Here is a 576,716-nt window from a genome sequence, read left to right as displayed (position 1 = left end):
ATGAAGGAAAACAACTAAGAGTAATGTAGGATGTATTGGGGGAGGTGGCGGAGACATTAAAGGCACAGAGGTTTAGCCCAATCAAATACAATAGCAGGATTTTTATATTTTTTTATGACGCTCGGCGTTAGAAAGATTTTGACTATGTTAATTTTTTATTTATTTTGCCAGATATTGATGTTTCACTACTTCCACGCCCTTCACCTTCTTTTTTACTTCTCCCACACTTTCTTCTTCATTATCCTCATCATCAGCTTCTTTGACATCAACTTCTTCACCTTATTCATCTTCTTCATCTTCTACCTATTATTTTTTTTGTTACATTGTTCATATTCTTTTTATTGAACTATTATCTTCTTCGTATTCAACTTCTTCATCATATTCTTATTTGTGACAGGCATTCCCGTAGTTGTAGTCTATAAAAGTTTGAAGATTACACCTTCCGTTCTGCCTGTCACAAAAGAGTTACATTTGTCCGCGTTCAGTTTGGCCTGCAGCATCAGGCTTTATCCAGGGGCACCACGAGGAGGAACGGACTCACCCCCATACACTGCTTATAATTTAGATAATATCTTTTGCTCTGAAATTTAGTCTTATGCTTAATGTTCTTCTGCTCTTTGTTCTGCAGCCTCTTGTTCTTCTGCTTCTCGGTCTTCCAGGTCGTCGTCGTCTCCAGGGTCGTCGTCTCTGGGGTCGTCGTCATCGGGGTGGTCTTCAGGGTCATCGTCTCCAGGGTCGTCGTCATCTCAGTGGTTGTCGTCTCTGGTGTCGTCGTCATCTTAGGGGTGGTCTTCCGGGTCGTCGTCTTTAGGGTCTTGAACTTGGAAATGTAGCAGAAGGTACAAGTAGGCTGAGAAAATGCCGAGAAACAGCTGATGGAACTGGAACTCGGATGGCTACCCGAAGGTCCAAGAGCCAATGGAACTACCGAGGACCAGCTGACGTTACTGGAACCCGGTTACTAAGCAGGAGGTACCCGTGCTGAAAGCACTACCAAGGACCACCTGACGTTGGTGGAACTCGGATACCCAGAAGGAGACACCTAAGCCAAAGGCTCTGCCCGGAACCAGCTGACGGTACTGGAACCAGGATGGGGAGCAGAAGGTACAAGAGCAAAAGACACTGCCGAGAACCAGCTGACGGTACTGGAACCCGGATGGGTAGCCAAAGGTCCAAGAGCCAATGGAACTACCGAGGACCAGCTGACGTTACTGGAACCCGGTTACTAAGCAGGAGGTACCCGTGCTGAAAGCACTACCAAGGACCACCTGACGTTGGTGGAACTCGGATACCTAGAAGGAGGCACCTAAGCCAAAGGCTCTGCCCGGAACCAGCTGACGGTACTGGAACCAGGATGGGGAGCAGAAGGTACAAGAGCAAAAGACACTGCCGAGAACCAGCTGACGGTACTGGAACCCGGATGGGTAGCCAAAGGTCCAAGAGCCAATGGAACTACCGAGGACCAGCTGACGTTACTGGAACCCGGTTACTAAGCAGGAGGTACCCGTGCTGAAAGCACTACCAAGGACCACCTGACGTTGGTGGAACTCAGATACCCAGAGGGAGGCACGTAAGCCAAAGGCTCTGCCCGGAACCAGCTGATGGTGCTGGAACCAGGATGGGGACCTATTCAAGCTTGTCTTCCTAGAGCCCCAACTAGCGGTGTTGGAGCAAAGGGTCAGCAGGGGGAGAGGGAGCAGAGTGTAGGCCGAAGCCTGCACTGGCGGCAGCTTTGTGTCTGCGTGGCTGTTGCAGGACACGTTGCCGGCTACACAGCAGGGGAACAGCTGGCGGTGCAGAACCCCACTGACACATTGGCTGGTGTTTTTCTCTGTGCAGCTAGCAGTACCGGGCCCCAACTGGCGGTGTTAGAGCCCAGGCTCTGCAGGGGGAGCAGAGTGTAGGCCGAAGCCTAATTGAATCAATTTTAAAGGTAACCTTTAACCCCCCCTCAGGTGTTACAAACTAGAAGAGCCACAGCTTATGCAGCAGTAGTGCTGCACAAGTCAAAGGTTGCTCTTTTAATTTTTCTCCTTGCACACGCTGAATGAAACACGTATAACATTTAGCCCTTTATACAGTCAAACTGTGTTGGAGGCGGGAGTTCCCTTCGTAATGAGACGCAGCACAGATGTCAAGAATCCCACCTTGGTGCTGGGCGCAGCCTCCTGAGCGTTGTTATTTGCTGTACAGGAGTCTGCGCTGTCGTTTTATCCCTTGGCCTTGCGCTGTTAGCGCTGCCCATCTTCTGGCATCATTTAATGTCGGCCGTTGCGGTTTGCGATGACCATGAATCCCAGCCCCGCAGTGTCTTTACATAGTTAAAACACTGCGGGGCTTGGATTCATGGCCTGGCGCAGTACATATGTTGGCCTCTCACACTCGGGTACTTACACCCGCTTCAGACTGTGCGGCGTCAGCTGATCCCTTATCGCATGCCACGGCCATGAAGCCGCACAGTCTGAGGAAGGCGGAAGGAGATGAGGGACAGGCGAAGATAGGCACTGCTCATGCCCATCAATCACACTCTCGCAGTCAAAATAAATTAGACACCGAGGGGCGTTGTGTGGGTCAGGGCGGCCGCAGAGTCGCAGGCAGCCAAACAATGATGCCAGAAGACGGGCAGTGCTACCAAGGGGGTTGCAGCGTGTCATTACAAAGGAAAGTCACACCTCCGGGACGGTTAAATGGTCACAGAGGACACATTTTAGACGTGTTCAGTTCCACATGTGCGAGGAGAATACGTTTATGAGCCACCTTGCACACATGCAGCATTACTGCCGTACAAGGTGGCTGGAAAACATACAAACGCCTGGGGGAGGGGGGACAAGTTCCCTTCAATTTCAGTTCTTGTGTCTGAGTGGCTGTTGCAGGACACGTTGCCGGCTACACAGCAGGGGAACAGCTGGCGGTGCTGAACCCCACTGACACATTGGCTGGTGTTTTTCTCTGTGCAGCTAGCACATCTGGGCCCCAACTGGCGGTGTTAGAGCCCAGGGTCAGCAGGAGGAGGAGAGGGAGCGGAGTGTAGGCCGAAGCCTGCACTGGCGGCAGCTTTGGGTCTGTTGTGTCTGCGTGGCATTTGCAGGACACGTTGCCGGCTACACAGCAGGGGAACAGCTGGCGGTGCTGAACCCCACTGGCACATTGGCTGGTGTTTTTCTCTGTGCAGCTAGCAGTACCGGGCCCCAACTGGCGGTGTTAGAGCCCAGGCTCTGCAGGGGGAGCAGAGTGTAGGCCGAAGCCTAACTGAACCAATTTCAAAGGTAACCTTTAACCCCCCTTCAGGTGTTACAAACTAGAAGAGCCACAGCTTATGCAGCAGTAGTGCTGCACAAGTCAAAGGTTGCTCTTTTAATTTTTCTCCTTGCACACGCTGAAAGGAACACGTATAACATTTAGGCCCTTACACAGTCAAACTGATTTTGAGGCGTGAGTTCCCTTCGTAAAGAGACGCAGTACAGCTGGCAAAAATGCCACCTTGGTGCTTTGCGCAGCCTCCTCAGCATCGTTATTTGCTGTACAGGAGTCTGCGCTGTCGTTTTATCCCTTGGCCTTGCGCTGTTAGCGCTGCCCATCTTCTGACATCATTTAATGTCGGCCGGTGCGGTTCGCGATGACTATGAATCCCAGCCCCGCAGTGTCTTAACATTGTTAAAACACTGCGGGGCTGGGATTCATGGCCTGGCGCAGTACATATGTTCGCCTCTCACACTCGGGTCCTTACACCCGCTTCAGACTGTGCGGCGTCAGCTGATCCCTTATCGCATGCCACGGCCATGAAGACGCACAGTCCGAAGAAGCCGGAAGGAGATGAGGGACAGGCGAAGAAATGCACCGTTCATGCCCATCAATCACACCCTCGCAGTCCAAATAAATAAGACACCGAGGGGCGTTGTGTGGGGCAAGGCAGCCGCAGAGGCGCAGGCAGCCAAACAATGATGCCAGAAGACGGGCAGCGCTACCAAGGAGCTTGTTGCGTGTCAATACAAAGGAAAATCACACCTGAGGGACGTTTTAATGGTCGCAGAGGACTCATTTTACACGTGTTCAGTTCAACATGGGCAAGGAGAATAAGTTTCTGAGCCACCTTGCACACATGCAGCATTACTGTCGTACAAGGTGGCTGTAAAACGTAGAAACACCTGGGGGAGGGGCGACAGGTTTCCTTCAATTTCAGTTCTTGTGTCTGCGTGGCTGTTGCAGGACACGTTGCCGGCTGCACAGCAGGGGAACAGCTGGCGGTGCTGAACCCCACTGACACATTGGCTGGTGTTTTTCTCTGTGCAGCTAGCAGTACCGGGCCCCAACTGGCGCTGTTAGAGCCCAGGGTCAGCAGGAGGAGAGGGAGCGGAGTGTAGGCCGAAGCCTGCACTGGCGGCAGCTTTGGGTCTGTTGTGCCTGCGTGGCTGTTGCAGGACACGTTGCCGGCTGCACAGCAGGGGAACAGCTGGCGTTGCTGAACCCCACTGACACTTTGGCTGGTGTTTTTCTCTGTGCAGCTAGCACATCTGGGCCCCAACTGGCGGTGTTAGAGCCCAGGGTCAGCAGGAGGAGGAGAGGGAGCAGAGTGTGGGCCGAAGCCTGCACTGGAGCAAGTTGAAAGGGAACCTTTAACCCCCCCCCCCAGGCGTTTGTAGCTGAAAGAGCCATCGTGTACAGCACTAATGCTGGAAAAGGTAAACTTAGCTCTTTTAATTATGGTCCTTGCACATGCTGAACCTAACACTTATGAAAAGTGTCCCCTCCTACCGTGATACCGTCCGGTTGGTGGAACTTTCCTTTGTGATGTGACGCAGCACAGCCGTCATTCTTACCCCCTTGGCGCCGTGTGCCGCCTCCTCAGCGTTGTTTGAATCAGTCCCGGAGCCTGCGCTGTTAGGTTTGCCCTTGGCCATGCACACATTTTGCGCTGCCCGTCTTCTGACATCATTTGGTGTCAGACTGGCTGCGCCTGTGCGGCCGCGCTGGCCGAGATCCCGCCTTGCAGTGTCGTCTAATGTAATCCCACCGCGGGCCTGGGATCCGTGGCCATGCGCAGTGCATATCCTCACCTCTCACTCCCCTCCCTACGGCTTCTTCAGACTGTGCGGTGTCACGGCCGTGGCATGCTATTAGGGATCAGCTGACACCACACAGTCTGAAGAAGCCGTAGGGAGATGAGTGAGAGGTGGAGATTCAGATATGCACTGCGCATGTCCATGGATCTCAGGCCCCCAGTGGGATTAAATCAGAAGACACTACGAGGCGGGATCTCGTCCAGCGCGGCCGCACAGGCTCAGCCAGCCTGACACCAAATGATGTCAGAAGACGGGCAGCGCAAAATGTGTGCATGGCCAAGGGCAAACCTAACAGCGCAGGCTCCGGGACTGATTCAAACAACGCTGAGGAGGCGGCGCACGGCGCCAAGGGGGTAAGAATGACGGCTGTGCTGCGTCACATCACAAAGGAAAGTTCCACCAACCGGACGGTATCACGGTAGGAGGGGACACTTTTCATAAGTGTTAGGTTCAGCATGTGCAAGGAGCACCACGAAAAGAGGCACTTTTTCCCTTTGCATCATTACTGCTGCACAAGGTGGCTCCTTCAGTAACAAACGCCTGGGGGGGGGGGGGACAGGTTCCCTTAAATTTAACTTGTTGTGCCTGCGTGGCGGTCGCAGTACACGTTGCCGTATACACAGCAGGGGAACAGCTGGCGGTGCTGAACCCCACTAACACATTGGCGAGGTGTTTGGCTCTGTGCGGTCAGCACTTCTGGACAGCAACTAGCGGTGTTGGAGCCCAGGGACAGGAGGAGGAGGAGGAGGTGGAGGAGATAGGAGGGATTGCCACACACACAGCAGGGGAACAGCTGACGTTACTGAACCCCAATAACAGAGGAGGGACTGTTGGGACTGTGCGTACAGCACTACCAGGCAACAACTAGCGGTGTTGGAGCCCAGGGACAGGAGGAGGAGGAGGAGGTGGAGGTGGAGGAGATAGGAGGGATTGCCACACACACAGCAGGGGAACAGCTGACGTTACTGAACCCCAATAACAGAGGAGGGACTGTTGGGACTGTGCGGACAGCACTACCAGGCAACAACTAGCGGTGTTGGAGCCCAGGGACAGGAGGAGGAGGAGGAGGTGGAGGAGATAGGAGGGATTGCCACACACACAGCAGGGGAACAGCTGATGTTACTGAACCCCAATAACAGAGGAGGGACTGTTGGGACTGTGCGGACAGCACTACCAGGCAACAACTAGCGGTGTTGGAGCCCAGGGACAGGAGGAGGAGGAGGAGGTGGAGGTGGAGGAGATAGGAGGGATTGCCACACACACAGCAGGGGAACAGCTGACGTTACTGAACCCCAATAACAGAGGAGGGACTGTTGGGACTGTGCGGACAGCACTACCAGGCAACAACTAGCGGTGTTGGAGCCCAGGGACAGGAGGAGGAGGAGGAGGTGGAGGAGATAGGAGGGATTGCCACACACACAGCAGGGGAACAGCTGACGTTACTGAACCCCAATAACAGAGGAGGGACTGTTGGGACTGTGCGGACAGCACTACCAGGCAACAACTAGCGGTGTTGGAGCCCAGGGACAGGAGGAGGAGGAGGAGGTGGAGGTGGAGGAGATAGGAGGGATTGCCACACACACAGCAGGGGAACAGCTGACGTTACTGAACCCCAATAACAGAGGAGGGACTGTTGGGACTGTGCGGACAGCACTACCAGGCAACAACTAGCGGTGTTGGAGCCCAGGGACAGGAGGAGGAGGAGGAGGTGGAGGAGATAGGAGGGATTGCCACACACACAGCAGGGGAACAGCTGACGTTACTGAACCCCAATAACAGAGGAGGGACTGTTGGGACTGTGCGTACAGCACTACCAGGCAACAACTAGCGGTGTTGGAGCCCAGGGACAGGAGGAGGAGGTGGAGGAGATAGGAGGGATTGCCACACACAGCAGGGGAACAGCTGACGTTACTGAACCCCAATAACAGAGGAGGGACTGTTGGGACTGTGCGTACAGCACTACCAGGCAACAACTAGCGGTGTTGGAGCCCAGGAACAGGAGGAGGAGGAGGAGGTGGAGGAGATAGGAGGGATTGCCACACACACAGCAGGGGAACAGATGACGTTACTGAACCCCAATAACAGAGGGGGGACTGTTGGGACTGTGCGTACAGCACTACCAGGCAACAACTAGCGGTGTTGGAGCCCAGGGACAGGAGGAGGAGGAGGAGGTGGAGGAGATAGGAGGGATTGCCACACACACAGCAGGGGAACAGCTGACGTTACTGAACCCCAATAACAGAGGAGGGACTGTTGGGACTGTGCGTACAGCACTACCAGGCAACAACTAGCGGTGTTGGAGCCCAGGGACAGGAGGAGGAGGAGGAGGTGGAGGAGATAGGAGGGATTGCCACACACACAGCAGGGGAACAGCTGACGTTACTGAACCCCAATAACAGAGGAGGGACTGTTGGGACTGTGCGTACAGCACTACCAGGCAACAACTAGCGGTGTTGGAGCCTAGAGACAGGAGGAGGAGGAGGAGGTGGAGGAGATAGGAGGGATTGCCACACACACAGCAGGGGAACAGCTGACGTTACTGAACCCCAATAACAGGAGGGACTGTTGGGACTGTGCGTACAGCACTACCAGGCAACAACTAGCGGTGTTGGAGCCCAGGGACAGGAGGAGGAGGAGGAGGAGGAGGTGGAGGAGATAGGAGGGATTGCCACACACACAGCAGGGGAACAGCTGACGTTACTGAACCCCAATAACAGAGGAGGGACTGTTGGGACTGTGCGTACAGCACTACCAGGCAACAACTAGCGGTGTTGGAGCCCAGGGACAGGAGGAGGAGGTGGAGGAGATAGGAGGGATTGCCACACACACAGCAGGGGAACAGCTGACGTTACTGAACCCCAATAACAGAGGAGGGACTGTTGGGACTGTGCGTACAGCACTACCAGGCAACAACTAGCGGTGTTGGAGCCCAGGGACAGGAGGAGGAGGAGGAGGTGGAGGAGATAGGAGGGATTGCCACACACACAGCAGGGGAACAGCTGACGTTACTGAACCCCAATAACAGAGGAGGGACTGTTGGGACTGTGCGTACAGCACTACCAGGCAACAACTAGCGGTGTTGGAGCCCAGGGACAGGAGGAGGAGGAGGAGGTGGAGGTGGAGGAGATAGGAGGGATTGCCACACACACAGCAGGGGAACAGCTGACGTTACTGAACCCCAATAACAGAGGAGGGACTGTTGGGACTGTGCGTACAGCACTACCAGGCAACAACTAGCGGTGTTGGAGCCCAGGGACAGCAGGAGAAGCAGAGGAACACAATGTAGGCCGAAGCCTGATTGGAGAAAGTCGAAAGGGAACCTTTAACCCCCCCCCCAAGGCGTTTGTAGCTGAAAGAGCCAGCTTGTGCAGCACAAAAGATGCAAAAGGAAAAGGTAGCTATTTTTGTTTAGCTCCTTGCAAACACAGAACTAAACACATAAATTGTGTCCCCTGAAACCGTGAGACCGTCCCGTAATATGACGCAGCACAGCTGTCATTCCTACCCCCTTGGCGCCGTGCCCCGGCTCCTCAGCGTTGTTTGAATCTGTCCCGGAGCCTGCGCTGTTATGTTATCCCTTGGCCAGGCACACTTAGCGCTGCCCATCTTCTGACATCATTTGGTGTCAGGCTGGCTGCGCCTGTGCGGCCGCGATGTCTGAGGTCCCGCCTCGCAGTGTCATCTAATGTAATCCCACCGCAGGCCTGGGATCCGTGGCCATGCACAGTGCATATCCTCGCCTCTCACTCCCCTCCCTACGGCTTCTTCAGACTGTGCGGCGTCACGGCCGTGGCATGCTATTAGGGATCAGCTGACGGCGCACAGTCTGAAGAAAGCGTAGGGAGATGAGTGAGAGGCGGAGGTTCAGATATGCACTGCGCATGTCCATGGATCTCAGGCCCCCAGTGGGATGAAATCAGAAGACAATGTGAGGCGGGCTCTCGGCCAGCGCGGACGCACAGGCGCAGCCAGCCTGACACCAATTGATGTCAGAAGATGGGCAGCGCTAAGTGTGCCTGGCCAAGGGATAACATAACAGCGCAGGCTCCGGGACAGATTCAAACAACGCTGAGGAGCCGGGGCACGGCGCCAAGGTGGTAGGAATGACAGCTGTGCTGCGTCATATTACGAAGGAAAGTCCCACTTCCGGGACGGTTTTACGGTATCAGTGGACACATTTTATAAGTGTTAAGTTCTGCGTGTGCAAGGATCTAAACAAAAATAGCTACCTTTTCCTTGTGCAGAATTACTGCTGCACAAGGTGGCTCTTTCAGTAACAAACGCCTTGGGGGGGGACAGGTTCCCTTACATTTCAGTTGTTGTGTCAGCGTGGCGGTCGCAGGACACATTGCCGGCTACACAGCTGGGGATCAGCTGACGTTACTGAAACCCAATAACACTGGGCCGTATGTTTTGACTGTGCAGACGGCACTTCTGAGCCTCAACTGGCGGTGTTGTAGCCCAGGAATTTAAGTTCAGGTGGTAGAAAGATGAACACAACAGGAGACCTGGATAACGTAGACAGTCACCTAATTATTTAATCAGGAAGAGGAGTGGCAAATTCCTGCGAGATCCAGGCCTTGTTCATTTTCAGGAAAGTAAGCCGGTCAACGTTATCGGAGGATAGTCGCATGCGACGGTCAGTTAGTACACCACCTGCAGCACTAAAGACGCGTTCCGATAATACACTAGCCGCAGGGCAAGCCAGCACCTCCAATGCATACTGGCTTAGCTCTGGCCATGTATCCAGCTTTGAGACCCAAAACTTGAAAGGGGAAGAGCCGTCTGGGAGTACAGCAAGAGGGCAAGACATGTAGTCTGTCACCATCTGACGGAACCGTTGCCTCCTGCTGACTGGAGCCGTCTGTGATGGTGTTGACTTTTGTGGCGGGCACAGAAAACTGTGCCACAGTTGGGCCATACTGCTCTTGCCTTGGGCAGAGGCACTGCTTCTGCTCCCTCTTTGTGCAGAGCCTCCACCACTGCCTGGACGCACTGAGCTGCTTTGTAATGCACTAGCAGCACTTCTCTCACTTGGAATGGAGAAGATGATGGAATTCACCAGTGTGTCTTGGTACTCCCACATTTTTCGCTCCCGGTTCAACGGTGTGATGAGGCTTTCTACGTTGTCCCGGTAGCAAGGATCGAGGAGGGTGAACACCCAATATTCAGACATGTTGAGAATGTGGGCGATGCGGCGGTCGTTTCTCAGGCACTGCAGCATGTAATCCACCATGTGCTGCAGACTGCCAACTGCCCAAGAAACGCTGTCCCCTGCTGGAGGCGTGATCTCTGCCCGCTCGTCATCACCCCACCCTCGCTGTACACACTGAGTACTGGACAATTGTGTAACTCCCTCCTCTGGACGGATGTCTTCCTCCTCCATTGACTCCTCCTCATCCTCCTCACAAACTGTCCCCTGCCTACGCGTTTGTGAGGAACCACGTGGCGCTGACTGTCCAGAAGATGATGGAAATGGTGAATCCTCATCCTCCACCTCTTCCACAACATCATCCCTTAGCGCTTGCAGTGATTTTTCAAGCAGGCAGATAAGGGGGACAGTCATGCTGACTAGTGCATCATCTGCACTCGCCATCCGCGTGGAATAATCGAAGGGACGCAAAACCTGGCAGACGTCATTCATAGTGGCCCACTCTGTGGTTGTGAAGTCTGAACGGCGCTGAGTGAGACTTCTTTGCGCCTGAAGCAGCTGGTACTCCATTACAGCTTGCTGCTGCTCACACAACCGCTCCAACATATGTAACGTGGAATTCCACCTGGTAGGTAGGTCACATATGATGCGATGTTCCGGCAGCCGGTGTCGGCGCTGCAGAGCCGCAATGCGCGCTTTGGCCGTGCTGGAACGCCGCAAGTGAGCACACTCTTGTGCAGCAGTGCATCAAGATCCGGATAGTCCCTCAAAAAACTCTGCACGACCAAATTGAGCACATGTGCCAGACATGGGATGTGAGTGAGGTTGCCGAGGCCCAGAGCTGCCACCAGATTTCGGCCATTATCACACACTACCATGCCTGGCTGGAGATTCGCTGGCACAAACCACACATCGCTCTCCTGCTTGATGGCATTCCAGAGCTCCTGCGCTGTGTGGCTTCGATTCCCCAAAGAAATTAATTTCAAGACGGCCTGTTGACGTTTGGCCACGGCTGTGCTCATGTCGGTCGTAACAGGTAAACGTTCATCACGGGTCCATGTGGAGGTGGACTGTGACGGCTCCTGCAGCGATGATTCTGAGGAACTGGTGTAAGAGGAGGAGTCAATACGTACAGAATGGATTCCTGCAATCCTTGGAGTGGGCAGGACACGTCCTGCGCCACTCGCACGGTCTGTACCCGGCTCAACGACATTAACCCAATGGGCAGTGAGGGAAAGGTATCGCCTCTGTCCATGTTGACTGGTCCACGCATCGGTGGTGAGGTGGACCTTGCTACTGACGGCGTTCAGTAGCGCGTGTTTTATGTGTCCCTCCACATGCTTGTGCAGGGCAGGGATGGCTTGCCTGCTGAAATAAAAGCGTCTGGGCACATTGTACTGTGGGACTGCCAATGACATCAAGTCACGGAAGCTGTCAGTCTCCACCAGCCTGAATGACAGCATTTCCAGTGACAGAAGTTTGGCAATGCCTGCAGTCAGAGCCTGTGCTCGTGGGTGGTTTGCCGAGAAAGGCCGCCTTTTCTCCCATGCCTGTACTACCGATGGCTGTACACTGGGCTGGGAGTGTGTGGATGACTGGGAAAGTGGTGCTGCGGGTGGAATTACAGCGGGTCTCTGGACAACAAGGCCAGAGGTTCTTCCACGGCGATCCTGGGAGGAAGCCGAACCAGCTGCGTGTGAGCTGGAGGAAGAGGCAACACGAGCTGAAGAGGTGGTAGCTGCCGCTGTTGGTTGGCCTAGCTCTTCAGTGTGTCTTTCTAACTCCGCCGCGTGCCTGGTGCGCACATGTTTCCACATGTTGGAGGTATTGAGGTTGCTGACATTTTTCCCTCTTTTGACTTTGTGATGACACACCTTGCATTTGACATAGCAAATGTCATCTGCAACTGTGTCAAAAAAGGACCAGGCACTGCAAGTCTTGGGAGCGCCCTTTTTGGCTTTTGGAAGAGACATGCTCCTAACGGGTGCCAAAGCGGAGGCTGCAGGATCCGCAGTCTTCCCCCTCCCTCTCCCTCTTTGGGCCGTACGGGGAATCTCTTCCTCAGAGCTGCTCCCACCACCTTCCTGTCCCTCATGCCAAGATGGGTCAAGGACCTCATCATCTACACTACCCTCTGCCCCCAACTGCTCCTCCTGGGTAGTCTCAGCAGCAGAGCACGCACCAGTAAGTGGCACCTGAGTGTCATCATCAGCGGATGCGGCCTGCGATGTGGTGACCGGAGGCACTGGCCCACCAGCCTCTTCAGACTCAGAGAGAAAAAGCTGTTGGGCATCACTGCACCCTGCCTCTTCTTCCATTTCTCCAATGCTGCTTGGCTGGCCCCCTGTTTCCAAGCCAAGAGATTCAGAGAACAGAAGTAGAGACGGCTCCTGTCCTGGGCTCTCTGTCTGCCTGGGCAATTTGGCAGGTGGTGAAGAGACAGATGTGTCATGGTTCTCAATGGCAAGAGACCGTAGTAAAGCATACAAAAGGACTAGCTCTTGGAAGATGGGAACTCGAGCTGACTGTGAGCTAAACCTACCGCACAACTAACAGTGGCCGGGTAGCGTGCCTACGTTTTATCCCTAGACGCCCAGCGCCAGCCGGAGAACTGACTGACCCTAGCAGAGGAAAATACAGACCTGGCTTACCTCTAGAGAAATTTTCCCCAAAAGGCAGACAGTAGCCCCCACATATAATGTCGGTGATTTTAGAGGAAATTGACATACGAAGTATGAAGATAGGTTTAGCAAATTGAGGTCCGCTTACTAGATAGTAGGAAGACAGAAAAGGGAACTACACAGTCAGCTGAAAACCCTTTCAAAACACCATCCTGAAATTACTTTAAGACTCTAATATCAACTCATGACACCAGAGTGGCAATTTCAGCTCACAAGAGCTTCCAGCCTCAGAAATATTCAAACACAGAGAACTGGAACAAAAATGCAAAACAAACTTAGGACTACAAGTCCAACTTAGCTGATAGTAGTCTAGGAGCAGGAACATGCAACAGAAAGGCTTCTGGTAACATTGTTGGCCGGTATAGAAATGACTGAGGAGCAAGGCTAAATAGACAACTCCCACATCCTGATGGAAACAGGTGAACAGAGGCGATGAAGCACACAAGTTCAGTACCACCAGTGACAACCGGGGGAGCCCAGAAACCAAATTCACAACAGTACCCCCCCCTCAAGGAGGGGGCACCGAACCCTCACCAGAACTACCAGGGCGATCAGGACGAGCCCTATGAAAGGCACGGACCAAATCGGAGGCATGAACATCAGAGGCTGTCACCCAAGAATTATCCTCCTGACCGTAGCCCTTCCACTTGACCAGATACTGAAGTCTCCGTCTGGAAACACGGGAGTCCAAGATCTTCTCGACAACGTACTCCAACTCACCCTCAACCAACACCGGAGCAGGAGGCTCAACGGAAGGCACAACCGGTACCTCATACCTGCGCAACAATGACCGATGGAAGACATTATGAATAGAAAAAGATGCAGGGAGGTCCAAACGAAAGGACACAGGGTTAAGAATCTCCAATATCTTGTACGGGCCGATGAACCGAGGCTTAAACTTAGGAGAAGAAACCTTCATAGGGACAAAACGAGAAGACAACCACACCAAGTCCCCAACACAAAGACGAGGACCAACACGACGACGGCGGTTGGCAAAATGCTGAGTCTTCTCCTGGGACAACTTCAAATTGTCCACCACATGCCCCCAAATCTGATGCAACCTCTCCACCACAGCATCCACTCCAGGACAATCCGAAGACTCCACCTGACCGGAAGAGAAACGAGGATGAAACCCCGAATTACAGAAGAAAGGAGAAACCAAGGTGGCAGAACTAGCCCGATTATTGAGGGCAAACTCTGCCAAGGGCAAAAAGGCAACCCAATCATCCTGATCCGCAGACACAAAACACCTCAAATAAGTCTCCAAGGTCTGATTAGTTCGCTCGGTCTGGCCATTAGTCTGAGGATGGAAAGCAGACGAAAAAGACAAATCAATGCCCATCCTAGCATAGAACGCTCGCCAAAATCTAGACACGAATTGGGTTCCCCTGTCAGACACGATATTCTCCGGAATACCATGCAAGCGAACCACATTTTGAAAAAACAGAGGAACCAGCTCGGATGAGGAAGGCAATTTAGGCAAGGGAACCAAATGGACCATCTTAGAGAAACGGTCACACACCACCCAGATGACAGACATCTTCTGAGAAACAGGGAGATCAGAAATAAAATCCATGGAGATGTGAGTCCAAGGCCTCTTCGGAATAGGCAAAGATAACAACAATCCACTAGCCCGAGAACAACAAGGCTTGGCCCGAGCACAAACATCACAAGACTGCACAAAACCTCGCACATCTCGCGACAGGGAAGGCCACCAGAAGGACCTAGCCACCAAATCCCTGGTACCAAAGATTCCAGGATGACCAGCCAACGCAGAAGAATGGACCTCCGAGATGACTCTACTGGTCCAATCATCAGGAACAAACATTCTACCAGGCGGGCAACGATCAGGTCTATCCGCCTGAAACTCCTGCAAGACCCGTCGCAAGTCTGGGGAAACAGCAGATAATATCACTCCATCCTTAAGGATACCTGTAGGTTCAGAATTACCAGGGGAATCAGGCTCAAAACTCCTAGAAAGGGCATCCGCCTTCACATTTTTAGAACCCGGTAGGTAAGAAACCACAAAATTAAACCGAGAGAAAAATAACGACCAGCGCGCCTGTCTAGGATTCAGGCGCCTGGCAGACTCAAGATAAATCAAATTCTTGTGGTCGGTCAATACCACCACCTGATGTCTAGCCCCCTCAAGCCAATGACGCCACTCCTCAAAAGCCCACTTCATAGCCAAGAGCTCCCGATTACCAATATCATAATTTCGCTCAGCGGGCGAAAATTTACGAGAAAAGAACGCGCAAGGTCTCATCACGGAGCAGTCGGAATTTTTCTGCGACAAAACCGCCCCAGCTCCGATTTCTGAAGCGTCGACCTCAACCTGAAAAGGAAGAGTAACATCAGGCTGACGCAATACAGGGGCGGAAGAAAAGCGGCGCTTAAGCTCCCGAAAGGCCTCCACAGCAGCAGGGGACCAATCAGCAACATCAGCACCCTTCTTAGTCAAATCAGTCAACGGTTTAGCAACATCAGAAAAACCAGTTATAAATCGACGATAAAAATTAGCAAAGCCCAAAAACTTCTGAAGGCTCTTAAGAGAAGAGGGTTGCGTCCAATCACAAATAGCCTGAACCTTGACAGGGTCCATCTCAATGGAAGAGGGGGAAAAAATGTACCCCAAAAACGAAATCTTTTGAACCCCAAAAACACACTTAGAACCCTTTACACACAAGGAATTAGAGCGCAAAACCTGAAAAACCCTCCTGACCTGTTGGACATGAGAGTCCCAGTCGTCCGAAAAAATCAAAATATCATCCAGATACACAATCATAAATTTATCCAAATACTCACGGAAAATGTCATGCATAAAAGACTGAAAGACTGAAGGGGCATTTGAAAGACCAAAAGGCATTACTAAATACTCAAAATGGCCCTCAGGCGTATTAAATGCGGTTTTCCACTCATCCCCCTGCTTAATTCGCACTAAATTATACGCCCCACGAAGATAAATCTTAGAGAACCACTTGGCCCCCTTTATTCGAGCAAACAAATCAGTAAGCAGTGGCAAAGGATACTGATATTTAACCGTGATTTTATTCAAAAGCCGATAATCAATACACGGCCTCAAAGAGCCATCTTTTTTAGATACAAAGAAAAAACCGGCTCCTAAGGGAGATGACGAAGGACGAATATGTCCCTTTTCCAAGGACTCCTTAATATATTCCCGCATAGCAGCATGTTCAGGCACAGATAGATTAAATAAACGACCCTTTGGAAACTTACTGCCCGGAATCAGATCTATTGTACAATCGCAATCTCTGTGCGGAGGTAGTGAACCAAGTTTAGGCTCCTCAAAAACGTCACGATAATCAGATAAAATTTCCGGAATCTCAGAGGGAATAGATGACGAAATGGAAACCAAAGGTACGTCCCCATGAGTCCCCTGACATCCCCAGCTTAACACAGACATTGCTTTCCAGTCGAGGACTGGGTTATGAGATTGCAGCCATGGCAATCCAAGCACCAACACATCATGTAGATTATACAACACAAGGAAGCGAATAATCTCCTGGTGATCCGGATTAATACGCATAGTTACTTGTGTCCATTATTGTGGTTTATTACTAGCCAATGGCGTGGAGTCAATACCCTTCAGAGGTATAGGAACTTCCAGAGGCTCTAAATTAAACCCACAGCGTTTGGCAAAGGACCAATCCATAAGACTCAAAGCGGCGCCAGAGTCGACATAGGCGTCCGCGGTAATAGACGATAAAGAGCAAATCAGGGTCACAGACAGAATAAACTTGGACTGTAAAGTACCAATTGAAACAGACTTATCAACCTTCTTAGTACGTTTAGAGCATGCTGATATAACATGAGTTGAATCGCCACAATAGAAGCATAACCCATTTTTTCGCCTAAAATTCTGTCGTTCGCTTCTGGACAGAATTCTATCACATTGCATAATCTCTGGCGCCTTCTCAGTAGACACCGCCAAATGGTGCACAGGTATGCGCTCCCGCAAACGCCGATCAATCTGAATAGCCATTGTCATGGACTCATTCAGACCTGCAGGCACAGGGAACCCCACCATAACATCTTTAATGGCATCAGAGAGACCCTCTCTGAAATTCGCCGCCAGGGCGCACTCATTCCACTGAGTAAGCACAGACCACTTACGAACTTTTTGGCAGTATATTTCAGCCTCATCTTGCCCTTGAGACAGGGCCATCAAGGCTTTTTCAGCCTGAATCTCTAAATGAGGTTCCTCATAAAGCAACCCCAAAGCCAGGAAAAACGCATCCACATTGAGCAACGCAGGATCCCCTGGTGCCAAAGCAAATGCCCAATCCTGAGGGTCGCCCCGGAGCAAGGAAATTACAATCCTGACCTGCTGTGCAGGATCTCCAGCGGAGCGAGATCTCAGAGACAAAAATAATTTACAATTATGTTTGAAATTCTGGAAGCGAGATCTATCCCCGGAGAAAAATTCAGGCAAAGGTACTCTAGGTTCAGATATAGGAGCATGAATTACAAAATCCTGTAAACTTTGAACCTTCATAGCGAGATTATTCAAACCTGTAGCTAAACTCTGAGGATCCATTTTCATCAGGTGAAATCAGAACCATTCAAGGATTAGAAGGAGAGAGAGACGAAGGCTGCAGTAAGCAGAGATGCTAGTGAATCAACTAATGAGCAAACTCAGGAAAAAAAATAAAAAATTCTCTGCAGACTTCTTTTCTCTCCTTTCTTCTGCCAATTATTTTAACCCTTGGCCGGCCAAACTGTCATGGTTCTCAATGGCAAGAGACCGTAGTAAAGCATACAAAAGGACTAGCTCTTGGAAGATGGGAACTCGAGCTGACTGTGAGCTAAACCTACCGCACAACTAACAGTGGCCGGGTAGCGTGCCTACGTTTTATCCCTAGACGCCCAGCGCCAGCCGGAGAACTGACTGACCCTAGCAGAGGAAAATACAGACCTGGCTTACCTCTAGAGAAATTTTCCCCAAAAGGCAGACAGTAGCCCCCACATATAATGTCGGTGATTTTAGAGGAAATTGACATACAAAGTATGAAGATAGGTTTAGCAAATTGAGGTCCGCTTACTAGATAGTAGGAAGACAGAAAAGGGAACTACACAGTCAGCTGAAAACCCTTTCAAAACACCATCCTGAAATTACTTTAAGACTCTAATATCAACTCATGACACCAGAGTGGCAATTTCAGCTCACAAGAGCTTCCAGCCTCAGAAATATTCAAACACAGAGAACTGGAACAAAAATGCAAAACAAACTTAGGACTACAAGTCCAACTTAGCTGATAGTAGTCTAGGAGCAGGAACATGCAACAGAAAGGCTTCTGGTAACATTGTTGGCCGGCATAGAAATGACTGAGGAGCAAGGCTAAATAGACAACTCCCACATCCTGATGGAAACAGGTGAACAGAGGCGATGAAGCACACAAGTTCAGTACCACCAGTGACCACCGGGGGAGCCCAGAAACCAAATTCACAACACAGATGGCTTCTCTCCAGTGCTCTGTGTCTGAGAGGATGTGGCACTAATTGAAGTTGATGCATTAGCTGCCATCCATCCAACAACGGCTTCAATTTGGTCTTCACGCAGCAGCGGTGTACGGCGCTCTGCGACAAAGCTGCGCAGGAAAGACTGTTCCCTGGTGAAAGTGGGTGCTGATGTGTCACCGGTGCCCGCAGCAGGCACAGAATCCCCACGTCCTCTCCCTGCTCCGCGCCCACGCCCACGTGCCTTACTCACTGCCTTCTTCATCTTGGTTGACTGATAAAGATAAGCAGAAAAGTACTAACGGCTTTGTGTGCTTATTCCTGAACAACTCCTAACAGGTATAAGAAACACTAATTTTCTAAAGTGTGGACTAGACTTTAATATGAGCTAATGTGGCCTACACAAATGTAAAGTGGTGTCACTGGTGTGTTTGGTGAACTTTATTATTTATTTATTTTTTGGGGGCTGAACTGACAACAGAGAGAGCTGCAGTCACACGGAGACCGTGCAGACAGCCGTAAACGGCGCTGCAAGGCCCAAAAACACCCTCCTCTACGTTATCCTATGTAGTGTTTTTCCACAAGTTAGCTGGAGATGGGTGGAAAGACACTAATAGGAATTTTTTGAAAAAATGTGCAGCAGCCTGCACTACTTAAAAGAAAAGGAAAATTGATTTTACGGTATGATGCAGTGAAGAACCCTGAGCTGGAGACAACCAGGCTATGGCTGCTCACAGACTACAGGGCGAGCTGCAGTCACACGGAGACCGTGCAGACAGCCGTAAACGGCGCTGCAAGGCCCAAAAACCCTCCTCTATGTTATCCTATGTAGTGTTTTTCCACAAGTTAGCTGGAGATGGGTGGAAAGACACTAATAGGAATTTTTTGAAAAAATGTGCAGCAGCCTCCACTACTTAAAAGAAAAGGAAAATTGATTTTACGGTATGACGCAGTGAAGAACCCTGAGCTGGAGACAACCAGGCTATGGCTGCTCACAGACTACAGGGCGAGCTGCAGTCACACGGAGACCGTGCAGACAGCCGTAAACGGCGCTGCAAGGCCCAAAAACCCTCCTCTACGTTATCCTATGTAGTGTTTTTCCACAAGTTAGCTGGAGACGGGTGGAAAGACACTAATAGGAATTTTTTGAAAAAATGTGCAGCAGCCTCCACTACTTAAAAGAAAAGGAAAATTGATTTTACGGTATGACGCAGTGAAGAACCCTGAGCTGGAGACAACCAGGCTATGGCTGCTCACAGACTACAGGGCGAGCTGCAGTCACACGGAGACCGTGCAGACAGCCGTAAACGGCGCTGCAAGGCCCAAAAACCCTCCTCTACGTTATCCTATGTAGTGTTTTTCCACAAGTTAGCTGGAGACGGGTGGAAAGACACTAATAGGATTTTTTGGAAAAAATTAGCAGCAGACTACACTACTTGAAAAAAAAAAAAAAAAAAAAGAACAGTATGAGGCAATGAACCACCCTCCCTGAACTGAATACAACCAGCTATGGATGGCCTATGTGGCTGCACTCAGACTAGAGAGTGGGCTGCACTCACACACACACACACACACACAGACCTTGCAGATCGCTGTGAAAACAGCGCTACAAGGCAAAAGCAAGGTGAATAGTAGGTGAACACAGCGGTTGCTAAATTAGCCTTGGAAAAGCACAAAGAAGCAAATCGCTATCTCTAAACTGGCCCTCAGTCAGCAAACAGCGTCCTGTCACTAACTGAATTCACAGCAGAGTGAGCGCAAAATGGCGCCAGCGACTTTTAAACTGCATCATGACATCATTTCAGCAGCCAATCACAGCCTTGCCAGTAGTTTCAGGCCCTCCATGCTGAACAGGATGTGCCCACACTTGGAATCAGTCTCATTGGCTGATTTCGTACAAAGTTGTGCAGTTTGAATCCTGGGAACTTCCGATTCCGGTATCCGATACGCGGCAAGTATCGGATCTCGGTATCGGAATTCCGATACCGCTAAGTATCGGCCGATACCCGATACTTGCGGTATCGGAATGCTCAACACTAGTCCTCAGTGGTTGATACCTTTTAATGGCTAACTGAAAAGATGGTAACAAATTGCAAGCTTTCGAGACTGCTCAGGTCTCTTCATCAGGCATAGACTAATACGACATCTGAAGAATCACATATTTATACACAACACAGCACAGACCTGTCATTATGGGATAAACAGTTTGCGTCCATAAATATTTAAACAGTTTGTAGATTAGGAGTGAATGTTTTGTCCTCTGATTGGGGTCTGGTTCTATATTATGATGCCCCATAAGGTCTGAAGTGAAAATTCCTTAATTGATGTAAAAAGACATAAATCCATGGGACACATTCATTCCTGCACTAAGTGTGTCAAAGGTTGTCATAAGTTTATACTCCCAGATCCTTCTGTCTCTCTGAGATTTGAAGTTACCTTTCAATACAAGTAATTTCAGGTCCATGGTGCTATGATCAGGCATACAAAAATGTTTGGCCACAGGTAGATCCATTCTTTTTTCTCTTATTGTGTGGTGATGAGAATTTATCCTTGTTCTCAGTTTTTGCCCTGTCTCCCCCACATACAGACCCCCAGTTGGACATTTGATACATATAATTAGATACACCACATTAGATCTGATGCAGCTGAAAGTACCTGGTATCTTGTAGTCCTGATGTGAATTGGGGATCTTTATCTTGTTCATGGTCATTATAAATGGACAGGTTTTACATTTTTTCTGGCTGCAAGGAAAGGTTCCTGCAGCTGTTCGAAAGGACAGGGAGCTTCTGACAATGATGCTTCATAGATTTGGGGGCTGCCTAAAACACAGTAGTGGGGGGTCTGGAAAAATGGATTGTAAGAGGGCATCTTTTTGTAGTAAAGGTTGTAATTTCTGTGCAGCTCCCCTTAGCACCTCCAGATTTGGATTGTAGGTAACTACTAGAGGTACCCGATTATTTTCTTCTTTAGCTTTGTAATGTAGCAGGTGATTCCTTGATATTCTGGTGGCTCTTGTAATATGGTTTTGAATTGTTCTTGGATGGTAGCCCTGATTCAAAAAGGTCTTTCTGAGGCGACCAAGTGTTCATCTCTATCCATTGGGTTGGAACATATACGATTGTATCTGATGGCTTGGCTGTAGACAATAGAGTTTTTGATGTTTTTTCTTAATGTTCTTCAAAATACTTCTGAACTGTAGATACAGTTGTATGAAAAAGTGTTTGCCCCCTTCCTGATTTCCTATTCTCTTGCATGTTTGTCACACTTAAATCTTTCAGATTATCAAACAAATATTAGGCAAAAATAACACAAGTAAACACAGAATACAGTTTTTAAATGAAGGTATTTTTTATTTAGGGAAAAAGAAATCTAAACCTACAGAGCCCTGTGGGAAAAAATTATTGACCCCGCTCCCCCTTAAAACATAAATTAACTGTGGTTTATCACATCTTTTGGAAGCTGAGTAAAGATTCTATAGCCACACCCAGGTTGATTACTCCTACACCTGTCCTCAATCAAGAAATCACTTATATAGGACCTGACCGACAAAGTGAAGTAGACCAAAAGTTCCTTAAAAGCTGAACATAATGCTGTTATCCAAAGAAATTCTGGAACAAATGAGAACCAAAGTAATTGAGATCTACCATTCTGGAAAAGGATATAAAGCTATTTCTAAAGCTTTGGGAGCCGCTATTCATAAATGGCAAAAACATGGAACAGTGGTGTACCTTTCCAGGAGTGGCCAGCCTACCAAAATTACTCCAAAAGCACAGTAATGACTCATCCAAGAGGTCACAAAAGTTCCCACAGCAACATCTAAAGAACTGCAGGCTTCACTTGCCTCAATTAAGGTCAGTGTTCATGACTCCACCATAAGAAAGAAACTGTTCAAAAATGGCCTGAATGGCAGACTTCCAAGATAAAAACCATTGCTGAGCAATAAGAACATAAAGGCTCATCTCAGTTTTGCCAGAAAACATCTTGATGATCTTGATGATCCCCAAGACTTTTGGGAGAATTCGCTGTGGACTGATGAGACAAAAGTTGAACTTTCTGGAAGGTGTATGTCCCATTACATCTCGCATAGAAGTGAAACAGCATTTCAGAAAAGGAACATCATACCAACAGTAAAATATAGTGGTGGTAGTGTGATGTCTGGGGCTGTTTTGCTGATTCAGGACCTGGATGACTTGCTGTGGTAAATGGAACCATGAATTCTGCTGTCTACCAAAAAATCCTGAAGGAGAATGTCTGGCCATCTGTTTGTGACCTCAAGCTGAAGCACACTTGGGTTATACAGCAGGCCAATGATCCAAAACACACCAGCAAGTCCACCTCTGAATGACTTAGGAAAAACAAATTAAGACTTTGGAGCGGCCTAGCCAAAGTCCTGAACTAAATCCGATTGAGATGCTATGGCATGACCTTAAAAAGGCAGTTCATGCTTGGAAACCCTCCAATGTGGCTGAATTACAACAATTATAAAAAGATGAGTGGTCAGAAATTCCTCCAGAGCATTGTAAAAGACTTATTGCCAGTTATCACAAATGCTTGAATGCCGGTGTTAATGCTAACGGTGACCCAGCCAGTTGTTAGGTTTAGGGGGCAATCATTTTCTCACATACGGCAATGTAGGTTTGGATTTCTTTTTCCCTTAATAATAAATACCTTCATTTAAACACTGAATTTTGTGTTTACTTGTGTTATCTTTGTCCAATTTTGTTTTAAACATGCAAAAGAATAGGAAATCGGGAAGGGGCAAACACTTTTTCACACAACTGTACATGTGCTGATAGGACCAGTTCCAGGTTTAGGCGGGCCCTGGGGCGAAATAGTCTAAAGCGTGATTCCTCTTTGCTGTCTTTAATTTTTAATTTTTCTTCCTTTCCTTCTAACAGCTCTAATTTTTTTAAATACCCTTTGATAGAGTTGTATTAGGTCTTGCTTTTTAGCAGGGCAAGCTGTAGTTTTATCATTGCCATTTTGGGGCAGATACATGTGAACAATGACACCAGAGAAATCACGCAAAATCCTTCCGCTGCCACCACATGTGATGAACGCACACCTCGCCACTCCACCTGACATCACTATTATATCAGACCGATCACATGTTATGGTCTCCTCACTTGCACCAATGTGACGTTATGCAACCCCTGGGGACACGTAAGATCAGCTGGGTGCAGTTTTACACACACACACACACCCTACCCACAAGGGTCCATGGAGGCACGGGGAGTGAGAGGATGTGGCCCAGATCGTCACTGACGTGGCTCCACAATTGCTCACAATCTTGACAGCTGGGAGGCCCCTTTCCCTAGCACCAGTGAACCAGAGTGCTGCCAGCCCGGTAGGACTGCCACCAGTTGTTCGTTAGATTTAAGCCCAGTCCTTTCACGGGATAATATTGGGCCAGAAACCAGCCCCAGTAGCATGGGAAGTTACACCAAAAAATGGACTTGTGGATTCGTGGATCAAGATAAAAGAGCAGCCCAATGTTAAATTATATATTTAATCACTTTAAGGGCACACTAGACAATACACTGTACACACGATGGTTACAGATATACAGTAGTCAGATATGCAAATACAGATAATGGTAGGACAAAAGATATAAGCAGAATATTTGTTAATTACCGGGTGATGTTAGATCATGGGTGCACTGGGCCACAGTGGGCATGAGCTGCCAGCTGTTTACTTGGTCCCTTCTCAGCACCCTTACTCAAGGTGGCCCCCACTTCTGAAGTAGGCCACATGCATAACAGAGAGTGACCACATGACCATACACCAGCCTTTATCCTTTTTTTGTTCACTTCCATTCTGCCCTCTGGGCTGATCCTAAATCCCCTCCCATTGCCTCTGCAGCTGCAAACTCCTTTCTGGACGGTCCTAGGGTGGTGGTTATGGCACCATCGGATCCAGGTGTGCCCCTGTTATGCATTAAAACCAAACACAACTTTGTTATCTGGTTTCTATTGCCTGTTCTATGTAGCTTCTTACTCCTGGATGCTAGAACGGGTCGAGACCCAGCCAATTGTTTGCCATTTTCTGGGGATCTCGGAAATATACACGATGTATGGCTAGGACATATAGTTCCTTCATAATGCCTTATGGAATCATAGCTGCTTGAACAAAGCAATCTAGAACACATGGTATTCTCATGGCTGCAAGCCTTTTGCTCTGCTCTGGGTTGAGGCAAGGTGTGAGAGCTGTCACTTATAACTCTTTCAGGTTTGACCAAGCTTCTGAGGTAGCCGCACACTGAAGGGCTTTTTATAATCCCATGCAAGGTAGGATACAAATGTTTAGCATGAAATTATATCTCCAATATTCTTCACAATACAATTTTCTGATCTATCTTGTTCTGCCATCTAAATTTTTGCTCTGATTAATAAACCCTGTCATAAGGCAGGTTCACCACCATAGCATGGAGGTACAGAGAGACGGGGTCTGGAGCCGGGCACATACAGTAGCTAGCATGGCCGAGGTGGTTGCAGCTTGAGTAAGTGCGGACGTCGACCGAGTTATCAGTGCATCAAGACAGATGTTTACTGTCTGCAAGTAGGAGAGCATTTGGTCCTGCTGCTCCTTCTGGCTTAGACCTCCAAGTATAGGTCTCAGAGAGGGGCGGCCTGGGAGCCAGTGAATTCCATGGCCTGTGCAAACTGTAACGGGCTGGGTGGTAGAACCACTGGCCAGGGCCCAAGGAAAGCCTGGAGGGTTGTAACTAGGTGTCTCACCAAATACGACCTCAGATACACAGCTGCAGATGTTACCACAATCCGAGTAGAGACAAAGGAGGTGGGACCAGGTGCTACAACAGGACTGATAGCAACTGATCTCCAAGGGTCAGTTAGCAAGGAAAAAATAGTAGAAGCAGGCAGGCACTTTAGAAACATTGGAACCAAGGATTCAGACTGCACTGGCTGAAGTACAGATGAGCATTAGCAGGTGCGGACTGGACCGGCTGATGTAGATATGAACACTGGCAGGTGCAGACTGGACCAGCGGATGTAGAGATGAGCACTGGAAGGTGACTGCGGGACCAGCTGCTGTACAGAAGGGCAATGGCAGGTGCAGACTGGATCGGCTGATGTCCAGACAGGAAGGCATGGCTGATAGACAGTCAGGTATTCATGAATATGACCACTGGAACCTGAGAACTTAGAAGACTGTTAATAACAAATGTACTACATTGCACAGGCACCTCCCTTCAAGTGGAGGTGCCTTAAATAATGAGTGTCTCTCAGCCATTGGCTGAGGATACTTTAGGATGATACACGCGCTCTCTCTCCCTTTAAGAGGACTTGACCGCATGCCTTAAGTACAGTGCCCGGGCATCTATGTGCAGTGTGTGTACCCAGAGAATCAGCAGTTGGAGCCTGAGGTATGGGATAAAGGCCGCTGCGGTGAGTATGTCAGCATCTCTGCTTTCTGACCCTCTTCCCCAGCAGAGATGCAGACACAACAGCTTACACATAGCCTCTGCCCAACTTGTCTGCCATTTCAGGGTCTCCACTAATTCAGGGCTAGCTTTTTGAACCTCTGGCGCTGTCCATTGGAGTTCATCCTTTGTCCCCTTATCTGTCTCTGTTCTGGCTTCAGGACTTTCAAGCAGTATTCCAGATTCATAGTCACATATCAGTATCAGTTTCAAGATTGCTATCTCCTTCCTTCTCCATAGCTCCATTGTGCGGCCTTGTCCTTTCAGTTCCTTAGGGTACCGTCACACAGTGGCATTTTCATCGCTACGACGGCACGATTCGTGATGTTCTAGCGATATAGTTACGATCTCGCAGTGTCTGACACGCTACTGCGATCAGGGACCCTGCTGAGAATCGTACGTCGTAGCAGATCGTTTGAAACTTTCTTTCGTCGCTGGATCTCCCGCTGTCATCGCTGGATCGTTGTGTGTGACAGCGATCCAGCGATGCGATCGCTTGTAACCAGGGTAAACATCGGGTTACTAAGCGCAGGGCCGCGCTTAGTAACCCGATGTTTACCGTGGTTACCAGCGTAAAAGTAAAAAAAAACATACCGTACATACTCACCATCTGATGTCCGTCAGGTCCCTTGCCGTCCGCTTCCCGCTCTGACTGTCTGCCGGCCGGAAAGTGAGAGCAGATCACAGCGGTGACGTCACCGCTGTGATCTGCTTTCACTTTACAGCGGCAGTCAGTCAGAGCGGGAAGCGGACGGCAAGGGACCTGACGGACATCAGATGGTGAGTATGTATGGTTTGTTTTTTTTTACTTTTACGCTGAGTATGTATGGTTTGTTTTTTTTTACTTTTACGCTGGTAACCACGGTAAACATCGGGTTACTAAGCTCGGCCCTGCGCTTAGTAACCCGATGTTTACCCTGGTTACCAGCGAACCTCGGCATCGTTGGTCGCTGGAGAGCGGTCTGTGTGACGGCTCCCCAGCGATCACACAACGACTTACCAACGATCACGGCCAGGTCGTATCGCAGGTCGTGATCGTTGGTAAATCGTATAGTGAGACGGTACCCTTACTCCTCACTCACTGCTTCATAACTGACGTACGAGTCAGACAGAGTTTTTTGATGAGTATTTTGAAATTGATTCTGATCCTGAATTCACATGAAACACTGTGCCAAAAACTCTTTGAACATGTTTCCAAATGAATTGAATTGGATCGCCCCTATAGTGCATACAATGCTGTTTCTTTAACAATTTTTAGTATAACTAATAGAAAGCTTAGTCAAAGAGTATTTGAAGCATTTGTATGTGGATTTTCAGAAAAATCCTATACTAAATCCTTTTAAAAAAAATTGCGTGAATAGGCCTAAAGAGGAAGCGGTCATGCATACACATGGACTTCAACAATAGATCATAGGTTTTGTGCTTACTTTGTCATGATTCAGATCTCCCATAAACTACAGTAGCGTGAGCACAGACAAGGAAGGCTACCTGTAATTCACATACTACTTTTTGGAGTGCCAAACAGAGACTCCATTCTTCTGCTCAATGAGGTATCCAGAGATGACTACACAGAGCACCATTACTACTTGCCAGTCCCAGCTTCTCAGCTGCTGCCACTCCTCTTCTGTGTGTGGCTGCCACCATATAGTTAGGCTGCTTTCACACATCAGTTTTTTGCCGTCAGTCACAATCCAGAAAATTTTGAAAAAACGGATCCGGCAAAAGTTGTCACCAGATCCATTTTTTTCTCACAGACTTGTATTAGCGACGGATTGCGATGGATGGCCTCACGTTTCATCTGTTTTTCGACGGATCTGTAGAAAATTGGTTCTCCGGCGGCCAGAGAAAACGGATATAGTAACATTTTTTGTGTCCGTCGAAAAAAACGGACAGCAACGGATCCGTCGCCATCCGTCGTTTTCTAGAATGGAAGCCTATGGCGCCGGATCCGTCAAATCCAGCGACAAATTCCGTTTTTTTTAAATGAGCATGCTCTGATTTGTTTAGGATCCAATTAGCTGGATCAGCTAGTCAGATCCATCAAAAAAGCAGATCGGTTGCATCAGTTTTCGCAATCTGCGACGGATCCATTTTTTTCAACATTCGACAGATTGTGACTGGCAGCCTTAACCTGTCAGACAAGCATTTTTCTGTCCTTTTGGCTGGGGGCCACACAGAATGGCATCGTGGGCCGCATGTGTCTCCTGGGCTGCAGATTGTGCACCTCTGATCCATTATTAAGAGGTTAAACAATCCAACTAAAATAAACCAAACTGTGATTATTAACACCAAAGTAGCAATAACAAATTGAACACATCGGAAGAAAATGACAAATTTGGTACTTAGTCCACTCTAACAAAGACCACGATTAGGGAGAAAAAGAGGGGCAACAATGAACTGTCTGCATTCAGAAGCGGACACAAGCCAATCCAAACTGCATCTATTTATTCATTCACTTTGCTCTACTCCAGGATGTGCAGCCACATTGTCACGTTTGATTTGTCTTTGTAGGGTGCGTTTACATTAGACGATCTGCTGCGTTAACTAACCACAGATCAGTACATATTTGTTTATCGGCAATCATATAATCGCCTGTTTATGCAGGCGGACCACATTTATATGCGCGCTGAACGATCAGTAATAGCAATGACTGCGACTGACTCCTGTTGACTTCTATCTCTGTGGAGATAATCAACTATCAGCAATTAATCTACAATACAAATGTATCCTGTTCTCTGTTGCCTCATATCTCTTTCTTTCAAAGTATAGTTATTTCTTACCATTTACTTAATCATGAAGTCGCTTCTGACTTCAAATTAATTACTTTGATTCCAGTTGTTGATACAATCTCAGTCCATTCCAATGCTGTGTAGAATATATTAAGAGCAGAATTAAAACCACAGTGAGCAGTTCTGCTTTCTACGATTGTCCTTATAGTGTCCTTGGTTTTAGGTTATGTTCTGTTATAGGCCCCATGCACATTAGATAAAAGTCAATCATCTAATGTTTATGAAGGCTTCCCAACTTTCCCCTGACAAATAACATCAAGGTAAAGAAGGATCTGACCTTTGGATGTGTTTATGAGAGGGCCACAGCCTATGGTAGCAATTCATATTTGCTCTGACCTAAAGGACCACCTTTAGGTCAGAGCAGACATGAATTGCTACCATAGGCTGTGGCCCTCTCATAAACACACAGATGGTCTCAGCATAGCCAAGGATCCCTTGTATGGAGGAGTGGAGAAATGGCTATCAGTTAAACTATTGTTCACCCAATAGATGTATAGTATGAATGGCCATGTAAGGAGGCTAATGGCCACGTAGTCGATGGGAGGTAAGTTCACCCAGTAGATGTATAGTATGAATGGCCATGTAAGGAGACTAATGGCCACGTAGTCGATGGGAGGTATGTCTCACAAAGATGGCTGCGCTCTGTGATGTAACTCGGAGTATCTAATTTAGTGCATGTAAGCACTAAGAGGTTCGTTTGGTACACCTGGGACTGGGTTACGGGTAGCTATGAGAGATGGGCGGGTCTGGCTACCCACATACCTCACCTCTGGGTGTGGTTACAGCCTATATAATGGAGGCTGTTGTTTGGCACATGGTCTGTGTGTTGGGAGGGAGAAGGCCTCCTGTGTGTTTGGCTCCAGACCAAGCCTGAGAACTGGACACTAACCCAGCCTGTGTGCCCACAGGCCTGACGGAACATAACTCTGTTTTGGACATTGTCACTTTGTTTTGCCTGACCTAAAGGCTGTTTATTTTCTGTTTGTGCTTCTGGGGTTTATGAAGTAATTAACCCCCAGGAAAATTTAAAAGGAACGAGCCTCCTGTTTTCCTCCTATCGCACCCAAGTGAGTAAACCCCTACAGGCCAGCTTTAATAATCTGTGTCATGTACACACTTCTCAGCATTTGACATGGGTGCGACTCCAAGGAGTTAATCCATCTCCACTCACACAAGCTAGCACTCACCTCCCACTCAGGCTGCAAATTGAGTATAAATCACATCTCAACACATTGCTGACACCATGCGACAAACAATCAGGGTGATGAGCCCCCAAAATACACAATACCATCCAACAGTAAAAAGGCCAAACACTCTCTGAAAGGCTATGGATTCTTTAGAGAATACAAGCACCACATTTCTTAACATTTTTTGGCTTTATTATAGAAAGGTCAGTGCTTATGTTACGCCCAAAGGTGGCACGTGGGTCGTGGACCAACTGTGCCACAGATCGGACCTACCCTGAAGGAGCATAACTAAGCAGCTACCTTGGTGTTCACTGGAGCTTCTATTGGTGAGGTCAGACTTGTGTGGCAGGTAGCAGCTGCTAGGTGCCATTCCAGGGCAGCATCCGGCAGTAGCAGCTGACATTAAGGGTCTAAGCCATTAATCCAGACTTCTAGACAGGACAGGGCAGGACAGCCACTTTGGACAGATTCAGACTGTTCAGACAGGACGGCCACTTGGGACAGGTTCAGACTGGGCAGACAGGACGGTCACTTGGGATAGGTTTAGACTGGGCAGACAGGATGGACATTTGGGACAGATTCAGACTGGGCAGACAGGACGGCCACTTTGGACAGGTTCAAACTGTGCAGATGCAGCGCCCCAGGGTCCTGGTCATTGCAGTAATGTCATTTTCCTCTAGGGGAGAGTGATATTACGTTTGGAGGCAAAGAAGGACAACTGAATCCAGGTATCACAAACATGCAACACATTTCACACTCCAGGCCACCAGGGGGAGCTCTGCTCCTATTTATTAGGGCACTCTTCACACTTAGGTAAAACTGGTTGCCTGGGGAGGAAGTTAGTTAGTTGCTGGCTGAGCTTTGCTCAGGTAGTTGGTCCCTGGCAGGGGTGGGATCCTGTCAGAGATCGAGACAGAAGGACACGGAGCTGTGCATGCCCTGAGAGCTGCAGCTTCTAGAAAGAGACACTGAAGGAGAACTGTTATGCAGAGAGGGTGAAAGAAGTCGTAGCAAAGGAGTGGAATCCAGGAGGGGAACAGCCCTACACAGGCTGCCTCTTTCTGAGGCGCAGGATCCCGGTAGCCGGAACACCGAGGGAGCAACGATCCTTTATGTCTTGCTCCAGAGACCGGCAGGACAGCTAATTTCACGTTACCTGTCTGCCCCTACACCCAGGAGGCAAGGTGGCACCCCTTAGAGGCTGGGGCATGATAGAGTCCCTGTAAAACGCCTCAAGCCACCGGTCATACGGGTTTGTCCTATCCATCTGGGGGACAGAGAGAGAGAGACATAACATCTACAACATCTGTGAGGACCTTATGAGAAGCTTAGCAGTAAGGGACTACAACACCACAGTGCTAGAGGAAGGCTACTGATTTCTACCTGGACAAGTGGACTCTGGACTTGCCTCCAAACCAGCCGGACTCTGTCTGCCCTGTGATCTGGTGCTCTGGACTGTGGATGCTGAAGCCTTCAGTAAAGGTAAAGAGACTGCAATCTTGTGTCCTCGTTCTTCACTGCGCCTCTCACCATCCACCATCTACACACTGGGAAGCCCTGGGGACATACTTCACCTGTGGGAAGGTATACCATCTAGTTGCCATACCATCACCCCAGCGGACCCCTTAAAGCAGCGTCGGTCACCCTGATCGAATACCACAGGTGGCGTCACGAACATTTCCCCTTTAAAGACCTTTCCCTTTTACACGGACGTCCCAGGGCCACGGACTGGGTCAGCCATCGTGACATCTACCTATGAACCGAAGGACCCGGTACCGAGTACCCCACTGCCCTTGGGGCGCTCCACAGGATGATCACTTGGGACAAGTTGAGGCACATAGGTCTCTGGTTACAGTTCAGGTACAGCCGATGTGGCCACGGGGTACAGATTTCAAGGATACAGGAAACAAGGACAACCTATACTAGACTAATGGGACACAGGATATGGGAATATTTATAACAGACTATGGACGGGGGACCTGGCAACATACAGTTGCACTTACCAAATCACCTAACCATAGCTATAGGGGCTGCTCGGACACCTCCCTATTGGGGAGGGTACCCTTTATAGAAGATGTCTCCCAGATATTGGGTATGAGACACCTTGCTGGTGATTACTTTAACAAAGTGCTTCCCAGTTCTCAGCTGGGTGCATTTTTCCATGTGTGTGTGCTACCCCTTAAGAGTAAGGGAGAGTGCGCATGCGCTTACTAGGCACATCGCCGAGAACTCAGTGTGCACTTAAACCATGCAGCAGGAGCATGCCGGGGCCAGTGCTGTGAGTAATCTGGCGTCCCTGAATAGAGGGAGAAGTGAACCCCATGCAGAGACGCTGGCAGAAGCGCTACAGCTTTTAAGAAAAATGAGTAAAAGATCAAATAAGCAACATATATTGTAAATATATAAAATAAATATAAAATATCAAGCAAAAATAAAAGCAAATACCTAAAGGTTTTAATCTATAGATGCTCTTCTGTTTCTGTGTTAGGGTCTATAACTTGATGAAGTAAAAATGGAGCAGTCATATGGAGCGCAAGCGACACAGTTCAGCTGGTATTAAAAAGTCTTCATTTAATATTTCCACAATGCGTTTCAACGAAATAGTTCTGTCTTCTTCAGGTGGCAGTTATCACCTGAAGAACTGCCACCTGAAGACGACGGAACTATTCTGTTGAAATGCATTGTGGAAATATTAAATGAAGACTTTTTAATACCAGGTGAACTGTGTCGCTTGCGCTCCATATGACCAGTCCATTTTTACTTCATCCAGTCTTATCCTCTTCTGAGGCATCCGGCCGGAGTTGCAGCCTGCTATCTGCACTAAAAAACTCCCATCACCAGCTTGGCGCTCCTGTGAAGCCGCCTATTCTGACTCTGTTCACAAAGGGTCTATAACTTGACAATGAACTAATAACGGGACAAGTAAAATAAATAATAGTTCATTTTCTTGCACGCTCCTTCAATACAGAGAAGGGGAATGTTCTGTTTGGATAACATATGTCCATCTGCACATCCTTTGAAGCTTTTACCAACCAGACCAAAATATTAAAACTTACAAAAATATTGGTTTAACCCTTTAATGACTAATGACGGACATAACATGCCATAAGCGGGTGTCAGTTCCTGCATCATGATGTGCCATGTCCGACATAGATTAAAACTGTTAAAAACAGACAGTGACAGCTCCATACTGATAGCAGTCATTGAACGCTGATTGGCACAACCAGAGATGCAGGGACCCATTTCATAGCTGTAACTGGTCAGTCAATCTCAGCAATGACCCAGCCATAGGCAGGATCTAACAGGCTATCTACCTACAGTATGTAATATCACAAGTCTCATGCATTGCAGTACCTCTGCATTGCAATGCATGAGACCAGTGATCAGACTAATAAAAGTTAATATCCCATAGAGGGTCTAAGTAAAAAAAATAAAAAAAAAGTTAAGAAGGTTGAAAAAATTCTTTTAAAAACCCCCACAAAATTTAGAACAAAAAATATTACACCAGTAAATGCACATATTTACCGGTATATAAAAACAAAAATAAACCAATAAAATACACGTGTTTTGTATTGGAACATCCAGAACTACCCGATTTATAAACCTGTCACACTAGTCATTCCTTACAGTGAATGTCATAAAAATGAAAATGTGGCAAAAAACTATGCTTTTTCATCATACTGCTGGAAAAAAGTAAAATAAAAAGCAATAAAAAAACTATATAAATAAAAATAGTATGAAAGCGACATCTTGTTTTGCAGAAAACAAGCTGCCATAAGGTTCCATCAACACAAAAATAAAAAAAGGTATAGCTCTCAGAATATAGTGATGCAAAAACAATATTTTTTCTATAAAATTGTTTTTATTGTATAGAAGCGACAAAACATAGAAAATGATATAAATGTGGTATCGTTGTAATCATACTGACCCGAAAAATAAAGCTGCTTTATCACTTTTACCACATGGTGAATGGCATTACAAAAAAAATAATAATAATCTTTGAGTTGCTGGCTTTTGTTAATGCTGTGTTCGAAAAATCAGAATAGAAAGTGATCCAAAAAATGTTAAGTGCTCACAAATGGTACCAATAAAAATGTCAACTCGTCCAGCAAAAACCTAGCCCTCATATGACTCTGTTGGCCGAAATATAGAAAAATTATAGGTTTCAAAATATGGCGATGCAAAAACTTGTTTTAGTAATAAAAAAAACAAAAAACTTTTTATAGTGTGTGACAGCATCCAAACAGAAAAACCCGATTTATATCTGGTATCACTGTAATTGCACTGATGCAAAGAATAAAGTCATCTAGTCACTGCACAAGAAACAGCATAAAAAATAAATTAATTAAATAAATAAAACCAATTCTTCACCTGCTGTTGATCTGTTCATTCTGCCTCCCAAAGATCACAGTAAGGCTCGGTGCACATTTATACTGCGCTCTACTCTGAGCGCTTTCATCAGGGTTTCAATGTAAATCTCTGAATTACATGATTCAGATGAAAGATTCCCTATAATGAGACAAATGTAGTCACTTTGGACTGTGACTATGTGGGGGCTCATATTGTATATAGGAGGTTATGTTGGGTCTCATACTGTATATAGGAGGTTATGTGGGTTTCCACATAGTATATAGTAGGCTATGTGAGGGCTCATACTGTATATTGGATTCTAAGTAAGGACTCATACTGTATAAAGGAGGCTATGTGGGCTCATACTATATATAGGAGACTATGTGAGGCTCATACTGTATGTAGGGGCAGTGTGGGGGCTCATACTGTATACAGGGGCTGTGTGGATTTGCGCAAATCCTATGGACAATTAATCCCTATTCCCCACAGCGCTGTTACATGCAGTTTACCATATACAATCTGTCTGAAGAAGGTCCTTTTGACTGAAACGTCACTGTTTTTGGATTGCTTTGCTAATAAATTTGATACTCTTTTTCTGCAACTCGATGAGTGCCGGATTCTCTGTTCATTAGATTTGTCATCTGTTAACAGAAATATAGTGGGTGTTCACATTACTGGTAGCACAAAGGCTATAGAAAAGTGCCATGGCTCCCACCAAATGAAATCAATAAAAATCTAAGCTCCCAAATCCAAATCCTCCTCCTGAGCCCGTGTGCCTTAACTGCAGTTAGCGTCCACATATTTGGCTGTAGCGAGGAGGGCTCACTTAATTTACATGGTCCATGTCTCCAGAAGCACGAGCTGGGCACAATGTATGGGCACTACAAAGTACTGGGCACTACAATGGCATATTTGCATTTTCACTTAGCAACATCCATTTCTGCTCGTTTCTGGAAAACACCATTTGAGTCAAAATCATCACTACACCTGTAGATGAATTCCCAGTGGGGTGCAATTTACAAATTGGGATCAATTGAGTGAGGTTTCTGCTCTTCTGGTACTTAGGGGTTCTGTACATGGAGTCTGCAAACTATTCTATGAAAATTTGTTCTCCAAGAGTCAAATAGCCCTCCTTCCCTCCCGAGTCACGCCCTCTGGCCAAACAGCACAGTACAGTAATATATGTTGTGCATCATTCATGAGAAATTCTGTAAAAAAAAAGTGGTCATTTTTACCTATTTCCCTTTGTAAAAATTTAAAATATGGGACTAAAACAGCATCATAGTGGTAAAAAAGTAATATATTTTTCTTCACCACTCAATGGTATTAAATTTGGTGAGACACTTGTTGTGTCAATATGCTCACTGCACCCCTAAATGATTTCATTAAGAGGTGTAGATTCTACAATGGGGTCCCTTATGGAGGTTTCTGCTGTCCTAATATACGTCAGAGACTCTTCCAATGTGACATGGCACCACCAATCCATTTCAGGTACATCTGCAATCCGATATAATACCCTTTCTCTTCTTAACTTTGCACTATGCCTAAAAGGTTGTTTTTTTCAACACATGGGACATTGCCCTACTCTGAGGACATTGTGTTACTAGTTTTGTTGTCCATTTTCTCCTATTGTCTCTTTTTTAAATTACAAACTTGGTGCTAAAGCAACATTTTAGTAGAAAAAAATATTTTTACAGTTTCACGGCCCAATGTTATACAATTCTGTAAAATACCTGTGGGTTTAAAATGCTCACTACACCCCCTAGAGGAATTCTTCGAGAGGTGTAGTTTTCAAAATGGGGTCACTTGTGGGGTTTTCTGCTATTCTGGAACCTTGGCGGTTCTCCAAATGCGACATGACATCCTCAATATATTCCAGACAATTTTGCATTCCACAAATCAATTAGCGCTCCTTCCCTTCGAAGCTCTGCCCAAACAACAGTTTCTGAGCACATATTGCATATCTCTATACTCAGGAGAAATTACACAGCAAATTATGTGATCCATTTTCTCCTCTTACCTTTGTAAAAATGAAAAATTGGGGGCTAAAACAACATTTCTAGGGAAAAAAAATAATTTTGTCATTTTCAAGGTCCAAAGTTTTAACCCCTTACCGACATCGGACGTACTATACCGTCCGATGTCGGCTCCCCTGCTTTGATGCAGGGCTCCGCAGTGAGCCCGCATCAAAGCCGGGACATGTCAGCTGTTTTGAACAGCTGACATGTGCCCGCAATAGCGGCGGGTGAAATCGCGATTCACCCGCCGCTATTAACTAGTTAAATGCCGCTGTCAAACGCAGGCATTTAACTACTGCATCCGGCTGGGTGGCCGGAAATGACGTCACTGCCGACACCCTCAACCGACCCCAGATCATGAAAAATGGAGACGCTTCGAGTATCGGAAAATGGCGCAATTATTTTTTAGCAAAGTTTGGAATTTTTTTTCACCACTTAGGTAAAAAATAACCTAGTCATGTTAGGTGTCTATGAACTCGTAATGACCTGGAGAATCACAATGGCAGGTCAGTTTTAGCATTTGGTGAACCTAGCAAAAAAGCCAAGCAAAAAACAAGTGTGGGATTGCAGTTTTTTTGCAATTTCACCGCACTTGGAATTTTTTTTTCCGTTTTCTAGTACACGACATGGTAAAACCAATGATGTCTTTCAAAAGAACAACTCGTCCCGCAAAAAATAAGCCCTCACATGGCCAAATTGACGGAAAAATAAAAAGTTATGGCTCTGGGAAGGAGGGGAGCGAAAAACGAAAACGAAAAAACGGAAAAAGCTCCGGGGGTGAAGGGGTTAAAATGCCGCAAAGCACTTGTGGGTTCAAGATGCTCAGCACACCTCTAGATAAATTCCTTAAGGTGTGTAGATCCCAAAGGGAATGTCTACAGGTGTAGCGACTAGTGTTGAGCGATACCTTCCGATATCCAGAAGTATCGGCATCGGATTGGATCGGCCGATTTCCAAAAAATATCCGATATCGCCGATACCGATACCCGATACCAATGCAAGTCAATGGGACACAAATATCGGAATGTAAATAAGCCCTTTCTGTCCTTCTACATCCTGTTCCGGAGGGGGGAAGAGTGTGGGTGGTGCGTGGTGGGCATTGTGCGTGTCTGTGTGTGCGGGCTTGGTCTGTGCGGGCCTGCTGGGGATCTGTATGGGCCTGCCAGGGCTCTGTGCGGGCTTCAGGGGGTCTGTGCGTGCCTACCGGGGGTCTGTGCGGGCCTGCCGGGGGTCTGTGCGGGCTGCCGGGGGTCTGTGCGTGTGTGCAGGCATCATCCGTTGGGACTACAAGTCCCATCGGATGATGCCTGCTACAGTGACAGTGATTGACACATTAGCCAATGATGGGACAGTAGTAGTCCCATCATCCGGCTAATGTGTTGAATGTAAAAAAAAAAAAATACATACTACATACATACTACATACATACATACTACATACATACAACATACATACAACATACATACTACATGCAATACATTTATACATTACATACAATACATACATACAGTACATATAACATAGAGTACATACTCACCATTACTTGTCATTTTGATCCCCGAAGCCAGTGTCATCTGTAAAAAAGATTAAAATAACAAACAACCAATATACTCCCTGTCCGCAGAAATCCACAAGTGTCCCACAATGATCTCCCGTGGAGAACGGCAGCATCAGCTGATGCGACCGCTCTCTAGGGGCTCCAGGAACACAATGACGGGAGGAAGGTATCCTTCCGCACTGTATTCCTCCGCCGCTGTAAAAAAATAGTCCCTAGTCTCATTTTTGGCATTGCTGTGTGAGAAATTTTCCCACGCAGCAATTGCCATAAAGTGAGACTTTGAACTATAGTAACCTCAGTGATGCACTGCAGGAGCCATTGTCTCCTGTCAGTGTGTCACAGAGGGTCCTATAGAGCAGTGACATCACCCGATGTCACTGTTCTATATGGGAGATCGTCATGGGACACTCGTTATTAATTTGACTACGGCGGACAGTTAGTATACAGTTTATTATTTTACATTTTTTGCAGACGCTGAAGTATGGTAAGTATGGTTAAATGAAGAATATTAAAATACTTTTTTCCTAATGTGTGTGTGTTTTATTAACCCTTTATTACTATTGGGTTAATAATGGATAGGGGTCTTATTGACCCCTCATTAACCCTGCTTAATGTCACCTTACAATAGCAAGGTGACATTAACCCCTTATTACCCCATATCCCACCACTACACGGGAGTGGGAAGAGAGGGAGAGGCTAAGTGCCGGAATTGGCCCGCATTTCTGGGGTGGCTGCGGACTGGTATTTGCAGCCGGGGGGGCCAATATCCATGGCCCCTCTCTAGGCTATGAATATCAGCCCGCAGCTGTCCGCGTAGTCTTTCTGGCTATAAAATATAGGGGGACTCCATGTCATTTTTTTGGGGGGTCCTCCTATTTTAATAGCCAGTAAAGGCTACGCAGACAGTTGCGGGCTGATATTAATAGCAGGCTACAAATATTGGCCCCGGCCGTCGGCTTTCCCCCTCTGGCGTAGAAAATTACGCGGGAGCCCACGCCGTTTTTTTCGGGTTTTTTTATGCTAAACGCTCATTAAGGCCTCTTTCACACTTGCGTTTGTACGGGTCCATCGCTATGCATCGGGCCAACGTACCGACGCACGTTGTGAAATATGTGCACGATGTGGGCAGCGGATGCAGTTTTTCAACGCATCGGCTGCTCATTCTGAAGTCCGGGGAGGAGGGGGCGGAGTTTCGGCCGCGCATGCGCGGTAGAAAATGGCAGACGCGACGGACAAAAAAACGTTCACTTGAACATTTTTTCATGCCAACGGTCCGCCAAAACACGACGGATCCGTTGCACGACCGTGTGGCCTTCCGTCGCGATCCGTCGCTAATACAAGTCTATGGGTAAAAAACGCATCCTGCGAGCACATTTGCAGGATCTGTTTTTTTCCCAAAACAACGGATTGCGACCGATTGCTAAAAACGCAAGTGTGAAAGTAGCCTTAGAAACATCGGCCTTTCTATTATATATCTATGGATATATCTATCTATAGATATATCTATAGATACATAGATGTATCTATCCATATATCTGGATGCTTTCACACATCATGTTTTTGCCGGCAGGCACAATTCGGCGAGTTTTGAAAAAAACGGATCCAGCGGGAAAAAACGGATCTGGTGGAAAAAACCGGATCCTGCGGAAAAAAACGGATCTGGTGGAAAAAAACGGATCCCACAGAAAGGTGAAAGAGGCCTTAATGAGCGTTGAATAAAAAAAAACGGAAAAAAACGGCGTGGGTTTCCGCGCAATTTTCTGCGCCAGAGGGGGAAAGCCGACAGCCGGGGGGGGGGCAATATTTGTAGCCTGCTATGAATATCATATTACCAGCCTGGCTTCTATATATTCAACAGATGAAAAAACCTATGGGTACTGATATCAAATTTAGCAGGTTTTTTGTATAATAAATAATAAAGACTTAAAACATAACTTTTACTTTGTTCCTATGTATAAAATCTAGGACAAACAGTGTCACATATAGTGCAAGTGCTGACTAACAATACATATAACTCTCAAAACCTTAAAAAGGAACGTCACTGTCCTTGCCACCCCTAGGGGTTAAATATCATACGTATAAATTGGATAGTAACTCCCTATTTGTGCACTCTAATAGTTCCTCATAGTGTCATGTTCCTCCATCAATAACAACAATATAACTCTTTCCAATGTGCCTAGGGGTACCTATCACGATTCTCCCATACGGGGGGTACAAGGTTCAGTGAGAAGTGGTTCCTCCTCTAACAGTGCATGGTTTATGTCACTCACTACACATGACTGTTAGGGACCTTTTCTGCTTTATAAACTGGGTGGGTTGAATATCTGTATGTCAGTGGCTGATTTAATAATCACACCGTTTGCTCTAGAACAACTCTCTCTAGGTGCGCATAATGACAAGCCACTGCTTATGTTTTACGAAGCCTATCCACCCATCCCCAGTATACTCATCTGCCTATACTGCTTGTCATTTCAGTCGCAGTTTCCTTGCAGAATGAGTTCCCTCAGGATGCCTTTAGCGGTTCTCTCATATATCCGCTTCACGGTTTCCTGAATCTGTTGTGCCTCCCGACGCGTTTCTTCCTGTGTGGATTCATCAGGGGATTAATGGCATTTTTTGGGCAACCGCTGGTTTACTTACGAGTAGCCGATCTTTATAGCAGAGTAATGCCGGTATTCATGCTGGCGCACTTCCGGACGCCAACCCCATTTCCGGTATAGGTGCGCGCGCGCATTGCTCAGGGTCGCGCGTGCACATTGTAGGCCTTGTTCAGTTCCTGGATCCACATAGGAATCCTGGTTAGTTAAGGCGCGTGCACTATACTGTTACGTGCATGATATCCTCGGCAACCAAGACGCTGTTGCTCCAGGCATATCGTCATTTCCGGTTTACCGGGTATCTACGCAACAATAATTAAATAGAACGGAGAAGTTCTCTTATGGGCATTATTTACAAATACCACATTTAATACTTCACTCTCCTTCCTTGACTGTCGGGTGAACGCAAAAACCCTCAAGCCAGTAAAAAAGTATGTGCGGGTAATATAATATCCATACCTCTTATATACCATCATGGACCATGACCTTTCTAGAGGATTGTGATGTTCAAATCGTCACCTTTATAACCAGAGATCCTTGTAAGGATTAAGACAAAAGCTATAACATATGACAAGTTAGGATTATATAGCGAGATGGACTGGGACTCTTAGTTTATAGGATACCTAGTGTGTTCCTCATGTGGTGACACGTCAGACCTTCAATGTTAGAAATGATAGGCTTAGGGTGCAAACTATTCTGGCCCTATTCCACCCTTCCTTCACTCTTCCCTACCTCACGCGGAGGTTGGCACCTACTCCTGCGCACTGGCGCTCCCACTCGACGGCGGCTTTCCCTGCGAACTAGATGCCCTATTAATAACCTGTTTTTATAGGAAGGAAGAGAAGCTGAGTTGGTCATTGAGACCCTGTGGAGTAGTGGTTTGCAGCCTGAATATCCATTTACTCTCCCTTTGTAGAATGTTCCTATCCCAATCTCCGCCTCTTGGTGGCTGGTATATTCTATCTATCCCCATGAATTTTACTACTTTTAGATTGCCTTGATGTACTCTATTAATATGGTTTGCTACTGAGGTGTTTCTCCCTTTTAAAGTGTCTCCATGGTGTTCTCCCACCCTTCTTCTCAGCTCTCTGCTCGTCTTTCCCACATACTCCACTCCACACTCACAGGTCATTTTATAGACCACTCCTTTGGTCTTACAGTTTATGAAGTGGTTTATGCGGTATGTTTTTCCCGTCACATTACTCACGAACTCAGTCCCTTGACTCAGGGACGCGCAATATTTGCATTTGCCACATTTATAACAGCCTTTCACCTTTTCACCCAACCATGTTGGACTCACTTTTGGGGGAGGGGGGGTAAAATGGCTGTGGACTACCCTGTCTGATCGAACGGCCTTTTCTAAATGTAATTTGTGGAGTGGGAGTAATTATTTCCTTCAGATCCCTGTCCATCTGGAGGATGGGCCAGTGCTTTTTTAGGATTTCTCTCATATCTGTGGCTCCGTTTGTGTACTTTGTGATCAATCTAATTTGTTGGTCCCCTTCTTTCTTCGGGGTGGGTTTCAGGAGATCCTTCCTTTGTCTAGTTAGGGATGCATCATAGGCCTCTCTGAGTACATTATCTGGGTATCCTCGTTCACGGAAGCGTGCTCTAAGGTCATCCGCCTGTTTTTGATATACATGGGGTTCAGAGCAATTTCTACGGACCCTCTGATACTGTCCCTTAGGGATGCCTTTTTTGAGGGCAAAGGGGTGGTTTGACTCCCATCTTAACAGGGAGTTGGACGCTGTCGGCTTTCTGTAAGTGCTTGTGGTTACTTGTCCGTCTTTCCCCCTTTCAATGGTTACATCTAGAAACGGTAATTTGTTTCTCCCTATTTCATAGGTGAAGTGTAGGCCCAGGTCGTTTACATTAAGGCCTGTAACGAAGGAAATAAAACCTTCTTTACTTCCTCTCCAAATGACGAACACGTCGTCAATGTAGCGTAGCCACATGACGATGTTATCTTCCGTGCCTGACCTATCACCAAAGACTACATTTTCCTCCCACCAGCCCAGGAGTAGGTTTGCATACGAGGGGGCACAGGGGCTCCCCATCGCTGTACCCCTGAGCTGGTGGAAGTAGGTACCATCAAAAATGAAGTAGTTTTTTGTTAGGCAAAATTCTAACGCTTTCACAACAAATTTGTTGTGTTGGCGAAATTGGAGCCCTCTTGTATTTAGGAAGTACTCCACAGCCATGATCCCTTTGTTGTGTGGGATAGAAGAATACAATGCTTCCACATCAATGGAACATAACAGCATATCTGCATCCAGTACCACACTCTCTAGTTTTAGAAGAAGGTCTGTCGTGTCACGGGTGTAGAAACTTAGAGAGACCACAAAGGGCCGTAATACATGATCCACATATAGTCCTAGGTTTTGCGTGAGGCTACCGATTCCTGAGACTATAGGTCTCCCCTTCAATGGATTTGTGCCTTTGTGTATTTTGGGTACACTATAGAATGTCGGCACTACTGGGTGCATCGGTATCAAGAAGTCCCTTTCTTTGGCGTCAATCAATTTGTTATTGAAGGCTTCCGCTATCAGTACTTTTAGTTGTTCATGGTAAGTTTTGGTTGGATTTGCCTCCAGTTTCTCATAGCCCATCTCTTTTTGGAGAAGGGAATAGCATAAGTCCCGATATTGTCCCACATCCATCACGACTACATTTCCCCCCTTGTCTGAGGGCTTTATGACCCTCTCATGATCTTTCTCAAGATCACATAAGCTTTTCATCTCACTTTTTGTTAGGTTATGTGCACCTTTCCTTTTTGTATTAGATTCCAGCTCCACCAGGTCCTCTGTCACCAAGTTCAGAAATACATCGATTGGGCTCAAGTCACTCGATACGGGTGGCATACGTTTGCTCTTGTTTCTGAGGTTGGTGAATGGTCCCTCCCCCAATTCATTAGGGTCGGTGTCACTTAGGTGGAACAAGAACCTAACATCATTCAAGAGGTCCTCATCTATGCCTAATTCTAGGCAGCGTTTCTTATCCTCATTAATAAAATGTTATGTTAATCGGCGGATAAACATATTTAGATCTTTTACCGCCTCGAAGCTCTCATAATCAGTGGTTGGGACAAAGGAGAGGCCTTTACTCAGCACAGCCATCTGTTCCCTACTTAAAGTTTTTGAGGATAGATTAATAACGCGATTGTCTATAAGGGGTTCCGAGGATTGAACCGATTCCTCAGTGGGTAGCTGAGGTCTAAAAAACGGTCCCCTTGTGGAGACCCTCTACCTGTTCCTCTTCCCCCTTGTGCACCTCCTCCTCTTCCTCTTGTTTTCCCTCTTGGGTTTTTGGGGCGGGTGTCGGAGTCTGAGAACTCTACTTCTGATGATGAGGGATCAGTTTCTTGTGGTTTAGGTGGCTTAGGATTGTGTAGTGGGTACGCCTTATTGTCCCTAAAATCCTGTAAATCTCTCACGAAAAATTTGTGCTTTTTTTCTTTAAGATGGTATTGAAATTTTTCAATAGTGTTTTGGAGGCTTTTTTCTTTGCTACCGAATTCAGGTTCAGCTACGAATTTCTTTGTGACCTCAATCTGTTCTTTTAAGTTGTTGTTTAGTTCTACCAACATTAATTTCTCCTCATCAAGGAGTAGTTTCATAAGTTTAAGGGAACTGTCTGTTGCCTCCTTTTCCCACTTTTTATAGAATTCTGTCCCCCTATATCTGTACCCTGGGGAATTAGTTATTCGCAGATGTCTGGGTACTATCCCCGCTCTGATGTAGTTATCCAGACTCTGCACCTCCCACCATGATGTTATCTGATCTTTATATGCTTTAGTTAGCTCCTTAAATGCAGAGTTAAAGGAGGGTGTATATCTCTTCTGGGTAAAGGTGCCTTCCGAAAAGACGCTTTTGGCCTCGTTTATCCATGTATTGGTATCTATTCCTGTGGATAAGAAACCCGCCATACCAAACAATTGTACAATATTACCAGCCTGGCTTCTATATATTCAATAGATGAAAAAACCTATGGGTACTGATATCAAATTTAGCAGGTTTTATTAATCTATCGCGTTATTAATCTATCCTCAAAAACTTTAAGTAGGGAACAGATGGCTGTGCTGAGTAAAGGCCTCTCCTTTGTCCCAACCACTGATTATGAGAGCTTCAAGGCGGTAAAAGATCTAAATATGTTTATCCGCCGATTAAAATGGAAAAAACATTTTATTAATGAGGATAAGAAACGCTGCCTAGAATTAGGCATAGATGAGGACCTCTTGAATGATGTTAGGTTCTTGTTCCACCTAAGTGACACCGACCCTAATGAATTGGGGGAGGGACCATTCACCAACCTCAGAAACAAGAGCAAACGTATGCCACCCGTATCGAGTGACTTGAGCCCAATCGATGTATTTCTGAACTTGGTGACAGAGGACCTGGTGGAGCTGGAATCTAATACAAAAAGGAAAGGTGCACATAACCTAACAAAAAGTGAGATGAAAAGCTTAGGTGATCTTGAGAAAGATCATGAGAGGGTCATAAAGCCCTCAGACAAGGGGGGAAATGTAGTCGTGATGGATGTGGGACAATATCGGGACTTATGCTATTCCCTTCTCCAAAAAGAGATGGGCTATGAGAAACTGGAGGCAAATCCAACCAAAACTTACCATGAACAACTAAAAGTACTGATAGCGGAAGCCTTCAATAACAAATTGATTGACGCCAAAGAAAGGGACTTCTTGATACCGATGCACCCAGTAGTGCCGACATTCTATAGTGTACCCAAAATACACAAAGGCACAAATCCATTGAAGGGGAGACCTATAGTCTCAGGAATCGGTAGCCTCACGCAAAACCTAGGACTATATGTGGATCATGTATTACGGCCCTTTGTGGTCTCTCTAAGTTCCTACACCCGTGACACGACAGACCTTCTTCTAAAACTAGAGAGTGTGGTACTGGATGCAGATATGCTGTTATGTTCCATTGATGTGGAAGCATTGTATTCTTCTATCCCACACAACAAAGGGATCATGGCTGTGGAGTACTTCCTAAATACAAGAGGGCTCCAATTTCGCCAACACAACAAATTTGTTGTGAAAGCGTTAGAATTTTGCCTAACAAAAAACTACTTCCTTTTTGATGGTACCTACTTCCACCAGCTCAGGGGTACAGCGATGGGGAGCCCCTGTGCCCCCTCGTATGCAAACCTACTCCTGGGCTGGTGGGAGGAAAATGTAGTCTTTGGTGATAGGTCAGGCACGGAAGATAACATCGTCATGTGGCTACGCTACATTGACGACGTGTTCGTCATTTGGAGAGGAAGTAAAGAAGGTTTTATTTCCTTCGTTACAGGCCTTAATGTAAACGACCTGGGCCTACACTTCACCTATGAAATAGGGAGAAACAAATTACCGTTTCTAGATGTAACCATTGAAAGGGGGAAAGACGGACAAGTAACCACAAGCACTTACAGAAAGCCGACAGCGTCCAACTCCCTGTTAAGATGGGAGTCAAACCACCCCTTTGCCCTCAAAAAAGGCATCCCTAAGGGACAGTATCAGAGGGTCCGTAGAAATTGCTCTGAACCCCATGTATATCAAAAACAGGCGGATGACCTTAGAGCACGCTTCCGTGAACGAGGATACCCAGATAATGTACTCAGAGAGGCCTATGATGCATCCCTAACTAGACAAAGGAAGGATCTCCTGAAACCCACCCCGAAGAAAGAAGGGGACCAACAAATTAGATTGATCACAAAGTACACAAACGGAGCCACAGATATGAGAGAAATCCTAAAAAAGCACTGGCCCATCCTCCAGATGGACAGGGATCTGAAGGAAATAATTACTCCCACTCCACAAATTACATTTAGAAAAGGCCGTTCGATCAAAGACAGGGTAGTCCACAGCCATTTTACCCCCCCTCCCCCAAAAGTGAGTCCAACATGGTTGGGTGAAAAGGTGAAAGGCTGTTATAAATGTGTCAAATGCAAATATTGCGCGTCCCTGAGTCAAGGGACTGAGTTCGTGAGTAATGTGACGGGAAAAACATACCGCATAAACCACTTCATAAACTGTAAGACCAAAGGAGTGGTCTATAAAATGACCTGCGAGTGTGGAGTGGAGTATGTGGGAAAGACGAGCAGAGAGCTGAGAAGAAGGGTGGGAGAACACCATGGAGACACTTTAAAAGGGAGAAACACCTCAGTAGCAAACCATATTAATAGAGTACATCAAGGCAATCTAAAAGTAGTAAAATTCATGGGGATAGATAGAATATACCAGCCACCAAGAGGCGGAGATTGGGATAGGAACATTCTACAAAGGGAGAGTAAATGGATATTCAGGCTGCAAACCACTACTCCACAGGGTCTCAATGACCAACTCAGCTTCTCTTCCTTCCTATAAAAACAGGTTATTAATAGGGCATCTAGTTCGCAGGGAAAGCCGCCGTCGAGTGGGGGCGCCAGTGCGCAGGAGTAGGTGCCAACCTCCGCGTGAGGTAGGGAAGAGTGAAGGAAGGGTGGAATAGGGCCAGAATAGTTTGCACCCTAAGCCTATCATTTCTAACATTGAAGGTCTGACGTGTCACCACATGAGGAACACACTAGGTATCCTATAAACTAAGAGTCCCAGTCCATCTCGCTATATAATCCTAACTTGTCATATGTTATAGCTTTTGTCTTAATCCTTACAAGGATCTCTGGTTATAAAGGTGACGATTTGAACATCACAATCCTCTAGAAAGGTCATGGTCCATGATGGTATATAAGAGGTATGGATATTATATTACCCGCACATACTTTTTTACTGGCTTGAGGGTTTTTGCATTCACCCGACAGTCAAGGAAGGAGAGTGAAGTATTAAATGTGGTATTTGTAAATAATGCCCATAAGAGAACTTCTCCGTTCTATTTAATTATTGTTGCGTAGATACCCGGTAAACCGGAAATGACGATATGCCTGGAGCAACAGCGTCTTGGTTGCCGAGGATATCATGCACGTAACAGTATAGTGCACGCACCTTAACTAACCAGGATTCCTATGTGGATCCAGGAACTGAACAAGGCCTACAATGTGCACGCGCGACCCTGAGCAATGCGCGCGCGCACCTATACCGGAAATGGGGTTGGCGTCCGGAAGTGCGCATCATAGGCCTCTCTGAGTACATTATCTGGGTATCCTCGTTCACGGAAGCGTGCTCTAAGGTCATCCGCCTGTTTTTGATATACATGGGGTTCAGAGCAATTTCTACGGACCCTCTGATACTGTCCCTTAGGGATGCCTTTTTTGAGGGCAAAGGGGTGGTTTGACTCCCATCTTAACAGGGAGTTGGACGCTGTCGGCTTTCTGTAAGTGCTTGTGGTTACTTGTCCGTCTTTCCCCCTTTCAATGGTTACATCTAGAAACGGTAATTTGTTTCTCCCTATTTCATAGGTGAAGTGTAGGCCCAGGTCGTTTACATTAAGGCCTGTAACGAAGGAAATAAAACCTTCTTTACTTCCTCTCCAAATGACGAACACGTCGTCAATGTAGCGTAGCCACATGACGATGTTATCTTCCGTGCCTGACCTATCACCAAAGACTACATTTTCCTCCCACCAGCCCAGGAGTAGGTTTGCATACGAGGGGGCACAGGGGCTCCCCATCGCTGTACCCCTGAGCTGGTGGAAGTAGGTACCATCAAAAATGAAGTAGTTTTTTGTTAGGCAAAATTCTAACGCTTTCACAACAAATTTGTTGTGTTGGCGAAATTGGAGCCCTCTTGTATTTAGGAAGTACTCCACAGCCATGATCCCTTTGTTGTGTGGGATAGAAGAATACAATGCTTCCACATCAATGGAACATAACAGCATATCTGCATCCAGTACCACACTCTCTAGTTTTAGAAGAAGGTCTGTCGTGTCACGGGTGTAGGAACTTAGAGAGACCACAAAGGGCCGTAATACATGATCCACATATAGTCCTAGGTTTTGCGTGAGGCTACCGATTCCTGAGACTATAGGTCTCCCCTTCAATGGATTTGTGCCTTTGTGTATTTTGGGTACACTATAGAATGTCGGCACTACTGGGTGCATCGGTATCAAGAAGTCCCTTTCTTTGGCGTCAATCAATTTGTTATTGAAGGCTTCCGCTATCAGTACTTTTAGTTGTTCATGGTAAGTTTTGGTTGGATTTGCCTCCAGTTTCTCATAGCCCATCTCTTTTTGGAGAAGGGAATAGCATAAGTCCCGATATTGTCCCACATCCATCACGACTACATTTCCCCCCTTGTCTGAGGGCTTTATGACCCTCTCATGATCTTTCTCAAGATCACATAAGCTTTTCATCTCACTTTTTGTTAGGTTATGTGCACCTTTCCTTTTTGTATTAGATTCCAGCTCCACCAGGTCCTCTGTCACCAAGTTCAGAAATACATCGATTGGGCTCAAGTCACTCGATACGGGTGGCATACGTTTGCTCTTGTTTCTGAGGTTGGTGAATGGTCCCTCCCCCAATTCATTAGGGTCGGTGTCACTTAGGTGGAACAAGAACCTAACATCATTCAAGAGGTCCTCATCTATGCCTAATTCTAGGCAGCGTTTCTTATCCTCATTAATAAAATGTTATGTTAATCGGCGGATAAACATATTTAGATCTTTTACCGCCTCGAAGCTCTCATAATCAGTGGTTGGGACAAAGGAGAGGCCTTTACTCAGCACAGCCATCTGTTCCCTACTTAAAGTTTTTGAGGATAGATTAATAACGCGATTGTCTATAAGGGGTTCCGAGGATTGAACCGATTCCTCAGTGGGTAGCTGAGGTCTAAAAAACGGTCCCCTTGTGGAGACCCTCTACCTGTTCCTCTTCCCCCTTGTGCACCTCCTCCTCTTCCTCTTGTTTTCCCTCTTGGGTTTTTGGGGCGGGTGTCGGAGTCTGAGAACTCTACTTCTGATGATGAGGGATCAGTTTCTTGTGGTTTAGGTGGCTTAGGATTGTGTAGTGGGTACGCCTTATTGTCCCTAAAATCCTGTAAATCTCTCACGAAAAATTTGTGCTTTTTTTCTTTAAGATGGTATTGAAATTTTTCAATAGTGTTTTGGAGGCTTTTTTCTTTGCTACCGAATTCAGGTTCAGCTACGAATTTCTTTGTGACCTCAATCTGTTCTTTTAAGTTGTTGTTTAGTTCTACCAACATTAATTTCTCCTCATCAAGGAGTAGTTTCATAAGTTTAAGGGAACTGTCTGTTGCCTCCTTTTCCCACTTTTTATAGAATTCTGTCCCCCTATATCTGTACCCTGGGGAATTAGTTATTCGCAGATGTCTGGGTACTATCCCCGCTCTGATGTAGTTATCCAGACTCTGCACCTCCCACCATGATGTTATCTGATCTTTATATGCTTTAGTTAGCTCCTTAAATGCAGAGTTAAAGGAGGGTGTATATCTCTTCTGGGTAAAGGTGCCTTCCGAAAAGACGCTTTTGGCCTCGTTTATCCATGTATTGGTATCTATTCCTGTGGATAAGAAACCCGCCATACCAAACAATTGTACAATATTACCAGCCTGGCTTCTATATATTCAATAGATGAAAAAACCTATGGGTACTGATATCAAATTTAGCAGGTTTTATTAATCTATCGCGTTATTAATCTATCCTCAAAAACTTTAAGTAGGGAACAGATGGCTGTGCTGAGTAAAGGCCTCTCCTTTGTCCCAACCACTGATTATGAGAGCTTCAAGGCGGTAAAAGATCTAAATATGTTTATCCGCCGATTAAAATGGAAAAAACATTTTATTAATGAGGATAAGAAACGCTGCCTAGAATTAGGCATAGATGAGGACCTCTTGAATGATGTTAGGTTCTTGTTCCACCTAAGTGACACCGACCCTAATGAATTGGGGGAGGGACCATTCACCAACCTCAGAAACAAGAGCAAACGTATGCCACCCGTATCGAGTGACTTGAGCCCAATCGATGTATTTCTGAACTTGGTGACAGAGGACCTGGTGGAGCTGGAATCTAATACAAAAAGGAAAGGTGCACATAACCTAACAAAAAGTGAGATGAAAAGCTTAGGTGATCTTGAGAAAGATCATGAGAGGGTCATAAAGCCCTCAGACAAGGGGGGAAATGTAGTCGTGATGGATGTGGGACAATATCGGGACTTATGCTATTCCCTTCTCCAAAAAGAGATGGGCTATGAGAAACTGGAGGCAAATCCAACCAAAACTTACCATGAACAACTAAAAGTACTGATAGCGGAAGCCTTCAATAACAAATTGATTGACGCCAAAGAAAGGGACTTCTTGATACCGATGCACCCAGTAGTGCCGACATTCTATAGTGTACCCAAAATACACAAAGGCACAAATCCATTGAAGGGGAGACCTATAGTCTCAGGAATCGGTAGCCTCACGCAAAACCTAGGACTATATGTGGATCATGTATTACGGCCCTTTGTGGTCTCTCTAAGTTCCTACACCCGTGACACGACAGACCTTCTTCTAAAACTAGAGAGTGTGGTACTGGATGCAGATATGCTGTTATGTTCCATTGATGTGGAAGCATTGTATTCTTCTATCCCACACAACAAAGGGATCATGGCTGTGGAGTACTTCCTAAATACAAGAGGGCTCCAATTTCGCCAACACAACAAATTTGTTGTGAAAGCGTTAGAATTTTGCCTAACAAAAAACTACTTCCTTTTTGATGGTACCTACTTCCACCAGCTCAGGGGTACAGCGATGGGGAGCCCCTGTGCCCCCTCGTATGCAAACCTACTCCTGGGCTGGTGGGAGGAAAATGTAGTCTTTGGTGATAGGTCAGGCACGGAAGATAACATCGTCATGTGGCTACGCTACATTGACGACGTGTTCGTCATTTGGAGAGGAAGTAAAGAAGGTTTTATTTCCTTCGTTACAGGCCTTAATGTAAACGACCTGGGCCTACACTTCACCTATGAAATAGGGAGAAACAAATTACCGTTTCTAGATGTAACCATTGAAAGGGGGAAAGACGGACAAGTAACCACAAGCACTTACAGAAAGCCGACAGCGTCCAACTCCCTGTTAAGATGGGAGTCAAACCACCCCTTTGCCCTCAAAAAAGGCATCCCTAAGGGACAGTATCAGAGGGTCCGTAGAAATTGCTCTGAACCCCATGTATATCAAAAACAGGCGGATGACCTTAGAGCACGCTTCCGTGAACGAGGATACCCAGATAATGTACTCAGAGAGGCCTATGATGCATCCCTAACTAGACAAAGGAAGGATCTCCTGAAACCCACCCCGAAGAAAGAAGGGGACCAACAAATTAGATTGATCACAAAGTACACAAACGGAGCCACAGATATGAGAGAAATCCTAAAAAAGCACTGGCCCATCCTCCAGATGGACAGGGATCTGAAGGAAATAATTACTCCCACTCCACAAATTACATTTAGAAAAGGCCGTTCGATCAAAGACAGGGTAGTCCACAGCCATTTTACCCCCCCTCCCCCAAAAGTGAGTCCAACATGGTTGGGTGAAAAGGTGAAAGGCTGTTATAAATGTGTCAAATGCAAATATTGCGCGTCCCTGAGTCAAGGGACTGAGTTCGTGAGTAATGTGACGGGAAAAACATACCGCATAAACCACTTCATAAACTGTAAGACCAAAGGAGTGGTCTATAAAATGACCTGCGAGTGTGGAGTGGAGTATGTGGGAAAGACGAGCAGAGAGCTGAGAAGAAGGGTGGGAGAACACCATGGAGACACTTTAAAAGGGAGAAACACCTCAGTAGCAAACCATATTAATAGAGTACATCAAGGCAATCTAAAAGTAGTAAAATTCATGGGGATAGATAGAATATACCAGCCACCAAGAGGCGGAGATTGGGATAGGAACATTCTACAAAGGGAGAGTAAATGGATATTCAGGCTGCAAACCACTACTCCACAGGGTCTCAATGACCAACTCAGCTTCTCTTCCTTCCTATAAAAACAGGTTATTAATAGGGCATCTAGTTCGCAGGGAAAGCCGCCGTCGAGTGGGGGCGCCAGTGCGCAGGAGTAGGTGCCAACCTCCGCGTGAGGTAGGGAAGAGTGAAGGAAGGGTGGAATAGGGCCAGAATAGTTTGCACCCTAAGCCTATCATTTCTAACATTGAAGGTCTGACGTGTCACCACATGAGGAACACACTAGGTATCCTATAAACTAAGAGTCCCAGTCCATCTCGCTATATAATCCTAACTTGTCATATGTTATAGCTTTTGTCTTAATCCTTACAAGGATCTCTGGTTATAAAGGTGACGATTTGAACATCACAATCCTCTAGAAAGGTCATGGTCCATGATGGTATATAAGAGGTATGGATATTATATTACCCGCACATACTTTTTTACTGGCTTGAGGGTTTTTGCATTCACCCGACAGTCAAGGAAGGAGAGTGAAGTATTAAATGTGGTATTTGTAAATAATGCCCATAAGAGAACTTCTCCGTTCTATTTAATTATTGTTGCGTAGATACCCGGTAAACCGGAAATGACGATATGCCTGGAGCAACAGCGTCTTGGTTGCCGAGGATATCATGCACGTAACAGTATAGTGCACGCACCTTAACTAACCAGGATTCCTATGTGGATCCAGGAACTGAACAAGGCCTACAATGTGCACGCGCGACCCTGAGCAATGCGCGCGCGCACCTATACCGGAAATGGGGTTGGCGTCCGGAAGTGCGCCAGCATGAATACCGGCATTACTCTGCTATAAAGATCGGCTACTCGTAAGTAAACCAGCGGTTGCCCAAAAAATGCCATTAATCCCCTGATGAATCCACACAGGAAGAAACGCGTCGGGAGGCACAACAGATTCAGGAAACCGTGAAGCGGATATATGAGAGAACCGCTAAAGGCATCCTGAGGGAACTCATTCTGCAAGGAAACTGCGACTGAAATGACAAGCAGTATAGGCAGATGAGTATACTGGGGATGGGTGGATAGGCTTCGTAAAACATAAGCAGTGGCTTGTCATTATGCGCACCTAGAGAGAGTTGTTCTAGAGCAAACGGTGTGATTATTAAAGCAGCCACTGACATACAGATATTCAACCCACCCAGTTTATAAAGCAGAAAAGGTCCCTAACAGTCATGTGTAGTGAGTGACATAAACCATGCAATGTTAGAGGAGGAACCACTTCTCACTGAACCTTGTACCCCCCGTATGGGAGAATTGTGATAGGTACCCCTAGGCACATTGGAAAGAGTTCTATTGTTGTTATTGATGGAGGAACATGACACTATGAGGAACTATTAGAGTGCACAAATAGGGAGTTACTATCCAATTTATACGTATGATATTTAACCCCTAGGGGTGGCAAGGACAGTGACGTTCCTTTTTAAGGTTTTGAGAGTTATATGTATTGTTAGTCAGCACTTGCACTATATGTGACACTGTTTGTCCTAGATTTTATACATAGGAACAAAGTAAAAGTTATGTTTTAAGTCTTTATTATTTATTATACAAAAAACCTGCTAAATTTGCTATGAATATCAGCCCGCAGCTGTCTGCGTAGCCTTTACTGGCTATTAAAATAGGGGGACCCCAAAATAAAATAACGTGGGGTCCCCCTATATTTTATAACCAGAAAGGCTACGCAGACAGCTGCAGGCTGATATTCATAGCCTAGAGAGGGGCCATGGATATTGCCCCCCCCCCCCGGCTACAAATACCAGTCCGCAGCCACCCCAGAAATGGCGCATCTGTAAGATGCGCCAATTCCGGCGCTTAGCCCCTCTCTTCCCACTCCCGTGTAGCGGTGGGATATGGGGTAATAAGGGGTTAATGTCACCTTGATATTGTAAGGTGACATTAAGCCGGGTTAATAACGGAGAGGTGTCAATAAGACGCCTATCCATTATTAATCCAATAGTAATAAAGGGTTAATAAAACACACACACATTAGGAAAAAAGTATTTTAATATTCTTCATTTAACCATACTTACCATATTTCAGCTCCTGCAAAAAACGTAAAATAATAAACCGTATACTACCTGTCCGCCGTAGTCCAATTAATAACGAGTGTCCCACGACGATCTCCCCTATAGAACAGTGACATCAGGTGATGTCACTGCTCTATAGGACCCTCAGTGACACACTAACAGGAGACAATGGCTCCTGCAGTGCACCACTGAGGTTACTATAGTTCAAAGTCTCACTTTATGGCAATTGCTGCGCGGGAAAATTTCTCACACACCAATGCCAAAAGTGAGACTAGGGACTATTTTTTTACAGCGGCAGAGGAATACAGTGCGGAAGGATACCTTCCTCCCATCATTGCATTCCTGGAGCCCCTAGAGAGCAGTCGCATCAGCTGATGCTGCCGTTCTCCACAGGAGATCGTCGTGGGACACTCGTGGATTTCTGCGGATCAGGGAGTATATTGGTTGTTTGTTATTTTAATCTTTTTTACAGATGACACTGACTTCGGGGAACAAAGTGACAAGTGATGGTGAGTATGTACTCTGTTTAATGTACTGTATGTCTATATGTATGTATTGTATGTAATGTATGAATGTATTGTATGTAGTATGTAGTATGTATGTAGTATGTATGTATGTAGTATGTATGTATGTAATATGTAGTATGTATGTAGTATGTATGAAGTATGTAGTATGTAGTATGTATGTAGTATGTATGTATGTAGTATGTATGTATATATGTAAGCAGTATGTAGTATGTATGTAGTATGTATGTATGTAGTATGCATGTAGTATGTATGTAGTATGTAGTATTTTTTTTTACATTCAACACATTAGCCGGATGATGGGACTACTACTGTCCCATCATTGGCTAATGTGTCAATCACTGTCACTGGTGCAGGCATCGTCCGATGGGACTTGTAGTCCCATCAGACGATGCCTGCACACATGCACAGAGCCCCGGCAGCCCGCACAGAGCCCCGGCAGCTCGCACAGAGCCCCGGCAGGCCCGCACAGACCCCCGGCAGCCCGCACAGAGCCCCGGCAGGCCCGCACAGAGCCCCGGCAGCCCGCACAGAGCCCCAGCAGCCCGCACAGAGCCCCGGCAGGCCCGCACAGAGCCCCGGCAGGCCTGCACAGAGCCCCGGCAGCCCGCACAGACCCCCGGCAGCCCGCACAGACTCCCGGCAGCCTACACAGAGCCCCGGCAGGCCCACACAGACCCCCAGCAGGCACACACAGACCCCCAACTGGCACGCACAGACCCCCCATAGTCACGCACAGACCCCACCTGCACACACACACAGTCTCCACCCACGCACTGCCCACACTCCATTATAGTGCATCATTGCACTGTGGGAACTTCCGATTCCGGTATCCGATATCGCAAAAGTATCAGAACTCGGTATCGGAATTCCGATACAGTGAATATTGGCCGATACCCGATATTTGCAGTATCGGAATGCTCAACACAAGTAGTGACGTTTTGACTCCATGGGTGTTTTCCCAAAACAAGCAGCAGTGGATGTTGCGAAGTGAAAATTGTATATCTGCCAATGTAGTGCCCAGTATGTTGTAGTGCTCATACAATGTAATGCCCATAGATTGTGCCCAGCTCATGCTTCTGGAGACAGGAATCCTGTAAATTAGGTGGGCTTTCATCGGTACAGAAATGCCAAACATGTGGGTTTCCATGGTTTAGGCACATTAGGGGCTCTGCAAATGCGACATGATGTCCGCTATCTATTCCAAACAGTTTTTGCACTCTAAAAGTTAAATGGTGCTCCATCCCTTCCGAATCCTGTCATACCCCCAAACAAGAGTTTTCCACCACATATGGGGTATCGGTGAACTCAGGAGAAATTGCACAACAAATTGTGTGGCTCATTTTCTCCCCACACCCTTGTGAAAATGAATAATCTGGGGCTAAAGCAAAATTTTTGTGGGAAAAAAGTAAGTACAATTTCCAATTTTTCCTTCCATATTGTTTTGATTCATGTGATGCACCTAAAAGGTAAGTATACTTCTTGAATGTAGTTTTGGGCACTTTGAGGAGTGCAGTTTTTAAAATGGTGTCACTTTTGGGTATTTTCTGTCACATAGCCCCTCAAAGTCACTATAACGGGCAGAACAGAAAACTAGAGTGGACCCTCTGGACCGAAGGGAAGACCTTCCCCTGGGCGAGCGGACCTAGAGTGGAACCGACCCCTATAAAGGGACCGTCAGGAGAAGGCCCAGAGGTCACTTACCCACGGTGGAGTACCAAGAGGGACGGCTCCAAGAAGGAAGGAGAGACTGCAGACGCTGGAGAGGAAGTACTGGTGGGAGACCCAGGAAGACAGACGATGATCAGATGGACTGGAAGCCGGAATGGAGGGAGACTGAGGGAAAGCAAAAGATAAAATAAGACACGAGGGAAGTGTTGTGGATTCTGTTTGTGGGCTCCCTCTGGTGGTTACTGCTGGTACTGGGTGACTTTGGTGGGTTGCGGCCTTTGGTTTCCACCTGTCCATCAGAGGCTGGGTGTTTCCTATTTTACCTGGCCTTTCTGTCATTCCCTTGCCGGCTATCAATGTATTCAGATGTGCTCTGTTTGGTTCCTGCCTACCTGCTCCCAGATCTTTCAGGATAAGCTAAGTGCTGATTTTCAGTTGTTTGGTTTTTTGTCCAGCTTGCTTATTATGTCTCTATGCTAGCTGGTAGCTCTAGTGGACTGAGGTTCTCCCCATGTGCCATGAGTTGGCACATGGGTTCTTGTAAATCTCAGGATGGTTTTTTGATTAGGGTTTTTTGCTGACCGCTCAGTCCCCTTTTGTATCGTTCTGCTTTCTAGTTTACAGCGGGCCGCTATTTGCTGAACCTATATATATCATCTCTATGTGTGTGCCTTCCTCTCATTTCACCGTCAATACATGTGGGGGGCAACTATACCTTTTGGGGTTCATTCCTCTGGAGGCAAGTGAGGTCTTATTTTCTCTGCAGTACTAGTTAGCTCTTAGGCTGGTGCGTGGCGTCTAGAAACAACGTAGGCACGCTCCCTGGCTATCTCTAGTTGCGTTTGTCAGGCGTAGGGCAGCGGTCAGCCCAGGTTCCATCACCCTAGAGCTCGTCCGATATTTTGTATTACTTTGCTTGTCCCTTGCTATCCCTAGCCATTGGGATTCATGACAGTATAGCCGGCCCACAAAGTGTTAATTGTTTGGGCTGAAGCAGGAGAAAAAGAAGTGTTTAAGGGAATTTTTTTTTTTTTTTTTTCCCTTCAGAGTTTTGCTGCCTAGCCCTTAATTGCTGTCTAGCTGCTTCTTACCTCCTCTTAACCCTTGAATGGCTCTGATATTAGCTGTTTAACATGGATGTCCTGAGTTTGGCTTCCAGCCTGAGTAATCTCGTGGCAAAAGTTCAAAACATACAGGATTTTGTTGTTCACACTCCCATGTCTGAACCTAGAATTCCTATTCCAGAGTTCTTTTCTGGAGATAGATCTACCTTCCTGAATTTCAGGAACAATTGTAAATTGTTTCTTTCTTTAAAATCTCGCTCCTCTGGAGACCCTGCTCAACAGGTCAGGATTGTAATCTCTTTCCTGCGGGGCGACCCTCAGCATTGGGCATTTGCATTGGCACCAGGGGATCCTGCATTGCTCAATGTGGATGCGTTTTTTCTGGCATTGGGATTGCTCTATGAGGAACCCAACCTGGAGATTCAGGCTGAAAAGGCTTTATTAGCCCTCTCTCAGGGGCATGATGAAGCGGAAATATATTGTCAAAAATTTCGGAAATGGTCGGTGCTTACTCAGTGGAATGAGTGCGCCCTGGCTGCTAACTTCAGAAATGGTCTTTCCGAGGCCATTAAGGATATTATGGTGGGGTTCCCTACGCCTACAGGTCTGAATGAGTCGATGGCTATGGCCATTCAGATTGATCGGCGTTTACGGGAGCGCAAACCCGTGCACCAGTTGGCGGTGTCTTCTGAACAGGCACCTGAGACTATGCAATGTGATAGAATTCAGTCCAGAAGTGAACGGCAAAATTATAGGCGGAAAAATGGATTGTGTTTTTATTGTGGTGATTCAGCTCATGTTATATCAGCATGCTCTAAACGCACAAAAAGGGTTGATAAATCTTTTGCCATTGGTACTCTGCAGCCTAAGTTCATTTTGTCTGTGACTCTGATTTTTTCACTGTCTTCCATTTCCGTCTATGCCTATGTGGATTCAGGCGCTGCCCTGAGTCTTATGGATTGGTCATTTGCTAAACGCTGCGGTTTTAGTCTGGAGCCTCTGGAAGTTCCTATCCCTCTGAAGGGAATTGACTCTACACCATTGGCTATGAATAAGCCGCAGTATTGGACACAAGTGACCATGCGCATGACTCCCGTTCATCAGGAGGTGATTCGCTTCCTTGTACTGTATAATTTACATGATGTACTAGTGCTTGGTCTGCCATGGTTACAAACTCATAATCCTGTCCTGGACTGGAAAACAATGTCTGTGTTAAGCTGGGGATGTCAGGGGGTTCATGATGATGCACCTCCGATTTCAATCGCTTCATCTACTCCTTCTGAGATCCCTGCGTTTTTGTCTGACTATAGGGATGTTTTTGAGGAGCCTAAGCTCAATTCGCTCCCTCCTCATAGAGATTGTGACTGTGCTATAGAATTGATTCCTGGCAGTAAGTTCCCTAAGGGTCGTTTATTTAATCTGTCACTGCCAGAGCATACTGCTATGCGGAATTATATTAAGGAGTCCTTGGAAAAGGGACATATTCGTCCATCTTCGTCCCCTCTGGGAGCAGGTTTTTTTTTCGTGGCAAAAAAAGATGGTTCCCTGAGGCCTTGTATAGATTATCGCCTTCTGAATAAGATTACAGTCAAATATCAGTATCCACTGCCATTATTGACTGATTTGTTTGCTCGCATTAAGGGGGCTAGGTGGTTCACTAAGATAGATCTTCGCGGTGCGTATAATCTGGTGCGGATAAAACAGGGTGACGAGTGGAAAACCGCATTTAATACGCCTGAGGGCCATTTTGAGTATTTGGTAATGCCTTTTGGACTCTCCAATGCTCCGTCAGTCTTTCAGTCCTTTATGCACAATATTTTCCGTGAATATCTGGATAAGTTTATGATTGTGTATTTGGATGATATTTTGGTGTTTTCTGATGACTGGGAGTCTCATGTTTTACAGGTCAGGAAGGTGTTTCAGGTTCTGCGGGCCAATTCTCTGTTTGTGAAGGGCTCAAAGTGTCTCTTCGGAGTCCAGAAGATTTCTTTTTTGGGGTACATTTTTTCTCCTTCTACTATTGAGATGGATCCCGTCAAGGTTCAGGCGATTTGTGACTGGACACAACCTACATCTGTTAAGAGCCTTCAGAAGTTCTTGGGGTTTGCTAATTTTTATCGTCGGTTCATTGCTAATTTTTCCAGTATTGTTAAACCTTTGACTGATTTGACTAAAAAGGGTGCTGATGTTGCTGATTGGTCTCCTGCGGCCGTGGAGGCCTTTCAGGAACTTAAGCGCCGGTTTTCTTCTGCTCCTGTGTTGTGTCAACCAGATGTTTCACTTCCTTTTCAGGTTGAGGTTGATGCTTCCGAGATTGGAGCGGGGGCGGTTTTGTCACAGAGAAGTTCTAATGGCTCGGTGATGAAGCCATGTGCATTCTTCTCTAGAAAATTCTCGCCCGCCGAGCGCAATTATGATGTGGGTAATCGGGAGCTTTTGGCCATGAAGTGGGCATTGGAGGAGTGGCGTCACTGGCTTGAGGGTGCTAAACATCGTGTGGTGGTCTTGACTGATCACAAGAATCTCATTTACCTTGAGTCTGCCAGGCGTTTGAATCCTAGACAGGCTCGTTGGTCGTTGTTTTTTTCTCGTTTCAATTTCGTGGTTTCATACCTGCCAGGTTCAAAGAATGTGAAGGCAGATGCTCTTTCCAGGAGTTTTGTGCCTGACTCTCCTGGAGACTCTGGGCCTACTGGTATCCTTAGGGATGGGGTAATATTGTCCGCCGTATCCCCAGACTTGCGACGTGCTTTGCAGGAGTTTCAGGTGGATAAACCGGATCGTTGTCCACCAGAAAGACTGTTTGTTCCGGATGATTGGACCAGTAGAGTCATCTCCGAGGTCCATTCTTCTGTGTTGGCTGGTCATCCTGGAATATTTGGTACTAGAGACTTGGTGGCCAGGTCTTTTTGGTGGCCTTCCTTGTCTAGGGATGTGCGTACCTTTGTGCAGTCTTGTGAAGTGTGTGCTCGAGCTAAGCCTTGCTGTTCTCGGGCCAGTGGGTTGTTGTTATCCTTGCCCATCCCGAAGAGGCCTTGGACGCACATTTCCATGGATTTTATTTCTGATCTCCCGGTTTCACAGAAAATGTCCGTTATCTGGGTGGTGTGTGACCGCTTTTCTAAGATGGTTCATTTGGTGCCCTTGCCTAAGTTGCCTTCCTCCTCTGAGTTGGTCCCTTTATTTTTTCAGAACGTGGTTCGTTTGCATGGGATTCCGGAGAATATCGTTTCTGACAGGGGATCCCAGTTTGTGTCTAGATTTTGGCGGACGTTTTGTGCCAAGATGGGCATTGATTTGTCTTTCTCGTCTGCATTCCATCCTCAGACAAATGGCCAGACGGAGCGAACTAATCAGACCTTGGAAACTTATTTGAGGTGTTTTGTTTCTGCTGATCAAGATGACTGGGTTGCTTTTTTGCCACTGGCCGAATTTGCTCTTAATAATCGGGCTAGTTCTGCCACGTTGGTTTCTCCTTTTTTTTGTAATTCGGGGTTTCATCCTCGTTTTTCCTCTGGTCAGGTGGAGTCTTCGGATTGTCCTGGAGTGGACGTGGTGGTGGACAGGCTACATCAGATTTGGAATCAGGTGGTGGACAATTTGAAGTTATCTCAGGAGAAGACTCAGCAGTTTGCTAATCGCCGTCGCCGCGTGGGTCCCCGACTTCTTGTTGGGGATTTGGTGTGGTTGTCTTCTCGTTTTGTCCCTATGAAGGTCTCTTCTCCTAAGTTCAAGCCTCGGTTCATCGGTCCTTATAGGATCTCGGAGATTCTTAACCCTGTATCTTTTCGTTTGGATCTCCCAGCATCGTTTGCTATTCATAATGCGTTCCATCGGTCGTTGTTGCGGAGGTATGAGGTGCCCGTTGTTCCTTCGGTTGAGCCTCCTGCTCCGGTGCTGGTGGAGGGAGAATTGGAGTATGTTGTTGAGAAGATCTTGGATTCTCGTGTTTCCAGACGCAAACTCCAGTATTTGGTTAAGTGGAAGGGTTATGGTCAGGAGGATAATTCCTGGGTGGTCGCCTCCGATGTTCATGCGACTGATTTGGTCCGCGCCTTCCATAGAGCTCACCCTGATCGCCCTGGGGGTTCTCGTGAGGGTTCGGTGACCCCTCCTCAAGGGGGGGGTACTGTTGTGGATTCTGTTTGTGGGCTCCCTCTGGTGGTTACTGCTTTTACTGGGTGACTTTGGTGGGTTGCGGCCTTTGGTTTCCACCTGTCCATCAGAGGCTGGGTGTTTCCTATTTTACCTGGCCTTTCTGTCATTCCCTTGCCGGCTATCAATGGATTCAGATGTGCTCTGTTTGGTTCCTGCCTACCTGCTCCCAGATCTTTCAGGATAAGCTAAGTGCTGATTTTCAGTTGTTTGGTTTTTTGTCCAGCTTGCTTATTATGTCTCTATGCTAGCTGGTAGCTCTAGTGGACTGAGGTTCTCTCCATGTGCCATGAGTTGGCACATGGGTTCTTGTAAATCTCAGGATGGTTTTTTGATTAGGGTTTTTTGCTGACCGCTCAGTCCCCTTTTGTATCGTTCTGCTTTCTAGTTTACAGCGGGCCTCTATTTGCTGAACCTATATATATCATCTCTATGTGTGTGCCTTCCTCTCATTTCACCGTCAATACATGTGGGGGGCAACTATACCTTTTGGGGTTCATTCCTCTGGAGGCAAGTGAGGTCTTATTTTCTCTGCAGTACTAGTTAGCTCTTAGGCTGGTGCGTGGCGTCTAGAAACAACGTAGGCATGCTCCCTGGCTATCTCTAGTTGCGTTTGTCAGGCGTAGGGCAGCGGTCAGCCCAGGTTCCATCACCCTAGAGCTCGTCCGATATTTTGTATTACTTTGCTTGTCCCTTGCTATCCCTAGCCATTGGGATTCATGACAGGGAAGGGAATGACCAGGTACTGGAAGGGAGCTGAGAACAAACGGAGAGACAAAGGCGAAGAACCTAACGGAGAAAGTACACAGTACAGAAGCAGAAGGGGCCAGACGCAATAGCAAAGGCTTATGACAATCAGGCGCAGGGAAACAGGAGAACCTGCCTCTTATAGCAGGGGCAGGAGCGGGATTGGTTGCTGAGGTTACTGACCTGGCTGACCCCAGGAAGGAGTAACAGAAGAGATGCGCCTGCGCCCTCTGGAGAATCCAGAGCGCCTGCACAGATCCTGCACACTCCCAGAAGAGCCAGGCACCGGAAGCGATGGAGAGAGCTTGACGCGTCTGGACCCGGAAGTAGATCGCTGGGAACACGCAGCAGCAGGGAGAGAAGGATCGGCGCGCCCAGACCCAGAGACAGAGCGGCTGGAGTGCGCAGCGACTGCATCAGGTGCTGCAGCTGAGGGAAGAGAGTGGACGCGCCCGGACCCCGCAGCAGAAGAGCGGCGACGCAGGGCAGCGGCGGAAGTGGTTACAGTACCCCCCTCCTTACAACCCCCCCTACGCAAACTGGCAAATAATTTATAAAGAATACGAGGGGCATCAATATTCTCCCGAGGTTCCCAAGATCTCTCCACAGGACCATAACCCTTCCAATCAACCAAGAAAAAATCTTTACCACAAACTTTTTTAACAGCCAAAATATCCTTTACCTCAAAGACGTTGTCAGTGCTGACTGGTTGAGAAGAAGTGCAAGATGAAGGATGAAAGCGGTTAAAGACTGTAGGTTTGAGAAGAGAGACATGAAAGGTATTGGGAATACGGAGCGAGGCAGGCAATCTCAGCTTGTAAGCGACATCGTTGACTCGACACAGAATCTCGAAAGGACCTATAAATCGTGGGCCAAGTTTGTAGGATGGGATCTTGAGTCTGATGAATCTCGAAGAAAGCCAGACCTTATCACCAGGCAAGAAAGAAGGTGGATCTAAACGCCTTTTGTCAGCTTGTCTTTTCATTCTTAAAGATGCCTTGTCGAGCGTCTCCTTGACCTCGCTCCAGATTGTGGAAAACTCGAAAGCTAGAGAATCGACTGCCGGAACACCGGAGGTAGGGGAGACTGGTAAAGGCACACCAGGATGTTGTCCGAATACAAGGAAGAAAGGAGTTCTCGCAGAGGCTTCACTGGAATGGTTATTGTAGGCAAACTCTGCCCAAGGGAGAAGATTAACCCAGTCATTATGATGAGCATTAGTGAAGTGTCGCAGATAGGCGGCTAAGGTCTGGTTGGTCCGTTCAGCTTGACCGTTAGTTTTAGGGTGATATGCGGAAGAAAAGTCTAGAGACACCCTTAGGAGTTTGCACAGAGCTCTCCAAAAGCGAGACGTAAATTGTACACCTCTGTCTGACACAATGTGTAGAGGGAAACCATGCAGTTTGAAGATATTCTGGAAAAAAATGTCCACCAACTCAGGAGCAGAGGGTAAACCGGGCAACGAAATAAAGTGAGCCATCTTCGAGAACCTGTCCACCACGACAAGAATGACTGTACATCCGGAAGAGCTGGGTAAGTCGGTAATGAAATCCATGGCAATATGTTGCCAAGGTGCAGATGGAACAGGAAGAGGGAGCAGATTTCCAAATGGTAGTCGTCTGTTGTGAATTCTGCTCTTGGGCTCCCTCCGGTGGTTGTAAGTGGTAGCACTGCTGTCTCTGAATCGCAGCATTTATCAGGTGTGTTCACTTTCTGCAAATCTGACTGGGCTATTTAGTCTTGCTTCACCCTTTAGTCAGTGCCAGTTGTCCATTGTTCCTGGAGGATTCACATCTCTGCCTGGTCATTCCTGCTTTGCAGTTCTTTTCAACAAAGATAAGTTCTGGCCTTGATTTTTTGCTGTCCACATGCTGTGGCCTTATTGTTCAGTTCTTTTCCATGTTTTTTGTCTTGTCCAGCTTGGTCTGTATAAGGATTTGTTTAGTCAAGCTGGTATCTCTGGAGATGCAGATATACCCTCCATATCTTTAGTTAGCTGTGGAGTTTTTGTATTTTCTGCAGTGGATATTTTCTAGTGTTTTAATACTGACCGCATAGTACTCTGTCCTATCCTTTCTATTTAGCTAGAAGTGGCCTCCTTTGCTAAATTCTGATTTCAGCCTGTGTATGTTTTTTCCCTCTCCTCTCACAGTCAATATTTGTGGGGGGCTGCCTATCCTTTGGGAATTTTCTCTGAGGCAAGATAGTTTTCCCTTTTCTATCTTTAGGGGTAATTAGTCCTCCGGCTGTGTCGAGATGTCCAGGGAGTGCTAGGCACATTCCACGGCTACTTCTAGTTGCGGTGTTAAGTTCAGGGTCTGCGGTCAGTACAGGTGCCACCTTCTCCAGAGTATGTCTCATGCTGCTCTTAGGCCACCAGATCATAACAGTACAACTGGCCAACAATGAGTTAACCGCATCTCAGAAGAAGGGAAGGAAAGTGCTGAGCCATTTTTTTTTCTGTAGTCTGTTGTGTTTTTTTTTTTCTTCCCTCTTTACCTCTGGGTGGCTCAGGAGTTCGGCGCTGGTATGGATGTTCAGGGATTGGCTTCTCGTGTGGATCAACTTGCTGCTAGAGTACAGGGTATTTCTGATTATATCGTTCTGTTTTAGAGCCTAGAATTCCAACTCCTGATTTGTTTTTTGGGGATAGGTCCAAATTTCTGAGCTTTAAAAATAACTGTAAACTGTTTTTTGCTCTGAAACCCCATTCCTCTGGTGATCCCATCCAGCAGGTTAAAATTGTTATATCTCTGCTGCGTGGTGACCCCCAGGATTGGGCATTTGCCCTGGAACCTGGGAATCCGGCGTTGCTTAATGTAGAAACCTTTTTTCAGGCGCTTGGGTTATTGTATGACGAACCTAATTCAGTGGATCATGCTGAGAAGACCTTGTTGGCCCTGTCTCAGGGTCAAGAAGCGGCAGAATCATATTGCCAGAAGTTTAGAAAATGGTCTGTACTGACTAAATGGAATGAGGATGCCTTGGCGGCAATCTTCAGAAAGGGTCTTTCTGAATCCGTTAAAGATGTTATGGTGGGGTTCCCCACGCCTGCTGGTCTGAGTGATTCTATGTCTCTGGCCATTCAGATTGATCGGCGCTTGCGCGAGCACAGAGTTGTGCACACTATGGCATTGTCTTCCGAGCGGAGTCCTGAGCCTATGCAGTGTGATAGGATTGTGTCTAGAGCTGAACGACAAGGATTCAGACGTCAGAATAGGTTGTGTTTTTACTGCGGCGATTCTGCTCATGTTATTTCTGATTGCCCTAAGCGTACCAAGAGAATCGCTAGTTCTGTTACCATCAGTACTGTACAACCTAAATTTCTGTTATCTGTGACCCTGATCTGCTCATTATCATCATTTTCTGTCATGGAATTTGTGGATTCAGGCGCCGCTCTAAACTTAATGGACTTAGAATTTGCCAGACGTTGTGGTTTCCCCTTGCAGCCTTTGCAGAGTCCTATTCCTTTGAGGGGCACTGATGCTACACCGTTGGCTAAAAATAAACCTCAGTTTTGGACACAGCTGACCATGTGCATGGCGCCAGCCCATCAGGAAGATTGTCGTTTTCTGGTGTTGCATAATTTGCATGATGCTATTGTGCTGGGTTTCCCATGGTTACAGGTGCATAATCCGGTAATAGATTGGAAATCTATGTCTGTGACTAGTTGGGGTTGTCAGGGGGTTCATGGTGACGTTCCTTTGATGTCAATTGCCTCCTCCCCCTCTTCTGAAATTCCTGAGTTTTTGTCAGATTTCCAGGATGTATTCAATGAGCCCAAGTCCAGTTCCCTTCCACCGCTGTTATGATCCTTAGTGGCTGAGGATCACAGAATGAACTAGCTAAGTTACTGAACATAGAACGAGCTCTAGGGATGTGGTAACTGGACTGACCGCAAAACCTGATCCTGACCAAACACACTGAAGGTAGCCGGTGAACGTGCCTAAATTCCTGGACGTCTCGACTCAGCCTGAGAAACTTGCTACCCCTATAGAGAAAGTAAGACCTCACTTGCCTCAGAGAAATGACCCCAAAGATATAGGAAGCCCCCAACAAATATTAACGGTGAGGTAAGGGGAAAATACAAAACGTAGAAATGAAAACAGATTCAGCAAATGAGGGCCACTAATACTAGATAGCAGAAGACAGGCAGGGAACTGTGCGGTCAGTAAAAAACCCTATACAAAATATCCACGCTGAGAATACAAGAACCCCCACACCAACTAACGGTGTGAGGGGAGAAACTCAGCCCCCTAGAGCTACCAGCAAGTAAGGAAATCACATATTAGCAAGCTGGACAAGGACAAGTAAATAACCAAGAAACATATTGAACACTAATGAGCAAAAAATAACCAAACAGAAAACTTAGCTTCTCTTGGAGAGACTGATAGCGAAGGAATTCAGGAGGATCAAGATAGCACTGAATACATAGACAGCAGGCAAACACTGAAAGTCCAGGTGAGCTAAATAGGAAACCAGCTAACAGATAATGAGACAGCTGATCCGCCTCAGACCTGCAGAAAGACACAAAGAGCCACCAGAGGGAGCCCAAAGACAGCACTCACACAGTACCACTTGTGACCACAAGAGGGAGCCCAAAAACAGAGTTCACAACAGTACCCCCCCCCTTGAGGAGGGGTCACCGAACCCTCATCAAAACCCCCAGGGCGATCAGGATGAGCCACATGGAAGGCATGAACCAAATCGGCCGCATGAACATCAGAGGCGACAACCCAGGAATTATCCTCCTGACCATAGCCCTTCCACTTAACCAAATACTGAAGCCTCCGTCTAGAAATATGAGAATCCAAGATCTTCTCCACCATGTACTCCAATTCGCCCTCAACCAGCACCGGGGCAGGGGCTCAACAGAAGGAACCACAGGCACCACATACCTCCGCAACAAAGACCTATGGAACACGTTATGAATGGCAAACGACGCTGGGAGGTCCAAACGAAATGACACCGGGTTAAGGATTTCCAAAATCTTATAAGGACCGATGAAGCGAGGCTTGAACTTAGGAGAGGAGACCTTCATAGGAACATACCGAGAAGACAGCCATACCAAATCCCCAACACGAAGTCGGGGACCCACACCGCGACGGCGGTTGGCAAAGCGCTGAGCCTTCTCCTTTGACAACCTCAAATTGTCCACCACATGGTTCCAAATTTTCTGCAACCTATCCACCACAGAATCCACCCCAGGACAGTCAGAAGGCTCAACCTGACCCGAGGAAAAACGAGGATGAAAACCAGAATTGCAGAAAAAAGGCGAAACCAAAGTAGCAGAACTAGCCCGATTATTAAGGGCAAACTCGGCCAATGGCAAAAAAGTCACCCAATCATCCTGATCAGCAGAAACAAAACATCTTAAATAAGTTTCCAAGGTCTGATTAGTTCGCTCGGTTTGGCCATTCGTCTGAGGATGGAAGGCCGACGAAAAAGACAAATCAATGCCCATCTTAGCACAAAAGATCCGCCAAAATCTGGACACAAACTGGGATCCTCTATCAGACACAATATTTTCAGGGATGCCGTGCAAGCGAACCACATTCTGAAAAAATAGAGGAACCAAATCGGAGGAGGAAGGCAACTTAGGCAAGGGCACCAAATGGACCATTTTGGAAAAACGATCACACACCACCCAGATGACAGACATTCTCTGAGAGACTGGAAGATCCGAAATAAAATCCATGGAAATGTGCGTCCAAGGCCTCTTCGGGACAGGCAAAGGCAAAAGCAAACCGCTGGCACGAGAACAGCAAGGCTTAGCCTGAGCACAAATCCCACAGGACTGCACAAAGGAACGCACATCCCGCGACAAGGAAGGCCACCAGAAGGACCTAGCCACCAAATCTCTGGTACCAAAAATCCCAGGATGGCTGCCAACACCGAAGAATGAACCTCGGAAATAACTCTGCTGGTCTATCTGGGACAAACAGTCTCTCTGGTGGGCAACGGTCAGGTCTATCCGCCTGAAATTTCTGCAGCACTCGTCGCAAATCTGGGGAAATGGCAGACAAAATCACTCCCTCTCTGAGGATACCAGCCGGCTCTGAAACTCCCGGAGAGTCAGGCACAAAACTCCTAGAAAGAGCATCAGCCTTCACATTCTTCGAACCAGGCAGGTACGAGACCACGAAATCGAAACGGGAGAAAAACAACGACCAACGAGCCTGTCTAGGATTCAGCCGCTTGGCAGACTCGAGATTAATCAGATTTTTGTGATCAGTCAAGACCACCACACGATGCTTAGCTCCCTCGAGCCAATGTCACCACTCCTCAAATGCCCACTTCATAGCCAACAACTCCCGATTACCAACATCATAATTCCGCTCGGCAGGCGAAAACTTTCTTGAAAAGAAAGCACAAGGTTTCATCACAGAGCAATCAGAGCTTCTCTGCGACAAAACAGCCCCTGCTCCAATCTCAGAAGCATCAACCTCGACCTGAAAAGGAAGAGAGACATCAGGCTGACACAAAACTGGAGCCGAAGAAAACCGGCGCTTCAGCTCCCGAAAGGCCTCCACGGCCGCAGGAGACCAATTATTCACATCAGAACCCTTCTTGGTCAAATCCGTCAAGGGTTTAACCACGCCAGAAAAATTAGCAATGAAGCGACGGTAAAAATTAGCAAAACCCAAGAACTTCTGAAGACTCTTAACAGATGTAGGCTGAGTCCAGTCATGAATAGCCTGGACCTTGACTGGGTCCATCTCAATAGTAGAAGGAGAAAAAATAAAACCCAAAAAGGAAACCTTCTGTACTCCGAAGAGACATTTTGAGCCCTTCACAAATAAGGCATTAGCACGCAGGACCTGAAATACCATCCTGACCTGCTTCACATGGGACTCCCAGTCCTCAGAAAAGACCAAAATGTCATCCAGATACACAATCATAAATTTATCCAGATATTCTCGGAAGATGTCATGCATGAAGGACTGGAACACAGAAGGAGCATTAGAGAGTCCAAAAGGCATCACCAAGTACTCAAAATGGCCTTCGGGCGTATTAAATGCTGTTTTCCATTCATCCCCCTGCTTAATACGCACAAGGTTATACGCACCACGAAGATCTATCTTGGTGAACCAACTGGACCCCTTAATCCGAGCAAACAGATCAGATAATAATGGCAAAGGATACTGAAATTTGACCGTGATTTTATTTAGAAGACAATAATATATACAAGGTCTCAAAGAACCATCCTTTTTGGCCACAAAAAAGAATCCTGCACCAAGAGGGGAGGAGGACGGGTGAATATGTCCCTTCTCTAAAGACTCCTTTATATAACTCCGCATCGCGGCATGTTCTGGTACAGACAAATTAAAAAGTCGTCCCTTAGGGAACTTACTACCAGGAATCAAATTTATAGCACAATCACAATCCCTGTGAGGAGGCAGGGCACCGGATCTGGGCTCATCAAATACATCCTGGTAGTCCGACAAAAACTCAGGAACCTCAGAAGGAGTGGAAGAAGCAATTGACACCAAAGGAGCATCGCCATGAATCCCCTGGCAACCCCAACTTGAAACAGACATAGCTTTCCAATCCAGAACTGGATTATGGGCCTGCAGCCATGGTAGACCCAAAACGACAACATCATGCAAATTATGCAGCACAAGAAAGCGAATCACCTCCTGATGTACAGGAGTCATGCACATGGTCACTTGAGTCCAATACTGAGGCTTATTCTCAGCCAATGGTGTAGCATCAATTCCCCTCAGTGGAATAGGGAATTCTAAAGGCTCCAGAACAAAACCACAGCGCCTGGCAAACGACAAATCCATCAGGTTCAGGGCAGCACCTGAATCCACAAAAGCCATAACCGAGTAGGATGACAAAGAACAAATTAAAGTAACAGACAAAATGAATTTAGGCTGTATAGTACCAACGGTGACAGATTTAGCGATTTTTTTTATGCGCTTAGAGCATGCTGAGATAACATGAGTTGAATCACCACAGTAAAAGCACAACCCATTTTGACGTCTATTATTTTGCCGCTCAGTTCTGGTCAGAATTCAGTCACATTGCATAGACTGAGGTCTCTGTTCAGAAAACACCGCCAGATGGTGCACAGATTTGCGCTCCCGCAAACGCCGATCAATCTGAATGGCCAAAGCCATTGAGTCATTCAGACTTGCAGGCGTGGGGAACCCCACCATAACATTCTTAATGGCTTCAGAAAGACCTTTTCTGAAATTTGCAGCCAGGGCACACTCATTCCATTGAGTAAGCACCGACCATTTCCGAAATTTTTGACAATACACCTCAGCTTCATCCTGGCCCTGAGAGAGAGCCAGCAAGGCCTTTTCTGCCTGGTTCTCAAGATTATGTTCCTCATAAAGCAATCCAAGCGCCAGAAAAAACGCATCCACATTCAGCAATGCAGGATCTCCTGGCGCCAGGGAGAAAGCCCAATCTTGAGGGTCGCCACGTAACAGGGAGATAACAATTCTAACTTGCTGAGCGGAATCACCAGAGGAACAAGGTCTCAAAGTAAGAAATAATTTACAATTATTCTTAAAATTCAGAAACCTAGATCTATCTCCAGAAAACAACTCAGGAATAGGTACTTTTGGCTCAGACATAGGACTGTGAACAACAAAATCCTGAATGCTTTGCACCCTTGCAGCAAGATGATCCACACTAGAAGTCAGACTCTGAATATCCATGTCTGCAGCTGAACTCAAAGCCACCCAGAGATTAAGGGGATGAGAGAAGCTGGACAGACTGCAGCAAAGGGAGAGGAAAAAAAAAATTGTACTCAGGGCTTCTCTTATCCCACTTCTGCGATGCATTAAACACTTTAGGGCCTGCTGTACTGTTATGATCCTTAGTGGCTGAGGATCACAGAATGAACTAGCTAAGTTACTGAACATAGAACGAGCTCTAGGGAGGTGGTAACTGGACTGACCGCAAAACCTGATCCTGACCAAACACACTGAAGGTAGCCGGTGAACGTGCCTAAATTCCTGGACGTCTCGACACAGCCTGAGAAACTTGCTACCCCTATAGAGAAAGTAAGACCTCACTTGCCTCAGAGAAATGACCCCAAAGATATAGGAAGCCCCCAACAAATATTAACGGTGAGGTAAGGGGAAAATACAAAACGTAGAAATGAAAACAGATTCAGCAAATGAGGGCCACTAATACTAGATAGCAGAAGACAGGCAGGGAACTGTGCGGTCAGTAAAAAACCCTATACAAAATATCCACGCTGAGAATACAAGAACCCCCACACCAACTAACGGTGTGAGGGGAGAAACTCAGCCCCCTAGAGCTACCAGCAAGTAAGGAAATCACATATTAGCAAGCTGGACAAGGACAAGTAAATAACCAAGAAACATATTGAACACTAATGAGCAAAAAATAACCAAACAGAAAACTTAGCTTCTCTTGGAGAGACTGATAGCGAAGGAATTCAGGAGGATCAAGATAGCACTGAATACATAGACAGCAGGCAAACACTGAAAGTCCAGGTGAGCTAAATAGGAAACCAGCTAACAGATAATGAGACAGCTGATCCGCCTCAGACCTGCAGAAAGACACAAAGAGCCACCAGAGGGAGCCCAAAGACAGCACTCACACAGTACCACTTGTGACCACAAGAGGGAGCCCAAAAACAGAGTTTACAACAGTACCCCCCCCTTGAGGAGGGGTCACCGAACCCTCATCAAAACCCCCAGGGCGATCAGGATGAGCCACATGGAAGGCATGAACCAAATCGGCCGCATGAACATCAGAGGCGACAACCCAGGAATTATCCTCCTGACCATAGCCCTTCCACTTAACCAAATACTGAAGCCTCCGTCTAGAAATATGAGAATCCAAGATCTTCTCCACCACGTACTCCAATTCGCCCTCAACCAGCACCGGGGCAGGGGCTCAACAGAAGGAACCACAGGCACCACATACCTCCGCAACAAAGACCTATGGAACACGTTATGAATGGCAAACGACGCTGGGAGGTCCAAACGAAATGACACCGGGTTAAGGATTTCCAAAATCTTATAAGGACCGATGAAGCGAGGCTTGAACTTAGGAGAGGAGACCTTCATAGGAACATACCGAGAAGACAGCCATACCAAATCCCCAACACGAAGTCGGGGACCCACACCGCGACGGCGGTTGGCAAAGCGCTGAGCCTTCTCCTTTGACAACCTCAAATTGTCCACCACATGGTTCCAAATTTTCTGCAACCTATCCACCACAGAATCCACCCCAGGACAGTCAGAAGGCTCAACCTGACCCGAGGAAAAACGAGGATGAAAACCAGAATTGCAGAAAAAAGGCGAAACCAAAGTAGCAGAACTAGCCTGATTATTAAGGGCAAACTCGGCCAATGGCAAAAAAGTCACCCAATCATCCTGATCAGCAGAAACAAAACATCTTAAATAAGTTTCCAAGGTCTGATTAGTTCGCTCGGTTTGGCCATTCGTCTGAGGATGGAAGGCCGACGAAAAAGACAAATCAATGCCCATCTTAGCACAAAAGATCCGCCAAAATCTGGACACAAACTGGGATCCTCTATCAGACACAATATTTTCAGGGATGCCGTGCAAGCGAACCACATTCTGAAAAAATAGAGGAACCAAATCGGAGGAGGAAGGCAACTTAGGCAAGGGCACCAAATGGACCATTTTGGAAAAACGATCACACACCACCCAGATGACAGACATTCTCTGAGAGACTGGAAGATCCGAAATAAAATCCATGGAAATGTGCGTCCAAGGCCTCTTCGGGACAGGCAAAGGCAAAAGCAAACCGCTGGCACGAGAACAGCAAGGCTTAGCCTGAGCACAAATCCCACAGGACTGCACAAAGGAACGCACATCCCGCGACAAGGAAGGCCACCAGAAGGACCTAGCCACCAAATCTCTGGTACCAAAAATCCCAGGATGGCTGCCAACACCGAAGAATGAACCTCGGAAATAACTCTGCTGGTCTATCTGGGACAAACAGTCTCTCTGGTGGGCAACGGTCAGGTCTATCCGCCTGAAATTTCTGCAGCACTCGTCGCAAATCTGGGGAAATGGCAGACAAAATCACTCCCTCTCTGAGGATACCAGCCGGCTCTGAAACTCCCGGAGAGTCAGGCACAAAACTCCTAGAAAGAGCATCAGCCTTCACATTCTTCGAACCAGGCAGGTACGAGACCACGAAATCGAAACGGGAGAAAAACAACGACCAACGAGCCTGTCTAGGATTCAGCCGCTTGGCAGACTCGAGATTAATCAGATTTTTGTGATCAGTCAAGACCACCACACGATGCTTAGCTCCCTCGAGCCAATGTCACCACTCCTCAAATGCCCACTTCATAGCCAACAACTCCCGATTACCAACATCATAATTCCGCTCGGCAGGCGAAAACTTTCTTGAAAAGAAAGCACAAGGTTTCATCACAGAGCAATCAGAGCTTCTCTGCGACAAAACAGCCCCTGCTCCAATCTCAGAAGCATCAACCTCGACCTGAAAAGGAAGAGAGACATCAGGCTGACACAAAACTGGAGCCGAAGAAAACCGGCGCTTCAGCTCCCGAAAGGATTCCACGGCCGCAGGAGACCAATTATTCACATCAGAACTCTTCTTGGTCAAATCCGTCAAGGGTTTAACCACGCCAGAAAAATTAGCAATGAAGCGACGGTAAAAATTAGCAAAACCCAAGAACTTCTGAAGACTCTTAACAGATGTAGGCTGAGTCCAGTCATGAATAGCCTGGACCTTGACTGGGTCCATCTCAATAGTAGAAGGAGAAAAAATAAAACCCAAAAAGGAAACCTTCTGTACTCCGAAGAGACATTTTGAGCCCTTCACAAATAAGGCATTAGCACGCAGGACCTGAAATACCATCCTGACCTGCTTCACATGGGACTCCCAGTCCTCAGAAAAGACCAAAATGTCATCCAGATACACAATCATAAATTTATCCAGATATTCTCGGAAGATGTCATGCATGAAGGACTGGAACACAGAAGGAGCATTAGAGAGTCCAAAAGGCATCACCAAGTACTCAAAATGGCCTTCGGGCGTATTAAATGCTGTTTTCCATTCATCCCCCTGCTTAATACGCACAAGGTTATACGCACCACGACGATCTATCTTGGTGAACCAACTGGACCCCTTAATCCGAGCAAACAGATCAGATAATAATGGCAAAGGATACTGAAATTTGACCGTGATTTTATTTAGAAGACAATAATATATACAAGGTCTCAAAGAACCATCCTTTTTGGCCACAAAAAAGAATCCTGCACCAAGAGGGGAGGAGGACGGGCGAATATGTCCCTTCTCTAAAGACTCCTTTATATAACTCCGCATCGCGGCATGTTCTGGTACAGACAAATTAAAAAGTCGTCCCTTAGGGAACTTACTACCAGGAATCAAATTTATAGCACAATCACAATCCCTGTGAGGAGGCAGGGCACCGGATCTGGGCTCATCAAATACATCCTGGTAGTCCGACAAAAACTCAGGAACCTCAGAAGGAGTGGAAGAAGCAATTGACACCAAAGGAGCATCGCCATGAATCCCCTGGCAACCCCAACTTGAAACAGACATAGCTTTCCAATCCAGAACTGGATTATGGGCCTGCAGCCATGGTAGACCCAAAACGACAACATCATGCAAATTATGCAGCACAAGAAAGCGAATCACCTCCTGATGTACAGGAGTCATGCACATGGTCACTTGAGTCCAATACTGAGGCTTATTCTCAGCCAATGGTGTAGCATCAATTCCCCTCAGTGGAATAGGGAATTCTAAAGGCTCCAGAACAAAACCACAGCGCCTGGCAAACGACAAATCCATCAGGTTCAGGGCAGCACCTGAATCCACAAAAGCCATAACCGAGTAGGATGACAAAGAACAAATTAAAGTAACAGACAAAATGAATTTAGGCTGTATAGTACCAACGGTGACAGATTTAGCGATTTTTTTTACGCGCTTAGAGCATGCTGAGATAACATGAGTTGAATCACCACAGTAAAAGCACAACCCATTTTGACGTCTATTATTTTGCCGCTCAGTTCTGGTCAGAATTCAGTCACATTGCATAGACTGAGGTCTCTGTTCAGAAAACACCGCCAGATGGTGCGCAGATTTGCGCTCCCGCAAACGCCGATCAATCTGAATGGCCAAAGCCATTGAGTCATTCAGACTTGCAGGCGTGGGGAACCCCACCATAACATTCTTAATGGCTTCAGAAAGACCTTTTCTGAAATTTGCAGCCAGGGCACACTCATTCCATTGAGTAAGCACCGACCATTTCCGAAATTTTTGACAATACACCTCAGCTTCATCCTGGCCCTGAGAGAGAGCCAGCAAGGCCTTTTCTGCCTGGTTCTCAAGATTATGTTCCTCATAAAGCAATCCAAGCGCCAGAAAAAACGCATCCACATTCAGCAATGCAGGATCTCCTGGCGCCAGGGAGAAAGCCCAATCTTGAGGGTCGCCACGTAACAGGGAGATAACAATTCTAACTTGCTGAGCGGAATCACCAGAGGAACAAGGTCTCAAAGTAAGAAATAATTTACAATTATTCTTAAAATTCAGAAACCTAGATCTATCTCCAGAAAACAACTCAGGAATAGGTACTTTTGGCTCAGACATAGGACTGTGAACAACAAAATCCTGAATGCTTTGCACCCTTGCAGCAAGATGATCCACACTAGAAGTCAGACTCTGAATATCCATGTCTGCAGCTGAACTCAAAGCCACCCAGAGATTAAGGGGATGAGAGAAGCTGGACAGACTGCAGCAAAGGGAGAGGAAAAAAAAAATTGTACTCAGGGCTTCTCTTATCCCACTTCTGCGATGCATTAAACACTTTAGGGCCTGCTGTACTGTTATGATCCTTAGTGGCTGAGGATCACAGAATGAACTAGCTAAGTTACTGAACATAGAACGAGCTCTAGGGAGGTGGTAACTGGACTGACCGCAAAACCTGATCCTGACCAAACACACTGAAGGTAGCCGGTGAACGTGCCTAAATTCCTGGACGTCTCGACGCAGCCTGAGAAACTTGCTACCCCTATAGAGAAAGTAAGACCTCACTTGCCTCAGAGAAATGACCCCAAAGATATAGGAAGCCCCCAACAAATATTAACGGTGAGGTAAGGGGAAAATACAAAACGTAGAAATGAAAACAGATTCAGCAAATGAGGGCCACTAATACTAGATAGCAGAAGACAGGCAGGGAACTGTGCGGTCAGTAAAAAACCCTATACAAAATATCCACGCTGAGAATACAAGAACCCCCACACCAACTAACGGTGTGAGGGGAGAAACTCAGCCCCCTAGAGCTACCAGCAAGTAAGGAAATCACATATTAGCAAGCTGGACAAGGACAAGTAAATAACCAAGAAACATATTGAACACTAATGAGCAAAAAATAACCAAACAGAAAACTTAGCTTCTCTTGGAGAGACTGATAGCGAAGGAATTCAGGAGGATCAAGATAGCACTGAATACATAGACAGCAGGCAAACACTGAAAGTCCAGGTGAGCTAAATAGGAAACCAGCTAACAGATAATGAGACAGCTGATCCGCCTCAGACCTGCAGAAAGACACAAAGAGCCACCAGAGGGAGCCCAAAGACAGCACTCACACAGTACCACTTGTGACCACAAGAGGGAGCCCAAAAACAGAGTTCACAACAGTACCCCCCCCCTTGAGGAGGGGTCACCGAACCCTCATCAAAACCCCCAGGGCGATCAGGATGAGCCACATGGAAGGCATGAACCAAATCGGCCGCATGAACATCAGAGGCGACAACCCAGGAATTATCCTCCTGACCATAGCCCTTCCACTTAACCAAATACTGAAGCCTCCGTCTAGAAATATGAGAATCCAAGATCTTCTCCACCACGTACTCCAATTCGCCCTCAACCAGCACCGGGGCAGGGGCTCAACAGAAGGAACCACAGGCACCACATACCTCCGCAACAAAGACCTATGGAACACGTTATGAATGGCAAACGACGCTGGGAGGTCCAAACGAAATGACACCGGGTTAAGGATTTCCAAAATCTTATAAGGACCGATGAAGCGAGGCTTGAACTTAGGAGAGGAGACCTTCATAGGAACATACCGAGAAGACAGCCATACCAAATCCCCAACACGAAGTCGGGGACCCACACCGCGACGGCGGTTGGCAAAGCGCTGAGCCTTCTCCTTTGACAACCTCAAATTGTCCACCACATGGTTCCAAATTTTCTGCAACCTATCCACCACAGAATCCACCCCAGGACAGTCAGAAGGCTCAACCTGACCCGAGGAAAAACGAGGATGAAAACCAGAATTGCAGAAAAAAGGCGAAACCAAAGTAGCAGAACTAGCCCGATTATTAAGGGCAAACTCGGCCAATGGCAAAAAAGTCACCCAATCATCCTGATCAGCAGAAACAAAACATCTTAAATAAGTTTCCAAGGTCTGATTAGTTCGCTCGGTTTGGCCATTCATCTGAGGATGGAAGGCCGACGAAAAAGACAAATCAATGCCCATCTTAGCACAAAAGATCCGCCAAAATCTGGACACAAACTGGGATCCTCTATCAGACACAATATTTTCAGGGATGCCGTGCAAGCGAACCACATTCTGAAAAAATAGAAGAACCAAATCGGAGGAGGAAGGCAACTTAGGCAAGGGCACCAAATGGACCATTTTGGAAAAACGATCACACACCACCCAGATGACAGACATTCTCTGAGAGACTGGAAGATCCGAAATAAAATCCATGGAAATGTGCGTCCAAGGCCTCTTCGGGACAGGCAAAGGCAAAAGCAAACCGCTGGCACGAGAACAGCAAGGCTTAGCCTGAGCACAAATCCCACAGGACTGCACAAAGGAACGCACATCCCGCGACAAGGAAGGCCACCAGAAGGACCTAGCCACCAAATCTCTGGTACCAAAAATCCCAGGATGGCTGCCAACACCGAAGAATGAACCTCGGAAATAACTCTGCTGGTCTATCTGGGACAAACAGTCTCTCTGGTGGGCAACGGTCAGGTCTATCCGCCTGAAATTTCTGCAGCACTCATCGCAAATCTGGGGAAATGGCAGACAAAATCACTCCCTCTCTGAGGATACCAGCCGGCTCTGAAACTCCTGGAGAGTCAGGCACAAAACTCCTAGAAAGAGCATCAGCCTTCACATTCTTCGAACCAGGCAGGTACGAGACCACGAAATCGAAACGGGAGAAAAACAACGACCAACGAGCCTGTCTAGGATTCAGCCGCTTGGCAGACTCGAGATTAATCAGATTTTTGTGATCAGTCAAGACCACCACACGATGCTTAGCTCCCTCGAGCCAATGTCACCACTCCTCAAATGCCCACTTCATAGCCAACAACTCCCGATTACCAACATCATAATTCCGCTCGGCAGGCGAAAACTTTCTTGAAAAGAAAGCACAAGGTTTCATCACAGAGCAATCAGAGCTTCTCTGCGACAAAACAGCCCCTGCTCCAATCTCAGAAGCATCAACCTCGACCTGAAAAGGAAGAGAGACATCAGGCTGACACAAAACTGGAGCCGAAGAAAACCGGCGCTTCAGCTCCCGAAAGGATTCCACGGCCGCAGGAGACCAATTATTCACATCAGAACTCTTCTTGGTCAAATCCGTCAAGGGTTTAACCACGCCAGAAAAATTAGCAATGAAGCGACGGTAAAAATTAGCAAAACCCAAGAACTTCTGAAGACTCTTAACAGATGTAGGCTGAGTCCAGTCATGAATAGCCTGGACCTTGACTGGGTCCATCTCAATAGTAGAAGGAGAAAAAATAAAACCCAAAAAGGAAACCTTCTGTACTCCGAAGAGACATTTTGAGCCCTTCACAAATAAGGCATTAGCACGCAGGACCTGAAATACCATCCTGACCTGCTTCACATGGGACTCCCAGTCCTCAGAAAAGACCAAAATGTCATCCAGATACACAATCATAAATTTATCCAGATATTCTCGGAAGATGTCATGCATGAAGGACTGGAACACAGAAGGAGCATTAGAGAGTCCAAAAGGCATCACCAAGTACTCAAAATGGCCTTCGGGCGTATTAAATGCTGTTTTCCATTCATCCCCCTGCTTAATACGCACAAGGTTATACGCACCACGACGATCTATCTTGGTGAACCAACTGGACCCCTTAATCCGAGCAAACAGATCAGATAATAATGGCAAAGGATACTGAAATTTGACCGTGATTTTATTTAGAAGACAATAATATATACAAAGTCTCAAAGAACCATCCTTTTTGGCCACAAAAAAGAATCCTGCACCAAGAGGGGAGGAGGACGGGCGAATATGTCCCTTCTCTAAAGACTCCTTTATATAACTCCGCATCGCGGCATGTTCTGGTACAGACAAATTAAAAAGTCGTCCCTTAGGGAACTTACTACCAGGAATCAAATTTATAGCACAATCACAATCCCTGTGAGGAGGCAGGGCACCGGATCTGGGCTCATCAAATACATCCTGGTAGTCCGACAAAAACTCAGGAACCTCAGAAGGAGTGGAAGAAGCAATTGACACCAAAGGAGCATCGCCATGAATCCCCTGGCAACCCCAACTTGAAACAGACATAGCTTTCCAATCCAGAACTGGATTATGGGCCTGCAGCCATGGTAGACCCAAAACGACAACATCATGCAAATTATGCAGCACAAGAAAGCGAATCACCTCCTGATGTACAGGAGTCATGCACATGGTCACTTGAGTCCAATACTGAGGCTTATTCTCAGCCAATGGTGTAGCATCAATTCCCCTCAGTGGAATAGGGAATTCTAAAGGCTCCAGAACAAAACCACAGCGCCTGGCAAACGACAAATCCATCAGGTTCAGGGCAGCACCTGAATCCACAAAAGCCATAACCGAGTAGGATGACAAAGAACAAATTAAAGTAACAGACAAAATGAATTTAGGCTGTATAGTACCAACGGTGACAGATTTAGCGATTTTTTTTACGCGCTTAGAGCATGCTGAGATAACATGAGTTGAATCACCACAGTAAAAGCACAACCCATTTTGACGTCTATTATTTTGCCGCTCAGTTCTGGTCAGAATTCAGTCACATTGCATAGACTGAGGTCTCTGTTCAGAAAACACCGCCAGATGGTGCGCAGATTTGCGCTCCCGCAAACGCCGATCAATCTGAATGGCCAAAGCCATTGAGTCATTCAGACTTGCAGGCGTGGGGAACCCCACCATAACATTCTTAATGGCTTCAGAAAGACCTTTTCTGAAATTTGCAGCCAGGGCACACTCATTCCATTGAGTAAGCACCGACCATTTCCGAAATTTTTGACAATACACCTCAGCTTCATCCTGGCCCTGAGAGAGAGCCAGCAAGGCCTTTTCTGCCTGGTTCTCAAGATTATGTTCCTCATAAAGCAATCCAAGCGCCAGAAAAAACGCATCCACATTCAGCAATGCAGGATCTCCTGGCGCCAGGGAGAAAGCCCAATCTTGAGGGTCGCCACGTAACAGGGAGATAACAATTCTAACTTGCTGAGCGGAATCACCAGAGGAACAAGGTCTCAAAGTAAGAAATAATTTACAATTATTCTTAAAATTCAGAAACCTAGATCTATCTCCAGAAAACAACTCAGGAATAGGTACTTTTGGCTCAGACATAGGACTGTGAACAACAAAATCCTGAATGCTTTGCACCCTTGCAGCAAGATGATCCACACTAGAAGTCAGACTCTGAATATCCATGTCTGCAGCTGAACTCAAAGCCACCCAGAGATTAAGGGGATGAGAGAAGCTGGACAGACTGCAGCAAAGGGAGAGGAAAAAAAAAATTGTACTCAGGGCTTCTCTTATCCCACTTCTGCGATGCATTAAACACTTTAGGGCCTGCTGTACTGTTATGATCCTTAGTGGCTGAGGATCACAGAATGAACTAGCTAAGTTACTGAACATAGAACGAGCTCTAGGGAGGTGGTAACTGGACTGACCGCAAAACCTGATCCTGACCAAACACACTGAAGGTAGCCGGTGAACGTGCCTAAATTCCTGGACGTCTCGACGCAGCCTGAGAAACTTGCTACCCCTATAGAGAAAGTAAGACCTCACTTGCCTCAGAGAAATGACCCCAAAGATATAGGAAGCCCCCAACAAATATTAACGGTGAGGTAAGGGGAAAATACAAAACGTAGAAATGAAAACAGATTCAGCAAATGAGGGCCACTAATACTAGATAGCAGAAGACAGGCAGGGAACTGTGCGGTCAGTAAAAAACCCTATACAAAATATCCACGCTGAGAATACAAGAACCCCCACACCAACTAACGGTGTGAGGGGAGAAACTCAGCCCCCTAGAGCTACCAGCAAGTAAGGAAATCACATATTAGCAAGCTGGACAAGGACAAGTAAATAACCAAGAAACATATTGAACACTAATGAGCAAAAAATAACCAAACAGAAAACTTAGCTTCTCTTGGAGAGACTGATAGCGAAGGAATTCAGGAGGATCAAGATAGCACTGAATACATAGACAGCAGGCAAACACTGAAAGTCCAGGTGAGCTAAATAGGAAACCAGCTAACAGATAATGAGACAGCTGATCCGCCTCAGACCTGCAGAAAGACACAAAGAGCCACCAGAGGGAGCCCAAAGACAGCACTCACACAGTACCACTTGTGACCACAAGAGGGAGCCCAAAAACAGAGTTCACAACAGTACCCCCCCCCTTGAGGAGGGGTCACCGAACCCTCATCAAAACCCCCAGGGCGATCAGGATGAGCCACATGGAAGGCATGAACCAAATCGGCCGCATGAACATCAGAGGCGACAACCCAGGAATTATCCTCCTGACCATAGCCCTTCCACTTAACCAAATACTGAAGCCTCCGTCTAGAAATATGAGAATCCAAGATCTTCTCCACCACGTACTCCAATTCGCCCTCAACCAGCACCGGGGCAGGGGCTCAACAGAAGGAACCACAGGCACCACATACCTCCGCAACAAAGACCTATGGAACACGTTATGAATGGCAAACGACGCTGGGAGGTCCAAACGAAATGACACCGGGTTAAGGATTTCCAAAATCTTATAAGGACCGATGAAGCGAGGCTTGAACTTAGGAGAGGAGACCTTCATAGGAACATACCGAGAAGACAGCCATACCAAATCCCCAACACGAAGTCGGGGACCCACACCGCGACGGCGGTTGGCAAAGCGCTGAGCCTTCTCCTTTGACAACCTCAAATTGTCCACCACATGGTTCCAAATTTTCTGCAACCTATCCACCACAGAATCCACCCCAGGACAGTCAGAAGGCTCAACCTGACCCGAGGAAAAACGAGGATGAAAACCAGAATTGCAGAAAAAAGGCGAAACCAAAGTAGCAGAACTAGCCCGATTATTAAGGGCAAACTCGGCCAATGGCAAAAAAGTCACCCAATCATCCTGATCAGCAGAAACAAAACATCTTAAATAAGTTTCCAAGGTCTGATTAGTTCGCTCGGTTTGGCCATTCATCTGAGGATGGAAGGCCGACGAAAAAGACAAATCAATGCCCATCTTAGCACAAAAGATCCGCCAAAATCTGGACACAAACTGGGATCCTCTATCAGACACAATATTTTCAGGGATGCCGTGCAAGCGAACCACATTCTGAAAAAATAGAAGAACCAAATCGGAGGAGGAAGGCAACTTAGGCAAGGGCACCAAATGGACCATTTTGGAAAAACGATCACACACCACCCAGATGACAGACATTCTCTGAGAGACTGGAAGATCCGAAATAAAATCCATGGAAATGTGCGTCCAAGGCCTCTTCGGGACAGGCAAAGGCAAAAGCAAACCGCTGGCACGAGAACAGCAAGGCTTAGCCTGAGCACAAATCCCACAGGACTGCACAAAGGAACGCACATCCCGCGACAAGGAAGGCCACCAGAAGGACCTAGCCACCAAATCTCTGGTACCAAAAATCCCAGGATGGCTGCCAACACCGAAGAATGAACCTCGGAAATAACTCTGCTGGTCTATCTGGGACAAACAGTCTCTCTGGTGGGCAACGGTCAGGTCTATCCGCCTGAAATTTCTGCAGCACTCATCGCAAATCTGGGGAAATGGCAGACAAAATCACTCCCTCTCTGAGGATACCAGCCGGCTCTGAAACTCCCGGAGAGTCAGGCACAAAACTCCTAGAAAGAGCATCAGCCTTCACATTCTTCGAACCAGGCAGGTACGAGACCACGAAATCGAAACGGGAGAAAAACAACGACCAACGAGCCTGTCTAGGATTCAGCCGCTTGGCAGACTCGAGATTAATCAGATTTTTGTGATCAGTCAAGACCACCACACGATGCTTAGCTCCCTCGAGCCAATGTCACCACTCCTCAAATGCCCACTTCATAGCCAACAACTCCCGATTACCAACATCATAATTCCGCTCGGCAGGCGAAAACTTTCTTGAAAAGAAAGCACAAGGTTTCATCACAGAGCAATCAGAGCTTCTCTGCGACAAAACAGCCCCTGCTCCAATCTCAGAAGCATCAACCTCGACCTGAAAAGGAAGAGAGACATCAGGCTGACACAAAACTGGAGCCGAAGAAAACCGGCGCTTCAGCTCCCGAAAGGATTCCACGGCCGCAGGAGACCAATTATTCACATCAGAACTCTTCTTGGTCAAATCCGTCAAGGGTTTAACCACGCCAGAAAAATTAGCAATGAAGCGACGGTAAAAATTAGCAAAACCCAAGAACTTCTGAAGACTCTTAACAGATGTAGGCTGAGTCCAGTCATGAATAGCCTGGACCTTGACTGGGTCCATCTCAATAGTAGAAGGAGAAAAAATAAAACCCAAAAAGGAAACCTTCTGTACTCCGAAGAGACATTTTGAGCCCTTCACAAATAAGGCATTAGCACGCAGGACCTGAAATACCATCCTGACCTGCTTCACATGGGACTCCCAGTCCTCAGAAAAGACCAAAATGTCATCCAGATACACAATCATAAATTTATCCAGATATTCTCGGAAGATGTCATGCATGAAGGACTGGAACACAGAAGGAGCATTAGAGAGTCCAAAAGGCATCACCAAGTACTCAAAATGGCCTTCGGGCGTATTAAATGCTGTTTTCCATTCATCCCCCTGCTTAATACGCACAAGGTTATACGCACCACGACGATCTATCTTGGTGAACCAACTGGACCCCTTAATCCGAGCAAACAGATCAGATAATAATGGCAAAGGATACTGAAATTTGACCGTGATTTTATTTAGAAGACAATAATATATACAAGGTCTCAAAGAACCATCCTTTTTGGCCACAAAAAAGAATCCTGCACCAAGAGGGGAGGAGGACGGGCGAATATGTCCCTTCTCTAAAGACTCCTTTATATAACTCCGCATCGCGGCATGTTCTGGTACAGACAAATTAAAAAGTCGTCCCTTAGGGAACTTACTACCAGGAATCAAATTTATAGCACAATCACAATCCCTGTGAGGAGGCAGGGCACCGGATCTGGGCTCATCAAATACATCCTGGTAGTCCGACAAAAACTCAGGAACCTCAGAAGGAGTGGAAGAAGCAATTGACACCAAAGGAGCATCGCCATGAATCCCCTGGCAACCCCAACTTGAAACAGACATAGCTTTCCAATCCAGAACTGGATTATGGGCCTGCAGCCATGGTAGACCCAAAACGACAACATCATGCAAATTATGCAGCACAAGAAAGCGAATCACCTCCTGATGTACAGGAGTCATGCACATGGTCACTTGAGTCCAATACTGAGGCTTATTCTCAGCCAATGGTGTAGCATCAATTCCCCTCAGTGGAATAGGGAATTCTAAAGGCTCCAGAACAAAACCACAGCGCCTGGCAAACGACAAATCCATCAGGTTCAGGGCAGCACCTGAATCCACAAAAGCCATAACCGAGTAGGATGACAAAGAACAAATTAAAGTAACAGACAAAATGAATTTAGGCTGTATAGTACCAACGGTGACAGATTTAGCGATTTTTTTTACGCGCTTAGAGCATGCTGAGATAACATGAGTTGAATCACCACAGTAAAAGCACAACCCATTTTGACGTCTATTATTTTGCCGCTCAGTTCTGGTCAGAATTCAGTCACATTGCATAGACTGAGGTCTCTGTTCAGAAAACACCGCCAGATGGTGCGCAGATTTGCGCTCCCGCAAACGCCGATCAATCTGAATGGCCAAAGCCATTGAGTCATTCAGACTTGCAGGCGTGGGGAACCCCACCATAACATTCTTAATGGCTTCAGAAAGACCTTTTCTGAAATTTGCAGCCAGGGCACACTCATTCCATTGAGTAAGCACCGACCATTTCCGAAATTTTTGACAATACACCTCAGCTTCATCCTGGCCCTGAGAGAGAGCCAGCAAGGCCTTTTCTGCCTGGTTCTCAAGATTATGTTCCTCATAAAGCAATCCAAGCGCCAGAAAAAACGCATCCACATTCAGCAATGCAGGATCTCCTGGCGCCAGGGAGAAAGCCCAATCTTGAGGGTCGCCACGTAACAGGGAGATAACAATTCTAACTTGCTGAGCGGAATCACCAGAGGAACAAGGTCTCAAAGTAAGAAATAATTTACAATTATTCTTAAAATTCAGAAACCTAGATCTATCTCCAGAAAACAACTCAGGAATAGGTACTTTTGGCTCAGACATAGGACTGTGAACAACAAAATCCTGAATGCTTTGCACCCTTGCAGCAAGATGATCCACACTAGAAGTCAGACTCTGAATATCCATGTCTGCAGCTGAACTCAAAGCCACCCAGAGATTAAGGGGATGAGAGAAGCTGGACAGACTGCAGCAAAGGGAGAGGAAAAAAAAAATTGTACTCAGGGCTTCTCTTATCCCACTTCTGCGATGCATTAAACACTTTAGGGCCTGCTGTACTGTTATGATCCTTAGTGGCTGAGGATCACAGAATGAACTAGCTAAGTTACTGAACATAGAACGAGCTCTAGGGAGGTGGTAACTGGACTGACCGCAAAACCTGATCCTGACCAAACACACTGAAGGTAGCCGGTGAACGTGCCTAAATTCCTGGACGTCTCGACGCAGCCTGAGAAACTTGCTACCCCTATAGAGAAAGTAAGACCTCACTTGCCTCAGAGAAATGACCCCAAAGATATAGGAAGCCCCCAACAAATATTAACGGTGAGGTAAGGGGAAAATACAAAACGTAGAAATGAAAACAGATTCAGCAAATGAGGGCCACTAATACTAGATAGCAGAAGACAGGCAGGGAACTGTGCGGTCAGTAAAAAACCCTATACAAAATATCCACGCTGAGAATACAAGAACCCCCACACCAACTAACGGTGTGAGGGGAGAAACTCAGCCCCCTAGAGCTACCAGCAAGTAAGGAAATCACATATTAGCAAGCTGGACAAGGACAAGTAAATAACCAAGAAACATATTGAACACTAATGAGCAAAAAATAACCAAACAGAAAACTTAGCTTCTCTTGGAGAGACTGATAGCGAAGGAATTCAGGAGGATCAAGATAGCACTGAATACATAGACAGCAGGCAAACACTGAAAGTCCAGGTGAGCTAAATAGGAAACCAGCTAACAGATAATGAGACAGCTGATCCGCCTCAGACCTGCAGAAAGACACAAAGAGCCACCAGAGGGAGCCCAAAGACAGCACTCACACAGTACCACTTGTGACCACAAGAGGGAGCCCAAAAACAGAGTTCACAACAGTACCCCCCCCCTTGAGGAGGGGTCACCGAACCCTCATCAAAACCCCCAGGGCGATCAGGATGAGCCACATGGAAGGCATGAACCAAATCGGCCGCATGAACATCAGAGGCGACAACCCAGGAATTATCCTCCTGACCATAGCCCTTCCACTTAACCAAATACTGAAGCCTCCGTCTAGAAATATGAGAATCCAAGATCTTCTCCACCACGTACTCCAATTCGCCCTCAACCAGCACCGGGGCAGGGGCTCAACAGAAGGAACCACAGGCACCACATACCTCCGCAACAAAGACCTATGGAACACGTTATGAATGGCAAACGACGCTGGGAGGTCCAAACGAAATGACACCGGGTTAAGGATTTCCAAAATCTTATAAGGACCGATGAAGCGAGGCTTGAACTTAGGAGAGGAGACCTTCATAGGAACATACTGAGAAGACAGCCATACCAAATCCCCAACACGAAGTCGGGGACCCACACCGCGACGGCGGTTGGCAAAGCGCTGAGCCTTCTCCTTTGACAACCTCAAATTGTCCACCACATGGTTCCAAATTTTCTGCAACCTATCCACCACAGAATCCACCCCAGGACAGTCAGAAGGCTCAACCTGACCCGAGGAAAAACGAGGATGAAAACCAGAATTGCAGAAAAAAGGCGAAACCAAAGTAGCAGAACTAGCCCGATTATTAAGGGCAAACTCGGCCAATGGCAAAAAAGTCACCCAATCATCCTGATCAGCAGAAACAAAACATCTTAAATAAGTTTCCAAGGTCTGATTAGTTCGCTCGGTTTGGCCATTCATCTGAGGATGGAAGGCCGACGAAAAAGACAAATCAATGCCCATCTTAGCACAAAAGATCCGCCAAAATCTGGACACAAACTGGGATCCTCTATCAGACACAATATTTTCAGGGATGCCGTGCAAGCGAACCACATTCTGAAAAAATAGAAGAACCAAATCGGAGGAGGAAGGCAACTTAGGCAAGGGCACCAAATGGACCATTTTGGAAAAACGATCACACACCACCCAGATGACAGACATTCTCTGAGAGACTGGAAGATCCGAAATAAAATCCATGGAAATGTGCGTCCAAGGCCTCTTTGGGACAGGCAAAGGCAAAAGCAAACCGCTGGCACGAGAACAGCAAGGCTTAGCCTGAGCACAAATCCCACAGGACTGCACAAAGGAACGCACATCCCGCGACAAGGAAGGCCACCAGAAGGACCTAGCCACCAAATCTCTGGTACCAAAAATCCCAGGATGGCTGCCAACACCGAAGAATGAACCTCGGAAATAACTCTGCTGGTCTATCTGGGACAAACAGTCTCTCTGGTGGGCAACGGTCAGGTCTATCCGCCTGAAATTTCTGCAGCACTCATCGCAAATCTGGGGAAATGGCAGACAAAATCACTCCCTCTCTGAGGATACCAGCCGGCTCTGAAACTCCCGGAGAGTCAGGCACAAAACTCCTAGAAAGAGCATCAGCCTTCACATTCTTCGAACCAGGCAGGTACGAGACCACGAAATCGAAACGGGAGAAAAACAACGACCAACGAGCCTGTCTAGGATTCAGCCGCTTGGCAGACTCGAGATTAATCAGATTTTTGTGATCAGTCAAGACCACCACACGATGCTTAGCTCCCTCGAGCCAATGTCACCACTCCTCAAATGCCCACTTCATAGCCAACAACTCCCGATTACCAACATCATAATTCCGCTCGGCAGGCGAAAACTTTCTTGAAAAGAAAGCACAAGGTTTCATCACAGAGCAATCAGAGCTTCTCTGCGACAAAACAGCCCCTGCTCCAATCTCAGAAGCATCAACCTCGACCTGAAAAGGAAGAGAGACATCAGGCTGACACAAAACTGGAGCCGAAGAAAACCGGCGCTTCAGCTCCCGAAAGGCCTCCACGGCCGCAGGAGACCAATTATTCACATCAGAACCCTTCTTGGTCAAATCCGTCAAGGGTTTAACCACGCCAGAAAAATTAGCAATGAAGCGACGGTAAAAATTAGCAAAACCCAAGAACTTCTGAAGACTCTTAACAGATGTAGGCTGAGTCCAGTCATGAATATATGAATTGACTGGGTCCATCTCAATAGTAGAAGGAGAAAAAATAAAACCCAAAAAGGAAACCTTCTGTACTCCGAAGAGACATTTTGAGCCCTTCACAAATAAGGCATTAGCACGCAGGACCTGAAATACCATCCTGACCTGCTTCACATGGGACTCCCAGTCCTCAGAAAAGACCAAAATGTCATCCAGATACACAATCATAAATTTATCCAGATATTCTCGGAAGATGTCATGCATGAAGGACTGGAACACAGAAGGAGCATTAGAGAGTCCAAAAGGCATCACCAAGTACTCAAAATGGCCTTCGGGCGTATTAAATGCTGTTTTCCATTCATCCCCCTGCTTAATACGCACAAGGTTATACGCACCATGAAGATCTATCTTGGTGAACCAACTGGACCCCTTAATCCGAGCAAACAGATCAGATAATAATGGCAAAGGATACTGAAATTTGACCGTGATTTTATTTAGAAGACAATAATATATACAAGGTCTCAAAGAACCATCCTTTTTGGCCACAAAAAAGAATCCTGCACCAAGAGGGGAGGAGGACGGGCGAATATGTCCCTTCTCTAAAGACTCCTTTATATAACTCCGCATCGCGGCATGTTCTGGTACAGACAAATTAAAAAGTCGTCCCTTAGGGAACTTACTACCAGGAATCAAATTTATAGCACAATCACAATCCCTGTGAGGAGGCAGGGCACCGGATCTGGGCTCATCAAATACATCCTGGTAGTCCGACAAAAACTCAGGAACCTCAGAAGGAGTGGAAGAAGCAATTGACACCAAAGGAGCATCGCCATGAATCCCCTGGCAACCCCAACTTGAAACAGACATAGCTTTCCAATCCAGAACTGGATTATGGGCCTGCAGCCATGGTAGACCCAAAACGACAACATCATGCAAATTATGCAGCACAAGAAAGCGAATCACCTCCTGATGTACAGGAGTCATGCACATGGTCACTTGAGTCCAATACTGAGGCTTATTCTCAGCCAATGGTGTAGCATCAATTCCCCTCAGTGGAATAGGGAATTCTAAAGGCTCCAGAACAAAACCACAGCGCCTGGCAAACGACAAATCCATCAGGTTCAGGGCAGCACCTGAATCCACAAAAGCCATAACCGAGTAGGATGACAAAGAACAAATTAAAGTAACAGACAAAATGAATTTAGGCTGTATAGTACCAACGGTGACAGATTTAGCGATTTTTTTTACGCGCTTAGAGCATGCTGAGATAACATGAGTTGAATCACCACAGTAAAAGCACAACCCATTTTGACGTCTATTATTTTGCCGCTCAGTTCTGGTCAGAATTCAGTCACATTGCATAGACTGAGGTCTCTGTTCAGAAAACACCGCCAGATGGTGCGCAGATTTGCGCTCCCGCAAACGCCGATCAATCTGAATGGCCAAAGCCATTGAGTCATTCAGACTTGCAGGCGTGGGGAACCCCACCATAACATTCTTAATGGCTTCAGAAAGACCTTCTCTGAAATTTGCAGCCAGGGCACACTCATTCCATTGAGTAAGCACCGACCATTTCCGAAATTTTTGACAATACACCTCAGCTTCATCCTGGCCCTGAGAGAGAGCCAGCAAGGCCTTTTCTGCCTGGTTCTCAAGATTATGTTCCTCATAAAGCAATCCAAGCGCCAGAAAAAACGCATCCACATTCAGCAATGCAGGATCTCCTGGCGCCAGGGAGAAAGCCCAATCTTGAGGGTCGCCACGTAACAGGGAGATAACAATTCTAACTTGCTGAGCGGAATCACCAGAGGAACAAGGTCTCAAAGTAAGAAATAATTTACAATTATTCTTAAAATTCAGAAACCTAGATCTATCTCCAGAAAACAACTCAGGAATAGGTACTTTTGGCTCAGACATAGGACTGTGAACAACAAAATCCTGAATGCTTTGCACCCTTGCAGCAAGATGATCCACACTAGAAGTCAGACTCTGAATATCCATGTCTGCAGCTGAACTCAAAGCCACCCAGAGATTAAGGGGATGAGAGAAGCTGGACAGACTGCAGCAAAGGGAGAGGAAAAAAAAAATTGTACTCAGGGCTTCTCTTATCCCACTTCTGCGATGCATTAACCCCTTCCCGACATTTGACGTACTATCCATGACCGCCGACGGGATAGTACGTCATACGCGATCGGCCGCGCTCACGGGGGGAGCGCGGCCGATCGCGGCCGGGTGTCGGCTGCATATCGCAGCTGACATCCGGCACTATGTGCCAGGAGCGGTCACGGACCGCCCCCGGCACATTAACCCCCGGCACACCGCGATCAAACATGATCGCAGTGTACTGGCGGTATAGGGAAGCATCGCGCAGGGAGGGGGCTCCCTGCGTGCTTCCCTGAGACGATCGGTACAAGGTGATGTACTCACCTCGTACCGAACGTCTTCTCCCTGCAGGCCCCGGATCCAAAATGGCCGAGGGGCTGTATCCGGGTCCTGCAGGGAGCACTTCCGGGTCGGAGCAGGCTGCAGATGAAAGCTGCAGCCTGCTCCGATGAAAGTATGATCGCGGATCTGATAGAGTGCTGTGCACACTATCAGATCTGCGATCTGTGATGTCCCCCCCTGGGACAAAGTAAAAAAGTAAAAAAAAAAATTTCCACATGTGTAAAAAAAAATAAAAAAAAATTCCTAAATAAATAATAATAATAAAAAAATATTATTCCCATAAATACATTTCTTTATCTAAAAAAACAAACAAAAACAATAAAAGTACACATATTTAGTATCGCCGCGTCCGTAACGACCCAACCTATAAAACTGGCCCACTAGTTAACCCCTTCAGTAAACACCGTAAGAAAAAAAAAAAAAAACGAGGCAAAAAACAACGCTTTATTACCATACCGCCGAACAAAAAGTGGAATAACACGCGATCAAAAAGACGGATATAAATAACCATGTTACCGCTGAAAACGTCATCTTGTCCCGCAAAAAACGAGCCGCCATACAGCATCATCAGCAAAAAAATAAAAAAGTTATAGTCCTCAGAATAAAGCGATGCCAAAATAATTATTTTTTCTATAAAATAGTTTTTATCGTATAAAAGCGCCAAAACATAAAAAAATGATATAAATGAGGTATCGCTGTAATCGTACTGACCCGACGAATAAAACTGCTTTATCAATTTTACCAAGCGCAGAACGGTATAAACGCCTCTCCCAAAAGAAATTCATGAATAGCTGGTTTTTGGTTATTCTGCCTCACAAAAATCGGAATAAAAAGTGATAAAAAATGGTCACGTGTCCGAAAATGTTACCAATAAAAACGTCAACTCGTCCCGCAAAAAAAAAAAAACCTCACATGACTCTGTGGACCAAAATGTGGAAAAATTATAGGTCTCAAAATGTGGAGACGCAAAAACTTTTTTGCTATAAAAAGCGTCTTTTAGTCTGGTTTCACACTTGCGTTTTTATCTGCATGCGTTTTTTAAAAAAACCACATGTGTGAAAAAATGCATGTAAACGCGGTAAAACGCATGCGTTTTTATAGAAAAACACAAGAAAACAAGAAAAAAACAAAAAACCCTACCCCTAACCCTACCCCTAACCTGAAATACGTGGCACTGAAATACGTGGCACTGAAATATACGTTTATATACGTATATACGTATATAAGTGCCACGATATTTCAGTGGCCACGTATTTAAGTGCCACGTATTTAAGTGCCACGTATTTAAGTGCCATGTATTTCAGTGCCACGTATTTACGTGCCACGTATTTACGTGCCACGTATTTACGTGCCACGTATTTACGTGCCACGTATTTTTCAGTGCCTGAAATACGTGGCACTGAAATACGTGGCACTGAAATATCGTGGCACTGAAATATCGTGGCACTGAAGTATTTACGTGCCACGTATTTTTCAGTGCCTGATATACGTGGCACTGAAATACGTGGCACTGAAATATCGTGGCACTGAAATATCGTGGCACTGAAATACGTGGCACTTAAATACGTGGCACTTAAATACGTGGCACTTAAATACGTGGCTCTTAAATACGTGGCACTTATATACGTGGCACTTATATACGTGGCACTTATGACTGTCAGAAAATGTTCAGTAAACGGTTAGGGGTGAGGTTAGGGGTAGGGTTTCAGGTAGAATTGGGGAGATTCCACTGTTCAGGCACATCAGGGGCTCTCCAAACGCGACATGGCGTCCAATCTCAATTCCAGCCAATTCTGCGTTGAAAAAGTAAAACAGTGCTCCTTCCCTTCCGAGCTCTCCCGTGCGTCCAAAAAGGGGTTTACCCCAACATATGGGGTATCAGCGTACTAGGGACAAATTGAACAACAACTTCTGGGGTCCAAGTTCTCTTGTTATCCTTGGGAAAATAAAAATTTGGGGGGCTAAAAATCATTTTTGTGGGAAAAAAAATATGTTTTATTTTCACGGCTCTGCGTTGTAAACTGTAGTGAAACACTTGGGGGTTCAAAGTTCTCACAACACATCTAGATAAGTTCCTTGGGAGGTCTAGTTTCCAATATGGGGTCACTTGTGGGGGGTTTGTACTATTTGGGTACATCAGGGGCTCTGCAAATGCAACGTGACGCCTGCAGACCAATCCATTTAAGTCTGCATTCCAAATGGCGCTCCTTCCCTTCCGAGCTCTGTCATGCGCCCAAACAGTGGTTCCCCCCCACATAGGGGGTATCAGCGTACTCAGGACAAATTGGACAACAACTTTTAGGGTCCAATTTATCCTGATACCCTTGTGAAAATACAAAACTGGGGGCTAAATTTCATTTTTGTGAAAAAAAAAAAAAATTATTTTCACGGCTCTGCGTTATAAACTGTAGTGAAACACTTGGGGGTTCAAAGTTCTCACAACACATCTAGATAAGTTCCTTGGGGGGTCTAGTTTCCAATATGGGGTCACTTGTGGGGGGTTTGTACTGTTTGGGTACATCAGGGGCTCTGCAAATGCAACGTGACGCCTGCAGACCAATCCATTTAAGTCTGCATTCCAAATGGCGCTCCTTCCCTTCCGAGCTCTGTCATGCGCCCAAACAGTGGTCCCCCCCCACAAATGGGGTATCAGCGTACTCCAGACAAATTGGACAACAACTTTTGAGGTCCAATTTATCCTGATACCCTTGTGAAAATACAAAACTGGGGGCTAAAAAATCATTTTTGTGAAAAAAAAAAAAAAAATTTATTTTCACGGCTCTGCGTTATAAACTGTAGTGAAACACTTGGGGGTTCAAAGCTCTCAAAACACATCTAGATAAGTTCCTTAGGGGGTCTACTTTCCAAAATGGTGTCACTTGTGGGGGGGTTTAATGTTTAGGCACATCAGGGGCTCTCCAAACGCAACATGGCATCCCATCTTAATTCCAGTCAATTTTGCATTGAAAAGTAAAATAGCGCTTCTTCCCTTCTGAGCTCTGCTATGCGCCCAAACAATGGTTTACACCCACATATGGGGTATCGTCGTACTCAGGACAAATTGCACAACAACTTTTGTGGTCTAATTTCTTCTCTTACCCTTGGGGAAATAAAAAAATGGGGGTTAAAAGATCATTTTTGTGAAAAAATATGATTTTTTATTTTTACGGCTCTGCATTATAAACTTCTGTGAAGCACTTGTTGGGTCAAAGTGCTCAACACACATCTAGATAAGTTCCTTAAGGGGTCTACTTTCCAAAATGGTGTCACTCGTGGGGGGTTTCAATGTTTAGGCACATTAGGGGCTCTCCAAACGCAACATGGCGTCCCATCTCAATTCCAGTCAATTTTGCATTGAAAAGTCAAATGGCGCTCCTTCCCTTCTGAGCTCTGCCCTGCGCCCAAACAATGGTTTACACCCACATATGGGGTATCAGTGTACTCAGGACAAATTGTACAACAACTTTTGGGGTCCAATTTCTTCTCTTACCCTTGGGAAAATAAAAAATTGGGGGTGAAAAGATCATTTTTGTAAAAAAATATGATTTTTTATTTTTACGGCTCTGCATTATAAACTTCTGTAAAGCACTTGTTGGGTCAAAGTGCTCACCACACATCTAGATAAGTTCCTTAGGGGGTCTACTTTCCAAAATGGTGTCACTTGTTAGGGGTTTCAATGTTTAGGCACATCAAGGGCTCTCTAAATGCAACATGGCGTCCCATCTCAATTCCAGTCAATTTTGCATTGAAAAGTCAAATGGCGCTCCTTCCCTTCCGAGCTCTGCCCTGCGCCCAAACAATGGTTTACACCCACATATAGGGTATCAGCGTACTCAGGACAAATTGCACAACACTTTTTGGGGTCCAATTTCTTCTCTCACCCTTGGGAAAATTAAAAAATTGGGGGTGAAAAGATCATTTTTGTGAAAAAATATGATTTTTTATTTTTACGGCTCTGCATTATAAACTTCTGTAAAGCACTTGTTGGGTCAAAGTGCTCACCACACATCTAGATAAGTTCCTTAGGGGGTCTACTTTCCAAAATGGTGTCACTTGTTAGGGGTTTCAATGTTTAGGCACATCAGGGGCTCTCCAAATGCAACATGGCGTCCCATCTCAATTCCAGTCAATTTTGCATTGAAAAGTCAAATGGCGCTCCTTTGCTTCCAAGCTCTGCCATGCGCCCAAACTGTGGTTTACCCCCACATATGGGGTATCAGCGTACTCAGGACAAATTGTACAACAACTTTTGGGGTCTATTTTCTCCTGTTACCCTTGGTAAAATAAAACAAATTGGAGCTGAAATAAATTTTGTGTGAAAAAAAGTTAAATGTTCATTTTTATTTAAACATTCCAAAAATTCCTGTGAAACACCTGAAGGGTTAATAAACTTCTTGAAAGTGGTTTTGAGTACCTTGAGGGGTGCAGTTTTTAGAATGGTGTCACACTTGGGTATTTTCTATCATATAGACCCGTCAAAATGACTTCAAATGAGATGTGGTCCCTAAAAAAAAATGGTGTTGTAAAAATGAGAAATTGCTGGTCAACTTTTAACCCTTATAACTCCGTCACAAAAAAAAATTTTGGTTCCAAAATTGTGCTGATGTAAAGTAGACATGTGGGAAATGTTATTTATTAAGTATTTTGTGTGACATATGTCTGTGATTTAAGGGCATAAAAATTCAAAGTTGGAAAATTGCGAAATTTTCAAAATTTTCGCCAAATATTCGTTTTTTTCACAAATAAACGCAAGTTATATCGAAGAAATTTTACCACTAACATGAAGTACAATATGTCACGAGAAAACAATGTCAGAATCGCCAAGATCCGTTGAAGCGTTCCAGAGTTATAACCTCATAAAGGGACAGTGGTCAGAATTGTAAAAATTGGCCCGGTCATTAACGTGCAAACCACCCTTGGGGGTGAAGGGGTTAAACACTTTAGGGCCTGCTGTACTGTTATGATCCTTAGTGGCTGAGGATCACAGAATGAACTAGCTAAGTTACTGAACATAGAACGAGCTCTAGGGAGGTGGAAACTGGACTGACCGCAAAACCTGATCCTGACCAAACACACTGAAGGTAGCCGGTGAACGTGCCTAAATTCCTGGACGTCTCGATGCAGCCTGAGAAACTTGCTACCCCTATAAAGAAAGTAAGACCTCACTTGCCTCAGAGAAATGACCCCAAAGATATAGGAAGCCCCCAACAAATATTAACAGTGAGGTAAGGGGAAAATACAAAACGTAGAAATGAAAACAGATTCAGCAAATGAGGCCCACTAATACTAGATAGCAGAAGACAGGCAGGGAACTGTGCGGTCAGTAAAAAACCCTATACAAAATATCCACGCTGAGAATACAAGAACCCCTACACCAACTAACGGTGTGAGGGGAGAAACTCAGCCCCCTAGAGCTACCAGCAAGTAAGGAAATCACATATTAGCAAGCTGGAAAAGGACAAGTAAATAACCAAGAAACATATTGAACACTAATGAGCAAAAAATAACCAAACAGAAAACTTAGCTTCTCTTGGAGAGACTGATAGCGAAGGAATTCAGGAGGATCAAGATAGCACTGAATACATAGACAGCAGGCAAACACTGAAAGTCCAGGTGAGCTAAATAGGAAACCAGCTAACAGATAACGAGACAGCTGATCCACCTCAGACCTGCAGAAAGACACAAAGAGCCACCAGAGGGAGCCCAAAGACAGCACTCACACAGTACCACTTGTGACCACAAGAGGGAGCCCAAAAACAGAGTTCACAACACACCGCATAGGGACTGTGATTGTGCTATTGACTTGATTCCAGGCTGTAAGTTCCCTAAGGGCCGACTTTTCAACCTGTCTGTGCCAGAACATACCGCCATGCGGAGCTATGTTAAGGAGTCCTTGGAGAAGGGGCATATTCGGCCATCTTCTTCACCATTAGGAGCAGGTTTTTTTTTGTTGCCAAAAAAGATGGCTCCTTGAGACCCTGTATTGATTATCGCCTCTTGAATAAGATCACGGTCAAATTCCAATACCCTTTGCCTTTCCTTTCTGATCTGTTTGCTAGGATTAAGGGGGCTAGTTGGTTTTTAGTTGGTTTTAAGATTGACCTTCGAGGGGCATATAATCTTGTTCGTATTAAGCGGGGTGACGAATGGAAAACTGCGTTTAATACACCCGAAGGCCATTTTGAATACCTTGTGATGCCATTCGGACTCTCTAATGCTCCATCTGTGTTTCAGTCCTTCATGCATGATATATTTCGGAATTATCTTGATAAATTCATGATTGTATATTTGGATGATATTTTGATTTTTTCAGATGATTGGGAGTCTCATGTGAAACAAGACAGGATGGTATTTCAGATCCTTCGTGATAATGCCTTGTTTGTGAAGGGGTCCAAGTGCCTCTTTGGAGTACAGAAGATTTCTTTTTTGGGCTTCATTTTTTCTCCCTCATCTATAGAAATGGATCCGGTTAAGGCTCAGGCCATCCATGATTGGATCCAGCCCACATCCGTGAAGAGCCTTCAGAAATTTTTGGGCTTTGCTAATTTTTATCGCCGTTTCATTGCCAACTTCTCCAGTGTGGTTAAACCCCTGACCGATTTGACGAAGAAAGGCGCTGATGTGACGAATTGGTCCTCTGCGGCTGTTTCTGCCTTTCAGGAGCTTAAACGCCGATTTACTTCTGCCCCTGTGTTGCGTCAGCCGGATGTTTCTCTTCCTTTTCAGGTTGAGGTTGACGCTTCTGAGATTGGGGCAGGGGCCGTTTTGTCTCAGAGGAATTCTGATGGTTCCTTGATGAAACCGTGTGCCTTCTTTTCTCGAAAGTTTTCGCCTGCGGAACGCAATTATGATGTCGGCAATCGTGAGTTGTTGGCTATGAAGTGGGCATTTGAGGAGTGGCGACATTGGCTTGAGGGGGCCAAGCACCGTATTGTGGTCTTGACCGATCATAAGAATCTGATTTATCTCGAGTCTGCCAAACGGCTGAATCCTAGACAGGCCCGATGGTCCCTGTTTTTCTCCCGTTTTGATTTTGTGGTCTCGTATCTTCCGGGTTCTAAGAATGTTAAGGCTGATGCCCTCTCTAGGAGCTTTTTGCCTGATTCTCCTGGGGTCCTTGAGCCGGTCGGTATTCTGTAGGAAGCGGTGATTCTTTCTGCCATCTCCCCTGATTTACGATGGGTTCTTCAGGAATTTCAGGCTGATAAACCTGACCGTTGTCCAGTGGGGAAATTGTTTGTTCCTGACAGATGGACTAGTAAAGTGATTTTGGAGGTTCATTGTTCTGTGTTAGCTGGTCATCCGGGGATTTTTGGTACCAGAGATTTGGTTGGTAGGTCCTTTTGGTGGCCTTCTTTGTCACGGGATGTGCGTTCTTTTGTGCAGTCCTGTGGGACTTGTGCGCGGCCAAGCCTTGCTGTTCCCACGCTAGTGGGTTGCTTTTGCCTTTGCCGGTCCCTGAGAGGCCTTGGACGCATATTTCTATGGATTTTATTTCGGATCTTCCGGTTTCCCAGAGGATGTCAGTTATCTGGGTGGTTTGTGACCGGTTTTCTAACATGGTTCATTTGGTTCCTTTGCCTAAGTTGCCTTCCTCTTCTGATTTGGTTCCGTTGTTTTTTCAGCATGTGGTTCATTTGCATGGCATTCCGGAGAATATTGTGTCCGATAGAGTTTCCCAGTTTGTTTCTTGGTTTTGGCGGGCCTTTTGTGCTAGGCTGGGCATTGATTTGTCTTTTTCTTCCGCATTTCATCCTCAGACAAATGGCCAAACCGAGCGAACTAATCAGACCTTGGAAACTTATTTGAGATGCTTTGTGTCTGCTGATCAGGATGATTGGGTGGCTTTCTTGCCATTGGCCGAGTTTGCCCTTAATAATCGGGCTAGTTCTGCTACCTTGGTTTCACCCTTCTTTTGTAACTCTGGTTTTCATCCTCGCTTTTCTTCGGGGCAGGTTGAGCCTTCTGATTGTCCTGGGGTGGACTCTGTGGTTGACATGTTGCAGCAAATTTGGGCTCATGTTGTTGACAATTTGGTGTTGTCTCAGGAGGGGGCTCAGCGTTTTGCTAACCGTCGTCGGTGTGTTGGTTCCCGGCTTTGGGTTGGGGATTTGGTCTGGTTGTCTTCCCGTCATGTCCCTATGAAGGTTTCTTCCCCTAAGTTTAAGCCTCGGTTTATTGGCCCTTATAGGATTTCTGAGATTATCAATCCAGTGTCTTTTCGTTTGGCCCTTCCAGCCTCTTTTTCCATCCATAATGTTTTTCATAGATCTTTGTTGCGGAAATATGTGGTGCCCGTTGTTCCCTCTGTTGATCCTCCTGCCCCGGTGTTGATTGATGGGGAGTTGGAGTATGTGGTTGAGAAGATTTTGGATTCTCGTTTTTCAAGGCGGAAGCTTCAGTATCTTGTCAAATGGAAGGGTTATGGCCAGGACGATAATTCTTGGGTTGTTGCCTCCGATGTTCATGCTGATGATTTGGTTCGTGCCTTTCATTTGGCTCGTCCGGATCGGCCTGGGGGCTCTGGTGAGGGTTCGGTGACCCCTCCTCAAGGGGGGGGTACTGTTGTGAATTCTGCTCTTGGGCTCCCTCCGGTGGTTGTAAGTGGTAGCGCTGCTGTCTCTGAATCGCAGCATTTATCAGGTGTGTTCACTTTCTGCAAATCTGACTGGGCTATTTAGTCTTGCTTCACCCTTTAGTCAGTGCCAGTTGTCCATTGTTCCTGGAGGATTCACATCTCTGCCTGGTCACTCCTGCTTTGCAGTTCTTTTCAACAAAGATAAGTTCTGGCCTTGATTTTTTGCTGTCCACATGCTGTGGCCTTATTGTTCAGTTCTTTTCCATGTTTTTTGTCTTGTCCAGCTTGGTCTGTATAAGGATTTGTTTAGTCAAGCTGGTATCTCTGGAGATGCAGATATACCCTCCATATCTTTAGTTAGCTGTGGAGTTCTTGTATTTTCTGTAGTGGATATTTTCTAGTGTTTTAATACTGACCGCATAGTACTCTGTCCTATCCTTTCTATTTAGCTAGAAGTGGCCTCCTTTGCTAAATTCTGATTTCAGCCTGTGTATGTTTTTTCCCTCTCCTCTCACAGTCAATATTTGTGGGGGGCTGCCTATCCTTTGGGAATTTTCTCTGAGGCAAGATAGTTTTCCCTTTTCTATCTTTAGGGGTAATTAGTCCTCCGGCTGTGTCGAGATGTCCAGGGAGTGCTAGGTACATTCCACGGCTACTTCTAGTTGCGGTGTTAAGTTCAGGGTCTGCCGTCAGTACAGGTGCCACCTTCTCCAGAGTACGTCTCATGCTGCTCTTAGGCCACCAGATCATAACAGTCGTCTAGGTACCTTGTTCCTAGCACAAGAAGGACAAGAAGCGACAAATTCTTTGACGTCTTGACGTAAGGTAGGCCACCAGTAGTACCGAGAGATGAGAAGGAAAGTCTTCTTGGAACCAGCATGCCCCGCCAGTTTAGAAGAATGACCCCAAGATAACACCCTTCTTGTGTCGCCATCCGAGACTAGGGTCTTACCCGGTGGAGGGTGAATCAACTGTAAGGGAGCTACAGTTATGACCTTAGAAGGATCAATGATGTGTGTATGCTCCTCCTCAGTATCAGACAGCTGAAAAGACCTTGACAGAGCATTTGCTTTAATGTTCTTAAAGCCAGGCCAGAAGCGTAGCTCAAATTCGAAACGGGCAAAAAACAGGGACCATCTGGCTTGTCGGGGATTTAATCTTTGCGCAGTTTGCAGATACGCAAGATTCTTATGATCAGAAAAGATTACAAATGAATGTACAGATCCTTCTAGTAGATACCTCCATTCCTCCAAAGCCAATTTGATGGCTAACAACTCTCGATCTCCAATGGTATAGTTCCGTTCTGACGTCGAAAAGGCTTTAGAGTAGAATCCGCAGGGGGCCATCCGACCTTCAGAGGTCTTTTGAGAGAGCACAGCTCCGGCACCCATGGAAGAGGCGTCTACCTCCAAAATGAAGGGTTTGTTTACCTCCGGGTGATGCAAGACAGGAGCGGAAGAAAAAGACTCTTTAAGCAAAACAAAGGACTTCTCAGCCTCCGGAGTCCACACCTTAGAGCAGGAGCTTCTATGAGTGAGAGAAGTAAGAGGATGGATTATCGAAGAAAAATGCGGAATGAATTGCCTGTAGTAGTTGGCGAATCCAATAAACCGTTGGATGGCTTTTACTCCGCAGGGTTGTGGCCAATTAAGAATGGCATTCACCTTTTCGGGATCCATCTTGAGCCCAGAATCCGAAATGATGTATCCAAGAAATAGCAAGGAGGTTTGCTCGAAGACACATTTCTCGTACTTGGCATACAGGTGATTATCCCGCAGACGTTGCAGAACTTTGTGAACACTCCTTCGATGTGATGGAAGATCTGGAGAAAATACAAGAATGTCATCCAAATAAACTACTACGCATGTGTAGAGAAGGTCTCGGAAAATGTCGTTGACGAATTCTTGGAAAACTGTGGGAGCATTGCAGAGGCCGAAGGGCATGACTAAATATTCATAATGTCCATCCCGGGTGTTAAAGGCGGTCTTTCACTCGTCACCGGAGCGAATTCGGACTAAATTGTAAGCTCCTCGCAAGTCAAGCTTAGTAAAAATACGAGCTCCTCGAAGACGGTCAAAGAGTTCAGGTATTAGAGGCAGAGGATACCTATTCTTGACTGTAATGTTGTTTAATCCACGATAGTCAACACATGGTCGTAGAGATCCGTCTTTTTTCTTTACAAAGAAAAACCCTGCTCCAGCAGGGGAAGATTTACGAATAAATCCTTTTGCCAGATTCTCTTGGATATACTCAGACATAGACTTGGTTTCCGCAGCCGAGAGAGGGTAAATTCTTCCTCTAGGAGGAGAACAGCCGGGAAGGAAATTTTCAGCTTCTTTCTTGTTGAAGACGTCGGCATACGACCAATTGGAAGAAGGTAAACCAACAGGAACACAAGTGGATTGAGGAGGAAACACAGGGCGCACAGACCGCAGACATCGATCATGGCAAGTAGGACCCCATCGCAGCACGTCTCCCGAACGCCAATTAAGAGTAGGCTCATGAAGTCGGAGCCACGGAAGTCCAAGCAAAAAGGCGTGGGAGAGACTCGGCAGAACATAAAAGGCAATCTTTTCACGATGAAGAGCCCCGATTTGTAGTTCCACCTCTTCTGTGACTAAAGAAATTGCTTCCTGCAGAGGTCTTCCGTCCACCGACGCAACCAGGCGAGGAGAGTCCAACCAGATAACTGGGATGCGAAGCCTCCGGACCGCTTCAAGACTGATAAAATTGCCTGCCGCGCCCGAATCCACATACGCGACTTCGGAGGAACGATCCTGGTTGGAAATAAGTAAAACTGAAAGAGTCAAAGGTTGAGAGGAAACAGGACCACCTAGGGAGGCCTCTCTTACCTGTCCTAGGTGGAGGAGTTTTCCGGTCTATCTGGACAACTGCGAAGCAAGTGAGCGGCACTACCACAATAAAAACAGAGACCCTGGGTACGCCTCTCCTTACGACGCTGCTCTGCCATCCTTAATCGATCCACTTGCATGGGATCGGGAATAGGAGAGGTAGAAGAAGTAGAGACGGGGTCACGAGGACTACTAGGCTGGCGAAAGGTGGATGCAGAAGAATTAGGTCTCCTCTCTCTAGCGGACTCACGAGACCGCTCTTGAAAGCGGAGGTCTATCTGAGTAGTGAGAGAGATAAGATCTTCCAGAGTAGTTGGAGTGTCACGTCCAGCAAGCTCGTCCTTAATCCAGCTGGACAAACCCCGCCAGAAAGCACCCACCAGGGCCTCATTGTTCCACCCGAGCTCCGACGCCAAAGTACGGAAACGAATGGCATATTGTCCGACGGATAAAGATCCCTGATGTAAATTAAAGAGGGACTCAGTAGTAGAAGCCAAACGTCCGGGCTCATCAAAAACCTAACGAAAGGTCTCAAGAAAATCCTCTAAGTGGGAGACTACGGGATCATCATGCTCCCACAAAGGATTAATCCAACCTAAAGCCTCTCCCTCCAAATGAGACACAATAAACGCCACTTTAGCTCGATCCGAGGGGTACTGCTGGGGCAGGAGCTCAAAATGGAGACGACATTGGTTAAGAAACCCTCTGCAGAGGTTGGTTGCTGAGGTTACTGACCTGGCTGACCCCAGGAAGGAGTAACAGAAGAGATGCGCCTGCGCCCTCTGGAGAATCCAGAGCGCCTGCGCAGACCCTGCACACTCCCAGAAGAGCCAGGCACCGGAAGCGATGGAGAGAGCTTTTTTTTTGGTAGGATGTTATAAGGGTTAAAAGTTGACCAGCAATTTCTCATTTTTCCAACAAAATTTACAAAACCATTTTTTTAGGGACCACCTCTCATTTGAAGTGAGTTTGGGGGTCAATATAACAGAAAATACCCAAAACTGACACCATTCTAAAAAGTGCACCCCTAAAGGTGCTCAAAACCACATTCAAAAAGTTTATTAACTCTTCAGGTGCTTCATGAGAACTAAAGCAATGTGGAAGGAAAAAACGAACATTTTACTCTTTTCACAAAAAACAATACAATTTCTCCTGAGTACGCCGATACCCCATATGTGGGAAAAAGCTACTGTTTGGGTGTATGGCAGGGCTCAGAAGGGAGGAAGCAACATTTGACTTTTTGAAAGCAAAATTGGCTGGAATCAAAGGTGGCGCCATGTCACGTTTGGAGACCCCCTGATGTACCTTAACAGTGGAACCCCCTCAATTCTAACTCCAACCCTAACCCCAACACACCCCTAACCATAACCACAACCTAACCCCAACACACCCCTAACTCTAATCTTAACCCTAACCACAAACCAAACCCTAAAACACCCCTAACCCTAATCCCAACCCTAACCGTAATCCCAACCATAACCACAACCCTAACTTTAGCCCAACCCTAACTATAGCACAACCCTAATCCTAGCCCCAACCGTAACCCTAGCCTGTTCCTAACCCTAGCTCAACCCTAACCCTAACTTTAGCCCAACCCTAACCCTAACTTTAGCCCAACCCTAACCCTAACTTTAGCCCAACTCACTTTAGCCCAACACTAACGCTAATGAAAAAATGAAAATAAATAGATTTTTTTATTTGATTATTTTTACCTAACTAAGGGGGTGATAAAGCGGGGTTTGATTTACTATTTTTTTATTTTGATCACTGTGATAGACTCTATCACAGTGATCAAAATGAACTAATAGGAAAAATGTCCTATTGTTGCCAGGTGTCGGAGGGCAGATTCCACCGGGTGCACTGCGCATGCACCCGCCATTTTCTTCCAGAAGAAACGCCGGCAGGACTTCACGGGGGATTGGGGGACCCTATTTGTCTCTCTTCTGATGTGAGGTTGAGTCGCCCCGGGGCAATAAGGATACTTGGTACCGGGTCCGGTCACAATTAAAGGGGAGGTCACGGTGGCCGCAACCCGGTCCGTGGCCCTGGGCGCCCAAGTAAAAGGGATAGTTTTTAAAGGGAGTTTGTAAAGCAATAACAGTTTGTGACGCCACCTGTGGTTCTGGGTCAGAGGTGACCGACGCTGCTTAAAGGGGTCCTCTGGGGGTGATGGTGCTGCAGCTAAGATGGTGTCACTTCCCACAGGTGAAGCGGGGTCTCCAGGGCTCCCGGTGTTTTTGGCAGGGATGGTGAATGCCGGCAAATAAATGGAGGACACAGGGTTGCAGTCTTTATCTGGTTTACTGATGTTGGACAGCCTCAGTCCAGGGTACCGGCAACAGGTGTCGATGGGGTCAAGGCAGCCTGAAGACAAGAGGAAATCGCTTTGCCAAGTCAGTTTGGGAGCCTTCCACTTTGTGCTGATTACTAGTCCCTTGCTGCCTGTAGTGTCCTGACAAGGTCCTTGGTTACTCTCTGTCCTGGGACAGTCCCTGCATGATAGGTTACTTGAGCTGTTCCCTTGGGGTCTCTGTACAAGGTGACTCTGGGCTCTAATTGTTGCTGTACCTCAGGTATTATGTGAGCAAGTCACTTTCAGCTTCCTGCCCCCTGGTTCTGCTGTGGGACTTGTAGTTCCACACAGCCTCGGGCTCCCAGTGCATGGTTTCTGCGCTGCAGCTTAGAGGTGCCAAATCACAGCCCTCCACTAGCTCTTAAGTTCTCCTGTGCTCCTTCACTGTCTCTTGTCGGCACCAGACTACTAACTCCTCCTCCACACCAGAATGTATACAGGGAAGTTCTCTCCGGGTTCAGAGCTCCCCCTTCTGGCCTGTAGTCAGAATGTGTTGAATGTACAGCTTACCTGCCAAAGGGACTCCTCCTGTCTCCAGGCATGGTATCACCTTCCCCGAGAGGAAGGCATTATCATTGTGGTACCTGAACCCCTGAGGTGCCACACGATCACATCAGAGGAGAGAGAAATTAAATGGAAAATCAGACTTTTTTTGCGGTCACCGTTGTACCGTTAATAACGGCGATCGCAACACTGGGGTCGGTGAAAACTGACCTGAATCATGTTCTCTGGGGTCTCAGCTACCCCTGGTAGCCAAGACCCCAGAGAAATTCTGACTCTGGGGGGCACTATATACTTATTTCTCAGCGCCGTTAAAATGCCTCGCTGAGGCATAAGTAACCTTAACTTCCGCCGTTAAAAGGCTTATCGGCTGTCGTTAAGGGGTTAAAAAATTATTTTAATGTAAAGTAGACACATGGGAAATATTATTTATAAACAATTTTGTGTGGTAAAACTATCTGGTTTGAGGGCTTAAAAATATAAAATTTTAAAATTACGAAATTTTCTAATTTTTTGTCAAAATTTTCATAAATAAATACAAATCATATAGACCAAAATTTCCAATAACATGAAGTACAACATGCCACAAAAAACAATCTCAGAATCATATTTATAGTGTTGACCTTTATTTTTCAAGACTTCTAAAATTTGCGCTGGTAAACTGGATATCAGCTTCTGGACCAAATCATGACTGTTGGCAACTAGTGATGAGCGAACGTACTCGCCACTACTCGGTACTCGCCCGAGTATCACTATGCTCGGTGTACTCGGCGAGCACCGAGTATTTCCGGGATTATTCGGCGGGAGCTCGAGTCTCCGCCCTGCAATTCTGGCACTCTTTATAGCACCAATGACAGTGCAGGAATTGTCTGCCATGAACTGTAATGCCGCAGCCATCTTTGTTGTGGTATTACAGTTAGTGTTGAGCATTCTGATACCGCAAGTATCGGGTATCGGCCGATACTTAGCGGTATCGGAATTCCGATACCGAGATCCGATACTTTTGTTGTATCGGGAATCGGTATCGGAATCGATATAATGTGTAAAATAAAGAATTAAAATAAAAAATATTGCTATACTCACCTCTCCGACGCAGCCTACACCTTACCGAGGAAACCGGCAGCCTTGTTTGCTTAAAATGCGCGCGTTTACTGCCTTCCGTGACGTCACGGCTTCTGATTGGTCGCATGCCGCCCATGTGACCGCGACGCGACCAATTACAACAAGCCGTGACGTAATTTTCAGGTCCTGAATGCCTAATTCTAGGCATTCAGGACATGAAAATTACGTCACGGCTTGTGATTGGTCGCGTGCCGCCCATGTGACCGCGACGCGACCAATCACAAGCCGTGACGTAATTTTCAGGTCCTGAATGCCTAATTCTAGGCATTCAGGACCTGAAAATTACGTCACGGCTTGTTGTTATTGGTCGCGTCGCGGTCACATGGGCGGCACGCGACCAATCAGAAGCCGTGACGTCACGGAAGGCAGTAATCGCGCGCATTTTAACCCCTTAACGACCGCCGATACGCCTTTTAACGGCGGCTGCTAAGGGTACTTAAACCACAGCGCCGTTAATTAACGGCGCTGTGGAAAAAGTGTATAGCGCCCCCCAGAGTCGGATTTTCTCTGGGGTCTCGGTTGCCGAGGGTAGCCGAGACCCCAGAGAACATGATTCGGGGGTTTTTTACCGACCCCCGAGTTGCGATCGCCGGTAATTAACCGTTTACCGGCGGTCGTAACAAAAAAAAAAAAACGCGATTTGCTGTTTAATTTCTCTGTCCTCCGATGTGATCGCACATCGGAGGACAGAGAAATGTGGTCCCCGATGGCCCCCAATAGCCCCCCGATACTTACCTACCTCCCCCGGTGCTCCTCGTGGCTCCCGATGGGCGCCGCCATCTTTTTTCCGGGAAAAAATGGCGGGCGCACGCGCAGTACGCCCGCCGCCCGGCACCCGGAAGATCTTTGGGGTCTCGGCTGCCGGGGGTAGACCCCAAAGAACATGATCGGGGTCGGTTTGCACCGACCCCTGCTTTGCGATCGCCGGTAATTAACAGTTTACCGGCGACCGCAAAAAAAAAAGCGATCAGTTATTTCTCTGTCCTCTGATGTGATCGCACATCAGAGGACAGAGAAATAGGGGGATTCGGGGACCCTAACATACTCACCCGGTGTCCCTGGGTCCTCTTCTGTCTTCTCCTGCCAGCCGGCTTTTTCATCATGGCGGGCGCATGCGCAGTGCACCCGCCATCTGCTGCCATCTGCCGGCCGGCAGGAGAAGACGAGTTGGGGCTAAAATTAGGGTTAGGGTTAGAGTTAGGGTTAGGGTTAGAGTTAGGGTTAGGGTTAGGGTTAGGGTTAGAGTTAGGGTTAGGGTTGGGGCTAAATTTAGGGTTAGGGTTAGGGTTAGGCTACTTTCACACTAGCGTTTTTTGGCTTCCGTCGCAATGCGTCGTTGGAGAAAAAACGCATCCTGCAAAAGTGCTTGCAGGATGCGTTTTTTCTCCATTGGCTTGCATTAGCGACGCATTGCGACGGATTGCCACATGTCGCATCCGTCGTGCGACGGATGCGTTGTGCTTTGGCGGACCGTCGACACAAAAAAAACTACATGTAACTTTTTTGTGCGACGTGTCCGCCATTTCCGACCGCGCATGCGTGGCCGGAACTCCGCCCCCCCGCACCTCACAATGGGGCAGCGGATGCGTTGAAAAAACAGCATCCGCTGCACCCGTTGTGCGGTGCTTACAACAATAGCGTCGGTACGTCGGCCCGACACACTGCGATGGGCCGAGTACGACGCTAGTGTGAAAGTAGCCTTAGGCTTCTTTCACACTTGCGTCGGTACGGGGCGGTCGCAATGCGTTGGACCGACGTACCGACGCACGTTGTGAAAATTGTGCACAACGTGGGCAGCGGATGCAGTTTTTCAATGCATCCGCTGCCCAGTCTATGTCCTGGGGAGGAGGGGGCAGAGTTACGGCCACGCATGCGCGGAAATGGCGGACGCGACATACAAAAAAACGGTTACATTGAACTTTTTTGTGACGATGGGGGCTAAAGTTATGGTTAGGGTTGGGGCTAAAGTTAGGGCTGGGGCTAAAGTTAGGGTTAGAGTTGGGATTAGGGTTAGGGTTTGGATTAGGGTTGGGATTAGTGTTACGTTTGGGATTAGGGTTGGGATTAGGGTTAGGGTTGGGATTAGGGTTAGGGGTGTGTTGGATTTAGGGTTTTGATTAGGGTTATGGTTAGGGATGAGATTAGGGCTGTTTTGGGGTTAGGGTTGTGATTATCGTTAGGGTTGTGATTAGGATTATGGATCGGGTTGAGATTAGGGTTAGGGGTGTGTTGGAGTTAGGGTTGGAGTTATAATTTGGGGGTTTCCACTGTTTAGGTACATCAGGGGTCTCCAAACACGACAGCCAATTTTGCGCTAAAAAAGTCAAATGGTACTCCCTCCCTTCTGAGCTCTGCCGTGCGCCCAAACAGTGGTTTACCCCCACATATGGGGCATCAGCGTACTCGGGATAAATTGGACAACAACTTTTGGGGTCCAATTTCTCCTGTTACCCTTGTGAAAATAAAAACTTGGGGGCTAAAAATCTTTTTTGTTGGAAAAAAAAATATTTTTTTATTTTCACTACTCTGCATTATAAACTTCTGTGAAGCACTTGAGCTTTCAAAGTTCTCACCACATATCTAGATAAGTTCCTTGGGGGGTCTAGTTTCCAAAATTTGGTCACTTGTGGGGGTTTCTAATGTTTAGGTACATCAGGGGCTCTGCAAACGCAACATAACACCCACAGACAATTCTATCAAAGTCTGAATTCCAAAATGGCGCTCCTTCTCTTCCGAGCTCTGTCGTGTGCCAAAACAGTGGTTTACCCCCACATATGGGGTACCAGAATACTCAGGACAAATTGGAGAACAAATATTGGCATCCAATTTCTCTTGTTACCTTTGTAAAAATAAAAATTTTGGGGCTAAAAAAATCTTTTTTGTGGGAAAAAAAATATTTTTTATTTTCACTACTCTGCATTATAAACTTCTGTGAAGCACTTGGGCATTCAAAGTTCTCACCACATATCTAGATAAGTTCGTTGGGGGGTCTATTTTCCAAAATGGGGTCACTTGTTGGGGGTTTCTACTGTTTAGGTACATTAGGGGTCTGCAAACGCAACATAACGCCCGCAGACAATTCTATCAAAGTCTGCATTCCAAAATGGCGCTCCTTCCCTTCCGAGCTCTGCCGTGCGCCCAAACAGTGGTTTACCCCCACATATGGGGTACCAGCATACTCAGGACAAATTGGACAACAACTTTTGGGGTCCAATTTCTCTTGTTACCCTTGTGAAAATAAAAATTGGGGGGCTAAAAAAATCTTTTTTGTGGGAAAAAAAATATTTTTTATTTTCACTACTCTGCATTATAAACTTCTGTGAAGCACTTGGGCATTCAAAGTTCTCACCACATATCTAGATAAGTTCCTTGGGGGGTCTATTTTCCAAAATGGGGTCACTTGTTGGGGGTTTCTACTGTTTAGGTACATTAGGGGTCTGCAAACTGTTGTGAATCTGCTTTTGGGCTCCTTCTGGTGGTGGCTAGTGGTACTGGTGACTCGGGTGTGTTTTCTTTCTCAGTTCACCTGTTTTCATCAGTAGTGGGGAGTTCCTATTTATTCCTGCTCTTCAGTTATTGCCTTGCCGGCCATCAATGTAACCAGAGCCTTTCTGTTGCATGTTCCTGCTCCTAGACTACTGATCAGCTAAGTTGGACTCTTAGTCGTAAGTTTGTTTGCATTTTTGTTCCAGTTTACAGTTAAGTCTTTCTCTGTAGCTGGAAGCTCTTGTGGGCTGAAATTACCACTCCGGTGTCATGAGTTGACACATGAGTTTTAAAGTAATTTCAGGATGGTATTTTAAAAGGGTTTTCAGCTGACCGTGCAGTTCCCTTTTGTATCTTTCTACTATCTAGTAAGCGGACCTCGCTTTGCTGAACCTACCTTCATACTGCGTATGTCTTTTCCTCTAAACTCACCGTCAATATATGTGGGGGGCTTCTGTCTCCTTTCTGGGGGAATTTCCCTAGAGGTAAGCCAGGTCTGTTTTTTCCTCTACTAGGGTAAGTTAGTTCTCCGGCTGGCGAGAGACGTCTAGGGATAAAACGTAGGCACGCCCCCCGGCCACTATTAGTTGTGTGGTAGGTTTAGCTCACGGTCAGCTCGAGATTCCATCACCCAAGAGCTCGTTCGTTATTTATGTGTCCTGACGTTCCCCTGCCATTGGGAACCATGAAAGTATGGCCGGCCACGTGTTAAAACTGTTGGCAGAAGTAAGGAGAGAAAAAGAAGTCTGCAATTTTTTTTTTTTTTTCCTCTGTGTTTGCTCTATAGTTGAATCAGTTGCATTTCAGCTCTAATTGCAGTCTTTGTCTCCCTCTCCTTCTAACCCTTGAATGGCTCTGATCTCACCTGCTTAAAATGGATCCTCAGAGTTTGGCTACAGGTTTGAATAATCTTGCCACAAAAGTTCAAAATTTACAGGATTTTGTGATACATGCTCCTATATCTGAACCTAGAATTCCTATACCAGAGTTTTTCTCCGGAGATAGATCTCGTTTTCTGAATTTCAAATATAATTGTAAATTATTTCTTTCTCTGAGACCTCGCTCCGCTGGAGATCCCGCACAGCAGGTTAAGATTGTAATTTCCTTGCTGCGAGGTGACCCTCAAAATTGGGCATTTGCATTGGCACCAGGGGATCCTGCGTTGCTCAATGTGGATGCGTTTTTTCTGGCTTTGGGGTTGCTTTATGAGGAACCTAATTTAGAGATTCAGGCTGAAAAAGCCTTGATGGCCCTGTCTCAAGGGCAAGATGTAGCTGAAATATACTGCCAAAAATTTTGTAAATGGTCTGTGCTTACTAAGTGGAATGAGTGCGCTTTGGCGGCGAATTTCAGAGAGGGTCTCTCTGATGCCATTAAGGATGTTATGGTGGGGTTCCCTGCGCCTACAGGTCTGAATGAGTCCATGACAATGGCTATTCAGATTGATCGGCGTTTGCGGGAGCGCAAACCTGTGCACCATTTGGCGGTGTCTTCTGAGAAGGCGCCAGAGAATATGCAATGTGATAGAATTCTGTCCAGAAGCGAACGGCAGAATTTTAGGCGAAAAAATGGGTTGTGCTTCTATTGTGGTGATTCAACTCATGTTATATCAGTATGCTCTAGACGCACAAACAAGGTTGATAAGTCTGTTTCAATTGGCACTTTACAGTCTAAGTTTATTCTATCTGTGACCTTGATTTGTTCATTATCGTCAATTACCGCGGACGCCTATGTCGACTCTGGCGCCGCTTTGAGTCTTATGGATTGGTCCTTTGCCAGGCGCTGTGGGTTTAATCTAGAGCCTCTGGAAGTCCCTATACCTCTGAAGGGTATTGATTCTACACCATTGGCTAGTAATAAACCACAATACTGGACACAAGTGACTATGCGTATGACTCCAGACCATCAGGAGGTGATTCGCTTCCTTGTGTTGTACAATCTACATGATGTTTTGGTGCTCGGATTGCCATGGTTACAATCTCATAATCCAGTCCTTGACTGGAAAGCAATGTCTGTGTTAAGCTGGGGATGTCAGGGGGCTCATGGGGACGTACCTTTGGTTTCCATTTCATCATCTATTCCTTCTGAGATTCCGGCATTTTTGTCTGATTATCGTGATGTTTTTGAGGAGCCTAAGCTTGGTTCACTCCTTCCTCACAGAGATTGCGATTGTACCATAGATCTGATTCCAGGCAGTAAATTTCCAAAGGGTCGTTTGTTTAATTTATCCGTACCTGAACATGTTGCTTTGCGAGAGTATATTAAGGAGTCCCTGGAAAAGGGACATATTCGTCCTTCTTCATCTCCCTTAGGAGCCGGTTTTTTCTTTGTGTCTAAAAAAGATGGCTCTTTGAGGCCGTGTATTGATTATCGACTCTTGAATAAAATTACAGTCAAATATCAGTATCCTTTGCCACTGCTGACTGATTTGTTTGCTCGAATAAAGGGGGCTAAGTGGTTCTCTAAGATTGATCTTCGTGGGGCGTATAATTTGGTGCGAATTAAGCAGGGGGATGAGTGGAAAACCGCATTTAATACGCCCGAGGGCCATTTTGAGTATTTAGTAATGCCTTTTGGTCTTTCAAATGCCCCTTCAGTCTTTCAGTCCTTTATGCATAACATTTTCCGTGAATATTTGGATAAATTTATGATTGTGTATCTGGATGATATTTTGATTTTTTCGGATGACTGGGACTCTCATGTCCAACAAGTCAGGAGAGTTTTTCAGGTTTTGCGGGCTAATTCCTTGTGTGTGAAGGGTTCTAAGTGTATTTTTGGGGTTCAAAAGATTTCTTTTTTGGGGTACATTTTTCCCCTTCTTCCATTGAGATGGATCCTGTCAAGGTTCGGGCTATTTGTGATTGGACGCAACCTACTTCTCTTAAGAGCCTTCAGAAATTCTTGGGCTTTGCTAATTTTTATCGTCGATTTATAACTGGTTTTTCGGATGTTGCTAAACCTTTGACTGATTTGACTAAAAAGGGTGCTGATGTTACTGATTGGTTCCCTGCTGCTTTGGAGGCCTTTCGGGAGCTTAAGCGCCGCTTTTCTTCTGCCCCTGTGTTGCGTCAGCCTGATGTTGCTCTTCCTTTTCAGGTTGAGGTCGACGCTTCCGAGATCGGAGCTGGGGCGGTTTTGTCGCAGAAAAGTTCCGACTGCTCCGTGATGAGACCTTGTGCGTTCTTTTCTCGAAAATTTTCGCCCGCCGAGCGAAACTATGATATTGGTAATCGGGAGCTTTTGGCTATGAAGTGGGCTTTTGAGGAGTGGCGTCATTGGCTTGAGGGGGCTAGACATCAGGTGGTGGTATTGACCGATCACAAGAATCTGATTTATCTCGAGTCTGCCAAGCGCCTGAATCCTAGACAGGCGCGCTGGTCGTTGTTTTTCTCTCGGTTTAATTTTGTGGTCTCATACCTACCAGGTTCTAAGAATGTGAAGGCAGATGCCCTTTCTAGGAGTTTTGAGCCTGATTCCCCTGGTGATTCTGAACCTACAGGTATCCTTAAGGATGGGGTGATATTATCTGCTGTTTCCCTGGACCTGCGATGGGCTTTGCAGGAGTTTCAGGTGGATAGACCTGATCGTTGCCCGCCTGGTAGACTGTTTGTTCCTGATGATTGGACCAGTAGAGTCATCTCGGAGGTTCATTCTTCTGCGTTGGCAGGTCATCCTGGAATCTTTGGTACTAGGGATTTGGTGGCTAGGTCCTTCTGGTGGCCTTCCCTGTCTCGAGACGTACGAGTTTTTGTGCAGTCTTGTGATGTTTGTGCTCGGGCCAAGCCTTGTTGTTCTCGGGCTAGCGGATTGTTGTTATCTTTGCCTATTCCGAAGAGGCCTTGGACTCACATCTCTATGGATTTTATTTCTGATCTCCCTGCTTCTCAGAAAATGTCTGTCATCTGGGTGGTGTGTGACCGTTTTTCAAAGATGGTTCATTTGGTACCTTTGCCTAAGTTGCCTTCCTCATCCGAATTGGTTCCTCTGTTTTTTCAAAATGTGGTTCGCTTGCATGGTATTCCGGAAAATATCGTTTCTGACAGGGGGACCCAGTTCGTGTCTAGATTTTGGCGGGCATTCTGTGCTAGGATGGGCATTGATTTGTCTTTTTCGTCTGCGTTCCATCCTCAGACTAATGGCCAGACGGAGCGAACTAATCAGACCTTGGAGACTTATTTGAGGTGTTTTGTGTCTGCGGATCAGGATGACTGGGTTGCCTTTTTGCCGTTGGCAGAGTTTGCCCTCAATAATCGGGCTAGTTCTGCCACTTTGGTTTCTCCTTTCTTTTGCAATTCGGGGTTTCACCCTCGTTTTTCTTCCGGTCAGGTGGAGTCTTCGGATTGTCCTGGAGTGGATACTATGGTGGATAGGTTGCATCGGATTTGGGGACAGGTGGTGGACAATTTGAAGTTGTCCCAGGAGAAGACTCAGCATTTTGCCAACCGCCGTCGTCGTGTTGGTCCTCGTCTTCGTGTTGGGGACTTGGTGTGGTTGTCTTCCCGTTTTGTCCCTATGAGGGTTTCTTCTCCTAAGTTTAAGCCTCGGTTCATCGGTCCTTATAGGATTTTGGAGATTCTTAACCCTGTATCCTTTCGTTTAGACCTTCCGGCATCTTTCGCTATCCATAATGTCTTCCATCGGTCGTTGTTGCGGAGGTATGAGGTGCCGGTTGTTCCTTCTACCGAGCCTCCTGCTCCTGTGCTGGTTGAGGGTGAATTGGAGTATGTTGTGGAGAAAATCTTGGACTCCAGACGGGGACTACAATATCTGGTTAAGTGGAAGGGTTATGGTCAGGAAGATAATTCTTGGGTAACTGCTTCTGATGTTCACGCATCTGATTTGGTTCGTGCCTTTCATAGGGCTCATCCGGATCGCCCTGGTGGTTCTTGTGAGGGTTCGGTGCCCCCTCCTTGAGGGAGGGGTACTGTTGTGAATCTGCTTTTGGGCTCCTTCTGGTGGTGGCTAGTGGTACTGGTGACTCGGGTGTGTTTTCTTTCTCAGTTCACCTGTTTTCATCAGTAGTGGGGAGTTCCTATTTATTCCTGCTCTTCAGTCATTGCCTTGCCGGCCATCAATGTAACCAGAGCCTTTCTGTTGCATGTTCCTGCTCCTAGACTACTGATCAGTAGGGTTGAGCGAAACGGGTCGATCATTTTCAAAAGTCGCCGACTTTTGGCTAAGTCGGCGTCTCATGAAACCCGATCCGACCCCTGTGCTTGTCGGCCATGCGGTACGCGACTTTCGCGCCAAAGTCGCGTTTCAATGACGCGAAAAGCGCCATTTCTCAGCCAATGAAGGTGAACGCAGAGTGTGGGCAGCGTGATGACATAGATCCTGGTCCCCACCATCTTAGAGAAGGGCATTGCAGTGATTGGCTTGCTGTCTGCGGCGTCACAGGGGCTATAAAGGGGCGTTCCCGCCGACCGCCATCTTACTGCTGCTGATCTGAGCTTAGGGACAGGTTGCTGCCGCTTCATCAGAAGCAGGGAGAGCGTTAGGCAGGGTCCACTAACCACCAAACCGCTTGTGCTGCAGCGATTTCCACTGTCCAACACCACCTTCGGTGTGCAGGAACAGTGGAAGCTATTTTTTTTTTTTTTTCCCCTCAGCGCTGTAGCTCATTGGGCTGCCCTAGAAGGCTCCGTGATAGCTGTATTGCTGTGTGTACGCCACTGTGGAAACCAACTGCTTTTTTCAAAGCACATATCCTCTTGTTCCTTCCTTTCTGCACAGCTATCTTTTTTGTTTGTCCACACTTTTTATTTAATTTGTGCATCAGTCCACTCCTATTGCTGCCTGCCATACCTGGCTTACATTACTGCAGGGAGATAGTAATTGTAGGACAGTTTTTTTTTTTTTTTTGTTTTTTTTTTGTGGGAGATTAAGATTGGCATTTCTGCTACAGTGCCATCCCTGTGTGTGCCATCTCTCACTGAGTGGGCCATAGAAAGCCTATTTATTTTTTCCGTGATTTGTGTTCTAAAATCTACCTCAACACAGAAACACTACATCAATCAGTGGGAGAAAAATATTGGCCTCAGTCAGGGCTTGTGTGCCACTGCTGTGTGTGCGCTATCTCTCATTCAGTGGGCTATAGCAAGCCTATATTTTTTTTTTTTTTTTTTTTTTAATATTATTTGGTTTCAAAAGTCTCCCTGAAAAAAAAAAAAAACCTAAAAAAACAGTGGGAGAGTAATATTGCCCTTTCAGCTTGTGTGCCAGTCTTGACTCCTGGGTGTGCCACCTCTCTCCCTCTCATTCAGTGGGCCATAGAAAGCCTATTTATTTTTTTTTTTAAATATTATTGGGTTTCTAAAGTCTCCCTGAAAAAAACAAAAAATACATAAAAAAACAGTGGGAGAGTAATATTGCCCTTTCAGCTTGTGTGCCAGTCTTGACTCCTGGGTGTGCCACCTCTCTCCCTTTCATTCAGTGGGCCATAGAAAGCCTATTTATTTTTTCCGTGATTTGTGTTCTAAATTCTACCTCAACACAAAAACACTACATCAATCAGTGGGAGAAAAATATTGGCCTCAGTCAGGGCTTGTGTGCCACTGCTGTGTGTGCTATCTCTCATTCAGTGGGCTATAGCAAGCCTATTTTTTTTTTTTTTTTTTTTTTTTTAATATTATTTGGTTTCTAAAGTCTCCCTGAAAAAAAAAAAAAACCTAAAAAAACAGTGGGAGAGTAATATTGCCCTTTCAGCTTGTGTGCCAGTCTTGACTCCTGGGTGTGCCACCTCTCTCCCTCTCATTCAGTGGGCCATAGAAAGCCTATTTATTTTTTTTTTTAAATATTATTGGGTTTCTAAAGTCTCCCTGAAAAAACAAAAAATACATAAAAAAACAGTGGGAGAGTAATATTGCCCTTTCAGCTTGTGTGCCAGTCTTGACTCCTGGGTGTGCCACCTCTCTCCCTTTCATTCAGTGGGCCATAGAAAGCCTATTTTTTTTTTTTTTAATATTATTTGGTTTCTAATTCTCCCTGAAAAAAAAAAAAAAACCTAAAAAAACAGTGGGAGAGTAATATTGCCCTTTCAGCTTGTGTGCCAGTCTTGACTCCTGGGTGTGCCACCTCTCTCCCTCTCATTCAGTGGGCCATAGAAAGCCTATTTATTTTTTTTTTTAAATATTATTGGGTTTCTAAAGTCTCCCTGAAAAAACAAAAAATACATAAAAAAACAGTGGGAGAGTAATATTGCCCTTTCAGCTTGTGTGCCAGTCTTGACTCCTGGGTGTGCCACCTCTCTCCCTTTCATTCAGTGGGCCATAGAAAGCCTATTTTTTTTTTTTTTAATATTATTTGGTTTCTAATTCTCCCTGAAAAAAAAAAAAAAACCTAAAAAAACAGTGGGAGAGTAATATTGCCCTTTCAGCTTGTGTGCCAGTCTTGACTCCTGGGTGTGCCACCTCTCTCCCTCTCATTCAGTGGGCCATAGAAAGCCTATTTATTTTTTTTTTTAAATATTATTGGGTTTCTAAAGTCTCCCTGAAAAAACAAAAAATACATAAAAAAACAGTGGGAGAGTAATATTGCCCTTTCAGCTTGTGTGCCAGTCTTGACTCCTGGGTGTGCCACCTCTCTCCCTTTCATTCAGTGGGCCATAGAAAGCCTATTTTTTTTTTTTTTAATATTATTTGGTTTCTAATTCTCCCTGAAAAAAAAAAAAAAACCTAAAAAAACAGTGGGAGAGTAATATTGCCCTTTCAGCTTGTGTGCCAGTCTTGACTCCTGGGTGTGCCACCTCTCTCCCTCTCATTCAGTGGGCCATAGAAAGCCTTTTTTTTTTTTGGTTTTTTTAATATTATTTGGTTTCTAAAGTCTCCCTGAAAAAAACAAAAAAAACATAAAAAAACAGTGGGAGAGTAATATTGCCCTTTCAGCTTGTGTGCCAGTCTTGACTCCTGGGTGTGCCACCTCTCTCCCTTTCATTCAGTGGGCCATAGAAAGCCTATTTTTTTTTTTTTTAATATTATTTGGTTTCTAATTCTCCCTGAAAAAAAAAAAAAAACCTAAAAAAACAGTGGGAGAGTAATATTGCCCTTTCAGCTTGTGTGCCAGTCTTGACTCCTGGGTGTGCCACCTCTCTCCCTCTCATTCAGTGGGCCATAGAAAGCCTTTTTTTTTTTTGGTTTTTTTAATATTATTTGGTTTCTAAAGTCTCCCTGAAAAAAACAAAAAAAACATAAAAAACAGTGGGAGAGTAATATTGCCCTTTCAGCTTGTGCGCCAGTCTTGACTCCTGGTTGTGCCACCTCTCTCTCTCTAATTGTGGGCCATAGAAAGCCTTTTTTTTTTTTTTTTTTAATATTATTTGGTTTCTAAAGTCTCCCTGAGAAAAAAAAATAAATAAATTAGGTGGGAGATTAATATTGACATTAGTGCTTGAGTGACAGTCCTGCGTGTGTGTCATCTCTGTGATTTTGTGCCACAGAAAACAGAGTGTGTAACATTGTGCCTGATTTTCCTTGTGGTCTCACCAACCTGTTAAGGGATATTGAAATCATACTGAAGTTATAGCTCACCGTGTAAGTTGTTTGATAGCAACAAATAAAGTTACTTTGGTTAAGATTTTAAAACAATGAGGAAGTCTGGTGCAAGAGGTCGTCGTGGGCGTTCATTGTCAGCTGGTAATGATGGTAGTGGTAGTGGAGCATCAGGTGGTCGTGGGGATAAAAATATTCCACCTAAGTCTGGAGCTGTGGAGCCAGTTTCGTCGTCAGGCTACACAAGGCCTCGAACGCTCTCTTTTCTGGGAGTAGGAAAACCGCTTTTAAAGGCGGAGCAGCAACAGCAAGTTTTGGCTTACATTGCAGACTCAGCCTCTAGCTCTTTTGCCTCCTCTTCCGAAACTGGTAAATGTAAAAGCAGCGCGTCGCTTGTGGATGTTCACGGTCAGGGACAAGTCGCTTCCTTGTCCTCCTCAGCAAAAACTACAACAAGAGAGAAGGATGCAGCAGGCGACACAACGGGTCACTCCATGGAGCTCTTTACACATACCGTCCCTGGCTTAGAAAGTGAAACATTTAACAGGCCATGCCCATTACAAGTATATTCTGACATGGAGTGCACTGATGCACAGCCACAGCCAGAGTACTATGCTGCTCCTTTGACTCAGACCACCACATTGCCCTCTCAGGGTACAGATCCACAATCAGACCCTGATGAGACTATGTTGCCCCGCCACGAACGCTATACCACCGACCGACACAGTGACACAGACGAAGTTGCACACGAGCTCGAAGAGGAGGTAATAGATGACCCAGTTATTGACCCCGATTGGCAGCCATTGGGGGAACAGGGTGCAGGCGGCAGTAGTTCAGAAGCGGAGGTGGAGGAGGGGCCGCAGCAGGCATCAACATCGCAACAGGTTCCATCTGCCGGGCCCGTATCTGGACCAAAACGCGTGTCAAAGCCAAAACCTGTTGGAGCACAGCGTTGCCATCCGGTTAAAGCTCAGTCTGCAATCCCTGAAAAGGGATCAGAGTCTAGGAAGAGTGCAGTCTGGCATTTTTTTAAACAACATCCAACTGATCAGCGCAAAGTCATCTGTCAAAAATGTTCAACTAGCTTAAGCAGAGGTCAGAATCTGAAAAGTCTAAATACTAGTTGCATGCATAGACACTTAACCACCATGCATTCTCAAGCCTGGACTAACTACCAAACGTCCCTCAAGGTTGTAGCACCCTCGGCCAATGAAGCTAGTCAGCAACGCAACATCCCTTCCGTCACTGTAAGGCCACCATTTTCCGCACCACCGGCAGTATCTGTGCAGGTTTCTTTGCCAGCCAAAAGCAGTCAGGGTCAGGGAATCACCAGTTTTGTAGGAGGAAATATTGCATGTAGGGCACCGGCGGAAACAATACCGTCTCCAACCGTCTCTCAGTCTGCCATGTCCACCGGCACACCCGAAAGTTCCACGATCTACAGCTCTCCAGTCCAGCTCACCCTACATGAGACTCTGGTTAGAAAAAGGAAGTACTTATCCTCGCATCCGCGTACACAGGGTTTTAACGCCCACATAGCTAGACTAATCTCGTTAGAGATGATGCCCTACCGGTTAGTTGAAAGCGAAGCTTTCAAAGCCCTGATGGAGTACGCTGAACCACGATACGAGCTACCCAGTCGACACTTTTTTTCCAGAAAAGCCATCCCAGCCCTGCACCAGCATGTTAAACAGCGCATCGTCCATGCACTCAGGCAATCTGTGAGTACAAAGGTGCACCTGACTACAGATGCATGGACCAGTAGGCATGGCCAGGGACGTTATGTGTCCATCACGGCACACTGGGTGAATGTGGTGGATGCAGGGTCCACAGGCGACATCAATTTAGGGACAGTTGTGCCTAGCCCACGGTCTAGGAAACAGTTGGCTGTAGGCGTTCGCACCCCCTCCTCCTCCTCCTCGTCCTCCTGCAGAAGCTACAGCTCTTCCACAGAACGCAGTCGGCCAACCACTCCATCGGCAGATGACACTGTTGCACACCAGTTGTCCCATTATGGGCCAGCTACTGCCAAGCGTCAGCAGGCTGTATTGGCTATGAAGTGTTTGGGCGACAACAGACACACCGCGGAAGTTCTGTCCGAGTTCTTGCAACAAGAAACGCAGTCGTGGCTGGGCACAGTAGATCTTGAGGCAGGCAAGGTAGTGAGTGATAACGGAAGGAATTTCATGGCTGCCATCTCCCTTTCCCAACTGAAACACATTCCTTGCCTGGCTCACACCTTAAACCTGGTGGTGCAGTGCTTATTGAAAACTTATCCTGGGTTCTCCGACCTGCTCCTCAAAGTGCGTGCACTTTGCTCACATATCCGACGTTCGCCTGTACACGCCAGCCGTATGCAAACCTATCAGCGGTCTTTGAACCTTCCCCAGCATCGCCTAATCATAGACGTTGCAACAAGGTGGAACTCAACACTGCACATGCTTCAGAGACTGTGCGAACAGAGGCGTGCTGTTATTTATTTGTGGGAGGATACACGGGCAGGCAGTAGGATGGCAGACATGGAGTTGTCAGGTGTGCAGTGGTCGAAGATACAAGACATGTGTCAAGTCCTTCAGTGTTTTGAGGAATGCACACGGCTGGTTAGTGCAGACAACGCCGTAATAAGCATGAGCATCCCCCTAATGCGTCTGCTGATGCAAAGTTTGACGCACATAAAGGAGCAGGCGTCTGCACCAGAGGAAGAGGGAAGCCTTGATGACAGTCAGCCATTGTCTGGTCAGGGCAGTGTACAGGACGAGGTAGCGGGCGAAGAGGAGGTGGAGGACGAGGAGGATGATGGGGATGAGTATATTTTTAATGCGGAAACTTTCACGGGGGCACAGGAAATTGGTTGCGTGTCACGGCCGGGTTCTGGTTTTTTGAGGGACACAAGTGACGTAGATTTGCCTGCAACTGCCCCTCAACCAATCACAACCGGAGATTTGACAACTGGAACTTTGGCCCACATGGCGGATTATGCCTTACGTATCCTAAAAAGGGACACACGCATTACGAAAATGATGAACGATGACGATTACTGGTTGGCCTGCCTCCTTGATCCACGCTATAAAGGCAAATTGCAAAATATTATGCCACATGAGAACTTGGAACTAATATTAGCAACCAAACAATCAACTCTTGTTGACCGTTTGCTTCAGGCATTCCCAGCACACAGCGCACGTGATCGTTCTCACACGAGCTCCAGGGGGCAGCAGACTAGGAGTGTTAGGGGTGCACACATCAGAAGTGGCGTTGGACAGAGGGGTTTTCTGACCAGGTTGTGGAGTGATTTTGCTATGACCGCAGACAGGACAGGTACTGCTGCATCAATTGAAAGTGACAGGAGACAACATTTGTCCAGTATGGTTACTAACTATTTTTCATCCCTTATCGATGTTCTCCCTCAACCGTCATTCCCATTTGATTACTGGGCCTCCAAATTAGACACCTGGCCAGAATTGGCAGAATATGCATTGCAGGAGCTTGCTTGCCCGGCAGCAAGTGTCCTATCAGAAAGAGTATTCAGTGCTGCAGGGTCAATATTAACCGAAAAAAGGACTCGTCTGGCTACCCAAAATGTTGACGATCTAACATTCATTAAAATGAACCACAACTGGATTTCAAAATCTTTTGCCCCACCTTGCCCGGCCGACACCTAGCTTTCCTATGAAAAGCTCTTGCCTGTGAATTACTTTTCTAATGTCTAATTTGCTGCTGCAGATTGTACAGCATACGACATGTTTACACCTCCCTAAATGGCCAAACTCCCCACACGGGGCCGTGGTATCGCGACTTGGCGCAAGCACCCGTGAGACTGCTGTTTGTCTGAAGAGGTGGGTGTGCTCGCTTTTGGTTGACGGCATTGCTACTGGGTCCCTCATAGTACAATGTAGTGTCTCTGGCGGTGGTGGTGCGCACCCAACGTCAGACACACCGTTGTAACATGAGTGGCCCTGGGGCGGTCCCGCCGGCCTCAAGAGAGTTCCCCCCTACCCCAGCTCAAACTGGGCTCTACTACGTGCAAAATTATGTCGCACAGCTCCACCAATCTTTAGTCTATTCGCTGACATCATTCAATGTCTGGCACTGACAATACAAATTTGTAGACATCTATGATGCAACTTAAAGTAGTCTGTGTCTGTGTCCTATATTGGCACCATTAAATAGTTACTGCCAAATTACTATGTCAGAAACACAGCAGATGAGCCCACCCCTGTACCTAAGTATGCCATCTTTTTTTTTGTTTTGGTTGTTTTGCGAGACATTAACATCTATTTATATTTTGGGAGTACTGGGACAGACACTCCTTGCACTACTCCTCCACTCAGCACCAAGCTGCCTGCCCGTGTATCCATGTAACCGCTGTAAAACTGCCATGAGCCTATTGTTTGTTATTTTAGGCCTTTGATAGCCTGTCTGCGGTCCCTACTCCTCCACTGACCACCAAGCTGCCTGCCCGTGTATCCATGTAACCGCTGTAAAACTGCCATGAGCCTATTGTTTGTTATTTTAGGCCTTTGAAGCCTTTCTGCGCTCCCTCCTTCCACTAGTCCTCCACTGACCAGACCACTGCTGCCCGTGTACCCCTGGAACCAATTTTAAAGTGCCTACAGCCAGCCCATTTTATTGTGTTAGGCCTTCGAAGCCTGTCTGCGGTCCATACTTCCACTAGTCCTCCACTGACCAGACCACTGCTGCCCGTGTACCCCTGGAACCAATTTTAAAGTGCCTACAGCCAGCCCATTTTATTGTGTTAGGCCTTCGAAGCCTGTCTGCGGTCCATACTTTAAATACTCCTCCACTCACCACCAAGCTGCCTGCCCGTGTATCCATGTAACCGCTGTAAAACTGCCATGAGCCTATTGTTTGTTATGTTAGGCCTTTGATAGCCTGTCTGCGGTCCCTACTTTAAATACTCCTCCACTCACCACCACCAAGCTGCCTGCCCGTGTATCCATGTAACCGCTGTGAAACTGCCATGAGCCTATTGTTTTTTTATGTTAGGCCTTTGATAGCCTGTCTGCGGTCCCTACTTTAAATACTCCTCCACTCACCACCACCAAGCTGCCTGCCCGTGTATCCATGTAACCGCTGTAAAACTGCCATGAGCCTATTGTTTGTTATTTTAGGCCTTTGATAGCCTGTCTGCGGTCCCTACTTTAAATACTCCTCCACTCACCACCAAGCTGCCTGTGTATCCATGTAACCGCTGTAAAACTGCCATGAGCCTACTGTTTGTTATTTTAGGCCTTTGATAGCCTGTCTGCGGTCCCTACTTTAAATACTCCTCCACTCATCACCAGCTGCCTGCCCGTGTATCCATGTAACCGCTGTAAAACTGCCATGAGCCTATTGTTTGTTATTTTAGGCCTTTGATAGCCTGTCTGTGGTCCCTACTTTAAATACTCCTCCACTCACCACCAAGCTGCCTGTGTATCCATGTAACCGCTGTAAAACTGCCATGAGCCTATTGTTTGTTATTTTAGGCCTTTGATAGCCTGTCTGCGGTCCCTACTTTAAATACTCCTCCACTCACCACCAAGCTGCCTGTGTATCCATGTAACCGCTGTAAAACTGCCATGAGCCTATTGTTTGTTATTTTAGGCCTTTGATAGCCTGTCTGCGGTCCCTACTTTAAATACTCCTCCACTCACCACCAAGCTGCCTGTGTATCCATGTAACCGCTGTAAAACTGCCATGAGCCTATTGTTTGTTATTTTAGGCCTTTGATAGCCTGTCTGCGGTCCCTACTTTAAATACTCCTCCACTCATCACCAGCTGCCTGCCCGTGTATCCATGTAACCGCTGTAAAACTGCCATGAGCCTATTGTTTGTTATGTTAGGCCTTTGATAGCCTGTCTGCGGTCCCTACTTTAAATACTCCTCCACTCACCACCACCAAGCTGCCTGCCCGTGTATCCATGTAACCGCTGTGAAACTGCCATGAGCCTATTGTTTTTTTATGTTAGGCCTTTGATAGCCTGTCTGCGGTCCCTACTTTAAATACTCCTCCACTCACCACCACCAAGCTGCCTGCCCGTGTATCCATGTAACCGCTGTAAAACTGCCATGAGCCTATTGTTTGTTATTTTAGGCCTTTGATAGCCTGTCTGCGGTCCCTACTTTAAATACTCCTCCACTCACCACCAAGCTGCCTGTGTATCCATGTAACCGCTGTAAAACTGCCATGAGCCTACTGTTTGTTATTTTAGGCCTTTGATAGCCTGTCTGCGGTCCCTACTTTAAATACTCCTCCACTCATCACCAGCTGCCTGCCCGTGTATCCATGTAACCGCTGTAAAACTGCCATGAGCCTATTGTTTGTTATTTTAGGCCTTTGATAGCCTGTCTGTGGTCCCTACTTTAAATACTCCTCCACTCACCACCAAGCTGCCTGTGTATCCATGTAACCGCTGTAAAACTGCCATGAGCCTATTGTTTGTTATTTTAGGCCTTTGATAGCCTGTCTGCGGTCCCTACTTTAAATACTCCTCCACTCACCACCAAGCTGCCTGTGTATCCATGTAACCGCTGTAAAACTGCCATGAGCCTATTGTTTGTTATTTTAGGCCTTTGATAGCCTGTCTGCGGTCCCTACTTTAAATACTCCTCCACTCACCACCAAGCTGCCTGTGTATCCATGTAACCGCTGTAAAACTGCCATGAGCCTATTGTTTGTTATTTTAGGCCTTTGATAGCCTGTCTGCGGTCCCTACTTTAAATACTCCTCCACTCATCACCAGCTGCCTGCCCGTGTATCCATGTAACCGCTGTAAAACTGCCATGAGCCTATTGTTTGTTATGTTAGGCCTTTGATAGCCTGTCTGCGGTCCCTACTTTAAATACTCCTCCACTCACCACCACCAAGCTGCCTGCCCGTGTATCCATGTAACCGCTGTGAAACTGCCATGAGCCTATTGTTTTTTTATGTTAGGCCTTTGATAGCCTGTCTGCGGTCCCTACTTTAAATACTCCTCCACTCACCACCACCAAGCTGCCTGCCCGTGTATCCATGTAACCGCTGTAAAACTGCCATGAGCCTATTGTTTGTTATTTTAGGCCTTTGATAGCCTGTCTGCGGTCCCTACTTTAAATACTCCTCCACTCACCACCAAGCTGCCTGTGTATCCATGTAACCGCTGTAAAACTGCCATGAGCCTACTGTTTGTTATTTTAGGCCTTTGATAGCCTGTCTGCGGTCCCTACTTTAAATACTCCTCCACTCATCACCAGCTGCCTGCCCGTGTATCCATGTAACCGCTGTAAAACTGCCATGAGCCTATTGTTTGTTATTTTAGGCCTTTGATAGCCTGTCTGTGGTCCCTACTTTAAATACTCCTCCACTCACCACCAAGCTGCCTGTGTATCCATGTAACCGCTGTAAAACTGCCATGAGCCTATTGTTTGTTATTTTAGGCCTTTGATAGCCTGTCTGCGGTCCCTACTTTAAATACTCCTCCACTCACCACCAAGCTGCCTGTGTATCCATGTAACCGCTGTAAAACTGCCATGAGCCTATTGTTTGTTATTTTAGGCCTTTGATAGCCTGTCTGCGGTCCCTACTTTAAATACTCCTCCACTCACCACCAAGCTGCCTGTGTATCCATGTAACCGCTGTAAAACTGCCATGAGCCTATTGTTTGTTATTTTAGGCCTTTGATAGCCTGTCTGCGGTCCCTACTTTAAATACTCCTCCACTCATCACCAGCTGCCTGCCCGTGTATCCATGTAACCGCTGTAAAACTGCCATGAGCCTATTGTTTGTTATTTTAGGCCTTTGAAGCCTTTCTGCGCTCCCTCCTTCCACTAGTCCTCCACTGACCAGACCACTGCTGCCCGTGTACCCCTGGAACCAATTTTAAAGTGCCTACAGCCAGCCCATTTTATTGTGTTAGGCCTTCGAAGCCTGTCTGCGGTCCATACTTCCACTAGGCCTCCACTGACCAGACCACTGCTGCCCGTGTACCCCTGGAACCAATTTTAAAGTGCCTACAGCCAGCCCATTTTATTGTGTTAGGCCTTCGAAGCCTGTCTGCGGTCCATACTTCCACTAGGCCTCCACTGACCAGACCACTGCTGCCCGTGTACCCCTGGAACCAATTTTAAAGTGCCTACAGCCAGCCCATTTTATTGTGTTAGGCCTTCGAAGCCTGTCTGCGGTCCCTCCTTCCACTAGGCCTCCACTGACCAGACCACTGCTGCCCGTGTACCCCTGGAACCAATTTTAAAGTGCCTACAGCCAGCCCATTTTATTGTGTTAGGCCTTCGAAGCCTGTCTGCGGTCCATACTTTAAATACTCCTCCACTCACCACCAAGCTGCCTGCCCGTGTATCCATGTAACCGCTGTAAAACTGCCATGAGCCTATTGTTTGTTATGTTAGGCCTTTGATAGCCTGTCTGCGGTCCCTACTTTAAATACTCCTCCACTCACCACCACCAAGCTGCCTGCCCGTGTATCCATGTAACCGCTGTAAAACTGCCATGAGCCTATTGTTTGTTATGTTAGGCCTTTGATAGCCTGTCTGCGGTCCTTACTTTAAATACTCCTCCACTCACCACCTAGCTGCCTGTGTATCCATGTAACCGATGTAAAACTGCCATGACTGCCTACTGTTTGTTATTTTAGGCCTTTGATAGCCTGTCTGCGGCCCCTACTTGCAATACTCCTCCACTGACCACAATGCTGCCTGGAGTGCCTGCCTGTGTATCCATGTAACCGATGTAAAACTGCCATGACTGCCTACTGTTTGTTATTTTAGGCCTTTGATAGCCTGTCTGCGGCCCCTACTTGCAATACTCCTCCACTGAGCACAATGCTGCCTGGAGTGCCTGCCTGTGTATCCATGTAACCGATGTAAAACTGCCATGACTGCCTACTGTTTGTTATTTTAGGCCTTTGATAGCCTGTCTGCAGCCCCTACTTGCAATACTCCTCCACTGACCACACCAATGCTGCCCGTGTACCCCTGGAACCTATTTAAAAGTTCATAGAGCCTAGTTATATATTTTATTTACTATTAATAAGGCCATGATGGACTACGCTGTACCACGCTACAAGCTAACCAGTCGACACTTCTTTTGCGAGAAAAGCCATCCCAACCCTCCACCAGCATGTAGAAGACCGCATTGTCCATGCACTCTGGCAATCTGTGAGTACAAAGGTGCACCTGACAACAGACGCATGGACCTGTAGGCATGGCCACGGAAGATTACGTGTCCATTACGGCGCAATGGGTTAATGTGGTGGATGCATGGTCCACAGGGGACAGCCTACTAAGTCTGTCTGCAGTCCCTAATTCAAATTGTCCTCCACTGTCTAAATCGGAACTTCCACCTTCTGGCTTTCGGCCTATAGTATCAGAAATTAAACTGCATTTGGCCTTCAACTTTGGTTAGGGCCTACTAACGGCTTCTGCCCCTCCCTGGTGTTGTCCTCAACTAAATAAAGCTGAGCTTCAACCTTCCGGCTCTCATTAAGTGGTTTTTAAAAAAAAATGGTGGTTAGGGCCTACTAACGGCTTCTGCCCCTCCCTGGTGTTGTCCTCAACTAAATAAAGCTGAGCTTCAACCTTCCGGCTCTCATTAAGTGGTTTTAAAAAAAAAAAAAATGGTGGTTAGGGCCTACTAACGGCTTCTGCCCCTCCCTGGTGTTGTCCTCAACTAAATAAAGCTGAGCTTCAACCTTCCGGCTCTCATTATGTGGTTTAAAAAAAAAAAATGGTGGTTAGGGCCTACTAACGGCTTCTGCCCCTCCCTGGTGTTGTCCTCAACTAAATAAAGCTGAGCTTCAACCTTCCGGCTCTCATTAAGTGGTTTTAAAAAAAAAATGGTGGTTAGGGCCTACTAACGGCTTCTGCCCCTCCCTGGTGTTGTCCTCAACTAAATAAAGCTGAGCTTCAACCTTCCGGCTCTCATTAAGTGGTTTTAAAAAAAAAAAAAATGGTGGTTAGGGCCTACTAACGGCTTCTGCCCCTCCCTGGTGTTGTCCTCAACTAAATAAAGCTGAGCTTCAACCTTCCGGCTCTCATTAAGTGGTTTTAAAAAAAAAAAAAATGGTGGTTAGGGCCTACTAACGGCTTCTGCCCCTCCCTGGTGTTGTCCTCAACTAAATAAAGCTGAGCTTCAACCTTCCGGCTCTCATTATGTGGTTTAAAAAAAAAAAATGGTGGTTAGGGCCTACTAACGGCTTCTGCCCCTCCCTGGTGTTGTCCTCAACTAAATAAAGCTGAGCTTCAACCTTCCGGCTCTCATTAAGTGGTTTTAAAAAAAAAATGGTGGTTAGGGCCTACTAACGGCTTCTGCCCCTCCCTGGTGTTGTCCTCAACTAAATAAAGCTGAGCTTCAACCTTCCGGCTCTCATTAAGTGGTTTTAAAAAAAAAAAAAATGGTGGTTAGGGCCTACTAACGGCTTCTGCCCCTCCCTGGTGTTGTCCTCAACTAAATAAAGCTGAGCTTCAACCTTCCGGCTCTCATTAAGTGGTTTTAAAAAAAAAAAAAATGGTGGTTAGGGCCTACTAACGGCTTCTGCCCCTCCCTGGTGTTGTCCTCAACTAAATAAAGCTGAGCTTCAACCTTCCGGCTCTCATTATGTGGTTTAAAAAAAAAAAATGGTGGTTAGGGCCTACTAACGGCTTCTGCCCCTCCCTGGTGTTGTCCTCAACTAAATAAAGCTGAGCTTCAACCTTCCGGCTCTCATTAAGTGGTTTTAAAAAAAAAATGGTGGTTAGGGCCTACTAACGGCTTCTGCCCCTCCCTGGTGTTGTCCTCAACTAAATAAAGCTGAGCTTCAACCTTCCGGCTCTCATTAAGTGGTTTTAAAAAAAAAAAAAATGGTGGTTAGGGCCTACTAACGGCTTCTGCCCCTCCCTGGTGTTGCCCTCAACTAAATAAAGCTGAGCTTCAACCTTCTGCTCCAAATTACCATTTTAAAAAATGCAATAGGCTTTTCCGGCCTACTAAAGGTGTCTGCCCCTCCCTGGTGTTGTCCTCAACTGAACAAAGCTGAGCTTCCACATTCTGGCTTTCGCCCTATACTATCAGATATTAAACTGCATTTGGCCTACTAGTGTGGTTAGGCCCTTGAAACAGTGTCTGCTGCTCTTGGGTTTGCTACTCCACTGAACAAAGCAATGCCGCCTGTTTAGTCCTGTTACCAATTTTGAACTGCATGTAGCCTACTTTATTCTTTGGCCCTATATCTGTTTCCTCCTCATCCTGCCCATTGCCCAGCCACTGCTAAATGAGTCTGCTGGTACATTGACCTAGACCACTACATTCCCCTTGTACTCTACACAGCCAGAATCTGTCCCTGCTGAAAGTAAGGTTCCCCTTCCCGCATGTTATACCACCTTACACAGGGACAAAGAGGAAGGTGCAGATGAAAGTGCAGGTTCCTTCATCAGGTGGGGGGGCATACTCGTTGGCGACGTCACTGGCACAGGGCCCCTCAGAGTACGCAAAAGTGTCGCTGCTGGTGGGAGGCGCCCCCGCCATGCAAACACACCGCCGTACTTTGAGGGGCCCTGTGCCAGTGGCAATGCGAACGAGTGGGCCCCCCCTGCTTGCTCAGGATCACAGCACTTGCAACTTTTAAATACTTACCTTTCCCTGCAACACCGCCGTGACGTAGTCCGCATTTCCTGGGCCCACGAAAAACTTGAGCCAGCCCTACTCCCCCCACAACTTTCCCCCAATTCCCTATGCCCAACTATTATTATACAGTTAATTAAGATTGGCAAGCTTCAGAAACAAGAATGGATGTTTTTGGCATTAAAATGGGCACTGTAGGTGTTTTCCTGGCCTCCACTCACTGCCGACTATGCTTCCCCATTGACTTGCATTGGGTTTCGTGTTTCGGTCGATCCCCGATTTTTAGCGATAATCGGCCGACTGCACTCGACTCGACTCTGGACAAAATCGGGTTTCCCAAAACCCTACTCGATCTTAAAAAAATGAAAGTCGCTCAACCCTACTGATCAGCTAAGTTGGACTCTTAGTCCTAAGTTTGTTTGCATTTTTGTTCCAGTTTACAGTTAAGTCTTTCTCTGTAGCTGGAAGCTCTTGTGGGCTGAAATTACCACTCCGGTGTCATGAGTTGACACATGAGTTTTAAAGTAATTTCAGGATGGTATTTTAAAAGGGTTTTCAGCTGACCGTGCAGTTCCCTTTTGTATCTTTCTACTATCTAGTAAGCGGACCTCGCTTTGCTGAACCTACCTTCATACTGCGTATGTCTTTTCCTCTGAATTCACCGTCAATATATGTGGGGGGCTTCTGTCTCCTTTTTGGGGGAATTTCCCTAGAGGTAAGCCAGGTCTGTTTTTTCCTCTACTAGGGTAAGTTAGTTCTCCGGCTGGCGAGAGACGTCTAGGGATAAAACGTAGGCACGCCCCCCGGCCACTATTAGTTGTGTGGTAGGTTTAGCTCACGGTCAGCTCGAGATTCCATCACCCAAGAGCTCGTTCGTTATTTATGTGTCCTGACGTTCCCCTGCCATTGGGAACCATGACAGCAAACGCAACATAACGCCCGCAGACAATTCTATCAAAGTCTGCATTCCAAAATGGCGCTCCTTCCCTTCCGAGCTCTGCCGTGCGCCCAAACAGTGGTTTACCCCCACATATGGGGTACCAGCATACTCAGGACAAATTGGACAACAACTTTTCGGGTCCAATTTCTCTTGTTACCCTTGTGAAAATAAAAATTTGGGGGCTAAAAAAATCTTTTTTGTGGGAAAAAAAATATTTTTTATTTTCACTACTCTGCATTATAAACTTCTGTGAAGCACTTGGGCATTCAAAGTTCTCACCACATATCTAGATAAGTTCCTTGGGGGGTCTATTTTCCAAAATAGGGTCACTTGTTGGGGGTTTCTACTGTTTAGGTACATTAGGGGTCTGCAAACGCAACATAACGCCCGCAGACAATTCTATCAAAGTCTGCATTCCAAAATGGCGCTCCTTCCCTTCCGAGCTCTGCCGTGCGCCCAAACAGTGGTTTACCCCCACATATGGGGTACCAGCATACTCAGGACAAATTGGACAACAACTTTTGGGGTCCAATTTCTCTTGTTACCCTTGTGAAAATAAAAACTTGGGGGCTAAAAAATCTTTATTGTTAAAAAATATATATTTTTTATTTTCACGACTCTGCATTATAAACTTCTGTGATGCACTTGGGCATTCAAAATTCTCACTACACATCTAGATAAGTTCCATGGGGGGGTCTAGTTTCCAAAATGGGGTCACTTTTGGGGGGTTTCTACTGTTTAGGCACATCAGGGGCTCTCCAAACGCGACATGGCGTCCGATCTCAATTCCAGTCAATTTTGCATTGAAAAGTCAAATGGCGCTCCTTTGCTTCCGAGCTCAGCCATGCGCCCAAACAGTGGTCTACCCCCACATATGGGGTGTCGGCGTACTCAAGACAAATTGTACAACAACTTTTGGGGTCCATTTTCTCCTGTTACCCTTGGTAAAATAAAAATTTGGAGGCAAAAAGATCATTTTTGTAGAAAAAATGCGATTTTTTTTATTTTCACGGCTCTACGTTATAAACTTCTGTGAAGCACCTGGGGGTTTAAAGTGCTCACCACACATCTAGATAAGTTCCTTAAGGGGTCTAGTTTCCAAAATGGTGTCATATGTGGGGGGTCTCTACTGTTTAGGCACATCAGCGGCTCTCCAAACGTGACATCGCGTCCGATCTCAATTCCAGCCAATTCTACATTGAAAAAGTAAAACGACACTCCTTCTCTTCCAAGCTCTGCGGTGCGCCCAAACAGTGGTTTACCCCCATATATGGGGTATCGACGTACTCAGGAGAAATTGCACAACAACTTTTGTGGTCTAATTTCTCCTGTTACCCTTGTGAAAATAAGAATTTGTGGGCGAAAAAATCATTTTTGTGAAAACAAATGCGATTTTTTATTTTCACGGCTCTACGTTATAAACTTCTGTGAAGCACTTGGGGGTTCAAAGTGCTCACCACACATCTAGATAAGTTCCTTGGGGGGTCTAGTTTCCAAAATGGTGTCACTTGTGGGGGGTTTCCACTGTTTAGGCACATTAGGGGCTCTCCAAACGCGACATGGCGTCCGATCTCAATTCCAGCCAATTCTGCATTGAAACAGTCAAACGGTGCTCCTTCACTTCCAAGCTCTGCGGTGCGCCTAAACAGTGGTTTACCTCCACATATGGGGTATCGGCGTACTCAGGAAAAATTGCACAACAAAATTTGTGGTTAAATTTCTGTTTTTACACTTGTGAAAATTAAAAAAAATGGTTCTGAAGTAAAATGTTTGCAAAAAAAAGTTAAATGTTCATTTTTTTCTTCCACATTGTTTTTGTTCCTGTGAAGTACGTAAAGGGTTAATAAACTTCTTGAATGTGGTTTTGAGCAGCTTGAGGGGTTCAGTTTTTAGAATGGTGTCACACTTGGTTATTTTCTATCATATAGACCCCTCAAAATCACTTCAAAGGTGATGTGGTCCCTAAAAAAAACATGGTGTTGTAAAAATGAGAAATTGCTGGTCAACTTTTAACCCTTATAACTCCCTAACAAAAAAAAAAATTGTTTCCAAAATTGTGCTGATGTAAAGTAGACATGTGAGAAATGTTATTTATTAACTATTTTTTGTGACATATCTCTCTGATTTAAGGGCATAAAAATACAAAGTTTGAAAATTGCAAAATTTTAAAATTTTTTGCCATATTTCCATTTTTTTCATAAATAATTGCAAGTAATATCGAAGAAATGTTACCACTAACTTGAAGTACAACATGTCACGAAAAAACAATCTCAGAATCAGCGGGATCCGATAAAGCGTTCCAGAGTTATAACCTCTTAAAGTGACACTGGTCAGAATTGTAAAAATTGGCTCGGTCATTAAGTACCAAATTGGCTCTGTCACTAAGGGGTTAAGCAAACAAGGCTGCCGGTTTCCTAGGTAAGGTGCAGGCTGCGTCGGAGAGGTGAGTATAGCAATATTTTTTATTCTAATCCTTTATTTTACACATTAATATGGATCCCAGGGCCTGAAGGAGAGTTTCCTCTCCTTCAGACCCTGGGAACCATCAGGGATACCGTCCGATACTTGAGTCCCATTGACTTGTATTGGTATCGGGTATCGGTATCGGATTAGATCCGATACTTTGCCGGTATCGGCCGATACTTTCCGATGCTCTGGACTTAGCGAGTGTAGGGAGAGCTGCTGCTGAGATAGGGTCAGAATTGCCCTTTTAATAGTTAGTGTAGGTCTGCAACTGTTCAGTTCTCAACTCCTGAGAAACCAACAGCCCTTTTTAAGGCTAATTCGGGGGTCCCGAGATTTCAGCGCTAGGTAGGCAGGGGAGTCTATGTGCAAATATCCATATCAGTGCAAGGCCTGCAGGCACTGTATGTGCGTACACAGCTCTCACTGCATAACTTCAAAAGCTCCATTACTGTCTGCTGCTACTTATTTACTATATACCTAGCTGCAGTTTTTTTTTTAAATTCACCAAAACCCCCCAAAAAATGTATACAGCCTGTTATGTCAGACTGAGGCCTGGTGTATCTGTGTTTGAAAAATCGTATTTTCACAGGCATACATAGCATAGTTCTGTGGGCTAGCCTTGTTCAAATTTTTTTTTTTCTGAAATTCACCAAAAACAATTTATACAGTCTATGTCAGGCTGAGTCCTGGTGTACTTCTGTTTGAAAAATCGTATTTTCGCAGGCATACGTAGCATTATTCTGTGTGCTAGCCTTGTTCTACTCTTTTTTTTTTTTTTTTAATTCACCAAAAAGCCAAAAAAAAAAATGTAATACAGTCTGTTATGTCAGACTGAGGCCTGGTGTTTCTGTGTTTGAAAAATCATATTTCCACAGGCATATGTAGCATAGTTCTGTGTGCTAGCCTTGTTCAAATTTTTTTCTTAAATTCACCAAAAACCAAAAAATATTTTATACAGTCTATGTCAAGCTGAGTCCTGGTGTTTCTGTGTTTGAAAAATCATATTTTCGCAGGCATATGTAGCATAATCCTGTGTGCTAGCCTTGTTCTACTCTTTTATTTTATTTTTTTTAAATTCACCAAAAAGCAAAAAAAAGTTAATACAGTCTGTTATGTCAGGCTGAGGCATGGTGTTCCTGTGTTTGAAAAATCGTAGATTCGCAGGCATATGTAGCATAGTTCTGTGTGCTAGCCTTGTTCTACTCTTTCTTTTTTTAATTTGTTTTTGCAAATTGACCAAAAACCAAAAACATATTTAATACAGTCTGTTATGTCAGGCTGAGGCCTGCTGTTTCAGTCTTTGAAAAATTGCAGCTCTGCAGGCATACGTAGCATAGTTCTGTGTGCTAGCCTTGTGCTACTCTTTTTTTTTTTTTAAATTCACCAAAAGCAAAAAAAAAAATTATTCAGTCTGTTATGTCAGGCTGAGGCTTGGTGTTTCTGTGTTTGAAAAATCGCAGCTTTGCAGGCATACTGATCAGATATGATTTAGCTCCAAATAAATACATTTGTGTTGAGCTTTTGAAATAGTGCAGTAGTCCATTTACCATGGGCAAGGCAAGGCAAGGGGCAAGGGACGGGGAAGTGGACGTGATACTGATGGTGCATGCAGAGGACGAGGATGTGGCCAAGCTGAAAGTGGGACACAACAAAGACCCACATCTTCTCCCTCGACCTTCCTGTCCCAGTTTCTAAGGGACCGCAGCAGTAATAGAGCGTCGGGTGGTTTCGTCAAACTCAATTTGACAGGTGGACCCGCCCCTATCAAAGTGTATCAAAGTGTGTAACCCCACCCCTCCCTGTCAGCCAGCTGTCCCTCCTTGTCTGGCTCTCTCCCCTTTTGATATAGTTTAATATTATTATCACAGTGAATATTATCCCAGTAATTGTTTTATATTAGATGTTTATATGCTGTATTAAGATTACTCTTATTTGATAATCCGATGATAGGGAGAGTGAGGCTGTGTTTCTGCAGTATTATCGGTGTAGTGGTATTCTCATTTATATCTGATTTATAATGGGCACATTATGTATGCGGCCATATTACAACACCCGCAAGTATGAAGCGTGGTGTTTTATACGTTTATAAAAAGCAAAGACACGGTATTGTAAAAATGTAAAAGATTTTTATTGTAAAATAAACACATCTTAAATACATTTCAATGCTGTAAAATTCTTGCAGAGTATAAAAGCAATCACATTAAATAGTACAGGGTTCATACACTAACACACTTCGTACAAAATAAATAGTATCACTTGAATATACAGCATTACACTTCTTACAAAATAAATAATATGGTGTTACAAGTCATGTACGTCATATTTATCCACTATAAGATGTGTTTCATTATCAGCGAACACATTCTATAGTGAATATTGCAGAAACGACAGGCAGGAGTTGGTTCCTACATAATCACACAAACAGCTGTGATCGTGATGCTTGGAATATGCCTGCAAAGCCTGTTCACACACACACAACATGCATTCGCCGGCATCATCATACACATGGCTCATCAATCAACGCAGTAAAACTGTCTGCATTTGCTTCCCACCGATGTTTGGGGGGTCCCAGCAACTGTTTCTCCCCTTTTGCTATCCCCAGTTAGCTGAGCAAACACAGAATGGTTTAAAATCTTTTATTGTGTGATTTAAAGCATAACAGAGCTAGCTGTTAGCAGCTGTCACCCTGAATACCTTCTAACTAGGACCTGGTCAATTATTTAGATCACCGAAAACATGTGCATTTTTGATTAAATTGATAATTCGTTCTAATCGTAGTTAAATTTGAAAATGTTGATGAAATAAAATCTGTTACGGTTCTATCATTCCTTTGTACATCAGAACTGAAACGCTGTAAAAGCGTCTTGAATGGTAATCCGAGCGCTAAATGATGCAAAACATATACGCAGTAATGTCCGCACGTGTGACTATACATATCTTGGATTTGGGCGTCTTGATAACAATACGCGTCACAATTCTTATTCAGGAATGTCACAAAATCGTGTGGGAAGATAATATTTTCAGGGCTAAGGCCGTAACTATCAAAAAATATGCCCGTCTTATCATCGCAGAGTACGATTAATACCCAGTGGCGTCCAGCCTGATTCGCCGGGTCTGTATTCATGATATATGCCGCTGGTCTCTGAGTAACCCTTTCTTCCGGAAGCAAATCACACGGAAACACACCGGCGAATATGCGGGCTGTATAATTATCGGCCTTCAGTATCGTTGTAAGCTGCAGACTGTCCATCGTTACTTAATTAAAATCGTACAAGATCTCTCTCCTATTATTAATTTCCAGAATGGTGTGATTGACTGCAAAAACAATCATATTTATCGTGTGGGGTGTCGCTAGCGCAAAGCGGACTTCAGCACGTAGGTTACCTGTTTTAATGAGCGAGAAATGTCCTCCAGGCTCTTGATCAGGCGATAAATCAAAAGCAAATAGAGTGAATCCATCCATAAATTCTTCACGATCTATCGCCATGGCACAATCAGCCTTTTGCTTGCCGGATATGTGGGCAAGCGCCATATACTCTCTGATGGCTAAACCATCATTAAAATTAGGATTATAAGGTCTCGCGGGTATCTGCTGACCGTCCAGATATAAAGCGGCGTGATTGATATGGTAGTGGCCGAACTGCAACGGATTTTTTGCGTAAGCTGAACGATTCATTATCTACAAATCCCAATATAACAGTCTTTGGTATCTGGCCTAGGAAGAGGTTCTCGTGGTTCGTTATCCGTGTCCCTGCGGCGATGCTGTACACTTTCAGACCTGTTCGGTCAATAGCGTACTTGGCGGTTGCGGATAGGAGGGCCTGGCTGTGGCCGATTCGGACAGCCGGAGACACCTGCACTCTTTTCACGTAGAGAGCCGCTTGCGAGATTTGCACCTTCAGCGGCTCGGCTTCTGCGGACATGAGGCAGAAAGCATCCTTATTTCTTGTTAACTTAACCTTAAGGTCAAGCCCGTTCAATATTAACTTTGGTTGATTAAATATATCCCCAAAGATGGGCCCCAAGAGGTCGATGGGCTTTGAGGAGAAAATGCATTGGCTCTTTTGATAAACCCCGCATTTGCGCCATCCAAGCTCCGGTCATTATGATGGCCCGCAGTGTCTTTATAGAACAAACCGGCTGTAAATTGTGATGCCAGCATCTGCGAGCTGTAATTTAAAAGGGTCTCTATGTACGCTCTATAGCTGTAGAGATTGTCTGATTGTGAGATAAGTCGGTCTCCCAGAGTAATATCGACCTGGTTAAAAAGGGTGGCTAGAGGATAATTTGCAAATAACAGCTATTCAGACTCGCAGAAAAGGTGTCTTCTGTGCCAAAGCTGTAGCAGTCTGACCTGTATTTAAAGAGAAAACAAACAACGTGTCTGTGTCCGGCTCTTCAGTGTTTTCAACCAGGCAGTATCGGATTACACTAATGACTTGCAGCTGTCGTGTTAAAAACTAAATAACTTATCTTGGACTGGAATATTTGGGGTAAATACAGCGTTTAATATGAAATTTTATACAGTTGAATTTCTGTAAGAAGCAGGCGGATATTGTTCATTGAGACACAATCATTTTATTCAATCATGGGTTCTAATACCTATGAAATATATTATCTAGGCCTGGAATATTTGGTATAAATACAGCGTTTAATATAAAATTTTATACAACTGAATTTCTGAAAGAAGGAGGCTGCTGATTATCGAGACACAATCATTTTATTCAATCATGGGTTCTAATACCTGGGATCACATATTAGAAAAACAATATTTTACAGCTAGCGAGCCCGCTTCGTTCGGCGGAGTCGATAAATTATTTAGAGCGACGAGAGACCGCGGAATAAAGAAATCTGACGTGACTGAGTGGCTGAATAGACAAGACGCCTATACGTTGCACAAACCTATTAGAAAACGTTTTTTGACAAATAAAATTTATGTCTCGAACATTGATGCGCAGTGGCAGGCGGATCTCGTAAGTTTAATTGACTATTCAAGGGAAAATGATAATGTCAAATACATCCTGACGGTGATTGATACTCTATTGAGATACGCGTGGTGTGTGGTTTTATCAAACAAAACGGGCTCTAGTGTGGCTAGATCGTTCGAATTAATATTTCAAAATGATAAGCGCATTCCGAAGAAATTGCAGACGGATCGCGGCAAAGAATTTATAAATTTGTCAGTCAAGCAGCTATGTAATATGCATAATATTCACCACTTTTTTACCAACAACGATGTGAAAGCAGCTATGGTAGAGCGCTTTAATCGCACATTAAAGACCCGTATGTGGCGCTATCTTACGAAGCATAATACCTTTAGGTATATTGATATTTTACCGGATTTGGTGCATAGCTACAATCATACTTATCATTCTACCATACCTTGTAGCCCGGCTGAAGTGACAGAGAAAAACGTGCTGCAAATCTGGCGCAATATCTACAGTTCTACTATTACTAATAAACCGATTAAACCGACTTTAAAGGTCGGAGATCATGTCAGAATATCGCGCTATAAAGGTACCTTCTGTAAGTGGTATGAGAAATCGTACAGCAAAGAGATTTTTTTAATTACTGGTGTCTCCAATAAATTTCATAATCCTCTTTATAAAATTAGTGATTTAGCCGGCGACCCTGTAGAGGGGTCATTTTATAAGGAAGAACTGCAAAAAATACCTGCAGATGAGAATCGCGTCTACAGAGTGGAAAAGATTTTGAGAAAAAAACGTGTCGGGGGTGTGAGTCACTGCCTCGTCAAATGGCTGGGGTACCCCGAAAAATTCAATAGTTGGATCCCGGCCACGGAGTTGACAGATATATAGCCATGGAAGTGCGCTCGTTTTTCGTGACACTGCCCAGTAATTCCTCAATTAAAATCTACCCCGATAACACCATATCGAATTACAACACCAAGTTAGCGAGGGCCGTTCATCTTTCAGACGCTTATGAAGTGGCGTTAACGGAAATACAGTACCCCCATACGTGGAACACGTTTGAGGCTTTTGAAGGGAACTTCTACGCTGCCAAACACGGCGAACCGTTAGAACATTATCACATAAAATCAGGATTTTACTCGAACATTCATAAGTTGGTTACCACGGTCAATGCCCGAATAGAGGCGCTGAATTTATCCACGCCTGCCTACAGAATACGGTATGATGAGCTACGCCGAGAGGTGATCCTGCCCGACCCGGCCCCTATACAGTTTGCTCTGGGTACTAAGCTAAAATTTATTTTCGGGTTACAGACCGTCGATGACTCCCCGTTGCTTTAATGCCGTGGAATCGGCGCTTTTACCCCGATTCAAAGGCTGGTTTTTATTCGCTTTTTGTATACACTGATATAATTCAGCACCAGCTTGTAGGCGATAGTTACGTTCAGCTGTTACGAACCGTAGAAGTTAGCGGCGATGATAATGATATTGTCACGGTGCGCTACACGCGGCCCGATTACATACCGCTGTGCAAACAACACTTTGACTCCATAAACATTACAGTCATGTCGGACCAGGCTACAGATACGGAAAGTGTATAGTGCGATTACATTTCAGACCGCGACAGTATTGACACGATAAAATGGTGTCTCAAAGGGTGTATGGAGATCCCGCTGTTTATGCCCGCTACTATACTGCCCAGTCGGGGCATGGGCTAGAGGGATTCCGCGGGAGCGAGTACATGTATGGCTCCGGCCTGGCCGGGATATTTAAAGGATTATTTCGGCGCACCGTACCGCTTTTCAGAAAAGGCTTAGAATTAGTTAAACCGCACATAAAGACGGCAGTCCGGAACATCGCGATGGACGCCGTCACGACCGCCTCAATGGCCCTTATGAAACGGATAAATACACAACCGCAGCAAGACGGATCTGGGTTAATTTATGTCGCTAAAAAAGCGCAAAAAAGAAAGAGGCGCGCTTGCCCGCCTTTACCGCCGATGCTCATGAATAAAACTACCGCCAAGAGACGTCACCGCCAGAAATGAGTAAGACGCTCTGCGGACGACATCTTCTAATCAGTTATCATGGCTTTCCTGCATGACGCTTCTGTAGAGTGCACAAAATCTGAACTGGATATTTTTGACATACCCCCGACACAAACAAGTATAGAGAATTCTCTATTTGTAGAAGTACAGCCGGTTGCGGCTCTGTCAGACAATGGTCCGTTGGAATTTTTCATATCTGGGAGCGGCGATTATTATTATGATCTGAACAATACTCTGTTGTACGTAAGCTGTCGCATCGTGAAACAAGATAATACGGCTATTGGCGATGGTGCCCGGGTGGCCCTCATAAATTATCCTCTAGCCACCCTTTTTAACCAGGTCGATATTACTCTGGGAGACCGACTTATCTCACAATCGGACAATCTCTACAGCTATAGAGCGTACATAGAGACCCTTTTAAATTACAGCTCACAGACGCTGGCATCACAATTTACAGCCGGTTTGTTCTATAAAGACACTGCGGGCCATCATAATGACCGGAGCTTGGATGGCGCAAATGCGGGGTTTATCAAAAGAGCCAATGCAGCTTCTCGCTCAAAGCCCATCGACCTCTTGGGGCCCATCTTTGGGGATATATTTAATCAACCAAAGTTAATATTGAACAGGCTTGACCTTAAGGTTAAGTTAACAAGAAATAAGGATGCTTTCTGCCTCATGTCCGCAGAAGCCGAGCCGCTGAAGGTGCAAATCTCGCAAGCGGCTCTCTACGTGAAAAGAGTGCAGGTGTCTCCGGCTGTCCGAATCGGCCACAGCCAGGCCCTCCTATCCACAACCGCCAAGTACGCTATTGACTAGTGTTGAGCATTCCGATACCGCAAGTATCGGGTATCGGCCGATATTTGCTGTATCGGAATTCCGATACCGAGATCCGATACTTTTGTGGTATCGGGTATCGGTATCGAAACAACATTAATGTGTAAAAGAAAGAATTAAAATAAAAAATATTGCTATACTCACCTCTCCGACGCAGCCTGGACCTCACCGAGGGAACCGGCAGCATTGTTTGCTTAAAATGCGCGCTTTTCCTTCCTTCCGTGACGTCACGGCTTCTGATTGGTCGCGTGCCGCCCATGTGGCCGCGACGCGACCAATCACAGCAAGCCGTGACGTAATTTTCAGGTCCTTCTAGGCATTCAGTATTTTAAAATTACGTTCCGGCTTTGTGATTGGTCGCGTCGCGGTCACATGGGCGACGCGACCAATCACAAGTCGTGACGTCACGGGAGGCAGGAGACGGCTTGTGATTGGTTGCGTCGCCCATGTGGCCGCGACGCGACCAATCACAAGCCAGAACGTAATTTTAAAATCCTGAAGGATCTGAAATTACGTCACGGCTTGCTGTGATTGGTTGCGTCGCGGCCACATGGGCGACGCGACCAATCACAAGCCGTGACGTCACGGGAGGCTGGACACGCGCGCATTTTAAAATGCGCGCGTCTCCTGCCTCCCGTGACGTCACGGCTTGTGATTGGTCGCGTCGCCCATGTGACCGCGACGCGACCAATCACAAAGCCGGAACGTAATTTTAAATTACTGAATGCCTAGAAGGACCTGAAAATTACGTCACGGCTTGCTGTGATTGGTCGCGTCGCGGCCACATGGGCGGCACGCGACCAATCAGAAGCCGTGACGTCACGGAAGGAAGGAATAGCGCGCATTTTAAGCAAACAACGCTGCCGATTCCCTCGGTGAGGTCCAGGCTGCGTCGGAGAGGTGAGTATAGCAATATTTTTTATTTTAATTCTTTATTTTACACATTAATATGGTTCCCAGGGCCTGAAGGAGAGTTTCCTCTCCTTCAGACCCTGGGAACCATCAGGGATACCGTCCGATACTTGAGTCCCATTGACTTGTATTGGTATCGGGTATCGGTATCGGATTAGATCCGATACTTTGCCGGTATCGGCCGATACTTTCCGATACCGATACTTTCAAGTATCGGACGGTATCGCTCAACACTACTATTGACCGAACATGTCTGAAAGTGTACAGCATCGCCGCAGGGACACGGATAACGAACCACGAGAACCTCTTCCTAGGCCAGATACCAAAGACTGTTATATTGGGATTTGTAGATAATGAATTGTTCAGCGGGGCTTACGCAAAAAATCCGTTGCAGTTCGGCCACTACCATATCAATCACGCCGCTTTATATCTGGACGGTCAGCAGATACCCGCGAGACCTTATAATCCTAATTTTAATGATGGTTTAGCCATCAGAGAGTATATGGCGCTTGCCCACATATACGGCAAGCAAAAGGTTGATTGTGCCATGGCGATAGATCGTGAGGAATTTATGGATGGATTCACTCTATTTGCTTTTGATTTATCGCCTGATCAAGAGCCTGGAGGACATTTCTCGCTCATTAAAACAGGTAACCTACGTGCTGAAGTCCGCTTTGCGCTAGCGACACCCCACACGATAAATATGATTGTTTTTGCAGTCAATCACACCATTCTGGAAATTAATAATAGGAGAGAGATCTTGTACGATTTTAAATAAGTAACGATGGACAGTCTGCAGCTTACAACGATACTGAAGGCCGATAATTATACAGCCCGCATATTCGCCGGTGTGTTTCCGTGTGATTTGCTTCCGGAAGAAAGGGTTACTCAGAGACCAGCGGCATATATCGTGAATACAGACCCTGCGAATCAGGCTGGACGCCACTGGGTATTAATCGTACTCTGCGATGATAAGACGGGCATATTTTTTGATAGTTACGGCCTTAGCCCTGAAAATATTATCTTCCCACGCGATTTTGTGACATTCCTGAATAAGAATTGTGACGTGTATTGTTATCAAGATGCCCAAATCCAAGATATGTATAGTCACACGTGCGGACATTACTGCGTATATGTTTTGCATCATTTAGTGCTCGGATTACCATTCAAGACGCTTTTACAGCGTTTCAGTTCTGATGTACAAAGAAATGATAGAACCGTAACAGATTTTATTTCATCAACATTTTCAAATTTAACTACGATTAGAACGAATTATCAATTTAATCAAAAATGCACATGTTTTCGGTGATCTAAATAATTGACCAGGTCCTAGTTAGAAGGTATTCAGGGTGACAGCTGCTAACAGCTAGCTCTGTTATGCTTTACTTCACACAATAAAAGATTTTAAACCATTCTGTGTTTGCTCAGCTAACTGGGGATAGCAAAAGGGGAGAAACAGTTGCTGGGACCCCCCAAACATCGGTGGGAAGCAAATGCAGACAGTTTTGCTGCGTTGATTGATGAGCCATGTGTATGATGATGCCGGCGAATGCATGTTGTGTGTGTGTGAACAGGCTTTGCAGGCATATCCCAAGCATCACGATCATAGCTGTTTGTGTGATTATGTAGGAACCAACTCCTGCCTGTCATTTCTGCAATATTCACTATAGAATGTGTTCGCTGATAATGAAACACATCTTATAGTGGATAAATATGACGTACATGACTTGTAACACCATATTATTTATTTTGTAAGAAGTGTAATGCTGTATATTCAAGTGATACTATTTATTTTGTACGAAGTGTGTTGGTGTATGAACCCTGTACTATTTAATGTGATTGCTTTTATACTCTGCAAGAATTTTACAGCATTGAAATGTATTTGAGATGTGTTTATTTTACAATAAAAATATTTTACATTTTTACAATACCGTGTCTTTGCTTTTTATAAACGTATAAAACACCACGCTTCATACTTGCGGGTGTTGTAATATGGCCGCATACATAATGTGCCCATTATAAATCAGATATAAATGAGAATACCACTACACCGATAATACTGCAGAAACACAGCCTCACTCTCCCTATCATCGGATTATCAAATAAGAGTAATCTTAATACAGCATATAAAGATCTAATATAAAACAATTACTGGGATAATATTCACTGTGATAATAATATTAAACTATATCGAAAGGGGAGAGCCAGACAAGGAGGGACAGCTGGCTGACAGGGAGGGGTGGGGTTGCACACTTTGATACACTTTGATAGGGGCGGGTAAACCTGTCAAATTGAGTTTGACGAAACCACCCGACGCTCTACTACTCGCAGCACACCACTATTGAAGCCAGAGCAGTGGGAAACGGTTGTTGTTGGATAGCGGATAATGCTTCCAGTCACTTAGCCACCACCACCACCACCATGTCTTCCACACAGTCAAGTCTGAGCAGCCATGAGTGTGGACCGGATATTCCTCACCTTGATCCTCCTTCCTCCCACCATGCCGAGTGCCCTTAGACAACTGATCCCACACTTGGACATTCCAAAGAGCTGTTCAGTCTTCCCTTTCAAGATTCCGGACTATCGGCCGGTCAACTTGAAGTGGGTCAGATGGGATCGCATGTAGGAATGCCCAAAGCTTTGAACAGCCACGGTCACACGAAGGCGATGGTGGGAAAGTGTCAAAAGAGGTGGATGATGATGAGACACAATTGCCAGAAAGTCAGGAGGAGGAGCAGAGTGCGGATGTGGAAGACGAGGTGGTGGATGACATAGTGACTGACCCAACCTGGCAGGAGGACATGCAGAGCGAGGACAGAAGCAGACATGGGGAAGGAGGCATATCACCCCAACAGGCAGGAAGAAGCAGTGTGGTGGCCACAGACAGAGGGTGTGCATACATTCCCCGTAACACCAACATGAGGGAAGTTGCCATTCCAACTGTTAGATCTTCCCGAGTCTGGTTATTTTTTAAAGATTCTGCCAATAACCCCAAACAGGCCATTTGCAGCACCTGCCATGCCCGCATCAGCAGGGGTAGCAAAACTACTAGCCTGACCACCACCAGCATGATCAGGCACATGGCAGCAAAGCACCAGACTTTATGGGCCGAACTCCAGGCTCCAGGAACATTGTCTGCAGTTGACACCACTGCTTCTTCCACTGTTTTGCATAGAAGCCAATCTCCAGTCCACCGTGCATATGAAGATGCCTCTAGCCCTGCACCTGTGGTTGCCCACAGTCAAGCAGCACCATCATCAAGCCCATCCACGTCCTTGTCCCACAGTCTTCAGTTGTCTATACCCCAGTCATTGGAACGCAAGCGGAAATACCCAGCCAATGCCCCACAGGCCACAGTCCTAAATTCTAACATTTCTCTTCTGCTTGTGCTCGACATGTTGCCTTTTAGGCTCGTTGTTTTTAGGCGAAGCTTTCCACAACCTGATGGTGCAGGCCATCCCAAGGTACTCGGTCCCCTGTCACCACTATACTTCCCGGTGTGCCGTACCGGCATTACACCAGCATGTGTCCCACAACATTACCCGTGCCCTCAACAATGCTGTTACTGGGAAAGTCCACCTAACCACGGACACGTGGACAAATGCTTGTGGCCAGGGATGGTACATCTCACTGACGGCAGACTGGGTTAACATACTGGGAGCAGTCAGACCTTGGGATGGAACACATCCTCCCCATGCCGAGGATTGCGGGCCCTACATCAATCAGGGTTGCCCCAACAGCGTACAGCTACTGCATCTCCTCCTCCTCTGCCTCCATCTCTGAAATCAACACATCAGTCAGAAGCTGGAAGCACTGCCTCAATCAAGCGGCAACAGGCTGTGCTGAAGCTAATCTGCATAGGTGACAAACCGCACAATGCAGAAGAGTTGTGGACAGTGCTTAAAGAGCAGTCAGATATTTGGATGACACCGCTGAACCTACAGCCAGGCAAGGTTGTGCGTGACAATGGCCGGAACCTGGTGGCGGCTCTGAGGCAAGGTGAGCTCACACACGTACCTTGCCTGGCCCATGTGCTTAACCTAGTGGTTCAAAGTTTTCTGAAAAGCTACCTGGAGCTGCCGGGTCTGCTAGTGAAAGTAAGCCATTTGTCTGCCCATTTTAGAAAGTCAGCTACAGCTTCAGCCGCCTTTGCCTTGCTTCAGCAGCACTTACAGCTTCCGGCTCACTGACTGGCGTGTGATGCCCCCACGCGCTGGAACTCTACGCTGCATATGTTGGAAAGGATTTGTGAGCAGAAGAGGGCAGTTGTTGACTACCAACATCAACAAGGCTGTCGATATTCAGTTCAGACTCCACACATAAGACTTCAGGAGTTGACATGGATGTCAGACATATGTACCATCCTCCAAAACTTCGAGGACTGCACCAAGATGGTGAGCGGCGATGACGCCATAATTAGCGTCACCATCCCGCTTCTCAGCATTCCAAAAACCTCTCTGCTCACAATTAAAGAGGATGCATTGCAGGCAGAGCACGAGGACATGGATCAAGGAACCATACAGAGGGATTACACACAGCCCAGCCTCATGTCTTCCCAATGTGTACCTTCCAGATTGTACAAACGTCCTCCGAGATTCCTCTGTGCGTTTAATTATTGGGTATCCAAGCTGGACACATGGCATGAACTGGCTCTCTACGCCTTGGAGGTTCTGGCCTGCCCTGCTGCTAGCATTCTGTCAGAGCGGGTTTTTAGTGCCGCTGGTGGAATCATAACAGATAAGTGCATTCGCCTGTCAACTGAAAATGCTGACAGGCTGACTTATAAAAATGAACAAAGGCTGGATTGGGCAAGACTTCTGTACATCACCAAGTGAAAACAGCGAAACATAACCTCTAATACATTCTCTTTTTTGGGGAGGTGTATTCTCATGCATCTCTTCACAACCACACATGGGTATACGCTTTAAGATTTGGTCTGTTTGTTGTTATCCTCCTCTTTATCCTCATCGTCATCATCCACAATCAGTAGAACACCAGGATGAACGGATTCCGTGATGCCAAAGTCACAATTTTTTTTGTGCAAGGGTGTTTTTAGCATGCCTGCTACTAATTTGAAAAAAAATTAGATTTTAGATTAGGACTGCCAAGATACAAGGACCCTTGACGTGGGTTGGCAGCTTCAATATTGTGGCCATAATATCAACCAATACCTTGCATACATTGTTATGTTTTTGGTGCACTGTACATTTTTCCAGGGTGCGGCTGGGCCCTAGATGGCTCTGTACACTGTGGCCTCTGTTCACACAGGATGCATCATGGTTAGCCCGCTATATTTATGGCGTCATTAATAGGCTTTGCACCATATACTTTGCATTCCTGTGTGAACATGCCACATACAGACTATTTTTGTGCACGGGTGCTCCAAGCAGCCAATTCCTGATTGTAGGTTGGCTGCATCGGTATTATTTGCACCTGTGTTTTTGCTATCTTTACTTGGGCCTGGTGCACCCTGGTTAGTGCAATTGTTGGAGGCCTTGAATAGGTAAGCATCTCTGCCTGTTTTCTGGTGTTTTTTTCTGTTACTAATTTGGAAATGTCATAAAAAAGAGATGTACAACTATTATTCCCATTTATTCTTACATTTTCCATTTTCCCTATCTCTTGACAGTCCTCTAATGAGGTAGTGTATACTTCTAAAATAGAAAATTATTCAAAGACTTTTATATTATATTTTTATTTATAGCCGTCTCTGAGCTGTTGCTAGGGACAAACATATCTGGCTTCAAATCTATGAACCTGTGTTCGCCCCTCCCTTTTGTTATTTACTTTCATCGGTGGATTCACATTTTTTATTTCTTTGTTTGATTTCATTATGATTTATCTTTATGTCTCCTCATTCTCCACCACTAGATCACCATGCTTAACGTCTTCTGTGCCGCTACAGGTAGTCCACGTTTTGATAAGGGTGTCTATGATGCCCATAGTATATTTTTTAAAAATGTACACCCCTTGGTGAAATGTTTGTCAGCCCATGCACTGCGTGTATGGGCATTACAAGTCTAGGAGACACACTCCTTTACATTGGGCCTAGTTTTTAATGAGGCCTTCAGCAATGTCTCCTCATTCTCCACCTCTAGATCACCAGGCTTAACGTCTTCTGTGCCGCTACAGGTAGTCCAAGTTTTGATAAGGGTGTCTATGATGCCCATAGTATATTTTTAAAAAATGTATCCCCCTTGGGGAAATGTTTGTCAGCCCATGCACTGTGTGTATGGGCATTACAAGTCTAGGAGACACACTCTTTTACATTGAGCCTAGTTTTCAATGAGGCCTTCAGCAATGTCTCCTCATTCTCCACCACTAGATCACCAGGCTTAACGTCTTCTGTGCCGCAACAGGCAGTCCATTTTTTGGCAAGGGTGTCTATGATGCCCATAGTATATTTTTTAAAAAATTACCCTCCGTGGGGAAATGATTTTGGGGTTCCCTTCAGATCATAGGCATGCCACAATGAAAGCTTGCTCTCTTCCCTTTAGACCACTGTTATAGTTCTTCTACACAAACAGAACACACTACATGTGGAGCCCACGACTTGTCCTGATCACCTAGTTTTACACCAAAGTGTGCATATTACATGGCCACACAAGGCCCATTCATACAATAAATTACACATGACACCAGTATATGGGAAAAAATGGCCGTGTTATTTATTTTAGAGTTACTCAAAATATCCATAACATCCATTTTGATCTTAAAATTTAAACTCTTAAATTAACCGGAATTTTAAACCATTAACATAACCAATCCACCCATAAGGGCGATTTTCCTCACAAATAAACTAACACAACAGGGTATCACAAAACAGAGGGTGGGAGGGCGGGATCTTCGGTTCCTTCGGCTCACCGAAGGCTGAGGTGAAATTCAAATTCCAGGGCTTTTTATAGCCGTGAAAAAGCCCGCCAAACAGCGTTAACCAATGAAAAAGGCTCATATTTGAGCGCCAACTACGCTGTTGCTAGCCAGATAAAAAACTGCTTCTGGCAGAAACGGCCAAAGCTTACTTTAACCCATGTCAATAAATATAAATAAAATAAACACCAGATTTCCTTTCAGGGCCTGTGAGGCCATGAGACCCCCCCTATAATTTTGGTATTATTGACGGGGGAGGGCTAACATGGCCACACAAGGCCCATTCATACAATAAATTACACATGACACCAGTATATGGGAAAAAATGGCCGTGTTATTTATTTTAGAGTTACTCAAAATATCCATAACATCCATTTTGATCTTAAAATTTAAACTCTTAAATTAACCGGAATTTTAAACCATTAACATAACCAATCCACCCATAAGGGCGATTTTCCTCACAAATAAACTAACACAACAGGGTATCACAAAACAGAGGGTGGGAGGGCGGGATCTTCGGTTCCTTCGGCTCACCGAAGGCTGAGGTGAAATTCAAATTCCAGGGCTTTTTATAGCCCTGAAAAAGCCCGCCAAACAGCGTTAACCAATGAAAAAGGCTCATATTTGAGCGCCAACTACGCTGTTGCTAGCCAGATAAAAAACTGCTTCTGGCAGAAACGGCCAAAGCTTACTTTAACCCATGTCAATAAATATAAATAAAATAAACACCAGATTTCCTTTCAGGGCCTGTGAGGCCATGAGACCCCCCCTATAATTTTGGTATTATTGACGGGGGAGGGCTAACATGGCCACACAAGGCCCATTCATACAATAAATTACACATGACACCAGTATATGGGAAAAAATGGCCGTGTTATTTATTTTAGAGTTACTCAAAATATCCATAACATCCATTTTGATCTTAAAATTTAAACTCTTAAATTAACCGGAATTTTAAACCATTAACATAACCAATCCACCCATAAGGGCGATTTTCCACACGCCAGGGTTCAAAGAAACCTGGCCCCTGCACTAAGACACAGCCATTTTTCCACCATCGTCTGAAGGTTCAGGTGGAAAATATCCAAACCTATATCCGAAAGGTGAACTAAATCATGCCTGTAAAGGCCCGGTAAAAAAGTCCTCGTGCCTAAAAGAGAAGCCGTTAATCATAGGCAGGAATTTTGACATTGCTCGGTTGACCCTCTTTCGAATTTTCTCTATAAAGGCCAGTTCGACACTGTTCCATAGCAACCTTGGAATGATCTCCGAAAAAACAAAATAGGAACAAGGAGAAAACTGCTTGAAATAAACAAGATCTGATCTAAAAAGAGCTAAAAGTTCCAGGGTTTTGGTTTTCCCGAGATCATTCCCTCCTAGGTGAAAAATTACCAAATCTGGAGGCGGAAACTTTGAAAAACATTTTTTAAACTCCACGGGAAGGTTATACCATGACATCCCTCTTGCGCTATGCAAAAAAACTTGAGCAGTATCCTGGCTGAAAGAAAGGTTCTCAGAATAAAAGCGTAGCTTAGCTCTCTTCTGAGCCCAAAACACATATGAGTGTCCAACGATCCATATAATCTTGGAACCTGAAATAAAATCAAATTTAATTATCATATAATTCATGCCTTACATACAGCCTGAATCTTCCCGATTCCCATCTTCCCAGGCGCATAATCTGCGAGTCCTGTAAACCAGCTCTAGCCGCCTCTGTTGCCGCTCCTATTCGAAAGGAGTGGGAGGTAATTCTTAAATGATCCTTATTTAAAACCTTGAGGCACTTTTTCAGTACTGCATTGAACTGAAAGATGGTTGCCGGACTACCATCCGAATGAACAAACAATGGCCCTACTATATTAGGCCTGACACTCAACCATTCTTTGACATTTTTGACCGGGCAAAATTTTTTGTCCGAGATAGCATCAAGTTTCAATCTGAAACCCCTGCCCAGCTGATCTGTTTTGGATCTCCTTATAAATAGAATTAAGTGAGAATCCAAAACAGTAACATCTGAAACCAATAAACCCGATATAATGCCTTTCTTAGCTGAGACAATTTCCCCGACCTGTAGTGCTCCGAAAAACGCCAAGGAAAATGCCGAAGAAAATAAAGATGACTCAAAAGAATTGGAACAAACGCTCCGAAGGGATAAACACATGTCTCCTAACAGCGGGAGAGAAATCGGGCGTCTATCGTCTGGTTTAAGATTGGTTCGTCTAAACCCCTTCAAAAACTGCTTGATAGGGAACAAACCTGTCAATGGAACCTCACCAAACAATTTAAAAAAAAATGACACCCCCGCCAAGGATTTCGCGACTGCTGAGTACGATAACCCTTTTTTGCATAGAAATTCAGCAAATCTCAAACCGGGAATGGGACTGGAGCGATTATAATCAAAATTATTTAACCCACAAAATCTAATCCACTGTTGCCATGCGGCTGAGTAGTCAGCCCATGATCGCGCTGATAACGAATTTTCGATAAAGTGAGGAATTATTTCAAAACCAAGTCCCAAAGCTCCTGTGGGTACGGCGTTGGATCCATGTCTGCTGTGGGTACCTCTTGGCGAAAAATATCCCATTGTTGATAGCACAGAGAATCCGAGATTGATTCTAGCCTATTTTTTCTGACATTCGCTTTCAACCAAATATTTAATTTTAGGCATAACAGTACAACTTGCCTCAGAATTTTCATAGCCCAAAGGTTTTTTGAAGCGAGTGTGTTAATACCGAATAGGACGCCTTCATTACTAGACAGAATTAAAATCCTATTATCCTTCATTAGATGACCCCATAAGTAAAGGCCTACATAAATCGAGAAAAGCTCCATTACCATGGGATTCCCAACTAAATTGTTGCTAACCCAGAATTCAGGCCATTTGAGAGACACCCAATGAGGAGAAAATAGGATACCCAGTCCTAAATTGGAATCACAAGAAAACGCAAAATTGAGAGTATCTGCTAGAACAAAATCAGATTGCCAACAAGATTTTCCATTGTAACCCTCCAAAAATGCACGCCAAATTTTGGCGTCTTCTTTCAAATCTGCTGATACTCTGATATGTGACTCTGGAGACGAAACCCCTATTGTGGAGTTATAAAGTCGTCTAGAAAAAATTCTACCCATCGGGATCACACGTAACGCGAAGTTTAATAGGCCCAGCAGGGATTGCATGTCTTTTAGAGTTATCTTCTTCTTTAGAATTTATCTAGGGCCTTGTACAATTTTGAAATTTTATCGTCCGGAAGCCTACATTCCATTTTAACTGAATCAAGGGTAATACCCAGGAATTCGATCACATTCATGGGTAAGTAGGTTTTTTCATGAGCTAAGGGAACCCCGAATTTCTCGCAGATGGATATGAAGCAATTTAAAGTATCCCGACAAGAATTGGATGAAGAAGGGCCAACGAACAGAAAATCGTCAAGGTAGTGAAGTACTCCAGCCTCCTGAGAGCTGGATTCTACCACCCAGTGAAGAAAAGTTGAAAAACTTTCGAAGTAAAAGCAGGATAGGGAAAAACTCATGGGTAAACACATATCAAAGAAAAATTGATCATCAAAGCAAAAACCCAAGGAATTGAAGCCTGAGGGATGAACAGGGAGCAACCGGAAGGCCGACTTGATGTCCGACTTAGCCATAAGCGAGAACCTGCCAAATTTCTTAAGCAGATCGATCGCAGAGTCGAAAGAAGAGTAGGAAACTGAACATAGGGATTTGTCCACTTCGTCATTCAACGAGGAACCTGGAGGGTAAGATAAGTGATGAATCATGCGGAAACTGCCAATTTCCTTTTTTGGTACAATCCCCAGTGGAGAAATACGAAAATTCTCAAACGGGGGAGAGGAAAAGGGGCCCGCGATTCTTCCTAAGCTCAATTCTTCTAAAATCTTCTTCCTAGCCACCTCGTGATGCAAATGTAGAGATGATAAATTTTTTACTACATTGCATCCCGGGCCTTTAAATTGGTGGACTTCAAAACCATAACAAAACCCGTCAAAAATTAGCTTACTGGTCGCTTGATTTGGGTAAATGCTTAACCACCATAGCATTTCTGATAGTCTCACCGGGGTCTGAGCTTTTTGAAATGGTTTCCCTGGAAGCTGTTTGAGGTGCTTGTTTATGGAAGCACTTGGACCCGGGGTGCTGGTTCCCGCAAAAGGAGCATTCATGCCGAAATCTGCATGAGTTGCCCCATTTGCACAAGTTCTCATTAAATGCGAAGCAAACCCCTTTCTTTTGAAAACCAGAAACTGATTGTCTAATGGGATGCTGTCTTTGTGGAAGCATCAAGTTAATCCACAAACCTACGTCTTTTACGCCCCAAGAAATATTGGGGTGAACTGCTAACTTCTGCCTAAACGCTTCGTCGTAGTGGAGCCATGCAGTGCCTCCAAAATTGCGAAAGGCCTCCAAAATAATATCTATGTGCTGAAACAGCTTACTACACAGATTGGGAGACTTCTCCCCCAAAACTGCTGAATAAATGCAAAAGGCCTGTAGCCAATTATTGAAGGATTTTAAAGGGCCACGTTTAGGGTCGTCTTCAATTTTTATGTCTTTGTCAGACCTGAATGTATGGTCTTTACGGGGGAGTAATGAGAATAAGTCAACGTAGTCATTATTCCAAATGAGCTCCTTAACCGCCGAGCTCAAGTGGAATCCCAAAGGTGTAAGTTCGCATGTCAGAGCCTCCTTATATGTGTTCTGAGGAACTGGGATACCCTCTGAATTAGTGGGTGGCAAAGGAATAGCATAAGTGCTAAAAGAATCCCCCAGTGACTCAGACAAAACAGTCTTAATCATATCTCTAAGTTGGGTGGGATGCACAGACAGGGGTACATTGATTATCTCACCCCTTCTGGAAGCTCCTCTTCTTTGCATCTGATCCTCTGAGCAGCCAGCGCTCAAGCCTTGCATAGCAGGCGAACGCAGCTGAGAATCTTCAGGCGCTGGACCGGTCTGTTCTTCATCTGATTCTTCATCTGTTTGGATGCTGATCATCAGTGCTGCCTGTTGAATGCCAGGCACAGGGGCTGGCACAGCCGCCGGTTCCTGGCGAGAAGGTGCCGCCGCAGCGCTTTTACGGCTGCTCACGGACCTCCCGGCGGTTTGGCTTGAAGTAGATGGTGCCGCTTGAAGATGGCGCTGAGCATCACGCACTGGGCTCTGTGATTTGCTGGCAGCCGGGCGGCGCGGTCTCTTACGGACATCCGGTGTGCGGCCACTGGGACAAGGCAGCGGAAGGGGCGGTGACAGGTACCTCTGCGGCGTCTTCCTTCTCGAACGGCTAGGCGGCATTACCGCCATGTTCGCTTCCCGCACCGGCGGCTGGTCCTGAGGGCTCATTACCGGAGGACTTGTACCGACCTCCGGAGGTGTAGGTAGGGGGCTAGTGGCTAAACAGCTTCTCAGCCATTCTAACCCGTCCTCTTTTCCGGCTCTTGCGAGCAGCTGCTGTAAAAGGTTCTCCATCTTCCACGCCGTATCTTCGGTTCCTTCGGCTCACCGACGGCTGAGGTGAAATTCAAATTCCAGGGCTTTTTATAGCCCTGAAAAGCCCGCCAAACAGCGTTAACCAATGAAAAAGGCTCATATTTGAGCGCCAACTACGCTGTTGCTAGCCAGATAAAAAACTGCTTCTGGCAGAAACGGCCAAAGCTTACTTTAACCCATGTCAATAAATATAGATAAAATAAACACCAGATTTCCTTTCAGGGCCTGTGAGGCCATGAGACCCCCCCTATAATTTTGGTATTATTGACGGGGGAGGGCTAACACTTTCTAACAAAGTCCATAATGTTCCTTCATTATTACTTCACTACAAAAAAAGCAAATGTAGCAAAAGTTGTTGGGTGAATTACGACTAGAGATGAGCAAATTTCCTCGGGTTTCGTCTTATTCGGCAAGCTATAGCGCTTGCCGAATAAGCTGCAGAGGGAACCCAGCTTCCAAGATCGCGCTGTCTGATCAGATGATCGGCAACGCAGCTGCATGTGTCGCGGCTGTGTCACTGTCACAACACATGCATGGAGAGCAAAACAAACAGGCTTTCCATGCATGTGTAATGACTGTGGAAGCTCGGTTAAGAAAATCTTCTCTGCCCACAGCAGCCAATCGTAGCACTGCGTCCAATAATTTCTAACCTAATCTAATTACATCAAAATCATCCACCAAAGGTCACCCAAAGGAGTCAACATTTCGTGCAAAAAAAAGCCTATGGAGTTAATGTTTGTTTAAAAAACTGTACGTGATTAAATTTTAAACAAATTTACCCTTGCAGACCTGTGTAATTGTGTGTTTGCGGCGTTTCTTGTAAGCGTTTTCCCACATATTTGATGAATTTTTGATCAGATGTGAATTTGCGTTTTTAATGCTTTTTAATACTACAATACTTTGATTCTGAGCTTAAAAATGTAAAATCACTTTTTTTCTCTTGTGTTTTTTTCAGTCTCCACAAAAAAATTCTAAAACTGCAGAGCTCAGCAGCGTCTTTGGACGTACCGAGGGCAAAATTTTAATGAAATGCGATTTGGGTCTACACCCTGCAGTCTTAGGCGTCTTCTGAATGTCCCTCACTGCCACTGTCCATTTGACATCTCCTCCTGCCAGGGGAGAAAGAAATCGTAAATGGGCGTAGATTGGAGTGTAACTAGGGTCATGGCCAAAAATTTGCCGTACCAAACTACGTGCACCACATAATTTGTCCTTCAAAAGATGGAAGGTATGCTAGAGCTTGTAATATCCTGTGCGGGAGCTGAGCACTCTGAGCAGCAGCATCACACCTCACCAGCACAGCTGCTGGTGACTGACTGTTGTCACGACCCACAACGGTCGGTCGAGCAGACCTCACAACAAACAAGGAGAAGGACAAGGGGTGGAAAAAGGGAGAGGAAGGACCTAACAGTAGGGAACGAGGGATGGGGCACCTCCTAACACAGCCTGTGCCTATCCCTAAGCTCACCTAACGCCCTATGCGGTTCCTTCCCCCCGCCGCCGTCACGTGCCTAGTTCCTAGCTGTCACCTCACTAAACCCTGGCTAGTGCACTAGCCGGCAAGGACACTAGCTTCACCACTGCAGATGGTGTAAACACAGGGGGGTAGTAACAAGCAAGAGACAGACAAGAATAGGGGAACAAGAAACTTAGCTCCTGCCACCGCTACCAAACTCCACACAGCAGAGGACACGGACTCAGGAAACCAAACTCCACCCATTAGACTTCACCTCCACAGTCACCTGATCCTCAGGTTTACAGCAAACACAGCCCAATGGTAATGGAAATAACGTAGGCACCGGAGGTGCAATAAATCTCCAGCGTGACGACATGTGGAATACGTTCTATACCTGCATTACTGGGGGTAACTCCAACTGGAAGATGCTATGTCTGAGAACGGCTGACATCCATTACGCCCCGATTACCCTAGAACTCCAGGTCCCAGATGTGTAATTCCACTTGACTACTCATTCACACACACTGAACGTTTATTTCCACACATATGTTTGCCAACAGACGGTAATATCCTTGAGGAGCAGACAACAGAGGTGTTCCCCCATGTCACCAAACTCATACCCTCACTACATTCAGGAGGAACCACCACCCTTCCCTGATCCCTCCTCCTGATAGGACCACGAGACTCAGGGTTTACTTGTGGTGAGGGCTGAATCCTGCCCCTATTCCCTGGCAGCACCTTATCTGCCTCCACCAAAGAAGAAGTAGATTTAAGAAGGACGGCAGAGACTGTATCTCCCTGGAAACAGTCTTTACAAGACTGGTCTCAACTCTCTACTTCCCTGGACCTCCAATCTATGACCGGATTGTGTCTCTTCAGCCAGGGAACGCCTAAGACAATGGGAGTTGGCATACCGTCCAAGACGTAGCACGACAGGGACTCTTCATGACGAGTCTCTATATGCAGGCTAATATTGTCTACGACTTGGGACAAACTCCTCTGGCTGAGAGGGACACAGTCAATCGCTTGAATGGAAATGGATCTCGCCAGCGTCCTACCGATCAGACTGTGGGTCTGAACAAAGCAAGACTCCACCAAATTGACTCCAGCTCCACTATCCACAAGAACCAGTATAATCTCAGCTTTCCCACCAACCACCAAATCAGCTGTAATGGTAAACTGAGACGTAAAGGTAGAGGAAATGTACACACACTGGTCGTCTACCTCCACATGACCAGGTGAATGCGGCTTTTGTGGTGGAGTTCATACTTTGTCATATAATTTTGATTAAGTGATCAGTCCGACCACAGAACAAACATGCCCTTGACCCATGGCGAACCGCAGGCAACATAGTTTGAGAAGAGGAGCAGGGAACGCCGCTGGAACAAGGAGGAAGAGAGGTGAGTATTTATTGTTTTTTTTATGGGGGTGCTGCCTTACATACAAGATCTGCTTATGGGGGGGTGCTGCCTTATATACAGGATCTGCCTAAGGGGTGCTGCCTTATATACAGGATCTGCCTATGGGGGGGTGCTGCCTTATATACAGGATCTGTTTATGAGGGGCGTGCTGCCTTATATACAAGATCTGCCTATGGGGGGTGTGCTGCCTTACATACAGGATCTGCCTATGGGGGATGTGCTGCCTTACATACAGGATCTGCCTATGGGGGGCTGCCTTATATACAGGATCTGCCTATGGGGGTGCTGCCTTATACTACAGGATCTGCCTATGGGGGGTGCTGCCTTATTTACAGGATCTGCCTATGGGGGGTGCTGCCTTATATACAGGATCTGACTATGGGGTGGGATGCTGCCTTATACTACAGGATCTGCCTATCCTATGGGGGGTGCTGTCTTATACTACAGGGTCTGCCTATGGGGGTGCTGCCTTGTATTATATTGAGGACTATCTGGCACATTATATTGTATGGAGGTTATCTATGGGGGCCATCATACAGTGCAGATTACAGTGAAGGGGCCATTATACAGTGTTGGAGCCATCAAACAGTTTGGAGGCTACTAAGGGGTCAGTATACTGTGTGGGTAGTACTATACTGTGAGGGGGCATTATACTGTGTACAGTATAAGAGAGCATCATACTGTGTATAGGGGAGCTGTACAGGGGGAGACTGGACATTATTAAATGTAAAGTGGGCAATTATTGTTATAGGGGAACTCAGGTTACTGTGACTATCAAAGGGGCACACAGGGCAATATTACTTTCTAGGGAGCAAAATGTGGGCGCTGTTTTCTAGGGCACTTGCACCCGGCATTACTATATTATAGAAGGGTGCTTTAGAATTTAGAGGGCACAAAGAACCACACAGCAGGTGCAGTAATAAGGTCACATAGGGCAGCAGCGGCTCAGTATTGGGGTATCAGGGGCAGTAATACGGACACATACGACAGCAGCGGCTCAGTATTGAGGTATTAGGGGCAGTAATAGGGACACATACGGCAGCAGCGGCTCAGTATTGGGATATCAGGTGCAGTAATGCGGACACATACGGCAGCAGCGGCTCAGTATTGGGGTATCAGGGGCAGTAATAGGGACACATACAGCAGCAGCGGCTCAGTATTGAGGTATCAGGTGCAGTAATAGGGACACATACGGCAGCAGCGGCTCAGTTTTGGGGTATCAGCAGGATGAGGAGTTTGTGCAGGTTGGTAATAGATGGTGATGGGCTGGAATGTGAGAAGTGAAACGTGTCTTTGTTGTAATCTCTGCAGACGAGTCGTGGCTGGAAGAAGTTGTGTCGGTCTGGGCCAGATGGAAAAGATGGGAAAAGTGAACGATTCCATCATAAAGAACGTCAGCGGTAAGACATTATCTGTAACTGTGCAGTGATCTCTTATATGTTCTGTAGGGCTGGTATCTACCACTGACCATATGGCGGTAATATCCATGTTGGTCGTTATATAGAGATTATCTTCAGTAACAGCGCAGTTATCTGCGGAGGTTCACCTCCACTATTAGGGTGCGTATAGTTGTATTAGGGTGCGTCACCCAGCTGTTGGCTTTTGCTCTGCTGGTTATGAAAATTATGCGGAAGCCCAAGTCATTTTTTTGTAAGTAATTTATTTATTTTAAAAAAATGAAAAACAAGTGCAGAAAAAACACACACAAAGCACTAATTATGCACAAGAACAATTATTTTTTTTTTAAAATAACTTGCAATTTTATTTCATATACAAAGATTATCACTAACAAAATACATAAAAGGAATTGTCTGGGAAGACACCCCTATTACTAACCCCATCAGCTTCCAGACTCTTTTGGTTTGGCGATCTTCAACCTTCTGTTCCCCTATATCTTCCTCTATTCTAACTGATGCAATTTTCACAAACAAGAGGAAGCCTTGCTGCTCTCCTCTGCACCAGCAACTCTCTCCCTTTTCTTATTTCATTAAAAGGTATCAACCACTGAGGACTCTCAATTCTAAATATTTTTCTATTATAAAACAGTAACTTGACAAAAAAAGCTATATTAAGTTTTTGCCAGAGGATGGCACCAACGAGCCAGTTTAGTAAAATAAGTTTTGCAATACGGGACAGAATAGGATATACAAGGACAAGAAAAAAGTGCGGAATTACTGAGATTCATTTTAAGTTTTTGGATTGTTTCCTTATCTAGTTTTTTAATAAATAATCAATATATACAGCTCACACTGCATATACCTCTGATACTAAAGCACAAGTGCTTAAATGGAACCTGTCATGTGGAAAAACATTAAGACAGGAGAAAAAACGGAGTAAATGTCCCACAATTATAAAAATAATATATTTATTAATACAATAGATCACAACAGATTAATTCAAACATTAAATATACAAAAATAATTATACAGGTTCATTCAGCTAAAGGGAGCCGGGTAGCACAGACAAAAAATGGTATGGAACCAAATGGACACCTGCTTATAGCCTAAAGTGCATAGTGCAGTCCTGTGTAGGCATATTAACCTGGGATATGCTGGTAAAGTAAGTATATCTACTCATATGAGCCCTGTACACAGGCTCAGAAGGAGCATAAATGTCATAAGTGACCACCAGGTTCCTACCTCAATGCAGGTGTCAGATAAGGGTCCACACCAGAACGCCCCAACGCGCGTTTCGCGTTGGCTTCTTCGGGGGGCGGTGCTGCAAGATGTTAACAGACTATATTTATAGGTCCCCAATCAATAATCATTGCCTCCATTTGTGAAGGCGCATGTAAGCCGCCCGTCCGGCCAGGTGATGCATCGCAGAGGGCGCCCAAGATGGCGATGCGGTTCACAGTTCCGCCGCATTGACGTCACTGCACCGCACACGTCATCAGCCGGCGCCGCCCACGATGCCCCGGGACAAGGACGGCAGGAGACATGCGCACAATGGAGCAAAAGAAAGGAAAGTGCCGAATATCCAAATACACAGAAGGGGATACCTTTAACCTATTCATGGAGGGATCACGGCATGTCCTAAGTTGATCTCAATAAATAGGGGAAGGGCGGTCAGAAATACAAGTATATATATAATTACAATGAAATGAAGGGCAAAGACAAAACTCGAATACAGCCACCAGTCATTAAATCAACTAAAGTCTATAAATATATAAGAATATAAATATATATAAAAACAATGTGCAAGAATTAATGTGCATAAATATACAAACAGCAGATAAGTGTAAATACATTGTGATACAAAAAATACATATGAATCAAATATTAAAAAAAACAAAAAAAAAACATATGCTAAATAATAAAAATACATACAATATACACGTAGCTAAATTCATGTGTTGTGAAAAAAATAGATAAAAAATGAACATGATAACATGTAAAAGTATAAACATATAAAGCATATACAGCGTGAATGCTAAAAGGACTCCATCATGTCCGGAGCTGGTTTCACCACGTGTTATTTTAAAAAAATTTTTGGGATATAAAATGACCGACTATCCGTATTTCAGATCACCGCTACGGATGCCTTCTCCACAGCAGGGACCACCTCGATAGTATCACGATGTAACAACTTTGACTCTTTCATAGCATTGAAGGATCTTCATCTTTATGCTCGGAAGATTATTCTTAAAAGACTGCACCTACGTTCCTCAGGAAACGAAGAAATTACTGATCCCATTGAACTAGAAACACTAAAAAACTTGGAAGAATTGGAACAGGAGTCCCTGGTTGAAGGGGTAAGTGCCTCTCCACCCCCTATCATGGCCAGATGCACCACTTTTCCCCCTTTGTCACTTTGCCCCCAGGTCGAGATCTTTGTCAAGTTAGTGATGGATGATTTCAACAAAATATCTAACTACAAAAAATGCGATAACCTCACAATCAAACAGAGGGAGGCTCTTGATGAAATAAAAAAGTGGGATGATATTGTGATCAAACCGGCTGACAAGGGGGGAAATGTGGTCATCTGGCCAGTGGAGAGGTACGAAAAAGAGGCATTTAGACAACTGAGAAACAGGGACACCTATACTCCACTGCCACATAATCCTCTCCCTGTTTTCCAGACCCAATTACAAAATATCCTTGAAATGGCGTATGAGAGGGGAATTATTAATAAAAAAATATTGGGTGGCCTCCTTACACAATGTCCAGTGATTCCTACTTTTTACTTGCTCCCCAAGGTCCACAAAGATCCAGCCTCACCCCCGGGGCGTCCTATTGTCTCTGGCATAGGAGGGCTGTGTGATATGGTATGTAAATTCATTGAACACTACTTAAAACCACAGGTTGAAACCTTGCCCTCCTATGTCAGAGACACTACGGACGTCCTGAGACGTGTGAATGGCCTTGTCGTGGAGAAGGATATGTTACTTGTAACGGCGGATGTTGAATCCCTTTACACTAGCATCCGCCATGTGGATGGGATGCGGGCATCCAGGTTTTTTCTGGAATCTAGTAATTTGGATCCTGACCTTCGTGAGCTGGTGTTGGAGCTGTTGGAATTCATCCTTACAAAAAACTTTTTTGTTTTTAAGGACCGTTTTTTTCTCCAGAGACAGGGCACCGCCATGGGAGCGGCCTGTGCGCCTTCGTATGCGAATTTATTTTTGGGTTTTTGGGAACGTGAAATCTTTCAATATGGCGCACAGGCCGCCCCCCAAGTATTAGGCTGGTACAGATACATTGATGATGTGCTTTTTATATGGCGTGGTCCTGTCCTGGAGTTACACAATTTCATGGTGGGATTGAATGACAACGGCTCCAACATCAGACTCACATATAATTTTCATCATAATGAGATCTCCTTTCTTGATATTACATTACGTGTTCAAGATAATGGTTATATCTACACAGATATGTATAGGAAGGAGACCTCAGTGAATGCACTTTTACATTCCACCTCATCCCATCCACCCTCCACGATAAGAGCCATCCCCATAGGACAGTTCCTTCGGGCTCGAAGGATCTGTGCCTCCGATACATTGTTTGAGGAACAGGCTGTGGACCTTGGGGAGCGTTTTAAACAACGTGGGTACAGTAACCGTATTGTTAAAAAAGGCTATATTAGAGCCAAAAAAACACCAAGGAGTGATCTCCTGGCTGAGAGGAGGAAGACCAAATCCAGACCATGGGATAACCAACCCAGGTTTGTGTCCACCTTTAATCATAAATGGGAGGAAATGAGATATATTCTTAAAAAACATTGGCCGGTATTAACCACAGATCCATTGCTTGGGCGACATTTGTCCAATCAGCCCTTAATGACAGCACATAGGAGTAGCAATATGAGGGACATTCTTGTACACAGTCACTACATAGCCCGTACACCTGACCCTTTTAAAGCAGGGAGACCACGAGATGGCTTTTTTCCGTGTGGTGACTGTCTTGGGTGTCAAAACATGGTTAGAGCAGTATCATTTGTTTCATCGGATAGAAAAAGGGTGTTCCAAATTAAAGAGCATATTACATGTAAGACAACTCATGTAGTATATTATGCTACCTGCACATGCGATTTAGTGTACATTGGCCTAACGTCTAGGGAACTACGTGTTCGCATACGCGAACACGTTCGAGACATTTTAGCGGCACGTGATGTGGAGGAGGAAAGTGAACTTAAACCCATCCCAAAACATTTTCGTCAACATCATAAGTGCAATCCCAAAGAATTTAAGGCCTGGGGTATAGATAGAATTAGGATGGGTATTAGAGGTGGTGACGCTAAAAAAAGGCTGGCACAGAGAGAATGCCGTTGGATCTCGGTATTGAACACCATGGCCCCTTCTGGCTTAAATGAGCAATTAAGCTTTAGCTCCTTTTTATAATACTTACCAAGAACGTCTCCGATTTTATGTTTTTATGTTTGTGCTGTTGTTGTTGTCTTGTGGATTGTTTTTATCATACTTAATTATTATTAATTTTTTATGTATCTAGCGTCCTCTTTGCACCTATTCGTGATACTATCGAGGTGGTCCCTGCTGTGGAGAAGGCATCCGTAGCGGTGATCTGAAATACGGATAGTCGGTCATTTTATATCCCAAAAAATTTTTTCAAATAACACGTGGTGAAACCAGCTCCGGACATGATGGAGTCCTTTTAGCATTCACGCTGTATATGCTTTATATGTTTATACTTTTACATGTTATCATGTTCATTTTTTATCTATTTTTTTCACAACACATGAATTTAGCTATGTGTATATTGTATGTATTTTTATTATTTAGCATATGTTTTTTTTTTGTTTTGTTTTTTTTTTTATATTTGATTCATATGTATTTTTTGTATCACAATGTATTTACACTTATCTGCTGTTTGTATATTTATGCACATTAATTCTTGCACATTGTTTTTATATATATTTATATTCTTATATATTTATAGACTTTAGTTGATTTAATGACTGGTGGCTGTATTCGAGTTTTGTCTTTGCCCTTCATTTCATTGTAATTATATATATACTTGTATTTCTGACCGCCCTTCCCCTATTTATTGAGATCAACTTAGGACATGCCGTGATCCCTCCATGAATAGGTTAAAGGTATCCCCTTCTGTGTATTTGGATATTCGGCACTTTCCTTTCTTTTGCTCCATTGTGCGCATGTCTCCTGCCGTCCTTGTCCCGGGGCATCGTGGGCGGCGCCGGCTGATGACGTGTGCGGTGCAGTGACGTCAATGCGGCGGAACTGTGAACCGCATCGCCATCTTGGGCGCCCTCTGCGATGCATCACCTGGCCGGACGGGCGGCTTACATGCGCCGTCACAAATGGAGGCAATGATTATTGATTGGGGACCTATAAATATAGTCTGTTAACATCTTGCAGCACCGCCCCCCGAAGAAGCCAACGCGAAACGCGCGTTGGGGCGTTCTGGTGTGGACCCTTATCTGACACCTGCATTGAGGTAGGAACCTGGTGGTCACTTATGACATTTATGCTCCTTCTGAGCCTGTGTACAGGGCTCATATGAGTAGATATACTTACTTTACCAGCATATCCCAGGTTAATATGCCTACACAGGACTGCACTATGCACTTTAGGCTATAAGCAGGTGTCCATTTGGTTCCATACCATTTTTTGTCTGTGCTACCCGGCTCCCTTTAGCTGAATGAACCTGTATAATTATTTTTGTATATTTAATGTTTGAATTAATCTGTTGTGATCTATTGTATTAATAAATATATTATTTTTATAATTGTGGGACATTTACTCCGTTTTTTCTCCTGTCTTAATGTAATCGCTTGGAGTGTCCTGATATCTAATTCTGATATCCTCTCTCCCACATACTCCATTCCAATTTTCGTTTTGGAGTATGGTGGTTTTTCTGAGTAATATATCCTCCATCTTGGATTTATTTATCCATGTGGAAAAACATTATTAACCTGCAGGTATGGGGTTAATCTGCAGGTTACTAATGTTCTGAAAATGCCCAGCTCCGGCAATTAGACCCTCGCTGAAGGAAATTAACTTTATTTCCTCTGGCAATGTTCGGGTTTCAGTCACTGGGGTGGCGCCAGCCCGGGTTCAGTCACCACTGTGTATAATAAACAGTGTTTGTAATCGCTCCCCTGGCACTGAAAATGGCACTATACAATGAGCGGTGACTGAACCCACATAGGCACCACCCCCACTGAAAGCCGAATGCTACTGGTGGGAATAAAGTTAATTTCCTGCTGGTAGTGGGGCTCTAGGTGTGAGCGTGGGGCAGGCTCAGAACGCTATTGACCTGCAGATTAACCATATATTTGCAGATTAATAGAATTTTCACGTGATAAGTTAACAAAAGTATCGGGGACTAATTAGCTAGTAATAAATACAAAAAGAATTCCAGTTAAAATATAACCTTTAACCTCTTTCGGACATTGAGCGTAACAGTACGCCGATGTCAGGGTCCCTCCCTTTGATGTGGGCTCCAGCGTTAAGCCCACGTCTTTTCTGGCACATATCAGCTGTTTTGATCACCAGACATGTGCCGCTAACAGCTGCGGAAGGAATCACAATCCTCCCGGGGCTGCTAACCTGTTAAATGCTGCTTCAAACTCTGACAGCGACATCTAACACACGCAAGCGTGCCGGAAATCCCGCCCATCAGTGCCCGTGTCACATGACTGCGGGTCGCCGATGGGTTGGCATGACAACCAGAGGTCTCCAGCAGACCTCTATGTTTGTCACTGCCGGATTGCTATGAACGTTGCCCGGTGGTGGGCGCTCATAGCAAGTCAGCAATTCTGCTACATAGAGGCGATCTGATCATCGCCTGTATGTAGCAGAGGCTATCAGGTTATGGCAGCTTCTAGTCTCCCATGGAGACTATTGAAGCATGCCAAAGTAAAAAAAAATGTTTTTAAAAATATTAAAAAAATAAAAAAAATATAAAAGTTCAAATCACCCCCCTTTTACCCCATCCAAAGGTAAACAATAAAAGAAAATCCAATATACACATATTTGGTATTGCCGCGTTCAGAATTACCCGATCAATATAAAAAAAAGAATTAACCCAATCGCTAAACAGCATAACGAGACAAAAAGTCAAAACTCCAGAATTAGGTTTTTTGGTCGCCGCAACATTGCATTAAAATGCAATAAGGGGCGATCAAGAGATCGTATCTGCACCAAAATGGTATCTTTAAAAATGTTTGCTCGGTGCGCAAAATATAAGCCCTTACCCAACCCGAGATCACGAAAAATGGAGACGCTATGGGTATTGGAACATGGCACAATCAACGTTTGAATTTTTTTCTCCACTGTAGAGCAGTGCTCACTGAATGTATTGGGGGACACTCAATTAGCAGCGAGATTAAGGCACACAGGAACAATTTTTCCAATTAACCAGTACATGTGTTTTATTATACCATCATAAACCACTGTAGGCCATGTTTACACATCACAGATTTAACTTACAGTCCACTCTCAACTGCAGTTGTGTCCGCACAGTTCATTAACTGACCCTTGTCAGTGCACGCAGTCTCCCATGATCATGATTACCTGCTTGGCAACGTTGCAGGCTTCCCAGGCTGGCATCCCATGGATCCTGACTTCCAGAGAAGCTGCCTTACTAGGATCACCAACCCGCACTATGACTTGCTTGACTAGCTCACATCCGACAGTTCCAGACCCACAGAAGAACTGTAGCTTCCATCAACACAGATAGCAGTCCCGGACTCTGCAAGCACATACACTTCCAGGGAAGCTGCCTTACTGGTATCACTGACCCGTACTATGTCTTGCTCGACAAGCTCACTCCGTCAGTTCCAGAACCACAGAAGGACGGTAGCTTCCACCAACGCAGATAGCCATCATAGAGTCTACAGGCACATGCCTCCTCCATGTGCCTTCCAGGAAACCTGTACCTGTTTTAGGACCTTCCAACACAGAGACCAAGTGACCAATCCACAGTCTCATTATAACATATGAGACACACCCATTGATGGGAGGTGTCTGGTTAGTCAGACCCGCCCAGCTCTCCAACTAACCCTGTGTAAGGAGTTAAAAGCACCAGAAGAGTCTGGGGGCGGTTACCTTCTCGGCTCTGTGCCCGGAACCTTTGAGCCGTGCTGCAGGTTCCCTAGGGGAGAGACTTGTAGACTGGAACAGGAGGGAAGCAGCCAGAGAGCGGGAAAGAGACGCATGCAGGAGAGAGAGCAGCTTGCAGAGCAGCGTGCAGAGCCGGGTGCAGCTGCGCTCCAGAAGAGAGAGAGAAAGAGACTGCCCAGAAAGACTGCATCTTGTAGAGACTGCCCAGAAAGACTGCATCTTGTAGAGACTACCCAGAAAGACTCCATCCAGTGTCCACTGCATCCAGTGAGTACTTAAAGCGGACTCTGCTGTGACTTTAGGGGGGCGCTTTGAGACCCGTTGAGAGACTACTACACCCTGGCCCCTGACTCCTGGTACAGAGACTTAACAGTGCAGAGCCCCTGTTTTCCTGGTACAGAGACTTAACAGTGCAGAGCCCCTTGTTTTCCTGGTACAGAGACAACCGTGCGGAGCCCTGATTTTCTGGCTGTGCTATAAAAGTTAAAGACTCAGAGCCTGTGCATACCACATTAACTCCCGAAACCCCAGGCAGCAGGCTCTCAGAGACTACTCTGCTCACGGACCACAGAGGGACCACAAGTGCCACTGATTCTCGGCGCCTACGTTGGAGAAGACGACCCTCCAAGCAAGTCCTCATGAGACTGATAAGTGTTCTTTTCTCAAGAAATCCTGCTTAATTCTGTTTTATTGTTTAACTCCCGTATTCTTGCATTGTTTTATTGCTAGTTATTTTCCATTGCTTCCTCCCTGCGAGGAGAACCTAATTCCTGTTATTAAACCCCTCAACTGTTTGTCTGCCTGTTCCATGGTGACATACTCAGTACCTGCACCTTATTACATTTGGCGTAGTCGGCAGGATGTCACACGGTAGTGCGGATAGGGCAGACCAAGCAGCGGGGGAAGTTCCCAGGTCTAGCATTTCCCTGGGAGCCATGTTGAATAATTTGCCAAGGTTCACTGGGAACAATGTAATGTTGTGGAGTTGGACAGAGCGTATCCGGGGAATGATGCGGATGCACCCCATGACACCAGCCCTGGAGGCAGAAATTGCATTGATGGCTCTGGAGGGGGAGGCACGGGATTCTGTCATGCATAGGTCCCCCTGGGAGAGAGATACCCTGGACAAAGTGCTGCGCATGCTTGAGGAAACGCATGGGGACCCCACTGACGTAGGGGAACTTCGCATGCGACTGTTTCACCGGGTACAACGGGAGGGGGAGACCGTGACCCAATTCATGAATGCCCTACAAGAGCTTCACACTGCTATCAGATGAAAGGACGGTGTAGGGGTAGGGTCAGTTGATGTGGTGCTCAGAGATCAGCTAGTGACAGGACTGCGTGACGCAATGATGAAACAGGCACTGCGAGAGCGCATGCGAGTAAAGCCAGACATGACTTTCTCTGAGGTTGGCAGTGAGGCGCGTGTGCGAGAACAAGAACAGGGAGTGACGGGGCTGGTAGGAAGGGTGCAGAGCGGGGAGGTAACCACCACCGCAGGCAATATTCCCCAGTGGGTGGAGGACCTGAGAATGGAGATTAGACAGGTCCGTGAAGAAATGGCGGCCTCCAGAAGAACTCTGGCAGAGGGGCCCGGCCCTCTGGTGCGAGACAGAGAAGCTGCCCTCCGAAGGGAGGGTGAAACTACCAGGAGGAGAAGCCCTCTTACATGCTACACTTGTGGAGAGTCCGGCCACATTGCTCGATGGTGTCCCCGGCGGAGCCGACCATCCCCGCATCCTCCTTTAAACTAGGTGGCTCTGGGCTTGAGGGGCGCCGCTCAGAGCGTGAAGAACAGAGGAGGAGGAGTAAAAGTCCCCACAGCCTTGTTTCCAAGTGCCCTCTGGTCTGGGCAAAAATCAATGGAAGAGCAGTGCGATGCTTGATAGACACCGGCTCACAAGTGACCACCATGCCTGAGAGATATTTCCGCCATCACTTCACAGAGGCGCTACGGCCCGAATGGGGTCCTGTGATCAAACTTATGGCGGCCAATCACTTGCCCATCCCGGTCGCAGGGGTGGTATGGATGAACATAGAGGTCTGCGGAAAAGACCTCGGGAGGAGAGGAGTGGTATTGGTGGATGGAGAGGTAGCTAAAGACCATACCGTGACCCTGGGCATGAATTTGTTAAAAGACCTCGGAAGCCTCGTTTTCAACGAGTCCCCGGAACAGTTCCTTCAACAATGGAGCGACCAAACTCCCCAGAGAAGGGTCTTCCAACAACTGATACGGACCGCCCAGGTCCGGGAAGCATACAGCGACGGAAAGGAACTCGGCAAAGTCGTCGTCCCCGCCTCAGTCAATCGAGTGTTGCCCCCTGGGCAGACAGTGCTTCCCCTGCCTGTACGAGCTGGCATCCCGCTGGAGGGAGTCGAAGTCCAAATTGAGCCCAGCAGAGCCGACCAGCTGCCGTCAGGAATATTGGTCGCACGGTCCCTGGCTACCGTGCGGGATGGAACTGTCCTTGTGCGCTGCATCAATTTGGGGGAGACAGATATAACTTTGCCCCCTAGAAGCAAAGTCGCTCAAGTCCTGGGCCTTCCAGATGAATTGGTCCCCACTGAGGCAGTACAGCTGACAGCAAGGCCAGAAGATCCGTGGCTGGTGACCGTCAAGGCGGAGGCAGCTCCGGACCCCAGGTTAATGCAAGAAGGGCGCCAGATACTGGAACGCATGAGGGCGGAGCTCTCGGGGCGGAGCTCTCGGAACTTACTCCGCAGCAGGTACCTCAGGTAGAAGCTGTATTGGGGAAATTTCAGGATGCGTTCGCCAAAGATGAAGATGACTTTGGACGTACCACGGCCATTACCCACGAGATACCCACCGGGGATGCGGCGCCAATCCGGGAACGGTACCGCCAAATACCTCCACAGATGTACCAGGAGGTGAAGGGAATGCTGTCACACATGCTGAAGAAGGGAGTTATACGTGAGAGTCAGAGCCCGTGGGCTGCCCCTATCGTCTTGGTAAGAAAGAAAGACGGGTCCCTGCGGTTCTGTGTGGACTACCGGCGGCTCAATGCTTGCACAGTGCGGGACTCGTATCCACTGCCCAGGATAGAGGAGTCCCTGACGGCACTAGGGAATGCCAGATATTTCTCCACGTTAGACTTGGCCAGCGGCTACTGGCAGGTGCCCATGTCTGAGCAAGACCGAGCCAAGACGGCCTTCATCCTTCCGATGGGACTGTATGAGTTTGACCGCATGCCCTTCGGCCTAGCAAACGCCCCAGGAACATTTCAGCGACTCATGGAGAGATGTCTGGGAGACCTGAACTTTGAAGCCACTTTGATCTACTTGGATGATATCATCGTCTTTGCCCCCACCTTTGAGGAGCATCTGCAGAGATTAGAGCAAGTTCTGAGTCGGCTACAGAAGTATGGCTTGAAAGTGAAACCCCAGAAATGTCACCTCTTCCGTACCGAGATTGAATACTTGGGACATGTTGTCTCCGCTGAAGGGGTGAGGCCTTCCCAGGAGAAGATCGCTGCGGTACAAGAGTGGCCAACTCCAAAAACGGTGAAAGATGTGCGTGCATTCCTGGGACTCACGGGATACTTCAGACGCTTTGTAAAAGACTTTACCCGCCTTGCTAATCCACTCCAGGAGTTGTTGAGGGGAGTGCCCTCTTGCGCCAAAAACAGGAACATACAGTGGGGGAAGCATCAGGAGGAGGCATTCTTGGCTTTGAAGAAGGCATTGACGGAGGCCCCCGTGCTGGCCTACGCTGACTTCACGCAACCGTTCATCTTGCACACTGACGGGAGCCTGCAGGGCCTCGGGGCTGTACTGTCGCAGATGCAGGACGGGAAAGAGCGCGTCATCGCATACGCCAGTCGGTCTCTGCATGACTCAGAAAGGAATCCAGAAAATTACAGTTCATTCAAGCTGGAGTTGTTGGCGCTGGTGTGGGCAATGACTGAGAAGTTTGCGGAATATCTGGCTGGCTCAGAAGTTCATGTACGCACCGATAACAATCCGTTGGCCCATCTCGAAAATGCCAAGTTAGGCGCCCTAGAACAACGTTGGGTAGCCCGAATGGCCAAGTTTCGATACAGAATTTCGTATAAAAGAGGAGCTGAGAATGTACATGCGGATGCCCTCTCTCGAGTAAACTATCGCAAACCAGCACCCAGCCAGGATGAAGAACTGGAAGATGTAGAGGTTCCAGGTTTTGGAAAGACTGCCAGGACGGTGGCAGCGGCACGGGAAATTGAACAGGAAGAGGCCTGTGTGAATTTGCTGGAGCAGCCCCGCGATGAGTGGGTCCGAGTACAACAGGAGGATCCGGAGCTAGCTCAGTTGAGAAGGTGGGTCGTGTCTGAACAAATGCCCAATCGACGTGAGAGGAGGTCCATGTCACCTGAAGTACTGAAGATGCTACGCCAGTGGGAGAGGCTCGAGTTGCGGGATGGTATCCTGTACCGGAAGGTATTCCTGCAAACAGAACTCAGTCTTGTATGGCAGACAGTGATTCCCTCGTCCATGATAGACCAGGTGGCTAAGGAAGCACATGAGAAAGGAGCACACTTTGGGCCAGAAAAGACTTTCCAGTGGTTACAGCGCCTATTTTATCACCCCCACTTAAGGAACACTGTGGATAAAGTATGTCGGCAATGCAGAAGTTATGAGCTGGTCAAACCACCAGAACAAAGAGCTCCCACAGAGACGGTGAGGTCTTCTGGCCCCATGGACCTACTGGCAATAGATTACTTGACAATTGGACCAGCACATCAAGGTTATGAGCATTGTTTAGTGATGATAGACCACTTTACTAAATTTGCCGTAGTGACGCCCACGCGGGACCAAACTGCCGAGTCTGCGGCTCACGCAATCTGCAAACACTTCATTCAGGTGTACGGGTGTCCCAAGCGCATCCATTCTGATCAAGGGGCCTGCTTCCTCGGAAGAGTGATGGAGGAGCTGCACCAGCTGTACAAAATAGATAAGTCCCGGACCACCCCTTATCATCCACATGGGAATGGGGCTTGTGAAAGATTTAACCGCACTCTGATTCAAATGCTGAGGACTCTGGAGGAGGACCAGAAGGCGAAGTGGACTGAGTCCGTCCCTGAATTGGTGTGGGCATATAACAATCGTAAACACAGCACTACCGGATTCACCCCCTACTCTCTGTTCTTTGGCCGACCCGGGAAGGGACTGGCAGAGCTGGCGCTGGAACCCGAGGAGGACTACCCACGGACGGGGGTGTACTCCTGGGTTCAAGAACATCGTCGTCGGCTGCGAACAATTCAACGTCTAGTGCAGGACCGGCTACAAGAATTGGAGCATCCCCAGGTAGCTCCTAAAAATGGGACAGCCCTGTGGCCTGGAGACCGAGTCTTAGTGAGGGAAAAGCGCCCACACAACAAACTGGAGTACCGATGGGAGAAAAGGCCGTACCGAGTGAAGCGGCGGCTCGGCAACGGGGGTCCCGTTTATGAGGTCCAGCCCGAAACGGAAGAAGGGACTCCCACCCGCACGCTGCACAGGAATATGTTGCGTCCATGTTTGTCTCGAGATCCTGAATCAGTCCAATTGGCTCCAGCACCCCCACCGGCTGCGCCAGTGATCAATGTAGATGTGGAAGATGAGGAAGACTTCGAATCTCCTCCAGTGAACCCAGGAACAGGGCTGGTGCCAGATTCTACCAACGTATCGGAGGAAGCCTCGACTCCTCCCACAGCAGCTGACACCACCGCCCCTGCTGGTTTTAGACGCTCTGAACGTTCAACGGCTGGTGTACCCCCTGTTCGCTACAATCAGGATGAGTTCATCTGGCAGCAGATTGTGCAAGGACTAGAAGATTGCCAACAGAAGCTCCTGAAGATCTCGCCCGTGGAATGGCGAGCAGAAAGAGGGGGGGAGTGTAAGGAGTTAAAAGCACCAGAAGAGTCTGGGGGCGGTTACCTTCTCGGCTCTGTGCCCGGAACCTTTGAGCCGTGCCGCAGGTTCCCTAGGGGAGAGACTTGTAGACTGGGACAGGAGGGAAGCAGCCAGAGAGCTGGAAAGAGACGCATGCAGGAGAGAGAGCAGCTTGCAGAGCAGCGTGCAGAGCCGGGTGCAGCTGCGCTCCAGAAGAGAGAGAGAAAGAGACTGCCCAGAAAGACTGCATCTTGTAGAGACTGCCCAGAAAGACTGCATCTTGTAGAGACTGCCCAGAAAGACTCCATCCAGTGTCCACTGCATCCAGTGAGTACTTAAAGCGGACTCTGCTGTGACTTTAGGGGGGCGCTTTGAGACCCGTTGAGAGACTACTACACCCTGGCCCCTGACTCCTGGTACAGAGACTTAACAGTGCAGAGCCCCTGTTTTCCTGGTACAGAGACTTAACAGTGCAGAGCCCCTTGTTTTCCTGGTACAGAGACAACCGTGCGGAGCCCTGATTTTCTGGCTGTGCTATAAAAGTTAAAGACTCAGAGCCTGTGCATACCACATTAACTCCCGAAACCCCAGGCAGCAGGCTCTCAGAGACTACTCTGCTCACGGACCACAGAGGGACCACAAGTGCCACTGATTCTCGGCGCCTACGTTGGAGAAGATGACCCTCCAAGCAAGTCCTCATGAGACTGATAAGTGTTCTTTTCTCAAGAAATCCTGCTTAATTCTGTTTTATTGTTTAACTCCCGTATTCTTGCATTGTTTTATTGCTAGTTATTTTCCATTGCTTCCTCCCTGCGAGGAGAACCTAATTCCTGTTATTAAACCCCTCAACTGTTGGTCTGCCTGTTCCGTGGTGACATACTCAGTACCTGCACCTTATTACACCTGCAAGCCCAGCCACTTATACACTAAGCAAGGCTCGTGGAACTACAAGTCCAAGAGAAACCTTCCTGGCTTACAGTGCAGAGGACCTCCTCCTCTGCGACACAAACTGACCATTCACAACAATGGCGGTCACTGTCTCACACCACAAACAATTGTGGAATTGCACTTTTTATAAATTTCACCGCTCCTGGATTTTTTTCCCTTTTTCCAGTACATGATATGGTAAAATCAGTAATATCATTCAAAACTACAACTCGTCCAGCAAAAAACAAGCCCTCACATGGCCATATTGAAGGAAAAATAAAAAAGTTATGGCTCTGGGAAGAAGGGGAGCAAAAAATGAAAATACAAAGATGAAAATACCTCAGGTCATGTAGGGGTTAATAGTCTCATTAAAAATAATTCATAAAATAGAATATCACATGTCAAAGTATTGAACGCCAATGTAGAAAATGCACTCAAAACTGGCTATTAAAGATAAAGCCAAAATTTATAGAAATTCAGGGTACTGGTTATCTAGTTCATCATAAATGACCACTATACAGTGTCCCTTCCTTGCTGCAGAGGTTGGCACCCTACCTTGGACGCAATATAGCCTCATCGATGGCTATTCAGGTGTTTGGTGGGCAGTTACCCACATAAATTAAAGGGAACCTGTCACCCCCAAAATCGAGGGTGAGGTAAACATTCTGGAATGCTGTAGATAAGCCCCTAATGTATCCTAAAAGATGAGAAAAAAAAGGTTGGATTATACTCACCTGGGCGGGCGGTCTGATCCGGGGCCCCCCATCTTCATAGGATGACGTCCTCTTCTGGTCTTCATGCTGCGGCTCTGGCGCAGGCGTACTTTGTCTGCCCTGTTGAGGACAGAGCAAAGTACTGCAGTGCGCAGGCGCCGGGAAAGGTCAGAGAGGCCCAGCACCTGCGCACTGCAGTACTTTGCTCTGCCCTTAACAGGGCAGACAAAGTACGCCTGCGCCAGAGCCGCAGCATGAAGACCAGAAGAGGACGTCATCTGATGAAGATAGGAGGAGTCGGACCGGACCGTGACGCCCATCGGATCGGACCAGCAGCTGGACCGCCCCCAATTGAGTAATATAATCTAACCTCTTTTTCTCATCTTTCAGGATACATCGGGGGCTTATCTACATCATTCCAGAATGCTGTAGATAGGCCCCTGATGCCGGTGGGCTTAGCTCACCTTCGATTTTGGGGGTGACAGGTTCCCTTTAATGATGAACCATCTCTACCAAGAAAAATGCCGTACAGGACAAATAACAGACCATAGATGCCAGTGGGACCCAGAGATTGAATACAGGGTGACAGACCAAAAGACAATCGCAAACTATGGATAATCAAACATGATATCTATTCATATTCAAGTCCAATAAACATGGCTTACAAAGACACATTGACAGGGCATATAAGATATGATCATATTATTTATGCCTCAGTCAGGTAAAATAGCCTCTAAGAATAGGTACTGTAGATACCACAACAAATGATAGACACTAATAAAAAAGTATTATGCTTTAACAGTATTTACAGGGCCGGCGTCAGCACCCGGCTTACCCGGGCAAGTGCCGGGGCCCTGACGAGACAGGGGGGCCCACTCACACAGTCATAGATCCATCTGGCCGCTTTAACCCTTTCTACCCTTTCAATTTGAGCTGGCACAAGCATCTTCTCACTGTCAGTGCAGGGCCAGGCACGTAGGGGTTAAGGACACAGCCAGCGTGACATTGTGGGCGGAGAGAGCACTTCTCTGCTCAGTGCTGAACTTATCAGGCACAGGCAGATTCCGGAGGAGACGGAGTTCCTACCAGCACCTGAGTGAGTGCAATGCAATGCTATATCGCTGTATGTTCTGACAGTGTGGGTGATCTGGGGCGGCCATGGGCTGGGCGGCTGCAGCTGATATATATATATATACTACAGCAGCCGCCCAGCTCAGGCCCCCAGCACAGCCTGTATAGATACAGTGTATATAATATATATACAGGACACATGCTGGGGGCCTGGGCTGGGCGGCTGTTGAAGTATATACACTGCACAGTACCTCTCCTCCTGTATATATACACTGCACAGTACCTCTCCCCTGTATATATACACTGCACAGTACCACTCCTCCTGTATATATACACTGCACAGTACCTCTCCCCTGTATATATACACTGCACAGTACCTCTCCTCCTGTATATATACACTGCACAGTACCACTCCTCCTGTATATATACACTGCACAGTACCACTCCTCCTGTCCTGTATATATACACTGCACAGTACCACTCCTCCTGTATATATACACTGCATAGTACCACTCCTCCTGTCCTGTATATATACACTGCACAGTACCACTCCTCCTGTATATATACACTGCACAGTACCTCTCCTCCTGTACATATACACTGCACAGTACCTCTCCCCTGTATATATACACTGCACAGTACCACTCCTCCTGTATATATACACTGCACAGTACCTCTCCCCTGTATATATACACTGCACAGTACCTCTCCTGTATATATACACTGCACAGTACCACTCCTCCTGTATATATACACTGCACAGTACCACTCCTCCTGTATATATACACTGCACAGTACCACTCCTCCTGTCCTGTATATATACACTGCACAGTACCACTCCTCCTGTATATATACACCGCACAGTACCACTCCTCCTGTCCTGTATATATACACTGCACAGTACCACTCCTCCTGTATATATATACACTGCACAGTACCACTCCTCCTGTATATATACACTGCACAGTACCACTCCTCCTGTATATATACACTGCACAGTAACACTCCTCCTGTATATATACACTGCACAGTACCACTCCTCCTGTCCTGTATATATACACTGCACAATACCACTCCTCCTGTATATATACACCGCACAGTACCACTCCTCCTGTCCTGTATATATACACTGCACAGTACCACTCCTCCTGTATATATACACCGCACAGTACCACTCCTCCTGCCCTGTATATATACACTGCACAGTACCTCTCCCCTGTATATATACACCACACAGTACCACTCCTCCTGTATATATACACCGCACGGTACCACTCCTCCTGTATATATACACCGCACAGTACCACTCCTCCTGTCCTGTATATATACACTGCACAGTACCACTCCTCCTGTATATATACACCGCACAGTACCACTCCTCCTGCCCTGTATATATACACTGCACAGTACCTCTCCCCTGTATATATACACCGCACAGTACCACTCCTCCTGTATATATACACCGCACGGTACCACTCCTCCTGTATATATACACCGCACAGTACCACTCCTCCTGTCCTGTATATATACACTGCACAGTACCTCTCCTCCTGTATATATACACTGCACAGTACCGCTCCTCCTGTCCTGTATATATACACTGCACAGTACCACTCCTCCTGTATATATACACTGCACAGTACCGCTCCTCCTACCCTGTATATATACACTGCACAGTACCACTCCTCCTGTATATATACACCGCACAGTACCACTCCTCCTGTATATATACACCGCACGGTACCACTCCTCCTGTATATATACACTGCACAGTACCACTCCTCCTGTCCTGTATATATACACTGCACAGTACCACTCCTCCTGTATATATACACCGCACAGTACCACTCCTCCTGTATATATACACCGCACGGTACCCCTCCTCCTGTATATATACACCGCACAGTACCACTCCTCCTGTCCTGTATATATACACTGCACAGTACCACTCCTCCTGTATATATACACTGCACAGTACCACTCCTCCTGTATATATACACTGCACAGTACCACTCCTCCTGTATATATACACTGCACAGTACCACTCCTCCTGTATATATACACCGCACAGTACCACTCCTCCTGTATATATACACCGCACAGTACCACTCCTCCTGTCCTGTATATATACACTGCACAGTACCACTCCTCCTGTATATATACACTGCACAGTACCACTCCTCCTGTATATATACACTGCACAGTACCACTCCTCCTGTCCTGTATATATACACCGCACAGTACCACCCCTCCTGTCCTGTATATATACACTGCAGAATTTACAATAGCTATCACTCATGTAAGAAGTGAAATCTGGCATTGTACTATACCTATATTTCTCTGCTGTATCTGGGCATCATGAGTCGTGGTATGTGTTAAAGGGGGGGGCCCACTGAGACTCTTTCGCCCGGGGCCCTCAAAAACCTGGAGCCGGCCCTGAGTATTTATATGTACGTATAGTACACTGGAATCTATCTCACCTTAGAGCATCTCTGAGTAAGTGTTCCTACCTTATAGCGAAGGTTGGCACCCTAGCTTGGTTGCAATATGATGCCCCTGCTCAACAACGGCTGTCCCTGATGGACCCTATTAGTTGCTATTTTACTTTATAGATATATATAGTCAGTGGAAGAAGGGGGTCTTGGATAACCATCAAGAGTAGATGTCAGTCAAAATGGATTATGTTAAAAACTACTGTAGATTTGCAGCCTAAAGAGATGAACTAAACACAATACAGTGGGTGCAACACCTCTTAGGGCAGACAAAGTGTTGATACCAACAGGTAGGGCACAAGGATCAGGTTAAATAATCTTTAGCAGGCTACAGTAATATTGTGGAGCAGATAATATTGAACGACCCATTTAGATACCTAAAAGAGTCATATACTAAGAAAACACATTTAAACACAAGAGGGCAACCAGATTAAGTTTTACTTATCTGTAGTCTCGGTTATATACTCAGTCTCAACGCGGTTCTCCTCCGTCTTATAGTTCCTCTGGAAGCTCGTGGAACAGGCAGTGTCAACAACATGACATCTGTGAGATGCTGTGGCTGGGTTGCAGGTCTACGTGAGTGAGAGGGTCTTCTATAGGCCCGATGACGTGATGTGGCCAGCCAATCACAGTAATGCCAGTAGCCAACGTGGATACAGTATTACCGTAATTAGCAGGTAATACCCGTAAGTTTAGTGGCTTCAAAACAGCCACAAAACATAGGGCAGGGACTCAAGCATAGCGCTCGAACACCAGGGATACTCGATCAAGTACCGAGCATGCCCAAGCACCCCAATGCTCAATCGAATATTGAACAGTGCCAAGCACATTGACTCACTCATCACTACTGTATGGTTTGAGGACCTGATCTGGGAGATCTACACCCCCATAAATTTATTGTAATCCAGAATACAATCTGGCAATCGGACTTGTGATGTAGTACTTCGGACAGTGACAGGTGAGCTGTTGTCATGGTGTATTGTGGTCAAGAAAAGGACATCTCTAATATCCTTATACTTGAACACAAGCATGTTGTCGCCACATTGGGCTCTGCTGTTGCCCTTTCTCAGCTGTTTCCTAATTAACTGTTCAGGGAGGCCTCTCTTTTTTTGCACTGTGCTGCATGCAACAGTACCTCTATCGGAGAGGGCCTTAAAGAGTGGAATTATAGTGTAAGAATTACCTACAGTATGTAGAGGTGATAACCATTATCTAGCAGTGTGTGCACCAATTTTCCACACATTTTTCCCACTCACCCCTAGGACAGGTGGGTATTCAGCGGTGTCAATCCAGATGTCCCTCCCTCGGTAATCCCTAAATCTGTGGGTGTACCCTGAGGATTTTGGCGCAGCTTGTACCCTTTATTTCTGTACGTTGCCCTCTTACTGGGCAATTATTGTCGGAAAATTAGCCTTCCTTTAAAGTGAACCAGAGATTCATCTATTCATGTGTCCCTTGGAGCATGTATGCATCAGCATATTTCCTGCTGAAGTGTTCAACCGCTGGCCAGATTTTCTGGGTGGACACTGCGGATTATCATTATAATGCAAACATTTGTTTGGATTGCTGCAAATCGTATCCATGTCATGACCATACGGAATACTGGTGTGCTGTAGAGTATATCAGTACTCTTGCATTGCCCAATCTTTTTTTCACCATGTCTATATGTAGGACAGTGCCACAAAATGTCATAATCTATGCTGTATTTACTGGGGTCCATCTGGAATATGATGCTGCTGGATTTTAGGTGAACAAAATTGATGGGTATATAAATTTGTCTGGGCCGCTATAAGATTTATTATATCTTCACTGATGAAGAATTTGAAAAGGTAAATTTCAGTGAGGCCTGTAGCATCAAATTGGATTCCTGATCTAACCATGAAATCTGGAATAAGTGGCTGATAATTTTTGGGGCGAGTGAAGTCCATATAGGATCAATTGCTGAAGGGGAAGCCTCGGTTCTAGGCAACCTTGCTGGGAGTCCCTCCACACTAGTTGAGGAGGAAGAAGTTAAAAAGAGGAATGTGGGATCTTCCTCACTGCCTGAATCTGTCTCGGAAGCAAGGAAAGTGTATGCCTCTGGTGAATATCGTGTGGGGTGTGTATAAAGGGTACTATTTATTAATTCATTTACTATAAAGAGTAGAGAAATAAAAGGAGAAAGGAAAAATTTAGAAGACACACTTATCCCCTTTAACTCCCAAAGTGGTTTGGACGTTAATGACAGGCCAATTTTTACAATTCATCCCAGTGTCACTTTATGAGGTAATAACTCTGGAGCGCTTCAACGGATCCCTCTGAGAAAGTTGTTTTCGTGAAATATTGTACTTCATGATAGTGGTAAAATTTATTTGATATAACTTGCATTTATGTGTGAAAAAAATGGAAATTTGGCAAAAATTTTCAAATTTTAATATGCTCTTAAATCAGAGAGATGTCTCACACAAATTAGTTAATAAATAATATTTCTGACATGTCTACTTTACATCAGCACAATTTTTGACCAGCGATTTCTCCTTTTTACAACAAAATTTACAAAACTACCTCACATTTGAAGTGACTTTGAGGGGTCTATATGATAGAACATATCCAAAAGTGACATCATTCTAAAAACTGGACCCCTCAAGGTGCTCAAAACCACATTCAAGACATTTATTAACCCTTTTGGTGCTTCACAGGAATTTTTGGAATGTGGAAAAAAATGAACATTTGACTTTTTTCACAAAAAAATTGCCTGCCTCATTAAAGGGAATCTTCTGCCGAGGGTCCCGTCTGAACCACGTATTTCGGGGTAAGCACTCAGCGCAGAGCACAGGATAAATGTGCGCTGAGTCTTATTGCGATCTTTGTGAGGCAGAATGAACAAATCAACAGCAGATGAAGAATTGGTTTTATTCACTTTTTACGCCATCCCTCGTCCAGTATAAGTGATTACACTACTTTATTCTTCAGGTCGGTAGGCGATTACGGCGATACCAGATATATATAGTTTGTTTAAGTTTGGCTCCGTCACACACTAAAAGACGCTTTTTATTGCAAAAAGTAGTTTTTACATCACCATATTTTTAGAGGTATAATTTTTCCAGATTTCGGCCCACAGATTTATATGAGGGCTTGTATTTTGCAGGATGAGTTGACGTTTTCATTGGAACCATTTTAAGACACATGAAATTTTTTGATCGCTTTCTATTCCAATTTTTGGGAGGCAGAATAAACAAAAAACAGCAATTTAGGAATTGTTTAAGGGGGTAGGGGGTTTATGTCATTACGCATGTGGTAAAATTGATAAGGCAGATTTATTCTATGGATCAGTACGTTACAGTGATACCCCAATAAAATTCCACAATAAAAACTATTTTATAGGAAAAATAATTATTTTTACATTGTATTATTATAACTTTTTTATTTTTCCTTCCATGCAAAAAAGAAAAAAGAAAGCTGTGGCACTTACCAAGTAGTGTTGCGGTAAAAGTCCTTTATTTGCTCATATTTGGCTTGAGGACATTAGGCGGAGACGGCAGGGAAATTTTTTTATTTTTCCGCTGATCGAGCTGGCTTGTTCTTTGAGGGACAAGATGGCATTTTCAGCATTACCATGTTTATTTGTATTTGTATTTCTGATCGAGTTTTATTCCAACTTTTTTCGGTGGCTATGATGATAAAGCATTGTTTTTTGCCTTGTTTTTTTAATGGTGTTCACTAAAGGGGTTAACTAGAGGGACAGATTCATAGGTCGGGTTGTTCCAGACGCGGCGATACCAAATATGTGTACTTTCATTGTTAATAATTTTTTTAATAAAAATATTAATTTATGGGTACAATATATTTTCATTTTATACATTTTTTATATATATATATATATATATATATATATATATATATATTTACAAATTTTTTTCAATTTTTTTAAACTTTAACTTTTTTACTTTGTCCCACTATGGGACTTTCATTTTTGCAGGCTGATCACTTGTATAGCATAGGGATGCAGCAGCATCCTTATGCTATGCAAACTGTCAGTTAAGCACTGACAAAATTGCTGGTCATGCTCTGAGCATGATCGAGGTACTTTACTAGCTCTGGTGATCCGCCGGATGTCGTCATGAGGACATTGGGTCACCATGGCAACCATCGGGGACCCCCGCGATGACGTCATGCGGTCTCCGATCCAAAGGCAGAGGGGAAGTCTTCCCTCTGCCTGCTGCCGAAATGCTGAGACAGAGTTCAATCTCAGCATTTAGGGGGTTATAGTGCCAAGATCGGTGCAGGACCACTCCGTGCCGGGTGTCAGCTGTCAGAATCAACCTCTGTGCGTGCAAAATCACCTGGACGTATCCAGATGTCCCAGGTCACAGGTGGGAAAGTGGTTAAAACAAAAAATTTGAAGAAAAAAATGAACACATAAATTGTTACTCAGTGCTATTATTTTTTCCTACAAGAAAATCGGTCATCACTAAGGCTACTTTCACACTAGCGTCATGCCGACGCAACAACGCTAGCGTTGAAAGCGCCGCACAACGGGGGCAGCGGATGCAGTTTTTCAACGCATCCGCTGCCCCATAGTAAGGTCCGGGGAGCAGCAAAATTGATCAGAGCACTACAATCGAGGGAGGTGCACACGTTAGTGTTGCAAAAAAAAGTGTACCAAAAATTGAGCACAGATGCTCAGCGGAAATGAGACGCGCACACGTAAAAGGCGCAAAAACAGTGTGACAAAAATGCAATTGGGGACTTGGGGATGGGGGCTGGAGAGGGGATTTGGAACAGCTGCAGTGATCACAGATGAATCACACAGCAGAAAGCAAAGTAGACAATACAGAAGATCATACGATTGCACAAGAATCGCATTTCCCACCAATGAACTCTCTCAGTTAACACAGAGGTGGCATTCAACTGCTATGCATGCCAGACCTGAGGGAATTATGGGATTCAGAGCTGCAATCGTTATTTTAAATGAACTCTTTTGGCGCTGACTGATCAGTACCTATTCATGAGTCAATCAACGCCAAAACGGTTAATAAACAGAGGTCACGTTGTGATCACCCCATCCATTTTGGCAGCTGTGATTGGTGCCGCCTCAAACCTAAAGAGATAAACTGGAATATACACTGGTATGTGCAGCGCCCCAGAGTCCTGGTCGTTGCAGTACTGATGCTCCGCCGCTAAGGGGGGCTATGGTACGTCTGATGGCACTGAAGGAGTTCTTCTGACCAGGTATCACAGTCACCAATACACTTCACAGTCTGGCCTCCAGGGGGAGCTAAGGGTTCTATGTATTAGGCCACTCCTCACAATCTGGTAAAACTGGGGGTTAGGCAGAAAGTTGGACAGAAGCTGACTGGGTTGGAACCAGGCAACACCTTGTGGCAGAGGGTGTTGTAGGGGGAAGATTCAGAGGGGTCCCTGTCAGGGGTGGGATCCTGACAGAGGCCTAGCAACCAGAGAGAACGTTACGGGACTGCGCCTGCACGATATAGCGGCGGTACCCCAAGAAAGGACAAGAAGCGAGGTTCATTGTGCTGAGTGAGAAACGAGATCAACGCAACAAGGAGAATACCAGTAGGAGTCGTGCTGTAAGACGAGGCAACATCCTATTGAGGCGCATAACCGGTGGCCGGAACGCCGAGGAAGTATAGAGCTCCAGGCCAAACTTCAAACCTACGGCAGGACAGTCAGTTATAGGCGGGCTGTCTCACCCAATTGACCCAGGAAGACACGGGGGGGTAACAACAGGAGTGGGGCGACGCTAGAGTCCCGGAAGAGCTCCGAGCCTCCCCGTCATACGGGTGCATCCTAACCATAAGATCTGGGGGACGTGGAAGAACATCAGAATCGAGTTGTGAGGGAACACGAGAAACAGACACAACAGTTGTGGGGACTATCCCGTGAGCACAGCAGGGGAGGACCACAACACACAAGCGCTAGAAGGTAGGCACAGATTTCCACCTGCAAAGGGAACTCTGGAGGTGCCATCGGACCGGCCAGGCTTGCGCAGCCCGGTTAACCGTATTCCGGATTGAGGATCCTGAAGTCTTCAGTAAAGAGACTGCAACTTGGTGTCCTCGTTATTTACTGCGACCTGCACCGCACCACCATAACAGCATCACCATTCCCTCCACCTTTATTGTACGCCCCTCAGCAGGGTCACGGACCGGGTCTAGCCACCGTGACAACCCAAGAGCAGAGACTTAGAGGCCCGGTACCGGGTACCCCTCGGCCCTGTGACAGTGGGGGCGCTACAACTTGGCGTCACGAACAGGATCTACTTAAGCCTGAATAATCAGGTCATGTGTGCCTTGGAACTGTGATTTATTATACTTGGACTGTAACTTATTGCAAAGACTGTGTACTGTCACTTGCCGCCAAAAGTTCCCGCCAGGATCCGCCGCCATTGCAGTACCACGGGGAGCGCAGAGGAAGAAGAGGGGCATGCCATGGGAGGAGACCACCAAAGCGGCGCCAAAAGTAGCGACCGTCCCCTCCGACTTCTGCTGCAAGATGACGACCAGCCCAGCAGCAGAGGAGAACCGCCCCCTGATTTGCAACGGCGGGAACGAGCCGAAGAAGGAGCTCGACCTAGGAGAAATGGCGGAGCCAGGTGCATGCATTGCCGCCGAATGCCAGGCAGCGACGATGAGCAGCAAGTGCCCGAGCGACGGCGAAGTGATCCCGGCTTGCCCTCACCCACCAGAGGCGGACTCGCGACCACCGCCGGTGAAGGATCTGAACTCCTTGGAGCCGCCGGCGGAGGAGCCGAGCCTACCTATCCCAACCACAGCGCCATGGAGGGCGGATCCACATCAAGAGGCCACCTTGGAGGAGCCGCGGTCCGGGCTGCAGCTGATTCCAGTGTCCTTGTCAGCGGAAGGGATCGACACCGGTGGAATCACATCAGGCGCAGGTATGGAAAGCGCCCCTACTCCCCCGACCGATCCAGCTCCCCTGACCGATCCCGCTCCAGTAACCGCTCCTCACCCCAGCAATAACTGTTTCCTCTCGGTGGAGCAGGTGATCCTTACCCCCGACACGATGGGGAAGCTGGTACCTCCACTACCGACCACGATGGGGGAACCCATAGATGTGAGCCCGGAGGGGGTGATCCTCCAGTGGGACACCCCCTGGACCGGGCCAGAAGGAGCTCGGAAAAAGGCTTCACCCTTGCTGTGCTCACCTGGGAACAATATAAACAATGTCTGATCCTACATTGGAAAAACCGAAAAGAGACCGGACAGACTGATCCACTAACCGTACGGCGCCCAAAGCCTGCGCACGGCAGGAAGGACGCGGTAAAGCGGGGAACTGTGCTGGTCTTTCACCCAAAGCGGGGTTGGGGCTCCATACAGGAACCGGGACTACCGACTGACATCTTCGTTACCAGTTATAACGTGAAGACTCCCTGCCGCGATCAATATGGAGACCCACTATTGCAAAGTGGGGACCAGGTGACCTACACCCGCCACCGGAGTGCGCAAGGATGGTGCGCTCGGAACGTCCAGCGATGTGGGCCTGAGGGGGTGTCACCTGTTGTCCCGACCCTGACTGATCCGGACCTGACAGATCTTGTTACTATTGCCACTGTATGCCTTGTTGCGGCTACCGAGCTTGCAGCCCGGGTTAGCCTTCGAATCCAGACACCGGGTGACCTGACTGCACCCGAGAGACCAACCCTTGACACTGATACCACCTCAGCCGCAGGAAGGAGACCGCCCCCTGCGCAGCCAGAAACTGAGTAAGCAAGAATGCTTCATTATGTAAATAGTTGACTGTTTGTCCTTCTGATGTTTTGCTGCTACAACCCGATCAGGGTTAACTCTTAAAGGGATCCCTTTGTTTACCCGGGATCCCTTCTTTTGCTTTTTGTTTTTGTTTCCTGTTTATTCATCATTGAAAGAACTGCTGAATCATGAACAATGCATGATTACAAACTTTTTGTACATAGTTTGCACCTTCTTAAAGGTGCTCCCTACTGGTTTTACACAAGGAAAGGACTCCTTGCAAAGACACTGGTCTTGGAACCAGCACCGGAGTCCTTGCTGCGAACAGACTTGCAGCTTGAGAAGTTGCACTACCTCATAGGGACTTGGTCCCCTCTTAAAGGGAATGTTCACATATTGCACTTATGAACAGTGTTGCCTTAAGATGGTTAAATGGCAATAATGTCTTGAAAGAAGAAGTTAAATGTAGTTAACTAGTTGACTGTGAGAAATGTTTAATGATGTTGATAAAAGAATGAGGACAGAAAGTGAACCCGTACGGGGTTAGTTAGTGAGTCCTCCTAGGAGCCATACAGAGATGGCTCAGTAATCCTGAACTGAAAGATGGATGATAAGTTCTATACCGTGTATAGTAGTGGAAAGGCAGTAGGCCCGAGCAGAAAGGGGCGGTCCTGTAAAAGAAAGGAGAGGCAGTAGGCCTGGAGCAGATAGGACAGGCGGTCCTGCCGATGTAAAGAAGGAGAATGCAGAAAAGTTGGTTAGCCTTATAATGTTTTATAGGAAGGTCTTTAGTGGATTCAGCGAGTACGTCCTTAAAGGCAATGTTAAATTATTGTTCAAAAATTTTGCACTTAGTAGAATACCCGGTTGGGTAAGAAAAGTTATTTATAGTATGTTATTTAAAGTATTTAACCATGTTTGTAACGTTCAAGTGTCCTCACCTCCCATAAAGGGAAGCCCTGTTAAAAAAGTTTACTTGTACTTGCATTTTCAAAATTGTATGTCTTTTTGCTGACATGTATTGTTGTTTTCTTCCCAGTCCAGGAGTACTGGATTTAACCCCCCCAGTGCAGCGCCCCAGAGTCCTGGTCGTTGCAGTACTGATGCTCCGCCGCTAAGGGGGGCTATGGTACGTCTGATGGCACTGAAGGAGTTCTTCTGACCAGGTATCACAGTCACCAATACACTTCACAGTCTGGCCTCCAGGGGGAGCTAAGGGTTCTATGTATTAGGCCACTCCTCACAATCTGGTAAAACTGGGGGTTAGGCAGAAAGTTGGACAGAAGCTGACTGGGTTGGAACCAGGCAACACCTTGTGGCAGAGGGTGTTGTAGGGGGAAGATTCAGAGGGGTCCCTGTCAGGGGTGGGATCCTGACAGAGGCCTAGCAACCAGAGAGAACGTTACGGGACCGCGCCTGCACGATATAGCGGCGGTACCCCAAGAAAGGACAAGAAGCGAGGTTCATTGTGCTGAGTGAGAAACGAGATCAACACAACAAGGAGAATACCAGTAGGAGTCGTGCTGTAAGATGAGGCAACATCCTATTGAGGCGCATAACCGGTGGCCAGAACGCCGAGGAAGTATAGAGCTCCATGCCAAACTTCAAACCTACGGCAGGACAGTCAGTTATAGGCGGGCTGTCTCACCCAATTGACCCAGGAAGACACAGGGGGGTAACAACAGGAGTGGGGCGACGCTAGAGTCCTGGAAGAGCTCCGAGCCTCCCCGTCATACGGGTGCGTCCTAACCATAAGATCTGGGGGACGTGGAAGAACATCAGAATCGAGTTGTGAGGGAACACAAGAAACAGACACAACAGTTGTGGGGACTATCCCGTGAGCACAGCAGGGGAGGACCACAACACACAAGCGCTAGAAGGTAGGCACAGATTTCCACCTGCAAAGGGAACTCTGGAGGTGCCATCGGACCGGCCAGGCTTGCGCAGCCCGGTTAACCGTATTCCGGATTGAGGATCCTGAAGTCTTCAGTAAAGAGGTAAAGAGACTGCAACTTGGTGTCCTCGTTATTTACTGCGACCTGCACCGCACCACCATAACAGCATCACCATTCCCTCCACCTTTATTGTACGCCCCTCAGCAGGGTCACGGACCGGGTCTAGCCACCGTGACAACCCAAGAGCAGAGACTTAGAGGCCCGGTACCGGGTACCCCTTGGCCCTGCGACAGTGGGGGCGCTACATATGCATGCAACGTGTAGGCGCATGTTCACACTATCCACTAAACAGACAAAACCAAGATAAAAACAAAATGAGCAAATACCCTGCAGTAAATAAATAAATAAATAAATAGCAATAGTGCATGAATATAACATGAGGTGCTTAGTTAACATAATTTTGATTAAAAACTCCATTGCGTCAAGGTGACCCTATTCAGGACGGTCCTAAACCAGTAGCATTCAAACCTTACCATATGTCATATGACGTAAATGTGAATAAGGGCTGAGCAGGACCGAGACACCCTGCTATGTAGAGCTATATAAAAGTAAAAAACTTGAGACGGGGTGAAGGTTGACTTTCCAGCCGGATGACCCTATACATACCGCCAGAGCTGCAATGGAATGGTTTAGATTAAAGCATATTCATATGTGTGTGAATGGCCCAGTCACAGTCCAGACCTAAACTCCCATTAAAAATCTGTGGCATGATTTCATGATTGTTGTGTATAGACGCCTCCATCCAATCTCACTGAGAAAGAGTGAGTGTGCAAAGAAGATTAGGAAAAAATGTCAGCTTCTAGATGTGCAAAGCTGGTAGAGACTTACAGCAGTAATTGCAGCGAAAAATGGTCCTACAGATGCATGTCACAATTTTAAGATTTACCGTATATGTGTAAAATAATTAGAAAACCATGTACCATTTGCTTTACACTTCACAAATACTTACTACCGTATATACGCGAGTATAAGCCGAGAATTTCAGCACATTTTTTTAGGCTGAAATTGCCCCTCTCGGCTTATACTCGTCATTCCCAGGGGTCGGCAGGGAAGGGGGAGCGGCAGCTGTCTAATAATACTCACCTGTTCCTGGCACGGTCCCTGCAGGTCTCTGGTTCTCCGGGCACTGACAGCTTCTTCCTGTATTGAGCGGTCACATGGTACCGCTCATTTCAGTAATGAATATGGACCCGACTCTACTCCCATAGGGGTGGAGCCGCATATTCATTACTGTAATGACCGGTACTGGTGACCGCTCAATACAGGAAGAAGCTGTCAGCGCCCGGAGAACCAGGGACCTGCAGGGACCGCGCCAGGAGCAGGCGAGTATAACGGGGGCATATTCACCTGTCCCACATTCTATCGTCGGCGCAGCTCTGTCTTCCGTGTCCTCTGCAGTGACGCTCAAGTCAAAGAGCGCGATTAGGTTGCGCGCCGCCCTCTGCCTGAACAGTCAGTGCAGAGGATGTGGAAGACACAGCGGCGCCGACGGTGGAAAGGGAAAGGTGAGTATAGCAAGTGCCGGGGGCCTGAGCGACGAGAGGTGAGTATGTGATTTTTTTTTTTTTTAATCGCAGCAACAGCATATGGGGCAAATATCTCTATGGAGCCATGTGCAGCATTATATGGGGGCAAATATCTCTATGGAGCATCTTATGGGGCCATAATAAGCATTTGTGCAGCATTATACGGGGCATATTTTAATATGGAACATCTTATGGGGCCCATCGTGAACTGTATGGAGCATTATTTAAATAATCTTAAATAATGATTTTTATTTTTATATAGCGCTAACATATTCCGCAGCGCTTTACAGTTTGCACACATTATCATCACTGTCCCCGTTGGGGCTCACAATCTAAATTCCCTATCAGTATATCTTTGGAATGTGGGAGGAAGCCAGGGTACCCGGAGGAAACCCACGCAAACACAGAGAGAACATACAAACTCTTTGCAGATGTTGTCCTTAGTGGGGTTTGAACCCAGGACTCCCACACTGCAAGGCTGCTGTGCTATCCACTGCGCCACCGTGCTGCCCCACGTATGGGGTGTATTTTGTATGGAGCATTATATGGGGCCCATCATGAACTGTATGGAGCATTATATGGGGCTCCTGATTTAATATGGATATTCAAAACCACTTAACCTACTGATATGTCAATTAATTTTACTTTTGTTGGTACCTATTTTTGAAATTTACCGGTAGCTGCTGCATTTTCCACCCTAGGCTTACACTCGAGTCATTAAGATTTCCCAGTTTTTTGTGGCAAAATTAGGGGTCTCGGCTTATACTCGGGTTGGCTTATACTCGAGTATATACGGTACTTTGTGTTGACTTATCATATAAAAATAAGATCCCAATAAGCTGACTATCGCAGCTGACATCCGGCACTATGTGCCAGGAGCGGTCACGGACCGCCCCCGGCACATTAACCCCCGGCACACTGCGATCAAATATGATTCGAGGTTCTCTTACCTCCTCCTCCCTGCAGCAGGCCCAGATCCAAAATGGCCACGGCATCTGGGTCCTGCAGGGAGGTGGCTTCACAGCGCCTGCTCAGAGCAGGCACCGGGAAGCCTCCAGGAGCCGTGCACGTCAGATCGCCGATCTGACACAGTGCACAGCAAAGTGTCAGATCAGAGATCTTACACTATAACATGATGCCCCCCTTGGGGCAATGTTATAATGTAAAAAATATATATTCACATGTGTAAAAAAAATTTAAAAAATTTAAAAAAATTCCCCCCCCCCAAAAAAAAATATATATATTGTTCCTATAAATAAATTTCTTTATCTAAATTAAAAAAAAACAATAAAAGTACACATATTTAGTATCGCCGCGTCCGTAACGACCCGACCTATAAAACTGTCCCACTAGTTAACCCCTTCAGTGAACACCGCAAAGAAAAAAGAAACGAGGCAAAAAACAACGCTTTATTATCATACCGCCAAACAAAAAGTGGAATAACACGCGATCAAAAAGACGGATATAAATAACCATTGTACCGCTGAAAACGTCATCTTGTCCCGCAAAAAACGAGCCGCCATACAGCATCATCAAAGAAAAATAAAAAAGTTATAGTCCTCAGAATAAAGCGATGCAAAAATAATTATTTTTTCTATAAAATAGTTTTTATTGTATAAAAGCGCCAAAACATGAAAAAATGATATAAATGAGGTATCGCTGTAATCGTACTGACCCGAAGAATAAAACTGCTTTATCCATTTTACCAAACGCAGAACGGTATAAACGCCTCCCCCAAAAGAAATTCATTAATAGCTGGTTTTTGGTCATTCTGCCTCACAAAAATCGGAATAAAAAGCGATCAAAAAATGTCACATGCCCGAAAATGTTACCAATAAAAACGTCAACTCATCCCGCAAAAAACAAGACCTCACATGACTCTGTGCACCAAAATATGGAAAAATTATGGCTCTCAAAATGTGGTAACGCAAAAAATATTTTTTGCAATAAAAAGCGTCTTTCCCTGTGTGACGGCTGCCAATCATAAAAATCCACTAAAAAACCCACTATAAAAGTAAATCAAACCCCCCTTCATCACCCCCTTAGTTAGCGAAAAATTAAAAAAATGTATTTATTTCTACTTTCCCATTAGGGTTAGGGCTAGGGTTAGGGCTAGTGTTAGGGCTAAGGTTAGGGCTAGGGTTGGGGCTAGGGTTAAGGCTACAGTTAGGGTTGGGGCTAAAGTTAGGGTTGGGGCTAAAGTTAGGGTTTGGATTACATTTACAGTTGGGAATAGGGTTGGGTTTAGGGTTAGGGGTGTGTCAGGGTTAGGGGTGTGGTTAGGGTTACCGTTGGGATTAGGGTTAGGGATGTGTTTGGATTAGGGTTTCAGTTATAATTGGGGGGTTTCCACTGTTTAGGCACATCAGGGGCTCTCCAAACGCTACATGGCGTCCGATCTCAATTCCAGCCAATTTTGCATTGAAAAAGTAAAACAGTGCTCCTTCCCTTCCGAGCTCTCCCGTGCGCCCAAACAGGGGTTTACCCCAACATATGGGGTATCAGCGTACTCAGGACACATTGGACAACAACTTTTGGGGTCCAATTTGTCATGTTACCCTTGGGAAAATACAAAACTGGAGGCTAAAAAATAATTTTTGTGGAAAAAAAAAGATTTTTTATTTTCACGGCTCTGCGTTATAAACTGTAGTGAAACAGTTGGGGGTTCAAAGTTCTTACAACACATCTAGATAAGTTCCTTGGGGGGGGTCTAGTTTCCAATATGGGGTCACTTTTGGGGGGTTTCTACTGTTTAGGTACATTAGGGGCTCTGCAAACGCAATGTGACGCCTGCAGACCAAACAACTAAGTCTGCATTTCAAATGACGCTCCTTCCCTTCCGAGCTCTGCCATGCGCTCAAATGGTGGTTCCCCCCCACATATGGGGTATCAGCGTACTCAGGACAAATTGGACAACAACTTTTGGGGTCAAATTGCAACTGTTACCCTTGGAAAAATACAAAACTGGGGGCTAAAATATAATTTTTGTGGAAAAAAAGAAATTTTTATTTTCACGGCTCTGCGTTATAAACTGTAGTGGAACACTTGGGGGTTCAAAGCTCTCACAACACATCTAGATGAGTTCCTTAGGGGGTCTACTTTCCAAAATGGTGTCAATTGTGGGGGGTTTTAATGTTTAGGTACATCAGTGGCTCTCCAAACGCAGCATGGCGTCCCATCTCAATTCCTGTCAATTTTGCATTGAAAAGTCAAACGGCGCTCCTTCCCTTCCGAGCTCTCCCATGCGCCCAAACAGTGGTTTACCCCCACATATGGGGTATCAGCGTACTCAGGACAAATTGTATAACAACTTTTGGCATCCAATTTTTTCTCTTACCCTTGGGAAAATAATAAATTGGGGGCGAAAAAATCATTTTTGTGAAAAAATATGATTTTTTATTTTTACGGCTCTGCATTATAAACTTCTGTGAATCACTTCATGAGTCAAAGAGCTCACCACCCATCTACATAAGTTCCTTAGGGGGTCTACTTTCCAAAATGGTGTCATTTGTGGGGGGTTTCAATGTTTAGGCACATCAGGGGCTCTCCAAACGCAACATGGCGTCCCATCTCAATTCCAGTCAATTTTGCATTGAAAAGTCAAATGGCGCTCCTTCGCTTCCGAGCTCTGCCATGCGCCCAAACAGTGGTTTACCCCCACATATCGGGTATCGGCATACTCAGGACAAATTGTACAACAACTTTTGTGGTCCACTTTCTCCTGTTACCCTTGGTAAAATAAAACAAATTGGAGCTGAAGTAAATTTTTTGTGAAAAAAAGGTAAATGTTCATTTTTATTTAAACATTCCCAAAATTCCTGTGAAACACCTGAATGGTTAATAAACTTCTTGAATGTGGTTTTGAGCACCTTGAGGGGTGCAGTTTTTAGAATGGTGTCACACTTGGTTATTTTCTATCATATAGACCCCTCAAAATGACTTCAAATGAGATGTGGTCCCTAAAAAAAATGGCGTTGTAAAAATGAGAATTTGCTGGTCAACTTTTAACCCTTATAACTCCCTAACAAAAAAAAATTTTGGTTCCAAAATTGTGCTGATGTAAAGTAGACCAATGTGGGAAATGTTACGTATTAAGTATTTTGTTTGACATATCTCTGATTTAATTGCATAAAAATTAAAAGTTGGAAAATTGCAAAATTTTCAAAAGTTTCGCAAAATTTCCGTTTTTTTCACAAATAAACGCAGGTAATATCAAAGAAATTTTACCACTATCATGAAGTACAAAATGTCTCGAGAAAACAATGTCAGAATCACCGGGATTCGTTGAAGCGTTCCAGAGTTATAACCTCATAAAGGGACAGTGGTCAGAATTGTAAAAATTGGCCCGGTCATTAACGTGCAAACCACCCTTGGGGGTAAAGGGGTTAAAGATTTTTCTGTATTTTCATGACTATGAAAATTGTACATTCACACTGAAGGCATCAAAACTATGAATTAACACATGTGGAATTATACACAAAAAAGTGTGAAACAACTGAAATTATGTCTTATATTCTAGGTTCTTCAAAGTAGCCACCTTTTGCTTTGATGACTGCTTTGCACACTCTTGGCATTCTCCTGATGAGCTTCAAGAGGTAGTCACCGGGAATGGTTTTCACTTCACAGGTGTGCCCTGTCAGGTTTAATAAGTGGGATTTCTTGACTTATAAATGCTGTTGGGACCATCAGTTGTGTTGTGCAGAAGACTGGTGGATACACAGCTGATAGTCCTACTGAATAGACTGTTAGAATTTGTATTATGGCAAGAAAAAAGCAGCTAAGTAAAGAAAAACGAGTGGCCATCATTACTTTAAGAAATGAAGGTCAGTCAGTCCGAAAAATTGGGAAAACTTTGAAAGTGTCCCCAAGTGCAGTGGCAAAAACCATCAAGCATTACAAAGAAACTGGCTCACATGAGGACCGCCCCAGGAAAGGAAGACCAAGAGTCACCTCTGCTTCTGAGGATAAATTTATCCAAGTCACCAGCCGCAGAAATCGCAGGTTAACAGCAGCTCAGATTAGAGACCAGGTCAATGCCACACAGAGTTCTAGCAGCAGACACAACTGTACAACAACTGTTAAGAGGAGACTTTGTGCAGCAGGCCTTCATGGTAAAATAGCTGCTTGGAAACCACTGCTAAGGACAGGCAACAAGCAGAAGAGACTTGGTTGGGCTAAAGAACACAAGGAATTGACATTAGACCAGTGGAAATCTGTGCTTTGGTCTGATGAGTCCAAATTTAAGATCTTCCAACCACCGTGTCTTTGTGCGATTTATTCAAAATTGAAGGCATAATGAACCAGCATTGCTACCACAGCATCTTGCAGCGGCATGCTATTTTATCCAGTTTGCGTTTAGTTGGACCATCATTTATTTTTCAACAGAACAATGACCCCAAACACACCTCCAGGCTGTGTAAGGGCTATTTGACCAAGAAGGAGAGTGATGGGGTGCTACGCCAGATGACCTGGCCTTCACAGTCACCAGACCTGAACCCAATCGAGATGGTTTGGGGTGAGCTGGACCGCAGAGTGAAGGCAAAAGAGCCAACAGGTGTTAAGCATCTCTGGGAACTCCTTCAAGATTGTTGGAAGACCATTCCCGGTGACTACCTCTTGAAGCTCATCAAGGGAATGCCAAGAGTGTGCAAAGCAGTCATCAAAGCAAAAGGTGGCTACTTTGAAGAACCTAGAATATAAGACATAATTTCAGTTGTTTCACACTTTTTTGTTAAGTATATAATTCCACATGTGTTAATTCATAGTTTTGATGCCTTCAATGTGAATGTACAATTTTCATAGTCATGAAAATACAGAAAAATCTTTAAATGAGGTGTGTCCAAACTTTTGGTCTGTACTGTATATATATATATATATATATATATATATATATATATATTGAACATAAAGATCCATAGAGCAACTATTAAGGTGCATATCGAATCAAGAAGTGTTAGGCTTTTAAAACGTTATAACTTTATTAATATACAAAAACTACACACAATAAAACACAAAGTAAAACAATGCCTCATTAACTTGAAAAAAAATTTTTGAAATTTTTTTTTTAAATATTATGGCAGAAAAAGGCAGAAAAATGCAGAAAAATTCAAAGGCTAGCAGGAGAAACCGGTAATAATGAAATTTCTATAGTTAAATTTGATCTGACCCAATAGTTCAATATAGTATGGTTACATAGTTGGGTAAATACCGCTAGAATTTATCATGTCCTTTAATAGTATTTGATGTAATAGAAATATATTGCAACACCTTATCAGTACACTAATACCCGAGCTTTCAATATTATGAAGTTTAAAAGGTTCTTACAGGACAGCTGCAGTTACTCAATTTTGTAACATATAAAAATGGACTAACACAGTAATTGTGCTCAGCAACACAGTATTAAGTCAGAGCACTATGCATAGATTTCAGCAGTAGGTTTCTGAAAAACAAATGCAGACAAGCCGGCCTTTAAGTCACACAATGCAATGCAATCTCCATGTGCACCTGTAAGGCAGCAGCTAAATTCCTTTAGTATACATCATAACAACAACGAACACCAATGAATTCACGGCGTCACTTAGCCAATGTAAAATAAGTCTTGCAAAGACAAGATCCGCTGCTAATCAGTACATAGCATATGCGAATGGAAAAAATAAACAAAAACTACAAAAATACATATTACCTGGCAGTATAATGCGATGCTATGCTTCCTGCTGCCAGCCCCCAAGAGGAAGCTGTCGCGAAACACGTGTCGGGGTTAGGCAGAGACTGGTGTGCCTCACGTGGCTGGCAGCAGGAAGCATAGCATCGCATTATACTGCCAGGTAATATGTATTTTTGTAGTTTTTATTTTTTCCATTCGCATATGCTATGTACTGATTAGCAGCGGATCTTGTCTTTGCAAGACTTATTTTACATTGGCTAAGTGACGCCTTGAATTCATTGGTGTTCGTTGTTGTTATGATGTATACTAAAGGAATTTAGCTGCTGCCTTACAGGTGCACATGGAGATTGCATTGCATTGTGTGACTTAAAGGCCGGCTTGTCTGCATTTGTTTTTCAGAAACCTACTGCTGAAATCTATGCATAGTGCTCTGACTTAATACTGTGTTGCTGAGCACAATTACCGTATTTTCCGGCGTATAAGACGACTGGGCGTATAAGACGACCCCCCAACTTTACCAGTTAAAAAATAAAATCTTCTTAAAAGTCGGGGGTCTTCTTATACACCCTATGTCGTCTTATAGGGCCGGTGAATATGTGCCTTTTGGGGGGGGGGGGAGTGATCCTGATGAGGACGAGGGGGCGTCTCACAGGAAAGTGAGTATCCCCCATTACCTTATCATAGCGCTGCAGCGTGGGGTCTCTGTGCTGGGAGCGGCGGCTGCTGTGCTGTGCTGTGGCGGCTCCTCTTCTGCAGTGTGGGGCCTCTGGTGCTGTGGGGCGGTGGCGGCGGCGTATCTTCATACAGTCGGGGCTCCTCCGGCATCTCAAAGACTGGAAGCCCCGCCGGCAACTCCATGGGTACAATGCGGTCAGGTGGCCTCCGGGAAAATGGCCGCTGCTCAGATTCAGATCTCGTCCCGAGATCTCGGGAGACGAGATCTGAATCTGAGCAGTGGCCATTTTCCCGGAGGCAGCTCAATAGGTGCGATGCGGTGGCCCGGCCGCTGGGGGCTGCGCATGCTCAGATTCAGATCTCAACGAGATCTGAATCTAAGCAGCGGCCATTTTCCCGGAGGCCAGCGCATTGTACCGATGGAGTTGCCGGCGGGGCTTCCAGGCTGAGATGCCGGAGGAGCCCCGACTGCATGAAGATACGCCGCCGCCGCCACCGCCCCACAGGCCCCACACTGCAGAAGAGGAGCCGCCACAGCACAGCAGCCGCCGCCGCTCCCAGCACAGAGACCCCACGCTGCAGCGCTATGATAAGGTAATGGGGGATACTCACTTTTCTGTGAGACGCCCCCTCGTCGTCATCAGGATCACTCCCCCCCCCACCCACCATATACACCCGGCGTACAAGGCGATTCCCGGCGTACAAGACGACCCCCGACTTTTAAGAAGATTTTCAGGGGTTAAAAAGTCGTCTTGTACGCCGGAAAATACGGTACTGTGTTAGTCCATTTTTATATGTTACAAAATTGAGTAACTGCAGCTGTCCTGTAAGAACCTTTTAAACTTCATAATATTGAAAGCTCGGGTATTAGTGTACTGATAAGGTGTTGCAATATATTTCTATTACATCAAATACTATTAAAGGACATGATAAATTCTAGCGGTATTTACCCAACTATGTAACCATACTATATTGAACTATTGGGTCAGATCAAATTTAACTATAGAAATTTCATTATTACCGGTTGCTCCTGCTAGCCTTTGAATTTTTCTGCATTTTTCTGCCTTTTTCTGCCATAATATTTAAAAAAAAAAATTCAAAAATTTTTTTTCAAGTTGATGAGGCATTGTTTTACTTTGTGTTTTGTTGTGTGTAGTTTTTGTATATTAATAAAGTTATAACGTTTTAAAAGCCTAACACTTCTTGATTCAATATGCACCTTAATAGTTGCTCTATGGATCTTTATGTTCAACAGTTGATTGGAGTGTAGCCCATCCCTTGGCTTGGTGAGATGGGTTTGGGTCATATGTTTACATATATATATATATATATATATATATATATATATATATATATATATATATATATATATATATATATATATATATATATATATATACACACACACTGCTCAAAAAAAATAAAGGGAACACTAAAATCCCACATCCTAGATATCACTGAATGAAATATTCCAGTTGTAAATCTTTATTCATTACGTAGTGGAATGTGTTGAGGACATTGAAACCTAAAAATTTTCAACGTAAATCACAACTAATGACAACTAATATCCCATAGAGGTCTGGAGTTGGAATGATGCTCAAAAACAAAGTGGAAAATGAAGTTACAGGCTGATCCAGCTTCAGTGGAAATGATGCTCAGTAGTGTGTGTGTCCTCCACGTGCCTGTATGACCTCCCTACAATGCCTGGGCATGCTCCTGATGAGGCAGCGGATGGTCTCCTGAGGGATCTCCTCCCAGACCTGGACTAAAGCACCCACCAATTCCTGGACAGTCTGTGGTGCAACGTGACGTTGGTGGATGGTGCGAGACAAGATGTCCCAGATGTGCTCAATCGGATTCAGGTCTGGTGAACGGGCGGGCCAGTCCATAGCTTCAATGCCTTCATCTTGCAGGAACTGCTGACACATTCCAGCCACATGAGGTCTGGCAATGTCCTGCATTAGGAGGAACCCAGAGCCAACCGCACCAGCATATGGCCTCACGGGGCCTGAGGATCTCATCTCGGTACCTAATGGCAGTCAGGCTACCTCTGGCGAGCACATGGAGGGCTGTGCGCCCCTCCAAAGAAATGCCACCCCACACCATTACTGACCCACTGCCAAACCGGACATGCCTCTCCATGGCGTCTCTAGACTCAGTCACATCTGTCACATGTGCTCAGTGTGAAATTGCTTTCATCTGTGAGGACACAGGACACCAGTGGTGAATTTACCAATCCTGGTGTTCTGTGGCAAATGCCAAACGTCCTGCACGGTGTTGGGCTGTGAGCACAACCCCCATCTGTGGACTTTGTGCACTCAGACCTTCCTCATGGGAGTCAGTTGCTAACCGTTTGTGCAGACACATGCACATATGTGGAGTTCTGGCGGTCATTTTGCAGGGCTCTGGCAGTGCTCCTGCTTGCACAAAGGCTGAGATAGCGGTCCTGCTGCTGGGTTGTTGCCCTCCTATGGCCCCCTCCACATCTCCTGGTGTACTAGCCTGTCTCATAGCAAAGCCTCCAGCCTCTGGACACTACACTGAAAGACACAAAAAACCTTCTTGCCACAGCTCGCATTGATGTACCATTCTGGATGAGCTACACTAGCTGAGCCACTTGTGTGGGTTGTAGAGTCCATCTCATGCTACCACTAGTGTGAATGCACAACCAACATTCAAAAGTGACCAAAACATCAGCCAGAAAGCATTGGTACTGAGAAGTGGTCTGTGGTCCTCACCTGCAGAACGGCTCCTTTATTGAGTGTGTCTTGATAATTGCCAATAATTTCCATCTGTTGTCTATTCCATTTTGCACAACAGCATGTGAAATTGATTGTCAAACAGTGTTGCTTCCTAAGTGGACAGTTTGATTTCACAAAAGTTTGATTTACTTGGAGTTATATTTATTTTTTTGAGAAGTGCATATATACAGTATATATAATATGATAATAGGCCAAGTGGCCAAATAACTCAGTTCAATATAATAAAGTCCAAAAGTGGCTAAGGTAATAGTGCAGGTATAAGTATTAAATAATAAATAGAAAGGAAACCTGGGTGAAAATGTATAGAAGCCCAAAAGCGCCTTTCGCGTTAGCTTCTTAAAAATCTTCTTGATATTGATTTCTTTCTTGGATGGTATGGATCTTTGTGTCTCGTATGGCTTTGACTTTGATTACTTTTTCTAGTTTTATCCATGCCATGTTGTCTTATCAATTATAAATAAGGACTTATTTTATTTGGACCTTTATTTCACACATTATATATATATATATATATATATATATATATATATATATATATATATATATATATATGTATATATATATATATATATACATACACACACACACACATACAGTTACGTCCATATATATTTGGACAGAGACAACATTTTTATAATTTTGGTTATAGACATTACCACAATGAATTTTAGAATTTTAAACAAAACAATTCAGATGCAGTTAAAGTTCAGACTTTCAGCTTTCATTTGAGGGTATCCACATTAAAATTGGATGAAGGGTTTAGGAGTTTCAGCTCCTTAACATGTGCCACCCTGTTTTTAAAGGGACCAAAAGTAATTGGACAATTGACTCCAAGGCCATTTCATGGACAGCTGTGGGCAATCCCTTCGATATGTCATTCTCAATTAAGCAGATAAAAGGCCTGGAGTTGATTTGAGGTGTGGTGCTTGCATTTGGAAGGTTTTGCTGTAAAGTAAACATGCGGTCAAAGGAGCTCTCCATGCAGGTGAAACAAACCATCCTTAAGCTGCGAAAACAGAAAAAAACCATCCAAGAAATTGCTACAATATTAGGAGTGGCAAAATCTACAGTTTGGTACATCCTGGAAAAGAAAGAAAGAAAGCACTGGTGAACTCATCAATGCAAAAAGACCTGGGCGCCCACGGAAGACAACAGTGGTGGATGATCGCAGAATAATCTCCATGGTGAAGAGAAACCCCTTCACAACAGCCAACCAACTGAACAACACTCTCCAGGAGGTAGGCGTATCAATATCCAAATCTACCATAAAGAGAAGACTGCATGAAAGTAAATACAGAGGGTTCACTGCAAGGTGCAAGCCACTCATAAGCATCAAGAATAAAAAGGCTAGACTGAACTTTGCTAAAAAAAAATCTAAAAAAGCCAGCACAGTTCTGGAAGAACATTCTTTAGACAGATGAAACCAAGATCAACCTCTACAGAATGATGGAAAGAGAAAAGTATGGCGAAGGCGTGGTACAGCTCATGATCCAAAGCATACCGCATCATCTGTAAAACACGGCGGAGGCAGTGTGATGGCTTGGGCATGCATGGCTGCCAGTGGCACTGGGTCACTAGTGTTTATTGATGATGTGACACAGGACAGAAGCAGCCGAATGAATTCTGAGGTATTCAGAGACATACTGTGTGCTCAGATCCAGCCAAATGCAGCCAAACTGATTGGTCGTCATTTCATACTACAGATGGACAATGACCCAAAACATAAAGCCAAAGCAACCCAGGAGTTTATTAAAGCAAAGAAGTGGAATATTCTTGAATGGCCAAGTCAGTCACCTGATCTCAACCCAATTGAGTATGCATTTCACTTGTTAAAGACTAAACTTCAGACAGAAAGGTCCACAAACAAACAGCAAGTGAAAACCACCGCAGTGAAGGCCTGGCAGAGCATCAAAAAGGAGGAAACACAGCATCTGGTGATGTCCATGAGTTCAAGACTTCAGGCAGTCATTGCCAACAGAGGGTTTTCAACCAAGTACTAGAAATGAACATTTTATTTAAAATTATGTATTCTGTCCTATTACTTTTGGTCCCTTTAAAAACAGGGTGGCACATGTTAAGGAGCTGAAACTCCTTAACCCTTCATCCAATTTTAATGTGGATACCCTCAAACGAAAGCTGAAAGACTGAACTTCAACTGCATCTGAATTGTTTTGTTTAAAATTCATTGTGGTAATGTCTATAACCAAAATTAGAAAAATGTTGTCTCTGTCCAAATATATACGGACGTAACTGTATATATATATATATATATATATATATATATATATATATATATATATATATATATGTATGTATATATATATATATATATCTATCTATCTATCTATCTATCTATATATATATATATATATATATATATATATTGGCAGTGCCCCACGTATATTTTGGCTTTATATGGGTATTTATTTACCAACAAAGAAAACTTGATGCAATTAAACTTTTGACCTGCTGCATATCTGATATAGCAAATTAAAGCGGAAATATATCCATGTCTAATTGATTGCTGTAAGATGTGAACAAAGTAGAGTGCCTAAATTTACTATAAATGTATTTAGCCTAAATGTACTGTATATGAACTTTGGACTCAACTTTATCTCTCTGTGTAATCATGCAATGTACTGTATATTGGGAAATTTATAATAAAGAATTAAATGATATAAAATACAGAACAATGTTTCAGGTTATTTTTTTTTATTGTTAATTGCATTCAAAATGTACAATTAAATTCACTAAGTCCAAACCAAGTTGAATAGAAAAAAGTGCTCATTTTAGATAAAATATTTCTTACAAGACTGAGTGTTCACCTAAGATTTAAGAAACGGACAATGTAAAATAGAAACCATGTCATCTATTTTATAGTTAGCAGTCTACGAGATGGACAGTTTTCAAACTTTTACATGTTATAAAGTGTTAAAGGCTCAGAAAAACAACACCCTTTGTGTCCATGTAGAAAAACTATCAGAAAAGGACAATAAACAATTAAACAGTAAATCTACAGTACAAAATCTCTGCCGCGCTCATCCCATGCAGCTTCATAAATATCTGGTATTCACGCACAAACACTGACGTTTCACAAACTAATTCCACATTTTATTTATCCCACTGTTTTTTTGCTACATGATAAATGGATTTTTCTAGAGAAGATTTTTAATCAGGTAACACAAATGTAAGAATGAAAAAAATGCATAAAATCTAACAAGATGCACAACAATATATTGTTTATAGACTGTGGAATGATTAGGTGGGTTTTGCTTGTATTATTATGCATAGTAATGGGAACAGCAGACAATACACTATATAGCTGTACGGTCCATGTGCAATTAGAGAGCTGGTAGGTTTCCTACAAAATTATTTCCCCTATCTGGAAAAATCCAAATAAATTATCACAAAATTTTCTCCTTTGATTCCTAAATATTAAAAGTGAAGTCCAAGTGACAAAGGCAGCATACCAGCCAAAACTTTAAAGGGAACCTGTCATCTGATTCATGCTGCCGAAACCACGAGCAGCATGAATTCAGAGCCTATCGGCATGATTGCACCCTAGTATATTTTACTCTGAAACATATATATGATGTTTCAGAGGGAGTATACTTTAAAGAGGCTGTCCACTACTTTTACACTGATGGCCTATCCATAGGATTGGTCATAAATGTCTGATCGGCTGGGGTCTGGCACCCCCACCAATCAGCTGTTATTGGTGGTGGTGGCCGCAGACTGGAAGTACTCACTTGCGGAGCTGGCAGTCTACTTGCAGTGTCAACCGTAGGGTACTGTACATCCACCTCCTATACAAATCAATAGGAGGTGAATGTGCAGTAACGAACCCCCGGAGACTACAAGTAGAAGTCCAGATCCGCAAGTAAGTACTTCTGGACTGTGGCCACCGATAACAACTGATCGGCAGAGAGTCAGGTGCCAGAACGGCAGCCAATCAGACATTAATGACGCATCCTAAAGATAGGCCATCAATGTGAAAGCAGTGGACAGCCTCTTTAAGCATCTAGCTGAGAACCATAGCAAGAATAGTCCGACTCGAATAGTCTGACTCTGCCACTGGCCGGATCATCCCAGTGCTGCTAGAGGTGATTTACAGGTCCCTATGTACACATGAATCATGTGAAAGTTATGGCATTTCAAATGGCAGTAATGTTTCAAAGAACAATTAATAAATATAAAGTCTCATTCAGACGCCTTGTTTTCATGTTTTTTTTGAATATACATAAACAGAGACAACTCCAGTTCTGAACCAAGTCATGGATCAAAATAAATCACCCATCCATACAAGTCCATAGGTCCATTTTTAATATTGTAATGGATAGGAGAACTTTTGTACATGTCTTTTTTCACATATTTCTTTTAAGCATATGAGAAAATCAGTTATGAAACACTGATGGTAAAAACTGACATACCGACCAAACACTGATGGAAATCTGATGAACACATGAAAATTAGGCACTTTGAATGAGGCCTAAGTTTTAATACAAGATTTGTGCTTGTTAATGCATATATACTTTAAAGTTCATATGGTATTTACCCTAGTGTTACATACCACTGATACGGTTTTTAATTTGGTACCAATTTCTGTTAATGCTACAACCTCCTTAGTGCCACCAGGGAAGGTGCTGGGAGCCCAGGAGCCTCCCTACCTACTAGTTGAGAACCAGTATAATATAGTATTGTAAAACATCATTTAAAGATGTCACATGGCATATCTCATACCAAAATGCATAAATCCCTGCAAGAAAATAATTTCTATTGACTGCAAAATGTAATTAGGAAAAATAGATCAACGTGCCTTCAAGGGTTATCTGTGACTTTTATATTGATGGCCTAACCTTAGGATAGATCATTAATATCTGATTAATGGGGTGCTCAGTTGTGGAGCCGAACTACACTGTCAATTGCATAGAGGCTATGGCTGGGTACTGCACATCTGCCCCTTATTGATTGGATTAGGGAGCGTATGTGGAGTACTCGATCATGGCCACTATGAAGTTGATGGAATTGTGCAGCTCCACAACTGAGCATGTCCGGCTACCGCAACACCGGGAGTAGCTGATCGCTGAGGGTGCCAGATGTCACAACTCCACCGATAGGATATTGCTGACTTATTCATTGGATAGACCATGAATGTAAAAGGACAGCCACGTTCACGAAAGTAAGTTGCATAGATAAAATGGCAACTGAAAAGTTGGCTTATAGTGTTTGTACCAAGATTGGAAATAATCCCTAGTTGGGGATCTTGGTACATGTACAAACCCTTCAAGTCTTCAAATATTTATTTTGGCTTCAACTTCATAAGTTGATTTCAACTCACATTAAATTCATGGGAAACAGAGGAGATTAGGTAATATGCCTAAGTGCTGCACAAAGGCAATTCTATTTTCTAACAGTCTGGTTCACACAACAGCCATGGCTCTACAAAGGCCTATTTATTAAAACATCCTCTTAGAATTATAATTGCCAATGTTGCTCTGGGAGAACAAGTTAATGTTATTTTTTGTGTTGTCTGATTGTTTCTGTTTGTCACAGTAATTTTTCTGTGTTTTTACCATTAGACATAAATTGCTATGTAGCACACAATCTTCTCTGATAAGGCTGGATGTTGTTAGCATTTAGGACATTACCCAAGAAAAAGTTAAATATCCAGGTTTTTCTAATGATATGGTTGTCAAAGTTGCTTGAAGTTACTTTTGCCATTAAACATCCGATGTAAAATATTGTGGGAAAAGAAAGAAAACAACACATCGTGTATAAGCTCCGTGTCATGTACTAGTCTGGAATCGGATATCAGGAATGCTGGGGTTTCACAAATAAAGGATTTCAATGATCCCCAGATCATCATGCGAAAGAAATGCTTAATTATACCAATTATTTTTATCAAACTGTGTAGACGACATCAATGCTATAACTTTTTTTAACCATTTTTTATTTCATTTTTAACTCTTTATGTGCGTGTTTGTGGGATAAACATTTATAGACATGCATGTGCAGGTTTTAATCATTTCCAACAATGAACTTTAGACTTCCATGGTTTGACTTTGTCGGTTGTTCTACTTGAGGGTCTTGAAGAGGACCAGTCACTAGATTTTTTAAAAATTAAACGGCAGTAGCTCCACCAATTTTACTGCTCCACCGATTCAGGAACAGTTTTTCTTTTGTTCTCCTTCATTTCAAAGTTATGCCCCACACAAATAATGCTGCAAATTTTTCCTTCATCCACGTGGGCATATACCACAGGACTTCTATGTGGTTATTTGCTTTTCCTCCTTTGATGTTGGCCAATCAAAACTCGGCTACACCCACAAAGAAATTCTAATGGCCTACGCCCAACTGGTCGAAGGGAAAACTTCCATCATTATTACCAGAGAACAGAACTTTGGAACGGGTTAGGGTTACACAGAATAAAAACTCCCAGAATCAGTAAAGCCGCGGAAATTGGTCATGGTAGTCAGTTTAGATTATTCCAGTGAAAGGTCCACTCTTAAGGTCACTCTGTAAACTGTTCATCTGAGCTATGGATCTACAGAAACAGAGGGAAGAAACTTCATTGGTGCAGAGATCTCTCAAGTAATGAAAGTGTGACAAGGCATGTAGAAATGTCATCTGCGAGGTGTGGTTCTACCTTTTTTTTTGTGACATGGACCCGTACACCTTGAACACTTTGTAAATCTGCAATTTATGACAGATACCAAAACAGAGAAACTATTCTGAATATTCTTCTCCCAGGGTGAAGCAATCCATTACATTTCAAACTTCACAAAACCTGTTTGGCAAAACCCACCTAAAAGGGTTATTATAAGGTCAAATTATTTGGTAAAATTATGAACAATGGGATGAACCTGTTGTCAGTAATAAATATCATATACAGTAATTAAAAAGAAAGCTGATGAAAACAGTAAAATAAAATATTACTTTTTCAACCAGAACTAAAACCAAGACATATCTCCCATCCTTGTCCATGCAATCCAGTATGAATAGATGTGTAGTCCATATAAAAACCTCTACAGTCTCACACAGAAGTACCCACAGCAAAAAAAATCTTCATGTGAGTATTAAATCCAGACACAGTAGATGGTAGGCCATAGGAGAACCGCAGTCTTTGCTGGTGGACATCTTCTATAAGATGTAAGACTCATAAGAAAAATTCTTGTACGTCATGTTCTTCAAGATGTATGTCACTGAACAGAATCTTCATTGATCCACCGACTGATTTATGCCTGGAGAAATAAAAACATTTTTCATCACCTTACTTTTGGCTATAATAGCTTATAAATACATGGAAAGAAAATTATACAACTGCCAGCTTGTGAATTCTGGGTTAGTAAATGCATAATGAAAAACATACATTACGATATTAAAGTAAATCTTTTTTGCAGATATTTTCTATTTAAATTTGGAGAAAAATTAGACTGAAAGCTGTACAGCTCTGAGAGCGCACAAAATACTCTACTAGGATCATGTTGCCTTCAAATTAGAACTATGAACTATGTCAAATATAATGTGATTATAAAAAGCAGGGTGAAAAGAAGTGAAAAATAGGAATCATTAGACTCATCTGTTTGCCAGAGCTGAGATTGTCTACAACAATGTGACCGCAGTGCTTTTCACATACAGCATTTTCACGGGAACTCCCATGTGGTTAGGGCCAATCGGACTGAACACTTAGTACTGGATTTTTTGGCATACTACAGAAAATTGTTGGGGGTCTCGAGCAGGGGAGGACCACCTAAAATCCTTATTGTCAGTAGAACATTCTAAAAATATGGCTGTGCGAATTGGACAAATATTTTAAATGGACAGCCATTTGAACAAATTATTCCAGAATTCTTTCCATAATATTGTAAAGTTGAGATTGGATTTTTAGTGATCTCACAATAGAGGACAGAATGGAGGACTTTTAAAATCAGTCTTTTAAAAGAGAGCCATAAACTCACTGCAAACTGTGGAAGATACTCCTCCAAATATGGACTATTTTTTAATAATGAAAGAAAGGTTGAACTTGATGGCCCTAGGTCTTTTTTCAACCTATGTAACTATTTAATATATGACCCCATCCTCTCAACTTCCCATAGACCTTCAAAGGCTCTGCACATTAATTATTCTCACATTGCCTCATAATTAGTGATGAGCGTATATACTCGTTTCTCGAGATTTCCCGAGCGGTGTCCTCCGAGTATTTGTAAGTGCTCGGAGATTTAGTTTTCTTTGCAGCAGCTGAATGATTTACATCTGTTAGCCAGCATAAGAACATGTGGGGATTCCCTCGCAACCAGGCAACCCCCACATGTACTTATGCTGGCTAGCAGATGCAAATCATTCAGCTGCGGCGATGAAAATTAAATCTCTGAGCACTTACAAATACTCGGAGGACACCGCTCGGGAAATCTCGAGAAACGAGTATATTCGCTCATCACTGCTCATAATGTCACCTCGATTGTAGAGGAAGGCTTTCTAATTGGAAAGTATTGAATGTAATACAAAAATAATAAAGTAGGCAATAGTTATTACATTGATTGCTATTTCACGGACATAGACTTTGACTTGCCATGAGAGATTGAGAACATGTAGTTGTAGCATGGGTCAACAGAACTGGCATTACTGCTTGCTTTAACATTTTTTGGCTTTGGTTTGCAAACAAAAACCAAAAAATTATGTTATTCTAAAAGCTCCATAAACTGGACAAAATAATGAAAATTAGTTTTGGAAAGTCGAACTCCAAACAATTTTGCAGCTGTCAGATGTCTAAGCAGACAGCAAATGTGCTGAGCATGCAGCAAACACATGTACAAGATCTTGGCCTATTTATGTAGTCTACAGCTGCGTGAAGAGTGACGATCTACATGACCTCCGCTTTTTACTAATGATGTCAATGTATAAAAAAGAGAAATGATAAACCTACAGATAAAGTATAAGTTATTTACAATGATAAGAATGACCGCTACAGTAATTCTTCGCAATAATAATAGCAGAAATGCTCATGTGAATGTAATATGTCAAGATATGACCATAAGACAAGCTTTCTGAATTCATTTTGGCAAGGTAGGGATATATTGGTCAAGCACCAGAATAGATGACTGCAGATGTCAGTTTTGTTTTTTCTCAATAGGAATGATGGATCACGCACTGTACGTACACCAAACACATTAAATGGTCTCATCCGTATGCTTCTCACCTGTTCCCAAAAGGTTCAGACAGATGTATTTATCAGAAAGTACATTCTAGGACATTTTAGGAAATTGACAAATGGGGTGTAGTCAAAACCAGTAAATAGATAGATAGATAGATAGATAGATAGATAGATAGATGAAAAGTAATGTATAAAAAAGGTATAAATGACCATTCCTGCTGACAGCTACTTTAATCCCAAAGTGGAAACTTGACCCTGATTACAATAGATCTGCAGATACACCTGGAACAAGAAAATTCCTGCTGCCAGTCAGCCAATGCACCTACACATTTGCAAATAGCACCTCACTACAGTAACAATTAGGGTGGTCTTCTACAGCCCATATAAACAGTGCCATACATTGTCCGCATGAATAGTGCAATGTTGTGCCACTATAAACATTGCCATAAAGTGCCAATGTTAATAGTGCTATAAAGTGTGCGCATTAACAGTGTCATACAGTATACACCCTCCCAGTATTGCCCCTATTAATGATCTGCCCTAGTTATTATTTTGTTATTTTTATGCTATAGACCTCATCTGGTCAATGATTTGTGTAAGCACAAAGAAAAATTCAATATCAAAAGTCTAGTCAGGTCATAGCAAAAAAAGTGCTCACCAAAAACTAATACCTTTAAAATATACCTTTTAATTTTAACCAATTAAAACAGACACAGCAAACAAACAATAGTAACACCTTATAATTATATTGGACATTAGTCCTACCCTGGAGTTTGGTACTATCACCCCCACTCCCTACCGCCCCCCCCCCTTCTTTGCGCCCCTATCACCCATTTCTGTTTATGCACTGGTATCCATTGTCAGTTTAGCTGTGGTGAAAGGACCAGATGTGGCCTTTGGCTATCTTGGATAGTTCTTTTTTTGGTACATCCTTAAACAGTAAGAGAATTACATGGGGGAATCTAGAGGTAGCCATCGTTGAGCGGGGGTGCCAATTTGCGTTCAAGGTAGGGTGCCAACCTCGTGGTAAGGTAGGGGTTTACTAGGGAATATCAGGGTTACTGAGGCTTTATCGTGGTTCCCCTAGCATACCATTATACTGATTCTGACATTTTTAGCCTCGTAAGGCGTTACTATTGTTTGTTTGATGTGTCTGTCTTAATTGGTTAAAATTAAAAGGTATATTTTAAAGGTATTAGTTTTTGTGTGAGCACACCAGCCTCCATCTGAAAATGGGCCCATCTTCTGTGCTCGCGCAGGTCAACCAATGCGTGTGGCCTGTTCAGTCTGTGACCCCAAATCTCCTTAGCAGCTGCCTCTTCAGCCCAGGTCCACCAAAACTTAGTTTCTGTAATATGATAAAACATGACTATAATTATAGAAAAAGGGGGCAGCCAGTTATACAAAACTTCCCTTGTTAAAAAAAAAATGCTTGTGATCAGGAAGGAAATGGTTCCCTCTAAAGGCTTCATGCTTTCCATTGATCCATATTGCCAATCAAAGTACTTTCTATGTATCTATTTTCTCTACAAATAGTAAGGTATTATGTTATATCACTGATCAGCTAATGGTTATTTATCCCAAAATGATTTACTGAAAAGGATACCTGTTTCCGTGAAGATATGTCATCACTTTAAGATCAGTGGGGGTTTGAGAATAGAGGGTCCATACTGATGATCTAGAACTGAATTGAATACGGCTGGACTGTTCTTTCCCAAACATCAGGTTTTTCCCAGGATTAGATTCCCACCAATAAAGCCAGCAGCTATATATGCCATCACTTTAAACACTGGGAATATCCCTTTAATAATAAAGCTATTGTAAATCTATTATTGTTCTGTTACATATTATAAACCATAACCATACATGCAGTCAACTCTCCATCACACCAAGACGACACATCTAACATGTCTTTATAACATATCTTTATAACATAAATTCTCCCAAATGACTTTGTGGCTGGGTATGGTTGCCATGGACTATCTTTTATGAGGGGGCTATGTGGGGGCTCATATTGTATGTAGTGGGCTATGTGGGGGCTCATACTGTATATAGGGGGATGTCAGCATACTTAATTCTGCTCAATTTTAAGTCATACAATTAATATTCAAATTATAATTAATATGTTAATATAAATATTGAGTAGAATTTCAGCCTATTGGTGCTGCGTACACAACAGTCATGGTCTCTCAATTGGCCCCTTGGGAAAATGAATCTCCCACCTCAGCTGTATTATGTATAGCGCTATGTTATGTATAGTGCTGTACATTAAATAAAAATTGCGCAGCCAATGTGCACCAGAGCACCTGTATCTTACTCACACGACCTATCAAAGGGGATCATGTGACCTGTCGCGTGATACATCGGGTACCTTGACCTTGGGGGGGGCGGCACGACTTCTAAACTGCCCGATGCCCTCACTATCTTAATCCACCCCTGTTTATAAGGGCTGGTTCACATGTATGTTAGGAAATTCCATTTGTCTTTCCAAGTTTAGGAACATACAAGTGAAATTATCCCTTTTCAGGTGACAGGTTCCTTTAACATTGAAAGTATAGGAGAAGCTTTGTAATTTTATTTTCCATATCTATATTGGAAAAACACAGATGGCACACATTTTTAAAAATGTACTCACAAATGGGTGATAAAAAATAAAAACGGATGGTCAAAATGGAGTCTATAAAAGCACATACGTGTGGCAGAGACATGTGAAGAGGGCCCAAGTATGCACTTGTATGTAGCAGGTTTAGGAGCTGAACCCGCTCCGTACTGAGCAGATGTTGGCTGCTATTCAAAGCCGGCATCTGTCTGTAACAGCAGTAATCAGAGCTTACAGTTGCAGCTGTTTTAAAGCGGATATCTGGAACGTTATTAAAAAAAGAAAAAAAATATATGCCTAAGCTCTAACAGGCAGGTAGTTGCTACCTAACTGCCTATTATGTGGCACAGAGCGGTCACAGACGGTTCCTGCCTTTAATTCAGCAGCTTCCATCATGTCAGAGTGGCGACTTCTCTTCCTCTCTGCTCTGTTGAACGGGCGGGATTACCGTTGTCATTCTAACAACTGGCTCTCCGCTTCCTAACTGGGGAGCCGGCAGCCAATCAGCATGACGACAACAGTCTTTCACTGTTAACAGTGCAAAGAGGAAAAAAAGCCGCCGCTCTGTTGACGGGATGGAAGCCGCTGAGTCGCAGGCAGGAGCGCGCTCTGTGACGATGAAGAATGGCGTCGGGCACAACAGGCAGGTAGATAGCAACTAGTGTTGATCAATCAGAATGACAACGGGAATACTGCCCGTTTAACAGAGCAGAGAGAAAAAGAAGCCGATGCTCCATTGACATGATGGAAGCCTGTGAATCGCAGGCAGTAGCCATCTGTGACTGCTCTGTGTCGCACAGCAGGCAGGCTGGTACCAAGTAATTATTAACCTATAAAGAAATGCTAATGAGAAAATAAAGAACTTAAAACAAATATGGGTATCAAGGGAATATCTAGATGTAAAGCTCGAATAGATACAATATTATGCCAGAAAGGAGTCTCAAAGAAAACTAGGATAAATAAAGCAATTTCAGATTAATCAAAAAATATCATTACTAATATACAATAATCATAATAGTAGGTTATATAGACAGCTAAAACAATAGAAAAAGGGGGAGGGAGATGGAAGTGAAAACCCCCTAAGGGTATGTGTCCACGGTCAGTAAACGCTGCTTGTTTGACGCTGCGCAGAGCTGCAGCGTCAAACACGCAGCGTCCAGATGTTCCAGCATAGTGGAGGGGATTTTTTGTAATCCTGTGTCCATTATGCGTGGAAACCCGCGGCGGGCCTGCGACTCCGGACATGCTGCGCGTCTTTTCAGATCGCAGCATGTCCGTACACCTTGCGGGGACGCAGCGTCCCCGCAAGGCATAACACAGGGCCCTATGGGAGGGGGCGTTGATCCCGGATGTGTACAGTTAACACATCCGGCATCATCGCGTCCAAAAAGGGGGCGGGGCTTAGCGCCAAGCGGCTTCGCCGCTCCGGCGATACCGCCGGCCATCCTGACCGTGGACACGCAGCCTTAAGGAGACTCATCTCTGTCCAAGGGCCACACAGCCCAGGTAGGTACTACAGCAAAAGCAGGTGCAACTGACCAGTTCCAGCCAGTGAGCCACGTAACACAGGGTATAGGAACCTGTCATGATTCCCAATGGCAGGGAAACATCAAAACACAAAGATAACGGACGAGCTCTGGGTGATGGAATCTCGAGCTGACCGTGAGCTAAATCTACCACACAACTAATAGTAGCCAGGGAGCATACCGGATAAACCCTAGATGCCACGCGCCAGCCGGAGGACTAACTACCCCTGGTAGAGGAAGGAACAGACCTGGCTTACCGCTAGGGAAATACCCCAAAAGATGATAGCAGCCCCCCACATGTAATGACGGTGAGTTTAGAGGAAAAGACATACACAGTATGAAGGTAGATTTAGCAAAGAGAGGTCCACTTACTAGATAGCAGAAGGATACAAAAGAGGACTTCACGGTCAACTGAAAACCCTATCAAAAAACCATCCTGAAATTACTTTAAGACTCCTGTGTCAACTCATGACCCAGGAGTGGCAATTTCAGCCCACAAGAGCTTCCAGCTACAGAGAATAACAAAACTGCAAACTGGACAAAAGATACAAAACAAAAGGACAAAGTCCACTTAGCTGATCAGCAGACTAGTAGCAGGAACATGCAACCGAAGGCTCTGGTTACAATGATGACCGGCAAGGAAATGACTGGAGAGCAAGGCTAAATAGGAAACTCCCAAACACTGATGGAAGCAGGTGAACTGAGACAGCAAAGACACACAAGTCACCAGTACCACCAGCAACCACCAGGGGAGCCCAAAAGCGGATTCACAACAGTACCCCCCCCTTAAGGAGGGGGCACCGAACCCTCACGAGAACCACCAGGACGATCTGGATGAGCCCTATGAAAGGCACGAACCAAATCCGAGGCATGAACATCAGAGGCAGTTACCCAAGAATTATCTTCTTGACCATAGCCCTTCCATTTAACCAGATACTGAAGTCTCCGTCTGGAAATACGGGAGTCCAGGATCTTCTCCACAACGTACTCCAATTCACCCCCTACCAGCACAGGAGCAGGAGGTTCAGTAGAAGGAACCACCGGTACCTCATACCTCCGCAACAACGACCGATGGAATACATTATGGATAGCGAAAGATGCCGGGAGGTCCAAACGAAAGGACACAGGGTTAAGAATCTCCAAAATCCTATAAGGACCGATGAACCGGGGCTTAAACTTAGGAGAAGAAACCCTCATAGGGACAAAACGGGAAGACAACCACACCAAGTCCCCAACACGAAGGCGAGGACCAACACGACGCCGGCGGTTAGCAAACTGCTGAGTCCTCTCCTGGGACAACTTCAAATTGTCCACCACTTGTCCCCAAATCCGATGCAACCGATCCACCACAGCATCAACTCCCGGACAATCCGAAGATTCCACCTGACCAGATGAAAAACGAGGGTGAAACCCTGAATTGCAAAAGAAAGGGGAAACCAAAGTGGCAGAACTAGCCCGATTATTAAGAGCAAACTCTGCCAACGGCAAAAAGGCAACCCAGTCATCCTGATCCGCAGACACAAAACACCTCAAATAAGTCTCCAAAGTTTGATTAGTTCGCTCCGTCTGGCCATTAGTCTGAGGATGGAATGCAGACGAAAAAGACAAATCAATTCCCAACCTGGAACAGAATGTCCGCCAAAATCTAGACACGAACTGGGTTCCCCTGTCAGAAACGATGTTTTCCGGAATCCCATGCAGGCGAACCACATTTTGAAAAAACAGAGGGACCAATTCAGATGAGGAAGGCAACTTAGGCAATGGCACCAAATGGACCATTTTAGAAAAACGGTCACACACCACCCAGATGACAGACATCTTCTGAGAAACAGGGAGATCAGAAATAAAGTCCATAGAGATGTGCGTCCAAGGCCTCTTCGGAATAGGCAAGGGCAACAATAACCCACTAGCCCTAGAACAACAAGGCTTGGCCCGAGCACAAACACCACAAGACTGCACAAAAACACGCACATCTCGAGACAGGGAAGGCCACCAGAAGGACCTAGCCACCAAATCTCTAGTACCAAAAATTCCAGGATGACCTGCCAGCGTAGAAGAATGAACTTCCGAGATGACTCTACTGGTCCAATCATCAGGAACAAACAGTCTACCAGGTGGACAACGATCAGGTCTATCTGCCTGAAATTCTTGCAAAGCACGTCGCAAGTCTGGGGAGACAGCAGACAAAACCACCACCTGATGTCTGGCACCCTCAAGCCAATGACGCCACTCCTCAAACGCCCACTTCATGGCCAAAAGCTCCCGATTACCAACATCATAGTTTCGCTCGGCGGCCGAAAATTTACGAGAAAAGAACGCACAAGGTCTCATCACTGAGCAGTCGGAACTTTTCTGCGACAAAACCGCCCCTGCTCCGATCTCGGAAGCATCGACCTCAACCTGAAAGGGAAGAGAAACATCAGGCTGGCGTAACACAGGAGCAGACGAAAAGCGGCGCTTAAGCTCCCGAAAGGCCTCCACAGCAGCAGGGGACCAATCGGCAACATCAGCACCCTTTCTAGTCAAATCAGTCAAAGGTTTAGCAACGCCAGAAAACCCAGTTATAAATCGACGATAGAAATTAGCAAAGCCCAAGAATTTCTGAAGACTCTTAAGAGAAGTAGGCTGCGTCCAGTCACAAATAGCCCGAACCTTAACAGGGTCCATCTCAACAGAAGAAGGGGAAAAAATGTACCCCAAAAAAGAAATCTTTTGAACCCCAAAAACACACTTTGAACCCTTTACACACAAAGAACTAGTCCGCAAAACCTGAAAAACCCTCCTGACCTGTTGAACATGAGACTCCCAGTCATCAGAAAAAATCAAAATATCGTCCAAATACACAATCATAAATTTATTCAAATATTCACGGAAAATATCATGCATAAAGGACTGAAAGACCGAAGGTGCATTTGAAAGGCCGAAAGGCATTACTAAATACTCAAAATGGCCCTCAGGCGTATTAAATGCGGTTTTCCATTCATCCCCCTGCTTAATTCGCACCAAATTATACGCCCCACGAAGATCAATCTTAGAGAACCACTTAGCCCCTCTTATGCGAGCAAACAAATCAGTCAACAAAGGCAACGGATACTGATATTTGACTGTAATTTTATTCAGGAGTCGATAATCAATACAAGGCCTCAGAGAGCCATCCTTCTTAGACACAAAGAAAAAACCAGCTCCTAAAGGAGATGAAGAAGGACGAATATGTCCCTTTTCCAGGGACTCCTTAATATACTCTCGCATAGCAGCATGTTCAGGCACAGATAAATTAAACAAACAACCCTTTGGAAATTTACTGCCAGGAATCAGATCTATGGCACAATCACAATCTCTGTGGGGAGGAAGAGAACCAATCTTAGGCTCTTCAAAAACATCACGATAATCAGACAAAAATGCTGGAATCTCAGAGGGAGTAGATGATGAAATGGAAACCAAAGGTACATCCCCATGAGCCCCCCGACATCCCCAGCTTATCACAGACATTGTTTTCCAGTCAAGGACTGGGTTATGAGATTGTAACCATGGAAATCCAAGCACTAAAACATCATGTAAATTGTACAACACAAGGAAGCGAATCACCTCCTGATGGTCTGGAGTCATACGCATAGTCACTTGCGTCCAGAATTGTGGTTTATTACTAGCCAAAGGGGTAGAATCAATACCCTTCAGAGGTATAGGGACTTCCAGTGGCTCTAAATCAAACCCACAGCGCCTGGCAAAGGACCAATCCATAAGACTCAGGGCGGCGCCAGAGTCCACATAGGCATCCACGGTAATAACTGATAATGAACAAATCAAGGTTACAGACAGAATAAATTTAGACTGTAAAGTGCAAATAGACTTGTCAGCCTTCTTTGTGCGTTTAGAGCATGCTGATATAACATGAGCAGAATCACCACAATAGAAACATAACCCATTTTTACGCCTGTAATTCTGCCGCTCGCTTCTGGACAGAGTTCTGTCACATTGCATATTCTCTGGCGACTTTTCAGAAGATACCGCCAAATGGTGCACAGGCTTGCGCTCCCGCAAACGCCGATCAATCTGAATAGCCATTGTCATGGACTCATTCAGACCTGTAGGCGCAGGGAACCCGACCATAACATCCTTAACGGCATCAGAGAGGTCCTCTCTGAAATTTGCCGCCAGGGCGCACTCATTCCACTGAGTAAGCACAGACCATTTACAAAATTTTTGGCAGTATATCTCAGCTTCATCTTGCCCTTGAGATAGGGCTATCAAAGCTTTTTCAGCTTGAATCTCCAAATTAGGTTCCTCATAAAGCAAGCCTAAAGCCAGAAAAAAGGCATCCACATTGAGCAACGCAGGATCCCCTGGTGTCAATGAAAATGCCCAGTTTTGAGGGTCACCTCGCAGCAAAGAAATCACAATCTTAACCTGCTGGACAGGATCTCCAGAGGAGTGAGGTCTGAGAGAAAGGAATAATTTACAATTATATTTGAAATTCAGAAACCGAGATCTATCTCCGGAAAACACCTCTGGTGTAGGAATCTTAGGTTCAGACATCGGAGTATGTATAACAAAATCTTGTAAATTTTGAACCTTAGTAGCAAGATTATTTAAACCTGCAGCCAAACTCTGAGGATCCATCTTTAAACAGGTGAGATCAGAGCCATTCAAGGATTAGAAGGAGAGAAAGGCAAAGGCTGTAATTAGAGCTGAAATACAACTGATCCAACTATGGAGCAAACATAGGGAAAAAAAAAAGAAAAAAAACTCTACAGACTTCTTTTTCTCTCCTTTCTTCTGCCAGTAACTTTAACACGGGCCGGTCATACTGTCATGATTCCCAATGGCAGGGAAACATCAAAAAACAAAGATAACGGACGAGCTCTGGGTGATGGAATCTCGAGCTGACCGTGAGCTAAATCTACCACACAACTAATAGTAGCCAGGGAGCATACCTGATAAACCCTAGATGCCACGCGCCAGCCGGAGGACTAACTACCCCTGGTAGAGGAAGGAACAGACCTGGCTTACCTCTAGGGAAATACCCCAAAAGATTATAGCAGCCCCCCACATGTAATGACGGTGAGTTTAGAGGAAAAGACATACACAGTATGAAGGTAGATTTAGCAAAGAGAGGTCCACTTACTAGATAGCAGAAGGATACAAAAGAGGACTTCACGGTCAACTGAAAACCCTATCAAAAAACCATCCTGAAATTACTTTAAGACTCCTGTGTCAACTCATGACCCAGGAGTGGCAATTTCAGCCCACAAGAGCTTCCAGCTACAGAGAATAACAAAACTGCAAACTGGACAAAAGATACAAAACAAAAAGGACAAAGTCCACTTAGCTGATCAGCAGACTAGTAGCAGGAACATGCAACCGAAGGCTCTGGTTACAATGATGACCGGCAAGGAAATGACTGGAGAGCAAGGCTAAATAGGAAACTCCCAAACACTGATGGAAGCAGGTGAACTGAGACAGCAAAGACACACAAGTCACCAGTACCACCAGCAACCACCAGGGGAGCCCAAAAGCGGATTCACAACAGGAACCCACATAGAGCAGTTGCTATGGGCCATTGCACAATTACCCAGCAGTAAATAAAAGGTAAACAGTATGTCCCAACTAGGGACACTAGGGTAAACATATAGTAATGCAATTCAGTAACTCGTGTAATTAGTGGAAAAAACCCAGTGTCTTCAAGTCACTCCTTGAGGCCGGGGTCACACTTGCGAGTGTGGTGTGAGAAACTCACGCGAGTCCCTCACATCAATACCCGGCACTGCCGCCAGCACTCGGGACCGGAGTTTGCAGCTGCATGTATTTCTATGCAGCCGCACACTCTGGTCTCAAGTACCGGTGGCAGTGCCAGGTATTGATGCGAGGGACTCGCGTGAGTTTCTCACACCACACTCGCAAGTGTGACCCCGGCCTATGGGTCACAATTACCATGGTGGGGTGATTAAGGCAGGCAAGCTTACATGTAAGTAAGAGAGCCAAGCAAATAGTCAAGCTCTTAAGATCTTATCATGAAGTAGAATGTAAAGAATGAACAGAAATACCAACATGACAGATTGCTGTTAGGTAAGCATACCTTGTGACATGATGTCAGTTCCTGGGTGTGTGGCCCGAGATGAGGGGAGCAAATTATACACAGCACTACTTAGGCTCCACCATTCTTATCCCACACCACACCTCCTGATGAAGCTATCCCAGGTGAAACGGGCATTGAGGCACTCCCCTCATCTCTGGCCACACACACAGGCATTGACATCATATCACAAGGTATGCTTACCTAACAGCAATCTGTCATGCCCGTATTTCTGTTCATTCTTTACATTCTACTTCATGATAAGATCTTAAGAGCATGACTACTTGTTTGGCTCTCTTACTTACATGTAAACTTGCCTGCCTTAAACACCCTACCATGGTAATTGTGACCTATAAGGAGTGACTTGAAGACATTGGTTTTTTTTCCGCTAATTACACTAGTTACTCAATTGCATTATTATATTTTTACCTTAGTGTCCCTAGTTGGGTCACACTGTTTACCTTTTATTAACTGCTGGGTAATTGTGCAATGGCCCATAGCAACTGCTCTATGTGGGTTCCTATACCCTTTGTTACGTGGCTCACTGGCTGGAACTGGTCAGTTGCACCTGCTTTTGCAGCAGTACCTACCTGGGCTGTGTGGCCCTTGGAGAGATTAGTTTCCTTAAAGGGATTTTCACTTCCATCACCCTTCCCCTTTTTCTATTATTTTAGCTGTCCATCTCACATACCATACTATCTGATATTGCTTTATACATCCTAGTTTTCATTGGGTTTCCTTTCTAGCCTAATATTGTGTCTATTCAAGCTTTACATCTAGCTATTCCCTTGATACCCATATTTGTTTTAGGTTCTATGGTAGAAACTACCTGACTGTTAGTGCATAGGCACAATATTTTTTCAAAGTCTTGGATATCCCCTTCAAGTTTTTAAAGGGAATCTGTCACCTCAAAATTCACCTAGAAGCTAAGGCCACCGGCATCAGGGGCTTATCTACAGCATTCTGTATTGCTGTGGATAAGCCCCTGATGTAATCTGAAGGAGAAGAAAAACAAGCTAGATTATACTCACCCAGGGGCGGTCCCGGTGTGGTCCAGTCTGAAGGGCGTCGCAGTCCGTGTCCGGCGTCTCCCATCTTCATACGATATCGTCCTCTTCTTTGCTTCTTGCCGCGGCTCCTGCGCAGGCGTACTTTAACTGCCCTGTTGAGGGAAGAGCAAAGTACTGCAGTGCGCAGGTGCTGGGCCTCTCTCACCTTTCCTGGTGCCTGCATACTGCAGTACTTTGCTCTGCCCTCAACAGGCACTGGACCCGGACCGCGACGCCCATCGGACCGGACTGCACCGGGACCGCCCCTGAGTGAGTATAATCTAACTTGTTTTTCTTCTCTTTCAGGTTACATCGGGGGCTTATCTACAGCATTACAGAATGCTGTAGATAAGCCCCTGATGCCAGTGGCCTTAGCTTATAGGCGAATTTTGGGGTGACAGATTCCCTTTAAAAGCTCTTGTCAGTCACTGATAGCAACAATTAGTGTGATGACCGGTGCATGTACTCATCAGTTCCCATCAGAACCCCTATGACACAGTTGCTGATGGGTTGCCATGTGTTGCTGCCATGTTGGTCATTCTCTGAAGCCCAGCTGAAGGCTGGAGCTCCTAGAAAGATCTCAAAATCAAAGCGCTGGGAAGTTATCACTGCACGCTCACTTTGCTGACTGGAACAGCTTCTAAACTGCCACAATGACTGGGAACGAGTGGCGGCAGGGAAAATAAAATGTAATTTTCTCCCTGTAGCCAACACTTTTCCAGTAAGCCAACTAGCCACGCTTTAAACTCTACTTACCGGCAGATTGGTCCTACATCTGCAGATAGATAGTGTTTCTCAAGGTGACAAGTTAACTTTTATGAAGCGTATAGAATATTTGCAGAACTTCACTGACTCTTAACATTGTGTAATGTACCATTAGGATTCATCTGTTTTTTCTCTCTACAATCCTCACATTACCGCTCCATATGAAATTTTTATAGAGACAAGCACTTTCTCTTCTGTTTCTCCCATTGTTTCAGTTGCGTTTATCAGAAAAGAAAGAGGTTGGCATATCATTGTCTCTATGCAAAGTGCACATGGAGCAGTGATGTGACGAACGCAGAGAGTATGTAAACAGCCGTACCCTTAAACAGAATCTGAAAATATTTTTGACGATGAAAATAATGTTTGTTTTTTTTAAAGATGGTGTTCAAAAATGCCTCATTAGGAAACTTTTGTATATGTAGTGAGCTGGGTTGGGAACCGCATCTATGTAGTAAGCTTGGTTTTGCTCCCGTATCTATGCAGTAAGATTGGTTATGTTCCCATATCTATATATTAAGATCAGTTATGGCACCATATCTAAGCAGTAAGTTTGGTTCTGGTACCATATCTATGCAGTAAGCTTGGCTCTGTTACTGTATCTATGTAGGAGACCTGGTTCTGTTGCTGTATCCATGTAATAGACTTAGCACATTTTTGTTCCCATAACTCTGTAGTAAGCTCGTTTCTGCTCCCATATCTCTGTAGTAAGCTCAGTTCTGCTTCCATATCTCTTCAGTAAGGTCGGTTCTGCTCCCATATTTCTGTAGTAAGCTTCATTCTGCTCCCATATCTCTGTAGTAAGCTCAGTTCTGCTCCCATATCTCTGTAGTAAGCTCGGTTCTGCTCCCATATCTCTGTAGTAAGCTCGTTCCTGCTCCCATATCTCTGTAGTAAGCTAGTTCCTGCTCCCATATCTCTGTAGTAAGCTCGGTTTTGCTCCCACGTCTGTAGTAAGCTCGGTTCTGCCCCCATATCTCTATAGTAAGCTCCGTTCTACAGCCATATCTCTGTACTAAGCTCGGTCCTGTTCCCATATATCTGTTGTAAGCACGGTCCAGCTCCCATATCTCTGTAGTAAGCTCGGTTCTGCTCCCATATCTCTGTAGTAAGCTCTGTTCTGCTCTCTTATCTATGTTAAATGCTCCTTTCCTTTCCCATATCTATGTAGCAATCTTGGCTCCCTTCTTAGGGTACCGTCACACATTGAAATTTCCATCGCTACGACGTTACGATTCGTGACGTTCTAGCGATATCGTTACGATATCGCAGTGTCTGACACGCAGCAGCGATCAGGGATCCTGCTGAGAATCGTACGTCGTAGCAGATCGTTTGGAACTTTCTTTCGTCGCTTGATCACCCGCTGACATCGCTGGATCGTTGTGTGTGACAGCGATCCAGCGATGTCTTCGCTTGTAACCAGGGTAAACATCGGGTAACTAAGCGCAGGGCCGCTCTGCTCTCACTGTACGGCTGCACTCAGAGCAGGAAGCAGACGGCAAGGGACCTGAAGGACACCGACGGGTGAGTATGTACTGTTTGTTTTTTTACGTTTACGCTTGTAACCAGGGTAAACATCGGGTTACTAAGCGCGGCCCTGCGCTTAGTTACCCGATGTTTACCCTGGTTACCCGGGGACTTCGGCATCGCTCCAGCGCCGTGATTGCAACGTGTGACCACAGTCTACGACGCTGGAGCGATGATCATACGATCGCTGCGACGTCACGGATCGTGCCGTCGCAGCGATGAAAATTTCAATGTGTGACGGTACCCTTATGTCTATGTAGTCAGTTACTTCAGTTGTTATGTCTATGTAATCAGCTTGCTACTGTTGCAGTATCTATGTAGGCAGTAAGCTCTGTTCTGCTCCTATATGTGTGCAGCAAGCTCGGTTCTGTTCCCATACCTATGTACTATTACTATGCCTGTTACCTTTGCTGCTTTAATGCAGCGGCCAGAGATAAGCTGGCTAAAGGTGGGACACCGCAACTTGAGGGTAACTGCTTTGTGGTTACCCCACAGGCTGAAATGTGCCAGCCCGCCCCTGGTAACTGACCACTCCTGGCGGTGATTCAGCTGCTACACGTCAGCAGAGCAATCTGAGACCACTCTGTTCCTGCAGAGATCAGATCAGCGCTGCACACATCAGGCAGGTAAATAGCAGCTGGCTGCCTGTTAGCTCTTAAGCATATAGTAAAAAAGTTAAATAGTCCTGGATAACCCCTTTAATTTGGAGAGGTTACAAAATGAATACAAGATCTGACCGACAGTCTACAGTCCTACTATTAACCCCAGAAAACTAGTACTGTGTAGAAGCTTCCATGGCCTCTTTTAGCTGCGTCTTCATGTATAACATTTCTAGAGGTCTCAGAACCACTTAATAACAGGGTTAGAACATGCCATTCATTCCAGGGAGAGACAAATTTTGTCAAAGTTTCATTTGCTAATAAAATGTTATTTCCTTCCATTAGTCTAGACCTGGAACACCCAGTTTGTAGAGAATTGCTGACCCTGTGGATATGCTTGGGATTTATTTTTAGGAAGATCTGCAAACTATGATGTTGTACAGTAATGAAGTTGTGTATCACCCACACGACGCCTGCGGTGGAGTTTATTTCCACAATGGGGCGGCTTATCTGTTAATAATAAGGAAAAAACAATGTAGAAATGTTGGACTGTGGTATGGGAATCCCCAATTTTTTATACCATCAGATTCCATGGCTCTACCACTGGAAAGACATTGGAGCACTATGCTGCTGGTCCTAATTAGCCATTAGTCAGGAATTGTCACCACATCCTAATATCTTACATATTTGTGATATTTTGTAAAAGAAAAACAAGCATATTCTCATATATTTTAGTGTCATAAAGAATACCGAATACATATGGTACTGACAGTAAGGAGTCATAATGGACACGCAGAGAATTGACCACAAGTGGCTAAAAACCGGATGGCTGCATGTGCCTGGATCTGGATTCACATTAATGTCTAAAAGCCACATTATCCTGCAGGTAGTTATTAGTCACAGTATACCTAGGAGACTATACGGGTCTAGGACCTTGAGGATATAATGCTTATTACCTTAATTATTTTTCAACTCAATTCAAAAGAATACAGCAAAGTGGAAGCTTACCGGCTCCCGTTTTGCTGTATTTTGGGGAACGGAGTTTGAAATTTGTTCCAGAAAAACATTTTTGGGAAATTCATAAAGAATTAGATGAAATACAAATTAATCTGCTCAGCTCTAGTACAAATAACATTCATTGAGCACATTAGAAGTGAGAGCTTTGATACAGTTAATGGTAAGTATGCCTTACAAAGCCTTCATAATGAAATCTATAAGAAAACTGTCTTGGCCGCATGTTGCTGCTGCCACACATTGTTCTGCCGCTCCTTTGTTCCTGCCCTACAGCAAATATGTTAGACCGGTATGTAATCTAGTTGCTCTGTGTGCCTCAAGTCTTCTGTAGAGCAACCGTTTCATATTTTTACTGCAAATCTGGAGAAGGACCAGGATGTTAGTCTCAATAGTGGACTGTAAAATGCTGATAACATAAAAATGGTATTCATGGTTCCTACGGGCCTATAATACACAACTGTAGGATCTAGGGTCCTGATTCATAACGATTGGCGTTATTCACGCTGGTCTTAATGAGGGGGCATGTAGGAGTTAGGCTACTTTCACACTAGCGTTGTTTGCAATACGTCGCAATGCGTCGTTTAGGAGAAAAAACGCATCCTGCAAAGTTGTCTGCAGGATGCGTTTTTTGCCCATAGACTAACATTAGCGATGCATTGCGACGTATGGCCACACGTCGCAACCGTCATGCGACGGTTGCATCGCGTTTTGGCGGACCGTCGGCACAAAAAAAGTTACATGTAACTTTTTTTGCGCGTCGTGCCGCCATTTTCGACCGCGCATGCGTGGCCGAAACTCCGCCCCCTCCTCCCGGACATTAAAATGGGGCAGCGGAAGCGTCGTAAGACTGCTTCCACTGCCCACGTCGGGCATCACTTTCACAACACGCGTCGGCACGTCGGCGCCGACGCATAGCGACGGCCCCGTGCCGACGCTAGTGTGAAAGCAGCCTTGGGCGCTCCTGATTCATTAACAAACTCACGCCTCTAAATGAATCAGGAGCATCTTAAGAGTGGTGAGTGCCTCAATGTGTCTCAGCACAAATCTTCTTCTGGCGTAATATGTAATATGTTCCATATATCGTCACTAATTAGAGGAGCGGGTGTCATCTGCCCCTGTTTCAACCAAGCTCTGCCCATTTTCGTGAAGCTAGCCAAAACTGGAGTGAAAAGGACAAAAATCTCAATATTCTTGTGCAACCTTGCATCTGCAAAAATGTTGGCGCAAAAGCTTTGAGACATCGGGGCCGATGTGTACTGCCATTTGTAAGCTTGTATGAATCACTGTATTCTTCAGCCATACTTCTAGGGGAGTAATACAGCATGCCTTGGAAGATGCCATTTTATTGTCTTTCAAACTGGGTAAAAAAACCTCTAAGGGACCAATAACAGTTTATATTGAAACATGTTCAAATGATGACGCGTTTCAAAGTCGGACTGGGTTCTTCTTCAGGTACATACATGCAAAGATCACATAGAAAAAAAGCAATATTTAAAGAAAAATCGCACCAGGGATCTATACGAGATATATAGCATGTTTATGTTTTCTATGTGGCCCCATCCCTGATGCCTTTATCCTTTATATCTTGCATCTTTTCTACTAGTGTGTTCTGTACAATATAAGGTTAGTGGGCTAACTACCTATTATCAGCCCTGTGTCCGTGGGTTATGTGCGATGTGGCCAGGTGGTTTTTTATCCTTTACAGATAAATATAAAATTAGAGTCACATGGAAGAGGGCTCACAACACAAGTTGGGGTACGATCCATAACACAGCTGCATACACATCTCCTTTCTATCCGTGTGACACATGCTTGTGTACTGTATGTGAATGTCTCAGCTACAGCCATTAGACTTTCTGCACTGAGATTTACTTGTTTAATTCATGGATTTAATAAAAATGCAGAATTTAATGAAATCCACTTGCTTTAATTAAAATAAACATTAGCAGGCTCAGCGAAGCTCATGGAAAAAAAAATGAAGGACCAGAGTAAATAACTGAAAATAGCAACACCAAAAGGTTTACATTACCAAAATAGTGCTGCCAAACTGAATGGTAATTATGTTCAAATTATTACGCAAGTACGACCTCCCAACACCACGGATCCGAACACAACATGTCTGGATTCAAAATACTGCAATTGTCCAAAACAACAATTTTTACGACCAAGCAGTGAAGTCTTAACTAAAGTACTACCGCTTCTCGCAATAATGATTATCTATTTTATCAAGTCACTTAAAGGGAATATCAGTCATTCAGGCCACCCAAACCACAGGCAGAGCGAGTCAGACTGCCGTCAGGCATGGTTTTATCAAAAACGCTCCAGAGTTTCAAACAAAACATAAATTGAAGGGCTGTCCGGGGACTAAAGGGGGCGACGAGACTAGTTTGGTGTGACCCCTGCACGGATTCCCTCCTGCTCTGCTGCAGGTGATTGGCAGTTCTCTTCTACGTGTGTACATACAGAAAGACCTGTCAAGCAACTAGAGCATTGTGGAATGAAGCCGGCCAGTGGTCACACTAGTTCCTAAGGTTCCTGGCGGGCTCATCAAACTAGGTTTTCTCTGAAATGCCACGGAGTTTCTTTTCAAATAATTTTTATTGTATCTTTTGAAATTTAGTATTAACATGCGAAGATAGTCATATAATCAGCTCTCAAGGGAATAAGGGTAAGGAGAGGGAGGGAGGTAAGGGAAATGGGACTGGGAAAAGGTAAGTACAACTTTGTGGACACGCTGTCCAGACATAACAGAATTTGATAGTTATTAACAATTTTAACAGATTAACATATTTTATCCTCACAGGCATGCAGTAACCACCATCTTTTAGCCACGGAGTTTCAGAGAAAAACACAGATCATCAAAAAAGTAACAAAGAACCTTAGGGCGAGGACTATGAGTTTTTGCACTTGAAAGGTTTGTCTCAAGTATCAGCACAGAATACGGTAGGTTTTAAATGCTTGATGACTGTAGTTCTATAGGCTTGGACCCCCATTTGTCCAGAGAACAGGGGTCCTCTTAGTAAATTAATAGAAGTCCGATCTTAAAGGGAAACCTGTCACCATGAAAATGCGGTCCTATCTGCAGTCATCATAATATAGAGAAGAGGGAGGTGAGTGCACTAATATATAGCATTGTGAGAAAAGATTCAATATAATTTGTGCTTTCATCATTTAATCTGATCTTTCTGCCATTTTTGATCCATGGGCCGCCTTCAGTGAATTATTATTATTATTATTTATTGTTATAGCGCCATTTATTCCATGGCGCTTTACATGGGAGGAGGGGTTTACATAATAAAAACAAGTACAATAATCTTAAACAATACAAGTCATAACTGGTACAGGAGGAGAGAGGACCCTGCCCGCGAAGGCTCACGTGAATGACAGGTTTCTTAGTATAAGTGTATATTCACAGGTAGCTGTCAGTCACTGATAGGACCATCCATGGACAGAAAACCCCAGAAAGAGCAGAGGATTAAATGAGTAAAAACACAGGTTATACTGTGTAGGTTATACATTTGTAGGACATTTCATAACTTTCCCAAATTATTATGAAAATATTTACAGCACATCCTGCTTCGTACTACTGTACCCAATTTTTAAAATATATTTTAGAAGTCAGATTCGGTCCATTTCATATCGACTCCAAGGCCCCTGCTTTCCATACCATCGATTTTCATGGGTCTACCACAGAAAAAAAATGAATTCTTTGGCCTAAACTCATCAAGACCAGCAACTGTCTTGCCAGTTTTGATGAGGTGGCATGTTGGAGCAGACGCTCCTGATTCATTTATAGTTGCACTTGTTAATGAAACAGGTGAGGTGTGCAGTGGGTTGAGCCTCTGTGTGCATCTTAGCACAAATCCACAATTCCAGTCCCTCCCGGAGCAAGTTTTGTGGTGTGGTAAATGCCGCTTGAATGTGACGAGCGGTGGGGAGGGAGGAGGGACATGACATGACCTGTCCAGCCCCAGCTACAAAAAAGTCCCATTTGATTGCGCAACTTTGGCGACACCTAAGGAGCAAACATTAAACCCAACAGATCAAACTACATATCAGGTATAATATACGGTGCATAACGCTTGGCCTATTTTCTGATTCTACTTTGCTCGCAATCACTGTGGGGCCAATCCCATCACTCCTATACATTTGTCATATATAGATATCTGAGTGGGCAGCACTTTCTCACTGGCAGTGATATTTCCGATCCATAGATCTAGATAATAAATCACAGAGGTCATTCCATGACTGAGTAGTAAATATAGGTGTAGGCCCAGCATGGTCATCACCTCAGCAGCCTTCCCGCCATTAATCTAGATTGCGCAGTACTATGAAATGTGTACTGCGCTAAGGCAAAGAATGTAACACCCTCCTTCCCATCGTATAGGAGATTATAAATTCACCACTGACACACCGTAAATGTAAACAGAATTTTAGAAGAAAAAAAGATGATTTTCTGGGCTCGGACTACACAAGATTGAGCCTTTTGGAGGTGACTTTCCCACACATGACAGGAAATGTAGTTTCCATACACATCATCTGTTAAATGACTCCTGCTCAACAGAGACTACATGCAATGCCAAGACGGAGCATGCGGCAAGATGGATTTATGAGAAGTCCTCTCTCTTTATATGAGGCTTACCAGTGCAGCCAAAAGTGCATCGCTCGAGCTGTCAGCGGGATAGAGCATTAGATGTATGATGTTACTTGTAGTGATAAAGCTTGGAAAAACCTATAAAGTTAATTTACATCTCTAGTAAAGAAAAGAATGCAAGAAACAGAAAAAAGCAGAAGAGGAAAGAAAAAAAAAACTGTTTAATCAACACCACCAGCACCACATACCATGCATGATTAGGAACGAGGTCCTCAAGAAATGGCCTAGAGGACAGTTTTGAAGAGCAGGTGCAAGGCTCCTGGGAAAGTTCAATATACAGGTCAGTACATGCAACGTGCAGCATGCTTATATATACCACAGTTACAGGACATGGAAGTAATTGTGTATACAGGCATATATAAACGTATATGACCTAAACTTATAGGGATAGTTAGAGTTTTACCACTGGATGCACTGGGAAGGTGTCCTTGTTTTTTTGGTTTCCATTTGTGCTACCTTTGCTTCACTGGATATCTATGAGATAGCTAGGGTAGTCAAAGAGCTGGCAAGAAGTTACGGACCACATTAATAGGAGCAAAGTGCAGTCGTATCACATTTCTTTGTGACACTACGACACTAGCACTGTGTGTACCCTTACTAATCACTCCTGCTTATTAAATCTGGCTGAGCTGCAACATCAATGCCTGGAGCTGTGCCTGAGAAAAGCAAAACAATGCGGGCATAAAAGAGGCACACAGTGAATATAGAGCAAATAACACATATAGAATTGCAATAAGGACAAAACACCGTTAAAACTACTTAAAATATATACTAAGAATTTCCCCTAAAAAAATCATAGGGGGGATATAACGGAGCCAAAAATAACTGCAAGAGATAATAATTTGTCAAGGCTACTATGTTATAAGCTATAATAGCTATAAAAAGATGCTACAGCGAGAAAATGGATAGCAAATACCGGCCTGCAGAGTACCTGACTATATCGGCCATCAATCTCAGTGTCAGGGAGTGATAAAAGTGCGTGCACTTTATAGTAAGCAGTGACCGTAACCACTCCCTGCACCACCCTAATGACTGGAAATAATGTTGCAGGGAGAATGCAAGTTCATTTTCTCCCTGAAGCTGCTGCTCCAATAAGGCAGCCAGGCAGCATTTTGATGCTATTTAACTGCAGATTAACCCTAGATCTGCAAGTAAATAGCGTTTCTGGACATGACAGGTTCCCGTTAAAGCCACCTGTACTATGATCACTTGTGAATAATTATGTATTTAACCTTTTATATGATGTTTGGTATCCTGAGAAGTAAGAGTAAGAGAATGCCGTGACCCTGTCATAGTTTACCCCAAATACAGGCATGCATGCATTAATATACAGAAAATCCCAGACACATACAGAGGAATACAGGCATGACAAGGTAGGATCCAAGTGGTTTTTGGAAGTCTTGTAATGTGAAGGCTGAGATTTCCCATCACTTTATGATCATAGAAGATCCAATCTGTAGGATCTGAAGGATCTGATCTGGAGAATGAAGGGCACTCGTGTAGGGAAAAACAGTAAAGGTTATGCTGAACTAAACTAGCTCTACATCTCCTTTATTCTCAGGACTGGTGGGAGTCCAAAAAGTAAGACCCTTATTGGCGATAAAGATATGAAATATTCTAGCAATATGCCATGACATTACAAGATGGGAATGGTCCTTGAAGAATGGGGGAAGTACCATGGTTCCTTTACAAGCACTAAAAGCACTACTAACTCATCTCACCAAGGAAAGTAGTTGTTCAGCTAATAAGATAATTGAGCTACAAATGGTTTATTATTCAATTTAACAAATTCTGGAAAAAAAATTCCAATATAGGAACTAGTGCGTATACAATGAGCTTGTTAAATCAAAACATTAATTGATTTTATGTTGTTATTACTTACATTTTTGCTTTTTCCTTTTGTATTGCTCGAAGGTGACGCCTTTGTATCTCCTGCTTTTCTGCCTAATGAGGAAAATGACAGTGAAGTTGATGACGATGAAGTTTTCACAGGATTTGCAGAATGAGTATTATTATTGTTGTTTTGATTTCCACTAAAAGTCTCCATTATTGATCGAAAAGCACCAAACGGTTTTTTATGCTGCTCCCCAACTTCTCCATTAGATTGGGACTTTTGTGTCTTTCCGACATCTTTCTCTTTAACGTCATTGGGATCTACTTCAGTCTGTTCCACTTGAACAATAGGGTCCTCAAAAGTTACCCTGAGTTTCAGATTTTGGGAAGTCCTGCGTTTTGAAGAAGGAGATTTTAAAGCACTTTTAGGGCTTGTTGTCTTTTGTGCTGAAGAAGAACTTGAGTCTGTTGAACCGGAAGACTGAAGTATGCTTCCCGTTTGGTACTGAGGTTCATAGTCTGGGTCACTACTTTCTGATGTTGGTGATGGACTATGGCCATCCACAGATTTAGATTTCAACCCTAAAACAAACCGTCGTCCTGCAGTGTTTGACTGTGTATGCTTTTTTATCATCAGCTGGAGAGCTTCAGAATTCTCCACGTTTTCCACTATAGGCTGTGGCCTTGGCTTATCAGCTTTTCTAATGGGTGTATGCTTTTGATCCTCTGAGTTATTGGAGTCTGTATCAGACTCGCTGAGAGACCGTTGCATAAGTTGCCGTAATCGAGCAAGCTTAAACTCTCTTTTCTCCAGCGGGATCCGTTTACCACTCCTGGATGATGTCCCATCCTGGAACTCCAGTGATAATTTTTCAGGACTAGAAACATTGTCTGCCAAGTCTTTTCCTAACAACTGCCGCAAAATCTTATCAGACTCTTCATCTAGGGCTCTACACCTGAGTCTGCTGGGAGCAGATGTGCTTAGTGACTGATAGCTGTCATGAACGCCATTTAGTTTATTTTTCTGTGTAACATCATCTAATTCAAGTGACTTCCCCGGGAGACTGTCTGAAGCTGGGGACGATGGAGAACTGTGAAAAGAGAATCTAATGAATGCAAAGAACAGTCATTCTGAAAAACAAAGCCATACCAGCAAGGCCCTGATTCATCAAATAGTTTTCACCAGAATTCTGTTCTAAAACGCTTTGAAATCTTGAAAGTTTTTAGCGCAACTTGCAGTTGCAAAAAAATATTGGCAACATATCGTTTACACACCCGTCTTGGCCAGCACAGGCAACTTTAAAAAAATTACCTGGAGCATTATAATTTACACCAAAGTGGCGTAAATTATAAAGAAAGTGCACTTCCGTCTCACTGCAGTACATTGATTGCAGTGGTGCAAGATAGCTGAAAGATGTGCCAAATTCATTAGGAGACACACCTCTTAATTAATTTGGCTCATCTTATATGCTATGTAATCTGAAGACAGCAGGTGATAGAGGCTGAAACACAGAATTCAGGGATGTGTCAATTGTGAAAGTGCGCGCTGTTGTTCACTAACTGTGAAGGATTTATCATTAAGAGATTAACATTGCTGGACTACATTAGACCGGAACCCCGCCCCCCCCCCCCCTGTGATAAGCAGCTCACTGTCTATAGACTATGTACATACAGAGCCTGGAGTGGGCAGGGGCAGCTTTCTCAGCTCTGCTTCATTCTAAATCTAAAAGCTCTGGTTGTGACAGATTGATCCAGCATACTATACATCAAAACTGTGCAAAACGTTAGTCTGGATGAATTGGGGCCTTCTATTAGGGCATTTGGGTTTTTTTTATGCATTACAGAATAGATATTTGTTATAATAAAATTCTCACACAAGCAGAACCAAGACAGAACCTAGCCTGCAAGGATTTCCAGTTCCCCATATTCTATCCATGATCAGGGTCTAGATACAGGAGGGAAGGAGGTGCCTACAACAACACCCCATTGAACATCCAAAATAGACAAACCAGAGTTAAAAATTACACCCAGGTTCTGCTGCTTGTTAGGGACACAAATGCCTTATCATAGGTACAAATCAGTATTGTAAATGGAGGTACAAGTTACTGCTCTCACCAAAAATGTCACTCTTTAGTCTTATAATGGATTTGTAGTGACAGTAGTGAATCTAATTTCTTCTTGGCTTGAATCTAAAACAACATGTGCCCAAAAATTAACATAATCTATTCTGTGTTCACAGAAGATAATAGTGTTTGGGGTCCATGTGCTCAGACCTCTATACTCCTCATCACCTAATGAGCTGACGTTTTTTGAAATTTTGGAACAAATAGCATATAATACCACATTTCTCCTCCATCGGCCACCTACAGCTTCTCAAGTTTCAGTTACTGGACTTACTGAGATCTGCTGATCATCAACAGGTCCTTATTAGAGAAGTGATTTGTCTAGATAGAACTACTTTCACTGTACATATGCATTCAACATGTACCTTAAAATACATAGCTTTTAAAAAAGTTACATCTTACATTACTATTTAAGGCTACGTTCACATTTGCGTTGTGCGCCGCAGCGTCGGCGACGCAACGCACAACGCAACCAATAACGCAACAAAACGCACGCTAAAACGCTGCGTTTTGCGACGCATGCGTCCTTTTTTGCCGAAAGTTGGACGCAAAAAAAATGCAACTTGTTGCGTTCTCTGCGCCCAACGCTTGCGGCCATGCGTCGCAAAACGCAGCACAACGCATGTCCATGCGCCCCCATGTTAAATATAGGGGCGCATGACGCATGCGGCGACGCTGCGGTGCCCGACGCTGCGGCGCCGAACGCTAATGTGAACGTAGACTAACTGTGAAAAGTAAAATGTTCTCAAAATATAGAGTTGCTTTTGGTAATTTATATCTAATTAATAAGTAGATGACAGATGTGGCACCATATCATGATAAGTCATTGTGATACTGTAAAGTTCTTGAAGTAACAGTTCTTTAAGGGAGAACAGAAATGATGAAAACCTTCCATTCCTAAAAATATTTGATGAATATGATTTACAAAATTAAATATATGCTAATTGAATACCTTAGGCTAGTTTCACATTTGCGTTTAAAAATGCAGCGTTTAAAACGCAAAAGCAGGTGGTGAAAAAACGCATGTAAACGCGTGCAAACGCTGCGTTTTTTAGACGCATGCGTTTTCTCATGCGGTAAAAAAAACCGCGGCGTTTTGACGCGTTTACATGCGTTTTTTCCTGCGTTTGCGTTTTTTAAACGCATGCTGAGAAGTGTGTGACAGCTGCCAATCATCAAAATTAGGGTTGAGCGAAACAGATCGGCCAATTTCAAAAGTCGCCGACTTTTGGCAAAGTCGGGTTTCGTTTTTTTTATATATATAAAAAAGTTCCCACGCTCGACGTCATATGAGGACATCCAACAGAGGGCGCATCACCGCGACTGAAGGTAACTATAGGTCATTGACCTACATTACCTTCATTCCCCGGGGTTTACAGGCAGGAGCATAGCTGCATTATAGCAGAGCTCCTGCCTGTAAAATATTTTAACCCCTTCAGATGGATTTACATCATGGGACGTTACAGATCTACGGAAGGTATGTATATTGTTGGTTTATTATTTTTAATTTGTTACAGAACGAGGGTCTTCATGTGGATTGAGAGAACAATAAAATATTACAACAACCTGTGTGTTTATTTCATTAAAATACTTTGCAATATTGTGTGTGTGTTTTTTTAACCATTTCATACAATTGGATTAATAATGGATAGGTGTCATAATTGACGCCTCTCCATTATTAATCTGGCTTAATGTCCCCTTACAATAGCAAGGTGACATTAACCCTTCATTACCCCATATCACACCTCTACACGGGAGTGGGAAGAGAGTGGCCAAGTGCCAGAATAGGCGCATCTTCCAGATGTGCCTTTTCTGGGGTGGCTGGGGGCAGATGTTTTTAGCCAGGGGGGGGCCAATAACCGTGGACCCTCTCCAGGCTATTAATATCTGCCCTCAGTCACTGGCTTTACCACTCTGGCGGAGAAAATTGCGCGGGAGCCCACGCCAATTTTTTCCGCGATTTAACCCTTAAATTTAATAGCTACAGCGCCGAAATTTTGCACATACACACTACTAACATTAGTAGTGTGGAATATGCAAAAAAAAAGGGGGATATGACATGGTTTACTGTATGTAAACCATGTCTCATATCATGTCGGGTTTAGGCAGGAGAAATGAAAAGCCGGCAATTGAATTACTGGCTTTACAGTTAGGGATAGGTTTAGGGTTAGGGTTTGGATCCCTTTATCACCTTGATGGTGGGGGGTGGCTTATCAGTGTGTATTCTTGTTTTTTTCTATTGAAACGCATGCGTTTAAAATGCAACCAAACGCATGTGCTGAAAAACGCATGCGTTTACATAGACAGCAATACGTTTTTTTGCGGCAAAAAAACGCATGCGTTTTTTTGCGGCAAAAAAACGCCTCTAGAAATTACTACATGTTGCATTTCTGCAACAAAACGCAAGCATAGAAAAGACGCATGCGTCGTCAAACGCGGCAAAACGCATACAAAAAAAAATGCATGCGTTTTTAATGTTAAATATAGGGGGAAAAAACGCATGCGTTTTTTTGTGCTAAAATGCAGCGGCAAAAAACGCAAATGTGAAACCAGCCTTACATATTTTGATATGTTCTTGTGCACTTTTTTTATTTTTACTTTTTGAGGTGCAGTGGGCCCTGATGGCTTTGTAAGTAGCGGCCTCTGTTCACACGGGACGCATTACAGTTAGCACTGGGCAGCCCACCACAGGGCGTTACTAATAGGCTATGATCCATATGCTGTGCATACTCTGTGTGAACACTGCTGCAGATTATTTGTTCGCACTGGTGTGCCAAGCGGTCAATCCCTGATTGTAGGCTGGCTGTCTCATTGTATTACCGCTCCTGTGCAGTCGCCATCTTTACTTGGGCCTGCTGCACCATGTTAGTGCATTTGATTTGAGGCCTGGACAGGTAAGCACCTTTGCCTGTTTTTTCTGTGGTGTTTTAATTAAAGTAGCAGTCTAGTGATTAAAAAAATGCCAGTCATTAGTGCCCCAATGAATATATACAGATTGTCTTATTTTCTTCAGGTATTCATTTCTATCTGAAAACTCGGGAATTCCTTTTCCTCAGATAGGACGTGTGATCTTATGGTGAGCCTTCTGAAATTTAATGGCATTACATTCTCTAAAGAGGGCTGCCATCGCAGTCACTAGAAGTTCAAATATGATGAAACTGCATGGAATGAACCATTGAAGTTCACAGCATGCAGTGACTGAAACTCCTATCACAGTTGCTGATGGTGACTAGACAGCTCCTGTCACAGACTTATAATGTAGGAGATCACAACTCAGCTTGCATGACTGTATACTTGTGATCTATTAGCTTTATTTAGAAGAGTTTAGAAGAAAGATAATCACATTGTTAACACAGGAGGCAAATCACGGATTCTAGCTGCCCATCTGATGCGTTGCTGATGTACCTTGGCATTTACAGCAGGAGATAGAGGAGTAAAATGCACAATGGGAATCAAGATGGAGTCTGGAGAACAGAGAAGGCTGAACTACATGTAAATGCACAATATACAACAGAAGTGCAGAGTGTGACAATCAAACGGTGGGGTGAGGGCAGGGATGGCTGAACTGTTCATAATTTTTTTTAGGTGTGTCCATGAACCTAATTTCTGATCTATAAAGAATATGCTATTATACTAGAATTAGAAAATTCTTTCAAACTTTGAAGCTTTGCCACCTTGCTGCAAAGCTTATGACCTCAGGTTACATTCTGTTAATGGGTTTTCCCTACACCTATAGCTTGCTTTGTGGTGGGAAAAGTATATTCATCAAGTCCAGATCTGTTCTGTAGCTTACTGATTATATTACACTGTAGCATGTTTGATGATGAGGTCCTTAGCTGATCACCATCACATAATAATGGTGTGCTACGATGGAAAGGCTTCTCCTGCATGAACGCATTACACAAATAGTCCGTGTATTACAAGAGCCGTAAGTGAATTTCAAGATGTGAAATCCTAGCCTGTGATAATGTACACATAATGCGCAAGACTTTGTGAATGAGGTAAAAATAAAACTAAGCACAGATCAATATTTGAGTATATAGCATTTGAGAACTCATCTATTATTCACAGCCCATAAAATACATACACTTCACCTCAAAGGGCCAAAGAATTGACAAATAAATCCAAAAATGTAAATGATTATGATACAAGTATTCATTTAAACATACCATGGCCTATGCATGACACCACTACGGCTTTGGTTTATGACCATTGTGAGGAGTTTGTTTTCCAATTGATCCTGATAGACATGGGTGAACCAAGCTGACTATATCACAGTCTGATAAAGTTTAAAGGAGTTTTCCAGCCTTAGGCTACAAGTCTGCAGACCTGTGAATCCTCACATTGCGCGCGTTGCATGCTATGAGGATTCTATGGAACTAGTGGTGGACGCATGACAGCAAGTTGGTGTTTTGCAAACATGTGGTCGCGTGCTGACCCAGACAGGCGCTACCTCGCTCAATGCAGTGTACTGAGCAGGGCCGGACAAGTCTAGTCGGACTGTGGCCAGAAGTATGCAAATGACATAGTAAGACCACATGATCACCGTCTGCCTACGGTGCCAGCATCGAAAAATCCTTAGATCGCGCAGAGCATACAATGTTAGGATTCACAAGTCTGCAGTCACAGAGTGATAGCAGACTTGTAGCTAAAGGCCGGACAACCGCTTCAAGTATTTTTAACTCAAAAATAGCAATAAACAAACCACAATGGACCCACCAAACAAAAGAGATGAAAGCTACAAAGTGAAAATGACAGCTTGAATTTGGCATTCTAGTACCTGGGGGATGTTGGCAGAGACCTCTGGGCTTCTAATAGTTGTTGGAGATGTGTCTGTAAAGTGATCCGCTCTGTTGTCTGCCTGTAATGAAAAGACCATGTTGGTTCTTGTAAAAAAAAAAACAAAAAAAACATTTTATTTGCAATTACTCATCCAATATATCCACAATGGAAAGAGAAGCTGTAATGGCAACCGGACTCCAGGCTGCTGGACACAGGTCCATCATGTCACTCTTCTTCTATGTATGCTTTCTGTACACCATGGACTAGAACTCTCAGACTGCATGCCTGGCCGTATGGTAACACATTACCATAAGTTTGAATTGGGGTATTTTCCCACAGAACAGATTTACAGCAGAAATCTCTAAGAACAAAATGGAAATCTTTGAAAAAAGTTTCGCTATATATTAGTAATTTTAATTACGCATGAATGTTTTTTATTAATTTATTTTTATCACCTACGGTAAATAATTTGTACGATATAGAAATCCTTATGACAGAATATAAAATGTTAGAGCTTATACAGTCTGTCAGTAGAATCAACCCTCAGGGACATCTATATGGGCATGTGGGTCATAGGAAGCGGAATAAAATGGTACCTTGATATCTGCAATTCGATGTCTTATTTCTGAGAAATCCTTGCTTTTCTTATATGTAAATAAGCTGTTAAGATCTATGGGCTGGACACTGGTTTATATGAGAATCTGCCTCCAGAGCTTAAATGAAAATGAAATGTTAAAAGAAACAGGGCATTACCACAGTGAGACATGTAGATCAGGAGAGCGTGCTGTCAGTCATTCCATGTCTTACATTGGTAATGCCCACTTTCATTTAAAATCAGATCTGGAGGCGGAGTCTCATGCAGATCATCTTAACAGCTGATTTACATAAAAAAACATTGATTTCTCTGGAATAAGACATCAGATCTCAGATATCAAGGTATCATTTTATTCAGCTTCCTATGACCTACATGCCCATATAGACGGCTTAGGAAGGATTATCCTACTGACAGATTGTCTTTAAACAGGAACTTCAAATTGAAAAATTCTTCCACTGGTTTTGCAGCTAAAATCCATCTTATCTATAGGGTGCAATATTCTAGATTGGCTATGGCAGGCCAGATGGTAATGTATTATTTTAGTAATTACGGTACTTCTACCAAGATCTTGTATCCCCAGTCCATGTAAACAATATTTCACATTCATTCTATGGAAAGCTTCCTAGCTTCTAAGAAACCTATTAACTTCAAACTGTTTTATGTATCTCAGATTACAGCTGGCTGTAAATTACTACTTTGCCACACACTCTGATTTTTATCTTGTGTTTGGCTATAGAATACCATGTACGCAATGGTTCTCAAGAAAGCCTGATTAACCTCTTCCCACCACGGGCATTTTTTCACTTTTATTTTCTCCACACCTATATAAATATTTGCGCCAAAATAACTGGAGCACATAAACTCACTCCAGGGTACGGGGGAAAAAGGTACTGGAGTACATTTGTGCCATATTTTGATTGTTGATGAATCAGCCAAAAACTTCTGGAGAATAAAAACGAAGCCCACAATGACCATCATAAAAAACAACAACAATCAAGTGAACATATCCAGGCTGTAAAATGTAATGTTCACAAAAAATTCTATTTGGCTAAATTTTGTAGTTTGTTCCTTACATCCGCCTAAGTTAACTGAGGTCAGGAAACTGCAATTGTAAACTGTCAACTATTTTAAAGGCTATAAAAATAATAAAATAAAAATTTCACTTTTCACATTTTATTGCCTTCATTACCACCGCAGGCCTATTGGGACAATTTGGGTCATACTCAAAAAGGCCATATAATAGCTAAAAACTCATGGAACACAAACTTGTTGCGGGACCCCTTTATGTAAAATACATCCAAGCAATTGGCCCCAGTAGATAAGACGGGAAGGCTTCCGTCACACGAGCAGTATTTGGTCAGTATTTTACATCAGTATTTGTAAGCCAAAACCAGGAGTGGAACAATCAGAGGAAAAGTATAATAGAAACGCCTCACCACTTCTGTAATTATCACCCACTCCTGGTTTTGGCTTACAAATACTGATGTAAAATACTGACCAAATACTGCTGGTGTGACGGCAGCCTAAGACGTAGAAAATCGTATCTCTCTTTTTTCCAATGGATGATCTCAGGTGTCCCACACAGGCAATAGTTCTCAAGTGGATCTCCCGGTCTTCCAAAAACACAGGATGGAAAGACATCTTGTAATTGTAACCTTGCTTACTCTTTAAGTTGCTTGGTCAGCTTGACAACTTGTGATGCCAATGACATGCAAGTCTCCACCACCACCAAGTATCGGGAGCACATGCTGTGGCCTTGATGTTCAGCACTTTGAGATGGTTTCTCTCCAGCATGATTCTGAATGGTGACATTTGCTCCATATTCAACTAATGTCTGAAAAAATAACATGAACAATTTAGATTGTCTTACAATATAGGATTTATTCTTCTACGAAAAATGATTTATTTTTACCAATTACACATACACTTCTACTGCCACCATCTACCCCAGCATCCATGTGTTAAAACCTTTGATCTTTATATCTACAATATTTCCATTCTGACCACATGTATTGAGTAAAAGTGAAAAAATAGTCACACCTCATCAGAGATGTGGCACTTCAAACATACTGCCCATCAAGGCACTAAAAACTATATATGAGCTAATAAAAAAAAATATATATAAAAAAAACAAATGAACAATTATGCTGTCAAAAGAGAGTATTTGCTATCTAAGCCATTTTTTTGCATGAAAAACATCAGTTTATGATATTTGGCACCAAACATAAAGCATCTGAAATGTTGGCTCTTCCATTTCATATTAATGTATATTTTAGAGGACAGCTAGTGTTTTAGACAGTGCCAAAACTTGACTCATTAAATTCAGACAACCTTTTGGCATTGGCTTTGGTACACACTCAAAGATTTCGGCTTTTGATATGTTTTCAATTATAGAACACAGAAGAAAGAAATATAGTAGGTGCTCCTCTCAACCGGTCTGAGACTACCCATAAACTGCTCCTCTTTTGGGCTCAAGCTTCCCTGCCCCACTTTTTGTTGTCTGGAACTGACTTTATAAATAGAATTAAGAGAATTAAATTGAGTTGTAATAAGACAATGTTTATTACAGACATAAGGCGACATATAAAAGAGTAATTTTCTTAAAGGGGTTGTCCGGGACCTTAACATTGATGGCAACCCCATCGATCAGCTGTTTCTGGTGACGGCTGCCTGAAGTGCTCAGTTACGGAGCTGAGCAGCACAACTCCGTCGACTGTATAGTGGCCGCGGCCAGGTACTGCACATCCGCAACCTATCTGAATCAATAGGGGGTGGATTACAGTACCCAACCATGGCCACTATTCCGTTGATGGACCCATGCAGCTCTGTACCCCAACCAATCAGACATTAAAGGGAACCTGTCACCCCCAAAATCGAAGGTGAGCTAAGTCCACCAGCATCAGGGGCTTATCTACAGCATTCTGGAATAATGTAGATAAGCCCCCGATGTTACCTGAAAGAGGAGAAAAAGACGTTAGATTATACTCACCCAGGGGCATTCCCGCTGCGGTCCGGTCCGATGGATGTCGCGGTCCGGTCCGGGGCCTCCCATCTTGTTACGATGACGTCCTCTTCTTGTCTTCCTGCTGCGGCTCCGGCGCAGGCGTACATTGTCTGCCCAGTTGAGGGCAGAGCAAAGTACTGCAGTGCGCAGGTGCCGGGAAAGGTCAGAGAGGCCCAGCGCCTGCGCACTGCAGTACTCTGCTCTGCCCTCAACGGGGCAGACAATGTACGCCTGCGCCGGAGCCGCAGCAAGAAGACAAGAAGAGGACGTAATCTGATGAAGATGGGAGGCCCCGGACCGGACCGTGACGCCCATCATACCGGAACCCCCCCTGGGTGAGTATAATCTAACCTCTTTTTCTCATCTTTCAGGATACATCGGGGGCTTATCTACAGCATTACAGAATGCTGTAGATAAGCCCCTGATACCGGTGGGCTTAGCTCACCTTCGATTTTGGTGTGACAGGATAGGTTATTAAAGGGAACCTAAGGACAGGCCATCAATGTTAAAGTCCTGGACAACCTCTTTAATGACTGCAAAAAGGATGACTGTGATGTCAAACTTCTACATTAAATACTATTTGCTGCTGTCCCAAGTAACTGTATGAGCAAACCTACGAAGATACAGAATATTCACAGTCACCATACAGAACAGATATTATCTATCATCTGTTTGTTCCCAAATCTGCCTGTAAGTTGGATTCCAGGGTCGGGACATGTGGTAGGCAAGGTGGGTACCTGCCTAGGGTGCCAGCTTCTGCTTACCAGGGATGGGCACATTGAAAAAAAAAAATTGCTGAATGTTTGCGGTCACCCAGCATCTTCCTGCGCCCTTGCCATTGCTCCCTTCCCGCAATTGATTGTATTCACGTCAGTCAGTCAATGTGAATACAATTGCTGTGTGCGCTGCCCAGGACAGGAGCAGAGGAGCTGTCATCTCCGCTGCTCCACCGGGATCTACAGGAAGATCCAGGCCAGCAAGATATTTTTTATTTATTTTTCAAACCAAACTATATGTATAACTAAAACAAAAACAGGCATATTATCCACTGTGCCATGCTACACCGCAGGCGCCGCCTGCCTGATGAATGTGATTTTTTTTCAAACCATATTACATGCAATATGCAAAATACGGGACAGGTCACCAAAGGATCACTCACCCATCATAAGCCATCAGCATGGATACCTAATCAGAGCACCCCCCCACAGGCCGCCCCGGAGCACGGGCATATCACTAACTGAAAACTACAAATAAACATTAAACTACATTGTAATCAGTATAACGGCGCCAACCTGACACTGTCTGTAGTTTACTATGCACTATCCTGCTGATAGTTTCACTTTAAAGGGGTTTTCTATTTTTCATCGAAGTCAGTCAGAGCCAATCACTGAGCTCAGTGTCTCTCTTAAACCTTTAGTGTGCACCTTGCTGTAAGAAATCATACTATGCAGCTCTGTAAAAGAGTCCAGCAATTTCTTTACATGGCCAGTCTGTTCTTCCCTTACTGAGACATCTGTGACTGACTGATATGCAGGTAAGACTGAAGAGCTGTGCTAGACCTGAAGCGTTTGTCACTCCAGCTTTATCCACTGCCTCCTCCTCCTGCTGACGGCTCCTTTGCCTGACGTCATATAGCATAGAGGCTGCCAGTCAAGCGGAGGAGAAGCCAGTGCTGGGCGGGCAATAGAGCTGGAGTGACGGAAACTTCAGAACTAAAACTCATTTGCATATCAATTAAACTTCTGATTTCTTAGCAATGGAGGAATGGACTGGCCATGTAAAGATATTGCTGGACCTGTCTTTGAAAGAGCTACATGAGCATATAATGAGTTTGGGGGGTGCGATCCTGCCGACAGACTCCCTTTGATATTTCATGAATTTCTCACAAATCACAAGCACAGGACGAGCTCCAGGTAATAAGAAGTTGTAAGTGTCAGTTCTCCTTCTTACCTGCACACAGCCCAGATACCCATTCTGAGATGCTATATTCACCGCGCTGTTCCCACATTTGTCGGTTTCATCCAGAGAAATCCCTTGCTCTTGCATAAATTGAAGAAGCCACAATAGTATTTTTTCCTATGTAGGAAATCATGAAAGACAGTTCTCAGTTAATAGAGCTCATTTCAAGAGCAATGCTATGGAACCGAGGTCTATTGGCAGAGGGAATGAGGCAATGTTTTATGAAGCCACTTAACAACTGTTCTCCATTAAATATTCGGCATTTCATATCCCCTCTGGTAGATGCATCAAGCTGCAGTAAACCGGGAATGGCTTCTGCAGACGTCTCATACACTGCTGAGGGATCGGAACAGAAAGAGGCTTTTGTCGGGTCGGAATAAGAGTCTTACGCTTTACTTGTAATCTGTCAGGCTCAGTGCAAAAACCACAGGTCTCATTGCTATACTGCTGATTGGTTTACTTCTACATGGACTCTACATGGATTTGGGGCATACTTTAAAGGGAATATCTTAAATTTTTGCTAGTCCACCTGAAAGCAGCATGATTTAGTGACAGAGACCTTGATTCCAGCAATATATCACTTATTGGGCTGCTGTTTATAGTTTTGATAAAATCACTGTTTATCTACTACAGATTTACCAGTTCCCTAAATGCCAAGATCTGTATACACCGGTCCACACTACTAAGTGACAGTTTTCTGTGTTTACTGTGCATAGGCAGAAAGCTGACAATCAGTGGAGGGGGCGGGGTTATACAGAGCTGATGAATATGTAGTACTACAAGCAGCAGGCTTACTAGTCATCTAGTGATAATCCCCTACTGACAAAAATGTGATTTTATCAAAACTACAGGAAGCAGCTCAGTAAGTTGCACATTGCTGGAATCAGGGATTCTGCCCTTACATTATGCTGCCTTTAGATTAAACAGCAAAAATCTGGTGCAATATTGGTGCAAACACAGGAATATATGGAAATGTATAGGATATGTAGATATCTTCCTTTATCTTCTTTTCAGATCTACTCCATCATGTGTGATTCCAGCATAAAGGAGGACATACACATCAGACGGCCAAACACTTGTTCCCTCCCAAGCACGCATGACGTGGCCAAGGGAATATGAGGTTTGTATACGGGGAGATTAATAAGCCGTCACCAGATACCTCTATTATCAGCTTACCTCCAGGGAGAACAATGGAGTCAGGGGTTAAAATCCAACATGCCCAATCCTCTCCCCAGAGGACATCATCTGGGAAAGTCAGGATACCCCATGCACATCAGTGTATGAAGGCCTTTAGTATCTATTCATACTATGTGGTCACATTGACATTTTTTAAGTTTTCTTAAATCCCCAAAGACATACTGATCAGGAAATTAGATTGTGAGCCCCAATGGGGACAATGATGATAATGTCAGTACAGCGCTGCAGAATATTTACTGCTTTATAAATAATAATACAATTGCGGCAAAATAATAGCATTTTGCACAAATTAAGAAAAATTGCAGCTAAAACCAATATGACTGCAAACGAAGCATGCACTTATTATTTTACTGAAGTACAAATATGAAAGTTATCCTCAGCGCTTTCAGGAGATGTGACGACGTCAAGCCATCATCAACAAAATCATGGAGACAAGCTTTTGTTATTTCTGCAGCAGGAGAACATTATAAACTCAAGCATCATAATATAAAGGATACAACTAGAAATGGGGCAGGTAAGAAAGGTTAATGGCCCAGTACAAAAAGGTACAAAAATGGGAATAACTAGCAAATCATCTGGCCTGGGCCAAAATCTCCTGGAAGATATCCGAATTTGGGAAGGCAGAAAATGGGTCATAGAAAGGTAGGGAAGGTAGGGAAGAAGGTGTAAAGGCCAGGAAATGTGTGTGGATGTGGGTGGTCACACAAAGGGGGCATGGCTACAGCAAAACAACATTCCCCAACCAAATGGAGACTCTAAACAGTTGCCAAATATGACAGATACCTTGATTAGGTATATAAAGATTCTGCGGCAACAGACATGGTGACTCCTAGTCTATCCCACCTTCCTCTAGACAAGTGTAAAGTATGGTTAGCTTGGTCATGGTGGGCCGAACTATTATTCACCAATAATTAAATTATGGAACAAAGTTGCCATTACATTTATTGAGTCTAGGAACTACATAATATACCTCACTTCAGGGGAGAGATCACGGCACCTGAGCTGCACTTGCGGAAATGAAAATAAAATGAAGTGTTTCAGCGCCGGACTGGCGCCTTTTCAAGGTAAAAAAAAAATGCGATGAAGGTAGAAAAAAGTACATTGAAAAAGGCGCCAGTCGGGTACCAAAACGCGTTGGTTAATAAAAACTTTTATTTTATACCGTCAAGGATTCTTCTTCTTTTTCGGAAGCGCAGCACAAGTACTGTGATATTTCCACTAAAGTAAATTGCTATCTGGAAGAATTATTTCTCCAGCCAAGGGGCTGTATCCGTGGATCCCAAGGCCCTTATTATTATTATTCTTATTATTATTATTATTTATATAGTACCATTAATTCCATGGTGCTGTACATGAGACGGGGTTACATCAAAATATCACTTACAGTAAGCAAACTAACAATGACAGACTGGTACAGAGATAAGAGGACCCTGCCCTTGCGGGCTTACATTCTACAGGATTATGGGGAAGGAGACAGTAGGTCGGGGGTTGCAGTAGCTTCGATGGTGTTGAGGTGGCCGTGTGATGATTACAGGTTGTAGGCTTTCTTCAAGTTTCTTGGGCTTTCGGGTTTCTTTTGAAGGATCCAAATGTGGTGGATAACCGGACGTGTTGGGGCACAGAATTCCAGAGGATGGGGGATATTCGGGAGAAGTCTTGGAGGCGATTGGGTGAGGAGTGAATAAGCGTGGAGGAGAGAAGGAGGTTTTGGGAGGACTGAAGATTACGTGAGGGAAGATATTGAGAGATTAGTTTGGAAATATACAGAGGAGAAAGGTTATGGATGGCTTTGTAGGTCAGTGTTAGTAGTTTAAACTGGATATGCTGGGAAATTTGGAGCTAGTGAAGGGAATTGCAAAGAGGGGAAGCAGGAGTAGCAAGGAGAGAATTTAATTAGTCGGGCAGCAGAGTTAAGGATGGACTGGAGGGGTGCGAGAGTGTTAGAAGGTAGGCCACAGAGGAGGATGTTGCAGTAGTTGAGGTGGTAGATGATTAGGGCATGCACAAGCATTTTGGTAGAGTGAGGGTTGAGGAAGGGACGGATTCTGGAAATATTTTTGAGCTGGGGGCGACAGGAGGTGGCTAGAGCATTGATGTGCGGTTTGAAGAACAGGGCAGCGTCAAGGGTTACTCCGAGGCAGCGGATTTCGGAGACAAGGGAAAGTGTGATTTAATTTATTTTGATAGATAGATCAGAGAAGATATGTGAGATGGAGGAAAGATAATTAGTTCAGATTTGTCCACGTTGAGCTTGAGGAAGCAAGAGGAGAAGGAGGATAAGGCTGATGGACACTATGGGATTCTGGAGAGCAGAGAGGTGACATCTTTGTTTCAGGTAGATCTGAGTGTCATCAGCATATAGACAGTACTGGAAGCCATAGGACTTTATGAGTTGTCCCAGGTCAAGTGTATAGATTTAGAAGAGTAAGGGTCCTAGCACAGAGCCTTGAGGGACGAGATGAAGAGGTAGTATGGGAGTAGGAAACGCTAAATGTGCAGTTGGTAAAGTATGAGGAGATCCAAGATAGGGCAAGGTCTTTGACACCAAAGGAAGAGAGGATCTGTAGTAGGAGGCAGTGGTCAACTGTGTCGAAGGCAGAGGACAGGTCTCGAAGGAGGAGTATAGAGAATTGACTGTTAGCTTTGGCTGTAAGTAGGTCGTTAGTAATTTTGGTCAGGGCAGTCTCAGTGGAACGGTGGGGATGGAAGCCAGATTGTAAGTTGTTGAAGGGATAGTTAGATGCAGAGTGAGAGGAAAGTTCAGTGTGGACGTGCTGCTCAAGGATTTTGGAAGCAAATGGGAGCAAAGGTAAGGGGCGATAGCTGGACATAGCGTTCGGGTCAAGGGATGGCTTTTTGAGGATAGATGTGATTGTGGCATGTTTGAAAGCAGTGGGGAAGGTACCAGAAGTTAGTGATAGGTTGAAGAGATTGATTAGGGATGGGATTAGTGTGGTGGTGAGGTTGGTGAGGAGGTGGCGCACAGGTGGTGAGGTGTGATTTGGAGAGAAAATGAGCAAGCTCCCTTTCAGTGATTTTGGAGAAGGAAGTTATGGGGTTAGGGCATTGTTCTGGTATACAAAAGGGTTGTGGTGGTTTGTCAACAAAAGACTTGCCTTGTTTGGTCTACCTTATTTTTGAAGTGCGTGGCAAAGTCCTCGGCAGAGATTAGGGAACTCGGAGGGGGCAGTGGTGGGCGGAGGAGGGAGTTAAAAGTGTTGAACAACTGTTTGGGGTTGTAGGATAAAGTACAGAAGAGGGATGTAAAATAGGCCTGTTTAGCAGAGGTGAGAGCTGATTTGAATGTGAGTGTTGCTTGTTTGAGTGCAGTGAAATCATCTTGCGAATGCGTTTTTTTCCAACGCCTCTGCAATTCTGGATACTTGCCAAAGCTTTTTAGTGATGTTATTGTGCCAGGGTGGTCTATTGATTTGTCGCACTCTGCTATGCATGACAGGGGCGACCGAGTCGATGGCTGATGCAAGAGTGGCATTGTAGAAACTAGTGGCAGTGTCTGTGTCATGGAGTGAGGATATGGGTGCCAGTGGTAGGATAGTCAGAGAGCGTGTGGGTGTCAAGGTGTGCAAGGTTTCTGTGGGGGTGTGCATGTTGCAGGACATGGGTGACAGGTGAGGAAGACAGGGATGAGAAAGTGAGTAGATGGTGGTCAGATAGAGGGAGAGGGGAGGTTGTGAAGTTAGATAGGGAGCAGAGATGGGTGAAGACCAGGTCTAATATATGTCCGTCTGTGTGGGAGGCTGAGGAGGACCACTGAGTAAGTCCAAAAGATGAAGGAAGGGACAGGAGTTTGGAGGCTGCTGACTGGTGGGTGTCAATGGGGATGTTGAAGTCACCCATGATGATGGTGGGAATGTCAGCAGACAGAAAGTGAAGGAGCCAGGTGGTGAATTGGTCAATAAAGACAGTGGTCGGGCCCAGAGGTCAGTATATTACGGCCATTTGGAGGATGTAGAGGGCGTAGATGCGGACAGAGTGGACTTCAAAAGAGGGGAGGATAAGGCAGGGTAGAGGTGGTATTCGGTTAAAAGTACAGTTGGAAGAAAGGAGAAGGCCCACTCCTCCACCATGTCTGTTGCCAGCGCGAGGGGTGTGGGTGACGTGGAGGCCGCCGTAACAAAGTGCAGCAGGGGAGGATGTGTCGGAGGGTGTCAGCCATGTTTGATGCCCAGAAAGGAAAGATTACGAGAAGTAAAGAGGTCGTGAATCATGTGGAGTATATTATTAGTGTGGTGTTCCACACAACCATCCCAGGTGAGCACCACCATCACTCTCACCCTCTCTCACTTCTCTTGCAGTATTGCCAGATTGTGCGCTTCCGTCCTAACCAGACTCTAGCATACAATATGTATCAACGTACATACTGTAGCTAAGGATATTTATACATCAATGAGATCAATTAATTCAAAAAACAAGAAAATAAATCTTGTAGCATCTAGCCATTACGACTTTTATCTGACCCCGCAGCTGAGGGTTTGGATTTTTTGTAGTCATTTTCAAAAGTTGCCCTTTAAACCAATGTAGATCACTGGGATAATGACAGACATATTTGAGCTGTCACTGCTGGGTATGTAGGCCGTGACTATGAGGAGGCATTTCTACTATTCTATTAGACTTGTACAATCCAGCAGCTTAGAGCAATTATTCAGTCTCACCAGGAGAATACGAGTGTTGTGTAATGTATTGACTATGTGATGATGAATCTCACAGACAGTCTCTGTACTGCATTCTTTCATTATTTTTTACACTTCACTAACATTCATGCATTTATTCAGGTGTTTTGGTCAACGTTGATCACAAAGTCAGAGGTACAATAATGCATGATGTATTTTCTACACATAGTACCTGCCCACAGTTAAAGTAACAATATTGCACCTGATCGTTCGGCCGTCAGCGATCTGGAGTGTATGGGGGGAGCTTTACATATTGATGACCTTTCGTTACGGTGGGTTCTCAATTTCAGTTAGGTGAGGTCCGATACCTGCACCTCCAGCAATCAGCTTCAGCGGTGGCTGGATGTGTACGCTGCACAGAGCAGGAATAGCACAGCTCCCGCCATTGTAGTAGTGGCCGTACCCTGGTACTGCAGCTCAGCTCCCACGAAAGTGAATGGTCCAAGAATGGTGATTACATAATGCTTGGAGTTGTGCTGTTTAAACTCTGTATAATGTATAAAAGTCCTAAAAATAGGCCATTAATATCAAAGCACTGGAAATCTCTTTTAAACCAGAGATAATCATTTACGTGTTATGTCTGTATATTTTCTCTTTTGGCATTAATGTGGAGCTGACATATTTCTGAAGGCAGAATGATATAAAGAATATGATACGATGTATACAAATGAGAGATATTTTCATATTCCAATATTCCAGTATCTCACCTGACCATAACTGGCTGCATAATGGATAAGGCTTGGGTGATCCTTCGAGCAACTTAGCTCAGCAATGGCTTCTGTTTCACTAACCATCCATCGGACACACTCCAGTTGACCCGTCTGAACAAAGAAAAATGAAATGCTCTGAAACATTTTAAAATATTACTTTTCATTCCAAATGCCATTATGTACAGGACAGCTTGACTAAATTCACTTCAGCAACACATATTTTTATGTCTTATTTCTACTAGAATTTTTGCCAGAACTCACATATCATAAAACGTTACCTACTGTTAAGGAACTGCAACCGTAAGGGCTTGCACCAAGACTGAAGAGTGCAGCTGGTTCACTAGTTTAGTCTGTCCATATCAAAAGGGGGAATGAATAAAATAAACTTCTGTTGTCCTAGCAAAAGGTTAGGTAAAGTTAGTGTAGCGCCCCCACTGCCGCAGGGCCGAGGGGTACCCGGTACCGGGCCTCTGAGTCTCTGCTCTGGGATTGTCACGGTGGCTAGGCCCGGTCCGTGACCCTGCTGAGGGGCGTACAGTGATAGGTATAATGTAGATGGTGGTGATGAGGCTGTAGTGGTGCAGTGCAGTAAATAACGAGGACACCAGGTTGCAGTCTCTTTACCTCTTTACTGAAGATCTCTGGGTCCTCAGTCCAGAACACGGTTCACCAGGCTGCGCAAGTCCGGCCGGTCCAATGGCACCTCCAGAGTTCTCTTCACAGGTGGAAATCGGTGCCTTCCTTCTAGCGCTATGTGTTGTGGTCCTTCCCTGCTGTGCTTACGGAAAGTCCCCACAACTGTTGTGTCTGTTTCTTAAGTTCCCTCACAACTCAATTAGATGATGTTCTGCTAATCCTCCGTCCCTCCCTGTTGTTCTGGTTGGGACGGCACCCGTTTGACGGGTAGGCTCGGAGCTCTTCCGGGACCCTAGAGTCGCCCCTCTCCACAAGTTGCCCCCCCAAGACTGCATAGGTGATTAAAGTTAGACAGCCCGCCTTAGACTGACTGTCCTGCCGCTGTTTGGAGTATTGCTTGAAGCTGAATGTTATGATACTCCCTCGGCGTTCCGGCCACCGGTTGTGCGCCTCAGTAGGATGTTGCCTCGGTCTTACAGCACGACTCCTACTGGTATTTCTCCTTTTGCGTGATCTCGTTTCTCACTCAGCACAATCTATCTCTCTTCTAATCCTTCCTTGGGCACCGCCGCTACCCGGAGCAGGCACGGTCCCGTTACGTTCGTTCAAGTTGCCAAGCCTCTGTCAGGATCCCACCCCTGACAGAGACCCTACTGTATCTTCCCCCACAACACCCTCTGCCACAAGGTGTTGCCTGGTTCCAACTCAGTCAGCTTTCTCTTCTAACTTCCTGCCTGACCCCCAGTTTACCCACTATGGTGGGGAGTGGCCTAATGAATAGAACCCTTAGCTCCCCCCGGAGGCCCGACTGTGAAATGTATTGGTGTCTGTGATACCTGATCAGATGAACTCCTTCAGTGCCATCAGACGCACCATAGCTCCCCTTAGTGGCGGAGCCATAGTACTGCAACGACCAGGACTCTGGGGCGCTGCATTAGCATGTGCTGCTTATACAGTAAGAGATGAATGCATTTTTTTCATTTACATTAAACATTTAAATTAGAATGTGGCAATGTTTTTTTTCCTTAAGGAGTAAAACCTTCTTGTGCAAAAATGGCATTTCCTGTAGATATAAATGTACGAGATAGGATACCCCACTTGGCTTGAAGGTGCGTGACTCAAGGGTTCAAAGAATGCCAGTGTATGAGGTTTTCGGGTTGTCCAACTTTAGGATACAAGTCTGCAGTCATTCTATTCTCTGTTGCCGATGATTTGCATACTTCCGGCCACATTCCAACTAGACTTGTCTGGCCTTGCTGAATACACTTGCATTGAGCGAGTCTGCGCCCATCTAGTCAAGACGTGACCTCATGTATGCAAATCACATACTTCGGTCACGTGCCAGCCGTTTCTGGTGCCATCACCACAGAATCCTCACAGCACACATTACGTGCGCTATGAAAGTTCACGAGCTTGGAGTCACGTAGAGAAGTAGAGTGACTGCAGACTTGTATCCTAAAACCGGACAACCCCTTTAAAAATTCTGTAATAAAATGTCCATATATCCAACATCCTATTTGTCCTGTGTGTATCTATGGTAACAGACTACTAGAAAACTTTGGTCTGGTGCTGCAATTACGCTTCCTTCTACTAGTGTCTATCTTCTTGCTAATTTACCAAAGGTAACATCATATTAAGAAAAAGCACAAAAAGCAGGGGACAGATGGACGGTAGTATGACTGCAGGATCAGACTACTAGGCTTTGTTTGTAGTCTGTTACCATGGTGACACATAGGTTTCCCTAAAACCTGTGGTTATTTTTAATGAAGAGTAATTGCAAAGTTGCTTTCTTTTTTTAATAATAAAAAATGGATCTAAATGTGTTCACGCCATAATTCGTTATGCTGAAATCTAAGGGTCTTTCCTGTAAGATTTTACGCACTATAAATGCCACCAACCTCCAAAATATTATCTCTTGGCTTTATTTCTTTTAAGAACAATGAAAATTTTTTTTGCAAATGGTGGAAAATATTTATTTTTAATGACACAGAAATTATCTCTTGTTATGTAGGATAACGAATCTCCTTGCATAAATGTAAAAAAACAATCAGTGAATTATGTTTCACAAATAACACGCTTGCATCATTTTGTATTTATTATCATAAATAAAAAGATAACAAAATACACAAGTTTTACTTATTCACGATGTGGCACCCCATGATCACCATAGTCATCACCCTCTTACATGGAGATGTTGATATTCTATCTTTTTCAGTATTTTGACTTTTCCTGTAGGATTACATTACGTACTGTGGAAACAATCCTTCAGTCTCCTAAGCAATTGTTACATTCTGAATCCTAATTGTTCTTGACCAGTTGGGCATTTGGCATAACATGATAGATGGTCCCTAAGAGAATATCTGATGAAATCTAGCCTAGGTGTCCATCCCAGGTGAGCTGTCCGGAAAACAAAATATAGTCAAATGAGTAATTTGAGGTTTCTCTTTCCATAATGCTACCCCAGAGTGGATGACAAAATCCGGTAGTTTGGTACTTCGTATCACATATACACAGGGAAAGGATAGCAACTTTGAATGTTATATTTTCTTACAAGTGAACCGCACGGAGCACTGGTTTGGATAAGCTGCTGGTTGTGCCTTGGTTTACATGACCATAGGAGGTAATGATTGGGATATGTTGGGTCCCAGCAGTTATTCCTGTTTTTGTACCATGCGGAAACTGCAGAGTGCTTAAAATACACATCATTAATAAACTCGCCAGCTTCCAAATACTCAAGTGTTTCAATTATAAATACTCAACTGAACCAATTTCTAGTACTAATATTTAATAATGTTCCATTAATCAGTGATCCACTGACGTAGGGAAAAAGCCCCATAAATAAAACGAGTTAATTCCCTTTTTATAATAGGTTGATAGCTCCAAAAGAGTCTTTTCCCCAAAAAACAGATCCCAAGTAGTGCTGCATCTACAGCACTCACTAACCTCCGCATGTGTATGCTCGCTTTAGCGCCTTTCTTTTTTGGAAATTGCACCCACAGTAGATCCTGAGAAAATTGGAACAATTTCAATAGGAAACACATAGGAAGCAGGGGGAATAAAAGGGGTAAAACAGAGACAGGTTTCTCTTGTGGGGAAATCAACGTATTATTCAAGAAGGGATAAACTACTTTAGCTTATACAGACATATTCCGTATAAAAGGTTATATATACATGGCTTGGTGCCAGATTAATTAATTGTTCAGATTATTATGAAAATGTGATTTTATGCATTGGAACACAGGTATAGTTTTGTTATTATAAATTATTACTTAAAAGTAATACTTTAAGCATTCTGGACTTTCCAGTCATAGTCTTGTGATACTTTTGGAAAAACAAATTATTATGAGGGAACCTCCAGATAAAGTTCTCCTATTGGAGGAACCCCTCTAATGATCTTGCAAAATAATAAAGACATCACTGAATGAACTGTGGGATTTCTATTATAAGAAGGCCCGTATTTGGCATTTCTGCCTTAGGCACTTTAAGTGGTAACGCCCCCTATTGGTAAGTCAGACAAAGGCCTTGCGCAGCCATCAGTGTTACACGTACAAATTCTATCCATATTTTTCATGGCTACAACAGGTAGCCATTATGGTTTGTGGGGCAGTTCACATATCCGTGTTTTTCTCATGGCGATATGTACCCTTTTTTTTTTTTTTAAGTACAACATATGAAAAGTGCTAATACAAGTCTATTGGTTCAGAAAAAAACACATATCACATGGATAGTAACAGTATACAGTCTGTGTGCTGCCTGTGATAACATTGCAAAGTCTAGGAGAAACTTTATTATTTATTTATTCATCTGTGAAAACCACTGACGTTAAGTGATGGTAAAAACAGACACACGGACCACATACTGATGACTGATGGTAAAAACAGACACATGGACCACATACTGATGATTGGTGGTAAAAACGGGCACACGGATCACATACTGATGATTGATGGCAAAAATGGGCACATGGATCACATGCTGATGATTGGTGGTAAAAACGGGCACACGGATCACATACTGATGATTGATGGCAAAAATGGGCACATGGATCACATGCTGATGATTGATGGTAAAAACAGACACACGGACCACATACTGATGACTGATGGTAAAAACAGACACATGGACCACATACTGATGATTGATGGTAAAAACAGGCACACGGACCACATACTGATGATTGATGGTAAAAACAGACACATGGACCACATACTGATGATTGATGGTAAAAACAGACACATGGACCACATACTGATGACTGATGGTAAAAACAGGCACACGGACCACATACTGATGATTGATGGTAAAAACAGACACATGGACCACATACTGATGGTAAAAACAGGCACACGGACCACATACTGATGATTGATGGTAAAAACAGACACATGGACCACATACTGATGACTGATGGTAAAAAGAGGCACACGGACCACATACTGATGATTGATGGTAAAACCGGGTAAGCGGCCCCATCAGTGCATATCACTGAATGCTGTTTTGTGGGGGTTTAGAGCTAAGCTCCAACAGAGCCACTGAACACACTTACACTGAACAGGCTGTCAAGCATCCGAAGAACGAGCAAAATGTTAGTCCATTCAGTGAAATAAGTTCTAAGCTTGCTTAAGGAGGTTGCCCACTACCTTAGCATTTATGACCTACCCTTAGAATAGGTCATCAATGTCTGATCGGTGGGGGTGCAACACCTGGCACCCCCATTGATCAACTTTTCTTGATGTCGGTTGCGGCTGGATTTGCTCAGTTACGGCGCTACACAACTCCGTCTACTGCAGAGGCGTAGCTAGGGTTTTGGTTCAGGGGGGCGAAGCTTCTGAGTGGGCCCCTAACCAGGTAACCTTGATTACAACTCGGTGACGCACCCCAATAGTGGAGGAGAACCTCAGCAGATGACAGCGCTGTTACTGAAGATAATCTCTATACAAAGACCAACATGGATATTACCGCCATATGGTCAGTGGTAGATACCAGCCCTACAGAACATAGATTACAGCACAGTTACAGATAATGTCTTGCCGCTGACGTTCTTTATGAAGGAATCGTTCACTTTTCCCATCTGGCCCAGAACGACATGACAGCTTCTCCAGCCAGGACTCGGCTGCAGAGAAAACAACAAAGACACATTTCACTTCCCACATTCCAGCCCCATCATCATCTATTCCCAATCTGCACAAAATCCTCATCCTGCTGATATCCCAATACTGACACGGTGCTGCCGTATGTGTCCCTATTACTGCCCCTGATACCCCAATACTGAGCCGCTGCTGCCGTATGTGTCCCTACTACTGCCCATGATACCCCAATACTGAGCCGCTGCTGTCGTATGTGTCCCTATTACTACACCTGATACCCCAATACTGAGCCGCTGCTGTCGTATGTGTCCCTATTACTACACCTGATACCCCAATACTGAGCCGCTGCTGCCATGTATCCCTATTACTGCCCCTGATACCACAATACTGAGCCGCTGCTGCCGTATGTGTCTCTATTACTGCACCTGCTGTGTGGTTCTGTGTGTCCTCTAAATTCTAAACCACCCCTCTATAATATAGTAATGCCGGGCGCAAGTGCCCTAGAAAACAGTGCCCATATTTTGTCCCCTAGAAAGTAATATTGCCATGTGTGCCCCTTTGACAGTCACAGTAACCTGAGTTCCCCCATAACAATAAGTGCCCACTTTACATTTAATAATGTCCCGAGTCAGCCTCCTGCACAGCTCCCCTATACACAGTATGATGCTCTCTCATACACAGTATACTGACCCTTTAGTAGCCTCCAAACTGTTGGATGGCTCCAACACTGTAATCCCCACACTGTATGATGCCCCTCTAGACAGCCTCTTTATAGTATAATGCACCAGATAGTCCTCAATATAGTATAATGCATTATAATGCACCAGATAGTCCTCAATATAGTATAATGTACCAGATAGTCCTCAATATAGTATAATGCACTCCCCATAGGCCTACTCGAAATTGTATAATGCACTCCCCATAGGCAGACTCTATAGTATAAGGCAGCACCCCATAGGCAGACCCTTAAGTATAAGGTAGCACCCCGCAGGCAGACCCTGTAGTATAAAGCAGCACCCCTATAGGCAGACCCTGTAGTATAAGACAGCACCTCTATAGGCAGACCCTGTAGTATAAGGTAGCACCCCTATAGGCAGACCCTGTACTATAAGGCAGCACCCCCATAGGCAGACCCTGTACTATAAGGCAGCACCCCCATAGGCAGACCTGGTACTATAAGGCAGCACCCCCATATGCAGACCCTGTACTATAAGGTAGCACCCTCATAGGCAGACCCTGTAGTATAAGACAGTACCCCCATAGGCAGATCCTGTAGTATAAGACAGCACCCCCCATAGGCAGACCCTGTAGCATAAGGCAGACCCTGTAGTATTAGGCAGACCCCCCATAGGCAGACCCTGTAGTATTAGGCAGACCCCCCATAGGCAGACCCTGTAGTATAAGGCAGACCCCCACAGGCAGACCCCCCATAGGCAGACCCTGTAGTATTAGGCACACCTCCCCCCATAGGCAGACCCTATAGCATTAGGCAGACCCTGTAGTATAGGTAGACCCTCCCATAGGCAGACCCTGTAGTATTAGGCAGACCCTGTAGTATAAGGCAGACCCCCATAGGCAGACCAGGTAGTATTAGGCAGACCCCCCATAGGCAGACCCTGTAGCATTAGGCAGACCCCCCATAGGCAGACCCTGTAGTATTACGCAAACCCCCCATAGGCAGATCCTGTATATAAGGCAGCATCCCTTAAAAAAATAAATACTCACCTCTCTTCTTCCTGGTTCCTGCGCTGCTCTGAGCTCCCACTTGCCTCCTGACAGCGAGCGCCAGGCAGTGATGTCATCGCACCCTCTGTCAGCGTCGCCGATGTCAGACGCTGACAGGGGAATGGTGGAGGAAGGAGCATAGTGCTCCTTCCCTCATCATTGAGGTCAGCTGTATCGGCTAAATGCCAGTACAGCTGACCCTGCGATGACAGGCGGGGAGGTCCACCGCTGGCACCGGGCCCCCGCTTGCTCAGGGGCCCCATAGCGGCCGGTGGCAGAGCAGGGAGATCGATTCTCCCTGCTCCGCCGGAGAAAGTAACTGTATCGGCGTGCTGCACGCGACGATACAGTTACAGTAGCGTAGCTCCTTGTGGGCCCCCTCTGGCCTGGGGCGCCCACACCCTCTGCCCCCCCAGTAGCTACGCTACTGGTCTACTGTAAAATGGCCAAGTACTACACGTCTGCCCCTGCGCTGTGCAGCTCCGTAACTAAGCAGTTCTGACCGCCGACACAGAGAACAGCTGATCACACCCCCACTGATCAGACACTGATCACCTATCCTAAGGATAGGTAATCAATATTAAAGTAGTGGACAACCTCTTTAAATATCATTCTCGGCAGCGGATCCTTCTGTATAAACGTGCTACCGAGAACAATCCCTTTTTTACAATATGTGCATAGAAGGAGCATATTAAAGGAGATGTCAAGATTTGTCCATGTCATACAAGTGAACTGAGTGAGGCAGTGCACGTCTAGTTGGAATGTGGCCGGAAGTATGCATATCTCATACTTATGGTCACATGACCAACTGCTCTCACCACCGGTACTGAAGAATTCTAACAGTGCACAGTGCACATACTGTGGAGATTCAGAAGTCTGCAGTCACAGCCTATTAAATACAATGCAACAATTAACAATGTTAAATTTCAGAGATGTTGCTAAAATTATTTACAAAGTTTTGGAACATTTTGTTTGAGAATTTGCACACTTGAAACAATGGAAACTTTCTGTAGAGTTATGTCTGCATTGTATTTTTCAGACAAGTAATATAATTAAGTTATGGCTTCCATTTTATGACACTAACATTTATTGGGAGAAGCTCTGTAGCTGCTGAAATATTTACATGTCTCCCAGTTACATGACTGCATCCCATGACTAGTAATACCGTACAACTAATCATTTATTAATATTGGGCTTAGGTCAAAATTTGTATAATAAAAAAGCAGAATATGTTAGCTGCACGGGCTGTATGTAGTCTTAGATGTATGCTTTATGTATTCTTTCCAAATGATTATGCCTTATTTACGACTGGAAGGTGTCTTAGAGAATTCCCTCTTTACTCTTTTTCCAAATATATTTAATCTTTCTTGAACCAGACAGACTCCACATTGGAAACCATCCAAAATAAAAAAAAGTTCATCATGACTGAACCTTATGGCAAAAGCATTAGAAAACCTGTCAGTCTGCACACGCTTGGGGTTATGAATCAAGCCCGTAAAGTAGACGTTTCTCCACTAAAATGACTTCAGGCACCATTTATAATCAACATATTTTGCTTCTGCACATTTTTAATAGTTTGACATGAGTTGAAATACGGGATATATGTAAAGTTCATGGAATAAAGCAACCGTGGCATGTAAATTCAGAATCAAGCTAAGGTCAGTTTCCTATTTGCATCTCCCTTTTTTTTTTGCTTTATCATGGAAATATAAAATTGTTGGCAATGCCATATCCATCACACACAATAACGTTTTCCATAGAACTTTGTGGTGTATCTACCCTCTCTTGTTCCTCCTGGAAAATTCCATGAGTCAATTTATTCATATATTAACAGGATGAATAATACATCAACTGTACAATAAATGGGCCCTGATTCATCAAAACAAGTTTGCCAGAATTCTAGCATAAATTGCTTTGAAAATTTACAAAACTTGAGCCTTTTGGCATCTTCATGACAGTTTCTCTGAAAATAGGTGGAGCTGGGGGCAAGACATAGGCCTGGTGGGGGATTGACAAAACAGCTTGTCAAATTCATTATGAACTATGGCGTTCCCTACACCAGAAATGTTACTCCAGTCACCAACTGGAGTAAGATTTGTGGCGAGGCGCATGGCAGCACACCTCACTTGTTGGAGACTCCGGATTCATGAAGTGGCGCTTCTGACTCCACCTTGCACCCTTATCAAGACCGACAAGAACATTTCTGATATTAATGAATCAGGGACAAAGATTAAGCTTTTACTAACTAAAACTCTCTCTTTAGAGGTGGTACCACATCATTTTTAACAGATTTCTGCCTCGATTAATCTTAATTTTGCGCTTTCATTTTTTTCCTCTATCTTTCAACAGCCATAACTTTTTATTGCTTGATATAGCCACAGGCTTGATTTTTTGCAGAACAAGTTGTAGTTTTTAATGGCAGCATTAACTTAACCAAAGAATGTACTAAAAACAGGAACAAATAAAAATCGAAATTGGGTAAAATGGTGAAAAAAAACCTTCATTGTCATTGTTATTCTGGATTTTCAATATTAACAGAAAATTTTATTTTGCAGGTCAGTATGATCGCAAATGTGAACAGTTATTTTAAAAAAAAAAGGAATAATTGAAAAAAACTTGGCTTGAATTACCATAAATTGTAATTTTTTTTTCACTTTCGGATGGATGGACCCATAAGTGTAAAGGATTATTTTTAGGGTGAAGTAAGGTATGGGCAGCAGCATATGGGTGGCTCAGTGGTTAGCACTGTTGCTTTTCAGTGCTGGGATCCTGGGTTCAAATCTTACCAAGGACAACATCTATAAGGAGCCTGTATGCTCTCCTCATGTTTGCATGGGTTTCCTCTGGTTTCCTCTCAAAGACATAATGATAAAGAATCTAGATTGTGAGGCTCAAAGGGTACAGTGATGACAATGTCTAGGGCACTGAGGAATATGATGGCGCTGTATAAGCAAAGCATAATAAAAAAACTGAAAAATGGAAACTCTGGTGGTTTTATAGTTTAATGCACTGGCAGTATGGCTAAAATCATTTTAGATTCCAAAAGATTTGAAAGATCTGACTGTTGTGGACACAGCATTACTAAATAAGGCTACACTTTTTCTTTAGTTTTGTTTTCGGAATAGGAAAGTAGGCTTGAGCTGTTATGACAGCACCGTCTGTATCCAGAGATCACACAGCAAAGGTAGAAAGGACTTTCCTCGCTATCCAACCTCTACACCATGTTCCAAATTATTATGCAAATTGGATTTAAGTGTCACAAAGATTTAATTGTTTTGTTTTTCAAATAAAATCATGGATGGTATTGTGTCTCAGGGCTCAATGGATCACTGAAATCAATCTTAAACACACGTGATAATTCGTTTCCCAAGTGATTCTAATTAAAGGAAAACTACTTAAAAATGATGTTCCATATTATTAAGCAGGCCACTGGTTTCAAGCAATATGGGAAATAAAAAGGATCTCTCTGCTGCTGAAAAGCGTTACATAGTACAATGCCTTGGACAAGGTATGAAAACATTAAGAGTGATCATCATACTGTGCAGAGATTTGTGACTGAAATAGAGCACAGAGTTCATGCAGATAAAGGCATAATGAGGAAGGTTTCTACCAGACAAATTCATTGGATTAAGAGAGCAGCTGCCAAGATACCATTACAAAGCAGCAAACAGTTATTTGAAGCTGCTGGTGCCTCTGGAGTCCCTCGAACCTCAAGGTGTAGGATCCTTCAAAGGTTTGCTTTGGTGCATAAACCTACTATTCGGCCACCCCTAAACAGTGTTCACAAGCAGAAACGGCTGCAGTGGGCCATTATATGAAGACTAGTTTTCAAACAGTCTTGTTTACTGATAAGTGTCGAGCAACCCTAGATGGTCCAGATGGATGGAGTAATGGATGATTGGTGGAAGAGTCATGTTTTGGGTCGGAATCATGGGGAAACAGCTGGTAGGGCCCTTTAAGGTTCCTGAAGGTGTGAAAATGACCTCTGCAAAGTATATAGAGTTTCTGACTGACAACTTTCTTCCATGGTATAAAAAGCAGAAACGTGCCTTCAGGAGCAAAATCATCTTCATGCATGACAATGCACCATCTCATGCTGCAAAGAATACCTCTGAGTCATTGGCTGCTATGGGCATAAAAGGAGATAAACTCATGGTGTGGCCACCATCTTCCCCTGACCTCATCCCTATAGAGAACCTTTGGAATATCATCAAGCAAAAGATCTATGAGGGTGGGAGACAGTTCACATCAAAACAGCAGCTCTGGGAGGCTATTCTGACTTCATGCAAAGAAATACAAGCAGAAACTCTCCAAAAACTCACAAGTTCAATGGATGCAAGAATTGTGAAGGTGATATCAAAGAAGGGTTCCTATGTTAACATGTAACTTGGCCTGTAAGGATGTTTTGGAGTTAAACAGCTTTTTTGTTCAGTGAATGTGACCTCCTAATGCTGCAAATTCCACAAATGAGCGTTTTCAATTCTTTAATACATGTTAAATGTTTAGAAATTCTGCTGTGCCTAATAATTTGGAACAGTGCATTTTGAATTTTTATTCATTTTGGAGATTATACTGTTATCATTGGGAGGTTTCTTCAATAAAATTCGCTGTATACTCTAACGGGTGATGACTTTTATTAGACTGACTGTCATTTGCACCAACCATCTAGGAAAACCTGAGCAAAATGTATTTTGCATAATAATTTGGAACATGGTGTAAGGGAATGTGCACATGATCAGTAAACGCTGCGGTTTGGACACTGCGTACTTGTGCAGCATCCAGATGTTAAAGCGTAGTGGATGGGATGTCAAGAAATCCCATGTCCACTATGCACCCACAGATGTCTGAGGATCACCAGTGGATACGGACATAGAGGGCTTCTCTTCAGATCGCAGCATGTCAAGATCTCTTGCGGAGACGCGAGTGTCCACAAGAGAAATGTCATCAATAGAATGCACTGGATGCGGTGAATCCTCATGGTTCAGTGAACACATGTCGATTCACCTGCATTCAATAGACGACAGCGCTTTAGACGCAGCAGACATGTGCTGCATCCAAAGTGCTGCAACTCCTGGATCGTGTGCACCCAGCCTTAAATTCTGCTGTTAGCATTTAAGTGGCTGGGTAGTGAGAGAAATCCCTTCAACAACAACAACCAGGGCTAGCTCCAATCGCTGCTGTTTTGTTTTGGGCAGGTCCTGCTCCTGAGCTCTCTCCGTGCATCTGCACCAACACACACTCAATACTGTGTGTTTCTTTACGAATAATTGCAAGGCAATTTAAATGGTTGGCAATGTTAGGTCATTGTCAATTATAGCTTCAGCTCAGTAGCGTCTTTACTCTGTGCTCTGTATTCTGATCTTTTGTTGCCAGACCTTGAATTAGCTCTCTTTTTGTCTTATCACTTTGTCTTTGATGTATCTTTCTGGCTTATGACCGTGGACCTCTGGACCACTCTGCCTCATGGCTATTCCATGAGTAGTGACTAGCGTCAAACAGGCATAAATTTTACTAACCTTGTCGGGTCATGGGATGTCTACCCACTATCCCTAAGCCCCAATACTTTTTTGAAAAAATGAGAGTGATGGCAAATCGTAAAAAAATATGTGCTGGGATATTATTTATTGGGACTTAATCTATATTATTAGCCTTTTAGTTCTCCTTATGCACAAGTTAGTGCACAGCTATCCTGTTCTCAAAATGACAATTAATAGAGGGTCATGTGACCAGACCTGTCCACCAACCTTCTTAAATTGAACATAGGAAAAGTCTTTCAATTGGATGACACTGTAGGACGAGTCTGATCACATGACCCTCTAGCAGAAGGAGGTACTAATTAGCAGGTAGCATTTTACAAAGAACAAAGGTGAACCTGTAATACCTATATCTTACAGTACAATACTTGTTTTCAGACCTTTGTGGCCTGAAGGTCTTTTAAATTGAGAAACAAAATGTATATAATCAATACTTGACATCAAAGAACCTCATGGAACATGAAGTATGTTGGTGCCAGCCCTGGAGGACAGAAGGAAACTTCATTCCAATTCTCTAGTGTTATAGAAAAACAAATCATATTCTTCAGTAAAAGGAACATTACTAAGCTTATTCATACATAAAGTAAAATTACTGGAGATTAAATCTTTTAAGACCTAACGGCAAAATATTTTATGTAACTATTTTTGCTAGGGCTATAAATTAAAAGTCATAATTGCTAATTGCAGTTTTTATTAACATCACACACTGTAGAAGAAATCTGCCACCAACGTAGTTTCATGACGTGTTAGGAAACACAACTGTGTAATTAAAAACAGTTTCCTTTTACATAATAGCAAACACAAAGAAATGGTCAGTGTATTAAGATTACTATTTATTTTTTTTTTGTTTTAAAAAAAAGGTCGTCCAGTGAAAACAAGACATCAAACAAGTCGATCGCTGGGTATCCAACTGCTGGGACTAGGACAGATTGGCAGAATGGAGATGTTTTATCCTCCTTAGAATGAAGTGGCACTGTGCACGATCGACCATCGCTTCATTCATTCTTTATGGGGCTGCTAATCGCAGCTCTTGGCTTTCTTGAGCAGCCCCATAAATAATGAATGGAGTGGTAGTTGGAGGTGCGACCTTTTATTTTTTAATGGGGATAAAAATTCCTCGTTCTGCCAGGTCCCAGAGGTGGTACACCCACAAATCAGCAAGTTATCACTGATCCTGTGGATAGGATCTGCAATCTTGTTTTCACTTTACAACCTCTAAGTTAGAAATTTTCAACTTGTAATTGTAGTCAATGTACTAATTTGTGGGTGGCTATTAGTGATGAGCAAATATACTCGTTGCTCGGGTTTTCACGAGCACGCTCGGGTGGTCTCCGAGTTTGGAGATTTAGTTTTCCTTGCCTCAGCTAGATGATTTGCGACTACTAGACTGCTTGATTACTTGTGGGGAATCCCTAGCAGCCAGGCAACCCCTACATGTACTCAGTCTGGCTAACAGCTGTAAATCAAGCAGCTGGGTCAACAAAAACTAAATCTCTGAACACTAACAAATACTCGGAGACCACCCGAGCGTGCTCGGGAAAACCCGAGCAACGAGTATATTTACTCATCACTAGTGGCTATCCATCAAGGTGTTCAAGCATGTTAATCACTGAAGTGATATTCAAATCAGTCTAGAAAAAATCTGTGCTGTGTTTATGGCAATGTGGATTACCTATTGCAGATGACTGGAAAGCGTCATAGAGGCATAGGAACACTTCCTTACAAATATTAGTTTATTTTATTTCAGTTCATTAGTGTCTGGCACTCCGCTAAACTAGCACTCTGAAAATGAACTACATTGCACAGTATATGATTTCTCGTTTATAACTAGAAGAATGGATTTTCTAGTTCTTTAGAATTGATAGTCCATAAATATTAATGGGTGAGGATCTGATTCGCGGCATCTCCACTGATCTGCTGTTTGCAGGTGCAGTGGCGCTATTGTGAGTGCCATATCTTTTTAATTGTTCTTTATTGTTGACAAGGCAGAAACCTGAACACCGTACATTTAGTAGAGGCTTTGCAGGGTAATGCACTTTTGTCTTATTGACTTACTAAATGTACAAATGCATCAAATGGGTATTGTGACGACACATTTATTCTTAATCATTCAGAAGTATTATTTCACTAGAAGCAGGGGCATGAGCTATTGTTCATATGAGACTGAAAGTAGACTCTTATTGTCAATTGAATTGATGTTTGTTCAATGGCTGCTGCAACTTTAGTATTGTTCTACTATCCTTGGGAAACAAAGACACGGGATAATTGAACAATTGTTGTTAATATTTTGATTACGCATTGTTGCTCTGCAAATATGAAGGACAAACTATGCATGTTATTTGATCACTGGAGCAATGAGAAATAACCTACTTCCACCTTCCCCCAATCCTGTGGAGAAATGCCTGAATGAGAGCTGTGAACCATATAAGGAGGCTCTGCCTCTGTTTTGAGAGACTTTACTTGACAGCAGTCATGGCATCATGGCTCCAACTGAAAGAATACAGGGATGCTCCATGGAACATCTCTGAACCTTCAAAGACGTTTGGAGAATCCAGGCTGGGACAATCGGGTCACCTGGCCACGTTCCTCAATGGACTGTCAGCTTCCTAAGATTGTTGTTACCTCCTCTCTGTGGGTGCCCGTCACTGGTGTGGGTACTCAGCCCTGGAAGGAAATTACTGAAGTTGCAGCTGTTGTAATCTGGGCGAGTCAAAAGTGAGACTCTGTAATTTGCACCATCTTGGGTATTTGCTTGGACTGTGCTATATATTATTGTCTATTGGTGGTTCAATAAAGTATTGCCACACTGTTTTACCCTCACCCTGTGTTGGCTGAGTAGTATTATGCCCACGGGAAAGGAGAGTGGGGGTTCAGTGGGATGAGCCCTGGACCGTGCGGTCTCAGGTCAGCGGACGAGAGCACCAACTGACCCCCATGTCTTCACAGGTACCAAGAGTTGAACAACCACCAATCTAATATATCGTAGGCTGGCTACAAATAATTTAGTTCTGAAAACCTCCTTAAAAATATGCCAAATTTCAGATCTGATATTCTGAGATATAGCATGTTAGAGTGTAGGTGCCACACAGGAAAAGTCTCATAGAAAGCTTTTCTGCTGATCTTTCCTCCATTTCTTCCAAGCTGTATTATCTAATGTTTTCATATTTTTTTTAAAAATGTTATTATTAGGGTTGAGCGAAACGGATCGGACATTTTCAAAAATCGCCGACTTTCGGCAAAGTCGGGTTTCATGAAACCCGACCCGATCCCAGTGTGGAATCGGCCATGCTGTCGGCGATCTTCGCGCCAAAGTTGCGTTTCGTATGACGCTTTCAGCGCCATTTCTCAGCCAATGAAGGTGGACGCAGAGTGTGGGCAGCGTGATGACATAGGTCTCGGTCCCCACCATCTTAGAGAAGGGCATGACAGTGATTGGCTTGCTTTCTGCGGCGTCACAGGGGCTAGAAAGGGGCGTGCACGCCGACCGCCATCTTACTTCTGCCGATCTGAGCATAGGGAGAGGTTGCTGCAGCTTCGTCAGATGCAGGGATATTGTTAGGGAGGAATTATTAACCCCCAAACCGCTTGTGCTGTAGCGATTTCCACTGTCCAACACCACCTTTTCTTTGCAGGGACAGTGGAGGCTAGATTTCTGTGCATCAGCTCTGTAGCTTATAATGCTCCCTGATAGATGCATTGCTGTTTGTACGCCGCTGTGTAAACCAACTGCTTTTTTAAAAGCAAAAGTCCTGTTGCTCCTTTCTGCACAGTTCTATTGTTTATTTGTCCACACTTTTGTGTGCAGCAGTCCTTTTTATTGCTGGCTGCCATACTTGTCCTGAGATCATTGTAGGGAGATTGTTATTGTAGTACAGTCCCTTTTTTTATATATATATCTTCCAGCCAATTCCTGCCACTTATACTGTGTAGTGTAATACAGTGGGCCTGAATTTTGCAGCAGTGTCCCACACATAAAAAGGGAGATTAATATTGCCACTAAGTGCATCTGCGTCCTTTTTGTTTGGCGTATATCTGCCAGCCACTTTCTGCCACTTATACTGTGCAGTGTAATACAGTGGGCCTGAATTTTGCAGCAGTGTCCCACACATAAAAAGGGAGATTAATATTGCCACTAAGTACATCTGCATCAGTTCTGTTTGGTGTATATCTGCCAGCCACTTTCTGCCACTTATACTGTGTAGTGTAATACAGTGGGCCTGAATTTTGCAGCAGTGTCAAACACATAAAAAGGGAGATTTATATTGCCACTAAGTGCATCTGCGTCCGTTCTGTTTGGCGTATATCTGCCAGCCACTTTCTGCCACTTATACTGTGTAGTGTAATACAGTGGGCCTAAATTTTGCAGCAGTCTCCCACACATATAGAAAGGGAGATTTAAATTCACAACAAGTTAACATACACCTTCTACCTTGTTTTACAGTACCATATAACGGTTGTTAGTTTGGTTACATTTCCCCAAGAATGAGGAAGTCTGGTGGAAGAGGTCGTGGCCGGTCATTGCCAGCTGGCAATGATGGTGGTGGTGGAGCATCTGGTGGTAGTGGAAAAAGCAAAATAGCACCTAAGGCTCGAGTTGTTGAGCCAGCGTCATCGTCTGGCTACACAAGGCCTCGAACGCTCCCTTTTCTGGGAGTAGGAAAACCGCTTTTAAAGCCGGAGCAGCAGGAAAAAGTTTTGGCTTTCCTTGCTGACTCAGCCTCTAGCTCTTTCGCCTCCTCTTTGGAAAGTTCAAAATTTAAAAGCAGCGAGTCGTCAGTGGATGCTCCCGGTCAGGAACAAGTCGCTTCCTTGTGTCCTTCACCCAGAACAACAGTGAAGGATGCGTCAGGCGACACGCAGGTTACTCCATGGAGCTCTTTACACATACAGTGCCTGGGTTAGAAAGGGAAATTGTTAACAGGCCATTACAAGATGAATCGGACATGGAGTGCACAGATGCACAGCCACAGCTAGATTATTATGCTGTTCCATTGACTCAGATCACAACATTGCCCTCGCAGTGTACTGAGCCAGAACCTGACCCTGATGAAACTATGGTGCCCCGTCCCGAACGCTATAGCACCTTACACGGTGACACAGAGGAAGGTGTACAGGACATTGAAGAGGTGATAGATGACCCAGTTGTTGACCCCGATTGGCAGCCATTGGGGGAACAGGGTGCCGCTGGCAGTAGCTCTGAAGCGGAGGAGTATGAGCCGCAGCAGGCATCAACATCGCAACAGCTTTCATCTGGCAGGCCCGTATCTGGCCAAAACCGTGTGTCAAAACCAAAAACAGTTTTAGGACAGCGTGGCCATCCGGTGAAAGTAGCACAGCGTGCAATGCTGAAAAGGTATTCGATAGTAGGAAGAGTGCAGTCTGGCAATTTTTTTAACCAAGATCCGAATGATCAGTGCAAAGTTATCTGCAAGAAATGCTCAAGGACCTTTAGCAGAGGGCAGAATGTCAAAAATTTAAATACAACGTGCATGCGTAGACATTTAACAAGCATGCACTTGCATGCCTGGACTAACTACCAAACGTCCCGTAACGTAGGTGCACCCGCTCAGAATGAAGCTAGTCAGCAACGCTACATTGCTTCTTTCACTGTAAGCCCATCATTTAGGACACCACCTGCAGCAAATGTGGAGGTATCGTCGCAAGGCCAAAGCAGTCAGGGAATCACCAGGTTGTTGGTAGGAAATACTGTATGTAGGCCAACAGCAAGAATACCCTCACAAACCCTCTCTCAATCTGCCATGTCCACCACCACCCCCGCTAGTTCCACCATATGCAGCTCTCCAGTCCAGCTTACCCTACATTAGGAAAAGGAAGTGCTCATCCTCTCATCCGCGTACACAGGGTTTGAACGCCCACATTGCTAGACTAATCTCGTTAGAGATGATGCCCTACCGGTTGGTTGAAAGCGAAGCTTTCAAAGCCCTGATGGCCTACGCAGTACCACGCTACGACCTACCCAGTCGACACTTATTTGCGAGAAAAGCCATCCCAGCCCTCCACCAGCATGTCAAAGACCGCATTCTCCATGCACTGAGGCAATCAGTCAGTAGAAAGGTGCACCTCACAACAGATGCATGGACCAGTAGGCATGGCCAGGGACGTTACGTGTCCATCACGGAACACTGGGTTAATGTGGTGGATGCAGGGTTCTGCCTAGCCCACGGTCTAGGAAACAGTTGGCAGTAGGCGTTCGACACTCCTCCTCCTCCTCCAGCAGAAGCGAAAGCTCGTCCACAGAGCGCAGTCGCACGACCACTCCATCCGCAGCTGCCAGTGTTGCACACGAGGTGTCCCATTATGGAACAGCTAGTGGTAAGCGTCAGCAGGCTGTGTTGGAAATGAAGTGTTTGGGCGACAACAAACACACCGCTGAAGTTCTAGCCGAGTTCTTGCAGCAAGAAACTCATTCATGGCTGGGCAGTGTACATCTTGAGGCAGGCAAGGTAGTCAATGATAACGGAAGGAATTTTATGGCTGCCATAGCCCTTTCAGAACTGAAACACATACCTTCCCTGGCTCACACCTTGAACCTGGTGGTGCAGTGCTTCCTGAAAAGTTATCTGGGGTTACCAGCCCTGCTACTGAAGGTGCGAAGACTTTGCTCGCACATCCGCCGTTCGCCCGTACACTCCAGCCGTATGCATAACCATCAGCGATCGTTGAAGCTTCCCCAGCACCGCCTAATAATCGACGTTGCAACAAGGTGGAACTCCACACTGCACATGCTTCAGAGGCTGTGCGAACAGAGGCGTGCTGTAATGTATTTGTGGGAGGATACACATACACGGGCAGGCAGTTGGATGGCAGACATGGAGTTGTCAGGTGTGCAGTGGTCGAAGCTACAAGACCTCTGTCAAGTCCTTCAGTGTTTTGAGGAATGCACACGGCTGGTAAGTGCAGACGACGCCATCATAAGCATGAGCATCCCACTAATGCATCTGCTGATGCAAAGTTTGACGCACATTAAGGAGCAGGCGTCTGCAGCTGAGGATGAGGGAAGCCTTGATGACAGTCAGCCACTGTCTGCTCAGGGAACTCTCCTGGACGAGGTGGTGGACGAGGAGGAGGAGGAGGAGGAGGATGGGGATGAATATTTATGGGAGAAGGAAGCTTCTCAGGGGGCAATAGAAACTGGTGGCGTTGCAAGGTCAGGTACAGGGTTTTGCGGGAGACAAGTGATTTGCCAGTAAGTGCTCCTCAACCCAGCACAAGCAGTGATTTGACACCTGGAACATTGGCCCACATGGCTGATTATGCCTTGCGTATCCTGAAAAGGGACCCCTGCATTATCAAAATGATGACCGATGACGATTACTGGATGGCCTGCCTCCTGGATCCACGCTATAAAGGGAAATTGCAAAATATCATGCCACATGAGAACCTTGAGCAAATATTGGCTACCAAACAAGCAACTCTTGTAGACCGTTTGGTTCAGGCATTCCCAGCACACAGCGGCAGTGATGGTTCTCACACGAGCTGCAGGGGGCAACATGGCAGAGGTGTTAGAGGTGCACAAATCAGAAGTGGCGTTGGACAGAGGGGTTTTATGACCAGGTTGTGGAGTGATTTCGCAGTGACCGCAGACACGACAGGTACTGCTGCATCAATTCAAAGTGACAGGAGACAACATTTGTCCAGTATGGTTACGAACTATTTTTCCTCCCTTATCGATGTTCTCCCTCACACGTCATTCCCCTTTGATTACTGGTCATCTAAAATAGACACCTGGCCTGAATTGGCAGAATATGCATTACAGGAGCTCGCTTGCCCAGCTGCTAGTGTGCTATCAGAAAGAGTCTTCAGTGCTGCTGGTTCAATACTGACCGAAAAAAGGACTTATCTGGCTACCCAAAATGTTGATGATCTTACCTTCATTAATATGAACCAATTATGGATTTCTAATTATTTTGCCCCACCTTCCCCTGCTGACACGTAGCTTTCCTGTAAAAAGGTCTTGCTTTTGGACTCCTCTTACTGACTGCTCCAATTCCTCCATTTGCAGCTGCTGAATGTCCACCATAGCCCATTTTTACACCTCCCTAAATGGGCTGACTCCCCCCATGGGGCCGTGGTCACCACTTGGCGCAAGCACCCGTGCGAGTGCCGTTTACCTGGACAGGTGGGTGTGCCCACTTTTGGCCGACGGCACTGGCACAGGGTCCCTCATAGTACAATGAAGTGTCTATGGCGGTGGTGGTGCACAACCAACGTCAGACACACTGTCGTAATATGAGGGGCCCTGGGCCAGTACCGCCGCCCACGAGAGAGTGTTCCCCCCCAGCTCAAACAGTGCTCTACCACTTGCAAAACTTACCTCTCACTGCTCCACCACTGTTTAGTCTGTGCTGTTAAATCCTTCAATGGCACTGCCAATTCAAATTTGTTGAAATGATAGATAGTAAAAATATACAGGGGCCCTGCCCTCCATTTAGACCAGTTAATACTGTGCGCGAACTACCACTGTCTGCTACTCAGCAGAGGAACCCACCCCTGTACCTAGCTTTGCCACCTGTTTATTTAGGAAATTTTTTTTGCAGACATTTAGCCCACTTTACTATTTTGGCCAATTTACTGTGTCAGCCACTTCTTCCAGTTGTCCTCCACCGAACAAAGCAGTGCCGCCAGTTTACTCCTGTTTCCAGTGTAGAACTGCATTGAGCCTACTTTTTTATTTTAGGCCTAGTAAGTCTGCGCCACTCCTTGCAATCGTCCGCCGCTGACCAAACCAATGCTGCCTGTGTACCCCTGTAACCTATTTTAAACTGCATAGAGCCTACTTTTTTATTTTAGGCCTAGTAAGTCTGTCTGCGCCACTCCTTGCAATCGTCCTCCGCTGACCAAATTAATGCTGCCTGTGTACCCCTGTAACCTATTTTAAACTGCATTGAGCCTACTTTTTTATTTTAGGCCTACTACATATGTCTGTCTGCGCCACTCAATACAGCTGTCCTCCACTGAACAAAGCTGAGCTTCAATCTTCAGGCTTTCGACCTATAGGAAATTTTAAACTGCATTCTGCCTACTAGTTTGGTTGGGCCCTAGTAACAGTGTCTGCCGCTCCTTGGTGTTCTCCTCCACTGAAAAAAGCGGAGCTTCAATCTTCAGGCTTTCGGCCTACATTTTGAATATGAAAATGCATTTGGCCTACTAGTTTGGTTGGGCCTACTTACGGTGTCTGCCGCTCCTTGGTGTTGTCCTCCACTGAATAAAGCTGAGCTTCAATCTTCAGGCTTTCGGCCTACATTTTGAATATGAAAATGCATTTGGCCTACTAGTTTGGTTGGGCCCTAGTAATGGTGTCTGCCGCTCCTTGCTTTTCTCCTCCACTGAACAAAGCTGAGCTTCAATCTTCAGGCTTTCGGCCTATAGGAAATTTTAAACTGCATTTGGCCTACTTGTTTGGTTGGGCCCTAGTAACGGTGTCTGCCGCTCCTTGCTTTTCTCCTCCACTGAATATAGCTGAGCTTCAATCTTCAGGCTTTCGGCCTATAGGAAATTTTAAACTGCATTTGGCCTACTTGTTTGGTTGGGCCCTAGTAACGGTGTCTGCCGCTCCTTGTTTTTCTCCTCCACTGAACAAAGCTGAGCTTCAATCTTCAGGCTTTCAGCCTACATTTTGAATATGAAAATGCATTTGGCCTACTAGTTTGGTTGGGCCCTAGTAACTGTGTCTGCCGCTCCTTGCTTTTCTCCTCCACTGAACAAAGCTGAGCTTCAGTCTTCAGGCTTTCGGCCTACATTTTGAATATGAAAATGCATTTGGCCTACTAGATTGGTTGGGCCCTAGTAACGGTGTCTGCCGCTCCTTGCTTTTCTCCTCCACTGAACAAAGCTGAGCTTCAATCTTCAGACTTTCGGCCTACATTTTGAATATGAAAATGCATTTGGCCTACTAGTTTGGTTGGGCCCTAGTAACGGTGTCTGCCACTCCTTGCTTTTCTCCTCCACTGAACAAAGCTGAGCTTCAATCTTCAGGCTTTCGGCCTGTATTTAGAATATGAAACTGCATTTGGCCTACTAGTTTGGTTGGGCCTACTTACGGTGTCTGCCGCTCCTTGGTGTTGTCCTCCACTGAATAAAGCTGAGCTTCAATCTTCAGGCTTTCGGCCAGTATTTAGAATATGAAACTGCATTTGGCCTACTAGTTTGATTGGGCCTACTTACGGTGTCTGCCGCTCCTTGGTGTTCTCCTCCACTGAACAAAGCAGTGCTGCCTGTTTACTCCTGTTACCAATTTTGAACTTTATTTGGCCCACTTTATTATTTGGGCACTAACTGTGTCTGCCACTCATTACAGTTGTCCTACACTGAACAAAGCAATGCCGCCTGTTTAGTCCTGTTACCAATTTTGAACTGCATTTAGCCTACTTTATTCTTTCGGCCTATATCTGTGTTTCCTCCTCATCCTGCCCATTGCCCAGCCACTGCTAGATGAGTCTGCTGGTACATTTACCCAGACCACTACATTCCCCTTGAACTCTACACAGCCAGAATCTGACCCTGCTGAAAGTCAGGTTCCCCTTCCCGCATATTACACCACCTTACACGGGGACAAAGAGGAAGGTGCAGATGAAAGTGCAGGTTCCTTCATCAGGTGGGGAGGGCATACTCGTTGGCAACGTCACTGGCACAGGGCCCCTCATAGTACACAAAAGTGTCTCTGCCGGTGGGAGGCGCCCCCGCCGTCAAACACAACGCCGTACTTTGAGGGGCCCTGTGCCAGTGCCAATGCGAACGAGTGTGCCCCCCCTGCTTGCTCAGGATCACAGCACTTGCAAAGTTGAAATACTGACCTCTCCCTGCTCCACCGCCGTGGCGTAGTCCGCGTTTCCTGGGCTCACGTAAAACTTGAGCCAGCCCTACCCCCCCACAACTTTAGCCAAATGACCCCCAATTTTCAATGCCTAACTATTATTATAAGGTAAATTAAGATTGACAAGCTTAAGTAACAAGAATGGATGTTTTTGGCATTAAAATGGGCACTGTAGGTGTTTTCCTGTCCTCCACTCACTGCCGACTTTGATTCCCCATTGACTTACATTGGGTTTCGTGTTTCGGTCGATCCCCGACTTTTCGCGATAATCGGCCGATTTCACTCGACCCGACTTTTGAGAAAGTCGGGTTTCACGAAACACGACTCGATCCTAAAAAAGTAGAAGTCGCTCAACCCTAGTTAATATGTTTACGCTACCCCTTATTCAAAAGAAGAGATGTAAGCTTGGTGCTAATGGTGTAATGTCACAAAATCTACACATTGGTGTACCCATTTGACCAATTATTTTGCTTACTACATTCATGATGGACTTAACCAGTTAACCAATCACTAAAGAGATACAGAGAAATGTTCAGTGACTGGATTATTTGGCAGGATCAAAAGCAAGGAAAGGACAAAGATATAATTATATAATTTTACAGATGAAAGAAAACTATTTTTTCCTAGTTTCAGGAGTGTTGACACATTGTTTCAGAGCTCTACAGTCTACACCATCACAATGGGCAGACTAAATATGAAATATAAAACAGGAGATTGCCACAAATACTGTGCTGTAAGTCATGGACCTGGTTAGCATGCCTTGTGCGTTATATACTGTAGAACAGCAGTAATATAGCAGAAATATACGAGTTTCATTTATTTTCTACTCCTTTCATAAGTTCTTTGGTTTATAGGGATTTTATTAGGGAATGGCAGGTCTCCAATAACTTAAGTAATGCAGAAAATCAAATGTCAACACTTTAAATGGAGGTGATCGTTTTTTATTGGACTAAGTTAAAGAATTTGTTTTCAAAAGGCACAGTTTGGTAAAAATCCCCCATATTATTTAAGTCAAAAGTAAATATACACTTGCTAAGTCGTAAAACATATGAGAGTTAGGTGAAATGTTTGGCCTTACTTCTAATTATTACATCCATGCAATAACCAAAGTCCCAACTAAGCATTTTTAGAAAAGATTGCTGCTACATTTAAAAGGCAATACTAATGTAATTTGTGATGATTAACACAGGGGTGTAGCTATGGCAGGTGACGAGGTAGAAGTAACACTGGAGCAAAGGTGCCTGAAGAAGCCTAAAGTCCCCTCTGTTACATAAATAACTAATAAGTTCTCTACTCTTGGTGAGGACAACATTACAGATTTCACAGGAGACAATGTTCAGAATCAGGAGAAAAATAAATAACAAATGGGTCACTGCTTCTTTGTATTTGAATTGACAGGTGACGTCCTTAAAATTTATTTTTTTTAAATATTTCTGTGAAAGTCAGTGCACTTTGGAGCAGAACCAGAAACTTCATAATACACAGACACTTGATACTACACAAAAAAGAAGGATCCAATCAATCTAGAAGACGACTGGTCTCACATAATTACAGTATGCCATTTCTAAGGCTCTGGGACTCCAGCAAACCAGAAACGGAGAAACCATCAAACAGTGTTGAACCTTACCAGGAGTGATTGGCCTACTGAAATGTCACCAAGAGCACAATAGCTTTGAATCCAGGAGATCAGAAAAGAACAAAGGCAAACACCAAAAGAACTGGAGACCTCACTTGTCTCAGTTAAGGAAGCAAGACAATGGGCAAAAATGTCATCCATGGAAGAATTGCAAGACACAACCCATTGTAAGCCAAAAACAATACAAAGGATAATTTCGCATTTGCTAAAAAACAACTAGATAACAACAACACTTAGGACACATAACATCTGGAGTAAAGCTAACACTGCAGTCCAACATATGAACACCACAGTTAGACATGGACATGGTAGTGTGATGGTGTGGGGCTGCTCTCTATAGGAAAGACCTGTAGGAGAATGTCTGCCGGACAGGTCATGGCCTAAAGCTCAAGTGCAATTGAGCTATGCAGTAAGACATTACCACTAGGGTTGAGCGAAACGGATCGTTCATTTTCAAAAGTCGCCGACTTTTGGCAAAGTCGGGTTTCGTGAAACCCGACCCGACTCCAGCGTGGGATCGGCCACGTGGTCGGCGATCTTGGCGCCAAAGTCACGTTTTTGTATGACGCCTTCCCCGCTATTTTTTCAGCCAATTAAGGAGTGTGGGCAGCGTGATGACATAGGTTCCGGCCTGGTTTCTGCGGCGTCATAGAGCCATATTACCGTTTGGGCTGCAGTGATTTCCGCAGTCAAACACAACATATGCTTTGCACGGAGGGGAGACACAGAGAGAGAGAGAGAGAGAGAGAGAGAGAGAGAGAGATATTAAGTAAATGTAAAAAATAATCCACATTGACTTGCATTGGGTTTCGTGTTCCGGTACGGAACCCGACTTTACAGTAGAATCGGCCGATTTCACGCGATGCGACTTTCGAGAAGCTCGGGTTTCACAAAACCCAACTCGATCCTAAAAAAGCAAAAGTCGCTCAACCCTAATTACCACTGCAGGACTAAGAAGCAAAAAAAAGAAAAGGGTTTTGGGGAAGCTCAGAACAAAACCCTCACTTGTATTGAGAAGCTGTGGCAAGAACCTAAAAGGGCAGTATATGCCTGAAAACCCTCAAATGTAGCAAAATTTCTGTTAGGTTTTAAAAATAAAATTATCTTCAGTAAAGGGATGGATTATTTAAAAGATGAATTTTGTGGTTACTTGTTTTATCTTATACTAAAATTAATTGGAAGATCTGAAACATTTAGATCTCGCAAGAATGGAAGAGACTGAGCGAGGAGCAAATACTTTTTTTACAGCACTGTATAAGAAATATGTAGATGACATCACGACAACTAAAATAAAAAATAAGAAATTACAGTTTCATAAAATAATCTTCTTGAACATTAGACAGAATGTCCGAATAGATAGGAACAAATTCAGACTATCAATAATTGATAAAACATTTGGTATACCTCAGAGATAAGGGGTGTCTTATGCCAGTGCTGATTTTATGATCCAACCTTTGCTTTCAGTCGGATGTTAAAACTGCAGATCGGCCATCCCTGCTTTCCACATTCCCCCACGACTGTAATGCTATTTTGCTTCAGTGACACAAACATTTAAATGTTTTTTTCTTATCTTGACCATTACCTTTATTGCCAATCCAGCAGGCGTCAGCGTTTCTTCATTCCTCTCACTTAAGCAATCTTCCCCCATAAGTGAGGTGAGATGCTGCAAACACTCGGCATGTCCATAGGATGCTGCAATGTGCAGAAGATTATTTCCATTTTCATCATGGATTTGGTCTAAATTATCTACAGCAATGTGGGGCTGTGGAGAGAAAAGGACGAATATCAGTCAGCAAGGATTTACTAACCGTGTTCTGAAAAGTCAAGATTAGCTCTAAAACACAACATTGTGATATGTTCTGGAAAGTAAAGACAATGGCCTTGGGCCAAGGGATAACTTTATAAGACAGCAGCATTTCTTTACATATTTCTCAGTTTACTACTTTGTAATATAATACAACAGAACAGGAAGAAGTTAGGTAAGTAGTTATGGGATGTTAATTTGTAATTTTTTTGAGTTTGTATTTTTTCACTTTAAGCCTAACATATGTACATTCTCTTAAATATACTTTTTTAACAAACTTGTGATGGATATTGTTTTTTTACAGCAATTAGTCAAAATCCATGTTTAGCTGCCCCGGTGCAGTGTAAAAAATGATAACAGAACTCTGGATGGTTACTATGGACAATACGAGCACATTAGGGGAATGTTACTTGAAACCACTGAACTCAAAAGGGAATCTGTCAGCTGAATAAAATGACACCTTGAAATCTGCGATCTGATATCTTATTCCAGAGAAATCCATGTTTTTGTTCCAGGTAAATCAACTGTTAAGATCTATGGGCCGGACACTGATCACCCTGAGAATCTGCCTCCAGAGCTTGTTATAAATGAAAGGGCCGTTACCAATGTGATACTTAATGACTGACAGTCTGCTCTCCTGATCTACATGTCTCACACTGGTGACGTCCCTTTTAATTTAAAATAAGCTCTGGAGGCAGATTTTCTGGGAGATCCGTGTCCAGCCCATAGATCTTAACAACTCATTTATATATTAAGAAAAATTTAGATTTGTCTGAAATAAAACATCAGATACAAGAAATCAAGGTATCGTGTTATTCATCTTTTTAGAGCCAGACTCTAATTCATGCTGCAAGCGGTTTGGGCATCATGGTTCACGTGACAAGTTCCCTTTAATTCTATGTTGTGTGCTTCTCCACATTTGACAGTCCTGGACATTTTCAGCTCAGTCATGCAGCGCAACACAATTTGCTGTCCATCTTTTTCACTATAAATGCAAGATAACTGGTATCTCAGCTAGATAAGCTTACACAAACTGACATCCAAAGTGACAAAAAGCAGCGCCTGCTTTAACAACAGGATGGCATTTGGCCAAAATTACATTGTTAATGTTACTATTGAAAGTTCACTTCCAGTAATTCTTGTACATCATTTAATTATGGTAATCAAAGTGAATACTGCTCCTTGTATAAATGTAAATAACAATAATAATTCAGAATCGTATTACCTCTATTATATTTACAGCTTAATTAAAAATACAATTATTTTTATTTAATAGCAAATAGGTTGTCATTCGGTCTCCATCACCATTATGTAGGCTCTTGGTATTGCCCTTCTAACTCATACATTATTGACTTTGCAGTATAAGGCGACATGTTTACATTTCTTTTATATAATCCCAAGGCACGATGAAATGTTTGATGGAGGTACAAAAGGTGGTAGCGATGTGCTGAAAATGAGGACAGAGCTGCACTTCTATCCAGCAGCATGAATCCCATCTACCTACTATTGTCTTCCTTCCCCTACTTGTCTGTTATGATCCCAAATCACAGCAAATAAAAAAACATAAGCAAGTGTTCTTATAAGTGCCATACCTTCAGTAGCTTGTTATCCAGAAGATCATTCAGTCTTATACATGCACACTCAGTTCACCGGAATGTGCATGTGTTTTCAATGAGCAATGAAAAGCTCCTACAAAACTCCTCTGGGGCTGGCTTAATCCCCTTAAAGGGAACCTGCCATGTAAAAAATTAATCTGAAGATATGAGGGTAATCATCAAGTTAATAGCGTTCTGAAGCTGCCCAGTGCCTGCCCTGAGAGCCCTGCCACTGGCAGGAAATAAGCTTTATTCCTACCGATAGCGGCATGTTCTGCCCCACTACAACCATGCATTGAGCTCTTTGTCTACTTAAAGTACTCTATGTATCAGAAGTAGGAGCTGGTAATATGTTACCCTAGAAAGAAATCAAATTTGGTGCTTAAAAGGGGTGTCCACTCCTCGGATAACCCATTCTTAAATACTATATTCCCCTTTGTGAAATAAAAACAACACATACTCTCCTCCTGTACAGCACTATTCCAGCCATGTAATAGTCGGGTCTCCAGAGGCTCGCATGACATGGTTATGCCACATGAACACTGCCAACTAGCGGCCGCTGATGGGCTGCAGGGCTCACACTTCTCCCAGACATCAGAGTTTAATCCAAGGGAGAACAGCAGCTGAATAGCGCCCGTCAGTGGGGGAGGGGAGTATATGATGTTTTTATTACAAGGGAGAATACAGCATTTAAGAAGAAGTGGTTGTTCAATTAGAAGAATGCTCCTTTAAGATTCTTTCGACAGTGGTCAATGTTCTACTTTATCTCGTCAAATAACTTTCTCTTAACAGACCAAACACAAAAAAGTGCAATAAATACCACTGGTGAGCCTGAATTCATCATCAATAATCAAACCTTTCGCTAGTGAAGTCTAAAGAATGAGGCTAAATGAGAGTCCCCTGGGAGCAAAAGTGTGGGAAAACTCCAGCTATATGCCGAGAAATGTATAGAGAGGAATTCATAAAGGTTAATGTCTAGTTATGAGAAATGCTACAATGGTATCACACATGAAAAAATAGCACCTCATGCTGTGAGTTCATAGACTGAGAATTACATGTCTGAAACAAATCACCACTCCTGACAGGCAAAGAATAAGTCTTTTCAATCAATTCTTGTAACATGATGAAAACTGTGTGAGTTCTGTATGTGAAATAAATGATCAGTCAATTCTGGATCCGAGAACTGCTGGAGTAATAATCTACTGGACGGCATGAACCCATTAAGGACAGAAAAGAGAAGAGAGACAGACACGTGTAACACAAAGGGAATAAGGCTCAATGTCATCACATTATGCAAATTGCCTCTTCTGAGAAAAAGAGGACTTAACTCTATAGCGCCACCTGTTGGAAGTAGCGATCCTACAAGTCACAATCAACCCTTTAACGAGTCGTGCAATATGACTTAGGATAAAAGCCAAATCAGTATCTCAATTCGCAGACACGGTGTTTCGGGCTGTTGGCCGAAAAGGGCTGATACCCCTTAGACCCCTGTCATCACATTGGCAGTTTCTGCAGACAGCCATAATGGGAGGACAAAGAGTAAAACAACCTTAGGTTGATCATGTACTGTACATTAGATATTAACTCAAAAGTATCAAGCCACTGATACCCCACTGCCGTTCCTTCTCTGCTCCAAATCTTATTATAGAGGGAGAGGTGGGAGCAGGGGCTATCATTGGTGCAACCTGTGCCGCTTCACAGGGGACCAAGAGGTAAGGGGGCCCATTTTCACTCACCTTCAAACCAGGTGGAAATGTGCATTATGATAAACTATTGCAGTGCAGAGGGCTCATGTATTGCACAGGGGCCCTTTTCGGGATCTGTCCGCCAGTGGGTGGGAGTCATACATAAATATCAGATGGGTGTCCAATCTGGCTAAAATCAGCAGGTTCAACTGACATACAGTAATCTACAGTAATTTATATTGCCAGCTTATAGTGTTACAAAATGGACTTGTACAACTGAGATCTCCTTAATCCAGTCATTGTGACTCTGCATGAACAACACAGGCCTAATCTCATTTTCATGGACAACAATGCTCCAGCTCAGGCTCGGACTGGCCCACCGGAGAACCGGAGGATTTTCCAGTGGGCCCAGGCACTGACACCTGCTGGCATACTAGCCAGAAGCTACCTAGGGCCCCCACTGCTCCATATGGGCGTGGAGAGGCGTGAATACCATTTCTCTTTAATAGCGGGCAACGTTAGCTGCAGCTAACACTGCCCGCATGTAAAGCCCCACCACCACACACAACACAAAGCACTGCACACATACACACACACGCAGGCACACAGACTCACACACAGCAGCTCATCTCCCGGCGTCCTGCTTCCTGTCTGAGACAGCCCAGCTGGATGACGTCATCATCCAGCGTGCTGTCTCAGACAGAAAGCTTCCAGCGAGGAAGAGGCTGCTGGGATGAGCTGCTGCTGTGGGGAGGTGAGCTGTGCTGTGTGCCTGCGTGTGTGTGTGAGTGTGTGTGTGTGAGTGTGTGCCTGCGTGTGTGTGTGCCTGTGTGTGATGAGCTGCGGTGAGGTGTGTGTGAGTGTGTGTGTGCCTGTGTGTGTGTGATGAGCTGCTGCGGTGAGTTGTGTGTGTGAGTGTGTGTGGTGGTGAAGGACAATGACATTGATGGGAGAGACAATGATGGAGGTGATGGGCAATAATGGTGTGGGGAAGATAATGATGGAGGTGATGGGCAATGATGGTGGGGTGGGGAGACAATGATGGAGGTGATGGGCAATGATGGTGTGGGGAAGACAATGATGGAGGTGATGGGCAATGATGGTGGTGGGGGGAGACAATGATGGAGGTGATGGGCAATGATGGTGGGGGAAGACAATGATGGAGGTGATGGGTAATGATGGTGGTTGTGGGGAGGCAATGATGGAGGTGAGGGGAGGCAATGATGCAAGTGATGGGTAATGATGGTGGGGGAGACAATGATGGTGAGGAAGGGAATGATGGAGGTGATGGGCAATGATGGTGGGGGAGGCAATGATAGAGGTGATGGGCAAAGGTGGTGGTATGATTGAGGTGATGAAATGGGCAATGATTGTGGTGGGGGGAGGCAATGATGGTGGTGATGGGCAATGATGGTGGTGGGGGGAGGCAATCATGGAGGTGATGATGGAGGTGATGAAATGGACAATGATGGTGGGGGAGGAGGCAATGATGCAGGAGGTGGAATGGGCAGTGATGGAGGTGGTTGGGGAGAATGATAGGGGTGGAGGGGGAGAAGGCAATGATGGAGGTGGTGATAAGGACAATGATGGGGGTGGAGAGGGGCTGCATTATACTTTATGAGGGGGCTACATTATATTTTATGGTGGGGACTGCGTTATATAAGTGTAGGGCAGTTCTGTATTGACTTGACACAGTTGCCCACACTAACACCACCACCATCACAAGCTCGTTTCGCAACAACAGTGGCCGATGCATAGCACTCTCCTTGAGGCCTCCAAAGTCCCTTGTCCAGCATAGATTAAGCCTGAGCCTGGTGGTGTGGCCAGGTACCCTTGCAGGTCGTCTAGCACGCAGACCATGCTGATGTAAATGGTCCTGAATGGTCTAATGTGACAATTGGTTGCCTCTCACCTCCCTTATATGTGCCTGAAGTTGTGTGCTATTCATCAACCACTTACGAAGGGCACTGTTCACAATGAAGAGGTCATCAGTGTGGGATTTGGCCATAGGACATCCACTTCTGTACCTTTCTGTGACTCTTCCAGCCTCTCTGTGTCTCTGTTGCAACCTTCTGGTTATACTGACCCTTTAACCTCAGTTACCACTTCCGCCTAAAAACATCTTGCTAGAAGCCTCACAATGGATAGGTACTGTTGAACATTTAAATAAAAAGAAAAAGTAAACCGCACCTCCTGCGAAGAATAGTCCACAGACGCACACAATATCAGCTGGCTGATTACTTGCCACAGGAGGATTCGGGTGCTCAATCATGGAAAAAGTAAGGTCCAGAGAAACAGGTCTTTGGAGCTGGTTTGTCTACCTCTGGTCTTCCAACAGGCACATTAGCCCCTTTAGATGCAGGACGCGTGGGGGGGTAGGAGACTATGAAATTTAAAAACGAGTTACGTTCATTCCTCAGGATCCAAGTGGAAACTGGGGGTATATCAAAACAACAGGCTGAGAAACTCCTGCCAGACTTCCCTAAGAAACCAAATTGGTATCATATCCCTAAGGTTCACAAATTTTTTACTGCACCACCCGGTCACCCCATTGTGTCGGGTATCGGGTCGGTCACGGAAACCTTTATCTAGGTATTTGGACTGGCTGCTGCATCCTCTGCTACCACACATACCTTCATATGTTCAAGATACAAAAAAATTCTTACAGGTGCTAGGAGATTTCGTCTGGCAGGAGGGTTTCTCTCTGACTTCTGTTGATATAGAGAGCTTGTATACCCGTATTCCACATGTATTGGGGGTCGAAGCTGTTAGAGAGGTTTTGTGTCATACAGATATGGATATGAACACAAGGGACTTTATATGCAAGGGATTAATGTTCATTTTAAAACATAATGCCTTTAAATTTGCCTCAACATGGTACTTACAAATAGAGGGGACTGCCATGGGTACGCCTGTCGCATGTACCCTGGCAAATCCGTTCCTTGCAGTTTTCGAAGAAAGATACATATACTCTAGTAGTAACCCCTTTCTGAAACACATTAAGATGTATACCAGGTATGTGGACGATATTTTCATGGTGTGGGATGGCCCCCGGGAGACTTTCCATTCCTCTGTGGAGCACCTGGGGCTATCCAACACCATGAACATGAAATTCACGTCTAGTTTGGGGGTCTAGAGTTGGAGTTTCTTGATGTCAAATAGTGGGTGGAGGATGCAGTCATTCACACCGAGATATTCTGCAAGCCCTCCGCTACCAACTCTTTGTTGCACTATGACAATGCCCACCCACAATATATAATAAATTCTCTCCCTTATAGCCAATTCCTACAGGGTAAAAGGATAAATAGTAGCCATAGTGGCTTCAAAAGACAATCTCATGACTTGTATTAAAGATTTGAGAATCATGGGTATCCCAGTCTGGTACTGGATGCTGCTTTAGCAAGGGCTGAGTCACAGGGTATGAATAACCCCGTAGTAGAAGGAACAGGTAAGAAGACCCCCGAAAAGAGATTTACATTCTGTTTCAAGTTTGGTCCCTTGGATGGCTTCATTAGATCAGTAATTAGGAGGAGCTGGCACATTTTGGAGAAGGACCCCGATCTAGCAGAGCTTATCAGTAGGGGCCCCCTATTTGCTTGTCGTCGCGGGAAAAATTTGAGGGATCTTTTGGTGCATAACCGTGTGAATAATGAACAGGTTAATTGATTAAGAGTAGGGACCCCTAAGGGTAATTTTAGATGTGGTCACTGTAATTTCTGTTCTTACCATATAATTGATAAAATAATTAGGATTGGTTCCATTCAACATTCTGTCTGCGAGTTCATTTCTTGCAGAACCACATATGTGGTCTATGTGCTTTTTTGTCCATTTGGTTTCCTTTATATTGGGAAGACAATTTGTTCCCTTTTTGTCAGGTTCAGGGAGCACTATAATTCCATCAGCTCTGGTAAGGGAGTCCCCCGCCTAATTAACCATTTGCAGTCATGTCATGGAGGTAATGCAGCATTGCTGCGCTTTGCTGGTTTGGAGAGGGTTAATTTAACCCAACAAGGGGCGATTTGAACAGACTTTTTCTCAGGAGAGAAGCTAGATGGATATTACGAGCATGCGGAATGGGACCATTGGGTCTTAATGAAAGGATTGACATGTCCGTATTTTTGTGAAGGTTTTCCATCTGGCTCCCATAAGTTGTTTGAATTATGTTCCTATGTTTGCTGTTGTTAACTGTTTGTGTTTTTATTCTGACAAATAGGTGTTTTCTATACTGCGCTGATGTCGGAGTGGGGGAGGTTACCTCGGCGTTGTTCCTGTTAAGAGGGCCTCCCACTCTCTCACAGCAATAGGACCCGTGGAAGCGCAGTTGCGCAAAACGGCCATCGTCCGTTTGCAGTACACGTTCTCCCCTGTTACCTTGCTGTTGACTCCTATGTCACATTAAAGGATTGAAATTTTACGGATGGTGAGTGCTCTCAACTTTCTTTGTTTCACTGTTGAACAATTGTTAGGTGTCATCTTGGTCTCCTGATGTCAAAATGTGAACAGCATGATGTGGAGGATTGTTTAATCCCAATTGTAATTGAACCTCAAAATTTATTGGGCAATTCATCGATCAAACAATTGTTATGAATTTTTCCATTAAGCTATTTGTTAGAAAACAGCAAATTGCACAAAAAGTACTAAAAAAAACGAACAGTTGGACATGTGTATTCAAACATTTAGAGACCTTCACATTAAGTTCACTGGAAAGGTTAGAGTGCATTTTAGGATCATCTTGAAATTTCACCCGAAAGCCAAATAGCCTTAACTTTTTGTGAGTAGTGTATATAATATTTTACATGTATATGGTATCCGGATGACCACAGCAGACAATCTATGCCCTCAATGGTTACACCTGGATGAGTGTCACAAAATGGCTGAGTACAGTGATTGGTTGCATCGGTTATGTGTATGTAGGCAACAAAGTTTACCAATGGAGCCATTGGAAGAGTGGCTTTAGAATTACAGAGGAGTACTGTTAATATTTTAAACTACAGTGATTGTCTTAATAGTTTTCTTATCTAAATAAGTCCAAAATTCTATGCAGACTAATAACATAACTCGGTAAGCTCTCAATAGGAGCTTTAGGCAGCTAAAATTTTATGATGTATTTCTATGGATATGTGAATAGAATAAGGAAAGGAAGCTCCGACCCCGTTAAAGATTTTATGAAATAATTGACCATCATATAATTTAGGAGGTCTTTGGATAAAAAAGTGAGGCAATGGGTACACGTTAGACTGCAGTTGCAGTGACCAGTTTTGAATTTTTGGCCATCCGGTTTTAACTGTCCCTGTAATTATACAGGTCTCCTCATAAACCAAGAATGATGATCTGGTTAAAGCTCTTTGGAAATGTTCTTGTCTACGGCTGAATTATACTGTGACAAGTAACCACAAGCATGCCAGAACTCTGGAGCCGTCCTGGGACAAAAGGAATAACATTTTAAGAAGAGACTGGTTATTTTCACTAAGCTCTGGAGAAAAGATTATGTCTAATCAAACGGTGATGTAGAAAATGTTCTCAGTCAAACGATTGTAAAGCAAACGCAGAACGACTGGGTACAGACAGGATCATGGCTCATTTGTAAAATATATAATGCTCTGTCTGGCTGACCGCTGTTACTTCTTTATCATATTTTAAAGAAAAACATACCAGCCAAATAACCAAGATGATATTCGATTGCACATAAGGAGTTATAAAATACCTGGAATGTGCCTAGGGACTCATCTTTTTCCAAAGTCATTTTCTCATTCTAGCTAAGTCTCTAATAATGAAAATCGCATAGTAAAGAATTATAGGATGCCCATGTGGTGCAGAGCTGAGTATTAGTCTTCAGTTCTGGTTCATGGATTTTACATCATCACCTCATGCTACTCAACAATTTTAATACCGTCATAGTACACACTACATAAAGAGATCGGGATTAGAATATAATATATGAAAGCACATTATTACGAGAAAATAGAAGAGAAGAAAATATGATATGATTATGCTATGTATATGATTATACTGGTATAAGATCCACGAGGTGAGTACATTTAGCACAAGTGTTTGTGACGGGAGCATCCGGACCACCAGGGTTGTAATAAACTGATCCCCAATCACTATAAAACTCTACAGAATTCTATTCTCGGTTTTGGTGATACAACTTTCATACTTTCCCATTAGTTTATGTACTTATGATCCACAAAACTGTTATCAGAGAGTTGGCAATATCATGCGTTATCAGATTATAACTCACCAGGCTTTATACCCACAACTGTCTTCTTATGTGTCAGAATCTCCTAGCGTTCAAACGCATGGCCATAAACTTTACTTGAAAAATTGGCAAACATATGCCAAAATGTGTCCTTTTAGCACGTTGTGTAGGGGCATATCAAGGTCATCTGTATTTAAAGAAACACTCCCAAGAAACTTTTTATCCTCTTAATACATTGCATTCATCACATTATACAGCATGGTGTACATACAATTGTTCATTTTGCCTTTCTACCTACTTAATTCTTCTCTTTGCTCTATGTAGAAACAGTTAGTCTCTTGTCCCTGCAGTTATCAACCCGTTCTTCAATTCCGGACCCAGCTGCTCTGCTCCTCCCGCTGCAGAGAGGATTCACTAAATCATCCCAGACAGATGTCTGTCCAGCCTCTGTTCGAAGACTTCCATTGAAGGAGACATTACCTTCTCTCGTGGAAGCCTGTACCACTCATTGATCACCCTAATTGTCAAAGTTTTTTCTAATACCTAATCTATATCTTCTCCCATTCAGATTTATTCCATTGCTTCTAAACAGGGTGGATAAAAATCAATGTTTTTTTTAAAAAAATCAAAAAAATCGGATTTTTTTGATTTAAATCGGATTTTTTTCAATAAACTGCATTTTGAGGAAAATATTTTACCATCCAAAGGTTCTTCCATCATGAGATAAAGCTGAGTTGTTTAACTCAGTAGAATAAAGGCTGTATATGTGTAACATTCACAATGCCATGCTCTTCCAGAGGTTTCTGTAGGATTAGTGGGCAGTTTCTCTCCTATATTATCACAGACGCTCGCTTTACTTATGCAGTTCTCAAAACTGAATTTGACTCCGCAGAGGTCCCAGCCTCTTCTTCACGGCAAAAATGTTACAACATGAATAGAGTTGAGAAAAAGACCTTAATCCTATTGTTCTACAAACCTATGAATACAGAATCAACCCCTTCAGTGCCAAGTCCAAGAAGTTAGACAATATGTTTCTGATTGTTTGGAGTGGAATAGATCTGCACAACACAAGAAGAATGTGAATCTAAGTGTGAGGAGGAGGAAGGGCAAGCAGACAAGAAAATGAAAGTGAAACTTTGAGCACAATACTGCAGCATAGCCACAGACAGACAAGTCTGGATCTGTTTGTGTGTACGATACGATCTGAGGTTTATTACATTCTTTCCTTATAATGGCAGCAGGCCGTAAAAGAGACCCAGTTTGGGAATATTTTAATGAAGCTCCTTCGCCTATCGGTAAGGCAGGCATGTGTGCAAAATGCAAACGATGCAACAAAGAGATGCAAGACCTGGTGGCGCGAATGAGGCAACATCATGAGAAGTGCGGTGATGAAGATGACCAAAGAAACACTTCTGAACAGGCAGGATCTTCAGGTTGGTAAACATTTTTATTGAATCCTATTTCTAAAGACTGAACTGTCATGTGTGAGAAAAATTATATTTCTTATTATTACTGCATGTTACTGTCATTTGGTACAGTTATGAAGAAAAACAAATATTCCTTTTGGGGCAGGGGCAGTGATGGTGTTGTGTACAATAAGCAGAAATTGTATAAACAATAAAATAACAGCATTGACTTTTTTTGTTTAGGGGAATTCATGAATTCTGGAAACTATCCACCTCCAAGATCACCATCATCCTGTTCTACAGTTTCAGAGTTATCCATCCAGGATAGTGCTTCATTAGCAGCAGCATCATCATCAGACACCCACAGCCACATATCACCATCACCCAAAAGGAAGAAAAAAACTTTACCTCCTGGAACCACCATAGATAGGTTTGTGATAAGAACTAGCAGATTAGAAAAAGAGTTGATTGATGAAAAAATTGCCCAGTTTATTTATGCAACGAACTCTTCTTTCCGTCTGACTGAGAACCCACATTTCATTAATATGGTTCAGTCACTGAGACCAGGACACAGTCCACCCAGCAGAGCTGATGTTGCAGGGAAACTGCTGGATCAAGTGTATGACAGAGAAATGGAGCAATGTGCAACAGCTCTGGAGGGTAAAATTGTTAACCTAAGTATTGATGGGTGGAGTAATGTCCACAATGATCCTATTGTATGTGCTTGTATAACAACAGAAGAAGGTAAAGTCTTCCTTGCACAAACAACTGATACGTCAGGAAATGCACACACAGCAGAATACTTACAAAAAGTGGCAGTAAAAGCTATAACGACATGTGAACAAAAATTCAAATGTCTAGTACGCAGTTTGGTCACTGACAATGCTGCAAACGTATCCAAGATGAGAAGAGATTTAGAAGAGCAGGGAGGGAATACAAAGCTGCTAATAACATATGGTTGCAGTGCTCATTTGCTGCACCTCTTAGCCAAAGACTTAAGTGTTCCAGAAATAAAGGCTAATGTTGTTGAAATTGCTAAATACTTCCGTAATAATCATTTTGCTGCAGCAGCTCTGAAAAGGATGGGTGGAACCAAGCTAACGCTCCCACAAGATGTTAGATGGAACTCTGTGGTGGACTGTTTTGAGCAGTATATAAAAAACTGGCCTATTCTGATGACACTTTGTGAAGAAAATCGAGATAAAATAGATGGCACTGTCACGGCCAAAATCCTCAACATTGGGCTTAAGAGAAATGTTGAACATATGCTGAGCTTCCTGAAACCCATCTCTCAAGCTTTAAACAAAATACAGAAAAATAGCTGTTTTATTGCGGATGCTGTTGAAATTTGGAAGGAACTGAGTGAACACTTAAAAACAGAACTACACATGGACAGAATTAAATCACAAGCAGTAAACAAACGAATGGGACAAGAACTGACTCCAGCTCATTTTTTGGCAAATATTGTCAATATCCAATATCAGGGTCAAAACCTAAGTGCTGAGGAAGTGGAGTTAGCTATGACATGGGTATCCAGCAATCATCCATCTTTAATGCCAACTATAATAAACTTCAGAGCTAAGGGGGAACCATTCAAGAAATATATGTTTGCTGAAGATATTTTAAGGAAGGTCACACCAGTAAACTGGTGGAAGTCACTTAAGCGCTTGGATTTAGAGACTGTTCAAGTAATGATTTCACTTTTAACAGCAGTAGCTTCTTCTGCAGGAGTTGAAAGAATATTCTCTTCCTTTGGACTCATTCATTCTAAATGACCCAATAAAGCAGGAAAGCTTGTTTTTCTTTTCCAGATTATGAATAGGAACAAAGAAGAAGATGATGAGGATGACGACAAGTGAGCTACAGAGGACAGCAGGGACAGTAGTATTTAAGTTTTTCATGTGTCGGCTGGGCTGACAGTCTAAGTTTCTTAAAATATATATATATTTTGATTAGCCAAATTAGTTAACAAACATGGATGTTTGTTTAAGCAAATAACTTATGCTGTAATGTTGTTATTGTTTCAGTTGAATAAATCTATTTAAATTGTTATTAAGGTCAGGATTAGTTTTCTCCTTCCTAAGTAACAACAGAACAGTGGTGTCCAAATATGAATGATTAACCCATTAAACTGGGGAGAAAAAAGTAATATAAAAAGTGATTCTAAAAATCTTCATCTGCTTGCATGTTAAAGTAGCAAGAACTAGTTTAGGTAGAAACTTTGATTTAAATCACTGATTTAAATCAAGCTTTACTGACTAGTGATTTAAATCATGATTTAAATCAGTTAGATTTAAATCAAATCCACCCTGCTTCTAAATGAGAATAGTGATGAACCCTCTACACTGCGACACCCATTCAGATATTTGTAAACCGCTATTAAGTCTTCTCTTAGCCTTCTTTTTTGCAAGCTAAATATTCCCAGATCCTTTAACTGTTCCTCGTAGGACATACCGTATTTTCCGGCGTACAAGACGACTTTTTAACCCCTGAAAATCTTCTTAAAAGTCGGGGGTCGTCTTGTACGCCGGGAATCGCCTTGTACGCCGGGTGTATATGGTTGGTGGGGGGGGGGGAGTGATCCTGATGACGACGAGGGGGCGTCTCACAGGAAAGTGAGTATCCCCCATTACCTTATCATAGCGCTGCAGCGTGGGGTCTCTGTGCTGGGAGCGGCGGCGGCTGCTGTGCTGTGCTGTGGCGGCTCCTCTTCTGCAGTGTGGGGCCTCTGGTGCTGTGGGGCGGTGGCGGCGGCGGCGTATCTTCATGCAGTCGGGGCTCCTCCGGCATCTCAGCCTGGAAGCCCCGCCGGCAACTCCATCGGTACAATGCGCTGGCCTCCGGGAAAATGGCCGCTGCTTAGATTCAGATCTCGTTGAGATCTGAATCTGAGCATGCGCAGCCCCCAGCGGCCGGGCCACCGCATCGCACCTATTGAGCTGCCTCCGGGAAAATGGCCACTGCTCAGATTCAGATCTCGTCTCCCGAGATCTCGGGACGAGATCTGAATCTGAGCAGCGGCCATTTTCCCGGAGGCCACCTGACCGCATTGTACCCATGGAGTTGCCGGCGGGGCTTCCAGTCTTTGAGATGCCGGAGGAGCCCCGACTGTATGAAGATACGCCGCCGCCACCGCCCCACAGCACCAGAGGCCCCACACTGCAGAAGAGGAGCCGCCACAGCACAGCACAGCACAGCAGCCGCCGCTCCCAGCACAGAGACCCCACGCTGCAGCGCTATGATAAGGTAATGGGGGATACTCACTTTCCTGTGAGACGCCCCCTCGTCCTCATCAGGATCACTCCCCCCCCCCCCAAAAGGCACATATTCACCGGCCCTATAAGACGACATAGGGTGTATAAGAAGACCCCCGACTTTTAAGAAGATTTTATTTTTTAACTGGTAAAGTTGGGGGGTCGTCTTATACGCCCAGTCGTCTTATACGCCGGAAAATACGGTACTTTGCTGTCCGCTCAACATCCTGGTAGCTCTACTCTAACCTCCAGTTTTTCAATGTCTTTTTTAAAATGTGGTGCCGACAACTGGACACAGTGTTCCAGATGCGGCCTGACCAAGGAGATGTAGAGGGGGATTATTACTTCACATGATTTAGATTATGTTTCTCTTAATACAGCCTAGAACTGTGTTTGCATTTTTTGCTGCTGCTTCACACTATTGACTCATGTGCAATCTGTGATCTATTAGTGTACCCTAATCTTTTTCACACGTACTGTAGGTTAATTCTATTCCCTCCATTCTGTAGATGTAATTTTCATTATTCTTGCCCAGATGTAGAATCTTGCATTTCTCCCTGCTAAATACCGTTTTATTAGTCCCTGCCCATTGTTCAAGCTTATCCAGATCCTTCTGAATCCTTTCTCTGTCTTCTCTAGCGTTACAGTATATCACAAAAGTGAGAACACCCCTTACATGTTTGTAAATATTGGAGGAAATCATGCTTTGTTTCAGTATGTCAGAGTAAATGTTGGCACTCATTTTTCTCTCAATAAACTGTAGCTCCCAAAGCCAGCAGCACTCATGCAGCCCCAAACCATGGCACTCCCAACACCATGCTTGACAGTAGGCAAGACACACTTGTCGTTGTACCCCTCATCTGGTTGCCGCCACACATGCTTGACACTATCTGAAAAAAATAAGCTTATCTTGGTCTCATCAGACCACAGGACATGGTTCCAGTAACCCATGTTCTTACTCTGCTTGTCTTCAGCAAAGTGTTTGCGGGCTTTCTTGTGCATCATCTTTAGAAGAGGCTTCCTTCTTGGACGATAGCCATGCAAACCAATTTGATGCAATGTGTGACGTGTTGGCTGAGCACTGACAGGCAGACCCCCCACCCATTTAACCTCTGCCTCAATGATAGCAGCACTCATACGTCTATTTTGAAAAGACAACCTCTGAAAAATGATGCTGAGCATGTGCACTCAACTTCGTTGGTCGACCATGGCAAAGCCAGTTATGAGTGGCACCTGCATTGTTAACACCTTAGTGTCACGGGGGTACTGGGTAGACTACAGCTGATTACCCAGGCCCCTGCGATATCCCTCAGACTAGGGAAAACCCTGTCTGTCCCTCTCCCAGAATTTACACTGATGGTGTGCTTGTCTGGGCCGCCAGGCCAGACCCTGACTCCTGTTTCAGCCCTATGCTGAAACCTCCACACGCCGCGCAGTGATTAGACCACACACCAACTTCAACAGAAAGCACAGACAGGGAAAACTAAAAAACGCACCACACCGCAGACACACAGGAAAACACTATAATGTGCACAGGGCAAAACAAACACAAATATAGGAAGGAGAAATATGACAAAGGATAATACACCACCAGATACGATATTTCTTCTCCTAGACCACCACTCCAGACTGACATCACCAGGCACAAGACACAAGCTATAATCAGCGACGCCCAAAGTCCAGAATGACTATTTAAAGGCCACGGGCGTGACCCAGCCTCAAACCAGATTACCAGCTAGATTAACCCCGGACAACCTGGATAAAATCTAGCCGGCGCCACTGAGCATATAGTGCACGAATGTGGAATTACCGCTGTCTGTCAGACGCCCTAGTGTGATTAGCGTCCAACATGACAGTACCCCGCCTTCTACGAGGGACCCCAGGGCCCTCACGACTTATAGGACCCAGCTTGTCCGGATGGCTGCGGTGAAGCATACTGACCAGCCGGTCCGCATGTATGTCCGAAGCTGGTACCCAAGACCTCTCCTCCGGCCCATAACCACCCCAGTGTACCAGATACTGTAATGTGCGGCGCACTATAACAGAGTCAACCACCTTGGAGACTTCAAACTACAAATTGCCATCTACCAAGACTGGAGGTGGCATCGGCGCCGCATCCACGGAACCCACCACCTTCTTTAAAAGAGATCTGTGAAACACGTTATGTATCTTATAAACCGTAGGAAGCTCCAATCGGTAGGCTACCGGGTTAATGATGGCGGCGACACTAAATGGACCAATAAACCTTGGACCTAATTTCAGGGATGGTACGTTGATTTTTATGTTTTTTGTGGACAACCACACCCAATCACCCACACTCAGGTCCGGACCTGGCACACGTCTACTGTCAGCCACTCGTTTGGAGCTTGCACCCACGCTCAGCAAGCGCTGTTTCACTCTCCTCCAAACGGATGACAGTTGTGCTCCTAGCTGGTCCTCCTCCGGAACGCCAGCAGAGCCACCCAGACGCAGAGTACAAAATTGAGGATGGTACCCGTAAACACAAAAGAACGGGGACTCCCCAGACGATTCCTGGCGGTGATTATTAATGGCAAACTCAGCCAAAGGAAGGAACGTCGACCACTCCTCCTGATTGACAGAAACAAAGCAGTGTAAATACTGCTCCAAATATTGGTTCATACGCTCGGTCTGACCATTTGACTGAGGATAAAACGCCGAAGAATGCGACAACTTGATCCCCAGCCGTGAGCAAAATGCTTTCCAAAACTTTGCCACAAACTGAGTACCCCTATCTGACACTATGTCAGACGGGACCCCGTGAAGTCTGACCACCTCCTGCACAAAAACCTGAGCCAGAGTCTTCGCGTTAGGCAACGAAGGCAAGGACACAAAGTGCGACATCTTTGAGAACCGATCAACAACCAAGATGACCGTGTTCCCAGCTGAGGAGGGTAGGTCTGTAATAAAATCCATGGAGATCTCCGTCCATGGCCTACTGGGTACCCCGAGAGGATGTAGTGTGCCAGCAGGACGGGAGCGGGGCATCTTAGCCCTCGCGCACGTGGTGCATGCTGACACACACGAGACCACGTCCTGTCCGATTTTGGGCCACCAAAACCGACGCGACTCCAACTCCAAGGTACCCCTAACCGCTGGATGGCCAGCCAGAACAGTATCATGATGCTCACCCAACACCTTTAGGCGAAGATGGAGAGGTACAAACGATTTGTTAATGGGAAGCTCTGGTGGTACCTCCTCCTGAGCCTCGGCAATCTCAGCCTCAACCTCTGTCGTGAGAGCCGAGACCACTACACCCTTTTGGAGGATGGGTACCGGATCTTCCCGAGGTTCTACCTGCGGAAAACACCTGGATAAAGCATCTGCCTTAGTGTTCTTAGACCCCGGTCGGTAAGTAACAAAAAAGTTGAAAAACAACGCCCAGCGAGCCTGCCTGGGGGACAGACGCTTGGCTGACTCTAAATAAAGCAGATTTTTATGGTCGGTGATAACTGTAACCTGGTGGTCCGACCCCTCCAAGAAGTGTCACCATTCCTCAAAAGCCAACTTGATAGCCAACAACTCCCTGTTGCCGATATCATAGTTACGTTCGGCGGGCGACAGCTTCTTGGAAAAGTAGGTGCATGGACGCAACTCGCCCAAGGATGAGCCTTGTGACAGCACCGCCCCCACTCCAACCTCAGACGCATCGACTTCCACGGTAAATGGTTTTGATACGTCCGGTTGCACCAGAATGGGGGCCGAAGCAAAACTGTTCTTCAGAAATTCGAAAGCGCGCACAGCCGAAAGCGCGCACAGCAGCCTCAGACCAGGCGGAGAAATTGGTACCCTTTTTCGTCATGTCAGTAACCGGTTTAGCAATGGTAGAAAAATCTTTGATAAACTTTCTATAATAGTTAGAAAACCCAAGGAACCGCTGAAGCACTTTTAGGCTATCAGGCTGTTCCCAACACAGCACTGCTTGCACCTTAGCGGCGTCCATTTTAAACCCTGATGCAGACACAATATAACCCAAGAAAGGCAACTCCTGAACCAAAAATACACATTTCTCAAGTTTTCCATAGAGCTTATACTCTCTGAGTAGCGGTAACACCTGCCTCACATGCTCTAAATTAGGAACACGGTCGCATGAATAAATGAGAATGTCATCTAGGTACACAATAACGAATTTCCCCAGGACATGCGAGAACACATCATTTATGAAATGTTGAAATACTGCAGGCGCGTTTGTCAACCCAAATGGCATCACCAAATTTTCAAAATGACCCTCAGGAGTATTAAAAGCCGTCTTCCACTCATCACCTTGACGGACTCTTATGAGGTTGTACGTCCCCCTGAGGTCAAACTTGGAAAACCACTTAGCACCAGCCACCTGGTTGAACAAGTCAGGTATCAGTGGCATAGGGTATGGATCCCGAACCGTAATCTGGTTTAACTCCCTGAAATCCAGACACGGGCGTAGTCCGCCATCTTTCTTCTTAACGAAGAAGAACCCTGCTGCCACAGGTGAGGACGAAGGCCTGATGTGCCCTTTGCTCAAACTCTCAGCAATGTAGTCTTTTAAAGCTTGCCTCTTAGGACCAGAGGTGTTAAACATCCTTGCTTTCGGCAATTTGGCCCCTGGTTTAAACTTAATAGTACAATCATAGGGGCGATGTGGCGGCAATTCTGAGCAACCCTTCTCTGAGAACACATCCGCGAAATCCAGCAGTGACTCAGGAATGCTAGGAGTCACAGCGGACACACATGTGGCCAGGCAATTCTTCTGGCAAAATCAGCTCCACTGGATTATGTCCTGAGTTTTCCAGTCAATCACCGGGTTGTGCATAGATAACCATGGAAAACCCAAAACCATTTGTGCAGGAAGATTACTGAGTACCCTACATCTAACCTGCTCGAAATGTAGGACCCCAATATGGAGTTTCACCTCTGCCACAAACTCAGTAATCTCCCCCTGTGGGAGAGGAGCAGAATTGATGGTGACAACCCGGATAGGATGAGGCAGTTTTTCGACCGTGAACCCGGCCGTGCGCGCAAACTCCTCATCAATGAGATTAGTGGCCGAACCACTATCCACAAAAACAGTGATTGGCAGCTCTCTGCCAGCGACCATAACTTTGGCAGGAAGCATACATTGAGAGACCACAATGGAAGATAGGCGTAAGCTCAGATTAGCCTCTTCCACACCCTCTGAGCTTAGTAGTTTTCCGCTGTTGTGCTTTTCTTAGATAACAGAGGACAAGCATTTACATAATGTCCATTTTTACCACAGCAAAAACAGGCTCCCTGCTTCCTGAGTGAGGGGGCTCGATGATGTGACACCCGTGCGATTTGCATAGGCTCCGTGGGCTCACCTGCAGCAACCTCACGTGCACCTATGCCCTTCCCCATAAGCGGCGTCTCTTGCACCCCCTGACGCAAACGGCGATCAATGCGGACAACAAGACTCATGGCAGACTCTAGAGAAACAGGAGTCTCATACATCAGGAGGGCTTGTTTAACCCTTCTCGAAACCCCATGTACAAACTGACTCCGCAGCGCAGGGTCATTCCATTGTGTGTCCACCATCCAGCGGCGAAATTCAGAACAGTAACCCTCCGCCATTCCCTCCCCCTCGTGGAGAGCGCGTATTTTAGATTCTGCTAGAGCCAATCTGTTAGGATCATCATATATGAGTCCAAGAGCAGAAAAAAAAAACTCCACTGAGTTAAATGCAGCTGAATCAGATGGTAATGAAAATGCCCATGCTTGGGGGTCTCCGTTCAGTAATGACAATACCAGGCCCATACGCTGAGCCTCATTACCTAAGGAAACCGGGCGCATACGAAAATATAATTTGCAAGCTTCACAAAAAACAACAAATTTACTGCGTTCCCCAGCAAACCTCTCAGGTAAAGGGATCTTTGGCTCTGCAACTCTACCTGCAGTTTCAGCTTGCACATTAGATACTACAAGACCCTGTTGCTGCACTGCCCCCTTCAACTCAGTGATCTGTAAGGACAGCGCCTCCAACTGGCGGGTTATGGAAGTCATGGGATCTATGGCATCCAAAATTTATTTAGGCCGATTATAATGTCACGGGGTACTGGGTAGACTACAGCTAATTACCCGGGCCCCTGCGATATCCCTCAGACTAGGGAAAACCCTGTCTGTCCCTCTCCCAGAATCAACACTGATGGTGTGCTTGTCTGGGCCGCCAGGCCTGACCCTGACTCCTGTTTCAGCCCTATGCTGAAACCTCCACCCGCCACCCAGTGATTAGACTACACACCAACCTCCACAGAAAGCACAGACAGGGAAAACTAAAAACAGCACCACGCCGCAGACACACAGGAAAACACTATAATGTGCACAGGGCAAAACAAACACAAATATAGGAAGGAGAAATATGACAAAGGATAATACACCACCAGATACGATATTTCTTCTCCTAGACCACCACTCCAAACCGACATCACCAGGCACAAGACACAAGCTATAATCGGCGACGCCCAAAGTCCAGAATGACTATTTAAAGGCCACGGGCATGACCCAGCCTCAAACCAGATTACCAGCTAGATTAACCCCGGACAACCTGTATAAAATCTAGCCGGCGCCACTGAGCGTATAGTGGACAAATGTGGAATTACCGCTGTCTGTCGGACGCCCTAGTGTGAATAGCGTCCGACATGACACTTAGTGACCACCAATATGTCTTTTTACTGACCTCACATATCAGACAATAGCATCCCTCGACTTGTGAAAATCCATCAGCTGTTGACTGTTCACTATAGCTGACACCTTACTGTATCAGGCGTGATTGGTGTTGGCATCAACCATGGATTTCTAACCCATTAGACGCAGCTGTCAATAGTGACTTCGGTATATAAATGGTTAACCGAGTGTGGGCGCTCCCTCCTTAACCCCATTGGAATCCTGAGATCATTATTGTGTGGTTCTGATGTTTGCCATGGCAATTCACGGCCAAATAAAGACCTTAGAGTCTGCTGGCTAAAGTAACCTGTTCAGAAGTTAGCAACATTTAGGTGGTAAAAATAATATTTTTCCTTCCTAGCATGCTACTTTGTATTAATTCTTGAAAAGCACCTGAATGGTTAAAAAACTACCTGACAGCAATTTTGAATACCTGGAGGAGTGCGGTTTATAAAATGGTGTCACTTTGGGGGATTTTATGAATATAGATTCGCCAAAGTCACTTCAAAACTGAATAGGTCCCTAAAAAAGTAAGTTTTGTAAATTTCCTTGAAAGAATTAAACTGCTGAACTGCTGCTACAGCTTTAAACCTTCTATCATCCTCAAAATAAAAGAATACCATATTTTGCAGTTCATAAGACATACCAGATGATAAGACGCACCCCAAATATTGAGGAGAAAAATAAGGAAAAACTTTTTTAATAAAATGGTGGTGCTTCTTACAATCCATGCGTCTTATTGCTTACTGGGAGTGGTGGCTGCGGTGTAGCGGGGTCCCAGGGTCGCTGCTGGAGGAGGCAAGATTGAGGCGTTGCTGCAGGCTGGGATGAGGGGGTGTTCCAATGTGCGGCACCGATGGTGTTTGGTGGTGCGGGGGCTCCGCCGACATTTTGCGAAAGCCCTGAGCCCCCGCGCTTCCATGGTTTACTATGCGGTGGACTCTGGGAAAATGGCTGCCGGGGTGGCATATGCGCAGATGGAGATCTTGGTGCTGAGATCTCACGCTCCTCCAGAAGCAACTCTGGGACCCCGCTCCACCACGGCCGGTAAGGTATATCCGCATTATAAGACGCACCCCCATTTCCCCCCAAATTTGGGGGGGAAAAGTGCGTCTTATAATCCGAAAAATTATTTATTCAAAGTTTGAAAATTGCTAATTTTTTTTCATTTTTTGACAAACTTCTGATGGTTACAAATAAATTCAGAAAATATCAATATAGTTTTACTATTAACGTAAAGTAGAATGAGTCACGGAAAAACAATCTCAAAATAAATGAAATCTGTTGAAGCGTTCAAGAGTTATTACCATATAAAGTGACACTGGTCAGATTTGAAAAATTTGGCCCGGTCACTAAGGGGGTAAACTGCTGTATGGTCTTGGCCACTGTGCTGCAGCTCAGTTTCAGGGTGTTGGCAATCTTCTTATTGCCTAGGTCATCTTTATGTAGAGCAACAATTCTGTTTTTCAGATCCTCAGAAAGTTCTTTGCCATGAGGTGCCATGTTGAACTTGCAATGACCAGTATGAGAGCAGGTGAGATCGATGACACCAAATTTACCATACCTGTTCCACATTCACACCTGAGAACTTTTAACGCTAATGAGTCACATGGCACCAGGTAGGGAAAATGCTAAGATGGCACAATTTGGCCATTTTCACTTAGGGGTGTAGTCACTTTAACTACCAGCGGTTTAGACATTAATGGCTGTGTGTTAAGTTATATAAAGGGCACACAAATTTTACACTGCTATACAAGCTGTACACTGACTAATTTACATTGTATTAAAGTGTCATATCTTAAGTGTTGTCCCATGAAAAGATATTACAAAATATTTACAAAAATGTGAGAGGTGTACTCATTCTTGTGATATACTGTAGCTATCCTTCCTTGCTATGCATTGTCTGCAAATTTGATTAGCTTACCTTTCCTTCCCTTATCTAGATCATTTATAAAATTGTTGAACAACACTGGGGCCAGAACAGAGCCTTGTGGTAATCCACTTGAAACACTCTTCCAACTGGATGTGCAACCATTTTTGACCACTGTTTGAGTACAATCACTGAACCAGTTATGAATCCACCTAACCGTAGCCTTGTCAATCCCATACGTGGTCACTTTTTCAATACGGATAGTATGAGAGACTTTATCAAATACTTTGATGAAGTCTGTTTACTCGTATTCTATATCTACCACGTTTCCCTGAGCCACCCAGTCAGTGATTCCACCACAGAAGGAAATTAGATTATTCTGGCATGACTTTTTTGCTACATACCCATGCTGGCTCTGGTTAATTACTCTATTCTTATCCAAGTACATACATACATGCCATTTAATAATTTACTCAAAGATCTTTCCTGGTATAGAAGAAAGGCCCAGTGCCTGTAATTTCCAGGCTCAACTTTCTTTCCTTTTTTGAAGCTAGGGACAACATTTGCCCTTCTCCAATCTTCTGGGTCTTCTGTTCTCCAGGATTGTTAAAACATTCTGGCTAGTGGCTCTGCAATTCCCTCTGCTAACGCTGTCTGTAACCTAGGATGTAATTCATCTGGATCAGGAGAATTAAATTAATATAAATTAGCTAAGTGTTCCCTCACCATCTCTCTGTTTAAAGTTAGTGTGGATTCTTTTATTCCTTTGATAGCACAGTGTAGATCAGTTAATGTTACATTTGCTTTCTTAGATGCAAAATAAGATTCATGACTTAGACAGGGAAAATTGACCTCCTGTTTCTACATAGTGCTCAGGATTCATCTAGTCAGTCGGTGTTTAAGCATGTGATGACATAAACCTAATGGAAAAGAGAAGAATTAACTGGGTAGAAGGTAAAAATGAGCAATTGTAAGTACACAGTGCTATGTAATATGATGATTGTACTACATGAAGAGAATACAAATTTTGATGGGAGTGCTTCTTTAAAGGGGTAGTCGAGTCTAAAATGAAACGTCTGCAGTCACTCTGTGTGACTGCAGACTTGTGAATCCTCCCAGCACACAAACTCTGTGCTGCGAGGAGTCACCATTGTCTGTCCTGGGAATGGTGGTCAAGTATGCGATATGCATACTGCAGGGCACAACCAGTCTGGTGGACGTGGCCTCGGTCTATGCATGTGCGTGCGCTGGGAAGATTCATAAATCTGCAGTCACACAGAGTGACTGCAGACTTTTCATTTTAGACTCGACTACTTCTTTACGTGTTCAGTTAATTTTAATTGTATAAAAAAGTTTTGGGATCTGTTTGTTTTCATTTCCGATAAGTAGCAGACCCACGCAATAAATAATAAACATAATTGCATACCTACAGACATATGATTAGTGGGACACTTTAAAATGTGAACCCCTAATGTGGTATGAATTTAGTGCTTCAAATCATAATTATTTTTTTATATTATTAGTATCACTTAAAGGGGATATCCAGAACTTTTTTTTTTTAAAAAAGGTGCCTAACCACTAACAGTCATCTAGTTGCTAACTGAGGCACCTACATGCCTGTTGTACCTGGCGCCGGTCGTTGACGGCTCCTGACAAAGATTCAGCAGCTCCTTGTCAACAGAGTGGAGGTTTCTCTTCCTGTTGACAGGACGGGACTACTGGTGTCATACTGATTGACAGCCGGCTTCCCCCGGTTAGGCAGCGGAGAGTCGGTTGTCAATTAGCATAACACCAGTAGTCCCACCCTGTCAACAGGAAAAGAAACCAAAGCTCTGTTGATGTGTTGTCAGCGGAAGTCTGTGACCACTCTGTGTCGGCGGGGAATGGCACCGTGCACAACAGGCAGATAGGTAGCAACTACTGTCTGATAGTGCTTAGGTATAATTTTTTTTTTAAAGTCCCAGATATACCCTTTATTATTGATCAGTACTAAAGGGACCCTGTAATGTAAGGTAATGCTATTAACCTGCAGATATGGCGCTAATCTACAGGCTAATAGCATTCTGACATTGTTCGGCCACGGCACTAAGAGCCCTGCTGCCGGTAGAAAATAATCTTTATTCACCCAGGCAGCATTTGGCTTCCATCAACAGGAGTGGGGCTGGCATGGTTCCAGTTACCGCTGTATCTCAGTATGTTGGCTGTAACTGTGCCCCGGGATGGCCCTAATGATGAGCCTGATGTCAGTCAGTGCTGGTAGTGTGGTTCCAGCCACCCCTCTTTATACATACAGCAGTGACTGAAGCCGCGCTGGCCCACCACTAAGACTGGAAGTTGAACGGTGCTGGTGGGGAAAAAATTAATATCCTCCCGGCAGTGCGGCTTTCAATGTGGCAGCCGAATGGTGTCAGAACGCTGTTAACCTGCAGATTAACCCAATATCTGCAGGCTAATAGCATTATTTTACACAACAGGTTCCCTTTATGTAAGTTAACATTCCCCTACACACCCTAGGAGCCTGCACATAGCCCCACTATATATCATATGAACCTACACACAGCCCGCCTATACATATAGTATGAGCCCCCACATATCCCCTCTATATACAGTATGAGCACCCACAGTGCCACCACAGTATGAGCCCCCCACACAGCCTCCTATACATCAGAGGAGCCCCCACATAGCTTCTCCATATACAATGAGCCCTCACATTGCCCACTAAATACAGTATGGGCCCCCACATAGCCCCAATAAACAGTATGCATTCCGCATAGCCTCTTTTATACAGTATGAGCCCCCACATAGCCTCTCTATATTCAGTATGAGCCTTCACATAGCCTCCCTATATTCAGTATGAGCCCTCATATAGCCTCCCTATATTCAGTATGAGCCCTCATATCGCCTCCCTATATTCAGTATGAGCCCTCATACAGCCTCCCTATATTCAGTATGAGCCCTCACATAGCCTCCCTATACACTGTGGCGACCAAAAATTATTATTATTTTTTTTTTTTTTAAAGTGTGATCACTTCTGTCTGATTGTTGTGATGCTATTTTCCTGGTGATTTTAGTAAACCGGAAGCAAACGGTTGTCAGCTATAAAGATGAAAATTGTGTAAGATATTATTTTATCCCTTTATGTGTTAGTTTTCAACATTTACTGGGCAAAATGCTTTGCATATTTTGTAATGGGTAGTCGAATTTTGCCTAAAATGTTTTTTGTTTGTTTGTGTGTTTATCAATTAAAACATGGCAAACACAAATTTATCACCAGCTATCAGGAAGTGTATTATTCTGAGAGTGAAATGGCAAAAGCCAAAAAGAGATAGCTATGGAATTCAACTGCTCTCAGAGTCAAGTGTATAATAAAGCATATAATAGTGTATATAGTCAAGAGTATAATAAAGAAAGAAAAACAAGGTTATGCAACAGCTGACAAACCTAGATGTGGACAACCACTGAGAATGGTGATCTACGGTGAACTCAGTGACTTTTTCTCACGGTGTTGAGGTGACTGCAGTTCAGCACCGGCTGGGAACACAGCAGCTCATTGCTCAGTCGTTATCAGACTGGATGGGTGCTTCTTGGCTCCGTCCAGGTTGAAAACTATTAATCCCCAAACATGGATTATGATGTGGGACAGAACGTCGGACAGGTGAGGGATATGGTTCTTTTTTTATTTTTGTTTTGTTACAGGAGACCATGAGTTCAATGGAATGGGCGTTAGGTGAGTATAAATGTTTTTGTTATTTTTAAAAATGTAAAAGTGTGTTTTGTGTTTATTTCAAATAAAAGACTTTATTCTGGCTGTGTCTTTATTTATAATATAACTATAGAATTAGTAATGGATAGGTGTCTTATAGACTCCTCTCCATTACTAAGCCGTGGGCTTGATGTCACTGGACAATACAAAAGGTAACATCAACCCCACAAATATGAACCCCTCTTGCCACTGCTACAGATCAAGTGGGAAGAGCCGGGCAAAGCTGGTTATCAAAAATACAGAAAAACCCACTTGGAGTTTTCATTTATTTATTTATTTATTTATTTATTTATTTATAGTGCAAGCAGCTGAGGAATACTCGCATCAGCCTCCGCCTCACTATTATTAGCAGCAGTAGGTGTAGGCTGATGGGAGTAGTAGTCCCATCAGCTTCCACCTGCTCTCGCTGTTGAATATAATTCTAAACATTCTCCCCTGCTAGCGCTGATCGCAGCACGAGCAGGGGAGAATGATGAGAGCGGACTTCAACACCTGGCACCAGGGAACAACGCTTTCAGTGCCGCTGTTTCCCTGGTGCCGGTATGTGCCACACTGATGACACACGGATGTCATCCATTTGTCATCCATGTGCAAGGCCTATTCAGACAAGCGTGTTTTCAGTCTGTGTGCTGCTGTGTGTGGTCCGTCCTACACATGACCAGCACACGAATAAAAAACCACTCTCATAAATAAAGTGCTAGTGCACACGAGCCCTTTTCCTCATTGATTGATGGTCAGTGTGGAAAAATCGCATCATCCACTATTCTTAATATTAGGACTGTCTGAGCCTGGACTAACTAGAAAACAGCTGTTGGCTTCTATTCACACCATGTTGGAGACACTTTGACAATGTATTTTGCAGTATTTTTTTTGGGGGGAAGGGGGCTAAAAGAGCTGAAAGCCTGGACTTAAATTATGTATAAAGTATTTACATACTAAGGCTTTTGCATCGGGGCTTTTAGGGGTCAGTAACGTTTTAGCAAAAAAGCAGGAACCTGTAGTTATAATATAATTTTCAGTTCTTTTTATCCATATGCCTTTCAACTGAACTTAAAAAACTCCTGGACAAGAAGGTTTCAAAACCTCTAGAATATTTTTTTTTTAAAAAAAGGGTAATTAAAAATCTATTTTAAAAAATGCCATAGAAATACTACAAAACAAAACCAGAAACCACTGCATTATGAACATCAAGGTTTTTCTCTGAAACACTGCGCGTTTCAGAGAAGAGCATAATTCACAGCATGGCCAAGGTGACTAGTCCAAAAGGCAGGTCTGATAGGTCTCATCATACATATATACAGTAAGAGACCTGTCACTCTCGCCGAGAGGGGGAGAGAGGCCAGTGGTATCCTGCCTTTTGGTCTAGTCACCTTGTTCCCGGCAACACTTTGGTCTACGTTTATACTGTCAGTGGTTGGGGCAGCATGAAGCATCTGACAGGTTCCATTTAACTCCAAAATGTGGAGTGACTGTAGTCCTACAAATAGGGAAAATGTATACTTATCAGCTCTATAATGATAAAGAACCAATGTGGTTCGCAAGGCATAATCCACATGATTTTAATCACTTTTCTATTTTTTCACCATGTTTTTCAAGATTTTGGAATAAGTATGACTTTTACATTTTTTTCTGGGATTCTTATCTTGACTATGGTTCTACTGATTTCAGCAACCTGCAGTCACACCTATATTTTTCCGTATTATAACCCGCTCACACTGCCATACTTTGATCCACATAACATCCACATATTTTCACATGGTTTACCTCGATTACAACCAGATTTATGGCTAGGTGAATACACAATCAGTGTTCCCATGGGATTGGAAAAAATCCTTTCCTGTGCTGCAGGAAACAACCCTACAGAGATGTATGGATGGACTGTCAGTTGCAGAAGTCTCTGGAACACATCTGTCCTTTCACTTTAAACACACGTCACTGTGCATGTGTAGTTTCGGTAGAACTACAAGACCCATCATCTCCTTATTAGAAGTACAAATCACATTATTTTCTGTACAACTAACCAGCAGCTTTCTCACTAAGGATGTCATTCTGTAATGATGTAAATCTGCTCATTAAAGCAGAGTTTTCAGTAATCTGCTTCTTTAGTAACTTTCGATGGTCACCATAGCAGATGCTATGTAACGCTTTGCATGGGCCGTGGGACATTTCAGACTTTGTGTTCAGCTCCTGTCTGTGAATGGTTGCTACAAAAAGCTGGCAAAGAAAACTGCAGAATACTAATGAAGGCAAGAGAGTGTTCCCACGGTGAGCCAGTGACAAAAAGCTGATTGGAACCAGGCGAGCTGCAGGGCTTGGCGACAAATTAAAGAGTTAACACATTGTAAGGCGAGCGATGTACCCTAATACTTCCAATTCTTTACTTCTGCTAATAGACTGGGCATATACATTCAGTTATATAGCAAGAACGTTCATGGCAAAGCAGCATTGTCCTGTGTTGTATAAGCATTCATTACCATCACTATGCAGCATGCAGTGACCGAAATACAGCTCCATACGTGAGGAAATCAATGGCCGATCTGTCCTGGTCTAATAGATTCATTATGTACTTACCAGTAAGGATATCTGTCCTTCTTTCACAATATTCAAAATGCTCTTGATTTTTTTCATGTCTTCTCCTTCCGAGTGATTCCAGTTCACATTACCGTTTATGCCATCCAGTTGGGAGTCTGTCCCCAGCAGGTGAAATGCCCGGAGCTGGCAGTTAGGCATGGTCTTTTCAAGCTTCTGAGCATGGGAATCAGACAGAGCTCTATTCAGAAAGCTCTTGTTATGGTATTCAGCTTCATGGACCGAGCTGCACTGAATGTTAGACTGTGAAAGCTCTAATCCCCCAGATGAATGCCTGCTCTGATCAAGGATGGTAGCCAGAGTCGAGTTTTTAACCGGAGACAATACACAAAACTGAGTGGCATTTGGCATCAGGTTCTCCAGGTTGCCCATAGAACCATTTTTGGCCTTAGACAATGGATATATGCTGGAGCTCCTTTTTTCTGATGCTACTTTGGTGAACAGAGTTAATGGCTGATTGGATTTGATGTAAGGCACATCCAAAATTTCATCCATATCAAGGTCATAATGTTCCAGCTCGCCAAGCAAAACGTTTGACTCGATGCTCTTACACTTAAATTCATCATCATCTCCAGGAGGACCATCTTTTCCCGGATCACAGTTTTTCTCATTTTCTTCTTTTTCTTCTTTTTGATCATCACTTTCATTGAGTTTTGGACTCTCTGGCTGATGCTTCAATGGAGAAACCCTTTTAACGGGTCGAAATTTACTGTACACATCCGCAATCCCTGTTGGCTTCTGTGTGTTGCCAATAAGAGAAGACACTCCGCAGTTCCAGTTTGCATTGGGCACTGAAAGGTTAGAAAAAAAAACAGTGTAAAAAAAAAGATAGATGTCTTTAAAACAGAAGAAGCACGAATATCAATCCATTTTTTTGACCAGATGTATGCTGTCACCTTTCCTTCAGAATTATCTGCTTCTTCAAACCTGATGGATGATAGTTCTTCATCATTACTCTATTTGTAGATCTCATTTTCATTGTGTAGCAGCCTTTCCATAAAAGGTTAAGTTATCACTAATTAGTCAATCAATTTTTAGGCATTTTTAGTAGAATATTTTCTACTAGGTTAACATTTACATGATTCAAATAAAAAGTTTTTCTATACATACATATCATTAACTGTAATTTCTACAGGTTTTTTTCCATATATCTTTTTTCCAAGGACATATGTTGTGGTGATTTAACCTGTTTACACAAACTACGTCCCAAGCTTCAAATGCAATCTCTGTTTGTAGAAAATGTATAGAAAAAAGTACCATCAAAGGGGCATAGCGGTTCCCGCCATATGTAGTGATCATTGTTGGCTTGCTGCCTACTAGTTACACCCATACTATTACATCAGGCGGTCTGCCTAGACGCACTTAAGTGAAACATTTCAGTGGCTAAGCCAAAGTAAATATATTTGTAGTGTAGCATAAGTGCCGTAATATACTCACCGATCGCCATCTACTCCGGCAACCAGCGCCACTTTGGTCTTCTTCTGAGTAATGTGACAGGTGTTCCGACTTTCTGGATCACACTGCGCTCTTCGCAACCCAGAAGTGGCTTTTAAAATGGAAACTTAAGGAGCATCAGAATGAGACTCCATAGGCTTAAACTGTAAAGTTGACTACTGGCTCACACAGATCTCAGTGTGATCCGGCAAGTCAGAATAGCCATCATATGACTCAGAAAAGGACTGGAGCAGCGCTACACCAAATTACGGATGCTCCAAAAACAGCATGTCACAGGAGTTGACATTTTTGGCCAAATATGAAAACTTACAACAAGCATCAAGTTCATTTTTGTACCTGCACATTTAGCCTTTCTCAACACACGTAATGCTGATTGGCCCATGCCCTTGTATACTAAAAAATGATGCCAACCTCTAATAAAATGTGTGTACAAAAGTATTCCCAAGAAAAGTAAATGTAACATTATACGGCAACCAGTCAAAAGAATGTTCTTTGATGTAATGTATGGCTACACCAGGTCAACTAGAGTGGAAGCCTAAAGTCAGAGTCACACTATTGTACAACATGCCATCACCTGATGAAGGCGGCATTCAGCCGCTGAAATGCGTTGTGTGTTCAGCATTTTAATAAAGGTTTGTACATGTTTTACATTTCTGTCCTTATCCATATGCCCAGCGCTCCACCTGACCGCACATTCTACTACATCTAGATGGCAGGCTGGTAAAATGGTGCCGTTCAAAAGTAAAACTCATCCCGCAAAAAACAAGCCCTCACATGGCCACATTGATGGAAAAATGAAAAAAGTTATGCCTCTGGGAAGGAGGGGAGCAAAAAACAAAAACACAAAACCGAAAAAAGCTCCGGGTGATAAGGGGTTAACATTGGTCCGAGTGCAATCCGATTTTTTTATCGGATTGCACTCATCCATTTTACTCGTAGATGACTATGAGTCCTTATAGAACAGATCTATTATTGAACAAAAAAAGGGTCCTTCTGCTCTGTGATGTCCAAATGTCCGAACAAAGAACATGAAAAGGGTTTGCGATTCTGAAACAACCCCTTCAATAAATGTAACTTGCCATGTTAAGCTGTGTTTTTTTTTTTTTTTTAAATCATTTTAGCTTGTACCCTGGACCCATAGACATTGATACTTCTATTCTGTGTGCAAATCTGACCTCTGATGTTTATATACTTTCCAGCAGGTGGCTGCAGTTTGCATAGACATTTGTGATATAATGAGCTTTAAGGTGCATTTAATGACCCATAATTGATCATTTCCTGACTTTTGAACTTCTGACCTTGTGCAAGTTTATTAATTCAGATTCAGTAGGAAATCCTTCTCGTCTTTCCTCTCATGTATTATGCATAGCTCAATGAGGTGCCTCAAAGAAAAAATGAAACCTGACATAGAAGGTGCTGTAGTCAAATATTCTTGCTAAAGTGATAATGAAATACCATATTATTAATATCATAACGATATAGAGAAATTTAAATTGTATAGCCCTCACATTAGGTTTATTAGCAAAATTTACAAACTTTCTACTGTTTGCAATAATCCACTCAAACAAGAACAATTTAAAGAGAATCTGTCAGCAGGTTGGGGAACGGAGACAGCTGAAGAGCTGCAGAATCACAGACAGGGAGGAGAAAACCCCATGTATAGTCCGGCCCATGTGCACCAAAATCGAATTAGCAGAAAACTAGTGATTAAAGAAGAATAGCAAAGATGGATTTCCTTTCTAAATGTATCACTATAATCTGTATTACAGTACCATCACAGACATGTCTTTACTTTACATTACAAAATCATGCTGACTGGATCTCCTTAAATTGCTCAGCACAACTAAAAGCGGTTTCTCCAAAACCAAGAGTCTGCTACTCATAGAAGGAAAGACATTTTCTCCTCAGATTTCCTAATACTTAATTGAATCAGACTTGCTCTCTATACGCTTTTAGGTTTCCAATGCCAAAGGACACAAAGTAGCCACAGAACATCACTGAGCCACCATCATGCTTCTCTGTAGGCAAGATGTTTATTTTATAGCGCCATTATTTACACAGTGCTTTTCAGACATTATCATTACTGTCTCCACTGAGCCTCACAATCTGAATTCCCTACCAGTATATATTTAAAGTGTGGGAGGAAACTGGAGTACCCAGAAGAAACCCAAGCAAACAAGGGGAGAACATACAAAATCCTTGCAGATGTGGTCTTTGGTGGGACTTCATCATAGGACCCCAGTGCTGTAAGGCTACAGTGCAAACCACTGAGCCTTTCTGCTGACAACTTTCTTTTCAGCATATGTCTCATTCTTAATCCTCCAGACAAATTTCAGATTTACAGGCCTGAAAAGTTGCAGTTTTGTTTCGTCGTTCAACAAAACAGAATCCCCAAATTATTGTGGCTTATTTTTATGGTTTGGAGAAATGTTTTTGCTTTTGAAGTTCGGGGTTTTAAACCTTAAGCTTTTAGTATGCACTTTACTGTGCAAACTGAAACCTTAGTATCTGCTGCAACCAGATCAAGCTTCAGACCTTTTACATTAACTTGAGATTTTTTGATCAATGCCTCCTCACTCATGAATTGAGTGGCAACCAGTGATGGCTTCCTCTTTCTGCCACATTTAGGAATGTAGCAAGTGTTCCTTTAACTTTGAATATGCAAGGTTTTTTTTATGATATTTGTTTCAGAATCCCAGTGCAGTCTGGGATACTCAGACGAATTGTCATGAGGAGGAAGAGGCTGCGGTCATCAGTGATGTTCATTTCAGGGGCTGGACTAGTTCCTGCACAATGAGAATGTGCACTCTGTTGCCGGCTCAGATCAGCAGTAACAAATCGGCAAGAGAGCAATGTCAGAATACCCGGAATGCAGAGATCAGTGACGCCTCCGCAAGTCATACCACTAGTCTCTGCAAGCCGGGTATTCTGACAATACACATTATTGCCAGCTAGTTACTGCTGATCTGAGCCCGCAACAGAGCGCACGCTGTCATTTTGTTTAGTCATGGAAGCTAGCGAAGGATAGGGAATATTTAATTCAGGTACATTAGAAAACAGTATAGATTATGGGACTATATGGATTGGGATTTAGAATGAAAATTACTGTTGACTTTGGCCCAACCCTTTAAGGTCTCCCTACACATTCAATAAAAGTCAGATGAACCCAAAACAGGCATGGCCTACTATCTAATGAGTATGGGGGCTTCCCAACTGACCCCAGACAAATTACATCAGGGGACAGAAGTATCTGGTCTGTTGAGATAAACTGCTGACAGAATGACATAAGCTCTCTTAGAAAAAAAAAGCACAGAAAGTGTCACAGAGTTACCGCGACAGAGCAGTGCCAGAATACCGTAGCGTCTGATGGCTCTTGCTTTGCCGCTGAGAAGCACTTTTCTGGTTTATTAAATGTGTTTGTTTTCTTTCAGCAGCACAGGGGTTAATCGGCCACATGGAAATCCCTGCTTTCAGCTGGGCTCAGTTAGCCACTCCTATAAAAGCTAGGCCTTCTGGCCAGGTGGTTGTCTGAGTTAGCACTTGCTACATAGATCTGGAGAGTGAGGAGCTGGTGGTTGGAGAGCTAGAGGAGTTTATTGTGCGACTGTTGCTTGGTTTGTACACTTGAAAACTCCTCATTCTTACCTGCCTTATTTTTTCCCCCCGTCCTTCAGACCCTGGTGAATACCTCTGTTATTTGTGAGACTATATTTTGTGTGAGTGGAATTTTCTTTTACCCTTGTCTTTGTTCCCCTCTGTCGGGTTGGTGTACTGCAGTACACTGTAGTGCCTCTGTTCCCCGGGTGGGGGAAGGAGACAGGGCTACAGCTAGGAGACAGGGCAAGGGTGGAAGCCCCGGCATCCTCGCCATCTGAGGTATCCTGGGGAACAGGGCGAGCTAGGGCCAGGAAAGCTGCCCCTGGTCACAGTTTCCTCGCCAGTCCTATAGTGACAGAAAGGATTAGTGTTTCTGTCCCTGTTGCAGTCAAAAGAGATACAGCAGCTGTTGGCCAAATGATAGTTTGTCAGTTGTCCATCTAATGTGTGTGGTCGGCTTTAGCCATATTTTTAACAAGTAATCAAATGTCACAGTCAACTATCCCCTTAGCCAGTCCAGGTATTTGATGTGCTTTACTTCAAGCATACCTGATGCAACTAATGAAAACCTTGATTAGCTGCATCAGTTGTGCTCAAGACAACACCTAATTTGCAATTATGTGCTCTTATGATGGATTATATTCCGAAGGTGTAATAATTATGAGGCTGCAGTAGTGATTAAAAGTGGCATTTTGAGTAGAATTTGTAGTAGCTACTTTTTATATTAGTTGTATTAAGCCATTTGAAATATTCTTGTTTGATTGGTTTATTGCAGCAGGTTTGTACATTTAATAAACCTAACTTTCACTGGGGGGCATAAATAATTTTGACTGTATATATTCATAATATAGCTGTATATATACAGTACAGTAAGAATACAGAGCTCTAAAGTCCTGTATAGCCATAGAGTTTAATGATTAAATACTGTTCAGATTGATTAAGTTCCAATTAAATTGAATTGAACTCTAATTGTGTTAAGTTCGTAAGCTAGCCTAAGTGATACGTACATGCAGGCAAACTGTTATCATTTCATTAGACTATAGAAGAAGCAATATCACAGCGCTCTTTGCTCACCGTGACACTGTCACATTTCCTTTAGTGCTCTCAACATCTATTTCTCCCCATCCAACACAATCCGCTCCTTTCTGATGAAGGTCCAGGTTGGATCGAAACATATATATATTGTCCTGGACTGACTGGATTGTAAATAAAACTTTATTCTTGCTATAAAACCTGTTGAGTATCAAGTTCTACTTACTAAAAAAATTAAAAGGGTAATTGTTGGGAGTGCCATAATATCCCCAGGGTAGGGCAAAGATTTTACATTCTTCATGGCCCAATGAAATGATAAAACTCTGGCGACTTACAGACATCACTAAGGGGAAGCTTAGGAACTTAACACAAATAGAGTAATAACTCAATGTAATTGGAACTTTATAAATCTGGATAGCATTTCATCATTAAACTCTATGGAATGTAGGATTCTGTGGCTTTACCTCTATAAAGATGTATTAAGAAATCCAGCAGTATAGGACATAAAAATTAAACAATGTACAGAGTTACTATTACTGCAATATAAATCATAGTATATAAATATTTAAATCAATAAAGACAGAACACAAAGCCCCAGTGATAGTGAAAATACAATCAATCATTACCCATTACCTACATATTGTCGTAATTTGCAATACGGCATAGGGAAACCACTCACACCAGTCCTTGAGCTAAGATGAGCTTGCACAATAATTTTCCCATATATTTTACAGAAAGCATTTAGCCCAAGCACGTTTTCAGGTAGAAACTTAGATAAAGAGTGTTCAGCATTTTCTGATACAAGGAACCCTTTCAGATTGTACCACTAAGTGCTGCATTAAAACTTAAAGGAGATCTATCACAATGTTTTTGCTATCACATCTGAGAGCAACATGATGCAGGGATAGAGACCCTGATTCCAGCGATGTGTCACTTACCGAGCTGCTTGCTGTGAATTTGAAAAAAAATCACTATTTTCTCTGCTGCCGATCTAGGAGTTGCACGAATGCGGAGCTCTGTATAACCCCGCCCACACCACTGATTCGAAGCTTTCTATGCACACTATATAAGGGCAGAAAGCTGCCAATCAGTGGTGAGTTATATAGAGCTCATTAAAATAGAGGACTACCTGCCAGCATATGTACTAGTACTCTAGTGATAATCTCCTGTTAATTAAACAGACATTTCATCAACACTACAGCAAGCAGCCCAGTAAGTGACACATCACTAGAATCAGTCTCTGTCTCTACATTATGCTGCGTTCTAATTAGGTGGCAAAAACCTAGTAACAGATTCCCTTTAAAAGAGTCATCCCATTAGATAAACTTCTAGCAAATCAACATTATATGCCATAAAGTGTCTGAATTATGAGGGTCACTTGTTTTTCATTCTAAAGATGAGTAGAGGTAATTACATTGAAGAGATTACTGTATCTGGGTCCTGATGGATGGGAGCTTCATAGAATGGCAATGCATGTTGTATGCAGACCCTGGACTGCAGTATATGCACCACTGATCTAGAGAGTACAAGCCTAAACTCACATGGATTAATTCAAACCACTGGCCACTCATCTACAGGACACAAGCCTAAACCACTGGCCACTCATCTACAGGGCACAAGCTTAAACCACTGGCCACTCTACAGGGCACAAGCCTAAACCACTGGCCACTCATCTACAGGGCACAAGCCTAAACCACTGGCCACTCATCTACAGGGCATAAGCCTAAATCACTGGCCACTAATTTACAGGACACAAGCCTAAACCACAGGCCCCTCATCTACAGGGCACAAGCTTAAACCACAGGCCCCTCATCTACAGGGCACAAGCTTAAACCACTGGCCACTCATCTACAGGGCAAAAGCCTAAACCACTGGCCGCTCATCTACAGGACACAAGCCTAAACCACTGGCCACTCATCTACAGGACACAAGCCTAAGCCACTGGCCACTCATCTACAGGACACAAGCCTAAACCACAGGCCCCTCATCTACAGGGCACAAGCCTAAACCCCTGGCCACTAAACTACAGGACACAAGCCTAAACTACTGGCCACTTATCTACAGGACACAAGCCTAAGCCACTGGCTACTCATCTACAGGACACAAGCTTAAACCACTGGCTACTCATCTACAGGACACAAGCTTAAACCACTGGCCCTTCATCTACAGGACACAAGCCTAAACCCCTGGCCACTCATCTACAGGACACAAGCCTAAGCCACTGGCTACTCATCTACAGGACACAAGCCTAAACCACAGGCCCCTCATCTACAGGGCACAAGCCTAAACCCCTGGCCACTCAACTACAGGACACAAGCCTAAGCCACTGGCTACTCATCTACAGGACACAAGCCTAAGCCACTGGCTACTCATCTACAGGACACAAGCTTAAACCACTGGCCCTTCATCTACAGGACACAAGCCTAAACCCCTGGCCACTCATCTACAGGACACAAGCCTAAACTACTGATCTAGATGACACAAGCCTAAATCCATATGGATTAATTCAAACCACTGGCCACTGACCTCCAAGATAGCAGTGCAAATCGCTGTGTCTCCATTATCTTTGAGGACACAATATGTAATGTTAGAGGAGATGCTTAGAGGTCATAATTTCAGAATGTAAATGACTGTATGGCGTTGGGTTACAACTGCTATTAATTCTGTAATGATAATATAAAATATGGTATGTGGCAGTAAAAATGACACTCAAACAGTGCTTATCTTAGGAGAATACCTACTTCTAAAATATAGCACTCACAGTTATGAAGAAAACAGCAGGAGACTCTTGAAAAGCTTAAACTCATAAACATGTTAATATCACTGCCAAGAGCTGGGCAGATTGAACTTTTCCACTGACTATACATAATAACGCAGCTCAGAGTAGAAGATCCTGTACCACTGATGCCTTACAACTCACAAATCTATTCATGCACTGTCAGCCCAATGTCTCCCCAGGAAACAAAATGTGCTGACCAAATTGGACAGTTTGGTTTTTTGAAGACCTAAATTCCAAAGCTTCAACCTAATAAGATCTAAATAAGTTGAATTTTGAATTTACATCTATAAAATTGAAATTAATGGGTTAGAAAGGAAGATTAATCCAGATGGGTCACTGAAATACCACAAAATTTGAGACATACTGTACATTTTCTTCACATTATACTGTTTTCTGGGTCACTACAGAAATATGTGATAATGAGGGCAGACTCTGCCTTCATGGTTCTGGAGTAGGCAATTTCACCTTTAAATGCAAATACATTTCTAGGGTTGTCTCTGGAGTCCCAATTTGTTGGCCCAAGGATGCCGGATGCGATGCCAGAGTTCGCTTTCTATAAGATGCAAGAACTTAATATTGTGAATTGAGTAAAATCGTTTTGCAGATATATTTTACACTCTAAAAATAATGTATTTTTCTGATATTATTCAGACTAGAAGACCCCCTTAACTTGGACTCACTATGTGCATGACTACATGTAAGCACTATGCCTCTTTGGGCAGTGACTTGCTTTGAGGTATAACCAGAGAGGCATTCAGACTTATAGAAAGTATATGACGTCTGTATGTTGCTAACCCAACATTTCCAAGGAGAATGGAGCAAAGTGGTAACTCATGGAGGGGATGAATGCTTAGCATAGAAATTCGGAGCCTTCTTTAACGATGAGTGAAGAGCTACCCTTAAAACGTTATTCCCAAAACCACAATGAGGTCCTACAATAATGTACAAATAGTCCTCAATATTGATGTTGCAATACCAAGAAGGAAAAGTCGTGGAGTGATGGAATGTGTAGTATTCTTCCAGACCAATTTATTCTACTGCTATACACAAAAATATGGCATGGTTAAAATACAGTCATGGTTGAAATTCTTTCAGAAAATGAAGTATTTGTCACAGAAAAGTATTGAAATTACACACGTTTCTTTTCCCTTTGTGTATTGGAACACAAGAAAAAAGAGGGAAAAAAAGGCAAATTGGTTATAATTTCACGCAAAGCCCCCAAAATGGCCTTGAAAAATTTGTTGGCATGTTTCCAAAATTGTGAGATAACAATTTTGTTTCAAGCATGTGATGCTCGTTCAAACTCACATGTGGCAAGTAACAGTTGTGGGCAATATGAAAATCCCACCAGAAACCAGATAAAAAGGGGAGAAGTTGACTCATCTTTGCATTGTGTGTACCACACTATGCAGGGAGAACAGAAAGAAGAGGAGAACTGTCTGAGCACTTGAGAACCAAAATTCTTGAAAAATATCAACAATCTCAAGGTTACAAGTTGATTTCCAGAGATCTTTATGTTCCTTTGTCCATGGGGCACTATCTAAATCAAGAAGTTTACAACCTTGGCACTGTAGGTAATCTCCCTAGATACGGACAACAGAGAAAAATTGATGAAAGGTTGCAACGCAGGATAGTCCGAATGGTGGATAAGCAGCCTCAATCAAGTTCTAAAGAAATTCAAGCTGTCCTACAGGCTCAGGGTGCATCAGTGTCAATGCAAACTATACGTCAAAATTTAGTGAAATGAAACGCTATGGCAGGAGACCCGGGAGGACCCCACTGCTCACACAGACATAAAGCTTGACTGCATTTTGACAAAATGTACATGAGTAAACAGAGCACCAGAATTAACCCTTACATTCCATTTCAGTTGTCTTGCAATTGTGGGTCTGCAGTAGCCTTTAGCTTGTTTGAGTGGTTGTGGTCTCACAATCCCACCAAGTGAGTACCATTACCTTTAAACTCCCCATTGTATCTCGGATTAATCCCCATTGTGCTTGTTATTCCAGCTTCTTCAGCTGATAAAGGGAGACCTATCAATCTCGATGAGCAGGAGGGCAGAAGCTGGTAGCACCTTGGCCCTTAGACTAGTCACTTCTATCCTGCCCACAGCATTTTAGGCCTTAATCACACATCAGTGATTTTTGTGTACAGAAAAATAAGGACAATTATTCCTCAGTGTTTTGAATATGAGTTTCCTTAGTGTTGAGTGAATGTGTCAGTTTTTATCATCAGTTATTGTTTTATCAGTGATGTTCACTAAAGAAAAAGCAAATAAATTACACAACTTCATGGCCAGTGCACAAATTCAACACTGATGCCGCCCGAATACTGCCCATAATATTCACTGACTCCCAGGGGCCGATTAAGACTGATGTTGTACAGTTTTTATAAAGGGGAACGGTGAAGTGGGATGCACCAAATTAATTAAAAGGTGCACACCCCTTAAGGAATTCGGTGCAACTTCTCACTGGCGTGTGCCTCCATGCACCTTGCCCGAGAGACTGGAGTAACATTTCTGGCAAAAGTAATGGTGTACATTCTGATGACTTGAGCAGCCAGACACAACCATGCCCCATTCTGCCCATGCCAAATTCACTTTTAGACTTGTATGAACATTTTTTTGACTTTGCCGTTTTAACAACTTTGCATTGCAGAAATATTTTGTGACTTTCCAAGTGTTTTACTCCCGACAGCGGCCGAAAACACTTTGATGAATTGGTCTCATAGACTTGTATGGGTAAATTTGATCTGTGACTCCATTCTAAAACGGACATGTTGCCTATATTTTTTATAGACCACTCGGTCTGGAAAAAAACAAGGACATGTCAACAGCACTATACACAGGAATGGGTACACGTTCTTTAGAACGAAAAGCAGTGATAGAACACATACGTGACTCACAGACATCTGAATGAGGTCTTAGAGAAAGCATAGCTGTCTGATGTAGGAGCTCATCTCGGATTTATGCTGCTCGTGGTTTTGACAGTATGACTCAGTTGACAGGTTTCCTTCAATTTAGTCAATCAGAAGATTCTCCGTTCAGCCCAAAACTAAGTTTTGGAACGAATGTTTACCGTATAAGGAGGGAATAGAAAAGAATAGAAAGTTGAAAGCTTTCCTGAGTAGTCTTATACTGACTCTCTCAAACATTAGAGAACCAAAACCACAACGGTTTAATTCCACATTGTTTATTTATATTGCTAATAACTTTCCTTCATATAAACCGGTACCTTCCAGCAGACAATATTTATTTAGTACTAGGACTTGCAGCTGGGAAGCCTCACCCTCAATTACACAAGAAATATGAAAGTAAGAAAAATTACACCCGGAATCATTGCAACTCACAGTACACTAATACATTAATATACAGCTGATAATGACAATAATAGCAATATTAATATTGATAGATTAGTACGAAGCAGGGTACGGACTGCAGTGAGTATTACCGTGGGATCAGACTACACAGTTTGTTCAATGTCTCTTATGGGGACGTGTCGATTTCCATCACAGCTTTCTAAAAAGGTGCTTTCTTTGCAGGGCAGATACACTGAATAAAAAAAAACCTGAGTGCAAAGGCGAAGGCGTCCTAAAAAGTGGTAAGAACATCCATAATTATTAGGGTATCATAAAATACAGTATCAATAAAAGGGTTTATTTTCTTTTTTCCATGTTTTTCATACAATTTGTTTTACATTATTTAGAATATTTCTGAACTGGAATTTTGAAAGGACCATCTGACTATCAGTGGTACTACTAAAGCTCTATGCACACATTCTTTTTGCAGGGCTTTCTAATAAGAACCTAAGCAGAAGCTCCAAATTTCTGAAGAGCTTTGAGATTTGGAGGAGCATTTGAGATTTTCTACTCAGTTTCCACTCATTTTGTGCTCCAAAAACTCTTTGAAAAATTACCGTAAGTGTGCACATAGTCTTAAGGTATGTGCACACAGCGTCTTTTTTAGTTGAAGTCTGCCTGGAATCTGCCTGAATAAGTGACCCAAAAGTGGTCCATAAGATGAATATAATCCACAACTATGTCAAAACGACATTGCTGTGCACATGTTCTGTCTCATGTCACTTGTTTCAACAGCTTCAGAGTTTGGAAAACCTGGATCGGTTAAAAAAAGTGACATGCTCATTCTTTGGGTGGTCACCTAAGAAGCTGCCCACTCTCAATACTTAACAGTATAGAGTGAGAGCCGCCATAGGTTTTCTGAAGCACCTTCACCTAGGAGAACTTGGTGCCTGAGCCGGTGTCTGAATGAATACCCTTACGTTGGTTTCACATGTGTATAAGAGTCACCAACCACAACTGGCCTCAGAACATCAGTGGATGATCTATAAGGAAATGTTACTGCACAGTGGTCAAATATGGTGCTAATGTCATCCCATGGCGCTATGCACACCACCATATTTTGTCCCTATATTGTCTTGCCAATAGCAATTCATGAATGTGGTGTGAGCTGAGCCTAAACCATGTGTTCTGTAAATGTGGTTGCTCTTTGTGTCACGATTACACCATATAAATTAAACTATAACATCTTCGCCCTGTGGCCTCCAGCACAGACAGCAGAATGTGACTCATTGGAGAAGAAAGCATTTAATTTGCTCATTTACGTCTGTAACTGGTAACTGAATACATTCTACCGCTGAGACACAATCCCACACCAAATGCCAGCTATGTTACTGATCCGCCTTCTTCATACCCACTTATATATTTTTTTTTATAATTTTGTTTCTTCATTTTATGGAAATCGTTATATTTTTTTGAACATTTGACATCGTCACCTTTAACAATGATCAAATTTCTGCCAGTTTTCGAGATCAAAGCAAAGTCTGTCCAGACGAGAACCAGAAGATGGAATTTACTGTACATAGGCTTCCAGTGGATCATGATTTATGGAATAAAACTTATTTTACATGGCATACATACAGATATGTTAGTGGCAGAGTAAGAATAATAAACCATTGTCAGACATCTTTATTTAATGTTATTATCAGAGACAATTTTCAATTTCAGAACTTGCATAAAAGTGCGAAGTTGGGGATTTTTTACATATTACAAAACCTCAGGGAATTTTCTGCCCTTAAAGAGAACCAATCCGCAGCGCAAAAAAATGCTGGCAGGGAGGGATGGATTGGAGAAGGGGAGATCTGCACAAACATACCTGAACGTTTATACAGTTTGGATTATTTTTCATGTGTATGTGCAATAGGGGCAGACCACAGAGAAGCAATTATCTCCATTGTGGGTATTTACAGCAGCTTCTAAGCTTCTTTGTTCTGCTGCTCCACCTCATGAAGACATGTGATTGATGATGAATCTTCTTAGGACATGTTTCTCACAAACACACAACTTGAAGTTCAACAATCTTGAAACCTACTCAAACTTTTTCTAGTGTTAGGCATCTCAGGTAATTGTTTTGACATATAAGAAAATCCTTGCAATGTAGTTCTGCTCTTTTTAAAAGTATCTATTAGATCAGGGGTGGGCAATTAATTTTGCCATGGGGCCGCATGAGAAATTGGGATGGTTTTAGAGGGCCGGACTAATATAATTACCGTATTTTACGGACTATAAGACGCACCGGACCATAAGGTGCACCCCAAATTTGGGGTGAAAATTGCAGAAAAAAAGATTTTTTATAAGATGGGGGTCCGTCTTATTGTCCGAATTTACAGTATCTTACCTGAGGGCTGGCGGTGGCAGAGCAGGGTCACAGGAGGCATGGTGTCGGCAGAGGTGGGGTGATGCGGTGTGGCGTGCACCTGAGCAGGGTCCCTTCCTGCTTAGGTGGGTGACGCCACGGCCTGGTGTCCATGGTGGGGTTGCAGCAGTGGTGTGGCGGCGGCAGAGGTGCAGTATGGCGTGCGCAGGGTCCCTTCCACCGGTGAGGTGACGCAGCGGCCCGGAATGCAATGTGAGCAGCAGAGCCGGGTTGAATATCGGTGGCGGCGGCCATCTTCCCGAGGCTGCGCATGCGCAGATGTAGTGCTCTGCTTCACGGGGCTTCAGGAAAATGGCCGCTGGAGGACGCGCGTGCGCAGATGGAGATCGCGGCGACCATTTTCCTGAAGCCGGCTCCATCCACTTTCATCCCAGTCGCCCACTGATCTGATGCCACTTTATTCTGGTTGTCCCCCCTTTCATCCCAGTTGCCCCCATCCGATGCCAGCACCCCCCTGATGCAGACTCCATCCTGACACCCCCTGATCTGATCGCAGTCGCCCCCCACTCTCACCTCAGCACCCCCGACTCCATCCCGGTCGCCCCCGCACACAATGCCCAGATCTCTCCCGCTGCCTCCTCCGCCATCTCCCCATACCCCAGCGCTCATCTTACCGGTCAGCTCATCCGGCTCCAGCCCGCATCTGTCCCACAGATCATGAAGTAATGGGCCAGGCGGCAAGGAGGGGCTGCCGAGCCCGAAGCGGAGCTGAAATCTGCAAACTCGGCTTCAGGAAAATGGCCGCCGCGATCTCCATCTGCGCACGCACGGCCATTTTCCTGAAGCCCCGTGAAGCAGAGCACTCCATCTGCGCACACGCGGCCTCGGGAAGATGGCCGCCGCCCCGATATTCAACCCGGCTCTGCTTCTGCTGCTCACATTGTGTTACCTCACCTCAGCGTCTGGCGGCTGGCCGAACGGCGCCGGGGGCAGCTGTCAGAAGTGACAGCTAGCTGGCGGGCCGTTTAAAATCATCAGGCGGGCCGGATGCGGCCCGCATCTTGCCCAGGTCTGTATTAGATGCTGGGACCAACGTCACCGCTGAGCAGGCTCCACTGTGGCTGGAGAAGAATGGGAGACCACAGCGGAGATGGTTTGAGATTCCCCTTGTGCAGAGGCGGGAACTCGACCCCTAACATACAGAGTGTCATTGCTCAATTAGGGAATTCAATCAGGAAACCTTTTTCTCCATAATCTTTTTAAAAGTAGTTGTCAGGATGTAGGTCATGAATAGTAGATCTGTGGGGGGTCAGACTCCTGACACATCCACTGATTATGATCAGCTATTTTTTTGCTCCGGCGGTAGATACATGTACACACTTAGAATAAAGCTACGCTCAGCAGTTCCTTTCAATCTGTAGGCAGCTTCAGCACAGCTTCTAGGTTAAAGAATAAGAGCTTTGCTGTAGGATCTGACAACGGCCGGCAATAGCCATCACACTTTGAATGGATCTGCTGTTGATGACCTATCCTGAGATAGGTCATCAAATAAACGTGCCCAAATGACCCCTTTAAGTAGTAAAAATGTAGTAAGGAAAGCTCATGTTCCATGTCTTCTTTAAATAAATCCTTGACTTGATGGGGTCGGGTGGGCAATGTTTTAAATATGTTAATACTAATTGGCCCGTGTGAAATTTTCGCACATTGGTTGTCGGGGCACAGGCAATTTCAGGAAAATCAAGATGGTCAAATGTTAATGTATTTAATGAGACGATGAACACAAAGGGGTATTTTTATATGTAGATTGGTAATTTTTCTGCAGGTTTTTGAAAATGAATGTTTAAACTGTATTTATTGATCAAATCGTGAATGTGTGGTTGGTTTGTGTCTTTTCTTGCTGAAGGGGCAAGTTTACCTTTCAAATGGTGTATTATTTGTGTGTGGGGGGCAAAGTGATCAGCCAAAAAAGCAGTGCATGTTTACAAATGTGTTTGCATATGTGGCTCACCTGCAGTGAAGTGTCCAATCCTCGAATTTGCGTGAAATAGGCTGGGCAAGCTGGAAAAGACCCCAAAGCAAATGCCACCTGCAGGTAATTTGACCTTTGAAATGGTGTATCATTTGTGTGTGTCCGTGGAGTATAAAAGAAGCAAGTGTGCAATTGAATAGGCAGTGCATGTTTACAAATGTGTTTGCAAATGTGACTCACCTGCAGTGCAGTGTGCAATCCTCCAATATGCCTGCAATCGGCTGGACAAGGAGTTCAGCAAGCTGGAAAGCCCCCAAGGCAAATGTTAGGATTTGTTTGTGATGTCTGTAAGCAGCTTTGTGTTAGTGTGCTTTGGGGTAGTGTGGTGCCACCTGCAGGTCATTTTTCCTTACTGCAGGTTTATGAAAATTAATGTTTAAACTGTATCTTGTGATCACGTCATGGAAGTATGGTTTGTTTCGCTATTTTCTTGCTGAAGGGGCAAGTTTACCTTTCAAATGGTGTATCATTTGTGTGTGTTGGTGCAGTATGAACGGAGATACAAAGTAATCACCAAAAAAGAGTGTTTAGAAATAACATAAGGATGGCTGAAATAGTAAGGAAGAAACACATAGTTGAAATGTACCTTTACAGAAGACACAATTTTGCTATAGATGAAATGGAAAACATTGGAAATAAAGTTACAGGATGGCTGTGCCAACTAATTTTCGTTTTAGGGCATATTCACACGTGGTTGAAATTAAAATAGTCTGTAAAAATCCATGTGCTTGGAACTGAAAAACTCAAGTCAGATGAATAGAACAGAAATTCAATCATAGACATTCTGCAGCACATTAGGCACTTGTGATTACAACCTTGGAAATATACAAAAATACCCAGCGGCATACAGAGGATATTATGAAGGGATGTTCATGGCCACAAACACAAAAAAAATCTAGCACTTTGAGATCAATTTGGGAGATGTTTGGGCGCCGACCTCCTCCTAACCCCCCCAGCGTTGTTAGAAGGATGCCCCCTGCTGCTAGTTTCACTATTAATTACAGCAGTCAGTTTAAGGCCATGTGCACACGATCAGTATTTTTCGCATTTTTTTCGCGTTTTTTTCGGTATAAAAACGTGATAAAAACGCGAAAAAAACGCTTAAATATGCCTCCTATTATTTACAGTGTATTCCGCATTTCTTGTGCAAATGTTGCATTTTTTTCCACGAAAAAATCGCATCGTGGAAAAAAAAGCAACATGTTCATTAAATTTGCGGAATTGCGGGGTTTCCGCACAACTAGGAATGCATTGATTTGCTTACTTTCCGCATGTGGCTGTGCCAACCATGCGGGAAGTAAGCAGATCATGTGCGGTTGGTACCCAGGGTGGAGGAGAGGAGACTCTCCTCCACGGACTGGGCACCATATAATTGTTAAAAAAAAAAAAAAGAATTAAAATAAGAAATAGTCATATACTCACCCTCTGATGGCCCCGGAGTCTTCCCGCCTGTCATCGGTGCACGCTGCCGCTTCTGTTCCTATAGATGGTGTGTGTGAAGGACCTGCGATGACGTCGGGGTCACATGACTGCGATGACGTCGCGGACACGTGACCGCGACGTCATCGAAGGTCCTGCACACACACACCATCTATAGGAACGGACGCCGCTGAGGAGATCGGCTGTCTGCAGGTGAGTATAACCATTTTTTTATTTTTTTTATTATTTTTAAATATTCTATCTTTTACTATTGATGCTGCATAGGCAGCATCTATAGTAAAAAGTTGGTCACACTTGTCAAACACTATGTTTGACAAGTGTGACCAACCTGTCAGTCAGTTTTCCAAGCGATGCTACAGATCGCTTGGAAAACTTTAGCATTCTGCAAGCTAATTTCGCTTGCAAAATGCTAAAAAAAAAAACACGAAAAAAAACGGGAAAAAAACGCAAAAAAAAATGCGGATTTCTTGCAGAAAATTTCCGGTTTTCTTCAGGAAATTTCTGCAAGAAATCCTGACGTGTGCACATACCCTAATAGTTCATCTCCAGACCTATGTAATATGTGGTGTTTCAGGATAATGCCCCTAATCAGTGCATTGTAAGAGATTTGATTCGGCTAGGTGACAGGCTGTAATAATTATAGGGGATAACTCAGGAGACTCTTTGTGTGGAACAAAACAACTACAGGACACAGTTTTATAAGTGGTAAAGTCTATATCATCACACGGTGATTCAAACAGGTGCAGAAAGAAACTCAAGTCCACAACACTTGGTGCAAATATCAAATGCAGCTCAGCAGTCTATAGGAAACTTCAGAGGAAAATGCAATCACGCAGAAAGTCTATGAAGCACAATTATTCTTGAGGATACTTGACACGAATAAGTCCTTGCTTAGTCCACAACACAGATAGATATGCTTATAAGGCAGTTCAAATAATATCTTAGCTCAACCAGGGAGGTCTGGGTAATAGTCTCAGGTTCTTGCGGAGCAGAAACAGCTTACAAGTCCAGCAAATGCAGATGGAAGCAAACACGAGCAGCAGATGAAGGAGGATTACTGGAACTGGTGTATGCAGCAGGAACTCAGAGCAGAGTAGCAGGATAACCCCACAGGTTCACAGGAGCAGGTATATAGCCAGGGAGTCACCAGAGGTCAGGAGCTGGATGCAAGGCAGAATACTCTAGCACAGACTGAAGGCTGGGGTGGAGTTTTATAGCAGGAAGTCACAGTGCACATGAGACCAAAGACGCCATCTTGGAAAAGGGCAGTAATGCACAAAAAGGTAATAAAAAATGTTCAGAGTCCTGACATCGGCTCTGGACTAGGGTCTAAGAACACTGTCTGCAAATTGAGATTCTGGTTTGGCTTTTATCCTAAGTCATATTGCAAGGCTTGTTAATGAGTGGATACTGCCAATTTTTTGGTGGCACTAGAGTTCTAGTCCTCTTCCTCTCTGAAGAGACAATTTGCATAGTTAATTTCCCAAAGGAGTATAAATGACTTATAGGTCTCCTCACTCTGACATGCCAGGCTTTTCTTGTCCCTCTTCACAAGAAGAAACGTTAACCCTTAGACACCAAACCTATGTAAAAAAAAAAAAAAAAAAAGAAGGCATATGCAGTCTAGGAATTAGGGAAAAAACCTTGAGTGCCCAGCATTGGTGTATAAAATACTCATTAAATACAGCAGAAATATGCCATGTCATCAAGATCTGAGTGGTCAACTAGTTAAATTCTTTTTTACTTCTGTCCAGCCTCTCTATTCACTGCCAGCGTGCCACAGACCTCATCTGGTACCTAGCTGTACATGAGCTGCATTGTGCCACCCATACAAATCATCTGTAAGTAGAGTTGCTGCACAACACCTGCCCCTCAGATCATCACTAGAATATTTTAGGAATTTGAACATTACAAGCTCAATATGTCATTTGCAAATGGGAAAATATTTGGTTCATTGAAACTGAGTAAACCGTTTCAAGTATTTTAGTGAATGACAAACCACATATGGCTATATATGCATGAACAACTAGCTAGAATAAGCTCCTATTACAGCTGGATATGCCAGCATCTACACCTGGGGGAAACCAAGCCAATATTTATTCTATGGGAAAGCTTCTTTAAATAAAACGAATAATTCCAATAAAGTGATGGTTTGTAACTTTCTGATCAGCGGGGCCGACATCTACTCTCTCTAGGTAGGGTTGTAACAGCTCTGCATGACTGGGAAACACCAGATAGTAAGGCAGAAATAGACTTTCCATTGTAAGATCAATACGTTTAATGAGAGATGTAAAGATTAATAGGAAAAGCAACAACCGTGGCTGTAATTTATGGGCTCTTCTGGGACACGTCTGAGTGAATAGGCCCCTCTGACATCCACATTACATCATATGTAGTATTTGCCTTTAGCACATAAGGAATTTTACGTTCGTTTGACTTTTGATTGTTTGCGGTTACATCAAAGTATAGATGACGGAAGTACATGACGACATTTCCCATAGAACACAGTTAATGAAAATGAATGATTTACTTGCTCTTCAGTTGTCAGCAGACACTTTGGCCTTTACAACGTCTGACCTGACATATCTGTACACCCTCAGCCTGCCCTCCCCTGAAGGCTCCCACAACCATTATATACAATATTAATATTAGAATCTACATCTCTACTGACAGGCAACCGGAGTTCTGTGATCACATCCGACCAGGGATGACGTCTGCATGAAGCTAGTATGTTCTCCCCACATTTGTGTAGGTTTATTTCCACGCTCCAAAAATACACTCAGGGTTTATACAAAATTGACATTTCTGCCTCCTAGTAGGAAAAGCACTGCATAAAAAGCACAGGTTGTGGTGGCATTTTTTTTTTTTTACAGTGGGTGAAAAACGCTGCAAAAAAGCTCTAAGAATTGACATGCTGCAGCTTTAAATCTGCAAGGAAAAGAAGAAGTAACGTGTTCAAGAGATTTCAGAAATCTCGTTCACTTTTTTGGGACAGAAAAATGCTTGGCTTTTCAAAGAAAAAATGTCCTGGAAAAAAAAACCTGGAAAAATGCAACGTATGAACTGATCTTAGGCAGCTCAACTTGAACTGGACTTTGACCATTTCAGAACCCTGGTGATGGGGTCACATTACAGATGTCCTACTTCCGACATATTCAGAGGTCCGCTGTTTTTTCCATCTTGTGAGGTATTAAAAGGACAGAGGGAACAGAGGCCAGAATTGATTCTATAGATGCAAGTCATCCAATGTCTCAATTGTTGTGCCAGATGAGTCTTGGAGGTGGATCAGAAAGCATTGTGTGCACAACCAGTCATCAGTTGTGACCAGTTCAGGCATAAAACCACTGGCCAGACAACTGATAGAAGTGAACAGAGCCTAAAGGTAGCCATAATTGGACAATTTTTTCATGGACTTACTAGTATTCTCAAAACCACAATACACATTAGACAAGTCGGTTGACCCAGCTGATATCAATGGAATTGGCCGCCCATCTAATGTGTATTTGGGCCTCCCAAATCTCCACAAATGATGCCGAGGAAGAGAAGGTCCTGGCCTGTTGGATTTCCACTGAGTGATCCTTTTGAGATGAGTCACTTCCGGAGGAGCCAGGCAACAAACTCTCACATAGAAAACACAGGAGAGCATGACTGAGCCAAGCATTTCTGTGCGGATGTAGCTGTCGGCTGAACGGTTAGGAACATAACGTGTATGGGAGCCTTTACCCAAACCAACCAATGGACAAGTAAAGAAGAATGAAGATGACCAAGATCAATCTTTACTGGCACCAATCATCATCTTCAGCCAGATTCTGAGCTGTAGAGGAAGCTATACAGTACCTTTCTTAATATAATACATATTAGTAATATCTGTCTCCAGAAGTGTCACAGCTCAGGAAGTAGACAAATGAAGGTAACAAGAAACATTGAGCAACCTACAAGATGTACACAGATGCCTATGCTTCATGTTATCCTGAGAAAAATGGAAATCACTCTTATTCGCTTGTCCAGTACAGAGAATTCATTGTGCCCATTTATTCATGTCTTATATAAGATTCCAGGTTCTTGGTCTCTACTTTTATGTAACTTCTATTTACATGTGAAATTTTTTCCAAGTGATACAGGGGAATGAACACCATATGCTCCCCAGCTGTTTTATTCTGACAGGAGCCATTAAAGGCAAAGCATGGAAATGAATTCTGTCTAAGCCTTATGAAAACACTTCAATCTGCACAATGGTCTAACCAGCAGGGAAGACTCGGCACCACGTTCAGCCTCTTGTCAGCCGTGTAGACATGGGTCTGCTGTTCTGACTTATAACCCGGACCTGAACTTAACTATCCAAACTTTTTTTGTGCTACTGTTTATTTACGGCATTGTTTGTTTGGAGGGTTGTGATGGATGTGCTCTACTGCACATGATGGAGCATTGTCTCTGTACCAAAATTAGATTAAAAAAATGAATTATGGAAATTGAGCCCAATATTCTTGCATCAAAATTTTGACTGATGAATTGAGTCATTTCTTAGAAACCATATTTTTGGGACTAAGGGGCATCCAACATTTGCTCAACAGAAAAAAATGGAGGGGGTTATTGGTGGAGATGGTGGAATGACTAATGTTAGAGGCCTACACAGCTTTAATTATCTCAACATAGGGCTGAACCCCCTTTACCAGCCCGATACCTTGCTGGAGATACAGGTTATGGTTTTGACTGGCAGGTGGGCAGCAAACAGAACCACTGGGGATCAGACCCCACACCTACTCATTTGTAATCACAGCAGCTCTCTGATGCTGGTGCAGGTGTTTTTGCGATGGGTACATAGTGTATTTTTGGAAACAGCATCCCTGATGACACTTCTTTGTTTTCCAATCAAAGGCCAAGTAGCAGCTGCATATCTCACAGGTGATCTGGAAGCAAGTTTGCAAGTGGCAAGGTCTCCTTCTAGCACAGATAGCAAGGGCAAGATGGCAGTGCGAGTCACCAGAAGAAATGCCGATGATCTGAAAAGAACCCACACAGTTCCCAAACAGAAGAGCCCAAGGGAATCAGTGGGTAGAGTGTTTATGTGTCGCTCTCTGCCCGATCACTAAGGAGGAGGTTGGGTGGGTCTGCCACTGTAAGGCCCCCCTGACTGCACACGTTTCAGGAGGATTTTTATGGTATACATGTTTTCAGAAAACTAGGTAGCAATTTTTTATATCTTCCACTGAGGTTTTAACACAGCTTTTCTAAAGTCATTCTCTAAGTCAAGAAACTTAAAAGGGTTATTTCAGAATGACAGCCAGACTCATATGCACTATTAGGCCATACGGACATGGTAGAGGAAAGTTTCCATTGTGAACTAGTGCAGATATCTGCTAATGGCAAATTTGGTTCTGACGGACACAAGCGGTCCATATATTGCATGGTAAATAGTTCCCACCTGTAATACTACATTGTTTCCTGTAGTGGTCGCCACTGGGGAAATATGTGGCTCTATTTGACATGTGACTTTAATGTCCATTCTAGCGGCTCACCTGCCGGTCTTGGGGAGCTAGAAATATGCTCGTCTAGACTGCTCCACTGATGATTTAGATTAAAGTAATTCCCTCTTGTAAACACTTCCCTCGTGTTGGCACTGGAATGATTAACATTAATAAAAGCAGTCATAATGTTTGCTTATGTTCCGTGTCACGTTAAGCCTCTGCTTTTTGCTGCATAATTTATGTGCTGAAGCAATTGATATCTTAATAATCTCTTACAGCCTAGGATTTATGCGCTCATCGATCTGTCCTTTATAAATAGATTTGTTATTTCTAAGTTTAAAGTGAATGTGCACCCTTATTAATTTATAGAAGTTTAAAACCCATGCAAATTAATTTCCTAATATATCTTTATAATACTCGGATCCAGGTCGCTTAAGACACTATAAGCATTGCTGCCACTAGAGGGAGCTTACACGCTAACTGTATACATTAAAGCAGGGGTGGGGAACATCAGTCCCTTGGGCGGTTTACAGCCCTTGATGACTTTTTATCCGCCCCCACGGCAGATGCCTGGGATCCGCATTGCTTGGGCCGGAAGCAGTATTTTGTATTAATTTGTTCTTGCTCTGTGGGCACACGCAAGCATCGCTCACTACTGAATACAGAGGCCATGTGCAATAAAAGACTACGTCCTGACGCCAGGGCAAGTGTCAGGATGCTCCTCGTGGGCGGAGTTAGCATGCAATTTGTACGGCCCCCAAAGGATGGTATAAATATCCAAATGGCCCTGGCCAGAAAAAATTTGCCCACCAGTGTACTTGCAGACCTATTTTGCATATCAATAAATGCCAATTTTTGGTGCAACAGTGCAGGGGATGGTGGTGTAAGAGGCATCTTTCAAAATATTTTACCGTGCCATATCCTGCACTGCCTACATAGGGATAGACAGATTCTATTTAAAATCTATATTAAAATAGTGTGTGGTAAGTGTATACGCTCCTTCTAGTGGTGGCGTCAGGCTTATGTAGAGCTATACTGTATACACTGTGTTCCAAATTATTATGCAAATTGGATTTAAGTGTCATAAAGATTTAAAGGGAACCTGTCACTCCGTTTTTTCAGTATGAGATAAAAATACCGTTAAATAGGGCCTGAGCTGTGCTTTACAATAGTGTATTTTTTGTCCCCTGATTCCCCACCTATGCTGCCGAAATACCTTACAAAAGTCGCCGTTTTCGCCTGTCAATCATGCTGGTCTGGTCAAAAGGGCGTTGTGAAATGGTTGTTTCTCCCCCACCTCTTGCTTATCTTCCCGGCATTGGCGTAGTGGTTCGCGCATGCGCAGCAGCCGAATGCACTGCGCAACGGCCGAAAAAGAGCGCGATCTGTGCTATTCCCCTGGTTATCGGTGGGGGCGGCCATCTTCCTGAGGCTGATAGCACAGATCGCGCTCTTTTTCGGCCGTTGCGCAGTGCATTCGGCTGCTGCGCATGCGCGAACCACTACGCCAACGCCGGGAAGATAAGCAAGAGGTGGGGGAGAAACAGCCATTTCACCACGCCCTTTTGACCAGACCAGTGTGATTGACAGGCGAAAACGGCAACTTTTGTAAGGTATTTCGGCAGCATAGGTGGGGAATCAGGGGACAAAAAATACACTACTGTAAAGCACAGCTCAGGCCCTATTTAACGGTATTTTTACCTCATACTGAAAAAACGGGGTGACAGGTTCCCTTTAATTGTTTTTCAAATAAACTCGTGGATGGTATTGTGTCTTAGGGCTCAATGGATCACTGAAATCAATCTTAAACACGTGATAATTGGTTTTCCAGGTGATTCTAATTAAAGGAAAACTACTTAAAAACGATGTTCCACATTATTAAGAAGGTCACAGTTTTCAAGTAACATGGGAAAGAAAAAGGATCTCTCTGCTGCTGAAAAGCAACAAATAGTGCAATGCCTTGGTGAAGGGATGAAAACATTAGAAATTTCCCGAAAACTTAAGCGTCATCGTCGTACTGTTAAGAGATTTGTGGCTGTATCTGAGCACAGATGTGTTTGTGCTCATAAAGGCATAATGAGGAAGATTTCTGCCAGGCAAGTTCATCGGATTAAGAGAGCAACTGCTAAAAAGCCATTACAAAGCAGCAACAGATATTTGAAGCTGCTGGTGCCTCTGGAGTCCCTCGAAACTTAAGGTGTAGGCTCCTTCAAAGGCTTGCTGTGGCGCATAAACCTACTATTCGGCCACCCTTAAACAGTGTTCACAAGCAGAAATGGTTGTATTGGGCTCACACATACATGAAGACTAATTTCCAAACAGTCTTGTTTACTGATAAGTGTTGAGCAACCGTGGATGGTCCAAATGGATGGAGTAGTGGATGGTTGGTGGATGGCCACCATGTCCCAACAAGGCTGCAACGTCAGCAAGGAGGTGGAGGAGTCATGTTTTGGGCCTGAATCATGGAGAAACAGCTGGTGGGGCCCTTTAAGGTTCCTGAAGGTGTGAAAATGATCTCTGCAAAGTATATAGAGTTTCTGACTGACAACTTTCCTCCATGGTATAAAAAGCAGAAACGTGCCTTCAGGAGCAAAATCATCTTCATGCATGACAATGCACCATCTCATGCTGCAAAGAATACCTCCAAGTCATTGGCTGCTATGGGCATAAAAGGAGAAACTCATGGTGTGGCCACGATCTTCCCCTAACCTCAACCCTATAGAGAACCTTTGGAGTATCATCAAGCAAAAGATCTATGAGGGTGGGAGGCAGTTCACCTCAAAACAGCAGCTCTGGGAGGCTATTCTGACTTCATGCAAAGAAATACAAGCAGAAACTCTCCAAAAACTCACAAGTTCAATGGATGCAAGAATTGTGAAGGTGATATCAAAGAAGGGTTCCTATGTTAACATGTAACTTGGCCTGTTAGGATGTTTTGGCGTTAAATAGCTTTTTTGTTCAGTGAATGTGACCTCCTAATGCTGCAAATTCCACAAATGAGCATTTTCAGTTCTTTAAAAAATATCAAATGTTTAGAAATTCTACTGTGACTAATAATTAGGAACAGTGCATTTTGAGTTTTTATTCATTTTGGAGATTATACTGTTATCATTGGGAGGTTTCTTCAATAAAATTCGATGTATACTCTAACGGGTGATGACTTTTATTAGACTGACTGTCATTTGCACCAACCATTTAGGAAAATCTGATAAAAATGTAATTTGCATAATAATTTGGAACATAGTGAATATGCAGAGAATTTGGAGCGCTATATCAGAGTAAATGGGCTGTGATCGCCATAAAAATGAATTAGAGAGGACATGTCACCAAATCACAGTTGTCCAGTTTTGTGCTTTTTTCCCTTCGCTGACCCGAGTGTGCCGACATGGCATGGGGAAGGTTACTCGTCTGCACACAAGATGGAGCTATTCTGCAAAACTGTCAAATGAAGATTATGTATGATGGGATTAGATGCGTCTGCTGGTTTAATGGACAGATTTGGATAAGAAGAATTAGCATTAGGCAGAGTCCAAGTATTTGAGTAGAGATAATGGGCTGTTTGTTTGTACTGAGAGTCTCCCGCACACATTTATTACGGATTCATGCATCATTCCCCCTTAGTGTTTACTAATCAGATCGTTTTCATGATGCCCTAATCTTTCTAGATTAAGTGAGGTCTGACACAAAAGAAAAACTCATTTTTCTACTCTACAGCTCTTGGGAATGGAAAGTAGGTCATTGCGATAAAGTATGACTAATCTGCAGACGGCTGATATGTCACCTCACGTATTGCGTTCTTAAACATTTTTTGAACAAAGGAAGCAGAAATAATTTGTTTCTTCTCTAAGAAAAGACAATGCAACATACATAGATAAGATTAATAAGTAGGGATTAAACAATTACAGCAAAGATGACAACATATGTGTACGAGGCATTGTTCACACTGATGTCAAGTCCTCTGTCTACCATGGATTGTTTTGTAGGGAAGAGACCCTGATTCCAGTGATGTGTCACTTTCTGGACAGCTTGCTGTCATTTTGATAAAATCACTATTTCCTCTGCTGCAGATCAAGCAGCTCGCTAAATGCAGAGCTCTGTATAACCCCGCCCACACCACTGACTGGGAGCTTTCTGCCTATGCACAGTGTACACAGAAAACCGCAAATCAGTGAAAGGGATTGGCATGCTATATAGAGCTCATGAATATGGAGCAGATTTACTAGTCCTCTACTGATAAAATCACCATTTTATCAGCTGGAGATTATCAAAACTCCAGCAAACAGCCCAGTAAGTGACACATTGCTGGAATCAAAGTCTCTGCCTCTACATTCGCTGCTCTCAGATTAAGTGCCAAAAACCTGGTGACAGATTCCCTTTAAGAAATAACACTGAGTTATAACATAAGTATTTGGAAATCTGCGCCTGTAGTACACGATTAATTCAATATGTATAAAATGCTTGTGATTTGGACTGAGGCATCAAGAGTTGTACACTGGGGCAATTTTAGTACAAAGTGCAATAGATACAACACACAGCAGCTATAGGGAATGACAGGACATGACATCAAGTCTCTCCGGTGATTCACTACATCGCCTGGGGTTCCTATAAGCCGGGACAGAGACCGTGGCAGTGGCTACAGCCTAATACGTCCTTCCCCACAGCTGTTCTCGGCACATAGGAGCCCCCATTACCATTGCTCAGTAGACGATGGCTTCCCCTGAAAGATACTGACCATTCAATTATCTGCATTTCTAAAACTTTATCCTTCAGCTTTTACGTGAATTGTACTTGCTGGATACAGGCCCCTCTGGAACAGCGAGTCTGTCTGTGCCGACCCTGACACACCGTACATATTCATCCCAGTTCTTCAAGTTAACAGAAAGTAGAAATGAAGAAGGAAAAAGAAGAGTCCGACAGCAGGGAGATAAAACGTCTGAGGAGGAAATAATTCTACGTGTACCGAATGCTCACTGCTTCCATTATCTACTACAAAGACATACATCTGCATCTTCTGTTCTTAGCACGCACAATAAAGGCTAAAATATGAAATGTATCATCAACTTAAACGATTCAATGCACAACACAAAGAATGATAATAATCGTATCCATTGTTGCCAAAGTATTTACCATTATTAATGTCCTTGGCTGACCCACATCTTGAAGACAGCACAAGATATTGCAGAGATTCTTTCTCCTTCTCGAGGATAATTAACGACCGCGGACGTGTTTTTTTCATTGGAGACCTCTCTGAAGGTGACACCCTGTGAAAGCTGAGGAGCACACAGGGGAGAAGTGTGCAGGATGGACAGTGATCTCGGCTAGGATCTTCTATTTACCATCTCCACTTGACTAATATCCAACGTGAAGAGGAATCTTTCAGGTAATACCTCTCTGCTGTCAGTTCCCAATACAGTCTGCGCTTGGGGGGATCTAACAACCTCCTTTACACAACTGCCTATAATTCCAGTGACTGTGGGTGCGGTGAAAAGCAGGTTATGTGAACAAAAAAAAAATCCAGAACTGCTGACTTGCAAACTACTTGATATACTATTACAGTAGTTACATACTTCAGAGCTGTACAAAGCATCACAAGCTGTTCTCAACCAATTGGCCAAAAATGCAGATGACAAATAAATATAGGTCACCTACTCCATGACAGGTTTTTACTCCAAGAGGCCTCAAAATATCTCAGTGGTGGTAAGAATAGGTGGGAAGGGTGAAAGAACCCTATCATTGGAGAAGAAACTCTATCCTTGCATGTGTAAGCAATTAAATTAGGTTTAACGAGGTTGTCTACTACTTTTACACTGATGACTTGACCTTGGGATAGGTCATCAATGTCTGATCGGCTGGGGTCCGACACACGGCACTCCCGCCGATCAACTGTGATTGATGTTAGCCGCCGGCTGGAAGTACTCGCTTGCCCATCTGCTTTGTCTGCTTGTGGTGGCCAGGGCTTGGTACTGCACATCCACCTCACATTCAAAGCAATAGGTGGTGGATGTGTAGTACCCTGCGGCAGCCACTCAAGTAGATGGAGCAGCTCGGCAAGTGAGTGACGACACCGATAATAGCTATGAGTGCTGGGTGTCAAACCCTGGCCAATCAGACACCGATGACCTATCCTAAGGATAGGTATCAATGTAAAAGTAGTGGACAACCTCTTTAAAAAAAAAATCCCCAGAATTTGCAATAACATTGGCCTGCATTGCCTTGAGCTTACCTTTGGGGTCAGGCTGTCAGTAATCTAACATCCTTGTTCAACTGATTGTGGATCCCATTGATAATTTAGTGGTTCAGTTTCCAGCAGTTTCACGTTCATGGTAAATTGGAAAACTTCCAAACCATGAAAGTGCAATAATGTTATCCAGCTAATACAGGAGGAAATTAGGAGTTAGAACCCCATATGCGATATGTCCTAGTGACCTGTCAAAAGTTCTGTTTGCGGCCAGAATGCTGAAACCCCTAACAATTGCTGGAACGATGGAGCAGAAGACTTCAATTGAGTGCAGTGCTCCTTCAGCTTTTCTCTTCATCATCTAGGCAGCTTCAGAGCTGCAAACCTCTTTGCTTGGATCTCCAAGGAGAACAAATGTTGATCAAAACCAAAAGTGGTACAAGGCAGAGCTGAGGGGTTATGCTATGTCTTTCCAGCAATCACTGGAAGTCTCTATGACATATCAAAAGTCTGTTTTGATGCAGAAAACAGAAAAAAGGTAATGTCAGCTCACTGTTGAAGTACATTGAAAAGCAGCGTGTACGGAACCACGAGCCAACCATTCGTGTTAGCAAATGTGAGAAAAGAGGAAAACTTGCGGCTTCTGATAAAATTTCAAATATAATCTTCATTCGATCGAAATCAGTTAAAAAATTGTGGACAGGATGGTCAGCAAGTAACATGTTGCCACCATCCTGTCCACAATGTTTTAACTGATTTAGATGGAATAAAGATTATATGTGATATTTTACCGGAAGCTGGAACTTTTCCTCTTTTCTCATATCAAAAGTCTACATGACATCAAATGTTTAACTAAATTGCAGGTAATTCAAACATAGGAAATATGTAGCAATTTACAATTCAAAGCCCAGCTATATACAATGGAAACCCTGATATGCCTTATGCTCATTATGCTGAGAAATTCAGCAGATTTTCATTGTGGATTTCACACACTGTGGATCTGTAGAAAAATCTGCACGCATGAATTGTATCACATATCTGATATTCACAGTCTGAGTACGGAGGACCTGACCAGCTGCGGGATCGAGAGGTCCTGACCGGCTGCGGGATCGAGAGGTCCTGACCGGCTGCGGGTCTCCTGCTCTTAACTCATCACCTTCATAGGCAAATATGGGACTACAAAGTTAGGAGCAGAAGACTTGTGAGCAGTCTGGATATTGCATTCCATACGCAGACTGTGAAAGTCAGATGTGTGAAACCGGTCCAGCAAGTATGCTACGTAGTCAGTATAGATTTACAAAATTTTTCCAACGTATGTGGACTTTGCCTTATAAGCCTCATTAATTCATTTTAATGATTACTAGCTGAAGAGCCCGGCATTGCCGAGGCATAGTAAATATCTGTGGTTAGTTATAGCACCTCACTTCTCTTATTTTCACATCACGCCTCTCATTTTCCCCCTCACATCTCTCATTTTCTTTCACACCTTTCATTTTCCCCCTCACTCCTCTTATTTTCCCCCTCACTCCTCTTATTTTCCCCCTCACTTCTCTCATTCCCCTTAACACTTGTCATTTCGACCTCACATCTGTCATTTTCCGATCACTCCACTATTTTCCCTCACTCTTCTCATTTTGCACTCACACCTTTTCATTTTCACCTCACACCTCTCATTTTCACCTCACACCTCTCATTTTCCCCTCAGTATATACATGTTTGTCATATCCCTTATATATAGTACACCTGTATGTCATCTCCTGTATATAGTATATACCTGTATGTCATCTCCCCTATATATAGTATATACCTGTATGTCATCTCCCCTGTAAATAGTATATACCTGCTGTATGTCATCTCCTCCTGTATATTAGATATACCTATGTGTCATCTCCTCCTGTATATAGTATATACCTGTATGTCATCTCTTCTGTATATAGTATATACCTGTATGTCATCTCCTCCTATATACAGTATATACCTGTATGTCATCTCCTGTATATAGTATATACCTGTATGTCATCTCCCCTGTATATAGTATATACCTGCTGTATGTCATCTCCTCCTCTATATACCTATGTGTCATCTGCTCTTTTATATAGTATATACCTGCATGTCATCTCCTCCTGTATATAGTATATATGTGTGTCATCTCCTCTTGTATATAGTATATACCTGTGTCATCTCCCCTGTATATAGTATATATGCGTGTGTCATCTCCCCTGTATATAGTATGTACCTGTGTGTCATCTCCTCCTGTATATAGTATATATCTGTATGTCATCTCCTCCTGTATATAGTATATACCTGTGTGTCATCTCCCCTGTATATAGTATATTTGTGTGTGTCATCTCCTCCTGTATATAGTATATATCTGTATGTCATTTCCTCCTGTATATAGTATATACCTGTGTGTCATCTCCTCCTGTATATAGTATATATCTGTGTGTCATCTTCTCCTGTATTAGACCTCGTTCACACGTTATTTGGTCAATAATTTTTCCTCAGTATTTGTAAGCTAAATTGGCAGCCTGATAAATCCCCAGCCTACAGGAAGCCCTCCCCCTGGCAGTATATATTAGGTCACACATACACATAATAGACAGGTCATGTGACTGACAGCTGCCGGATTCCTATATGGTACATTTGTTGCTCTTGTAGTTTGTCTGCTTATTAATCAGATTTTTATTTTTGAAGGATAATACCAGACTTGTGTGTGTTTTAGGGCGAGTTTCATGTGTCAAGTTGTGTGTGTTGAGTTGCGTGTGGCGACATGCAAGTAGCAACTTTTGTGAGATGAGTTTTGTGTGGCGACATGCGTGTAGCAACTTTTTGTGTGTCGAGTTGCATGTGACAGGTTAGTGTAGCAAGTTGTGTGCAGCAAGCTTTGAGCATGGCGAGTTTTGCGCGTGGCGAGTTTTATGTGTGGTGCGTTTTGAGTATGTGCAAGTTTTGTGTAAGGCAACTTTTGCATGTGTTGCAACTCTTGTGCATGTGGCAATTTTTCCGCGTGTGCAAGTTTGCGTGTGGCGAGTTTTCCATGAGGTGAGTTTTGCATGTGTGGCGAGTTTGGTGTGAGCAGGGCCGGCTCCAGGTTTTCATGGGCCCTTGGGCGACAGAACCTCAGTGGGCCCCCTTGTGGAGCAAATCATGTGGCGACAGTAAAACAGCAGGGACCACAGAGACCCAAATATTTTATTTAGAAAAAAACTATGTAAACTTTATAAAAACACTAGTGCAAAATAGAGAAAGTGCAATATATCAGGGAAACTTTTGATAAATTAGCTTCTCTGTAAGTTGTAAACTTCTAAACAAATTTAAACAATTTATGCCTTTTGCTAGATCTTTAACAGTAGTTACTTTTCTTAGGTGCTCCTTTAAACCTTTCTTCTTGATTTCTCTGAAGCAAAACGGTGTATAACGTCATTAAAATCTACACACTCAGCTTCTTTTGCCTCAATGGAAAGAACGGCCAAAGCATTTAACCTGTCCTGAGACATCTGGGACCTGAGGTAGTTCTTAATCAGCTTCAGTTTGCTGAAGCTCCTTTCAGCTGATGCCACTGAGACAGGAACAGTTAACAGCAATTGCAATGCTAAAACAAGATTAGGAAATGTCAAGTACAGTGAGTGAGACACTATATACTGCAAAGTCTCTTGTGGGCTTAGATGATCATCTGGCAACATCCTAGCCAGTGTTTTACATTCTTCCAGCATATCCTCCCCATCAACTGCTGGATCAGAAAAGTTTAAACAGTGTTGCTCCAGCACCGATCCATCAGAGGCTGATTTCTTGAGGTCCGTTAGAAATCCAAATTTGGTAGTGAATTGTTTCAAAAAATTAAATCTTGTATCTATTTCCTCAAGGACGGTGTTAAGCAGAGGCTTGAAGTAAGTTTCTTCAAATTCAGTCCTTGTGTCTAAAAATGACGATCCACTACTTGCTTGCTGGCATGCTGGCTCTTGACAATCTTTATCACTGCATTGTCGAGTTTTTTTTCTCATTCTGTGAGTTGGGTACACAATCGGGATATCGAGCTTTTCACAAATACCAGCAGCTTTACTTTCTGCTGTTTTGAATCCTGATGACAAATATTCTTTAAAAGAAGCAGTCACAGATTCGACAAGTGGAAGGACATCAGCGAGATTAATGGTCTTTGTCTGGACAGCCAGGCTAATTTGATTAACCTGCAGAAGGACATCATACCAAACACATAATGAGACAACAAAAGGGTATGAGCATATGCAGTCTAATAAAAACTTTGCCTCGCTGTATGTGTCACTTGAATATGTAGTAGTAGTACCATGTACAAATACTTCTAGGGCTTCGACAAGCTGGGGAAACTGTAATAAAACAGCTTTCAATGATTGAAGACGAGCACACCACCGTGTCTGAGACAAAGCCTTAAGTGTCAACTGTGACAAATGCTCTTTGGCCACTTCCCACCTTTTTGTCGCTCCAGAGAAAAATGTATAAAGGCGATTTAGGACGTCATAAAAACGTTTGGCTTGGCTCGAACTTTCAGCAGCGTGTACAATGACAAGGTTCCAATTATGTGGCGAGCAGGGTACAAAAAAAGCATAGGGATTTTTTTCTAAAATTATGGCCTGCACTCCTTTGTATTGCCCCCTCATATTGGCACCATTGTCGTAGCATTGACCTCGAATGTCAGATACACATAATCCATGTTCGCTCAGTCTTTCCAAAACAACTCCTGCAAGACTTCTTCCAGTTGTTTCTGTGACATGAACGAATTGCAGAAAACTTTCCTTTACCTCCACTGTTTTTGTTATTTTATCAATCTCCACATATCGCAGCACAAGTGACAACTGCTCTTTTTTGGAGATGTCTGGTGTACAGTCCACTATTATACTGAAAAATTTAGCTTGTTTTACCTTTTGAATTATTATTTCAATCACTGCTTCTGCGATCAGTTGCAAGAACTTGTTTTGCATATCCTTACTTAGGTAGTGGACATTGGTTCCTTCTTTAGCACGCTGCAAGTGTTCCTTCAGAACCAGATCAAAATCGGAGATTAACTCCAGTAACTGCAGAAAAATTCCATTTTGTTCTGTAAACACTGTATCTGACGATCCTCTAAATGGCAGATTATTTTTTGCCATCCATCGAATAACTTTTAACAATCTCAACAATACTTCACGCCACCGCTGTTCTTCTAAACGGAGTTGTTGGCGCAAATCTTTATCAATAGTTCTCTCTGAACTGATGCTTGCCTCTAGCTCTTTCCACTTGACATAATTAGACATGTGGCTGCTAGATACTTCATGGAGGTGCAAAGATCCCTTACCACCGACATGCTTCCAGTCTTTAAATCCACCTGGGCTGGAGAATATTGATCTACTTTGATTGTCAAATAACCGACAACAAAAACAATATATGGAGTCACCAAGCATTGAGTATATTAGCCAATCACGTGGAACCTTTTCTCCAGTACCTATCACCCTGTAATAATGAACAGAAGAAAATCGTCTCTTACTACCATCCGGAAAATCTGTGAGTGGAAAATCGTGAAGATTTACTTGTTTAGGTCCCCTTTTGATAGTTTGGCATCTCTGAAGGTTGGTGATTACATCAGGCCATTTTGCTGGATCATCACTGAGTTCTGGCACAGGTCCAGGATGACAGGGCAGGACTGGCTGGTCTGGAGAATCCAAAGGCATGTCACCTATTTCCTCAATGTTGGAACACGCTTCTAATGAGCCACTAACATTTGGCTGCACATCAGACATGGTAGAAATCACAGATTCTTCATTCTCTTTAGATGCACTCTTCCTGAAGAAACGATCAATAGAAGGTAGCTTCTTGATTTTGTCCTCCAATAACTGTTTATCTTTTCTTTTCTGACTTCCAGACTTGTACTTCTTTGTAGGAGGTCCATGTTGACTTGCCAGTTCTTGGCCTTGATCCGTGCTATCCATTTTAGCCTAAAAAAAATAAAAAGGGATCGCCGCCATCATCTCCGCATCACCGTCATTATTTTTCCTATCACCGCCATCATGTCTCGATCATCTCTGCATCACCGCCATTATTCTCTGCATCAGCACCATCATGTCCCCATCATCATCATCTCTACATCACTTTCATTATTCTCTGCATCACCGCCATTATAAGACCACACCGGGTACCACTCCTTTCAGCTAAGAACAGGAAACTGAGGCTACAATTTGCACAAGCTCATCGAAATTGGACAGTAGAAGATTGGAAAAACGTTGCCTGGTCTGATGAGTCTCAATTTCTGCTGCGATATTCGGATGGTAGGGTCAGAATTTGGCGTAAACAACATGAAAGCATGGATCCATCATGGTGTCATGGTGTGGGGAATATTTTCTTGGCACTCTTTGGGCCCCTTAGTACCAATTGAGCATCGTTGCAACGCCACAGCCTACCTGAGTATTGTTGATGACCATGTCCATCCCTTTATGACCACAATGTACCCAACATCTGATGGCTACTTTCAGCAGGATAATGCGCCATGTGCATGTCATAAAGCTAGAATCATCTCAGATTGGTTTCTTGAACATGACAATGAGTTCACTGTACTCAAATGGCCTCCTCAGTCACCAGATCTCAATCCAATAGAGCATCTTTGGGATGTGGTGGAACGGGAGATTCGCATCAGGGATGTGCAGCCGACAAATCTGCGGCAACTGTGTGATGCCATCATGTCAATATGGACCAAAATCTCTGAGGAATGCTTCCAGCACCTTGTTGAATCTCTGCCACGAAGAATTGAGGCAGTTCTGAAGGCAAAAGGGGGTCCAACCGTTACTAGCATGGTCATATATATATATATATACCATGCAGTGTACTTACAAAAATGCTGTCAGGCGGTGAGCGGCAGTGGCTTCAGCGGACAGGATGCTCGCATCCCCGGCGTTGAGTGTGCGCTGATGTTCCACAGCGGCTTCAGCGGCTCAGTTTGCGCTGCCATGCGCCGTGGCTCCAGCGGACCGGACGGCTCCCTGTGTCTGCGCTCCTATGTCACATAGGACCAGTGGCGGACACAGAGGCCAAAGGGCCCATGTTCAAAGAATGGTCCTGGGCCCCCCCTTCCCCCATATATAGTGTATAACGCAGCACTTCCACATGTAGTTCAGTCAAGGAAAGTAATGTTTATTCATTATATTGGCTGTGTGCGCACACACTCATTCTCACTCACGCTGCCACGCACACACACGCACGCACGCACACGCACTCACACACACACACACTCACGCACACACTCACTCACACACTCACACATATATACAAATACATATGATATATACACAGTAACACATATGTATATACATAGTGGACGTTAATTGAGTACTTACTGGCTGCTGTCTGCTGGTTCTGGCGGGCAGGTGTGGTGACAGTGGTGTGCAGCGTATATACAGCGGCGGTGAACCTGCCGATACGAGGGGAGATGGGGAGATCGAGATGGGCAAGTGGACGGCCGACGGCCGTGGTCTGGAGCCGGTGGCTCTGTGACTGTGACACAGACAGAGCCACCTGTGTCCTGCGAGCCGGCGGGTTCTGCGTCCGGAATTCCGCCGGGGTGCAGCAGTGGCTCGCTTCCGGGTCCAGCAAGCAACAGCTGAAGGACGTTCCGCGTGGAGGGGCCGGGCAACATATGGCTGGGCGGGGCTTTCAGCGGGGTCTCCGTCTCCTCCGTCCCCTCTGTCTCTGGATCGGCGAGTCGGCGGCCAGTCCCAAGTAAGAAAAAAAAAATAAAAAAAAATTGCCGTCGGATCCTGGGGGCCGGGGGGCCCCCAGAAGTCAGGGGGCCCCGGCATCTGCCCGACCCTGCCGTCCGCTGACGCCGGCCCTGGGTGTGAGCCTAGTTTTGCATGTGGTGAGTTTTGCATGTGGCGAATTTTGCGCGTGGTGAGTTTTGAGTGGCGACTTTTGTGTTTCGACTTTTATGTGGCGAGGTTGGTGTGTGTGTGTGGTGAAATGTGTGCTGAGGGTCGTATATGTGTTCAAGCACGTGGTAGTGTGTGGTGCATTTTGTGTGTGTGTTCATATCCCCGTGTGTGGTGAGTATCCCATGTCGGGGTCCCACCTTAGCAACTGTACGGTATATACTCTTTGGCGCCATTGCTCTCACTCTTTAAGTCCCCCTTGTTCACATCTGGCAGCTGTCAATTTGCCTCCAACACTTTTCCTTTTACTTTTTCCCCCCATTATGTAGATAGGGGCAAAATTGTTTGGTGAATTGGAAAGCCAGGGGTTAAAATTTCGCCTCACAACATAGCCTATGATGCTCTCGGGGTCCAGACGTGTGACTGTGCAAAATTTTGTGGCTGTAGCTGCGACGGTTCAGATGCCAATCCCGGACATACACACATACATACACACGCACATTCAGATTTATATATTGGATTGATGTATACAACATTGATCACCAAGCTTACCTGATCTTTCGTCATTCTGGACATCACATCTCCGGCATAGTTCTGGAATTGTCTTCAGGGATGTTATGGAATACTGGGGAAGATAAAACAACATGGATTACACTCAACAATGCAAGTTGGTGCAAAGACAAGTTCCCAGGGCTAAGTTACTGCTTTAAATTGTAAATGCAATTTCCAGCTTATTGTGTGGGTGGATGGGATTTGTAACCATCCAAACTCTCATTAAGAATTAACATTGTGTGAGCCAGCCTAGTTAGGATACGATGTAACAAAAGGGAGACTCAGGAAGCAAGAGCCAACTTCTTTAAACATTACTCGGAGCCTGGTTATTTTTGCTCCCAAAGTTTACATTAAGTTACATGACACTGTATATACAAAATAGTATAATTTCAGAGAAATTAAGTTAGTCCAATAAAACAGCATCATCTAAACCATATGCAGGATGAATGAGAAGACTAGTAGTATTTCGGCACAAAACAAATATAGGCTATATCAATGGCTTCCTGCTCAGAACTAGAACAATATTTCTTATGCACAATCCTGTAATTTCTTTTGTGCCTTGTATGACTTTATACCTACAAGATCTGTGAATGACTAAATGAGCAATAAGTGAGTAATAAGTGAGTAATAAGTGAGAATTACTACAACAGACTTACTGTATGTTATGCTACAAAGTAATAACTTCTTAGTGTTTCACATTTCTCAGTTTCAACTTTTTCTTTAGGGAGGAGGCAGCCGCTAAACATTCTTCCTAGTACAAATTTTATATCCAGAATTCATATATTAAGAAAATTATCTTAAGGATACAATTACGCACCTTACTTTTGGATTATCATACTGTGAATTTTAGGCCTTGCACACGTTAAGTTAGTCTTACATTTCACATAAAGGCTGTGAAAGGCTCCTGTTGTAAATATGAAACATATCCATATGGCTCTATTGACTAGTGTGAAAAGTGTCTTACAAGTTTTAGGTCAAGTATTTTAGCATAGGAGTCTATGAACAATTCGAAATTTCACAGTAAACTAATAAATGTAGTTTCTCCAAAAACAATAATTAAATCTCTCACTGACACTGACTAATCCAATTAGAGTAGTCAGTGAAAGTCTATGAACAATGTACACCACTATATGCTTATACAGTGACATACACACTAGCATACTGTTAGAAGTAAAACTGGGGCAATATTCTCAACTGAGAGCTCCTTCACATGCCAGTGATGCATCTTGTGCACACAAAAGGTCTGAGTTTCATCGGGATAACCGGTTTTTATCATCAGCAATTGATCTGTTTCAATACTTTTTTTGATTAAAAAAAAAACCTGGTGGAGGGATCTGAACCTTCTTCTATCAAACAGTTGTTGAAAAACGGAAGCATAGAGATGGCATCCGAGCACATTGGCAAGTTGGAGCGGACACTTGGTGCAATATTGGACAAGTCTCTTTGCTTTTGTGTGGACCATTTGGTCATAGGAAATAAACAAATACTTGACTACCCCATAGACTATCATAGTGTCAGGACTCTGACCATTTTGATTACCTTTTGTGCATTACTGCCCTTTTCCAAGATGGCGTCTTTGGTCTCATGTGCACTGTGTCTTCCTGCTATATAACTCCACCCCAGCCTTTAGTCTGTGCTAGAGTATTCTGCCTTGCATCCAGCTCCACCCTGGCGACTCCCTGGCTTTGTACCTGCACCTGCACCGGCTCCTGTGAACCTGTGTAGAGATCCTGCTACTCAGCTCTGAGTTTCTGCTGCATACATCGGCTTCCAGTAATCCTCCATCTGGTTGCTTATGTTTGTTTCCATCTGCATTTGCTGGACATGTAAGCTGTTGCTGCTCTGCTTAAACCTGAGACTTTTACCCAGGCCTCCCTGGTTGTGCTAAGATATTATTTGAACTGCCTTATAAGCATATCTATCTGTGTTTGGACTACCAAGGACTTATTCGTGTCAAGTATCCTCAAGAATAATTGTGCTTCATAGACTTTCTGCGTGATTGCATTTTCCTCTGAAGTTTCCTAGACTGTTAAGCTGCGTTTATATTTGCACCAAGTGTTGTGGACTTCAGTTTCTCTCTGCACCTGTTTCAATCACCGTGTGATAATATAGACTTTACCATTTATAAAACTGTATCCTGTAGTTGTCTTGTTCCATGCAAAGAGTCTCCTGAGTTATCCCTTATAATCATTACAGGATACTCTAGCCTCAAAAGAGGAGACTACCGGAACAATGATTGCAGAAAGCAGACTAGAGCAGGTGTTCTCCATAATTAGATCACTGCAGAAAGATGTGGAAGGTCTGCAAAAGAAGTTTGGAAGCTTTGAACACAATCAACAAGTGTTTGGACAAACTTTGCAGGACTTAAGCACCCGCATGGCAGCCCAGGAAAACAACTTGCTGGCATAGAGTCCCAGTATGGATGGACTTTTCAGGACATAAGCAAGCAAATGGCTGCACAAGCGACTTTTCCCTTTGGGCAACCGCAATCAGCTAGCCCACCTAAGTTGCCCCCATTCAGATTTAATGGTGATGGTGACAAATTTCGTGGCTTTGTGAATCAATGTATGCTATATTTTGATGTGCATGCTGACCGTTTTCCTAATGATAGATCCAAAGTATTGTGTGTAACAATGCTGCTGACTGCACGAGCGCTCGCCTGGGCGAATCCGATGATTGAGTCTCGTGACCCGCGGTTAAATGGTTTGGACGATTTTTTTGCCGCTATGGTATTAATGTTTGATGACCCTAATCACCGTGCAACCGCTGAATCCGCTTTATTGTCTTTACGCCAGGCTAAACGTTCTGTTATTGAGTATGCTACTGAATTCAGGAGATTAGCGGTAGATACTAATTGGGACAGTTATGCACAATTACCTATTTTTAAAAGGGGTCTGTCTAGCATTGTAAAGGATGAATTAGCTCGCTCTGAATCACCACAAGAGCTAGAAACATTTATACAGCATTGTGTGCGCATTGACATTCGCCTTACTGAGCGTAGGCAGGAGAAGTTTGCTGCATATAACCGTATTTCTAACTTTTCCCTTCCTTCCAAAGAGCGTGCAGGTAAAACATCTCGAGAGGTAGAGGAGGTGCCCATGCAAATTGATTCTGTTCAGAGACGCGAGAGTAATGAGCGCCGGGAGCATCGCCTTCGAGAAAGTCTATGTTTCTACTGCGGCCAGTCTGACCACTTTCTAATCAACTGTCCCAAGTGTCCCAAGCGGCCTAACAAGGTGCTAGCAGCAGTAGGGGAGTATGACAACTATGATGATGAATCTGACATCTCTGAATGTAGCCTGCCTTTAAACGCTGTAGTCCAGTCACTTTCTATGACTTCACCAGCCAAGGAGCTAAATGAAAAGAACTCTCACTGTTCTCTCCCAATTAAGATCCTGTGTACAGGACAGTGGATTTCCAGTGCAGCTATGATTGACTCTGGTGCAGGTGGCAATTTTATGGATATCGCATTTGCCAAGGAACATGGTATTAATAATTCAGCAAAGAGCCTCTCCAATTACCACGGAAACAGTGGATGGGTCACCTTTAATCTCCGGGCCTGTGGATCAGGAGACCGCACCCCTTGAGATTTTGTTGGAGCCTAATCATCAAGAGCAACTCTCTTTCTTGTTAATTTCTTCTCCTCATTTTCCTGTGATTTTAGGCATCCCTTGGCTGCATTCTCAGAATCCCACTATCAACTGGGAGACCAAGGAGATTATCTTTCCAACAAGGAGCAACTCAGCATTAACTAAAGCTGTCCCCGAGTCCACAGCTACGGAACCACCGGTACAGGTATTTACTTTACCTTCATCATATAAAGAGTTCTCTGACATCTGTGACAAGAAGAATGCAGATCAGCTTCCTCCACACAGGCTTTATGACTGTCCCATTGAGTTGCTTCCTGGGGCAGCTATTCCTTTTGGTAACGTATATCCTTTGGCGGCACCTGAGCTTCAAACCTTAAAGGAGTATATTGATGAAAATCTGGCCAAAGGCTTCATACGTCCTTCTTCCTCACCAGCAGGGGCACCTATATTTTTTGTAAAGAAGAAGGATGGGTCCCTGAGACCCTGTGTGGACTATCGAGAGCTCAATAAGGTAACCGTACGGAATCGTTACCCTTTGCCTCTGAATCCCGAATTACTGGAAAGAGTCCGCCATGCTAAGGTGTTCTCTAAACTGGATCTTCGTGGGGCTTATAATTTGGTGCGTATTCGTCCAGGGGATGAGTGGAAGACAGCATTCCGATGCCGGTTTGAACACTTTGAATATCTCGTGATGCCCTTCGGGCTTTGTAATGCCCCTGCAACGTTTCAACACCTTGCTAATGACATTTTCAGAGATTTGTTGGACCAGTTTGTGGTGATCTATTTGGACGATATTCTAATCTTTTCTGACTCTCTACAGGAACATGAAGAACATGTAAAAGCTGTTTTAAGACATCTGAAAGAGAACCATCTGTATATCAAGCCAGAGAAATGCGAGTTCCATCATTTTGAGATACAGTTCTTAGGTTATATCATCTCTCCCCAGGGGCTGAACATGGAATCTGGTAAGATTCAGGCTATCCTTGACTGGCCGGTACCCAAGAACATTAAGGAGGTGCAACGTTTTATTGGTTTTGCAAATTTCTACAGGCGTTGTATTCGAAATTTTTCTGATGTTGTCCGTCCCATTACTTCCTTGACAAAGAAGGAAAAGCCCTTTAAGTGGTCATCACAGGCTCAAGAAGCTTTTGATCGGCTTAAGATCTGTTTCACCTCAGCACTGCTGTTGATACACCCAGATCCAACACTTTCTTTCATTGTGGAGGTGGACGCTTCTGATAATGCCTTGGGGGCTATTCTCTCCCAAAGAACTGGAGAGAAGGGTCTGCTACATCCTTGTGCTTTCTTTTCCCGTAGACTAACCTCAGCAGAGAAGAATTACGATGGGAGACAAGGAATTGCTGGCTATTATTGCGGCTTTCAAGGAATGGAGGCATCATCTGCTAGGAGCTGCACAACAGATCGTAGTGCTTACTGACCATCGCAATTTAGAGTTTCTCAGATCCGCTAGATGTCTTTCTCCTCGTCAGGCTCGTAGGAATTTATTTTTAAATCAATTTAATTTTGTTATCTCGTACCGTCCAGGTTCTCGTAATGGGAAGGCTGATGCTTTATCCCGAATCCATGCTGCGGATTCCGTACCTGGAGCCCCGTCCAAGACCATTCTATCTGATGCCAATTTCATCGGAGTTATCCACAATCAGGACTTGTGGAAGGAGTGCAGGGAGGCTTTTGACGGTGATGTATTTCTGGCCAACCCACCTGTTGATATTAATCTTGTCTTTAAGGGTGGCATGTGGTTCAAAGATCAACATATCTACGTCCCTGAGGCCGTCCTTCTGCAGATCCTCAAGTTGGTACATGACTCCAAGTTGGCTGGTCACAGGGGGGTACAGAAGACACAAGAGTTCCTAAGCCGATTTTTCTGGTGGCCAACTTGCCTGAAGGATACTAAGGACTATGTTCTCTCTTGCGAGGTATGTGCTTATTACAAGACTCCTCGTGTAGCACCTACGGGTCTCCTGCAACCATTACCTGTTCCGTCCCGACCTTGGGGGTCTATATGAATGGACTTTATTGTGGAGCTGCCTATATCGGGGGGCATGAATACGATCATGGTAGTAGTTGATCGCCTGACTAAAGCCGCTCATTTTGTTCCATGCACCAGCCTCCCCTCAGCTAAGGATACAGTGAACTTGGTTATTCAGAATGTCTTCCGGCTGCATGGGGTCCCGGATGAGATCATCTCTGACCGTGGAGTACAGTTCACTTCAAGATTCTGAAAGGGGTTTTGCTCTGCACTCAATATTAATGTCTGTCTCTCTTCCGCTTACCATCCCCAGACAAATGGTCAGACTGAGCGTACCAACCAGACATTGGAACAATATCTAAGATGCTATGTTAGCCATCTCCAAGATGATTGGTTGGAATTACTGCCGTTAGCCGAATTTTCATACAACAATTCTCAGAGCGCCTCCACTAAGTTCACTCCTTTCTTTGCCAATCTGGGTTATCATCCATGTATCTTACCTAGGTCTCCGATTAATTCTCCAGTTCCAGCAGTCGAGGAAAGGCTGACTGAGATGAGGCTGGAAAATCTGGAGGTTCTGAACGAAACCCTGGCCACGGCTCAAGAACGTTATAAGAGATCGGCTGATAGATTCCGTAAACCTGCACCCATGTTCAAGGTAGGAGATTCCATGTGGTTATCAACTAAGAATCTGAAGTTAAACGTTCCTTCACAAAAACTTGGACAGAAATTCATTGGCCCTTTCAAGATCAACGGTATTGTGAGATCTGTGGCCTGCCGTCTGAAGCTGCCTAGGACTATGAAGGTACACCCAGTTTTTCATGTATCTTTAATAAAGCCTGTATCTACTAATACCTTCCAGGGATGTGTTGTGCCACCTCCGCAGCCTGTGGTGATTGATGGGCAAGAACAATTTGTGGTGGAGGAAATTATTGATTCCAGGATTCACAGGAATCGGCTCCAATATCTTATAAGATGGCAGGGATATCCCCCTGAGGAAGACTCTTGGGGAACCTGTGGAAAACATCAATGCCCAACAGAAGATCTCTCGTTTTCATCAAAGATTCCCTGAGAAACCAGGTCCAGGATCGTCCTGAGGCCGCTTCTAAGGAGGGAGTAATGTCAGGACTCTGAACATTTTGATTACCTTTTGTGCATTACTGCCCTTTTCCTAGATGGCGTCTTTGGTCTCATGTGCACTGTGTCTTCCTGCTATATAACTCCACCCAAGCCTTTAGTCTGTGCTAGAGTATTCTGTCTTGCATCCAGCTCCACCCTGGCGACTCCCTGGCTATATACCTGCTCTTGTGAACCTGTGTAGAGATCCTGCTACTCAGCTCTGAGTTTCTGCTGCATACATCGGTTTCCAGTAATCCTCCATCTGGCTGCTTGTGCTTGTTTCCATCTGCATTTGCTGGACATGTAAGCTGTTGCTGCTCTGCTTAAACCTGAGACTTTTACCCAGGCCTCCCTGGGTGTGCTAAGATATTATTTGAACTGCCTTATAAGCATATCTCTCTGTGTTTGGACTACCAAGGACTTACTCTTGTCAAGTATCCTCAAGAATAATTGTGCTTCATAGACTTTCTGCGTGATTGCATTTTCCTCTGAAGTTTCCTAGACTGTTAAGCTGCGTTTATATTTACACCAAGTGTTGTGGACTTGAGTTTCTCTCTGCACTTGTTTCAATCACCGTGTGGTAATATAGACTTTACCACTTATAAAACTGTGTCCTTTAGTTGTCTTGTTCCATGCAAAGAGTCTCCTGAGTTATCCCTTATAATCATTACACATAGGTACGAGAGCCATCTGTGAAAAACAGGCATAGCATTCGTACAAATAACCTGATGTGTAAAGGAGGCCTTGCTACCGTATGCATGAGTGACAGATGGCCTTATAGAGGAGAAATCATTGCCATTTATAATAATGGAGTCTTTGTGTTTGTCCTAGGATGCCCCAAGCCCCAGGTGCGACTACAAACTTTGCATTCCCTATACTTACACCCCCTGTGGTCATGTGAACCTCTATCCATGTCAGGTCATTCTTCCTAATTTCATATGACATCACTGACCTGTTAGCCCCAGGTGCGACTACAAACTTTGCATTCCCTATACTTGTCAGGTCATTCTTCCTAATTTCATATGACATCACTGACCTGTTATAATTATAGTACAGAGTAAATTAATTTGGGTCAAGATGGCGCATGTAGAACCAGCCACAAAGATTGGCATATCTGAGAATACACTCTATTTCCTGAGACCCCCAGGTGGTGGAAGCCCCAATTTGGCTCTGAGTGCACTCTTTGTCATCCAACACACATTAAAAAAAACATGAATTAATTTTATATTTCTATACACCTTTAAACGGCAAAGAGCACCATAATGAAACCAATGCATAGGGATAAGTATGACCATCTGAGGGATATTTCCCTGATCAAGCGAGGAGGGTACGCCTCTGTATACGTTAGAGGACCTACATGGCTCTGAGGCAATAATTAAAAGCACACAAAGTAGCCACTAAGTTTACTTTAGGAATCTGAAAGTGGTAGTCACTCCCGAAATATTAACAGACTCAGCGTCTCTACATTTCCACTCACAACCTTGTTATATAAACATTAAGTAATATTCGGCTGGTCAATTATGGACACAAATTAAAATTCTTTACCAACCACACTCTGAAAGGCCAAGAGTGAAAATGTAGTCTCCACTTCTAGATGTCATAACGAATATGCCAATCAAAAACAAATGTGGAAAAAAATCAAACAGTGCAGCAACTGAAACAATGTGTAGATTTTACAAATAAAATATTTATAGCACATTGTGAAATAAAAGAGAGTAAAGCTGTGGCGAGCAACCACAAGCTCAACCACATTAAAGATGTTGCTATTAATATGAGCGTCTTGGTGCCAGCTTGGATTAGTGTCTCTTTGTTCTGTTTTCCCCATAGCAAAAATTCTTTGAAAGATTATTTGGTTGCATTTTTTTGTAGTTTCCATTTCGGACTTTGCTCAAATCTGTTGGTTTAAGGTTATGATTTCTAAAAATAACTGTTGGATAAATGTTGAAATTTTTTCTATCTACAACACTTTACTAAAGGCCAATATGAAAAGTCATAACGTATGACTCCTGGACTACAGAACATCTTCATGCTAATGGAAAGCCTTTAACATATGACAGCATTCTGGATCCATGTAGTATGGCCTATACATTGACTTTGTATGGCTGGAGATACACTAGCATTTGTAAAATCGATCTGATTTTGTTTCCGAAAAGTCGGATGAGTGCCATGCAGTGCAATGCATTTTTCATGTGAGTACAATCCGATTTTTTAACAATTTAATCCAATTGCAATGCGATTTTAACATGAGCAATTCTCTATGTCACTTACACATTTTCAAAGGAAATATACTTAAAAAAAAAATAAATAAAATTATATATATATATATATATATATATATATATATATATATATATATATATATTTTTTAGATAGATATATACAGAAACATAGATATGAATATGTGAGTGATACTTATTTTCCACCATAACTTGCAAAATAAATCTTGCCAAATCAGACAAGGTGATTTTCTGGATTTGTTTTCTCATTTTGACTCTCATAGTTGTGGTCTACCTATGATGTCCATTCCAGGCCTCTCTCACCTTTTTAAGTGGGAGAACTTGCACAATTGGTGGCCGACTAAATACTTTTCCCCACTGTATATAATTTTTTTATGTTTTGGCACTTCTACACAATGAAAACTATTTTAAAAATGGTTTTGCATCACTTTATTTTCAGAGCTATAACCTTTTGATGGAGCTTTCTGGCGGCTTCTTTTTTTCGGGACAGGATGATATTTTCAGAGATACCATTTTCATTTACATTTGACTTTTTAATACGTTTTATTCAGCAGTATAGTGAAAAATCATCATTTTTTTCCTACTTATTTATGGTTTTCACTGAAGAGCTTAACTAGTGGGACAGTTTTATAGGTCAAGTTGTTTCGGCCATGGCATTGCCAAAATATGTGTACTTTGTTTATTTTTGTTTTTACATACATTTATGTATTTATTGGATTCATATTTCTTGTTTTTGCATTCTTTATTTTTTTAATATTTTTACAATTTTGTAAAACTTTTTTTTACCTTGTCTCAGTATGGGACATTAACTTTCCCTGCCCTGATTGCTCATCTAATACTCTGCAGTTTAGATCAGTGTATGGCACACAGGGAGGAGGTGTGCTTACAGGCCACTGTGTCTGGGTGACCGCACTGTCACCTTTTGGCCCAAAGTCACCATGGAGACCATCAGCACAATGTGATCACAATTGTGTTGTGTCGATTGGAGCAGAGAGGGAGCTCCCTCTCTCTGCCATGCCAACTGATGTCACAGTCACTATTGACAGCGGCTTTAGAGGGGTTAAATGCCCAGATTCGGCGCTAGCACTGATAATGGGCGTTGCACCATGGTGTCAGATCTCCAATAGCACAGACACCGTCTTTTGATCACGGCAGTGCTCTGAGCAAGCCCGCAAAATCGTCACACCGTACATGTACAGTGGTTCGCCTGAATCACGCACTGCCATATGGTGGCGGATGTCGTGAAGGGGTTAAAAGAAAATGACAAATAGCCACTCTGCTATAAAGGTGCGACTGGTGGAGGGCTGCAGTGATAGTTGACTTTGTGGAACTTTCTCCCATCTCCCTACTGAATCTCTGAAGCTCAGCCACAGTGATCTTGGGGTTCTTCTTTACCTCTCACCAAGGCTCTTCTCCCACGATTGCTCAATTTGGCTGGACGGTTAGGTTTAGGAAGACTTCTGGTGGTCCCAAACTGCTTCCACTTAAGGATTATGGAGGCCACTGTGCTCTTAGGAACCTTGAGTACTGCAGAAATTCTGTTGTAACCTTGGCCAGATCTGTACCTTAAAAACAGGACTTGAAAATCCTCCAAAAATCTATAACACCAAGAAAAGGCAAAGACGCTTAACTGTTAGTGCATTTGTTTTGAGGCCTGCACAGGTAAGCGTCTCAGATCTGTGTCTTGCCGCAATTCTGTCTCTGAGGTCCTTGGCCAGTTCCTTTGACCTCATGATTCTCATTTGGTCTGACATACACTGTGAGCTACGAGGTCTTATATAGACAGGTGTGTGCCTTTCCAAATCAAGTCCTATCAGTTTAATTAAAAACACCTGGACTCCAATGAAGGAGTAGAATCATCTCAAGGAAGAGCACAGGGAAATGGACAGCATGTGACTTAAATATGAGTGTCCGAGCAAAGGATCTCAATACTTATGACCATGTGATATTTCAGTTTTTCTTTATTAAATTTGCAAAAATATCTACATTTCTGTTTTTTTCAGTCAAGATGGGGTGCAGAGTGTATATTAATGAGAAAAAAATGAACTTTTTTGAATTTACCAAATGGCTGCAATGAAACAAAGAGTGAAAAATGTAGCACACATCAAAGTGCTTCAAAATGGTCCAATGTTCTAAGGTTTTTTCCCTACACCCAGTAGAATAATAAATATGCACAAAACTAATCAATTATGTTGCTAAACCAGAGAATGCCCATGAAACACATACTCATTCTCATTCTATTTGGCCCTTACCTGTCACCAGCTTGTTGTCTTTCTGTGATCTATACAATGTTTTATTCTTCTCTAAGTAGATACAAATTTCCAAAATGGACACATTGACTTCAGCATTTTAACTTTGCCTTTCAGATGACCTGCAGATTTCATCTTCATCGTTCCAAAGTCAAGAAAAATAAATAAATAAACAAGTCGTGAAATTTTATCAAAACCTTACGGCATATTTTTCAGGTTCATCTAGGGAACTTTGGGATTTTGGCCTGGAGTTGCTCCTATTACTAGAACGTCTGCCAGCAGCAAACGATCTGATGATATCACTAACTGTGTGTCTGTGCAGTAACCATGTATCCGAGCGTTTCCCAGCACTGCAAGCTTCCTTTCACTAGGTGATACATCAAGCACTTGTACACCAATACGATGTCTTTTGGCCATGGGCCTTACTATATTTTTATATGGAACTTCTTTACATGCTATAACTCTCAAAATGCAAAACTGCTACATAATAAATAGACATATGCTAAAGTTGGACGTATAGTCAGTAGGTCTCCTGGGGAAGGACTCCAATCATTGATGCTAACACTACAGCTAGCCATAGCGTCCACCTTTACAGCACACTTTTAATGGAGTCTGTCAGCACAAAATGACTGTTCAAACCAAGCACAGGTGCTTGATTCACCGTTGAACTGGCCAAACAGTTAAACGCGCCTTCCCACTTTGTTTTCCATTTATCTCCACACTTTTCTGGCTTACACAAAGCCAAAGCTGCGAATTAAGCAAGAGGGGGCAGAGATGGATGTAAAATAAGTAGCTGGGACATGGACTGAAGTGATGGGCCACACCAAGGGTGCACTGAGCACCTGTGCTTTATTTGGACAGTATTTTTTCTACTGACAAACTGCCTTTAAATCATCAAATTATTATTATTATTATTATTTATATAGCACCATTAATTCCATGGATTCCATCCAGAAATTACCTAGATTTCTACTTTACATATGTAAATACGACAAACAAATAGGTATCAGTTATTAGGCTGCACATTAGTGACCTAGAAAAACGACTGTCATTGTCTTTCATGGCATGTGGTTACTATAACACTTCTGAAGAATACCTTTTAGTGCAATTTAATCTAGATTTTCTCAAACTTCTGATCACACAACATATTACAGCAAGTAAAAATGTATATGTTCATTGCTTGATTTATGCCAATACAACTATAGAAAAATCTCCATACCAGAAAGAACTAAAAGATCTGATAAGGAACCACCATTCATTCATTGAAGAGGTACTGAGCCTTGTTTGTCCACTGCCAGAGATCCAACATTTGGGGTAAGGACATAAGCATAACTACAACTATTTTTGTCAGGTCACCTAGACCAAACCCAACAGTCGTGCATTTAAGGTACTATGTTGGATACTCTCTGCACTGTTTTGAATGGCCTGAACAACGTGCATGTATACCTCAGTAATCGGGTTTGCACGTGCATCCAAATACTTGAGAAAAAGCTGGAGGGGTGCACCCAAAATCATCTCAGAAGTTCAGATGAACTTCTGCATTGTCTCCATGGGATCACAGTTGTGAAGTCCACGGGAACACAGTTGTGAAGTCCACGGGAGCACAGTTGTGAAGTCCACGGGAGCACAGTTGTGAAGTTCATGGGAGCACAGTTGTGAAGTCCACGGGAGCACAGTTGTGAAGTTCATGGGAGCACAGTTGTGAAGCCCACGGGAGCACAGTTGTGAAGTCCACGGGAGCACAATTGTGAAGTCCACGGGAGCACAGTTGTGAAGTCCACGGGAGCACAGTTGTGAAGTCCACAGGAGCACAGTTGTGAAGTCCACGGGAGCACAGTTGTGAAGTCCACGGGAGCACAGTTGTGAAGTCCATGGGAGCACAATTGTGAAGTCCGCGGGAACACAGTTGTGAAGTCCATGGGAGCACAGTTGTGAAGTCCATGGGAGCACAGTTGTGAAGTCCATGGGAGCACAGTTGTGAACTCCATGGGAGCACAGTTGTGAACTCCATGGGAGCACAGTTGTGAAGTCCATGGGAGCACAGTTGTGAACTCCATGGGAGCACAGTTGTGAAGTCCATGGGAGCACAGTTGTGGAGAATACAGTTGTGAAGAACACAGTCTACATATGATCTAAAAGCCTCATTCATCATATGCATTATTTGGTAAAATAATGAGCTCTATTGGAAGAGGGATTCCCTATAACACCAGAATTGCCTCTCTCATAGCATTGAAGAATATTTTTTTTTTACGGTTAATCTATTTTGTGCATGTAAAACAACAGATGGCTGAAGAATTCCCCTTGCTTTTAGACAACCTGATTGTTTATAGGTCCAAGTGCATTCTTATAATGGCAGGGATCATGTGAGAATGTTATAGGAGCAATTACTTTGTGTTACAAAGCAACTCTCCCATCCAGAATAATGTTGAGCTCTTACAGAGCAGAGGTTTGATACTTGTATGTGCCACAGCAGTCTTCTACCTGGGAACAATAGCTACAATGTATGTAGAGAGGAAGTCGTAGAAAGTGATGTGTCAATTGAAGGAAAAAGGAAACCATTCAGAGCTCAGAAAATAGCTTTCCTGCCTACATTTTTGTGGGAAACATTTAGTGTTAAGGTCAATACAGCACTAAAAAACCCTTCTCTTATAAAGACAGCCGAGGAACCTCTGTGTTCCCACCAGCACATTTTCTGTTCAGTAGTGCTCATTAGAAATACTGAGTGCGCTCATTTATTTCCTCTTGGAACAATTTTATACATTGACTATAAAACAATATATTAATGTGGTTCTGTATAACCAATAAAAATACACAATGCCCTCCGAAATGAGAAAACATCTGCAAGATCAACACAGCCAAAAGCAACATAATAACTTAAAGGGGTTGTCCGGGATTATAAAATCATGACTGCCTTTTTCCTAAAACAGCACCACCCTTGCCTACTGGTTGTGTATGGTATTGCAGCCCTGCATCACTCCCTTCAATGGAGGAGAGCTGCAAGACCAAACACAACCTGTAGAGAGGGGTGGCACGGTTTCCGGTAGAAGGAGCCATTTTTTGTTATAATTCTGCAGAACCATTTTAATTCAAAATCCCAACTATTAGAATAGATGCATTTTTTTAATTGTACTGGATAAATTAACATAGGTTTATACGCAATAGATTACATGCACACTGGGCAGATTAGATGTGAATTTTCTGGGTGGATTTTGTGATGGGAAATCTATAAGAAAATACATACCAGCAAATTAGTAGATAATTTTACAAATTCTCACCTACACAATCTGAGATTTTCCAATGAACCTGCATTGTGGATTTGTAAATCATCAGCATGTCATCTAAACTGCAGCTCTGAAAACACAAACTACGAGGCTGACCGGAATGACAAGAGTATACCTCCGGGAAAAAGCACCTCTAGGCGTCCCTGCCATTCTGGTCTACATTGCATTAATTGTTTAGGCGTTTCCTGAATATTTAACTACCTTATCATTTTCATCTGCACCTCTTTGCTCTGCATGCTATATTGGCAGAGTGTTCCTCTGGGGTCTACATATCACCATTGCAGCCAGTGCAGCTGCTCCAGGGCCCGGAGGTGGTGGGGACCATCTGACACCAGCGACTAGTCCAGCTGCATATGCATCACCGGACGCACATTCAGCAGGAATTTATTGCGGTGCAGGGGATTCATCGGCTTTCTGTGTTACAATACATGCCGCCGGCCAAAGGTCAGCAGATTACATCGGCAAGCCCGTGCTTGGGGGTGCATGGCAGTGACGTGATGTGCCACGGTGAGGACACCACAGTCAGCTGCCATCTCCTGCACTGGCTGTAGAAGATGACCCCACGCATAGTGGGAGCATAGGGGAAGGCAAGTAGTATTGTTCTTTTTGAATGCATTGGAGAACAGAACAGGGCACATTATAACAGGAAGGGGCACATTATAACAGGAAGGGGCACATTATACCAGGATGGGGCACATTATCAAAGGAAGGGGAACAGGATGAGGAATCTGGATAGTGTACATTATACCAAGATGAGGATGAGGATGGGGAACATTATACCAGGTGGGGGAACCAGTAAAGTGCATATTATACCAGGAAGAAGACGTGGAAGCAGAACATTTTACCAGGCTGGGGAACCAGTAAGGTGCATATTAAACCAGGAAGAAGACGAGTATGGAGAACATTTTTTAAGGCTGGGGAACCAGTAAGGTGCATATTATACCAGGAAGACGACGTGGAAGCAGAACATTATACCAGGCAGGGGAACCAGTAAGGTGCATATTATACCAGGAAGAAGACATGGAAGCAGAACATTATACCAGGCTGGGGAACCAGTATGTTGCATATTATACCAGGAAGAGGACGAGTATGGAGAACATTTTTTAAGGCTGGGGAACCAGTAAGGTGCATATTATACCAAGAAGAGGATGAGGATGGAGAACATTTTACCAGGCGGGGGAACCAGTAAGGTGCATATTATACCAAGAAGAGGACGTGGAAGCAGAACATTATTTAAGGCTGGGGAACCAGTAAGGTGCATATTATACCAGGAAGAGGATGAGGATGGAGAACATTTTACCAGGCTGGTGCATATTAAATCAGGAAAGGGAACCAGGATGGGGTTCATTACACTAGGAAGAGGACCAGAATGGGGGACTTTATCATAGGAAAGGGACCAGGATGGGAGACCTGATACCAAGAATGGGCTTAGTATGGGGGACAATATTACTGTAAGGGGCATCCCTTATAATGTACCAACCTCTCTAGTTATGTATGGGGTGGTACCTTATTACATGCTATCCTCTGTTATGTACAGGACAGCTCTGTCCCATTATTATATATCATCTCTTGTCAAGTAGAGCACGATCACTTACATCACGCAGGTATTCTTGTTATTTCTGCTATTCACAGCACCTTGTCGTTATTACATAGAGTCCTTTCTTGTTAGATATAAAATGACTGCTGATGGAGCAGCATCTGACTAGAAGACAAGTCCATCAGCTGCATCCATCACAAAAAAAGACTTCCCATGCTCCATCAGCCATCATTTCAGTTTATATCTAAAACAGAGGACTGTATGTAATAAAGGTTGCCATAAAAGGAGAGGGGCCCAAACATTTCTTGCGCAGGGGCCCTAAGGTGTCAGTGTTCACCCTTGGTGTTCCCTATGACTTTTTACTGCAGTTTATGGATATGCTGATAAAGTGGTCAAACTATGAAATGCTCTACCCCTATGTCATATTTGAGGTGGTCTGTCAGTAAAAAATGACTGTGGAAGTGAAGCAGAACATAGAGATCGCACCTTTAGGGTATGCGCACACAGCGTCAGTTAGACACGGGTGCAGCCGCCGAGATTTCCTAGGCAAAGCCACTACAGGAAACCACCGGCAGTCCCATTCCTGCAGAGGCTATGCAAAGGTTCTTGCGGCGGCTCTGACGCTACAGTCTTTCACGCTATACTGCTTCACTCTCACACTCTAAAGGGCGCATCGTGACCCACACCCTGTATGTATGGCTATTTGAGATATTACTGCCTTCCAGCTTGAACTATTTTGGCAATGTGCCTCTTATCACCAGGTGATTTACCATTCTCTGGATATAGTGATATTAACAAATCCTATACTAGGAATATGCGTTCGCTCACACAAGTGTATAACACGGCTGAGTGCTATGATGTTTTATCGGATAGTGCTCGGCTTAATGTTATTCTATGGGGCAGTGCAGATCTGCCATTATGTTCTCATGCCGATTCAGCACGCAACAACAATTGCAGCAGCTGTGACTGCATCCGAGAATCGGATCGCTCTCACCCATACAGGTCTATGGGGGCGTATGACACACCGGGCTGCACTCGGATGGGCATCAACAACGTTTGTGGTTTGGAGCCATGGCTGACGTTTGGTATGTGCTGCATATGTGGTCACATATCAGTGCTTGTGCTCTCTGGCACCACAGCAAGGCTCGTGTAAGGAGCCATGGCCCCCCAAATCACTTCTACTGATGGTCTGCAGGCAACCCAGTCTGACACTGCCTGTGAGTGATACAGCCAGGCTGCATGTCTGAGTCTGAGCAGGTAGCAGGACTAACAGAACCAGGATCTAGTATACAAGATTAAGTGCCCATGCTCACCAATGTGTCCCTATGTGCCACTGTGCACTGCCATTATATGGCTGAAAGGAAAGTATATGTAATGGCAGCGGAAATCTGATCCTGAGGGAAGGGAAATGGAGATTGTTCTGCAAGGGGTTAATGCTGTAATAAGAGGATATATGTGCTGCTGCATGATTATTATACCACAAAGGGAAGTAATTATTATTAGGGAAGAGCAGTATGTGCTTATACTTGCAGTGTGGGGCCATATTACTGGAAGGTACCGTATGTATATGTATATGCCCCCCGAGGACACATTTTATGATTTACTGCAATGGGTATATGTGATCATACTCTGCGGGGAGGAGGGCATATTATAATGCAAGGTGTCAGCGTTCATACGTATGTGTGTGTATATATATATGTATGTGTAACAGTATGCTTAAGAGTGTATTTCTTTGTGTACAGGGGCGCCGATGTGTTTATTAGACATCTCTATGTATATATAAAGGAGGGAACCTAGCGTGACAATACATGGCAAACAGGCATTTTTGTGTTTTTTTTTACTTTTTTTTATTTTATAAAAAAACATCAGAAGAGGAAATACACCTAATGCTATTTACTTAAGTTCTAAAAGATAGTATCCTGATCAAGCATGGACAAGGATCAATTCTGCACAGGGCACCAATCAGCCTAAGGCCAGCAATGACAGTACCAATCAGCTTAAGGCCAGCAATGAGAGTAAGTAACCGATATATGCATGCATTTATGTGAGGAGTGAAAAATATTGCAAACACAGAAAAAAAATGTAAAAACTACTAAAATAAGGAATGACATTTACAGTAGCAAAGAACAGCCAATGCTGTAACAAATAAGAACCAAGAGATCCTTATCAGAGCTCATGATCTAAAGAAGTGAAAAGTGACAAGCTTATTCCAATGTAGAACATCTGGAAATTATGAACATTTGGATTTAATACATTTATGTCTTTTTTCCATTACACAAACTATGTAACCAAATAACACACAGGATGAATATATAACCAGATCTACTTACAGATATATCATCACTGAAATCGATCTCATCCAAATCGAGGTACTCCGGAGCTTCCATTATATGTCATTGATCATTTTTAGATGAAGAGTTACTTGGTCCTGTTAGGAGAAAAATGAAACGCATGAGAGGAAGCCATGCCTAAATTGCCTGAATTGCAATAAGAGTAAGAGAGGCAGGAATATGCCCCATGCTGAGTGTTAATAGTGCCATCAAACAGAGAAAAAGGATCAATGTTTGTGTCGGAGCCAAATAGTTTTTCTTTGGGTTGTTAAAAACAAATTAGAGCACAACTTAATAGAGCAGAACACGGCAATGTTGTTAGGCTGGATGAAAGACTTGTTAGAAAGCTATTACATTGCTAAGTATTTTAACAACCTCATCAAGTTTCACTCCAAGTCCTCAAGACATTTCTGACACCCAGCGAACTGACCATCTAAGTGCGATTTATGTCCAGAATCTTTGCATTATGCTGATTTGGAACGTCTTCAAAGTAATGCTGCATAATGGATTTATTTTTGCTTCCTGGAAATAAACCCCACAGCGGTGTAACTGCAGCTTATAGATCCTATTAAGGCCTTATTTCATTCTGGGCATTGCCATGTGTACTGACTACAGTCATCTGCAAGGAGTTTGTATGTTCTCCCCTCCTTGTGTGGGTTTCCTCAGGGTATTCTGGTTTCCTCCCACACTCCAAAGACATACTTATAGGGAATTTAGGTTGTGAGCCCCATCGGGGACAGCGGTGATGATTTATGTAGAGAGCTGTGGAATTAATGGCGCTATATAAGCAAGTAAAATAAATCAGTGTCCATATAGGTTTGTATAACAGAACCATATTGATACAGGGAAGATATATATCTATGTACCGTGTTAGGCAGTAGATAGAAAAATATTTAGAATTGAGAGTCCTCATTGGCTGATACCTTTTATCAAGCACTGAGGACTCGCAATTCTAAATATTTTTCTAACAGAACCATAGGCACTTACTGCCATATACAACCCTAGTAGCAAAGCTACCATCATAATGCCACGTGTATAAGCCTGTACTTTGTATAAGCACTAATCTCAGGTCAAACATTATGAAAATTGGTGTTAACCTGTTAACCCACCTCTTCCGACAAGCCTACAACCTGCAGTAACCACCGATCGACCAAACCGCTGCATGACCAGCTCTATCCTCACCTACTGTATTCTCACCCATCCCTTGTAGATTGTGAGTCCTCGCGGGCAGGGTCCTCTCTCCTCCTGTACCAGTTATGACTTGTATTGTTTAAGATTATTGTACTTGTTTTTATTATGTATACCCCTCCTCACATGTAAAGCGCCATGGAATAAATGGCGCTATAACAATAAATAATAATAATAATCCCTTTCCCTCCCCAAGCCTGTTTTCACCTTCATGACCAGGCCAAATTTTACAATTCTGACCAGTGTCACTTTATGAAGTAATAACTCTGGAACACTTCAATAGATCCCACTGATTCCGAGAATGTTTTCTTGTGACATATCGTACTTCATCGTAGTGGTAACATTTGTTCAATATGACTTGCGTTTATTTGTGGAATAAAAGGAAATTTGGTGAAAATTTTGCAATTCAAACACTTCATTTTTATGCCCTTAAAGCAGAGGGTTATGTCACTCAAAATAGTTAATAAATAACATTTCCCACATGTCTACTTTACATCAGCAACATTTTTGAAACAATTCTTATACTCCATATGTGGAGGAAAACTATTGTTTGGGTGCATGGCAGGGCCCAGAAGGGAAAGAGCACCGTTTAACTTTTTGAATGCAAAAATGTCTTGAATCGAGAGCGGACACCATGTCACCATGCTTAAACCCCCACAAGTGACCCCACTTTGGAAACTACACCCATCGAGAAATGTATCTAGAGGTGTGGTGAGAACCTTGCACCCCCAGTTACGTCACAGAAGTTTATAACTTGGAGCCGTGAAAATAAGAGAAATTTAAAAAAATCAATTTTTTCCCACAAAAATGTTATTTCATCGCCAAACTTTGCATTTTCACAAAGGTAATCAGAGAAAGTGCACAGTACAGTTTGTTGTGTAATTTCTTCTGAGTACGCCGATATCCAATATGTGGAGGAGAGCTACTGTTTGGGCACACTGCAGAGCTCGGAAAGAGAAGGTGTGCCATTTGACTTTTTGAACGCACAATTTTTTGCTGGAATCATTAGCAGATGCCATGACAAGTTTATAGAGCCCCTGATGTGCCTAAACAGTGGAAACACCATACAAGTGACACCATTTTGATAACTAGACCCCAAAAAGGAATGCATCTAGATGTGTGGTGAGCACCTTGAACCTCCCATGTGCTTCAAAGAAGTTTATAAGTTTGAGCTGTGAAAATTTTAAAAAAATCTAATTTTTTCTAAAAAAAAAAATTTTTTGTGGCCCAGTTTTTTTTTAATTTTCACAAGAGTAACAGGAGATATTGCACCATACAATTTGTTGTGCAATTTCTTCTGAGTACGCCGATGCCCCATATGTGGTCGAAAACTACTTTTGAGGCACAGTGCAAAGCTCATAAGGAGAAAAGCGCTATATTGGAGCTCAAATTTTGCTGGAATGGTTTGAGGGTGCCATGTCACATTGGCAGAGCCCCTGAAATGTCAGAACAGCAGAACCCCACCCATAAGATATGTAATTTTAAAAACTAAACCTCACTAAATTCATCTACGGGTGCAGTGAGCATGTTGACACATGTGCCTTACAGAAAGATATACCATTGGGTGGTGAAGAAAGAATAATTGCATTTTTTATGGCTAAAATGTATGTTTTAGCCCCAAATGTTAAATTTTTCTAAGGGCTAGTAGGAAAAAATGGACCTCTCATTTTGTTGTGCAATTTCTTTGGAGTACGCCAATATCTTAAATGTAATCAGGACCTTCCCAACCTCGACATATGGATATGTCTAAGGTTGTGAAGAAGTTAATGAACAGGGGTGCAGAGGACAATCTTCAAGGTGATCGTAATCATAGGCTGAGTTCATATTGTGCTTTGCCGCCTGTTTAGAAACTTCCATCTAAACACCCAAAAAACTATTCAGACATCCCCTTCAAATACACACTGGGGACAATTCTTCAAGACTGGCAAAGTGCATGCTTGCGCTATTCGTTAAGGGATGCACGCTACTTACTGAATTTGACGCCTCTTCTCATTGGTTTGCACTTCCGTGCGCCGTGCCTGAAAAGCTACTCCAGTCACTTTTGACTAATTTTGGCGGAGATTATTCAAATTAGCATGAAAACGGTAAAAGTTGCAATTTTTTTTGCACAACTTCCTTTTTTTAACTTGTCATCTACCCTTTTTTGAGCTGGCAGTTATGTCTTAGCAGCATTCTAGAAGCATGATATACGCAGGTACTTCCTTTCCCTGTCATTCCTTTATGTACTGTATCTACCGTTTTCCAATCTGCATTACTTTAAAACTGAAATCCTCCTCGTCTGTATGTCTGTGTCATTATATTGCTGCTAAAGACATATTACACTTACTTTATAATTCTTAAAAGGGGTGATTTGCAGATTGTCAATTACATTTATCACATGAGATCAAGTTGTCTGAAAGTACAGTGACCAATTATCATTACATGTAAATGCACGGTAAATTTTACATGTTGTCCTACTTTTGAGATATTTTACCACTAAGCTATTAATGTCCAGACTCCTCTTCTTTCTCCTTAGGCTACATCCCCACGGTCAGTATTAGACAGTGCTTTGGACGCAGCACATGTCCACTCCGCCCAAAGCGCTGCTGGCTTTTGAACACAGGTGATTCCGCATGTGTTCATTGATCCGGATGAAATCACCGCATCCTATACCTTGTACGGGTGACTTTTATCTTGCGGAGACAGAGCTTCTCCGCAAGATAAATAGACATGCTGCAGTCTGGAAAGATGAGCTGCATGTGCGTCTCCGCAGGGAATCTGGAGGTGTAGGTGCATGCATAGTAAGGATGGGATTTCATGAAATCCCATCCACTATGCTGTAACATCTGGCCGCTGTGGGTTGGACGCTGCAGATGTATGCAGCGTCCAACCCGCAGCGTTTAGTAACTGTGGGAACACAACCTAAGATAGACATAACACTTGTGTGAAGCAGCACAAAAGGCAAACACAGTTTTAGGATGTATTAAGAGAAGCATAGAGTCTAGATCACATGAAGTAATTATCCCCCTCTACTCCTCCTTGTTTCGAGCTCATCTGGAATACTGTGTGCAGTTTTGGGCACCACATTTTAAAAAAAACATCGAAAAACTGGTGCAAGTTCAGACAAGAGCTACCAGGATGGTGAGTGGACTGCAAACTATGTCTCACGAGGAACGGTTAAAGGAACTGGTTATGTTTAGTTTACAAAAAGAAGGCTATAAGGAGACTTAATAGCGGTCTACAAATATCTGAAGGGTTGTCACAGTGTACAGGGATCATCATTATTCTCATTTGCACATGGAAACATGAGAAGCAAAGGAATGAAACTGAAAAGGAGAAGATATAGATTAGATATTTGAAAAAACTTTTTGACAGTGATGGTGATCAATGAGTGGAACAGGCAGCCATGAGTTGTCGGGAGTTCTCCTTCAATGGAAGATTCAAACACAGGTTGGACAGACATTTGTCTGAGATGGTTTAGTGAATCCTGCATTGAGCAGGGGCTGGACACGATGACCCTGGAGGTCCCTTCCAAATCTACCATTCTAGGATTCTATGATTCCTCTTACGAAGCATGTGGTGCACCTGTAATCTGAGACACTCACCCCACTCTGAGATTAGCCAGCACATCTCATACCGAGTCCAAGTATCAGGTGATCAATGGCAAAAAAAGAAGTGAAAAGGATGGAAGAAGGGACATATATTCTATATTTCACAGCTAGTTTGATTATATATCTGATATATAAAACCTGAGGGTTGCTTTAGTCCTTAATCAGTAGGAATCTCAGCATCAATGTTCTGTTCTTTCGGTCTATAAGGTCTTCTTCATCTGCCTATTATGCTATGCCCAAGGCCCTACTTGTCGTCGTTTCCAAACCTGTTTTTCAGGCTACTTACACATATAAATTAAATTGCAAAAAAGGAATAAAATTTCGACAGCTAACATTTCTTGGCTTCTGCATCTAACAAAGATACGTAAATTAAAGCATACTTAGCAAAAGCCATGAAATAGTCAGCTATTCTGTGTATCCATGTGCTCCAAGCTAAAAACATATTGTCAAAACAAAACGCCTAATGAGCCAAATCACAAGGAAGCCATAGCTCATATCAAGCTCGTCAATATGTCAGAGGCAATTCATTACAACAGTTCATTTACTCAATGCTACACATGTACCCATTCGACAAAAAGATCATTTTGCATTCTCGGCTCCGCTGCAGCCATGAACTATTCTCCGAGGATGACTATAATGGATATATCAGATTAGGTCCGGAGTGGAAATACATAAACGACACATGGAATTACTTCCTTTCTCGGACAATGGGAATAAACCACTGGGCACACTTCCTTCACAGACACAAATGCCAGTGTTCATGGTTTTGTATTGTGACAGCTATGAAATATGTGCAGTTTTAGTATTTCCAGCAGAAAGGTGAGGATTATGAAATACTACATAGCTTCAGGAGCCAGCAGTCAGCATCTGATGTGTGACAGATGGTTTGTCCACATAGAGATAATCTAATGAATCATACTGAGAAAACCAAGAAAAAAAAACCTACAGGGGAGTGACAATGGCAGTGCCGAAACGGCGTTCACACCTGGGCATTTGTCTATGAGGGTCACTGGAGTCCCCTACAAGGTCAAGACACAGTGATGCTATAATGTTATTGGACAATAATCAATTATTACTGAAGGCACTGTCTCACAATAGAAATGTGCATCATTTTATACTGAATATAGGCAAATAGCCCCTGCAGAGAGGAAGATGACTGAAACAAGAGTGCCCCCTCCTGGATGTAGCAATCCTAAAAGTCAATACCAAACCTTTAACATGTCTTGACTCTTGACACATGACTTAAGGCCCCGTCACACACAGCGACGCTGCAGCGATACAGACAACGATGCTGATCGCTGCAGCGTCGCTGTTTTGTCGCTGTGTGGTCGCTGGGGAGCTGTCACACAGACAGCTCTCTCCAGCGACCAACGATCAGGGGAACAACTTCGGCATCGTTGAAACTGTCTTCAACGATGCCGAAGTCCCCCTGCAGCACCCGGGTAACCAGGGTAAACATCGGGTTACTAAGCGCAGGACCGCGCTTAGTAACCCGATGTTTACCCTGGTTACCAAAAAAAAACAAACAGTACATACTCGCCTTTCGGTGTCCGTCAGGTCCCTTGCCGTCTGCTTCCTGCTCTGACTGAGCCGCCGTACAGTGAGAGCAGAGCGCAGCGGTGACGTCACCGCTGTGCTGTACTTTCACTTTCACTTTGCGGCGCTCAGTCAGTGTGGGAAGCAGACGGCAAGGGACCTGACGGACATCAGATGGTGAGTATGTACTGTTTGGTTTTTTTTACATTTACGCTGGTAACCAGGGTAAACATCGGGTTACTAAGCGCGGCCCTGCGCTTAGTAACCCGATGTTTACCCTGGTTACCAGTGAAGACATCGCTGGATCGGTGTCACACACACCGATTCAGCGATGTCAGCGGGACCTCAACGACCAAAAAAAGGCCCAGGCCGTTCCGACACGACCAGCGATCTCGCAGCAGGGGCCTGATCGCTGGTACGTGTCACACATAGCGAGATCGCTACTGAGGTCGCTGTTGCATCACAAAACTTGTGACTCAGCAGCGATCTCGCTAGCGATCTCGCTATGTGTGACGGGGCTTTTAGGATAAGAAGCCAAAGTAGACACTCTGTTTGCAGACACGTGTTTCAGGCAGTTGCTCCTCATCAGTGCAAAGCAGGAGATCTGATTTGGTTGAGTGCTAGGCTTGTGACGGGGAGTATAAATGGTAATGTTATATACAGAGCATACAATAAACAATACTGAAGAACCACAGTGGCAGAAACATCCAGACCTTTACTAGCTGAACTACAGTGATGATGGGCTGACTATTAACACAGTACTCAGAAGCCATAACCTCACTGATGATGGCAGCACAGTTAGCATGTGACCGATGAGGCAAGTGATTGGCTGCAGCAGTCATGTGTGGATAGTCAGCATATCTCCAGGACAGATGAAGGCTGGCGGGAAGACATGACTGGAGTTTAAATGGTGGGGAATTTCAAGGGCAAGTACGGTATATCTTTATTTCACAATGCCCCCCTGGGTGAGTATATCTATATTTCACAATGCCCCCCTGTTTAATTTCATGTAACTACTTAAAACCTTGTTTTCCATCTCCAATGCCAATTTATTTTAACTTACCTAAAATATACCCTGTCAATTTTAAGCACATTTTCTAAACTTTAAACATTATGCATTATTGAATTAATAGTAATTATTTTTCTTTACAACCATTTTCTTTTTAGACAATCACTTTACTGTAAATTTTCTTATGGAAAAGAAACAGTTAGCTCCCACATAAATTTCTGTATCTCCTTCAGCAATTCTTTGTGTGTATAGCCTAGAGTAAGAACAGGTATTTGGGACCGTTACAACATAATATGTGGTATTACATGGGAGAATAGGGAAGATATTACAAGACTTGCAAAATTTGTTTTGCTCAACAGAATTTCTGTCATTGTCATGGATTTAAAAGTCTCCTTGATTATAAGGTATGGGACTTGGCAGAGAGGAGAGTTGGATGAACTGGGTAGAAGACTTGAGGGTGAACTGAAGGAGTGAACTATGGGAGCCATATAGAAAGATGATGCAGCAGTCTAGGCAGAATATGATGAGGACATACACTAGCATATTTGTTGACTCAAAGTTGCAGACAGATAGGAATTGAGAAAAACTTTTGAGTTGAAGGTGGCATGAGGTGGTAGGGACTTAGATGTGTGCTTTGAAAGGCAGGACAGAGATTACTCGGAGGCAGCAAACCTGTGAGTGTGGGGAAATAGAAGAGCCATTAACATGTTTTGGTGGAAGGAGGTTGAGAAGATGGTAAGAAGAATGATAACTTCAGTGTCTTCCGTGCTGAGTTTCAGAAAGTGGTGGAAATGAAGGACAGAGGGAGAGAGTTGAGATGAGAGAGTTTGTAAAGAGATATTTGGCAGATGGAATTCTGGGCAGAAGAGGTAAATGTAAGTGTCATTAGCATAAAGAAGTTACTAAAAGCCACAAGACCCTATAAGATGCCTTAGGATAAAAGTATAGAAGGAAAACAGTAGGAGTATCAGGATAGATCTCTGAGAGACACCAACAGGGCCAAGTATGTACCGTAATACTGGGCTGAAGGAAGAGGACAGGTCTAGGAGGAGCACACAGTAATGTTGTGAGTGAGGCTTTGGCACATAGCAGATACTTAGTGACTTAAAGTTTTGGAATCTCAAGCTAAATTGTGGCCCGTCGAAGAGATAGAAGAATGAAATTGGGGAGGTTGGTTCAAGGTAGACTTTTTTTTTTTTTTTAAGGCAAATAAGGACTAACCGCCTAAAAAGGGTTAGATGAAGGATGGATTTTTAAAGATGGGTGTGGCGATATCATATTTAAAGGAAGAAGGTGCTAGTGTTAGTGGTAAGAAATGATAGTGAAAAAATGGGTTAATGCTCGCCACTAATGATGAGCGAGCATGCTCGTTACTCGGGTTTTATGAGCATGCTCGGGTGGTCTCTGAGTATTTTGGGCGTGCTTGGAGATTTAGTTTGTGTCACCGCAGCTGCATGATTTGTGGCTGCTAGACAGCCTGAATACATGTGGGGATTGTCTGTTTGTTAGGGAAACCCCACATGTATTCAGGCTGTCTAGCAGCCGCAAATCATGCAGCTGCGTGGACATAAACTAAATCTACGAGCACGCCCAAAATACTCGGAGACCACCCAAGCATGCTCAGAAAACCCGAGTAATGAGCATGCTCGCTCATCACTACTCTCCACCATAGGATTGAGAAGATGTAGAATGGACCACTGTCATGTGCACAGATAATTAGATGTAATAGGGAGAGAAGGTTGGAAAGCTTTTCATTGGTAATGGTGAAGGAGTGTGCTAATAAAGAAAATCTCTGATGGTTCTGACTCATGTTCAGTTATTAAACTACTATAAGGCCTATGTGGATTCGGTCATACTGGAACAAGTAGTTTCACAACAGCTAGGGGGTTTTAGGTTGCAGAAGTCTATTGTGTCTATTATATATTGGAAACAAGACAAGTCAATGGTTGATCCTGTTAGAAAATGCAAATCTGAACATGGCATTAAATGCTACAGCTAGACAGCCAGAGAAAGACATATTGCCTTCTTTTGGCATAAAGTATTTCCATTATTGAAACCCAGGAGCACACAAAGTACACAGGACTAAGAGAGACTACATTATTTCAGTTCAGAGACTTTGCATTAATATTGCATTTGCCAATGACTCATCCAGGTGAAGCTGAGTTGACCGCCAGCTGCAGAGGAAAGAAAGCAAAACTCAGAGGTTGGGTTTCTATAAGGAAGGAAAAGGAACTGTTTGTGGCTGAAATAGAGAAGCATAACCCTGACTGAAGAATGTACTGAGGATCTTTAATTCCATTGCAGATTAAGAAACACTAAGATTTAGATTGTTCAGGAAACAGAAGAAACAGTCATCAAGGATGATGAAATCATAAAAAACGAGGAAAAGAGAACAAAGTGGACATCCAGAAAACCCATTTTAAAGTGTCGCTCACTGTCAGTAGCAAAGCATACAAGCTTACTAATATGAAAAATATATATATATGCTGCAGTACACTATATCCTCTGGCTCCCATACATGTCGTAAATTACTTTCAAATGGAAAGCCATTTGCCATCACAATCAATGCTGACTCCTCCAGGTCTAAAAGTGGGTTCCAATGTATTTTTGTAATTCCTGATTACCATTGCGTCTATACCTAGAATTGTAGCATTTAAAGGGAACCTGTCATAAGGTTTTCAACATCTGGCACCACATTTCGTTCCCTCTAATTAACATTTTAACAATCCATTCCTCTCACCCTCGCAGAACTTCTTACCTCCAAAAATGATCGCTGAACAGTCCTCTCAATATATGCTAGCCAGCGTCATGACCACCCCAATCTGAGAACCTGCTGTAAGCCTGCTAACCCAGCCCCTACTGCTTTGATTGATGGTGCTAGTATCACTTTTGTCATCCATCAAAGGCTGAGGGACTGGGTTAGTAGGCTGATAGCAGGCACACAGGAAGGCTTGTCATTATCTAGCATATAGTGAAAGCAATGGTCGAAGATCATTTCTGGAGGTATGTAGGGCTGCAGGGTTGTAAGGGATGGACTGGTGGGCTGCTAACTAGAAGGCACAAACCAATGGCGGCAATTTAGAAGCAGGAGACTTAATGACAGATGAACCACTTTAACTTTCTAGTGGTGTGGAGGTAAGTAGGCAACGTGAAGCTCTGTATCAAATAAAGGAAAACCTATAATACTATGTTACAAAATTAATCACCACCACATAATGTTGGATCTAAAAATGACAGTCTTTAAAAGATGCAAATTCACTTTAAGGGCTTCAGTCACATATTGGTGTGAAAAAAATTGACAAAGATATAATTGAGTCCAGTCTGTTGTTTTCACTGACCCATTCTTTAAAATGTGCTAGTTTAGTCCACCAATCTGACCCAAGTACGACACGTCTCCATTGTATGCAGAATATTGAAAAATAAAACAATTCTTTTCAGGGACCCTATGTGGTGGTCAGGGGCGGACACAGACTGCTTGGGGCCCCTGCGCAGGAAATGTGCCTGGGCCCCCCTCCTTTTAAGGCGACAAAGCTAAGGGACTGTGCTATACAAAAGTGAGTACACTTTATACTAAGGGACTGTGTTAGACATAATAATCGATAATAATGTCTTCCTCCACCTCCCCCTGTTCTTAAACCCATTATAAATCCCCCGCATCCCATTATTGCCCTCTCCCCCAGCCCCCATGATTGACCTCTTCACCACCTCCATTATTGCTTTCTCCCCCACCACCCCATATCATTGCCCATTCCACCACCTCCATCATTGCCTCCTCCCCACCACCCCCATCATTGTCCTTTCCACTGCCACCATCATTTCCTCCTGCCCCACCACCCCTATCATTGCCCTCTCCATCAACCCAATCATTGCCTTCAGCCCCGTCACCCCCATCATTGCCCTCTCCTCCACCTACACACACACACAGCACCATTCACCTCTCTGCACACACACACACCTCACCTCTGCTCACACAGTATCCTGAAGCCGCACCATCGCTGGCAGCTTCCTGTCTCACACAGCCGTGGCGCTAAATGATGATGTCATTCAGCCGCTGCTGTGTGGCAGGAAGCAGGATGGATCCATTCCCTTTTTCTCTTGCAGGCAGCGGAGCTGCAATCCCATGATGGCAATCTGGCCAGGGGCCCCCCGGAGACGGATAAACTGGCCAGATTGCCCTCATTATTAGCCACCCTGCAGGCAGGGATGGTTTTAGGCAAAGTGGGGCCCTAGGCAAAGTTTAAAATGGGGCCTCAAATCCTAACATATTGCACATCACACAGAAGCATTTCTATTGTATTTACAAGCGCTGAGTTCAGGCCACTAAAGGAATGTGATCGACAATACTAAAGTTGTTCAACGCTTGTTTCCCGGCCTCTTTACACTGTCTGAGAAAGAATGATGGGAACAGAACAATCACTAATAGATCACTAACAGATCACCATACAGTATCATGTTACCAGCAGCACACCTACAGTTTACAACGGCGATGTGCTGCTGAGAACAATGATCTCTGTTCCGGCATAACCAATCCAATCAGTGGATGAATAGGCAGCATTTTACTTGTTTAGTATAATACACCTCATAGTCCTCAATATATTATAATGTGCACCACAGTCCTCCATATTGTAAAATACACACCGCATAATCCTCCATATAGTATAATACACTCCTCAGTCCTCAGTCCTATAATTCACTTCCCACAGTATAATGCACCCCATAGTTCTTCATATAGTATAATGTATTCCCCATAGTCCTTGATACAGTATAATGCAGCCCACATACAGTATAATGCAGCCACCCCATAGAGCATAATGCAGCCACCCCACAGAGTATGATGTAACCCCCATGGAATATAATGCAGCCACCCTCATATAGTATAATGTAGCCCCCCCATAAAGTATGATGCAATCACCCCTCATAGAATATAAATATAATACAGCCCCCCATAGAATATAATACAGCCCACCTCCCCAAAGAATATAATGTAGCCCAATCAAAGAGTATGATGCAATCCTCCCTCATAAAATCTAATACAGCCCCCATAGAATATAACACAGCCCACCTCCCCATAGAATATAATGTAGCCCCCATAGAATATAATGCAGCCCCCCATAGTATATAAAACAGCCTTCCCCATAGAATATAATGCACCCCCCACAGTATATAACACAGCCTCCCCCATAGAAGATAACGTATAATGTACCCACCTTAGTATACAACACAGCCCGCATAGTATACAGCACTGCCCGCATAGTATACAGCACTGCCCGCATAGTATACAGCGCAGCCTCATAGTATACAGAACAGCCTCATAGTATACAGCGCAGCCTCATAGTATACAGAACTGCCCGCATAGTATACAGCGCAGCCTCATAGTATACAGCGCAGCCTCATAGTATACAGCGCAGCCTCATAGTATACAGCGTAGCCTCATAGTATACAGCGCAGCCTCATGGTATACAGCACACAGCCTCATAGTATACAGCGCAGCCTCATAGTATACAGCGCAGCCTCATAGTATACAGCGCAGCCTCATAGTATACAGCGCAGCCTCATAGTATACAGCGCAGCCTCATGGTATACAGCACACAGCCTCATTGTATACAGCACTGCCCCATAGTATACAGCGCAGCCTCATGGTATACAGCACACAGCCTCATGGTATACAGCACACAGCCTCATGGTATACAGCGCAGCCTCATAGTATACAGCACACTGCCTCATAGTATACAGCGCAGCTCTCCCCCCAGAATGGCCCCACAGTCCAGTACTCACTGTTATAGAGTAAAAAAGAAACAACAAACAACACAGCACACTCCTCACCTCTCCTCGTGCCCGCGCTGCTTCCAGTTCCTGCTCCTGCCGGCACACAGTGAGTGCGCGGCAGTGTCTGTCAGAGGCAGAGCGGGGAATGATGAGAGAGGGAGCGTCAGCTGACGCTCTCTCCTCCATCATTGCTTTGAACTGTACCGGCAGACGCCGGTATAGTTAAATGCGGCGGGGGAGTCGGCGCTGGTGGCAGGCGGGCCCCCTGCCTCACAGGGGCCCCATAGCAGCTGCGTGATGTGCCGCTAGCTGGGGGCCCCTGGGGGAGCGAGGACCTAGGCAGCTGCCTGCCCCTAACGCCGGCCCTGCCTGCAGGGGCCCCCTGGAGCCTCCGGGCCCCTGTGCAGCTGCACAGGTTGAACAGGCGGTATGTCCGCCCATGCCTCTGTCTCTGTCACCAATCTACAAAAATATGGGAAAAAAAATCCCCAAAAATGCTTTTCTATGTAAAAATCTAAAAAAATTAAATATTATACACAGAACAAGTTACACATATTTAAAGACATGCACCCGTAAAGGGAATTTCTCAGTAGTTTTTTTTGGAATTTGAGAGCAGCATAATAAAGATCTAGAAACCCTGATTCCAGGGATGTGCAACATCAAAAAGTTGATTTATTTCAGCTCTTCAATACAAAAAGTTAAACTCATATATTATGTAGAGTCATTACAAACAGAGTGATGTATTTCATGCGTTTATTTCTGTTAATTATGGCTTACAGCCAATGAAAACCCAAAAGTCATTATCTCAGTAAATTAGAATAATTAACAAAAAAAACACCTGCAAAGGCGTTTAAAAAGGTCCCTTAATCTGTTTCAGTAGCTCCACAATCATGGGGAAGACTGCTGACTTGAAAGATGTCCAGAAGGCAGTCATTGACACTCCACAAGGAGGGTAAGCCAATAAAGGTCATTGCCATAGAAGCTAATGTTTACAGAGTGCTGTATCCAAGCATAATAATGGAAAGTTGAGTGGAACGAAAAAGTGTGGTAGAAAAAGGTGCAAAGCCTTGAAAGGATTGTTCAGAAAAGGCCATTTAAAAATTTGTGGGAGATTCACAAGGAGTGGACTGCTGCTGGAGTCATTGCTTCAAGAGCCGCCACACACAGACGTATCCAGGACATGGACTACAAGTGTCACATTCCTTGTGTCAAGCCACTCATGACCAATAGACAATGCCAGAAGCCTCTTACCTGGGCAAAGGAGAAGAACTGGACTGTTGTCAGTGGTCCAAGGTGTTGTTTTCAGATGAAAGTAAATTTTGCATTTCATTTGGAAATCAAGGTCCCAGAATCTGGAGGAAGAGTGGAGAGGCCACAATCCAAGCTGCTGGAGGTTTAGTGTGAAGTTTCCACAATCAGTGATGGTTTGGGGAGCCATGTCATCTGCTGGTGTAGGTCCACTGTGTTTTATCAAGACCAAAGTCAGCGCATCCATCTACAAGGACATTTTAGAGCACTTTGGAGATGGAAATGTCATTCTCCAGCAGGACTTGGCACCTGTCCACACTGCCAAAAATACCAATATACCTAGTTTATAAACAACAGTAACACTGTGCTTGATTGGTCAGCAAACTCGCCTGACCTTAACCCCATAGAGAATCTATGGAGTATTGTAAAGAGGAAGATGAGACACCAGATCCCACAATGCAGACAAGCTGAAGGCTGCTATCAAAGCAACCTGGGCTTCCATAACACCTCAGCAATGCCACAGGCTGATCGCCTCCATGCCACGACGCATTGATGCAGTAATTGATGCAAAAGGAGCCCCGACAAAGTATTGAGTGCATTTACTGATTACATATTTCAGTAGTTAAACAAGAAGTTTCCCAAGATAAATATCAAAAATAACAGGTCCAAATTCAAAAACCATTATGAACACAAAAAACCCCAATACATGTAATGAAAGTAACAGGGGAATCAAATAATATGTTCAACCATAAAATCAATTTTATTAATAGAAATTAACACTTAAAAATCTGAGCATATTATCACTACCAAAGCAGGAAAGTTGGGGGATCATAAGAGAAAGTATAAAAGGGGTAAAAATATATAATATAAATAAGTGTATGCAAAGCATAAGGCTCTGCCAAAATTGCACAAGTGAAATTGATGTAAACAAAGGTAAGTTGCAAAGGGTTAAAAGATGTGAAAAAGGCAGAGCAACAATAGGGAAAAGTATAAAGTGAAAAGTATGGTCCCCAATAACACAGATAAAAATAGGTCTAAATGTGTCAACATACCATATGGCCATATAATAGAGAAAATAATTTTGTAGAAAGCTAATAATATCAATTATCAATTCATTAAATAAAATTATAAAATCCGTAACCTGATTGTCCACAAGCATCTATCATAATTAAATCAAGTCCATAAAGAGGTTCACAATCCCGCCTGTTCAACAGTCTATCAAGGCTCCATAATGTCTCATAGAAAAAAATAATAAAGAATTCACAGTCTAGCCAGAGACCATTTTTAGAGTTCATATGTTCTGCAACAGATCCATGGAGAACAATAGCAGAGAAAAACAAGCTTGTTTGTAGGAAGACTTTACTCCCCCAATTCTCCATTTCTTTATAGGATGAAAAATGTTCACAAAGTAGAAATCATCACATACATGGATATAGATAGGTGGATTAAAATCCGGCCTTCATGGCTGTATACTGCAGAGCAAACAAATATGAGTTAAAATCAATAAAAAAACACAAACCCACCTCCCAAAAGATGCCTCCATATTTCTAAAAATGAACCAAACCCCAGATTTTCATTAAGCCTGGTCGGTACCCAATCTAAAAGTCCACTTGCTCTCAACGTAAGCAAGAGTTTTCTTGAGATCACCACTTCTCGGTCCCAAAAGAACTCTGAGAAGACTTGAATCCCTATGATGGAATTGTTGAAAATATCTTAGTAGGGTTTTAAATTGTTCAAGATCATCCTCTGTCCTAGATTTGTCCATGTCTCTTACATGTTCCTTGATACATACGTGAAGTTCTCTAGCAAGGAGACCAATGTAGATTTTCCCACCTGGACATCGGGCGTGATAGATCACCCCTTAAATGGTGTCTGATGTCATATGTCTAACTTAATGACATTCCCCTGAAGGTAGCCCTCTCAGGTGTGTTCATAGTTGTCAATAATTGTGTTCTGTCCTGTTTATGAGACTAGGACACCTGCTGATTGTGCTATGTCTTCACATGTCTGTGTGGATGTGACGTCATAAGTCGTCTGCACCACAAATAATATGGGAGTGAGCGGTGACATCTTACTCCTTTAATCCCCATTCTCCTGATGATGCCTGAGAGCGGGCGAAACATGTTGGGGGATTAATGTTTATAGATTTAGGGCGACAGGACCTGCATTACAATAACGGTGACAATCCGCCAGTATATAACTAATCGCTGACTGCAGCAGTAAATGGTACGGTGTATTCACTGCCTGTGACTGTGACACTATAATAGCACAAAGAAGCCGTAATAACAGGGTCATTTTCATTTATGGGGGTTTTAATTGTTTTCTTTGTGTTACATGTAAATAAAGCAATATTATAAAGAGGAAGAAGAAGATTTCGGTGACCCCAGAGATGAGCAGCAGTGACCCGTCCTTCCGATGGGTTGTGGTGGGATTTCTGTAAATCACATGTGATGGGTTATTGGGAACGGTACAACCTGTATTATATATAGCACTGATGGCTTTATTATATACTGCCCCAATATCACCATATTCCTGGTAAGAGGTAATAATTGGTAGAAAGTGTTGGTTATACAGAGAATATAAAAGCTCAGGAAGAGTTTACAGCTCCGTGTATTCTGTCCATGAGGTGCAGTAGAGCCGGCTGGGTGGCACTGGGGGTAATAGGTGAGCACCACTTTGGTGGAATAGACTCTTGGGAAAAATGATAAAGGGAAATGGGACATCGAGGAAATATGTGATAAGAAACATAGAAAAACTAATAAAAATATTAACTTTACAATACAAAAATAATGTAAGTTATAAAATGGGACGATGATGAAACACATAGAGGGATTAATAATCTAATAAATAAACCACTGGAAGTCGCCATGAAGTTCTCTGCCGTTCCTCTGGACTCTAAACTGTCACCCATGATGCCCACATCACAGTGTATAGGGCAGAGCAGGGCCAGGAGCCGCTTCCTGGCAGGAGCCACCTGAAGGTTCCGTCACCTCTGACCTCTGGTCACCTGCACACGACCAACTGCCGTTTACTTTCAACTGTCGGCTGAAGTGATTGGACCGAGGTCTACAGGCGGGAAGAGATTACGGAGAATGGTGACTACTGGACGAGGAGAAGAGAGTGAGAAGAGGAGCGAGGAGAAGAGGCGCGAGGAGAAAAGGAAGAGGGAAGAGGACAGCGTGACCGGATTAAAGAAGAAAAGGATACGAGACAACAGCGGATTGAAGGAGTCAACACCTGGATGCAGCGGAGACCCTGGATCATCCGGCCCCTATGCCAGGCTTAACATCAGCCGCTTCAACATCCACCAGGTCCTAGGTAGAGGCGCCTTTGGCAAAGTAAGGCCTACATATTTGTTATTTGAAATCTGAGATTTTTCATATATCCCCATGTATTGTTCTCTGTTATCAGCCATGTCTTGCTTTGTTATTGCTCATTGTAGTGTCCTTCTGTGAGATGAGGTATAAGACATCACCATAGTTAGGGCTAGTGCTGCTATAACCTGGTATTCTTCTATACTGGAGGGTTCATCTCAGGGGTCACAGCTGTAGAGGGCAGGGGACATTATTTTTTTCTACTATCAGGCTGCCATATTGTACATACATTTGTCTCTGTGTTTTTATTAAATCTAGATAATCAATGATATTTGGACCATACTAATGCCAACTCAATGCCTCTACTAATGCTTACTCTGTTTATTTCCATATGGTAACAGAGGAAAACCCTTTAAAAAGTCATCGTCATTTTAATTTTTATTTCATAAATCAATAGCAAACATGAAAATAAGCAGCTTTGTAATAATTCTAATCAGATAAATCTTCTTTCTCCACCAAGACTGATTTTTCATATTCTATATTCGCAATTTCTGGGTAAACTCTGTATTTAGTGAAGACAGATTGTTACATTACTGAGAGGAGATGACAGTTGGTGCTGATAATATTCTATGTAGTGGAGAGGAGGGGCTAAATGCAAAACTCCTCCCTCCTCCTCCCCCTCCCTTCTGCATAGAATATTATCAGCACCAACTGTCATCTCCCCTCAGTAATGTAACAATCTGTCTTCACTAAATACAGAGTTTACCCAGGTACATAGAATTTTGAAAATAAAAAATCAGTCCTGGCGGAGAAAGAAGCCGATTTGGCTGATAAAATGTATTACAAAGTTAAATATTTTCATGTGTATTATAGTTTTATGAACTAAATATTAAAATGACGAATATTTATTAAGACCTCTCCATAGCCCATCCATGGAGCAGGCAGTGCATTGTTCTGATAGATAGATCTGCTCCTCTATATGGTCCTGGTCACTAGCAGACTGAGCGATCACTCAGTTTTCTCATGCGCCTTGTGGACTATAAAATCCAGATCCTTCCACCCCTGCAGACACCTTCTAAGTATTCTCCATTTGTGTTTTTCAGGTGGTCCTGGCATCTGTCCCCGGCAGTAACATCAACGTGGCCGTCAAAATGATCACCAAAAGGGACAACGAGGACACTATCTTGAGAGAGCGGCGGATACTCCTGGCGGCCGGACACTGCCCATTCCTGTGCCACCTCTATGCCGCACACCAGTCTCAGCACAGGGCATATTTCATCATGGAGTACCTGTCCGGTGGCAGCGTGGAGGATTTGATCAGGATGTGCGGCTGCCTGAACATCGGCAATGTGAGGTGAGAAAACAGAGAATGTACCTAAAAGAGAACTAAGAGAAAGGGAAAAAAACTGAGGTCGGGGTGCAGCTAGGAGCACTGGCAGGGCATATATTTAGGGTGCTGGAAGCAGTAGGTGGGGTGCCATGGTATTTGGGGATTGCCAGAGAAGGATTTCATGACATTGATTCTGCACTCTGTTCTCTCCATCAGATTCTACACAGCAGAGATGGTAAGCGGCCTCCAGTTCCTCCACGGACACAACATCGTCCACCGGTAAGCAGAACTTTCCTCCTTCTCTCTGTCCCCAATGTAATACGATGCAGGTACTGAGTATGTCACCACGGAACAGACAGACCAACAGTTGAGGGGTTTAATAACAGGGATATGGTTCTCCTCGCAGGGAGGAAGCAATGCAAAATAACTAACAATAAAACAATGCAAAAATACGGGAGTTAAACAATATAACAGAATTAAGCAGGATTCCTTGAGAAAAGAACACTTATCAGTCTGAAGATGACTTGCTTGGAGGGTCGTCTTCTCCAACGTTGGCGCCGAGAAACAGTGGCACTTGTCGTCCCTCTGTTGTCCGTGGGCAGAGTAGTCTCTGAGAGCCTGCTGCCTGGGGTCTCGGGAGTCAATGTGGTATGCACAGGCTCTGAGTCTTTCACTTTTACAGCACAACCTGGAAATCGGGGCTCCGCACTGTTGTCTCTATGCCAGGAAAACAGGGGCTCTGCAATGTTAAGTCTCTGTACCAGGAAAACAGGGGCTCCGCAATGTTAAGTCTCTGTACCAGGAAAACAGGGGCTCCGCAATGTTAAGTCTCTGTACCAGGAAAACAGGGGCTCCGCAATGTTAAGTCTCTGTACCAGGAAAACAGGGTGTCATAGTCTCTAAAACGGGTCTCAAAGTGCCCCTCTCCAGTCACAGCAGAGTCCGCTTTATGTACTCACGAGATACAGTCTTTCTGGGCAGTCTCTCTCTATTTGTCCTCAGACCGGGAGCTCTCTCTCTCTCTCTCTCTTCTGAAGCGCAGCTGCACCCTGCTCTGCACGCTGCTCTGTCTCCTGCGCGCGTCCCTTTCCCGCCCTGTGGCTGCTTCCTTTCTGTCCCAGTCTCTCAGTCTCCCCCTAGGGAACCCGCAGCACAGCTCAATGGTTCCGGGCACAGAGCCAAGAAGGTAACCGCCCCCAGACTCTTCTTGTGCTTTTAACTCCTTACATTTTTACAAGCTGTAGATATGGCCCCCGGATTCCCTGGTGTCCTGCCGCCTATTCTGCCGTATTTTGTAGTGACCCATTTTCCATCTCTTGTATCACTGGACAGATTTCTTATTTTGTTTTCTTCTTTCATTGCAGTGACATAAAGCCGGATAACATCATGTTGGATGCAGATGGCCACATCCGTATCATCGACCTTGGGCTTGCCCAAGATGGCGTCTCCTCCTCCAAAAACATCTCTGGAGTGATGGGCACTTTCCATTACATGGCCCCTGAGGTGCATCGTAGAAAACGGTATGGCGCAGCAGTGGACTGGTGGAGCCTGGGGATTGTGGTGTCCAGGATGGCAGCAGGGCGATATCCATTTTACAACGGCCCCGTCAAGCAAATGGCTTTCAAATCCATCATCAACGAGAAGCCAAAATTTCCAACTTGGCTTGATGCTGACGTGAAACATCTCATCAAGAAGCTGCTGCGCAAAGATCCTCAGACATGCCTGGGTGTGAGCGGGAACATCAGAGAGCATCCATTCTTTACCACCATCGGCTGGGAGGATCTGGAGGAAAGGAGAGTAGAGCCACCATTTACACCATTCAGGCCAGTTCTGGAGAACCACCATCTGCAGTGGCCGGAGCACACAGTCCTTCACCCCGTGGCCGGATTTACGTACGTGTCACCAAGCTGGACCCGGTAAATATCTCCTCCTCTGGGAATAACACTCATCAGGTGCTGTTCTCTCATTGTGGTAATCATCATCATCGATCTTACCTTTTTTCACTTTTTCTGACAGTGACTTTATGTTTCTATTTTTCTTAGGTGGATGAAAAGATCTGGACTGTGAAAGAATTCACGACCATCTGGTGAGTGACCGATGTACACACAGGACACCTATTATGTCAGTACATTGTATCTGATGTTATATAGCAGAATGGTTCATTATAAAGACCATTCCCCTAATATAACATAAGATCCGGTAGATATATTTCCTGTCTTCCTCTTATGTCTTGCAGGATGAGCCCGTGCCAACTGCCCAGAACTTCATGCCTCCTGAACCATGCCTCACGTCTCTGCTGCTGTACGTCACCTCGGCTGCCCTTCAACATCATCTCTCTCTATACCATCTTCATGCCGGACCACTGCCATTGCTGCCCCAGACCCTTGACCTCCTGGGCTGGCATCTAACATCCCTCCAGCCTGAAGATCTTCTACCCCAGGAGCGGCCTGTGCTAAGTTTCCATCTGGTGAGTTCAGGAACAATAGTCGCACTTTTCAGTCCTGGGGCCGCTGAGCAGCAGCACGTAAGGAGCGGCCATTATCCCTGAACTCACCTTAGCACAGGCCTGGTAAGTATCGCACCCATCACACATCACCCACACTACATGGTCAGTGCAGGTCCCCACACTACATCATCAGTACAGGCACACACATAGCACACAGTACATATCAGCACATAGATGTAGGACATAGATCGGCTTCTGATCCTGAGATTTAATCTGATCGCCATATTTGGGGTCAGGAAGGAATTTTTCCCCCTAATATGAGGACAATTGGCCCATTCCTCATAGGGGGTTTTCGCCTTCCTCTGGATCTACAAGGCCTTAAATAGGTTTAGTATAATAGATTAATAAGTAGAATCACACACTAGAAGCACAAAAAAAGTTATAATAAAATAAAATGTTCTTACTTTAAAAGAAAAAATAGTTCCTATAAATAATAATTAGTCCAAGTAAAGAAACATATATATTATTTTACATGACAGGTATATTACACAGGTTAGGTACATTACACAGGTTAGGTATCAGCCTTTGATCTTGGGATTCATTCTGATCGCCATATTTGGGGTCAGGAAGAAATGTTTCCCCCTGATATGAGGATAATTGGCCGATTCCTCAAGGGGGTTTTCGCCTTCCTCTGGATCAACACGGCCGATACATTTAGTGTCATAGGTTAATAAGTAAGTGCACACTTTTAGAGCATAAAAAAAGATACAAAATAAAATATTATTAGTTGAAAAAATGTTTCCTAACCAAATATAGACATAAATTAGTCCAAACATGCTACCAGATTAGTAGGAAAAAAATAATACAACACATTTTTTTACTTTAATCTCATCGGTTCATTATCAGCCCTTGATCCTGGGATTTATTCTGACCGCCATACTTTATTTGGGGTCAGAAAGGAATTTTCCCCCCTGATATGAGGATAATTGGCCGATTCCTCACAGGGGGTTTTCGCCTTCCTCTGGACCAACACGGCCCATAGATAGGTTTAGTAAAATAGAATAAATAAGTAGCTTCTTATGTTTATAATAAAAAATATATAATTTATGTAAAATAATAATATAATATTTTGGATTTACAATAATATAGTCGACACAAATATAAACGTAAATTAGCGGAAAAATAGAAATTACTTTTATATTTTTATATAATAAACATTTATATAATAATAATATAATAAAAATTTTAAATAATATATATTTTTTACATTAAACTTACGTATACACATTAGCTATGAGCCCTTGATCCTGGGATTCATTCTGATCGCCATATTTGGGGTCAGGAAGGAATTTTCCCCCCTAATATGAGGATAATTGGCCGATTCCTCACAGGGGGTTTTCGCCTTCCTCTGGACCAACACGGCCCATAGATAGATTTAGTCTGATAGATGAATAATTTACACATATACATGATATATAACATATAATAACCTCATCTATAAATAAAATCTTCTTTTTACCCCTATACCTTTGTGTTGTCTTTACTCCATTGCTCGGCCATGTAGTCATTATTATACTGCCCCCTATGTCTGGTGGGCGCATACAGCAGTGTCCCCCACACTCCAGGCCTCACGGCCCCAACATATCATGGTGTCAGGATTTCCTTCGTATTTCTCGGGGGAGAGAACCTGCGGCAGCTTCTGAGGCCTCGATAATTCCATCCTCAGTGCAAAATGAAGGAAATCCTGACACCATGATGTGTTGGGGCCGTGAGGACTGGAGTTTGGGGATCAATGTCACACATGAGATAAAGCTGGATGAGCCCCGATATCGTTATATCCAATGGGGATAAATCAGGTAATTGCTCTGATTCCTGGGAGAGTCGGGTCCGGAGCAGGAGACTCTGGGGCCTTTCTCCATTTCCGCTAATAAATGAGAACCCTGAGCCACTCCATCCTCTATTACCTCAGAACTTCCTAACAGGACAGAAAAGAATGGGGTTCCTATACCAGACCCCCATATCATAGACATCCAGTCTGATTAGATCCTCCAGAAAAGATTAATGAAGAAGGAGAATCCCCTGCAGAGAGGCGTCCACAGCAAGAGATGTGATAGTAAGGCCATGTTCACACGTTGCGGTTTTTACCACGGAACCGCAGCGATTTTGTCGCTGCGGGTCCGCTGCAGTTTCCATTGCGTTTACATTTACATGTAAACCTATGGAAACCGCAAACCGCTGAGCACATGCTGCAGAAAAAACCGCGCAGAAACGCAGCGGTTTACATTCCGCAGCATGTCACTTCTTTCTGCGGAACTGCAGCGGTTCTGCACCCATAGACCTCCATTGCGAGGGTCAAACCCGCAGTAAAACCCGCTGATGAAAAAATATCTGCGGGTTTTATGCGGTTTTGGGAGTAGAACCGAAGCGGGAGGAAGTGCGTGGGCGGAAGTGCGTGGGCGGAGTGTGGCTGTCATCATGGAGGCATATCGTCGCATGGGGATCGATGTCGGTCATTTGATCGGTTTGGTATGTATGTGTGTGTATCTGTGTATGTGTGTTTGTGTATATGTGTGTGTGTGTGTCCCCATGCGACGATAGTGCCACCCAATTGTGCTAAGTCGCCGTATGGGATTACTACTTGTTCCTGTGTTTCCGGCGACTTAGCACAATTGTAAGTAACACAAAACACAAACACATACAATACACATACAATAAACGTAACATACATGACATTACATACACCATATAACAGAGTATATACTCACCGTACAGCACATACAGGTACGCAAAGCCCTCGCTCCTAGGAAAAAATCACCAAAAAATAAACCAAATCCATACTCCCTGTCCGCAGAATCCAATAACGAGTGTCCCACGCCGATCGCTTGCTCTCCAGGCGATACACTACCAGGAGCGAAGCTCCTAGCAGTGTATCACGTACTTTACCGGAGTTCAGCGGCTCCGGCGTCTCTATTTACGGCAGTACAGCTGCGTGTGAACTTTCCCACGCAGCACTGCCGTAAAGCGAGAGTACTGGGGTCAATGAACGCCGGTAAACTCTCGCGCATGTGCAGTAACACACCGACAGGAGCCATAGCTCCTGTCACTGTGTTGCTGCAGCCGTGGAGAGCAGACACATCTCCGGATGTGTCTGTTCTCCATGGCAGATCTTCATGGGACCCTCGTTGGATTTCTGCGGACAGGGCCAGGGAGTATGAATTTGGTTTGTTTTTTTATTTCTTTTTTCAGGTCGAGGGTCTTCAGATGGATTGAGCGTATAATAAAGGGTTTGTCAAAAAGTGGGTGTCTTTATTTCATTAAAATATTTTTTTCTAATGTTTGTGGTTTTTTTAACCCTTTCATAGGATTAATAATGGATAGGCGTCTTATTGACACCCCCCTCTCCATTATTAACCGGGCTTAATGCCACCTTGCAATAGCAAGGTGGCATTAACCCCTCATTACCCCATATCCCACCGCAACACGGGAGTGGGAAGAGAGGGGCTAAGTGCCGGAATTGGCGCATCTTTTTGATGCACCTTTTCTGTGGCGGCTGCGGGCTTCTATTTGTAGCCAGGGGGGGGGGGGGCAAATATCCATGGCCCCTTTCCTAGGCTATGAATATAAGCCCACAGCTGTCTGCGTAGCTTTTCTGGCCTAAAAATATAGGGGGACCCCAACACTTTTTTTGGGGTGCTCTCCCTATATTTGAGAGCCAGAAAGGCTACACAGACAGCTGTGGGCTTATATTCATGGCCTGGGAACAGCCAGGGGTATTTTAACCCCTTCCCAGGCCACAAAGATTGGCCCACAGCTGTCTGCCTAGCCTTTCTGGCCTAAAAATATAGGGGGACCCTACGCAATTTTTTTTTCGTGGCCCCCTATATTTTAGTGCCAGAAAGGCTACGCAGACAGCTGTGGGTTAATATTCCTATCCTGGGAACAGCCATGGGTATTTTAACCCCTTCCCGGGCCACAAATATTGGCCCACGGCTGTCTGCCTAGCCTTTCTGGCTTAAAAAAAATAGGGGGACCCTATGCAATTTTTTTTGGGGGGGCCCCCTATATTTTAGTGCCAGAAAGGCTACGCAGACAGCTGTGGGTTAATATTCCTAGCCTGGGAACAGCCATGGGTATTTTAACCCCTTCCCGGGCCACAAATATTGGCCCACGGCTGTCTGCCTAGCCTTTCTGGCCTAAAAATATATGGGACCCTATGTCATTTTTTTTGGGGGGTCCCCATATATATTTTGTTATCCTTTTAATAGGATTATGGATTGGCGTCTTATTGACGCCTCTCCATTATTAACCGGGCTTAATGCCACCTTGGGAGTGGGAAGAGAGGGTCTAAGTGCCGGAATTGGCACATCATTTTGATGCGCCTTTTCTGGGGCGGCTGTGGGCTTCTATTTGTAGCCGGGGGGGGGGCAAATATCCATGGCCCCTTTACTAGGCTATGAATATAAGCCCACGGCTGTCTGCGTAGCCTTTCTGGCCTCAAAATATAGGGGGACCCCAAGACATTTTTTTTTGTGCTCTTCCTATATTTGAGAGCCAGAAAGTCTACGCAGACAGCTGTGGGCTTAATATTCATGGCCTGGGAACAGCCAGGGGTATTTTAACCCCTTCCCAGGCCACAAAGATTGGCCCACAGCTGTCTGCTTTCCCACTCTGTTGCTGATAATTCCACTGTAGGCCACGCTAATTTAGGCCACATCGCCTATTTGTTAACTTTTTGGGTAAAGTAGTGTTTAGTTTAGGGGTTGGATTGTTATTAGGGTTGGTGTTGAGATTAGGGTTATGGTTTGGAAAGCTAGAGTGTTGAGTGTAGAGTGTCTTGCAGGTTGCAAACAAGCTGTGGCACCGGCAATCCAGAGCTTATTGTGAGCCCACCCAGCAACACATGTAGCCACATGCCCCGCTCAGGATTGCCGGCGCCAGAGCTTGTTTTTAACCTGCGACACACGGACGTGTTTATTGCAAGTTGAAATTAGCCCTTTGGGATAGTTGCCAATGACTTTGAAGTTACAACACTGTGTTCTCTGTTAGGGCAGCCGTTATGTTGTGTTTGTTTTTTTCGGGGTGTAATTTGGTGTTTGGGTTTCTTGTTTGTCCTTGGGTTACTGTAGGGGTTATATTTAAATATATTCCAATTTTAGAAAAACATTTAAGGCTATGTTCACACTTTGCGGTTTTTGCTGCGGATCCGCAGCGGATTTGCAGCTGCGGATCCGCAGTCGTTTTCCATGCAGGGTACAGTACAATGTTACCCTATGGAAAACAAAAACCGCTGTGCCCACTTTGCGTTTTTCCGCTTGAAAATCCGCGCGGATTTTCTGCGGAAAAAAAGAAGTAGCATGTCAATTCTTTCTGTGGATTCCGCAACGGTTTTCCACCTGCACCAATAGGAAAGTGCAGTTGGAAACCCGCAGTGGAATCCGCAGTAGAAACCGCACAAAAAACCGCAGTGAAAACCACCGCGGTTTTGCACTGCGGTTTTTCCAAATCCGCAGCTGAAAAATCCGCAGCAAAAAAAGGAAAGTGTGAACAAGCCCTAACATTACTTTGCTGTTCGATATAGTATCAAATGACACTTTTGTATTCATTGTAGGTTCGTGATTATCCTGCCCTTTGGGACCCTGCAGATGAGTCTTATAAAGACAAGTATTTCCGTGAGCTTGCATGGACCAAAATATTCCGTGACCCGTTTCCGGAATGGGACTCCTATCCAGGGGCAACGCAACTGCAAATTGGTAATTATAATTTTATTTAGTAATTAAAAATTGATTGTATTACAAATGTACTTTGATTATATATCTAAAAAAAATTTTTTGTTTCTTTTTATTTTTTTTGTAGAAGATGTGAAGCAAAGCTGGCGCTCCGTCAGGGACAGGTTTAACAAGTACATCAATACCTGCGCTAGAAGTGGCTCGTCACCAAGTAAGAAAACGTTCCCGTTTAATGACGAGCTACAGTTTCTTATCACCAGCCGGACATTGCGGAGGTAATTTAGAAACCACAAATATACATGTAGCCTGTTTCCATGTGCACTTGCACAGTTGGCTGTGTATTCAACCCTGTGTCCTGCCACCGCGTTAAACACGCTGCATCAAGATGTGATAGTATAGTGAAGACAGGATTTTCATAAATCCCGCCAGCACTATGCTAAATACAAAGGTGTCATACCTACCCTACGTAACCACACATGCGTTGTGCGTCTTGACACCACTTCCTTTTCTATTTATCTTGCGTTTTGGCGCTTCCACTCCACAAGATAATTTATTTATAACATGTGGTGATAACGCATGACTTACATGAAAACAGGCGTTATCACTACACAAGCAAAATAGTGGACATACATGTTGACGTAGCAGCCTATTTGCTGCATGTAAAACTTTGCTCCTTCGCAGCCTTCTAAAATTCTGTATTAATTATTGTTCTGTTTGTTTCTCTCAGGACGGAAGGAAACATGTCAACGGCTGATGTGGATGACACCGACACAGAGGATGGAGCAGGCAGTTCCTCTGGAGCGGTAGGGACCATCTCTCCATCCGTTACCACAGCTTCTGCTGCATCCACATCCGCTTCAGCAGCTGCTGGAGCATCTGGTTCTGCAGAAGCTGTGGTAATGGAGACGAGAGCTGCCTATCCGGTGGCAGCAGAGAAAAAAAAACAAAAACAAGAAAAGCAATGATGATCAAACAGTTCAAATTGCAACAGACACCCTGGATTTACTAAAAAAATCTTCTTGCGAGGATCATTGTGATTCATTTGCATTGACTGTAGCAAGGAAGACTCGCTCACTGCCACCGGATAGGCAGTCTCTTTTTATGTCTATGGTCCAGATGTCCCTCACCGCTCTGGAGGACCCTGCTCCAATTGTTCCTTATAACGAGGTTCTAATGGGGGTGTTGGGACTGTTTAGGCCCCGACATAGAACACCTGAACCACCTTCAAGACCACATTATTTTGGCAGCAGTCAACAAGTCAGTTATGCGGAGGAGAGGAACAAATCAACAACTGGGCCAAAGTTCACACACAGACCCTACAAACTACAGGTATTCTCCAGATTATACATATCTGCAGTAGAATCAAAATTTGGCAATTTTCCAGTTGCACGCTGCCTTGACAAGGGGCTGTTTACTTTCTTTCAAATTAAAAAATCTATGATTAAATTTTCCAATATTTCTTTGTTGTTCAAATAAACTTGTTTTTCAAAAATTATTCTCTGTTTTTTAGCCAATGGGGACAAGGCCTCTATGTCTGACGTTGTCCTGGGTATATGGTCACTGGATTATGGAATGGGGGTTGTGTTATTGTTATGTGTTCACTGCAGTATGAGATAGAGAATAGTACATTTGTTAAAACACACCCCTTTTTTTTATCTAAAAAGAAACAAAAGAAAGTAAGCCAAAAAAATTCTTTATTTAAATTACAACCAAATGTTTTTTTTTGGTACAAGAGAAAAAAAATAATTAAACACAATTGTGTTGATTGTTGTCGATTCTGATTCATCGGGATCTTGACTTGTTTTCACAACAGTTTTCAGCAATGTAGCCAACTTTTTTTGGAGGGTCAGTGTAGATGCATCCTTCTCTGCTGGTCAGGCTGCCCAACACCAGTACAGGAGTATTGCCAGTGCACGGCACCCTCTGGACTCATGAAGTAGTCAGTGAAGGATTCTCTCACACGCACACCCGAGTTGGACGGCCTACCCAGACCCACGTTGACCACTGGATTAAATACTGGCTGCTGGTACTCCACATCTACGTCAGTTTTGTACTCACGAGCATAGTTGTGGAGTACACAGCAAGCCTTAATCACAGCGTCAACGGTGTCTGTGTCCAACTGGATGGCAGTGTGAAAGATCCTCCACTGACTAGTCAAGATCCCAAAGGTGCATTCCACATATCTGCGTGCACGACTCAGCTGATAATTAAAAATCCTCCGCCGGGCATTCAGTCCCCTTCGTGGGTATGGGCGCAGCAGGGTTGTCGTTAAGGCTAGGTTCACATTGCGTTAGGGCAATCCGTTTAGCGCTAGCGGATTGCGCTAACGCAATGTTTATTTAGGGGCCGCGTTAGGGGTCGCGTTAACGTCCCTGCTCTCGCAGATCCCCGATCTGCGAGAGCGGGGAACGGACCTCGGGCGCGCCGCAGAAGAACGGCACATCGCTAGCGCGAGCCGAAAAAGGCACGCACTAGCGATGCGCTGCAGGCGAAATTTACACTGCTGTCAATGGGTGCGCTAACGGACCCGTTTCACGGCGTTAATTGCGACATTTTCGCTGTGCAACGCTGTCCGTTAGCGTGCACACATTAACGCAATGTGAACCTAGCCTAAGGGAAACGCCTCATCCGATACCATCACAAAGGGTACTGGATGTGTGGAACCCGGCAAAGGTCTTGGGGCTGGGAGCGTTCCGCCATCTTGAAGAATTTGCATCCCAATCTGTGACGTTCGCAACACCCGAGAATCCCCAGTACTACCATACTGGCAACAAATTTGTAATGGGCATCAGCCACCGCCATCAGGACCACTGAAAAATACTTCTTATAATTAAAGAAGCGTGATCCTGATCGTGGTGGCTGCTGAACCCTTACATGTTTAACATCGACTGCACCTATGCAGTTTGGGAAATTGGCCACAGACTGAAAGCCTGCTGCAACCTGCAGCCAAGTCTCCTCGGTTGGGGAAGGCATCACTATGGGCTGCAACTTCTGCCAGATGATGGTACATGTACACCTCACAATTTTAGAGATGGTAGATTTACCAACTCTAAATTGGAGGTGCAGGGATGTATAGCTCTCTACGGTGGCCAAAAATCTGCAAAGAAACAAAAAAGAATATTAGAAGTGTCAAACAAAAATTTAAGTAAACATGTCATTAAGTTATGGTCGCTATAATATGCGTCCAGCACCTTTCATGTCTTATATAAAGCATTCTATAATGCTGGCCTTAACACCCGGCACAACACAAAGGGTGTAAACCAAAAAAAAAAAAAGCCTGTGACAACAGATGGGACTTGTGCACACACACATGCGAGATACGGCTGAGTGTTGCATGGTAATCCCCGGCCCTGCTGCCTGCACTCCGTTGTGGAGCGTGCGGCTCCATGTATTGCTATGCGGGTGCACACTCCGCTCCAGAGTGCAGGCGGCAGGGCCGGGGATTACCATGCGACATTCGGCCGTATCTCGCGCGTGTGTGTGTGTGTGTGTGTGTGTGTGTGTGTGTGTGTGTGTGTGTGTGCTCCCCGCCTACCAGAGGGGGTGGGTGTGTGTGTGTGTGTGTGTGTGTGTGTGTGTGTGTGTGTGTGTGTGTGTGTGTGTGTGTGTGTGTGTGTGTGTGTGTGTGTATGTGTGAGCGAGAGAGAGAGAAACACCTGACGCAACCGTGGGCTGAATTATAACACGGATGGCTTGCAGGGATAAAAGCACTACAGTAAGCGCAGTTACACGGTGGCATGTGATGCTGTCAAATCCCATTCTTCCCTGATGGCGCTGAAATCATGCAGAGCAGGGGAGAATGATGACAGCATCTTCATCACCTGCCGCCAGAGAACAGAGCTTCCTGTAACGCTTGTTCACCACTGCAATGCGTGTCACACAGAGGACATCAATGTGTGTTCTCCATGTGCACGTGTGTGGGACACTATGTGGAACGTGCAAATGTTGACAATCTGGCATGTCAGCGCGTTTTGCCAACGGACACACGGTCGCCCAAAACAAGCTGACGTGCATAGATGAGTGGGTCAGTGTCTCCAGGAGATATGAAAAATTTCATCACACATACTGGACACACAGACGTGTGAAAGAGCCCTAACGACATTCAAACAAAATAATTAGTTACTTACCGCAAGGTGATGAGCAGCCTTTCCTCAGCAGAGGTGGCCTTCCTCATCACTGTGTCTTGCAGTGTCAAATGGGGTGACAGGATGGTGAGCAGTCTGTCGAACGCCAGAATGGATAGCCGACAAAAAGAAAGAAATTTGTCAGGATATCTGAAAATTGTAAAAGACAAAAAAAAAAAAAAAAAAAAAAGGGTTACTTTACATATAACATTGTTTGAAAAAACAGTGAAATTTGTCTTTCAATTGATTTCAACGTACCTCCTCAAGTCATTGTAAAGGACATAAAAGTGCCCCTTCTGTGTGCGCTGTGCTAAAGGAGGGTGCACCCACATTCTTTTCTGTGCACGCCTTCTCTGCCGCCGCTGCCTGTAAAATAAATATATATATATATATATATATATATATATATATATATATATATATATATATATTGTTTAAAACACAACACTGTGAAAAATATTTGAAACATGCCTGTAAAGCAATGCGGAATATGTTAACCCAATGTAAAAAAAAACAAAAAAAACAAAACTGGCATCTGCTTACCTGACGTGTATGACGATTCAGGATTAGCAGCAGCAACCCCAGGATCGCAATCCGGTGTGGCGTGCGGAGCTGGATCTGCGGGCTGCGATCTGGCCTACGATCAGCACTCTGCGGAGCGCTGTCACTGTTCAAAATACGTCCACTCATTTTGGTGTGTTATTCCCAAAATGGAGGATGGAAGAAGAAAAGGGTTGGACAAGGAAATTACATCATTTTTTTTTTTTCCCCACTGCAGTTCAAGCTTTATTTGTGTCAAACACACAGACAATCTGCAGAAAAACTCGCATTAAAAACTGCAATAAAAACCGCATCAAAAAACGCATCAAAAACCGCACCTGTGTTTTCTGCCAAGAGCTGCGGTTTTTAGTGCAGAAAAATCCGCAGGAAAATCTGCAACGTGTGCACAAAGCCTAACAGCTTTTGTGTAATTTCCTAGTGATCTGTATCTGGAAATAAAGGATGACAATCAAAATGGCCGCCATTATCGCTCCTACAGGGGACATCACTAAGCTTTCATACACACTGAACAGTACATGGTGTAATGACACATCCCCTCACATTACCACTGTTACAGAGGTGCCATAAAGCTCTCATAGATCCATGGTCAGCAATAGGGGTAGGCAGACTTGGCATCTGCCTAGTACCCTCACTCCTCCAGGGGCCCCCAGCCAGTGGTATACCATTAATAGCGGCATACCACGCAGCTGCTAATACCGGCACACCATGAGGCCACTATGGGATCCGTGGGTCAGGGGATGCCGATACAGTTGAAAGCAATGATAGAGGAGAGAGCGTCATCTGAAGCTCCCTCTCCCATCATTCTCCTCTATTTCTGATGCAGTGGGTACGCGATGACGTCAATTAATCGCGCACCATGCTATGCCGGGCAGTGGAGCTGCTCAGACGCTCTGCAGCAGCGGGGGAACTAGGAGGAGAGGTGAGTATTGTATTTTTTTTCATATATTAGTGAGTACGTGCAGCCATAATACTGCAGGACAGTTGGGCTACATGATACTCTATGGGGTGGCTGCATTATACGCTATGGCAGTGTTCCCCAACTCCGGTCCTCAAGAGCCACCAACAGGTCATGTTTTCAGGTTTTCCTTAGTATTGCACAAGTGATGCAATTATTACCTCTTCAATATTAAGGAAATCCTGAAAACATGACCTGTTCGTGGCTCTTGAAGACCAGAGTTGGGGAACACTGCTCTATGGGGTGCCTACATTATACTCTATGTAGTGGCTGCATTATACTCTGAGGGGGGATGCATTATACTCTGAGGGGGCTCCATCATACTCTATCAATGACTATGACTATGGAGTTCATTATCCTTTATGGGGGCTGCATTACACTCTATCGTACTATGGGGAGTGCATTATACTATATGCACTATATGGAACCTGAATTATACTGTATGGAAGGCTATGGGGAATGCATTATACTATATGAAGAACTATGGGGTGGATTGCACTACATGAAGGACTATGGGGGGTGCATTATACAATATTGAGGACTAAAATTAGTGTACTATACTATTTGGAGGACTGAGGAGTGTATTTGTCACAACTCTGTTGTCGGGTGTCCTGGGACCAGGGGCTCATTCCCTGCCCCTAACACTAGGGGCCCCTAGCTTGCCCTGTTCCCCAGGTTACTTCTGATGATGAAGATGCTGTGGCCACATACCTTGCCTTAGCTCCACCCTCAGTCTGCACCCTTACCGCACGCAGGAAGGAGGTGATTAATAGTGTACCGTAATATACCAACCAGACTAACAAGATAATACGAACAGGGGTAACGAAAAATACCAAACATACAACCCCCCATAGAACATAATACAGCCCACCTCCCCATAGAATATAATGTAGCCCCATCAAAGAGTATGATGCAATCCTCCCTCATAAAATCTAATACAGCCCCCCATGGAATATAATGTAGCCCCCCATGGAATATAATACAGTCCACCTCCCCATAGAATATAATGTAGCCACCATAGAATATAATGCAGCCCCCCATAGTATATAACAGCCTCCCCCATAGAATATAACGTATAATGTACCCACCTTAGTATACAACACAGCCCACATAGTATACAGCACAGCCCACATAGTATACAGCACAGCCCGCATAGTATACAACGCAGCCTCATAGTATACAGCGCAGCCTCATAGTATACAGCGCAGCCTCATAGTATACAGCGCAGCCTCATAGTATACAGCGCAGCCTCATAGTATACAGCGCAGCCTCATAGTATACAGCACAGCCTCATAGTATACAGCGCAGCCTCATAGTATACAGCGCAGCCTCATAGTATACAGCACACAGCCTCATGGTATAACGCACACAGCCTCATGGTATACAGCGCAGCCTCATAGTATACAGCACACTGCCTCACAGTATACAGCGCAGCCTCATGGTATACAGTACACAGCCTCATGGTATGCAGCACCCTGCCTCATGGTATATAGCACACAGCCTCATGGTATACAGCACACAGCCTCATGGTATACAGTGCAGCCTCATAGTATACAGCACACTGCCTCATAGCATACAGCGCAGCTCACCCCCCCAGAATGGCCCCACAGTCCAGTACTCACTGTTATAGAGTAAAAAAAAAACAACAAACAACACAGCACACTCCTCACCTCTCCTCGTGCCCGCGCTGCTTCCAGTTCCTGCTCCTGCCGGCACACAGTGAGTGCGCGGCAGTGTCTGTCAGAGGCAGAGCGGGGAATGATGAGAGAGGGAGCGTCAGCTGACGCTCTCTCCTCCATCATTGCTTTGAACTGTATCGGCAGACGCCGGTATAGTTAAATGCGGTGGGGGTGTCGGCGCTGGCGGCAGGCGGGCCCCCTGCCTCACAGGGGCCCCATAGCAGCTGCGTGATGTGCCGCTAGCTGGGGGCCCCTGGGGGAGCGAGGACCTAGGCAGCTGCCTGCCCCTAACGCCAGCCCTGCCTGCAGGGGCCCCCTGGAGCCTCCGGGCCCCTGTGCAGCTGCACAGGTTGAACAGGCGGTATGTCCACCCATGGTGGTGGTGCTCGGTGGTTTTACACCTCCTCAGAACTGCAATAAATGCTCTTTCTGTACGAGTATGGAGTTATTCTCCACTAGAAATCTGTGGCATGATTTATATTCCGCATGGAACAGCCACACTGAATGACAATAAACCTTGTTCAGATTGGCAGAGATAACCTTGGATTTTTTTAATTTGTGGATTCATAGATTCCTTGCAAAATGCATGGTCCATAGGCAAATCCTAAACGTGTGACTGTGCAGACACGGGGATCAGCGGGTGCTCTAGTCTGCAGGCTTGAGACTGCATGGACCAGGGATCATCCCATTGAACGTTCACTCTGCTATTACCGTGGGCATAATACTACTAAAACAACACAGGATGAAGGTAAAACAGTGTGTCTATACTTTATTGAACCACAAAACAGGCAAATAACACATAGAGCAGTCCCAGAAAAATATCTAAGATGGTGCAAAATCACAAAGTCTCACCCTTTCGCTGACTTGCTGGTATTAAAACCAGCTGTGACTTCCAGGGCCGACCTCTCCTGCTTTTATCCCTCTCTTACTAACTCCTTTCCCAGCCTCCCCTTATGCTGCCGGGCGCTGATCAGTACTTGATTGCCGATCAGTACTTGATGGCTTGTTTTTTGACAGTTTATTATTGTGACCTGCAGCTACTGAGAACTAATCAATGACACAAATCATTGATCAGCATCTGTGATTGCTTTTGGCCAGGAGTTTTTTTTCACCTGTCCATTTTCACTCGCACCCCTTTGCACCACCTGCGTGCGTGCATCCTGCAGCCACTGAGCTGCTGATCAGTGATGTACATCACTGATCAGCGCATGTTCACTTTTGGCCAAGACTTTTTTTTCAATGTCCTTCCTCACTCCCCCCCTTTTTGTACCACATCCGTGCGTGTGTCCTCTTTCTTCTACTCTAATAACAAAGTCTGCACCAAACACTCACACAGACACATCAGAATAAAATTTGGTTATTTTACACACAAGCGTGAAAATATGTCCCACTCGTCCCAATCATGGTATTGAGCCGATGAGACATACACTTTCCTTTCTTCCAACACTGATTGTGAGGGAGAGGATGCCACCATTTTTTATTTTTCCTTGTACTCCTCCTCTTCCTCAAGTGATAATGAACCGCTATGCAGACTCCCCAGGACAGCAAATGAGCCAATGTCCACCATTGGTGACCCACTATGGACCTCACCTCCTGAAGATTATGAGCCACAGAGTCCTGATTTTGTGGCACAATTACCAATTCAATTTCACACTACCGCCTCACAGAAATAGACCTTTTCAAAGTATTTTTGTGAGGATTTTGTAAACCTCATGCTGGCTAAGACTAATCTGTAGGCCCCACAATTTTTGCCACAAAACCACCCTTCATCATTTTCTAACTGGACTTCTATAAATTCAGTAGAAATTATGAAGTTTTGGGGCCTTGTCCTTCACATGGGGATAGTGAAGGAGTCAGAACTTTGGCAATATTGGAGTGTTGATGTTTTATATTACACTCCAGTGTTACGCATGGCTATGATCCGTAGATGCTTTGAGACCATCCACAAATTTTTGCACTACAACGATAATGCACAGTGTCCACCCCGAGATGACCCCAACTTTGAAAGACTTTTCAAAGTTCAGACGGTCATTGATCACTTCAGCAACAAGTTTGCTGAGGTGTTCATTCCCCAAAGGGACATCTAGGTAGATGAGTTTCTAATACATTTCAGGGGGAGGCTCAAATTCCGACAGTACATGCCCAGTAAAAGGGCCAGGTACGAAATTAAACTACAAGCTGTGTGAGAGTACCTCAGGGTACATTCACAGACTTACAGAATATAAAGGAATGCCCACCAGTCCGAGGAGTGAGTGGGAAAAATGTGTGAGATTTGGTGCATCCACGGCTGGATCAAAATTATCACCTCTAAGGCTACTTTCACACTTGCATCGGTAAGGGCCCGTCGCAATGCGTCGGGCCGACGTACCGACGGAACCTGTGAAATTTACTGCAAGACGTGAGCAGCGGATGCAGTTTTACAACGCATCCGCTGCCCATTCTGCAGTCCGGGGTGGAGGGGGCGAAGTTTCGGCCGCGCATGCGCGGTCGAAAATGGCGGACACGAAGCACAAAAAAAGTTACATGGAACTTTTTTTGTGCCGATGGTCTGCCAAAACACGACGCATCCGCGTACGACGGATGTGACGTGTGGCAATCCGTCGCAATGCGTCGCTAATGCAAGTGTATGGAGAAAAATACGCATCCTGTGGGCAACTTTGCAGGATGCGTTTTTTCTCCAAAATGACGCATTGCGACGTGCGTCACATGACGCAAGTGTGAAAGTAGCCTAAGTAGATAACTTTTATACCAGCATCCCTCTCTTTAAAGGGAACCTGTCACCCCCAAAATCGATGGTGAGGTAAGCTCACCATCATCAGGGGCTTATCTTACAGCATTCTGTAATGCTGGAGATAAGCCGCCGATGTTACCTGAAAGAGGAGAAAAAGACGTTAGATTATACTCACCCAGGGGTGGTCCCGCTCCGATGGGCGTCTCAGGTCCGGTCTGGGGCCTCCCATCTTTATTCCATGACGTCCTCTTCTGGTCTTCACGCCGCGGGTCCAGCGCAGGTGCAAAGTACTGCAGTGGGCAGGCGCCGGGCCTCTCTGACCTTTCCGGCGCCTGCGCACTGCAGTACTTTGCTCTGCCCTGAACAGGGCAGACAAAGTACGCCTGCGCCGGACCCGCGGCGTGAAGACCAGAAGAGGACGTCATGGAATGAAGATAGGAGGTGCCGGAGCGGACCTGAGACACCCATCAGACTGCAGCGAGACCGCGCCTGGGCGAGTATATTCTAACCTCTTTTTCTCCTCTTTCAGGTAACATCGGGGGCTTATCTACAGCATTACAGAATACTGCAGCTAAGCCCCTGATGCCGGTGAGTTTACCTCACCATCGATTTTGGGGGTGACAGGTTCCCTTTAAGTCCCTTTCTGCCAGAGCTACCACAGCATTCAGTACTGTGCACAAAGATCAAAGAGGACTCCTTAGGTCACTAATTAGGCAGCTGCTCAGAAAGTGTGAGAATAGAGCCCAATGTAGTGACCACCTGCTGGTGGTCAAATACAAGAGGGTTGTCTTTTTCTTGACCACCATACATGCTGATGGCAGCACCTTTACCGCTGTACAGGTGTACAAAACAAACTGTGCCCTGGGGTAAAATAAATCTATGGGGGCAGTTGATTTCTCTAATCAATGAAAGTGGGAAATGGTTGCTCAACCGAATAGCATATGGTGCTCAGAAGTAAAAGAGTATAATATTATAGATAGTTAAACTTCGGCACTCAGAAATATGTTGCAAAAAAGAAAGTTTATTTGACAAAAAAACATAAAGTTGCCCAATGAATTTCAGATAGATAAGTCAACGTTTCGGCTTAAGTCCGGCCTTTATCAAGATATATCTGTAGGGTATAGTGTCCAACAGGTTTACAACATAGAACGCCAATAGGCGCCATACTCCTGCATGCCAGACGCCATCACCCTGATGTACCAGTACCTGGTCTTTTCTTACATTATTGAATTACCTATTGGCGTTCTATGTTGATAAAATGTGAGACCGTATACCCAATAGACATATCTTGATAAAGGCCGGACTTCGGCCGAAACGTTTTTTGTCAAATAAACTTTCTTTTTTGCAAGATATTTCTGAGTGTCGAAATTTAACCATCTATAAGATCTCTCAAATCAAGTCATTCAGCCCTAGAGTACCATACGGAAAGCTAAGATGTAGTACAAGAAGCTGGCCATGCACATCGTACAAATAACAAATGGCATCGTATAACTTTTTCGTGATATCACGATATGCAGGCCAGACCGACACATTCCTTCAGCTCCAGGAGGCAGTGATCAAAGCCCTAATATTTGGAAGTCAAGAAGGAGCAGACCTCAATACTTCTGGAACTGAAGGTGCCCATATAGTACCAGGGAAACATTTCCCAGGTAAGGTCTCGCCAACTTCAAAGAAAGGAAAGTGCAGTGTGTGTTACCGAAGGGGAATAAAAAAGGAAACAAACCTGGCCTGTGTATAAAAGAATGTACCATTTATCCATGGGCTACTAAATTTATTTCTGACTTACACGACTTACATAAGCCAACCTACACTCTACACAACTTACGTATACCACATTATAAAATTCACATACCAGGGAAATACTAGATCAATCACAAAATAGGGTCACTTGTGGGTGTTTTTGCCACTCCACTTTTGAACTCTCCAAAGCGACATGACCATTCCATCAAAGTCTGTGTTCCAAAATGTCACTCCTTTCTTTCTGAGCACTATATTGTGCCCAAAAAGTAGTTTCCCCCACATATGGGGTATCGGGGTAATCAGGAGAAAATGCACCACAAATGTTGGGGTCCATTTATACCTGGTGTTCATGTGAGAAGGAAAAAATTGGGGGCTAAAACATTTTTTGGAGAAAAATTTTATTTTTTTATTTTCACGGCACAACATTATAAACTTCTGTGAAGCACCTGGGAGGTTCAAGGTGCTCACCACACATCTAAATACATTCCTTGAGGGGTCTGGTTTCCAAAATGGGTCACTTGTGGGGAAGTTTCCATTGTTTAGGAACATCAGGGGCTCTCCAAACGGGACATGGCGTCTGCTAATAATTTCAGCAAATATTATATTCAAAAAGTCAAATGATGCTCCTTCCCTTCTTAGCAAGTAGTTTTCTCCCTCATATGGGGTATTGGCGTACTCTGGAGAAATTGCACTACAAATTGTTTGGTGCAATTTCTCCTGTTACCCTTATGAAAATGCAAAATTTGAGGCTAAACTCCATTTTTATGAGGAAATTTTGATTTTTTTTTCACACATCCAGATAAATTCTGTCAGGGGTCTAGTTTCCAAAATGGGGTCACTCGTGGTGGGTTTCCACTGTTTAGGCACATAAGGGGCTCTCCAAGTGTGACATGGCATCTGCCCTCGATTCCAGCCATTTTTGCTTTAAAAAAGTCAACCTACCCTTCAGAGCCCTGCTGTGCCCCCCAAACAGTAGTTTCCCCTACATTTCGGGTGTCAGCGTACTCAGGAGAATTTGCACAACAAATATTGGTGTCCATTTTCTCCTTTTAACGCTGTGCGCTGTGAAAATGAAAAAAAATTGGGGCTAAAGGTAACATTTTTGTGAAAAAAAAAGTAAAATGTTAATTTTTTTTCCTTCCACGTTGCTTTAATTCCTGTGAAGCACCTGAAGGGTTAATACACTCATTGAATGTGGTTTTGAGCACTTAGAGAGGTGCAGAGTCACTTCAAATGGTTTTGTAAATTTTGTTGGAAAAATGAGAAATTGCTCATCAACTTTTAAGACTTCTAACATCTCAACAAAAAAAAAGTTTTATAAATTATGCAGATGTAAAGTAAACATGTGGTAAACGTTATTAATTAACTATTTTGTGTGACATAATTCTCTGGTTTAAGGGCATAAGAATTAAATGTTTGAAAATTGCAAAATTATCAACATTTTCACAAATAAAGTCATATCGAACAAATTTTACCACTATCATGAAGTACAAAATGTCACGGAAAAATAATCTCAGAATTACTGGGATCCGTTGAAGCATTCCAGAGTTATAACTTCATAAGGTGACACTGGTCAGAATTGTAACATTTGGCCTGGTTATGAACGTGAAAACAAGGTAACAGTAAACGGTTTAATTGCACTCTTTGGGGTTGGGTATGAGCTTCCTGATGTATTCCTTATCGTAATTTGGCTTGGAAATTTTCTTGCATCTGTTTTAGATACTCTTAACTTTGTTAGAATTTTTGTTTAAAAATCAGAAGACTTAATATTTTGCTTTTTGCTTTCAATTAGTGCCTAAAATGTTACTGTGTATAATTTATTCTTACATATACTGTACAATAGTCTCGGAAATAGATGTTCCTATCGTCCAATGAATAATGTATCCTCACTTTGTAACACTGGGTTGTAAACAGCTCTTTTTAAAAGCTCCCTGCAGAGTTTATTGTATACATAATTAAAAGGCAAGGTTGTGAAGTCAATTACAAGCATTCATTTCAAAAGCCTCCACATTCTTTTACATTAATTGTCTGCATGTCCAGTTCAGTATTTCCTACAATTTATTTCAGACGAAGCTTCACAGCAGAACAATATTCCTAGAAAAGAAAAAAAAGTGTAGGAATGTAAAATGCATTAGATGTATATTTTGAGGGGATATTCTTAGAAATCTACAGGGTGGGCCATTTATATGGATACACCTAAATAAAATGGGAATGGTTGCGGATATCAACTTCCTGTTTATGGCACATTAGTATATGGGAGGGGGAAAACTTTTCAAGATGGGTGGTGACCATGGCGGCAATTTTGAAGTCGAACATTTTGGATCCAACTTTATTTTTTCAATGGGAAGAGGGTCATGTGACACATCCAACTTATTGAGAATTTCACAAGAAAAACAATGGTGTCTTGGTTTTAACGTAACTGTATTCTTTCATGAGTCATTTGCAAGTTTATGACCACTTATAAAATGTGTTCAAAGTGCTGCCCATTGTGTTGGATTGTCAATGCAACCCTCTTCTCCCACACTTGACACACTGATAGCAACACTGCAGAAGAAATGCTAGCACAGGCTTCCAGAATCCATTGTTTCAGATGCTTCACAACTCGTATCTTCACAGCATAGACAATTGCCTTCAGATGACCCCAAAGATAAAAGTCTAATGGGGTCAGATCTGGAGACATTGGTGGCCATTCAACTGGCCCACGATGACCAATCCACTTTCCAGGAAACTGTATATGTAGAAATGCGAAGACCTGACACCCATATTCTGGTGGTGCATCATCTTGGGTGGAAGTTTTTTGGAAACTTTTGAAGTATGTTTGTGGTAATTTTTCTGCTGGAAGACCCATGACCTAGGAGGCAAACCCAGCTTTCTGACACTGGGCACTACATTACAATCCAAAATCGTTTGTTACTCTTCAGATGTCATGATGCCTTGCACACAGTCAAGGCACTCAGTGCATAAGGCAGCAAAACAACCACAAAGCATCTTTGAACCTTCACCATATTTGACTGTAGGTACTGTGTTCTTTTCTTTGTAAGTCTCATTTTGTTTCTGATAAACAATAAAATGATGTGCTTTACCAAAAAGCTCTATCTTCATCTTATCTGTCCACAAGATGCTTTCCTAGAAGGATTTTGGCTTACTCATGTACATTTTGGCAAACTGCAGTCTAGGCTTTTTATGTTAGTAGGGTCTTCTCGCGTTCTTCATTTCATTCAAATGTTGTCGGACAGTTTGCGGCAACACTGATGCACCCTAAGCATGCAGGACAGCTTGAATTTCTTTGGAACTTGATTGAGGCTGCTTATCCACTATCCGGACTATCCTGCGTTGCAGCCTTTCATCAGTTTTTCTCTGCCGTCCAGGGAGATTAGCTACAGTGCAATGGGTTGTAAACTTAATAATAATAATAATAATTTTAACAATCTTTATTTATATAGCACCAACATATTTTGCAGTGCTTTACAATTAATAATAATAATAATAATAATAATCTTTATTAAACATCTTGATTAAGTTGCACACCATGGACAAATGAAAGCCAAGATCTCTGGAGATGGACTTGTAATTTTGACATTGTTAACATTTTTCAACAATTTTGGTTCTCAGGCCCTCAGACAGTCCTCTTCTCCTATTTCTGTTCTTCATGTTTACTGTGCCACACACAGACACACAATGCAAAGATTGAATCAACTTCTCCCCTTTTTGTATCTGGTTTCAGGTGTGATTTTTATATTGTCCACACCTGTCACTTGCCACAGGTGAGTTTGAATGAGCATCAACATGCTTGAAACAAAGTCATTTACCCACAACTTTGGAAAGGTGCCAACAGTTTTGTCCAGCCCATTTTTGTGGTTTTGTGTGAATTTGTGTCCAATTTGCTTTGTTTCTCCGTTTTTTTTTGTGTTGTTCCAATTCTGACTGTGTGTGTATATGTGTATATATATATATATATATATATATATATATATATATATATATATATATATATATATATATATATATATATATACACACTCACTGGCCACTTTATTAGGTACACCATGCTAGTAACGGGTTGGACCCCTTTTGCCTTCAGAACTGCCTCAATTCTTCATGGCATAGATTCAACAAGGTGCTGGAAGCATTCCTCAGAGATTTTGGTCCATATTGACATGATGGCATCACACAGTTGCCGCAGATTTGTCGGCTGCACATCCCAAAGATGCTCCATACAAGGCAGGATGGATCCATGCTTTCATGTTGTTTACGCCAAATTCTGACCCTACCATCCGAATGTCGCAGCAGAAATCGAGACTCATCAGACCAAGCAACGTTTTTCCAATCTTCTACTGTCCAATTTCGATGAGCTTGTGCAAATTGTAGCCTCAGTTTCCTGTTCTTAGCTGAAAGGAGTGGTACCCGGTGTGGTCTTCTGCTGCTGTAGCCCATCTGCCTCAAAGTTCGACGCACTGTGCATTCAGAGATGCTCTTAGGCCTACCTTGGTTGTAACGGGTGGCGATTTGAGTCACTGTTGCCTTTCTATCAGCTCGAACCAGTCTGCCCATTCTCCTCTGACCTCTGGCATCAACAAGGCATTTCCGCCCACAGAACTGCCGCTCACTGGATTTTTTTTCTTTTTCGGACCATTCTCTGTAAACCCTAGAGATGGTTGTGCGTGAAAATCCCAGTAGATCAGCAGTTTCTGAAATACTCAGACCAGCCCTTCTGGCACCAACAACCATGCCACGTTCAAAGGCACTCAAATCACCTTTCTTCCCCATACTGATGCTCGGTTTGAACTGCAGGAGATTGTCTTGACCATGTCTACATGCCTAAATGCACTGAGTTGCCGCCATGTGATTGGCTGATTAGAAATTAAGTGTTAACAAGAAGTTGGACAGGTGTACCTAATAAAGTGGCCAGTGAGTGTATATACACATACACACGCACACGTGATATACAGTACATACAGTAAATATACGGCATATACAGTGTAAAATACATTTTTACTCAGGATAGGCTGAAGACAGTCTATATAGTTTATTCCAGCAGCTCCAAAGCATCCTCCTGCCCTCTAGTAAACATGTTAGGTTGATGAGATAAATGTTGATTGTCAGTCAGCTATAAAGGTTATCTCCTTCAGTCCACATTTGCTAGGCTTGTCCTGTCAGTCACATTCGGTGACCAGAGGAATGCACGTTCACGATACCTGACAGGAGGCTGCCCTCACCTGACGTCTGTCTCAGCAGTCTTTATACAGCCCATTCTACAACCTCACAGCTGGGAAACTGCAGGGTGCTGACATATTTAAGATCCTGATTTTTTGCTAAGTAAAAGTATACTGTATAGTAAAATTTTTAATACTTAAATGTTCTTTATTTATTTTAATTATTTATTCTTATTACATTTTTCAGAGTACCCCTTTAATTCCAAACCTCTCACCCAAACTCAAGTAAGTTTATCTTCAGGTTTCGACACCTCATTCGATCCCATACACTCTATGGTCTTTGGTGGATAAATCACCCGACTGATAAATCCTTGATAAATCCTTCCCGTTTTTCTCTCACCAGCATAACACTAGGCTACATTACTTTTTAGCTATATATAGATGACATTCTTAGTTAAACCTTGCTTCTGCAGTGATTTCTCTTTCTCCCAAACCTGCTCCAAACAGAGATTGCAGATTAAGCAAATCCATAATCAAGAAGCTCACCACAAGAGAAGTTATTCGCAGCCATATTCAGTGGTGTTAAAAGGTGCTTGCACCATTCCTGATTTCCTATTATTTTGTATGTTTGTCACACTTAACCTCTTAATGACCAAGCCAAATTTGACCTTACTAACCAAGTCAAATTTTACAATTGTCACTGTCACTTTATGAGGTTATAACTCTGGAACGCTTCAAGGTATCCCACTGATTCTGAGATTGTTTTTTTTCCTGACATAGTGTACTTCATGGTAGTGGTACAAAATTTCGATATGACTTGCGTTAGTTAATAAATAACATTTCCCACAGGTCTACATTACATCAGCACAATTTGTGAAACAATTTTTTTTAGTTAGGAAGTTAGAAGGGTTAAATTTGACCAGCGATTATAAATTTTTCCGACAAAATTTACAACACCATTTTTCAGGGACCACATCACATTTGATGTGACTTTGGGGTATTTTCTCTTAGATAGACTCCTCAAAGTGACACCATTCTAAAAACTGTCCCAGCCCCGCAGTGTCTTCTGATTTATTCTCACTGCGGGGCTGGGATTCACAGGCAGGGCGGCCGCACAGGCGCAGTCAGCTAGACTGCATATGAGGACAGACGGGCAGCGCTCACTGCTCCTGCCCAAAGCAGGATAATAGAGCGCAGGCACCGGCTCATTTCAAAACAGCGGTGAGGAGGCGGCGCCCGGCGCCAACAGGATTTGAGTGACGGCTGTGTGGTGTCTGCAGCAGGGGGGAAAGGCCTGCCTCCAGGACTGAAGAAAGGTATTTATGACAAATTACAAAACGCATTATTTCTGCAGTTACAGCACCAATAACTAAAAGAGCCACCTTGTCAGAATGCAGCATTAGTGCTGCACAAGGTGGCTCTTTTAGTTTCAAACGCCTTGGGGGGGGGGGGGTTGACAGGTTCCCTTTAATTCTTCAATGTGTTTAGAAGAACTTTATGATATAATTAATGAGCAGTGCTGGATGTACGCCACTCAGTATATGAAAGCGATACAAAGGAAACAAGTTCCTTTTGGAATCCTGGGGAAATCTTACTCAGGGTGACTATTAATTATAATTTTTCACCGTAGAGGGGAGGTAATGGTTTACAGGCACACAGCTATGACCCAGTTCTGAGATGGAGTTGATCACGGGGTTTTATTCAAGCTTCTTTTCATAATATTTCATCATTCTCTTCATGTAATACTTCATCAACATATATGAAGGACTCTTCACAGATAACTTCGGTTCACATACAGTGTCTTAACCCAAACATAAAATGTACCTTGCTCATGCAGTGAGGCAGGGCCAGGGGGATGAGTCCGATGCTGTAGCTCTCTCACTTCTATCTTGAATTAATAAAAATGCTCCTGGCTGTACTGACTACTTCTATGATTATAGCAATTGAGTCCCAGGAAGAACTGGTGTATATAGCTTGTCTGATTTCAATCTAACAGAAGACTCTCTATCAAACACCTTACTCCCGGATGTCCAGGACATAATAGCTAACCACTCCCTGTCTGTGATAACCATTTTAACACCTATAGTTGCTGGATGATTCTAAATCAACAGTGCAACTTCTATCTGTCACAGCTGCCTAATGGCAAAACCTATGGCTATTATGAGTTCACTTATTTATGCGATAAAATATATAATGTGAGCTTATCCACAGGATGACGAATCTGTTTATAATACCTTAATCAATGGCCACCATATTCTTTCTACAATGCTAAGTTCCTATTTCACTCTTTCACAAATCTTTTAAAGGACCCTTAACATTGTATAAATTATGTGAACACTTATAGATCCAAGTTTAAAACTGCTGGTGGCCTGTGAGAATTGGCAAATCTGAATAGCGGACTGCCTGAGTAAACAGGCTATTAAACATTTACTGATCAGCATTCCTTTACTCCCACCAATTTTGCAATGTTAAATGCACCCAAGTCACATATAGCTAACTCTTAGAAGTAAACTGCTTATCCCTCCTGTAAAGATCTCTATACCAGCATTAAAGAGACCCGTTTTCTAGAATACTTGATGGCATCTATTAATAATACTCTTTATTCTTGACAATATGGGCTCGTTGGGGCGACCTGACTTCTCTTAGCTCCCATTAGGTCTAATCTAGTTTGCCCTCGTGCTATATTTATTTTAATAGTTTCTTCTTAGATCCCCAGCTCTACACCTCCCCTTCCCTCCTTTTCCTTTCTTCTTCTGTGTGTTCTGGGTTTTGTTTCTGAGAATTAATGCTAGTAATTTACTGATCAATGAACAATGGATTTCAGACACTAAAGATTTATACTTTTTGCATTTGCTTCTTGATTATTTTTAGACATGGATAGCTTAAACTGCCTTTTAGAAGTCATTGTTCACTTGTGTCTTATAAAATTGGATTGAAGCATATTGTAATTCTTTTGTTATGTGGATTTATGATTAAATACATTTTCTTGCTTACAACTCTTATTTCTTTATCCTTGGAAAATGTAACAAAAGTTCCAAAAAACAGCGCCGGTCCTGGGTTCAAATCCCCCCCAGGACAATATTTGAAAGGAGTTTGTGTGTTCTCCTTGTGTTTGCCTGGGTTTCCTCCGGGTACTGCAGTTTCCTCCCCCACTCCAAAAACATACTGATAGGGAATTCAGATTGTGAGCCCCAATTAGTGGCGATATATATGCTTGTAAAACAAATTTAAAAAAATCCTCCATTGTCTGGTGTGGGTTTCCTCTGGGTTCTCCGGTTTCCTCCCACATTCCAAAGACATACTGATAGGGAATTTAAATTGTGAGCCCCAATGGGGACAGTGCCGATAATGTCTGCAAAGTGCAGTGGACTATGATAGCGCTAAATAAGAAAAGCATAATAAATAATAAACAGTGAGTACCCCCCCCAAAAAAAAATGATTGATGGTTAAACTGGCTACAGCTGTAGAAGAGATGAGCTTGCCACGTTATTAAGATATCATAATGTCTTGCCGATCAGAAGCAGTGTTTGCCGTGCTGTCATGCATATGACAGCGTGTCAAACACGGGATGTTCGGGCCCCCTATTCAAGTGAATGGGGTCGGGGTTCGGGTACTGTTCGGCCGAACCCACTGGACCCGAACATCCAGTGGTCAGCCCCTCTCTAATGAGCATTATGCCCTTACACATTAGCTACCAATCTTTACTACTATATTACTAAAAGTCTCCTATGTGCGTTGTGCTCAATGTATATGTTGGAAAAGATACAAAGCATGACGCCAAGGTCTGGTAACTTCCAGAAATCATGCTTGCAACAGTTCTAGATTACACTGATTGAACTCATAAAGCAAAGTAACTACTGAACAGGAACATAAAACCGGAGAAGTGGCATGACATCACTTAGAGAAAATCACAAACATTTGTCAGTGAAAGCAAGAAACAATATTTTAGAGCATTTCTTTCCCTCACGCAAGGTCCAGGGATATCCCTATTGAATAGCAGTCTTGTGCTGGAACACAAAGACAGATGATACACAGAGCAGAGGTCAATGGAGCCGAGGGCTAGGCTCATGTAGATCTGTTAAATTGGAATAACTTCTCTGAAGTGTGCCTACTGCCTAACATACAGTGACACCCTCTACTATGTGCTGTAAGATGATCAATATGTTACAAATCCTTGAGGTTTTAACGAAAGACATAATTAGATCACAATTTACTCAACTGTATGTATTCAGATAAACCAATTTCCTTCAAATATATATTCACACGTAATTGCTCTATATTTATACAAAGACAAATCCCTTCCAGACGAAGGGTGTATGTACCACTAAATCAAACTACCACATGTAGTGGGACCTGTGTAGTAAAGCAATCTCCACTATGGTACTGATATTAAAAATAAATTTTATTAAACATAATGTAAAAAATACAATAGAATAAAATTACTACATGTAAGAAGGTGCAGAAACCAATAATGGGGACTATACTGCCATAGGAAATTGCAGGATTATTCAAACTAAATACAGCATATATTAAATGGCAGATGCCTATGCTCTCATACGGGAGTCCGTGGATAAAAAGCTGCCTGGATCACCAGGACAGTACTCAGTACTAGAATATCCTAAGTCAGACCCCTCAAAATGCATGGCATATATGAAAAATAGTAAGAGAATATTACCTTGCTGTTGTCTACTGCAATGTCCCCGGCGTCCCGCTGCCCCGACGCGCGTTTCGCGTTAGCTTCTTCTGGAGGCGTCTCCAGAAGAAGCTAACGCGAAACGCGCGTCGGGGCAGCGGGACGCCGGGGACATTGCAGTAGACAACAGCAAGGTAATATTCTCTTACTATTTTTCATATATGCCATGCATTTTGAGGGGTCTGACTTAGGATATTCTAGTACTGAGTACTGTCCTGGTGATCCAGGCAGCTTTTTATCCACGGACTCCCGTATGAGAGCATAGGCATCTGCCATTTAATATATGCTGTATTTAGTTTGAATAATCCTGCAATTTCCTATGGCAGTATAGTCCCCATTATTGGTTTCTGCACCTTCTTACATGTAGTAATTTTATTCTATTGTATTTTTTACATTATGTTTAATAAAATTTATTTTTAATATCAGTACCATAGTGGAGATTGCTTTACTACACAGGTCCCACTACATGTGGTAGTTCCTTCAAATATAGTTGTTTTTGCGCCAAAAACAAACTCCATGATTTACATGCATTTTTTTTACTAGATTTTAATTTTATATACACAGTGGGAAAATAAGTATTTGATACACTGCCAATTTAGCAAGTTTTCCCACCTACAAAGAGTGGAGAGGGCTGTAATTTTTATCATAGGTACGCTTCACATGTGAGAGACAGAATCTAAAAATAAAAACCAGAGAATCACATTGCATGATTTTTACATAATTAAATTGCATTTTATTGCATGAAATACGTATTTGATCACCTACCAAACAGTAAGAATTCTGGCTCTCACAGACCTGTTAGTTTTCCTTTCAGAATCTCTCCTACTCTGCACTCATTATCTGTATTAATTGCACCTGTTTGAACTTGTTACCTGTATAAAAGATACCTGTCCACACACTCAATCACACTCCAACCTCTCCACCATGGTCAAGACCAAAGAGCTGTCTAAGGACACCAGGGACAAAATTGTAGACCTGAACAAGGCTGGGATGGGCTACAGGACAATAGGCAAGCAGCTTGGTGAGAAGGCAACAACTGTTGACACAAACATCATACTTTGAGGGTGCATTTCTGCAAAGGGGCCAGAATGACTGCACAGAATGGAATGGAAGATTGATGGAGTCATGTATCGTGAGATTCTGGCCACCAACATCCTTTCCCTCAGTAAGAGGAATGGTGGCTGGGTCTTCCAGCATGACAATAACCAGAAGCACACAGCCAGGGCAACTAAGGAGTGGCTCTGTAAGAAGCATTTCCAGGTCCTGGAGTGTCCTAGCCAGTCTAAAGACCTGAACACAACAGAAAATCTTTGGAGGGAGCTGAAACTCAATGTTGCCCAGCTACAGTCCTGAAACCTGAAAGATCTGGAGAAGATCTGTATGGAGGAGTGGGACAAAATCCCTGCTACAGTGTGTGCAAGCTTGGTCGAGAACTACCGGAAACGTCTCACCTCTGTAATTGCAAACAAAGGTTTCTGTACCACATATTAAGTTCTGTTTTTCTATTGTATCAAATACTTATTTCATGCAATAAAATGCAAATTAATTATGTAAAAATCATACAGTGATTTTTTTTTAAGATTCTGTCTCTCACAGTTGAACTCTACCTGCAATAACATTTACAGACCTCACTATTCTTTGTAGGTGGAAAAACTTGCAAAAAGGCAGTGTAACAAATACTTATTTTCCCCACAATACATATAGTGTTGCTTAAATGTTTGTGAACCCTTCCACTGTGTGGATGACGTAGGATGCGTCATCCACACAAAGCAAGAAGGAGGACAATTATCGCAAGAAAAGAGGAGGTGTCGGATCAAGAACAGTGACACCCATCGGACCAGGCCGCACCGTAGGTGTAAATAACAGAAACTGTTTTTTGTATTGTGCAGGCCACATTGGGGACATATATACAGCATTCTAGTGTGCCGTGACAGGTACTTTATAAGGGAAAAACCTGGTAAGATTTTCCCTTTACGAAAGTTGTTTAACTTTGCCTTAGGAAGTATATGAACAATAAATAAAATTCTGTGCAATGTTGTACATGGCCTTTAAGTTAGCATTGCAGTCAAGTTTTTATAAATAAGGACTTTAATCTAAAAATTATTTTATGTTAATGCTAAAGTAATTGAATTATAAGTGATCTAACACAATAAAAATAGCCTAGCCCTGATTATTTTCAATATTATATACCGTATACCTTACATACTATATGAAAGCATGCATGTAAGAAGCAGAAAGCATCGCTTAACATGCTTGGCAGAACCCAAGATTTATGGCAAGGTCATTAACAAGGAAAACTGACTATACCTGATGTCCACATTCCGGCAGTCATGTAAGGAACCAGTTGAAGAGGAAAACAGATGCTTGAAATCAGTTAATGACCTTCACTTTGAAAACAAGGGCAGGAATGTGACAGATTTATGATATTTTGGGATAAAACAGTTGCCACTAATTATCCTCATTTATGCAAATTCAATAAAAGTTGGTTTCATGTAAGTTTTTGGAAAAGTGGAAAGTTTTTATTTTTAAATTTAACAACAAATTTGTGTCATTTGATAGTTATATTGATCTCTAACTGAATCCATATTTACAAATCACCATGACAGGGAATATGAATTATCCCAACCTGACATTGTAACTTAATGCATAATGTAAACACCCCTCAGGTGCTATTAAAGTTGCAGAACGCATTCTTTTAATCATATAATTAAATTCACCATGGTGTCAAGTGACCGTCCAACCCATCTCACTAGCAATGAGCTCCTTCTCGGAGCTCCTTCCCTAAGAACTCATCCCTTGGGGATGTTAACACCACGAACTTTAATCCTTTTCATATTTCAGCATTGTATTTCCGTTTCGCCTTGGACTAAGCTCTCTGCTTGGACGTGGCGCTCTGTTGGGCAGATAGACTGAAAGTAAATCTTAGCATCCAGAAAATATTTTATGTCTTTGGCTGTGAAAAAACGTAGAGGCTGGCTCCAGGTTATAAACTACTACTGGATTCCAAAAATAGCGGACTCAGAAATAATGAGTTTTCCACTGAAACAGAAATACCTTAAGGTTCCAAATGAAGTAGTTTAATAAATCGGGCCTTGGCTTTCTTATCCTGGAGCAAATTTACAATTAATTAAATGAAATCTTATGTTACATTTGTACAAATAATGTGAAAAAAAAATCTAAGATAGATAAAATACCTGGTAAGCCCATAAATAGTATTTACATCTGTGGACCATTTCCATTCACAACAGCATAGATCAGGCGTTTACTGTCTACTAGTTGCGCACCACTGTATTTAATCTACCGGTATACATCACAGGGACAAAGCAGATCTTGATGTTAAGACCCCCATACACATTAGATAAAAACTGGCCAAACCTACCGGTCCCAGTGGCTGAACCGACCACTTAATGTGTGTCTTCTCGACTCTTTACCAGCAGATGTTATCAGAGAAGAGAAGGATCCGACCTGGTGAATTTCAATGGCTGTTGTTTTTGTTTGGCATGCAGATCGGCTGAGCCAGAGGAGTGGCTGTCTCATAGATAACACAGGAGACGAGAATTCCTGTGTATGGGGAAAACGGGAGAGATAGCGGACAGCCAGACAATTGTTCGTTTGAAACCTATTTAATTTATATGACCAATTTTAGGCCAACAGGCTATTCTCTTATTGGATTCAACGCACAGTTAGACATACTGTTTTCTCATAGAGGTTCATGTGTCAGTGCTTGCCATTAGCCATATTCAAGGACTGGAACATGACTTATTCCTTCCAAAGAACATATTAAGGACTAGGGGGCACTCATTACGGGTGACAGAAAGGTGATTCCAGCAGCTAAATGAGAAAGGGTTTTTTACAGTTCGAGCAATCAGACTGTGGAATGCCGACCACAAGAGGTAGTAATGGCCAACACTATAACAGCTTTTAAAACAGAGCTGATTTCCTCACTACACATAACATTGTGGGTTATAGTTAACTTTGTGACAAAATGTACAATTGGCGGAGAAAGGTTGAACTTTATCGGCGTAGGTCTTTTTGCAACCGATGTAACTATAGTTGCAAGTAGTCCCCTAGCTGCACCTTTCCCTTTTTTGCTTAATTTTAAAACTGAGCGTGCTTGGTAGTCCTCATTATTTTTGGAATGTACACAATTGCTTGTGGTTACCTACAAATGTCACCTCCGGGTCCTCAGTGAACCACTGACTTCACCTCGGGAAACTGTCTGGCCAACAGCTATCTGATATGCCTGGCCAACCTTACTCTTATCTCCTCATTTAAAATGCATGATCGGCCAGACACCCATAATAATGCAACCTTCTGAAAAGTCTTCATGATAGAAGATAGAAATGTGCAAAAAGGTGCAGAAACTTTATACTGCTATACATACCTAGTAGCCTTTAATAATAATAATAATAATAATCTTTATTTTTATATAGCGCTAACATATTCCGCAGCGCTTTACTATCTAATCACCGAGGTCTTCACAACGTTGGCATCTATGAAGTCTGCACTATCAATACACTTACTGGAAAGCCCATACATATGCTGTAAGTTACTCTGAAATAGTGGAAACTCTGGACTAGGTCACAAAATCCAAGACCACATATTTTTTTTTTTTATTCAGACATTTGTGGTTACCATTACCAAGAATCTATGAAAACCTGAACTTGCTTCCAATAAAAGGTATCATAGGCTATAAATAATTCAGCTTTTCACCAAGACAATTTAGGCTAACAAGTGGAGTTAGACAGGAGCAAATGCGAGAGGAAAACATGTAAATGTGCCAAATAATAAAATAACATTTTATTTTATATTATAAGCCTTTTATAACTATACCTTGGAAAGCATCTTATATATTTAATATGCAACAAATTTACAGTATAAAAATAGGTTACAGCACAATAATGGATTACCATATAGAATCGGTGTGAAATTCAATATGGGAGTGAGAATCAAAACTAGTAAGAATCAAACCTCTCATAACACACTTAGTCCCCAACTGATGTCTTCATGGGAAGCCAAAGTGTCTCATTTCATTATAGATTTGCTATGTGATTCCAAGAAAAATAGCCAAAATGTATGAAACATAACAGCAACAAATCACAGCGCAAAACTTAGTTTTCAGAAGCAAAACACAGAATGAAAGCTGTGCTGTGATTTATTGCTAAGGCAACATAGACAGCTTTGCTTTTAGACAGTTTAGTGAGTTATAAGCAGACACATCCCATATTGGGCTATCAATACATCTGATTAAGATGGAAGTTTTGCCTCCTCTTATTCTTCTGTACTTTTACTGGTGGCTCAAATAAACCATGAGCCACATTGGGTCGTGCACCGCACGATACCCCAGATTCGCACGGTGATGCTCAGACCGCTTGCTTAGTTTTATAAATCTCATCGAGTTGTCTTCTTTGTGGACTTCAGTAACTCGATTCAGTAGCTCATTATACCTGCTTTTTCTGTATTACTGTGTCTATCATTGTACTTGTCATTGAAGTTGACACTCAGATTTCCTACAGTTATGAGTGGATATTCTAGCACATACCGAGATAAAATGTTGCCCCTAGGACAGGTTATCAATATCAATGGACAAGCTGCTCCAATCAGCTCATCCTATCCGAAGTCTTGAGGACAGGGGAATGGTGAGGCCAGACAATTGATCCCACACAAATCTAACAATTATCTATAAAATCTTTATTTTTGTAGAATAGAATAATCATTTAACTGTCTGTGACACCATCCCGAATTCTATTAATCCTAGTGGACATCCTGCTCTGATATAATGGAAGCAGTTGTAATTCTAAATAATGGTAGCAGTGCAATAATTTAAAACAAATTGGTTTGTTCATTAATTGAATATAATTACATATGTACAAAACAACAATAACTAAGGCTCTGTTCGCACCGCTGCCATGGCTTTGCTTTTTAGATGATCCATTAGGGTATGATGGATCAGTCATGATCCACTATCAACCCTTTGAGAAATGTATTGTAATTAGATTTTCCCTCACTGACTCATAAAAAACATGTCAGGTTTCCATTATTTGCTAGGATACTACAGAACCCTACTCTATTCTGACCATTGAAAACCAGGGCAAATCTCATAAATGCAAAGGCAAAGTAAACAAAACATGAACAGTAATATTACACTATATACATGCCTTATTGTGAGTCCAGACCATTGCATTTTTGTAGAATAGTTTGTAATGAATGCTACAGTCTATAACAAGGTCAGTTTTCAGTGGCTAGTTCTTTGGGTATGGACTTTTGATTAGTAGGTGAAGTCTTGGGTTTATTGTTTGAGCAGCAGAAGGAGCTCAGTGACCTAATCTGCAAACTGATTTTGTAGTTAATTAGCATGAGTAAGTAGGGGCAAATGCTGGAATATCCTGAAAACAGCACAACAAGAAGGGTCGACGTTAAATACCATGACCTTATGTTTTTCAAGAGCAAGACAAGCACATAGTGGGCAACCCAAAGAGCAGTGACTAGGACCATTAACAGCACAATCACTTTGGAAGCCCGCAGGACTTCAGTCTCCGAAGGGTCATGTCCAATCCAGATACTGCCATAAGTTGCTTTCTTTTTCTCATAAAAAAGAAGGATTATGTGAAAACAAACCAGAAGTAAACTCACTAATGGAAGTAGATCAGTGATGACCATGAAGATCTGGTGATAATAAAATTCAATGTCAGTATCTGGAAAATCAATATGACATTCTTCATGAAGAAAGCTGTGATGGAAGGAGGTTGTATCATTGAGGAGAGCTTGACTTTGCATAACATTCCCAAAAACTAGGTAAGGGCAACAAACTGCAATTCCGGTGACCCACAAGACAAGCACAGCTATGAGATGATGCTTGCGCCATTTGCCATTTGGAGGTGTCCTCAGTGGATGGACAACTCGATTGAGCTTCACACAGTAGAATACAGCCAAGTAAAATGTGAACCAGATCTCCAGCTTAGTAGTTAATGATGCCGTAAACAATCCAAATTTGCAGACGTGAGAATTGGGGATCAATCCAACACTGAAAATAATATTTAAGGCATTGATCACAATATTTTTCATTAAGTGAGCAAATGCAAGGCTGAAAATGAGGACAAATGATGTTGGCAGACGTCTTGTAATGCACTTCCACGTACAATAAATCAGGATGGCATTTCCCAGTAAACTTACAAAGATCAGGATGCAGCAGGCAATAACTTCTATGCTACTTGATGAAAGCTTCATTTTCAGTATCAGATGAAATTCCACAGATCTTGTCACTTCTTTGTGGAGAAAAGACTCAAGGAAGGATCTTTACTCAAATTCATTGTGCTGATTAAATGAGAAAATCACCTCTGGCAGGTAACTATAATAACGAGAAAACCTGAGGTCTACAAATATACTGCAAGGCAGAGAAACGATGTGGCAATACCATGGGACTCAATGATGGAAGAGAAAAACACATGTACACCTGTTAATTAAATCATCAAGAAGCCTGGTAACAGAAGAGCAACATATAATCATTTCTCTTGAGATTTCTAGCGCAATCCACACTCTACTACCATTGCATGTAAAAAAGGAATTGCCACTTTGTCATTATTCTTATCGATAATCAGAAAGACTGAGTTATCGTAACCTTTCCTGTATAATTTGTGGTCAAGTGACTATGTCTAATCATTAGATCAACTGATAGTAGATGATGCTCTTCACCGCCATCACAGACAACATTCAGTGCTTTCATCAATAGCCTTCACCGGAAACATGAAAGCCTCACTGTGATATTCGATAAGCAACAAAGTCATGGCTCTTATTTATCAAATGACTTACTAAGAAGGGGTATTTTTCCATATGTATCATCTTGTGAAACTGCACTGGTGGACTTATAGTATTGTGGGTTTTAATTTATGTTGTGCTCAACATAGTTTGTGTTATTGACATTTCTTCTGATTAACCTCCTGGTGTCATGGGTGTGTCAGGTGTGACAGAAAGTCATCCTGGATCTGAAGGTTATTGCGATTAGCTCTACAAACACCTTCTTAATTTTTGCATCTGTGCTATGGAGTGATATCCTTCTCCCACTAGGACCCAACAGTTACCTCCACCTTTTGTTGCTAATTAACACACCTTTGCTGAAGGTTTAAATACATTCAGTCTCTTCAGCAGGGTGCTGGGGTTAACTCAAATTCCCTCGGGTCTGATTGGAAATACAAGCAGTTGGCTAGTGTTTTCTTGGAGTAACCTTGGAGGATTGGTGGTGTGATATCTTGGTTGTCGTCTCAAGCTAAGTGTATCCCCTCGTTCTTTCATCCCCTGTCTTTAGTTGTAGTGGGGGTTGACTAGCGCCCACCCCATCCCCTCCATATCCAGGGTCTATCGCTCAGGTCAGGCAGGGATTAGGTTCCTGCTCGGCGATAGGTGCCGAACCTATTTAGGGACGTTTAGGGCAGTAAGGGTGTTAAATTTGCTTTGCAGACTCCACTTCCCCCTTTCCAAGTGTTTGGGCTTCCCCACCCTCTCCCTGTTATTGTGTTGTTGTGCACCTTGCTTCTCCTTCACCCAGCGTGACACCTGGATGCCCTATTGATTTTACCTTAGAACTGCCTGACTCCTCTCTGAGTATAGATTCCTAGACTCAGCCAGCTCTGTATTTAGATTGCAACTTAAGGTACCTTCACACGAAACGACATTATAACGATATCGCTAGCAATCCGTGACGTTGCAGCGTCCTCGCTAGCGATATCGTTTCGTTTGACACGCAGCAGCGATCAGGATCCTGCTGTGATGTCGCTGGTCGCTGAATAAAGTCCAGAACTTTATTTGGTCGTCCGATCGCTGTGTATCGTTGTGTTTGAAAGCAAAAGCAACGATACCAGCGATATTTTACACTGGTAACCAGGGTAAACATCGGGTTACTAAGCGCAGGGCCGCGCTTAGTTACCCGATGTTTACCCTGGTTACTAGCGTAAAATGTAAAAAAAACAAACAGCACATACTCACATTGCGTCCCCTGCAGTCTGCTTCCTCCTCTGACTCAGCGCCGCAAAGTGAAAGTGAAAGCAGCACAGCGGTGACGTCACCGCTCTGCTCTCACTGTACGGCGCTCAGTCAGTCAGGAAGTGGACGCAGGGGGACGTGAATGTAAGTATGTGCTGTTTGTTTTTTTTAGATTTTACGCTGGTAACCAGGGTAAACATCGGGTTACTAAGCGCGGCCCTGCGCTTAGTTACCCGATGTTTACCCTGGTTACCAGGGGACCTCGGCATAGTTGATCGCTGGAGAGCGGTCTGTGTGACAGCTCTCCAGCGACCAAACAGCGACGCTGCAGCGATCGACATCGTTGTCGCTATCGCTGCAGCGTCGCTTCGTGTGAAGGTACCTTTATTCTCTCTGCTACCAACCACATTTATTTGTTTTTATCCATCAGTTTGCTGCAACAGCGAGCAGCTACTTGTAGGGTGCAAACACAAAGAGACCAGATCCTTGTATAAAAGCTTAAACCATGAAAATTGGTGAGCTTCTGGTTCCTGATAAGCATGGTAGTGTGAACAAGCCCTAAAACAGATACCATTAGGATTGTTGTACTGGAACCTCCACACCCATACCACTAGTTACAATAGAAACATTTTATTCATAAGATTTCAATTCCAATGGAAAAAAAACATAATTAAATGGCTGGTTGTGATTGGTGTCACAATCCATTGAGAAGTAGAGGAAAGGAGTAAAGTTGGTACAACAGGTGATTAATGTGCTATGAAACATTATGGTGGAGCGTGTATTCATAAAAATGACAAAAACACAGCTATTATATACATAGAATGTCACATGATGGAAGCGTGAGAATACATGCAGACAGGCGAGATTTGGTGGCAGACTCATTTGCTTCTGGTTTTCACGTCAAGTGACATTTCCTGAAAATGACAATTATAATTGCTCAGAAAGGTTTTGGGTGAGCGAAAGAACAAAGGAAGAAGAAAAGAAAAACCCCAGGCACTGTTATTTTATTCGCTGCCTTTCCAGCTCATGACATATTTGATTTATGTAACTAAGAAACTAAGTTCCAAGCAAAGGATCACCATATCCCGACCGAGGCTTATTCAGAGTGTTCCCTTCTTATTAAAGTTCAACAGTTCAAAGCCGTCATTGTTAAGAGGCTCGCTGCAGAAGACAGAGGAGTCTGCAAGACTTTTATCCATATGCAAAGAGAATGATCTTGCCATGACAAATCTTCTTTGAAGGATGATCGGAAAAAGTTTTCTTCCTTGTGACAATCTAGACCCATAGACAACTACTTTGTGAGATGGGCGAGCAGGATCATCGAGCCCCCGATCTCACAAACACCATGTAAGAGCACACAAGCGCTGTGTGCACAGTGTATGTCATACACCGTGGGCTGAATGTTACTAAATATACTGCCATCTGATGTTAACCACTTGGAGAAGCATCGGAGCAGACAAAGCAATGTGCTAAAGACATACAGAGGTTATATCAGTTTTTGTCGTGCCTATAAAAACAGCAAATAAAATCGGTTTATTCCCCCAGGATTCATATAAAGGGAACTTGCCGCATTATTAACTGTGAACTACTATGCACGTTAAAGGGGCAATATACATTTGTGACACAGCAATGAAATGAGTTGGAACAGTAATAAATACTTTCAGGTATTCATGAAGAACCATGGACGGGATCTGCTATAACTATATACATACAGATTTATTTTATTGACCTTATTATTACCATTTTTGACGATGTGGTGATTGACCAAATTTCTGTGCCATGTGCATTGATTTATCAGTCATCTGGAAGATAACAAAAATGTAACTCCACAGATCAAGGATTTAGGCCGGGGTCACACTTGTGAGTGCAATGTGAGAAACTCCCACGAGTCTCTCGCATCAATACCCGGCACTGCCGCCAGCACTTGGGACCGGAGTGTGCAGCTGCATGTATTTCTATGCAGCCGCACGCTCCGGTCCCGAGTGCCTGCAGCAGTGCCGGGTATTGCATTGCACTCGCAAGTGTGACCCTGGCCTTAGAGGCAGAGTACATATGCCCCTCCACCCACCACTTTTGTTGCTGCTCCCAGAGCCAAGGGTCATCTACACTGCAAGATAATTGTGAACGAGTGTGGTGAAACGCTTGTATCACGACTATCTTGCTGTGTAAACAAGATGCCAATCACCCCGGGAGCGAGCATAACCATTGTTCATTGGGGGAAATGATCTTTTGTGCAGCAAACAGGACTTGCACCGCCATGGCAGCGATGCACACTGAGCGATCTAGTGTAGACAGCACTGTGCGCAGCGTTTACTTTTCCATGTAAACGAAACTTCAGGCCAAACAGTCCCATTTATTTTAGGTTAAAGTTGGCCAAACCCATTAATTTTCGTAGGTCCAGCTGAATGTCTAATGAGTATAGGGCCTCCTGTCTCTCCGCTAAAAGATGAGGATTGGATAGTTTTAGTATAAATGCCTGATCCTTTTGTTCTCCCTAAAAATAAGAAGCGGACTCAACTCTCCTCATTGAAGACACACTAAGGCTTGGAAATTGGGAGCGACCACTCAGCTGATCGCTAGCTAAGATGTACGAGTACCCTTATACTCTGTTCACACAGATTTCACACTTGACAGAAAGTTTAGTACAGCATGCCTTGGTGTCCTTGATGCAACACATTTGACTGTATTATATGGTTTTCATTACACGGAAACCACAACACAGATGTGAACAGAGCCTCTGTAAAAGTGAAAAAAAGGGAAAATCCAGCAACCGCAAAAGTCATAAAACATCACAGTTATTAGTAGATTAAAACATGAAAAGGAAAAATTTTAAAAACATGATAACGGTTTTTCTACCTCAGTAAAAGTGTTAGTGCAAACCCTTTTACGCTTATGTGTTAATTTTTTTTTTTAGTGGCGCCGATTTTTATTGGAGGGGGTGGTGGAAATTCTTCTAGTGGAGCTTTACCATCTAGAGTATGGTTGTATCTGGGCTTCACCAATGGTGGATATTCATGCCAAAATTCTGGAGTTAAATAGATTATCCAGCATGGCTCACTTCCGTACCAGAGGTGTATGGTGACGGTATGACCCCAAACACCTGCCAAGATGCCAGCTTGATCGGCAGGCATTTCGTAGGTTTCCTGGTCATCTCTCACCTCTGATGCAGAAGTGATTAGTGTCAGATAACCCTTTTAGATACCAATAGCACATGACCCTATATAATAATCCTCTGCCATAAGCAGACATTTGATTCATGGGCCCTTTCAATTAAGCACAAGCAGTTGGGTGCCCAGCTGGCAGCACTGCGATTGACATTGTCCAGGAAGTATTATGGCTGACACTGTACAGATGGAAAAGGATATTTCATGGTGACTGTTGCTAAATTGGTGACTGGCATGAAGCTCCTGTTGTAGCTGAGATGTAAATCATATGGGATAAAATATCTCTACTTTTTGAAGGCGTTAACCCAACATCATGCGCTACCATTCGGAGAGGTGTCCACAGCTTTGGTGGGCACAATATGACCATAGAATACAAGGCTGTCCATTCATCTGATTGGGCACCACGCAATGTCTCATTTTCTCTACAGCACAAGCAGTTTTTATTTGTACTGTGACTAAATATCTCAGAAGGGTACTGTTACATTATATGTTTCATGATAATTAATTATTATGCTCCAAAAATAGCTATTTATTTCACTTGGACCGGTGAACACAATCAAAAGACAGATAAAAAAGGGATCAAAATTCCTTCCTAGGGTCACTAGTCTCAATTAAAACAGCAATATACCGTATACTGCGAGTATAAACTTTCCCATGGTATCCTGCTAATCATCTCTAACTTATAGAATTAAATGAGAGAACAAAACCAGATTGTGTCTATCAGCATATCTTCTGATAAAACATGGCTGCTTACACTGGATAGTAAAAATACATTATGTCAAGTGATTATGACATTCTAGGCATCATACCCTGGTAGTATATGTGTCAGTATGTACAATCAAAAACAGGTTTTACAATAATAATTATTCCAACATATTTGGGCAGCATGGTGGCTCAGTGGTTAGCAATGATGCTTTGCAGTGGTAGGATCCTAGGTTCAAATCCCACCAAGGACAACATCTGCAAGGAATCTGTATGATCTCCCCGTGTTTGCGTGGTTTTCCTCCTACACTCCAAAGACATACTGATAGAGTGAGCCCCATTGGGAAATGAACTGCAGAATATGGTAGAAAAGGGACCAGGACAAGTGATCCGTGTACATGATAGAATCAATGGGGCCATGTACAGTTCAAAAGTACTACTTGTCCCGCAAAAAAACAAGCCTTCATACTGCTATATTGACAGAAATATAAAAAGTTAGGGCTCTTGGAAGAAGGGGAGGAAAAAACTAAAATAGAAAATGGCCTGGGGGTGACGGGGTTAAAGTGGTACTTTTAAAGAGGCAGTATCCCAATTGTGAACAGTGAATTTGAATGGTGCTAAAAAAACGATGGCACACCTGCTATGGTAGTCAATGGGATGCTAGGAATAGCCAACAAGTAGCAAGTGCAGACACTTCTAGGGGCAATAGAGGGTCCTTACACAAGTGACTGGTGCAATCCCCCAATTTAGCCACCAGGTCCTTCGGACCTTCCAGGAGACGTAAAACCCATTTCATTACAGGTCTACAATCGGATAACCAGTTTTTACTGACCTGCAATAGCTACTTTGTAAAGAACCCTGTACACACTAATGACCTTAGGGAGCAGGAAATCTGCTGATGTAAGTAAGGGAACATTACACCGCCGCTGTGGTAAGGGTGAAGGCATTAAATTAGAAGCAATAGGAACCATCCAATGCAATTAATAATAAATGACTTCATTAATAGTAAGCAAGTAAACATGTCCGGCTCATCCTGTAGCCTTAGTTTATTAGCTTTCTTCTTTCTACTAAGATATAATAAGGAATACAACTAGAAAGTACACCTAGTGCGTCAACACATCGAATCACACCAGTCATGTAAAGAATCAACAAAAGGGATCAAAAGGGACAGAAAGGTCCATGAAGTGCAAACAATGAGCACCAGGCCGGAGTAAATCCTAATGCCCGAGGAGGGCTGAGGGACCTAGTCATGGAACGTGTAAGGCAGTGTTCACAACTCTGGTCCTCAAGAGCCACACACAGGTCATGTTTACAGGATTTCCTCAGTATTTCCCAGGTGAAAATTGTATCATCTGGACAGCCAAAAATGGCATCACTTCAATACTTAGGAAATCCTGAAAACATGACCTGTGTGTGGCTCTTGAGGACAGGAGTTGGAGGCCACTGGTGTAAGGGATCCATGTGGCAACCATAGTCTGCCGGCGCCCACACTTGATTTTATAAGGAGATTCTGTAGAATCCATACTATGTTGTTTTTTGTTTTTTTCTTAGAGGGGCTATAATACAGCAGCTCATGAAAGTAAAACCCCCATAGTGGCACATGTAACACACACCAACAGGGCCTTTATAGGATGAATATATATATAGAGGTAGCGGCGCTGTTGCGTATGGTAAATATGGACTGCTGCAGGTGAAACCCTTTATCACTAAGGATATGAGATACTAATAATATATACAGAATATGTATGCACTTGCGCTACGTCCTATGTTGTCATAAATAGAAATACCATGAGTATGAGATTTACCTGCTTAGGGGAATGGAGCACTTGGATTTGTTCTAATGGGAACGTGAAGCAAATCACTAATGGTGTAAGGATATACTCTCTAAAAAAGAGGATAAAGGTAGATTTTAGGTATATACTCAGATGCTGTGCTCAAATGTATATGTATATATACACCCACGTTAATGTAGTCACTATATGATGAAATACTGTATAGCGTATCTTCAGGATATCTTAAACATGAAGATGAATGTTCTAAGTGAGAACCTGCAGAAATATATACACCGAGATGGTTAGGGCACTTTAAAAACAAGTCTAATATCCACAGAACCGGTAGCTACTTTGTACCTGTTTATAAGGCTGCAAAAAAGATACCGCAAGTAGTCAGTTATATATGTAGCCGAAATTTGCGGCTGAAGTAGACAGAGCCAGATCCGGGATTAGCACATCATAAAAAGATATAAAGATCACGCGACAGCGTTACTTATCTGTCCTTATTCGGTTCAGATCCTATGGTGGCTGTAGAAGCTTGAGTCTTCAGCGCATGCCGTCCCGGCCGGTGACGGACACGCGCGCAGTTGTAGATCTCCGCCGGAGGTAGTGAAGGACCTTCGTGTCACGTGTTCAGCAGTCACGTGATACTGAAGAGCAGTATCACGTGACTGCTGAACACGTGACACGAAGGTCCTTCACTACCTCCGGCGGAGATCTACAACTGCGCGCGTGTCCGTCACCGGCCGGGACGGCATGCGCTGAAGACTCAAGCTTCTACAGCCACCATAGGATCTGAACCGAATAAGGACAGATAAGTAACGCTGTCGCGTGATCTTTATATCTTTTTATGATGTGCTAATCCCGGATCTGGCTCTGTCTACTTCAGCCGCAAATTTCGGCTACATATATAACTGACTACTTGCGGTATCTTTTTTGCAGCCTTATAAACAGGTACAAAGTAGCTACCGGTTCTGTGGATATTAGACTTGTTTTTAAAGTGCCCTAACCATCTCGGTGTATATATTTCTGCAGGTTCTCACTTAGAACATTCATCTTCATGTTTAAGATATCCTGAAGATACGCTATACAGTATTTCATCATATAGTGACTACATTAACGTGGGTGTATATATACATATACATTTGAGCACAGCATCTGAGTATATACCTAAAATCTACCTTTATCCTCTTTTTTAGAGAGTATATCCTTACACCATTAGTGATTTGCTTCACGTTCCCATTAGAACAAATCCAAGTGCTCCATTCCCCTAAGCAGGTAAATCTCATACTCATGGTATTTCTATTTATGACAACATAGGACGTAGCGCAAGTGCATACATATCCTTTATAGGATGACACTTAATCCATGAGAATCAACACAAAAATGAGTCCAACAAGATCAAAATCCAGCAGAGTAAAGGAAACCATTGAAGAAAATACCCTAAGGGCAACCATGCTTTTTAAATGTCAGGGTACCCGCATTATTTTTGCTGTAGGAAACACTTCAGGAAAATGCCTGCAGTGTTTTTCCAAAAGCATCTTTTGTGACGTCCTTTTGCAGTGGCGTGTTTTGTTTTTTTTTATTTTCTGTATGTGAATCAGAGGCAGCTTCCCAGCAGAAGTCGCCTAAAGAATGCACCGGTCCCTTCTTTTATATACTTGATAGCTTTCTAAGTCTGCACCGGTTAAAAGGAGAGAAAAAGGCTGAAATGTAAGTCGTTTTGACATTGCAATACATTAGTCCATTCTTTTTTTTGGCGCTTTTTCAGGTGGGTTCATTGAGGTATCAGCGTGAAGATGACGTTGTGTGCACATACCATAAGATTGGCAAAATCTGCAAGAGCACACAAGCACTGTTTAGGATGCTGCCACTATTAAGAGCTAATGTGAAACAGATGACCAGCATGAGACTACGCAAATAACTGGAAAATGGCTGTATGATCTAAGGGTACCGTCACACAGTACCATTTACATCGCTACGACGGCACGATTCGTGACGTTGCAGCGTCGTACGATTATCGCTCCAGCGTCGTAGACTGCGGTCACACGTTGCAATCACGGCGCTGGAGCGATGCCGAAGTCCCGGGGTAACCAGGGTAAACATCGGGTTACTAAGCGCAGGGCCGCGCTTAGTAACCCGATGTTTACCGTGGTTACCAGCATAAAAGTAAAAAAAACCAAACAGTACATACTCACCATCTGATGTCCGTCAGGTCCCTCGCAGTCTGCTTCCTGCTCTGACTGAGATCCGGCCGTACAGTGAGAGCAGAGCGCAGCGGCGACGTCACCGCTGTGATCTGCTCTCACTTTCCGGCCGGCAGACAGTCAGAGCGGAAAGCAGACGGCAAGGGACCTGACGGACATCAGATGGTGAGCATGTACGGTTTTTTTTTTTTTACTTTTACGCTGGTAACCACGGTAAACATCGGGTTACTAAGCGCGGCCCTGCGCTTAGTTACCCGATGTTTACCCGTGTTACCAGCGAACGCATCGCTGGATCGCTGTCACACACAACGATCCAGCGATGACAGCGGGAGATCCAGCGACGAAAGAAAGTTTCAAACGATGTGCTACGACGTACGATTCTCAGCTGGGTGCCTGATCGCAGTAGCGTGTCAGACACTGCGAGATCGTAACGATATCGCTAGAACGTCACAAATCGTGCCGTCGTAGCGATAAAAAAATGCCACTGTGTGACGGTACCCTAAGGGGCATTCTATTTATTACCTCTGCACACTGCTCTTTAACATATACAATAGAAAAAGTAAATGGGGATGCAGATTTCCAAAGTTCTCCATCATTTGACGTTGTTTAAAGGGAATCTGTCAGCAGGTTTTTGCTATGTAATCGAGGACAGCATGAGGTAGGGGCTAAGACACAGATTTCAGGAATGTGTCACTGTCATGCGGGTACTGGGTAGACTACAGCTGATTACCCGGGCCCCTGCGATATCCCTCAGACTAGGGAAAACCCTGTCTGTCCCTTTCCCAGAATTTACACTGATGGTGTGCTTGTCTGGGCCGCCAGGCCTGACCCTGACTCCTGTTTCAGTCCTGTGCTGAAACCTCCACCCACCACCCAGTGATTAGACCACACACCAACCCCTACAGAAAGCACGGACAGGGAAAACTAAAAAACGCACCACGCCGCAGACACACAGGAAAACACTATAATGTGCACAGGGCAAAACAAATACAAATATAGGAAGGAGGAATATGACAAAGGATAATACACCACCAGATACGATATTTCTTCTCCTAGACCACCACTCCAGACCGAGATCACCAGGCACAAGACACAAGCTATAATCGGCGACGCCCAAAGTCCAGAAAGACTATTTAAAGGCCACAGGCGTGACCCAGCCTCCAACCAGATTACCAGCTAGATTAACCCCGGATAAGCTGGATAAAATCTAGCCGGCGCCACTGAGTGTATAGTGGACGAATGTGGAATTTATTTAAAAGCTTTGATTGTATCATAACTGCTGCACCCAGTGAAATAAGTGATACATGGTTGGAATCAGGGTCTTTGCCTACATTATGCTGTTCTCAGATGGGGTAGCAAAAACCTGCTGTCAGATTCCATTTAAAGTCTGCAGCTGATCTGGCAAGAGGGCATCTAATCTAATGTGGGCAACAGTGAGGAAGGGAAACGGTGAGCTGACATTAGGAAAAGTCTCCTATTGTGTGAATTTCATTTTAACCAAAACAGACATCCACTTTTATAAACCCTGAAGAAATGTGGCACATTTATAGGAGGAATAACTTAATGCCACCAGAAGTCTAAAATCTGGAAGGAAACTATGTGAAATGTTAATAGTGATAGTGCAGCGTTTGTTTTCCCAACCTCTGAAAACGAAGCTGCGTTTATGGGGCAGATGTCCTTTTCCCTCTAAAGTTCAAACAGATGTTAGGGATAAAAAACAGGATGGTCTTATTCCTAAAGTCCTGTATGAATTGCTAAATACAGAGCAAAAGTCTCCTGGGCGAACGTAAAATGCAGCTGCACACCTTTCACTTACTCGCTCTAGTCTCTTCCAACAAAAATATCATAAAATGAGAAAGGGTTGTGGATGGATGTGCGCACTTGTGACTGTGTGCAGCGCTATAGCCTGGCCGATAGACAGATACACAGACAGTAGATACACAGAGACTGTAGAGGAACAGAGACTGTAGAGGAACAGAGATTGTAGAGGCACAGACAGTAGATACACAGACAGTAGATACACAGAGACTGTAGAGGAACAGAGACTGTAGAGGAACAGAGACAGTAGAGGCACAGACAGTAGATACACAGACAGTAGATACACAGAGACTGTAGAGGAACAGAGACTGTAGAGGAACAGAGATTGTAGAGGCACAGACAGTAGATTCACAGAGACTGTAGAGGAACAGAGACTGAAAATACAGAGAGACTGCAGAGGCACAGAGACTGCAGAGGCACAGAGAATGCAGAGGCACAGAGACTGCAGAGGAATAGAGACTGTAGAGGAACAGAGATTGTAGAGGCACAGAGAGTAGATTCACAGAGACTGTAGATACACAGAGATTGTAGAGGAACATAGACTGAAAATACACAGAGACTGTAGATACAGAGACTGTAGATACCCAGATAGTAGATGCACAGACAGTAGATGCACAGACTGTATACGCACAGACTAGACGCACAGACAGTAGATACACAGAAACTGTAGATGCACAGACAGTAGAGGCACAGACAGTAGATACACAGAAACTGTAGATACATAGAGAATGCAGAGGCAGACTGTAGATACACAGATAGTAAATGCACAGACAGTAGATACACAGACTGTATATGTGTAAGGAGGAACACCGGTCTGCGGAAACCTGTGCTGCGCTGGTTCCGGAACTGTTGAGGCTGTGTCACATGTTGTCCGGGGGAAGGCCAAAAAGGACCGGAGCGGGGCTCTGACCAGGAAGCTGGGAGCGTGGTTAAAAGGGAAAGCGCGCGCGCATCATCAAGTATTTTCCCGCCAGCAGTGAGAGGGGCAAGGTGCGTGCGCAGCATGCTCTGCGAGATGCGCAGCCGGGCTGAGACGAAACGGGGCCGGCCATATGCCAGGACTCTGCCGGAGCCTACCACAGTGACAAGGAGAGCCCGGAGCCCTGTTCAGCTGAGCACCGCACGTAAGCTTGAGAGACAGGGCAGGGTGCAGGACTGTTTGTTGCTGCCCACATTGCTGGACATTGTCACACCGTTCAACCAGGACCCTGACAGTATTGCAGCCTTGCTTGCGTTGGCCACAGCCACTTGTGGACTAGGGGCCCAGTGGAAGGTACCGGACACCAACCACTGCTGCCAGAAGACAGACCACCGTTACCAGCAGGACCTTCTTGGACAAGCACTGCACCAGCTGTTGTCGGCGCTACTGACTTTCAAGCAGCATCTACAGTCGGAGGAACTACTGCCAGGTTAAGTGATTCACAAGAACTGCCGTTATCTGATTCATTGTTCCTTAACTCTGCATATCCTTTACAATTGGACTGTTATACTCCCCATTTAACCCTGCACCTCCCTGCGAGGAGTTTACCCCCTGTTAAATTAAAACTGTTATATTTGTTAACCCCTGCTCTGCCTTCTGTCTGTCACTGCATCCCGCAACCTGCTCACACTCGCACAGACAGTAGATACACAGACTGTAGATGCACAGATAGTAGATGTACAGACAGTAGATACACAGACTGTAGATACACAGATACAAAGACTGTAGATGCACAGACTGTAGATACACAGACTGTAGATGCACAACCAGTAGAGGCACAAATAGTAGAGGCACAGACTGTAGATACTCAGATAGTGGAAACACAAACAGTAGAGGCACAGACTGTAGAGGCACAGAGACTGTAGATACACAGACAGTAGATGCACAGACTGTAGAGGCACAGACTGTAGAGGCACAGAGACTGTAGATACACAGACAGTAGATGCACAGACAGTAGAGGCACAGACTGTAGAGGCACAGATAGTAGAGCCACAGACTGTAGCTGCACAGACTGTAGATGCACAGAGACTGTAGATACACAGAGACTGTAGATACACAGAGACTGTAGATACACAGAGACTGTAGATACACAGACTGTAGAGGCACAGACTGTAGGTGCACAGAGACTGTAGATACACAGATAGTGGAGGCACAGACTGTAGCTGCACAGACTGTAGAGGTACAGACAGTAGATGCACAGACCATAGAGGCACAGACTGTAGCTGCCCAGACTGTAGATGCACAGACTGTAGATACACAGACCATAGAGGCACAGACCGTAGCTGCCCAGACCGTAGATACACAGACCATAGAGGCACAGACTGTAGAGGCACAGACTGTAGATGCACAGGCTGTAGATGCACAGACAGTAAATGGACCTTGTCATAAAGCTCTGGTTCATACAGCACAGAGGTCAGAAGGTGACAGTCACTGATTAAACTTAATTGTTTCACAAAACATCTAATAAAGTTAAGTCCATATATATTTGGACAGAGACAACATTTTTCTGATTTTGGTTATAGACATTACCACAATGTATTTTAAACAAAGCAATTCAGATGCAGTTGAAGTTCAGACTTTCAGCTTTCATTTGAGGGTATCCACATTAAAATCGGATGAAGGGTTTAGGAGTTTCAGCTCCTTAACATGTGCCACCCTGATTTTAAAGGGACCAAAAGTAATTGGACAATTGACTCCAAGGTTATTTCATGGACAGGTGTGGGCAATCCCTTCGTTATGTCATTCTCAATTAAGCCGATAAAAGGCCTGGATTTGATTTGAGGTGTGGTGCTTGCATTTGGAAGGTTTTGCTGTGAAGTAAACATACGGTCAAAGGAGCTCTCCATGCAGGTGAAACTAGCCATCCTTAACCCCTTAATCCCATATGACGTACTATCCCGTCGAGGTGGGGTGGGCCTTAATTCCCACCGACGGGATAGTACGTCATATGCGATCGGCCGCGCTCACAGGGGGAGCGCGGCTGATCGCGGCCGGGTGTCAGCTGACTATCGCAGCTGACATCCGGCACTATGTGCCAGGAGCGGTCACGGACCGCCCCTGGCACATTAACCCCCGGCACACTGCGATCAATCATGATAGCAGTGTTCCGGCAGTATAGGGAAGCATCGCGCAGGGAGGGGGCTCCCTGCGGGCTTCCCTGAGACCCTTGGAGCAACGAGCGTCTCTTACCTCCTCCTCTCCCTGCAGTCCCCGGATCCAAAATGGCCGCGGGGCTGCATCCGGGTCCTGTACGGAGCTGGCTTACCAAGCGCCTGCTCAGTGCAGGTGCTGGTATGCCAGGAGCGCTGTAAGTCAGATCACCGATCTGACAGAGGGCTGTGCAAACTGTCAGATCAGCGATCTGTGATGTCCCCCCCTGGGACAAAGTAAAAAAGTTAAAAAAAAAAAATTCCACATGTGTAAAAAAAAAAATTTAAAAAAATAATTCCTAAATAAAGAAAAAAAAAATGTTATTCCCATAAATACATTTCTTTATCTAAATAAAAAAAAACAATAAAAGTACACATATTTAGTATCGCCGCGTCCGTAACGACCCAACCTATAAAACTGCCCCACTAGTTAACCCCTTCAGTGAACACCGTAAAAAAGAAAAAAAAAAAAACGAGGCAGAAAACAACGCTTTATTATCATACCGCCATACAGCATCATCAGCAAAAAAATTAAAAAGTTATAGTTTTCAGAATAAAGCGATGCCAAAATAATTATTTTTTCTATAAAATAGTTTTTATCGCATAAAAGCGCCAAAACATAAAAAAATGATATAAATGAGGTATCGTTGTAATCGTACTGACCCGAAGAATAAAAGTGCTTTATCCATTTTACCAAACGCGGAACAGTATAAATGCCCCCCCCCCCAAAAAAAAAAAGAAATTCATGAATAGCTGGTTTTTGGTCATTCTGCCTCACAAAAATCGGAATAAAAAGCGATCAAAAAATGTCATGTGCCCGAAAATGTTAACAATAAAAACGTCAACTCGTCCCGCAAAAAACAAGACCTGACATGACTCTGTGGACCAAAATATGGAAAAATTATAGCTCTCAAAATGTGGAGACAAAAAACTTTTTTGCTATAAAAAGCGTCTTTTAGTGTGTGACAGCTGCCAATCATAAAAATCCGCTATAAAAAATGCTATAAAAGTAAATCAAACCCTTCATCAACCCCTTAGTTATGGAAAAATAATAAAATTAAAACAATGTATTTATTTCCATTTTCCCATTAGGATTAGGGCTAGGGTTAGGGCTAGGGTTAGGGCTAGGGTTAGGGTTGGGGCTAAAGTTAGGGTTAGGGCTAAAGTTAGGGTTAGGGTTGGGGCTAAAGTTAGGGTTGGGGCTAAAGTTAGGGTTGGGGCTAAAGTTAGGGTTGGGGCTAAAGTTAGGGTTGGGGCTAAAGTTAGGGTCAGGGTTTGGATTACATTTACGGTTGGGATTAGGGTTGGGATTAGAGTTAGGGGTGTGTCAGGGTTAAGGGTGTCGTTAGGGTTACCATTGGGATTAGGGTTAGGAGTGTGTTTTGATTAGGGTTTCAGTTAGAATTGGGGAGTTTCCACTGTTTAGGCACATCAGGAGCTCTCCAAACGCGACATGGCGTCCGATCTCAATTCCAGCCAATTCTGCGTTGAAAAAGTAAAACAGTGCTCCTTCCCTTCCGAGCTCTCCCAAGCGCCCAAACAGGGGTTTACCCCAACATGTGGGGTATCAGCGTACTCGGGACAAATTGGACAACAACTTTTGGGGTCCAAGTTCTCTTGTTACCCTTGGGAAAATATAAATTTGGGGGGCTAAAAATCATTTTTGTGGGGAAAATCTTTTTTTTTTTTATTTCCACGGCTCTGCGTTGTAAACTGTAGTGAAACACTTGAGGGTTCAAAGTTCTCACAACACATCTAGACAAGTTCCTTGGGAGGTCTAGTTTCCAATATAGGGTCACTTGTGGGGGGTTCTACTGTTTGGGTACATCAGGGGCTCTGCAAATGCAACGTGATGCCTGCAGACCAATCCATCTAAGTCTGCATTCCAAATGGCGCTCCTTCCCTTCCGAGCTCTGCCATGCGCCCAAACAGTGGTTCCCCCCCCCACATATGGGGTATCAGCGTACTCAGGACAAATTGGACAACAACTTTTGGGGTCCAATTTCTCCTGTTACCATTGGGAAAATAAAAAACTGGGCGCTGAAAAATAATTTTTGTGGATTTTTTTTTTTTATTTTCACGGCTCTGCGTTATAAACTGTAGTGAAACACTTGGGGGTTCAAAGCTCTCAAAATACATCTAGATAAGTTCTTTAGGGGGTCTACTTTCCAAAATGGTGTCACTTGTGGGGGGTTTTAATGTTTAGGCACATCAGGGGCTCTCCAAACGCGACATGGTGTCCCATCTCAATTCCAGTCAATTTTGCATTGAAAAGTCAAACGGCGCTCCTTCCCTTCTGAGCTCTGCCATGTGCCCAAACAGTGGTTTACAACCTCATATCGGGTATCAGCGTACTCAGGACAAATTGCACAACAACTTTTGGGGTCCAATTTCTTCTCTTACCCTTGGGAAAATAAAAATTGGGGGCAAAAAGATCATTTTTGTGAAAAAATATTTTTTATTTTTACGGCTCTGCATTATAAACTTCTGTGAAGCACTTGTTGGGTCAAAGTGCTCACCACACATCTAGATAAGTTCCTTAAGGGGTCTACTTTCCAAAATGGTGTCACTTGTGGGGGGTTTCAATGTTTAGGCACATCAGGGGCTCTCCAAACGCAACATGGCGTCCCATCTCAATTCCAGTCAATTTTGCATTGAAAAGTCAAATGGCGCTCCTTCCCTTCCGAGCTCTGCCATGCGCCCAAACAGTGGTTTACCCCCACATACGGGGTATCAGCATACTCAGGACAAATTGTACAACAACTTTTGGGGTCCATTTTCACCTGTTACCCTTGGTAAAATAAAACAAATTGGAGCTGAAATAAATTTTGCGTGAAAAAAAGTTACATCTTCATTTTTATTTAAACATTTCAATAATTCCTGTGAAACACCTGAAGGGTTAATAAACTTCTTGAATGTGGTTTTGAGCACCTTGAGGGGTGCAGTTTTTAGAATGGTGTCACACTTGGGTATTTTCTATCATATAGACCCCTCAAAATGACTTCAAATGAGATGTGGTCCCTAAAAAAAAATGGTGTTGTAAAAATGAGAAATTGCTGGTCAACTTTTAACCCTTATAACTCTCTAACAAAAAAAATTTTGGTTCCAATTTTGGTGCTGATGTAAAGTAGACATGTGGGAAATGTTACCTATTAAGTATTTTGTGTGACATATCTCTGTGATGTGAAGGGCATAAAAATTCAAAGTTGAAAAATTGCGAAATTTTCAAAATTTTCGCCAAATTTCCATTTTTTTCACAAATAAACGCAAGTTATATTGAAGAAATTTTACCACTATCATGAAGTATAATATGTCACGAGAAAACAATGTCAGAATCGCCAAGATTCGTTGAAGCGTTCCAGAGTTATAACCTCATAAAGGGACAGTGGTCAGAATTGTAAAAATCGGCCCGGTCATTAACGTGCAAACCACCCTCGGGGCTTAAGGGGTTAAGCTGCGAAAACAGAAAAAACCCATCCAAGAAATTGCTACAATATTAGGAGTGGCAAAATCTACAGTTTGGTACATCCTGAGAAAGAAAGAAAGCACTGGTGAACTCATCAATGCAAAAAGACCTGGGCACCCACGGAAGACAACAGTGGTGGATGATCGCAGAATAATCTCCATGGTGAAGAGAAACTTCTTCACAACAGCCAACCAAGTGAAAAACTCTCCAGGAGGTCGGCGCATCAATATCCAAATCTACCATAAAGAGAAGACTGCATGAAAGTAAATACAGAGGGTTCACTGCACGGTGCAAGCCACTCATAAGCATCAAGAATAAAAAGGCTAGACTGGACTTTGCTAAAAAAAACATCTAAAAAAGCCAGCACAGTTCAGGAAGAACATTCTTTGGACAGATGAAACCAAGATCAACCTCTACCAGAATGATGGAAAGAGAAAAGTATGGCGAAGGTGTGGTACAGCTCATGATCCAAAGCATACCACATCATCTGTAAAACACGGCGGAGGCAGTGTGATGGCTTGGGCATGCATGGCTGCCAGTGGCACTGGGTCACTAGTGTTTATTGATGATGTGACACAGGACAGAAGCAGCCGAATGAATTCTGAGGTATTCAGAGCCATACTGTGTGCTCAGATCCAGCCAAATGCAGCCAAACTGATTGGTACTACAGATGGACAATGACCCAAAACAAAGCCAAAGCTACCCAGGAGTTTAATAAAGCAAAGAAGTGGAATATTGTTGAATAGCCAAGTCAGTCACCTTATCTCAACCCAATTGAGCATGCATTTCACTTGTTAAAGACTAAACTTCAGACAGAAAGTCCCACAAACAAACAGCAACTGAAAACCACCACAGTGAAGGCCTGGCCGAGCATCAAAAAGGAGGAAACACAGCGTCTGTTGATGTCCATGAGTTCAAGACTTCAGGCAGTCATTGCCAACAAAGGGTTTTCAACCAAGTACTAGAAATGAACATTTTATTTAAAATTATTTAATCTGTCCAATTACTTTTTGTCCCTTTAAAAACAGGGTGGCACATGTTAAGGAGCTGAAACTCCTAAACCCTTCACCCAATTTTAATGTGGATACCCTCAAATGACAGCTGAAAGTCTGAACTTCCACTGCATCTGAATTTCTTTGTTTAAAATTCATTGTGGTAATGTCTATAACCAAAATTAGAAAAATGTTGTCTCTGTCCAAATATATATGGACTTAACTGTATGCCTCTATTTCTATCTGCCACAGACATATTAGGATGTGAATACAAATAATTATCCTTTATCTGAATACAATATTCCTTTTATCTACGATCTCTATAGTCGTCATTTAACACTGCGCTAAATACGACCAAGTGCAGCTGTGCAAATACATAGAAAAGGCACTCTGCAGCATAACGAATGTGCTGTGCCAAATCCTAAAACAACATAAGCAGTGATGGCACAGCACATTTCTGTATTTTACCATCTGAAAGACTTACAGTTCACGCCTGATACTATTATTACCGTAATTTCTGGCCTGAAATTCCAGTTAATAATATCCTACATATGTTCTAATCATAAATACATAAATAGCATCAGATAATATTCAGCCCGTATTTCTGATACGCCATTGTCTGCTTTTTATGCCAACCATCTAAAATATTCACAAGGGAACATCAATGATGGTCATTCACCAAGGGCACATGCCAGGTGCTAAGAGTGCCCATTGCAGTTATAAAGTCTAGGCCACCACAACAGTTTACAGATTACCACTACATAATGGCTGATGCCCTCATAGTGCACTCAGTAGCCCTACTGGCCTACAACGTCTACTCATTAGCCACCTGGGCCTTGGAGTTGGGATCTCCAGCCTCAAAAATTCCCAAGTACACACTCCAAGATCTTATAGAAAGCCTCCCACACTTAGGAACTTTATCTGGTGTTGGTTTCCCCTTTGCGGCCGTATCAGCCTCCACTCTTAGGGCTTGTTTCCACTTGCAAGAAACACGTCCGTGTCTCGCATGCGAAAACCAAGCTCTTGCGCCGACACTCCAGAGCGGAGCGTGCGGCTCCATGTGTTGCTATGCAACCGCACGCTCCGCTCTGGAGTGCCGGCACCAGAGCTTGGTTTTCACATGCGAGACACGGACGTGTTTCTTGCAAGTGGAAACAAGCCCTAAGAGTGGAGGCTCATACGGCCGCAAAGGGGAAACCAACACCAGATAAAGTTCCTAAGTGTCTGAATAATCAGAGGCAAATACAACATAGGCTTTTTTAACTTTTAGTAGAAATCCAAGCTGAAGACTCGAATTTCTTCCATAGATAGCTTATCTGTGTGCAGGACATCACATTGTAATTAATTAAATAGGGTGAGCTGTACATTTTTCATGCATAATCTGCCGCAATAAAGAAATCTTTGTGGATTTTGCTGCATGCGAATGAGCACTTTATGCATTAAATGAAGACTATCACTGGATTTTGTCAGGATTTAGGGCTGACTCGGCTAACTCAGGATTAGGGCTAACTTAATCATGCACCAAAAATTTTATGAAAACTATTTGTATAAGTAAACAGTAAGATGAGTGAGATAAGTTAGATTCCCAACACTACCCTTAAATTTTTGACCCAAATTCATATAATTTCCAAAATATCAAAATATTGGTAACAAAAAAAGATGTAACTGAGCTATATGATACAGCTAAAGCCAACTACAAAGGGCCAACCATAAAAAGAACAGTTAGTAATGGGTAATAGATCATGCTACTACATTAACCCCGTTTGGTGGCTGCAGAATGACAGGGTCAATGGCAAGCATTGCCTCATAACAAATGAGCTTGCTGGAAAATGCGGCACATTGTAATTAATTCAAAATGTAAAAGCAAAAATTTAATGGAAGGAGATCTTCAAAGGAACATTTGGGTGTAATGCAAACAAATGAGGGCCTCGGAGAACTGCTGCGTAATTGCATATGAAAGGCTCAGGCACACCATAAATAACTTTATGAGATAAAGCCACAAGGTAAAGAATATTTATTTTCCCTGGTAATGTCTCATATGCCAGACAAAATAAATATTGTTGTAACAGAAAATAAGCCTATAATATTGTTTATGGTGTGCCTGGGCATTTAATATGTCATTAAAATGTCCTTTCCATATTTAGATTAAAAGCTATATTTCCCCATATGTTCATCTCCTAATTAGCAGTAAAATATGGTTCTGGCCCGCAGGCTTGTAGGATAAGCAGTAATTGACTTCACACAAACACTGCTATAAGAGGTGTTACTTTCTCAGCATTTAATTCTGAGAAGAAAATGGAATTTGGTTCCGGCCTTAGGATTTATCACAGATAGAACATGTACCAACTGTAACTTACGGCGTCTTTCATATGTCACGGTTGTTCATCCCAAGTCCGCAACTGACCAAATACTAATGGAAATCTTATCGAAAAACACTGATGAAAATCGGTCCCTTTTTTCACATACGAGAATATAACAGATGTGTGAAAGAGGCATTAGGTATACATACATTGCCTAGTACTATTCACAATTTAAAGGAGTGTTGAAACCTGCACCGATCCCAACAACCTGTGCTTGGATAGATGGGCACGGACGTCTGAATGAGGCCATGTTCACATGCTCAGTATTTAGTCAGTATTTGACATCAGAGAAAAATAGAAACATGTCACCACTTCTGCATTTATCACCCACTCCTGGTTTTGGATTACAAATACTGATGTAAAATACTCACCAAATACTGAACGTGTGAACGTGACCTAAACCCTAAAATATGAAGGGTGGGGTTCTTTTCTTCCCAGTCCCAGGGAACTAGAATCACAGAAAATGTTTTGCTGCCTTTGGACTTTCACATAATTATGACCAAATTAATAAAAAGTGTAAAAATGTTCTTACTTTTGTGCAGTTTTTCCACCAGAACAAGAACCTAGGAAAAAAGAAAATCAGAAAATTTATGAATGATGATTATGAATGAAAAGATTATCTCAACTCCATCTGCTTAAGAAAACATGAAGATTACAACGGATACTTTGTTCTTCTACCATAATAAATAATGCACTTGAATACTCTGATCCATATGGACCCAGTGATCCACCTGTATACAAGGACACCTTCAGATTTTTCATCTCTCTCCCCCTCCAAATATGTTGTGCATTGTACGTTCCTACTGTAACCACACACCTAACATGTGCCTCTAACAGTCGAGGGTGGAATCTCGATCCACTCGTGGCTGTTAACCTGTTAAATGCTGCTGTCAATCTCACAGTGGCATATAACTCGTGCTTACTGGAAGCGTTTCGGAAATCCCGCCCATCGGTGACCCCGTCAAGTGATTGCGGGTCACCGATGGGTTGGCATCACAACCAGAGGTCTGCAGCAGACCTCTATTGTTGTCATAGCCAGATTGCTATGAGCGCCGCCTGGTGAAAGGTGCTCATAGCAAGTGAGCATTTCTGCTACACACAGGCAATCAGATCGCCTGTGTGTAGCAGATCCGATCGGATTATTGCAGCTTCCAGTGTCCCATGGAGACTACTGAAGCATTCCAAAAGAAAAAAAGTTTACTAATACTGACCTACAAAGCCATCCATAACCTGTCTCCTCCATATATCTCTGAACTAATCTCCCGATATTGTCCCTCGATATCTTCCCTCACGTAATCTCCGGTCCTCCCAAGACCTCCTTCTCTCCTCCACACTTATTCGCTCCTCAACCAACCACCTCCAAGACTTCTAACGAATATCCTCCATCCTCTGGAATTCTTTGCCCCAACACGTCCGACTATCAATCACATTCGGATCCTTCGGACGGAACCTGAAAACCCATCTCTTCAGGAAAGCCTACAGCCTGCACTGACCCCGCTGCCTCATCACTACCGGAGCTCCCGCCTCACCAACACTGGAGCTCCTGCAACCCTCAACCTATTGTCTCTTTCCCCATAATCCTGTAGAATGTAAGCCCGCAAGGGCAGGGTCCTCGTCCCTCTGTATCAGTCTGTCATTGTTAGTCTGTCCATGTGACACCTGTGCTGTCCATAGTTGACATTGTAATGAGAAGGAGAAGCTTTGCAATGTGATACTTTGGCATAGGAGAAATTCACTGGTAGTATAGAGGGTCACACAGACCAAACAGTGACGAAAATCTGATCAAGCGCGCTGGTTATATAAGTGCCTATATAAGAACCCTTATTTGTTGTGTACTTTCTGGTACAACTTTGGGGAACCGTTGAGCCCTGGCCTCTCTGTAGTGATACTGATCAGTATCTACAGGTCCTGACATATTTTCACCGCTGCGTATTGTATGTATGTTACTTCCATGTATGGTAATGAGCTGTGATCAATAGATTTCTTTCAAGCATTCATTGGCATGGGCTTTCAAAGAGGATAGGAACGTCCAGATTCCAGTCATGTGGCATAAATAATCTGGAATATGTCCTACGTGATGTATAATGCATCTGTTCTATACCAGAGAAAACAATAACACCATGAATAGAGATCAAAAACAATTCTGCCGTCTTATGTTTGTTTTTTCATGCCCAGACTACACTTTTATGTTTTCTGTTGCTGTTTTCCTGTTTTTGGCATTTCTACTGACCTGAGTAAAATGTGTAAGAATAGAAATACATTTAAAGGGAACCTATCACATCGCGTAACTGCAACCTGCAGAAGTAGGAATAATCTGTAGGTTAATACAGTTATGAAGGTCTGGACTTTCAGCAACGACCAGCGATCTCACAGCGGGATCCTGATCGCTGCTGCGTGTCAAACACAACGATATCGCTATCCAGGACGCTGCAACGTCACGGATCGCTAGCGACATCGTTTAGTGTGAAGGTACCTTTAGTATTTGTAAACCAAAACCAGGAGTGGAACAATCAGAGGAAAAGTATAATAGAAACACGTCAGCACTCCTGCATTTTTTCACCACTCCTGGTTTTGGCATACAAATACTGAGGTAAAAAACTCATCTAGTACACTACGTGTGCACGTGGCTTTGTTGTTCCAGTCCTGTGTGGATTACATACATTTTTTATCTTTGTATTTTCTGCTAGGTTTATAACAGATAAGTATCCAAGAATCGGATGCCAAGTGGATGTTCCGCGCAGGATCCAATTTTTTGTTAATACACCCATATACTTGAACGAGTCTCATATGGAACTTCTTCTCAAGAACAGTTGATCTGAGAGAAAAATCACTCATATGAACAGCACTATTGAATAACATCATGGGTCAGTGTGCGGTCCGATCAAAAATCAGATCTCATGCGTCCGATTTATACGCTCCTCTGCTTCAGCCCTTAGTGTGGAGATTGATGGAACCTGAACCATCACAGCACAAAATGCAGAAAAGTAACGCATAAATGTAAATATTCCACAGAAACATGATAGCGCAATGGAAAGCGATCACTTTAGGATATACAAATGGTTTTCTGTTTAAATTGGGCAGAAATCAGCTTGCTGTACTCGGAGTCTATAAAAATAAGAAGAGCTGCAGCCGTTCCAAAAGACTCTCTGGAAAGATTTATCGACGTTCAATCTGAAGTCAACATTTGAGCAAAGTCAGTCAAATAATATACTTGAGGAAGAAAGCGAGATGACATATTTCTGGGAAAGCGTTGAGCTTGCAAATTACAGAACCGGGTTACTGCATATGGCGCCACGTGTCTGATTCAGCCTAAGGCTGTAGTCACTCTAAACATATGAAAAATCGGTCCGAGTCTCCATGCCGGGAGGCACACCAATGTAATGCGAGTGTCATTTGAGTACAATCTGATTTTTCACACCTAGCATTCAATTTACATCTGAATGCAGTGCGATTGCTATCCGATTACAGTGCGATTTTAACATGAGCTTTTACATAGAGCAATTCTCTATGTCATTCACACATCATTTTCAAAGGAGAAATTCTTCAAAACACAATAAATATATATATATATATATATATATATATATATATATATATATATATATATATATATATATATATATATACACACATATATACACACACACACACACACAGTACAGACCAAAAAGTTTGGACACACCTCATTTAACGATTTTTCAGTATATTCAAGACTATGAAAATTGTTAATTCATAGTTTTGATGCCTTCAGTGTGAATGAACACATGTAGAATTATATACTTAACAAAAAAGTGTGAAACAACTGAAAGTATGTCTTATATGCTAGGTTCTTCAAAGTAACCACCTTTTTCTTTGATGACTACTTTGCACATTCTTTGCATTCTCTTGATGAGCTTCAAGAGGTAGTCACTAGTGTTGAGCATTCCGATACTGCAAGTATCGGGTATCGGCCGATACTTCCTGTATCGGAATTCCGATACCGAGATCCGATATTTTTGTGATATCGGGTATCGGTATCGAAACAACATTAATGTAAAAATGTGTAAAAGAGAGAATTAAAATAAAAAATATTGCTATACTCACCTCTCCGACGCAGCCTGCACCTTACCGAGGGAAGCGGCAGCGTTCTTTGTTTAAAATTCGCGCTTTTCTTTCCTTTACGTGAGTCCCGGCTTGTGATTGGTTGCGTGCCGCCCATGTGACCGGGACGCAACCAATCACAGCAAGCCGTGACGTAATTTCAGGTCCTTAAGGATTTTAAAATTACGTCCCGGCTTTGTGATTGGTTGCGTCGCAGTCACATGGGAGACGCAACCAATCACAAGCCGTGACGTCACGGGAGGCTGGACACGCGCGCATTTTAAAATGGGCGCGTGTCCAGCCTCCCGTGACGTCCCGGCTTGTGATTGGTTGCGCCGCGATCAACCAATCACAAGCCGGGAGGCTGGACACGCGCGCATTTTAAAATTTTAAAATGCGCGCGTGTCCAGCCTCCCGGCTTGTGATTGGTTGACCGCGGCGCAACCAATCACAAGCCGGGACGTCACGGGAGGCTGGACACGCGCCCATTTTAAAAAGCGCGCGTGTCCAGCCTCCCGTGACGTCACGGCTTGTGATTGGTTAATGGCGGCCATGTTGCCGGGACGCGGACCAATCACAGCAAGCCGTGACGTAATTTCGTCACGGCTTGCTGTGATTGGTCCGCGTCCCGGCAACATGGCGCCGTGACCAATCATAAGCCGGGACGTCACTGGAGGCTGGACACGCGCGCTTTTTAAAAAGCGCGCGTGTCCAGCCTCCCGTGACGTCACGGCTTGTGATTGGTTAATGGTGGCCATGTTGCCGGGACGCGGACCAATCACAGCAAGCCGTGACGTAATTTCGTCACGGCTTGCTGTGATTGGTCCGCGTCCCGGCAACATGGCCGCCCTGACCAATCACAAGCCGGGACTTCACGTAACCAAGTAAAAGCGCGAATTTTAAACAAACAACGCTGCCGGTTCCCTCGCTGAGGTCCAGGCTGCGTCGGACAGGTGAGTATAGCGATATTTTTTATTTTAATTCTTTCTTTTACACATTTATATGGATCCCAGGGCCTGAAGGAGAGTTTCCTCTCCTTCAGACCCTGGGAACCATCAGGAATACCGTCCGATACTTGAGTCCCATTGACTTGTATTGGTATCGGGTATCGGTATCGGATTGGATCCGATACTTTGCCGGTATCGGCCGATACTTTCCGATACCGATACTTTCAAGTATCGGATGGTATCGCTCAACACTAGTAGTCACCGGGAATGGTCATCCAACAATCTTGAAGGAGTTCCCAGAGATGCTTAGCACTTGTTGGCCCTTTTGCCTTAACTCTGCGGTCCACCTCACCCCAAGCCATCTCGATTGGGTTCAGGTCTAGTGACTGGAGGCCAGGTCATCTGGCGTAGCACCCCATCACTCTCCTTCTTGGTCAAATAGCCCTTACACAGCTTGGAGGTGTGTTTGGGGTCATTGTCCCGTTTAAAAATAAATGATGGTTCAACTAAATGCAAACCGGATGGAATAGCATGCCGCTGCAAGATGCTGTGGTAGCCATGCTGGTTCAGTATGTCTTCAATTTTGAATAAATTCCCAACAGTGTGTTAGGGCTGGCGGAGCGCACCGAGTATATTTAGATATTTACATATTATTATTGGTGCGTTCGCAGCCCGGGGTCCACCGTGCAGGAGACCAACCTGCTGCTAGCAAATGGTGGCACAATATGGCGGTAGAAGCGAACTCTGTTACTTCACAGAGTCGAACAGAAAGGAAAATGCTGTGCCCTGTTAGCGTCACATGGGAACACAGCTGCCTAACAGAGCAAAAGCAATCAGTGGTCAGGGGTTAGCAAGCACACAAACACCTCCTCTCCAGTGGAGCCGGAATTCTAATGGTTTTACGCCAGCCCTGAATTCACCATACAAACTCCTCACCGGAGGTGTCGGTATTCTAGTGGCTTATTTCAGCTGAACCCTGACCACAAGCAGACAAGACCACGGAGTAGCTAAAGCTCATAACATAAGCTGATACTAGCGCATGGCTGTTCGGCCATGCGAACCTTTTATAGCTGCAGCAACTGTAGGACCTTCCTAGAGGACCAATGGGAGCTGCTACAGTACCTGAGCAACTTCAGCTTATACTCGAGTCATGTCGGCAGTGGGGTCGGCGGGTGAGGGGGAGAGAGGACCGTCGCATACTCACCTGGTCCCGGTGCTCCTAACGCTGTCCCAGCCTGTCCCATGGTCTCCCACACTGCAGCTCTTCCTCTATTCAGCGGTCACGAGGTACCGCTCATTAAAGTAATGAATATGGACTACACTCCCATAGGGAGCCGCATATTCATTACTGTAATGAGCGGTACCGGTAACCGCTGATTATAGGAAGCTGCGGTACCATGGGACAGGCAGGGACAGCATCAGCAGCGCCGGGACCAGGTGAGTATTTCATATTCACCTGTCTGCGTTCCATTCGCCGAGCGCCGCACCGTCTTCCCGTCCTTTTGCAGTGACTGTGCAGGTCAGAGGGCGCGATGATGTAGTAGGGTGCGCGCCGCCCTCTGCCTGAACAGTCAGTGCGGAGAGACGGGACGCTGAGGAGCAGCTGGCAGCGACGAGAGGTGAGTATGTGATTTTTTTTTTTTTATTGCAGCAGCAGCATTACATGTGGCACAATGCTATATGGAGCGTCTATGGGGACATAAAGAACTGCATGCAACATTATATTGGGGCATAACTGTATGGAGCATAACTGTATGGAGCATTATATGGGGCCATAACTGTATGGAGCATTATATGGGGCCATAACTGCAAGGAGCATTATATTGGGCATTATATGGGGCTATAACTGCAAGGAGCATTATATGGGGCATTATATGGGGCCATAACTGTATGGAGCATTATATGGGGCATCTATGGGGCCATAACTGCATGGAGCATTATATGGGGCCATAACTGTATGGTGCATTATATGGGGCATCTCTGGGGCCATAGCTGCATGGAGCATTATATGGGGCATCTATGGGGCCATAACTGCATGGAGCATTATATGGGGCATCTATGGGGCCATAACTGCATGGAGCATTATATGGGGCATCTATGGGGCCATAACAGCATGGAGCATTATATGGGGCATTATATGGGGCCATAACTGTATGGTGCATTATATGGGGCATCTCTGGGGCCATAGCTGCATGGAGCATTATATGGGGCATCTATGGGGCCATAACTGCATGGAGCATTATATGGGGCATCTATGGGGCCATAACTGCATGGAGCATTATATGGGGCATCTATGGGGCCATAACTGCATGGAGCATTATATGGGGCATCTCTGGGGCCATAACAGCATGGAGCATTATATGGGGCATTATATGGGGCCATAACTGTATGGAGCATTATATGGGGCATCTATGGGGCCATAACTGCATGGAGCATTATATGGGGCTATAACTGTATGGAACATTATATGGGGCATCTCTGGGGCCATAACTGCATGGAGCATTATACTGGGCATCTATGGGGCCATAACTGCATGGAGCATTATATGGGGCATCTATGGGGCTATAACTGCATGGAGCATTACATGGGGCTCCTGATTCAATATGGATATTCAAAAACACTTAACTGATGTCTCAATTAATTTTACTTTTATTGGTATCTATTTTATTTTTGATATATACCGGTAGCTGCTGCATTTTCCACCCTAGGCTTATACTCGAGTCAATAAGTTTTCCCAGTTTTTTGTTGCAAAATTAGGGGGGTCGACTTATACTCGGGTCGGCTTATACTCGAGTATATACGGTATGTGGCTGTACAGTACTGATTAACCACACGACGAGATGAGTGCAGGAAGAAGCGCTATTTGACTACTGGTGAATAAAGGTTGGCAGAACAGTTTGCAAACTCCATATACAGAGCCCCTAAGTGGCAGAACCACAGAATACCCCCCTTTCGGAAATGACACCCCACTGGGAATCTATCTACAGGTGTAGTGATGATTTTCATTCTATGGGTGTTTTCTAGAAACAAGCAGTAATGGATGTTGCTAAGTGAAAATTGCCCATCTGCAATAGTAGTGCCTGTACATTGTAGTGCCCAGCTGGAGCAGACATGGCATTGGTGCACCATGTGCAGCCGCACAGAGGCCCAAGATGTAAGGGGGCCCGCAATCACCTCTATAGTGGGTGGAATTGTGCATTATGACGAGTTACTTGACAAAGGAGCTCATATATTGTTCTTGCACACAGGCTCTTATCTGTCTGTGTCCACCAGTGGTGGCAGTACATTGTAGTGCCCAGTACATTATGCCCAGTACATTATGCCCAGCTCGTGCTTCTGGAGACATGCACCTGCAAATTAGGCGGGCTCTTATTGCTACAGAAAAGTCAAACATGTGGGCGCTAAATGTAGTTCAGGCAAACTGTGACTCAGAAGGGAAGGGGGCATTTGGATGTGAAGAACAGAATTCACTGGAATTCTTTGGGGGCACGAGGAGCTATATCGCTTTTCCAGAGCCTTTGTACTACCAGTAACGAGGAAGCCCCCTATATTACCATTGTCACACGGTAATTTATTATTTTTTTAAACAAGTTTTTGCATTGCCATATTTGGGAGTTACAATATATCTGCCGACAGTCATGTGAGGTCTTGTTTATTGAAGGGGTTAACGATCCATGTTTTTGAGGAGTATTTTTTTGCATGTGTCAATACAGTTAATCGATTCCTATATGGTAATGAAATATATAATTAAACAAGTCTGTATTCAATGTCGGCAAACATATAAAATCTATACAATGATTGTTGAATAATAAAACTATCATACTGTGCTGCACACAGGTGTACTGTAATATACCAAACGTAAGGACATAACCGGATCTCCAGGGTTTAGTCTCTCTCTGGTGTTTATTTGTAAATCAGGTTGCCTTTTCTTCTTTTTTTATTTACAAATGCGGTCTCTCTTGTGTTTTTTTAAACATTTTGTAGTTTTCTTTTATTTGTTGTTTTTACGAAGCTCTTGCAGAAAAAGCTCATTCCCGTCTATTCGTGGTATCTTATTTAAAGACAATGAGCGGGAGTAGATGTCTAGAGTACAGAGATTCAAATGATTAAAATGAATGTAGATTTACGTGCTCTTATAATGATAATTCACAGTTCCAGAACATAGAATGTCAGATTTTCAATTATTCAGTTCTGACATTTTTGTTGTGGGCATCAACTGATCCTAAAGGTTGTCCAACCTTACATAAAGTTGTTTCGTTGTGTCTGAAATACAAAGTGATTAAACTTACAATTTTAGCTCTGGTTCACTCCACTTTCTGCCTCATTTTGACCTGCATAAAGTTGATTAGCTAAACCAACCCCCATCTTAGCCTCTGCATCAGCTGTAATAATGGGTGTTGGATTAGCTACTATTCACTGGTCAATACTGTATTTACTGATATGTTTAGACATAACGAGTTTCACCCAGTAATCCACAATCACAGTCAAGCACATAAATCGTACTGGTGTTATAGCACATGTTGAACATGCACCTTGCTTTGATTTTAGGCTTAAACCGTTATTTATGTGTTGGCAATAACCTATCCTCAGATGACCTCTAAATAGGACTCTGTAAGACTTGCTTTAAGACAGCATCTTAGCTTCAATTCATCAGATGTTCACACAGATGTTCATACTGGAACATCCAGTATTCAACAGGAAAAAACGTTTCCTAATCCCATCACAAACCATTACAGCAATTACAATATTAGTAGTCAGTTACAGCAACAGCTCCTAAACACTACTTGTATGCAGTACTTCATGAAAGTAACCTAATGCTATTTATGAAACATTTGTAATTGATATGTCAATGTTTGAAGCACTTTGTGTTCCCCAACTCCTTATCTGTATGGAAGTCACCCAATCACTGCCACAGTTTCCTTTGCAACTAGATAGAGCCAAACTAAGCACTCCAACAATTCCTTGGAAGCACATTATCATTTTATGCTCATTAGTGATATATCTGGGAATTATACTAAATATTTTATTCTCATCTGTAAAGATACTAAATTATCTATATGATTGAGCATTTAATATAGTTATATAGGGGTATTCCCATCTCAAAGATTCTATTTCAATATGTGGTAGGTGTCATAACAATAATATTAGCAATTACCTCCAATTAGAAATGTAGTATAGTTCTCCTGATTCCCTATGTCACTTATGTGCAGGCATTGCCGCAGCTTAGGTATCCATGGTTACTACCATTAACAACTAATTGTCACTATGAGAGGTCATAACCATGCATACTTAAGATACTGCAATGTGTAGCGTCCGCATCCCTTCCTGCAGTCCCTCTCTCCCTGCAGAGACACCAGCGTACTCACCGCCAAGGCTCCCGTCCTGCTCCTTCCGGGTCTGCTGCTGCCCGAGGTGCGTGCACTCCTAGCAGGTCTCCAGACACTGTGCTTAGGGTATGTGCGCACTTCCCCTTTCTTAAAGGGGCTGTGCGCTTTCCTCTAAAGTGTCCCCAACCAATAGCTGGAGGTCATTTAGTATTTAAAGCGCCTCCTCTAACATGGAGGTGCATTTGCAATATTGTGAGTTTGTTCCTATTATGCATGTCAGTTATCAGGTCCCAGTACTTGTACCTTAGCCTGCTGCACCCGCCAGGACTTTCTTCATCGGTAGCCGAGTCTGCTGCACCCGCCAGTACTTTTTTCATCGGTAGCAGAGTCTGCTGCACCCGCCAGTGCTCACCTCCATGGTACCCGAGCCAGCTGCACCCACCAGTGCTCACCTCCATGGTAGCCGAGCCAGCTGCACCCACCAGTGCTCACCTCAATGGCAGCCGAGCCAGCTGCACCCGCCAGTGCTCACCTGAACAGCAGCCGAGCCAGCTGCACCCGCCATTGCACATCTCTCTGTGAGACTGTCATGTCTGCACCTGTGGTTCCTGTCATCTTCTTTGCCTACCTGCATCTGTTGAACATTCCCCCAGGCCTTACCAGCTATCCCGTCCTAGGGGTCAGCCACCATCTACCCAAGGTCAGTCCTGGAGTAACACCTTGATCACCTCCCTTGTCTCTCCACGGACCGCGGTGTTGTTAGCTGCTGCATGTCCATAGTCAGATTGGGTGAGGCTCCTAATCACGCCACTCCAGATCTTCCTTGGGCTTTGGCACAGTGGTTCCACCACCCAGCCCGTCCTGCACATGGGTTAAGTGTCATAGTGATTCAAAGAACTATACTATATTGCTAATTGGATTCATTTGCTAATATTATTATTACACCTACTACATATTCGAATAGGAGTTTGGAGATGGGAATACCCTTTTAAGCTAAGTCAGTTGCCCCAAGAAAGCAGGTTAGGAAACTCATTAACATTTCTATACTATGAAAGCCTACTCACAGGCAAATCATAGTCCATAGCAGGGACATTCGTTAAGAAACATTCAGGCTGTTATGTGATGGAATGTAGCCCCAACCACAATAGCCAACGCTGTCCCCAAATGCTGTACAGGATATGTACCATATCTGGTAGCTCTCTTATTCTCTCCATTACAGGCCCTATAGAAATCCATGGAATGCCCTTCTTAACAAACATATCCCAAGAATCCCCGGACACGCCCCAACCCTTATCTCATTTATATTTCTAATGAGCAAGCAAATTAATGAACAATTATGGAAACAGGAATGGGCTCCTCGGAAGCTAGGGGGTTTCTCTTCCAGTGTATGATTAAACAAAAAGACGTAATTACTTACCTGTAATATTTTTTTCAGAACCCATGACAGTACCACAGAGAGAGGGGATTCGCCCACCAAGTACCTAAAACCTACAGGATAAAAGGTCGGACCCTCTCTAACACATCAGCTACATTACAAAGCATGAGATCCTCCATATGGTCATTTACAAAAAATATTCAACACCAACACCGCATATTTTATGGAAAATCCAAATTCGATTCTCCATAAAGGATTCCTTTAGCTTGGACCACCTATGTACAATACTTTGGACCTTTACAATGCATTGCCTTTGTCGCTAGAGTTGTCCACTTTTTGGCTCTCACAATTTACGACAATCGTCGGGCACAGTATTGCAAGTAAGATTTATTTGTAGATTTGGCCCCAACGAGTCTCCTCCTATAATTTACCTAGTTCAATTGAAATGTATATGTTCATTTACCTGTAACTCTTTAAAACACACTAAAAATTTATGATATAAAAAAATGAACATTTAAGCCCCCTCTCCATCATCTTCATGCAGAAGGTTATAATGCTTACACCTCTATACCTGGGTATGATACTAAACGTTCTATACTACTCTAATACTCTCCTATACTTGGGTGTGATACTAAGTAGTTTATGCTTATCTGCAATACCCCTCTATACTTGGGTAGGATATGAAATGTTCTATATTCCTCTGTAATAGCCAGATATACTTGGGTATAATATGAAATATTCTATACTCCACTATAATAATCCTCAATGATTGAGTACGATACTAAATATTTTATACCTGTCTGTAGTACACCTCTATTCTTGGGTATGATATGAAATGTCTTAGGCCATGTGCACACAGTGCGTTTTTGATGCGTTTTCGCTGCATTTTTTCCACTCGGAAATGGACAAAAAACACTATGGAATACTTATGCAAGCTTATTCAATGACAATCCTGAAGTGTTGTGCACATGATCAGTAAATTTCCGTGGGTATTTGCAGTGCGTTTTTTTCTGCAGAATGTCAATTCTTTTTGTGTTTCTGCAGCGTTTCTGCACCCATTGACTTCAATTGTGTCAGGCAAATCCGCAGCCAAAACACAGGTATAAAAATGTTTGCGGATTTGCAGAGTTTTAGTTTTGCGTTTTACCATCTTCCTGTGGTGTTTCCCACGCTGTCATTTGTATGACAGCATGGGAAACACTGACATGACGGTTCTTATCGGCGGTTACGCTACCAGTGACAGCAGATGCCGCTGATGGGATATGTAGTTTCATCTGCGGGCGCCTGTGCTCACAGTTAAAAAAAAAAAAGTAAAATTACATACATATTCAAATAAAAAAACCTTTATACTCACCTTAATGCCCAATCCCCGATGCCCTCGTCTCCTAGAAATAATGTAAAATAATAAACCACTGTATACTCACCTGTCCGCCATAGTCCACGTAATCCTGAGTGTCCCACAGCGATCTCACGTGTAGAACAGTCACATCGGGAGATATGACTGCTCTACCCGGCTGCCGGCGATACACTGATAGGAGGTAATCGCTCCTGCAGTGTATCACTGAGCTGCCATGAGAGTTTGCCGAAGTTCATCAGCTCGGTGCTCTCATGGCACCGCTGCGTGAGAACTTTCCCACTCAGCAGTGGTGCCATAAGGGAGATCCACCAGAGCTGATCAGCTGACGAACTTTGGTGAACTCTCTCACGGCAGCTGAGTGAGCTACAGCTGTGAGCTGATATTAATAGCCTGGGAACCTTTATGGCTATTGGCTACTTCCCAGAATATTAACATCAGCCCTCAGCCATCAGCTTTCCCTCTGCTGGTTATTAAAATTACGCAGGAGCCCATGCAATTTTTTTTCTTTTTTCTTTAAAATTAACGGTTGCTGTCTGTTATGTACGTTCATTCTGTTCGGCCTACATAGGCTGGTGACAATGTGTGTGTTTCTGTTTACATATCGGCCTAGTAATGAGGGCGTCGGGCTGACATCTTTTCATTACTAAGCCTAGAGCTAAGTGTCAATGACAGCTGCTGACACCAAGCCCTACTACTGCATCAACATGAAAAAGGTGGTGTTGCACCATGAAATTACATCACAAAACTTTTTAAAAAATATCTTTATTTAGCTCAAAAAAGCATTCACTGCTGTACAAAAACACATGGAAAAACACATACAAAAATGTGCGTTTTTTCGGCAGCATTTTTCCTGCCAAGTGATGCAGAAACCTTGCAGAAATTTCTGAAAGCAAATTCTCAGCATGCACAGGTAGCCTAGGATACTCCTCCTCCATACTTACTGTAAGCATGAAGTTAAATGTTGATATACGTTAAATATTTACCACTTGCAACCCTCTATGCGCTCTACCTTCATCTTCATCAGTGTAGCCTTAACTGCTCATATACTTGATATTTCCCTGCACATTGCTGAATGAATTTTCCTAGAGATGGTCAATCCAAATTACATTTTTTCTCCAACTATTATAAATGAAATTAAAACTTAATGAAGGATGTTTCTTATAGTTTCTCCAGTCACTGATCCATTAAATTATAGACTCTGTTCCAAATACTAAATGAATGGGTGGTAATATATCCAAGCTGAGTGAAAACTTGGCAAACAATTACAAGCCTGCAAAAAAAGCCAAAAAACAGACTGGTAATAAGTCAGTAAGTGCTGCTTACCCATGTAAAGACATGAGAGAGGCTGGCTGAAATAAATTAAGTACAGAGCGTATCTATCACAAGTGACTTGCAGTTCAATACCACTATCTGGCTTGTGTTTCTAATTCACTGAATAAGACACAAAGCTATTATTCATCTGCAATAAAAAGGCAAATACACGGAGCATGAAAAGTCCTTAACTAATGTAATGTAATGCACATCTGCTTCCATGGTCTGGCACAGAGTTTCAAGTGGCGTACAATGCAGAAAGCCGGGACTAGAAAGATAATAACCTCAATGAATTCTCCATGTAGTACTGGACATCTGCACATCCTTTTGTATCAGATTGAGCCAGGAACGATATTGAACTCTGATTGTCATTACATACTGCAATTTATGCATAAGTCAGGAAGCGTATGCAACGTTATATAGCCACCGCATGCAAATAACCAGAACAAGCAGCTGTGGAAACAAGCAGAAACAAGCAGTTTTGGGTGCGCTTGTCGGGTAGCCGAAACCGCATGGACCAGAGATCATCCCACTGAATGCCCACTCTCCTTTACCATGGGCATAATGCTACTCAGACAAAACCGGGTGACGGTAAAACTGGCAATACTTTATTGAACCACAAAACAGGCAAATAACACGTAGAATAGTCCCAGCAAAATACTCAACATGTTGCAAATTAGAGTCTCATCCTTCCACTGACTTGCCGGGATAAAAAAAGCTATTACTTCAGAGCTTCCAGGGCCCACTACCCCACCTGTGGCACACACACAGAGAGAAGGTATCTACAAGTTTAGGAAGATGACAGTCCATTGAGAAACAAGGTCAGGTGACCAGGGGGTCACAACCTGGCTTCTATGAACATCTCCATGGAAAAAGGTAATTGGTGGGTCCTATTCTTGGCTTTCTCAAACGTATCCATGGGGCTCAGGTGACTGGTGGGTCCAAATCCTGACTACCCCAAATGTATCCCTGGTTCAGCGATGGCAAATGTAGCAGATCTGTATTCTTTCAGCCGGGGCCGTGGTCCCCTAAGCTGGCATCCTGTAGAATAACAGGTCTGAGTCCCACGTGATGGAGCCATGATGTCTTTGCCGCTGTCCTGTTCAGAGCCTCTGGTTCTTTGGATGTTTGGATCTCTTGGCTGTCTGGATGTGTATCTGTATAATGTTACAGAGGCACATATATCCTCTTTTTATAGTTAAAAATAGTTAAAAACTATCCTTCAAGCCAGGATTCACAAGTAAAAGGGACGAATGGTGACAAGAGCAACTCGCATTGTTTGATTCTGTAATCTATTTGCATAGTTTCTCCTCCTCTGTTTTACAAGTCAACAAAATAGCTGGCCTTGACAATGTGTTATCAATATATCAGCAAACATCATTGTTCAATTATCCTGTGTCTCCATCATCCAGGATAACAAAACAATAAGTTACAAGGAACATCAACTTACAAGTCAATATTACAGGTTTATACGAACAAAACTCTGCTTTCTTTACCAAGAGAAAGAAACAAATTCAAAAGTCAACATATAGATAACAGTCTATTCCTCCTGGCTTGCTGAAAGTAGACATCTGGTTAATTAAAATAAAATGCTGTGTCGTCACAGCAGCTAAATTGCCTTTTCTTGCATTGAAGTTTCAATTGGTCAATAAGATAAGTGTTCAAGTCATCAGAATATTTAATAGTACAGAGGTGCCAGCCACATCCAGGCCCTGGTAATGGTGTCCACTGTCTTAGGCCGTCAAAAAGCTTCATGACCTTTCCACCCAACCATGCTATTTCGCTTCTGTACTTTCAATAGTTGTTGTAATAAGCCATACAAGGAGCTGGTTTTTGATTAAAAAAAAATTAAGACCTTTCACGCTTGGCACATATTACTTGTCTGGAAAAAAACAAACCACCAAAAGACAGTTTTTATAGTCCAAAAAAGTGAATAAAATTTAATTTATTTTTAATTGTATATCAAACAGATAAAAGGCACAGCGGGAAAGAGTCACACAACAAAGCAGCACATATAGACAAGGGCAGTTAACAGCACAGGGAGTTAGTCTTGGGAATAAGTATCAAAATAATTCCACCAATAATAATACAAATCAGACATGGTCGGTACACATCGCAGCCTACAATGGGCTACCATCTGAACATATGCGCTAACGCAGCAGTACGAAGAAGGAATCATTCCGAAACGCGCGTCGGGGTGGGCTGTGGACAGCGCGGGGTTTGGAGTCTGTACTGACGGTATGTTTACTATTAATTCCCCTTTTTATTGATTTTTTTCGTACTGCGCATATGTTCAGATGGTAGCCCATTGTAGGCTGCGATGTGTACCGACCATGTCTGATTTGTGTTATTATTGGTGGAATTATTTTGATACTTATTCCCAAGACTAACTCCCTTGGGCTGTTAACTGCCCTTGTCTATGTGTGACTCTTTCCCGCTGTGCCTTTTATCTGTTTGATATACAATTTAAAATTAATTACATTTTATTCACTTTTTTTGGACTATAAAAACTGTCTTTTGGTACTTTTTTTCTTATTGAATTATGCAGTTAGTCCTGTATTTGTCCATGTATGCACTGAAGACACCATCTAGTCATATCACTTGTATGATTCGCCTGTGACTTACCATTTCCCAGTCTGTTATCTCTAACTGGTGCTCGAATATTACTTGTCTGCAGTCAAGGAGATGGAGTCTCTGTGCAGATAATCATGCTAAAACCACCCTATAATCCTGCCCAATCTGACTTGACCCATGCAGAGGTCTTTATCAAGAGTAGATAAAAACCCTTGAGTGGTATTGGGTGTTTGTGTTCTGATGATCAATGTCAGCTATTCTGTAGATGTTGGTATACTGCAGATGTTTCTGGACTATTAAAGGTCTCTATGGGAGAAAGGATTATTTCCACTATGCAGTCATTTCAACTTTGTTTTAATACTAGTGTGGTGTGAGATTTTTAGTTTGGCCTGAAGACCAGGTAAGTCTTCCAAGTTCATCAATCAGACCACACTGGGTGGGTTGAGAGCACCCACTGACTAAGAGCTTGGGTTTTGTTTTTTTTTAGTTTGAAAGGCGTTTGTGGTTAGACGCCATGTTTTTTTAAAACTTTGTTATAACAAAACTCCTGCTTTTATGGATAGGTCCATGGTGCATGGATCTTCTGAATCATATCCCATATCTGTGTCATGCAATGTGTCCCTTGATTATTGCAGAGGTAGAAAAGTATGCAAATTAGCTCTCGCATAACAAAATCTGGCCAGTACAACCTTGAAGAGATGGCGAAAAGTGTGTCTGTAGATGAGATTTTGCATTGACATCTGTCTCTAGTCACGTTGCAGGGCTTGTTAAAGGGTCAGACACGGACATAAGCCCCCTATAGACATTAGACTAATGACAGCCTTAACCACCAATATTAACAGGCGAGGCCAGTGCTCTAATGAATATAGGGAAACTTGCCAACTGATTGCAGGCAGAGATGTTGATCAGGCATGTCCAATTTCAGACTGCTTTGTTCTCTTGGAAATAAGCTGCCAGCAGAAATATCTGTTGGCAACTTTCTCAGAGAATACAGGAACGCTTGGCCAAACAAGTGCTCCTGTGTATGAGAAAGCATAATTTGTCCGACAACCATCTAATGTGTATGGGGGTCTTAACAGCTTAGCTACCTTTCCTAGGTGGTATTTACAAGTCAGCTTCTTTCTGCAATGGAGAAAAATTTGCCTACGTTTCCCTTATGTAAAGGCCCTTAAAGGGAATCTGTTAGTAGGATCAAGCCTTCTAAGCCAACTATATGGGCATGTAGGTCATAGGAAGCTGAATAAAATGATACCCTGTCATCTCTGATCTGATATCTTATTCCAGAGAAATTCACGTTTTTCGTATATGTAAATGACTTCTTCCAGACTATGGCGAGGAAACTGCCTGGAAGATAACTCTGCCTCCAGAGATTATTTTACATGAAAGGAAGTTACCTGTGAGACAAGTAACTAACACAGAACAAGCAAAATTAAATGTGTCTTCTTGCAAACATTTTTGTTCTTCTCATTGAGCTCTGCTGTATCATAACAATATTGCAGCCCTGTCTGCCAGTGAGATGGAAGCTGAGAGGAACTTGCAGATGTGTCAGGTATAATCACACACAGCTCTGCAGTGATAGCAGATAATGTCCATCACACTGGTAACAGTGGTAACCATTACACATCACACTGGTAACTCTCCCTTCATATAAAATAATCTCTGGAGGCAGAGTTATCTTCCAGGCAGCGTCCCTCCTGGAGCCTGGAAGAGGTAATTTACATAAAGATTATTTCAAAGCAACAAGGCACCTGATAGGTAACATACAGATAGGACTTTTCTCAGCAGTCTATAACCTGTATGCCCATATTAATAGTTCAGATAGGTAAAATGCAGTGACAGATTCCCTTTAAGACCCCATACTTGTCTCTTGCTACAATATGCTGGCAGTTATAGGGTATAAGAACCCTCAAAGAGGGATAACTATGACTTCCAGTAATGTACTTTTCCCACCTTGTAGAAGTAGAGTCACTGGTGTAGTTTGTCAGACGGAACTGGCCACATGAGCATAAGACAAGACCAAGACAGATTTTCATCCTATATAAATAAAGAACAATGGTTCCAATTTGATGATTGTAAAGCCACATTCAGATGTCCACATGTATTTTTTTTTTCAGAACAAAAAAAAACAGATTAATTAAAAAAGGATGGCTCCAGTGTGTCATTTGATTTTAAAGAAGCACTCCTATTAAAGTTTTTATCCTCTTAATATATTGCAATCATATTATATGGCACTGTGTACATGCAATTGCATAAACAGTTGTGTCCATAAATATTGGAAACTTCCTACATCAATTAAGGAATTTGCACTTCAGACCATGTGGGGTCATCATAACAAAGCCAGACTCCAATCAGAGGACAACAAAATATTCACTCCTAATCTAGCAACTTTCCAATATTTACAACTGTTTATCACTTATCACTCTCCCATAATGACAGTTCTGTGCTGTGTTGTGTATAAATATGTGATTCTTCAGAATTTGCATTAGTCTGTGCCTGATGAAGAGACCTGAGTAGTCTTGAATGCTTGCAATTTGTTACCATTTTATCAGTTAGCCATTAAAAGGTATCAACCACTGAGGACTCTCAATTCTAAATATTTTTCTAACTTGTCTTAGGAAGAAAAAAAAAAAAATCATACATTTTGTTTGAACCACCATCTAAAAAAAATGTTCAATGACTTTTTTGCGTTTTTGATCATTTTCATATGTTACTTTCCATAATCAGCACAAAAAAGTAGCATGTTATCTTGTTTTTTAATATCTCGCTTAGAATTAACATTTCTGAAGATTGCAAGCAGGGAACTAAATTATTGAATTGTGGCTGATGACTTAGTAAAATTTTCCATACTGTAGTTGCATTACATAGCTCATTTAGTGGAAACGAAATGACTTCAAGTCCATCAAACAAAGTATAATTTAAATGTGGTTATTCTGAAAGGGAGAAGGAAAAAAAAAATCAAACCTCAGCCAACCATATATATTTTTTTTTTTTTAAAGAAAAATGATTACAAAAAAAGCTGTGGGATTTGCAATGAAGCTTCAAACATTTTGGGGGTTGTTTAAGGACCTCAATTTCAGATTTCTGAGCAAGAGTCAACCCTATCATATCGACATGAATAGCCAAACCAAAAGCAACATAAACATGATGGCAAAAAAAGGATCAAGACAACACTGATTGTAACACAATGTCCCCCAATCTTCAGTAGCTTGGGGAAGGATTGATATATAATTACCGTAATGAAGATGGGTAAAGCCTATGAACAACACGAAAAAGTACTAAGTAATAAGTAGATGTTGGGTGTGCCAACAAACCACTCAGAATTAAGGCTCAGTCACACGTACAATTTTTCCACGTACGTGCAAAACGGATCGATTTTTCTGATCAGACTTTGATCAGAGTTTAGTTTGAGTGTCATTTGTTTTTTTCTGTAGTTTCTCCATCACCTATTGATTTGCATTGATGCTTTTGATCCGACCATTGGATCAAAATTAGACAGGTCTTTGCGAGTTTCCATGGACTTGTGAATGACTCCATAGACTATCACAGGTATGAATATCATCCATGACAAAACACAGCTAGAACTCGTACGTGATGAATATGGGGCAATGGTAGAAAACTGAATTACTGCCACATTTCTTTGGGATTTAGATGCTAGAAGTTGGCAAACGGTGCCATATCTAAACTGCAAATATAGATTTAAATATTTATTTGTATAGGTGTTTAATTAAAAAATTAGATATAGGTCTGTAATACTGCAAGGGTCGCGCTGGCATTCTAACCACCTTTTATTGCTATTTTCTTGCTACAGTGATTATAAATGAACTGTTAAATTGAAAAGTGTTGGTTCTCCCCTGTCACATGAGAACAATTGACCTCTGAAAATGTTAGATGCTCCAACAATATGCTATCAGTTAAAGGGTCTGTGCAAGAACCCCCCAAAGAGGGATAACGATGATGACTTCCAGTAATCTACTAACATTTCAAAAACACTAGTGCTTTAAGTCTCTGCTTGGCAAATACAATAATTTGGTGGGCGTAGATACCTTATAGTAAGCTTAGATGTAAAACAAGCACAAGAGAAAAAAAAATGAAAATACACGTGTAGCTGTAGGAATGTGTAACTCAATTAATTGCAGTTAAAGTCAACTTAGGCCAAAAGGCGCTCTCTCGTATCATCCACAGTACATTTATGTCATACACAAGTAGGAGTCTATGTGTCAAATTTACTCAGTAACGTGGAAACTAAGGGTAAATATGAAGTAAAAGCAATTTTCAAAGACTTTATTAAAAACACATGTGAGGAGAACATACGTTCATTAAACCCATCCTTCTTACAACATTTTGTCATTTCCACTTTAAAACTCATCAGAACCTTTCATTCATTGCCTACACATTGTAACACTGATCTCAAATGTTTAACTTAAGTCTTTTGTATAAAAATAAAAGGTTTTAGGCAAATGTCTAAAAACAAAACAAAACTGCAAAGTAAGAATTGATAAAAAATTAGAAGTGTTAAAGAGGACCTATTATTTGGTCAATAAAATGGAGTTAAGTACCTTCTAAAAATCTCTGAGCGCCAGATTCGGCAGTCTTTTCCCATTTTGCGCTACGTTGCTCCATTGCAGAGGCATTCACATTTGTTTCTTGTAGTCTTGTAGTTCTTCAGAGTCTTCTTTAGTGGGATAAGCCTTCATCCCTCCCTTCCAGATGCTACTAATCATAGCTTGGCATTCAATCTTGCAGTCTATAAGTTTCAGAGTCTGCCGAGCTGTCATTGGCAGCATCTGGGAGGGATGAGTGAAAGCACATGCCTCCCAGAGAAAACACTGAAGAAACGCCCTGCTGAACTACAAGCAGAGATTTCACATACTGTACTGCAGCCTGCAGGAGAAATGTTTATTGCAGAATCAAGGTATCTCAGGGATCTTAAAAAGGTACTTAATTCAATTATTTTGAGCAAATGACAGGTCCACTTTAATAGCTTGTTTTTATCAATTAACTAAGTGCTTAGTAGATGAACAAATGAGTAATTTAAATCAAATCAATATTAGGTGTGACCACTCTTTGCTTTGAAAACAGCAACAAGCATCATTTCTTGTGAAGATATGCCCCCATATATGTCCTCTCATCCTGTGCCCACATATATGTCCTCGCGTCCTGTGCCCCCATATTTGGTCACTATGTGGAGGTAATATGTAGTCTGGTCATGTTGTCCCAGTATTTGTCCCCTGTATGTAGTATTATTTGGTCACTATGTGGTGGTAATATCTGGTCCGGCCATGGTGTGACGATATTAGTCCCTTGTATGTGGAAATATTGGTCATTTTAAAAAGTGTATGTGACACATTCCCTTAAAGAAAAATATACCTAAAAAGAATATTGGATATTTTCAGAAATGATTAATAGGTTAGAGTAGGGCCCGCCCAAAAGAGTCTACCTTGTCGGGGTGGTGGTGGTTTAAAAATATCTTTTGTCCAAAACAGAAGCGGAATTCTGTATATGTGATATGTTTGATGGGAATTGTTAATGTGTGATTGGTGAGGATGTGGTGCAGAAGTGGAGGAGTTTTTCCAAGAGTAGTTGATGGGACTTTGGAAGATTCGAGGGGTGGAGGCGGAGCAGGGGTGGCTTGGGCGGAGTCTGAAGGAGCCTGAAAATGTTGCCGGTATAGGGCCCTGAAATTCCTGGTGGCAGCCCTGCATATACAAACAAGAGTATAGTCACTGCTATTCTTATCCATATTCCTAAAAAAACCTTCCGCTCTTCTATTATTTCACCAGTTTTATGCAATCTGATGAACCACACCAACCCTCCTAAAATCATCTGTAACCTTCACTCAGGTATTCATCTAACACAAAGTGATCCACTTTGACTCCATTTAAGATCTGTTGCACCCAGAGCAATATGCCAAAATAGACCATTCTGAAGCCAATTAATGCATTCAGGCCACACCGTTTAGCAGCAGCTCACTACAAAAACGAAACAAATGTCCAGATCAGCTCACTATCTGCTCTCCATGACCCTCAGAGAAATTAAGATCACAACCCTTGCCTAATGGGTCCAAAGACCACTCTAGATGACCCACTATGCAACATATCTACATACCATGAGTCACGTACTTCAGTCTCCAGTCTAAAACTAAAAATATGCACGTAGCGTCTCATCCTTTTCATCAAGTAGATTAAATAGTTTTTTTTCAATAGGTGTAGATGGTTATAAAATAACAAAATGAGGGTTTAACCCTGTTTCTCCAGCTCTGACCATTCCAGCTGTTGCTGCTTGGTCATGATGCAATAATGTCCCATTGTTTGCTTAGATAACCGCTGAGGCCTGTGACTGGTTGTAATGGTCAGGTGACATTATTACATGTGCCTTGGATGACATTCTGATCCAGTCACGTGACCGTTGCATCTACTCATATGCCTCAGCGATCAGATCACTGAAGAACAGGATGTCATCAATTCCTGTGTCAATGAACATCACAAGAGTAGTCAGGATTAGGACAACATGGTCTAGACCAAGGGAGTATTTATGACTTATTTTTTAACTATTTTTGACATTTGAAAAAAGAAAATGGGAAGTCAAATACCTCTTTCAATCTTTGCAGTCAATGGGTCTCTGTAGAATCCTAAGTAAGCAAGTTGTGGGACTTTTTGGTCCACTTTTCTACAAGATTATGAACAGATACACTTTATATGAGATATAATGTTTTAACTTACTGATGCCACTGTAATTGTCTGACAGTTTTGGTATTGCTGAGGACAAATTGTGTCACCACTCACCAGGACTATCGCTGTACTTCAATGGACAATACAGATCAACACTCGTAGTGGCTTGTCTGTAATAACATGTTTTGTCATCTCATTTGTGTAAATCAGACAAGAGAAGCAAAAATTCTTGACTCAAGACCAGGTATCGAGAATAATCTTTTGACATGCCAAGGATATTTTTAGCTTGGCTCCATAATAAAAAAAGAGTTTGAGGGCCTAATTTATGGAACATTTCTCATTAACATTATACTCCTTTTTTAAGTACGAAAGGAAAACAGCCAGATATCCATCACGAGATCTGATCTGATATACGCAACTTCCAACAAACATTCTGTAAGAAAGCAGAGTTGTAATAAAATACACGTTCATTTATAGAAGAAAACCACTAGAAATTGGATAAGGTTCACAGGCAAAAGCATTGTTTTGCGGGGATTTGTTTCTGACACCCCTTCTATAAGACAGAGTTTAGAGCACAAAGAGCATCAACTACTACTAGACAACTACCCTCACCGCTTAAATGAGTGGAAGCAAGAAGAGGCATGAAAAATAAACTTTCATTTTTAGATATGTTCAAAATGGTATTTACCTGCAAATTACCACAAGGCATATTGTCCCAGGTTTACCGTGACAGAGAGGTGCCAGAAGACCACAGCCTATATAAACACTTGACTCTATGGGTGTTAGTTTCTTGCTGCCTGGTTCTGGCGTTGTTGGCTATTTGAGGAGGCATTTGGAGTGTCGATCTAAAGACTGTTTTCTTGGTGATTTGTCTGTGTGCATGTGTCACGGGGAGACTAGGTGGGCAAGAGCTAATAACCCGGGCCCCTGCAGTTTCCCTCAGACTAGGGAAATCCTGACTGACCCTCTGCCTGGAGTTTACACTGATGGTGTGCATGTCCAGGCCTCGAACCTCACCCTGTCTCCTGTTTCAACCCTAGGCTGAAACCTCCGCCCACCACCCAGTGAAAAGGTAATACACCAATACCCACAGTTAGCACAGACAAGGATAACGGAAAATATACACCACGCCGCAGTCACTCAGGAATACACTATAAATGTGCAGGGCAAAATAAATACAAATATAGGAAGGAGTAAAGAAGACAAAGGAAAATACACCACCAGCAACGAATCTCCAACTACCAGCTCACCACTCCAGACCGAGATAACAACGCACAAGACAGAAGCTATAATCGGCGACGCCCAATGTTCAGTAGAACTATTTAAAGGCAATGGGCATGGCCCAGCTTCCAATCCGAGCATCAGGTAAATTAACCCCGGGACAGCTAGATAAAATCTAGCCGATGCCAATGAGCACATAGTGGTCAAAAGCGGAATTACCGCTGTCTGTTGAACGACCTGGTCTGAACAGCGTACGACATGACAGCATGTCCTCAACCTCTCCTAGTTGTTTTTTTCCTTCCTTCACTCTCTGATGTTCCACTTTGTTGTTTGTGAGTGTATATTAGTGTTATTGGTAATTTCATTTTCCCTGTACGTATTCCATTGTTAGTCTGGTTTGAGTATTTTCATACACTACTACTATCCACTTCCCTGAGTGGGGGAAGAAACAGATTAAGGGCAGAATCAAAAGCTCAGCAAGGTACGAGATGCCGACATCTTAACCATTAGAATCCGGGTAGCAGGGATAGCTAGGGCACCTCTAGCGCTAGGGACAGCGAAGGAGCCCCTGACCCCAAGATATCCAACAGAGTCGTGACACAAATAAAGTCTTATTTGATAATAGGTTCCCTTTAAATCTACAGCTATCCTACAAGCCCCTGTACATAACACTCTGGATAGGATGACCACTCAAACCATGTTTCTGGCAATTTAACGATGTACAGGCAGCTCTCCACAACACTACAGCTATGAATGAAGTCACAGTTTGGCATTGCTATCGGAAGGAATAGTCATTCTGGAATAGATGATGGATGAAGACTCTTTAGTAAAAATAGCAGGCCAACACGACGGGAATTGATTACGTTCAACACATGCTAAGAGTATTTAGGAAACAATCTATTAGGACAGCAGCCTATAAAGGTATAAACCAGTCAGTGCTTACGACTTTTATGAGATAGTTCACAAAGCATAATCACATAAAAGGGAAAACTTTTAATCTGTTATAATGATTTTAAAACAAAAGTGAAGGTGGATCCAAGGATCTTTGCTTAGCTTTTTGCTAGTGGGGTTTTCCATCTATATAAAATTAAAAAAAAAAGCGTAATTATCATGGACAATGCCAGTTCCAACGCTTCTATAGTCTCCACTGTATCAGAAGTGTTGATGTTACAATCGCCAGTGATTTGACCACCGAGGTCACTGAATGGTCATGTCATGGCTTCTGGTCCAACAAAGATTAGAGAGATTCAGTGAGGGGAGGGTGAAATCTGGAGGAAAGTATGCTTCTTTTGTTCTTTTATAGGGATTGCTTCCCTCTGTTATTTTTAAGGGGAACCTTTCATTTAACTAATGCTGTTTGAACCCCAGGCAATGTGCATCACAGGCTATATATGTTTCACTCTCAAAAGCTGAATGTTTAGGAGAAAACATGCTTTGAAATGGATGCGATTAAGATGACAAATTAAAGAGGCAGGTCTCTGGAGGTTTCTCTTCCCTAACATATCTCTCCCAAACACAGACATAATAAGTCAATTGGAGCAGGGCTAGGAGAAAGCACTGGGCATCTTCCTCTTGGACTATTCATCCTAGTCATGCTGCAGCTTTTCAGAGGGAAGCATATACAGCTGTAATAAAGTTGCTGGTCTCTGAATCATGCAGCTCACAGTTTGAGCATCGTGATTCAGGTCCTTAAAGAAAAATTGAGAGACAAGAAGTGAGAGAAGACATAGAGAAGAGAGAGAGACCAAGAGAGAGAGACCTAGACCGAGAGAGAAACTGTCAAAATGACCATTAGAAATCAAGTAGAGGAAATCTTTAATATAGTTACAAGTCTTCTTCCAAAACTGAAATTAGACCTAACATGGTCTAGGCCTATGTATATGGACATATACTTTGAAGGGCAACAATACCAAAGATTTACAACACATGATCCATTTTCTCCTAAAATACAAATAATGTTTTAGGCATCTGTACAAGACAGCTTGGTGGATTTTGCCAGGTCAAACTGGAGTAAATGTGAAAAGTTAATCCCTTGCCATCACTTTCTAGCATGGAAACAAATAAAGACTTCATATGTTTAGTAGCTGTGGGCTATCTACAGTGAGGGAAAAAGTCATAGCCAAGATTTCTTTGTTAAAGAGGTTGTCTCCAGTTCTTAAATGGATAAAATTACAAAGTACTTGTGACACCAAGCAACGTTACAGTTTGCCCCTTATTAAAATTGTCTCCGTTCTCAAGGTCGTTGCCTACATTACTGGGCACCTCTGAATTTTCTAAAAATGGCTGGTAGCCTAGATAAGGAGGGAGAGCTTCTAGCAGGCTCTCTGCTTTAGCGCCTATTTTCTCCTCTGTGAAGCTGGCTGGGTCTGACCAGCCTCCTTCTCCTTGCACTCCTCCCATGCTGCAGAGGAAAACTTGCCTCTGCTAGGAGCCTTAGGCCGGCATCACACTAGCGTACTGCATCCGATGCGAGAGCGTCTGCGCACCGAGCCTCTCGCACAGAGCGGATCGGAGCACAGCTGCAGAGGAGGCGGAGAAACTAATTTCTCCATCTCCTCCATTGTCGGGGTCCACGTTTAGCGCACAGCACTCGGAGGATATCCGAGTGGTGTGCACTGTCTCACTTGCACCCATAGGCTTATATGGGTGCGAGTGAGCTGAGGGTCGGCCGAGTGTCCGTGACAATTGCAGCATGCTGCGATAGTCTCGGACCAAGGAAAACGGCCGACAAAATCGGCTGCTGGGAGCTGCCCCATAGTGTAACATTGGTTCGAGTGCAACGCGATTTTTTATCGCATTGCACTCGTCCATTTAAGTCGCCAGTGTGATGCCGACCTTAGAGACTTCTCTGTTCCTTCCAGCGGCATAATCCTGCCTGCTGAACCAGACTGTCAATCTTCAAGAGTGCAACCAGGAAGCTGGATGCAAAGGAGAAGTGCGCTCCTAAAGGCTTAAGTGCGGAAACAACTTAAAGAATAAGTTACATAGATTAATGGTTTTATAACATATACAGGCTCGGACTGGCCCACCGGAGAACTGGAGGATTCTCCAGCGGGCCCAGGCACTGACACCTGCAGGCACACTGGCCAGCAGCTGCCTAGGGCCCCCACTGCTCCAGGGGCCCCCAGCCAGTGGCTATGGGGCCCCTGAGTCAAGGGGGCTGCCCTGTGCCAGTAGCAGCAGCTGGAGACAGGATCCAGTCCCTGCTGCTAAAGCAGAATGAATATTCACGCTTCATCCAGCGCGCTGTCTCAGTCAGAAAGCTTCCAGTGAGGAAGAGGCTGCTGGGATGAGCTGCTGCTGCGGGGAGGTGAGCTGTGCTGTGTGCCTGCGTGTTTGTGTGTGCCTGCCTGCGTGTGTGTTTGGGCCAGTGTGTGTGTGTGTGTGTGTGTGTGTGTGTGTGTGTGTGTGTGTGTGTGTGTGCCTGTGTGTGAGTGTATCTGTGTGTGTGCCTGCATGTGTGTGTGTGATGAGCTGCTGCTGCAGTGAGGTGTGTGTGTGTGTGGTGGTGAAGGACAATGATATTGGTGGGGGAAACAATGATGGAGGTGATGGGCAATGATGGTGGTGGGGGGAGACAATGATGGAGGTCATGGGCAATGATGGAGGTGATAGGCAATGATGGTGGGGAGGCAATGATGGAGGTGATGGGCAATGATGGTGGTGGGGGAGGCAATGATGGAGGTGATGGGCAATTATGGAGGTGATAGGCAATGATGTGGGGGAGGCAATGAAGGAGGTGATGAAATGGACAATGATGGTGGGGAGGAGGCAATGATGCAGGTGGTGAAATGGGCAGTGATGGAGATGGTGGAGGAGAATGATAGGGGTGGAGGGGGAGAAGGCACTGATGGAGGTGGTGATGAGGACAATGATGGGGGTGGAGAGGGGCTGCAATGATGGGGGTGGAGAGGGGCTGCATTATACTTTATGAAGGGGCTACATATTCTGTGGGGGGACTGAATTATTCTCAGGGTACTACATTATATTATGGGGGGCTACATCATACTATATGAGGGGGCTACAGTATACTCTATGGGGGGCTGCATTCTCTCAGGGGTACAAATTATATTCTGTGGTGGGCTGCATTATACTATATGAGGGGGGCTACATTATATTCTATGGTGGGGAATGTGTTATTCCTGAAGGGGTTGCATTATATTTTGTGGGGTGCTGCATTATATTCTATAAGAGGCGACTGCATTATATTTTATGAGGGGGCTACATTATATTCTGTGAGGGGGCTACCCCAACCCTTGCTGCATAATTAAGATGTCAACTACTTTATATTATACCCTGATATTAGCGCATTTTACCGCACAATTGGTGGTCTTGTATCTATTTCTATGTAGCTACATAGTGGGTCCCAAGAATGATTTTCTCTGGTGGGCCCAAGGTGCTCCAGTCCGAAGCAGAACACACACACACACATATATATATATATATATATATATATATATATATATATATATATATATATACACACACACACACATATATACACATTTTGTTATATTTAACCCCTTCATGACCCAGTTATTTTGACCTTAATGACCTGGCCGTTTTTTGCAATTCTGACCAGTGTCCCTTTATGAGGTAATAACTCAGGAACGCTTCAACGGATCCTAGCGCTTCTGAGATTGTTTTTTCGTGACATATTGGGCTTCATGTTAGTGGTGTATTTAGGTCGATAATTTTTGCGTTTATTTGTGAAAAAAAAAATAGAAATTTGGCTAAAATTTTGAAAATTTCGCAATTTTCAAATTTTGAATTTTTATTCTGTTAAACGAGAGTTATGTGACACAAAATAGTTAATAAATAACATTACCCACATGTCTACTTTACATCAGCACAATTTTGGATACAACATTTTTTTTTTGCTAGGAAGTTATAAGGGTTAAAATTTGACCAGCGATTTCTCATTTTTACAACGAAATTTACAAAACCATTTTTTTAGGGACCACCTCATATTTGAAGTCAGTTTGAGGGGTCTATATGGCTGAAAATACCCAAAAGTTACACCATTCTAAAAACTGCACCCCTCAAGGTACTCAAAACCACATTCAAGAAGTTTATTAACCCTTCAGGTGCTTCACAGCAGCAGAAGCAACATGGAAGGAAAAAATGAACATTTAACTTTTTAGTCACAAAAATGATATTTTAGCAACAATTTTTTTATTTTCCCAAGGGTAAAAAGAGAAACTGTACACCAAAAGTTATTGTACAATTTGTCCTGAGTACACCGATACCCCATATGTGGGGGGGAAACCACTGTTTGGGCCCACAAAAGGGCTCGGAAGGGAAGGAGCGCAATTTGACTTTTTCAATGAAAAATTGGCTCCAATCTTTAGCGGACACCATGTCGCGTTTGGAGAGCCCCTGTGTGCCTAAACAATGGAGCTCCCCCACACGTGACCCCATTTTGGAAACTAAACCCCCCAAAGAGCTTATCTAGATGCATAGTGAGCACTTTGAATTCCCAGGTGCTTCACAAATTGATCCGTAAAAATGAAAAAGTACTTTTTTTCCACAAAAAATTTATTTTAGCCTCAATTTGTTCATTTTCACATGGGCAACAGGATAAAATGGATCCTAAAATGTGTTGGGCAATTGCTCCTGAGTACACCGATACCTCATATGTGGTTACAAACCACTGTTTGTGCACACGGCAAGGCTCGGAAGGGAAGGAGCGCCATTTGACTTTTGAATGAAAAATTAGCTCCAATTGTTAGCGGACACCATGTCGCGTTTGGAGAGCCCCTGTGTGCCTAAACATTGGACCCCATTTTGGAAACTAGACCCTCCAAGGAACTTATCTAGATGCATAGTGAGCACTTTGAATTCCCAGGTGCTTCACAAATTGATCCGTAAAAATGAAAAAGTACTTTTTTTCCACAAAAAATTTATTTTAGCCTCAATTTGTTCATTTTCACATGAGCAACAGAATACAATGGATCCTAAAATTTATTGGGCAATTTCTCCTGAGTACACCGATACCTCACATGTGTGGGTAAACTACTGTTTGGGCACACGGCAGGGCTCAGAAGGGAAGGAGCGCCATTTGACTTTTTGAATGAAAAATTAGCTCCAACCGTTAGCAGACATCATGTCGCGTTTGGAGAGCCCCTGTGTGCCTAAACATTGGAGCTCCCCCACATGTGACCCCATTTTGGAAACTATACCTCCCATGGAACTTAACTAGATGTTCGGTGACCACTTTCAACCCCCAAGTGCTTCACAGAAGTTTATAACGCAGAGCTGTGAAAATAAAAAATAATTTTTCTTTCCTCAAAAATTATTTTTTAGTTTCACAAGGGTAGCAGGAGAAATTGGACCCCAAAAGTTGTTGTCCAGTTTGTCCTGAGTACGCTGATACCCCATATGTGGGGGGGAACCACTGTTTGGGCACACGTCGGGGCTCGGAAGGGAAGTAGTGACGTTTTGGAATGCAGACTTTGATGGAATGGTCTGCGGGCGTTACGTTGCGTTTGCAGAGCCCCTGATGTACCTAAACAGTAGAAACTCCCCACAAAGTGACCCCATTTTGGAAACTAGACCCCCCACAGAACTTTTCTAGATATGTGGTGAGCACTTTGAACCTCCAAGTGCTTCACGGAAGTTTACAACGCAGAGCCGTGAAAATAAAAAATCATTTTTCTTTCCTCAAAAATGATGTTTTAGCAAGCAATTGTTTATTTTCACAAGGGTAACAGGAGAAATTGAACCCCAATAGTTGTTGCCCAGTTTGTCCTGAGTACACTGATACCCCATATGTGTGGGTAAACCACTGTTTGGGCACACGTCAGGGCTCGGAAGGGAAGTAGTGACTTTTGAAATGCAGACTTTGATGGAATGGTCTGCGGGCGTCACGTTGCATTTGCAGAGCCCCTGATGTGCCTAAACAGTAGAAACTCCCCACAAGTGACCCCATTTTGGAAACTAGACCACCCAAGGAACTTATCTAGATGTGTGGTGAGCACTTTGAACCCCCAAGTGCTTCACAGAAGTTTATAACGCAGAGCTGTGAAAATAAAAAATAATTTTTCATTCCTCTAAAATTATGTTTTAGCAAGCAATTTTTTATTTTCACAAGGGTAACAAGAGAAATTGGACCCCAATAATTGTTGTCCAGTTTGTCCTGAGTATGCTGGTACCCCATATGTGGGGGTAAACCACTGTTTGGGCGCACGTCGGGGCTCGGAAGGGAGGGAGCCCCATTTGACTTTTTGAACGCAAGATTGGCTGGAATCAATGGTGGCGCCATGTTGCGTTTGGAGACCCCTGATGTGCCTAAAAAGTGGAAACCCCTCAATTCTAACTCCAACACTAACCCCAATTCACCCCTAACCCTGATCCCAACTCTAGCCATAACCGTAATCACAACCCTAACCCCAACACACCTGTAACCACAACCCTAACCCCAACACACCCCTAATGCCAACCCTAACCCTAATCCCAACCCTAACCACAACCCTAACCCCAACACACCCTTGACCCTAACCATAACCCTAACCACAAGCCTAATCTTAACCCTATTTCCAACCCTAGCCCTAATTCCAACCCTAACCCTAAGGCTATGTGCCCACATTGCAGATTTGTGTGAGATTTTTCCGCACCATTTTTGAAAAATCCGCAGGTAAAAGGCACTGCATGTTACCTGTGGATTTACTGCAGATTTCCAGTGTTTTTTTGTGGGGATTTCAGCTGCGAATTCCTATTGAAGAGCAGGTGTAAAACGCTGCGGAATCCGCACAAAGAATTGACATGCTGCGGAAAATACAACACAGCGTTTCCGCGCTATATTTTCCGCACCATGGGCACAGCGGATTTGGTTTTCCATAGGTTTACATGGTACTGTAAACCTTATGGAAAACTGCTACGAATCCGCAGCGGCCAATCCGCTGCGGATCCGCAGCCAAATCCACACCGTGTGCACATAGCCTAATTCTATCCCTAACCCTAGTTCTAACCCTAGCCCTAACCCTAGCCCTAATTCTAACCCTAACCCTAGTTCTAACAATAACCCTAACCCTAGTGGAGAAAAAATATATATATATATTTTCTTTATTTTATTATTGTCCCATCTATGGGGGTGATAAAGGGGGGGTTCATTTACTATTTATTTTATTTTGATCACTGTGATAAGTTTTATCACAGTGATCAAAATGTACCTGGAACGAATCTGCCGGCCGATTCGGCGGGCGCACTGCGCATGCGCCCGCCATTTTGGAAGATGGTGGCGCCCAGGGAGAAGACGGACGGACACCGGGAGGCTCGGTAAGTATGACGGGGTGGGATCGTAGCACGGGGGGTGGATCGTAGCACGGGGGGTGGATCGGAGCATGGGGGAGCAGACAGGAGGATGGGGGAGCGGACAGGAGGACGGGGGAGCGGACAAGAGGATGGAGGGGAGTACGGGACAGAACGGAGGACTGGGGAGGCGATCGGTGGCTATGGCGGAGGGCACATCAGGGTTTCCAGCCATGGCCGATGATATTGCAGCATCGGCCATGGCTGGATTGTAATATTTCACCACTTTTCATAGGTGAAATATTACAAATTGCTCTGATTGGCTGTTTCACTTTCAACAGCCAATGAGAGCTATCGTAGCTACGGGGGCGGCCAAGCCACCCCCCCTGGGCTGAAGTACCACTCCCCCTGTCCCTGTAGATCGGGTGAAATTGGAGTTAACCCTTTCACCCGATCTGCAGGGACGCGATCATTCTGTGACACAGCATATGCGTCACAGGTCGGATTGGCACCGACTTTCATGACGCATACGCTGTGTCACAGCTCGGGAAGGGGTTAATATATAAGACAAATAACTATAAAAAATTATATTGCAATTAAATCAGGATTTTATTATACTCATTTTTTTTAAACAACGTTGGTTGTGTTTTTATAATTCCTGTAATACCTTAGAAAAAAGTTTTTTTAAACTAGTCTCAATAAGCTGATATTTACCGCTTTCTGTAGCTTAGGTGATAGCATTAGTGTCACAATGTGCAGGCCTAAAGTAAGGGGGAGGAGCCTGCAATGGTGCTTGCAGCTGGGGCCCGCACCATCCCTGTCTCATGGGGACTCTTGAAGGTAGAGAGGCCTGGGTCTCCAACCATACTATGCTCCCAAATAGACACTGAACTAATTCCTCTCCCACCCACGGAGGTATGAGAATGACTAGATACAGATAGCACAAACCATACATACATGGGAAACAGGCTGGGATGAAAGGAAAGTGGAAAACAAGGGAACACTAGGAGCTACCAACCAAATGGAAGAAGAAAGGAAATACATACACTACAAAAACCATACAGAAAACTCCTAGAGTAAACACCAACTAATTGTCACAAATAAGGACTACTCCACCACCAAACTGAGTAGTTGGAAGCCATCACCAGCAGAGAACAGAAGAAGCAATGATGTTTAAATAGAAGGCCCTGCAGGGTGATAGGATAGGCCAAAGAGCAGATGGAAAACACCCCCTGTAAGAAAGGAGGGACAAAAGGTAAAGGGAAATCATCGGATAGAGATGCCAGAAGACAACCAACCACCGGATTGAATCCTGAGGAAAGACAATTACTGTATATAGAGGCACATGATCTTCTTATAATCACATGCTCTCTAGGTAAAGGGGCTTTATGCCATTGCTTCTTTGAGCATATAAAAATCAATGAATTGCCAAGCATTTATTTCAGCTGCCATAAAGCACACTAATGCCTCCAATTTGATAGGGGGAAGGATTTATAAAATTATATATATATATATATCTACAATATTCCTAAGAACACCCTAAACATGATTTATCTGTTGTATATAAGTCAATGAAATTACAGTAATGTAACTAAAATTAAATTACGGTAATACCAGAGTCCCACTGGTTACACTTTTTTAGACCAATTATTAAAAAGGTAACCAGGTATTATCTAATGTTAGGGGTGCAAGTAATTTCAGAAAAATGTGATGATGTCACAATACTATTTTCAAATAACAATATAATATTTTCTAATATTCTTGTAATAGCATAAGTAAAATGGAAAAATTAAGCCATCCAACGAAAAGAGAGACATGACCTTTACTAATATACAGTAGTTTCAGGCAAAGCTTCAAAACTCTGGACTCCATATTGTACATCTTTAGATTTAGCTTTCTCTTTAGTATTACAGCAGGAGTGCGCATTTGTTTTTTTTTACTTTATGGCAGCAACCTTCAGGATATGTCACAATAGGTTTGTTCCCCAGAGTGCCCAATAACCTTCTTAAGGCCGGGGTCACACTTACGTGAGTTTCTCGCATTAAACTCGCAAGTGTGACCCCGGCTTAAATTTGTATTTTTTGTTTGAGTCAAACCAAATGTTAAGGTACCTTCACACTGAGCGACTTAACAACGATAACGATAGCGATCCGTGACGTTGCAGCGTCCTGGATAGCGATATCGTTGTGTTTGACACGCAGCAGCGATCTGGATCCTGCTGTGATATCGTTGGTCGTTGCTGAAAGTCCAGAACTTTATTTGGTCGTCAGATAGGCGTGTATCGTCGTGTTTGACACCCAAAGCAACGATACCAGCGATGTTTTACAATGGTAACCAGGGTAAATATCGGGTTACTAAGCGCAGGGCCGCGCTTAGTAACCCGATATTTACCCTGGTTACCATTGTAAAAATAAAAAAAAAAAACTACATACTCACCCTCTGATGTCTGTCACGTCCCCCGGCGTCCGCGCTGCTGCTCAGAGCTTCCTGCACTGAATGTGTCAGTGCCGGCCGTAAAGCAAAGCACAGCGGTGACGTCACCGCTCTGATTTAGGGCCGGCGCTTACACAGTGCAGGGAAGCTGAAGGCAAGGGACGCGACAGACACGGCAATGTAAGTATGTAGTGTTTGGTTTTTTTTACATTTACACTGGTAACCAGGGTAAACATCGGGTTACTAAGCGCGGCCCTGCGCTTAGTAACCCGATGGTTACCCTGGTTACCCGGGGACTTCGGCATCGTTGGTCGCTGGAGAGCTGTCTCCAGCGACCACACAGCGACGCTGCAGCGATCGGCATCGTTGTCGATATTGCTGCAGCGTCGCTTAGTGTGAAGGTACCTTTACTTTGGAAGGGAGAGACAGACGTTAGCAGAACAACAGATTGTCCGTCAGCAGGAGCACAACTAGAAAAGGCTGAGCTCCTTACCAAATTTTTTATGTCCCCCTCCTCACCCCAAACATGATGATTTTTTAGCAGTAAGTGAAGTTATGGCATGGACACACTTTCGTGCTGAGCCAGATTTAAAAAAAAAAAAATATGCTGGCAATTGTGCCCTTACTGCTACAGGTTGGGGAATAAAGTAACTAATACTAATGTTAGAATTTTCTATATTACTTATTTACCCTTAAGTGAAAATGCATCTAATATTTTCTTCAGGAATATCATAGCAACACCAAATTTCTATAATTTGTGCCATGCCTTAAAAACTTTATATACTTTGAGGTACAAAAAAAGGTCGAAAAATATGTTTTTTGTTGTCATATGCTGAAATCCACACTTTAAAAAAAAAAAATTCCACTGACAGAGCTGTGTGAGGAGTCGGACTTGTCATTTTCCCTGGAGACCTAGTTTTCATTCGTAGAATTTTCAGGTATACAACACCTTTTTGATCACTTTTTATTCCATTTTCTTGATGGCAAGGTAAAAAAAAAAAGCATGGTGGCATTTTGTTTTTTTTTATGACTTACTATACTGGTTTAATTATAATGATTATTTTTTTTATTGAATCAGTTAAAGGGGATTGGAAGGATTTTAATATCTTGGGGTTTTTTCTTGAACATTTTATTGCACTGTTTTAACCTTTTTGTTAGGCCAACTGGGGGACTTGAACAGGTCATCCTTGGAGCACTTACCGTACTTAATAAGCAGCTACATACTATTGTATTGTATTGTCATGTCAGTGTAATCCTATTACACCCTGCCTCTGAGACAAAATTGGATTGCTAACATGGCAAACCTGGCCTGGCCTGGGGCCCCGATCACATTGCAGGGAACGAAGGGGGTAGACAGAGGTCAATTATTGATTTTCTGCAATCACTGCCACTGCAATAACAAGTGGAAAACAGGTAGTGCCCAAATGTGTAATAGTAGCACACATTGCCCTTATTGTATTGCACAGCAATAATTCACACCTAAAGCTCCAAACACTTTAATAAAGTCCTCTATGTTTGGCACACAGTAATAGTGTCCCCCACACAGTACCAATATCTCTTATGTAATTTAATTCTCCCCCACATTAATAGTATTCCTTTTGTGCCACACGTAGTAATAGTGCCCCACACACAGTATCTGTGCCACATATGGTTATAGTGCCCCTATTAAGGCTAGACACCACAGTACTGTTACCCCATAGAGTAACTGGGACACACAGTATTAGTTTCATCATACAGTAATGATGTCAGCATTTGTTCTCTCATCACAATGACAACGAAATCTCCAGCCCCACACTGAGGTGCTGATTTTTTGCTGTGCTCAACTGGCAGCACGGTGGCTCAGTGGTTAGCACTGATGCTTTGTAGCACTGGGGTCTTGGGTTCAAATCCCACCAAGGACAACATCTGCAAGAAGTTTGTATGTTCTTCCCCGTGTTTGTTCCTGTCAAAGAAGCATGTCCACCAAACTATTCCTCTCTGTTATTGGAAAGCTGAACCCTATAAAAATGGTTCTTATGCCACAATTGCTCTATGTCCTACACAAAGCACCTGTGTGGACTCCAATTTATAAATGTAATTATATCAAAGCCTTATTTAGAGAGCGCATCTGGAAAAAAGGTCATCCTAGAATCAAACATTAGATACTGCAGAGGAACAAAGATTATCGAGGCTTGGCCCTCCCAAACACATGGTCTGGCCGTACAATGCCAACGCAGGGTTGGGGAGAGCAAGCCCTTGAGATGATGGCAGAAGACACTAAAACAATGTCTTGGAAGTACAAATCTGTTTCATTCCCTAAAATCGAAATTTATAAGAGGGATGGGGAAGGGATGAAATATATCTATTCTGGTCCTCTCATGAGATCAATCAATATGAGCCAAAACCAAATAGATAAGATGTATCTCTGACTACATAGAGTTTACACTGGTATGGTGAAACTCAGATCTACTGGAACTAACTAAGCTGGGAGACTTAGTAAGGGTATAAAAAACCTAACTCATCTTCTGAAAAATTATACTCAAACTATTGACATTGTTAAAACTATTAACAAACAAACTAAGATTGTCAACACTATGAAAGTGAGCAACAGCATAGTGGTCAAGGCCATACAGCGGTTTAACAAGACAGTCCCACTCAGAACTGCCTTCCCCATGATCGACCAAAGAAGTTGAGTGCACATGCTCAGCATCTTATCCAGGTGTTGTCTTTTCAAAACAGATGTATGAGTGCTGCCAGCACTGCTAAAGAGGTTAAATGGGAGGGTGGAGGGGGTCCAGCCTGTCAGTGCTCAGACCATACCCCGAACACTGCATCAAACTGGTCTGCATGGCTATCATGCCAGAAGGAAGCCTCTTCTAAAGATGATGCACAAGAAAACCTGTAAATACTTTGCTGAAGACAAGCAGACTAAAGACATGGATTACTGGAACCACTTCCTGTGGTATGGTGAGAACAAGATAAACGTATTTGGTTCATATGGTGTCAAGAGTGTGTGGTGGCAACCAGGTGACGAGTAGAAAGACAAGTGTGTTTGCCTACAGTCAAGAATGGTGGTGAGAGTGTTATGGTTTTTGGCTGCATGTGTGCTCCCGGCTGTGGGGAGCTACAGTTCATGGATGGAACCATGAATGCGAACATGTACTGTGACAAACTGAAACAGAGCATGATCCCCCTCACTTCAGAAATTGTGCCACAGGGCAATATTACAACAGGATAACTATCCCAAACATATCTCCAAGACAACCACTGCCTTGCTAAATAAACTAAGGAGAAAGATGCTGGACTGGCCAAGCATGTCTCCAGACCTAAACCCTATTGAGCATCTGTGTAGCATCCTCAAATGGAAGATGGAGGAACGCAAGGGCTATAACATCCACCACAACCATGAGGTCGCTGAGCGGAGATGGAAACGATCCCGCTCTACCGAGCACTTCATCGCATACAAGCAGTCCCTCGCCAGCTTCAAGTCCACACTCACTGCCACAAAACAAACTTACTTCTCATCTCTCATATCCTCCCTGTCTCACAACCCTAAACAGCTTTTCAACACTTTCAATTCTCCAGACCTCCCCCGGCACCTCCCCCCTCTTCTCTCATTTCTGCTGAAGACTTTGCCTCTTTCTTTAAGCAGAAGATTGATACGATCAGAGAAAGCTTTGGCCCGCAGCCCCCAGTGCCCCTCTTAGCTGCTCAACCCTGTTCCTCCAAAACCAACTTCTCCACCATGACAGAAGATCAGCTCTTCACTCTCCTGTCAAGATCACATCTCACCACTTGCACGCTTGACCCGCTCCCGTCCCACCTCATCCCTAACCTTGCCACAGTCTTCATCTCAACCCTAACACACCTCTTCAACCTCTCACTCACAACTGGTGTCTTTCCCTCATCCTTCAAGCATGCCAAGATCACACACATCCTCAAAAAGCACTCCCTCAACCCATCCTCTGTGTCTAGCTATCGCCCAATATCTCTTCTCCCTTATGTCTCAAAACTACTGGAACAGCATGTCCATCTTGAACTGTCCTCCTACCTCTCCTCCTGCTCCCTCTTTGACCGGTTACAATCTTGCTTCACTTCACCCCATCACTCAACTGAAACTGCCCTAACTAAAATCACCAATGACCTACTAACCGCCAAGAGCAAGCGACACTACTCTGTCCTCCTTCTCCTGGACATGTCTTCTGCCATCGACACGGTCAACCATTTTCTCCTGCTACAGATTCTCTCATCTCTTGGCATCACAGACTTGGCCCTATCCTGGATCTCGTCATATCTAACAGACCGAACATTTAGTGTCTCCCTCTCCCACACCACCTCCTCACCGAGCCCCGTCTGGTTGGTGTTCCCCAAGGCTCAGTCCTTCGGCTCCTGCTCTTCTCCATCTACACCTTCAGCGCGGGACCGCTCATAGAATCCCCCAGTTTGCAGTATCATCTCTACGCCGATGACACGCAGATCTACCCATCTGGACCCGACCTCACCTCCTTACTCACCAAAATCTCACAATGAATGTCCGCTAGTTCAGCTTTCTTTTCTGCTCACTTTCTAAAACTGAACATAGACAAAAAAGAATTCATTATCTTACTCCCTTCTCACTCTAATCCTCCACCAAACCTATCCATCAATGTCAATGGCTGCTCACTTTCCCCAGTCCCACATGCTCGGTGCCTCGAGGTGATCCTCGACTCTGCCCTCTCTTTCAAGCCTCATAGCCAAGCCCTTGCCTCCTCCTGCCCACTCAAACTCAAAAATATTTCCTGGATCTGCGCATTCCTTGACCATGAAACCAAAAAAACGCTAGTGCACGCCTTTATCATCTCCCGCATTGATTGCTACAACCTCCTACTCTCTGGCCTCCCCTCTAGCTCTCTGGCACCACTCCAATCCATCCCGTACTTCCCCCATACTCTGGAACTCTCTACCCCAACACATCAGACTCTCGTCTACCATGCAAACCTTCAAAAAAGAACCTGAAGACCCACCTCTTCCGACAAGCCTACAATCTGCAGTGATCCTTAGTCTGCTGAACCGCCAGACAACCAGCTCTACACTCTTCTAGTGTATCCTCACCCATCCCATGTAGACTGTTAGCCCTCGCGAGCAGGGTCCTCTCTCCTTCAGTACTTATGTGTGCCTTATATTGCTCATGTTTATTGTGCTTGTCTATATGTGCCCCTCCACACATGTAAAGTGCCATGTAATAAATGGCACTATATAAATGTATTATAATAATAATAACAATAGAGGAGTGGAAGAGGATCCCAGTGGCAACCTGTGACGCTCTGGTGAACGCCATGCCCAAGAGAGTTAAGGCAGTGCTTGAAACCATACCCAACTCTTCTTTCTCCTGCACTGATGCCCCAGTATTAGTACAGGACCACTGATTGACTGCAGTGGTTTCAGTCATTTGTAATGTCAATGCTGGAACTTTGGAGACAGAACATTTGTAACTGTCAGGACTCTGAACATTTTCATTACCTTTTGTGCATTACTGCCCTTTTCCAAGATGGCGTCTTTGGTCTCATGTGCACTGTGTCTTCCTGCTATAAAACTCCACTCCAGCCTTCAGTCTGTGCAAGAGTATTCTGCCTTGCATCCAGCTCCTGACGACTCCCTGGCTTTGCACCTGCACCTGTGAACCTGTGTGGAGATCCTGCTACTCAGCTCTGAGTTTCTGCCTCATACATCGGTTTCCAGAAATCCTCCATCTGGCTGCTTGTGTTTGTTTCCATCTGCATTTGCTGGACATGTAAGCTGTTGCTGCTCTGCTTAAACCTTTTACCCAGGCCTCCCTGGTTGTGCTAAGATATTATTTGAACTGCCTTATAAGCATATCTATCTGTGTTTGGACTACCAAGGACTTATTCTTGTCAAGTATCCTCAAGAATAATTGTGCTTCATAGACTTTCTGCACGATTGCATTTTCCTCTGAAGTTTCCCATAGACTGTTAAGCTGCGTTTAATATTTACACTGTGTTGTGGACTTGAGTTTCTCTCTGCACCTGTTTGAACCACTGTGTGATAATACAGACTTTACCACTTATAAAACTGTGTCCTGTAGTTGTCTTGGTCCATGCAAAGAGTCTCCTGAGTTATCCCTAATAATCATTACAGGATACTCTAGCCTCAAAAGAGGAGACTGCTGGAACAATGACTGCAGAAAGCAGACTAGAGCAGGTGTTCTCCATAATTAGATCACTGCAGAAAGATGTGGAAGGTCTGCAAAAGAAGTTTGGAAGCTTTGAACACAATCAACAAGTGTTTGGACAAATTTTGCAGGACTTAAGCACCCGCATGGCAGCCTAGGAAAACAACTTGCTGGCATAGAGTCCCAGTATGGACGGGCTTTTCAGGACATAAGCACGCAAATGGCTGCACAAGCGACTATACCATCTGGGCAACCGCCACCAGCTAGCCCACCTAAGTTGCCCCCATTCAGATTTAATGGTGATCGCGACAATTTCGTGGCTTTGTGAATCAATGTATGCTATATTTTGAATTGCATGCTGACCGTTTTCCTAATGATAGATCCAAATTATTGTGTGTAATAATGCTGCTGACCGCACGAGCGCTCGCCTGGGCGAATCCGATGATTGAGTCTCATGACCCGCGGTTAAATAATTTGGACGATTTTTTGGCCGCTATGGCATTAATGTTTGATGACCCTAATCGCCGTGCAACCGCTGAATCTGCTTTATTGTCTTTACGCCAGTCAAAACGTTCTGTTATTGAGAATGCTACTGAATTCAGGAGATTAGCGGTAAATACTAATTGGGACAGTTTTGCACAATTATCTATTTTTAAAAGGGGTCTGTCTAGCATTGTAAAGGATGAATTAGCTCGCTCTGAATCACCACAAGAGCTAGAGACATTTATACAGCATTGTGTGCGCACTTACATTTGCCTTACTGAGCATAGGCAGGAGAAGTTTGCTGCATATAACAGTATTTCTAACTTTTCCCTTCCTTCCAAAGAGCCTGCAGGTAAAACATCTCGAGAGGTAGAGGAGGTGCCCATGCAAATTGATTCTGTTCAGAGGCACGAGAGTAATGAGCGCCGGGAGCATCGCCTTCGAGAAAGTCTATGTTCCTACTGCGACCAGTCTGACCACTTTCTAATCAACGGTCCCAAGTGTCCCAAGCGGCCTAACAAGGTGCTAGCAGCAGTAGGGGAATATGACAACTATGATGATGAATCTGACATCTCTGAATGTAGCCTGCCTTTAAACGCTGTATTCCATTCACTTTCTATCACTTCACCAGCCAAGGAGCTAAATGAAAAGAACTCTCACTGTTCTCTCCCAATTAAGATCCTGTGTACAGGACAGTGGATTTCCAGTGCAGCTATGATTGACTCTGGTGCAGGTGGCAATTTTATGGATATCGCATTTGCCAAGGAACATGGTATTGAAATTCAGCAAAGAGCCTCTCCAATTTCCATGGAAACAGTGGATGGGTCACCTTTAATCTCCGGGCCTGTGGATCAGGAGACCGCACCCCTTGAGATTTTGTTGGAGCCTAATCATCAAGAGCAACTCTCTTTCTTGTTAATTTCTTCTCATTTTCCTGTGATTTTAGGCATCCCTTGGCTGCGTTCTCAGAATCCAACTATCAACTGGGAGACCAAGGAGATTATCTTTCCACCAAGGAGCAACTCAGCATTAACTGAAGCTGTCCGAGTCCACAGCTACAGAACCACTGGTACAGGTATTTACTTTACCTTCAGCATATAAAGAGTTCTGACATCTGTGACAAGAAGAATGCAGATCAGCTTCCTCCACACAGGCATTATGACTGTCCCATTGAGTTGTTTCCTGGGGCAGCTATTCCTTTTTGTAACGTATATCCTTTGGCGGAACTTGAGCTTCAAGCCTTAAAGGAGTATATTGATGAAAATCTGGCCAAAGGCTTCATACGTCCTTCTTTTTCACCAGCAGGGGCACCTATATTTTTTATAAAGAAGGATGGGTCCCAGAGACCCAGTGTGGACTATCGAGAGCTCAATAAGGTAACCGTACGGAATCGTTACCCTTTGCCTCTGAATCCCGAATTACTGGAAAGAGTCCGCCATGCTAAGGTGTTCTCTAAACTGGATCTTTGTGGGGCTTATAATTTGGTGCGTATTCGTCCAGGGGATGAGTGGAAGACAGCATTTCGATGCCGGTATGGACACTTTGAATATCTCGTGATGCCCTTCGGGCTTTGTAATGCCCCTGCAAAGTTTCAACACCTTGCTAATGACATTTTCAGAGATTTGTTGGACCAGTTTGTGGTGATCTATTTGGACGATATTCTAATCTTTTCTGACTCTCTACAGGAACATGAAGAACATGTCAAAGCTGTTTTAAGACGTCTGAAAGAGAACCATCTGTATATCAAGCCGGAGAAATGCGAGTTCCATCGTTTTGAGATACAGTTCTTAGGTTATATCATCTCTCCCCAGGGGCTGAACAAGGAATCTGGTAAGATTCAGGCTATCCTTGACTGGCCGGTACCCAAGAACGTTAAGGAGGTGCAACATTTTATTGGTTTTGCAAATTTCTACAGACGTTTTATTCAAAATTTTTCTGATGTTGTCCGTCCCATTACTTCCTTGACAAAGAAGGAAAAGCCCTTTAAGTGGTCATCACAGGCTCAAGAAGCTTTTGATCGGCTTAAGATCTGTTTCACTTCAGCACCGCTGTTGATACACCCAGATCCAACACTTTCTTTCATTGTGGAGGTGGACGCTTCTGATAATGCCTTGGGGGCTATTCTCTCCCAAAGAACTGGAGAGAAGGGTCTGCTACATCCTTGTGCTTTATTTTCCCGTAGACTAACCTCAGCAGAGAAGAATTACGATGTGGGAGACAAGGAATTGCTGGCTATTATTGCGGCTTTCAAGTAATGGAGGCATCATCTGCAAGGAGCTGCACAACAGATCGTACTTACTGACCATCGCAATTTAGAGTTCCTCAGATCCGCTAGATGTCTTTCTCCTCATCAGGCTCGTTGGAATTTATTTTTAAATCAATTTAATTTTGTTATCTCGTACCGTCCAGGTTCTCGTAATGGGAAGGCTGATGCTTTATCCCGAATCCATACTGCGGATTCCGTACCTGGAGCCCCGTCCAAGACCATTCTATCTGATGCCAATTTCATTGGAGTTATCCACGATCAGGACTTGTGGAAGAAGTGCAGGGAGGCTTATGACGGTGATGTATTTCTGGCCAACCCACCTGTTGATATTAATCTTGTCTCTAAGGGTGGCATGTGGTTCAGAGATTGACGTATCTACATCCCTGAGGCCGTCCGTCTGCAGATCCTCAAATTGGTACATGACTCCAAGTTGGCTGGTCACAGGGGGGTACAGAAGACACAAGAGTTCCTAAGCCGATTTTTCTGGTGGCCAACTTGCCTGAAGGATACTAAGGACTATGTTCTCTCTTTCGAGGTATGTGCTCGTTACAAGACTCCTCGTGTGGCACCTACGGGTCTCCTGCAACCATTACCTGTTCCGTCCCGACCTTGGGGGTCTATATCAATGGACTTTATTGTGGAGCTGCCTACATCGGGGGCATGAATACGATCATGGTAGTAGTTGATCGCCTGACTAAAGCTGCTCATTTTGTTCCATGCACCGGCCTCCCCTCAGCTAAGGATACAGTGAACTTGGTTATTCAGAATGTCTTCCGGCTGCACGGGATCCCGGATGAGATCATCTCTGACCGTGGCGTACAGTTCACTTCAAGATTCTGGAAAGGGTTTTTCTCTGCACTCAATATTAATGTCTGTCTCTTTCGCTTACCATCCCCAGACAAATGGTCAGACTGAGCGTACCAACCAGACGTTGGAACAATATCTAAGATGCTATGTTAGCCATCTCCAAGATGATTGGTTGGAATTACTGCGGTTAGCCGAATTTGCATACAATAATTCTCAGAGCGCCTCCACTAAGTTCACTCCTTTCTTTGCCAATCTGGGTTATCATCCATGTATCTTACCTAGGTCTCCGATTAATTCTCCGGTTCCAGCAGTTGAGGAAAGGCTGACTGAGATTAGGCAAAATCTGGAGGTTATGAAGCAATCCCTGACCACGGCTCAAGAACGTTATAAGAGATCGGCTGATAGATTCCGTAAACCTGCACCCATGTTCAAGGTAGGAGATTCCGTGTGGTTATCAACTAAGAATCTGAAGTTAAACATTCCTTCACAAAAACTTGGACAGAAATTCATTGGCCCTTTCAAGATCAACGGTATTGTGAGCTCTGTGGCCTGCCGGCTGAAGCTGCCTAGGACTATGAAGGTACACCCAGTTTTTCATCTATCTTTACTAAAGCCTGTATCTCCTAATACCTTCCAGGGATGTGTTGTGCCACCTCCGCAGCCTGTGGTGATTGATGGGCAAGAACAATTTGTGGTGGAGGAAATTATTGATTCCAGGATTCGCAGAAATCGGCTCCAATATCTTATAAGATGGCAGGGATATCCCCCTGAGGAAGACTCTTGGGAACCTGTGGAAAACATCAATGCCCAACAGAAGATCTCTCGTTTTCATCAAAGATTCCCTGAGAAACCAGGTCCAGGATCATCCTGAGGTCGCTTCTAAGGAGGGAGTAATGTCAGGACTCTGAACATTTTGATTATCTTTTGTGCATTACTGCCCTTTTCCAAGATGGCATCTTTGGTCTCATGTGCACTGTGTCTTCCTGCTATAAAACTCCACCCCAGCCTTCAGTCTGTGCTAGAGTATTCTGCCTTGCATCCAGCTCCTGACGACTCCCTGGCTTTGCACCTGCACCTGCTCCTGTGAATCTGTGTGGAGATACTGCTACTCAGCTCTGATTTTCTGCTGCATACATCAGTTTCCAGTAATCCTCCATCTGGCTGCTTGTGTTTGTTTCCATCTGCATTTGCTGGACATGTAAGCTGTTGCTGCTCTGCTTAAACCTGAGACTTTTACCCAGGCCTCCCTGGTTGTGCTAAGATATTATTTGAACTGCCTTATAAGCATATCTATCTGTGTTTGGACTACCAAGGACTTATTCGTGTCAAGTATCCTCCAGAATAATTGTGCTTCATAGACTTTCTGCATGATTGCATTTTCCTCTGAAGTTTCCTATAGACTGCTGAGCTGCATTTGATATTTGCACCAAGTGTTGTGGACTTAAGTGTCTCTCTGCACCTGTTTGAATCACCGTGTGATAATACAGACTTTACCACTTATAAAACTGTGTCCTGTAGTTGTCTTGTTCCATGCAAAGAGTCTCCTGAGTTATCCCTTATAATCATTACAGTAACATTTTTAGTTTTTTTAAATACATTACATTAACTACAGAAAACCTCCAACAGGTCAACAAGGCAGACAGGAATTTTCTTGCACTAGAAGGTGGCTATTATACAGAGCCATCAAAATGGGCATCTTGAGTGTGCCAAGCTGGGGGATCCCATATGACATCCATGTGCCACCATATAGTATATGGACAGGGCTTGTCTTCATGAGACAGCCTTTTAAATGTTTTTGAACTCAGGATTGGAGCTTTCTGAGCTTTAGCTTTTCATAACAAGGTACACAGAGCTTGTAAACTTTCATTGCATGGTGTCACTGAGGGATATAGTCACTTAATACTGTAATATAACAATCAGAAACAGGCATGTTAATCTTTTTATAATTAAACTTTTCAGATCAAACACAAAGCATTATGGTAACATTTTGGCACCCAGCAAACATTTATTAACCAGTTAATTTAGCAATCATGGTGATCACTGTGGCAAATCCTGCAAACTCATAACTAAATATACCGTAATTTAGAAAAGTAGGAAATGTTGGCGAAGAAACTATAGTAGAATCTTGAAATATTTTTGTAGGTCTGGAAATTACAAGATTGTTTAAAAGGCTTACATGCTAGTTTTTATATGGAGATAAATCGTACTCTATGCCTAAGGCTGCCGTCACAGTAGCAGTATTTGGTCAGTATTTTACATCAGTATTTGTAAGCCAAAACCAGGAGTGGAACAAATAGAGGAAAAGTATAATAGAAACATATGCACCACTTCTGCATTTATCACCCACTCCTGGTTTTGGCTGAGAAATACTGATGTAAAATACTGACCAAATACTGCTAGTGTGATGGCAGCCTAACACTGAGTGTTTGATGGGTAGAACAGGATAGGCAGTCTGAAAAGAAGAATGTTGATGGATTAAAAGTGTAATTTTATGCATACCCTTTAATCGTTATATATTCAGTATGGCTCGAATAAGATACGGAGTTCAATACGTATCATGTCCGTGCAAAAACAATACAATTTACTTGGAGCATAGTTCCAGATACATTTTATCACTTAACACTTCCTAAAAACTTTCTCACTTATTCAAATGCAATTACTTAGGCTAAACAGTTATGAATTGGCAGGGAGCCTGGATTTATATTTGGGCTGGGTTTCTATTCTAGGGCGTATTTCACACACAGAGGCCACAGGTTTCAACTTTTAGACAAGAAATATTAATACTTTAAACTTCAGGTGTTATAATTTGATGAAGGAAGATAAAAATAGAACATAAACTAAAGATACAATCTGATAACATACATCTTTGATAGTTATTTGCTCTTCTCTAATTATTTTTTTCATTCAGTCAAACGTTTTCATCAAGGGGATGATATTTTAGTTGAAAGAGCTCATGTTGGTAAAAGAAATTAGGGAAGTTATTCTCACCCTCACCGATTCCCCCGTAAGTCTCTCTTCAACTTACCATGACCTCACCGGTCTCTGCTACTTGGTCCTACACAGGAAATGTAGCCAATCAATGGTTGAGGCTGATCACCGCTGAGGCCAGTGATTGGCTGAGTGGACATTTCCACCCACTTTTTATGTGCTAAGACAGGATCAGGTAGTAGAGACCAGTGGGCCTAAGTGTCAGAATTGGACAGTAAGGCTGTGTGCACACGTTGCTGATTTTTCCCATTTTTTTCGCGATAAAAACGCTATAAAACCGCAAAAAAACAGCATACAATATGCATCCCATCATTTAGAATGAATTCCGCAATTTTTGTGCACATGGTGCGTTTTTTTTCCGCGAAAAAAACGCATCGCGGTAAAAAACGCAGCATGTTCATTAATTTTGCGTTTTTTTTACGGATTTCCCACTATAAAATGCATTGGGAAATGTCCAGAAAAAAACGCACCAAAAACACGGCAAAAACACGGCAAAAACGCATGCAGATTTCTTGCAGAAAATTTCAAGTTTTTCTCAGGAATTTTCTGCAAGAAATCCTGAACGTGTGCACATACCCTAAGTGTCAGAATTCCTACCAGTCAAACTATTTTTAACAAGTGTGTAATTCCCTTGACAACTCTTCTGTTTTTTTTATCTTTTTAATTATACTTTCTTACTCTCATTATAGAAGATTTAGAGCATATGATGGTTATTTAAAGGGAACCTGTCACCCCATTTTTTCAATATGAGCTAAAGATAGCTTTAAATAGGGCCTGAGCTGTGCTTTATAACTGTGTCTTTATTGTCCCCTGATTCCCCACCTTTGCTGCCAAAATACCTTAGTAAAGTCGCCGTTTTCGCCTGTCAATCACAGCAGTCTGGTCAAATAGGCGTTGTGAATTCGCTGTTTCTCCCCCACCTCTTGCTTTTCCCTAAGTAATTTCTTCCCGGCTTTTGCGTAGTGTTTCGCGCCTGCGCAGTTAAGTCTAATGTCACGCCTGCGCATTATGCTTTGCCCAACTGTGGGCATAGCATACAGCTCGTCTCTGCGCATGCGCGGCTCTTCTCTGTAACCTGTGTGCCCCGGAAGTCTGGCTATGCAAATGGTGTTGTCCTGGATGCCGGTAAAATTTCCCCATCCAGAACTTCTTGCGTAAGTTTTGTAGATAAGCGATTTTCTTACAAAACTTACGCAAGAAGTTCTGGATGGGGAAATTTTACCGGCATCCAGGACAACACCATTTGCATAGCCAGACTTCGGGGCACACAGGTTACAGAGAAGAGCCGCGCATGCGCAGAGACGAGCTGTATGCTATGCCCACAGTTGGGCATAGCATAATGCGCAAGCGCGACATTAGACTTAACTGCGCAGGCGCGAAACACTACGCAAACGCCGGGAAGAAATTACTTAGGGAAAAGCAAGAGGTGGGGGAGAAACAGCGAATTCACAACGCCCATTTGACCAGACCGCCGTGATTGACAGGCGAAAACGGCGACTTTACTAAGGTATTTTAGCAGTAAAGGTGGGGGAATCAGGGGACAATAAAGACACAGTTATAAAGCACAGCTCAGGCCCTATTTAAAACTATTTTTAGCTCATATTGAAAAAACGGGGTGACAGGTTCCCTTTAAGGCATACTGTTACTGCTATAGAGTTGTCAGCTTTTTAACACCTGTTCTGTGTTAGACATGTTGGGCTATAGGTTTTATTTGTATTATTTTTCAGAAGATACTTTAAGCTTTTCTGATTTGGACATACCTATCTCATATGGAGGGTTCCATAGCCTTAGACTAAGCGTACTAATCCGGACACAAAAAATTCAACTAGCCTTTAAAGGGCAAAAAACTACTTTTGTTGCAACTGAAGATGGAAGCCTTTAAGAGTTTGTCACTTCACATTAGGCCTTAACCATTTTCATTCAATCCTCTAATAATATAAAAAGCAGGGTGAGTTTTTCAATGAGAGTTCAGCATCTGTGCGGTTTTTTTGGCTGCATCCTGCATGAAAGAGCACGAAACCCTTAGTTCCAGATAATGGATAGCAGGTCTGTTTCTGGCACATCAAGGTATTGCAATGTCCAATTCCCGTCTTCACTTGTTTGACTTGTTTTGAAGACTTGTGTCTGTCTTATGTTCTGCGGTAATTGGAAGTCTCATATACTTTTAATGAAAATACCTCTGTATTGAAATGTGTTCTCAGATATAAAGCCAACTCCTAACCTGATTGCAGTGGCTATTTATTGCCAACAAATCCCCTTTGAGTTACAGTATCTCCAGTGTCTAAATTCAATCAGAAGTGCCTTCAAGAACAAGAAGGTCAAACACAACAGGTTTAGGCCCATGATGCCAAAAGATGTCAGCCACTAAAGACTTGTACTGTTTCTTTAAACCTATGGAAATTCCTTAACTTATGAACTCTTGTTAATATGTCACAGACTTGACTCCTTGTTCCTTATGGTTGTAAAAAGCAGTTAAGACTCATCCAGGACATCTGACAACCATTTGTGCTATTGCTCAGCAGATAGTAGTTGGTGTTACATTTGTTTAGTAAGCAGAGGTGCTAAAGACAGATTGGAGGCCATATGCAGAATATCAAAACCAGCTGAGGGATAGTGATTCTGAGGCCATAAAGTGGCGCTCCTTGCAGTGAGGACAGAGCTCAGAGGGACTACGTGGTTGTGTTAGAAAGTAACTTCTTGTGCAAGTTTATTATTGGAAGCTCCTTCCTATAAAGGGACAGATACTGAAACTTGCAACATATAAAAGGGAAAAGGGCTTGTTGAGAACCGGACAACCTGAGCTTAATAAAATCAGATCCTTAAATAAATTAAAACTCGTGGATATTCACCTCCTGCATTGGCGTCATTCCATCGATATCAGCGGTGATGTGACATTATTGTGTCATGTGTCGGCCGCATCCAATAAGTGGCCGTATCTCATCAATATTCCGTCATGATGGATGCTGCTCTGGTGAAATAGTAAAAGCTGTAGCTGCCAAGCAGCCATTCATTGGGTGCCACCGACAAGTGACAATGTTACATCACCTCCGAGAACAACAGCACCGATATCGCTGGAATGGCGCCGCTGCAGGACGTGAGTATACAGTGTGTTTATTTTAACTCAGGTCCTGAATTGATTAAGATGGGGTTGTCTAATAGTGGACAACCCATTTAAGAAACTGTTTGTAATAATATTACACATAAAATAATGGACTCTTGAGAACTTCTGTAAATAAGATAAATGTGCACTTATTACCTACAATGATTTTATTAATATTTAAAGGGAAACAAGAAATTAATTCAGCCTGAACCACAGGCAGACCAAATTAGACATTGACTGCGATATTGCAGCCATACATCTTTTAGTCTAAAACACTGTGGTGTTTCTGAGCATACTTTGAAAAGTTGGTAAGGACTATACATCTTGGATTAGCAGCCTACGGCCAGGCCCCTGCAGATTTTCCATACCCCATTGCCCTTGACTGACATGTCTCTTATTAGTAGTGTATAAGGGGAGACTTGTCAGTCTACCACAGCGGGGCAGAGAGGAAGTGCCAGAGGTCGGCCTCAGACTGGTCATTGGAGATGCATTGTCTCTGGCCAGCTGCTTCACACTGAAAAAATATATGTGTTATAAACTACATTACATACATATAGGCAGGAGTGACGTCACATCCATGAAGTCATATGACAAACTGATGTCATTGATGGGTTTTACCCTGTTGATGTCAGCTAATGATGCAGTCACAGACTATTCAAGGATGATAGTGGGGACAGAACAGAAAGAAAAGGTACTTTCTGCTACACATGTGGTTGTGGAACCACTGTGCCATGGTCCGATGAGAGTCTTGAGGGGCATAAATAAGCACGCTCCTGACTCTGCACTAAAGCCCCTGAAGGTGGGGTTAGACTTGGCTCCAGGTGAACACCAGGTGCTACTCCAGGATAGACCGACAGAGCCGTGACAGCTGACCCCCATGGAGGACAGGGAAGCATGACTGGCCAGCAACTGGTTAGCAAGGTGGTACGGTCTAAGCAGGACTGGAACAGGAACACGGGACGGCCACATTACGGGATCAAGATGCAGGGCCTCCGGTACAAGTTCAGTCTGGGTAGATAAGCGGCACTGGAACAGGACAGACGAATCAGGATCGGGACTAGGAACAGGCAGGACAGATTCGGGTATGGGAATAGCAGGGTGGACTGGAACAGGAAAATACAGGGCGGAACGGATCAAGAGCACGGGGACCTTAACTGACTAGCAGAATCACGAAGGCTAACTAAGTTGCTAAGGCACCTCCCAACAGGGTGCCTTATATACAAGATGTCTCCCAGTTATTGGCATGGGGCGTTTTTAGCAGCAAGTGTGCTAAGCCCTTTAAAAATCAGGGCACGTGTGCACCTTATGCCCACTCCTAGGAGACCTGCGTGCCGTGCAAATGTCCTGGGTGAGAACAGACACAGAGAGTACAAACGGGTAAGTGCACATGTCAGCGTCCCTGCGTGGGAGAGGACATGTGCAGGGGCGCAAGCGGCATCCTAACACTTTCGTTTAACTGTAAATAGTCTTTGCTAACAAACTGCTCAAAACAGTGAACGATATGGCAAAAAAAAAAAAAAAATCAAGAAAAGAGCCACCCCAGGCTGGATTCTATGTTCAGAACAGATGTCATTGCTAAGCAAAAATGACTTTATTTCATTTTTACTTTAAAGCAACAGAGCCAAGACAACTTCAAGTAAGAAAGTAAACTGACACATCTGCACACATGTTCTTAAAAGGAGTCATCTGTCAAGATAAAAACTTATGCTATTGTCATTATGTAAAACAATAAAACTTACTTATGTATTTTAAATCTACCTTTGGATTCCCATGATCAAGGTGGTGGAGTCGGTAAGCCAAACCTCTGACTACGACTCCATGGTTCTAACTCCACACACTGGTCACTACTGAGCGAGATAACGAGATCCTTAGATCAGGAACCGAACAGACATTTATAGGACATTTCATAGCTTTCCCAAATTATTATGAAAACATTTTCAGCACATCCTGCATTGTACTACTGTACTCAATTTAGTATATATTTTTGGAGTCAGTCCATCTTATACAGACTCCACCAGGGTGGACACTGACTCCGACTCCACAGCCCTGCTCATGAGGACTTATCTGTCCGTGTATTTCCTGAACAACCATTAATAGACCAAACAAAATACCTGGCTGACCATACCTTCCTCGGGCAAAATCAGCTGTTTGCCGGCGTGTGGCAGATATTGGGACCCATAATGAGACAGTCACATTCTGAAAAGTGTGGTTTCTTATAAGATGTCCCTTTTATTATGATGCATAGCTCTTAAATAGACAACTAAAATCATTTCACACCTAGAATGCCATTTGTGTCTTGTCCAAATGTTGTATACATTAGATTTAATGTTATTTGTGTGCATTTGTGGAAGCTATGTGTCATTTATATACTGTTACATGCTTTCCTCAAAATCTTGTCTTCATGATGCCACCCCAAGTTTTCACTAGTATCATACACTCTAAGGCCACACGTGTTTCAGGTGCGTGTATCATCCGTTTTTTTTTTTTTTTTTAAGGAAACCTCATGTACCCATTATAATCTATGGTTCTGTGCACATGTCCGACATGTGACAAGTGTATGTGTCCGTGTAACACAAGCACAGCACACAGATGACATCTGTGGGTCATTCATTGCGGTCCGTGTTTAACATTGCAAAGTATAGGAGTAGCAGAAGCTTTGGAACGGATTTTTCTTAAGCCATATCAGAAAAAAAAACAGATGGCACACTGTTCAAACCACTGATGACACTGGTACCGTTTTTTCCGCTACCGGTATTATACAAATGTGTGAAGGGGGCCTAAGCTAATACATTATGGACTGATTATTCCCCATACAAAAACTGACAACAGCTGTGTCTGGAAACCAAAACTCAAAAAAGAAAAAATATATAAAGACGTTCATAAAATCAATATATTAATATGCATGTGAGCACATAGACCGATACTGAAGGGTCCCTGAGATTTGGGTTCTGAAACAGCATTCATCGCATTGCCCATTACAAAGTGGACAATTCTTGGACAAGCTCTTAGAGAAGAGTATCTCAGGAATAATACACTGTACATACAGCGTAAAGATGTAAGAAAAAAGATCCAATAAGCCTGTTATTTCCAGCCTCTTTTGGTCAAATGTGATCATTTTCTTCCAACAGTACAACTCCCCCATTTCTATACAAGCTTTATTTTGTCTATTTCCTCCTCAGTGATGAATTTCAACTGTGTCCCAGTAGGTGTTTGACTCTCTAAAAGCAGGCTGGTATGTACACGACATCAGCCAGGTTACCATGACAGATCGAGCTATGTCTACAACCAGTACACTAGACATAATACTAGCTTTGTGTTTTACATTATCTGCACTTAGTGGGAGATATTAAAAGGAACCGTAGTGGCCACGGACTCCACTCCAAACATTTGCCGAAACAAAGAAAATAAAATGAAGCTAAAACAGGATCCCTCTGTATGTAGAGTCAAAAAAGCAATGGGAAAAGAGATCAAACAGGCAGATAAAGAAAAGCAGGAAAAACTTTTGCTAGAATGACTGGAACAGATTTACTAAAAATTCTGTAACGTAAATACATAAAAAAAAAAAAATAGACCATATATAATAATAATAATAACAGTAGCTACACATTTGTATGATTTGCATTATACATAATGCATCCTCAGAAATAAGCTGAAGAATTTTAGTGAATTTGAACTTATTTCTTGTTGTAGCCCCTAGATAAGTAACTATTGTGAGATAGCACTCACTAATGGGTAGGGGAATACTCGCTTAGAAACGGGATTCAAGGTACACAGGAACACGTTTTTGCACATAACAGCCTATGCGCTGTTTGCCCGAAAAAGGAAAGTACAGCGCAGGTGCCGGGTACGTTCCTGAAGGCAGAGGAGGGGGCGCCCGCTGCACGGAGGGGCTGAGTGATGGCTGGGAGGCGGACTGAAGGTATGGCGTGCAAATTATAAAAAGTAATATTGCAGAGTTGGAAGGGACCATAAAAAGAAGAGCCACCTTCACAGAATGCAGCATTAGTGCTGCACAAGGTGGCTCTTTTAGTTAAAAACGCCTGGGGGGGGTGACAGGTTCCCTTTAAAGATGCAGAAAATGAGGGAGCCTGCAATTTTCTTCCCTGCAAGCTTAAAAGGTATGGTAAATTCTTTTGCATATAAAGAAATAAAACATTCATTGCTATATCTGCAGTATACACCCTACATTATCCCAAATTATATTGGCATGCTGATCCAAATGCCCACTTGTCACAGTATTCTTCCTGACTCCATACTCTAATTTGATTTGCTCTTTGGATCAATCTCCAGCGTTATTTTGATAGTTGCAAATATTGATTTAATTCCATTCAATTACCTAAATTTTACTATGAACCTTTTTACTCCCTTAGCAATGAATTTCATTTTAGCCATACTGCTAGACCAACATCTGTCATATATTTTCTAAAGTAGGGTTGTATGATTCCTAATAGTATATGAGAGGATAGGCAGTATTATTTATTCATGAAAATGGGACCTCAGGTATACCCCTTTTTCCTGTGGCCAAATTTTGTAGGTGTCCCCCCAGAATCACAATTTTGGAGCACAGTGGGGGGCGAGGGGATGGGTTATGACTGTTATTTCAGTCACCAGTTCTAATCTAATCTAAAGGGTGTTGGGAGCAGGGAATGTCTCACAAATGAAATCTGTCACCAGGTTTTCATCACCTAATCTATTAGCAGCATGATGTAGAGACAGACACTGATTCCAGCGATATGTCACTTATTGGGTTATTTGCCACAGTTTTGATAAAATCACAGCTTTATTAGCAGGAAATTATCACAAGAGGACTAAGAAGCCAGTTGCCAGGCAGTCCTCCATATTCATGAGCTCTGTATAACGCCGCCCCCATCACTGATTGGAAGCTTTCTGCCTTTGCACAGTGCACACAGAAAGCTGCCAATCAGTGCTGTGGGCGGGGTTATACACAGCTCAGCATTCAGAGAACTGCTAGCTCAGCAACAGATAGAACAGGGATTTTATGAAAACTGCAGTAAGCAGCCCAGTAAGTGATTCATCGCTGCAATCGGAATCTGTGCCCATACATCACGCTGCACTCAGACGGGTAGCAAAAATCTAGTGACAGATTTCCTTCCTTAATACACTATAGGCTGTTTGTGTAGTAGAAAGTCAAATCTACTCCAGCGATCTGCACTATAATTTCTATCAAATTCTGGTGTAATTGGACTGATGTCATAAGGGTGCGCTCTCTCCTTTATGCACACCTGTTTTTAAACCATTCAGCCCATAACATATACGGTACATGCTGTAATTCTGCCAGTGCAGCCATTTTCAGCCATTAGCACAATGCGATCCTGCGGAACTTCTCCTGGACAGGCTGATGTTTGCACTGACAGACACCTGCTTTCTCTCACACTGTTAGTTTGGGGAAACCATTGCCAAGATGAACTTCCAGTTCCCCACTTCCACAGACGTTAATTGATGCCTGAATGAATCACCCCCAACTGATGCCTAAATCATTCCAGAGAGAGAGGCGGTGATGGAGCAGCAGAAGCGGATGGAGCTCTGCTAAAGATTAACTGACAGACACCTGGATTCCCAGCCTCGGGATCATGACGTGGTCATATAAACAAATAGGAAACAATCATGTGCTCATTGTTATGACTAGAGCTCAAGAATAGACACTTCCTTTAAGAAACAACACGCATACCATCTATAAACCTGACAGTATTTTAATGCAGGGCAAAGAAATCAGAGGTCCCCCATCCCAAAACTCATATGGGCCCCACTGACAGCTCCGATGACAGCGGTAGGAGGTAGCAGGAAGAGGAAAACAGCACGAAGCCCCTCTCATCATGGCCCATAGCAGTGATGTGGTCTCCTCTATGGACACTAAGCCCATTCAAATCAAAGTTACGGTATTCTGAAATTGTAAATGTCAAAGATTGAAACAATATGGGACCATACCCTGACACTTGTTAGGAGCCCATGGATGGCCACCACCAATGCCGATTACCTTAAAGGGAATCTATTAACAGGCTTTTGTTATCCCCATGATTGGCGGCTGTAAGCAGGTCCTGGCAGACTGGTTGACAGCTTGCTCTAAATGCTGCAAAAATGTTTGTCAGTTAATGTGCCAGGGTGCGCTCACAGCCGCCATTACTGAATACTGAGCGCGGACTGAGGCCTCGGCGGCTGCTCCTCTGTGACTGAAAGTCGGAGGCTGCCGGGAGGAATAAAGTTCAATTCCTCCCTGTAGCCCCGCTATCAGTACGGCAACGGCACATTTTTGGAACACTATTAACCCCATATTTGAAAGCTAATACCAATTGTGGAGGACATGACTGGTTGTCTATAAGTTAGGCATCGCCTTAGCAGATTAGAGTGGAGCAGACATTCGAAATATCCTGGTAAAGCGTCCTGTTCGATTCTCTGTAATAGCCGGGCCAGGACAGTGATCCCTTCTGCACCAGCAATCATCCAACTGGCATCCTGGGCACCACTGTCGCTTATTAAACCCCAATGACATCATATCTTGTGAGGCCTCACACGACATCATGACGTTACGGGGGCTTAGTATGTGGCAGCAGGGTCCACGATGCCAGAGAGGTTCTGCCACAGATCCAAGGCAGGACTAGTGGCAAGGTGCAGATCCTTCACACATGGTGGCAGTGGATTCACTTTAGATGGGCAGCACGGTGGCTCAGTGGTTATCACTGCAGCCTTGCAGCGCTGGAGTCCTGGGTTAAAATCCCACCAAGGACAACATCTGCAAGGAGTTTGTATGCTGTCCCGTGTTTGCATGGGTTTCCTCCGGTTTCCTCCCACATTCCAAAGACATATGGATAGGGAATTTAGATTGTGAGCCCTATTGGGGACAGCGATGACAATGTATGCAAACTGTAAAGCGCTGTGGAATATGTTAGCGCTATATAAAGATTATTATTATTTAAAGGCATCTGTCAGTAGGATCAACCCTCCTAAGCCAAATAATACCTTAAAATCTGTGATCCAATGTCTTATTCCAGAGAAAGCCGCATTTTTTTCTTATGGGTAAATGAGTTGTCAATATCTCGGGGCTGGACAAAGGTCTCCCTGAAAATCTGCCTCCAGAGCTTATTGTAAATTAAACTAAAAGGGGGAGTTACAAGTGTGAGACATGTAATGACTGACAGTTTGCTCTCCTGATCTACATGTCTTACACTGGTAATGACCCCTATTATATAAAACTAGACTGTGGCTAGACTAGACTAGACTAGAATATGCATGTCCCCGTAGTATATGGACAATGATGATTCCAGAAATCGCGGCAGACTGTGCCCGTCGCTGATTGGTCGAGGCAACCTTTATGACATCATCGTCGCCATGGCAACCATTATGACATCTACGTCGATACTGTGCCCGTCGCTGATTGGTCGATTGATTTCCATTATGACATCATCGTCGCCATGCTGTGCCCGTCTCTGATTGGTCGAGGCCTGGCGGCCTGGCCTGGCGCGGGATTGAGCTGTTAAGATCTATGGCCTAGACATAGATCTCCCTGAGAATTTGCTACCAGAGCTTATATATATATATATATATATAAGCTCTGGTAGCAAATTCTCAGGGAGATCTATGTCTAGGCCATAGATCTTAACAGCTCATTTACATATCACGAAAATATGGATTTTTCTGGAATGAGATATACTGCATCCCAGATAAAGGTAACATTTTAATATACTTTCTATGACCTGCATGCCCATATAGATGGCTTAGGAGGGTTGATCTGATTGGGAACACTCCTTTAAAAGTATATCACAATAGACAGGCAATAGATGGACATACCATTTTGTGCATTATGACACTTGAAAAATTACATTTTTGCAGATATTAAGTGGCATTTTATATTTACTAGCAGACACAATATCCTAATTTATTATTCTTATGGGGAAAACCTATCCACTGTTTGAACTTCTTTCTGAGGGTCAAAAGGATTTACGGTACTTGAAATTCCATAACACAATTTACAGCCCATCACTATAATCTACTAGGATTTTCTCTTTTCTTGGCTTAAGTACCAATCTGGTCTATGCACTGGCTTAATAATTTAGTGCTGACTCCTTCTAGGATAGCAGATGCATCTTAAGAGCCTTTCAAAAAAACATTACGGTATAAAATAATTTTTTGCATAAACCTTTTTTGTTATATTATTAAGAGAGAAAATGAAGGAAAATAAAGTCCTCCTTATCTTATTAATAAATTAGGTTCCTTTATTTTTTTTATACAATTCAAATACCATATGTCAGTGACTGGCTTCAATGGTCACTTGCTGTACTCCTGACGACACAACCACCACAGTATCAACAAAGACCAGAATGTTGAGACCCGTGAAGTGAACAATCTGTCAATTTCAGATTTCTTAGGCAAAATTGTAAGTCAGTCCACTCCTATGAATAAAAAGGAACCCCACACATATGGTCTCAGGATGCTTTACCTTTGGCATGGCACAGGATTCGTGGCAGTTCTCACCGTGTCTTCTCTGGACAAATATTCTTCCAGATGTCCCAAACAGTCTGAAGGAGCTTCATCAGAGAAAATACGTTTTGAAGAAAGTACAAAGATTGGACTGCAGAGGACTGAGGTTGAAGAGACTGTTTTGGACATCTAGAAGAATGATGGTCCTGAGAAGGTGAGCGCTCATGTATGGTGGCTTTTAATACAAGGGGTCGGGCTAACTAACAATTTTGCCTAAAGACACTACCATGAATAAAGAATGGGATCTAAACATCCTTCAACAACATCTTCTCCCAAGCACCCAGGAGTCACTTAGTGAGAAACAATGCTTTTTCCAGCATGATGGAGAACCAGGTCACAAGGCAAAAGGGATAACCAAGTTGCTTGGTGAAGAAAACATTGATATTTTGGGTCCAAGGCTAGAAAACTCCAGGACTTAATCTCATTGAGAGCCTGTGGTCAATCCTCAAATAGCGGACGGACAAACAAAAAACACAAATTGAAACAGGGATAAACTTAAAAGCACTGAATAGGCAAAAATGGGTTGTGATCAGTCAGGATTTGGCATAGAAGCCGATATCCAGCTGCCAGTACGAAGGGCAGACGTTTTAGAAAATAAGGGTAAACACTGTGCCAATTGAGCTTTTGTATAAACTTGATGTATTTGCAAATAAACGTGCAAAAGTTACTTATAATCTTACTACAGTAACCATAGAAAATGTGACTGTGTACATTCATGCATCCGTATAAATTTCTGTGAGATCGGACCACAATGCACGGACCCGAGCATAAGAGCTTCACATATTTCTATTGAGCTGTCTCAGACCGATTTATACGGATGTCTGAATGCACCCAAAAATATATAAAAACACTGACGAAGAACACTTTATGAAATGCAAAACTTAATATAAACATATTGACCGTAAAGTTATTAAACTGTACTCAGTCACGAAGTGTTTGATACTAAAACGAAACCTTTATTCACCTATAAACAATACAAAACATTAAAAACAGGGGTAGTCAAGGTGCAGCGTGCCACGAGGCAGGGGAGCAGCGGATTCATTCAGGTAATATGTACCGAGCAGTTTGCTCATAACCCCGTGTGATATTTTAGATCACAGAGGTGTTAGTTTCACGGTAGATACAATGATCTGCGTTTTTTTCTGGTGGGATTTCTTGATGGTGGGACTTTTTCGCCCTGGGTTCCACTAACGCAGTATGAGATTATGAGATATGGATAATGTGCAATATTTTGTGGTCCCACTCTGATTATCTGGAAAAGGGATTGGCTTTGGCTTTTGGGTATATCCCCCGTGTAGTGCCATGTATTGACTTACGATTGATCATTTTTGCACTGTCACTTTAAAAAACTTTTTGAGCATTTACCGTAGGAAGTTTATAGGGGTATTTGATGTTTGTGTACCCTTTAAGAGCATTTACGGGTATATATGTAGTAGCAATTTTGCAAATGCCATTGGAGAATTGTGGTATTGACTACAAGGGAATGTTCTTCTGGCAACTATTAAAAATTTCTATAAATAGTACGAATCCTGAACAATTTGATGTGATATACTTGTGGCTCCCCTCGCTTACCTTGATATGAAAGTTTGATCTGATTTTGAGGCACTGTTTTTAATGTTTTGTATTGTTTATATGTGAATAAAGGTTTCGTTTTAGTATCAAACACTTCGTGACTGAGCACAGTTTAATAACTTTACGGTCAATATGTTTATATTAAGTTTGGAGTGTGGCCCATCCGCTACTTGAGAATATGGGTTGGTGCGTTATGTTGATGAAATGCAAAACTTGTAGAAATCTCAAAACTTTTGGCCACAACTAAGTGAACTTTTTATCCTTTTCAAAATGCTGGGTCTGTTTTATACTAAGTTACATTATTTCTTTTTGGATACACTTTTCCTACAACCTTCTTATCACTTTAAGGAATGTGATCCCTTTTCCGCAGCATTCCACTTTATCTTTCTACTTTATGTAGTCTTTTATGTGAAAACGAAAAACCTGATAATAACCTTCAAGGACGGAAAATAAATAATGGACATTAAGGAAACCCAGCAATTTATGGTACAAAGTGAGATAATCTCCCACAGAAAGCAGCTGTCCTCTGGTGCAATATCCTGTGCAAGTTAACCTCTTCTGCGCTTGAGGTGCCTCACCGGCAGCTGTCACCTCTCTTAACAAGTCGGCTTTAGTACACGCGTTGTTTTCCAGTGTAATACCAATTCCAAATCATCTTTTTTATAGAACTCAGTGTTGTGCCATTTCTCTATTTTTCCTCTAGGAAAGCTATGATTAAATTATCAAAGAGTTGTGTCTCCGCATAGTTGACACCATCAGCACTGATTGGACAATGTCTGACTATTCAGGACACACCCCCAACTGAAAACTCTCTCAGTTAATTAAAGGGAACCTGACAGCGGATACATGCTGACCAATCCACAGGCGGCAAGTATCAGGCACTGGCTGCATGATTTCAGCCAAACACCATATATTTGACATGGAAACACTGCGGCGATTCACAGAGAAACATCCACGGGTTCTGATCTGCACAGGACATTAGTTGGACAGGCAGGTCCCTGGCCGCTTCTTACCGCCCATTCCCCATGAGTGACAGGTCACTGGCAGCAGGCGGGTTGAAACCACCAGAGACCACCTGTCCAACTAGTCTCCCGTGAGGCTCGATTGGTTTGTCTCTGAAATGCCGCAGCGTTTTAGAAACAAGCATACATGGCTGAAATCATTCCGCCAGTATCTGACATATGCTGTCCGTGGATCAAGCACCATTTATCAGATGTCAGGTCCATATAATGCATATCCAGTAGGAAGAATGGAGGAATGGCACAATGACCAATCTTTTAGACACTTAAGATATTTTTTCTATTAGATATTATACATTGTGCCTTGAAAATGATGGTGGAGAGCCAAATACCCATATGGCTATATAGTGTATGAGTATTTGGTGCCTATTTTTGGCGTTATGTTGTGAGGCAAGACTAATACAGCATTGATTATTAGATATATTTGGGTAGATTCACAGGTAAACATGGAGAGATCAATTGAATTTTATGTAAAATCAATACTTCATAGTAGAAAATTCATATGGCAAGTAATTCATAACCTCTAATGTCCCAGAAATTGCCCATAATGTGTAATATTATGTCTGAGGGGCCCCTCACCCCAGGTCTGATATCAGAGCAAAACAGCTTAGGCAGATTGAATGTTTCCTGCCTGATTCCCTTGTCTTTCCCTAAATGAATAGTGGTATATTCTCACTGCTGGTGACATATCCCCCAATCCTGCCCCCCGCCTCATACATTACTGCCCCTTACCCTATCCTTCTCACACTATGAGAAACCACCGCAACCGCTCACACTTAAAACCTGTGCCACTGACCCCCACCACCCTGCTTCCCCTCTTTGGGGCACTTTGGAATGCCCGCTCTGTCTGCAACAAGCTCCACATGGTCCATGATCTCTTCACTTCTCGCAACCTTTTCTTCCTGGCCCTCACTGAGACCTGGCTGACGCCCCCTGACACGGCCTCGCCTGCAGCACTGAGTTACTGTGGCCTCCAATTTACCCACACTCCTCGCTCTGGCAACAGACATGGTGGAGGAGTGGGTATCCTTTTTTCTAAAAACTGCTCCTTCAACCCTATCCAACCCCCACCCTCTCTTCTTTCGAGGTTCACTCTGTCCGTATCTACGCTCCCTCCAATCTCCAAATGGCTGTCATATACCGACCACCGGGCTCAGCCACTGCCTTCATTGACCAATTCTCCACCTGGCTCCTTCACTTTCTCTCTGCCGACATCCCCACCATCATCATGGGCGACTTTAATATCCCTACTGACACCCACCAGCCAGCAGCCTCCAAACTACTGGCCCTTACTTCATCCTTTGGACTCACCCAGTGGTCCTCCACAGCCACCCACACAGACGGACATACACTAGACCTCATCTTCACCCGCCTCTGTTCCTTATCTAACCTCACAACCTCTCCCTTCCCCCTATCTGACCACCATCTACTCACCTTCTCATCCTTGTCCTCCTCACCTGCCATGTCCAGCCATTACCACATCCTCGCAGAAACCTCGCACATATAGACACTCACAGACTCTCAGACTCTCTCCTACCCCTGTCCTCCATATCTTCACTGCACGACACGGACAGCGCCACCGCTTTCTATAACTCGACCCTCACATCAGCCATAGACTCAGTCGCCCCTCTCATGCATGGCACAGTGCGACAAACCAATAGGCAACCTTGGCATAACAATGTCACAAAAAAACTTCGACAAGCATCCAGGGTTGCGGAGCGGCGATGGAAGAAAACACGCCTGCCAGACGACTTCACTGCCTTCAAACAAGCTACATTTGACTTCAAATCAGCCCTCACCTCTGCTAAACAGACCTATTTCACTAACCTTGTATCTTCACTATCCTACAACCCAAAACAACTGTTCTGCACATTTAACTCTCTCCTCTGCCCACCACTGCCACCTCCAACTCCCTTCATCTCTTCCGAGGACTTTGCCACCTACTTCAAAAACAAGATCGACCAAACAAGGCAAACCTTTACTTGTCCACCACCCCAACCACTCCATACACCAGACCTCTGCCCTTCCCTAATAACCTCCCTCTCCAACATCACTGAAGGAGAGCTTACTCGCCTCTTTTCCAAATCACACCTCACCACCTGTGCACTTGACCCCATGTCTTCCCACCTGCTCCCCAACCTCACTAACACGCTTATTCCAGCCCTAACCCATCTCTTCAACCTATCGCTCTCCTCTGGTACCTTCCCCTCTGCCTTCAAACATGCCACCATCACACCTATCCTCAAAAAAACTAACCTTGACCCAACTGCTATGCCCAGCTATCGCCCCATATCGCTGCTCCCGTTTGCTTCAAAACTCCTTGAGCAGCATGTCCATGGTCAACTTTCCTCCCACCTCTCATCTAACTCTCTCCTTGACAACCTCCAATCTGGCTTCCGCCCCCACCACTCCACCGAAACTGTCCTGACAAAAATTACTAATGACCTAGTCACAGCCAAAGCTAACAGACAGTTCTCCATCCTCCTCCTTCTTGACCTGTCCTCTGCTTTCGACACAGTCGATCACTGCCTACTGCTACAGATTCTTTCTTCCCTTGGCATCAAAGACCTCGCCCTGTCCTGGATTGCCTCATACCTATCTAACCGCACATTTAGCGTTTCCCACTCCCACACTACCTCCTCATCCCGCCCTCTCTCTGTTGGAGTCCCTCAAGGCTCTGTCCTAGGACCCCTACTTTTTTTCATCTATACCCTTGGCCTAGGACAACTCATAAAGTCCCATGGCTTCCAGTACCACCTGTATGCAGACGACACTCAGATCTATCTCTCTGTCCCAGATGTCACCTCCCTGCTGTCCAGAATCCCGAAGTGTCTGTCAGCCATATCCTCCTTCTTCACCTCTCGCTTCCTAAAACTCAATGTAGACAAAACCGAACTCATCATCTTTCCCCCACCTCACGTATCCCACCTACCCAATCTATCTATTATGGTAAACGGCATCACGCTCTCTCCCGCTCCTGAAATCCGCTGCCTCGGGGTAACTCTTGACTCTGCCCTGTCCTTCAAACCTCACGTCCAAGCTCTTGCCACCTCCTGTCGCCTCCAACTCAAAAATATTGCCAGAATCCGTCCCTTCCTCAGCCCACAATCTACCAAAACTCTTGTACATGCTCTCATCATCTCCCGCCTCGATTACTGCAACACCCTCCTCTGTGGCCTCCCCGCTAACTCTCTTGCACCACTCCAGTCTGTCCTCAACTCTGCTGCCCGCCTAATCCACCTCTCTCCTCGCTACTCCCCTGCTTCTCCCCTCTGCAAATCCCTCCACTGGCTCCCAATCCCCCAACGAATCCAGTTCAAACTACTAACACTGATCTACAAAGCCATCCACAACCTATCCCCTCCCTATATCTCTGAACTAATCTCCCAATATCTTCCTTCACGTAATCTTCGTTCATCTCAAGACCTCCTACTCTCCTCCGCACTTATTCCTTCCTCACACAATCGCCTCCAAGATTTCTCCCGAATATCTCCCATCCTCTGGAATTCCATGCCTCAACACGTCCGATTATCCACCACCCTCGGATCCTTCAGACGGAACCTGAAAACCCATCTCTTCAGGAAAGCCTACAGCCTACAATAACCGAGCCGCCGTCTCACCACCGCCAGAGCCGCCGCCGCCCACCCCTACCTTCTGTATCTTCCCCACTATCCCATAGAATGTAAGTCCGCAAGGACAGGGTTCTCTCCCCTCTGTACCAGTGTGTCACTGTAAACCTGTTTACTGTAAATGATAGCTATAACCCTGTATGTAACCCCTTTCTCATGTACAGCACCATGGAATTAATTTTGCTATATAAATAAATAATAATAATAATAATAATAATAATAATATTAGGCCCTTCACCCAGGACACATGAAATATTAATGAGGGCATAAACCAGTTAATTGTCTTAAATACTGGCAGGCACTTGACTAGATCCAGCTTTATGGCACAGATAGTATTTCAAAATTAGTACACGTTAAATAGGTTTTCCCAAGAAAGTCATTTGTCTCCTATCCCTCAACCCCAGAGTTCTAGTGGTCAAGGGATCCCAGTGGTGGGACCCCCATCAATCAGATATTTATCACCTAGATAGTATTTACAGTACCGTAAATGTCATGCATGAGAAAACCTCTGAACAAATTTTGCTTCACGTCATGGCGGGATACGCCTGTTGCTTGGCTGCTACAATACAAGTTAATGGGGTTGTGCACTATTGGACAACACCTTGTTCATAGCTCCAATCTGCTGAAAAAGGTAAAAAAGTGCAAACATAACTCGCCGACCGGCGCTACGTCCATCTCCAGACTGGCGGTCATGTGACATTATGCTGCAGCCAATCAGTGACTTCCATCAAAAAGGAAGTCCGCTCTCATGGAATAGAGAAGGCTGAAGCAGTCACATGACAAAGGGGACAAGTAATGGACAACCCCTTTAAAGATGAGAATAGCGTAAACACAATATGATCATTCATTAGTGAAAAAAACAAACACTCTGAAGATAACAGTATGGCCCAGATTCCTCATTGCCTTTGTGCCTTTTTTTTTGTCTAGTTTTATGTGTTTTGCGCTTGTTTGCATCCAATTCATTATTCTATTTGTGTGTTTTTAGAAGCCTATCTTATATGCGCTCGTCTGTTTTTTATTTTGTTTTCCCCTTTGTGGGTGGAATCTTGCAATTCCGGATGTTTTAACAAGTTACAAAATTTGGTGCAATTTCACTTCAGTCTCCCTCTTGGTGTATCTTTGAGCACATCAGTATATTAGAGCAATTTGAGACTTTTAGTGCCAAAAGTCACAAAAACAGTTCAAGATAGGAAGAAAGTGCAATTTTTGACTTTGCACCTAATTCATGAATCGCGTGAGGCAAGTAATACCACAAGACAAAAAAAGGAAAGGGATGTTGTTATTAAAAAAAAATCATAAAAACAAAATAAATCTTAGTGAACCGATTCATCATTTGGGTAATTTTTTTTGTACCTTATAAAGGCTCATGCACACAACTGATGTTCTGGGATTAATGTCATCCATGGCTTTTATGGATATCACTTGTACCCATGATATTTTGTGGAGCTGTGCACATATCAAATTTTTTCTTTGAACCGAGTGGTTAGCAAAAAAAAAAAATTGAAGACGTGTCAGATTTTCATGCGTTTTTGATGTGTGTGCGCTAAACGAGTGCGCATTTTTTTTTACCTGCAGAATTTCAGCATGTAATGCTAATCTATGGGAAAAGTCTGCACATAAAATTGATGTCCCCCTGTGGATTTGAAACCTGCCTCGCAGGTCAGTTTACGCTGCATTAGGCCAGTCTCACACGTCCAGATAATTCCGGTACCGGAAAAAAACGGTACGGGAATTATCCGTGTCCGTGTGCCCCTGCGTTTCTGTGGCACATCAGTGTGGCACACGTGTGCCTCCCGTGTGCCCACTGGGTACCACACGCACCGTGCAGGAGACAGCGCTAAAGTTTAGCGCTGTCCCCTGCATCGTGCTGAAGCCGCCATTCATATCTTCTGTGCAGCAGCGTTTGCTGTAAAGAAGATATGAATAATCCATTTTTTTAGTGGTATTTCGTGTTTAAAATAAAGCTCCATGTCCCCACCTCCTGTGCGCCCCCCCGCTGTTCTGAAAATACTCACCCGGCTCCCTCGTTGGCTGTCGCTGCTTCCTGTCCTGGCCGCACCTTCTACTGTATGCGGTCACGTGGGGCCGCCAATTACAGTCATGAATATGCGGCTCCACCTACCATAGGGGTGGAGCCGCATATTCATTACTGTAAATGAGCGGCCCCACGTGACCGCATACAGGAGAAGCTGTGGCCAGGACAGGACACTGCGAGGGAGTCGGGTGAGTATTTTCAGAACAGCGGGGGGGGCGCACAGGGGGTGGGGACATGGAGCTTTATTTTAAACACGAAATACCACTAAAAAAATGGATTATTCATATCTTCTTTACAGCAAACGCTGCTGCACAGAAGATTTGAATGGCGGCTTCAGCACCATGTGGGGGGGACAGCGCTTACTGGAGCGCTGTCTCCTGTACGGCACACGGAGAACGTCCGTGTGCGGTACGTGTTTTACACGGACCCATTGACATTAATGGGTCCGTGTAATACGTGCGCTCCCACGAACACTGACATGTCTCCGTGTTTGGCACACGGAGACACGGTCCGCAAAAAATCAATGACATCTGCACAGATGCATTGATTTTAATGTGTCTACGTGTGTCAGTGGCTCCGGTACGTGAGGAAACTGTCACATCACGTACCGGAGCCACTGACGTGTGAAACCGGCCTTAAAGGGTAAAAAAAGTAGGACTTTTATAAATCCCATTCACTTTTCTGGAAATGTAAGATGCTGTGTTTTTGAGTCCGCAACAAATATGCAGCGTCAAAACGGGAACGTAGAAGGCCAGTCTCACACGTCCATATTTTTCCGGTAACTGAAGAAACGGTCCCAGAGTTATCTGTGTCCGTGTGTGCACGTAGGCCATCCGTGTGTCATCCGTGTGCTGTCCGTGTGTCCATTTTACTCGTCCGTGTGCTGTCCACGTGCATTTTTTAAATTTTTTTTCCATTTTAACTCTATGAATTAAAAAACACACACAGACAGCACACAGACGGTATCCGTGTGCGGTACGTGTTTACATGCACCCATTGACTTTAATGGGTCTGTGTGATCCGTTCGCTCCCACGAACACTGATATGTCTCTGTGTTTTGCACACGGACACATGGTCCGTGAGAACACACTGACATCTGCAGAGACACATTCATTTTAATGTGTCTACGTGTGTCAGTGTCTCCGGTACGTGAGGAAACTGTCACCACACGTACCGGAGCCACTGACGTGTGAAACCGGCCTAAGGAACCGTTTAGTTTTACCAGTGCCAATCTTCCATAAAGGCTGCAGCCCAATGATGACTATTAGTAGAAAGCGGTAATACTAATTATTCTATAAAGAGCGCCCTGCGCAGGAGTCACGGCTGACAGGGAATACTGCGAGTCCTCGCGTTAGAATCCTACGCAGGCATGTGACACAAGTTATCATCAGGGCTGGGAGTCTGCCCATGGGCGATGTTCACACTGGTAATTTTAGTTCTAGAGGAGATAAAATTAGTTGTGTGGTTTGGGAGTGTGGAGGAGATGAGATGTGGCACTCTCATCACAGGGGACAGAGATATGGCTTCTATAAAGGAAGGCTTTATAGGGCCAACAATTTACATTACAGGATAAAGGAAGACAAAGAGCAAAGATCTGCATGTGAGACAAAATAGTCTGTCAGGATGGATTGGAAGAGTCTCCTTATGGGAGTGTACATTACAGTGACTGGGATACTGCGCAGTAACCGGACAGCTGGAAGCCGTGAGGATGTGGTTGCCATTTGTCCTTCATTTACAGGGATCCTCCCAGGTCTTACAGACTTGTCCTTAATTATTTTCTCTGCTTATCTAACCTTGGCCAAATGTACTTTACATCCAACATATAACAATGGCTGAATGTAATCACCGAAAACCTTTCTTACAGGATCTGACAGATCTAGCTGCACAGTCCTGATACGATTATCAGGGGTCTAGGTAGCTTTATATCAGGATTACCGTAGATTCTGTTCTAGAAAGGTCCGGAAAAAAAATCTAAAGTGACCCTGATAATATAACGTAAGAAAATGAAGAGCAATGAGTTCCTGCAACATCTCAAAACAGACGGGAGATTCATTACTACAGCAAAGGACCCGAATTGAATGCTCCGGCCATAAAGTGACTTCTTTATGAATAGAAATCAGTAGAACGGAATGACCGAATATTTTTTCGATAAAAATAGGTACCGTATATTTCATCCTATTTGCGCTCACTGAGAGGATGAGGGGCCATTCTCCTCTCTGCTTTAATGCATGATGCCCAGAGATTGAAAAAGCCGATCACACGGCGATAGTATGATGCAAATAGAAAATGAGAACTTTCCCTATAGTTATTAATGCCCTGTAGGAAATAAGATCAGAATTAGATTTGGATCATATACCCAACAACAGCCCGCATCCTACGCATGTGACCGATGCTTTCACAACTCCATTACCATCCAATAGGAAAACATCAGCACAGAATATACAATGTAGGGGTGGGGAGGATTTTTTATGTATTTTTTAAGGATGTTTTCGGCCTCATTTGGGCTACATTGAAACAGATTTTTGACATGGATTTAGAAGGGGTCATGGCCCAAAGTTCACACCAAAATCCTCTTTAAACACTCTTCGAATAAGCTTCCTATTCATTTCAAGGGGAAAACTACTTTGCTGTCTATACGGCATGTTTCTTCCAGGTGAAGCCTTGAAAAACTGCCCTGCAGGAAAAAAAAAGTGCTGTCATATCATGTCTATGCTGAAGATTCCAAGCAAAATCCACAGCAAAAAAATAACGTAGACAAAAAAAAAGCCTTCAAAAACCACATCAGAACGGAAACTACATTGAAGAAAGCGTGAGTTCCTGACAAGGATTTTTTTTTTATAAAACAATGGTGTATTTTTTCACATTGAAAGCAACGTTTTGTACTATGTGGAGTAGTTGTAAATGTGAATATACACAAACCAAACTTCAGCCTTTATGGACATATGACTTTTTCCTCTATAGTTTCCATTCCATGATCTATATATATGCAAATTGCCTCTTCTGAGAAAAAGAGGACTTAAACTCTATAGCGCCACCTGTTGGAAGTAGCGATCCTACAAGTCACAATCAACCCTTTAACGAGTCTTACAATATGACTTAAGGTACCTTCACACGAAACGACATTATAACGATATCGCTAGCAATCCGTGACGTTGCAGCGTCCTCGCTAGCGATATCGTTTCGTTTGACACGCAGCAGCGATCAGGATCCTGCTGTGATGTCGCTGGTCGCTGAATAAAGTCCAGAACTTTATTTGGTCGTCCGATCGCTGTGTATCGTTGTGTTTGAAAGCAAAAGCAACGATACCAGCGATATTTTACACTGGTAACCAGGGTAAACATCGGGTTACTAAGCGCAGGGCCGCGCTTAGTTACCCGATGTTTACCCTGGTTACTAGCGTAAAATGTAAAAAAAACAAACAGCACATACTCACATTGCGTCCCCTGCAGTCGGCTTCCTCCTCTGACTCAGCGCCGCAAAGTGAAAGTGAAAGCAGCACAGCGGTGACGTCACCGCTCTGCTCTCACTGTACGGCGCTCAGTCAGTCAGGAAGTGGACGCAGGGGGACGTGAATGTAAGTATGTGCTGTTTGTTTTTTTTAGATTTTACGCTGGTAACCAGGGTAAACATCGGGTTACTAAGCGCGGCCCTGCGCTTAGTTACCCGATGTTTACCCTGGTTACCAGGGGACCTCGGCATAGTTGATCGCTGGAGAGCGGTCTGTGTGACAGCTCTCCAGCGACCAAACAGCGACGCTGCAGCGATCGACATCGTTGTCGCTATTGCTGCAGCGTCGCTTCGTGTGAAGGTACCTTTACGATAACAGGTGGCACTATAGAGTTTAAAGGTACCTTCACACGAAACGACATTATAACGATATCGCTAGCAATCCGTGACGTTGCAGCGTCCTCGCTAGCGATATCGTTTCGTTTGACACGCAGCAGCGATCAGGATCCTGCTGTGATGTCGCTGGTCGCTGAATAAAGTCCAGAACTTTATTTGGTCGTCCGATCGCTGTGTATCGTTGTGTTTGAAAGCAAAAGCAACGATACCAGCGATGTTTTACACTGGTAACCAGGGTAAACATCGGGTTACTAAGCGCAGGGCCGCGCTTAGTTACCCGATGTTTACCCTGGTTACTAGCGTAAAATGTAAAAAAAACAAACAGCACATACTCACATTGCGTCCCCTGCAGTCTGCTTCCTCCTCTGACTCAGCGCCGCAAAGTGAAAGTGAAAGCAGCACAGCGGTGACGTCACCGCTCTGCTCTCACTGTACGGCGCTCAGTCAGTCAGGAAGTGGACGCAGGGGGACGTGAATGTAAGTATGTGCTGTTTGTTTTTTTTAGATTTTACGCTGGTAACCAGGGTAAACATCGGGTTACTAAGCGCGGCCCTGCGCTTAGTTACCCGATGTTTACCCTGGTTACCAGGGGACCTCGGCATAGTTGATCGCTGGAGAGCGGTCTGTGTGACAGCTCTCCAGCGACCAAACAGCGACGCTGCAGCGATCGACATCGTTGTCGCTATCGCTGCAGCGTCGCTTCGTGTGAAGGTACCTTAAGTCCTCTTTTTCTCTAAAGAGGCAATTTGCATATAAAATTTCCCAGAAGAGCATTGCACGGTGAATACGCTTCCTTACCTTGACAAGCCAGAGCTGGTATGTCACTCTCCATAAGGAGAAACCTTACCCCTTAGACCCCAGTCCATGATCTGTCATTCATCCCATTCTTCCCACACAATTCCGCTGAAACCATTCTCAGACAGGCTTCATCTTTGGCCGGAGTCACGCTTGCGAGTGCAATGTGAGAAACTCGCACGAAACTCTCGCATCAATACCCGGCACTGCCGCTGGCACAGGAAAGAAATACATGCAGCCACACGCTCCGGCCCCGAGTGCTGGCGGCAGTGCCGGGTATTGATGCGAGAGACTCACATTGCACTCGCTAGTGTGACCCCCGCCTTACACTGGAGATGGACAGAAGCTTGAGATGAGACTAGAGCCATGCTCCCCCCATACACAGACTAATGTCCGCTAAACCCCTGATATTGACGCGTATGGCTGACAGTCTAATGTGTATGGGACCCCGCTAGTGATGAGCGAGTTTACTCGTTGCTCGGGTGGTCTTCGAGTATTTGTGACTGCTTAGAGATTTAGTTTTTGTCAATGCAGCTGCATGATTTATCGCTGATAGACAGCTTGAATACATGTGGGGATTCCCTTGCAACCAGGCAATCCCCACATGTACTTATGCTGGCTAACAGATGTAAATCAAGCAGCTGAGGCAACAAAAACTAAATCTCCGAGCACTCACAAATACTCGGAGATCACCCGAGCAAGAGACCACCCAAGCAACGAGTATACTCACTCGCACAATTTATGGTCGGGGGAAATATCAATCCCAGATACTCTCCATGATAATCTGCCACCAGAGGAATTGGCAAACAGCTCGCTTGTATGGATCACAGGGACACTGAGCAGAGTACTCACTCAATACGATGGGCACCACTGTCAAGAGTTTTAAGCAAAAGGTCATTAAAGGGAAACTTTCACAACATTTTTGCCACCTAATCTGAGAGCAGTGTGATGTCGGCAAGAGAGACACTGATTTCAGCGATGTGTCACTTGCTGAGTTTCTTTCTGTAGTTTTGATAAAATCACAGTTTTAATCAGCAGCTTTTAACTAGCGGACTAGTAAGCCTGCTGCCAGGTAGTCCTCCATATTCATGAGGTCTGTATGTATGGGTCTAGACCCTGATTAAAGCGATGTGTCACTTACTGAGCTGTTTGCTGCAGCTTTGGTAATATCACTGTTTTATCTGCAGCAGATCTAGCAGTTCTCTGAACGCTGAGCTCTGTATAACCCCTCCCACACCCCTGATTGGCAGATTTCTGGCTAGTGTACACAGAAATAAGTGCTGGGGGTGTGATTATACAGAGCTCGGCATTCAGAGAAATGGTCGATCTGCAACTGATAAAACAGGAATTTGATGAAAAATGCAGCAGGCTGCCCAGTAAGCGACACATTGCTGGAATCAGGGTCTCTGCCCCTAGTTCATGCTGCTCTCAGATAGGGTAGCAAAAACCTGGTGACAGATTACATCTAAGCATTTGTTGCATGGTATAATACAAGAACGGGCTGGAGTATTTTGTACCTCAGGCTCAGGGAACCTTGTATCTGCTCAGTATTTGTCATTCGCTTTCGCCTGATTAAGCAATTGCTTCATTTCTAATTTCTTCTAATCAACAGATACATTTCACAAATAAGCTGAACATTCCCAATAGTTTTCATTGTGCATAACTCAGGGGATTGCTATTCTTAACCCTTTTGATTCTATGACATGTGATATCCTAGAGGACAGCTGAGTAAAGAGGGGCAGAATTTAAGATGGCATTACCATATTATTTTAATCCAAACATTCTGCTAAGCCTTTTACTAAAAATTCTGTTTCGGATTATGTGTCTTATTAAGCAAATAAAGACACAAAAATCCCTAAACCCTCCAGGAACTAACAGAAAAACATATGCTCCAAACTTAACTCTTTATACAGCAAACTACCACCATTACCAGGCTGGTCCTGAGATGAAGGAAACACACACCTCCCAAGGGACCTGGCAGGAGAAATATCACCATCACCTGCAGCGCTGCCCTATGATGGAAAACACTAGTGGGAACTGGAAGCAAAATATCATCCGACATGTGACGGAAATCCTAACGCAATGAGGCTATTCAGCGCCTGGCTACCTGCCATGTTTTCTTTAGATTGGCTAGATATGCAATGCTAGAACACACTGACCATGAAGGCTCCCTGGCCCTGTGTGTGGGATGGTTAACGTGCTGGGATAAGGTGTTATCTGAGCATGCTCGTGTGCTAACCAAGTGTCTTCCAAGCGCTTGAAAAATATGTTTGAGTCCTTGTGCCCGCATGTCTCATGGCTGTTCGATTGCCTAACAAACAGGAAATCCATGCATGTGTTGTGGCTGGTGAACAGCCACGGGATATGCAGGCACAAGGACTCAAACATATTTTTCGAGCAGGGCGATGACACTTTTTTAGCACCTGAGCATGCTCAGATAACACCTTATCCAAGCACCTGCGCTCATCACTATTAACTAAATAATTAAATCAGGACATCAGTATAAAAGCAGCTCATTCACCAATGGTTTTCAGCCGAGACGGTCGCATCTTGGCACCGTCCAGGTTGAAAACTATTTAGCCGCCAGACACGGATTATGGCTTGTGACACAACGACGCACATAAATGGTATACTGTTGTTTTTTTTATTTTAGTTTTATTACAGGAGAATGAGGGCTTCACTGGAATTAAGCGTTGCAGTAAGTATGGTTTAATTGAGATAAATAAAGGAGTCTGTGTAATTTTTTCAATTAAAGGACTTCATTCTGGCTGTGACTTTATTTAACATATAACTATAGGATTAGTAATGGATAGATGTCTTATAGATGCCTCTCCATTACTAAGCCATGGGCTTCATGTCACCTGACATTACATAGGTGACATCAACCCCACAAATATTAATGCAGCGCCCCAGAGTCCTGGTCGTTGCAGTACTGTGGCTCCGCCACTATGGGGAGCTATGGTGCGTCCGATGGCACTGAAGGAGTTCATCTGATCAGGTATCACAGACACCAATACATTTCACAGCCGGGCCTCCGGGGGGAGCTAAGGGTGCTATTCATTAGGCCACTCCCCACCATAGTGGGTAAACTGGGGGTCAGGCAGGAAGTTAGATCAGAAAGCTGACTGGGTTGGAACCAGGCAACACCTTGTGGCAGAGGGTGTTGTAGGGGAAGATACAGTAGGGTCTCTGTCAGGGGTGGGATCCTGACAGAGGCTTGGCAACGAGAACGAACGTAACGGGACCGTGCCTGCTCCGGGTAGCGGCGGTGCCCAAGAAAGGATTAGAAGAGAGATAGATTGTGCTGAGTGAGAAACGGGATCACGCAAAGGAGAAATACCAGTAGGAGTCGTGCTGTAAGACCGAAGCAACATCCTACTGAGGCGCAATACCGGTGGCCGGAACGCCGAGGGAGTAGAACAACATTCAGCTTCAAGCAATACTCCAAACAGCGGCAGGACAGTCAGTCTCAGGCGGGCTGTCTAACTCAAATCACCTATGAAGTCTTGGGAGGCAATTGTGGGAGAGGGGCGTCTCTAGGGTCCCGGAAGAACTCCAGGCCTACCCGTCAAACGGGTGCCGTTCCTACCCGAACCTCAGGGAGGGACGGAGGATTAGCAGAACATCATCTAGTCGAGTTGTGAGGGAACATCAGAAACAGACACAACAGTTGTGGGGTACTTTCCGTAAGCACAGCAGGGAAGGACTACAACACATAGCGCTAGGGGGAAGGCACAGATTTCCTCCTGTGAAGAGAACTCTGGAAGTGTCATTGGACCGGCCGGACTTGCGCAGCCTGGTGAGCCGTATTCTGGATTGAGGACCCAGAGATCTTCAGTAAAGAGGTAAAGAGACTGCAACCTGGTGTCCTCATTATTTATCGCGACCTGCACCGTTACAACACCACTTATTGCACCGGACGTCCCCTACTGACAGACAGGGCCACGGACCGGGTCTAGCCACCGTGACAACCCCAGAACTGAACAGAGACTCTCAGAGGCCCGGCTCCGGGTACCCCTCGGCCCTGCGGCAGGTGTGGGGGCGCTCCAAACTTGGCGTCACGAACAGGATCTACTTAAGCCTGAAGAATCAGGTCATGTGTGCCTTGGAACTGTGGTCTACTGTGTTAGGACTGTATTATGTTGCAAAGACTGTGTCCCGACATTCCCCGTCAAAACCGCCGCCATTATAACACTATGTGGCACCCAGGGAGCATGGGGCGTGTCTTCGTGGGCGTAGCTTGGAAGAGTGGCGCGAAGATGGAGCCCGCCCCTCACCGATATTACTATGTCCAGAGAATATGCCCATCAAGGAGAAGGGCCCGCCTCCTAGTGTGGGATGGTGGAGGAGAGAAAGGTCGCCCTCCGGACAGGGAGGGGCAAGAACTTCTGGGGACCACGAGGCAGAATCCGATTGGCAGCATGGAGCGCGGAAGTCACCCCGGGGAGGGAGAGAAGACCCGTGCCGGGTTCTACCAATGGGAGCCGGCGGAGTCCATACCAGGCTGCGCTAACCAGGAAATCCTCGGGGCAGAAGTGGAGGAGCTGTGCCGGCAGTTCCGGAGTCTGTGCCAGCGAGCAACCACCCCTGGCGAGGAGCCGCCCCCGCACCAGGTATCGGCCCTGCAGCCGACAACGGAGGAGGCCGACACCGGGGGTGCATCGGAGGCAGGTAACCGCGCCGATCCCGGCGTGGCGATTGAAGAGCCCCTGCTGGTGGATGTAGACTCACCCCCACCACAACCACCCGGGTGAGTGTGTAGCCGCATCGAGTGCGAGAGGCCCTGGGAAACTCTGCAGACGGCCGATCGCCCCCTACGGCCCATCAAACAACCCACGCAGCTCCAGGGAGATTGGGTAACCTTCAAATGGACCCGTGCGGCCACTACCAACCTGATGGGGTTCCCAGGGGATGCCCAAGAGGAGGGGGAGAGTATCGAAGTCATCCGCCAGCGGGAGTACCGCCAACAGCTGCGCCAGCAAGAGGAAGAATGGGCCCGCAAGAAGGAGCTCCGGCGTCAGGCTGAGCGAGAGAAGGACCTTCAGAATAAAGCCCAAGTCAGGCAAGTTGCAGAGGAGAACTGGGGGCCGCAGCGCTATGGCGTGATCAATACCTTCCGGCTGCAAGGAGGTTGGGGCTTCATTAAGGAGCCCGGTCTTGCCTTGGAAGTGTTTGTAAACCGGCGGGATGTAGAGGCGCACCTCATTGAAGGACACCCAGGCCGGGATCTTTACCCAGGAGACCGGGTTCGGTACACCCGCCATTGGGGGGATAAGGGGTGGTATGCCCTGCACGTACGCAAATACAAGCCGGAAGTGACCGTACCATCCTCTGATGATTCCTCAAGACCGGCGGCTATTGCCCCGATTTCCCTGTGCGCCAAATGCCTGCGGGCCATCACTCCAAGGAGAACCGTGAGTACCCAGACCCCTATCCAGGGTGCGGACGCCCTCTATGTGGTGGCGGGGGGAGACCGGTACTCGCGGAAGCCACCTCCAGCTTTAGAAGAATAAACCTCGATACCCTGAATCTGTAAATAGTTACTGTTCCACTACTTTGTTGCTATACCCGTAAAGGGTTAACTCTTAAAGGGATCCCTTTGTTTACCCGGGATCCCTATTGTTTTTGGTAATTTTTCTATTTTTCTATGTTATTCAAAAACTGCTGAAATCATGAACAGTGCATGATCCGAACTTCTTGTAAATAGTTGCACCTTATTAAAGGCGCTCCCTGCTGGTTTTACTTAAAGACTCTTTGCGAAGATACCGCACTGGAACCTTTGCTGAGTATGGACTGGTAGCTTGGGAAGACACGCTACCTCACAGAGACTTGGCCCCCTCTTAAAGGGGATGTTCATTTATCGTATTTCAACAGTAAAATTGCTTAAGATAAATAGCAATAATGTCAATGAGAGAAAAGTGATGATAATGTTTGTACAAGAGAGTTATATGTGTTTAATTAGTTAAATGTGAAGGAATACTGATGATGTGCTCTGAGAAGTAAAAGGTGAAAGATAGAAGAAGGATGCAGTGGGCCCGTAGAAATAGATGTGGTGTCCAGCATGCAAGAAAGGAAGAAAGATAATGAGAAGGCTTAATGTTCAGAAGAAAATGCTTGATAATGTTGATAGATAGTTAGGATAGAAGGTAAACCCTGAGTCCTCATAGGAGTCATGTAGAGATGGCTCAGTGCTCTTAAACTGAAAGAAATGTTATGTTCTATACTGTGTATAGTAGTTGAAAAGGCAGTAGGCCCTGGCTGAACGGGGCGGTCCTGTAACAGAAAGGAGAGGCAGTAGGTCTGGTGCCGATAGGACAGGCGGTCCTGCAGATTTAAAGAAGGAGAATGAAAAAAGTTAAAGTGCCTTATAATGTGATTATAGGAAGGTCTTTAGTGGATTTAGAGTGTGAGTCCTTAAAGGCAATGTTAAAGTATTGTTCAGCAATTTTTGCACTTAGTAGAATACCCGGTTGGGTAACAGGAGTTATTTATAGCCTGTAATTTATAATGTTTAATGTTTAACCATGTTTTGTAACGTTCAAGTGTCCTCACCTCCCATAAAGGGAAGCTTGTTCAAGTATACTTATTGTTATTGCACTCAACCAAACTGTATGTCTTTTTGCTAAACTTGTATTGTTGTTTTCTTCCCAGTCCCGGAGTACTGTGTTTAACCAGGGGGGAGTGCAGCGCCCCAGAGTCCTGGTCGTTGCAGTACTGTGGCTCCGCCACTATGGGGAGCTATGGTGCGTCCGATGGCACTGAAGGAGTTCATCTGATCAGGTATCACAGACACCAATACATTTCACAGCCGGGCCTCCGGGGGGAGCTAAGGGTGCTATTCATTAGGCCACTCCCCACCATAGTGGGTAAACTGGGGGTCAGGCAGGAAGTTAGATCAGAAAGCTGACTGGGTTGGAACCAGGCAACACCTTGTGGCAGAGGGTGTTGTAGGGGAAGATACAGTAGGGTCTCTGTCAGGGGTGGGATCCTGACAGAGGCTTGGCAACGAGAACGAACGTAACGGGACCGTGCCTGCTCCGGGTAGCGGCGGTGCCCAAGAAAGGATTAGAAGAGAGATAGATTGTGCTGAGTGAGAAACGGGATCACGCAAAGGAGAAATACCAGTAGGAGTCGTGCTGTAAGACCGAAGCAACATCCTACTGAGGCGCAATACCGGTGGCCGGAACGCCGAGGGAGTAGAACAACATTCAGCTTCAAGCAATACTCCAAACAGCGGCAGGACAGTCAGTCTCAGGCGGGCTGTCTAACTCAAATCACCTATGAAGTCTTGGGAGGCAATTGTGGGAGAGGGGCGTCTCTAGGGTCCCGGAAGAACTCCAGGCCTACCCGTCAAACGGGTGCCGTTCCTACCCGAACCTCAGGGAGGGACGGAGGATTAGCAGAACATCATCTAGTCGAGTTGTGAGGGAACATCAGAAACAGACACAAAAGTTGTGGGGTACTTTCCGTAAGCACAGCAGGCAAGGACTACAACACATAGCGCTAGGGGGAAGGCACAGATTTCCTCCTGTGAAGAGAACTCTGGAAGTGTCATTGGACCGGCCGGACTTGCGCAGCCTGGTGAGCCGTATTCTGGATTGAGGACCCAGAGATCTTCAGTAAAGAGGTAAAGAGACTGCAACCTGGTGTCCTCATTATTTATCGCGACCTGCACCGCACCACCACCACTATCCACACCGATCATTCACTGTGCGCCCCACGGCAGGGTCACGGACCGGGGCCTAGCCGCCGTGACAACCCCAGAAGCAGAGACTCAGAGGCCCGGTACCGGGTACCCCTCGGCCCTGCGGCAGTGGGGGCGCCACATTAACCCCACTTGCCACTGCTACAGGGCAAGTGGGAAGAGCTGGGCAAAGCGCCAGAAACGGCGCATCTAATAGATGCGCCTTTTCTGGGAAGCTGCGGGCTGCTGTTTTTAGGCTGGGGGGCCTATATCAATGGCCCCTTACCAGTCTGAGAATACCAACCCCCAGCTGTCTGCTTTAGCATGGTTAGTTGTCAAAAATGGGGGGAACCGCAGGCCATTTTTTAAATTATTTATTTTAATAACTTAAAAAAACAGTGTGGGGACCCCTCTATTTTTGATAACCAACCTTGCTGAAGCTGACAGCTGAGGGTTGCAGTCCCCAGCTATGAGTTTTGCCTGGTTGGTTCAAAAAAATAGGGGGGAACCCACGTCAGGTTTTTTCATTCATTTATTTTGTTAAATCGCAGGCGGCGGCGGCTGAGGAATATCCCGATCGTCCTTTCCTGCTGTCACTGTTATTAGCGGCAGCAGGTGTTGGATGATGGGAGTAAGGCCGGCGTCACACTAGCGTATTGCATCTGATGCGAGAGCATCGGATGTGATATGCCAATGACCCTCGGCTCCTGCTCTGCTGCGAGCGGGAGCCGAGTGTCATGCGTCTGTGCTCCGATTCTCTTGCACACAGCGGATCGGAGCACAGCTGCGGAGGAGGCGGAGAAACTAATTTCTCCATCTCCTCCATTGCCGGGGTCCGCGTTTAGCGCACAGCACTCGGTTGATATCTGAGTGGTGTGCGCTGTCTCACTCGCACCCATAGGCTTATATGGGTGCGAGTGAGCCGAGAGTCGGCCGAGTGTCCGTGACAATCGCAGCATGCTGTGATTGTCTCGAACCGAGGAAAATGGCTGACAAGAAAAATCGGCTGCTGGGAGCTGCCCTATAGTATAATATTGGTCCGAGTGCAATGCGATTTTTTTATCGCATTGCACTTGTCCGTTTAAGTCGCCAGTATGACGCCGGCCTAAGAGTCCCAAAAGCCCCCACTTGCTGTCATAGTTCGGACTTTAATATACGGTAACTCTCATCATTCTCCTCTGCTCACACCAATTGCCGGCAGAGCAGGGGAGAATGATGAGAGCAGTCTTCAGCACCTGCCACCGGGGAACAGCGCTCACTGTAGCACTTCTTCCCCGACGGCTGTCTGTGTGACACTGTTTACACGGACCCAATGACTTGAATGGGTCCGTGTGATCTGTGCAGCTGCACAAAAACAGACATGTTCATGTGTGGGTCACTCATACGGTCCATAGAGAAAAAAAACAGATATGTGCACAGACCCATTAATTTGAATGGGTCTATATGTGTCAGTGTCTCCGGTATGTGTGAAAACTGTCACCACACGTACTGGAGACACTGACCTGTGAAAGAGGCCTAATTGAGAGGATTTCACAGCAAAAAAACTGGCAGAAATACAATGATGAATCAGGGCAATGTGTTTACATCTATCCACCAAATTATAACACCGGAGCATTGGCAGTACCTGGGGTCTGACTTGCGATCTGACTTTGATGACCTATCCCTTAAGAATAGGGTAACACATCCTGATCTGACCACCACTTTAGGCTCGTTCTTACATTGTCACAAATATTGCAGTTCGGTTTCCTTTAGGATACTTTATACTGAATCCATTTTAGACTTGTAGCCTCCCCCTACATGACCGGAGGCCCTCTACATGTGACGTAAAGCTTACCTTAAACAATACCAGAGCACAAACCCAACAATCTGAAACCACAGAAGCCACTATTACCAAATTTGGTCTCGAGGAAAGCATGGCAATGAAAATCTACAATCGATTCCAGAATAATTATTCCAGGCGATTCATGTCAGAGCCAGCTGTGAGAGGAGACGTCAGAACGCCAGGACAATTGAATTAGGACACACTGGTGGTATTAGTCTTACCCCGGGCTAGATACAATTGTACTCACTCAGCCAGTAAAGAAAACAGGTCAGTGTCCCAGACTGTCCGCTATGGAGGGAGAAGCAGTGGAAGTTGTGCACTGGTACCGTCATTGCTGGCCCGCTGCCAGCTCCTCAGGGATTAACAACGCTTTTCATTTTCTTTTCTTGTAAACTCTTTTTGAAGAAAAAATAACTCATTGTTCTTACATTATTCTGTGTGCATAGATTTCATCAAAAGAATTACAATCCTCTTATTTACCCAGTAGGAAAGCACTTTTATGTTCGAAAAGAGTCCAGACAGAATGACTTATGTGGGCCGTAATGGAGGAGGACCTGTCCGCTCTGCTGACATTGTGCTGCATTGTAAATAATTGCATTGCCCATAAAATTGCAATTCTTACCACTCTACACTGCACTGCTCCTCTAGTGTTTCTCCTGAAAATGTATGAAATACCGTATTTTTCGGACTGTAAGACGCACCCCAAATTTTCAGAAGGAAGCTGGGGAAAAAAATGAATGCGTCAATTGGGGTCCGCCTTAAAGTCCAGAATTCAGCTTAGGCCCCTTTCACACATCAGTTTTTTGCCGTCAGTCACAATCCGTTGGCTCGACGGATCCATCGCAGATTGTGAAAAACTGTTTTTTCGACGGATCCAACTAGCGGATCTGGCTAATTGGATCGGAGCATGCTCAGTTAAAAAAAAACGGATCCGGCACCATAGGCTTCCATTCTAGCAAACAACGGACGGCGATGGATCCGTCACTGTCCGTTTTTTGGACGTACATAAAAAACGTTACTTAGTCCGTTATCTCCGGCCGCCGGACAAACAATTTTCAACGGATCTGGCGAACGACAGATGAAACGTGAAGCCATCCGTCGCTAATACAAGTTTAGGAGAAAAAAACGGATCCAGCGGCATCAGTCGCCGGATCCGTTTTTTTTTCACAATTCGACAGATTGCAAAAAACTGATGTGTGAAAGGGGCCTTAACCGGGGAGATCGGCAGCACTGGTGGAGCGGAGTCACATGGGGTGTTTGGTGGTCCGGCGATGATATGACCCAGACTGGTGCGCGGTGTGGGGGCTATGGCGACATTTTGTGAAAGCCCAGAGCCCCTGCACATCCATTGCTGCAATGCGGTGGTCTCCGGGAAATCCCATCCCAGTCTGGTGCTGCAGGCTCAGCGGTGCGTGGTGTTGCGCGGGCTACGGGGGGACATTTTGTGAAAACCCGAAGCCCCCACATTTCTATTGCCTTGATGCTGAGGCCTCCGGGAAAATGGCCACAGGAGGCAGAGCATGCGCAGAGTGAGATCTTGGCAACAAAATCTCATCTCGAGGTCTCGGGAGACGATCTCGGAGCCGAGATCTTAATCTGCACATGCATGTGCTTCAGGAACCTGTTCTAGCTTTTTTTTTTTTTGCGGATTACAGCCTATGATCAAGTTCACATGTCGGTTGTGAATTGCGGACCATCTGTCAACAAATAAGAATGGAGACGTCCAATTTGTATACAATTAATTGTAAGATCAAAATGGCCCATTCAAGTCAATGGAAAAAAGGCGAGCACACAGATGCCATCCATGTTGCTTCCATGTGCTTTCTGTCTTTCACAGTCTTCAGGCTCATGGCCACACAAGGCCCATTCATACAATAAAAGACACCAGAGACAGTAGGTGGAAGTAAAGGCCGTGTCATTTATTTTTGAGTAACTTTAAGAACCATAAAACACGTTTCAATTTCTTAAAAATTAATAACTCTTAAATAACCGTATGTTTAACCACAATACCACCAATCCACCCAAAGGGCGATTTTCCTCGCAAAATAAATGAACACGACAGGGTAGTATTTAAATAAGGGAGGGTGGGCGGGATCTTCGGTTTCTTCAGAATAACCGCTGACTGAAGAGAATTCAAACTGCGGGGCTTTTTATATCCACAGAAAAAGCCCGCCAAGACCAAATTAACCAATGAAATTCTTTAAAATTATACAGCCAAAAGTAAGGCAAAACCGGATAAAACCTGCTCTTGGCTAACAGCCAAAGCATTACCTCAACCACAAGTTTAGCTAATAAATTTCCTTCAGGGCCTGTGAGGCCATGAGACCCCCCCTATAATGTAAAATTATGGACGGGGGAGGGCTAACATGGCCACACAAGGCCCATTCATACAATAAAAGACACCAGAGACAGTAGGTGGAAGTAAAGGCCGTGTCATTTATTTTTGAGTAACTTTAAGAACCATAAAACACGTTTCAATTTCTTAAAAATTAATAACTCTTAAATAACCGTATGTTTAACCACAATACCACCAATCCACCCAAAGGGCGATTTTCCATACGCCGGGGCTCAGAGAGACCTGGCCCCCCCACTACGACACAGCCATTGCTCCACCATTGTCTGCAGGTCTAAATTAAAAATGTCCAAACCTATGTCTGAAAGATGAACCAATTCGGTACGGAATAAGCCGGGTAAAAAACCTTCGAGTTCAACGTGTCTAAAAGAAAACCCATTAATCATTGGCAGAAATCTACACAAACCTCTGTTGACTCGTTTCCGAATTCTCTCAAAAAAAGATAGCTCCTTCGTAGACCAAATTAACCTAGGAATGATCTCAGAGAATGCAAAACAAGTGAAAGGAAAAGATTGCTTAAAAGAAACAAAATCAGATCTTAAACGAGATAAAAGATCTAGGGTTTTGGATCTCCCGAGATCATTCCCACACAGATGGAAAATCACTAAATCAGGAGGAGGAAATTTAAAGAAGCATCTATTCAATTCGGGGAATAAATTAAACCAGGATAATCCTTTAACGCTGTGCCAAAAAATTAACACCGAATCTTGGCTGAAAGAAAGGTTCTCAGAATAAAAGCGTTGGTTGGCTCTCTTCTGCGCCCAAAACACATAAGAGTGTCCTATGATCCATACAATTCTGGCACCTGAAATGAAATCAAAGTCAGATATCATATAGATCGTGTCTCACATACAGCTTAAATCTTCCTGACTCCCATCTACCCAGTTGCATTATTTGAGAGTTTTGCAGCCCAGCTCTCGCCGCCTCCGTTGCCGCTCCTATTCGGAAGGAATGTGAGGTAAATTTTAAATGATCTTTCTTTAAAAAACGCAAACACTTCTTCAAAACCGAGTTGAATTGGAAAATCGTCGCGGGACAACCATCTGAATGGATAAACAAAGGACCAGGAAGAGAAGGTCTAACACGAAGCCAATTTGAGGTATTAATTAAAGGGCAGAAGTTTTCATCAGGTTTCGCCTCGATTCTCAGTCTAACTCCTCTGCCCAACTGGTCAGTTTTAGAGCGCCTAACAAATAAAAACAAATGTGAGTCCATAATTGACACGTCCGTAACCATCAAACCCGAAGGGTTGCATTTTTTCTCTGAAACCAATTCCCCGACCCGTAAAGCACCAAAATAGGCTAACGAAAAAGCAGAAGAAAATAAAGCGGTTTCAAAAGAATCTGTACAAACTTCACGGAGGGATAAACAAAGGTCTTTCAAAAAGGAAAGGGAAATCGGGCGTCTACTATCCGGTTTAAAACTAGACCTCTTAAAACCTTTCAAAAATTGTTTGATAGGGAATAAACCAGTCAGCGGAGTTTTGCCAAGCAATTTCAGAAAAAACGAGATCCCAGCTAGGGATTTAGATACCGCCGAAAAAGATAAACCTTTATTACATAAAAACTCGAGAAATTTCAAACCCGAAATAGGACTGGAGATACTGAAAATAAAATTGTTAAGATTGCAAAAGTTAATCCAATCTTGCCATGCGGCTGAGTAATCAGCCCATGTTCTGGCTGATAATGAATTAGCAATAAAGCGAGGAATCAATTCAGAATTATTTCCCAAATCTGATGAGGGCAAGCCGTAGGATCCAGATCTGCTGAAGGAACCTGTTGGCGAAAGATTTGCCATTGTTGACAACAAATAGAATCGGTGATTACAGATAAGTTACTTGTACCACTTTTAGCTTTTAGCCAAATATTTAGCTTCAAACAAAGACGAACTAACTGTCTCAGGATTTTCATAGCCCAGCGATTCTTGGATGATAGTGTGTTAATTCCAAGAATAACACCGGGATCGTTAGACAAAAACAAAATCCTATTATCCTTCAGTAAATGCCCCCACAGAGACAGGCCAATGAAGATAGAAAAGAGTTCCAGAACCATAGCGTTCTCTACTATCCTGTTCAGGACCCAAGAATCTGGCCATTTGTGAAAAAACCAATGAGGCGAAAAAAGGATACCGCAACCTAGATCCCCTCTACAAGAAAAAGCAAAATTAAAATTGTCAGCAAGGGTAAAAGCCGATTGCCAACAACTTTTACCGTTGTAGGTAGTCAAAAATGTACGCCAAATCACCGCATCCTCTCTCAACTCAGATGATATTCTGATATGAGATTCCGGAGAAGAGACTCCAATCGTCGAGTCATACAGACGTCTGGAAAAACTCCTACCCATCGGGATAACGCGTAAGGCGAAGTTCAACAGACCCAAAAGAGACTGCATTTCTTTTAGAGTAACCTTCTTACGCTGCAAGAATTTGTCAAGGGTAGAGCATAATTTAGAAATTTTTTCGTCCGGAAGTCTACATTCCATATGCATTGAATCCAAGGTAATACCTAAAAATTCAATCACATTGGTGGGTTGGCAGGTTTTATCATGAGCTAAAGGGATACCAAATAAGTCACACATTGCTGAGAAGCTGTTTAGTGCCGATAGGCAAGCATCCGAAAAAGGGGGGCCAACAAAAAGGAAGTCATCCAAGTAATGTAGGATTCCAGCATCCTGAATGCTTGTTCCCAATACCCAGTGAAGAAAACAAGAAAAACTCTCAAAATAAAAACAGGATAACGCAAAGCCCATGGGTAAACACTTATCAAAGAAAAATTGATTCTCAAAATGAAAACCCAGAGAATTGAAGCCAGAAGGTTTAATAGGCAGTAATCTAAAAGCAGATTTTATGTCCGCTTTTGACATCAAACAGAATCTGCCAAATTTCCTAAGAAGATCAATGGCAGAATCGAATGATGAATAAGAAACGGAACATTTAGACTTGTCCACCTCATCATTCAAGGAGGAGCCCAAAGGGAAGGAGAGGTGGTGAATTAAACGATAACTTCCCGCTTCTTTTTTGGGAACAATCCCGAGGGGGGACACCCGAAAATTCAAAAACGGGGGACTGGAAAATGGGCCAGCAACCCTGCCTAAATCCAGTTCCTCAAAAATCTTCTTCCTTGCCACCTCGGGATGGTGGTTCAGAGTAGATAAATTCCTAACCATTTTACATCCGGAACCTTTAAATTGGGGAACATCAAATCCAAAACAGAAGCCATTAAACAAAAGCCTACTAGTCTCCTGTTTTGGGTAAATGCTTAGCCACCACAGCATTTCTACTAGCTTCACAGGCGTCTGCGCCTTTAGGAATGGATTCCTTTGAAGCTGAGTAGGATGCCTGTTTCCTGAAACATTTGAACAAGGGGTGTGGATTAGCACAGAAGGAGCACTCGTGCCGAAACCTGCACGAATTACCCCATTTGCATGCAGTTTCATTGAATACGAAACATACACCTTTTTTTGGAAAGCTGGGAACCGTTTGTCTGGCGGCAAAATGCCTTTGAGGAAGCATCAAATTAATCCACAGCCCGACATCTTTTACCCCCCAATTGATATCCGGGTGGACAGCCAATTTTTGTCTGAAAGCCTCATCGTAGTGGAGCCAGGCGACACCTCCAAAGTTACGATAAGCCTCTAAAATAATATCCAAATGCTGGAATAATCTGGAGCAAAGATTGGGAAACTTCTCTCCTAGGACAGCTGAATAGATCGAGAATGCCTGTACCCAATTGTTAAAGGACTTAACTGAACCCCGCTTGGAATCATCACTATCCTGTTTAATATCTTTCTCAGGTCTATTCAGCTGGTCCCTACGAGGAAGCAAAGAGAATAAGTCCACATAACTATTGTTCCAAATGAGATCTTTGACAGATGAGCTCAGGTGAAAACCAAGTGGCGAGAGCTCACATGTCAAAGCCTCCTTGAACGTGTTCTGAAGTAACAAGTTACAGTCAGGAATAGGGGATGATGGAGGGATAGAGGGTATACTAAAAATCTCCCCTAAGGACTCTGACAAAACACCCCTTATCATTTCTTTCAGTTGGTCAGGATAAACAGACAGGGGTACATTAATTGTCTCACCCCTAGTAGAAGCACCTCCTCTGGATAGCTGGTCAGGATGGCAGCCGGCACTCGAGCTTTGTAAGGAAAGCGAGGACGGCTGAGGGTTTCTTGAGGGAGGAGATGACCGAGGACCAACCTGGACGTCAAGCTGTAACCTGTTGGACGACGCCGGAGTCTGCTGGCTGGAATCCTGGGATAACAACTCCACCTGTGGAAAAGACGCCGCTGCAGCGCTTTTACGGCTGCCAGCGGCGAGCAGGAAGGCGGCGCTCAGCGATGAGGTAACAGGCGCTTCCTGATGCCGGGCTGAAGGTTTCCGAGAGGCACTGCAGGAAACACTTGATGGACGTCGCCGCTTCTTACTTACATCCGGTCTTTGGTCGGCGGGGCTTGTTGGCGGAAGTGACGGGGACTGAGATCTCCGAGGAGTCTTTCTCCGGGAACGACTTGAAGTGCGAGCTGAAGCCGCCGCTGCCAACTCCTGGACCGGGGGGTGAAATTCAGCGTTCGGGTCCTGAGAAGAGGGACCGGGAACTTCTGACGCAGGTAACGGCTCAGAAGCCAGGCAACTTCTTAACCAGCTTTCACCGTCTTCTTTACCGGCCCGCAGCAACAGCTGTTGCATAAGGTCCTCCATACTTCTATCTTCGGTTTCTTCAGAATAACCGCTGACTGAAGAGAATTCAAACTGCGGGGCTTTTTATATCCACAGAAAAAGCCCGCCAAGACCAAATTAACCAATGAAATTCTTTAAAATTATACAGCCAAAAGTAAGGCAAAACCGGATAAAACCTGCTCTTGGCTAACAGCCAAAGCATTACCTCAACCACAAGTTTAGCTAATAAATTTCCTTCAGGGCCTGTGAGGCCATGAGACCCCCCCTATAATGTAAAATTATGGACGGGGGAGGGCTAACATTCAGACAAGCAAGTTTCCGGGCCGTGTGCGGTCCATGTGGGAGATGAACAAGACACGGACGGAACAAAGACAATTACCTAGCCTATAGGGGTGTTTTTCCAAACAGACAGATGATCCACATGGGAAAAATCACAGTATTCACTATTCTGCTTCGTTTTCTCTTTTTCCTGACCAGAATAATTCATTTAATTTACATTGTTCTTGTACATCTTATGGACCAAAATAATGCATATATTAGGACTCACTAAACTGCCGCATAACATTGCCAAGTGCTATCATCTGATGTTTTGTCGGCTAACACTTGGCTCAATGTGGATCTGGGGCAGTACAGATCATGCCAAATTGGCATGGGAAAACATGCTGGGTGCATCCGATGGTCGGATCATGCGCACCCATACAAGTCTATGGGTGTGTGTGAAACTTTGGACTGCACTTAGATGTCATCCGTAAGCAGTCTGACATCCCGACACAGAGAATGCAATTCTCCCATCTGAACGCACCAGATCACACTAAACTCGGAACAAACAATGGCAGAGTTTAATCGTTTAATCTGAGTGACATTAAAGGGGTTGTTCACTACTTAAACCCAATGTTCGGCCCTGATAAAATAATAAAGCCTATACTCCCCTCCCGTGCCGACTCCATTCCTGTGGTGTCGGCACTCACTCTCGCTGAGGCCTTGATGTGGTGTTGTGACACCGGCGCCCAATCAGCGATGGCGTCACTGTCTCTGCCGTTGGTCAAACTGCCGACACTGCGGGAACGGAGCAGGCACGAGAGGGGAGTATAGGTGTTATTATTTTATCAGGCCCAAACATTTGGTTTAAGAAGGGGTTGTCCTTGATTCTCTCGCATGATAAAATTGACGGCCGTGTGACCCCGACCTAAGGCCGGCGTCACACATGCGTGTTTTACGGACGTAAGAGCGCAGAAACTACGTCCGTAAAACTCGCATTACACACGGCACAATTATTCTCAATGGGGCTGCTCCTATCAGCCGTATATTACGGCTTTCTACGGCCGTAAAAAATCGCAGCATGCTGCGTTTGTCAGCGTATTGCGCAAAAAAATCGCCAATGAAAGTCTATGGGGGCGAGAAAAATACGGATTCCACACGGACCAGCAGTGTGACTTGCGAGAAATACGCAGCGGTGTTAGTGAAAAGTCGGTAATTCAATTGCCGGCTTTTCATTTCTCCTGCACAAACCCGACAGGATATGAGACATGGTTTACATACAGTAAACCATCTCATATCCCCATTTTTTTTGCATATTCCACACTACTAATGTTAGTAGTGTGTATGTGCAAAATTTCAGCGCTGTAGCTGCTAAAATAAAGGGTTAAATGGCGGAAAAAATTGGCCTGGGCTCCCGCGCAATTTTCTCCGCCAGAGTGGTAAAGCCAGTGACTGAGGGCAGATATTAATAGCCAGGAGAGGGTCCATGGTTATTGGCCCCCCCGTGGCTAAAAACATCTGCCCCCAGCCACCCCAGAAAAGGCACATCTGGAAGATGCGCCTATTCTGGCACTTGGCCACTCTCTTCCCACTCCCGTGTAGTGGTGGGATATGGGGTAATGAAGGGTTAATGCCACCTTGCTATTGTAAGGTGACATTAAGCCAGATTAATAATGAAGAGGCGTCAATTATGACACCTATCCATTATTAATCCAATTGTTTGAAAGGGTTAAAAAAAAACCACACACACATGATTTAAAAGTATTTTAATGAAATAAACACAGCGGTTGTTTTAATAATTTATTGCTCTCTCAATCCATCAGGAAACCCTCGCTTGGCAAAATAATAAACGCACAAGATACATACCTTCTGATGTCCGATCACGTCCCACGAAGTAATCCATCTGAAGGGGTTAACTAATATTACAGGCACGAGCTGCGATAAACCACTCGCTCGTGCCTGTAATCCCCGGGTGCTGAAAGGAAAGCAGAGTGATCTATACTTACATTCAGTTGCGGTGATGCGCCCCTGCTGGATGTTCTCATGAACTGCAGCCTGGGAACTTTTTCCCACGCTCCAGGTCATATGAGGACATCCACCAGGGGGCGCATCACCGCGACTGAAGGAAATGTAGGTCAATGACCTACATTTCATTCATTCGCCGGGGATTACAGGCACGGAGCACAGCTGCATTTGCAGGGCTCCTGCCTGTAAAATAATTAACCCCTTCAGATGGATTACTTCGTGGGACGTGACGGTTCAGCTGAGGGTATGTATCTTGTGCGTTTATTATTTTGCCAAGCGAGGGCCTGGAAATGGATTGAGAGAGCAATAAATTATTAAAACAACCGCTGTGTTTATTTCATTAAAATACTTTTAAATCATGTGTGTGTGTTTTTTAACCCTTTTGTACTATTGGATTAATAATGGATAGGTGTCATAATTGACGCCTCTCCATTATTAATCTGGCTTAATGTCACCTTACAATAGCAAGGTGGCATTAACCCTTCATTACCCCATATCCCACCACTACAGGGAGTGGGAAGAGAGTGTCCAAGTGCCAGAATAGGCGCATCTTCCAGATGTGCCTTTTCTGGGGTGGCTGGGGGCAGATGTTTGTAGCCACGGGGGGGCCAATAACAATGGACCCTCTCCTGGCTATTAATATCTGCCCTCAGTCACTGGCTTTACCACTCTGGCGGAGAAAATTGCGCGGGAGCCCACGCCAATTTTTTCCGCCATTTAACCCTTTATTTTAGCAGCTACAGCGCTGAAATTTTGCATACACACACTACTAACATTGGTAGTGTGGAATATGCAAAAAAAAATGGGGATATGAGATGGTTTACTGTATGTAAACCATGTCTCATATCCTGTCGGGTTTGTGCAGGAGAAATGAAAAGCCGGCAATTGAATTACCGGCTGTTCACAGATATCGCGCTGAATGAAATCTAAATACAGAATATATATATATATATGTGTCTCAATGACATATATATATATATATATATATATATATATATATATATATATATATATATACTGTATATATGTTTTCCCGAACATTTGAGCACATAAATCCATTAGATGTCGGTTTTGCAAGCCTGCGCGAAAATCTCGCAGTACGGATGCCATACGGATTACATACGGAGGATGCCATGCGCAAAATACGCTGACACACCCTGACTACGGATCAATATTTTGGGAACATTTCTCTGTATTACGGCCGTAGTACGGACGTATAATACGTGGCGTATTGTCTTACGCCAAGTGTGACGCCGGCCTAAGAAGGCAGCTTCTGCAACCATCCGAAACAAGTACAAGGAGCCAATCACCTCAGCATTTTACAGACGTGACTGAAGCGTTTTGTACCTTTCTCTGAGCTCATCCTATTGGGTAGGAAAAGATTGAGATAAAATAAAAAAGATGTCACCCTACAGGTAGAAAGTGACACATTAACCAAAAGAAAAGATAAAAATTGGATAAAAAGCCAAGAGCAAAGTCGCTCCTTTTTTTCTTGTGTAAAGTGTGAATCCAGCCTAAATTGATTGCGGACTGACACCATTCTCCTTGTCAGACGGAGACCATGAAATGGAAACGTGTTCTGTCCGTGATAGCTACAGACACCACACATACGTGAAAAGCGACGTCTGAATAGGGCCTGAGGCTACACAGTCACTTTGGCCATGACACAGGTAGTAAAGCCAAAGATTGCTGTATCCCACTGCGACATTGTAGCATAGTGCAAGTGATTGGGGTCACACTGTAACCAGGACGAGAAAATAGCAAAACATCCAAATGACACAGACTTGGAGGCTTGCTTGATGTAGTACTTTGCAAGTTGCAATGTGACCCTATTCACCTGTGTCACGGCCAAAGTTGCCGTGTAGCCCCAACCTAATGCTGACAGTGTCAGATCTAGGGGCACATCCTATAGACAGTTCACCTATTCTCCAAACTTCCATTTTTTTTTTAAAGGTCTTTACAGCGTTTTTCCCAATGCTGTAGCTTATCAGCTGTTGTAAAAAAACAACTTACTGCCTACCATGTCAGCCATGTGTGCCAGGGCAAGCCGAGAGTTGTACTTGTATAGCAACTGGGGCGATTCAGATCACGGACCCCTGTCATAGCTAAATGCTTTACTTGATCAGCTGGAGAGCAACTTCTAAAGCCATCTATATGCAGGATGCATATATACCAACGGTACTGTCTGGGGTGGCTGGGGGCAGATGTTTGTAGCCAGGGGGGGGCCAATAACCATGGACCCTCTCCTGGCTATTAATATCTGCCCTCAGTCACTGGCTTTACCACTCTGGCGGAGAAAATTGCGTGGGAGCCCACACCAATTTTGTTCCGCGATTTAACCCTTTAATTTCATAGCTAGAGACCCCAAATTTAACACACAGACACTTCTTACATTAGTGAAGAGGAATATCTAATAAAATAAGGGATATGAGATGGTTTACTGTATGTAAACCATGTCTCATATCCTGTCGGGTTTGTGAAGGAGAGAGCAAAAGCCGGCAATTGAATTAGCGGCTTTTATGCCATCTAGCGCTGCATTAAATATAAATATACATATATAGGTGTCTCACTGACATATATATATATGTATATATACACATTCTATGTGTATATATCTACTCTATTCTAACCTGTCAGTGTGATTTTACTGTACACCTCGCTGAATTACCGGCTTTTCAAAGGACACCAGTGCGTAAAAATCGGACAGCAATAGGGATGTCATACGGATGTCATACGGATGTTGCGATAAAAAAAATAGCATGACACTCGCATGACACTCGCATGACACTCGCATGACACTCGCATGACACTCGCATGACACTCGCATGACACTCGCATAATTTTCCTCCGTTTTTTCGGTCCGTAAATCGGACCGTTTTGTCTCTTGCAAGTGGAAATGAGCCCTAATAACTCAGATTGCACCCAGTAAACTAAGTGATACATTGTTGGATTCAGGCTCTCTTTTTCAACATCATGCTGCTCGCATATGTGGTAGCAATAACCTCACGGTTATTCAAAATTAAAATTACGGTCTTCAGGATGGAGCCTTAGGCTGTGTTCACAAGTTGCAGTCAGCGGGATTTTTTTTTTTGCCGGAAAATTTTTTCCTGTCAGTTTTTGGAAAATCGTAGAATAGCATTATGTTTTTTGGCTGCAGCTGTGGCAAAAAAAAATGGCAAAGATAAAAGATAACACAATGTGTGAACACGGCCTATCGTATGCAGAGTAATTTCATGCCCTTCTCTCCTCTATTAGATTAATTTAAGGTAATCAGAAGAGAGGATAATGCCAACATGAAAATCCTGAGGAGCTGGATAAGGAGGAAGGTGCCGAGACGCATACTAGAATCCTGGCCATTGTGATAACTGCTACTCTTAGGGTATGTGTCCACGTCCAGGAAACACTGCGTTTATGACGCTGCGTTGAACCGCAGCGTCAACAACGCAGCGTCCAGATGTTACAGCATAGTGGAGGGGATTTCATGAAATTCCGCCTCCACTATGCAGTAAAAGACGCATGCGGCACACCCGAGAAAATCCACATGCGGCGCATCTTTTAAGAACGCAGGATGTCCTTAGGCTACGTTCACATTAGCGTTAAGCTAATTTGCGTCGGGTTTGCGTCGGCGACGCAGCGGCGACGCATGCGTCATGCGCCCCTATACTTAACATGGGGGACGCATGCGTTTTTTTGTGTTGCGTTGTGCGACACTTGCGTCTTTTTTGCCGCAAGCGTCGGACCAAGAAAACGCAGCAAGTTGCATTTTTCTTGCGTCCGATTTTCGGCAAAAACCGACGCATGCGTCGCAAAACGCAGCGTTTTTGCGTGCGTTTTGCCGCGTTTTTGCGTGCGTTGTGCGTTGCGTCGCCGACGCAGCGGCGCACAACGCTAGTGTGAACTTAGCCTTACATTGCTGAAACAACGCATGAACAACGCAGGTGACCTGCCAGTGACCTCAGGTGCAGATTTGGCCAGGATTTTACCTGCATAAAATCCTGACCAAATCCTGAAGCAATCCTGAACGTGGACACATACCCTTAGGCCACAAGTCCATTTTTCATGTTAGGACATCTGCCTATTAAAGTCTATGGGCTTGGTCATAGGCCAGAAAAGTAGAGGTATCCATGACTCAAAGCTCAAACTCACCCATTCATAGTAATGGTTTTGTTTTATAGTTTAATAGCTTGGAGAAGCTTGAAATTTTACTTTTACTGCGTCTGGGAAAAATTGATGCCACACTGATGGTAAAAAGAGACACACGGACCAAAAATGGATGAGAATCAGATAAAAATCTGCACGTTTTTTCTCATATGCAGAAAAAAGTTAACGTCTAAATTAAGCCAAAAATGAATATATCTGGATATTTATGAAAGTTCCATAAAAAAAAAAAGAAAAAAAAAATGTCTGTTGTCTAAATCTAGATGATGAAAAGCAGTTACGGTAAGTGCTACTAGTAACGTCTGGGAGAGATTTACTTGGAACATAGGAGAGAAAAGTAATTGCATATAAATTGTAAAAAGTGTCGCCAACTTCATTATAAAGTACTCCGCAGCAGATTTAAAGGGTCTGAGCTCTACGTGGGCAACTTTCCATATCCCAAGTGTTGATGACTTACATCTTCCATAATCCTCAGCCAGTCGCTGGCTGCTAGCACATCACATCACGTGAGACCTAACAGCTACAGATCTGAAAAAGCCAAAATTACAGCGAAAATGGGCATTGGTTATGGAGCTGGTAATATCCCATGAAATTGCTGTTTTTGATCAATTCGATAACATAACGTTTGGTAAAATATTCTGTTCATCAACAGTTAAATATTTTCTGCAATACTACCTTTAAAAAATAGTGGTACATGACACCGGTACTCAGACAGCACAGTGGATGGTACATGACACCGATACTCACACAGCACAATGGATGGAACATGACAGAGATACTCAGACAGCACAATGGATGGAACATGACAGAGATACTCAGACAGCACGATGGATGGTACATGACACCGATACTCACAGCACAATGGATTGTACATGAAACTGGTACTCAGACAGCACAATGGATGGAACATGACAGATACTCAGACAGCACGATGGATGGTACATGACACCGGTACTCAGACAGCACAATGGATGGAACATGACAGAGAAACTCAGACAGCACAATAGATGGTACACGATACCGGTACTCACACAGCACGATGGATTGTACATGACACCGGTACTCAGACAGTACAATGGATTGTACATGACAGAGATACTCAGACAGCACAGTGGATGGTACATGACACCGATACTCACACAGCACAATGGATTGTACATGACAGAGATACTCAGACAGCACAATGGATGGAACATGACAGAGATACTCAGACAGCACGATGGATGGTACATGACACCGATACTCACACAGCACAATGGATTGTACATGAAACTGGTACTCAGACAGCACAATGGATGGAACATGACAGATACTCAGATAGCACGATGGATGGTACATGACACCGGTACTCAGACAGCACAATGGATGGAACATGATAGAGAAACTCAGACAGCACAATAGATGGTACACGATACCGGTACTCACACAGCACGATGGATTGTACATGACACCGGTACTCAGACAGTACAATGGATGGAACATGACACCAATACTCAGACAGCACGATGGATGGCACATAATACCGGTACTCATCTGCACTGCTCATATAATGTATGTGATACTCTGCACTGATCATATAATGTATGTGATTCTCTGCACTGGTCATATAATGTATGCGATACTCTGCACTGGTCATATAATGTATGCGATACTCTGCACTGGTCATATAATGTATGCGATACTCTGCACTGGTCATATAATGTATGCGATACTCTACACTGGTCATATAATGTATGCGATACTCTACACTGGTCATATAATTCAACTTAAGTCCTAAAAATTAAAGGGGGCACTTCAAATAACTATACAACCAAATCCCATCTAGTTCATTCCAGGGACAAAGAAGAGATCCCTGTTGTGAAATTGGATTCTGGGCTCCCCCGGTGGCCACTTGTGGAATTGTACTTGTGTGCATCATCCCCTCTGTTCACCTGCTCCTATCAGGAGTTGGGAGTCGCTATATAACCTTGCTCCTCTGTCAGTTTCATGCCGGTCAACAATGTAATCAGAAGCCTTTCTGTGCATGTTCCTGCTACTAGACAACTCCCAGCTAAGTTGGACTTTTGTCCTTGTGTGTTTTTGCATTTTGTTCCTGTTCACAGCTGCTGTTTCGTTACTGTGTCTGGAAAGCTCTTGTGTTGTGAATTTGGATTCTGGGCTCCCCCGGTGGCCGCTTGTGGAATTGGACTTGTCATCCTCTTTCCTGTTTCACCTGGTTCCATCAGTAGTGGGTGTCGCTATTTAAGCTCATTTCTCTGGTGGTTTCTTGCCGGTCAACAATGTTATCTGATGCCTCTCAGTGCTTGTTCCTGCTTCTAGACTACTACTAGATAAGTTGGACTTTTGTCCTTGTTTTGTTTTGCCTATTTGTTCCAGTTCACAGCTGAAGTTTTGTTACTGTGTCTGGAAAGCTCTCGTTGATCAGGGATTGCTACTCTGGCGTTATGAGTTAATGCCAGAGTTTGAGGTAATCTCTGGATGGTGTTTTGTTAGTGTTTTTCTGCTGACCATGAAAGTATACTATCTGTCTTCTGCTATCTAGTAAGCGGACCTCAAATTTGCTAAGACTATTTTCCTGCTGCGTTTGTTGTTTCATCTGAACTCACCGTCATTATATGTGGGGGGCTACTGTCTTCTTTGGAAATATTTCTCTAGAGGTGAGCCAGGTCTTATATTTCCCTCTGCTAGCTATTTAGGTCTTAGGCCAGAGCTGGGCATCTAGCGATAAATAGGAAATGCTACCTGGCTATTTCTAGTTGCGCGGCAGGCTTAGTTCATGGTCAGTATAGTTCCATCTTCCGAGAGCTTGTCCCTCTATAGGCTTGCTATGATCTCTGCCTGCAGAGATCATGACACTCTTGTGAGCGGAAATTGCCACTCTGGTGTTATGAGTTAATGCTAGAGTCTTAAAGTAATTTCTGGATGGTGTTTTGATAGGGTTTTCTGCTGACCATGAAAGTGCCCTTTCTGTCTTCTTGCTATCTAGTAAGCGGACCTCGATTTTTGCTAAACCTATTTTCATACTACGTTTGTCATTTCATCTAAAATCACCGCCAATATATGTGGGGGCCTCTGTCTGCCTTTTGGGAAAATTTCTCTAGAGGTGAGCCAGGACTGTCTTTTCCTCTGCTAGGATTAGGTAGTTCTCCGGCTGGCGCTGGGCATCTAGGGATAAAAAAACGTAGGCATGCTACCCGGCCACTTCTAGTTGTGCGGCAGGTTTAGTTCATGGTCAGTATAGTTTCCATCTTCCAAGAGCTAGTTCTCATATATGCTGGGCTATGTTCTCTCGCCATTGAGAATCATGACAGTTTGACCGGCCCAAAAAAAAGGGTTAAATTACTGGCTGAGAAAGGAGAGAAAAAAGAAGTCTGCTACAATTTTTTTTTTTTTTTTTTCCTCTAGTTCTGAGTGTGCTCTTAATTGAATCACTTGCTAGTCTGCCTATACTGCAGCCTTCCTCTCTTTCTCTCCTTCTTATCCTTGAATGGCTCTGTGTTCACCTGTTTCAAATGGATCTTCAGAGTGTAGCTACAGGTTTGAATAATCTCGCCACAAAGGTACAAAATTTGCAAGATTTTGTTGTTCATGCACCTATGTCTGAGCCTAGAATTCCTTTGCCTGAATTCTTCTCGGGGAATAGATCTCACTTTCAAAATTTTAAAAATAATTGCAAATTGTTTTTGTCCCTGAAGTCTCGCTCTGCCGGAGACCCTGCACAGCAGGTCAGGATTGTAATTTCCTTGCTCCGGGGCGACCCTCAAGACTGGGCTTTTGCATTGGCACCAGGGGATCCTGCGTTGCTCAATGTGGATGCGTTTTTTCTGGCCTTGGGGTTGCTTTATGAGGAACCTCATTTAGAGCTTCAGGCGGAAAAAGCCTTGATGTCCTTGTCTCAGGGGCAAGATGAAGCTGAAATATACTGCCAAAAATTCCGCAAATGGTCTGTGCTTACTCAGTGGAATGAGTGCGCCCTGGCGGCGATTTTCAGAGAAGGTCTCTCTGATGCCATTAAGGATGTTATGGTGGGGTTCCCTGTGCCTGCGAGTCTGAATGAGTCCATGACGATGGCTATTCAGATCGATAGGCGTCTGCGGGAGCGCAAACCTGTGCACCATTTGGCGGTGTCTACTGAGAAAACGCCAGAAAATATGCAATGTGATAGAATTCTGTCCAGAAGCGAGCGGCAGAATTTTAGACGAAAAAATGGGTTGTGCTTCTATTGTGGTGATTCAACTCATGTTATATCAGCATGCTTTAAGCGTACTAAGAAGCCTGACAAGTCTGTTTCAATTAGCATTTTACAGTCTAAGTTTATTCTATCTGTGACCCTGATTTGTTCTTTGTCATCTATTACCGCGGACGCCTATGTCGACTCTGGCGCTGCTTTGAGTCTTATGGATTGGTCCTTTGCCAAACGCTGTGGGTATGATTTGGAGCCATTGGAGGCTCCGATACCTCTGAAAGGGATTGACTCCACCCCATTGGCTAGTAATAAAAAACAATACTGGACACAAGTGACTATGCGTGTTAATCCGGATCACCAGGAGGTTATTCGCTTTCTGGTGCTGTATAATCTACATGATGTTTTGGTGCTGGGATTGCCATGGCTGCAATCTCATAACCCAGTCCTCGACTGGAGAGCTATGTCTGTGTTAAGCTGGGGATGTAAAGGAACTCATGGGGACGTACCTTTGGTTTCCATTTCATCATCTATTCCCTCTGAGATTCCTGAATTCTTGTCTGACTTTCGTGACGTTTTTGAAGAACCCAAGGTTGGTTCACTACCTCCGCACCGGGAGTGCGATTGTGCCATAGACTTGATCCCGGGTAGTAAATACCCTAAGGGTCGTTTATTTAATCTGTCTGTGCCTGAACACGCGGCTATGCGAGAATATATAAAGGAGTCCTTGGAAAAGGGACATATTCGTCCTTCGTCATCTCCCTTAGGAGCCGGTTTTTTCTTTGTGTCTAAGAAAGACGGCTCTTTGAGGCCGTGTATTGATTATCGACTTTTGAATAAAATCACGGTTAAATATCAATATCCGTTACCACTGCTTACTGATTTGTTTGCTCGTATAAAGGGGGCCAAGTGGTTCTCTAAGATTGATCTCCGTGGGGCGTATAATTTGGTGCGAATCAAGCAGGGGGATGAGTGGAAAACCGCATTTAATACGCCCGAGGGCCATTTTGAGTATTTGGTGATGCCTTTTGGTCTTTCAAATGCCCCTTCAGTCTTCCAGTCCTTTATGCATGACATTTTCCGCGATTATTTGGATAAATTTATGATTGTGTATCTGGATGATATTCTGATTTTTTCGGATGACTGGGACTCTCATGTCCAGCAGGTCAGAAGGGTTTTTCAGGTTTTGCGGTCTAATTCCTTGTGTGTGAAGGGTTCTAAGTGTGTTTTTGGGGTTCAAAAGATTTCCTTCTTGGGATACATTTTTTCCCCCTCTTCCATCGAGATGGATCCTGTCAAGGTTCAGGCTATTGGTGATTGGACGCAACCCTCTTCTCTTAAGAGTCTTCAGAAATTTTTGGGCTTTGCTAACTTTTATCGTCGATTTATTGCTGGTTTTTCTGATGTTGTAAAACCATTGACTGATTTGACTAAGAAGGGTGCTGATGTTGCTGATTGGTCCCCTGATGCTGTGGAGGCCTTTCGGGAGCTCAAGCGCCGCTTTTCTTCCGCCCCAGTGTTGCGTCAGCCTGATGTTGCTCTTCCTTTTCAGGTTGAGGTCGACGCTTCTGAAATCGGAGCTGGGGCGGTGTTGTCGCAGAGAAGTTCCGACTGCTCCGTGATGAGACCTTGTGCTTTTTTTTCCCGTAAATTTTCGCCCGCCGAGCGGAATTATGATATTGGGAATCGGGAGCTTTTGGCCATGAAGTGGGCTTTTGAGGAGTGGCGTCACTGGCTTGAGGGGGCCAGACATCAGGTGGTGGTATTGACTGACCACAAAAATTTAATTTACCTTGAGTCTGCCAGGCGCCTGAATCCTAGACAGGCGCGCTGGTCGTTGTTTTTCTCTCGGTTTAATTTTGTGGTGTCTTACCTACCGGGTTCTAAGAATGTTAAGGCGGATGCCCTTTCTAGGAGTTTTGAGCCTGACTCCCCTGGTAATTCTGAGCCCACAGGTATCCTTAAAGATGGAGTGATATTGTCTGCCGTTTCTCCAGACCTGCGGCGGGCCTTGCAGGAGTTTCAGGCGGATAGACCTGATCGTTGCCCACCTGGTAGACTGTTTGTTCCTGATGATTGGACCAGTAGAGTCATCTCTGAGGTTCATTCTTCTGCGTTGGCAGGTCATCCTGGAATCTTTGGTACCAGGGATTTGGTGGCAAGGTCCTTCTGGTGGCCTTCCCTGTCACGAGATGTGCGAGGCTTTGTGCAGTCTTGTGACGTTTGTGCTCGGGCCAAGCCTTGTTGTTCTCGGGCTAGTGGATTGTTGTTACCCTTGCCTATCCCGAAGAGGCCTTGGACGCACATCTCGATGGATTTTATTTCGGATCTGCCTGTTTCTCATAAGATGTCTGTCATCTGGGTGGTGTGTGACCGTTTCTCTAAGATGGTCCATCTGGTTCCCTTGCCTAAGTTGCCTTCTTCTTCCGAGTTGGTTCCTCTGTTTTTTCAAAATGTTGTTCGTTTGCATGGTATTCCGGAGAATATCGTTTCTGACAGAGGGACCCAATTCGTGTCCAGATTTTGGCGGGCATTCTGTGCTAGGATGGGCATAGATTTGTCTTTTTCGTCTGCTTTCCATCCTCAGACTAATGGCCAGACCGAGCGGACTAATCAGACCTTGGAGACATATTTGAGGTGTTTTGTGTCTGCGGATCAGGATGATTGGGTTGCTTTTTTGCCTTTGGCGGAGTTCGCCCTCAATAATCGGGCCAGCTCTGCCACCTTGGTGTCCCCGTTTTTCTGTAATTCGGGGTTTCATCCTCGATTTTCCTCCGGTCAAGTGGAATCTTCGGATTGTCCTGGAGTGGATGCTGTGGTGGAGAGGTTGCATCAGATTTGGGGGCAGGTGGTGGACAATTTGAAGTTGTCCCAGGAGAAGACTCAGCTTTTTGCCAACCGCCGTCGTCGTGTTGGTCCTCGGCTTTGTGTTGGGGACTTGGTGTGGTTGTCTTCTCGTTTTGTCCCTATGAGGGTTTCTTCTCCTAAGTTTAAGCCTCGGTTCATCGGCCCGTACAAGATATTGGAGATTCTTAACCCTGTGTCCTTCCGTTTGGACCTCCCTGCATCCTTTTCGATTCATAATGTTTTTCATCGGTCATTGTTGCGCAGGTATGAGGTACCGGCTGTGCCTTCCGTTGAGCCTCTTGCTCCGGTGTTGGTTGAGGGTGAGTTGGAGTACGTTGTGGAAAAGATCTTGGACTCTCGTGTTTCCAGACGGAAGCTCCAGTATCTGGTCAAATGGAAGGGATACGGTCAGGAGGATAATTCTTGGGTCACTGCCTCTGATGTTCATGCCTCCGATCTTGTCCGTGCCTTTCATAGGGCTCATCCTGATCGCCCTGGTGGTTCTGGTGAGGGTTCGGTGCCCCCTCCTTGAGGGGGGGGTACTGTTGTGAAATTGGATTCTGGGCTCCCCCGGTGGCCACTTGTGGAATTGTACTTGTGTGCATCATCCCCTCTGTTCACCTGCTCCTATCAGGAGTTGGGAGTCGCTATATAACCTTGCTCCTCTGTCAGTTTCATGCCGGTCAACAATGTAATCAGAAGCCTTTCTGTGCATGTTCCTGCTACTAGACAACTCCCAGCTAAGTTGGACTTTTGTCCTTGTGTGTTTTTGCATTTTGTTCCTGTTCACAGCTGCTGTTTCGTTACTGTGTCTGGAAAGCTCTTGTGAGCGGAAATTGCCACTCTGGTGTTATGAGTTAATGCTAGAGTCTTAAAGTAATTTCTGGATGGTGTTTTGATAGGGTTTTCTGCTGACCATGAAAGTGCCCTTTCTGTCTTCTTGCTATCTAGTAAGCGGACCTCGATTTTTGCTAAACCTATTTTCATACTACGTTTGTCATTTCATCTAAAATCACCGCCAATATATGTGGGGGCCTCTGTCTGCCTTTTGGGAAAATTTCTCTAGAGGTGAGCCAGGACTGTCTTTTCCTCTGCTAGGATTAGGTAGTTCTCCGGCTGGCGCTGGGCATCTAGGGATAAAAAAACGTAGGCATGCTACCCGGCCACTTCTAGTTGTGCGGCAGGTTTAGTTCATGGTCAGTATAGTTTCCATCTTCCAAGAGCTAGTTCTCATATATGCTGGGCTATGTTCTCTCGCCATTGAGAATCATGACAGATCCCACAAAGTATATATATATAAAATCAATATTTTTATTAAGTCACATGTGACAATATATAAAAACCACAATAAAAAGCAAAATACCGCTTAGAGGACGCCAGGTATATATAAAGAAAAATTCCCCACTCAAGGTATTCACATATAAAGAAAGTCCCAAACGATTGTGAGTCCCAGAACATGCACTATCAATGGCATGAAAAGCCTATGTTATCAGTAGCATGACAAGCATGTGTTATAACTAGAAGCCTGTGTTATAATTAACATACAGGCCAATGTCTGCAAACACTACCTCTCTATATTAAAGTGCAATAAAGTTTGGAAAATGATGGGCTATAGCATAACAATGATAGACTTTAAATTTTAAGCAGTGTATTTACCTATAGCGTGGATAGTTCTGGCGTCCCCTCACCCCGACGCGCGTTTCGTCGCCAGCTTCTTCCGGGGGCGTCCCCCCCTGGCGGCGAAACGCGCGTCGGGGTGAGGGGACGCCAGAACTATCCACGCTATAGGTAAATACACTGCTTAAAATTTAAAGTCTATCATTGTTATGCTATAGCCCATCATTTTCCAAACTTTATTGCACTTTAATATAGAGAGGTAGTGTTTGCAGACATTGGCCTGTATGTTAATTATAACACAGGCTTCTAGTTATAACACATGCTTGTCATGCTACTGATAACATAGGCTTTTCATGCCATTGATAGTGCATGTTCTGGGACTCACAATCGTTTGGGACTTTCTTTATATGTGAATACCTTGAGTGGGGAATTTTTCTTTATATATACCTGGCGTCCTCTAAGCGGTATTTTGCTTTTTATTGTGGTTTTTATATATTGTCACATGTGACTTAATAAAAATATTGATTTTATATATATATACTTTGTGGGATCTCTTCTTTGTCCCTGGAATGAACTAGATGGGATTTGGTTGTACTGGTCATATAATGTATGCGATACTCTGCACTGGTCATATAATGTGTGCGATACTCTGCACTGGTCATATAATGTATGGGATACTCTGCACTGGTCATATAATGTGTGTTATACTCTGCACTGGTCATATAATGTATGCGATACTCTGCGCTGGTCATATAATGTGTGTTATACTCTGCACTGGTCATATAATGTATGCGATACTCTGCGCTGGTCATATAATGTGTGTTATACTCTGCACTGGTCATATAATGTATGCGATACTCTGCGCTGGTCATATAATGTGTGTTATACTCTGCACTGGTCATATAATGTATGCGATACTCTGCGCTGGTCATATAATGTGTGTTATACTCTGCACTGGTCATATAATGTATGCGATACTCTGCGCTGGTCATATAATGTGTGTTATACTCTGCACTGGTCATATAATGTATGCGATACTCTGCGCTGGTCATATAATGTGTGCGATACTCTGCACTGGTCATATAATGTGTGCGATACTCTGCACTGGTCATATAATGTATGGGATACTCTGCACTGGTCATATAATGTATGGGATACTCTGCACTGGTCATATAATGTATGGGATACTCTGCACTGGTCATATAATGTATGCGATACTCTGCACTGGTCATATAATGTATGCGATACTCTGCACTTGTCATATAATGTGTGTTATACTCTATACAGCTCACGGCGCAAAAATATATTTCCTGAAGCCAAACATCTGACTTATCCACATGATAGATGACAAGTGTCCGTTACCTGTTCTCCATAATAATGGGGCGGAGGGGCAGTCGGACATGTGCTCCCCCGCGACAGTAGAATTATGCTAGCTGGGTGGACATAACCGGTGTAGTGTTTGCATCCATTATACTGGACTGTGCCTGCATTGAAGTGGGCACAGGGGACCTCTTCTCTCATGGTCAGTGGGGGTCCCAGTACTTCCAGGAACAGCCACAACTTGATTACTATGTAAGCCCAGTAATGGAGGAGAATCCACAGATAAATAATCGGCACACTGGCCGTCCCACCTTTCCACAGGCCAGAGGAGGCACGCCGGGCTCCTGGTGGGATCTGCGCTATGGGGCATCTTCCAGCCTTCTCCCAGTGATGATGATATGGCCCCTGTCAGACGGTACACGACATACCCCCCTGAGGGACTTGGGAAAAATCCCTTCTCTTCCACAGTCCTGAAAGCACCGTGACCTCAGCACACACCGCCGGGATGTCTTAGGCTTTGTTCAGACAAATGGAATAAGCATCCTGCTGCATTAGTGATGGAAAACGACAAGGGGGCTCCCACCGATTGTCAAGGGGTCCGGAAAAAAGTCCTACATGCAGAACTTTTGCTTCCATTGTAAAACTTGGAACCGAGGAGGACCCCAGAATAATCAATGGGCCCCCTCTGCTTCCCTTCACATGACTGATGCAGCAGATCACTTACTCCATATGTCTGCTCCTATAGCAGGACAGGCAGTGTCCTAACGGATGGATGAGCCTGACGGACCCGTGATCCTGACCGACCTGAGGGCATCCAGGGTGACGGACACTGCGGGAGGCGTCTCAGGTCCTTGGGTGGCACACGAGCCCGTGGTGACAGGCCAGATGCCAGACCTGGGCCAATGCAGGTGTTCTGGTGCCATTGTTCCCAGTAATCAGGGCCCCTGGCGCGGGTCACTCATCACACCTCAGCTTGGTGGGCGTGTGACCTGCACACCTTACATGATCCTGGGCCAGACCAGGGCAGCTCTGCTGTGCCCCAACTGTGGGGGGCGGCGGACTGCTCTAGGGGGCAACAGTGACCCCATCACCTCAGAGAGCAGCCATCATAGCCAGTGCTGGCCCCGGGGCTGAGGGCGAGCAGCCATCACTACACACACAGCAGTACACTGACAGCCCAGGGCGCAGGATGCACAGAGCTCGCACCGCCAGACACAGCGGAGAGCAGTGTGTGAGAGCAGTGTGTCCTGTGCACATCCCGGCCTCCTGTGCTGCAGCCGTACAGGGACATTACCCCGCAGCCCCGGTACACGGCACCGCAGGAGGATGGGACCAGCCTGCATCACCCGAGAACAAAGCTCCGGGCGGCGTTACCATGGATACAATCAGCCAGCATCTGCTGCCGGGGCCTCACACTGGACCAGTCCGCACACATCCCGCCAGCAGCAGTCACCCCGCACCAGCGCGACCACCGCAGCCACAACTCACCTTTGTCTCCTCTGCTGGAGGGGTCCCGGCTCCGTCTGTAGCGAGAAGCACATCCACAGCTCACAGCACAGCGGCCTCCCCGGCACTGAGCGGCCGCCGGCCCCAGCGTGCACGCAGAGGGTTAATCCTGGCAGGAGGACACGCCCCTGGAGACTGATTGGCTTCAGCTGTGCACTAGAGTCCCGCCCCGCACTGTTACAGACCACGCCTGTATTTTGATGCTGCAGAACTAAAACCAGCGAAAGAGACATCTCGTGTGTGTGTGTGTGTGTGTGTGTGTGTGTGTGTGTGTGTGTGTGTGTGTGTGTGTGTGTGTGTGTGTGTGTCAGACAGTGTGACAGTGTAAGTGTGTGTGTGTGTGTGTCAGACACAGTGTGACAGTGTAAGTGTGTGTGTGTGTGTGTGTGTGTGTGTGTGTGTGTGTGTGTGTGTCAGACACAGTGTGACAGTGTGTGAGTGTGTGTGACAGTGTAAGTGTGTGTGTGTCAGACACAGTGTGACAGTGTGTGAGTGTGTGTGACAGTGTAAGTGTGTGTGTGTGTGTGTGTGTCAGACACAGTGTGACAGTGTAAGTGTGTGTGTGTCAGACAGTGTGTGAGTGTGTGTGACAGTGTATATATGACTGTGTGTGTGTGACCGTGTGTGAGTGACCATGTGTGAGACAGTGCGTGTGTGTGAGTGACCGTGAGTGAGATAGTTTGTGTGTGAATATGACAGTGTGTGTATATGTGTCTGTGTGTGTGTGACAGTATGTGTGTGTGACAGTATGTGTGTGTGAGTGACCGTGTGTGAGATAGTTTGTGTGTGTGTGACAGTGTGTGTATATGTGACAGTGTGTGTGAATATGACAGTGTGTGTATATGGGTCTGTGTGTGTGTGACAGTATGTGTGTGTGTCAGACGCAGTGTCTGACAATGTGTGAGTGTGACAGTGCGTGTGAGTGACAGTGTGTGACAGTGTATATATGACTGTATGTGTGTGACCGTGTGTGAGTGACCGTGTGTGAGACAGTGCGTGTGTGTGAGTGACCCTGTGTGAGATAGTTTGTGTGAGTGACAATGTGTGTATATGTGACAGTGTGTGTGAATATGACAGTGTGTGTATATGTGTCTGTGTGTGTGTGTGTGTGATTGTGTGTGTGATAATGTGTATGTGACAGTGTGAGTGACCGTGGTGGTTGCAAGTGAGGTAATAGGGTTGGGGTTGATGTCATCGTTGTATTGTCAGGTGACATCAAGCCCAGGGGTTAGTAATGGAGAGGCTTCTGTGCTCGCAGCCCCTCATTGTCCCCATATAAATTTAAACCAGCAAAGTCTAAACAGACAGCTGTGGGTTGATATTAATAGTCTGGGAAGGGGTCATGGATTGCCTCCCCAAGCTACTAACATCAGCCCTCTGTCGGCCTAGAAATGGCGTATCCATGAGATGTACCAAATCTGGTGCTTAGCCTCGCACCTCCAACTTGCCCTGTGGCCGCATAAGTGGAGTACTAGGGTTGAGGTTGAAGTCTCCTTTGTATTGTCAGGTGACATCAAGCCCAGGGGTTAGTAGTGGAGAGGCGTTGATAAGGGTATGTTTCCACCTTAGTTTTTGATGTTTTTTTTCCGCATGCGTTTTTTCATTACATACGTTTTTTGTCACATGAATTAAAGCTTATTGAAAGTCGCCTTCTGGGAAGGAAAAAAAAAGTGATTTCCTGTTTGCAGATAGGGTACGTGCACACAGTAAACGTTGCGGGTTGGACGCTGTGCACATCTACAGCATCCAACCCGCAGCGGCCAGATGTTACAGCATAGTGGATGAAATTTCAAGAAATCCCATCTCCACTATGCGGTCAAAGACGCAGGCGGCAGACCTGCGCATACGCATATGTCTAGCGCCTTTATATACCGCAGCATGTCTATTCACCATGCGGAGACGCTCAGTCCCCGCAGCATAAATTTCCCATATACTATCATTACATGCAGTAAAACCGTATAATTATTAGTCACATGCGTAATAACTGCGGGAATGCAGCTTACCACGCATGTGTACTAAGTTACATATGTTGAATCTTGTGTCACATCCGAAGTGCGCGACAGGCCGGGGTCACACTTGTGAGTGTGATGTGAGAAACTTGCGCTAGTCTCTCGCATCAACACCCGGCACTGCCGCCGGCACTCGGACCGACGTGTGCGGCTGCAAACAAATACATGAACCACACACTCCAGTCCCGAGTGTCGGGTGTTGATGCGAGAGACTCGTGCGAGTTTCTCATATCACACTCGTGTGACACCGGCCACACAGAAATATGTAATGTCCTTTCCTTTTTTTTAACTAAATAAATATATATTTTTTTAAAAATGGCGTGGGCTCCCGCGCAATTTTCCAAACCAGCGGAGGGAAAGCCAGCGACTGGGGGCCTATGTTTATAGCCTGGGAAGGGGTTAATACCCATGAATCTTCCCAGGCTATGAATATCAGCCTGCAGCTGTATACTTAGCCTTTACTGGCTATTAAAATAGAAGGACCCCTACAGAAAAAATAACGTGGGATCCCCCTATAATTAATAACCAGGAAAGGTTAGGCAGACAGCTGTGGGCTGATATTAAAGCCTAGGAAGAGACCATGGATATTGCCCCCCCAGCTACAAACCCCAGCTCACAGCCGCTCCATAAATGGCGCATCGCTAAGAGCCTCACTCTTCCCATTTGCCCTGTAGCAGTGGCAAATGGGGTAATAGTTTGGGAGTTAATGTCACCTTTGTATTGTAAGGTGACCTCAAGCCCATTAGTAATGGAGAGGTGCCAATAAGACACCTATCCATTACTAATCCTATAATTGTTACAGGTTAAATAAAGACACAGCCAGAATAAAGTCTTGTAATGAAATAAAATATCACACAGTTTTCCCATATTTATTGTACTGCTAATTCCCAGGAGCCCTCGATCTCCTGCAAAAAAATAAAATAATAAACCAACACAAATACTCCCTGTTCCGACGTAGTCCTTATTAACGATTGTCCCATGACGAGTCCAGCTCTGCTACATCTGGATGCCTGACATCCAGATCTAGCAGAGCTTGTAGATGACCGCTGGAGATAACTACTCTGCAGTCCTCACGATCAGCTGATCAGCTGATCGTGAGGACCAGCCTAGTGACTGGAGATAACCCCGGTGTTCACGTGCACGGCAGTTCTTGCAGTGAGCTCAGTCATCACGAGAACTGCAGTGGACATGTGACTAATAGATGATGTTGTACCGCATCTAATGTTAGTCTATGGGAAATTTACGCTGCAGGGACAGAACATCCCCACATCGTAAATAGACATGCTGTGGTCTGGAAAGACGCATCACATGTCCGGATACACAGGTCTGCCGCCTGCATCTCCGAACGCATAGTGGAGATGGGATTTCATGAAATAACATCTGGATGCTGCAGGTTTGACGCTGCTGCTGTATGCAGCGTCAAACCCACAGCATTTCATATAATTTAGAATAAGGCACACAACTCTCAATAAATATAGTGAGAGGGAGGTGCAAAAAGCCGGTAGTAAAGAACAATGTATAAAATAGAAGAAAGAAACAGCACTACTGTAATGCCTGAACACTACACCACACAAATATAATATGAGATAATATCAAACTTTATTTGGTACACCATAACAGAAAACATAAAACATAAGTAAAATAATGCAGGAGCACCACTCATAAGCCCCCTACCACATATAATATAAATAGGATGCCACAATAAAGATAGCATCAATGCAGAATAAAGATTGTAGTGCACATGAAGACATATGTAGTATATCCAGTGCACCCAAGACAATATGAAGATGTAATTAAAAGGTTTAAGAAACCCCAAATTGACCCTGAATATGTTCAGAGCAGGATATAACCTACAAAAATAGGAACAAAAAACTCCAACATAGAGACAACCTAATGATCAGCATGACCAAAATCCGAACAGGGCTGCTACACATGCAAGAACCTGTGCAAAATATATAGCACAATGACCAAAGCATGTGTTTAATAAAATAAAGATCAGCCAAGGTTAAAAATAAAAAGAGCCACAGTAATAGTGTGGACCAGAAGGTAGAAAAAATGACAAAATGTTGGAATGTTGGAAGCAGAGCTTGCCAGTGTGAAGTGGAGCGTCCAGCCAAGTGGGGGACAAGAGAGATGGAAACCAGAGTGGGGCGCCGCTAAAACGACCCAACGCGTATCGCCGTAACCTGTACCAGCATTTCATGACTGTGGAAACATACCCTAAGACTCCCCCATTACTAACTGCATAGAAAGTTTGGAACTAAAAACACAGCAAGAATAAAATCCTTTATTTGAAATAAAAATCAATACACTGTTTTACACATTTATTTAAAAAGACAAAACAAAGTTATACTCACATTACACCTAATCCATTGAAGCCCTTGTCCCATGTAAAAGCCAGAAAGTAATAACCATAATACGCACCTTACGCCTAATCCATTGAAGCCTTTGTCCCCTGTAAAAATAATAAAAATAAAAAATAAACAACTATATCCATCACCTCTCCGAAGTGAAGATTAGCAATACTGTCCCACGCCGTAATCCATCTCTGCAATATCTGGTTTACAACCTAAACGGTGGCATGATGTGACCATCCAGCCTGAAAACCATGAGACAATGAGGTGTCACCTGACAATACAAAGATGACATCAACCCCAACCCTATTACCCCACTTGCCACCGCCACAGGGCAAGTGGGAAGAGCAATGCTAAGCACCAGATTTGGCACATTTTATGGATGCGCCATTTCTGGGGTGACTGAGGACTGATATTGGTAGCCTGGGGGGTAAAAACTCTGACCCCTTCCCTTTCCCTATTAATATCATAGAAAAAAAAAGGTCTTTGTTCCAGCTCCTTAGATAAAATCTTCAAAATTTATTTCACCAATTAAAAATGAAAAAAGGCATGCTCCAAGAAGGAGTCACTGAGACAGGCTCGGCACACCCCAGTCTTGCTGCAGTACACTGACCCAATTAAGTGGCGTTCATCACTTAATGACTCAGGCACGTCTTGTACCAAGCGTGCAACAGAAATGTACGTCATCCGGGGACTGGTGTACTGTAACGGGAGTGGTGGAACCACTGTGCAGTGTGGTGTGACGAGAGCTTCGATTGGTGTGACCAGTTAAGCACCTGACTCTTCACTAGAGCCCCTGATGGTGGGGTTAGGCTTGGCTCCGATGAACACATGGTGCTACTCCAGGACAGACCACAGACGCATGTGCAGCGCCCCCACTGCCGCAGGGCCGAGGGGTACCCGGTACCGGGCCTGTGAGTCTCTGCTCTGGGGTTGTCACGGTGGCTAGGCCCGGTCCGTGACCCTGCTGAGGGGCGTACAGAAATAGATGTGGGTAGATGATGGTGGTGGTGATGCTGTAGTGGTGCGGTGCAGTAAATAACGAGGACACCAAGTTGCAGTCTCTTTACCTCTTTACTGAAGATCTCTGGGTCCTCAGTCCGGAGTCCAGATAGCCAGGCTGCGCAAGTCCGGCCGGTCCAATGGCACCTCCAGAGTTCTCTTAGCAGGTGGAAATCTGTGCCTTCCTTCTAGCGCTATGTGTTGCGGTCCTTCCCTGCTGTGCTTACGGAAAGTCCCCACAACTGTTGTGTCTGTTTCTTAAGTTCCCTCACAACTCGATTAGATGATGTTCTGCTAATTCTCCGTCCCTCCCTGATGTTGCGGTTAGAACGGCACCCGTTTGACGGGTAGGCTCGGAGCTCTTCCGGGACCCTAGAGTCGCCCCTCTCCACTAGTTGCCCCCCAAGACTGCATAGGTGATTTAGGTGAGACAGCCCGCCTTAGACTGACTGTCATGCCGCTGTTTAGAGTATTGCTTGAAGCTGAATATTGTAATACTCCCTCGGCGTTCCGGCCGCCGGTTGTGCGCCTCAGTAGGATGTTGCCTCGGTCTTACAGCACGACCCCTACTGGTATTCTCCTTCTTGCTTTGATCTCGTTTCTCACTCAGCACAATCTATCTCGCTTCCAATCCCTTCTTGGGCACCGCCGCTATACTGAGCAGGCACGGTCCCGTTACTTTCGCTCAAGTTGCCAAGCCTCTGTCAGGATCCCACCCCTGACAGAGACCCTACCGAATCTTCTCCCGCAACACCCTCTGCCACAAGGTGTTGCCTGGTTCCAACCCAGTCAGCTTTCTGTCTAACTTCCTGCCTGACCCCCAGTTTTACCAGTATGTGGAGAGTGGCCTAATGAATAGAACCCTTAGCTCCCCCTGGAGGCCCGGCGGTGAAATGTATTGGTGTCTGTGATACCTGATCAGATGAACTCCTTCAGTGCCATCGGACGTACCACAGCTCCCCTTAGTGGAGGAGCCACAGTACTGCAACGACCAGGACTCTGGGGCGCTGCACATGGCAGCTGACCCCCAAGGGACTGGAATGGCCTGGATGGAGGGACAGCAGATGCAGGCCGGTACTGAAGGAACACAAGAGCCACAGATGCAGACGGGTCCTGCTGGTAAACAGCCACTGGCAATTGCAGGCTGGACCGCTTGACATACAGATGAGTGCTGGCAGGTGGGGGCTGGAGCAGTTGACATACAGATGAGCACTAGCAGGTGTGGGCTGGCCCAGTTGACATACAGATGAGCACTGGCAGGTGCGGACTAGACTGACTGATATACAGATAAGCACTGGCAAGTGTGGGGAAGACCGGCTTATGTACAGATGAACACTGGAAGGTGTGGGCTGAACTGGCTGAGTTACAGATGAGCACCGGCAGGTGTGGGCCGGACAGGCTGATATACAAATGAGCACTTGCAGATGCGGATTGGATCGGCTGGTATGCAATTGAGCACTGGCAGGTGCAGACTGGACTGGCTGACATACAGATGAGCACTGGCAGGTGCGGGCTGGACCGGTTGACATACAGATAAGCACTGGCAGGTGCGGGCTGGACTTGGTTGACATACAGATGAGCACTGGCAGGTGCGGACTGGACCGGCTGATATACAGATAAGCACTGGCAGGTGCAGACTGGACCAGCTGATAAGCACCGATAAGGGCAGACCGGATCGGCTGATATACAGATGAGAACTGGCAGGTGCGGATCAGACCGGCTGATATACAGATGAGCACTGGCAGGTGCGGACTGGACTGGCTGGTAAGCTGATGAGCATTGGCAGGTGCGGACTGGACCAGTTGGAAGGCAGGATGAACCATTACCTAATTCCTTGAGTATCCAGTATGTCTTTACATCAGATACATGGCCATATATTTAAAGGCATAGTACATGTAATAACCTATGTACATAACAGTATGCGACATAATGAAAATACATTAACAAGAGACAACTTCTTTTTGGCAAAAAAGAGCACATAAGATGGTAAAGTAGTTAACACAATCTCTAGGAGTGGGTCTCTCAACACCTAATAGATGTATTTAAAGGGATGTTCTCAAGCTTGGAAGTTATTCAGTTATACCCTATTTTCAGAATCGTGCATAACTTCCCAATTACTGAGGGTCCAATCGCTGGTACACTCACTGATTCCGAACACTACCCCCCACTCCCAGTGAGAATTGAGTGTTGGACAATCATGCACACTGCCACTCCATTTATTCTTATGTGAGTGCTAAAGACTAGCCCACCAGCATTTGGCTATCTCCCTTGGTGCCATTGAGAATGAATGGCACAATAGTTCATATGATCGACCACCTCTCTATTCACATTCAAAAGAGCCTGATTCATGGGATTGGGGGGTCCAAATGGTCCCTTGTGCAAAATGAGAATACAAATACTATTAAAGGGAACCGGTCAGGCTGAATACAGTATCTGCTCTGCAGGTAGGATGTGAGAGAGCTGGAGGAACTGATTGGATAGATATATGTTTTTGTGAGAAAAGATTCAGTACTTAATGAATTGAAAGTCCTGGTGTCTTTAAGCATTAGAGTCCAGTAGGCGGTGCTACTAGTGATTAACAGTCCTCCCTGTATGACTGTGCATGCAGACATAGCTGTCGGACTCTAGTAGGACCGCCCACTGGACTCTCCTACATAGAAGTACCAGGGAATACACTCTACCAGTCATTCTTAGTGTTTTCCCACAAGCCGATTTATCATTCTGCTCAGTTTCTCCTTCTCTGGACCCCGCTGTCCACTGATCAGAGTACACATACAACATAACAAGTTCCCATTAAAGCCTGTGATAGTTGGGGGGGGCCATCTTGGAGATTTTGCATTGGAGCCCCAAGCCCGTGATAGTTGGGGACCATCTTGAAGATTTTGCATTGGAGCCCCAAGCTTTACGTTATACCACATATCTTAGATTTTCCACCATTTAGACTTGTGTGAATAAAGTGCATATTCTATAAGTGGAACCGTATGCAGCTAGTAATATCCCAGATTTCCAGGAAAACCTCTGCTGTATAACATATACTGTACACATGTGATTATTTCACTTTATTACATTTTTGGTATATAAACTATATCCTGTAAAATAAAATTATTTTACAATATCCCCCAAAAAGCAATTAAAATTACCATAAGTTTATACCTCCCCCAAATTCTACAATTAACCATACCTATGTCTATGCATTGGCTTTACTTCATAGCCACATTCCTCAGCTATATGGTCCCTTTTTTATACTATTTAAATTTTGTACAGGATTAACTTGTGCCCTGTAACAGATTCCAGATACAACGTGCGGCTCAGTGTAATGTGTGTTCTCATTTTATCACAGAATGACTACTTTATAGGTAAATGCAACTAACTTAGACTTTAGTCCATAATCATTATACTGGAATATAAGTGTCTGCAAAATACATTTAGAAAAATAGGAACAGTTATAAAATTTCTTTTTACTTGAATATTTTAAGGGTCTTAAGATGACTTTCCCCCATAGACACATCTGTATATAAATCCCAAACAGTATTAGATGGGGTCCTCTGTAAGGGTTCTTTCACATTGTGCTTTGTCCCATGTTCATTGATCTCATCGAGACTTACGTACGGACGCCCTGAAAAACAGGATTCGAGAGTATGCACAGACCAGACCAATGACTATAATGGTGCCGACAAAGTCACCGTGTACTCGGTCGTGCATCATTTTCTAGCGTATGCGCCTGAAAATGTTGCACAACGGATCACACGCTGACTCTGTCGGCACCATTTATAGTCAAAGGCCTCATAGGCGCATGCTCCCGAATCCCATTTTATGAGGGGGGGGGGGGGGGTTCGGACATAAGTCCCAGTGGTGGTGATGCGGGACCGGGGCACAAGTCTCTTTGTTTGCTGTGGGCCAGAACTGAGTTCTGATTGCCCTGCAACCACTCTTCTAAACAGATGTCTGGGTGGAATATGTGGTGTGATGGAGTACGTTCTTTACTCACTTTTGCTTCAGGAGCCCTCGTTACCTCCTCTTCCATAGGACCGGTTTCGGTTACAAACAAGACCGAAGTCCTTGGGTCCAGGTTAACAGGTTTGACTTTACTGTTAAATTCATTTACACTCAGCTGCAGCATACAGAGTCTCTTTTAGTGATGTTCCCTTGGTTTTGTGATCCATCAGTCCTTGTCTCAGTCCTGTCCTGAGACCCACCATCTTCACCTCACTCTTCGACCCGGCTAACATCTTCCTCATCAGGGAGACAGAGGCATGACTCTCTATACCTCTTCTGGATCTTAGGTCCAAGACGGTCCAGACATGACCGAAGCTGTGTCTTCATTCTTCTAGGAAACTTATACTGACCTGACCTGTTCTCTTCCGCGGCAGCTTAGCTGCACTAGAACCAGCTATGTTTGCCTTGCCCTTCACTCCACACAGAGCTTGCACTTGAAGAGTCCTCGACTCTGACTAGACTGTCTGACTTACAAACAAATTTTCTATAAAACCACTTCTAGCCCCTCCCAAACTGTTGGCTAATCCCAACTCTACAGTATTATTAGATATTAGAAACAAACTTTTTTTTAACAGAGAGGGTGATCAATGAGTGGAACAGACTGCCACAAGAGGTGGTGCTGGTGAGTTCTCCTTCTATGGAAGTCTTCAAGCAGAGGCTGGACAGACATCTGTCTGAGATGGTTTAGTGAATCCTGCATTGAGCAGGGAGTTGCACACAATGACCCTGGAGGTCTTTTCCAACTCTAACATTCTTTGATTTTATGATTCTATGACTACTATAACTACTATATACTACCACGCAGGGGTGCGTGCAAGGGTCTGCCCACATCAGGTGAGACATGGCTTTCCAACTATCCCTTCTTCATGGACACAATATGGGGCAATGGATATGAATGTATGCCTGATATACATAAAGTGTACCGGATGACGGGAATTTCCCATATGGTTATCAGTTGGGGTTTATGATAAAAAACTATGGTCTATCCCCAATGGGACTTATAGCCTTTGGGCATATGGTTGGAATATCCCTGTCTGCATCTATATTTACAATGTAATCGTGTGTACTGAATATTTACTTTGTGGCAGACCTCATTTGTCTGGTGTCTTTTTTTTTGCACTTTATCGTCAATTGCACAGTCATTTGTTGACATGTGCCTGTGTTTTAAGTATGTGTATTATTCTCAATAAAGCTTGTTAATTTTTTATATAAACTTCCATTGGTTCTCCTGATTGATATAGCTAATTCATGGAGGTATATGTGATGATTGGGTGACGGACAGTAGTCACTATAATGAATCTGGAAATTTTCGTATTGATATCTATTCCCTAGTGTAGTGCAATCTGTATCTGTATCTACTTTATGGTTCCCCTTGTGGACAGACCTCCTGCCCAGGGACGGCCTTAGGCATAGCCTGTAGGAGTGTAGGAGAACTGAACATACAACGCAGGCCATAGGGATAAAATATAACATTGCATTATCACACATTAATGCATAAAACTAAACAACACCGTCACAGCCCCACTGTTGCCATAACGTCTTCTTCAACCAAGCCTCCCTCCTACAGTGGGGCAGTGTGCAAGGGCCCTAAGAGGTGGCTTTCTCGTTGTTAGGTCTGTTATTCTTTTCCTCCTCAATTAAACAATGACAAAGAGCATGTACCCATACTATGAAAAAATAATGATGACAATCAAATAGCTCCCATTACAACTATGACAGCTTTATAGGGGGTACTGTTTCTCCTTCTGAAAACTGCCAAGCAGGGGTAGGGAAACCGATAGCCAGGCAAATTTCCTGGGAAAGGGGTAAAAACCAGGCTCACTTGTGACACCATGGGCAGATTGGAGTTGAACCCAGCTCAGGAGCCTAAAGTGACCCAAAACTTCCCTTTGGATCATGTGACAGCAATAATAGCGTTAAGGACTCTTGATAGTAAGGGGCCCTGTTGGAGAGTTTGAATTAAGGCCAGCAGGCTTCAACTTGCGCCACTGAGTGACACCCATTAGCGGTAGCCATATACTATTTGTTGATTTCTCACCCTTTAAGAAGCCATGCTTCATGACTAAGGATATATATTCAAAGCAAGGCCTTCTCCAAAAAGAAAAGACAATCACCAAGGGGCAAGTGCTATATACTACCGTGTTTCCCCGATAGTAAGACAGCGTCTTACTTTCTTTTCCCACTCAAAAGTCCCACTATGTCTTACTATCGGGGGGGGGGGTGTCTTACATTGAAAAAAAAACCTGTGTGGTCGCTGGAGAGCTGTCACACAGACAGCTCTCCAGCGACCAACTATGCGAAGTCCCCTGGTAACCAGGGTAAACATCGGGTTACTAAGCGCAGGGCCGCGCTTAGTAACCCGATGTTTACCCTGGTTACCAGTATAAATGTAAAAAAAAAAAAAAGTGAGGTGTCATATCTTGTTTTTTCCAGAGGTGATTTTGGAGTTTTTGGGCTGTCAGAAAGATACTGATGACTTCCATCTCCGAGGGCGCCCCAGTGCAGGCTGCAGTAGGCCGGCTCTGGCGGCGGGTCCATGCGGGGTGGAGTAGATGAAGCTGGCTGCTGCTTGCTGCTCCGGAGCGCACAGTCCGTGCGGGGGATGGTGCACCGGGCCGGGGGAGGACAGGACGTGCAGGTATCCGCCGCCTCCTGCGCCAACCACAGCGCCGCCCCCGGCCACGAACCCCCCGGAGAAGCTGGAGCATTTGTCGGGGAGCAGCAGCTGGTCGTGGCTTCCCTTTCTCATGGTACGGAGCCGCCGCCTTCTCCGCTCTCCTCCTTGTGACCCCAGTAATCCGCACTGCCCGGCCTGCACCCTACAAATAGCCGGGGCTGCAGTTAGAGCAGGTCCCCTCGGTGCTGAGGTGAGCTCGTTGGAGGGCTATCGAGCACCGGGGGAGGCATATGGAGGCGGATTGTACGGCTGTGTGTGCTCGGGCCCCAGCTCCGACCTCCCTGCCACCGCCGCGGCTGAAAAATGGCTCCAGGAAGCTGACAATGAATGAAGGGATGCGGTTTACGCGCGAAGGTCGGAGCTGGGGCCCAAGCACACACAGCCGTACAAGCCGCCTCACAAGGAGGAGAGCGGAGAAGGCGGCGGCTCCGTACCATGAGAAAGGGAAGCCACCTCGGGCACGACCAGCTGCTGCTCCCCGACAAATGCTCCAGCTTCTCCGGGGGGTTCGTGGCCGGGGGCGGCGCTGTGGTTGGCGCAGGAGGCGGCGGATACCTGCACGTCCTGTCCTCCCCCGGCCCGGTGCACCATCCCCCGCACGGACTGTGCGCTCCGGAGCAGCAAGCAGCGGCCAGCTTCATCTACTCCACCCCGCATGGACCCGCCGCCAGAGCCGGTCTACTGCAGCCTGCACTGGGGCGCCCTCAGAGATGGAAGTCAACAGTATCTTTCTGACAGCCCAAAAACTCCAAAATCACCTCTGGAAAAAACAAGATATGACACCTCACTTTTTTTTTTTTTTTTACATTTACACTGGTAACCAGGGTAAACATCGGGTAACTAAGCGCGGCCCTGCGCTTAGTAACCCGATGTTTACCCTGGTTACCAGTGAAGCCTTAGCTGAATTGTCGTACGGCTTATATTTTTCCAAGGTGCAGTACTACGTCTTACTTTCGGGGGTGCGTCTTACATTAGCCGACCCCGCTAAAACCCCCACTACGTCTTACTATCGGGGGTGTCTTACTATCGGGGAAACACGGTATGTGGCTGCTATATACATACACACATATTCTAGAATACCCGATGCGTTAGTATCGGGCCACCATCTAGTATCAACATAAGGATCCATCTTCTTATCCCATATTGCTGCTAAACTAGGGAAGATGTGTCATTCAAAAATTCTAATGCTAGCAATATATTAGTCATGTTTTGTATTCTTTTTAAGTCCATTTGTGGTATAGAAAAATTCCATTTGGCTAGCGGAGGTTTCGTCTTTCCACTTTTCTTTAAAAAGATCAAAAAACCTTCCCAGACACTGCAATACTAAGGAGAATCATCTCAAAGGTCATGGGTCATAAGGGCAAACAAGCACCAGGCCCTTATGTTGTTGGAGAGCAGTGTGGTGTGAGCAGTCCTACCCTTATACATGCCTTGGTACCCTCTTCACACCATGTACTCGGACTGTAATGAGAGGGGTTATGAAATGCCACAGACCTGGACTCCATATGGTAATTTCCTGCCCTCTGAAAATGACCTTGTGAAAATATGCAGAGAATTTTTATTGGAGCACTAGATGTAGTGTCACCTTTAACACCTAAGCCTGTTCTGTGTTAACTAGAAATGATGGCCCTATGCATATTACGTTACTGACCAGTTAACATTTGCCTCCAGCCAAACCCAAAGACTCAGGATATGCAATATGACTTGGAAAATGAAGAGTTCTCCTTACTGTTCTGCTCTAAAAGAGACAGGAGAGACTCAGATTCCAAGTGAATTGGTTTGATTTTTAGGAATTTCATAGGTTCCAACGAAATAGAACAGTTTGGAAACTGATTTGTGCGCATTGCCAAAATAATACTGCCCAATCACATTTTATCATAATGCAGAAGATTGCATGAGCCAGAGAAGGTTCTCAAGATACAGGTCTAGGACCAGGTACCTATAATGACCCGTAGCTAAAAAAAAATGAAACCAGCACTCCATCAAGAATTTAGGAAAAACTGTGATGTAATAGGTCACTGGGGCTCAGCAATGTTCTGGTTCTGTTAAGAACCTTTCTCAAGCAATGTACAAGTGATAATGTAGCGCCCCCACTGCCGCAGGGCCGAGGGGTACCCGGTACCGGGCCTCTGAGTCTCTGCTCTGGGGTTGTCACGGTGGCTAGACCCGGTCCGTGACCCTGCTGAGGGGCGTACAATAATAGATGTGGAGGTATGGGATGATAACGTTATGGTGCGGTGTGCCGGTCGCAGTAAATAACGAGGACACCAGGTTGCAGTCTCTTTACCTCTTTACTGAAGGCTTCTGGGTCCTCAGTCCAGAATACGGTTAACAGGGCTGCGCAAGTCCGGCCGGTCCAATGGCACCTCCAGAGTTCCCTTCGCAGGTGGAAATCTGTGCCTACCTGCTAGCGCTTGTGTGTTGTGGTCCTTCCCTGCTGTGCTTACGGGATAGTACCCCACAACTGTTGTGTCTGTTTCTCGTGTTCCCTCACAACTCGATTCTGATGTTCTTCTACGTCCCCCTGATCTTACGGTTAGGACGCACCCGTATGACGGGGAGGCTCGGAGGTTCTTCCTGGGCTCTATCGTCACCCCTCTCCTGTTGTTACCCCCCCGTGTCTTCCTGGGTCTGTGTGAGACAGCCCGCCTGTGACTGACTGTCCTGCCGTAGGTTTGAAGTTTGGCTTGGAGCTCTATACTTCCTCGGCGTTCCGGCCACCGGTTATGCGCCTCAATAGGATGTTGCCTCGATCTTACAGCACGACTCCTACTGGTATTCTCCTAGTTGCGTTGATCTCGATTCTCACTCAGCACAATAAATCTCGCTTCTTGTCCTTTCTTGGGATACCGCCGCTATATCGTGCAGGCGCGGTCCCGTAACGTTCTCTCTGGTTGCTAGGCCTCTGTCAGGATCCCACCCCTGACAGGGACCCCTCTGAATCTTCCCCTACAACACCCTCTGCCACAAGGTGTTGCCTTGTTCCAACCCAGTCAGCTTTCTGATCTAACTTCCTGCCTAACCCCCATTTTTACCAGATTGTGAGGAGTGGCCTAATAAATAGAACCCTTAGCTCCCCCTGGAGGCCAGACTGTGAAATGTATTGGTGTCTGTGATACCTGGTCAGATGAACTCCTTCAGTGCCATCAGACGTACCATAGCCCCCCTTAGCGGCGGAGCCACAGTACTGCAACGACCAGGACTCTGGGGCGCTGCAATAAAACAAGGGTTTTATAGGTGCATCCATTAATATCAATACAGGTACTAAAGTGCAAAAAATGCTTAACAGTAGTTCACTTCCAATGTCAGAGTCAATACATTCATTAACATTTATATAATTTCATCAATAAAGTGCAATATAGTGAATACATCCAGGGCCGGCTTCAGGTTTGCGTGGGCCCCGGGTGAAAGAGTCTCAGTGGGCCCCTTTAACACATACCACGATTCATGATGCACAGATACGGCAGAGAAATATAGCTATAGTACAATGCCAAAGATTTCACTTACCTTACATGGGTAATATCTATTGTACATTCTACAATAGGTCAGAAACTGGACAGTATAGTCATTCATATAGTATTATTGGCACCACATAGATCTGCATACAGAATAATGAGCCCCATATATTGCTCCATACAGAATAATGGACCCATTATATTGCTCCATACAGAATAATAAACCCCATATAATTCTCTATATAGAATGGCCCCGTATGTTCCATACAGAATAATTGGCCCCATATAATGTTCCATACAGAATGGGCCCCATATAATACTCCATAGAGAATGGGCCCCATATAATGCTCCATACAGTATGGGACCCATATAATTCTTCATGTAGTATGGGCCCCATATATTGCTCCATACATAAAAAATGAAATACTCACTTCTCCTCGCTGGATGCAGGTCTGGACTCCTCAACATCATCATCTTCCGGCTCTCTGCACTGTGACTGCTCAGAGTAGAGGGCGCACAGTAGTATCGTTATTGTGCCCTCTGACCTGAAACATCAGTTAGAAGACGCAGAAGACGCCACAGCGCAGGAACGGGGAGAGGTAAGTATCGCAAGCATCGGGGCCCTGAGCAGGCAGGTGGGCCCACTCGCAGGCTCCGACACTGGCACAAACACCAGGCCCCCATATCATGTCTTTGTCCCCAACAGCGAGTAGCCCCACCGCCTGCTCAGGGCCCTGACACTTGCCTAGGTGCGCAGGGTTACCTCTTGGGTAGGAGATTTAAGCTTGTGTCAGATAATGCTGCACTAATGTGGATGAAACATAATTAAAAAAAATGCTAAGGTGACAAGGTGGTTTCTCTTGCTGCAGAATTTTAATTTCTCCATAGAACATAGACCAGGGAAATCACAGGGGAATGCAGACACGTTTTCAAGAATTTATTGTAAATTTACTACGTAAATAGTAAGAAACTAAAAAATGATAGTGTTGGCCCCCTTAAAAATAGTCAGGGTGAAATGGTGGATGAGGACGAGGAAAAAGCCAATCTGCTAAATGACTTTTTCCATCAGTATTTTTTACACAAGAAAATCCCATGGCAGCCAATATGACTAGTGATAACAAAAATTCCCCATTAAATGTCACCTGATTAACCCAGCAGGAAGTACGTCGGCGTCTAAAAATCACTAAAATTGACAAATCCCCGGGCCCGGATGCGATACACCCCCGAGTACTGCAGGAATTAAGTACAGTCATTGATAGACCATTATTTTTAATCTTTAAAGACTCCATAATAACAGGGTCTGTACCACAGGACTGGCGTATAGCAAATGTGGTGCCAATATTCAAAAAGGGGACAAAAACTGAACTCGGAAATTATAGGCCAGTAAGCTTAACCTCTACTGTGTGTAAAATCCTGGAGGGCATTCTAAGGGATGCTATGCTGGAGAATCTGAGGAGGAATAACCTCATGACCCAATATCAACATGGGTTTACTAGGGACCATTCCTGTCAGACTAATCTTATCAATTTCTATGAAAAGGTAAGTTACGGACTGGACCAAGGGAACGCAGTGGACGTACTATATATGGACTTTTCAAAAGCTTTTGATACGGTGCCACACAAAAGGTTGATACATAAAATGAAAATAATGGGGATAGGGGAAAATATGTGTAAGTGGGTTAAGAGCTGGCTCAGGGATAGGAAACAAAGGGTAGTGTCATGTTCTCAATGGCAAGAGAACATAGCATAAGCATATATAGGAACTAGCTCTTGGAAGATGGGAACTGAGCTGACCATGAACTAAACCTAACACACAACTAGCAGTGGCCGGGTAGCATGCCTACGTTGATTCTAGATGCCCAGCACCAGCCGGAGGACTAAATAATGCTAGCAGAGGGAAATATTAGTCCTAGCTCACCTCTAGAGAAATACCCCGAAAGGAGACAGAGGCCCCCCACATATATTGGCGGTGAATCAAGATGAAATAACAAACGTAGTATGAAAATAGGTTTAGCAAATTTGAGGTCCACTTACTACATAGCAGAAGACAGAAAGGGCACTTTCATGGTCAGCTGAAAACCCTATCAAAACACCATCCAGAAATTACTTTAAAACTCTGGCATTAACTCATAACACCAGAGTGGCAATTCCTGTTCACAAGAGCTTTCCAGACACAGTAACGAAACTACAGCTGTGAACTGGAACAAAAATGCAAAAACAAACATGGACAAGAGTCCAACTTATCTAGTAGTTGTCTAGGAGCAGGAACAAGCACAGAGAGGCTTCTGATAACATTGTTGACCGGCAAGCAACTAACAGAGCAGCAAGGTTATATAGCGACTCCCACATCTTGATGGGAACAGGTGAACAGAGAAGATGACAACACCAGTTCAATTCCACCAGTAGCCACCGGGGGAGCCCAGAATCCAAATTCACAACAGGGTAGTTATTAATGGGGCACTCTCGGACTGGGTCGCGGTTAGCAGTGGGGTACCACAGGGGTCAGTATTGGGCCCTCTTCTTTTTAAGATATTTATTAATGACCTTGTAGGGGACATACAGAGCAGAATTTCAATATTTGCAGATAACACTAAACTCTGCAGGGTAATCAATACAGAGGAGGACAATTTTATATTACAGGAGGATTTATGTAAACTAGAAGCTTGGGCTGATAAATGACAAATGAGCTTTAATGGGGATAAATGTAAGGTCATGCACTTGGGTAGAAGTAATAAGATGTATAACTATGTGCTTAATTCTAAAACTCTGGGCAAAACCGTCAATGAAAAAGACCTGGGAGTATGGGTGGATGACAAACTCACATTTAGTGGCCAGTGTCAGGCAGCTGCTACAAAGGCAAATAAAATAATGGGATGCATTAAAAGAGGCATAGATGCTCATGAGGAGAACATAATTTTACCTCTATACAAGTCACTAGTACGACCACACTTAGAATACTGTGCACAGTTCTTGTCTCCGGTGTATAAGAAAGACATAGCTGAACTAGAGCGGGTGCAGAGAAGAGCGACCAAGGTTATTAGAGGACTGGGGGGTCTGCCATACCAAGATAGGTTATTACACTTGGGGCTATTTAGTTTGAAAAAACGAAGGCTAAGGGGTGATCTTATTTTAATGTATAAATATATGAGGGGACAGTACAAAGACCTTTCTGATGATCTTTTTAATCATAGACCTGAGACAGGGACAAGGGGCATCCTCTACGACTGGAGGAAAAAAGGTTTAAGCATAACAATAGACTGTACTGTAAGAGCAGTGACACTATGGAACTCTCTGCCGTATGATGTTGTAATGAGTGATTCATTACTTAAATTTAAGGGGGACTGGATGCCTTTCTTGAAAAGTATAATGTTACAGGGTATATACACTAGATTCCTTGATAGGGCGTTGATCCAGGGAACTAGTCTGATTGCTGTATGTGGAGTCGGGAAGGAATTTTTTTCCTCAATGTGGAGCTTACTCTTTGCCACATGGGTTTTTTGCCTTCCTCTGGATCAACATGTTAGGGCATGTTAGGTTAGGCTATGGGTTAAACTAGATGGACTTAAAGTCTTCCTTCAACCTTAATAACTATGTATGATGGCCCAAAGTACCCAGACTTCTGGTCTGGGAAAAAGGAGGGGGTATGGTGGCAGCCGACAGGGATGATACTGGACAGAGTGTATATCCCTCCCAGAAAGTTGGGCTGAATGAGATATTAAAAGCCAGGTAGTACTGGTTGGTGCAGAAACTTAGGTGCTATGCTGTTGTAACGGGAATGGTGGAACCAATGTGCTGTGGACAGAGGAGGACCTGGAGGGGCATAACTAGGTGAGCACCTGACTCTTCACTAGAGCGCCTGATGGTGGGGTTAGGCTTGGCTCCCGATGAACGACAGGTGCTACTCCAGGACAGACCATGGACGCATGGCAGCTGACTCTCAAGGGACTGATAGCAGGAACAGACCGGAGGGAGGGACAGCAGATGCAGGCAGGCACAGAAGGAACACAGGGACCACTGATACAGATGGGACCGGCTTGTATACATATAGGCAAAAGTAGGTGGGTATACAGAAGCACTGGCAGGTGTGAGCAGCTAGACCGGCTATTAGACAGAAGAGCACTGGCAGGTGCAGACTGGACTGGCTGATACACAGATGAGCACTGGCAGGTGTAGACTGGACCAGCTGATATACAAATGAGCACTAACACGTACTGACTGGACTGGCTGATGTACAGATGTGCACCGGCAGGTGCAGGCTGGACCAACTGATATACAGATGAGTACTGGCAGGTGCAGACTGGACCGGCAGATATACAGATGAGCAATGGAACATACTGACTGGACTGGCTGATGTACAGATGAGCACTGGCAGGTTCAGACTGGACTGACTGATATACAGAAGAGCACTGGCAGGTGCAGACTGGACTGGCTGATATACAGATGAGCACTGGAACGTACTGACTGGACTGGCTGATGTACAGATGAGCACTGGCAGGTGCAGACTGGACTGGCTGATATACAGAGGAGCACTGGCAGGTGCAGGCTGGACCGACTGATATACAGATGAGCACTAGCAGGTGCAGACTGGACTGGCTGATATACAGAGAAGCACTGGCAGGTGCGGACTGGCTGAGACTGAGATAGACAAGCAAGACAGGCAGACATATAGGTAGACTGACTGAGTACTGGGGATCTGACAAGTAGGAGGATGTGAGGGACAGAGGCCGAGGTGGTGAGTAACCCAGCATCTCTGCTGGAAGAGGGGCAACATGCAGATACATCGGCGCTACAGCCGCTTTATTCATGGTAGTTCCGGGCCGGTTTTTATTGGAGTGATGAGTAGGATTTAGTAGTTGGGCTCATCACTCCTACTCCCGCTTCAGTATGGGAAGTACTGGAGGCTTAGCCAGCTCAGCTGAGAGAGGTCGTCTTTTTACAGACACAGAAAAGACTGAAGGAAAAGCTTCAGAGAGACACAGGCAGCCTCCGAACTGATGTGGTGTATTTCTAAGATGGATATGCACAACGAATAAATATGCTAAAGACTGAGTTGCTGGAGAGCCAAGCCCCACACACATCCCAGATAGCATGAGTCAGAGGTATGATGTATTAGTTATCACCTAGTTGGGCAAGTCTTTGTTGTTTTTTAGTTGCTTTATTGTTTGCTGCATTTTGTCTGAAAGTAATAGCCCCACATTTCCTTTATATGGACTGTTTCCTTCTATGTCACCGCCATGCCCCCTGTACAACAACCCTAGCATGTTACAAGCGACAGGCAGTTAGTTGTTAGTGGTCATAACCATGGATACCTAAGCTACTGCAATGCCTGCGCATTGGAGGTATTTGCTATTATTATGATTACCCCTATTACATAATGGTATAGGCTCTTGGAGATGGGAATACCCCTGTAATGGCTACGTTTGATCCACAAAATAGGATCAGAAGAAGACCTGATCGGATCCGTGATTTTAAATGATTTGTGAATAAATCCATTCCGTTAAGACATGGACCAGCACTTGGATGTTTCACATGAATGCGTGAATGCAGCAAATATGTGCATCAAAAATAGCGTTAACTTGTTGTGGACAGCAAATCCATGCTTTTTGTCTGGATTTAAGAGAGTTGAGTCTGTGTGTTTAATGTGGGAATTTAATGTAGTGTCTTATTGTGTGAGAGACGAGTATGTACTGTAGGAAGTCTTAAAATGCTTCCCAGGAATTTAAGCATTTTACTTTTTGGTGGAGAGCAGCTGTTAAACTGTGAAAGGACCAGTGGAGGATCCAAAATATACACCAAACAGGACAAAGTTTAATTGACTTGGATGGATTACACAGACTAAAAGTAGTCTTTTCCTTTTTATGGCACTATATAGTAAAATATTACTGTCTTAGGGAATCATGGCATCTCTTTAAGTGCTTATTATAACACATAATTAAACTAAAGCATTAATGAGATAGATGAATTTTACAGCACCTGGGATATCCGCTGTACAGTAGTTTGAAGATGGAGCTAGTTTGCATGTTTTGTTACAGCCCTTGGAGAGGCACCTTGTGTCCATTCCAACAACAGCAGCCTACCTGAACGAGACTTCAATGAATAATACTTGAAATGTCAGTTGCTAATATTTGCTTACTTGGGGTATAGACAGAGAGTGCAGCGGAGCTCCCCTTACCCACCACATGCCAATGGCCACATGATTGTAAAAAAATAGTGAGGAAATTGTCAGTTGCGGTGAGCAGCGTGTCAACCATTTGTGGCTGACTGCCAGGCTAGGCCTACCCATACGGAGTTAGGCTACGTTCACATTTGCATTGTGCGGTGCAGCGTCGGCGACACAAACGCACAACGCAAATGTAAACGCATGCACAACGCAGCGTTTTGTGACGCTTTTACATGGTTTTTGGCGCAGAAAAAACTGCAACTTGCTGCGTCCTCTGCGCCCTGACGCATGCACCACAGTGACGCATGCGTCACAAAACGCAAGTGCAACGCATGTCCATGCGCCCCCCATGTTAAATATAGGGGCGCATGACGCATGCGTCGCCGCGGCTACCTTGTGTGATGATGTACTGTTTTAAATGTTGAATTGTTTAATGCCCACCACTGTGCCCCTTACATACTAAAATGCCCTCTAGATGGTAAAATTGCCCCCTAAAAATATTAATGAACTGTTCTACTGTTCTAGTGTCCTAGAAAACAGTGTCCACATTTTGCCCCTAGAATGTAATAATGCCCCATGTGCACCTATGACGGTCACAGTACTATGAATGCCCCTATAATAATAATGCTTACATCCCCACTTAACGTTTATATAGGTTATACACTACTAATTTAACCACCTTTCATTTGTCTTAACTCTTCCTAGCTAATACTTATGTAATACACTTTTATTACCTGCCCTGCTTTTGTAAGCTCATCTCTCTGTGGGTCATATATCCTTCTGTTTTGCTTCTGGCTCTGCTGCTTCCGATCTGGGGACCGGAATCAGACGAACAGAGCAATGCACGTCACTGTTGGGGTCGGGCCTACATCTTGGTGAGTGACAGCAATCTTAGCACACATGCTCAAATCCCCTGATGAAGCATCAGTGAAGCGCGCATCGGGTCGTTGGTGATTGAGACTGCACACAAATAGCTTTTTACCTATTTGTCCTTTTGTTTGCATGTGCATTATACAGGTGCTTCTTACAAAATTTGAATATCATCAAAAAGTTAAATTGTTTCAGTTTGTCAATACAAAAAGTGAAATGCATACATTATATAGAGTCAATACAAACAGAGTGATCTATTTCCATTATTTCTGATAATGTTGATTATTATAGCTTACAGCCAATGAAAATCCGACATGTTGGCCTACTGAAATGTATGTTCAGTAAATGCACTCAATACTTGGTCGGGGCTCCTTTTGCATCAATTACTGCATCAGTACAGAGTGGCATGGAGGCAATCAGTCTGTGGCATGGCTAGAAGCGAGGCCCTCTTCAGTGAAAAAATGGAAGAGAAAAATCCTGAAGCAACTAGGATGACAGCTGAGAAAAAAATCAGTCTAATTCTCTTGGATTGTAACACACAGATGTGTGAATCTAGCATAAGACTGCCGTCTGAACCCGATGACATCGGCAGGTTTGTCCGACCTTAGGCTAATGTGTATGGGACCTTAACTACTATCTAAAAGGAATGAGCACTTTTAGGCCTCATTCACATTTCTATGTGTGTAAAACATGGTTCCAGTGTCAACAGTGTATGGTATATGTGTGCCCGTTTTTACCATCAATCATCAGTGAACAGTCTGTGTGCCCGTTTTCACCATCAATCAATAGTGTACTGTCCGTGTGCCTGTTATTACGATCAATTAATAGTGTACTGTCTGTGTGCCCGTTATTACCATCTGCCATCAGTGTAGGGTCCATGTGCCCCTTATTACCATCAGTCATCAGTGTACGGTCCATGTGCCCCTTATTACCATCAGTCATCAGTGTACGGTCCGTGTGACCATTATTACCATCAGTCATCAGTGTACGGTCCGTGTGACCATTATTACCATCAGTCATCAGTGTACCGTCCGTGTGCCCGTTATTAGCATCAGTCATCAGTGTACCGTCCGTGTGCCCGTTATTACCATCAGTCATCAGTGTACCGTCCGTGTGCCCGTTATTACCATCAGTCATCAGTGTACGGTCCATGTGCCCCTTATTACCATCAGTCATCAGTGTACGGTCCGTGTGACCATTATTACCATCAGTCATCAGTGTACGGTCCGTGTGACCATTATTACCATCAGTCATCAGTGTACCGTCCGTGTGCCCGTTATTAGCATCAGTCATCAGTGTACCGTCCGTGTGCCCGTTATTACCATCAGTCATCAGTGTACCGTCCGTGTGCCCGTTATTACCATCAGTCATCAGTGTACGGTCCATGTGCCCCTTATTACCATCAGTCATCAGTGTACGGTCCGTGTGACCATTATTACCATCAGTCATCAGTGTTCGGTCCATGTGCCCGTTTTTACCAACAATCAATAGTGTACGGTCTGTGTGCCCATTATTACCATCAGTCATCAGTGTCCGGTCTAAAATGTTGCCACTTTTGGCGGTGTCATTACATTTTTCCCCAGCTACAAATGGCGGCGTTTCTTATGCCACAAATCTTACTCTAGTCGCTGCCACTTTTGCAGACATGCCAGATTCATTAAGAGGCGTGCGCATCTTAATAACTCAGGAGTCTGTGATTCCAGCACTTCTCATCATTAAGACCAGCATGAAAATGCCAACCTAGTTATATCAGGGCTAACAAGTTATAGAGATTGTTAGAGATTAGAGAAAATGGTTAACTGTTTCCCAAAAGCAGCCCTAGTTTTGACAATGGTTTGCTTATTGAATTTTCAAAACCTAACACTTGAATGGGATTGCACTGCAAAATGAGGCACAGCACTTGGATAAAAGTGGCATTTGCAGAATTAAATTTTGAGCTAAATAATTTCACAAATTTAAAGTCCTTTTTGCAAGCAGAGCCTGAGCACAAGCAGAGCCTAAGCACAAGCAGAGCGCAGAGCCTAAGCCCAAGCAGAGCCAAGCAGAGTCTTTTGTATTCTGTACAGCATGTGTTGTCATCTCCTTTATTTTATGACATAAAATAATGGTTTTTTTTAATTACATTGGTAACCAAATAAAGATTCATTAATTCTTACCTGTTTCATTTTTGGAGGATTTTTGTTTTCTCTGCTGGTTTTAAACCCAAGCAGAGCCTAAGCACAGGCAGAGCCTAAGCCAGGCAGAGCCTAAGCACAAGTAGAGCCTAAGCACAAGCAGAGTGCAGAGCCTAAGCCCAAGCAGAGCCTAAGCCCAAGCAGAGCCTAAGCCCAAGCAGAGCCTAAGCACAAGAAAAGCAGTATGCCAAACAAGAAAATTATAATGGAGACCACTAGTAATGAGCGAGTTTTTCGAGCATGCTCAGGTGTTATCCAAGTATCTTGGGCGTGCTCGTAGATTATGTTTGAGTCCCCGCAGCTGCATGATATGCAGCTGCTAGACAGCCTGAATACATGTTAGGATTCCCTAACAAACAGGCAATCCCTGTATGTGTTCGAGTTGTATAACAGCCACAAATCATGCAGCTGCAGGGACTCAAACATAATACACGAGCACCCCCAAGATACTCTGAGAACACCCAAGCATGCTCGGAAAACTCGAGCAACAAGCACACTCGCTCATCACTAGAGACCACTAATGCAAAGCGGATTTTAATGGTGGTTTGTTTTATATCAACATAAATAGTTTGGAGAGGAAATACATTTCCTCATTATAATCTTTACATACCAAGCATTGAAAACAGCAAGTTCCTGTGCAACAATGCATTCATTCACACTGGGTTTAAGAGTTTCTTGCAAACCAGATATTTGAAAATTTTCCATTTCTCAATAAAATATATGAACTCTTCCTAGCAAAGTAAAAGTAATGTAGTAGTACCTGCTTGTCATTATCATTCTGTACTAGTAGTGGCATAACGTCAGACTAAAAGAATGTTCATTTGCCGAGATGATACTTATGTGCACATGAAGTGCTAAATAAAACGCTCAAAAGAATGAACATACAGTATGCATTTCTATGTAAAAATGATTTTATATTCATTAATTAAGTTTTTGATCATATTTTAATTGCTTCACGTTGCCAAAGACGAAGAGAGTTGACCATTTCTCTGGAAATTTAATTATTTTTTATTTAACCCCTTTCCAACATTGGGCATAATAATATGCCCACCTCAGAATAACTCCCTATGATGTGGGCTCCGGTGCTGAGCCCACATCTTTCCCGGCACATGTCAGCTGTTTTGAACAGCAGACATGTACCGCTAACAGCCGCAGGTGGAATAGCGATCCACCCGCGGCTGTTGAATGAATGCCGCTGTCAATCTCTGACAGCGGCATTTAAGTCGCGCTTCAGGGAAGCGCGTCGGAAATCCCATCCATCGGTGACCGCATCACGTGATTGTGGGTCACCAATATGTTGGCATGACAACCAGAGGTCTCCAGTAGAACTTGTCATAGCCGGATTGTTATGAGCCCCGCCTGGTGGTTAGCGCTTATAGCAAGTGAGCATTTCTGCTACATACAAACGATCTGATCATTGCCTAAAAATAATTAAAATAATAAAAAATATATAAAAGTTCAAATCACCCCCCTTTTGCCCCATTCAAAATAAAACAATAGCAAAAAAAGCAAACATACACATATTTGGTATCGCCAAGTTCAGAATCGCCCAGTCTATCAATATAAAAAAATATTAATCTTATCAGTAAACGACATAACAAAAAAAGTCAAAATGCCAGATTCAGGTTTTTTTTGGTCGTCGCTACATTGCAATAAAAGATCACATCTGCACCAAAATGCTATCAATAAAAATGTCAGCTTGGTGCATAAAAAATAAGCCCTCATCCAACCCCAGATCACAAAAAATCGAGACACTACAGGTCTCGGAAAATGGCGACCTTTTTTTAACCACTTAAACAAAAAAGAACCTAGATATGTTTGGTGTCTATGAATGCATAATGACCTGGAGAATCATAATGGCAGGTCAGTTTTAGCTTTTAGTGAACATGGTAAAAAAAACAACCGTGGATTGCACTTTTTTTGCAATTTCACCGAACTTGGAATTTTTTCCCATTTTCCAGTACAGATATGTTAAAACCAATGATGTCGTTCAAAAGTACAACTTGTCCCGCAAAAAACAAACTCTCATATGGCCATTTTGTTTGAAAAATAAAAAAGTTATGGCTCTGGGAAGAAGCGGAGCAAAAAAGTAAAACACAAAACAGAGAACGGCGCAGGGGTTAAGGGTTTAATCATTTACATAGCACCATTAATTCCACAGCGCTTTACAGACATTATTGGCACTGTCCCCATTGGGGCTCACAATCTAGATACCCTATCAGTAGATATTGGAGGAAACCCATGCAAACACAGGGAGAACATCCAAGCTTGTTGCAGATATTGCACTTAATGGGATTTGAACCCAGCACCGCAAAGCTGTAGTGTTAACTACTGAGCCACCGTGCTGCCCTTTTATTTTATGAGCTCTGAAGATGCTACAGTGCCTTGCGAAGTATTCAGCCCCCTGGAACTTTTCAACCTTTTCCCACATATCACGTTTCAAACAAAAAGATACCAAATGTAAATTTTTGGTGAAGAATCAACAACAAGTGGAACACAATTGTGAAGTTGAACAAAATTTATTGGTTATTTTAAATTTTTGTGGATATTCAAAAACTGAAAAAGTGGTGAGTGCAATATTATTCGGCCCCTTTAACTTAATACTTTGTTGCGCCACCTTTTGCTGCGATTACAGCTGCAAGTCGCTTGGGGTATGTCTCTATCGGTTTTGTACATCGAGAGACTGAAATACTTGCCCCTTCTTCCTTGGCAAACAGCTCGAGCTCAGTGAGGTTTGATGGAGATCGTTTGTGAACAGTAGTTTTCTGCTCTTTCCACAGATTCTCGATTGGATTGAGGTCTGGACTTTGACTTGGCCATTCTAACACCTGGATACGTTTATTTGTGAACCATTCCATTGTAGATTTTGCTTTATGTTTGGGATCATGGTCTTGCTGGAAGACAAATCTCCGTCCCAGTCTCAGGTCTTTTGCAGACTCCAACAGGTTTTCTTCAAGAATGGTCCTGTATTTGGCTCCATCCATCTTCCCATCAATTTTAACCATCTTCCCTGTCCCTGCTGAAGAAAAGTAGGCCCAAACCATGATGCTGTCACCACCATGTTTGACAGTGGGGATGGTAGTGGGGATGGTGTGTTCAGGATGATGAACTGTGTTGCCTTTACGTCAAACATATCATTTGGCATTGTTGCTAAAAAGTTCGATTTTGGTTTCATCTGACCAGAGCACCTTCTGCCACATGTTTGGTGTGTCTCCCAGGTGGCTTGTTGCAAACTTTAAATGGATACTTTTTATGGATATCATTGAGAAATGGCTTTCTTCTTGCCACTCTTCCATAAAGGCCAGATTTGTGCAGTGTACGACAGATTGTTGTCCTATAGACAGACTGTCCCACCTCAGCTGTAGATCTCTGCAATTCATCCAGAGTGATCATGGGCCTCTTGGCTGCATCTCTGATCAGTCTTCTCCTTGTTTGAGATGAAAGTTTTTGAGGGACGGCCGGGTCTTGGTAGATTTGCAGTGGTATGATACTCCTTCCATTTCAATATGATCGCTTGCACAGTGCTCCTTGGGATGTTTAAAGTTTTGGAAATCATTTTGTATCCAAATCCGGCTTTAAACTTCTCCACAACAGTATCACGGACCTGCCTGTTGTGTTCCTTGGTCTTCATGATGCTCTCTGCGCTTCAAACAGATCCCTGAGACTATCACAGAGCAGGTGCATTTATACGGAGACTTGATTACACACAGGTGGATTATATTTATCATCATTAGGCATTTAGGACAACATTGGATCATTCAGAGATCCACAATGAACTTCTGGAGTGAGTTTGCTGCACTGAAAGTAAAGGGGCAGAATAATATTGCACGCCCCACTTTTCAGTTTTTGAATATCCATAAACATTTTAAATAACCAATAAATTTCGTTCAACTTCACAATTGTGTTCCACTTGGTGTTGATTCTTCACTAAAAATTTACATTTGGTATCTTTATGTTTGAAGCATGATATGTGGGAAAAGGTTGAAAAGTTCCAAGGGGCCGAATACTTTCGCAAGGCACTGTATATACGTTACAATACAGGTTAATGGGGTAGCACAGATATTTTATGTAAGAAATAAGTGTTCAGGAAATTACCAAAAACATGTAAGAAAAGACACTTTACAAATAAATACAATGGTGTTTCCTATTGGAAAACTTGGCAATTTTACCTGCTGAGTTAAAATGTTGGGTGCAAATGCTCTTTCACAATAGATCACAATTATAATTATGAGAAATGTGTAAAATACATGATTTTGGACATAAACAACCAGATCAGAAAAATTTATCATGATATAGGATGACTGTATATAAAGTGACTGAAGTGCAAATAAACCGTGTATGATGTGTGTAAGGCAGCTGTATAAAGAAGGTGCAAACTGACTGCTGGATGCCATCTAGTGATCTGGCTACAATGGCTCAGTAACCTTCCGTTCACCCTTAAGTTTTCTTTACACCTAGCACAACCCCTTTCCCTTTTTGTCCTGGCTATGTAGCTCAGCCTGACCCTATATAAATCCCTCTCAGCCTCCCACTCTTCCTTTTTGTACTGGAGATGAAAACACATGGCATGTTTGTGGAGGATAGTTTTTCCTCATAAGTTCGTGGGTTACATATGGAGCGGCCCCCAGACGCAGGGCAGCGGGGTACTCGGTACCGGGTCTCTCGGTTCTGGGAATGGCACGGTGGCCCGACCCGGTCTGTGGCCCTGCTAAGGGGCGCCCAATAAAAGGAGTAGGTGGTGGTGTAGGTTGCAGTAAAAGACAAGGACACAGGGTTGCAGTCTCTTTACCTCTTTACTGAAGGCTTCGGCATCCGCAATCCAGAGCACTGCTAACAGGGCTGGCTGAGACCGGCCGGTCCGAAGGCACATCCAGAGTTCCCTTTGCAGGTGGAAATCAGTAGCCTACCTACTAGCGCCTGGGTGTTGTAGTACTTCCCTGCTGAGCACCACGGGATAGTCCTCACAACTGTCGTGTATGTTTCAGTTCTTTCTCTCCGTCCCCCAGATGATATGGATAGGACGCACCCGTATGACGGGGTAGGCCTGGAGTTATTTTATAGGGACCCTAGAGACGCCCCTCTCCCACAATTGCCTCCGTTGTCTTC

The 576,716-nt window shown here is 44.2% G+C and overlaps 4 protein-coding genes across 11 annotated transcripts; 2 read left to right on the top strand and 2 right to left on the bottom strand.

The window, feature by feature from the left end:
• Positions 1-202,541: 202,541 nt before the first annotated feature.
• On the bottom strand, positions 202,542-547,051 carry SNCAIP (synuclein alpha interacting protein). Of its 8 annotated transcripts, none has more exons than XM_077290935.1 (16): positions 546,897-547,045; positions 535,899-535,969; positions 522,218-522,365; positions 458,665-458,748; positions 440,276-440,306; positions 362,369-362,466; positions 344,036-344,108; positions 305,955-306,763; positions 276,718-276,897; positions 249,681-249,794; positions 243,077-243,202; positions 239,787-239,956; positions 237,526-237,606; positions 230,672-231,713; positions 228,978-229,048; positions 202,542-207,079 (listed from the first exon to the last, which is right to left on the bottom strand). In XM_077290935.1, the coding sequence occupies exons 6-16, from the start codon at positions 362,423-362,425 to the stop codon at positions 206,995-206,997; spliced, it is 2,808 nt and encodes a 935-aa protein (XP_077147050.1). In that variant the 5' UTR covers positions 362,426-362,466; positions 440,276-440,306; positions 458,665-458,748; positions 522,218-522,365; positions 535,899-535,969; positions 546,897-547,045; the 3' UTR covers positions 202,542-206,994. The 8 variants fall into 8 exon arrangements, with proteins under 8 accessions (XP_077147050.1, XP_077147073.1, XP_077147064.1 ...); XM_077290958.1 differs by lacking the exon at positions 546,897-547,045 and adding an exon at positions 536,473-536,501; XM_077290949.1 differs by lacking the exon at positions 546,897-547,045 and adding an exon at positions 536,117-536,197.
• On the top strand, positions 379,798-381,632 carry LOC143793890 (protein kinase C-like 1). Its single transcript, XM_077280836.1, has 3 exons — positions 379,798-380,043; positions 381,123-381,373; positions 381,566-381,632. The coding sequence occupies exons 1-3, from the start codon at positions 379,798-379,800 to the stop codon at positions 381,630-381,632; spliced, it is 564 nt and encodes a 187-aa protein (XP_077136951.1).
• LOC143793833 (protein kinase C delta type-like) lies at positions 382,616-384,441 on the top strand. Its single transcript, XM_077280805.1, has 3 exons — positions 382,616-383,265; positions 383,392-383,435; positions 383,586-384,441. The coding sequence occupies exons 1-2, from the start codon at positions 382,736-382,738 to the stop codon at positions 383,414-383,416; spliced, it is 555 nt and encodes a 184-aa protein (XP_077136920.1). The 5' UTR covers positions 382,616-382,735; the 3' UTR covers positions 383,417-383,435; positions 383,586-384,441.
• LOC143793870 (uncharacterized) lies at positions 417,386-418,384 on the bottom strand. The gene has a single exon (XM_077280824.1). The coding sequence runs from the start codon at positions 418,382-418,384 to the stop codon at positions 417,386-417,388; it is 999 nt and encodes a 332-aa protein (XP_077136939.1).
• Positions 547,052-576,716: the final 29,665 nt, after the last annotated feature.

Source organism: Ranitomeya variabilis, chromosome 1 (assembly GCF_051348905.1).
Source record: "Ranitomeya variabilis isolate aRanVar5 chromosome 1, aRanVar5.hap1, whole genome shotgun sequence".
NCBI classification, from domain to species: domain Eukaryota; kingdom Metazoa; phylum Chordata; class Amphibia; order Anura; family Dendrobatidae; genus Ranitomeya; species Ranitomeya variabilis.
The sequence above is the reverse complement of the archived record's forward strand: the minus strand, read 5'-3'. Positions and strand labels throughout refer to the sequence as shown.

Bases quoted from the DNA above. Each gene is read 5' to 3' on its own strand.
- LOC143793833 (XM_077280805.1), top strand. From the start codon at position 382,736: ATGTTGGATGCAGATGGCCACATCCGTATCATCGACCTTGGGCTTGCC. The intron at 383,266-383,391 runs GTAAATATCTCC...TATTTTTCTTAG, and splicing joins GTGTCACCAAGCTGGACCCG to GTGGATGAAAAGATCTGGAC.
- LOC143793870 (XM_077280824.1), bottom strand. From the start codon at position 418,384: ATGAAGCTTTCATCAAGTAGCATAGAAGTTATTGCCTGCTGCATCCTG.
- SNCAIP (XM_077290966.1), bottom strand. From the start codon at position 362,425: ATGGAAGCTCCGGAGTACCTCGATTTGGATGAGATCGATTTCAGTGAT. The intron at 249,795-276,717 runs GTAATGGTCAAG...TTCTTTGTTCAG, and splicing joins CTGCTGGATTGGCAATAAAG to ACGGGTCAACTGGAGTGTGT. The intron at 229,049-230,671 runs GTAAGTAATAAC...GAACTTTCCCAG, and splicing joins CAAAAGGAAAAAGCAAAAAT to GAGCCTTGCACCTGCTCTTC.
- LOC143793890 (XM_077280836.1), top strand. From the start codon at position 379,798: ATGGTGACTACTGGACGAGGAGAAGAGAGTGAGAAGAGGAGCGAGGAG. The intron at 380,044-381,122 runs GTAAGGCCTACA...TGTGTTTTTCAG, and splicing joins GTAGAGGCGCCTTTGGCAAA to GTGGTCCTGGCATCTGTCCC. The intron at 381,374-381,565 runs GTGAGAAAACAG...TCTCTCCATCAG, and splicing joins CTGAACATCGGCAATGTGAG to ATTCTACACAGCAGAGATGG.